We start from the raw sequence: 496570 nt of genomic DNA, 5'->3' as shown, positions 1-496570 counted from the left end.
CTTTTCACATTAGATCAGCTCCCTCCCTTCTAAAATGCAGAAAGTGCCTAAAAACCTGGCTCTTTAACTCGTAGCTTCTGCTCTCGCATTTGCTCATTACTCTGACTAGCGACAAGACACCCTAAGGTATATGTTGCGCTCTCCAATTTTTTTAAACATAACATAACAAACAGAGTGGCATAATAAACGTTGCAATTAGAGCAGGGTTGAATTCATCCAGCTTCACTCTGCTGAGGTTGGGCCCTGAGGTGAAAGTAAAGCAAACAAACAGGACCCATCAGAGGAAGACAGATCATCGCCCTAAAAGCACTGCAGTTCTTAGCTCAGAGAACCCAAGCTTGCTTATATGAATTAAACAGTCATCCTCACTGAGAATTTGCTAATGCCAACTGGTAATTAATATCAGATTTGTGGTCTATTGGTTTTAAAGGCTCCCTGTGTGTCCCCAGAGACACTGCTTGCTGTGCACTGATCCACTTTCAGCCAACAATAGGAAATAAGTGCGGGTTTTGTCTTTTCACCACCTGACGGGAAAATATGTTTTCTGCATGAAAATGCCTTAGAGGAAAAGGGTTGAGAATCCCAAAATGATGCAGGATAATTCAGCCGGAAATTGCAAGTGGAGAGAATGCACTTGTATTGGGTCTCATTAGATTAGGTCAATGAAATTCAACTGATTTATAACTGTCTGCTGAACCTGGGGACTGAAGAGCACAATATACTTATTTCAGCGCAGCTCAGAAAAGCTTTATTCCAATCACTTTAGATCAAAAAAGTACTACACCGAACACAACTCATACAATCATAATATAGCACAATATAACTCTTTAGACAAGATAAAACTTAGTACATAAAACTATAAGAACTTTAGATGCTCATTTGTTAGTCCACATCCATGTAAGCATATATATATAAATAATTTCACTTGAAAGAGACAACGAGAATTCTTCATTAAAATACTTTTAAAATAGCTGCATGTAAAAATAAAATTCTTCTTATGAATGCTAAAACACATTATTAGCAGCATTGTATCCAAGTTGTAAAATAGGGGGAAAGATACCCAGGAAGAGTTAGCTTTTAAAAACCATCAAGTACACATTTCGCATGCTTAGTCCACATTGCCAATAGATAGTTAGCCATCCAGAATACCACATTCTGGCTTGAGAGTGTCTTAGGTGTTTAAACACCTCCTGGTGTTCCTGGTTCCCAGTTTCCTGCAGTGGGGAGCAATCCATTTGGCTCGATTTTGTTTCTAAAAGATACAACAAATACAACATGCTTGAGTCACTCAGGCCCCCCTTGGCAGCAGGTACAAGACTCATATCAATTTCTTTGTGCCACTTCCTACGAAAAGTATTTACAGGTCAGTATCTATACCTAAATGGAAGGTATATGTTTCTTGCTACTGGAGGGATAATTTCATCAATGGTATTCTCATACAACGGAGCAGATTTAATACCAGTAGACAATGAGCCCTTGAATGTTGTCAACTGCAACACTTCCCCAGTAAACAGCTTTGATACTGGACTTATGGATTAAGCTCAAGGAATCTTGAAAGTCCCAATGTGTGTCAAGGTGTAACCACTGAAGAAGAGCCTTTACAGTGCAGAGCCACAAGATATTACTTACACATTTCGGAGACATAAGGTGGCAGAGATCCACCCTGTATGATTCTAGGGCTGGTGTAGACCATAGTCTGTGCCAAAACATAAGTAGTCTATACTCAATCTTGCAGGTATTTTTTTGTGTGCCAAGTCTAAGTAAAGGGGGGTCAGTGTGGTACTCATTGGAAGATTTAATACAAATCGAAGAAATGTATGTTCCACCACTGACAAGCTATTGGTTTTTGTACAGCCCCATAGCTCCACGCCATATAGGAGGGAAACAGCGTTTACAACACTGTTGATTCAAAGCGGTGTCATCACAACGTGTCAGTACAACAACTGCGTTGTTACCACGCATACCATTACAATGCAAGTCATTACAACGACTTGCTGAAGGGGGGTTTAGGTGTTGGATTTTAAATCCAACACTTTCCCTACTGTTGCACAGACTGGAGTTGGAGTAGTAAACTATACTATTCCATTCTCCAGCACCCCCCTACAGCAAGTCATTGTAATGACTTGCGTTGTAATGGTACATGTGGTAACAACGCAGTTGTTGTACTGACCGCGTTGTAACGGCATGCGTTGCAATGTCATATATTCCATATAAGACTGACCCTAGAGTCTTGACACTAAAGATCTGTAGCGCAGGGACAACCCTTCTAGAAATAGTTTTCCTATGGTTTTCTGTTATGCTTGCCATGTGTTGCACTAAGGGCAGCTGTGCCCTTTCCACTTGTGGAGACCAGCATAAATTTCTGTTACATTTTATACCTAAATAGTCAAATTGAGCCACTGCTTCAAGACGGGTGTCACCCACAAACATCCATCTCTTACAGTGAATCGTCATCTGAGAGGAAAAAATCTTACATTTGGTCTTGGAGCTATTAAGCTCCAAAGCCCGCTCATAACAAAATGACTAAAAATCATTCAGTAACTGTTGGAGCTCCAGGGACGACTTTAAAATCAACAAAGTATCATATGCAAAATGGAGTGCGGGCCCTCCTATTTTGGGTTCATTGGACCCATCCTTATTCAAGAACTTAATGACACCATTAATGTGAACAGCACTAGTGCCAGTACGAACGCCTGTCTTACCCCTTGGTCTAATAAATGTGTTCTGTCAATGCCCCTTCCTCTCCCCATCTCACTTGTACCAAAATGATCAGGAGAGGAGCAGGAACACCCATCTCTTCAAGTACTCCACATAACTTGTCTCTAGGGACCATATCAAAGGTAAACCGAAGATCGACAAAGGCAACATATAGTTGTAGTAATCACTCCAGGCAGGTTGAGTTGATTCAGGAGTATTTATTGTAGATCAATAGTACAGCAGTAATACAGCCCCACCAGGAGCAGCCAGCAAGGCACTCAGCCCTTCTCCAACTGTGGTTTCCAGAGACTAACATTCCATATTACATCATCTGTACAGTTTTCCACTTGTGGAGCAATGGATGACATGAACAGCATTATAACCAAGATACTACTATCGTTTACCCTTGTCGATGATCACTTCCTTCCAAGAAATGCAAACAAACCAGAAATCTGATCTGCCATGCTCACATTGGACCTCAATCGTGCCTGCCAGTCTGATAAGACATCTCTTCATAGAACCATTCTTTAAGATGTTCTAACACCTGCTTGCAAAATATTTTTGGGAGGGAGGCAATCACGCTATTGTTTTCTGGTATTGCCCAATCATCCTTCTTGAATATAGTAACAATTTCAGCTAACCTCCAGCGATGGGGAATGGCCGTACCAGCATAGTTAATATTAGAAAGCATGTTTATATATGGCCCCCAAATTTCTGGATTTTCTCTATACAGATCACTTGGTATTCTGTCATGGCCTGGGACACAGGAGTTGATTGCCTTTATTGTTTCTTTTAATGAAAACTTCAGACTCCTGGAGGAGGAGATAGCTCCAATGCCTGTTGTCACACTGTTTACCCTCACAGTCCTGAACTTATCAGAATACAGCTTGCAAAAATGCACTACTAACTTGTTTGGTTGAATACAGAAGTCCAGCGTTGGTTTGTAGCCGTTTGTGGTCATGACAACTGACCTCCAAAATGCCATGGTATTCTTTTTAGTAAGGGCTTCATGTAAATTAACCCATTGTGAGTTCTCCCGCTTTCTCTTTACATTGGTAAGCACTTTCCGATAGTCAGCCCTGGATTTAACTATCTCTGCTTGAGATGTAGATTTGGTAGCCTCAAGGAGCTCACCTTTGGCTACTAAAAGCCGAGAATGTTCCATCGAATACAAGTAGTACAGTAGCAAAAAAACTTAATCCTCTACTTAGAGGTGTGATTGGTCCCTTAAATAACCCAGTAAATATTACAGGCCTTTCATTCACAAATTTGTATTCAGGAGTCCACACTTGCGAAATATTAACCAAAATAAAGTGACATCTGAAGATTGGGCATGGATCCTGGCAAAGTTAATGAATGCAGCATATGATGGTGGGGACTTAAGCCTGCATAACACCAGTAAAAAAACACTAAAATAAGAATTTGTTTCTGGAATTTTCACTACCTTGCCCGGTTGTTGGCTGATCCAGACACAATCTCCTTTTTACAATCTTTTGACATTGTGATGTTTCAGGAAATATGGACAGAGAAGGAGCCTCCATTGATCATCTGTAAGGAATTTATTCTTCCAGCTAGGTGCCCACTAAATCAACTATGTGCCAAGGGTGGTATCTCATTTTGTATTGCAACTGAAGTGAGTGTCAAGGCGGAAGCTATTGATTTGCAGTGGGCATTGATACAAGGTGTACTTCTACAGTCTGACTTTCAATTGATAATATTGAATATTTACCTAAGCATGAGAAAAGTTATTAAGATGGCTCAGCTGTTCATTCTATGGAACACTGTAAAATCATTAGCATTCCGTTACCTGTTGGCTGGTCTAACCATCTCTGGTGATTTCAATATACACCTAGTGTCTCCCAAATCATCAGATCGGTCAAGCAAGAGTATTGCTAACTTTTGTCCTGATAATTTCCTGCAGCTTGGTCTAATAATGCTCATCAAGTGATTCTCATGCAAATTAAGGGGAATAGCAACATTTAAAAACTTGATATATGGCTTGATCATTGATTACACCCTTGTACCAGAAGTCTTGGGCTCCCAAAAAAATGATTCCAAGGTAATTCCATGAGTGAAAACGACAATAACCGTCAGTCACTAATTTTGGACCTGCCAATAAGTTGTAACCATAAAGCTGATGTGCTTCAACAATCAGTCCTTTAAAACTATAGTTTGGAAAGATTGGTTTGGCATGCTCATAAACAGTTTGAAATATTGAAATATGCTTACCTTCTAGGAAATCAAAGTGACTTGTGTAGGCCAAGTGGAGGAAGTATGGTGGACAAGTGGAAGTTCATTTTTTCAGCACTTGTGGAGTAATTCACTTCAGAAAATTCAGCTTAGGCGAACCCCTCAAGATCCCACGTCCAACAGTGGTACATGCCCAAGCTATTCAATCTAAGAAAGATTCTTAACAGGGCCTCAAGGGCTGTTTACAACCATCAACATTGGTCAACTTATCGCTCCCTTAAAGAAAAACTGAGGTTATTGTGAAGGTCCTACAGACAAGAAGTCTGGAATGCGAAGATGTAAAATCAATATGCATTATGGTGGCATAGGTTACTAAGTGCCACCAAGACCAATAATGCCAAAGCATTTCAGGGGGTCATTAATGAATTGAAGAAAGGTGGTAACAGGGCATACAGTGTTAACAGTACAGAAGATGCATGGATGAAGTTCATCATTAATTTGTGTAGACCTACAGGCATATGCATCAAAGTAAATACTGGTCGCAAATGGGCAGATTCTCAGAATCTGCACATTTGCTCCCTGTATTTTTGCATTTGGGATGCATCATCCCAAATGCAAAAATCGCAATTTAAGGAATCTCTAAATCGAGGTTCCTTAAATGCAATGCATGAAAGTAAAAAAAATAGCGAATTCGCTAATAGGAGTAGCAAATTACCATGAAGTTATACTTCATGGTAATTTGCTAAAACTTTGAAAAAAGCACTTTTGTGCATTTTTCAAAGTTTCATGTATCTCACACACATGCCCTTAGGGCATGTGTGTGTGCAATATATGTGCAGAGACCAATTTCAGGGGTGCAACAGGGTGTCATTTTGACACCCTTGCACCCTTGAAATTGCATGAGCAATTTGCGAGTACCTACTGGTACTCGCAAATTGCTCCTGCAATCTCCAATTCATTCCTATGGGCCTGTAGGCTATTCCTAAATAGCGATTCCTTAAAAATCGCTATTTAGGAATAGCAAAAGGCTACGTTGATGCATCTGCCAGCTAGTGCCGTCAACTTTACTAGTCCAGTCAAGAGTATCATCCTGTGAAGAAAAATTAGCCTTCTGTAATGATAGGGAATAGCTCAGCAATGTCTCTGTATGATTCGGAACCTTGAGCTAAAAAGAAATAGCTAATCTTCTGTGTTAGACTAGATCGGATGGGGCCCCAGTCCCAAATGGTTTTCTGAATGCTATATTTTGAGCCAATCCGGATTTTGGGCCGTGGTCCTTCCTCCCTTGTACCATGAGGATCTAGAAAATAATATTGTTTCAGAGACCTGGCAAGGAAGCAATGTGCAGCCAATTCACAAAGGTGGCCTGTCAGACAACCCCTAAAATTATCTGTTAATAGCTTTAACTGATGTCGAGGCGAAGATTTTCGCCTCCCGATTATTGCCCGACTTGGATGAGTGGGCAACAACACAGGAAAGAATTCCAATTTGTCAATCAGGATTTCACAAGCGTCAATCTACAATTACCAACTTTTCGACTCTCACCCTACTGGTAGAGTGAGGTGTTTTTAAAAAAGTATGAATTTGCTTCATAGACTTAAAAGCTGTTGAATCTGACCCGCGATCTGTATTATGAACAAACCTTGCTGGATACGGAATCCCCCAAAAACTATTGGATGCTATTATACTTCTGTTTAAAATACTTGGGTTCAGGTTAACTTAGGTTAGGGGGTGGATTCAGCCTGTCCCAGAGAATTAAAACCTGTAATGGCCTCAAGCAAGGCTGTGTACTGGTCCCATTTATTTTTTATCATTTTATTTCAGATCTGTTACAACACCTTGAAACCTTTATTGCTCACGCCCCTAAACTTGCCAATGGTAATCTCAAATATCTTCAGTTTGCTGATGATATGATTCTACTTAGTCAAACTCCGATAGGTCTACGACAAATCACTGCATATGATGAATACATTACAGCCAAATGTTTGGAATTGAATGATAAGAAAACTAGGATCATGACAAGTGGCCCATTGAATGCTAAAACTCGAACTTGCAAAGCGAGAGGAAGGTAAATTGAGGAAGTAAGGACATATACATATTTGGGCATTTTATTCGATAACAAAGTCTAATTTGAAAGTAATTTTAAGGTTTTGGGAGCAAAAACATCACCTTTCATATTTGTGTTTAAGTCACTACGAAACAAATTAAGAGGCCAATCATATGAACATCTTCTGAAAGTCATGGAAGCCAAGCTGCTTCTGACGATTTCCCTATGGCTCACCTATCAATAACGGAAAGGATGCCAAATTATTTGATTTATTGCTAATTAAAGCCTGCAAGTACGCATTTGGAAACCCCATAGTCAGTTGGCCAAGCTGTAATTTGTTTGATCTCTGAAGACAGTCTTTAGTGACTCCAGGGTCATTTTTGAAAATGCATTAATTCTCTGTCTCTATCAGAAGCTGGCTCCTTAGCAAATAATTTGTTTCGTTTTAGACAGTTTTGAAATCAAACAATAAAAGTTAGTTTGTTTATTGTGGATAAGGAGGCTTTAGCTGCAAAGAAGCATGCCTGGACAGTGATTAATTCTCATCCGAATATTGGTAAGTCAGCCATATTTGACCACTTAATATCGATTGTGTATGATGCACACATTTTTTTAACTGTGATTTGGCCGATAACCTACCAAGGATGGCACTCCTAAATGGATTCATTTGGCTGTCGATCTGACCCGACCTGCCAGGAATGGTGGCCGGTTAACATGTTTCCTCCTGCGGCTTCCTCTACGCTAGCCAAGAATCTGGGTGTGAAAATCGATAACGACTTAACGCTGAAGTCCCAGATTCTTGGCTTAGCAGGAACATGCTTTGGCCTCCTCAAGATGCTCCGCTAGTTTCTTCCCTTGCTCCCGCTGGCGCATAGGAAGACTACGCTCCAGGCCCATATTGGGTCAAGGTTAGATTACTCCAATGTCCTGTATCTGGGCCTGTCGGAGTATCTTCTCCAACGTCTGCAGGTGGTCCAGAACTCGGCAGCGAGAGCCATTTTTGGCCTACCCGGGGGAGCTAGAGCATCGGACCTCTTGCAGTCACTCCACTGGCTGCCTGTCCGGAAGCGGATAGTCTTTAAGGCACTTACTCTGGCTCACAAGGCCTTCCATGCCTCTGGGGCTAAGTACATTCAGAAACACCTGGCTTTTTACCATCCGGCTAGATCTCTGAGGTCAGAGTCGTTGTCTCTTGCCGTGGTCCCTGTTGCAAGAAGAGCACGGACTGGGGGCCGGTCCTTTAGGCGCCTGGCTCCTCAGCTCTGGAATACCCTGCCTATTTCGCTGCGTAGTAATTCCAATCTGCTGGCTTTTAGAAAAAGTCTGAAATCTTGGCTTTTTGTGCAGTAGGTCTTTTTCTTTTCTTTTCGCCTGCCCTGTTGTTTCTGCTGTAGGTCATAAAGCGCCGGGACACTCCTCGGAGTAGCCGCGCGCTATAAAAAACATACCTAACATTAACATTAACATTCAGCAATGGTCATCTAGAGATTATAGACTCTGTGGACTCTCACAAGAAGCTTTTCTGCATATTGTATGTCTGCCCAAACCTGCATAATGCACATCGTATATTTTTTTTAAATGTCATTTTTCGATGCAGGGGTGAGGTCTGTCCTCCAGGCCTTCATTTTAAGTTCATCAGGTGCTTCAATTCCACTAACTTGTCAGTTGATAACGTTTTTGACTAATGCAGAAAGAATGTTTGCATCTTTACCATAAGCTCCCTACATTTCTCCCACTTTGCTAAGTAAGCTGAAACTATAGCAAAATTATGGTCAAATTATTTTAAAATTATTTTACTAAATAAGTAGGATCTGCTTCTGATGGTTACCCCCACTTTTTGCTTGATGTTGCACTGTTTTTGACTAGTCTGACTGGGCTCCTGCTAATCAGGACCCCAGCCTATCTGCTTTTTCCCTAAAATCTTATGTCATGTACTTAGGTACACTCCAGATTGGATACTGGGGCACCCTTGTCAGTCCCTAGTATATGGTAGACATGTACCCAGGGCATAGGTACCCCAGAACCCTCCCATGTGCTGTAGCATGTATTATGCCACTCATGAGAGGCCATGCAAAATGGAACTACAGGCCTGCCATTGCAGCCTGGGTAAGATGGTGCATGCACCACTTACTTTAGATGTAGGTTTACTATATCTCGGGGTCACTACACTTAACACTTATGAGTCACCCCTATAGCAGGCAACCCTGAAGGCAGGGTGATGAGTTTTATGTGAGAGGGTGCCCCTGCATGAGCAGAGTCCCTCTGCAGCCTTCGGAGACCATTGTCAGTGATGCTGCCCGACATATAGTTAGAGGTGCATTATATGCTCGCGTAAAATGCTATCTGGAAAACAGCTGCAACAAAACATGTCATGTTTGGTATCAAACACCTTGGAATTATACTACCACTCCGAAAACCAGTGTGAGAGGAATGATTCCACCTTTCTGAAGCAAGCTTTGTGGGGTCACTGGTCTTTCCGGTACCAGCCTTCCCAAGCAGGGCAGCACAAAATGGTTGCTGCCAACCACAGGCACATTTCTGCCCTCCTGCTGCTGAGCCAAGCTCGAGCAGTGGAAGGCAGGACAATAGGCATCCTGTTACAGGGTGGTGTGACCACCTCCCAGACAGGATTTAGTGTATTGGGGCTGGGTGGGTGCACTTTGAAAGTGCCTGAAAGTCTGCATCTGGAGCACACTAGGTGTGTCCCAGTGCATAGTCCAGTTCAAACCAGTCCTGGGAGCCGTTGGCTCCTGCTCTGGTGCGAAACTGGACAAAGTACATGGGAGTATCCTCCCACCTGGGACGGTACCCTGAATCTGTCCAACCCTCTCCTGTGGGTACAAAACGGCTTACCTGGCTGAAGGACCCTTTATTCGACGTGGACAAGATTCTAATCAAGAAACCATTGAACTTTGACCGTCTGAACACTCTGGACTTTGCTGGACTTTGACTGGGCCCGACTTTGTCTCCCTCTCCATCCAAAGCCTCAACTGTGCCCGTGCACCATACAGGCTCCGTGCAGGACCTGTGGAGCATCAAGGATATCTGAAGTATCTCCCTTGGGGTGAAGGAGTCACTCCCCTGCATTCGCAGGCACTATAACCCAACTGACCAGTCTGCTGATCCTGAGCTCCTGCAGACTTCAAAGGCTCCAGCAACACAGGAGGTTGGTTCCTATGTTTCTTGAAGTTAAGCTGCCTTCTAACTAAGTCTGAGGCCAGTATCCTTTGTGGGGACCGCATAACTCAAACCCCTGTACACCATGTACTTTTGCGATTGCTTATGCTTTTTGTCATTCCTCAACTAAATGTATTGGGCTACTGATTGCCCCAACCTCTGCGCACATTTTGTACAAAGGAATTAAGCCTCCTTGTACTCTGTGCCCTGCAAGCTGGTACTTTGTGATACTGCTGGAGGTCCCCTCGCGACTCCTGTGCGATCCGCCTGTGGGTCCATTTGAGGGACAATACTGATTTGCTTGGGCTCCCCTAGTTGCTCCAGGTCTGCCCTCACTCCCCTTGCTGTGGTGAGTCTCCTGGTCCTTGGTGAGCCAGATCGTGACATTTCTTGACCTTCTTCGTGGGTTGCCGCTGCCAAGGCTTGTTGGTGCTCCCGCCGGACACCAACCTCTCAGCACTCATCATCCTTCTTTGGGCAGGTTGTATCCGGCTCCTGGTTGTCTTCGACATCTCCTGGTCCCCGTGGCTGCAGACTCAAGGTCTCCATCTTCACACATGAAGCACCTGACATCGATGAGCATTCGTCTACCAAGCCCGTGGTCACTTCTGTGTGACTCAGACTTTGTCCCCTCTGCTTTCAGGTTCCTTCCTTCAAGAATCCACCTGTTGGGTTCACCGGACACTTTTCTTCTTTCCAGCAGTTGCATTTCTTTAAAGACTCCCATTGAGAACTACGGCGGTTTCCGATGCCACTTTGACCCTATGCACCTGGCTTCCCTGGGATAGATGACTCTGGTACTTCGGTATCCACGGGTGGGGTGGCTCTCCAACCTTCTATGTTCTAAAGGGTTTCTTCGTAATCCACTTGGATGGGTCCTTAAACACTAAAACTACAACCATGACTCTCCCATTGAATTGTATGTACCACGCAGTCGTGTTCTCACACTGCACCGGTCCTCTGTAGGGTCCCTACTTACTCACATTTGGTGGTTCCTTGGGGTCCCAGCGATTCTACAACCTCTAGACACTGTTATGACTCGAGTCGGAGTTCTTATACAACTATTTCAATATATGGTTTGGTCTCCCCCTGGAGCCCACTGTGTATTAGTGCTACTTACATTTGTTTCTGTGCTATGGTATTGTGTGCTTTGTGTTTATCTGCATTTAACAGATACTGTGAGTTATTTAAGGTGTGTTATAATAATAAATACCTATTTTTATAACTACTGCGTGGTTCTCCTTTCATTTAACCAATACATTAATGTTGCATTCTCGTAAAACAAGCTGCTTAACATTCCTTCAAGACTAAGCTTGAAGGCTGCTCTCCACAGCTACCACTTGGATAGCTTTCTAATGTTATCTTTGACCTCTTAAATCACCATAAGGGTTGTTTGGACTGGTGCAAGGTGCCCTCTTTAATTAGTGGACATCATATACCCAGCCAACTTCTCACATTTTTATATTGTCCTTCCACACTGTTCAGGATGAGTTACTCTCCCATGTTTATGTACATGGCAATTTTTTGTTTTTTTGGCCCGAATAGGTCTTATGATTGGTTGATCAAGGTTATATGTTGTATAAAAGCACATGGTACTTTGATCTACATAGTATTGTTTATCGTGGGTTATGATATAAAAAGTGCTATTTTACATAAACATGTGATTCTTTGAAGTACTGTATGACTCCTTTGCAGGCAGCTCTATTTTTTAACACTGTTGAATTATTAAGCATAAAGATTTTTAATTGAATAGCAGTATGTCCTCTGTTATAACCAGTTGTCACTTTGAAGTAATCTGTATGGTGTTTACAGAGTTAGGATAAATGTATAAATGTAATCTAATGTTCAGCTGTGATGAATTTCTATTCATATAGGTTTTACTTGAATAGTAGTTTGTCCTTTATTATTAGCACTTGGCACTTTTTTAAAAACCCTTTAAGTATAAAGGTTTTAACGGAATAGCAGTATGTCCTCTGTTAGGAGCATTTGGCACTTTGAAACAACCTGTATGGTTTCAATGCATATAAGTATTATTCAAATAGCAGTATGTCCTCTTCTGTAAGCACTTGCAACTTTGAAGCAACCTGTATGGTTTTCTCTGGGCTAAGATAAATGTAATTTAACTTCAACTGTGATGAATTTCTAAGCATATAGGTTTTATTTGAATAGCATTATGATCTTTGTTATAAGCACGTGGCTTATTCCTAATCACCACTGCGTTATCGTCGACGTTTCCATCCTGACAAGGCGTTATTAAAGGAGGCTGCCAATGTATCTGCATGTGTCAGGGAAGCTCAAGAATGGAGTTGTACTTCATTGATTTGTAGACTGTGGAATCTATGTAGCAGAGGTCGAGGGCTTTTTATGAGTTAATCAGCCAGCAGAGGACACAAAATGAAAGGGTCCAAAAGGAAGGCTAGACAGCAGTCCTGGGTCCGCCTGCACGCTCAGTTGCAGTCAATGAAGTACAACTCCATTCTTGAGCTTCCCTGACACATGTAGATCTATTGGCAGCCTCCACTCAACAAAGGACACCAAAGGGAGAACTGATGATGATATGATGATGATGATGATATGTGTCTTATAAAGCACTCGAATGCCGAGGCGTCTTGGCGCTATAGTGTGTATGTAGGGCCTACGATGCGCTGGATCTACTTGGGTGTAAACAGCCGCATTTGCAGGGCCTTTCTGAAAAGCAATAAATTGGGTTGTAGTCTCAGTGCCACTGGCAGATTGTTCCACAGCCTTGCTGCACAATATGACAAGGATCTTCCCCCCCACTTGGCTCTTTGAAACTTGGGAATGCTTATCAGGCCAAGATTAATAGATCAAAGGATTCGCGCAGGGGTGTAGAGCCTGAACATTTCCTGGCTATCGTCTGAGCCGCCCCCATACCGGGCCTTATGTACCAGGCATAATGACTTAAATTCAATTCTCTGCTGAATAGGGAGCCAGTGTAATGCTCTTATAGCCTGTGACGTAGGATGGCCCTTAGGATTCTGTAACAATTGCAATTTCTTTACCTGGGTTTAATCGGAACCCAGAAATAGCGCGTTACAGTAATCCAGTTTGGTCAAAAAGAGGGCAGCCATGATCGTCTTCTGTAGATTAAGAGGAATGAAGGGAAAAATCTTATGCAGCGTTTTTAGCAGAAAAAAACTTGCCAACGTTAGACTGTTAACCTGTGCTGACATGTTAAGCTTTTCGTCAAAAATGATTCCCAGATTCCTGACCTTCTCAATGGGGTGGGGGCATTCACAAGCTTCCAGCAGCCACCAGGAGTTATTCCACAGTGACATTCCCTTCCCAAACTTGATCACCTCCGTCTTTTCTGTATTAATTTTAAAAAAACTTAGATTTATCCAGTTCATTATGTCCTTTAGACAACTATGAAAACTTGCGGCTGTGATCTCGGCCTTGTCCGATAGGGATATCACCAGCTGTGAGTCATCAACGTAAGATACAAATGTTACCCCATGCTTCTTGACAAGTCTTGCCAATGGAGTTACATAAATATTGAACAACGTCGGAGATAGGGCTGATCCCTGTGGCACCCCAAAGGGCAGGTTAAAGCTGTCAGATTGTAGGCCTTCCCAGCTCAAGCTTTGTTTCCTATCCTCTAAAAAGGAGAAGAGGAGATCTAGAGCTGACCCCCCAATTCCCACCACCTGCAGTCGCCGCACCAACATCGTGTGATTCATGGTGTCGAATGCGGTCGACAAATCTAGGAGGAAGAGTATCGCCCTACCTCCTCCGTCTACCACCCTCCTGATTTCCTCCGAGGCAGCAATCAAAGCCCACTCCGTTGAGTGTCTTTGTCGAAAACCATGCTGCGTAGGGTCCAGTAGCCTATTGGTATCTAAATAGTTGGTCAGTGTCGTATTGAGCGCCTTTTCCAGGACCTTAGCTGCAAAGGGTAGTCCCGAAATGTTCTTTAAGATCAGCTTTATACATGCTGTCTTCCAGCCCATGGGATAGATCCCCGTTACTAAGATTTGGTTAATTAGGGAGGTGAGTGTCTCACTGATATTTCCAGCGGCCAAGTGCAGGATAGCGGGGGGCAGGGATCGTCTGGCAAGCCACATTTTATTGAATGCAGAAGATTAGTTACTTCCTCAGCCACAAGTGGTTTAAAAACCGTAAGCCTAGAATGTGCTGTCTCCATCCCAGAGGATGCTGAGCTATTCTTTGCCACGAGGTTTGATGCTTCAGCCAGCTCATTGTATATCACTTGCACCTCATTTTGAAAAAAGGTAGCAAACTGATAAGAGAAATCCTGGTCCAGCTTAAACGTATTTACCTGCTGTGGCTTGGCTAGAAATGTAACCAATTCAAAAATTTCCCTGCCCGAATTTCCAGCTACTTGGATTTTTTTTTGGTGAAATATGCACGTTTAGCTTCAAGAATAGCCTCTTTATACAGTTTCAAAGCCGCATTATATGCCTCTTTGCTGATTTTACTATACTCTACACTCCATCTTTAATCCTTTAAGTTTAGGTCCATACCAGGGTGTTGCCAGCGGGCGCCTTTTGGCCGTTCCCGTTTGTTCTGGTGCAACACAGTCAGCCACCCTCTGTATCCACTCATTAAACTGTGAGGTAGCTACCTCGTTGTCACTTTCTAGAGTGGGAGGGGAGTAGTTAAGTGCCTCTTCTAGATCCCTGCTCTTTACCTTGTTCCAACATCGGAAAATGACCTTAGATGCTTTGAAAGGGGGGCTGTGTTTAACTGCCAACCTCCTAACCTCAAGGAATATTGCCCTATGGTCAGTCCATGGAAATGCCTCCACACTAACCATTGTGGTGTCCTGGTTGTTTGAAAAAAAAACATCTAAAGTGTGTCCCGCCTGATGCGTGGGCTCTGACACTCTCTGACTAAGGCCGTATGCTCCATGTGGTCTAAAAGTCTGACTGTCTCAAAGTTTGTGTTGAGCTCCAGATGGTAATTAAAGTCCCCCAGTATAGAAAAAAAATTGATATCAATACATGATTCCATATATTAAAGAAGGGCCTGTGAAAAGACAGCTCTGGGGCCAGGCGGCCTATACACCAATAGACCCTGAAACTTAAAAAGGTCATTGAGCCTAAAGCAAAAACGCATAGCTTCTGCTGGGAGGTCCGCTACAGCTTCCCCCTGAACCTTCAAATGGCCTTTGTACACAATTGCTATCCCCCCCCCCTCCCCCCCTCGTTCTTTTGCCTGTCCTGGTTTAATAATCCATAGCCAGGTGGCAGAGCTGTGTTCCAGTCTGGAACAGAGGTGTCATCAGTCCATGTCTCAGTTAAAAAGGCTATATCCGGATTGTGGGCCAGCAAAAGCATTTCTAGCTCATGTTTATATTTTACCACAGTAAGTGTGTTGAGTAGCATGCAATGAAAACTGCAGTGTTCTATGTCCCCAGGTCTTACCATTGACTCTTTAATCTTAGTAATGTGAGGAGTATGGTCCTGTCTCTGGGGGTCCCCCCTGCTCTCCCCCCTTTTCGCCCCCTTTCCTCCGCCCATCAGCAAGGTATTCTTATCAGGTCCCACCTTCAGCTGATAAGAGCAGTTGGTACAATGGGACTCTCCTCTACTCTCTCCCAGCATCAGGGAAAGACAATTCTCTTATGCTGCTGCTCTTAACTTAAGCAGCAATTCTCTGGAGTATGCTTGGGTCCTCAACTGGCCAGGGGTCCTGTCGCTGGGCACGCTCCGGGCACCCGCGGGCGCAGATGGGCTTGCCTTTGGCGCGCCTTTGGCGCACCATCGGCGAGTCCGCTGCGCATTCGCGCCAGCATGGTTTTTATCCTCGAAACTGCGGGAAGGCTAGAGCGCTGACCCGAGTGTAGGTGGGCCCGCTCTAACAGGCGGACACCGCAGGGTCAGCGTACGAAGGTTTAATGTGCAAAACCGCAATGGGATAAAGAATTAAAAAGCAATAGAGGAACAACTCAGTTGATTTAAAATATAAAAAGCAGAACACACAGTTGGTTTTAAAATAATATTTTAGGACTGAACAGGAGACCCAGTCAATTCCGTAGGTTCACCCGCCCCTCTTAACACATGCTGCGCTCTCGCGCCAGCGTGTTTTTTATCCTCGAAACTGCGGGAAGGCTAGATTGCTGACCCGACTGTAGGCGGGCCCGCTCTAACAGGCGGACACCGCAGGGTCAGCGTAGGAAGGTTTAAGGTGCAAAACCGCAATGGGATGAAGGATTAAAAAGCAATCGAACTCCCACATGTTGGGCTGTTAATCCCCTTCCATGTCCTGAAGAAGACCCGCCATGTCACTTTAATAACGCCTTGTCAGGGTCAAAACGTCGATGATAACACATGGTTCAATGCTACCAAATCTCTGGGTGTAAATCAATAAGCAAATGGGCCAAATACCGGCGATATTGTTAATTTTGTCGTTCTGACCACATTTCAGTCCCTTCTTCTTGTACATATTTGTATATAAGCGTCACCTTATATATATATGCACTGCACCACCAGCACTGAGCACCCATTGTCACTTTGCTACATGTCACTTTACTATTGTGTTTCATATTGACGGCCCTTTGAATACTTGTAAATATATATATATATAAGCCTCAACCTATATGAAATAATTGATTTTTGCAAGCTTATACTAGTTATTGTCTTGCATCTTTGTGTTCCAACACCTTTAAATATGTGTGCTATTATTTGCTTAATGCAAGTGCTACTGTTTTTTTAACTTATTTATGACGTAATAAGCAACTTTTTTTTATTTACTTCTTTTTCCATGGAAACAGACAAATTCCCACCTCTTTCTAGGAATTTAGTGCTAATTTTTCTGGGGTTTAAAATTCCATTTGTAGGTGTAAATATCTTCAGATCATGATTTCATGAATTAGGATGCAGGATTTGTGCCCTCAAGTCTCTTTTCCTTGCGACCTTAGTTGTGTTAAGGTCCATAAAAGAGGATATGATCCAGATACATATGAGGAGGTTCAGAATATTATTTTCTCCCTCTATACAAGAAAAGACACAGACAAGTGGTTTCATGCAGATATCACTGAAACTATTCTGCCCTTGCTCAAAATTTACTTAGGGTACATAATTTACATTTTACCCTCAGGTGCCTCAGTGCAAAATGTTTACTTTGGTGTCTGCCTTTCTCATACCTGCCAGCTCAAACAGTGCCACCGTGTGACACACGATACCAGCTCCCATCAAACGGTCTCTCGATGAGGAGCCAATATCACATAGTGGCAGAGAAAACAAGCTGAAAGCCACCGCAAATATTGGTTTTCCAGCTCATTTAACGAGGCTTTGACCTGATGACGTCCATTTAGGGGCGTCTACATCGGCACCAGCCTGCTTCTTTTTTTGTGGCAGGGGGACTTGGGGGCAGGGTGGGGTTTAAAATTGCTTCTAGGTACTTCTTGGCATGAGGCCCACCCACTTCAAGGCCCACCCCATCCTCACACTGTGAGATTGTTCTTGAAGTTGGCAGGTATGCTTTCTTGGAATGTGTGTGAAAGGTCAAGACTGGACCTACTTCAGAATATATCTTTCTCTCTCCCACCTTGCTCTCATTCAGACTTACACGTTTACATTGCTTTAATAAAAGAGGGCACAATCTGGTTTGAGGTCTAGTGCATTTGGCTCTACTTTTACATAACTATTTTTTTCCTGTCTCAATTCCACACAGAGATTTCCCCTGAAAAAATATCAGTGTAAATTCACAGATGAATGGAAATTTCACAGAGCAGAACCCTATGTTATGACTGTTTGGAGAAAATGGAGAATAGCATTAAAAATTGTTAAATATACGAACACACTCTTTAGCTAGATGTACTCCCAAAGAAGCAATATGTTTAGTGAAGGGGTACTCATTCATGCAGTCAGAGCGCCAAGAAAATATTGTCGGCTTCAAATCATAATCCCCCAAAAATGCAGTATAAGAATAGTCATCCAATTATGCAAGCATCCTTTAAGACTCTTACTCACACATTGTTCCACCTGTACACTCTTACTTCCGTTAACTCAATCACTCATCCACCCTTTGTTTCAGCAATTTATTTATTATCTCACTAGCAGCCCGTCCTGGCGTTATCCGGGTATGAATTGCTGCCGGCCAGTAGTATATTGTTTTGTAGGATTTAGTTTTGATAGCATTTCTTATCTGTGATAGGCCTGTGAAGCGCTCCGATTCACAGTGCACTGCTGATGCACTTAAGAGTGTGCGTTCAGTAGTGTGTGAACTCGAGTTTCCCTACTTTATTTTTCCTTGCAATATTATATAGCGCAAACTCGACAACATGGCATGAGCACAATTTACATTACAGAAGAACACATTCATTTGTGGTAGGCACGGGGAGACAAAGCTATTTGCCTGGAATCACAAGATGTTGAGTTGATGCCGAGATTCGAACGTAGCTCCCCAGCTCTAAAGTTCGCAATTCTAGAACTTGTGGTGGGAGGTGTGTCTAAAAGTGTATGTCGGTGCTGGCCATCAATGAAAGAGACCTGTGCATTTTTCAAATGGGTGGTGAAAAAATATGAGTATGTTGCTGGAGATGTGGGCCGCCGTGCCACCAATGTACTTACCAGGGGAGGGTAAACACCCATTATTCCACAACTTTCTTTCCGCATACCATCACTCTGCATACTTTCATTAAAAAAGTACCATGACTCCGCAATTCCATTATAACATATGGCATTACATTTTATATGCTTTTACCACGCACACAATTACAATGAAATTCGAAGTAGGTTTGGGTTTTGGGGTACAGGGGTATTTTAGGGTTCAGGGGTAGGTTTGGGTTTTGGAGTACAGGGTTATTTTTAGGGTTCAGGGCTAGGTTTGAGTTTTGGGGTACAGGGGTATTTTTAGGCTTCAGGGGTAGGTTTGAGTTTTGGGGTACAGGGGTATTTTAAGGGTTCAGGGCTAGGTTTGGGTTTTGGGGTACAGGGGTATTTTAGGGTTCAGGGGTAGGTTTGAGTTTGGGGGTACAGTGGTATTTTTAGGGTTCAGGGCTAGGTTTGGGTTTTGGGGTACAGGGGTATTTTAGGGTTCGGGCTAGGTTTGAGTTTGGGGGTACAGTGGTATTTTTAGGGTCCGGGGTAGGTTTGGGTTTTGAGGTACAGGGGTATTTATAGGGTTCAGGGCTAGGTTTGGGTTTTGGGGTACAAGGGTATTTTTAGGGTTCAGGGATAGGTTTTTGTTTTGGGGTACAGGGTATATTTATAGGGTTAAGATGAGTTAGTGTTTAAGGGTGTTGGGGTATTTTAAGGAGTAAGGGTGGGTTAAGATTATGGGGTACAGGGGTATTTAAAGGGAGCAGGGTGGGATTCGTTTTTAGGGTGTAAAGGGTAATAAAATAAAATAATAAATAAAAATAATATAAATAATGCAATTTAAAAGAATAAATGTTTTAATTAAATAAAAAAAATGTATATATATATATATATACATATATATACATATATACAAACATATATTTGATGTTTTAATAATGTACTTTAACAATGTATATGACTTTACCACACATGCATTTGCGTTATAATGGCATGCGTGATAAAGTCATATGCGTTGTAAAAGTTTTAGAAATGATGTCTTTGCGGAGTAATAGTCCCGCGTTATAAGAATTACGGAGTGATGGTATGCGGGATGTTGGTTTGCGGAATATCATCACATATTCTCGGGGGAGGGATAGTCCTTTTCATGCTATTTCCTTGGAGGCGGGCCTTGTGTCCGGATGTGCGTGGCGCGAGGCCTGTGCGCAACGGAAGTGGCAAATCTCCAGTGTGCACTTCAGGCGTCACCGTAAGTTAAGGGGAGATAACATTTCCTGCACAATGGCCCTTGTTTGCGCTCCTTCTGGCCCTTGGGAATAGCGCCATGCCTGACCTCCATACAGTAAAGCAGGTGCACGTCACTGGGAGGGCTGGGCAAGCACACCCGGAGCTGGAATGTACAGAACCTGGGAAGAAAAAATAATGAAATATTGAGCACAATGCTCGCTTTTTTTTCCGTAATCACGCGCCCCACACACGCCCACGCCCCCAGCACACGCCTACAGCACACGATATGAGACATGGCATGAAGGGCGGAACGTACCACACGCCCCCAGCGTTTGTCTCGCCCCCAGCAAACACCAACAGCACAACGCAGACACGCCCACAAGGGACTACTTTGCTGGCACGCTTCTTTCACCTTTTAAATGTATATGGTGGGCGTCTGCATAGCCTATGCCCTTCTGCTGCAACTGCCCTTTCCAACTCTGTATTGGGTGTTGTGATTGGTGCTGTGGTTCCTGAGATTACCCGCCTCAAAGGTTTGGGCTCTCTCTTTATTATATTAGTATTGATTGATATAGATAAAGATTTATGCACTTATCGATACAATCTCACACAACACAAACTCACCTGTCAATGAAGGGTTAACCTTTATTGGCCAGAACGATTGGTTTTGCCTGTGCTTGTCTATATTTACAGGTGGTTCGTAGGAATATTGTCTGGTTCCTACAGAAGAAGGGATTTCAAGAGATACTAGAAATTCAAATACTCTCTGGAGAGAAAGGATAACTGCGGCATTAAGAAGTCCTGTTATTTACCAGGAAGATGTCAATTAACTGACAGACTGAATTCTCGAAAGTTTTACAGAGTTATCCCCCAGTAGTATTAGGTTTTTCTTTATACACGGATGTGAGGTTTGTTCATCGATAGGGTCATTATGTTTTGTACAGTATGAATGATTTTCTTAAAATCAATGTTCCATTCTATGTTCTCAATTCTTTTTCCCTCCCTTCAAAGAGTGTAAAACTTGGAAAATGTATAGCCAGGCACAAATCTTTAGGTAAGGTGAGCAGACCTCCATCAAGAAAGTACAGAAGTCCTCCACCCGCTTGTCAGGATGGCCGATTGTCCTTCACATATTAAAGTACCCTGTAAGGTAGGGCGCGGAAATAAAAAGCAATATTAGTGAAATGGTCACAATGATGTCTGAAACAGCTTTAATATAATAAAACAGACATTTTATGAGAAAACTAATACAGTTGTCAGGCTATTGTAGAATAGACTAAGGGCTCAGGCTAATATAATGGAACTTAAAAGAAACAAGGGCAGTGTATTACAGCTGAACAACTATACTTTTTACAAATTCTACACAGTGACAATGGACCTCTCTATAATGTTTTCCAATGACAGTCACAAGTCCCACTGCTATCTAAGTAATTGGTTGGTAGGTGTAAACAGTCTATAAATGAAAGAAATATAGTAATTGAATAAGGTGATAATAATTTATGTAAGCCTTTATCCAGACATCAGCTACTTGAAATACAATCTAACTTAATTATTGGAGGCCACAAAGATCAAAATCACTAGCTTGATGTGGGATGACTGCTTTTGCCACGTTGATGTCTAACCCACTGAAAGATGCCATATAATGAATGTTGTATGGGCCCATTAATTGACCAGTCTCAGTGTGAAACTATTCACAAAAAATCATCCCAGTATCTTGAAAGGAATGCTACACCAGTTCAGAGCCCCTGGTCTTTCAGATTTTGTTAGAATGCTACAAAGTTAAATAACAAATAGATCATGTGATGAACAAGGCAAGAAAGGAGAAGATGTAGGCTGTGCTTATCTTGCTTTTAGTGCCCAAAGCTGTTGTCTGGATGAGTTGATCACTGACATTGAAGCCTCTGGAAAATGGAATGAGGAGGAACAATACGATCTATGCTGCATATTTGGATAGGAAGAACACAAGATCTGCTGGTTTGCACAAAACATCCTACTGTCAGTAAAAACTATGCAATCATTCTACATTTTTAAAAGAGCCAGTATAATTTAGAAAGGTGCCAAAATTTTAAGTAAATATACGCAAAAGTGTAGTGAACTGTTTGATTTGAGTCATGCTCACATTTCCGGTCACCTGAAGGATCTCCACTGGCTCCCCGTCAACAAGAGAATAACATTCCGTCTCCTCACCCGCGCACACAAGGCCCTCTACGACCTAGGACCCGAATGCCTCAACACACGACTGTCCTTCTACACACCCACCCGCCAACTACGATCATCCAATCAAGCCCTCGCCGCAATTCCGCGCATCCACGGATCCACCATGGGAGGAAGATCCTTCTCCTACTTAGAGGCCAAAACCTGGAACTCTCTCCCCACTCACCTCCGACTTACACAGAACCACCTCTCCTTCAGAAAGCAACTAAAAACCTGGCTATTCGATAAATAATGCACCCACCCTCCCTCAAGCGCCTTGAGACCCTCTGGGTGAGTAGTGCGCGATACAAATTCCTGAACTTGAACTTGAACTTAACTCACAGGAAATAGTGGTAGTAAAAATTATATTCCATTTAGATTAAATATATAGATGCTTAAACGCATGGGGGAATATACAATATATATAATGAATACCTTTTCAGTTTTGATGGTGCTAATTAATCCAAGCTATTATAGGGGCAAACAATTTTATTTTAATGAAAACCTTATACATCTCCTCGCTGAGGAGAATTGAAATACTTCGAATAATTGTTTCTAATCAAGTCCAGCCACCGCAACACAGCTGAGCGGTCTGCTAGTCCTGGGTTCCCATGGCCTTGAAAGGCTCAGCAACACCGGTAGTGGATGTGCAGCTCCCTCGAGGCCTGCACTGTCTTCTCACCGAGTTTGAGGCCAGCATCCCTTATGCGGAGCCGCTGGAACAGAACCCCTGTGCACCACGTCAACTTGCCATTGTCAAGGCTTGTTGACTCTCTCCTCCAGAGATCTTCGCTCTCCAAGAATCTCCAGCCTCAAGCATCTCCAACAACCAAGATCTTCACCTGTACCTCATCCTTTGCACCGTGGGCCTTCATCCTTTGGTGAGCTGCTTGAGGTCCTCTTGCAACACCTGTGCCTCCGTCCTGTGGGTTTTCTCAAGGGTCTTCTTTGGCTCAAGTAGGCTCTCCTGCTTGCTCAGGATATGTATTGGGTAGTTTCCTAAAGTGGGTCAAGGTTGTGCAGTGCACTGACCTGCGTTACTCGGTATCAGTGGTGTGTTCCAAAGGTGGTGCAAGTACGTTCGTTCCCTTGCAACAACCTATAGGATTTTACCCAAATCCTGATCAATAGACAATTGCAGACGGATTTGTGCCAAAATTCTACACCTGTTCGAAGCAGGCATAACAAGTGGAAATGTGAAAACAAGAGAAAAGATGGTTGACTACAATTTTCTACACCTTATGCCAGTTCTGATATATATGTACAGGTCCCGCACAGCAAGCCCTAGCATCAACCGTCTATTGATACCTCTGTTCTCCAGATCCTTAGACTACAATTTGATGGGCGTGCACGGAAAAATGAAGTCAAGATTGTAGAAATACGTTTTTATATAAGTTCCTTTATTTTTCAATCAGTATCAAAAAACTTTAAATTCCAGCCAACGCGTTTCGTTCTCCGTGGAAGAACTTCATCAGGGCTCCTATGGATTTCCACCGATCAGTGTGGAGCCTAGTAACGTATAAGGTTAACAAATCTATAAGATGACCTGAGCTCTGTCCAAATATATCCCGGCAAGAATGTCTGAATCAATCCCAACCTCACATGTGATCTTGATTCTGGGTAGTAAATCTCACTCTTAAGAAGGCCGAGATTAGATGCCACGAGCTCAGAGATAGATTTGTGTGGATCCTAGGTACATCTCTGCACCAGATCGGAGTCCATATAAAAATTCTGTTTGTACTGTTGAGTTCCCACTCGGGAAGCTACGGCTGTCTGTATAGTTTCACGCTTATCGACAAAGTATCAAGTCTCTGAAAAGAAAAAGGTAGAACTATTAAATGTAGTGAAGTCTCCAGGCAATATTCTGGAGTCTGGAGTGGCGAACGACTGACCTTAGGGATGGGCTCATTATAGCCTTGGGAACTTTTCCCCTCATCAGACTCCAGAATATTGCCTGGAGACTTCACTACAGTTAATGGTTCTACATTTTTATTTTCAGAGACACTGCATTTTCCCTATGTAAGCTGTATGCAGCCTACATAGAGAAAATAGCCTCCCCATAGGCGCCCTGCTTGGCGCTGCCCCCATCAATCACAACGCTGCCACTGCAGTGTTGTGATTGGCTTAGGGGAGGGGAGGGAGGCTGTCTGCTTCCTGTTCCTGCTAGAGGCAGGAGAGCAGGAAATCAGCGGGAAAATGCAGGACCCGGCCAGGAGCGGACGCGGCGCGGGACCCGGTAACGTACGTTTTTCTAACATTTTTAATTCCCCCCATTCAAATCCCTGCGTGACCCCCGACATGCCCTCCCACCGGGGAGTCATGCCGGCCATGACTGCTGACCTCACTTCTCCTGCTGCCATCCGCTTGCTGAGGAATTGGGTGAGTCGGGCAGCACGGAGAAGTGAAAGTGGCGAGAAGCATCACCATTGGCAGGAAGAATGCGCCTTGCGACACCAGATATGACTAGGCCCACATCATGTAATGCCCAACCTGATGAGGCACCTGTAACCTGTGCAACTCAGCTGGCCTTTGTCCCGGCAAGAGGAGATAGGAGCAGCGCACCCCAACAAAGTGGGTGCTCCAAATGCAAACCACAGCGAAGCCCTACATAAGGCCTCCTCGCAGAGAGGTTTCTACCATCATACCTCACAGCTCCTGCCCCCTCTGCCTCACCTTCATGCTGTGCACTGCGCGGTGCATGCGGAAATGTGAAAAACAGAATATATCCTGAGCTAAATACAAAGGTTAATAAGAGTTCTTCAAATGAATCATGGAAGAGAGGTAGTCTTCATATCTTCTTTTATTAAGATGTTATTCTTCTCGAAACAAACTAACCGCGCCAACACGTGTTTCTTCTTGGTAAAAAAGGCCATAGACTTCTTCAGGGCTATGGCTACACTCAATAAGTATGTGGTTTTGTATTTACTTTATCCATTTTGGTTGTTGGTGGGTGGCCAAAACCTTATCCTTGGAGCTTAAAAGATTGTGAATATGGATTGTTGTCACTTCACCAGCGCAATTATCACTCAGTAACCCTTTCTATTTTGTCATGCAGAAATTTTGCAGCCAGAGAAACACGGCCCGTTGCATTGGGAAAGCTGCCACAGCCTCCCGAAGTGGCTGCAGCGCCACCTTACAGTGGCTTGTTGTATTGCAGACCTCAACAAGCTAAAGGTTGTGCAAATACCAAGCAGCGCTGCCGCCTGGCATTGGGAACGAGCCAGCAATGCCCCTGAGATAATGAAAGGCACTCAGGAGAAAAGTATCTGCCGAGCCACCTAGTGGTAGCTCTCCACCCGACGCCACAGACAAGTACATGACTGCAGAGATAGCGGCCCTGACGAGGCCAACACTATTTACAAAAGTCAAGTCATGCGGTATAGATGAAGAGCCCAGAGTGGGCCCATGTACTTCATCTGGATGCCTGCAGCAGCTGGAGTAGCATCCCTCCTTGTGCTCTGGATTGCAGATGACAGGCACTGAGGCTGTAACAGAAGTAGGGAGCAACACACGTCTGAAGGCCGTCTCCAGGTCCCGACACTGCACTGCACAAGTAAGTGATTTCATTGTGGCAGCCCCGATGGGGCCAAGTTTAAAGAGACAGGCTGCTCTGCCGCACCGGTATTGTTTGCTATCCCCCTGTAATGCATGCTCTGCAGCGCTCGCATGGATGACTGCATTCTGCAGCGCCAAATAGCAGATGCTCGTGGCACCTCTACCAGCGGCCCGAACCACCAAACAAGTTAAATAAATACAGCAAAGACAAGCTGCACCGGCAACTACAGTGCCCTGTGACCTCACCCTAAGAAGCGGCACAAGGAAAACATAAAAGGACACCCGCGGTACCTGTAAAGTTAACAAAACCTGCCCCAACCTCGCAGTGATTGGGGCCAGGCTCACACAGATGTCCTCTAGTGGCAGTCTGAGGACACCACAAGGGAAAGGATAAGTAATCTCCTGCAAGGACACTGTCCTTGCCACCCCCTGCATCATCCGGCTGTGATGAGAAGTGGCACAGCCCCAAGGCTTTACTCAGAACAGTAATTTACATGCACACCATAAGATCGACTGGCCACGACAGAGCCACACATCCTGGTGGGCTGCCAAGTGTTTTTGAAGGGGAGAGTCTGTTAACCCCTGCTGAACCCCACAAGAAGCCAAAAGCTTCCCAGCCAAGGAAGCTGTCAAGGGTCAAGTCATGCCAAGAGCAGCCAGCCAGCAAAGCATCAAGGTAGCAAGCCTCACGTTAAGCACAAGAAATATGTATGCAGAGTGCGCAACCCCCAGTGGCTGTGTGATGCCACTGCAAGTGTGAGGATAGCACCACATGCCCCCAGCAGTGAAAGGCCACCACCACAAGCCGGGAGTTATACAGTCGGTGGTCAGCAATAGGCAAAGATGGCACTCTAAGGTCTATCACAAGTACAAATCAGTTAAGGCAGGTAATCTGGCACGGTGCATAAGGTAGGGAAAAACCACCAGATCCCCATGTTTGTGGCCAGCAGACCACTTATGCTATATATACAAACCCTCTCCACACGTTCAAAGTAAATACATGAAGTTACATTAAATATCACAATGATGCTTGTCTTTATATTTTCAGTTATTCTTAATTCAAGATCTTTAAGACTTCTTAGCCAACATGTGTTCAACAGTTACAGGGGATTACCCCGTGACTTCTTCAGGGCTGGGGTCAGTTTCATGTAGCCTCCTAATTCCGGTGATAATTCCAACCAGGAAGGGGTTCCTATAAGTACTGCTCCTGGAGAGGTAGAACCCTCAGTCTTGTGTTCGGAGAGCTAAATATGCTTCAAAATATAAGGTAGTTTCTTTTAAAGAGCTGCCCCATCTAGCAGTATTAGGTAGAACCCTTCGGATCTCCAGGCCGTGGCGTGTTCGCCATGCAAATCAGCAATCACGAAGGGTTGTTGCCGCAGGATCTGTGTGCTCTGTCCATGGCACCAGAGGCAACCACCCTTAGTGGCTGCAAGAGCGACTTGGATGTGGTCCTGTTGGCAGTTCCACAGCTGCGCCTTCGCACCGCCGACGAGAGGCCCTGCACAGTCCACATAGTCCCATGGCAACCAGGCAGAAAGGGCCTCAAGGAAACTCCTGTGAGAGGGTAGTCCTGGCACAAGAAGGAAGTCTGACACTCTCCACCAGTGGGCACTAGGAAGTATCATGACCTTCAAGGAAGACTCCCATTCAGCAATATCTTCCTCAGTCATTGCAGGTTAGCCGTTCATGGAGCCAGAGTGCCTTCAAAGACATCTCCGCGGTGGACTCCACTACTGCTCCAGATGCACTCACATTGTACTATGTAAATATCCCCCAACACCGTGAGACCAGGCTGAACAGAACAACATCACTGAGGTGGACTAAAACCCCACAGACATGCGGTCAAGAGAGCCCGTACTGGCCAGCAGATGGCCTGAAGATACTCAGTGGTGGTGTGTTTTGTTTCTTTGTTCTTTGCCATAGGTTGGACTGGTTCACATCTTTTTTCCGTAAAGTTCGGGAGGGATGTAGTGTCCTGCTGGACATGTTCTAGTGTTCAGAAGTGTGCTGTACCTACAATCTACACCCACCCACCACAGGTGTCACAGTTTGGTGACTTTGCTAATAAACGGGGCCTGACACACGTGCCCTAGGCCAGTTCTGGTACCATATACCACTGTGTCCGTGTGCCTTATTCCCAAGTATGTGGACCTAGAGCCCACTACTTTACACCTACTACTTTTACTTATTTTTTTAACATCTCAAGATGCTAAATATTCTGAAATATTCCCAACGTTTTGGGCCTCATTATAGCTCTCAAATCCTTTTCAAAATGGCATCGCCCATTGCTTTTTGAGGCCTGTGGTCTGGCAGACCCTGGACCTGCAGAAACAGACCAAGCCTTGCATTTTATGAGACATAATAAGACATGGGTGAGAAAGCAGGAATTTATATTGTTGTATTTACTCCTTGAACTTCAACTCCTTTAAGTTTGACCTGTTTATGTAGTGTCTGAGCCCACTCTCCCTGGGAAGCGCGCTGTTATCCTGTTTCCTTTGTTATCACGTCAGTGCTGGCAGAGTCTCATTAACTTGGCTGCTCTCTACAGCAGTGAAGTCTTTCCATGGATTATTTTACTTTGCAAGTATGTGTTCGGCCTTCCTAGTTTATTGAAGTTGCATTAGATAGAGAGAAGAACATTTCCCCAGTGAGGAGTATGGGTGTGCAAAACTTGCATAATTTGCTTTTGCTACTTAGGCTAAATATCAGGAAAATTATGTGAAACTACCGATAATTACATGAAATGCAAATCTTTCATTTAGCTCTTTGTTTCAGCATGAAATGCATTCTATATATAGCCACAGGTCAAGGACTGTGAAATTACAGCCGCTAACACCTTGCGAGACTGCTGCATCCCAAAAGGGAGTAATCACTAACTATTTCCGTTAAGGTCCCCGTTACAGCATCCCACATAATTGAAGCAGTTACACAAAAGACAAAATAGAAACAGAAATCGAAAGAGGGCACCATGTTGACATTGTCTCATTACTATTTTTCATATCAATTAAAATGTTGACATAACAACCAGGGCTTTAAGTGGGAAAAAAACTGGGGGTGCTCTCAAAGGGGCGGGGCAAACTTTGAAGGGATGTGGACTATCTAAGTAGGGGCGTAGTCTAAATTAAGATAACTAGTGTAGCAGTACCCCTTGCTCTGACAAGCCGTCATCTCTAGGACTCCTCAGAGCCCCGCCCCCTCTGTGTGGGCACTCTAGTTGCGCCTCTGATCGAGCTGGTGTGGGGATGCTAGGGGTACTGGGAGCGCATTAGCTTGATTTGCTTAAGCAGTGAGCACCAATGCTCACCCGACACACCAACAAAAACCGGGATGTCCAGTCACCCTACCTTTGAGGCCCGAAAATAGAACCCCCTAGAGACCCATTTTGAGGCCCCCTCCAAAAAAAACTGAGGTGCTCAGACCCACACAGACCACCCCCCCACCTAAAGCCCCAATAATATTAATAACCACAACAGCGTGCAACACCTGAAGTGCTAACCGTGCCCCCAGGCACGGACTGGCCGTTGCGGGCACCGGGCAATCCCCCAGTGCGCCGCAAGGGTGGGGGCCGGTTTTGGTCCCAGGGGGCTGCAATAGCAGCCTTGTAACAAAATCGGCCGAAAACCAGCCCGACAAAGGGCTCGTCGCACCCCCAGGGGGACGGCCGAGCGATTTGCCAATGCCGGTTTTGGTTCTCAGTCCGGCCCTGCGTGCCCCTGACAGTGGAAATTGATACTTGAATTGTTGAGTGCGTCTTTGTTCGAGGATAAAGTTTGTTGATAATTAACCCCTTCGATGCTCATGACGAGCTCAGCTCGTCATGAGGTACACCTCTCGTACACTCATGAAGAGCTGAGCTCGTCATGAACAATGGTAATCTATGATGGTCAGCGCACAGGGTAAATCTGCACTGCACCGATGGTGTTAAGATGGCCGTTCCAGCCGTGAAGAATGCATCGCTGCGGAAAAAAAGCAGGTCTGCTATGACATGTATCGGAGTCATATGCTGAAACAGCAAGAAAAGAAGGTCCTGCAGTAAACTGGCTTGAAGTGGAAATGAGTAAGTCAACTGGGGTAATTGGATTTTAATGCAGCAGCGAACCACTAAGAGTCCGATTGATTTTTACGGGACTACACTTACCAGTATGCATTGTGACTCACTGGAGGCACACATGGGGGCGAACATGTTATTTAAACACATTAATTAGTGCCTGGTATTTACCTCGCTGCTTTCACATGCTGGTCAGTGAACAAGGACTGAGAAACCCGAAAGGTGTTTGGCATGATGTAGCCGGTGGCCATTTGCTGTGTTTGCTGCAGTACATATGAAGAATTTAAACTGCTGTTGAGTGCGCCTTAGTTTGAGGATAAACGTTTGTTGAAAGAAATATATATATTTCCATAAATTCCATAACACCCATGCAAAACATTAACTTTTATACCTAATTCAATCCTCATAAATTTGCCGTTAATGAAACAGATGCAATTACAAATGTTGTAAAACATATTAGCGATGAGGTTACATCTTACATAACTCCGCTTTGATAGAATCTGCCACACACGTGGTTTAAATAACTGGTTTGATTCTTTATTGCCTCATTGCATTTAACTGTATGTGTTGTTATTTATTGGAACATAATTGTTGATGGTGCTGCTGGAGCATTGGGTGCTTGCTAGCTTGCTCCAGTGTCTTTTGAGGCCTTGATGGATATTGATTGAAAATTCAAAAGGCTGCCTCTCTCAGGCAAAATTGTGTCTTGTAACTGAGTGGACTCTGTTGTGTTGGCATTCTTCCCGTCGCATAAAGCCGTCATTATTGTTTTTTAAAATAGTGTAGATTTTTCAGATATTTAGATGTCTTCTATCTTGCATATTTTCGTTTTGCTTCTAGAAGGATCCACGACCATTCACAGCTGCCATATGAACAATGCTACAGTAGTTTCATGAGAGCAGGATGGCAAGACTTCCTTTATGGGGTCTATAACCCAAAAATTTAGAGTCATGAATCCTGTAACTTTTACAAACTTGTGTTTTATGGGAAAATAAACTTTTTTTTCTCTTTGTTTGAGGCCAGGGGTTTAGTAAGGGTAACTTTAATCTCAAACGGAAATGTTAGATTTTAAAATGTCCACGTTTTGAGCCTCGTCAGTGAGTTTCCGTGTACCGCGGATGCCATGCAAATCCTTTGAAAACATTAGGAAGGTTTAATTGGTTCATGTGACTGTATTATTCCACACTCAACAACTTTCTATCGGTATTACACGTATCACTACACTTTTTGCTACTGAATATCCACAGCAAAGGAAGAAGAGAGTTTTTTGTGGGTCCTTTTCTTATTTTGGGGATTTAAAAGTTTTTTGGGCTAGTGTTATGGTTTCTTGGCAAGATGACAAACAAGTTCAGGAAGCTGCTCGTGACAGCAGTGAGGTGCAGGGAGAAGAACCGACGCCTGATTCAGAAGCCCATCGCCTGTTAGTTTTATTTCTATCAGTACATAAACATGTAAATGATTGGCATTTGAGGCATTTCTATTCTGCCATGAGGAAGAGGAACACCGAAGAGGAAGCAACAACATATGCTGCTGCACTACAATATGCCATCCCTTTGGGCAAACGCTTGCCAGAAGATGCCCTTGAGCAACAGAAAGATGTCTGTGACATGACACTTGTTTCACCATGATCAGATTGCACTTAACAACTTTGACTCATTACTTGCTTATACATTGTTGTCTCGTCCTTTGTTCTTGTATGATAATATTGCGTCAGGATTTTATATACTTTCCTGTCGGGAACACTCTGTTGAATAAATTACCAATTGTTTAGATGAAATATAAATTAGATTTCATCTAAACAATTATATTATATAATTGTATAAACTTTAATGTAGGAGTTGGTTTCAGCTTTAAGATTAAACGAATGCTCGCCACTGATCAGCAATGTTTATTGAGACAACTGCCAAGTGAAAGTTGTTCGGTTAGTATGTTAAGATGGCCGCCATATTCGGTAGTGGATAAGTTGTCCGTTACCTGTGCTTATATAACTATTTAAAGTGGGGCAGTATGGCGCCCGGGCTGAACGCCAACTCAAGACACTTTTCTTGGTGCATGGTGTTCTCTCCTTTCCAGAAGCATGTAAGCTTAATCTGCAAATAACCTTAGCAGAAAGAAACTTAAGGTCAACAGAATGCAGGGGCTCAAACGGCGGTCAAGTCAATGCTTGAATCACCAAGGGAAGAACACAAGCGGGAACCGAAGAGCGGTAGACAGGATGCTGAAGCAAAGAACTCTGCAACAGGTGAGACACTAAGGGAGAAACAGAAGCCACAGCAGAACCCCGGAAGGTAAGAATGGCAGCCCACTGGGCACAGAGAGTGGAAAGCTAGACCCATGACAAAACCATCCCTCAAAAAATCCAATGCCCTGACAGGATCACAGGAAGAAGAAGAAAAACCCATCCCACGTCATTCGGAGTCAAAGTTCTACCAATGCCTACTATAAGACTTCAGAGTTAAAGGTCTGCTCTGAGCCACCTCAAGCAAGCAACAATGGCCCAACAAAGTCACCCGTCAAGTGCCATACCCCCAGCCGAAGGTGAAGGAGAGATGAAGTGTTGAGAAGAAGAGCAAGCAGCGGAGAGGGGAACTGCCAAAGAGGACACGCTGCCAAACCCTGAAAAAGGTGAAACCATGGCCTCCGGGACAACTCCACAATAACCAGAAGGACCTCTGCCCAATCCAACCGAATCTTCCTGAGGACCCAGCTAATCAAGTGAAAGGGGGTAAAGGTGAACAGGAGCCCGTGGGACCACGGGCTGGCGAAAGTATCGATTGCCCAGGTCAGCTGTGAGGGGACTAGGCTGCAAGCATGTTAAAGAAGCGCCGTCCCCTCTAAGGCAAACAGATCCAGCCAGAGAAGGCTGAACTGGGAGACAATGTGCCAAAAACGAAGGGGAGACAGACACATGCTAATTGACGAGGGGACCACCCAACTCAAAGAATACGCAAGCCCATTCTCCTCCCAGAAAGATGGACTGCAGAGAGAGAGAAAGGCGATTGCTCTTGGCCCACCAGCCGATCTTCCGGTAAAGGAGAAACAGAGACCAGTGCATCCTCTCCCCCTGCAGGTTGACATAGGCACGAACGACCTGGTTGTTGGTCTGAACGCAGACAGCTCAGCTCTTAAGGAGGGGAGGGAACTAAAAAAGAGCCTGCCACATTGCCATCAATTCCTGCCAATTTGAGGATTGTAGAGCCTCGCAATAGAACCACCAACCCTGGGCCTTGGAATCCCCCAGAACTGCCCCCCACCCTGTGGTACTGGCATCGGTCGACAAGACCATCAAGGAAAGAGGAGGAAGAAGAAGATCGGAATCCCTCGAGAGACTGAGAGGGGACAACCACCACTGGAGGGATTTCCGAAACTCCGGAGACACCGGAATGAGAGCCTCGTAAGCCTGCAAAACAGGATCCCTGTGGTGCAGAATGTGATGCAAGAGGAGATACAAATGAAAACGGGCCCAGGGGAGGACATGCAGTGTGGAGGCATTCCCCCAGGACTCTGCATCCAGAGCCGGGCAGACACCTGAGACTGGGAGAGCACCCAAGAGAGATGCTGGAACAGAGTCAATTATCTTTTGGGAGACAGCAACACCATACCCAGATCCATCCAGAAGAGGGCAAGAGGAACACCAGAGACTAGGACGGCCGAAGGGATGACTGCCTGTGGTTTATGAGGAATCCAAAAGAACCCAGCAGACGACAGACCTAATGAACATCCTCCGAAGCCTGAGAGAAAGAAGGAGAAACAATCAACCATTCAAAAAGGTAAAGCTATACACCTGAATACCCCTAGAATGGAGAATACCCACCAGGGGGGGCAAAGGCTTTGTCAAACCCTTTGGTGCTGATGAAAGGCTGAAAGGAAGCACCTGGAACTGAAAGCGCTGTGAGCCCAACGTAGGCTTTACAAAAGGGGGTGGTGATGGACGGAGCATCCGTATAGCATAGAAACTACTGACCCGCCGGATGGATGGGAAAATACATGTTGGCGTCCATCAGGTTGAGGGAGGAGAGGAAGCACCCCTGGTGCACCAGCTGAAGGATGGCTTGCAAAGTCACCATGTTGAAACAATAATGAGAAATGTGGAGATTCACTCCCTTCAGGTCCAACACAGGGAAAAAGTCAGCAGTGTCCTTCTTTGAAACCAGAAAAAGGATGGAATAACAACCCAGCTCCCATTTCCGGGGCGGAACCTCAACAATAGCTGATTTCTCCAAGAGAAGACAAACACCCTCCAGCAAAGCTGCCGCTTTATAGGCAGTGGAGTCTCCTTGAAGATCTGAGCTGGGAGAGATAAAAACTCGATCCGGTGACAGGAGGCCACCATCTGAACCACCCAGGCATTGGAAAGACCCAGCCAGTGGAGACAAAATGTGACATCCAACTGGAAAAGGCAGATAGTCACTGTTTTGGAGAAGGAGTGGAGGAGGCATCTCTGGACTGAGACCAGGCCTTATAACTTCCAGGAGCCTCCTCCGCCCATGACCCCTGCCAAAAAAGTGCTGGTGAGCACCCCGGGCCTGAGGAAAGGCAAAAGTATGGCAATATCCAAAATCCCAACCATAAGAGGGAGGGTGACCAGGAATCACCATCTTCCTATTCTCAAACCATCAAATGGCAATTCCAGAAGGACAGACTTCTGCGAGGCTCTGTCTTCTAAGTCTACATCCAGATATGGCGGCAAGCCACAATGGAAGCCCCAGATGCAGCAGCAGTGCCCCACAAGTTATCGAAGGAGATGTCAGAGAGGTAGTGAACTAGGAGCTCCATCAGGGCCAACAGAGAGGAAGCACCCCCACCCTCACTCAGCTGAAGAGCTAGAGCCAGGAAATACTTCAAACGGTATTGAACCATATAATCTGTATAGGCAATTGCCCTGATTGAAAAACTGTAAGCGGCATAAAACCTCTTCACAGCATCCTCCAACTTCTTGTCGACAGCATACATGCCATCATTTTAGGACAGGGACATGGGAGATTTAAAATAAAACAAGCATTTGCAATGCAATACGTCTCGCATTAGGAACGTTTGAACTATTAATCTTGTACATGACAATTTTTTTATTTATGTGTTGGTTTTGAAAATAGCTAAATTAATAGCTTTGTCATTTACAATGCCAATACTTTTAACTTTTGCAAATGTGACATCTATAGCATTTGTAATGCAACCTGTTTTGTATTTACGTGACTTAGATGTATTGATATTACAAATAACAATGTTTTTTAATTTTTTTAAATAATTAATACTTAAATAAAAGTTATTGTAATTCATAATGGCAATAGCTTAAACTTTTGTAAATAATTTTTGTGAAGACTATGTTCAGTGTATTTTATTGTGATGAAAATCCACGAACAGAAGTGAAATATTAACATCTTTTTGTGACATTTGTAATAAAGCTTGAAACATTGAGAGAACATATTCGAACCAGTTGTTGTTGAATGTTTGCACAGATTGATGCAGCGGTGGCGCTGAGTGATGTTGTGGTGGCGACGAGTGATGCTGTGGCGTTTAGTGATGCTGTGGTAGCGCATAGTGATGTTGTGGTGCCCCTGAGTGATGCCGTGGTGCCCCTGAATGATGCTGTGGTGGTGCGATAGATAGATAGAGTGAGGGCGATAGATAGCTAGAGGGAGGGTGAAAGATAGATAGAGTGAGGGCAAAAGATAGAAAGAAAAATATAGTGAGGGCGATAAATAGATAAATAGAGTGATGGCGATAGATAGATAGACAGAGTGAGGGCGATAGATAGATAGATAGAGTGAGGGCGATAGATAGATAGATAGATAGATAGATAGATAGATAGATAGATAGATAGATAGATAGATAGATAGATAGATAGATAGATAGATAGATAGATAGATAACAATAGATAGAGTGAGGGCGATAGATAGATAGATAGATAGATAGATAGATAGATAGATAGATAGATAGATAGATAGATAGATAGATAGATAGATAGATAGATAGATAGATAGATAGATAGATAGATAGATAGATAGATAGATAGATAGATAGATAGAGAGTGAAGGCGATAGAGTGAGGGTAATAGATACATAGATAGATAGATAGATAGATAGATAGATAGATAGATAGATAGATAGATAGATAGATAGATAGATAGATAGATAGAGAGTGAAGGCGATAGAGTGAGGGTAATAGATACATAGATAGATAGATAGATAGATAGATAGATAGATAGATAGATAGATAGATAGATAGATAGATAGATAGATATATAGATATAGATAGGGTGAAGGCGCTAAATAGAGTGAGGGCGATAGATAGATAGATAGAGTGAGGCAGATAGATAGATAGATAGATTGATAGATAGAGAGTGAAGGCGATAGATAGATAGATAGAGTGAGGGCAATAGATAGATAGATAGAGTGAGGGCAATAGATAGATAGATAGATAGAGTGAGGGCGATAGATAGATAGAGTGAGGGCGATAGATAGATAGATAGATAGATAGAGTGAGGGCGATAGATAGATAGATAGAGTGAAGGCGATAGATAGATAGATAGATAGATAGATAGATAGATGATAGATAGATAGATAGATAGATAGATAGATAGATAGATAGATAGATAGATAGATAGATAGATAGATAGATAGATAGATAGATAGATAGATTGATAGATAGATAGATAGATAGATAGATAGAGTGGAGGCGATAGATAGTTGTGTGTGGTTGTATGTGTGTGTGGTTGTGTGTGTGGTTGTGTGTAGTTGTGTGTGTGCTTGTGTGTGGTTGTGTATGTGTATGGTTGTGTGTGTGGGGTTGTATGTGTGGCTGTGTGTGTGGTTGTGGTTGTGTGTGGTTGTGGTTGTGGTTGTGTGTGTGGTTGTGTTTGTGGTTGTGTGTGTGGTTGTGGTTGTGTGTGGGTGTGTTTGGGTTTGTGTGGTTGTGTTTGGTTGTGTGTGGCTGTGTGTGGTTGTGTGTGTGTTATGTTTGTGGTTGTGTGTGTTTTGTGTTTGTGGTTGTGTGTGTGGTTGTATGTGGTTGTGTGTGGTTGTGTGTTTGGTTGTGCGTGTGGATCGGTGTGGTTGTGTGTGTGTGGTTGGATGTGTGGTTATGTGTTTTTGTGTTGTTGTGTGTGTGGTTGTGTGTGTGGTTGTGGTTGTGCGTGGGTGTGGGTAGTTGTGTGCATGTGTGGTTGTGTGTGGCTATGTGTGGTTGTGTGTGGCTGTGTGTGGTTGTGTGTGTGTTATGTTTGTGGTTGTGTGTGTGTTGTGTTTGTGGTTGTGTGTGTGGTTGTGTGTGGTTGTGTGTGGTTGTGTGTGTAGTTCTTTGTCTGGTTGTGTGTGTGTGGTTGGGTGTGTGGTTGTGCATATGGTGATGTGTGGGGTTGTGTATGGGGTTGTGTGTGTGGTTGGGTGTGATTGTGTGTGTGTGGTTGTCTGTGTGTGTGTGTGTGTGTGTGGTTGTATGTATGTGTGTGTGCGGGTAGAGAAAGCTATATGTGGAAGAGAGCAGCAGATCAGCACAGAAGAGAACAGGGTGTTAAAGAAGGAGGCGGTGGAAGAGAGCAGCAGATCAGCACAGGAGAAGAGAACAGGGAGTTAGAGAAAGAGGTGAGTGGAAGAGAGCAGCAGATCAGCACGGGAGAAGAAAACAGGGAGTTAGAGAAGGAGGTGGTGGAAAGGAACAGCTGATCAGCACATGAGAAGAGAACAGAGAGTTAAAGAAGGAGGCGGGTGGAAGAGAGCAGCAGATCAGCACAGGAGAAGAGACGAGAACAGGGAGTTAAAGAAAGAGGTGGGGTGGAAGAGAGCAGCAGATCAGCACAGGAGAAGAGAACAGGGAGTTAAAGGAGGAAGCGAGTGGAAGAGAACAGCAAATCAGCACAGCAGAAAAGAACAGGGAGTTAAAGAAGGAGGCGGAGTGGAAGAGAGCTGCAGATCAGCACGGGAGAAAAGAACAGGGAGTTAAAGAAGGAGGCAGGTGGAAGAGAGCAGCAGATCAGCACAGGAGAAAAGAACAGGGAGTTAATGAAGGAGGCGGTGGAAGAGAACAGCAGATCGGCACAGGAGAAGAGAAAAGGGAGTTGGAGAAAGAGGTGGGTGGAAGAGAACAGCACATCAGCACGGGAGAAAAGAAGAGGGAGTTAAAGAAGGAGGCGGGTGGAAGAGAGCAGCAGATCAGCACGGAGAAGAGAACAGGGAGTTAAAGAAGGAGGCGGGTGGAAGAGAGCAGCAGATCAGTACAGGAGAATAGAACAGGGAGTTAGAGAAGGAGGAGGGTGGAAGAGAACAGCAGATTAGCGCAAGAGAAGAGAACAGGGAGTTAAATAAGGAGGCGGGTGGAAGAGAGCAGCAGATCAGCACAGCAAAAAAGAACAGGGAGTTAAAGAAGGAGGTGGGGTGGAAGAGAGCGGCAGATCAGCACAGGAGAAGAGCAGAGAACAGGGAGTTAGAGAAGGAGGCAGGGTGGAAGAGAGCAGCAGATCCGCAAGAGAGAAGAGAAGAGAACAGGGAGTTAGAGAAGGAGGTGGGCGGAATAGAGGAACAGATCAGCACAGCAGAAGAGAACAGGGAGGTAAAGAAGGAGGGGGTGGAAGAGAGCAGCAGATCAGCACAGGAGAAGAGAAGAGAAGAGAACAGGGAGTTAGAGAAGGAGGTGGGTAGAAGAGAGGAACACATCAGCACAGCAGAAAAGAACAGGGAGTTGAAGAAGAAGGGGGTGGAAGAGAGCAGCAGATCAACACAGGAGAAGAGAAAAGAACAGAGAGTTAGAGAAGGAGGGGTGGAAGAGAGCAGCAGATCAACACAGGAGAAGAGAAGAGAACAGGGAGTTAGAGAAGGAGGGGTGGAAGAGAGGAACAGATCAGCTCATCAGAAGAGAACAGGGAGTTAAAGAAGGAGGGGGTGGAAGAGAGCAGCAGATCAGCACAGGAGAAGAGAAGAGAACAGGGAGTTAGAGAAGGAGGTGGGGTGGAAGAGAGCAGCAGATCAGCATTAGTTAACAGGGAGTTAAAGAAGGAGGCGGGGTGGAAGAGGGCAACAGATCAGCACAGGAAAAGAGAAGAGAACAGGGAGTTAGAGAAGGAGGCAGGTGGAAGAGAGCAGCAGATCAGCACAGGAGAAGAGAAGAGAACAGGGAGTTAGAGAAGGAGGTGGGTGGAAGAGAGCAGCAGATCAAAACACAGGAGAAGAGAACAGGGAGTTAGAGAAGGAGGAGAGGAACAGATCAGCTCAGCAGAAGAGAACAGGGAGTTAAAGAAGGAGGGGGTGGAAGAAAGCAGCAGATCAGCACAGGAGAAGAGAAGAGAACAGGGAGTTAGAGAAGGAGGTGGGTAGAAGAGAGGAACACATCAGCACAGCAGAAAAGAACAGGGAGTTAAAGAAGAAGGGGGTGGAAGAGAGCAGCAGATCAGCACAGGAGAACAGAATATAACAGGGAGTTAGAGAAGGAGGTGAGGTGGAAGAGAGAAGGAGATCAGCAGAAGTTAACAGGGAGTTAAAGAAGGAGGTGGGTGGAAGAGAGCAGCAGATCAGCATAGGATAAGAGAAGAGAACAGGGAGTTAGAGAAGGAGACATGGTGGAAGAGAGCAGCAGATCAGCACGGGAGAAGAGATGAGAACAGGGAGTAAGAGAAGGAGGTGGGTGGAAGAGAGGGAGGTCGATAGATAGAGGGAGGGAGGACGATAGAGTGAGGGCGATAGATAGAGGGAGGGCGATAGATAGATAGAGGGAGGCCAATAGATAGATAGAGGGAGGGGGATAGATAGAAAGAGGGAGGGAGGGCAATAGATAGAAAGACAGATAGATAGATAGATAGATAGTTAGATAGATAGATAGATAGGTAGATAGATAGATAGATAGATAGATAGATAGATAGATAGATAGATAGATAGATAGATAGATAGATAGATAGATAGATAGATAGATAGATAGATAGATAGATAGATAGATAGATAGATAGATAGATAGATAGATAGATAGATAGATAGATAGATAGATAGATAGATAGATAGATAGATAGATAGATAGATAGATAGATCGATAGATAGATAGATAGATAGGGTGAGGGCGATAGATAGATAGAGTGAGGGCGATAGATAGAGTGAGGGTGATAGATTGATAGATTGATAGATAGATAGATAGATAGATAGATAGATAGATAGATAGATAGATAGATAGATAGATAGATAGAAAGATAAATATAGTGAGGGCGATAGATAGAGTGAGGGCAATAGATAGATAGATAGATAGATAGATAGATAGATAGATAGATAGATAGATAGATAGATAGATAGATAGATAGATAGATAGATAGATAGATAGATAGATAGATAGATAGATAGATAGATAGATAGATAGATAGATAGATAGATAGAGTGAGGGCAATAGATAGATAGATAGATAGATAGATAGGTAGAAAGATAGATAGATAGATAGATGGATAGATAGATAGATAGATAGAAAGATAGATAGATAGATAGATGGATAGATAGATAGATAGATAGATGGATAGATAGATAGATAGATAGATAGATAGATAGATAGATAGATAGATAGATAGATAGATAGATAGATAGATAGTGTGTGTGTGTGTGTTTGGGTGTGGTTGTGTGTGGTTGTGTATGTGTATGGTTGTGTATGTGTGAGGTTGCATGTGTGGTTGTGTGTGTGCTTGTGGTTGTGTGAGTGGTTGGGTGTGGTTGTGTGTGTGTGTGGTTGGGTGTTTGGTTGTGTTTGTGGTTGTGTGTGTGGTTGTATGTGTGGTTGTGTGTGTGGTTGTGTGTGTGGTTGTGTGTGGGTGTGTGTGGTTGTGTGTGTGGTTGTGTGTGGCTGTGTTTGGTTGTCTGTGGCTGTGTGTGGTTTTGTGTGTGTTATGTTTGTGGTTGTGTGTGTGTAGTGTTTGTGGTTGTGTGTGTGTGGTTGTGTGTGTGGGTGTGTGGTTGTGTGTGGTTGTGTGTGTGGCTGTGTTTGTGGTTGTGTGTGGTTGTGTGTGTGTGTGGTTGGGTGTGTGGTTGTGTGTGTGGTTGTGTGTGTGGTTGCGTGTTGGTGTGTGTGGCTGTGTGTGGTTGTTTGTGGCTGTGTGTGGTTGTATGTGGCTGTGTGTGTGTTATGTTTGTGGTTGTGTGTATGTTGTGTTTGTGGTTGTGTGTGTGGTTGTGTGTGGTTGTGTGTGTGGTTGTGTGTGTGGTTGTATGTGTGATTGTGTGTGTGGTTGTGTGTGTGGTTGTGTGTGTGGTTGTGTGGTTGTGTGTATGGTGATGTGTGGGGTTGTGTGTGGGGTTGTGTATGGGGTTTTTTGTGGGGTTGTGTGTGGATGTATGTGTGGTTGTGTGGTGGGGTGTGGTTGTGTGTGGTTGTGTCTGTGTGTGGTTGTATGTGTGGTTGTGTGTGTGGTTGGGTGTGATTGTGTGTGTGTGGTTGTGTGTGTGTGTGGTTGTGTGTGAGATTGTGTGTGTGGTGTGGTTGTGTGTGTTTGTGTGGCTGTGTGTGCGTGGTTGTATGTGTGTGTGTGCGTGGTTTTATGTATGTGTGTGTGTGGTTAGAGAAAGATGTATGTGGAAGAGAGCAGCATATCAGCACAGCAGAAGAGCACAGGGAGTTAAAGAAGGAGGCGGGTGGAAGAGAGCAGCAGATCAGCACGGAGAAGAGAACAGTGAGCTAAAGAAGGAGGCGGGTGGATGAGAGCAGCAGATCAGTACAGGAGAAGAGAACAGGGAGTTAAAGAAGGAGGTGGGGTTGAAGAGAGCAGCAGATCAGCACAAGAGAAGAGAAGAGAACAGGGAGTTAGAGAAGGAGGTGGGTGGAATAGAGGAACAGATCAGCACAGCAGAAGAGAACAGGGAGGTAAATAAGGAGGTGAGGTGGAAGAGAGCAGCAGATAAGCACAGAAGAAGAGACTAGAACAGGGAGTTAGAGCAGGAGGTGAGGTGGAAGAGAGCAGCAGATCAGCAGAAGATAACAGGGAGTTAATGAAGGAGGCGGGGTGGTAGAGGGCAACAGATCAGCACAGGAAAAGAGAAGAGAACAGGAAGTTAGAGAAGGAGGCAGGTGGAAGAGAGCAGCAGATCAGCACAGGAGAAGAGAAGAGAACAGGGAGTTAGAGAAGGAGGTGGGTGGAAGAGAGGGAGGGCGATAGATGGAGAAAGGGAGGGTCGATCTAGTGAGGGAGATAGATAGATAGAGGGAGGGCCATAGATAGATAGAGGGAGGCTGATAGCTGGATAGAGGGAGGGGGTAGATAGATAGAGGGAGGGAGGGCGATAGATAGATAGATAGATAGATAGATAGATAGATAGATAGATAGATAGATAGATAGATAGATAGATAGATAGATAGATAGATAGATAGATAGATAGATAGATAGATAGATAGATAGATAGATAGATAGATAGATAGATAGATAGAGGGCGATAGGTAGATAGATAGAGTGAGGGCGATAGATAGATAGAGGGAGGCTGATAGCTAGATAGAGGGAGGGGGTAGATAGATAGAGGGAGGGAGGGCGATAGATAGATAGATAGATAGATAGATAGATAGATAGATAGATAGATAGATAGATAGATAGATAGATAGATAGATAGATAGATAGATAGATAGATAGATAGATAGATAGATAGATAGATAGATAGATAGATAGATAGATAGATAGATAGATAGGGTGAGGGCGATAGAAGAGTGAGGGCGATAAATAGAGTGAGGGTGATAGATAGATAGATAGATAGATAGATAGATAGATAGATAGATAGATAGATAGATAGATAGATAGATAGATAGATAGATAGATAGATACATAGATACATAGATACATAGATAGAGTGAGGTCGATAGATAGACTAGAACAGGGCGTTAGAGAAGGAGGTGAGGTGGAAGAGAGCAGCAGATCAGCAGAAGTTAACAGGGAGTTAAAGAAGGAGGCAGGGTGAAAGAGGGCAACAGATCAGCACAGGAAAAGAGAAGAGAACAGGGAGTTAGAGAAGGAGGCAGGTGGAAGAGAGCAGCAGATCAGCATAGGAGAAGAGAAGAGAACAGGGAGTTAGAGAAGGAGGCGGGTGGAAGAGAGCAGTAGATCAGCACAGGAGAAGAGACAAGAACAGGGAGTTAGAGAAGGAGGTGGGTGGAAGAGAGGGAGGGCGATAGATAGAGGGAGGGAGGACGACAGAGTGAGGGCGATAGATAGATAGAGGGAGGGCGATAGATAGATAGAGGGAGGCCAATAGATAGATAGAGGGAGGGGGATAGATAGAAAGAGGGAGGGAGGGCAATAGATAGAAAGACAGATAGATAGATAGATAGATAGTTAGATAGATAGATAGATAGAAAGATAGATAGATAGATAGTAGATAGATAGATAGATAGATAGGTAGATAGATAGATAGATAGATAGATAGATAGATAGATAGATAGATAGATTGATAGATAGATAGATAGATAGATAGATAGATAGATAGATAGATAGATAGATAGATAGATAGATAGATAGGGTGAGGGCGATAGATAGATAGAGTGAGGGCGATAGATAGAGTGAGGGTGATAGATTGATTGATTGATAGATAGATAGATAGATAGATAGATAGATAGATAGATAGATAGATAGATAGATAGATAGATAGATAGATAGATAGATAGATAGATACATAGATACATAGATACATAGAAAGATAAATATAGTGAGGGCGATAGATAGAGTGAGGGCAATAGATAGATAGATAGATAGATAGATAGATAGATAGATAGATAGATAGATAGATAGATAGATAGATAGATAGATAGATAGATAGATAGATAGATAGATAGATAGATAGATAGATAGATAGAGTGAGGGCAATAGATAGATAGATAGATAGATAGGTAGAAAGATAGATAGATAGATAGATGGATAGATAGATAGATAGATAGATAGAAAGATAGATAGATAGATAGATGGATAGATAGATAGATAGATAGATGGATAGATAGATAGATAGATAGATAGATAGATAGATAGATAGATAGATAGATAGATAGATAGATAGATAGATAGATAGATAGATAGATAGTGTGTGTGTGTGTGTTTGGGTGTGGTTGTGTGTGGTTGTGTATGTGTATGGTTGTGTATGTGTGAGGTTGCATGTGTGGTTGTGTGTGTGCTTGTGGTTGTGTGAGTGGTTGGGTGTGGTTGTGTGTGTGTGTGGTTGGGTGTTTGGTTGTGTTTGTGGTTGTGTGTGTGGTTGTATGTGTGGTTGTGTGTGTGGTTGTGTGTGTGGTTGTGTGTGGGTGTGTGTGGTTGTGTGTGTGGTTGTGTGTGGCTGTGTTTGGTTGTCTGTGGCTGTGTGTGGTTTTGTGTGTGTTATGTTTGTGGTTGTGTGTGTGTAGTGTTTGTGGTTGTGTGTGTGTGGTTGTGTGTGTGGGTGTGTGGTTGTGTGTGGTTGTGTGTGTGGCTGTGTTTGTGGTTGTGTGTGGTTGTGTGTGTGTGTGGTTGGGTGTGTGGTTGTGTGTGTGGTTGTGTGTGTGGTTGCGTGTTGGTGTGTGTGGCTGTGTGTGGTTGTTTGTGGCTGTGTGTGGTTGTATGTGGCTGTGTGTGTGTTATGTTTGTGGTTGTGTGTATGTTGTGTTTGTGGTTGTGTGTGTGGTTGTGTGTGGTTGTGTGTGGGTTGTGTGTGTGGTTGTATGTGTGATTGTGTGTGTGGTTGTGTGTGTGGTTGTGTGTGTGGTTGTGTGGTTGTGTGTGTATGGTGATGTGTGGGGTTGTGTGTGGGGTTGTGTATGGGGTTTTTTGTGGGGTTGTGTGTGGATGTATGTGTGGTTGTGTGGTGGGGTGTGGTTGTGTGTGGTTGTGTCTGTGTGTGGTTGTATGTGTGGTTGTGTGTGTGGTTGGGTGTGATTGTGTGTGTGTGGTTGTGTGTGTGTGTGGTTGTGTGTGAGATTGTGTGTGTGGTGTGGTTGTGTGTGTTTGTGTGGCTGTGTGTGCGTGGTTGTATGTGTGTGTGTGCGTGGTTTTATGTATGTGTGTGTGTGGTTAGAGAAAGATGTATGTGGAAGAGAGCAGCATATCAGCACAGCAGAAGAGCACAGGGAGTTAAAGAAGGAGGCGGGTGGAAGAGAGCAGCAGATCAGCACGGAGAAGAGAACAGTGAGCTAAAGAAGGAGGCGGGTGGATGAGAGCAGCAGATCAGTACAGGAGAAGAGAACAGGGAGTTAAAGAAGGAGGTGGGGTTGAAGAGAGCAGCAGATCAGCACAAGAGAAGAGAAGAGAACAGGGAGTTAGAGAAGGAGGTGGGTGGAATAGAGGAACAGATCAGCACAGCAGAAGAGAACAGGGAGGTAAATAAGGAGGTGAGGTGGAAGAGAGCAGCAGATAAGCACAGAAGAAGAGACTAGAACAGGGAGTTAGAGCAGGAGGTGAGGTGGAAGAGAGCAGCAGATCAGCAGAAGATAACAGGGAGTTAATGAAGGAGGCGGGGTGGTAGAGGGCAACAGATCAGCACAGGAAAAGAGAAGAGAACAGGAAGTTAGAGAAGGAGGCAGGTGGAAGAGAGCAGCAGATCAGCACAGGAGAAGAGAAGAGAACAGGGAGTTAGAGAAGGAGGTGGGTGGAAGAGAGGGAGGGCGATAGATGGAGAAAGGGAGGGTCGATCTAGTGAGGGAGATAGATAGATAGAGGGAGGGCCATAGATAGATAGAGGGAGGCTGATAGCTGGATAGAGGGAGGGGGTAGATAGATAGAGGGAGGGAGGGCGATAGATAGATAGATAGATAGATAGATAGATAGATAGATAGATAGATAGATAGATAGATAGATAGATAGATAGATAGATAGATAGATAGATAGATAGATAGATAGATAGATAGATAGATAGATAGATAGATAGATAGATAGATAGATAGATAGATAGATAGATAGATAGATAGAGGGCGATAGGTAGATAGATAGAGTGAGGGCGATAGATAGATAGAGGGAGGCTGATAGCTAGATAGAGGGAGGGGGTAGATAGATAGAGGGAGGGAGGGCGATAGATAGATAGATAGATAGATAGATAGATAGATAGATAGATAGATAGATAGATAGATAGATAGATAGATAGATAGATAGATAGATAGATAGATAGATAGATAGATAGATAGATAGATAGATAGATAGATAGATAGATAGGGTGAGGGCGATAGAAGAGTGAGGGCGATAAATAGAGTGAGGGTGATAGATAGATAGATAGATAGATAGATAGATAGATAGATAGATAGATAGATAGATAGATAGATAGATAGATAGATAGATAGATAGATAGATAGATAGATAGATAGATAGATAGATAGATAGATAGATAGATAGATAGATAGATAGATAGATAGATAGATACATAGATAGATAGATACATAGATACATAGATACATAGATAGAGTGAGGTCGATAGATAGACTAGAACAGGGCGTTAGAGAAGGAGGTGAGGTGGAAGAGAGCAGCAGATCAGCAGAAGTTAACAGGGAGTTAAAGAAGGAGGCAGGGTGAAAGAGGGCAACAGATCAGCACAGGAAAAGAGAAGAGAACAGGGAGTTAGAGAAGGAGGCAGGTGGAAGAGAGCAGCAGATCAGCATAGGAGAAGAGAAGAGAACAGGGAGTTAGAGAAGGAGGCGGGTGGAAGAGAGCAGTAGATCAGCACAGGAGAAGAGACAAGAACAGGGAGTTAGAGAAGGAGGTGGGTGGAAGAGAGGGAGGGCGATAGATAGAGGGAGGGAGGACGACAGAGTGAGGGCGATAGATAGATAGAGGGAGGGCGATAGATAGATAGAGGGAGGCCAATAGATAGATAGAGGGAGGGGGATAGATAGAAAGAGGGAGGGAGGGTAATAGATAGAAAGACAGATAGATAGATAGATAGATAGATAGATAGATAGATAGATAGTTAGATAGATAGATAGATAGAAAGATAGATAGATAGATAGTAGATAGATAGATAGATAGGTAGATAGATAGATAGATAGATAGATAGATAGATAGATAGATAGATAGATAGATAGATAGATAGATAGATAGATTGATAGATAGATAGATAGATAGATAGATAGATAGATAGATAGATAGATAGATAGATAGATAGATAGATAGATAGGGTGAGGGCGATAGATAGATAGAGTGAGGGCGATAGATAGAGTGAGGGTGATAGATTGATTGATTGATAGATAGATAGATAGATAGATAGATAGATAGATAGATAGATAGATAGATAGATAGATAGATAGATAGATAGATAGATAGATAGATAGATACATAGAAAGATAAATATAGTGAGGGCGATAGATAGAGTGAGGGCAATAGATAGATAGATAGATAGATAGATAGATAGATAGATAGATAGATAGATAGATAGATAGATAGATAGATAGATAGATAGATAGATAGATAGATAGATAGATAGATAGATAGATAGATAGATAGATAGATAGATAGATAGATAGAGTGAGGGCAATAGATAGATAGATAGGTAGAAAGATAGATAGATAGATAGATAGATAGATAGATAGATAGATAGATAGATAGATAGATAGATAGATAGATCGTGTGTGTGTGTGTGTTTGGGTGTGGTTGTGTATGTGTATGGTTGTGTATGTGTGAGGTTGTATGTGTGGTTGTGTGTGTGCTTATGGTTGTGTGAGTGGTTGGGTGTGGTTGTGTGTGTGTGTGGTTGGGTGTTTGGTTGTGGTTGTGGTTGTGTGTGTGGTTGTATGTGTGGTTGTGTGTGTGGTTGTGTGTGTGGTTGTGTGTGGGTGTGTGTGGTTGTGTGTGTGGTTGTGTGTGGCTGTGTTTGGTTGTCTGTGGCTGTGTGTGGTTTTGTGTGTGTAGTGTTTGTGGTTGTGTGTGTGTGGTTGTGTGTGTGGGTGTGTGGTTGTGTGTGGTTGTGTGTGTGGCTGTGTTTGTGGTTGTGTGTGGTTGTGTGTGTGTGTGGTTGGGTGTGTGGTTGTGTGTGTGGTTGTGTGTGTGGTTGCGTGTTGGTGTGTGTGGCTGTGTGTGGTTGTTTGTGGCTGTGTGTGTGTTATGTTTGTGGTTGTGTGTATGTTGTGTTTGTGGTTGTGCGTGTGGTTGTGTGTGGTTGTGTGTGTGGTTGTGTGTGTGGTTGTATGTGTGATTGTGTGTGTGGTTGTGTGTGTGGTTGTGTGTGTGGTTGTGTGTGTGTGTGTGGTTGTGTGTGTGGTTGTGTGTGGCTGTGTTTGGTTGTCTGTGGCTGTGTGTGGTTTTGTGTGTGTAGTGTTTGTGGTTGTGTGTGTGTGGTTATGTGTGTGGGTGTGTGGTTGTGTGTGGTTGTGTGTGTGGCTGTGTTTGTGGTTGTGTGTGGTTGTGTGTGTGTGTGGTTGGGTGTGTGGTTGTGTTTGTGGTTGTGTGTGTGGTTGCGTGTTGGTGTGTGTGGCTGTGTGTGGTTGTTTGTGGCTGTGTGTGGTTGTATGTGGCTGTGTGTGTGTTATGTTTGTGGTTGTGTGTATGTTGTGTTTGTGGTTGTGTGTGTGGTTGTGTGTGGTTGTGTGTGGTTGTGTGTGTGGTTGTATGTGTGATTGTGTGTGTGGTTGTGTGTGTGGTTGTGTGTGTGGTGTTGTGTGTGTGGTTGTGTGTATGGTGATGTGTGGGGTTGTGTGTGGGGTTGTGTATGGGGTTGTTTGTGGGGTTGTGTGTGGATGTATGTGTGGTTGTGTGGTGGGGTGTGGTTGTGTGTGGTTGTGTCTGTGTGTGGTTGTATGTGTGGTTGTGTGTGTGGTTGGGTGTGATTGTGTGTGTGTGGTTGTGTGTGTGTGTGGTTGTGTGTGAGATTGTGTGTGGTGTGGTTGTGTGTGTTTGTGTGGCTGTGTGTGTGTGGTTGTATGTGTGTGTGTGCATGGTTTTATGTATGTGTGTGTGTGGTTAGAGAAAGATGTATGTGGAAGAGAGCAGCATATCAGCACAGCAGAAGAGAACAGGAAGTTAAAGAAGGAGGCGGGTGGAAGAGAGCAGCAGATCAGCACGGAGAAGAGAACAGTGAGCTAAAGAAGGAGGCGGGTGGAAGAGAGCAGCAGATCAGTACAGGAGAAGAGAACAGGGAGTTAAAGAAGGAGGTGAGGTTGAAGAGAGCAGCAGATCAGCACAAGAGAAGAGAAGAGAACAGGGAGTTAGAGAAGGAGGTGGGTGGAATAGAGGAACAGATCAGCACAGCAGAAGAGAACAGGGAGGTCAATAAGGAGGTGAGGTGGAAGAGAGCAGCAGATAAGCACAGAAGAAGAGACTAGAACAGGGAGTTAGAGCAGGAGGTGAGGTGGAAGAGAGCAGCAGATCAGCAGAAGATAACAGGGAGTTAATGAAGGAGGCGGGGTGGTAGAGGGCAACAGATCAGCACAGGAAAAGAGAAGAGAACAGGAAGTTAGAGAAGGAGGCAGGTGGAAGAGAGCAGCAGATCAGCACAGGAGAAGAGAAGAGAACAGGGAGTTAGAGAAGGAGGTGGGTGGAAGAGAGGGAGGGGGATAGATGGAGAAAGGGAGGGTCGATCTAGTGAGGGAGATAGATAGATAGAGGGAGGGCCATAGATAGATAGAGGGAGGCTGATAGCTAGATAGAGGGAGGGGGTAGATAGATAGAGGGAGGGAGGGCGATAGATAGATAGATAGATAGATAGATAGATAGATAGATAGATAGATAGATAGATAGATAGATAGATAGATAGATAGATAGATAGATAGATAGATAGATAGAGTGAGGGCGATAGGTAGATAGATAGAGTGAGGGCGATAGATAGATAGAGGGAGGCTGATAGCTAGATAGAGGGAGGGGGTAGATAGATAGAGGGAGGGAGGGCGATAGATAGATAGATAGATAGATAGATAGATAGATAGATAGATAGATAGATAGATAGATAGATAGATAGATAGATAGATAGATAGATAGATAGATAGATAGATAGATAGATAGATAGATAGATAGATAGATAGATAGATAGATAGATAGATAGATAGATAGATAGATAGATAGGGTGAGGGCGATAGAAGAGTGAGGGCGATAAATAGAGTGAGGGTGATAGATAGATAGATAGATAGATCGATAGATAGATAGATAGATAGATAGATAGATAGATAGATAGATAGATAGATAGATAGATAGATAGATAGATAGATAGATAGATAGATAGATAGATAGATAGATAGATAGATAGATAGATAGATAGATAGATAGATAGATAGATAGATAGATAGAGTGAGGTCAATAGATAGACTAGAACAGGGCGTTAGAGAAGGAGGTGAGGTGGAAGAGAGCAGCAGATCAGCAGAAGTTAACAGGGAATTAAAGAAGGAGGCAGGGTGAAAGAGGGCAACAGATCAGCACAGGAAAAGAGAAGAGAACAGGGAGTTAGAGAAGGAGGCAGGTGGAAGAGAGCAGCAGATCAGCATAGGAGAAGAGAAGAGAACAGGGAGTTAGAGAAGGAGGCGGGTGGAAGAGAGCGGTAGATCAGCACAGGAGAAGAGACGAGAACAGGGAGTTAGAGAAGGAGGTGGGTGGAAGAGAGGGAGGGCGATAGATAGAGGGAGGGAGGACGACAGAGTGAGGGCGATAGATAGATAGAGGGAGGGTGATAGATAGATAGAGGGAGGCCGATAGATAGATAGAGGGAGGGGGATAGATAGAGGGAGGGAGGGCAATAGATAGATAGATAGATAGATAGATAGATAGATAGATAGATAGATAGATAGATAGATAGATAGATAGATAGATAGATAGATAGATAGATAGATAGATAGATAGATAGATAGATAGATAGATAGATAGATAGATAGATAGATAGATAGATAGATAGATAGATAGATAGATAGATAGATAGATAGATAGATAGATAGATAGATACATAGATAGAGTGAGGGAGGGCGATAGAAAGATAGATAGAGTGAGGGAGGGCGATACATAGATAGATAGATAGATAGATAGATAGATAGATAGATAGATAGATAGATAGATAGATAGATAGATAGATAGATAGATAGATAGATAGATAGATAGATAGATAGATACTCAGAGTTTGGGGCTGAGGCTGACCTGACTGGGCTCTTCGTCGTGTGCAGGAACAGCGTTGAATTGTGTTCTTTTGCTTCCCGGTCGCGGCACCCGCTCCTTGGCTGCTGCTGGACCCAGGACCCGCCCACTCCGCCCACACCGCTGCGGGACTGCGAGGCGATCTCCACACCTGCAGCCTCTTCCCGCAGCGGCAACGCCCCCCCGCCTGGCCATCGCATAAACTTTCGCAGCACCCGCTGCGCGGGTGCTACTCAGAGTTTGGAGCTGAGGCTGACCTGACTGGGCTCTTTGTCGTGTGCAGGAACAGCGTTGGATTGTTTTCTTTTGCTTCCCAGTCGCGGCACCCGCTCCTCGGCTGCTGCTGGACCCAGGACCCGCCCACTCCGCCCACACCGCTGCGGGACTGAGAGGCAATCTCCACACCTGCAGCCTCTTCCCACCAGCGGCAACGCCCCCCCGCCTGGCCATCGCATAAACTTTCGCAGCACCCGCTGCGCGGGTGCTACTCAGTGTTTGGGGCTGAGGCTGAACTGATTGGGCTCTTCGTCGCGTGCAGGAACAGCGTTGGATTGTGTTCTTTTGCTTCCCGGTCGCGGCACCCGCTCCTCGGCTGCTGCTGGACCCAGGATAGATAGATAGATAGATAGATAGATAGATAGATAGATAGATAGATAGATAGATAGATAGATAGATAGATAGATAGATAGATAGATAGATAGATAGATAGATAGATAGATAGATAGATAGATAGATAGATAGATAGATAGATAGATAGATAGATAGATAGATAGATAGATAGAGTGAGGGCGATAGGTAGATAGATAGAGTGAGGGCGATAGATAGATAGAGGGAGGCTGATAGCTAGATAGAGGGAGGGGGTAGATAGATAGAGGGAGGGAGGGCGATAGATAGATAGATAGATAGATAGATAGATAGATAGATAGATAGATAGATAGATAGATAGATAGATAGATAGATAGATAGATATATAGATAGATAGATAGATAGATAGATAGATAGATAGATAGATAGATAGATAGATAGATAGATAGATAGATAGATAGATAGATAGATAGATAGATAGATAGATAGATAGATAGATAGGGTGAGGGTGATAGAAGAGTGAGGGCGATAAATAGAGTGAGGGTGATAGATAGATAGATAGATAGATAGATAGATAGATAGATAGATAGATAGATAGATAGATAGATAGATAGATAGATAGATAGATAGATAGATAGATAGATAGATAGATAGATAGATAGATAGATAGATACATAGATACATAGATACATAGATACATAGATAGAGTGAGGTCGATAGATAGACTAGAACAGGGCGTTAGAGAAGGAGGTGAGGTGGAAGAAAGCAGCAGATCAGCAGAAGTTAACAGGGAGTTAAAGAAGGAGGCAGGGTGAAAGAGGGCAACAGATCAGCACAGGAAAAGAGAAGAGAACAGGGAGTTAGAGAAGGAGGCAGGTGGAAGAGAGCAGCAGATCAGCATAGGAGAAGAGAAGAGAACAGGGAGTTAGAGAAGGAGGCGGGTGGAAGAGAGCAGTAGATCAGCACAGGAGAAGAGACGAGAACAGGGAGTTAGAGAAGGAGGTGGGTGGAAGAGAGGGAGGGCGATAGATAGAGGGAGGGAGGACGACAGAGTGAGGGCGATAGATAGATAGAGGGAGGGTGATAGATAGATAGAGGGAGGCCGATAGATAGATAGAGGGAGGGGGATAGATAGAGGGAGGGAGGGCAATAGATAGATACATAGATAGATAGATAGATAGATAGATAGATAGATAGATAGATAGATAGATAGATAGATAGATAGATAGATAGATAGATAGATAGATAGATAGATAGATAGATAGATAGATAGATAGATAGATAGATAGATACTCAGAGTTTGGGGCTGAGGCTGACCTGACTGGGCTCTTCGTCGTGTGCAGGAACAGCGTTGGATTGTGTTCTTTTGCTTCCCGGTCGCGGCACCCGCTCCTTGGCTGCTGCTGGACCCAGGACCCGCCCACTCCGCCCACACCGCTGCGGGACTGCGAGGCGATCTCCACACCTGCAGCCTCTTCCCGCAGCGGCAACGCCCCCCCGCCTGGCCATCGCATAAACTTTCGCAGCACCCGCTGCGCGGGTGCTACTCAGAGTTTGGAGCTGAGGCTGACCTGACTGGGCTCTTTGTCGTGTGCAGGAACAGCGTTGGATTGTGTTCTTTTGCTTCCCAGTCGCGGCACCCGCTCCTCGGCTGCTGCTGGACCCAGGACCCGCCCACTCCGCCCACACCGCTGCGGGACTGCGAGGCAATCTCCACACCTGCAGCCTCTTCCCACCAGCGGCAACGCCCCCCCGCCTGGCCATCGCATAAACTTTCGCAGCACCCGCTGCGCTGGTGCTACTCAGTGTTTGGGGCTGAGGCTGACCTGATTGGGCTCTTCGTCGTGTGCAGGAACAGCGTTGGATTGTGTTCTTTTGCTTCCCGGTCGCGGCACCCGCTCCTCGGCTGCTGCTGGACCCAGGACCCGCCCACACCGCTGCCGGACTGCGAGGCGATCTCCACACCTGCAGCCTCTTCCCGCAGCGGCAACGCCCCCCGCCTGGCCATCGCATAAACTTTCGCAGCACCCGCTGCGCGGGTGCTACTCAGAGTTTGGGGCTGAGGCTGACCTGACTGGGCTCTTCGTCGTGTGCAGGAACAGCGTTGGATTGTGTTCTTTTGCTTCCCGGTCGCGGCACCCGCTCCTCGGCTGCTGCTGGGCCCAGGACCCGCCCACTCCGCCCACACCGCTGCGGGACTGCGAGGCGATCTCCACACCTGCAGCCTCTTCCCGCAGCGGCAACGCCCCCTCGCCTGGCCATCGCATAAACTTTTGCAGCACCCGCTGCGCGGGTGCTACCCAGAGTTTGGAGCTGAGGCTGACCTGACTGGGCTCTTTTTCGTGTGCAGGAACAGCGTTGGATTGTTTTCTTTTGCTTCCCAGTCGCGGCACCCGCTCGTCGGCTGCTGCTGGACCCAGGACCCGCCCACTCCGCCCACACCGCTGCTAGACTGCGAGGCAATCTCCACACCTGCAGCCTCTTCCCACCAGCGGCAACGCCCCCCGCCTGGCCATCGCATAAACTTTCGCAGCACCCGCTGCGCGGGTGCTACTCAGTGTTTGGGGCTGAGGCTGACCTGATTGGGCTCTTCGTCGTGTGCAGGAACAGCGTTGGATTGTGTTCTTTTGCTTCCCGGTCGCGGCACCCGCTCCTCGGCTGCTGCTGGACCCAGGATAGATAGATAGATAGATAGATAGATAGATAGATAGATAGATAGATAGATAGATAGATAGATAGATAGATAGATAGATAGATGGATAGATAGATAGATAGATAGATAGATAGATAGATAGATAGATAGATAGATAGATAGATAGATAGATAGATAGATAGATAGATAGATAGAGTGAGGGCGATAGGTAGATAGATAGAGTGAGGGCGATAGATAGATAGAGGGAGGCTGATAGCTAGATAGAGGGAGGGGGTAGATAGATAGAGGGAGGGAGGGCGATAGATAGATAGATAGATAGATAGATAGATAGATAGATAGATAGATAGATAGATAGATAGATAGATAGATAGATAGATAGATAGATAGATAGATAGATAGATAGATCGTGTGTGTGTGTGTGTTTGGGTGTGGTTGTGTATGTGTATGGTTGTGTATGTGTGAGGTTGTATGTGTGGTTGTGTGTGTGCTTGTGGTTGTGTGAGTGGTTGGGTGTGGTTGTGTGTGTGTGTGGTTGGGTGTTTGGTTGTGGTTGTGGTTGTGTGTGTGGTTGTATGTGTGGTTGTGTGTGTGGTTGTGTGTGTGGTTGTGTGTGGGTGTGTGTGGTTGTGTGTGTGGTTGTGTGTGGCTGTGTTTGGTTGTCTGTGGCTGTGTGTGGTTTTGTGTGTGTAGTGTTTGTGGTTGTGTGTGTGTGGTTGTGTGTGTGGGTGTGTGGTTGTGTGTGGTTGTGTGTGTGGCTGTGTTTGTGGTTGTGTGTGGTTGTGTGTGTGTGTGGTTGGGTGTGTGGTTGTGTGTGTGGTTGTGTGTGTGGTTGCGTGTTAGTGTGTGTGGCTGTGTGTGGTTGTTTGTGGCTGTGTGTGTGTTATGTTTGTGGTTGTGTGTATGTTGTGTTTGTGGTTGTGCGTGTGGTTGTGTGTGGTTGTGTGTGTGGTTGTGTGTGTGGTTGTATGTGTGATTGTGTGTGTGGTTGTGTGTGTGGTTGTGTGTGTGGTTGTGTGTGTGTGTGTGGTTGTGTGTGTGGTTGTGTGTGGCTGTGTTTGGTTGTCTGTGGCTGTGTGTGGTTTTGTGTGTGTAGTGTTTGTGGTTGTGTGTGTGTGGTTATGTGTGTGGGTGTGTGGTTGTGTGTGGTTGTGTGTGTGGCTGTGTTTGTGGTTGTGTGTGGTTGTGTGTGTGTGTGGTTGGGTGTGTGGTTGTGTGTGGTTGTGTGTGTGGTTGCGTGTTGGTGTGTGTGGCTGTGTGTGGTTGTTTGTGGCTGTGTGTGGTTGTATGTGGCTGTGTGTGTGTTATGTTTGTGGTTGTGTGTATGTTGTGTTTGTGGTTGTGCGTGTGGTTGTGTGTGGTTGTGTGTGTGGTTGTGTGTGTGGTTGTATGTGTGATTGTGTGTGTGGTTGTGTGTGTGGTTGTGTGTGTGGTTGTGTGTGTGTGGTTGTGTGTATGGTGATGTGTGGGGTTGTGTGTGGGGTTGTGTATGGGGTTGTTTGTGGGGTTGTGTGTGGATGTATGTGTGGTTGTGTGGTGGGGTGTGGTTGTGTGTGGTTGTGTCTGTGTGTGGTTGTATGTGTGGTTGTGTGTGTGGTTGGGTGTGATTGTGTGTGTGTGGTTGTGTGTGTGTGTGGTTGTGTGTGAGATTGTGTGTGGTGTGGTTGTGTGTGTTTGTGTGGCTGTGTGTGTATGGTTGTATGTGTGTGTGTGCATGGTTTTATGTATGTGTGTGTGTGGTTAGAGAAAGATGTATGTGGAAGAGAGCAGCATATCAGCACAGCAGAAGAGAACAGGGAGTTAAAGAAGGAGGCGGGTGGAAGAGAGCAGCAGATCAGCACGGAGAAGAGAACAGTGAGCTAAAGAAGGAGGCGGGTGGAAGAGAGCAGCAGATCAGTACAGGAGAAGAGAACAGGGAGTAAGCATGGGCGGAAAATCCGTTACGCTCGCGGATTTTGCGGATTTTCGGGAAATCCGCAATCCGCGAGATTTGCGGATTTCCCGCAAAATCCGCAAATTCGCACGCAGCGGATTTTTTTGGCGGCGCGCGGCGTTGGTGATACAATTTTTGCGGCGCGCGGCGTTTATCATCGTTTGCCGAGTTGTTTTTTTCGATAGTTTGCGAGTGCTGCGCCATTTTGGATCTTGCTGTGTGATCCCGCGGGAATTGGCGAGCGCGATTACGTCATCGCGGCTTGCCAGCGATAGTTTGTCAACGCGAGTACGGTGAGATCACGTCTCGCGGTACTTCGCAATTGCGAGATTTGAGATGCGGCGAGCGAAAATATAAATTTGCAATTCTGCACAAGAAATCCACCAGCAAGCAGCATAAACCTTCTAGAAATGATGATTTTTATGTGAATAACTCCTTAGTTTGACATTTGCCTGCACTTTTTTAGCGAGGAGTCCATTTTGGGGAGGGGGGCAGGGGGGTGGGAGGAAGGAAGTGCCCCATAGTCTTCAACTTCCTGTTCCTGTTCAGCAGGCTCCTCCCAGTGCTTTGTCCATCTCCTGGCCACTTTTCATTTGGATGTGGACCTGGAAGGATTACTTTTTGTGGATGCTGCTGGATCTTTGGATTTGAGGCCTTTTTGACTTTCTTTGGATCACTGTTGGATTAGAAATTTTACAAGTAAGTTTGTTTGGGGCATTACAGTTGCTGCAACTAAAATTTTGGGATTTTCGATTTTTGGGCTGTTTTGGGGCCTTTTGCCCAGGGGTACTCAGTGGTGGGTGGACTGATTCTTTCTGTGGGTTGTCTTGAACTTAAACATCATGGAGGCCATAGATGAATTGGGATTGTGCTGATTTTTCTGTGTTTTTCGATTTTTTTTTGTTGTAAAATTTTGTGTTTTTCGATTTTTGACCTGTTGTTGGGGCCTTGACCAGGGGTAGTGAGTGGTGCATGGGCCTAGTCTTTCTGTGGGCTGTCTTGAATTTAAACATCATGGAGGGCATGGATGGAATGGGATTGTGCAGATTTTTCAGTGATTTTCGTTTTTTGGGCCTGTACTTGTGGCCTTTTCACCAGGGGTATTTGAGTCTAGCATGGGCCTAGTCTTTCTGTGGGCTGTCTTGAATTTAAACATCATGGAGGCCATGGATGGAATGGGATTGTGCTGATTTTGCAGTGTTTTTCGATTTTTGGGGGTGTTCATGGGGAGGGACATGCCATGTGGCTGGTGGCCATTTTGAGTGCAGCTACAGGCACTGGCCATGTGCTGGCAGGCAAGTGGCCATTTTGAATGCAGGCTTTGTTGTTAGGCCTCCAACCATTTTGCCTACTTTTCAACCTTTATTTATGCCCAGGGGTAGTGAGTCTTGCATGGGCCAAGTATTTCTGTGGGTTGTCTTGAATTTAAACATCATGGAGGCCATGGATGGAATGGGATTGTGCAGATTTTTCAGTGATTTTCGTTTTTTGGGCCTGTACTTGTGGCCTTTTCACCAGGGGTATTTGAGTCTAGCATGGGCCTAGTCTTTCTGTGGGCTGTCTTGAATTTAAACATCATGGAGGCCATGGATGGAATGGGATTGTGCTGATTTTGCAGTGTTTTTCGATTTTTGGGGGTGTTCATGGGGAGGGACATGCCATGTGGCTGGTGGCCATTTTGAGTGCAGCTACAGGCACTGGCCATGCGCTGGCAGGCAAGTGGCCATTTTGAATGCAGGCTTTGTTGTTAGGCCTCCAACCATTTTGCCTACTTTTCAACCTTTATTTATGCCCAGGGGTAGTGAGTCTTGCATGGGCCTAGTCTTTCTGTGGGTTGTCTTGAATTTAAACATCATGGAGGCCATGGATTGAATGGGATTGTGCTGATTTTGCAGTGTTTTTCGATTTTTGGGGGTGTTCATGGGGAGGGACATGCCATGTGGCTGGTGGCCATTTTGAGTGCAGCTACAGGCACTGGCCATGTGCTGGCAGGCAAGTGGCCATTTTGAATGCAGGCTTTGTTGTTAGGCCTCCAACCATTTTGCCTACTTTTCAACCTTTATTTATGCCCAGGGGTAGTGAGTCTTGCATGGGCCTAGTATTTCTGTGGGTTGTCTTGAATTTAAACATCATGGAGGCCATGGATTGAATGGGATTGTGCTGATTTTGCAGTGTTTTTCGATTTTTGGGCCTGTACTTGTGGCCTTTTCACCAGGGGTATTTGAGTCTAGCATGGGCCTAGTCTTTCTGTGGGCTGTCTTGAATTTAAACATCATGGAGGCCATGGATGGAATGGGATTGTGCTGATTTTTCAGTTTTTTTCGATTTTTGGGCCTGTTCTTGTGGCCTTTTCACCAGGGGTATTTGAGTCTAGCATGGGCCTAGTCTTTCTGTGGGCTGTCTTGAATTTAAACATCATGGAGGCCATGGATGGAATGGGATTGTGCTGATTTTGCAGTGTTTTTCGATTTTTGGGGGTGTTCATGGGGAGGGACATGCCATGTGGCTGGTGGCCATTTTGAGTGCAGCTACAGGCACTGGCCATGTGCTGGCAGGCAAGTGGCCATTTTGAATGCAGGCTTTGTTGTTAGGCCTCCAACCATTTTGCCTACTTTTCAACCTTTATTTATGCCCAGGGGTAGTGAGTCTTGCATGGGCCTAGTATTTCTGTGGGTTGTCTTGAATTTAAACATCATGGAGGCCATGGATGGAATGGGATTGTGCAGATTTTTCAGTGATTTTCGTTTTTTGGGCCTGTACTTGTGGCCTTTTCACCAGGGGTATTTGAGTCTAGCATGGGCCTAGTCTTTCTGTGGGCTGTCTTGAATTTAAACATCATGGAGGCCATGGATGGAATGGGATTGTGCTGATTTTGCAGTGTTTTTCGATTTTTGGGGGTGTTCATGGGGAGGGACATGCCATGTGGCTGGTGGCCATTTTGAGTGCAGCTACAGGCACTGGCCATGTGCTGGCAGGCAAGTGGCCATTTTGAATGCAGGCTTTGTTGTTAGGCCTCCAACCATTTTGCCTACTTTTCAACCTTTATTTATGCCCAGGGGTAGTGAGTCTTGCATGGGCCTAGTCTTTCTGTGGGTTGTCTTGAATTTAAACATCATGGAGGCCATGGATGGAATGGGATTGTGCAGATTTTTCAGTGATTTTCGTTTTTTGGGCCTGTACTTGTGGCCTTTTCACCAGGGGTATTTGAGTCTAGCATGGGCCTAGTCTTTCTGTGGGCTGTCTTGAATTTAAACATCATGGAGGCCATGGATGGAATGGGATTGTGCTGATTTTGCAGTGTTTTTCGATTTTTGGGGGTGTTCATGGGGAGGGACATGCCATGTGCGGGTGGCCATTTTGAGTGCAGCTACAGGCACTGGCCATGTGCTGGCAGGCAAGTGGCCATTTTAAATGCAGGCTTTGTTGTTAGGCCTCCAACCATTTTGCCTACTTTTCAACCTTTATTTATGCCCAGGGGTAGTGAGTCTTGCATGGGCCTAGTCTTTCTGTGGGTTGTCTTGAATTTAAACATTATGGAGGGCATGGATGGATTGGGATTGTGCTGATTTTGCAGTGTTTTTCGATTTTTTTTTGCTCTATAACTGAACTGATGTTCCTCTGTCTTCCATTTTTTTTAGGTGCACAAGACTCAAGAGAACCACCAGTGCCAGGAAGAAGTCCTGCAGCGGTGTGTGTGTGCAGCATTACGTCACGCGACGTCACGTCTGGCCTCAGACAACTCTACAATTCGTGCAACTGCGGCCTGCTGTCAGACCTGCTCTGAAGAAGATGGCCCCGCCCCCAAAGAAAGTTCTCCGTAGCTCCTCTAGCAAGAAAGTTGCTAGTAAGGAGCAGAAGAAGCAAGTTACCAAGGAGGCTGGTGTGCCACCCGCCACTTTTTTTGGGAGCAAAAAAAAAAGTACGCCTGCAGCAGCAGGATCTGCTGGGGACCAAGCTGGGAGCAGCACCCCTGCTCCATTGGGTTCAGTGCCTCCACCACCACGCCAACTTAAGTCAAAGCCCTTGAGTGCTTCAGAGGCAGTCAGTGTACTTCTCCAATCACCATCGACCAGTGATGTTGGCTCATCGCAAGAAAGTAGCAGCAATGTCCCTGAATCAACACAGGTTGTTGTAACTCATCTGACAAGTGTTGAACAACCACAGCCGCAACAACAACACCATGTGCAAGTACACGCCCAAGTACATGTGGAAGGAGAGGCAGCAAAAGGAGATGCGCAAGCAAAGGTGCATGGAGGTTCACAAGTGCCCACAATAGTTGTTCCTCCCGAAGTAGGGGCACATTTGGAAATCGACAATGAAGCCGAGGTATCATTGGAAGCCACTCCTCCTGATGATCATTCATTGTCTTCCACATCCCTAGCAAGCCCACCTCCTTCTGATGCAAGTGATCTGTCTTGGGAACTACAACTGCGGTCTGACAGTGAGGCACACCATGATCTGACACCGGTACCTAAGCGTAAAAGGAAGGTCGTCCAAAAACTCAAACCTATGGAGTGTGATGAGGCTCAACAAGAAGTGACAGATACTGCTGGTGATGAAGCCTCTCACGATGACGACGAGCCAGTCATCACAAAGGTCACTGCAGCCCCACCGGGCATGCAGCAAAGAGACATTTTGACCCTATCCCGAGAAGCTGCTGAGCGTGATGATGATGTCGGCGAGGAGGCAATGGAAATGGAATCATTAGATTTGGAGTTAAGTAGTACACCAAAACCTACCGCTTCCATATTTCTTCCTCGCAAGAAGGTACGCACCTCGTCCTCGACCTCAATTCGTGGTGGTGAAAGTGCAAAACGTACTGAAGTTCGGCAATCCACATCCTCCACTTCATCTGGCATTAGCAACAGGACCACCACCACCAGTATCGCCGCCTCCTCCGCCCCCCGAAGACATTTCAAGTCTCCAGTTTGGGACTTCTTTAGTGTTTGCCCAAAAAATGAAAACATAGCCATTTGTAGCATTTGTAAGCTTCGAGTTAGTCGTGGTAAGTTGGGTTCCAACTATGGTACCGGAGGCCAGAGAGGTCATCTTAGGAGAACGCACGATGTCCAATGGTTTGCGCACCTACACACGATCAAGGAAGCCGCAATTGCACGCAATGAAAACGTTGTTTTTTCATCTGGTGATGACGAGGAGGTAGAAGACGATTCAAACACTTCACTTAAACCCAGTTCCCCTGTCAGCAGCACACCCAATGGGAGCCACACTAAGAGTGTGGGAGAGAGTGAGACATCAATGCGGAAAAGTTCATCAGCGAGCGTAACTGGGTCGAAGAGATCATCATCATCCCGTAAATCATTGGTCCAGGGCAACATTAAAAAGATGTTGTTTACAGAAGCGCAATATGAACGCAACCACCCAATGACCCGCCTGTATAACACTAAGCTGGCTAAAATGCTAGCTCTGGACCTTCTCCCTTTTTCTTTTGTAGAAGGGGTTGGTTTTCTAGAATTAGTGACAGCGCTCTGCCCTAAATGGAAGGTTCCTAGCCGGTTCTATTTTGCCCGAGTTGCGGTTCCAGCACTACATGAAGATGTTCTGAAGGTGATTGGGGCAGCTTTGCAGAAGAGTGCTGTTCACACTATACATCTGACAACAGACATGTGGACCAGTGGCGCAGGCGCTGATTACATGTGCATCACTGCACACTGGGTCTCTTTTTCAGGGGCTAAAGCAAAGCTAAACTCAGGTGTTGACACTAACATTGTTTTTAAAGGTGCTCGGAAACATGCAACACTAGCCATGTTTGGTTTGGAGAAACGTCACACAGCAGAAAACATTTTGGATGTCTTTAACACAAAGGTCCTTAACTGTCTGTCCCCACTAAAACGCAAGGTTGGTTATGTTTCCACGGACAATGGCGCCAATATAGTTAAGGCCATGAGGGACGGTTACTATTTCAGAGTGCCGTGTTTGGCGCACTGTATAAACCTGGTTGTCCAAAAATTCTTGGGTAATAAACGCAGTGCAGCGTACAGTGTATTGGAGACCTGCCGAAAAATTTGCAAGCATTTCAGGCATTCTTTTAAGGCCCGGAAGCAGCTGAGGAGCATGCTATATCAATGTCAAATGCCAGTGAAAGCACTCATCCAGGAGGTGGTAACACGTTGGAACTCAACCTTGTACATGCTTGAGCGTCTGTATGAGCAGTATACGGAACTCGATCAATATTTCTTGAAAGAGGGTATAGAGGAGCTGAGGATGGGTGGGCCGCAATGGAACATAGTTGAAAGCCTAACACGCATGCTTCGTCCTTTTGAGGTCTTCACGCGTGCAGTCAGCAAGGAGGACTCTAATTTGGGAAAAGCTATCCCATTGTTGTACATGCTGGAGGACCAACTGAAGGAGGTGTGTTCTGTGTTTGGAAAAGATGACAAAAAGCAAGACTCTTTGCTTCTGGCTGAGCAATTATTAGAGCTCCTACAAGGTGATGAACGTCTTAAAAAGATCCACTCAGAACAGCATTACATTTGTGCTACTATTCTGGATCCACGCTACAAAAAGGCGCTGGCAGGCAGAGCATTCTTTCCTTTTGGTGATGAAGATGTTACAAAGTACAAACGTTGGCTAGCCTTGTCAGCCAAGAAGTTTGAAACAGAACGGCTGGAAATTGAAGGAAATGGCAGTACATCAGCAGGCCATCCCCAGTCAAAACAATCCACTTCTGCACCTGTGGCTGTGGCACAAGTGACCTCTCAGCCGTTAAAGACACCGGCAACCGGATCATCTGCACGAAAGACAACAGAAACATTGGAGGCTGAAGAGGATTGGCTAGCTCTGCGTGGGTTTGGTTCTCAAAAGGTCAGAGGCACAGCAAGAGCTAAGCAAAGTGGAGGAACCTTGGAGGAGGACCTTGAGTCGATGGTGAAGGACTATCTGAATGACTCCACAGAGGTCTATGTTAATTCTGACCCATTGGCGTATTGGCATGGGAAAAAAGAATTGTGGCCACAGCTCACCAACCTGGCTTTAAACTACTTGTCTTGCCCACTCGCAAGTGTGTCTTCTGAACAGGTTTTCAGTGCGGCTGGTGGGATTGTAACTCCCAAACGGAGCCGCCTCTCGCCCAAAAATGTGGAGAGGTTAACAATGATCAAGATGAATCAGCACCTCATACCACCAGATTTCAGAGTACGAGAGAGCGTGCCGGATGAAGAGGAGGTGGCCAGCAACATAGATGAGGGAATTTCTACTCTGTCAGGTGACACTGACCTCACCCTGGCTGAATTCGCAGAGTATGATGACGAAGCCTTATTCTTATTCCTGGACCGTGATACCGACTTCGAGCCCTGAAAATGAGACAACGAATCAATAACTTTCTTTTTCATCCTTATTCACTTTTATTCCTGTGTGTCTGTCTTTCTTTGTTGTGCACAGTTAATATAATTCAAACTTTAATCAGATAATCACAAAAACAAGCCCATCAGCAGAACTGTCTTCACTTGTTTGCTAATTTATTTGAAGGTGCCGCAGTCTGCATTCCTCAGGTTCACAAGTTCAGAAGAACATGCTCCTCTATCCTCCTCCTCCAGACTCCTATTTCCATCAAAGCAGAGGGCTGGTTTACGCCCAATGAAGAAAGACTCAGCACTTGTGGGGGTGTTGTTCTACCTCTTTGCAGGTGAGTTGACGGGTCTGGGGCCATTGCTGGGAAGCACTAAAAGTGGTTTGGACCAAATCCGAGGCGGAAAATTTTTTGTGTTTTTGATGACTTGCTTGCCTTTGAGGTGCTCTTAGGGGGGGTTCCGTCTGTTTGTGGGTGAGTTTCGTGGTCTGGGAGCATTGCTGGGACACTCTAATCTTGATTGCATTTGCTTTTCAGGAAATCCGTCGTGCCAACCCCGACTTATGGCCTAGCTACGCAGCGCGTTTGGACCGAAGGCCCAGAAATATTGCAAGTATGAGATTTTGCTTTTGGCATGTTTGGGGGTGTTATGCTTCTTGGCGGGTGGGTTGCCGGGTCTTGGGGCATTCCTGGGAAGGTCTAATACCGGGTAGAAGTGGTTGGGACAAAATCCAGGCCGATTTTTTTTTTTTGGCTATTTCTGACATTTTGCTCTATGTAGCGTTTTCGGGGGCCTGTTTGGGGGGCTTCCTGGTGTTTGTGGGTGAGTTTCGTGGTCTGGGAGCACTGCTGGGACACTCTAATCTTGATTGCATTTGCTTTTCAGGAAATCCGTCGTGCCAACCCCGACTTATGGCCTAGCTACGCATCGCGTTTGGACCGAAGGCCCAGAAATATTGCAAGTATGAGATTTTGCTTTTGGCCTGTTTGGGGGTGTTATGCTTCTTGGCGGGTGGGTTGCCGGGTCTTGGGGCATTCCTGGGAAGGTCTAATACCGGGTAGAAGTGGTTGGGACAAAATCCAGGCCGATTTTTTTTTTTTGGCAATTTCTGACATTTTGCTCTATGTAGCGTTTTCGGGGGCCTGTTTGGGGGGCTTCCTGGTGTTTGTGGGTGAGTTTCGTGGTCTGGGAGCACTGCTGGGACACTCTAATCTTGATTGCATTTGCTTTTCAGGAAATCCGTCGTGCCAACCCCGACTTATGGCCTAGCTACGCAGCGCGTTTGGACCGAAGGCCCAGAAATATTGCAAGTATGAGATTTTGCTTTTGGCCTGTTTGGGGGTGTTATGCTTCTTGGCGGGTGGGTTGCCGGGTCTTGGGGCATTCCTGGGAAGGTCTAATACCGGGTAGAAGTGGTTGGGACAAAATCCAGGCCGATTTTTTTTTTTTGGCTATTTCTGACATTTTGCTCTATGTAGCGTTTTCGGGGGCCTGTTTGGGGGGCTTCCTGGTGTTTGTGGGTGAGTTTCGTGGTCTGGGAGCACTGCTGGGACACTCTAATCTTGATTGCATTTGCTTTTCAGGAAATCCGTCGTGCCAACCCCGACTTATGGCCTAGCTACGCAGCGCGTTTGGACCGAAGGCCCAGAAATATTGCAAGTATGAGATTTTGCTTTTGGCCTGTTTGGGGGTGTTATGCTTCTTGGCGGGTGGGTTGCCGGGTCTTGGGGCATTCCTGGGAAGGTCTAATACCGGGTAGAAGTGGTTGGGACAAAATCCAGGCCGATTTTTTTTTTTGGGCTATTTCTGACATTTTGCTCTATGTAGCGTTTTCGGGGGCCTGTTTGGGGGGCTTCCTGGTGTTTGTGGGTGAGTTTCGTGGTCTGGGAGCACTGCTGGCTATATATACTTTACTTTGCAAGAGGTTTGAAGCAAATCCATGGTGGCAGAGGGGACTTAGGGCCTAGCTGCAGAGCGCGCGCTGAATGATTTGGGAAATTTGTGAAAAATTGACTAAGTCCCCATTTTTGTACTTTTGCTCTTTGGCTGTTTGGGGGTCTTCTACTCGTTTTCTCCTGGGTTGACGGCTCTGGGGCCATTGCTGGGAAGCTCTAATACCGGATAAAAGTGTTTTGGACCAAATCCCAGGCGGATTTTTTTTGTGTTTTTGATGACTTGCTTGCCTTTGAGGTGCTCTTAGGGGGGGTTCCGTCTGTTTGTGGGTGAGTTTCGTGGTCTGGGAGCATTGCTGGGACACTCTAATCTTGATTGCATTTGCTTTTCAGGAAATCCGTCGTGGCAACCCCGACTTATGGCCTAGCTACGCAGTGCGTTTGGACCGAAGGCCCAGAAATATTGCAAGTATGAGATTTTGCTTTTGGCCTGTTTGGGGGTGTTATGCTTCTTGGCGGGTGGGTTGCCGGGTCTTGGGGCATTCCTGGGAAGGTCTAATACCGGGTAGAAGTGGTTGGGACAAAATCCGCGTGGAAAAGCCTTTAGTTTTGGCACTTTTTGTAACTTAGGGTTCGTTAGGGTTAGCCCTAGCAGCAGGATTGCATGTGTTTCGGGGTGTTCTAGATTTTTCCAACTGAGTTCTGGGGTCTTAGAGCACTCGTGAGAATGTGTAATTTTGGTTGCAAGTCATTTGAAGAAAATCCATGGTGGGAAAGGGGGGATTTGGCATAGTTAAAGAAAGCCTTTGCCACTATTCTTAACTTAGGGTTCGTTAGGGTTAGCAGTATTTCTATTGCATGTGTTTGAGTGGGGGGGATTTCGAGTCTTGGAGCGATGCTGGCTATGGCTACTTTTGCTTGGTTGCTTGCAAGTGGTTTGAATGCAATCCACGGTGGGTAATGGGTAATTAGGAAGGGGGTACTTCGGCCTACTTTTACTTTCAAAGTAAGTTTTGTCACCAGTTTTCTGCTAGGCCTCGTTTTTTGAGATTTGATTGGGGTTCTTCTATATTTTTGCGACTGGCTTTAGTAAGGGTCTGGGTGGGAGCACTGCTAGGAAGATCTAATTTTGTTCTAAAACACAGTTTACAGTACACCTAGCTTGAGGGGCAAGATCCGCTACATTAATTTGCCCATACTTATTTATCCTTCAAAAGGTGACTCAGAGTACGCACTTTCAAAAATATTGTACTGTCTACTAGGAAAAACAAATTGTGACTTTTTGCACTCCACAGCCTACATACCTTATATTTATTTATCAGTGGTGTTGTAATATTATATCACTTCCTGTTTTTCGTTGAATAATTACAGGCCGGGTTTCAGTCTCTGCAATGGGGAAAAAAGGATGGAGTCAGGCTTCACAGTAGCGAGCCACAATTCAGCATCAGGCAGGCAGTGGACAGGGTGTCTTCTGGTGACCAACATCGATGGACGAAGCGTCGGCTGCAATGGAGGAGTGCCGCTAATAGGAGGATTTTTTTTCTGCAGGCAACTTACTTACCACTTCCAACAGGACCACTACAACCACATAGATACAGTATCCCTTGCCTTTTTCTCTGACTGTGACTGCATTTCTTGGCTCTCTCTCGGCTTCTACATTGATCCCTTAACACATCACTTAGTCCACTCCACTATCACATCTGCACCACACATAGTCATTTGTAAGTGCTCCTACGTAATTCGCAAGTCGCAGCACGCCCCAGGCCGTAGAGGACTGGGATGGCCCCAATGATGAAGCATGTCACCAAGGGGCAACCCTGGTGAGTGAGGGGACACCTAGAAAAAAAGCAATTTCTCCTTTTCTATCTACTCTACCTTCCAGACCAACCCCACTGAGTGTTGTTGTGAATGGATTTATAGTGACCAGCAAGGCTCTCGGGTATCTGGCTACAGAGACCTTATGTTGAATATCGTTATCAATAATTTACACATAGGCCCTTTACTGTTGCATTCTTTCTTCCACAGTTTTTGAATGTACTACTTACTTTTCACTGACATGCATGCAGTAGTGCATGCACTTTCAAAGATTGATGGATAGGTTTGTACCCAAAGAATTGTTTATGTTCAATTGTTTGTCTATGCTGTGCTTTTTTTTACAGGGTGTCTTCTGGTGACCAACATCGATGGACGAAGCGTCGGCTGCAATGGAGGAGTGCCGCTAATAGGAGGATTTTTTTTCTGCAGGCAACTTACTTACCACTTCCAACAGGACCACTACAACCACATACATACAGTATCCCTTGCCTTTTTCTCTGACTGTGACTGCATTTCTTGGCTCTCTCTAGGCTTCTAAATTGATCCCTTAACACATCACTTAGTCCACTCCACTATCACATCTGCACCACACATAGTCATTTGTAAGTGCTCCTACGTAATTCGCAAGTCGCAGCACGCCCCAGGCCGTAGAGGACTGGGATGGCCCCAATGATGAAGCATGTCACCAAGGGGCAACCCTGGTGAGTGAGGGGACACCTAGAAAAAAAGCAATTTCTCCTTTTCTATCTACTATACCTTCTGTCAGGTTACGCAGCCCCTAAGCGCCTACCGTACTATGAAACTACATTTCCCATGAGTAGGCGGGAGACTTGCAGGAAGTTTATCTGGGGAACAGACGCGCTTCCTGTTGCGCGTTATTCTGGTTTCTGTTCTGCACCGGCATGAGAGCGGACGCTCTGCATGCTTTTCTATCGTGTCTCCTGTGGACTATCACCTTCCCCCCCCCCCCCCCCCCCCCCCTGAGGCTCAGTGGGGAGCGCTTCCGTGTTCTGTCCTTGGCGGTAGATGGACTTCACGCGTCTTCAGGTAAAGCCGCTCTAAACTCTTCGGCCGCCCGTGTGGTCAGCTGATTACTGCCTGAACGGATTGTTAAGGGAGGTTCTGTGACTGTTTTCTAACAGAATTCTACCTTTGATGAATTCCTGTTTGGTTGAATTGTGTGTGGCGGAGCACAGTGGCGGTCTATACCACGTGTTAGCGTTCACATCGGGGATCGTTTTTGTACTATTAAAACGGAGCGCGGTAGTAAGGACAACTACGCGTCTCCGTTGTATAACTGTGTATTTCAAAGGACCTCCATAACTGGGCATGTAGTGAGGTAACTACAGGCTACCCCAGTTCTCTTTGTGTAGTGCACCGTGGGGTGTGTTGTTGGCAGAATTCAGTGGTGGTCGCAACTACGTTTTTCTGTTTGACCTTCACCAAAGATTCTCTACTGGGTCATTACTTAGAGAGCGCAGTGTTGTAGTTCTTGCTTCCTACACACTACCGTTTCCCTCTTCCTTTTTGTTGGACCATACATCTTTGCTTTGACTATTTGGAACCCCCTTTGTACATTGAGTCCTCTACCAAGTTTGTGGTATGTTGTGAGTAGTGGGTTTGATGTCTTAGTATAACGCGAGTGTGTTTGGTGCGACAGGAGTGTGTTCGTTAACTATATGTTTATGTGTTTCTTAGGCCTTCCTCACAGATTGTGGCAGAAGGGCTATAGTATTTCCTATCCAAGGTCATGTTTTCTTGGTGCTCAGGTACTTGTCTACTTCCTTGGTTATTTAGTGAGACTATATGAGAGTACCCTTGTATGTTAGGACAGCACTTCACTGATGCCTGTCTTGTCTTCTGTTACAGGTATCCTTTCCCTGCTGACCCTACCTTTACCCATCCCACATTTTTTATTTTAGTTTGTTATTTTTCTCCCCCGCCTAATGGCTCGAACACCCTGTGTTTACACTTCTGGGTGTTGGTGACATTTGGAGGTGGAACCATGTTTGCATCGACTGGATCACGGGGAGTAAACCTGACACCTTCCAGACCAACCCCATTGAGTGTTGTTGTGAATGGATTTATAGTGACCAGCAAGGCTCTCGGGTATCTGGCTACAGAGACCTTATGTTGAATATCGTTATCAATAATTCCACACAGGCCCTGTACTGTCGCATTCTTTCTTTCCACAGTTGTCAAATGTACTACTTACTTTTCACTGACATGCATGCAGTAGTGCATGCACTTTCTAAGATTGATGGATAGGTTTGTACCCAAAGATTTGTTTATGTTCACAATAGTTTGTCTATGCTGTGCTATTTTTTCTTGTCTCCCAAAACCTTTCCCAAAAACCCCCGTACCCATCCATTTTTCAAACCCTAACCCTCTTCCCCCGGGCTGTGTGGTTTTGATTGATGTGTGACTAAATTATTATTACAGCAATAAATCCACACACTTGCTGGGTGGGGAGGATAAGGTGATAGCAACAGGCTGGTGAAGAAATCCGAGGATATATTCTTACTCTGCTTGACAAAGAACCATTGCTAATGTGAAAGAACTTCAACCGAATTAGTAGTTATACTTTACCATTTGTTAGGCTACAATGTGGCACTGCTCTACTGTACTTCTGTCACCTGCTATATTCTCAGTTGTACCGTTGAATTGCTCAGGAGGACAAACCAGATTTCATTTTCTTTTTTTTCATAGGCATGCAACTGCCACTGTGTCACACCACTAGTACCACCGCTATGAGGAAATTTTATCCGACCAAGATTGCCAACGTTATTCGGTGTTTCCCGTGGAACCAGCCCTGGGTCTAGCCCTACTTTCAAACACAAATTACAGGTAAGATAAGCGTTTGGTGGTTTGGGGGTATAATGGAGTATTAGTACGAGAGACGAGAGACTGAAGGTAGTACTACTAAAGTTCTAGGACTCTTGGATTCACTTCACTTAGTCTGTGAGAGGCACTTAGTGTTGAAAACATTTGGGCATTTACACTTAAAGGAAGAAAATGGAACTAAACTTTCAGGAAAACAGTCAACGTTAAACCCCCACCCACCAGGCAAGCAGTAAAAAACAGGTATGCTCAGATAAAGTTTGAAAAAGTATATTTATATCCCTAACAAAATAATCTCCCGCAAGACCCTCCCTAACCCCAACGATTGTCCTTCAAAAGTCCCCAAAAACCCAACTCCCAATTCCCACCCCCCAAAAGTCTCTAAAAAAGGGGCAAGGGACACTATGGGTGGATGCTGTTAACTTTTTGGGCCAGGGCATCATGCTCCTCGCGGAGCAAGGCGAGCTCCTGCTGAAGGCGGGACACCATCAGGGTAGTGCGGCGCAGGCGTGCCTTCACTGCCCTGCAGGTGCAAGGCCTGTGAGAGGCAGCTGTTGGCCTTGCTGCTCGGCGGTGGCGTTTGCCTTTGGCAGCCCGGCTCAGTCTGGGTGGACCACTGTGCTGGGTGGCAGCCCGTGGGGCCACGGAGGCCGATGCAGACGACGTTGTTGTAGTTGTCGACTGCACACTTTCCACGTCCTCCAGGGCCACCAGCCGCCGATATTCCGCAACAGTGGCCTCGATCCTCCGTTGCCGGGCCGCTCTAGCCAGCTCCTTCCTCCTTGTTCGTTTGGAAGGAGAACCTATATGAAGAAAGAAAGACATAGTCTGTAACCAATGCTCTTTAAGATTAACTCAATCATTCAGCAGAAATTTGTGTTGCAGTACAACTAGCAACTTGCAAGCGCATTACATAACTATTGAGGCCAGTATCTATCTAACCTCACACTTCTTCATCCTTGCTCTAACATTAGTGGGAGTTTAAGGAACAAATTCTACGAGCACTGTGGACTTCCATTGGAGTCGACTATGAAAGTACACCAGTCTTATTCTTCTTCTTATCTCTTGTTTTGGAAAATTGGTACGTTATTTTCTGCAAGCCGGCATAATGCCAGCGCAGTAAACTTGCACCCGAGAAAAAGAGACGCACGCCACGAGGAGTGACCTAGACTTGCGTTGCCGTTGCGTTACTGTACCCGTCCAGTACATGCAGGTGGTGAAGCTCTTACTTTTCTATTACGGGTGGCACTGAGAATACTCTGTTACAACTCAAGGGCTACTGCTTAATTAATTTAACTTTCACCCTACAGTGGAAATGAGTACTAGAAATGGAAAATTGAAGAAGATAAATAATCTGATTATCTATCACTTCACATGGGATGTTTTTGCTTATATATGGGATGACTTTAGGTGCTTTGCTTTTTATTGAGTGACCACTGATACATCCACACATGAATGACTGAGTACTACTAAACTTATTAAGAGAGGTAGGGAGTGGCCACCATAATAACCGGATCTATGCAGTGCTTGCAATACAAACTACTGCTACTATTTATGGTAGTATTTGGACAAAATTAAAAGTTCTTTTCCTTGCCTTTCCTACACTGGAACGGACGTGCGGGTGCAGTGTTACATGCTCTTCAAAGTTACACTTAGTTCATCCACTGACCGTCTACTCTCTCTAGATCATGGGTACTCACAAACTTTCTCTCAGGGGCTACATTTACAGTGTAGTTTGGGGCCGAGGGCCGCACTGGTGGGGGCGGAGTCAGAGGGGGCGGGGCTAAAGCAAAACGATAACTTGTGACCATGAGGTTGCACACCGGTCCCTGCAGCAGATGCCCTCATCCACTGAGCCACCAGACCCAGCATTTACATACATCTCTCTCCCTCCTGCTCTCCCTCCTGCCCTCCCTCCATCTCTCTCTCCCTCCTGCCCTCCCTCTCCCTCCCCCTCTGTCATCTCACTGTGTGTGTGTCTATCTGTGTCAGCCTTCAGCCCGGGTTGAGACCGCTTCCTCAACGCGCACACACAGACAACAACACCAAAGTACTTAACAGGTCTTTAAAAGACCATTAACATATTATTGAGGCTTTGTTTGTTTTAGCGCCCCTGCTTCTCCACCCTGACAATCACTGCTTGCCCGGCCCCACAGAGCAGAGGCTTTGTTCTATTTCACCTCTTTGTGGCCTTGCATCTCCACTCTGCTCTGTGGGGGCCGGGGGAGCAGTGATTGTCAGAGTGGAGATGCAGGGGCGCTAACAGGTGAAATACAAAAAAGCCTCTGCTCTGTGGGGGCCGGGGGAGCAGTGATTGTCTGCAAGGTCTGCGCACCGCCAAGGAAGGCTTGCCGGGCCACCACCGGCCCGCGGGCCGTACTAGGAGTACCCCTGCTCTAGATACACATATGCTATCTAAGAGTCAGATAGTAGCATGATCCAGGTATATGGACACATACAGTTTCTGTGTCACCCACCCAGGCTGTTGTCCTTCCACCCATCATTGCTTCATCATTCACCCAGCCATGCATCTCATATTCTTGCCTTCCCAGCTAGTCTTCAATCTCAATAAGTAAGGAATATATAAGAGCTTACCTCTGGCCGCCACCACCACCGTCTCAACTCTCACAGCCGCCGCCGCCGCCTCCTCCCCTGAAGAATCGCCCTCCGCCTCTGTGTCGAGCACCACCACCTCCACACTGGCCCCGCCACCAGATGTTCCACCTACAAAGTACATTTAAGAATGTTAGAATAAAGCATTCACTAGTCACTAGTATTTGGTCTAGGAATGAAGACATGTGAAAACAATGTAATTTGTGACTGTCTACGTTAAAGTTAAAAAAAATGTCCCTTTTTCCAGGGAAGGTTGTCTTGCTGCACTTTTTGGCACAACTGATGAAGGCTGTTTTTTTAACACGCACCATTTTTCTCCACACAGACAGAAGATGGACTTCTAACAACAAGATCAAGTTGAAACCAGGTGAGAGCTCGGCTCGACCACAAGAAATGTCTTCAATTAATCGTCAGCACTAACCACTTTTCCATTATCAGTTAAACGTTTAGTTTTAATATGACTTCATTTTAATAAATGTGTTTACTTTTAATAAAGCTTTTAAACTTAAATACAATATGTGTTTTTTGGTCCAGACTAGAGTGACTGAGCGAAAGGTTTTGCAATTTTTGCAAGCATGAGTCCAGATAGAACACTTCAAAAGACATTATGGACAATCCCAGAGGACTGCACTAAGTTGATAGAGCTATTGCTGACTAGAATCATGGGAGTTTCGCCAACCGTGCAATCTTAGTTAGCTACACAGACAGACTAATAAGAATAATCTAGTAATACCACAGGGAGTCATAGTAGAGGCAGGATAAGAATTTAGATACAGTCTACAAGAAGAGCAAAGACAATTTTGAAAAAAGTCAAATGAGGAACGCTAGGAAAAATAGGTACTAGTCTAAAATGAAAACTTACTGGGGCCAGCAGAGGAGCCCTCGCCTGCCCGATCCTGGCCCTGTTGAACAGCATCCGCCGCCTGCTGCTCCTGTGTCCTCCTCTCGCCCCTGGGGGGAGCTGACGTACAACATGAAAGAAAGAACAGAAAACATGGATGATTGTTGCTTGTCAATGTCAACCAAATCAAACATTTCAAAAGAACAATAACAAAATATTTCCGCGAAATTATATTGATTATGGTTACTTCATTTATTTGCGGACCTGTGACTTCGAAAGTCACGTAACTCACTAAACAAAGTACTGAAACGTTCACCTAGGACTGGCAGGCAGCAGTCCGCAGGCAAGACGCAAAGTGACAGACAAACTCCATTGTGATTTCAGTCAGATCAGTGACAACACTAACAGTTGCCTGCTACATTACCAGTCATTTAAATAGTCAAACTATCAATCCACCGCCACTATTTTTCTTATTGTCAGGGTTACAAAGGAAGGGGCAGATTTAAGCCCTTGCGGCTCTTTTGCGCCGTTCTTGCGTGACTTTTGTGACGCAGCAGCTAAACAAAAAAGGGCGCCATGGTGCGGCGTATAATATTATAACAACGTGACGCATTTGGGAGATGCATCCCGTTATAAAGCCCTGCGCCATCAGGGGGCGTTCCGGCGCAAGGGAGGGCATTCCTGCGCTGGAACACATCCTAATAGTGGCTGAGGGAAATCTACAAAATATCAATCAGTCACCTTTAGGACAATGATGCGTCACACAAACCCTGCACCTGCTTGAAGCTGACGTACGGCTTGACCCAGCATTGGGGAGATAGGGTACCCCAGAGCATTGATGGAGCTGCGCCATCGTTGCGACGCAACTCCAGCAGCAAACCTTCGGTGACGTTTTGGGCCCATGGTGCGCCGCATTGCAAATACGGCGCACCATGTTTGGTGGTGGTAGCGCCGTAGCGGGCCGCACAATTAATGGCGCATCCCTGCTACTTTGCAGGGATGCGACGGTAATTGCAATTCTGCCCCTTAGGAGCATACTTACTTACGCGTTCTGGCGCATCTCCAGAGATGCGCCAGATCAAATGCGTCACGCAAAACTACCCTTGCGACACGGCAGATGTGCCTCATTTACAATGCGGCGCGCCCTGGCGCAAGGGTAGGCACTTGCGTGACGCATCTCGTCACGTAAGAGCGGCGCATCGCTGGAGTCACGTCGCCAACGCAATGCAACTCCAGTAATGCTCAGGGCCACCCAATACTTAACATGCTGTGTCAGTCCTTTCGCCTGCTTCGAGCAGACATAAGGAATTGAATTGACGTAGCAGCGTCGCAGAAGTGCCTGCGTTAAATCTTGTACATTTCACGCAGGCAATTTTGCGAGGCGCACAGCCGCTGGACCGCCCACCCTGCGTACTAGGAACGCACCCATTGTGGTGCAGGCCCATGGCTTTATAACGTGACGCATCTCCCTAGATGCGTCATGCTGTAAATGACTCGCAGGGATGCGGCACGTTTACGCCGCTGTTGCATCACGCAAGGCAACGTAAACGTGGTGCAAGGGGCTTGTAAATGTAATCTGCCCCCTAGTGTCTAGCATTACGCAGTTCTGTAAAGTACACTCATACATAATAGTTACTCAGGCCAATGAGACCACGAAATAGAAAACAAATAAGCATAGTAGCAACGCCACTGAGAAGGAGAGCAGTGCACCTGAAATGCACAGAAGATTTTGAAATATAATTTAACTACAATGTAATCGTCATCAGCGGCATTATTGGCTTGCTCCATGTAAAAAACAAATATTTGCAATACAACAACACAGAGCAGGAGAAAACATCATAGTAGTGAGTGATTAAATGGCTACTACTACTCACCAAGCCCGGGGATCTCCAAGCCGAGCTGGTCCAGCAGGTCGCGCTCGCGGTCCAGGAGGTCCGTCCAGCGATGGGTGACCTGGCTGTAGGTGCGCTGGACCCCGTAGAGGTGGGATATGGCCCAGCACACCTTCTCCCACTGCTTCCGGCGCTCCCGCATGTTGTAGCCGCCGGCCGCGATCCTGCCGCCTCCCGCGATGGTCCTGGGCAGGCGGCGCTGGACGAAGTAGACCAGCGCGCCCACTTCCTCCGGGCTGAATATCTCCCGTCGCATCACCTGCTCCCCCCTCAATCTCCCGCATGCTGTCCTGCCACTGGGTCCAGCACTACTCCCCGCCGCCGCTGCGGCCCTCAAGTGCCTGGGCAGCTTCACGGCGCCTGGCTTGACCATGGTCTGGGCAGGTAAGGTAGGAAGAAGTAGAAAATTAAGAAAGAATAGGATAGGGAAGAAGAAAAGAAAAGAGTTTAAAAAAGTAGTTTAAAAGTAAAGAAAAATAGCAGAAAAGACAAAAATATACAGCTAGGAAAAGAGAGGGATAGATAAGAAGCAAAATCGTAAAAAAAAAACTGAAAACAAGCAAAGGATGGCAAAGATACCAAGAGGATTAAACACCATGCCCAGACACAGGAAATGAATGAAAAACAAGATGGCCGGCGCCCGTTCACGAGCGCGAAAGAAAGTTCGCGCGAGATTTTCCTCGCGATCTCGTGCGAACCTGTAGATTTCCCGCGCGATCTCGTGCGAACCTCTACTCGCAATGCGCTTACTGCGCGAGATTATACATAGCGGGCGGAAACGGAAATACGTCACGGAAACAAAATGGCCGCGCCCGTACTCGACCTTGGGGTAAATTCGCGTGTTGCGCTGCAAGCGGCTCGCGAATACTGCAAAAAAACTCGCGAAACAACAAGCCGCAAAAAAAATAAAATGCTCATTCGCACGAATTGGCGGCTTCCGCGGTCGGTTTCGCACGACGCCGCGCCCCGCGAATAGCGCGAAAAAAACCGAAAAACGATTTCAGCAAAAGCAAAAGCAATGAGCAGGTGCAAAAGGTCAACCTCATGATTTGTAACGATTCTTTGTAGTGCTTCCTGAGGGGGCCCTCCAGAATTCGGTTGCCTGCTTGCAACTATTTTGTGTGACCCTGCTCTGACCTTAACTGTATGCCACAAAGGTCCTGATTTACAGCTAAAGGAGCAGACAAGCAGGTGCCAGGCTGGAACTTTAAATTCTTTCAGTGACACATTAATTAGCCCCTAATTCATTATTGTCAGTTGGGGCAGGGCAGGTGTTGTAACTAATTTTGCAACAATGAAAGCACTTAGCAAGTGCAAAAGATCACTAATCAGGGCGCACTAAGGAAGCAGGTGCCAGCTAAAAAAATATTCTGTGACACATTAATCAGCCCCAAATTAATTCAGGTCACTTGAGGCAGGGAAGGTGTGCTTTGCTTTGCCGAAAATAATGTACACTGGACAACCAGAGGGTGTGGTGATGAAACAGAGGGTGGCATGGGTGGGCCAGAGGGTGGCATGAGTAGTCAGAGAGTGGCAGTGGTGACAGAGAGTGGCAGTGATGAAGAAGAGTGTCCCAAACAGGCTGGACATGTAGAAACAACAAGTTCGCAAAACTTGCGACCCGACAGGTAAGTTCGCAAATTGCAAAATTGTAAAAACCCTCGCGAACTGGCAGAAACACGGGCGAACACAAAAAAAAAAAAATCCGCAAATTCGCGGGAATTCGCGGATTATGCGGATTGCGAATCCGCAAATCCGCAAAATTCGCGAACGCGAGATCCGCAAAATTCGCTCATGCTTAACAGGGAGTTAAAGAAGGAGGTGAGGTTGAAGAGAGCAGCAGATCAGCACAAGAGAAGAGAAGAGAACAGGGAGTTAGAGAAGGAGGTGGGTGGAATAGAGGAACAGATCAGCACAGCAGAAGAGAACAGGGAGGTCAATAAGGAGGTGAGGTGGAAGAGAGCAGCAGATAAGCACAGAAGAAGAGACTAGAACATCGAGTTAGAGCAGGAGGTGAGGTGGAAGAGAGCAGCAGATCAGCAGAAGATAACAGGGAGTTAATGAAGGAGGCGGGGTGGTAGAGGGCAACAGATCAGCACAGGAAAAGAGAAGAGAACAGGAAGTTAGAGAAGGAGGCAGGTGGAAGAGAGCAGCAGATCAGCACAGGAGAAGAGAAGAGAACAGGGAGTTAGAGAAGGAGGTGGGTGGAAGAGAGGGAGGGGGATAGATGGAGAAAGGGAGGGTCGATCTAGTGAGGGAGATAGATAGATAGAGGGAGGGCCATAGATAGATAGAGGGAGGCTGATAGCTAGATAGAGGGAGGGGGTAGATAGATAGAGGGAGGGAGGGCGATAGATAGATAGATAGATAGATAGATAGATAGATAGATAGATAGATAGATAGATAGATAGATAGATAGATAGATAGATAGATAGATAGATAGATAGATAGATAGAGTGAGGGCGATAGGTAGATAGATAGAGTGAGGGCGATAGATAGATAGAGGGAGGCTGATAGCTAGATAGAGGGAGGGGGTAGATAGATAGAGGGAGGGAGGGCGATAGATAGATAGATAGATAGATAGATAGATAGATAGATAGATAGATAGATAGATAGATAGATAGATAGATAGATAGATAGATAGATAGATAGATAGATAGATAGATAGATAGATAGAGCGATAGAAGAGTGAGGGCGATAAATAGAGTGAGGGTGATAGATAGATAGATAGATCGATAGATAGATAGATAGATAGATAGATAGATAGATAGATAGATAGATAGATAGATAGATAGATAGATAGATAGATAGATAGATAGATAGATAGATAGATAGATAGATAGATAGATAGATAGATAGAGTGAGGTCGATAGATAGACTAGAACAGGGCGTTAGAGAAGGAGGTGAGGTGGAAGAGAGCAGCAGATCAGCAGAAGTTAACAGGGAATTAAAGAAGGAGGCAGGGTGAAAGAGGGCAACAGATCAGCACAGGAAAAGAGAAGAGAACAGGGAGTTAGAGAAGGAGGCAGGTGGAAGAGAGCAGCAGATCAGCATAGGAGAAGAGAAGAGAACAGGGAGTTAGAGAAGGAGGCGGGTGGAAGAGAGCGGTAGATCAGCACAGGAGAAGAGACGAGAACAGGGAGTTAGAGAAGGAGGTGGGTGGAAGAGAGGGAGGGCGATAGATAGAGGGAGGGAGGACGACAGAGTGAGGGCGATAGATAGATAGAGGGAGGGTGATAGATAGATAGAGGGAGGCCGATAGATAGATAGAGGGAGGGGGATAGATAGAGGGAGGGAGGGCAATAGATAGATAGATAGATAGATAGATAGATAGATAGATAGATAGATAGATAGATAGATAGATAGATAGATAGATAGATAGATAGATAGGTAGATAGATAGGTATATAGATAGATAGATACATAGATAGAGTGAGGGAGGGCGATAGAAAGATAGATAGAGTGAGGGAGGGCGATACATAGATAGATAGATAGATAGATAGATAGATAGATAGATAGATAGATAGATAGATAGATAGATAGATAGATAGATAGATAGATAGATAGATAGATAGATAGATAGATAGATAGATAGATACTCAGAGTTTGGGGCTGAGGCTGACCTGACTGGGCTCTTCGTCGTGTGCAGGAACAGCGTTGGATTGTGTTCTTTTGCTTCCCGGTCGCGGCACCCGCTCCTTGGCTGCTGCTGGACCCAGGACCCGCCCACTCCGCCCACACCGCTGCGGGACTGCGAGGCGATCTCCACACCTGCAGCCTCTTCCCGCAGCGGCAACGCCCCCCGCCTGGCCATCGCATAAACTTTCGCAGCACCCGCTGCGCGGGTGCTACTCAGAGTTTGGAGCTGAGGCTGACCTGACTGGGCTCTTTGTCGTGTGCAGGAACAGCGTTGGATTGTTTTCTTTTGCTTCCCAGTCGCGGCACCCGCTCCTCGGCTGCTGCTGGACCCAGGACCCGCCCACTCCGCCCACACCGCTGCGGGACTGCGAGGCAATCTCCACACCTGCAGCCTCTTCCCACCAGCGGCAACGCCCCCCCGCCTGGCCATCGCATAAACTTTCGCAGCACCCGCTGCGCGGGTGCTACTCAGTGTTTGGGGCTGAGGCTGACCTGATTGGGCTCTTCGTCGTGTGCAGGAACAGCGTTGGATTGTGTTCTTTTGCTTCCCGGTCGCGGCACCCGCTCCTCGGCTGCTGCTGGACCCAGGATAGATAGATAGATAGATAGATAGATAGATAGATAGATAGATAGATAGATAGATAGATAGATATATAGATAGATAGATAGATAGATAGATAGATAGATAGATAGATAGATAGATAGATAGATAGATAGATAGATAGATAGATAGATAGATAGATAGATAGATAGATAGATAGATAGATAGATAGATAGATAGATAGATAGATAGATAGATAGATAGATAGATAGATAGATAGATAGATAGAGTGAGGGCGATAGGTAGATAGATAGAGTGAGGGCGAAAGATAGATAGAGGGAGGCTGATAGCTAGATAGAGGGAGGGGGTAGATAGATAGAGGGAGGGAGGGCGATAGATAGATAGATAGATAGATAGATAGATAGATAGATAGATAGATAGATAGATAGATAGATAGATAGATAGATAGATAGATAGATAGATAGATAGATAGATAGATAGATAGATAGATAGATAGATAGATAGATAGATAGATAGATAGATAGATAGATAGATAGATAGATAGGGTGAGGGCGATAGAAGAGTGAGGGCGATAAATAGAGTGAGGGTGATAGATAGATAGATAGATAGATAGATAGATAGATAGATAGATAGATAGATAGATAGATAGATAGATAGATAGATAGATAGATAGATAGATAGATAGATAGATAGATAGATAGATAGATAGATAGATAGATAGATAGATAGATAGATAGATAGATAGATAGATAGATAGATAGATAGATAGATAGATAGATAGATAGATAGATAGATACATAGATACATAGATACATAGATAGAGTGAGGTCGATAGATAGACTAGAACAGGGCGTTAGAGAAGGAGGTGAGGTGGAAGAGAGCAGCAGATCAGCAGAAGTTAACAGGGAGTTAAAGAAGGAGGCAGGGTGAAAGAGGGCAACAGATCAGCACAGGAAAAGAGAAGAGAACAGGGAGTTAGAGAAGGAGGCAGGTGGAAGAGAGCAGCAGATCAGCATAGGAGAAGAGAAGAGAACAGGGAGTTAGAGAAGGAGGCGGGTGGAAGAGAGCAGTAGATCAGCACAGGAGAAGAGACGAGAACAGGGAGTTAGAGAAGGAGGTGGGTGGAAGAGAGGGAGGGCGATAGATAGAGGGAGGGAGGACGACAGAGTGAGGGCGATAGATAGATAGAGGGAGGGTGATAGATAGATAGAGGGAGGCCGATAGATAGATAGAGGGAGGGGGATAGATAGAGGGAGGGAGGGCAATAGATAGATACATAGATAGATAGATAGATAGATAGATAGATAGATAGATAGATAGATAGATAGATAGATAGATAGATAGATAGATAGATAGATAGATAGATAGATAGATAGATAGATAGATAGATAGATAGATAGATAGATAGATAGATAGGTATATAGATAGATAGATACATAGATAGAGTGAGGGAGGGCGATAGAAAGATAGATAGAGTGAGGGAGGGCGATACATAGATAGATAGATAGATAGATAGATAGATAGATAGATAGATAGATAGACAGATAGATAGATAGATAGATAGATAGATAGATAGATAGATAGATAGATAGATAGATAGATAGATAGATAGATAGATAGATAGATAGATAGATAGATAGATAGATAGATAGATAGATAGATAGATAGATAGATACTCAGAGTTTGGGGCTGAGGCTGACCTGACTGGGCTCTTCGTCGTGTGCAGGAACAGCGTTGGATTGTGTTCTTTTGCTTCCCGGTCGCGGCACCCGCTCCTTGGCTGCTGCTGGACCCAGGACCCGCCCACTCCGCCCACACCGCTGCGGGACTGCGAGGCGATCTCCACACCTGCAGCCTCTTCCCGCAGCGGCAACGCCCCCCCCGCCTGGCCATCGCATAAACTTTCGCAGCACCCGCTGCGCGGGTGCTACTCAGAGTTTGGAGCTGAGGCTGACCTGATTGGGCTCTTCGTCGTGTGCAGGAACAGCGTTGGATTGTGTTCTTTTGCTTCCCGGTCGCGGCACCCGCTCCTCGGCTGCTGCTGGACCCAGGACCCGCCCACACCGCTGCCGGACTGCGAGGCGATCTCCACACCTGCAGCCTCTTCCCGCAGCGGCAACGCCCCCCGCCTGGCCATCGCATAAACTTTCGCAGCACCCGCTGCGCGGGTGCTACTCAGTGTTTGGGGCTGAGGCTGACCTGACTGGGCTCTTCGTCGTGTGCAGGAACAGCGTTGGATTGTGTTCTTTTGCTTCCCGGTCGCGGCACCCGCTCCTCGGCTGCTGCTGGGCCCAGGACCCGCCCACTCCGCCCACACCGCTGCGGGACTGCGAGGCGATCTCCACACCTGCAGCCTCTTCCCGCAGCGGCAACGCCCCCTCGCCTGGCCATCGCATAAACTTTTGCAGCACCCGCTGCGCGGGTGCTACCCAGAGTTTGGAGCTGAGGCTGACCTGACTGGGCTCTTTGTCGTGTGCAGGAACAGCGTTGGATTGTTTTCTTTTGCTTCCCAGTCGCGGCACCCGCTCCTCGGCTGCTGCTGGACCCAGGACCCGCCCACTCCGCCCACACCGCTGCTAGACTGCGAGGCAATCTCCACACCTGCAGCCTCTTCCCACCAGCGGCAACGCCCCCCGCCTGGCCATCGCATAAACTTTCGCAGCACCCGCTGCGCGGGTGCTACTCAGTGTTTGGGGCTGAGGCTGACCTGATTGGGCTCTTCGTCGTGTGCAGGAACAGCGTTGGATTGTGTTCTTTTGCTTCCCGGTCGCGGCACCCGCTCCTCAGCTGCTGCTGGACCCAGGATAGATAGATAGATAGATAGATAGATAGATAGATAGATAGATAGATAGATAGATAGATAGATAGATAGATAGATAGATAGATAGATAGATAGATAGATAGATAGATAGATAGATAGATAGATAGATACATAGATACATAGATACATAGATACATAGATAGAGTGAGGTCGATAGATAGACTAGAACAGGGCGTTAGAGAAGGAGGTGAGGTGGAAGAGAGCAGCAGATCAGCAGAAGTTAACAGGGAGTTAAAGAAGGAGGCAGGGTGAAAGAGGGCAACAGATCAGCACAGGAAAAGAGAAGAGAACAGGGAGTTAGAGAAGGAGGCAGGTGGAAGAGAGCAGCAGATCAGCATAGGAGAAGAGAACAGGGAGTTAGAGAAGGAGGCGGGTGGAAGAGAGCAGTAGATCAGCACAGGAGAAGAGACGAGAACAGGGAGTTAGAGAAGGAGGTGGGTGGAAGAGAGGGAGGGAGATAGATAGAGGGAGGGAGGACGACAGAGTGAGGGCGATAGATAGATAGAGGGAGGGTGATAGATAGATAGAGGGAGGCCGATAGATAGATAGAGGGAGGGGGATAGATAGAGGGAGGGAGGGCAATAGATAGATAGATAGATAGATAGATAGATAGATAGATAGATAGATAGATAGATAGATAGATAGATAGATAGATAGATAGATAGATAGATAGGTAGATAGATAGGTATATAGATAGATAGATACATAGATAGAGTGAGGGAGGGCGATAGAAAGATAGATAGAGTGAGGGAGGGCGATACATAGATAGATAGATAGATAGATAGATAGATAGATAGATAGATAGATAGATAGATAGATAGATAGATAGATAGATAGATAGATAGATAGATAGATAGATAGATAGATAGATAGATAGATAGATAGATAGATACTCAGAGTTTGGGGCTGAGGCTGACCTGACTGGGCTCTTCGTCGTGTGCAGGAACAGCGTTGGATTGTGTTCTTTTGCTTCCCGGTCGCGGCACCCGCTCCTTGGCTGCTGCTGGACCCAGGACCCGCCCACTCCGCCCACACCGCTGCGGGACTGCGAGGCAATCTCCACACCTGCCGCCTCTTCCCACCAGCGGCAACGCCCCCCCGCCTGGCCATCGCATAAACTTTCGCAGCACCCGCTGCGCATGTGCTACTCAGTGTTTGGGGCTGAGGCTGACCTGATTGGGCTCTTCGTCGTGTGCAGGAACAGCGTTGGATTGTGTTCTTTTGCTTCCCGGTCGCGGCACCCGCTCCTCGGCTGCTGCTGGACCCAGGACCCGCCCACACCGCTGCCGGACTGCGAGGCGATCTCCACACCTGCAGCCTCTTCCCGCAGCGGCAACGCCCCCCGCCTGGCCATCGCATAAACGTTCGCAGCACCCGCTGCGCGGGTGCTACTCAGAGTTTGGGGCTGAGGCTGACCTGACTGGGCTCTTCGTCGTGTGCAGGAACAGCGTTGGATTGTGTTCTTTTGCTTCCCGGTCGCGGCACCCGCTCCTCGGCTGCTGCAGGGCCCAGGACCCGCCCACTCCGCCCACACCGCTGCGGGACTGCGAGGCGATCTCCACACCTGCAGCCTCTTCCCGCAGCGGCAACGCCCCCTCGCCTGGCCATCGCATAAACTTTCGCAGCACCCGCTGCGCGGGTGCTACTCAGAGTTTGGGGTTGAGGCTGACCTGACTGGGCTCTTCGTCGTGTGCAGGAACAAGCGTTGGATAGTGTTCTTTTGCTTCCCGGTCGTGGCACCCGCTCCTCGGCTGCTGCTGGACCCAGGACCCGCCCACTCCGCCCACACCGCTGCGTGACTGCGAGGCGATCTCCACACCTGCAGCCTCTTCCCGCAGCGGCAACGCCCCCTCACCTGGGAGGTCAAAACCACAATAACCGTCTCGCGCAGCGGGACGCCCGCGGGACGGAGCTCTTGGCGAAGACCGGGCAAAGAGCGGGCCGTTTGAGGCCGTTCGAGGACGGTAGAGACCGGGCCGGGCCCACCCCCCCTGCCCGTAAATCCCATTTGAGAAAGACACAATGTGTAACAGGGAAACTAGGAGCAAATCTTCTTTGGCTGCGGCTGGAGCTGCTAAAGGTACCATCGACAACTATTTTGTCAAAGCTGGATCACTTTTGATCGAGGAAATATAGGTCTTGGAGAGAAGAATTTCCCAGGAAATAGACTGGGTCAGGAGATCCTAAATGGGGCCAATGGCTCAAGCTAGAACTCCAGAGGGGAGACTAGAACCTACAAACAATGTATCGAGGGAAAGGAGGGCAAACCAGTTATCTAACCAATCAACCACCAACCCAGACTTTACATTAGAGGCTCCCAGCGACGATATGAGCCTAATGGCCCTGCCCAAAGCCCAAACATCCCATAATTCACCTGCAATCCCGCCCCGACCCTTGAACCAAACATAGTTATAGTCAACGACAAAGAGACTAGCTCTGATCTAACTAGGGGTACTAGGGAAGGCGCAATTCAAAAAAAGAGAAAGGGGGGCCAAAATAAGATGGTAGTAGGACAAAAGCCCCAAATTCTAATCCACTGAAGGGTAATATTGTCAACAGTACCATCATCGACACTAATCAGAACATGCCTAGTATAACAATTTCACCTCTGGCTCCCACACACACAGCTAAATCGGCTGATTTAAACAACATCGTAGTGGAAGATTCTAGTGATGATATCACATTGGCTGATATAGGTGCACTTTTTAGGTCCTTATTGAGTCCCCTTGAAGCTCGCTTGATCAAGATTGAAGCTAGGTTGGTCAATATAGAAAAATCCACTGTCCAACTAGCAGACTCAATGAAACTTGAATCGAAAGGAGCTAAGGGGGCTATAGATCTAAAATGCTCAAAAGGAATTGAGTCCATAACAATTCTAAACAAAAAGGCCTCGGCTACAGCCACTCAGGACCCACAACCCAAATTACCTCAAAATAAGACCCCCAAACTCTACCTAACCCTAACACAAATACCGCCCCCCTAAAGACCCAGCAGTCTTCTATTCCAACTCCCACTATTGTTCCCCTACCCAAAGACCCTGTTACAATCCAGACCACACCTCAGATTGAATTAACTCTTTCGGGGAAGAAACCCACCTTTCCCCGCAAATTGAAACCTGTGAATCCCCCACCAGAGGCGTCCCCTTATACTGTGATCCTGACAGGGGTCCCTGAACTAAAACCTACGACACAAGAATCAATCTCCTCCCTTAAAAATTAAGTCATTAGCTGGCTATCCATAAATAGACCGCTCCCATAAGGCATAACTAGTGACATCATCATGGTTAGGCGGGCCACGTGGGTGGGATATTCTAGAAAATCAATTAAAGGAGATTGTGTTTTGGTCACTTTTAGAGAGCCAAACACAGCCTCCTACATTTCAACATGGCCTTCTGAAGACCAAGGTAGTAACATCCAAGTCCTCCCGCTCTCGTTCTTCTACCCTTCGAACTTATATAATTCGGAGGATCAGAGATGGGGACAACATCAGGAAATGTTGGACGACTGGGGGAGCTGCCGTACGGAGAGAAGGGATCCATACTATCAGAAATACAGAGTCCCTGATCACTTCTTACCATATGGGAAGGAGGCAGAATGGGAGCACAAAGTTGGGAGGAGGGGTGGTGGGGGGGGAATCAGGAGAGGAGTTCCAGGGCGACACAGAATGCACTACCCAGCACATTTCCCAACTTACAACAGATATAGCAGTCTGGAAATGGTTTATTGACAATTTAACCCACAGGGAAGGGAGTCCTCTCCACCGATTTGGCCAGGGAAGAGTACATCCCCAGAAAGACCACAATCCACAGGAGCACATAGGGAATCAACATCTTACCATATATCAGAGCCTCCCCAAGTGGACACACCCGAGACTAATTCCAACAATGCCTCAGGCCAGGGGAAATTGTCGCTTCTTCCATTGGTCACTCTTGAGACCAATGGCTCCAACGTCCCAAATACAGGGTCACCTACTAGCAAACCATCATCCATGACAATGATTTCATGGAATATTGCTGTGTTGGCCAATAAAATTGATAATCTGGAGTAGGTTTCCTTTATTAATTCAAAGAGCGTATGCCTCTTCCAGGAGACCTGGGCTCGAGAAGAACTCATACCTCAAGGTTATGCAGTATTCTCTAAACCAGCCAAGTGGGGGGGACGGGGCAGACCATCAGGAGGGTTGGCAACTTGGGTAGCTTTAGATCTGGGCTGCCAGGCCAGAGGTATGGCGACAGGTTCTGATGATATTTTAGCTGTCCTCCTAGAGTGGCCAAACTCCGCGAAATTGGTGGTAGTTAATGTCTATTCAAGACCTGTACCCATATCACAAGAATCTACCACTATAGAGGAGCTCTTGGCTTTTCTAGTTAGTATCCCAGGGGAACTCCAATACATAGTGGGTGCTGACTTAAACTCGCACTTTGAACCATTACCAGGCCTTCGTGATGGATCCTCCTTTGAAGAAGATTCACGATGGCTAATCCCGGCCACGGTGGCGCCCCCGCCCAGAGCTTGGACTCCCCTCGCCCTGCCGATAACTGCCCTTACTTTAAACCATGGCTTAAGGGCCTGCAATGGGCATTGTAAATCAGACATGCCCAGCAAACATACCTACAACAAACCAGGCGGCGAATCGCGAATGGACTATATTCTTGTTAAACTACCGCTGTGGTCACAAATCATTGACTTCAAGGTTACCGAGAGATGGGATAGTGACCACAACGCCCTAGAGCTTGAATATGTTCTGCCAGCCAAAGAGGACATAGCCCCCGGCCCTAGTAACAATAAGTCAGGCCTGCGCTTGGAAAATAATCGGAGAAGAGTAAGGTGGGAGAAACTGGCTACTAGTAGTAATAAGCTACCAAAATTGTATGCCAGAATAACCCCACTCTTAGAGAGCGCATTCTCTATTGGGTCGAAAATAGAAGAAGAGGGCAACAAGGAAAAGCTGGGCCAGATTCATGTAGATCTAATTAGTACTTTGGAGCTGGACCTTTTTTCAAAACAAGGAGGAAAAACCGGCCCAACAAGTAAGAGGACATGGTACAATGCTACATGCAGGGACGCAAAAACTAAATTGCTATTAGCAATAAAGGAGCGCAAAGGCAGGGAAGAAATTCAATCCTGGAGAAGGGCTTATAGGAAACTCCTGGTGAATGCCAGGGCTGAGTGGGACCAACAATATTGGGAGGAACTAGCAAGATCACTTACCATCAGAGATTCTAGTAAATTCTGGCGTATAGTGGCCAATGGTATGGAGGATTTATCCTCGGCTATCGAACCTAATATAGCTCCTAGCATATGGCAGAACCATTTCCAGTCACTGTACTCAATAGAGGAGGGGGTTCTGAACATATCACCCAACAGGACAGTATCAGACTCCAAAGGGGAACCATTCACAGAAAAAGAGGTGAGGGTAGCCATGGCTGGGTTATCAACAGGAAAGCCCCAGGCCTTGATGGGGTACCCGGTGACCTATTTAAACAAGAACCTGGGATATGGGCCCCCTATCTCATGCTGATATTCAATGCAGTCTTGGGGGGGATGGAGGTCCCAGATACTTGGCTGGGGGCAGAGGTGGTTCCTATCTTTAAAAAGGGATCCCCTCTGCTCCCATCCAATTATCGCCCGATCAGTCTTATTGACGTATCCCAAAAGCTTTTTGGGAGACTGATCCTGAATAGGTTACAGAACTGGATGGAAGAGATGGAGATCTTGACTCCTTACCAGGCAGGATTTAGGCAAGGGGTGTCCACAACCGACCAAATCTTTAGGCTGAACCTACTATACTGGAAAACAGCATTAATCGAGGGCGGCACCTTGTACACAGTGTTTGTGGACTTACGTGCCGCCTTCGATTTGGTTCCAAGAGCAAAATTATGGCAGGTTATGGAGGAGATGAACGTCCCGGGAGACATTTTGGCAATCCTTATGAGACTACACCATAACAACTACGCGAGGGTCAGGTGCGGTAGAGGTGGTAAATTAACCGGAAGGTTCCCCGTTTGCAGAGGGGTATGGCAGGGTTGTGTGCTTGCACCGACCCTGTTCTGCCTCTTTGTGAGTGGGGTAATCGCTCATTTGGATAGGATTCCCAATATTGATGCCCCAAAATTGACTGGCAGCAGGGTGCCTACAATTATGTTTGCAGATGACACCCTGCTGCTGTCCAAATCCCCGATGGGCATACAACGAGTCTTGAATGGTTTTCTGGAGTTCTGTACAGATAGGGGACTCGAAATCAACCCGCAGAAAACCAAATTCATGATTCTCAACCCCAAACCCCCTCAACCGCCCACCACCCACCCTAGGTACAATCCAACTGGAACGGGTCCATACTATCGAATACCTGGGGATCACGCTCAATGAAAATCTAACGTGGTCACCCCATCAGATAAAAGCAAATATCAAACTGGCACAGTTGGCGGGTGGTATTACGAGGTTAGCGAACAAATCATCCTATCGGCCGCTCACCCCCGTTATTCAAATTTACAAGGCACAGGCCCGGGGAGGTGTCCCATTTACCATTTAAGAAGTCTTTATTCGATTATTTCATCTTAAAAGACGTACATACAAATTATACATGATAAAATAACAAATTCACATAAAATCAGTTGTAGCCGACATTCTTATAATGGGTACAAAACATTAATTCATTGTGGCGTTAAAAAAGTATTACATGAAATATAACAGACATTCTTATAATGGGTACATAGCAATAATTAGTAATAGAATATAAAAACCTGGAAGACCTAGATCAACAATTAAAAGTCACTTTAAAATGTTCAAAGGCAAGCCTAGCACTGACTGTTTTTTAAATACCTAGTTCTAATCACCCACGCCCATCCAAGGAATTTAGCCACGCCAGTGACAATAAGAGGGGTTAGGTCGGTTCTTAAGAGTCTGCTAGCCTCAATAGCTGAGCGAGTACCCAGGGATCTGCAAACTGGGCCAAGCCATTTGGACCTTGGAGCAGCATACAGTGGGCTAACAAACAAAAAGTGATCAACACTTTCGCTCAAAACTTGACAATGAGGACAACATTCAGACCCACTTGAACACCATTTGTTGGTAAATGCCCTTAAAGGCAACGTACCACATCTAAGCTAATGGAACAATTTGCGATCCATTGGTTTGGTGATTAGGTCCCAATATTTTTCAAGCTTGGGGGCATCTTTGAGATCAATGAACTTACTAGAAAGGTTATTGGCAGGCAATCTCTGATGACGGTTTGAGGTCACCCAGTCCCAATACAGTGCTTTTAATATTTTCTTTGTGGGGAAGACTGCCGAATCAGGGGCCACCCAAAGATTACTTAACCCCAAGGCATAAAGTGACGATTTAAGATCTCAAAACCAACTTATGTTCGATGAACCAGAGGTATTTCTAACATCTAGACAGGCCCTGGCATACAGATTAAGTTCCGGCATCGTCCATAGGCGCCTCCAGAATGCCAATGGGCGAAATCTAGCCTGCTCCTCAACCGGAAGACACCCTAGATCATACATAAGTGGGATCCTTGGGGTTGATTGTGGCAGACCTAAGGCCACCCTGAGAAATTTGTTTTGGGCTAATCTCAGCGGGTCCAAGTTGCTAAACCCCCAAAGTTCTGCCCCATAAAGAACAGAGGGAAGAACCTTGGATCCATAGATCTTAATAAGGGGCGAGATAGGCCTAGTAAAGGAGCGTTTGTGCTCTTTAATCAGCGCACCTCCAATCTGCAGATGTTTCAAGGCCATAAGCTCAATCTGGGGGGTCCAGTTTAGGGAGTCGCTGAATGTAACTCCTAAATATGTAAACAACTTCAATTGTTCTAAGGGCAAACCCCCCATTGTGACCCTTGCGGAAATCTGATTATGGCATTTTAAGACCATAAATTTGGTCTTAGAAATGTTTACCTCCAACTCATGTTCGTGACAGAATAGCTCAAACCTAGAGAGGGCCTGCTGGAGACCCTGTCTGGTTTTAGATATTAAAAGGGTATCGTCAGCGAACATGAGTAGAGGTATTTTCATTCCTGCTAATGAAGGGGCATCTGTGGGGTGATTAGCAAAGTAGTTGACAACCCTATTAATATATAAGGAAAAAAGGGTAGGGGCTAAAACACAGCCTTGCCTAACACCTTTAGCCACGGAAAACCTTTCAGTCACCTCCCCAGGTTTGCCCCAACGCACCTGGGCATAGGTATTCCTATGTAAGCTAATTAACAAATTGACAATAGGGGCTGGCATGCCCATATCTAAAAGGCTCTTCCATAAACCAGCCCTCGGTACAAGGTCAAAAGCAGACCTGAGATCTACAAATGCTGCATATAGGTTGCCCTTGCCTAAAAAGACCGTCTTCCAGAAAAGTAACATAAAACGATAGGCCTGGTCTAAACTGCTTACATGGGACCTGAATCCAGCCTGTAGTGGAGTCAGAATATTTTCTGAATCCATCCAATCATGAATCCTAACAAGGACAAGACGGGCTATAATTTTTTGTACTGCATCTATTAGGCTGATAGGCCGATAGTTGGAAGGAATCGACCTATCACCTTTCTTATATATAGGCAATATTTCAGCCCCAGCCCAGGAATCAGGAACTCTGGCACCAGAGGCCAGAGCGTTAACCAAGTGTACCAGATATGGAACCCATAGATCTTGATCCTGGAGGAATAGGTCGGCTGGGATGCAATCTGGTCCAGGAGCCTTCCCTCTCGGGATAGAATTCAAGACAGATTTCACTTCTATAGAGGTAAACACTAGGGGGTCTGCTGATAAAGGCCAACAAATGTTATTTAGAGAACAATCTGGACCCTTAAATTGGTTCCCAAAATAGCTAACCCACTGTTGTTCACCCACCGATGAAGGGCTCGGCCGATCATCCTGAGACAGGCCCCATCTAAGTAAATGCCAGAACTGCTGGAGATTCTTGGAGCTACATGCATCAGCCAGTGTGGACCACCTTTCTTCATCCCATTTCACCCTGGCTCTATGTTTCGCTGCGTTAAAAGCCTTCCTACAATCCCTAATGAGGCACAGATCCTTCAGTTTAAGGGCCTTGAACAATTCGGCATGGGTTCGACGACACTCATCATCGAACCAATTTAACCTTTTTGTACACCCCCTACCCCCCCTTTAGTGAGGGATTTAATGAAAAGTTTCTTTAGAGACCCAAACATAAGAGTGTGAGTATCAGTGATCATAGAGTTAATTGCCTCCTGAGTTTCACATTTGGAAATGTTATCCAGGGAATCGGATACCACAGCTCTGATAGTTTTACAGGCTTCAGGATCTGCACTAATTTTTGGCCAGCGTACTCTTCTTGTGTCATTAGTGAGAGTGACATTATCCTGTATGACATTAAGAGCATGATTATCTTGGCCTGAGAAACTTGTGTCCCTTAATTCTACCACTAGGGGATCATGATCACTTTCAGGGCGTGATGTTACCTCCATGTCCACCAACAAGTGCCACAGTTTAACATCCAGTAAAACATAGTCGATTCTACTACTATGTCTACCATTACTAAAAGTATCCTTTCCTAACCTATCAGAGGTTGTTCTACCGTTGAGGGCACGGAAGCCTTGGTCCAAGCACATACCTTTAATACAAATAGCCACCTGAGACCACCTTTTAATCGGGGCTAGATCCAATTGAGGGATCCCCCAGGCCTGGTCTTCAGCTTCAGTAAAAGAGCCGTCATCCTGGCTCAGGGGTTCAAAACAAGAGTTTAAATCACCCATTACCACCTTTAACCCTGAATTTGAAGCTGTACTTAAATAGTCGTCCAGGGTAATAAGGGATGGAGAGATCTTACCTCCCTGAATACCCCTGGCATAAATGTTAATCACCAAAATATCCAAGCCACTTGTGGATTTTATGCTAACAAGTAGTATGTCCGGACTATCAATAAAGACTTCTTCAGCTATGATGCCCGCTTTCTGCCTAACCCACACTGTCAGGCCCCCCATGGCACGACCTTTTTGTCCCTTAACAGCCAATTTGCTAAAGGACAAATAGCCAGTAAGGAACAGTGGTTGGAGTGACCAGGTCTCTTGGAAGGACCAAACAGCCCCTCTGCGTATAAAACTAACCCAATCCGGTATAGACAATCTAGACTCCAGACCTGCTATATTCCAGCTACCCAGAATAGTACCATGTCCTCCTGATAAAGCACTAGATATCCCCTCATCGAGAGAACACTCAGCATTTTCAATAGAGATAACAGCTGCCTGCAAACTAGCAACTCCCATTTTAGCAACACTGTCACCCATTTCATCAACTATACCAGAGCCAGAGAGCTCACCCAGAGTACTTACTGCTAGGGTTCCAGACTCTATAGATGCAATTAATGGTTCTACGGGTTCTAGCACCACTAATGAGTCCCTGGACCCATACAATTCGACAGAAGCAACAGTTACATTGTGAACAGGATGACCCCTGGGGTCTAAATCTTTACAGAAATCATTCCGTTTCGAAACTGCAACCCATGGGATTTCCAGACTGCCCACACCAGCCCTTGTAAGGGTAGTTTGTCAATCAATATGATTCAAGTCTGATAGGGGCTCATACAAATTCCTCAGCGGGATGTTCCAAAACTCGTTCTGCTGGATGAATTTGCCAGGGTTGCTGAAATTGGGAGGGTGGCTATACTGTTGCCGAGGATTAGGGTAAACATGTGGTGCGGGATAACCCGAGAACTGGGGGTTTGCATTATGGTTAGTCCAGGACGGTGTATAAGTAGAACTGTTGTATGCTGATTGTGAATAGGCATGGTACATGGCTTCTGGGTTGAACTGGGGCCCATTGAATCTGTGGGTGAAATTGGTCCATTTGAGGGGGTAGGGGTTACTTATCAGACGTGATTGTCCTTGTAATTGACCTTGTGGTTTAACCAGGGACTCAGGGTAGAAATAACTCGTGGAAATACCACCATCGTAGTTTCCCACAAACCAGTCGGTGAGGTGGGAAACTACCCTGTGATCCCTGAAGTTAATAATCACTATATCTCCCTCAATATCTTTTGGGCGAGGACCCACCCACTGACATCTACGAACTGAAATAATATCACCATTAAGATGGGCCGGAAGAGGTCTGTTGGTCTTTAACAAAAAGATGACCTTGTTCTTTAGATTAACATTACTTTCCCTATTACCATTTAGGAGTGGAGGCACACCCGTCATAATAATAACATAATTAGCAGACTCAGGTGGAAGATCTACCATATTCCTGCGATTTAAATTGGGTCTAGAAGTGGAATTGACCGGCTTGGCTACACCTGTGTTGTGGGTTGCCTTACTTCCCACAGCCGATGGCTTGGTACTTGGTACGCTCGACTTATCTTTAACAGTATTGGAAGCGCTTTTTGTAGCGATTGGCACTTGCTGTGTTTTAGGTTTATTATGTGTTATACTGTTACTGGTACTGGTGGCTCCAGGTTAAGTATTCGAATTTACAAGGCACAGGCCCGGGGAGGTGTCATTTATGGGGGCGAACTGTGGGGCCATATCCCATCACCAAAAATACTGACTACTGAGAACAAGTTCCTGAGGCAGATTACTGCTCTTCCATTGAGTACTCCAATTCTCCCTTTAAGGTTGGATTTGGGTCTCCGGCCCATAACGGAGGCGTTAGGGCTCAAACCCCTTGCATTTTGGAGACGCCGTCCCCTCTGAGGCAAACAGATCCAGCCAGAGAAGGCTGAACTGGGAGACAATGTGCCAACAACGAAGGGGAGACAGACACATGCTAATTGACGAGGGGACCACCCAACTCAAAGAATACGCAAGCCCATTCTCCTCCCAGAAAGATGGACTGCAGAGAGAGAGAAAGGCGATTGCTCTTGGCCCACCAGCCGATCTTCCGGTAAAGGAGAAACAGAGACCAGTGCATCCTCTCCCCCTGCAGGTTGACATAGGCACGAACGACCTGGTTGTTGGTCTGAACGCAGACAGCTCAGCTCTTAAGGAGGGGAGGGAACTAAAAAAGAGCCTGCCACATTGCCATCAATTCCTGCCAATTTGAGGATTGTAGAGCCTCGCAATAGAACCACCAACCCTGGGCCTTGGAATCCCCCAGAACTGCCCCCCACCCTGTGGTACTGGCATCGATCGACAAGACCATCAAGGAAAGAGGAGGAAGAAGAAGATCGGAATCCCTCGAGAGACTGAGAGGGGACAACCACCACTGGAGGGATTTCCGAATCTCCGGAGACACCGGAATGAGAGCCTCGTAAGCCTGCAAAACAGGATCCCTGTGGTGCAGAATGTGATGCAAGAGGAGATACAAATGAAAACGGGCCCAGGGGAGGACATGCAGTGTGGAGGCATTCCCCCAGGACTCTGCATCCAGAGCCGGGCAGACACCTGAGACTGGGAGAGCACCCAAGAGAGATGCTGGAACAGAGTCAATTATCTTTTGGGAGACAGCAACACCATACCCAGATCCATCCAGAAGAGGGCAAGAGGAACACCAGAGACTAGGACGGCCGAAGGGATGACTGCCTGTGGTTTATGAGGAATCCAAAAGAACCCAGCAGACGACAGACCTAATGAACATCCTCCGAAGCCTGAGAGAAAGAAGGAGAAACAATCAACCATTCAAAAAGGTAAAGCTATACACCTGAATACCCCTAGAATGGATAATACCCACCAGGGGGGGCAAAGGCTTTGTCAAACCCTTTGGTGCTGATGAAAGGCTGAAAGGAAGCACCTGGAACTGAAAGCGCTGTGAGCCCAACGTAGGCTTTACAAAAGGGGGTGGTGATGGACGGAGCATCCGTATAGCATAGAAACTACTGACCCGCCGGATGGATGGGAAAATACATGTTGGCGTCCATCAGGTTGAGGGAGGAGAGGAAGCACCCCTGGTGCACCAGCTGAAGGATGGCTTGCAAAGTCACCATGTTGAAACAATAATGAGAAATGTGGAGATTCACTCCCTTCAGGTCCAACACAGGGAAAAAGTCAGCAGTGTCCTTCTTTGAAACCAGAAAAAGGATGGAATAACAACCCAGCTCCCATTTCCGGGGCGGAACCTCAACAATAGCTGATTCCTCCAAGAGAAGACAAACACCCTCCAGCAAAGCTGCCGCTTTATAGGCAGTGGAGTCTCCTTGAAGATCTGAGCTGGGAGAGATAAAAACTCGATCCGGTGACAGGAGGCCACCATCTGAACCACCCAGGCATTGGAAAGACCCAGCCAGTGGAGACAAAATGTGACATCCAACTGGAAAAGGCAGATAGTCACTGTTTTGGAGAAGGAGTGGAGGAGGCATCTCTGGACTGAGACCAGGCCTTATAACTTCCAGGAGCCTCCTCCGCCCATGACCCCTGCCAAAAAAGTGCTGGTGAGCACCCCGGGCCTGAGGAAAGGCAAAAGTATGGCAATATCCAAAATCCCAACCATAAGAGGGAGGGTGACCAGGAATCACCATCTTCCTATTCTCAAACCTTCAAATGGCAATTCCAGAAGGACAGACTTCTGCGAGGCTCTGTCTTCTAAGTCTACATCCAGATATGGCGGCAAGCCACAATGGAAGCCCCAGATGCAGCAGCAGTGCCCCACAAGTTATCGAAGGAGATGTCAGAGAGGTAGTGAACTAGGAGCTCCATCAGGGCCAACAGAGAGGAAGCACCCCCACCCTCACTCAGCTGAAGAGCTAGAGCCAGGAAATACTTCAAACGGTATTGAACCATATAATCTGTATAGGCAATTGCCCTGATTGAAAAACTGTAAGCGGCATAAAACCTCTTCACAGCATCCTCCAACTTCTTGTCAACAGCATACATGCCATCATTTTAGGACAGGGACATGGGAGATTTAAAATAAAACAAGCATTTGCAATGCAATACGTCTCGCATTAGGAACGTTTGAACTATTAGTCTTGTACATGACAATTTTTTTATTTATGTGTTGGTTTTGAAAATAGCTAAATTAATAGCTTTGTCATTTACAATGCCAATACTTTTAACTTTTGCAAATGTGACATCTATAGCATTTGTAATGCAACCTGTTTTGTATTTACGTGACTTAGATGTATTGATATTACAAATAACAATGTTTTTTAATTTTTTTAAATAATTAATACTTAAATAAAAGTTATTGTAATTTATAATGGCAATAGCTTAAACTTTTGTAAATGATTTTTGTGAAGACTATGTTCAGTGTATTTTATTGTGATGAAAATCCACGAACAGAAGTGAAATATTAACATCTTTTTGTGACATTTGTAATAAAGCTTGAAACATTGGGAGAACATATTCGAACCAGTTGTTGTTGAATGTTTGCACAGATTGATGCAGCGGTGGCGCTGAGTGATGTTGTGGTGGCGACGAGTGATGCTGTGGCGTTTAGTGATGCTGTGGTAGCGCATAGTGATGTTGTGGGCCCCTGAGTGATGCCGTGGTGCCCCTGAATGATGCTGTGGTGGTGCGATAGATAGATAGAGTGAGGGCGATAGATAGCTAGAGGGAGGGTGAAAGATAGATAGAGTGAGGGCGAAAGATAGAAAGAAAAATATAGTGAGGGCGATAAATAGATAGAGAAATAGAGTGAGGGCGATAGATAGATAAATAGAGTGATGGCGATAGATAGATAGACAGAGTGAGGGCGATAGATAGATAGATAGATAGATAGATAGATAGATAGATAGATAGATAGATAGATAGATAGATAGATAGATAGATAGATAGATAGATAGATAGATAGATAGATAGATAGATAGATAGATAGATAGATAGATAGATAGATAGATAGATAGAGGACAATAGATAGAGTGAGGGCGATAGATAGATAGATAGATAGATAGATAGATAGATAGATAGATAGATAGATAGATAGATAGATAGATAGATAGATAGATAGATAGATAGATAGATAGATAGATAGATAGATAGATAGATAGATAGATAGATAGATAGATAGATAGATAGATAGATAGATAGATAGAGGCAGATAGATAGAATGATAGATAGATAGATAGATAGATAGATAGATAGATAGATAGATAGATAGATAGATAGATAGATAGATAGATAGATAGATAGATAGATAGATAGATAGATAGATAGATAGATAGAGAGTGAAGGCGATAGAGTGAGGGTAATAGATACATAGATAGATAGATAGATAGATAGATAGATAGATAGATAGATAGATAGATAGATAGATAGATAGATAGATAGATAGATAGATAGATAGATAGATATAGATAGGGTGAAGGCGCTAAATAGAGTGAGGGCGATAGATAGATAGATAGAGTGAGGCAGATAGATAGATAGATAGATTGATAGATAGAGAGTGAAGGCGATAGATAGATAGATAGATAGAGTGAGGGCAATAGATAGATAGATAGAGTGAGGGCAATAGATAGATAGATAGATAGAGTGAGGGCGATAGATAGATAGATAGAGTGAGGGCGATAGATAGATAGAGTGAGGGCGATAGATAGATAGATAGATAGATAGAGTGAGGGCGATAGATAGATAGATAGAGTGAAGGCGATAGATAGATAGATAGATAGATAGATAGATAGATAGATAGATAGATAGATAGATAGATAGATAGATAGATAGATAGATTGATAGATAGATAGAGTGGAGGCGATAGATAGTTGTGTGTGGTTGTATGTGTGTGTGGTTGTGTGTGTGGTTGTGTGTAGTTGTGTGTGTGCTTGTGTGTGGTTGTGTATGTGTATGGTTGTGTGTGTGGGGTTGTATGTGTGGCTGTGTGTGTGGTTGTGGTTGTGTGTGGTTGTGGTTGTGGTTGTGTGTGTGGTTGTGTTTGTGGTTGTGTGTGTGGTTGTGGTTGTGTGTGGGTGTGTTTGGGTTTGTGTGGTTGTGTTTGGTTGTGTGTGGCTGTGTGTGGTTGTGTGTGTGTTATGTTTGTGGTTGTGTGTGTTTTGTGTTTGTGGTTGTGTGTGTGGTTGTATGTGGTTGTGTGTGGTTGTGTGTTTGGTTGTGTGTGTGGATCGGTGTGGTTGTGTGTGTGTGGTTGGATGTGTGGTTATGTGTTTTTGTGTTGTTGTGTGTGTGGTTGTGTGTGTGGTTGTGGTTGTGCGTGGGTGTGGGTAGTTGTGTGTATGTGTGGTTGTGTGTGGCTATGTGTGGTTGTGTGTGGCTGTGTGTGGTTGTGTGTGTGTTATGTTTGTGGTTGTGTGTGTGTTGTGTTTGTGGTTGTGTGTGTGGTTGTGTGTGGTTGTGTGTGTAGTTCTGTGTCTGGTTGTGTGTGTGTGGTTGGGTGTGTTGTTGTGCATATGGTGATGTGTGGGGTTGTGTGTGGGGTTGTGTATGGGGTTGTGTGTGTGGTTGGGTGTGATTGTGTGTGTGTGGTTGTCTGTGTGTGTGTGTGTGTGTGTGTATGTATGTGTGTGTGCGGGTAGAGAAAGCTATATGTGGAAGAGAGCAGCAGATCAGCACAGCAGAAGAGAACAGGGTGTTAAAGAAGGAGGCGGTGGAAGAGAGCAGCAGATCAGCACAGGAGAAGAGAACAGGGAGTTAGAGAAAGAGGTGAGTGGAAGAGAGCAGCAGATCAGCACGGGAGAAGAAAACAGGGAGTTAGAGAAGGAGGCGGTGGAAAGGAACAGCAGATCAGCACATGAGAAGAGAACAGAGAGTTAAAGAAGGAGGCGGGTGGAAGAGAGCAGCAGATCAGCACAGGAGAAGAGACGAAAACAGGGAGTTAAAGAAAGAGGTGGGGTGGAAGAGAGCAGCAGATCAGCACAGGAGAAGAGAACAGGCAGTTAAAGAAGGAAGCGAGTGGAAGAGAACAGCAAATCAGCACAGCAGAAAAGAACAGGGAGTTAAAGAAGGAGGCGGAGTGGAAGAGAGCTGCAGATCAGCACGGGAGAAAAGAACAGGGAGTTAAAAAAGGAGGCAGGTGGAAGAGAGCAGCAGATCAGCACAGGAGAAAAGAACAGGGAGTTAATGAAGGAGGCGGTGGAAGAGAACAGCAGATCGGCACAGGAGAAGAGAAAAGGGAGTTAGAGAAAGAGTTGGGTGGAAGAGAACAGCACATCAGCACGGGAGAAAAGAAGAGGGAGTTAAAGAAGGAGGCGGGTGGAAGAGAGCAGCAGATCAGCACGGAGAAGAGAACAGGGAGTTAAAGAAGGAGGCGGGTGGAAGAGAGCAGCAGATCAGTACAGGAGAATAGAACAGGGAGTTAGAGAAGGAGGAGGGTGGAAGAGAACAGCAGATTAGCGCAAGAGAAGAGAACAGGGAGTTAAAGAAGGAGGCGGGTGGAAGAGAGCAGCAGATCAGCACAGCAAAAAAGAACAGGGAGTTAAAGAAGGAGGTGGGGTGGAAGAGAGCGGCAGATCAGCACAGGAGAAGAGAAGAGATCAGGGAGTTAGAGAAGGAGGCAGGGTGGAAGAGAGCAGCAGATCCGCAAGAGAGAAGAGAAGAGAACAGGGAGTTAGAGAAGGAGGTGGGCGGAATAGAGGAACAGATCAGCACAGCAGAAGAGAACAGGGAGGTAAAGAAGGAGGGGGTGGAAGAGAGCAGCAGATCAGCACAGGAGAAGAGAAGAGAACAGGGAGTTAGAGAAGGAGGTGGGTAGAAGAGAGGAACACATCAGCACAGCAGAAAAGAACAGGGAGTTGAAGAAGAAGGGGGTGGAAGAGAGCAGCAGATCAACACAGGAGAAGAGAAAAGAACAGAGAGTTAGAGAAGGAGGGGGTGGAAGAGAGCAGCAGATCAACACAGGAGAAGAGAAGAGAACAGGAAGTTAGAGAAGGAGGGGGTGGAAGAGAGGAACAGATCAGCTCATCAGAAGAGAACAGGGAGTTAAAGAAGGAGGGGGTGGAAGAGAGCAGCAGATCAGCACAGGAGAAGAGAAGAGAACAGGGAGTTAGAGAAGGAGGTGGGGTGGAAGAGAGCAGCAGATCAGCAGTAGTTAACAGGGAGTTAAAGAAGGAGGCGGGGTGGAAGAGGGCAACAGATGAGCACAGGAAAAGAGAAGAGAACAGGGAGTTAGAGAAGGAGGCAGGTGGAAGAGAGCAGCAGATCAGCACAGGAGAAGAGAAGAAAACAGGGAGTTAGAGAAGGAGGCGGGTGGAAGAGAGCAGCAGATCAAAACACAGGAGAAGAGAAGAGAACAGGGAGTTAGAGAAGGAGGAGAGGAACAGATCAGCTCAGCAGAAGAGAACAGGGAGTTAAAGAAGGAGGGGGTGGAAGAAAGCAGCAGATCAGCACAGGAGAAGAGAAGAGAACAGGGAGTTAGAGAAGGAGGTGGGTAGAAGAGAGGAACACATCAGCACAGCAGAAAAGAACAGGGAGTTAAAGAAGAAGGGGGTGGAAGAGAGCAGCAGATCAGCACAGGAGAACAGAATATAACAGGGAGTTAGAGAAGGAGGTGAGGTGGAAGAGAGAAGGAGATCAGCAGAAGTTAACAGGGAGTTAAAGAAGGAGGTGGGTGGAAGAGAGCAGCAGATCAGCATAGGATAAGAGAAGAGAACAGGGAGTTAGAGAAGGAGACATGGTGGAAGAGAGCAGCAGATCAGCACGGGAGAAGAGATGAGAACAGGGAGTAAGAGAAGGAGGTGGGTGGAAGAGAGGGAGGTCGATAGATAGAGGGAGGGAGGACGATAGAGTGAGGGCGATAGATAGAGGGAGGGCGATAGATAGATAGAGGGAGGCCAATAGATAGATAGAGGGAGGGGGATAGATAGAAAGAGGGAGGGAGGGCAATAGATAGAAAGACAGATAGATAGATAGATAGTTAGATAGATAGATAGATAGAAAGATAGATAGATAGATAGTAGATAGATAGATAGATAGATAGATAGATAGATAGATAGGTAGATAGATAGATAGATAGATAGATAGATAGATAGATAGATAGATAGATAGATAGATAGATAGATAGATAGATAGATAGATAGATAGATAGATAGATAGATAGATAGATAGATAGATAGATAGATAGATAGATAGATAGATAGATAGATAGATAGATAGGGTGAGGGCGATAGATAGATAGAGTGAGGGCGATAGATAGAGTGAGGGTGATAGATTGATAGATTGATAGATAGATAGATAGATAGATAGATAGATAGATAGATAGATAGATAGATAGATAGATAGATAGATAGATAGATAGATAGATAGATAGATAGATAGATAGATAGATAGATAGATAGATAGATAAATATAGTGAGGGCGATAGATAGAGTGAGGGCAATAGATAGATAGATAGATAGATAGATAGATAGATAGATAGATAGATAGATAGATAGATAGATAGATAGATAGATAGATAGATAGATAGATAGATAGATAGATAGATAGATAGATAGATAGAGTGAGGGCAATAGATAGATAGATAGGTAGAAAGATAGATAGATAGATAGATGGATAGATAGATAGATAGATAGATAGATAGATAGAAAGATAGATAGATAGATAGATAGATAGATAGATAGATAGATAGATAGATAGATAGATAGATAGATAGATAGATAGATAGATAGATAGATAGATAGATAGATAGATAGATAGATAGTGTGTGTGTGTGTTTGGGTGTGGTTGTGTGTGGTTGTGTATGTGTATGGTTGTGTATGTGTGAGGTTGTATGTGTGGTTGTGTGTGTGCTTGTGGTTGTGTGAGTGGTTGGGTGTGGTTGTGTGTGTGTGTGGTTGGGTTTTTGGTTGTGTTTGTGGTTGTGTGTGTGGTTGTATGTGTGGTTGTGTGTGTGGTTGTGTGTGTGGTTGTGTGTGGGTGTGTGTGGTTGTGTGTGGTTGTGTGTGGCTGTGTTTGGTTGTCTGTGGCTGTGTGTGGTTTTGTGTGTGTTATGTTTGTGGTTGTGTGTGTGTAGTGTTTGTGGTTGTGTGTGTGTGGTTGTGTGTGTGGGTGTGTGTGGTTGTGTGTGTGGCTGTGTTTGTGGTTGTGTGTGGTTGTGTGTGTGTGTGTGGTTGGGTGTGTGGTTGTGTGTGTGGTTGTGTGTGTGGTTGCGTGTTGGTGTGTGTGGCTTTGTGTGGTTGTTTGTGGCTGTGTGTGGTTGTATGTGGCTGTGTGTGTGTTATGTTTGTGGTTGTGTGTATGTTGTGTTTGTGGTTGTGCGTGTGGTTGTGTGTGGTTGTGTGTGTGGTTGTATGTGTGATTGTGTGTGTGGTTGTGTGTGTGGTTGTGTGTGTGGTTGTGTGTGTGTGGTTGTGTGTATGGTGATGTGTGGGGTTGTGTGTGGGGTTGTGTATGGGGTTGTTTGTGGGGTTGTGTGTGGATGTATGTGTGGTTGTGTGGTGGGGTGTGGTTGTGTGTGGTTGTGTCTGTGTGTGGTTGTATGTGTGGTTGTGTGTGTGGTTGGGTGTGATTGTGTGTGTGTGGTTGTGTGTGTGTGTGGTTGTGTGTGAGATTGTGTGTGTGGTGTGGTTGTGTGTGTTTGTGTGGCTGTGTGTGTGTGGTTGTATGTGTGTGTGTGCGTGGTTTTATGTATGTGTGTGTGTGGTTAGAGAAAGATGTATGTGGAAGAGAGCAGCATATCAGCACAGCAGAAGAGAACAGGGAGTTAAAGAAGGAGGCGGGTGGAAGAGAGCAGCAGATCAGCACGGAGAAGAGAACAGTGAGCTAAAGAAGGAGGCGGGTGGAAGAGAGCAGCAGATCAGTACAGGAGAAGAGAACAGGGAGTTAAAGAAGGAGGTGGGGTTGAAGAGAGCAGCAGATCAGCACAAGAGAAGAGAAGAGAACAGGGAGTTAGAGAAGGAGGTGGGTGGAATAGAGGAACAGATCAGCACAGCAGAAGAGAACAGGGAGGTAAATAAGGAGGTGAGGTGGAAGAGAGCAGCAGATAAGCACAGAAGAAGAGACTAGAACAGGGAGTTAGAGCAGGAGGTGAGGTGGAAGAGAGCAGTAGATCAGCAGAAGATAACAGGGAGTTAATGAAGGAGGCGGGGTGGTAGAGGGCAACAGATCAGCACAGGAAAAGAGAAGAGAACAGGAAGTTAGAGAAGGAGGCAGGTGGAAGAGAGCAGCAGATCAGCACAGGAGAAGAGAAGAGAACAGGGAGTTAGAGAAGGAGGTGGGTAGAAGAGAGGGAGGGCGATAGATGGAGAAAGGGAGGGTCGATCTAGTGAGGGAGATAGATAGATAGAGGGAGGGCCATAGATAGATAGAGGGAGGCTGATAGCTAGATAGAGGGAGGGGTAGATAGATAGAGGGACGGAGGGCGATAGATAGATAGATAGATAGATAGATAGATAGATAGATAGATAGATAGATAGATCGATCGATAGATAGATAGATAGATGATAGATAGATAGATAGATAGATAGATAGATAGATAGATAGATAGATAGATAGATAGATAGATAGATAGATAGATAGATAGATAGATAGATAGATAGTTAGAGTGAGGGCGATAGGTAGACAGATAGAGTGAGGGCGATAGATAGATAGAGGGAGGCTGATAGCTAGATAGAGGGAGGGGGTAGATAGATAGAGGGAGGGAGGGCGATAGATAGATAGATAGATAGATAGATAGATAGATAGATAGATAGATAGATAGATAGATAGATAGATAGATAGATAGATAGATAGATAGATAGATAGATAGATAGATAGATAGATAGATAGATAGATAGATAGATAGATAGATAGATAGATAGATAGATAGATAGATAGATAGGGTGAGGGCGATAGAAGAGTGAGGGCGATAAATAGAGTGAGGGTGATAGATAGATAGATAGATAGATAGATAGATAGATAGATAGATAGATAGATAGATAGATAGATAGATAGATAGATAGATAGATAGATAGATAGATAGATAGATTGATAGATAGATAGATGGATAGATAGATACATAGAAACATAGATACATAGATAGAGTGAGGTTGATAGATAGACTAGAACAGGGCGTTAGAGAAGGAGGTGAGGTGGAAGAGAGCAGCAGATCAGCAGAAGTTAACAGGGAGTTAAAGAAGGAGGCAGGGTGAAAGAGGGCAACAGATCAGCACAGGAAAAGAGAAGAGAACAGGGAGTTAGAGAAGGAGGCAGGTGGAAGAGAGCAGCAGATCAGCATAGGAGAAGAGAAGAGAACAGGGAGTTAGAGAAGGAGGCGGGTGGAAGAGAGCAGTAGATCAGCACAGGAGAAGAGAAGAGAACAGGGAGTTAGAGAAGGAGGTGGGTGGAAGAGAGGGAGGGTGATAGATAGAGGGAGGAAGGACGACAGAGTGAGGGCGATAGATAGATAGAGGGAGGGTGATAGATAGATAGAGGGAGGCCGATAGATAGATAGAGGGAGGGGGATAGATAGAGGGAGGGAGGGCAATAGATAGATAGATAGATAGATAGATAGATAGATAGATAGATAGATAGATAGATAGATAGATAGATAGATAGATAGATAGATAGATAGGTAGATAGATAGGTATATAGATAGATAGATACATAGATAGTGTGAGGGAGGGCGATAGAAAGATAGATAGAGTGAGGGAGGGCGTTACATAGATAGATAGATAGATAGATAGATAGATAGATAGATAGATAGATAGATAGATAGATAGATAGATAGATAGATAGATAGATAGATAGATAGATAGATAGATAGATAGATAGATAGATACTCAGAGTTTGGGGCTGAGGCTGACCTGACTGGGCTCTTCGTCGTGTGCAGGAACAGCGTTGGATTGTGTTCTTTTGCTTCCCGGTCGCGGCACCCGCTCCTTGGCTGCTGCTGGACCCAGGACCCGCCCACTCCGCCCACACCGCTGCGGGACTGCGAGGCGATCTTTACACCTGCAGCCTCTTCCCGCAGCGGCAACGCCCCCCCGCCTGGCCATCGCATAAACTTTCGCAGCACCCGCTGCGCGGGTGCTACTCAGAGTTTGGAGCTGAGGCTGACCTGACTGGGCTCTTTGTCGTGTGCAGGAACAGCGTTGGATTGTGTTCTTTTGCTTCCCAGTCGCGGCACCCGCTCCTCGGCTGCTGCTGGACCCAGGACCCTCCCACTCCGCCCACACCGCTGCGGGACTGCGAGGCAATCTCCACACCTGCAGCCTCTTCCCGCAGCGGCAACGCCCCCCCGCCTGGCCATCGCATAAACTTTCGCAGGACCCGCTGCGCGGGTGCTACTCAGTGTTTGGGGCTGAGGCTGACCTGATTGGGCTCTTCGTCGTGTGCAGGAACAGCGTTGGATTGTGTTCTTTTGCTTCCCGGTCGCGGCACCCGCTCCTCGGCTGCTGCTGGACCCAGGACCCGCCCACACCGCTGCCGGACTGCGAGGCGATCTCCACACCTGCAGCCTCTTCCCGCAGCGGCAACGCCCCCCCGCCTGGCCATCGCATAAACTTTCGCACCACCCGCTGCGCGGGTGCTACTCAGAGTTTGGGGCTGAGGCTGACCTGACTGGGCTCTTCGTCGTGTGCAGGAACAGCGTTGGATTGTGTTCTTTTGCTTCCCGGTCGCGGCACCCGCTCCTCGGCTGCTGCTGGGCCCAGGACCCGCCCACTCCGCCCACACCGCTGCGGGACTGCGAGGCGATCTCCACACCTGCAGCCTCTTCCCGCAGCGGCAACGCCCCCTCGCCTGGCCATCGCATAAACTTTCGCAGCACCCGCTGCGCGGGTGCTACTCAGAGTTTGGGGCTGAGGCTCAGGCTGACCTGACTGGGCTCTTCGTCGTGTGCAGGAACAAGCGTTGGATAGTGTTCTTTTGCTTCCCGGTCGCGGCACCCGCTCCTCGGCTGCTGCTGGACCCAGGACCCGCCCACTCCGCCCACACCGCTGCGGGACTGCGAGGCGATCTCCACACCTGCAGCCTCTTCCCGCAGCGGCAACGCCCCCTCACCTGGGAGGTCAAAACCACAATAACCGTCTCGCGCAGCGGGACGCCCGCGGGACGGAGCTCTTGGCGAAGACCGGGCAAAGAGCGGGCCGTTCGAGGCCGTTCGAGGACGGTAGAGACCGGGCCGGGCCCACCCCCCCTGCCCGTAAATCCCATTTGAGAAAGACACAATGTGTAACAGGGAAACTAGGAGCAAATCTTCTTTGGCTGCGGCTGGAGCTGCTAAAGGTACCATCGACAACTATTTTGTCAAAGCTGGATCACTTTTGATCGAGGAAATATAGGTCTTGGAGAGAAGAATTTCCCAGGAAATAGACTGGGTCAGGAGATCCTAAATGGGGCCAATGGCTCAAGCTAGAACTCCAGAGGGGAGACTAGAACCTACAAACAATGTATAGAGGGAAAGGAGGGCAAACCAGTTAGCTAACCAATCAACCACCAACCCAGACTTTACATTAGAGGCTCCCAGCGACGATATGAGCCTAATGGCCCTGCCCAAAGCCCAAACACCCCATAATTCACCTGCAATCCCGCCCCGACCCTTGAACCAAACATAGTTATAGTCAACGACAAAGAGACTAGCTCTGATCTAACTAGGGGTACTAGGGAAGGCGCAATTCAGAAAAAGAGAAGGGGGGCCAAAATAAGGATGGTAGTAGGACAAAAGCCCCAAATTCTAATCCACTGAAGGGTAATATTGTCAACAGTACCATCATCGACACTAATCAGAACATGCCTAGTATAACAATTTCACCTCTGGCTCCCACACACACCGCTAAATCGGCTGATTTAAACAACATCGTAGTGGAAGATTCTAGTGATGATATCACATTGGCTGATATAGGTGCACTTTTTAGGTCCTTATTGAGTCCCCTTGAAGCTCGCTTGATCAAGATTGAAGCTAGGTTGGTCAATATAGAAAAATCCACTGTCCAACTAGCAGACTCAATGAAACTTGAATCGAAAGGAGCTAAGGGGGCTATAGATCTAAAATGCTCAAAAGGAATTGAGTCCATAACAATTCTAAACAAAAAGGCCTCGGCTACAGCCACTCAGGACCCACAACCCAAATTACCTCAAAATAAGACCCCCAAACTCTACCTAACCCTAACACAAATACCGCCCCCCTAAAGACCCAGCAGTCTTCTATTCCAACTCCCACTATTGTTCCCCTACCCAAAGACCCTGTTACAATCCAGACCACACCTCAGATTGAATTAACTCTTTCGGGGAAGAAACCCACCTTTCCCCGCAAATTGAAACCTGTGAATCTCCCACCAGAGTCAAGTCAAGTCAAGTCAAAGAATTTATATAGCGCACTACATACCCAGAGGGTCTCAAGGCGCTTAGGGAGGGGAGGAGGATTACTTGTCAAATATCCACGTTTTAAGTTGCTTTCTGAATGCTAGGTGGTTTTGGGTAAGGCGAAGGTAAGTGGGGAGTGAGTTCCATGTTTTGGCTGCCAGGTATGAGAAGGATCTTCCTCCCATGGTGGTCTTGTTGATGTGGGGTACAGTGGCGAGGGCTTGGCTGGAAGAACGTAGTTGGCGGGAGGGGGTGTAGAAGGACAGTCGTGAGTTGAGGCATTCTGGTCCGATGTCGTAGAGTGATTTGTGTGCGTGGGTTAGCAGTCGGAAAGTGATCCTCTTATTGACGGGTAGCCAGTGGAGGTCTTTCAGGTGGCCAGAGATGTGTTCGTTACGCGGGATGTCTAATATGATCCTGGCTGAGGCGTTTTGGATTCGTTGGAGTTTCTTCTGTATTTTAGCGGTAGTACCTGCGTAGAGGGTGTTTCCGTAGTCCATTCGACTCGTGACCAGAGCATGGGTGACTGTTTTTCTGGTTTCGGTGGGGATCCAGCGAAATGTTTTTTTGAGCATGCGAAGAATGTTGAAGCAGGATGAGGATACGGCGCTGACTTGTCTGTTCATTGAAAGTGAAGAATCTAGGATAACGCCTAGGTTCCGTGCGTGGTCTGTCGGTATGGGTGCTTTTCCAAGGGCTTCGGGCCACCAAGAGTCGTCCCATGCAGAGGGGGATGTACCTAAGATGAGGACTTCTGTTTTATCTGAGTTCAGTTTCAGACGGCTGTGTTTCATCCACTCGGCAACCTCCTTCATTCCCTCGTGTAGGTTGGCTTTGGCGGTGCTGGGGTCATTGGTGAGAGAAAGGATCAGCTGAGTGTCATCCGCGTAGGAGATCAGAGGCGTCCCCTTATACTGTGATCCTGACAGGGGTCCCTGAACTAAAACCTACGACACAAGAATCAATCTCCTCCCTTAAAAATTAAGTCATTAGCTGGCTATCCATAAATAGACCGCTCCCATAAGGCATAACTAGTGACATCATCATGGTTAGGCGGGCCACGTGGGTGGGATATTCTAGAAAATCAATTAAAGGAGATTGTGTTTTGGTCACTTTTAGAGAGCCAAACACAGCCTCCTACATTTCAACATGGCCTTCTGAAGACCAAGGTAGTAACATCCAAGTCCTCCCGCTCTCGTTCTTCTACCCTTCGAACTTATATAATTCGGAGGATCTGAGATGGGGACAACATCAGGAAATGTTGGACGACTGGGGGAGCTGCCGTACGGAGAGAAGGGATCCATACTATCAGAAATACAGAGTCCCTGATCACTTCTTACCATATGGGGAGGAGGCAGAATGGGAGCACAAAGTTGGGAGGAGGGGTGGTGGGGGGGGAATCAGGAGAGGATTTCCAGGGCGACACAGAATGCACTACCCAGCACATTTCCCAACTTACAACAGATATAGCAGTCTGGAAATGGTTTATTGACAATTTAACCCACAGGGAAGGGAGTCCTCTCCACCTATTTGGCCAGGGAAGAGTACATCCCCAGAAAGACCGCAATCCACAGGAGCACATAGGGAATCAACATCTTACCATATGTCAGAGCCTCCCCAAGTGGACACACCCGAGACTAATTCCAACAATGCCTCAGGCCAGGGGAAATTGTCGCTTCTTCCATTGGTCACTCTTGAGACCAATGGCTCCAACGTCCCAAATACAGGGTCACCTACTAGCAAACCATCATCCATGACAATGATTTCATGGAATATTGCTGGGTTGGCCAATAAAATTGATAATCTGGAGTGGGTTTCCTTTATTAATTCAAAGAGCGTATGCCTCTTCCAGGAGACCTGGGCTCGAGAAGAGCTCATACCTTAAGGTTATGCAGTATTCTCTAAACCAGCCAAGTGGGGGGGACGGGGCAGACCATCAGGAGGGTTGGCAACTTGGGTAGCTTTAGATCTGGGCTGCCAGGCCAGAGGTATGGCGACAGGTTCTGATGATATCTTAGCTTTCCTCCTAGAGTGGCCAAACTCCGCGAAATTGGTGGTAGTTAATGTCTATTCAAGACCTGTACCCATATCACAAGAATCTACCACTATAGAGGAGCTCTTTTTTTTTCTAGTTAGTATCCCAGGGGAACTCCAATACATAGTGGGTGCTGACTTAAACTCGCACTTTGAACCATTACCAGGCCTTCGTGATGGATCCTCCTTTGAAGAAGATTCACGATGGCTAATCCCGGCCACGGTGGCGCCCCCGCCCAGAGCTTGGACTCCCCTCGCCCTGCCGATAACTGCCCTTACTTTAAACCATGGCTTAAGGGCCTGCAATGGGCATTGTAAATCAGACATGCCCAGCAAACATACCTACAACAAACCAGGCGGCGAATCGCGACTCGACTATATTCTTGTTAAACTACCGCTGTGGTCACAAATCATTGACTTCAAGGTTACCGAGAGATGGGATAGTGACCACAACGCCCTAGAGCTTGAATATGTTCTGCCAGCCAAAGAGGACATAGCCCCCGGCCCTAGTAACAATAAGTCAGGCCTGCTCTTGGAAAATAATCGGAGAAGAGTAAGGTGGGAGAAACTGGCTACTAGTAGCAATAAGCTACCAAAATTGTATGCCAGAATAACCCCACTCTTAGAGAGCGCATTCTCTATTGGGTCGAAAATTGAAGAAGAGGGCAACAAGGAAAAGCTGGGCCAGATTCATGTAGATCTAATTAGTACTTTGGAGCTGGACCTTTTTTCAAAACAAGGAGGAAAAACCGGCCCAACAACTAAGAGGACATGGTACAATGCTACATGCAGGGACGCAAAAACTAAATTGCTATTAGCAATAAAGGAGCGCAAAGGCAGGGAAGAAACTCAATCCTGGAGAAGGGCTTATAGGAAACTCCTGGTGAATGCCAGGGCTGAGTGGGACCAACAATATTGGGAGGAACTAGCAAGATCACTTACCATCAAAGATTCTAGTAAATTCTGGCGTATAGTGGCCAATGGTACGGAGGATTTATCCTCGGCTATCGAACCTAATATAGCTCCTAGCATATGGCAGAACCATTTCCAGTCACTGTACTCAATAGAGGAGGGGGTTCTGAACATATCACCCAACAGGACAGTATCAGACTCCAAAGGGGAACCATTCACAGAAAAAGAGGTGAGGGTAGCCATGGCTGGGTTATCAACAGGAAAGCCCCAGGCCTTGATGGGGTACCCGGTGACCTATTTAAACAAGAACCTGGGATATGGGCCCCCTATCTCATGCTGATATTCAATGCAGTCTTGGGGGGGATGGAGGTCCCAGATACTTGGCTGGGGGCAGAGGTGGTTCCTATCTTTAAAAAGGGATCCCCTCTGCTCCCATCCAATTATCGCCCGATCAGTCTTATTGACGTATCCCAAAAGCTTTTTGGGAGACTGATCCTGGATAGGTTACAGAACTGGATGGAAGAGATGGAGATCTTGACTCCTTACCAGGCAGGATTTAGGCAAGGGGTGCCCACAACCGACCAAATCTTTAGGCTGAACCTACTATACTGGAAAACAGCATTAATCGAGGGCGGCACCTTGTACACAGTGTTTGTGGACTTACGTGCCGCCTTCGATTTGGTTCCAAGAGCAAAATTATGGCAGGTTATGGAGGAGATGAACGTCCCGGGAGACATTTTGGCAATCCTTATGAGACTACACCATAACAACTACGCGAGGGTCAGGTGCGGTAGAGGTGGTAAATTAACCGGAAGGTTCCCCGTTTGCAGAGGGGTAAGGCAGGGTTGTGTGCTTGCACCGACCCTGTTCTGCCTCTTTGTGAGTGGGGTAATCGCTCATTTGGATAGGATTCCCAATATTGATGCCCCAAAATTGACTGGCAGCAGGGTGCCTGCAATTATGTTTGCAGATGACACCCTGCTGCTGTCCAAATCCCCAATGGGCATACAACGAGTCTTGAATGGTTTTCTGGAGTTCTGTACAGATAGGGGACTCGAAATCAACCCGCAGAAAACCAAATTCATGATTCTCAACCCCAAACCCCCTCAACCGCCCACCACCCACCCTAGGTACAATCCAACTGGAACGGGTCCATACTATCGAATACCTGGGGATCACGCTCAATGAAAATCTAACGTGGTCACCCCATCAGATAAAAGCAAATATCAAACTGGCACAGTTGGCGGGTGGTATTACGAGGTTAGCGAACAAATCATCCTATCGGCCGCTCACCCCCGTTTTCCAAATTTACAAGGCACAGGCCCGGGGAGGTGTCCCATTTACCATTTAAGAAGTCTTTATTCGATTATTTCATCTTGAAAGACGTACATACAAATTATACATGATAAAATAACAAATTCACATAAAATCAGTTGTAACCGACATTCTTATAATGGGTACAAAACATGAATTCATTGTGGCGTTAAAAAAGTATTACATGAAATATAACAGACATTCTTATAATGGGTACATAGCAATAATTAGTAATAGAATATAAAAACCTGGAAGACCTAGATCTACAATTAAAAGTCACTTTAAAATGTTCAAAGGCAAGCCTAGCACTGACTTTTTTTAAATACCTAGTTCTAATCACCCACGCCCATCCAAGGAATTTAGCCACGCCAGTGACAATAAGAGGGGTTAGGTCGGTTCTTAAGAGTCTGCTAGCCTCAATAGCTGAGCGAGTACCCAGGGATCTGCAAACTGGACCAAGCCATTTGGACCTTGGAGCAGCATACAGTGGGCAAACAAACAAAAAGTGATCAACACTTTCGCTCAAAACTTGACAATGAGGACAACATTCAGACACACTTGAACACCATTTGTTGGTAAATGCCCTTAAAGGCAACGTACCACATCTAAGCTGATGGAACAATTTGCGATCCATTGGTTTGGTGATTAGGTCCCAATATTTTTCAAGCTTGGGGGCATCTTTGAGATCAATGAACTTACTAGAAAGGTTATTGGCAGGCAATCTCTGATGACGGTTTGAGGTCACCCGGTCCCAATACAGTGCTTTTAATATTTTCTTTGTGGGGAAGACTGCCGAATCAGGGGCCACCCAAAGATTACTTAACCCCAAGGCATAAAGTGACGATTTAAGATCGCTAAACCAACTTATGTTCGATGAACCAGAGGTATTTCTAACATCTAGACAGGCCCTGGCATACAGGTTAAGTTCCGGCGTCGTCCATAGGCGCCTCCAGAACGCCAATGGGCGAAATCTAGCCTGCTCCTCAACCGGAAGACACCCTAGATCATACATAAGTGGGATCCTTGGGGTTGATTGTGGCAGACCTAAGGCCACCCTGAGAAATTTGTTTTGGGCTAATCTCAGCGGGTCCAAGTTGCTAAACCCCCAAAGTTCTGCCCCATAAAGAACAGAGGGAAGAACCCTGGATCCATAGATCTTAATAAGGGGCGAGATAGGCCTAGTAAAGGAGCGTTTGTGCTCTTTAATCAGCGCACCTCCAATCTGCAGATGTTTCAAGGCCATAAGCTCAATCTGGGGGGTCCAGCTTAGGGAGTCGCTGAATGTAACTCCTAAATATGTAAACAACTTCAATTGTTCTAAGGGCAAACCCCCCATTGTGACCCTTGCGGAAATCTGATTATGGCATTTTAAGACCATAAATTTGGTCTTAGAAACGTTTACCTCCAACTCATGTTCGTGACAGAATAGCTCAAACCTAGAGAGGGCCTGCTGGAGACCCTGTCTGGTTTTAGATATTAAAAGGGTATCGTCAGCGAACATGAGTAGAGGTATTTTCATTCCTGCTAATGAAGGGGCATCTGTGGGGTGATTAGCAAAGTAGTTGACAACCCTATTAATATATAAGGAAAAAAGGGTAGGGGCTAAAACACAGCCTTGCCTAACACCTTTAGCCACGGAAAACCTTTCAGTCACCTCCCCAGGTTTGCCCCAACGCACCTGGGCATAGGTATTCCTATGTAAGCTAATTAACAAATTGACAATAGGGGCTGGCATGCCCATATCTAAAAGGCTCTTCCATAAACCAGCCCTCGGTACAAGGTCAAAAGCAGACCTGAGATCTACAAATGCTGCATATAGGTTGCCCTTGCCTAAAAAGACCGTCTTCCAGAAAAGTAACATAAAACGATAGGCCTGGTCTAAACTGCTTACATGGGACCTGAATCCAGCCTGTAGTGGAGTCAGAATATTTTCTGAATCTATCCAATCATGAATCCTAACAAGGACAAGACGGGCTATAATTTTTTGTACTGCATCTATTAGGCTGATAGGCCGATAGTTGGAAGGAATCGACCTATCACCTTTCTTATATATAGGCAATATTTCAGCCCCAGCCCAGGAATCAGGAACTCTGGCACCAGAGGCCAGAGCGTTAACCAAGTGTACCAGATATGGAACCCATAGATCTTGATCCTGGAGGAATAGGTCGGCTGGGATGCAATCTGGTCCAGGAGCCTTCCCTCTCGGGATAGAATTCAAGACAGATTTCACTTCTATAGAGGTAAACACTAGGGGGTCTGCTGATAAAGGCCAACAAATGTTATTTAGAGAACAATCTGGACCCTTAAATTGGTTCCCAAAATAGCTAACCCACTGTTGTTCACCCACCGATGAAGGGCTCGGCCGATCATCCTGAGACAGGCCCCATCTAAGTAAATGCCAGAACTGCTGGAGATTCTTGGAGCTACATGCATCAGCCAGTGTGGACCACCTTTCTTCATCCCATTTCACACTGGCTCTATGTTTCGCTGCGTTAAAAGCCTTCCTACAATCCCTTATGAGGCACAGATCCTTCAGTTTAAGGGCCTTGAACAATTCGGCATGGGTTCAACGACACTCATCATCGAACCAATTTAACCTTTTTGTACACCCCCTACCCCCCCTTTAGTGAGGGATTTAATGAAAAGTTTCTTTAGAGACCCAAACATAAGAGTGTGAGTATCAGTGATCATAGAGTTAATTGATTCCTGAGTTACACATTTGGAAATGTTATCCAGGGAATCGGATACCACAGCTCTGATAGTTTTACAGGCTTCAGGATCTGCACTAATTTTTGGCCAGCGTACTCTTCTTGTGTCATTAGTGAGAGTGACATTATCCTGTATGACATTAAGAGCATGATTATCTTGGCCTGAGAAACTTGTGTCCCTTAATTCTACCACTAGGGGATCATGATCACTTTCAGGGCGTGATGTTACCTCCATGTCCACCAACAAGTGCCACAGTTTAACATCCAGTAAAACATAGTCGATTCTACTACTATGTCTACCATTACTAAAAGTATCCTTTCCTAACCTATCAGAGGTTGTTCTACCGTTGAGGGCACGGAAGCCTTGGTCCAAGCACATACCTTTAATACAAATAGCCGGATTGGTGTCACTACAACGCATGCTTTTACATCGCATGCCTTTACAACGCGGTTTTTACCACGCAGTCCATTACAACGCATAATGCTTTTAGGCGCTGGATAGTGAATTATTTAATTTACTATTCCAACTCCAGTCCCCGTGGATAGCAGGGAAGGTTTTGGATAGTAAATTAAATATATTCCCTATCCTAGAGCCCCCCCCAGCGCAATGCGTTGTAATGGTTTGCGTTGTAATGGTTGCGATGTAATGTTAGTGCGTTGTAAAAAATGCGTTGTAAGTGATGTTCCCCAAATAGCCACCTGAGACCACCTTTTAATCGGGGCTAGATCCAATTGAGGGATCCCCCAGGCCTGGTCTTCAGGTTCAGTAAAAGAGCCGTCATCCTGGCTCAGGGGTTCAAAACAAGAGTTTAAATCACCCATTACCACCTTTAACCCTGAATTTGAAGCTGTACTTAAATAGTCGTCCAGGGTAATAAGGGATGGAGAGATCTTACCTCCCTGAATACCCCTGGCATAAATGTTAATCACCAAAATATCCAAGCCACTTGTGGATTTTATGCTAACAAGTAGTATGTCCGGACTATCAATAAAGACTTCTTCAGCTATGATGCCCGCTTTCTGCCTAACCCACACTGTCAGGCCCCCCATGGCACGACCTTTTTGTCCCTTAACAGCCAATTTGCTAAAGGACAAATAGCCAGTAAGGAACAGGGGTTGGAGTGACCAGGTCTCTTGGAAGGACCAAACATCCCCTCTGCGTATAAAACTAACCCAATCCGGTATAGACAATCTAGACTCCAGACCTGCTATATTCCAGCTACCCAGAATAGTACCATGTCCTCCTGATAAAGCACTAGCTATCCCCTTATCGAGAGAACACTCAGCATTTTCAATAGAGATAACAGCTGCCTGCAAACTAGCAACTCCCATTTTAGCAACACTGTCACCCATTTCATCAACTATACCAGAGCCAGAGAGCTCACCCAGAGTACTTACTGCTAGGGTTCCAGACTCTATAGATGCAATTAATGGTTCTACGGGTTCTAGCACCACTAATGAGTCCCTGGACCCATACAATTCGACAGAAGCAACAGTTACATTGTGAACAGGATGACCCCTGGGGTCTAAATCTTTACAGAAATCATTCCGTTTCGAAACTGCAACCCATGGGATTTCCAGACTGCCCACACCAGCCTTCGTAAGGGTAGTTTGTCAATCAATATGATTCAAGTCTGATAGGGGCTCATACAAATTCCTCAGCGGGATGTTCCAAAACTCGTTCTGCTGGATGAATTTGCCAGGGTTGCTGAAATTGGGAGGGTGGCTATACTGTTGCCGAGGATTAGGGTAAACATGTGGTGCGGGATAACCCGAGAACTGGGGGTTTGCATTATGGTTAGTCCAGGACGGTGTATAAGTAGAACTGTTGTATGCTGATTGTGAATAGGCATGGTACATGGCTTCTGGGTTGAACTGGGGCCCATTGAATCTGTGGGTGAAATTGGTCCATTTGAGGGGGTAGGGGTTACTTATCAGACGTGATTGTCCTTGTAATTGACCTTGTGGTTTAACCAGGGACTCAGGGTAGAAATAACTCGTGGAAATACCACCATTGTAGTTTCCCACAAACCAGTCGGTGAGGTGGGAAACTACCCTGTGATCCCTGAAGTTAATAATCACTATATCTCCCTCAATATCTTTTGGGCGAGGACCCACCCACTGACATCTACGAACTGAAATAATATCACCATTAAGATGGGCCGGAAGAGGTCTGTTGGTCTTTAACAAAAAGATGACCTTGTTCTTTAGATTAACATTACTTTCCCTATTACCATTTAGGAGTGGAGGCACACCCGTCATAATAATAACATAATTAGCAGACTCAGGTGGAAGATCTACCATATTCCTGCGATTTAAATTGGGTCTAGAAGTGGAATTGACCGGCTTGGCTACACCTGTGTTGTGGGTTGCCTTACTTCCCACAGCCGATGGCTTGGTACTTGGTACGCTCGACTTATCTTTAACAGTATTGGAAGCGCTTTTTGGAGCGATTGGCACTTGCTGTGTTTTAGGTTTATTATGTGTTATACTGTTACTGGTACTGGTGGCTCCAGGTTAAGTATTCGAATTTACAAGGCACAGGCCCGGGGAGGTGTCATTTATGGGGGCGAACTGTGAGGCCATATCCCATCACCAAAAATACTGACTACTGAGAACAAGTTCCTGAGGCAGATTACTGCTCTTCCATTGAGTACTCCAATTCTCCCTTTAAGGTTGGATTTGGGTCTCCGGCCCATAACGGAGGCGTTAGGGCTCAAACCCCTTGCATTTTGGAGACGCCTATGTAGCAGCCCAGATCTCTGCACTTATAGAGCGGAGCTACAGGAATTCCTAATGTTGCCGAATGCCACAAAAACACCGTGGCTAAATTAAATCAAGATAACTTCTGAGGTAATTGGACTCCCTGAACTTTGGTCAGATCCGGTCAATACAAGTAATAGGACCTCTAGAAAGGTCCTATTGAGAGCCTATTATGACCAAATGCTCTTACAATCCGCTGATGGCATCCGAGACGGATCTCTAACCAATCAGTTCATAAAAATTAAAGACTCCTACCAACTGGAAAGTGTCCTAGATGCCATGACTCCGGCAATAACTAGGAAATTATTCCTTCAATGGAGATATGGGACCCTCCCCTTGGCATCTTTCACAGCAACATGGTCTTCCCACTCCTCCACAGAAAATTGTCCTGCATGTGCCCATGTAAAGGAGAACGATGCACATGTGATTTTCTTCTGTCCAGCCTATGAGAGAAGCAGGAAGTACTCACTTGTTCCTTTACTCAAAAACATGGGATTCAGAACTTTCTTGCCTGCCTACAGACTTTTAAAGACTGACTTGGCCCCAACTTTGGTATTTGCACTATCTAACTGTTTAACTTCAATGTGGTATGCCCGTAAACGCTATATCAAGAGACTTGGAGATCTAGTATAGACTGGATTTTTGGCATGCCTCATTCATATTAATTAACCATGATCACTACTGTTATTTAATGCGTTCTTAAATTGTAAATGAATTGTTTTATGATGTTATGTATATCTTTTATGATCATGTGATCGAAATAAAGCTTTTTCGAACTCGAACTCGAAATACACTGCAAGATAGATAGATAGATAGATAGATAAATAGATAGATAGATAGATAGATAGATAGATAGATAGATAGATAGATAGATAGATAGATAGATAGATAGATAGATAGATACAGGGCAATAGATAGATAGATAGATAGATAGATAGATAGATAGATAGATAGATAGATAGATAGATAGATAGATAGATAGATAGATAGATAGATAGATAGATAGATAGATAGATAGATAGATAGATAGATAGATAGATAGATAGATAGATAGATAGATAGATAGATAGATAGATAGATAGATAGATAGATAGATATGGTGAAGGCGATAGATAAGTGAGGGTGATAGATAGCTAGATAGATAGATCGATCGATAGATAGATAGATAGATAGATAGATAGATAGATAGATAGATAGATAGATAGATAGATTGATAGATAGATAGATAGATAGATAGATAGGGTGAAGGCGATAGATATAGTGAGGGTGATAGATAGCTAGATAGATAGATAGATAGATCGATCGATAGATAGATCGATCGATAGATAGATAGATAGATAGATAGATAGATAGATAGATAGATAGATAGATAGATAGATAGATAGATAGATAGATAGATAGAGTGAGGCAGATAGATAGATAGATCGATTGATAGATATATAGAGAGTGAAGGCGATAGATAGATAGAGTGAGGGCAATAGATAGATAGATAGAGTGGGGCCGACAGATAGATAGATAGATAGATAGATAGATAGATAGATAGATAGATAGATAGATAGATAGATAGATAGATAGATAGATAGATAGATAGATAGATAAATGTAAATGTATAGGCATTTATATAGCGCACTACTTACCCGGAGGGTCCCAAGGCGCTTCGACTGCTGCGAAACCCTTCCTGGCTTCCCTGAGAGATGGTCCCTTAATGGGTATCTCCAGGGGGAGATAGATAGATAGATAGATAGATAGATAGATAGATAGATAGATAGATAGATAGATAGATAGATAGATAGATAGATAGATAGATAGATAGATAGATAGATAGATAGATAGAGTCAGGGCGATAGATAGATGTGTGTGTTTGTATGTGTGTGGTTGTGTGTGTGTGGTTGTGTGTGTGTGGTTGTGTGTGTGTGTGATTGTGTGTGTGTGGTTGTGTGTGTTTGGGTGTGTGATTGTGTGTGTGGTTGTGTGTGTGTGGTTTTGTGTGGTTGTATGTGTGTGTGGTTGTGTGTGGTTGTGTGTGTGGTTCGGTGTGTGGTTCGGTGTGGTTGTGTGTGTGTGTATGGTTAGATGTGTGGTTGTGTGTGTGGTTGTGTGTGTAGTTGTGGTTGTGCGTGGGTGGGTGTGGTTGTGTGTATGTGTGGTTGTGTGTGGCTATGTGTGGTTGTGTGTGGCTGTGTGTGGTTGTGTGTGTGTTATGTGTGTGGTTGTGTGTGCGTTGTGTTTGTGGTTGTGTGTGTGGTTGGGTGTGTGGTTGTGTGTATGGTGATGTGTGGGGTTGTGTATGGGGTTGTGTGTGGTTGGGTGTGATTGTGTGTGTGAGGTCGTCTGTGTGTGTGTGTGTGTGTGTGTGTGTGTGTGGTTGTAGTTCAAGTTCAAGTTCAGGAATTTATATAGCGCACTACTTACCCAGAGGGTCTCAAGGCGCTTTGTAGGGGGGGATTTATTATTTATTGAATAGCCAGGTTTTAAGTTCTTTTCTGAAGGAGATGTGGTTCTGTGTAAGGCGGAGGTGAGTGGGGAGTGAGTTCCAGGTCTTGGCCACCACGTAAGAGAAGGATCTACCTCCCATCGTGGATCTTTGGATACGCGGAACTGCGGCGAGGCCTTGATTGGAGGATCTTAGTTGGTGGGTGGGTGTGTAGAAGGATAGTCGAGTGTTGAGGCATTCGGGCCCTAGTTTGTAGAGGGCCTTGTGTGCGTGGGTGAGGAGACGGAATGTTATTCTTTTGTTGACGGGAAGCCAGTGGAGGTCTTTCAGGTGGCCGGTAATATGATCTTGGCGAGGGATGTCCAAAATGAGTCTCGCTGATGCGTTTTGGATGCGTTGGAGTTTATTCTGCAATTTGGCTGTAATTCCGGGTAGAGGGTGTTTCCGTAGTCTAGGCGACTCGTAACCAGTGCGTGGGTGACAGTCTTTCTTGTTTCGGCGGGGATCCAATGGAAGATTTTTTTGAGCATACGGAGTACGTTAAAGCAGGAGGATGAGACGGCGTTGACTTGTTTGGTCTTCGAGAGTGAGGAGTCCAGAATGAAGCCCAGGTTACGTGCGTGGTCCGTAGTTCTGGGTGCTGAGCCCAGATCTGCAGGCCACCATGAGTCGTCCCAAGCAGAGGGGGATGAACCTGGGATGAGCACTTCCGTTTTGTCCGAGTTAAGTTTTAGGCGGCTGTTTTTCATCCAAATGGCTACTTCTTTCATTCCTTCGTGTAGGTTGGTTTTGGCGGTGTTTGGATCATTGGTGAGGGAGAGGATCAGCTGGGTGTCGTCAGCGTAGGAGATGATGTTGAGGTTGTGTTGTCGCGCGATGGATGCGAGGGGACTCATGTAAACATTGAAGAGGGTGGGACTGAGTGATGAACCTTGTGGTACACCGCAGATGACTTCGGTGGCTTCTGATTTGAACGGGGGAAGTAGGACTCTCTGAGTACTCCCAGATAGGAACGAGATGATCCAGTCCAACGCTTTTTCTTTTATGCCGATGTTGCTGAGGCGTTGTATGAGGGTGCTGTGACAGACAGTGTCGAAGGCGGCGGAGAGGTCGAGTAGAATGAGGACCACTGTTTTTCCGTTGTCCAGTAGTGTTCGGATTTCGTTTATTGCTGCGATGAGGGCGGTTTCGGTGCTGTGTTTGGCTCGAAAGCCGGACTGAGAGGGATCGAGGGAGTTGTTGAATTCAAGGAAGGTGGCGAGTTGGCTTTTGACGGCTTTCTCAATGACTTTGGCCGGGAATGGGAGGAGGGATATGGGGCGGTAGTTTTTAAGTTCAGAGGGGTCTGCAGTGGGTTTCTTCAGGAGGGCGCTGACTTCGGCATGTTTCCAGCTTTCTGGGAAGGTGGCCGAATTGAAAGAGCAGTTGATGATATCACAGAGATGGGGTGCGATGATGGAGTCAGCTTTGTTGAAGATGTGGTGCGGGCATGGGTCGGTTGGCGAGCCAGAGTGGATGGAGTTCATTAGGCGGATGGTGTCTTCAGTGGTGATTGGGTTCCAGGCGCTGAGGTTGTTAGAGGAGGGTTTGGGTTCTGAGGGTGGTGGAGAGGATTGTTCGTTGGAGTTGTTTTTGAAACTGTTATGTATGTCTGCAATTTTGTTGTAAAAGAAGGAGGATAACGAATCGCAGAGGTCTTGGGAGGGAGTGATGTCGTTTGAGGCTGCGGTGGGGTTGGTGAATTCTTTGACGATGTTGAATAATTCCTTGCTGTTATGGGCGTTGTTGTCGAGTCGGTTCTTGAATGCTGATTTCTTGGTGGACGGAATCAGCTGGTGGTGTTTGCGGGTGGCTGCCTTGAAGGTGGTCATGTTGTCCGTGGTTGGGTTTTTTCTCCATGTTTTCTCGAGGGTGCGGCATAGCTTCTTGGATTTCTTAAGGTCATCGTTGAACCAGGGGGCCTTTTTGCTGTCTTGTTTGGTGTGATGGTTTTTCAAGGGTGCTAATTCGTCAGCGCTGTGAGTGATCCATTGTTTCAAATTGATGGCCGCTTGGTTTGGGTCCGAAGAGAGGGCGGGTGGGTTTAGGTTGAGCGATGTGAGGAGTTGGTCGGTGGTGATTTTGTTCCATTTTCTTCGGGGAATGGGTTGTGGAGGGTTGTGGGTCGAGGTGGTTTTGTAGCTGAAGTAAACACAACTGTAGTCCGTCCAATGGAGAGCTGTGGTGTGTTCAAAGGAGATGTGTTTGCTGGAGGTGAAAATTGGGTCCAGTGTATGTCCGGCTAAATGGGTGGGGGTGTCAACAAGTTGTTTGAGGCCGAGATTGGCCAGGTTGTCAAGAAGGGTAGTGGTGTTGCTGTCATTTTTCTTTTCCAGGTGGAAGTTGAGGTCTCCTAGTAGAATATAGTTCTCGGAGGCGAGAGCATGTGGGCTGATGAAGTCAGTTATGTCTTCGCTGAATTGTTTACGGGTTCCTGGAGGCCTGTAGATGAGGGTGCCTCTGAGTGTGGTCCTAGGGTCGGTGTGGATCTGGAAGTGGAGGTGTTCGGCGGTTGTAAGGATGTCGTCGGAGCTGGTCGTGACTTTGATGGTGTTCTTATGGACGATGGCGATGCCTCCTCCTGTTTGGATGGTGCGGTCTTTTCGGATGATCTTGTAGTTGTCCGGGATAGCTTTGGCGATGTCGGGTGTTGATGATGCGTTCCTCCATGTTTCAGTAAGGAAGGCGACGTCTGGTGAAGTAGTGTCGAGTAGGTCCCAGAGTTCAGTGGCATGTTTTTGGATCGATCGGGTGTTCAGCAAGCACTTCAGGTGGTTAGCGTCGGAACTGTTTGTGGGGTTAGTGGATGTGGTATGGGTCTTGATGCTGGTAAATTTGCAGGAGTGGCAGGTGAAGGAACCGTGGGTACATCCCGGGGCAGCTTCGTAGCATTGCGGTGTGCGTCCGGGATTAAGGTCTAGAAGGGTGGCGGCGTCAAGCATTATGCGGAAGGAGTGGGGTTTGCGTTAACCAGGGGGTCTGGCGCTGGGCGCGGTCCAGGCGCGGACGGGCGTAGACGGGCTCACCTTTGGCACACCTTCAGCGCGACTGGGGCGCGACCGCTGCGCGTGGATGCTGCGCGTTGAATCATCTGTCATATATGGATAGTGGAGGGGGAGGGGCGAGGTGGGGTCAGCTGGGAGGCGGGAGCGGGGTGGAGAGAGGGGCTGGGAGGCGGAACAACAAAATGGTGGCAGCAGGAAGCGAGGACAAAAACAACACAAGCAGGGCTTTGCTAATGTACACAATGCTAGCTTAGAAGTCAGCGCTACGAGCTACTTGATTCCAGATCACAATATGCAGAGTGGGCAGCCAGGAGCAGTGAAGCGCTACGATCTAAGCCGAGTACAATCACCAAATTTAAATCACAAGCAGAGTCAGCGCTGTGAGCAATTTAATCACAGTATGCAGAGTGGGCAGCCTGGAGCAGTGAAGCACAACGATCTTAGCCGAGTACAGTCACCAATTTAAAACATTGTATGTATGTGTGTGTGCGGTTAGAGAAGGATATATGTGGAAGAGAGCAGCAGATCAGCACAGCAGAAGAGAACATGGAGTTAAAGAAGGAGGCGGGTGGAAGAGAGCAGCAGATCAGCACAGGAGAAGAGAAGAGAACAGGGAGTTAAAGAAAGAAGTGGGGTGGAAGAGAGCAGCAGATCAGCACAGGAGAAGAGAACAGGGAGGTAAAGAAGGAAGCGAGAGGAAGAGAACAGCAAATCAGCATGGCAGAAAAGAACAGGGCGTTAAAGAAGGAGGCGGGTGGAAGAAAGCAGCAGATCAGCACGGGAGAATAGAACAGGGATTTAAAGAAGGAGGCAGGTGGATGAGAGCAGCAGATCAGCACAGGAGAAAAGAACAGGGAGTTAAAGAAGGAGGCGGTGGGAGAGAACAGCAGATCGGCACAGGAGAAGAGAAAAGGGAGTTAGAGAAAGAGGCGGGTGGAAGAGAACAGCACATCAGCACGGGAGAAAAGAACAGGGAGTTAAAGAAGGAGGCGGGTGGAAGAGAGCAGCAGATGAGCACGGAGAAGAGAACAGGGAGTTAAATAAGAAGGCGGGTAGAAGAGAGCAGCAGATCAGAACAGGAGAAGAGAACAGGGAGTTAGAGAAGGAGGCGGGTGGAAGAGAACAGCAGATTAGCACAAGAGAAGAGAACAGGGAGTTAGAGAAGGAGGTGGGTGGAATAGAGGAGCAGATCAGCACAGCAGAAGAGAACAGGGAGGTAAAGAAGGAGGTGGGATGGAAGAGAGCAGCAGATCAGCACATAAGAAGAGACTAGAACAGGGAGTTAGAGAAGGAGGTGAGTTGGAAGAGAGTAGCAGATCAGTAGAAGTTAACAGGGAGTTAAAGAAGGAGGTGGGGTGGAAGAGGGCAACAGATCAGCACAGGAAAAGATAGGAGAACAGGGAGTTAGAGAAGGAGGCAGGTGGAAGAGAGCAGCAGATCAGCACAGGAGAAGAGAAGAGAACAGGGAGTTAAAGAAGGAGGCGCGTGGAAGAGAGCAGCAGATCAGCACAGGAGAAGAGAAGAGAACAGGGAGTTAGAGAAGGAGGTGGGTGGAAGAGAGAAACAGATCAGCACAGCAGAAGAGAACAGGGAGTTAAAGAAGGAGGGGGTGGAAGAGAGCAGCAGATCAGCACCGGAGAAGAAAATAGAATAGGGAGTTGGATAAGGATGTGAGGTGCAAGAGAGCAGATCAGCAGAAGTTAACAGGGAGTTAAAGAAGGAGGCGGGTGGAAGAGAGCAGCAGATCAGCACAGAAGAAGAGAAGAGAACAGGGGGTTGGAGAAGGAGGTGGGTGGAAGAGAGCAGCAGATCAGCACGAGAGAAGAGAAGAGAACAGGGAGTTAGAGATGGAGGTGGGTGGAATAGAGGAACAGATCAGCACAGCAGAAGAGAACAGGGAGGAAAAGAAGGAGGCGGGTGGAAGAGAGCAGCAGATCAGCACTAGAGAAGAGAAAAGGGAGTTAGAGAAGGAGGCGGTGGAAGGGAACAGCAGATCTGCACGGGAGAAGAGAACAGAGAGTTAAAGAAGGAGGCGGGTGGAAGAGAGCAGCAGATCAGCACAGGAGAAGAGAAGAGAACAGGGAGTTAAAGAAAGAGGTGGGGTGGAAGAGAGCAGCAGATCAGCACAGGAGAAGAGAACAGGGAGTTAAAGAAGGAAGCGAGTGGAAGAGAACAGCAAATCAGCACGGCAGAAAAGAACAGGGAGTTAAAGAAGGAGGCGGGTGGAAGAGAACAGCAGATGAGCACGGAGAAGAGAACAGGGAGTTAAAGAAGGAGGCGGGTGGAAGAGAGCAGCAGATCCGTACAGGAGAAGAGAACAGGGAGGTAGAGAAGGAGGCGGGTGGAATAGAGGAGCAGATCAGCACAGCAGAAGAGAACAGAGAGGTAAAGAAGGAGGTGGGGTGAAAGAGAGCAGCAGATCAGCACATAAGAAGAGACTAGAACAGGGAGTTAGAGAAGGAGGTGAGGTGGAAGAGAGTAGCAGATCAGCAGAAGTTAACAGGGAGTTAAAGAAGGAGGCGGGTGGAAGAGGGCAACAGATCAGCACAGGAAAAGAGAAGAGAACAGGGAGTTAGAGAAAGAGGCGGGTGGAAGAGAGCAGCAGATCAGCACAGGAGAAGAGAAGAGAACAGGGATTTAGAGAAGGAGGTGGGTGGAAGAGAGGAACAGATCAGCACTGCAGAAGAGAAAAGGGAGTTAAAGAAGGAGGGGGTGGAAGAGAGCAGCAGATCAGCACCGGAGAAGAGAATAGAAGAGGGAGTTAGATAAGGATGTGAGGTGCAAGAGAGCAGATCAGCAGAAGTTAACAGGGAGTTAAAGAAGAAGGCGGGTGGAAGAGAGCAGCAGATCAGCACAAAAGAAGAGAAGAGAACAGGGGGTTAGAGAAGGAGGTGGGTGGAAGAGAGCAGCAGATCAGCACGAGAAAAGAGAAGAGAACAGGGAGTTAGAGAAGGAGGTGGGTGGAATAAAGGAACAGATCAGCACAGCAGAATAGAACAGGGAGGTAAAGAAGGAGGTGGGTGGAAGAGAGCAGCAGATCAGCACGGAAGAAGAGATTAGAACAGGGAGTTAGAGAAGGAGGTGCGGTGGAAGAGAGCAGCAGATCAGCAGAAGTTAACAGGGAGTTAAAGAAGGAGGTGGGGTGGAAGAGGGCAACAGTTCAGCACAGGAAAAGAGAAGAGAACAGGGAGTTAGAGAAGGAGGCAGGTGGGAGAGAGCAGCAGATCAGCATAGGAGAAGAGATGAGAACAGGGAGTTAGAGAAGGAGGCGGTGGAAGAGAGCAGTAGATCAGCACAGGAGAAGAGAAGAGAACAGGGAGCTAGAGAAGGAGGTGGGTGGAAGAGAGGAATAGATCAGAACAGCAGAAGAGAACAGGGAGTTAAAGAAGGAGGGGGTGGAAGAGAGCAGCAGATCATCACAGGAGAAGAGAATATAACAGGGAGTTAGAGAAGGAGGTGAGGTGGAAGAGAGCAGGAGATCAGCAGAAGTTAACAGGGAGGTAAAGAAGGAGGCGGGTGGAAAAAAGCAGCAGATCAGCACAGGAGAAGAGAAGAGAACAGGGAGTTAGAGAAGGGGGTGGGTGGAAGAGAGGGAGGGCGATAGATAGAGGGAGGGAGGACGATAGAGTGAGGGCGATAGATAGATAGAGGGAGGGCGATAGATAGATAGAGGGAGGCCTATAGATAGATAGAGGGAGGGGGATAGATAGATAGAGGGAGGGAGGACAATAGATAGATAGATAGATAGATAGATAGATAGATAGATAGATAGATAGATAGATAGATAGATAGATAGATAGATAGATAGATAGATAGATAGATAGATAGATAGATAGATAGATAGATAGATAGATAGATAGATAGATAGATAGATAGACAGGCTGAGGGAGGGCGAGAGATAGATAGATAGAGTGAGGGAGGGAGGGAGGGCGATAGATAGATAGATAGATAGATAGATAGATAGATAGATAGATAGATAGATAGATAGATAGATAGATAGATAGATAGATAGATAGATAGATAGATAGATAGATAGATAGATAGACAGGCTGAGGGAGGGCGAGAGATAGATAGATAGAGTGAGGGAGGGAGGGCGATAGATAGATAGATAGATAGATAGATAGATAGATAGATAGATAGATAGAGTGAGGGCGATAGATAGATAGATAGATAGATCGATAGATCGATAGATAGATAGATAGATAGATAGATAGATAGATAGATAGATAGATAGATAGATAGATAGATAGATAGATAGATAGATAGATAGATAGATAGATAGATAGATAGATAGATAGAGAAGGTCTACCCCCGAGAGCTCAGCCACTCCTCCGTGTACCTGACGGTGATGGACAGTCCTCAGGGAGGGGCTCACAGAGCAGCGATTGTGTTAAACGGACGCTGCCCTGTGTTAACCTTCCACTGGAATCCGCCCCCTATACCATCATTCTGACTGGAGTCTCAAAAATTGGGGATGGGAAAACCGAAACATCTAGGGAGCTAAAAAATAAAGTTGTTTTTTGGTTAAATAAGAAAAGAGCTCTTCCCCCCCAATCCAAAACTGAGATCCTAAACGTCAGAAGAGCCAGCTTGGTGGGTTAATGCCCCAAAGACTTGGAAGGTGACTGTGTCATTATCAATTTCAGGGACCCGTGGGTGGTAGATTTTTTTCGTAGAGACCCTAGATTTGGAAGAGTGGAGGATGTTCAAACCTTGGGACTCTTATATTTCTATCCCCAAAGACGCAGTGATCCCCCTCCCCACATTTTCGAACAATGGAGGAGTATCCGTAATTGAGGCCCTCCTCCCGATAGGGTGTCTCACTCCCCATACTTTCCTCCACTATTCAACAGGTTCGAGCCCCTTCTGGGTTCTACCACCGGTCTCGTACAGACTTGCCCCCTCAAGGACGGAGTTACTGGAGGAGGTGGCTCGGCATAATGTAGACCTATGGGATTGACCAGGGACAGACTTAATGTCGCTACTGGGGCTGAACCGTCCTATCAAGTGCCCCAGCCTTGTGCTCCTCCACTTATAGTTCCAACAGTGTTCCAGGTTACAAGTGATTGTGTGATAACTAGTCATAACCTACCATCACAGTCTGAGACTGATGGCTCTCCTTCTAGTTTAACTCCTAGCCCCAGGCAGCAGTTTGATCGGGTACCGGTCCTGCTAGCCCTTGCCCTTAAGATCCTTAGTTGGAATGTGGGGGGCATTACAAGGAAACTGGATTTACCCGACTGGAATTCCTTAGTGGAGGCTCATTCAATCTGCATATTTCAAGAAACATGGTGTAAGGAGCCTTGCCACAAGGTGGGATATGCTACGCTCTTTAAACCAGCTGTTCCGTCCTCCACAGGGAGGGGACGCCCCTCCGGTGGTCTCCTTATCTGGGTTGATGTCAAGCTTGGGTGTCAAATCCAGCAGCACAAAACCAACTCCCCTGACCTCCTCATGATCTCACTTAGGGGGCCTAGGAGAGGGCTTACCCTAAATATTATTGACATCTATGCTAGGGGCACGAAAGGAGGGTCTCTGTCCCCCACTGTGGCAGGTTTGGAAGATCTTCTTAGGCAGTGCCATGATAGATCCTATGTCCTGGTCGTCGGGGATCTCAATTGTACCTTTGAGCCCCTGGCGTCGGAGGACATCTTGGATACTGCCGACGAAGACGTGAGGAGAGGCGTTCCTATTTTAACTATTCAGCCTATCCGGAGGTGGTCACAGCGGGCCGTGCAGCTTAATTCCCTGGCCCTAGAATTTGGTTTGAGGGCAGTGAATAGGAGAACGTCCTCAGACATTTCCGGAGCCCACACTTACAATAGGCCTAACCACACATCGAGGATAGATTACATCCTCCTCGATTTTAAACTCTGGTCTTATGTCAATCACATGGTAGTCCTTACCTCAGCCGATAGCGACCATAACCCTTTTTTTTTGGCCCTGCTCCCCCTGTGGGGTGAGGAGAGTGGAGCACATTTGTTGCTGAAATTGGTTCCAAGCTTGGAGGTATGTCCTTCAAATTGTGGGAGGCGGCTGGGATGGAGTAAAATAGCTGTGGATGGGGAGTGACTGTTAGCCATGGAGGCTCTTCTAGCAGCTTCCCTGTCCACTTTGGATTCTTCCGCCCTGACGAACAGTGAGGTGTTGGGCCTCTTCTGTTAGCTAATTAAGTCTTTGGGGAATCTTCTCCAACTCCCAAGCAGGCCTCTCACAGTGGGTGAAGCTAATAGACCCAAGAAACAATCCAATTGGTATACCAAGAAGTGCAGGGTGACAAAATCGGCCCTAATTTCAGCTGCTAAAAGCAAATCCCCGGTGGAGATTAGGTTGGCCAGAAAGTATTATAACCTGACCATCAATGAAGCTAAGAAGAAATGGGAGGATAGGTACTGGAATGACCTAATGGCAGCAAGCAAAGGCAGAGATGCTAGAGGCTTTTGGAACTTAGTAAGGGCAAGGGAGAGACCTGACTGTTCCCTTATAACGTGTAATATTCCTGCTCATGCATGGTATAATCACTTTTACTCCCTTTATACTTCCAAGGAGGGGGCCTCCCAAGTGACTACTTACAGAACCTCCTTGTTAGCCGACCTTTCGGGGGACTCATTGGGTGATCCCTTTACTCCAAGAGAAGTTGAAAGCGTAATCAAGTTGCTGGTGCCCCTAAAAGCAGCTGGGCCCGATAGGATACGGGGCGACATGATGTGCGCGAACAGGAAGGAGTGGGGGAATCTGGTTTCATCTCTGCTACATGCCATCAATAATGGTGCACCTGTTCCAGAGTCTTGGAAAGGGGGCGGAGGTCGTCCCGATATTTAAGAAGGGGAGCCAGGACGACCCTGCAAATTATAGGCCGATAAGCCTAATTGATTCATCTCAAAAGGTAGCGGGGAAAGTTCTACTGGGAAGGGTCCTCCAGTGGATAGATGAAAATCATATTCTATCAGATCTCCAGGCCGGTTTTCGCTCCGGCACAGGGACCATTGAACGGGCCTTCAGACTGGTTCTTCTATACTGGAAGGTGGTGACCTAGTACCACGTGAGGGGTTATGGAGAGTCCTGTCTAAGATGGGGTTGCCTTCGTACATCTTGTCCCTCCTGGCCAGGTTACATACTGACAACCATGCGCAGGTGCAGTGGGGCAAGAATGGCGAAAAAACTGACAGGATCCCAGTAGAAAGAGGCATCCGCCAGGGATGTGTGCTTGCCCCCACTCTGTTCTCTCTTTATGTGAACGGAGTGGTGGAGCATCTGCTAAAACATCCTGCAGACGCACCCTCTCTGGTGGGCAAGCGAATCCCCACCATGCTTTTTGCCGACGACACCCTCCTCATCTCCAAGATTCCTGTGGGTCTGCAGAGTCTCCTAAACAGCTATCAGGAGTTCTGTTCCCTAAGGGGCCTGTTAATTAACACTAACAAAACAAAGTTCCTGGTCTTAAACCCACCCAAAAAAATGCCCCCCCTCCGGTGTTGAATTCCGTGACTCTGGAGAGAGTGTCTGAATTGGATTATTTAGGCATCAGTCTGACAGACTCAATGCATTGGAACTCACACATCCAAAAGATGCTTTTAACCCATAAAAGGGTGGGTGGCACACTCCTGAAGGAGCAACGCTCCTCTACAACCAACCCTATCGCCCCAGCCCTCGAGATTTATCAAGCTAGAGGGGTTAGTGCTGCTTTGTATGGGACGGAACTGTGGGGCACTTGCAACCTCGAAGTTTTAGCTAGATCAGAGACCAAATTCCTGAAAGACCTGTTGTCTCTCCCCCAGAGCACCCCTTCAGTACCTGTACTAATGGATATGGGTTGTAGATCGCCCCTTGCTGCTCTGGGCTCGACTGTGGCACATGCCCGAGCTAGCCCCATATGCAGAGGCCTTAGCAGAGGTCATGGCTCTGGAGGGCTGGTCCAAGATTAAGTGGCGGAGGGACGTGAAACATCTGTTAGGAGCTTTGGGGCTTGGGGATGCGTGGGAAGCAAGGACCGCCCCCCCCCAAGGCAGTTCTAAAGAAACTTTACTGGAGCTGGGTACTCTGTAAGAATTCCCTTGATGTAAAACATTGTAAATCCACAGAGGAATTTCTGAAGATGAAGGAAGTGGTGGCCTACCAACCCTACCTCGAGACTATTTCCAATCCTATTGACAGAGTTCTATATTTTAAATTCAGAGTAGGGGCGCTTCCTGTAGGGGATTTTACCTCCTGTTGGAATCTTGCCTACCCCCGCTGCTCTACCTGTGCGACCTGCCCATCACGTGTAGAGTAGGTCGCTCATATTTTCTTTGAATGTCCCGCATATGCACGGCCTAAGCGGAGATGGCTCAAACCCCTGTGCAGGCTGTTAGGCACCCGGCAGTACAGAGAGGCGCTGCGTATTTTAAAATCTGATACCTGTACCCTGGTTACATGTTGTGTGTCCAAGTTTTTAAAATGGGCATGGATAATTCGTCTGAATAGGCTTTCTGTGACTATTTAATGCTTGTTTTATCTGTTCTGGTTAATACGATTTTATCAGTGTAAATATTATGCAGTTGTTTTATATGATTTTAAAATTGTTGTATCTGCATTTATGATATTTTTATATCGAAATAAAGCCATTTATTCATTCATTCAGATAGACTGATAGATAGATAGATAGATAGATAGATAGATAGATAGATAGATAGATAGATAGATAGATAGATAGATAGATAGATAGATAGATAGATAGATAGATAGATAGATAGATAGATAGATAGATAGATAGATAGATAGATAGATAGATAGATAGAGTGAGGGCGATAGATAGATAGATAGATAGATCGATAGATCGATAGATAGATAGATAGATAGATAGATAGATAGATAGATAGATAGATAGATAGATAGATAGATAGATAGATAGATAGATATAGTGAGGGCGATAGATAGATAGATAGATAGATAGATAGATAGATAGATAGATAGATAGATAGATAGATAGATAGATAGATAGATAGATAGATAGATAGATAGATAGATAGATAGATAGAGTGAGGGCGATAGATAGATAGATAGATAGATCGATAGATCGATAGATAGATAGATAGATAGATAGATAGATAGATAGATAGATAGATAGATAGATAGATAGATAGATAGATAGATAGATAGATAGATATAGTGAGGGCGATAGATAGATAGATAGATAGATAGATAGATAGATAGATAGATAGATAGATAGATAGATAGATAGATAGATAGATAGATAGATAGATAGGGTGAGGGTGATAGATAGATCGAGTGAGGGTAATAGATAGAGTGAGGGTAATAGATAGATAGATAGATAGATAGATAGATAGATAGATAGATAGATAGATAGATAGATAGATAGATAGATAGATAGATAGATAGATAGATAGATAGAGTGAGGGCGATAGATTCAGTGAGGGGGATAGATAGATAAATAGATAGATAGATAGATAGATAGATAGATAGATAGATAGATAGATAGATAGATAGATAGATAGATAGATAGATAGATAGATAGATAGATAGATAGATAGATAGATAGATAGATAGATAGATAGATAGATAGATAGATATAGTGAGGGCGATAGATAGATAGATAGATAGATAGATAGATAGATAGATAGATAGATAGATAGATAGATAGATAGATAGATAGATAGATAGATAGATAGATAGGGTGAGGGTGATAGATAGATCGAGTGAGGGTAATAGATAGAGTGAGGGTAATAGATAGATAGATAGATAGATAGATAGATAGATAGATAGATAGATAGATAGATAGATAGATAGATAGATAGATAGATAGATAGATAGATAGATAGATAGATAGATAGATAGATAGATAGATAGATAGAGTGAGGGCGATAGATTCAGTGAGGGGGATAGATAGATAAATAGATAGATAGATAGATAGATAGATAGATAGATAGATAGATAGATAGATAGATAGATAGATAGATAGATAGATAGATAGATAGATAGATAGATAGATAGATAGATAGATAGATAGATAGATAGATAGATAGATAGATAGATAGATAGATAGATAGATAGATAGATAGATAGATAGATAGAGTGAGGGCGATAGATAGACTAGAACAGGGAGTTAGAGAAGGAGGTGAGGTGGAAGAGGGCAACAGATCAGCACAGGAAAAGAAAAGAGAACAGGGAGTTAGAGAAGGAGGCAGGTGGAAGAGAGCAGCAGATAAGCATAGGAGAAGAGAAGAGAACAGGGAGTTAGAGAAGGAGGCGGGTGGAAGAGAGCAGTAGATCAGCACAGGAGAAGAGAAGAGAACAGGGAGTTAGAGAAGGAGGTGGGTGGAAGAGAGGAACAGATCAGCACAGCAGAAGAGAACAGGGAGTTAAAGAAGGAGGGGTGGAATAGAGGAACAGATAGGCACAGAAGAAGATGACAGGGAGGTAAAGAAGGAGGTGGGATGGAAGAGAGCAGCAGATCAGCACAGAAGAAGAGACTAGAACAGGAAGTTAGAGAAGGAGGTGAGGTGGAAGAGAGCAGCAGATAAGCAGAAGTTAACAGGGAGTTAAAGAAGGAGGCGGTGGTAGAGGGCAACAGATCAGCACAGGAAAAGAGAAGAGAACAGGGAGTTAGAGAAGGAGGCAGGTGGAAGAGAGCAGCAAATCAGCACAGGAGAAGAGAAGACGGAGCTAGAGAAGGAGGTGAGGTGGAAGAGAGCAGCAGATTAGCAGAAGTTAATAGGGAGTTAAAAAAAAGGAGGTGGGGTGAAAGAGAGCAGCAGATCAGCACAGGAGAAGACAATAGAACAGGGAGTTAGAGAAGGAGGTGAGGTGGAAGAGAGCAGGAGATCAGCAGAAGTTAAAAGGGAGTTAAAGAAGGAGGCGGCTGGAAGAGAGCAGCAGATCAGCACAGGAAAAGAGAAGGGAACAGGGAGTTAGAGAAGGAGACATGGTGGAAGAGAGCAGCAGATCAGCACGGGAGAAGAGACGAGAACAGGGAGTTAGAGAAGGAGGTGGGTGGAAGAGAGGTAGGGCGATAGATAGAGGGAGGGAGGATAATAGAGTGAGGGCGATAGATAGATAGAGGGAGGGCGATAGATAAATAGAGGGAAGCCGATAGATAGATAGAGGGAGGGGGATAGATAGATAGAGGGAGGGAGGGCAATAGATAGATAGATAGATAGATAGATAGATAGATAGATAGATAGATAGATAGATAGATAGATAGATAGATAGAGTGAGTGTGATAGATAGATAGATAGATAGAGTGAGGGAGGGAGATAGATAGATAGATAGATAGATAGATAGATAGATAGATAGATAGATAGATAGATAGATAGATAGATAGATAGATAGATAGATAGATAGATAGATAAATAGATAGATAGATAGAAGGTAGATAGATAGAGTGAGGCAGATAGATAGATAGATAGATAGATAGATAGATAGATAGATAGATAGATAGATAGATAGATAGATAGATAGATAGATAGATAGATAGATAGATAGATAGATAGATAGATAGATAGATAGATAGATAGATAGATAGATAGATAGATAGATAGATAGATAAATAGATAGATAGAGAGTGAAGGCGATAGATAGTTAGATACAGTGAGGGCAATAGATAGATAGATAGATAGATAGATAGATAGATAGATAGATAGATAGATAGATAGATAGATAGATAGATAGATAGATAGATAGGTAGATAGGGTGAGGGTGATAAATATAGTGAGGGTGATAGATAGATAGATAGATAGATAGATAGATAGATAGATAGATAGATAGATAGATAGATAGATAGATAGATAGATAGATAGATAGATAGATAGATAGATAGATAGATAGATAGATAGATAGATAGATACATAGATAGATAGATAGATAGATAGATAGATAGATAGATAGATAGATAGATAGATAGATAGATAGATAGATAGATAGATAGATAGATAGATAGATAGATAGATAGATAGATAGATAGATAGATAGATAGAGTGAGGCAGATAGATAGATAGATTGATAGATAGATAGAGAGTGAAAGCGATAGATAGATAGAGTGAGGGCAATAGATAGATAGATAGATAGATAGATAGATAGATAGATAGATAGATAGATAGATAGATAGATAGATAGATAGAGTGAGGCAGATAGATAAATAGATTGATAGATAGATAGAGAGTGAAGCCGATAGATAGATAGAGTAAGGCCGATTGATAGATAGATAGATAGATAGATAGATAGATAGATAGATAGATAGATAGATAGATAGATAGATAGATAGATAGCGTGGGGGCGACAGATAGATAGATAGAGTGAGGGCAATAGATAGATAGATAGATAGATAGATAGATAGATAGATAGATAGATAGATAGATAGATAGATAGATAGATAGATAGATAGATAGATAGATAGATAGATAGATAGATAGATAGATAGATAGATAGATAGAGTGAGGCAGATAGATAGAGAGATAGATTGATAGATAGATAGAGAGTGAAGGCGCTAGATAGATAGAGTGAGGGCAATAGATAGATAGATAGATAGAGTGAGGGCGATAGATAAATAGAGTAAGGCCAATAGATAGATAGATAGATAGATAGATAGATAGATAGATAGATAGATAGATAGATAGATAGATAGATAGATAGATAGATAGATAGATAGATAGATAGATAGATAGATAGATAGATAGATAGATAGAGTGAGGGCGATAGATAGATAGATAGATAGATACATAGATAGATAGATAGATAGATAGATAGATAGATAGATAGATAGATAGATAGATAGATAGACAGATAGATAGAGTGAGTGCGATAGATAGATGTGTGTGCTTGTATGTGTGTGGTTGTGTGTGTGTGGTTGTGTGTGTGTGGTTTTGTGTGTGTTTGATTGTGTGTGTGGTTGTGTGTTTGTGGTTGTGTGTGTGTGTGTGTGGTTGTGGGTGTGTGTGTGTGATTGTGTGTGTGGTTGTGTGTGTGTGGTTGTATGTGTGTGTGGTTGTGTGTGGTTTTGAGTGTGGTTGTGTGTGTGGTTGTGTGTGTGGTTGTGTGTGGTTGTGTATGTGTATGGTTGTGTGTTTGTGTGGTTGTATGTGTGGATGTGTGTGTGGTTGTGTGTGTGCGTGTGTGTGGTTGGGTGTGTGTTTGTGTGTGACTGTGTTTGGTTGTGTGTGGCTGTGCGTGGTTTTGTGTGTGTTATGTGTGTGGTTGTGTGTGTGTAGTGTTTGTGTGTGTGGTTGTGTGTGTGGGTGTGTGTGGTTGTGTGTGGTTGTGTGTGTGGTTGGGTGTGGTTGTGTGTGTGGTTGGGTGTGTGATTGTGTGGTTGTGGTTGTTTGTGTGGTTGTGTGTGTGGTTGTGTGTTTGGTTGTGTGTGTGGTTGTGTGTTGGTGTGTGTGGTTGTATGTGGTTGTTTGTGGCTGTGTGTGGTTGTGTGTGGCTGTGTGTGGTTGTGTGTGTGTTATGTTTGTGGTTGAGTGTATGTTGTGTTTGTGGTTGTGTGTGTGGTTGTGTGTGGTCGAAGGGTGTGGTTGTGTGTGTGGTTGTGTATGTGGTTGTATGTGTGGTGGTGTGTGTGTTTGTGTGCATGGTTGTGTGTGTGGTTGTGGTTGTGTGGTTGGGTGTGTGGTTGTGTGTATGGTGATGTGTGGGGTTGTGTGTGGGGTTTAGTGTTGGGTTGTGTGTGGTTGTGTGGTTGGGTGTGGTTGTGTGTGGTTGTGTCTGTGTGTGGTTGTATGTGTGGTTGTGTGTGTGGTTGGGTGTGATTGTGTGTGTGTGGTTGTGTGTGACATTTTGTGTGTGGTGTGGTTGTGTGTGTTTGTGTGGTTGTGTGTGTGCGGTTAGAGAAGGATGTATGTGGAAGAGAGCAGCATATCAGCACAGCAGAAGAGAACAGGGAGTTAAAGAAGGAGGCGGGCGGAAGAGAGCAGCAGATCAGCACAGGAGAAGAGAACAGGGAGTTAGAGAAAGAGGTGGTGGAAGAGAGCAGCAGATCAGCACAGGAGAAGAAAACAGGGAGTTAGAGAAGGAGGCGGTGGAAGGGAACAGCAGATCAGCACTGGAGAAGAGAACAGGGAGTTGGAGAAGGGAGTGGGTGGAAGAGAGCAGAAGATCAGCATGGGAGAACAGAACAGGGAGTTAAAGAAGGAGGCGGGTGGAAGAGGGCAGCAGATCAGCACAGGAGAAGAGAACAGGGACGTAAAGAAGGAAACGGGTGGAAGAGAACAGCAGATCAGCACGGCAGAAAAGAACACAGAGTTAAAGAAGGAGGCGGAGTGGAAGAGAGTAGCAGATCAGCACGGGATAAAAGAACAGGGAGTTAAAGAAGGAGGCAGGTGGAAGAGAGCAGCAGATCAGCAGAGGAGAAGAGAACAGGGAGTTGAAGAAGGAGGCGGTGGAAGAGAACAGCAGATCGGCACAGGAGAAGAGAAAAGGGAGTTAGAGAAAGAGGCAGGTGGAAGAGAGCAGCAGATCAGCACAGGAGAAGAGAACAGGGAGTTAAAGAATGAAGAGGGTGGAAGAGAACAGAAGATCATCACAGGAGAAAAGAACAGGGAGTTAAAGAAGGAGGCGGGTGGAAGAGAGCAGCAGATCAGCACGGGAGAAAAGAACAGGGAGTTAAAGAAGGAGGCGGGTGGAAGAGAGCAGCAGATCAGCACAGCAGAAGAGAACAGGGAGTTAAAGAAGAAGGCGGGTGAAAGAGAACAGCAGATCGGCACTGGAGAAGCGAAAAGGGAGTTAGAGAAAGAGGCGGGTGGAAGAGAACAGCAGATCAGCACAGGAGAAGAGAACAGGGAGTTAAAGAAGGAGGCGGTGGAAGAGAACAGCAGATTGACACAGGAGAAGAGAAAAGGGACTTAGAGAAAGAGGAGGTTGGAAGAAAACAGCAGATTAGCACAAGAGAAGAGAACAGGCAGTTAAAGAAGGAGGCGGGTGGAAGAGAGCAGCAGATCAGCACAGCAAAAGAGAACAGGGAGTTAAAGAAGGAGGTGGGGTGGAAGAGAGCGGCAGATCAGCACAGGAGAAGAGAAGAGAACAGGGAGTTAGAGAAGGAGGGAGGGTGGAATAGAGCAGCAGATCAGCATGAGAGAAGTGAAGAGAACAGGGAGTTAGAGAAGGAGGTGAGTGGAAGAGAGGAACAGATCAGCACAGCAGAAGAGAACAGGGAGGTAAAGAAGGAGATGGGATGGAAGAGAGCAGCAGATCAGCACAGGAGAAGAGAATAGAACAGGGAGTTAGAGAAGAAGGTAAGGTGGAAGAGAGCAGCAGATCAGCAGAAGTTAACAGGGAGTTAAAGAAGGAGGCGGGTGGAAGAGGGCAACAGATCAACACAGGAGAAGAGAAGAGAACAGAGAGTTAGAGAAGGAGGCAGATGGAAGAGAGCAGCAGATCAGCACAGGAGAAGAGAATAGATCAGGGAGTTAGAGAAGGAGGTGAGGTGGAAGAGAGCAGCAGATTAGCAGAAGTTAACAGGGAGTTAAAGAAGGAGGCGGGGTAAAAGAGAGCCACAGATCAGCACAGGAGAAGAGAAGAGAACAGGGAGTTAGAGAAGGAGGCGGGTTGAAGAGAGCAGCAGATCAGCACAGGAGAAGGGAAGAGAAAAGGGAGTTAGAGAAGGAGGTTAGTGGAAGAGAGGAACAGATCAGCACAGCAGAAGAGAACAGGTAGTTAAAGAAGGAGGGGGTGGAAGAGAGCAGGAGATCAGCAGAAGTTAACAGGGAGTAAAAGAAGGAGGCAAGTGGAAGAGAGCAGCAGATCAGCACAGGAGAAGAGAAGAGAACAGGGAGCTAGAGAAGGAGACATGGTGGAATAGAGCATCAGATCAGCACAGGAGAAGAGACGAGAACAGGGAGTTAGAGAAGGATGTGGGTGGAAGAGAGGGAGGGAGATAGATAGAGGGAGGGAGGGCGATAGAGTGAGGGTGCTAGATAGATAGAGGGAGGGGGATAGATAGAGGGAGGGTGATAGATAGATAGAGGGAGGGGGATAGATAGATAGAGGGAGGGTGATAGATAGATAGAGGGAGGGAGGGCGATAGATAGATAGATAGTTAGATAGATGGATAGATAGATAGATAGATAGATAGATAGATAGATAGATAGATAGATAGATAGATAGATAGATAGATAGATAGATAGATAGATAGATAGATAGATAGATAGATAGATAGATAGATAGATAGATAGATAGATAGACAGATAGAGTGAGTGAGGGTGATAGAGTGAGTGAGGGTGATAGAGTGAGTCAGGGCGATAGAGTGAGTATGGGCGGTAGAGTGGGTGAGGGTGGTAGAGTGAGTGAGGGCGGTAGACTGAGGGCGGCAGAGTGAGGGCGGTAGAGTGAGGGCCGTAGCGTGGTAGAGTGAGGGTTGTAGAGTGAGGGCGGTAGAGGGAGGGTGGTAGAGGGAGGGCAGTAGAGTGAGGTCGGTAGATGGAGGGCGGTAGAGAGTTGTAGAGTGGGGCAGTAGAGTGGTAGAGTGAAGGTGGTAGAGTGGTAGCGTGAGGGCGGTAAAAGTGGTAGAGTGAGGGCGGTAGAGTGAGGGTGGTAGTGTGAGGGTGGTAAAGTGGTAGAGTGAGGGTGGTAGAGTGGTAGAGTGAGGACGGTAGAGTGGTAGAGTGAGGGCATGAGGGCAGAAGAGTGGTAGAGTGAGGGCGGTAGAGTGAGGGCATGAGGGCGGTAGAGTGGTAAAGTGAGGACAGTAGAGTGAGGTCATGAGGGCAGTAGAGTGGTAGAGTGAGGGCAGTAGAGTGAGGGCGTGAGGGCGGTAGAGTGGTAGAGTGAGGGCGTGAGGGCGGTAGAGTGAGGGCAGTAGAGTGGTAGAGTGAGGGCGGTAGAGTGAGGGCAGTAGAGTGGAAGAGTGAGGGCAGTAGAGTGGTAGAGTGAGGTGCGATAGAGTGGTAGAATGAGGGCGGTAGAGTAGTAGAGTGAGGGTGGGAGAGTGAGGGCGGTAGTGTGGTAGAGTGGTAGAGTGATGGCGGTAGAGGGCGTGAGGGCAGTAGAGTGGTAGAGTGAGGGCGGTAGAGTGAGGGTGGTAGAGTGGTAGAGCGAGGGCGGTAGAGTTAGGGCGGTAGAGTGGTAGAGTGAGGGTGGTAGAGTGAGGGCAGTAGAGTGGTAGAGTGAGGTGCGATAGAGTGGTAGAATGAGGGCGGTAGAGTAGTAGAGTGAGGGCGGGAGAGTGAGGGCAGTAGAGTTGTAGAGTGAGGGCGGTAGAGTGGTAGAGTGAGGGTGGTAGGGTGAGGGTGGTAGAGTGGTACAGTGAGGGCAGTAGAGTGGTACAGTGAGGGCGGTAGAGTGAGGGCAGTAGAGTGAGGGCAGTAGAGTGAGGGCAGTAGAGTGGTAGAGTGAGGGCGGTAGAGTGAGGGCGGTAGAGTGGTAGAGTAAGGGCGGTAGAGTTGTAGAGTGAGGGTGGTAGAGTGAGGGCGGTAGAGTGGGGGCGGTAGAGTGAGGGTGGTAGAGTGGTAGAGTGAGGGCAGTAGAGTGAGGGCATGACCGCGGTAGAGAGAGGGCGGTAGAGTGAGGGCGGTAGAGTGTTAGAGTGAGGGCGGTAGAGTGGGGGCGGTAGAGTGAGGGCGGTAGTGTGGTAGAGTGGTAGAGTGATGGCGGTAGAGGGCGTGAGGGCAGTAGAGTGGTAGAGTGAGGGCGGTAGAGTGAGGGTGGTAGAGTGGTAGAGTGAGGGCGGTAGAGTGAGGGTGTGAGGGCAGTAGAGTGGTGGAGTGAGGGCGTGAAGGAGGTAGAGTGGTAGAGTGAGGGCAGTAGAGGGAGGGCGTGAGGGTAGTAGAGTGGTTGAGAGAGGGCAGTAGAGTGAAGGCATGAGGGCGGTAGAGTGGTAGAGTGAGGTTGGTAGAGTGATGGCGGTAGAGTGAGGGCAGTAGAGTGGTAGAGTGAGGGCGGTAGAGTGAGGGCGTGAGGGCAGTAGAGTGGTAGAGTGAGAGCAGTAGAGTGAGGGCGGTATAGTGAGGGCGGTAGAGTGGTAGAGTGAGGGTGGTAAAGTGAGGGCGTGAGGGCGGTAGAGTGGTAGAGTTAGGGCGGTAGAGTGAGGGCAGTAGAGTTGTAGAGTGAGGGCGGTAGAGTGAGGGTGTGAGGAAGGTAGAGTGAGGGCGGTAGAGTGGTAGAGTGAGGGCGGGTTAGTTAGTGCCTGAGGGCGGTAGAGACTCACAGATTGCTACTTTATCACACGAGGAAGCTCTGTCCGCAGAAAAAATAATGGCTATCCTCTCTGTTATTGGCACCGCCCCTCATGACTAAGCCCCTTTTTTCCCACACCACATTTATGGGTGCTTAGAGTACATTTTTCATTTAAAACACTGTATTTAAAGCATCTGTGTGGAGGGTGCTCTCCCAATAATTCCAGTGAAATGTGCCCTGCCCTAACCCCCCACACTTCTGTGCTCCATATGCGCACAAGCCCCTGTTGTTGTAGGACGTTCCCAACAAACAAATGGGGCGCTCCTGTTTTATTTATGTTGTTTTTTCCCCTTGGAGATTTAATCCTGCAACGTTTTGATGCAAATGGAATGAAATTTGAGGCTAATAAATTTTCTGGAATGTTCAACGTGTTTGTCTTGGGTCACTTTGTGAGGGGTACCTGGGATTAAAAGCCTCCCATGTCTCTGCTGAGGGTGAAGAAGTGTGTTAATCTCAACAGCTCAACTATGATTGTAACATTTCTTGCAGCGTTTGCAAGGTTTAGAGAAACAATTGTGATCTGTTTTTGGACAGACATCAAAGCTACATCGAAAGTTTTTAAAACATAAGTAGATCACACTAGTTTCAGTGGCTCTGTTATGACTCTGTCGAGGTATATTTCCATCCACCCTCTAGACTAGCGGTGTCTCGTGGGAGCTTTAGAGGGCCGGGGGAGCACTGGGGGCACTGGAGGCACTGTTTGAACATGATCACTGATGCAGCTGTCGGGAAAGTAAGGTTGAGACTGTGTTTGCTGTGGCGGGGGCGGGGGAGCATTCCTTTGAAGCCTGATGGGGGGGGCGGCTTGGGAGCGGATTCCATGGGGTCAGTGTGAGTTCTGCAAGATCTACAAATAACTTGTGAGGTAAATTAACGGGTTGTGTGAAACACAGGGGGCACTGGAGGCACTGTTTGAACATGATCACCGATGCAGCTGTCGGGAAAGTAAGGTTGAGACTGTGTTTGCTGTGGCGGGGGTGGCAGAGCGGGAGCACATTTCTTTAAAGTCTGATGGGAGCGGCTTGGGAGCGGATTCCTTTGAAGTCTGATGCCAAGGCTCAGACAAATGGTGGTGTGCGAGCGGCTTCCTTTGAAGTCTGATGCCGAGGCATGGTGTGGGACTTGGCTGGCGATGATGTGCATCCGCCTGCCTCACACGCCTGCCTCACATGAAAGGTACGCGATCCGCAGCTTGGTAGACTTTTTGAACCGCTTACTATAATCTCGCCTATTCAATCCCTAACGGGATAGAATAGGCAAGACCTAAAAATCGGGAGAATGAAAATTCCCAATTGACTTCTATTGTAGAAAATGCAATTTCAGGCGGGAGACAGCTAAAATAAAGCCATTTTTGGCTTGAAAAATCCGTAGTCTCCCACCTGAATTGGGTCCATTGGCATGTATGTGACAGGATCGGAAAGATTGCAGGACCAAATAGAGAGATTGGCAACGCGAGTAAGACAGAGATTCACTGACTGCCTTACGCTGATTCGACACCCGAACGCTTGAGGGAAGTACACTGCCCCGCCGCGTCCCGCCCGATCACAGTCCCATGATGAGCGGAAGCTGTTGAATGGGGTGATCCCCCTAGAGGCTGCGATTCGAGCTACACACCAGCTTTCCAGTCCAAAGACCACCATCCAGTGTAGAGCTAAGAAGCTTCACGCCATCTAAAGACAAGAATTGGTATTACCAGTCCTCCTTGCCAAACACCCACCCTGATGAAAACCTCTGGTACAAGAAGTGCCACGCAGAAGGTCTGAGAGGCGAGCCTAAAGAACCCAGGATAAATTCATGCTCAGAACTTTTGGCAGCTTAGGGCCCAGTTTGCATGGCTCCAATCTGGGTTCAAACCTTTAGGCGACCTCCCACTGGCCTATAAAACCTTAGTGTATTGTAAGGGCCTTAATGAGAGGAGTCCCCGTACCACTATTTAAGAAAGGAGTAGGACTATTTTCCGCCTGGAAAATTGAACAGTTCTATGTTTATTAATAGCACAGTTAATTGTATTGTGTAAATTGTATAGTCATTCGTCTAGAGAAGTGTATAGTTGCAAGTTTAATGCATTTTTGGTTTATATGTTTTGAGTATTGATTTTATTCTTGTAAATATTTTATACACCATTTAGAGTAACAGGCTCTTTTTCTAGTAAGTCCTGCACAGGGACATCATGTCTTGGTGTAAACAAACAAAAAATAAGTTTGATGTGCATTTAGTTGCAACCCAGGGATAAATAAGAAATCCAACTGGTATGAAATAAGATTGGTATCTATGGTGTCAGAGGTATTATGTTTTGAATATAGGGTCGCAAACAAGGGCGCCATCAAAGAAAAACATGCCATGGGAAGAAAGGCCAGCCATCAAACTATCCACCTTGACAGACTGAGGAATTCTTCCGAAAACCCATCCAAACTGTAAAGATTTCCCAAAAAGATAGGAAAAGCTCATTTATAAGCACCCCACCATTAAAGGACCAACACCTTGCGGACTGCACTGTGCAAAGGTCAAGAATCCGAATCTGGCTGGTGGTACAGGATAAAACAAACCATCCTCCAACTCGTTCACCACAGGGGTAGGAAACCCCACATTGCCCCTGACATGGGCAAATAAGTCAGAGAGCTCAGCCCCCTGCACAAAGCGACCCCTCTGTCGTTCCTCCTCATCAGGATCATCCAAATCAGCCAGGGGATTAGGTTGAGGAACTTTAGCAGGGGGACCTTCAGCCTCCCTTACCCTGAATGCTGCCTTCACAACCTCCTTAATCAAGAGGCGCAGCACATCCACTGTAGGAACCTGCGCAGAATTATAAGAAGGAGCCGGCTCCCTGACTGTAGTGAATGAGCACAGGCGCTTCCTGCAACTGACCAGTTTCTAAGGAAATTAAGTCTTGCAGCCCCCTTGCAGCCTTTCTGGTATGCAGGAAGTGCACGTAAGAACAAAACAAGCATTGGCATAGCCAATAGGTCTCGCTTTTGGGACCTTATACGTGGTTGAATAACATATTTCACGTTGTGGCATACTTCCCAAAAAAAAGCCATAATGTACATTCAATGAACAAGACACAGGAAGGGAAGCTGTGGCTGCCTCCTGACAGGAGACTGCTTTGGCAATCAGAAAAAATGAACATTAGAGCACCTAATGTCATACGGTTTAGAGACTAAACACATTCAGTTTCAGGGAACACATAGGTACAGCGCATCTGCGCTTCTATTCCAGGTCATGCAGTAATTAAGAACTAAACATAGGTTAGAGGAAGTCCTGAACGCTTACAACATTGATTATGGTAAATCAGAAGCAGCAAGATTGGGACCTCTGTTGAGGATTTACGCCGTTCTGCTGCTCAATCAAGCAAATCAGTGTCCCCACGATATGTTGAAAATTAGGGGCAACACACACCCTGCAAAATGTATTGGGGTTAACCTCGGTGGGTCCCCCATGCCTGGGTTGAGCAAGGCAGCTGCCCGTGATAATGCAACACATCTGCAAGTAACCCTCACACTGCCCGGTCCGGACTCCTTTGGTATGATCACTGGCAGTCTTAATAAATAATGAGGCCAGCATTGCAGCGTGTTTGAGCCCTCCGGGGCCATGAGGACCGCTGTTAATAAATGTCGAATGTGGACGGAGCAGGGATGGCTTCTGGCATGCAAGTGCCTTGCCAAATAAGCTTAAACCGAAGACACAAGCAGCCTAAACAAGCCCGGGACTGGTGAGCGTGCTTGTGCCCGCCCAGATACACACAGCGTTTCCCTTGCGGGAGAGAGCAGGGGCACCATTTGTTTGCAAGATAATTACAAACAGATGTCGCCAAAGCTCGCTCCCGCAAGGGAAACGCTAAATGTGCATGCGTTGCAATAGAAAGCAATGCAAAACGTGCAAATTCGTTTTTGCTTAAAATGCTGATCAATTCCAAAAGGTCCCCTCCTAATCAGCGCATGCACGCTGCGTAGGCCAGACCTAAACAGCCCAGTCAGGCATGCACCGTAGCAAGAAGAGACCAGGAACAGCGGGGATTAAAACGGGCATAAGGACGCTCAGCGCAGCCACCCACATTGAAGACCAACACCCACTGAGCAGGGCAGACAAACAACAGAAAGCAATGTGACTGTTAAAGCAAGCCATGAAACAAATACAAAGCAAGAAAAGTAAAACAACTTACCCGACCTCGCTAGGCAAACTGGTCTGCAGCCACAGAAAAAAAGAACAGGCTGTCATGATGACGCACTTCCCCCATTATGCATACCCCGGTATGCAGGGCCATATTGGGGAAAGTGTTTGATCTCTACTTGGTAATAGGTTTCTGTAGAGCAGACGAGTTGCTAATATGTAAGGAATGGAACTGGAAGACGGACGAGGAGTGTTGTCCCAGTTTATGTGCTCTCTAAACTTGAGAAGTGAGAACGTATGTCATATATTTGGGTGTTTTGTCGCCCTCTGCCGTACCATCTTCCATATTAGAGTGCTCGGTTACATTTGCGATAATAGATGGTAAGTTTATTTAAAATAGATCATTGGTTTAACTATGATAAGATACGTTTTAATTGCACAATTACTTAAAATCATTGCAATTGATTGCATGAGAGCAGATTTTTTTAAAACCACTTTTTACAACGTTTTATAAAAAAATTATGTCAATTTATGGGCCTGTTTACTCTGAAAATTAAAAATTAGATCACTGAATTATCTACATTTAAAACAGGTGGATGGGCTCGTGCGCAGGGTAATTGGTTTAACTACGAATACACATAATATAGATTTTAAAACAGATCCTATTCTCTGAACCGATGCCACAAGTTGGCATGAAGGGGGAAGGAGATAACATGCATTCTTGACAGGCGCAGAAGTTCATTAGTCAGGGTGACCAATCAGACCTCCCTCATTCACCGCTTGGTTACCCTTCACCTGATGTCAGGGGCTAAAGGTGCTTAGCCAGCCTTCTCTGCATGGACTGAAGGCTAACTCCATTTATCCACAATGGATTCTGTATGGATCATTGCGTGTCGGGGTCTTTAAAGCTCTAATTGCCCTTAAATGCATGCAGGCTTATGTTAGGGAAAAATATGAAGACACTGTGAAGGATCAGCCCGTTCCCCATTTATCAGGCAAATGGGAAAAGAAGAACATTTTAGGAGTTATTTGGACATAGTCTTATCTTGATATGTGAAAAGCTTTGGACAAGTGTGGGAATGAGAAGGCATTTCTCTAAGAAAACTAAGTGAAAACACTGACTATTGGGAGGTGGCGCCACTCCAGCACATCAGGATGGGTTTACACAGATGAGTCACCAAGTTATGACTTGTGTTTGGCTAGACCTCACTTGGTGCATCATCCAAATGGCAGCCATAACTGAAATATTAATGGCCTTAGCGCACTTAATCTGCAAATACCGACTTTAACGACTGGATCTCGTTCAAACTCCACCACTGGCGTCCTTTCCCTATGTCTTCGGCGGAGAGCTGATGGGAATCAGGCTATATTCAAGACTATTACTTGTTTGAAATAAGCCAGGCAGCAAGAATTATTGTTAACGGTATCATTTCATGTTTTTACAACTTCATTGAAAGAAAAGGCCAAACTCACTCTGAAATAATTGCCGAACTGTTCAAAAGTGAGTATTAACTCCAAATCACGTTTTCTTTATTATCACACAATTCTTCTATTTGGGTGTTTGGCTTGAAGTCTGGCAGGAGGCTGAGATGAGTTCAGGTTGGCACCCTTCCACCGGCTGCTCTCCGTGATGAGCACACACCTCGCCATGGTATCCTGGGCCTCTGGGTACCTGCAGACGCACAAGACGTATTGGGTGTGCAGAATCCCTCTAATCAGGCAACATGATCTGGGCTTGTAGGAAAGTGCAGGGGCTGGCAGGAGACATACCGGGGATGTCACGCCTCGCAGGCGGAGCAGAATGAATGAAGTGTGAACGGAGCAGATAGCAGGCCTGGGATGAGGCCAGCCGCACCCGGCCAAATCCCAAACCATTGCTCACACTTTCGAAAGTTAGTGCTAAATTCTGAAATAGTTGGACGGACCCTCGTTTGAGAAATGGTATCTGCTCACTTCGCAGGGTAGCCAGTGTAGGATTCCGTAGGAAATGCTCGCTGGATATTTTCCCAGTCCCTCCGTCTTCTTGGAAGTAAGAAAAGGCAAAAGCAAGCTCGCAAAGGCTCTCAAAGACTTGGAAGCATCTTAAGTATGTACCACTAGGAGAATCTTAATGCAACTGCTGGCCTAGAGTCAGTGGGTCAGACTGGCTGTACTCGTTTATAAAAGGAACTCTTCATCCAGGAAAGGGAGCACAAGAAGGGTGGGTTAAGTTGCTGGAATTTGAACTAAAATTCACGAAGATAACCCTACGATTGGAAACCTACGCGCTTTTAGTAGTACAGAAAAACCAAACAGAGGCAACTGTTTTGTAGATAGTAATATTCACAGTGTTGATGACTTTGAATATTGCGTTTCAATCTTGCTATTCATATTAAAAACCACAGTTGCCTTCTGTAGTCTATGTTGGCTTCACATGTCCTATTCCATGCATGCAGAATTGATCTGAATAAGGTAGGCAACTGTTTGCACACGTGTAGTAGTATGTTTTCCCATTGTACGTACTTTTCTGTTTGTTGGCAATTCACAAACAGAGGTGGATATTTTTGCTCAGTATTATTCCTAAATCTCTATAACCACATCCCAATGGGAAAATGAGGTGAAGTATAGACAATGATGAAATCATAGGTAGCACACATGTATGGTGTCTGCCATTTCCAATGTGGGAAATAAGTAACTAGCCACACCTGGTCACATTCACACACATTCTGCAGCAATCACAATCAGAAATATATAAATACATGAACATCCATGGCTCCTTCCTGTTTCCTATGTGCTGTGATTGGAAGCAGATAGTTATCTGAACCAGCAAGATGTATTCAATTGACTTGAACTTCACTTACAAATACACAGATATAGTGGTTGCTAAGTTCTCCCACCCATGGCTGGGTTTTCCCCCTAAGTTTTTGCCTTCAGACATCCTGTTTTGCTGACTTCGTTTTTGCAAGCCTAAGGACTCTGCATACTTTACCGCCGATAACCAGTGCTAAAGTGCTTGTGCTCTCTCCTTAAAACATGATAGAATTGGCTTATACTCAATTGCATATTTAATTAATATGTAAGTCCCTAGGAAAGCGGTACTACCAGTGGCCAGGGCCTGTAAATTAAATTCTACTAGTGGGTCTCTAGCACTCATTGTGAAACCCACATAAATAGCCTTAAAAACATATCTCAGGCCTGCTACTGCAGCCTGTGGGTGTAGTTTCAAAATACCATTTCGACCTGGCAACATAAACCATTTGCCAAGCACAAACCTTCCTTTTTAATACATGTAAGTCAACCCTAGGTTAGGCCCTGGGCAGCCCAGAGGGTAGGATGCAGAATATTTAAAACATTGAAAATGTACGTTTTAGTTTTACATGTCCTAATAGAGAAATACTCTTACATTTGTTTTTCGCTACTGTAAGACCTACCTGTCCCATGGGATAGCATTGAAGTTACTTTTTTACATCTAATAAGCTGTCATTTTTTAATGGGAGCAGGTACCCAGTTCATGTGTTGGGTCTTTAGAATTATAATGAAAAATGCTCAGACGTGAGTCCATTGCTCACTTTGCCACTGGATTCAAGCAAGCCGGGCTGAAGACGGCTGGAATGCCAGAAACCGGTCCTCGGAAGCTTGTTTCCTGTCCAGGGAAGACATGGCTTGGCAGTTCGGGCTGGACTGTTCCCATGATCCTGCACATAAATAGTTATGATTGAATGAATATAGACACAATGGAGCTATATTAGTTAAGGTGATTTGTCCAGCCGGACAGTGATCACCAGGAATTTTTACTATTTGAAAAGTTAGCAGAAAAATTGTCTTACATTCACAAAGAGTGAGACACAAGCCTGTGCCTTCACGCTTACAAATTGGCAAAGTAGAATAATAGAGAAAGACAGGGAGAGAGATAGGTTTAGGCAGAAAGTGAGCGATTTCTGAGAGATGGGAGATAACAGAAATTCAATTACACCATTAATCACAATTTAAATATACATTTGCATATATGGCGTAAGAAGTTGACGACGTTTCGATTCCATAAACAATATACAAGGAATCATCATCAGGACAACAAGATTTGTGCCTAAAGTTTGCAAAGCACAATAGCCTAAAGAAGAAGGGAAAAATTGAATATATCAGTACGGAAAGACATAACAGCCTACATTGGTGACTTCATGTGTAATGGGTGAGTAAAGTTCCTTAAGGGAACACCTAGTGATAGCACACGTGATAGATCTATAAAGGTACGGTGAATGTGGTCGGCCTTGTGAGTGAGAGTGTAGGTCAAGTCAATGGGAGAGTCAAAAAGTACGGGGAGTGCCGCTGGGGATCCGTTGGTGAGTGCACTCACACGTGGGCATGCTGGTGTGGATAATGATCGTGTGTGCAAGGCGCGTGCCTCGGCGCAGATGGAGATGCTGCCCGATCGAGTGACTTAGAACATCAATCAGACTCACCAGCACAGTTGCTGGGGGTCAGGACTAACTTGTTGAATAGTCCATCCTTTTAATAATATTATGGAAATGGAACCGGCGCTTCAGAATGGCCGGATAGAGGAGCCTGCAGGAGAGGAATGGAGGAAATGAGGGTTGCAAAAGGGTACTGTGCGAGATTGCAACGTGCCTCATGGAACCAGACTTACCGGACGCCGGTGCGGGTGAACACTCGGCTTGGGATGATCGCTTAAATGCAGCGGAGGGCGGGGAGGGGTAGCTCAGGCATCAGGGTGTAGGCGCAAGAGGATGAGCCTATAGGTATAAAAATTGCTGATTTAGAGGGAGGTTACAGTGAGCGGGTGGTGCGAGGGGGAGGGCGGGAAAAATACACTTACCCTCGCTTCACGGGAGCTAGTATCCTTAAAGGCAGGGGTTGGTCAAGCTATTTACCGCAGTGGGAAACGATGCACACGCCGGCAATAAGGCGTGAGGAGGCGAGCCTGTGAACAGTTAAGCAAGGTTTTCAGGCATCGATTCTGGAGTCGGATCCTGAGCATGCATCCCTTTAGAACCCGCACTCACCTATGGCTTCGTGATACTCGAGATCCGCGATATGGCAATCAGCAATGTTCCGGTGCGGGTAGACGCCGGAAAGTAAAAAGGAGGTCCTAATGGCTGATTGGACAGGGGCGGGCAATAGAAATGGACGAGGGACTGGGAGCGGCGGCCATCTTGAGTGGTCTAGAGGGTTTTAGTGAGGATAAAGGACGGACTGGGTGAGACTTACGCGGCGGCCATCTTAAAATAGTAATAGAAACATGCATTTAGTGCAGGGTGTGCAGTTGAAGTGACATAAATCATTGACACAATTACACAGATGTCTGAAATGTCATTGGATTAGTCAAGCAGTAATAGTGCAACATGTTGGTGGAAAAAGATACAAAAGTATCTTGATTGTCTCTGCATAGCAGCCCATTTATAATAGGCTTGTCCAGTCCTCTTGTAGATTAAGGCCAGAGTTCAGACTGTCAGTTCTTAAAATCCATTTAAGTTCTTCTCTGTTCAGCATCCTGGAAAGATCGCCTCCTCTAGTTGGTAACGTGAGTTGGCTGATTACAGTCCATTTCAGTTCATTCTCTGAGTGTCCCATGTCCAGAAAGTGTTCGACCAGGGGAGCGTTGGCAGTCTTACATCTGATTCTGCTCCGATGCTGGGATATTCTGAGCTTTATCTTTTGTCTCGTTTGGCCGACATATATCATGTTGCATGGGCATAGAATTGCATATATCAAATTGCAGCTATTGCAGTTAGTAAAGGTTTTCAGTACATTTTTGGCATCCTTAAAAACAAACTCCTTACTCTCAATGCAATAGTCACACACCACGCATGTACCCCATTTAGAATGTCCTCTCAGTGGGGGAAGACGCCAAAGGTCGTCTAGAGTGGTATTGGTCTTTGCTGAGGACAGGAGTGCCGCTCGCACCAATTGGTCTTTCAAATTTTTGTTGCGTTTAAATGCAAACAATGGTAATTCCAGGGACAGATTACCAGAGTTAATGATGTGCCAGTTTTTCTTAATACTCTTTTTTATTTTGTTAGAAGCTGAGGAGAATGTGGTCACGCATACAAGTTTATTTGACTCCTTCTTGGGCTTGGGTTCAAGCAATGTCTCTCGGGGGCAATACCATGCTCTCTTCATAGCATTCCTTACCAATCGTTTGGGGTAACCCCTGAATTTTAATTTGTCCGATAGAGTGTTGGCCTCCCTAAAGTAGTCCTGTTTCTGAGAGCAATTTCTACGCAGCCTTAAAAACTGTGAGTAGGGGAGACTGTCCCTCAGAGCTCGGGGGTGACAGCTATCGTAACGCAAGAGTGTGTTTCTCTCAGTGGGCTTACGAAACAAGGAGGTGAATAGTAAGCCATCCTTGTGTTGGATATCGAGATCCAGAAATGGAATGTGGACTTTACTATGATCTACAGTAAAAGTTAGTCCATTGCAATTACTATTGAGCCAATGCACAAATGTAGGTAACATTTCAACAGGGCCTCCCCATATCATAAAAACGTCATAAATGTAACGTTTCCACATGAGGACGCCCTGGTGGAAAGGATTGGTGGCAGGGAGGATAGTCGTGCATTCAAGATAGTCCATGTACATAATGGCCAGGATGGGAGCAAAAATTGCCCCCATTGAAGTTCCTTTGTTCTGTTGGTAATACTGGTCTTCAAACATGAAGTAGTTACGAGTAAGGCAAATCTCCAGGAGTTGCAGTATGAAGAGGGTAGGAACTGGATGTGGTCTTGGACGTTTGTTTAGTATTGCTTCCATCACCAACAATGAGTCACGCTGAGGGATATTAGTGTAAAGCGACTACTGCTTGACTAATCCAATGACATTTCAGACATCTGTGTAATTGTGTCAATGATTTATGTCACTTCAACTGCACACCCTGCACTAAATGCATGTTTCTATTACTATTTTAAGATGGCCGCCGCGTAAGTCTCACCCAGTCCGTCCTTTATCCTCACTAAAACCCTCTAGACCACTCAAGATGGTCACCGCTCCCAGTCTCTCGTCCATTTCTATTGCCCGCCCCTGTCCAATCAGCCATTAGGACCTCCTTTTTACTTTCCGGCGTCTACCCGCACCGGAACATTGCTGATTGCCATATCGCGGATCTCGAGTATCACAAAGCCATAGGTGAGTGCCGGTTCTAAAGGGCTGCATGCTCAGGATCCGACCCCAGAATCGATGCCTGAAAACCTTGCTTAACTGTTCACAGGCTCGCCTCCTCACGCCATATTGCCGGCCTGTGCATCGTTTCCCACTGCGGTAAATAGCTTGACCAACCCCTGCCTTTAAGGATACTAGCTCCCGTGAAGCGAGGGTAAGTGTATTTTCCCGCCCTCCCCCTCGCACCACCCGCTCACTGTAACCTCCCTCTAAATCAGCAATTTTTATACCTATAGGCTCATCCTCTTGCGCCTACACCCTGACGCCTGAGCTACCCCTCCCCGCCCTCCCTGGATTTAAGCGATCATCCCAAGCCGAGTGTTCACCCGCACCGGCGTCCGGTAAGTCTGGTTCCATGAGGCACGTTGCAATCTCGCACAGTACCCTTTTGCAACCCTCATTTCCTCCATTCCTCTCCTGCAGGCTCCTCTATCCGGCCATTCTGAAGCGCCGGTTCCATTTCCATAATATTATTAAAAGGATGGACTATTCAACAAGTTAGTCCTGACCCCCAGCAACTGTGCTGGTGAGTCTGATTGATGTTCTAAGTCACTCGATCGGGCAGCATCTCCATCTGCGCCGAGGCACGCGCCTTGCACACACGATCATTATCCACACCAGCATGCCCACGTGTGAGTGCACTCACCAACGGATCCCCAGCGGCACTCCCCGTACTTTTTGACTCTCCCATTGACTTAACCTACACTCTCACTCACAAGGCCGACCACATTCGCCGTACCTTTATAGATCTATCACGTGTGCTATCACTAGGTGTTCCCTTAAGGAACTTTACTCACCCATTTCACATGAAGTCACCAATGTAGGCTGTTATGTCTTTCGGTACTGATATATTCCATTTTTCCCTTCTTCTTTAGGCTATTGTGCTTTGCAAACTTTAGGCACAAATCTTGTTGTCCTGATGATGATTCCTTGTATTTTGTTTATGGAATCGAAACGTCGTCGACTTCTTACGCCATGTATGCAAATGTATATTTAAATTGTGATTAATGGTGTAATTGAATTTCTGTTATCTCCCATCTCTCAGAACTCGCTCACTTTCTGCCTAAACCTATCTCTCTCCCTGTCTTTCTCTATTATTCTACTTTGCCAATTTGTAAGCGTGAAGGCACAGGCTTGTGTCTCACTCTTTGTGAATGTAAGACAATTTTTCTGCTAACGTTTCAAATGGTAAAAATTCCTGGTGATCACTGTCCGGCTGGACAAATCACCTTAACTAATATAGCTCCATTGTGTCTATATTCATTCAATCATAACTATTTACGTGCAGGACCATTGTTGCCAAGTATAGACTATGTTTCCCGAGGTCCTGTGCTGACTCGTTGGGTGCCCTTGTTGTTCCTTAGCTATGGACTGTTCCCATGAGGCATAGGGTCAGACTGATTTGCATATAGCCATGTCTGAACTGGGGTGGCAGAGTGGGCTAAAGAACGGTTATGGATTTAACCCAGATCTTTTGACTGGGTGTGAGTGTTTGATTGATTCAGATGCTCCGTCCATCACCACCCCCTTTTGTACCACTTTTGGCCGCCATACGTGTGGCAGGGTATGCTCAGACGTGAGTCCCTTGCTCACTTTGCCACTGGATTCAAGCAAGCCGGGCAGAAGACGGCTGGAATGCCAGAAACCGGTCCTCGGTAGCTTGTTTCCGGTCCAGGGAAGACATGGCTTGGCAGTTCGGGCTGGACTGTTCCCATGAGGCACAGGGTCAGACTGATTTGCATATAGCCATGTCTGAACTGGGGTGGCAGAGTGGGCTAAAGAACGGTGATGGATTTAACCCAGATCTTTTGATTGGGTGTGAGTGTTTGATTGATTCAGTCAATCAATCAATCAGTGACACTTATTAAGCGCGCTACATACCCGTAGGGTCTCAAGGCGCTGGGGGGGGGGGGGGGCCGCTACTGCTCGAACAGCCAGGTCTTCAGCTTCTTCCTGAAGGAGAGGTGGTCTTGGGTCAGGCGCAGGTCGGACGGGAGGGAGTTCCAGGTCTTGGCGGCCAGGTAGGAGAAGGACCTTCCTCCTGTAGTCGCTCTTCGGATGCGGGGGACGGCGGCGAGGGCGTGGTTGGCTGATCGGAGGTGGCGTTTGGGAGCGTAGAAGTTGACTCGGCTGTTGAGGTAGCTCGGGCCTTGGTCGTGTAGGGCTTTGTGTGCGTGCGAGGCGGCAGCGAGGCAGAGGGCGGCAGGGGGCACACGCAGCAGCTGGTGGCCATGCGGCGCGGGGGTGTCCCACAAGTGGGTCAGATGCTTCATCCATCACCACCCCCTTTTGTACCACTTTTGGCCACCATACGTGTGGCAGGGTATGCTCAGACGTGAGTCCCTTGCTCACTTTGCCACTGAATTCAAGCAAGCCGGGCTGAAGATGGCTGGAATGCCAGAAACCGGTCCTCGGAAGCTTGTTTCCGGTCCAGGGAAGACATGGCTTGGCAGTTCGGGCTGGACTGTTCCCATGAGGCACAGGGTCAGACTGATTTGCATATAGCCATGTCTGAACTGGGGTGGCAGAGCGGGCTAAAGAACGGTGATGGATTTAACCCAGATCTTTTGACTGGGTGTGAGTGTTTTTAATTGATTCAGATGCTCCGTCCATCACCACCCCCTTTTGTATCGCTGACGGACTGCTATGCTACTGAAAGAACTGCCACTCTGTTGGACTGCTGCTCCAAAGTACTGCTGCCCTGCTGAACTTGTGTCTTCTGCCCTCTTTCCTGGGTGAGAAGGACTCAAACTCCATCTGCTGGACCCAGGACCCCAAAGTGACTCCAATGACTAGTTGGTTGGCATCCTGACTTGAGCCTAAGGGGCAGAAGGCTCCAATAACCTTGACTCCAGCACCTGGACTTTACCATCTGTAAGTCTACACTCTCAAGTGGTGCCCCCTGTCAGTCCTGCTCTCTTGGAAGTGGGCTTAGGTGCTTCGCTATCCCCTGTGGCTCTAGGGGAACCGATGTATCTCCTCTGCTGTTGCGGTGCAATAACGAGAGGAACTGAACTATCTCCTCTACTGCGTGGGATGGTTCTATCGCAAAGACCTGCATTGCATCCCAGCCTGTTGCCCTATCAGAACAGACACTGCATGACACATACTTGTCGCAGGCCTTCGCAACCCTTGTCAGCACCAGTCTTAAAGACGACGGACTATGTCTCGCAGCTCCTCGCAACCGACGCATTGCCCCGACTGCATGTTTCCTCCTTGACGCCTGACTTTGCATCGCAAGCCCTTGTCGGTGGAATTCTCGGCAATGACACAAGATCTTGCACTGCAGCCTCATCACATCTCAGAAAAAACGCATCACTTTGGCTACGTAGTGCATCTTTGACGTGACCCCTCGCGATGCTCCGCAAACCAGGATTTAAGTTACTGTGTTCACAGGGCATATCTGGGTCCCTGTTGCTGGCCAGCGCTCCATCGTGGTTAGCCACAACTTGTGATTTTGTCCCGGTCTAGCATTCGCACAAAAATGTGTAAATCTGTTCAGGATATGGAGGCGAGGATTATTCCATCCAGTATTATCAGTCATTAATTGATTGTCACAATTTAATTCTTCTTCTTTTGATGTTTGCCAGTACGTGTGTAGTCTGTGTTATATGGTTATTACAGGTCTTATTTTATTTCCAGATTCGAATCAGAAATCAGAATGATCCTGTTCCAGTCTTCATATCGCTTTTGGCACTTTGTGCTCCCGTTGCTATATGAGCTGTCGCTCCTTTGTCTCTGGAGTTGGCACTAAGGACACTGTTGGTTTTGTCACAGTTTGAGTTGCTGGACTGTTCAGAGCAATAAAAGAGGCTCTTAAGATGGGGGTAGCTACTCTTCTATGCAATACTGGACCATGATTGGTGATTGTGAGCAGGGTTTCATGGGAAATGTAGTTTATGTTAATGTTTAAAACACTTTTCATTGGCTGCTGTGTTTTGCAGTAAAAGAAAGAGAAGCACAATCCTCGCCTCTGTGTCCTAATAGAATTGAAAATTCTTGACGCAAATCCTAGCAAATGTTATATACAGAAAACACCCTGCACTCAAATAAACGTAAAGCAAAAGATGTGTCCAGTATGACACTTCAAAAGAACAGTCACAAATGCTAGAGGAAAAACAGGATAATCTCTTCCAGAAGTTTCTTCGTTTAACATTTTAAAGGCCAGCCGACACGTGTTTCGTCGCGATGGAATATAAACTCCGCGACTCCTCAGGGCTTACGGAATCGTTGTATTTCCTGTGAGGTCGCGCAGCCGGTGATAATTCCAACCCCGCTGGGCTCTGGACCTGGTGGTCGTAGTGGTTCAAGGACTGGGAAGCACGATGGAGATTCCCACAAGAAAGTGACTCGAGTATGAGTACTGGTCGGGTCTTCCGGTTGTTGCAGCGGCAGTAAAAGCGATGGAATATGGATCCAATATAGGACTCGAGTGCGAGTACTAGTAGGGTCTTTTGGTGGGTAAGGTAACAAAAGGAAATGCCAGTGTGAGGAGATCTAATAGTGAAACATGTAAGTCATTGCTTCAACCCGCAGTGCAGATGCTCGCTGCTGTGAGTCAGCGGAGCGGGTCCACTCCTAAAAAGAAAGGGGCCCAGGATCGGGCTATCCCAGGATGCGGTGAAAACTGAGGGCTGTGTGCTGTCAGACTTCCACTCTCAGCAGGATATTGTCCATCTTGTTTTTTTCTTGACTCACCTTCTCCCGAGGAGGAGGTTCTCCACATTCTGGATGTGTTGTGGGCCCTTCGCATCTACCTGGATAATACCCATGATTTTAGGAAGGTGGATTCCTTGTTTGTTACCTACAGTCTCTCTGGGATTGGTCTCAATCCTTCCTTGTCAAATCCGACTGGTTGCTCACTGTCCTATTCTGTCTTCTGTCCAGGGGAAGTCCACACGTCCTGGGCCATTTTTTAGGGTGCCTCATTATGTGATATTTGTAATGCTGCTACATGGGCCTCTCCCAACACTTTTGTTTCACACTACTGTCTTCATTTGGGCATGGCAGCTTCCACTGCTTTTAGCGCTCATGTTTTGTCTCCCTTGCATGATTTGTGATTTGTGCTGTTTTCTTTTGACATTAAACTGACCTGCTGGTTTGCTGCATCCTTCTGGTCTTTGTGTTTCAATTACCATGCGCTTGGGCATGGGCTCATATGTAAGGAACGGGATAGGAAGACGGATGATGAAGAAATGACCGGTTACTAACAGGGCCGGACTGGTAATACCGGACAACGGGCAATCCCCCGGGAGGCCAGAAGGAGTGGGGGCTCGTTTCTTTACAGGCGGCCGGTTTTGTTTCTGGGTCCGCCTTTTTTTTTTTTTTAAATCGGCACCCAGCAACAAAATCAGAAGGCCGTCCTGCTTCTATGTTTGTGTCTGAGGTCTGTGCGCGTCGTGGAGCACCTCAAGTGTTCCAGTGTGCACTGGACTTTCCTTCGGGCTTATCTATGCGGTGCCTCTTGTACGCGCTCACTCCATGACAAGCTCCTTTTAGCATGCCGTCTGCCAGGGCTATCCAGGGGCCCCAGGATTTGGCAAACTGATTGGTGCAGGCACGCGCTTTGCATATCTGTTTCTCTGCCTGCATACCATGCACCAGTCCATGTTAGTTACCCACTTACCTACCCTCGGGACGCATAACTATTCAATTTCAGTATCAAATCACACCCTGCCACCTTTAGAGCTACATTGCAAAACAGAAGCGTGTATTTGTCCAATGTTTGCGCCCCCTCAGATTCCAAGCATGATCATTTTGGGAGTTGTTGCATATTGTTGTGTATGCACGAGCGTGGCATTTGTGTAATGTTCCCTTTGTACCTAGTACAAATAATGCAAGTCTCTTTGGTAACAAATGAGTGCAGTATTAAGATAATGCTGCGCTTGTGTCTGTATTATATGATGCATGTTTAGCAAACTGTAAAAATTAAATGATGCTGTTATACAACAATAAAGAGGCATTATCGACTGAAGGTGTTGTTCAAGGGAACGGGAGCGTGGGATGGAATGCAGGGAGGTGAGAAAATGAATGATTATCATTGGGATTCATTGACTGGATTGTAACTGGACCTGGTGAATTGCTGTTTGTGGATTAAACTGCTTAACAACAGAAAATTACCCATGTCTCAATGGGAGTTATTTTGGGGCGTGCGCACTATTTTATCCTACAGGAGTGAGCTCCAGTGATATTTACAGAGCCTGGGGTATCGTACACTGAACCCCTTCCGGAAGGAGCTCAGTGTATGCAGTGGTTGCCTAGTTGTGCGCATCACCTTGAACAGCTGTCATTTGACTCATATCCATAGTGAATAGCTCCCCTTTGGTGAAGTGTGCGGTGCGTTGTATTTTGAGCTGGATAAGTCTGAAACCTGCCTTTCTCACCGGCTCTCTTGGTTAACAGCAGGCCCGTCTCAGTCATCATCTTCCAACCCTGCCCAGATCTCTCTCCCATCTGTCTCCCAGTACCTACAGCAGAGAGTTGGGGGGTACTGTTGGCTGGCAGTGTGTTGGATATTTCTGAAGTGGTGTGCTTGTGCAATGTGGTACCCAGCACTCTAAATCCTAGAGGGCTCCCCTCCGGTATGTCCTCTTTCAGGTTGATACATCCGCTCAGGATGTGCCTAATTTGTAAGCATCACAGATATTGGCTCCCGGTTAACTTATATAGGGATTGGAGGTCTGCAAAAGTCATCTTGCCCCCTTCTGCCGGAGGTCTTCCAGCTTCGATAACCCATGACATCCCATTTCCTACCTTCTTTGACACCCTTTAGCGGTACCAATAACTTAGTGTTCCAGAGCGGGGTTTCCAAGGGGAGTATACCCTGCCATCCAATGGTTTTTTTTTGTCCCTCCATCATGACTTGATTGCCAATAATGTCTAAGATGGTATTGTCGTCAGTTTCCCCTTACTGAACAGCTCACTGATGTAATCCCCTGGGTCCATGGCAAGCCATTCTGACATTAGAAAAGGATTCCTCTATTCTTAATTAATGACCACCAATTGGGTCGCCCAGTTAAAGAGGCATAGGTTTGGTAGTGCAATAACCCTTTCAAATGTCTTTCTCGTCAGCGTTGTTAGCGCAATTTGTGGTGCTTCGCCATCCCACAGCAGAAGCATGCTTGCAGCATCAAACATTTTAGGTGAATACATCATTTGATATAGAGTTGCACAACCCATTAAGGATAGCAGTAGTCTGTGTCAATGCCCCATGTTTCTTTTACATTCCTCAAGCCAACTGCCTAGCTTGTTGTCAAAAAAGAGTTGCCGGTCTTTGGTGACCAATACACCCAGATACTGGAATCCTCTCTCTTCGGGGGTATTGAGCATTGCTAGTCTGTCCTGGATGTCTACCCTCAAAGGTGGTAGGGGCAGAATTTGTCCCAGTTTATACACAGCCCAGAGAAGAACGCAAAGATCTGAAATGTCTCGAGTATTTTCATAATGTAATCTTCCAATTCTGCGAAGTACAATAGGATGTCATCTGCATATAGCAAGATGACATCCTCCCAATCGTGGTTCTACTGCAGTCTGTGGACCAGGGCATCACAGGTATCCAGTTGGATACTGACTCCGTAGCGCTTGTGAAGAGGAAGGGGGAACAGGGAGCAGCCTAGTCTTTTACCCCTCCCCTAGTCAAACTCCGTTGATGACTTGCCATTCACTCGGACACGGGCCATGGGGTAGGTATATTGGAGCCAAATCCAAGCTCAGAAAGTGGGGCTGAAGTCCATCCATTCCAGAAGTTTCAAAATGTTGGGCCATTCCAGAGAATCGAAAGCCTTTGCTATGTCTTGTGCGAGGAGGAGTACCTTCACTTGCTAGACATTGGTACAAGCGTCTGAGATTATGCCTGGTTGACCCGTAAGACATGAAGCCTAATTGATCACTTGTATCAGGCAGTTCGTCAGCACCTTAGCAAATATTTTTGTTTCAATGTTGAGTGGGGAAAGTGGTCTTAGGAGGACCAGAGATCTGGGGGTTTTCTCTGTTAGTGTATTAGGACTATTGTCACCTGTTTTAGGTCTACTGGCAGCTCACCCCCTGCCCTAGCCTCATAAAGCATTGTTCATATTGGTTTTACCAATTGACGCCTGATGCATTAAAAAAATTCCAGGGGCAGGCCATTGAGGCCTGATGCTTTCCTTACCCTTTAATTGCTCCAGGGCATCTGCAATCTCTTCCTCTTGTAATTTGCCTTCTAGGGACTTTGATGCCTCTCTCCCCAGTTTTGCTATTGGAATATCATCGAGGAAGCTATCAGTGTTGCATCTTTGCTTATTGTTCGAATGCAGGGTGTATAGAGCTCTCTGATATTCTGCAAAGGCTTGTGCTATTCCTGTTGCCACTTCTACCATGTTTCACCCACTGTGTTACTCTCTGCACCCATCTCCAGCCTTCCCTCCTTCTTGCCAGCCATGCAAATGGCTTCCCCGCTGCCTTACTGCCTACTTTATACATCTTGTGTTGTTTAGATTTGTAAATCACCCTGGCTTCTTGATTCATCAGGCGCGATAGTCCTTTCTCATGCTCCCTCCATGTCCCGTTGGCCAGGATTGCATCAGAGTGCGCTGCATATTGGGCCTCCGAAGCCAACAACTTCTCCTCCAATTTCCTGCCCACTGTGTCTGTCTCCCTTTGTTCCCTATGGTTTGAGCAATTAGGTGACTTATCACCACCGTCTTGTGCTCCTTCCATGTGCTGACCTTTCTTATACAGACATCCCTCATTTTCCTTAAAATATGTCTTTGTGAATTCTTGGGTGAATAGTTTTATCGACTAATCTGTCAATACCAAGGGGTCCAATCTCCACCCCAGACTAGTATGAGGTGTGGGCTGCATCAGGCGCATGGTGAGTGGTCAGATATTCTTCGCACTAGATATCATGTGTCTTAGAACTTCCCTAGTTGTCAGGCCGGTGATACTGACTATATCAAGGTAGCCACATAGTAGTTTTGTCTTTCCTCCTGGTGCGCAGCCTTCCAGGGATCTTCCATCCCTAGGGCTTTCAGAAATCTGTTCAACCTGGTATCTTCTCTAGGTAGTCTCCTCCCTGACACCCTATCTAGATCGCTGTGAAGGGTTAGGTTGAGGTTGCCCCCTATTACCAAAAGTGCCTCAGGGACCTTAATAATCCATTCTCCCTCTAGGCCCGCTGACTGTATGCCCGGGGAGATACCATGGTGCCACGTATAGTTCTTCACCTTGCTAAGTGCCTACTGCTGCTGCCCAGCATCGCTGGGATCTACCCACTTCTTGGTCACTAGATACTAAATACTAGCTCACAGCTTGCTGGACTCTGAACACAGCTATTACTCACCTACCGGTTTGTGCCCCCGTCACCCTACCCCTCTTCATTCATGCTGTGTCTCTCACCCTCCCCCTCCTCTTTCCCTCCTTCATTCACTGTCTACTTCCCCTGCTCCTACACCCTCTCCAATGAATCTCTCCCCTTGTCTGCTTTTTCCCTTACGCATATTGTCCTTATTGCATGTCTTGACCTAACATGTAACTATGTAGCTATACTCTAATAACTGTGTAACCTTTGTAACGATGTAACCTTTAACTATGGTCTGATACTCATGTAAAGTTCTCTGATACCTCCGGGTCTAGCCACCACTATAGAAAACCTTTCAAATAAATATGGCAGGGATTTGCCGTCTAGTATACAATTGCCTCAGAAACCTGTGTGTGCTAGCACTGTGTATCTGCCACTGGGAAGACCCAGTTGTTGCCCAATAGTTGAGTTTCATGCATCAGGATACGGTTGGGGTGAACCTGGCCAGGGAATTCAATACCATCCCCCTTTTCAATACAATCCTCTTATTAAATTTGTTGTCTATCCGGTTCAGATTCCAACATAAGATGGTGAAGGATGTTCTTGTTTTGCTATGGAGTTGTTGTTTCACTGACTGACGTGCTATCTTCTGGATGGTTCCTATGCATCTTTCCATTGATTACCTTTGTGTCACCCCCCCCCTCCCACCTCCCCACTCTCCCTGTCACCTCACATGGCAAGCTTATATCTACCCGCCACCCAAATCCAGAAGTACCTGTCACCATCCCTCAAACCTGTTATATATTACCCAACAAAATCTGTAGATATGTAGCTCCAAAGGAGGCAGTCTGGCCCTCCAGGTCTAATGGCCAATGTCCACTCCAACTTGGTGGTAGCGATCCTCTGGGGATAGTCCCAATCAGCATTCCCAGCATTAATACCGTGTCTTATAACCCTAGACAATTTCATCCACAGTCTCATCACCTGAGGCCACTACATTGTTTCAAGACTCAGTTGGTTCCCTTTCTAGTGGATGCCAGGTAATGCCCATTGTCCATAGGTGAACCTTCTGGACCTCCTTCACTACTTTCAACCATTCTAGCTTCTATCCCCTGGGACTGCTGGGTGGCCTGCTGTCGGCCTGCCGCTTAAGGATCGACTGGTCAGGCAGAGCATGCGGGAGCCGAGAGCATGCCTAACTCCGTCCGGCTCTCCTAGGTTGTTTGCATTCAGTCCCCCCGCATATACAAGACACCCTCCAATGGGGTGTCACGGTATCTGCGGGTTCTTACCTGCCCTCACTGGGTTGGCTGAGGTTTCAACCAGGCTTAGCTCCAACTTTGGGGCCTACACATTCCGGTCTATGGCCTCACATGGCCTTGGTTCTGGGTCGGGCTGCACCTCTCTCTCTCCTGCTGGATCCCCCCACTGATAGGGTTCTCTGCTTGCTGCTATTTCCCTTCGGGCTTGCTGGATGCTGCTCATGCCTGAACTGGCTGGACAGGCATCAAGCTTTCCTCCTGGAGGATAGAAGAGTGGGGGCCAGTTTTGCAGTGGTAGGGGCTGGTTTAGTTAATGGTGACCGGTTTTGCAGTGGTGCTGCATTATTATCTCCCAGTAACAAAAGCAGCTGTGCTACACACTTGTGTCCCTCCCCCACCCCTATCGCCTGGAGGCTGGTCTGATAAAATTGCCAGGGCTGCTTTGAATTCCCAGTCCGGCCCTGGTTACTAACTGGTAATCTTGATTAAACGAGTCCTGGTCTTCCCGTTCCATTTCTAAGCCCGTCCCTCCCTCCCTGTTTTTGTTCCTGCTGATTGTTTTGTGTTTTTCTTTTTTCTTGGGTTTCTTTGGTATTCTCAGGCTGTCATGGTGCCACACTTCCATCTTTATGCATACCTGGTTGGTAGCGCCATATTGGGGGAAGTGTTTGACCTCTGCTAGGTGATAGGTATCTGTAGAGCAGACAAGCTGCTCATATGTAAGGAATGGAGTGGGAAAACCAGGACTCAGAGTAATGAAGACTAACGGTGAGTAACCAGGCATTACAGTAAGTGTTTTTCTAAACAACTTATTTCTTTTTGTATTTCAAAAAATTGTGTGGTGCACCTTTGCGTTTATGTATTAACTTATTTCTTTAACAAGTGGTAATCGCCATGATTTTGACATTACAGGGCATACACTCTCCTTCAGGAGAGAAGCAACTTATTGTGATCTAAAACACAACAAGCAGATGTATAGGAAACATCACATTAATATCGATGGCAAGGAAACAGTGGCATAGCTACCAATATTGCAGTAGGGGCAGTGGTACTGGGGCTCAGGTGTCTAAGCCTGACCAGCCGGATCAGGCACTGGACATTTCCCAGGTGGGCTGGCAGGATGTGGAATGGTATTAATGCTGGTGCGGACAGTTTTGTTGTTGGGGGCTCAGTGGGACACCTTTCCTGCATGCAGCGCTTCAGCACCTTACAAACAATGCATAACAAACAGTTTTAAAGTGTGCAAGGCACACCAGTCTTGCTACAAAACAATTTGTGTATTTGGTTTGTTCTGTTCTCTTGCATGGCCGTCAAGAGCGGGTCTGACCTTCAGAGATTCATGGAGATGTGGGATGAGGGGTTTGCTGTTTCTTGTCTCAGAAACTCCAGTACATATTTCTTTAAAATGTGACCGTTGCAACACATTTCTGTTTAGTATACTTAATTATACCATGCTATTGAGTGCCAATTCTTAGAAGTGATTCTAATCATGAACTCAACATTCATGCCTCTCCACCACTACCCTGATGACGATGCTATAAGTGCACCAAGAGGGAAGTCAGTTGTCTTTTACCTCCTATATGTGGCCCAGGTTTTTACTAAATATGGAGTACAGCATTTTGCTTTTCTGCAATGCAATCCTGAACTGATGTGCTTCAAGGTGCTCTCCTTAATGAAGGAGGCACTGTGAAAAAGTAATTTCCTCAGATCACGCAATGTTGTCAAGTGGAACCCGGGATTGAGGCAATTAGGCCACTACATGGGTATCTATTTCTTTCTCCGATTCTAGATGACATCTTTATGCTTTGGTTAATTCTTTGAGGCACTAAATTAGCACACTGTGTTAAATACATCTGCACTATGCATGTTTCACACGGATTGCGTTGGTAGTGTTTGGAGACACTTTTAATGCAGAACCTAAAATGAAGACCAGAACACTTATCCTTGATCAGCGCATTAAGACTATTTGCTCCTTAATTTGTCATCTATTCTTTAATTAATTATCCATCCACCACTCACCTATACAACTATTCATTCATTCATTGAGCCCTTAACCATGTCTCCAACCTCCATCCATCCATTGATTTTTGGATAAGGTTTATAAAGATGTGTTGAAAAACACACCATATTTGCATCTTTTTTTCAACCATTACTTAGAGGAGGGACTCCCTAAACCCATCTTGCAGTAGTCAGGCGTGCTCGCTCGCTGCTGTAACTCACTATGTGCTGAATGAAAGCTGGTCTGACTAAATTTGCCAGGATCACATTGGTTACCCGTCCAGCCTTGCAGGAGCCTTAGGAGCCCATTGCACCCCTACTATTGTTTTTTTTACTGCTAAAGAGGGGCTGGGGAGCTCATTTCCCTTTCTTGCATTAGGTCCTATGGCACTCTTGTTACTCCACGGTAAGGACATTGGCTAAAAACACACTAAATACTCCATAACCTCAACATATTTCCACATGCATTGACAATTTCCTTACACACTCCTCCTTCAGCTGGTGTGCTACTGTACTTCTGCCATTAGTTCAAGACACTAACTAAGACCAGTATTTCCTTTCTAATTGTACACAGAAGAAACATTTAGCGACACTTCTCACGTTTGTCTTTTACCTCCTATTAGTCTTTCTTCTAGTGAATATATGCAACATAGAGAATAAGAAAAATGCCATTGTTCATATAAAACCAATCAGGTTTATTGTTTCAACAGACTCTTTCCACCAGCATTTGCAGCTGAGTAGTTTAATAGTTGGTTTGTCTCTATAAGTGCAATATCTCAACAATTTTGCCTGGGAATCAACATTTCACACAAGTGCTTCACAAGACTTTATTGCATGGATTTCAGACAAATGACTGATGTATGGTCCTCTTTTTATGTTTTTACCTTTCTCAATGTCTGTCCTTTCTATAGTTTGCACAGGCCCTCAGTGGTCCATTTCTATGTTACTATCCCTCATTATCAGGTGCCTCTTTGGCAAAGTCTAATCTGGCAAAGGTGGGTTACGCAAAAAGATGATCCTGCTTGAACTCTACCAGCATTTCTAAAGCAAGAATCAGCCTAGTGATCCATTACTCAACATAATTTTGAGTGTGGCTCATCTGATTTAAGATCAATCTTTCTGCACTTTAGGTCGTTGGATCCTTAAAAAGTGAGCCCTCAAAACCTATACGCCAGAGGAGGGGATTTTAGCGATTGCTCGTCTGAAGCCTTTGAAGGCACATGGCCCAGATGGGTTCGGCACTGCTTTCTACAAGACTTTTTTCCCAGAACTAGCTCCTATACTCACACGCTTATTTAAGTCATTTGCTGACTCAGGCACTCTGACTGACACAATGCTCCAAGCTTCGATTACAGTGATTCCGAAACCTGGGAAAGACGTGAAGCTCTGCAGCTCATTCCGACTGATTTCATTGCTGCATCTTGATGCAACATTGTTTGCCAGCATACTAGCTCAACGCCTTAACACACTGATGCCTGGTCAAGCAGACCCTGATCAGGCTGGGTTTATACCTGGCTGACAATGTGGAGATAACACCAAACGCCTTTGTCATTTGATAGGTAAAGGCATTGCTACTGGCAGTGGACGCAGAGAAGGTCTTCAGCAGCACCCGATCAGTCTTCATGCTGATGATGTTATTTTCTCCATTACTCACCCTATGACTTCTCTTCCGGCTATTATGGCTGATCTCTCTACCTTTGGGCAGAACTCCAGATTCCGGGTCCATATGCAAAAATCATATAAAAACAAAGTCTCCCTATGACCAAAGCACATTCTCTAAACTGTTTACTAATAAATGCTCGATCACTCTCTAAAAACTAACATCCCATCTATGACCTTCTCACAGATGCAAAACCAGACATACTATTCATAACTGAATCATGGTTGCGAGATGATATGGCTCCAGTCCTGCATGAAGCCATTACTCTAGGCTATCAAACGATTACCCAAAATCGCATAGGCAAAAAAGGAGGTGATCTAGCTGTTGTATTTAGGCAAACATTACATATCACTAAAGTTGACAACATCTCCATAAAGAATTGTGAGGCTCTTCTCACCAGATACAATCCTTCATCATCTTCCTCCTGTCACTTCCTGCTCCTTTACAGACCTCCACTTACCAATGCTACATTCTCAGGTGCACTTTTAGACACAGTTTCAAACCTGATTACAATACACTCCAACCTATGTGTTCTGGGTGACCTCAACATTTGATGTGACAAAGCCAATATGACCACTCCAAAAAACATTAATCACTGGCCTAGACACAATGAAAAGGCATCAGATTGTCCACAAACTCACACACATCGCTGGACATATCCTAGATGTCATTTTTGCTAATACTGAACTAGTTACCTTTCAAACTATAACTCCAGTCATATGGTCAGACCACCATTTGTTTGCTTTCCAACATAAAACAATACTAAGTGACTCACTTAAAACTGCCTTACATGCACCCACCCATCGACCATGGAACAAACTCAATTTGGAACACCTAGAAACACAACTAACATCCAGTACAGATCTGGAAACAATACATGATATTAAAAAACTATATGAGTGTCTACAGGAAACTTTTGACATCCTAATACCACTCAAAACCACACAACAGAACAAAAGAAAAAAGTGCCTTGGTGAAATATAGAGATAAACAACATAAAACAACGAATTAGAAAGTTGCAACTTACCTGGCTCAAAACAAACGCCAAACAAGATAAACTTCACCTACAGAAAATTAACAGATTATACAAGTCAACTATTAAAAAAGCTATGAAAAGGTACTATTCAGACAGAATTCAAAACGCTAAATGTGCAAATAAAGAATTCTATAAAATACTCAATGAATTTCGTAAACCAAATTGCCTAGAAGGAACTCATCCTGTTACTCAAGATTTCACAGACAAACTGACAAATCATTACACGGACAAAGCAGACACGTTGGACCCGTACTTAACACAGAGACAAAGCACCAGCACTAACACTTCTACAAAACAACAATCCAAGAATACTCTAACCCAGCCTCTCCGTTCCTTCCAACACAGCTCACACAATGAATTTATGGATCTGGTCAAAGCAAGCAGGCCTGCTGGCAGCCCTTCTGACCTGTGTCCACTGCAAACTTTCAAGACAATTCTTTTAACAACCTCTGCTGCCACTCCAGTAAGAAAAATCATCAACAATTCCCTAACCACCGGTATGTTTCCAGAAGAACTATAAAAGTCATACAGACATCCTTTACTGAAGAAAACAAACTTGGACCTGCTGAATCCGTACAACTACAGACCCATTACAAATGGACATTTTCTGGGCAAACTGATAGAAAGAGCAGCGTTTGCACAGATGTCACTATTCATTCAAGGGAATGCCATACTCTCAGAATTCCAAACAGGATTCAGTCTGGGAAGAGGCGCAGAATCTGCCCTCCTTACCATCTGGGATGTTCTGAAGAACAAAGTAGACGACAACGGGGTTGCTGCGCTATTCCTCTTGGACCTCTCACTTGCTTTGACACAGTTGCCTATGACACTCTGAAACAAAGACTCTATGAAGCCAGCATAGAGAGGAATGCTCTAGACTGGATCACGTCCTACTTTCGAAACAGAACTAATGTCCTCCATACCCCACCTTTCTTGTCCAAACCATACTCCAGAAAAGCAGGGGTCCCTCAAGCCTCTATCATCTCGCCCATGCTTTTCAACATCTACATGAAGTAATTTCTGGTACTGATCAATCAATTTTACCTCACATGCTATAACTATGCAGATGACACACACATACTCCTTCAACTGGAATGCCCCAAAGACATTGGAAACTTTCCAATTCTCAGTTGTCTCAGAGCCGTGGATCAGTGGATGACTTGGAGCCATCTCAAAGTGAATGCTTCCAAAACGAAAATACTCACATGTGGCTATTGGAAACATTATGACTCGCTTGCCTCCCAGCCTGATGAACTGGGATCACCGCCTAAAGTATCAACGGAAGTAAGAAACCTTGCAATGACCATGAACTCCAAGCTATCAATGAATGCCCAAGTGGACAAACTAGCAAGATCAAGCTTTGTCACTATAAAAATGCTGTGTTGAATTTTCCCCCATTTGGGATTTCCACACAAGGTTCAAGCTACCATCTCCCTTGTTCTGTACAAACCCAATTCCGCCAATAGCCTCTACCACGTATCACCTTTAACAACCATGAAAAGACTACAACTGATTCAGAACTCGTCTGCCAGACTAGTCTTGCATATCAAACCGCGAGACTAAATCTCACCTGCCTTGAAAGCCCTGTATTGGTTACTAGTTGCCAGAAGATCAACGTTCAAGCTGCTTTGTATCACCCACAAAGCAATACATGGAATGGAACCGCTCTCCATCATGAATAAAATCACCAAACACATTTAACAAAGGAACCTCTGCTCTAAAGTGGCACCTCACCTCAAAATATCAAGATACAGCAAAAGGACACATTCCAGTTTTTACTCAACACAAAGCATCTTCCTACTGCTATGACCGCCAAAAGAAAAAGTCTCCATACCTTCACTATCCTTTGCAATCATAATAACAAGTTCACTTCTCATATTTCATATTTCACTACACTAATTAACAACTAATCCTTTATGGGTTCCAGTGTAGCGTGCTACTCGCCAAAAAAGCAATTCAACACCTCATCAGAGGTAGCAAGCACGATATAAATGTAAACCTTTTTCCCTCTTCAATCCCTCCGCTACCCTTCTCTTTCCAAATAACTGAAAAACATATCCACCACTCAAATTACTTTAATATTTCACTATACTAATTTTCAAAAATAATCCTTTATGGGTTCCTGAATAGCGTGCTACTCGCCAATAAAGCGCTTCAACACCCCATCAGGGGTAACAAGCGCTATGCATATGCAACCCTTTTTTCCCTTTTCTATCCCTCCCCAACACTTCTCAATCCAAATAACTATCTAACATATCCACCACTCGCATTACTTTCATATTTCAATATACTAATTCAGCATTAATCCTTATGGGTTCCCGAGGAGCGTGCTACTCGCCAAAAAAGGGCTTCAAAACCCCATCAGGGGTAGCAAGCGCTATATAAATGCAAACCTCTTTTCCCTCTTCTATCCCGCCACTACCCTTCTCTTTCCAAATAACTGAATAACATATCCACCACTCAAATTACTTTCATATTTCACTATACTAATTTTCAACACTAATCCTTATGGGTTCCGGAGTAGCGTGCTACTCGCCAAACAAGCGCTTAAACACCACATCAGGGGTAACAAGCGCTATATAAATACAAACCTTTTTTCCCTCTTCTATCCTTCCTCTTCTATCCTTCGGAATCCAAATAATTGACTAACCTATACACCACTTAAATCACTTTCATATTTCAATATCCTAATTCAACACTAATCCTTTATGGGGTCTGGAGTAGCGTGCTACTCGCAGAAAAAGCGCTTTGATGCCTCGTCTGGGGAAGTAAGCGCTATATAAATGCAATTACAATACAATCTAGATTAAGGCTTATATACCCTGATTCCCCTTATGATGCAGCTGGCCCTGAATGGGTTGTAGGCGGCTTGCTGTGTATTTCTTCTTTAGTATTTCACATCCACACTGCTGTCCTTATCTTTTTCTATTGCTAACTTTTGCGTGGCCGGCCATTTGGGTTGTAGGCGGCTTGCTGTGTATTGCTCCTCATTATGTACTTTGCCAAGAAAAAACTGATTTAATTCTAAAAAGTGGGCTCTCGGCTAATAGCTTTGACTGCCACCCCACACTTCAGACCCCCTTCTCATACCACCAGCGCTTTCGTAGTTCAGCTAGTTTAGACCAAGACTAAAGTCGTGTGCCAGTGAAAAACGATGCATGGAATTAACTTTCTAGAGCAAAAGGTATTTTGTGCTTGAAAGGTACCTTTTTCCCAGCACAAAAAAACACTTTGTACTGCTTTACCTTGCTTTGTGTTAAGGAGACTTTACTGGGGTGTTACTTGGGAGAATTTGATGCAAAGCCTGGTCAACCAAGATAGCCGCACTAGACTTTGCAGCAAAAACTAACATCTTTTTTAAGCACACTTCAACAAGAAAAAATGTTTTAATTTCTTCCCCCAAAAAATGCATTGATTTTATGCTAAAGTGCACAGTACACATCCAGATCTGTCTGTGTTTGTCTAGACATAGCAATTTGTACTGGAAGGGTATGCTTCCACTAGAAAACATAAGCTAGATAGTGCACACTGACCTCTATAGTTATGTATGTAACTATGTTGGCTGTTTAAAGACCAAAGTCTAAATAAACAAAAAAACAATAATCTGAAATTAAATATTAGTAAATCTGCCAATACAGTGTTCCAGATAGCAAGCAAAATGATCAGGGAAAGTTCCTGTGTATGTCATGTGTGGTCTATAAATAGACCTATTGTGTCATGTTTGAATCCTCACACCTTACTGACAAGTGTTCCAAGCTACATCCGTAGCCTGAACTGTTAGAACAGGCGATATGTTAACTAGTACTCTTCCAGTGTAAATAAAAGCTCACCTGTCTTGGGCAGACATGCAAGGTCCTCTGTGGTTGCCATCAACAAGATCATTTAAAATAATAGCTCAGTTCTGGATTTTCACAAAGAGGGATTTACTAGCGGACCTGTAAAGTCAAATTATGAGAGTTTTATCTTATTCAGGCACAGAATTGCTATCAAAACCTGGCAGTGCTTCAAAGCAATTCTAATGCTGCACTTACTTAGAAATGTGTTTCAATCCCAGCACTTGTCCTGGAGGACTAATACAAGCCAAACTGTCATAAAACTGAAAAAAATGGATTTTGAGTAATGTCACACTGTAAAATAATTCTGAAATGACAGCTAGAAAATGTGGGATTTACACTAATTGTTATGTAAGTTTTATGCTTATTAAACTTAACAGTTCAAGAGTGCAAGCCACATTTAAACTGGAGCCCTGTGTCTTTAACGTAATATGTGTATTTGTTAAACGCACATTCACAATTGGATCTGAAAGAACAGATGCTTATTTTATCTACCTTAGAAAGATGAAAGGCTGCAGACTCAGCAGGATTTGAACCGGTTACCATAAGGTCAGACACACATTCATGGAATGGATGTATTAGCCTACTGAACCACCAGACTCGTATATACCTGCAATATCTACTGCAGTCCCTTGAGCAGTAAATCTGAACTTTATGGTAATCTGTACAGAGCGGTCCACATTTTGGTCTGATCTTCTACATATATTTCAGGTACATTATCATTATAAATAGGCATTCTCTGTATCTCCGTTCTCATTATCAAAGGTCCTGGGTCCCTCAAACATAAATCACATACTGGTACAATGAACAATAGAAACACATACAGAGTAGGCTGGGTACCATACTCTGTAAATGTATTTACACAATACTGCCCAGAGGAAGAAGAACGTAAGAAAAAAGCCTTCATAAGCATCCTAATTAAGGGGAAAAATGGTTAAATTGTCAAAAAACGGTGCCGGGTTACAACTTTTTTCTCAGGCAGTCACATGGGCTAACACCATCCCCTGCCCCTGCTAGGTCTGCCAAACGGCCAGTTCTAGGACTTACTACTAACCATCACACTGATACAAGTGTGTCATTGCGCATTATTCCACGCCTACTCGAGTTGTATAAATGGACATGCTAGTAGGTAAATCTCCTCATGGTACCATGGACCAGTGCCTAAATCTCCTCATGCTAGTAGGTAAATATACTAAGGCTAAAGAGGGAAACCTATACATGGCTTTTATGGACCTCTCCTCGGCCTTCGACCTGGTCATTCGATCCAAGCTTTGGGCTATACTGGCAAATTTGGGTATCGGCCCAGCGCTGGTAAATTTTCTAGCGTCACGCCACACTAATCTGTCAGCCTCTGTAAGAACTGATCGGGAGGGCAGTTGCACTCGGCCTTTCCCCTCTAGAAGGGGTGTCAGGCAGGGCTGTATCCTGGGCCCCCTTCTATTCACCCTTTATATCAACTCACTGGGCAAAGTTCTAGAGGTATCAACACCTGACATTCCTAGAGTAGGGGATTCCCTGGTGCCCGTATTACTATACGCGGACGACGCAGTGCTTTTAGCCCGCACAGGGGTAGGGCTGCAAAAACTCCTCAACGCATTTGGAGAGTTTATGATATCACTGGATCTAGCAATTAACAATAAAAAATCCCACATCATGGTGGCAGGTAAACGCAAGAAAACACAAAAGCTAAAGACGTTTTCCTGCACTGGTGAGGGGGTGACCAGGGTCCCTGTTTTCACTTATCTGGGTGTTATTTTTGAAGAAGGGGGCTCCTGGACCACCCAAGTAAACGCAAAAAGCCTTGCAGTTAAAAGATCAACTTCAGCTCTAATGAGCTTTGCAAAGCGATTGGGCTCGCGTCCAATGGATGCTCTCCTGAAAGTATATAAGTCAAAATGTCTGTCCATAGCCATGTATGGTGCACCCCTGTGGGGATTTTCGCCTCAGGGGAAAATACAAATTGCGGAAAATAACTTTCTTAGAACATTGCTAGGAGTTCCGCAATCAACACCAGTTTTTTCCCTGCACACTGAGCTAGGCATAGGCTATGTCATCGATAAGCTACAATTGGCCCCTCTTGTTTACTGGGCAAAAACCTGGCTAAATAACGATATACCCCTGAACCACTGCATCCTTAAAGACTGCATGGAGTTAGACAAGGCTACTAACATCCCTTGGCTTGCATATATCAAGAACACGGTGAAAAAACTGGGTAGGCCAGATCTCTATAACAACCCGAACACTATAGTCAAAGGTGACGTAAACTGGATAAAGGAAAATTTCCTGCAAAGGGCTAATCAAGCAAGGGAAGAAGAGGAACTAATTAAGCCTAAAGTGAGAGCAAATTTTTTGCTACTAACTACTCCTTCCCTGGAACCCTATCTGAAAATTGTTAGCAATCCATTTCATCGTCACCTCCTTATCAGATTCAGGTTTAATATTATACAATACTCCCTAGGAAATTTCCCCGCGTGGGGGGTACCTGACACTTTAAACCCATGCAGTTGTGATAATTTCTCAGAACAGTCCCTTATGCATTTTGTTATGTTCTGTGATCACTTTAAGGAGAGTAGAAGACGGTTTTTAGCCCCAATTCTAAGAGACGCAGGTTTTTTTCAGGTTCGCCCAGCTCTCTTGTACCTACAACTCTTAGGAACCACAAGGGTCATTTTCGGGGTTGCTAGCTTCCTGGTAGCTGCTATTCGTATTAAGCCCAGGAGGCTATCCCCGAATAACCAGGCGGGCTGAACAAACAAACTGAGTCTTTTTACTGCTTTTAAAATTGTCTTTTTTCACATGTCCACTTTTTATCAATTTGAAAAGATTTTTATGCATTGATATTAACACTAAAGTTTACTGTATTATCGAATTAATGAATTGTGATACTGTATTTTTATTTTCTGATTGTGCTTTTATGATTTTAACAATCGAACAAAGCTTGTATAAATGGACTAGACGTGGTAGTTTATAGTGTTTTAAAAAAAAAGTATATTGAACTGTTAAACACGTTGCTGGTCTTAAAATACCAGACAGCGCCACCATGAGGAGGACTGTTATAACAAAGTGACTATGGTGTGCCCGAGTTACAAAGGTAAATAAACTTAGACCTGAAGTTTATGTTTAGACCTAACTTTACTAGTAGTGAAGTTAGACTTTTGGTCTAAGTTCAGACTAAAAGTCAAACTTAGACCAAAAGTCTAACATTACTAGTAGTAAAATTAGACTTTTAGTCGAAGTTTAGACCAAAAGTCTAGCTTAGACCAAAAGTCTAACTTTACTACAAGTAAAGTTAGACTTCAGGTCTAAACTTAGACTTTTGATCTAAGTTTACCTTTGTAAAGCGGGCCATAGAAAAGTCTAAGTTTAGACCTGAAGTCTAAACTTAGACTTCCTGTCTAAACTTAAACTTTTGGCCTAAGTTTACCTTTGTGAATCAGGCCCATTGACTTCAAGTCTAAAGTCTTAGGTCTAAACTTTGACTTCAGGTCTAAGTTTACCTCCGTGAATCGGGCACTAAGTTTGTAAATAAGTTCAGGTGCTGAGCACCAGCAAGCACTGGCACATATTATGCACTGGGAAAAAACACCTAATCACTCCATACCTCATATATAACCCTTATTCCTCACATATGCGCAGGAGAGGTAACATTTACGCACGTGACAAGTTGTAAAATCTTGCAGTTTGCAGCGCTGCACAATTCATTTTTTTTTTAAATATTCAAAATTTGTGAGGCACTAAACTTGGAAAAAATCTTTCTTAATAGGAACTGCTTTGGCATTCTTTAATGGCAAAAGGAAATGTCCCTGATTCCAGGAGGGGCTGCTCAGGGATATAGGGGGCTACCTGCATCTGCTACCCCTTGGCAGTCACCTCCTGTACCCTGCTGTCAAAATCGTACCCTGATTCCAGAAGAGCCCTGGCCCCTTCTCTCCTGCCTACCACAAAAAGGCTTCTTGGCTGCTCATCTCCGTCCCGAGTTGTGGTGAGCACACGGCGATGCAGTTCCAACGCAGCCGTTACAACGCAAGTCGTTACATCAACTTGCACTGGATGGCGCTATAATCTAAGTAATAGTAAGATTTACTATTCCAAAACCTTCCCTACTGTACGTAGACTGGTGTTGGAATAGTAAATCTTACTACTCCTAAGTCCAGCGCCCTCCAGCGCAAGTCGTTGTAACGACTTGCGTTGTAAAAACTGCGATGTAACATACCACGATCATTTTGATTGCGTTGTTACATCACATTTTCGAGTTGTGCCCCACCACTAAAGTCTTTTTTTTTTTTTTTTTTTTTTAATTTGGTAATCCTCATATATCACAGATGGAACTCTTGATGGGACGCTGGCTCCTCCATGCACTGCTGGCCGTTCTGCACCGACCCTAGTTGGTTTTGGCCTGATGCAAGTTGGTTTGCCCGCACCCTCAAGTAGCCACTACCTTCCCCTCCAAACTCCTTTTTTTTTTTTTCACCGATCCGTGGGCGCCCTTTGCTACTTAGGAGTACGGGGAACCAGCAGGGCTCCAGACAAATCATTGGAAAACCAATCATCGAGCTTGCCATGCCACCAAGGCTGCCCACACATTCGTCATGCTTCTGGGATCGCATGCCACATCTGATTTACAAGTTAACATAATCTGCCTCAGGCAATTAGCAAAGGTTGGGGGAGTTGGATCTTTCCATGCCCTGCAAATCTCGCGCCTTGCTAAGAGGATGATAAAAAATACAAATTTGGTGGAAAAGTCATTAACTTGATAGTTCATCACAAGCCCAAACATGACTGTGAACCTTGGGAGTGCTATAGGCATTAAGAGGACTTCTTCCAAAAATTTCTTTATCTTCCCCCAATATTCCGCTAAATCAGGACAATCCATAAACATATGAACATCGTCAGCCTTCAAGAGGCCACACCTTGGGCAATTGTAGTCCATATTTGAGAATTTTGCCAATTTCTTCGGAGTTATATAGACCCTATACATAGTGTATAGGTGATTCCTTTTCAACGCAGCCGGCTTAACTACGGCATTCAACACCCTGAAGGAGTCGCGCCAAGAATCCAAAAGAGGCCCATTAGTCGGGGTGAGGGCGTTACACCATAATTTACTGATTTCAGCCTCCGTCACATCCTCCCCTTCTAACATTGCCGAATACCAAAAAGATATTTGGCTTTTCCACTTACCCCTTCTAGCTACCGCATCAAATTTAGGGTTAGGGGGGTTATTATCATTAGGTATCCCAGATCTCGTTGTCCACCAGCCACCGCTGCGCGGGCCATGCCTGGGCAAAGCCCGGGACACGGGCAGGCTCATCCACGCTCAGAGGAGCCTGGTCTGGACCCTGTCTCTTGGCCTAACGTTTGCGTATTGACTTTCCTGATTTGCAATGGGCTGGGGAGGCCTGTGGGATTCTCCCTCTACCCCCTTGGACCCTGTTTTGTGACTTGCTCACTGGTAGGGGGCTCAACTTACCACCCTTCTGTTTATACATTTCCTGTTTTGGAATGCCCTTGTTTAATTAGTTGTATAGCTCAGTGACTTGCTGGTATTGTCTTTTATTTGTTGACTCTTTTGCCGACTAAGGCCGCTGAACTATCCCTTGAGGTTGAGTTTTAATTAACTTGTCGCTATGGGATGTACTGGAGTATGATGTCGTGTGGACTTAGTTAATGTTGACCTACAGGCCCAGCAGTGGCGGCTCGCACAGGTAAGGCTTGGGGCGGTAAGCCGGGGCTGGTGCGGGCGGGTTTGGGGGGAAGTGGAGTTTGCCATAGGGCAGGAAAGATTAGAATAAAGAAAAAAAAAATATCCATTTACCTTGCGCTCACTGCATTGACGAGTCGGCGATGCGGTGAGCGCAAAGAAAGAGGTTTTATTGATTCATTCCTTTACTTTCACCCTTCCCGTTGTATGTCGAACTCCACCACGCCCACCCCTCCCCACCCCACCCTGCCTCACCGCACCACAGCTTACCTGTGCAAATGGCCACTGCTGACCAGTGACATTAAGGGGGCATAAGGGGGTCTGCCTATTTGAATTCACTGACTTGTAGTGTCCCCTTTTTGGCTTTAATCACCCTTACATGGACACTAAAGCAATGGGGGAGGCAAACTACAGACCAGTGCTCCTCCATCCCATACTACTACCACTACGTATGCAATGCTGAATGTGCCTTGGGCGTCATCAACAAAGAAAGTAAGCTGGCTGAACACTGCTTATCCCTCTCATCTTCCATCTCACCATCTTTTGAGATTTTTGTCACGCTGGCCAGGAACTTTGGGGATGTGTCCCCTCCCTTAATATTTGAGGATATGGAGGGACCGTCATCAGGCTCACAAATTGCTTCTATGGCCAAAACCCCTTTGTTACCCAGGTCCCAAAAGGTGTTTATCCCCCTAGAGCCCAAAAGTCCTGGTGGATGCAAATAAGGCCTGTGTAGTGGCAGGAAAAAGGAAGAAAACTGAAATGGGTAGTAAATCTAAACAACCTAGGGTAAATACCATCCAACCCACAAGATCTAATGATATTATGTCCAGGAAAACGGACAAGTTGGAAAGCTTAATGGACTTGTTGTACGATAAACTGATTGGCGTTTTGGACGCTCAACTGGAATCGGTTAGTGTTTACCTAGCCACAATTGAATTGGCACTGACACACTATAATAAGCTAGCACATATTATAGGAGTACAAGGTTTGGCTCCAGCCCCAGCCCCACCACCACTCCTAAACACCGGTATTCCACGGACGGTTTGTGACAAGGAAGAGGGGGGAGTAGGATAAAAATATTCTTACTCTGCCCCACACTCGCCAGGCTCCTAGTGAGCGGGCGTGTTAGTTCACTCACGACTCTGAATTCAAACCCGTCCCTGAAGTCTTAATGGGTAAAGGAGCAATTAGTTGTGATTGTAACCAGCCACACATCACCCCGAAAGATTTGTCTGAAGTGGTTCAAACTAATATCCCCACTGAACAGGTGACGTGCCCCCGCCTGTCAAACACTATCATACCTAACTTGCCACCGAAATACACCAAATATGTTATAGTGCTGGGAAATATTCCTTCTCTTAAGGCTGGTTCTACTGAAAATGTTATCCAATTAAAGAACAAGGTTGCACACTAGTTGGATTCTAATTCCATGCTGGGGGTCAACGCTGGAGGATGTATCAATATGGTCGAAAGAGCAAAGTGGGTAGGCATAGAAGAGAAATCCCTGGATGGAGACTGTTATTATAAATGTCAATAGGCTAACTATGTCGGGGGAATTCTTGCTTCTCTTAGGCATCCTGATGTTAACAGTTCTCATCATCTCATTAGGGCTCTTCCCCTAGGTTTTATTCTATAGATCTCTGCCCATCATTCAGGCCCCCCAACCAAATCAGTGGCAGCTACCTAGGCACCAAGCCCTCGCTGGACGTTGCCTGCGCCCAGTATTGAGGCATATGCCCCTCTGACTTTCCTTGATGATTGTGACTGACTCGATGGTCGCAATGATCCAGGAAGGGACACAAGGTCCCCAAAAGACCAGTACATGGAGAGTTCTTCTGACTGGTTGGAGCCTAATCCCCTTAAGTGTCAGGAGGGTCCACCTGAACATTTTGGAAAGGTGCTTAACTTCATTAACTGTAACACTGCCTGGCCAGCTGTAGCCCATAGAAATTTGCCTGACCCCACCAATGCAGTTGGGCCGGGATCCTCTAATCTGTATGGTATAGGTACCAAAGTAGAATTAGTTCATGGAACATTGCAGGTATTAAAAACAAATTGGGGAACAAGGGCTGGGTAAATTGAATTAAGTCATCCCAGTGATCTCAGCGTCTTGAGACCCTCAAGGGTGAGTGGCACGCCTCCAATACCCTGATTGATTGATTCATCTCCCTACAGTAAATCTGGCAGACAGGGGATTTTCATTTAGATGGGTGTGAGACCTTTAGTGCTCCAGCCATCCCCTCCACCCATGGACAAGCTAAGGGGGGCCTAGCCTTATTAATATCTACCCTCTCTCCATTGACAGTAAAAAAGTGCTTTACCCGCTCACCCTATTTCCAGCTATTTCACCTCTACCATTGAGAAATCAAACTTTTTTCTGATTAATTTTTATAATAACGTTAATGTTAACAGGAGGAATAGGGTAATCGATGACCCTTGGATTTTTTTGAGACCCATGTTACAGACAACTGTACCTATATATGGGCCAGGGATTTTAACATTAACATCTGTCATCTATATATATAAAAACGAAAGTATGTCTTTCTGTCTGTTTGTCCTTTATGCATTACTACACCATTCATCCAATCACCATGAAACTTTGGGAAGTTGTTGAGTACACTCCCATGAAGGTTTCTGGCCCCAGGGCCCTCATAATCTTTTGAATGCTGAAATAGACAGCGAATTTGCGAGCATCGTCGACAGTTATGGCCCCCGAACGGAAATCGATTGGTCAATCTACATCGGAAGCACGAAAGAAATAGGCATTACGAGATTCAGAAACAGACGAGCAACGGGAAGCAAGATTAGAAGCGGTTCGAATACAAACTGCTCAAGCCTGTAATTCTCAAATGAACGAGCAACGAGAATCAAGATTGGAAGCTGATCGAGTACGCACTGCTCAAGCCCGTTCTTCTCAAACGAACAAGCATCGAGAATCAAGATTGGAAACAGATTGATTACGCACTGTTCAAGCCCGCTCGAATGAAACAGGAAAGCAACGAGAATCAAGATTGGAAAATGATCAATTACTCACTGCTCAAGCCTGCTCGAATGAAAATGGAGAGCAACCAGAATCAAGATTGGAAGCCAATCGAGCATGCACTGCTCAAGCCACACAGAAATGTTTTAAAAAATAAAATGAATACGTTTCAATAACAATGACACAATGTAAATTTAAGGTTATCATAATGAGTTTCCTTGAATTTCCTATCTTCTGAGATCGCAGCAACGCGCGACGGGTAAGCTAGTACATTATATAGTAAAATGTGTGGATGTACAAATATCTATGGGGTTACAAAAACAGTTTCCACAAAATCCATAACGGGAGGCTCTCAATTAACTCATTTTTAGATACAACCTAGAGTACACCCCGGATAGTGAAGGAAAAGTAATTTCCTCCTTACAAGGGAGACGTTTTGGCCCAATTACTGATCCTATTCTGATCTCTGACGCTTCATTGGGATGATCGGATTTCTTGAAAGTTGGCCCAAGTAATTTAAGCGTTCATCACCCTTTGTTGATGATACTTAATATCAAAATACAGTGGACTAATGGACCACAGCTTGTTGAACATATAGAAACACAGGGCATCAATATCATAAGCCTTATCTGGACAAACATTAATGGAACTACCCTATTAGTAAAATTTATTAAGGATAATCCCACTGAATTTTCTATCTGCTCCATCAAACTATAGACACCTTTAGTAAAATATTAACAGCTGTTGCTGGTAACCTGAGATCAACTTTGAAGAGGCCTGATAATAAGCCAATTAGGTGGTTTAATCAGGATTGCTCAATCACAAATCGGAAACTAAAGAAGGCCCTCCTGACCCGCCCCAGAAATAGAGAGGAGATTTCAATTCTAAGACTCTCTGATAAGCAAGAATTAAGGAAAAGAAAGGCACATATGCAGGAGGAACTGTGGGCTAATTTACAACAGCCAGCTAAAATATGGGATGTTACTCTCTTATGAAAAACTATCAATCAGCAATTTTTAAAAGATTTATCATTCGCCGAGGGTAGATGGGCTTGTCCAACAGGCCGATTGGATAAGCCACTATGGAGGAAGTTTTAACCCAAAAAATTAAGTTCTGGTGGTGAGCCACATCAACTGGCTAGTAAACTTCTAAAAATAGCACCTCACACCCAGCTCATTATAACACTTTCTAGAATTCTGGAATAACAAAAGAGGGGTGGTCCTGCTGTCTGTGATCTGTGGTGAGGGCTGAGGGCTGAGGGGCTGGACCTGCTTAACAGCCAACACACCCAGGACTCCAAAACCCTGTTGGCTGAACTCCTGTGTCACGACTGTAAGCCTTTAAAGAGACCAAGGAGAACAGCTCCAGATAGTCTGATAAACTGGTATTTTTTTTTTGTGGCAGTTTTATATAGCGCGAACTTGAACCGAACCGAATCGGGTATCAGAGCCCTTTACATAGCACCAGTTACATTACTTGAGGAGACACATTCATTTTTGTTAGGCACAGGGAGATTAAGTGATTTGCCCAGAATCACAGGATGTTTGGCGTCGTTACCGAGACTCGAACCCAGATCCCCAGGTCCGAGATCGAGCGCCCTAGACCTCCAGAGTTTCAGCTGGAACTCACTGCAAAGTTGTCTGACTTTGAGTGGCCTTCACCAGACACTACCACCAGGTTTGCCCTGCTGAAGGTTGTGAGCTCCAACAGAGTAGCTTAGAATACTGGATTTTCTCTCCCTCTTGTACCCAGGACAAAGAAGTGGACTGACGCCAAAAGTCAAGAGAACGACCTCCTGTTAAATCTACAGCGACACAACAAACTACAAGAGGGCGTTTCCTGCAACTGCCTAGGTGACCAGTGGGAACTGTACCTGGACTAGACCCTCTTGCTTGCCACTGCCTGCTAGCCTGTGAGCCTCTTAGTGCCTCCTCTAACGTCCTGGGGGTGACTTTAGAAGTGTAGTCCTACAGTGGATTGGCACAAAAAGGAATAGAATCAGAAGATACAATTTTGACCAGGATGAACCCTGTTAGTGCATCTGACCCACTCTATATCACGGTCAGAGTCAAATTGCACCTAGATCCTGTTCTATCGCGACCATTGACTATCATTTGCATGTTGAGCTTCTTAGTCCTATTTCTACTTAAAACTTTAAAAATGTAAATCTTCAGTTCCCTTTAATGGATATTTGTCATTTTGCTGTCACATTTTTCTAAATCACTTTGAGATTGTTATTGTTTTGCAATTCACATTTATGACTGCTTAAGTACTTCATACTTTACACAATGCTTTTAAGTTAAGTCTGTCTGCTCTGTCGCATAGCTGCTAGGTGGTTGAGCGCAGATTAGTTCAGTGATTTAAGGGTTCACCCTGACAAGGATTGTAATTGTTACTCGATCTTACACTTTCTCATAACAGTCCTTACATTAAAAGACTACATAATGTTTGTGAACAGCAAACAATTTTAGCCATTTAAATTCACTTTGCTATGATTACTTAAATTCCTGACCTCTCATACAGACGTTTCTTTTGTAATATCCCTGCAGTACACAACACTGAAAGACAGACCGGACATAAGGGAGGGAGGTAACTAATGACTGTGATAAAGAAGGGCGAGATCAATATAGGTTTCAGATTAGTAATTAAAGTATTACAACTTTGTTACTTTGCATCATCCCACAGACCTTACATAATGTGGATTTACCAATCAGGGGCACGTCTTGAGACTCAGCAGTGACCCCCAAATTATGCAGAATTCAAGACCCCCATGGGTGTATTAGTTGCACAACACTACTTGAGAAGGACAGCCACTGTCCAAGGAACCATAAGGTCAATGGCTAAAGAGAACAGCCACTGTAGTAAATATTTATAGATCATTAATACATATAAGAACGGTGTTACCTAAAGGCAGAAATGCAGTGTAGAACTGGAAGGTTAACTGTATGAAATGGGCACCTCGAGAGTGGTACAACAGACATATAGTGGTCTAAACTTTGGCAAAGGCAATTCATAAACTATGCCTATGTATATGCAGAGACAACCTCAAAATAAAGGGTACATCAACACAGATCATGTGTGATCAAATCCAGGCAATAACACAAGTCCGACTAACTAAGACCGAGTTGCATCTAAAATAAGATGAAGATTCTATCATAAACCACAAATTCGGGGGTGATATTAGCCAAATATGACAGAACAGCCACAAAATCCAAAACTGAAGAAGGATAATACTGTTTGGTTATCCTATCCCAAGGGAGATGCATTAATCCTGTTCACAGACAGCCATCAAATAATCCCCTTGAACAGCAAATGCAAGAATTTCAGAAACAAAGGGGCATATTTACAAGAAACTGGCATAGTGCAGTGCTACGCCAAAATTGGTAACACCGCACTCCAATAGTTTCAAAACACAGGGATGAGCAGGATTCACAAGAATGCACACACCCCTGCATTAACCCTAGTGTTGGCACAAAAAGACTGCCTAGCGCCAGCGCAGGCACCCTAGCTCAATTTTGCTAGGGTGCCTGCGCCGCAGGCGCAATTGTTTATGTACAGGTAAGGATACCTTCCTGCACATAAACAATCTTTACAGGTGACTTGCTCAATCTATGTGTGCTACAGAATGCAGCAAATGTGGAAAGAGCAAAATACAGGAGAAATAAAAAATGTATCCTCGTATCGCCTGATTAGGACCTGGTATTCCCTGGCGGTATTTTTGACGATATCTTGTAAATAGGGGGTAGCATAAAAAAGCAGTCAGTTTTGCCTGGAAAACGCCCACTGCAACACCCATTGCACACCCCTTTTATGCTAAGTGCTGTGTGAATATGGGCATTATTTACAAGGCGGTGTTAAGCCACATTATGTGGCTTAACACCACCTTGTAAAAAAGGCGAAGGAGTTACCACCATCAGAATGTTGGAAAAAGTGACATTCTGGTGGAATTAACTCCTTGTAAATATGCCCCAAAGTGTATACGTTTTTCCAAATCAGACTCAAGAAAAACAACAAGTGACCAACTGTAATATTCCATGTACCAAGTCTAGCTAGAAGGACACTAGAACTGAAGAGACATAAAAATCAAGTCCATAAAATGCTTAGGTTCTAACAGCACACTAAGTACCATACCGCTGAAATATGGATATCTCATAGCAATACTACAGCTCCTGCTGCGTTAAACTGCTCTGCGTCTGTTTTGTCCCATTCTCCACCTCCCTCCCAGCAGAGCAGAGGCTTTTGTCTGAAGAGGCTTTTGTCTGATCTGTATCCAATGAGTGCAGTTACAATGCCTCACAGGTTGTACTCTGAATCTGAGAAATCTTAAATAACCCAAATGGTAAAGAAGTATACCCCGATTAGCTCGCTGTGCTCCGCCAACCAGTTATATGTTATTATTCCCTACATAAATGAAAAAGAAAAAGGTAGGCCTTGTTTTTGCTACTTGACACAAAAAGTGCGGAACAATGTGCTTTGTAAGCTTTAAAAAATAGAAAAATATCTAGGAATATGTAAGGCTTTGAGGAAGATTTTTGTTTTGTTTGCTTTTTTCCTTTTCCCCTTTCTCTTCCTTAGCCCCAGGAGGTCATTTTGTAATTTGCTCATTGTATAACTAGGTAAATAAAATGATTGAATTAGAACATTTCTGATATTGGTCTTATAAATTCAGTTACTTTTACTAAACCAACAGCTCTGTCTTTACTAACCATTCAATGCCCTCCTGCTTCTCAGTTTTGCAACCTTTTTGCGATGAATTATGTAGACCTGACATCAGTGGTGTGATTTTCTCCAAACTTTTTGCCTTCCATCCTCCTGTTTTTTGCTGATTTTGTTTTATGCTGACTTTAGGACTCTGCATACGTTACCACTGATAACCAGTGCTAAAGGGCTTGAGCTCTCTCCTTTAAACAAGGTAAACTTGGCTTACACCCAGCTGTCATGTTTAATTTACTTATAGGTCCCTAGTAAAGTGGTACTACATGTATCCATGGCCCGTATATGTATGGTTGCTAGTGTGCCTTTGGCACTGATTGAGCCAATCTAATTCAGTAGCCTTTTAAACGTGTCTCAGGCATGCCATTGCAGCCTGTGTGTGCTGTTTTAAACTGCCATTTCGAACTGGCAAAATAAAAAAAAATTCCAGGCCAAAACCTTCCTTTTTAATATATATAAAACATCTATTGCAGACACCAAGCCTCACATCGCAGCCCACACTCTCCTCAGAACCACTGCTGCATTATGCATCCTCTACGAGGCCTTCACATCACAAACCCCTCGTTGACTGTATCCTCGACGATCGCCCAGGACTCTACATCCTAGCCCCAGAGCTTCCTCAGAACTGCTTCTGCTCAACACACCCTCGACACGGGATCATGCAATGCTCTGCAAACCAGGATTTAAGGTGGGAGGCGCTAGGGGGCGCACAGCGGGATGGCTGCTTGAGAGAGCAGCTCCGCCGGGCACTTGTTTAACAGCGTTAAAAGTGCGTTAATACAGATCAAACAATTTCGCAAGTCACACCCCTGGCCATCGGAACATGCGGGGCGTGCACCAGGAGAGGAATTGAACGTTTGTGCCCTCGCTAACGGCAGAAATCACCGGTGGAGTAAGACCCACGGAAACAACCATCATGGCGGCCGCCGCGTCCATCAACACGGGAGCGATCGGCATCATGGGGCAGTGAAACACACCAGCGCTATCCGAGATGTATGCGGTGAGGGCCGACTACGGACATACAGAACAGCGGGGGTGAGTGCGGGTGTTCGCAAATGCGTGTACCGGCGCCTAGTTGCAATGCATTTATAGAGGGCCGGTAACACCACTGCGCAAAATGGCGCCGCCCGTTCCCTTCACGAACAACACTAGCCAGCAAAGAGCAGCGCTGGTCACCCCCTGTGACAGAGAGCACACACACTGACTGCAGGATTGGATAGAGGCGTGATAAATACAACTCGCTGCAAGCCTGCCCTGCTGTAACCTTGAACTAACAGGGGAAAGTCGGCGATCATAGGCGGGCATACATAACGCACAAAATGGCGGCGCCCATTGACCCAGCAGGCTAACCGGGACCGGGAACTTTCTCACCGCTTAACCCCCCCACGCTGAAAACGTGTCTGTAGCAGAGTGACTGTCCGGGTGCCAGCTGTGCTGTGGGGTGTGATAGACTGTGCAGGACCACTGGATACAACAAAGACGGATCCACGGGGCGGAATGGGGCAATAGTGTGCGTCTGTGACGCTTCAGGCGCCAACTCCCCGGCTACTCCGACTGGAGGGAAGGTGACCATAAGCGTGGGGCGGCGGCTCCCGTAGAACGATACCATCCGGCCAACTCAGTTGCAGGCCGACTGGGGTCTGTCCAGATCACGAACACAACTGCACAAGCCGCGCTAACCTCACCGCAGGGACCCCCTACGCATGCGGAGCAACCGACTTGTGCAACTCGTGCAATTACTGGGTGGCGTTGTTCTGTTCGTTCTGATGCCGGTTCATGTCGGCCATTTTGGGCTCATTGGCGCATCCACTGAGCAAGGTTCTCACACAAGCCACTGTGCCAACGCGGACCTACCCGACAACCGCCAGTGCTCACAGAACTACTTAAGTAGACACTACGAAGCTTCACGTCCTCACAGCGCCACTCTAATGGGTAGACACGCCAACACACAACCCTAATAGCAGCTAGAGACTGTGTCTGTCGGAGTGGCGAGTGGTTCTGCAAAATCAAGACATTACTAACCCACCGCCCGCGCAATCGCATTCCACGCGCGCACAGGGCAGATCTATCCATCGACGGCAAAGACTCGGCTGGCACTCACGGGTGCGACAACGTCACGATGACAAGCCGCAAAAGTGGTGGGGCAACATCGGTACATGTGGGCCCTGCCTACCGCCGTGATCACCACACCTAAAGACTGCAAAGACCCCACTCCACTGTGGAGAACCCTGGATGCAGTGTGGGGGTGCTGTTGCCGCGCTGTTCAAACTCAATCTGTGTAGCTGCCTATAGGTGGAAACCAGACACGGGCTGCGCCGTCACAACAATCTACTACGTTTAATCACACAAAGGAAAGACGCCTTGCTGGGCTCTAGGTGCGGTTGGCACGTCCCCTAATACTGCGGCAGAGCTCAATCAGGCACAATGGGCAAGCCAGAGAAACCACAGGCCAAATTAACGTTCGAGCCCCGGAAAACGCCAAAAGGGCAGAACGTGCCCTCAGAAAAAGATGTGGAACCGGAAACCAGTGAAGGCAGTGCCATGGAAAGCATATTGAAAGCCATCCAAGTCAACTTACAGGACATCAATGGCAAGCTGGATCACCTCACAGGACGAGTGGACAGCATGGCGGCTAAATTAGACAAACAAGGGGAGAGGCTAGATACCGCCGAAAACAGGATATCCAGCGTGGAGGACGAATCTCATGCCACAGCAACCAAATGCACAGGCATGGAGAAAGTACTGGAGGTTATTAAGGCAAAGTCAGAGGAGTTGGAAGCTCGCTCACGCTGTAATAACATACGAAAAGCGGGCCTGCCGGAATCCACCAACACTGGCAGGATGGAGCCATACATTGAACAACTCTGCAGAGACATCTTTGGTGCTGAAGCGCTGTCGACAATCTTCATCATGGAACGAGCACACAGATCACTAGCCCCAAAACCTGCACCAGGAGCCACGCCAAGACCAATTGTGGCCCGGATACTTACCTACAGAGACAGAGACACTATATTGAGGCTCGCTCTGGAGAAAGGCGAGATACACCACCAAGGCAGCAAGTTGGAATTCTATCCGGACTACACTTTTGCGGTACAACAGGCTCGACGGGAGTACAATGACGTCAAAACCAAGCTCCGGGAACTACATATCCCCTACCGCATGCTCTATCCAGCTCGGCTAAAGGTCACCTGTGAGGACAAGCCGATATTTCTATCAACGCCTAAAGCTGCAATGGACTTCATAAAGAAGACGGCGAACAAAGGTAAAAGATCGAACCGTAGGGACAGGAACCTAGACTCTGATTAAGGTAAGCCATTGCAAAGACATGTGAATTGCAGTCCATACCATAGTCACAATATGTGCACGAGCTAAGTGAAGGGGTGAAAAGGCTCAAATTAGGTTCATTTCTCACCACTTGACTATGACACCAGTCATGCGATGCACAGACACTGGGACTAATATGCATGACCCAAATCTGGACTCTGGAGGTGCAGCGATGCTTACGGGACAGCTGACCCTCATTGTGGGAGGTGCTAAACAAGTGGCCAGGAGAGATACCTGGTATAACATTGTATGCTGCCGTCACGAGCAACAGCTCACACTCACGTTTCCCTATTGCGACCTGTATGGACCTCCTCTATGCAATGCACTGGAGTAAGACTGAGTTATAATGTAGAACCTGGGGTATTGAACCTTTTTCATTACACAACGGGTTGCTTAACTAACATAAGCTGTCAAGTGGTAGTTATGCACTTTCCCGAGGTCTAGAATATAGCTCACTGCTCTAAGCTACGTGTTTACTAATGTTAGAATGTATGATGCTTAGTATGTCTAGGTACGTAAGTTATGGAGATTTTATACATGAACTGTAAGGTGAACCTAGACACTGCGATATCTGTAACACACTCTTCTACATTGCCCGCACCCCTTAACTAGGGTGTCGGAGGGTGCACCCGGCGGACCTCTACCTGGGAGATCCCTACAAAGTTATGTTGTCTAAAACAGTTAACTGGGGAATATGGCTTCGGCAAAATTGGGTTGCCGGAGTGGGTGGGTTGGGGACATGTTGGGGGGGGGGGGGGTGTTGGGTTGTTCTATGCTTCGAGGGGCCGGTGCATTTAAGATGCATCGCTGTAATCCACACGACACGCTGTACAGTTGGTTCTGAGTCCAGCATCATGAAACTGCATCATATGGTAATGGGAATGTATTGTTCCGAACGTTACACAGTATATCTGATGTCCTTCAACGGGTACTGCTAGAGACGAGAGTTTGAAATTATTGACATGGAATGTTAGAGGCTTCACGCACCCTAAAAAAATTAGACAAGTCTTTGCATGTCTGGACCGGTATGGGGTTGACATAGCGCTCCTACAAGAGACACACATTGACCCAACATCCCGCAGAAATATTGGAACACGCTGGGCTGAGGCTAGCTATGCTGCTAACTACTCCACATACTCAAGGGGGTCATGACACTCATCAAAAAAGGTACTGGTTATAAAATAGATCGCTCAATCATCGACACAGGCGGCAGATACGTCATCACATCGGGTAGGATCAGAGGGCAGCACATGACGTTGGTTAATGCATACGGACCAAACATAGATTCCCCAGATTTCTTTCAGGAAATAGGGGCACACCTGGTTGAATTCAGTGACACAACCATTGTCTGGGGGGGGGATTTCAATGTGGCACTAGACAATGCTCTGGATCGCTCTGCTACGTCCATGGAACCTCACAGACAAGCTAGAGCAAAGATAAAGGAAATAATGGAGGATGTCTCCCTCAGGGACATCTGGAGAGTTAAACACCCGGCCATTCCAGGGGCTACACATGTGAATATGGCTTACAATAGCTGGTCGAGAATAGACTTCTTGTTGGGTTCGGATAATGCGATCTTATGGGCAAACACAATACAAACACTGCCTAGAACACTATCAGACCACAACCCGATATTACTTACACTGAACATCCCACACTACACGTCCCCACCCTTTAGCTGGAGGTTTAATGCTGGGGCACTGCTGGACCCGATCTTCACAGACACGCTAGACAAGGCCATTAAAGAATTCTTCCACTTAAATGTCGACTCAGTAGATGACCCTGGCACACTTTGGGAAGCCTTCAAAGTGACCATTAGAGGAGTGTGTATGAGCACGACCCCTGGGATACTGAGAGACATCAGAACACAGATCAGGAATCTGGAGAAACGCATAAAAGACCTAGAAATAGACTATGAAAAGACGAACAAGGCCGACCTACTAGCGGAGATCAGAACGCTTGCAACGGAACATCAGAAGTTTGCTGAGGACGAACTGAAATATGTCACCAAAAGACCGATTGCAAGGCAGTTTGGAGAGGGTGGAAGACCAGGTAGAATACTAGCCAGGAAAATCTGTGCAGGAAGCAGACCCCAATGTATACTACAGGTGAAAGACGGTGAGGGCAATGTTTACTCACAGCCAAAAGATATATTGAATAGCTTTGTGCATAATTATGAGTCCCTCTATACTGCGCAGCAGATAGCACCACCAAGCGAAACATTAGACTACCTCCATAACATAGCTATAGCCTGGTTATCTGACCACCAAAAGGAGTATCTTGCACAACCCATCACGGTGGAAGAAGTAACGGCAATTATACTGACCCTACCAAATGGCAAGGCACCCGGGCCAGACGGCTTCACCGGCGAGTTTTATAAATAATATGCTGACACATTGGCCCCTTATTTGGTAGAAATGTATGGGGCTGCGTTTGATCAAGCTGTTCTACCTCCCACACTGCGTGAAGCCGTCATAATCGCATTGTTAAAACCGGGTAAAGACCCAGAGCTCTGTGACTCATATCGGCCGCTATCTCTACTGAATGTAGACTCTAAAATACTGGCCAAACTATTGGCGGAGCGTCTACAGCCCCTGATGACTAACCTGGTCCTACCGGACCAGGCCGGCTTTATCCAAACCAGAGCCAATTCCCATAACACACGGACACTTTTTGCAGTATCCCACTACCTTAACCCTCAAACCAAAGCCGCCGCAGTACTTTTAGACGCTGCCAAAGCGTTTGACTCCATTGAATGGTCTTACTTATTAACTATTTTACAAAGGATGGGTTTTCCACCTAGATTCATCACCTTGGTTAAACTGCTTTATACATCGCCCGGGGCCAGAGTTCGTGTAAACGGATGTGTTTCAGCCCCCTTCAGCATAAACAGAGGCACTAGGCAGGGATGCCCACTATCACCATTGCTCTTTGCAATCGCGCTAGAACCGCTGGCGTGCATTATACGTCAGACACATAACCACTCGGCCATACACTTCCCGAGCAGACCGCTACACATATCACTATATGCGGACGATATGCTCTTGTACGTTCGGGAACCTGAGCAAAACCTAAGCCCACTGTTGAGAGAATACGTGAAGTTTGGCTGACACTCTGGGCTTCAAATAAACTGGGACAAATCGATCATCATCCCCCTCACAGACTCCACTACACCGTACGCTCAGGACTTCCCACTAGACTGGCAAACAGACCCGACCAGATACTTGGGGATATGGTACAGTAGAAACCCGGAGGAGGTCATCAGGACTAATTATGGCAGGATTGTGGCGCAATTGGAGGAGAAGGTGGACAGATGGATCAAACTCCCACTATCCCTGGCCGATCGTATTGCCATAGTAAAAATGAATATCCTTCCGAAATTCTCATACTTATTTAACAACATCCCCATAACACCGCCGAGGGAGGTATTCAAACGTATAACGTCTTTAGTACTGAAATTAATTTGGGCAGGGAAACAGGCGCGAATAGAACTCCGCACGCTAACGCTACCATATGAGAGGGGCGGTTTCTGTGTCCCAGACTTCTATCTGTATTATCTATGTGCTCAGGCACACTATGCAGCACATTGGTACCACCCTACACCCTACCTGACACACACTGCAGTGGAGGAAGGTGATGCAGCACCTATACCACTAACTGCTATCATCACGCACAAAAGACCACCTTTGCACGCAGCTGACATAAATAGTATTGATGCAACCGCGCATGCTTGGCACACACTCTGCAGATTAACGCACAAACTCCCTTTATATGCTCCGGCCCTGCCGCTGCACCACCATCCCAAACTGTCGGTCACAAACGAAAAAGTCGGGATGGATAACCTAAGGCAAATAGGCCTCGATAGCTTTGGGGATCTATACAACGAAGGGTCTTTCCGCCAACTGGAGGAGCTCACATACATTAGCAATCCCACAATGCTATTCAAGTTCACATATTACAGGCTGCAGAGGGCGATCCGCGATTTATACCCAGACTACCCGTCGGAACCTCCCTGTCTGTACACATTGCAACTGCTCATCACCTCCACAAACACTTCCCACTTAGTGTCCAGGTTATATAAAATGGCACAAAGTGAAATCCCATACAACCCGGAGAAATCGATGCACAGATGGAATGCGATATTGCCAGAACCCTTATCGGAAATAGAATGGTCTGCAACATGCACTATCATTAAACTGCTAACGCCGAACGGCAACCTGCGCATAACGCATTTAAAGTATTTGCATCAAACATACTACACCCCCCAACGCATGCAGAAATATGGGTTGAGTGAGGAGGCCACCTGTAAGAGATGTGGAGCGCAGGATGCTGACTTTGCGCACCTGGCCTGATATTGCCCTAAAATACACGATTATTGGGAAGAAGTGACCAGCACACTGGGTACGATGGTTAATGCAGAGATCGAATGCTCTATGAAGGTATGCTTGTTGGGTCTATTAACAACTGTCAAGGCACGTAGACGCAAGTTCTGTGCGATAGAGCTACTGTTAGCTAAAAGACAAGTGTCCAAATGCTGGGGGGGTAAATTGTGTCCGAATGCTAAAGCCTGGCTCAAAGACATGACGTACTGCAGGGACAAGCTGGTCACCTACGAAGAAGAGTTGCCAAGGAAAGCACGTCCCAAAGACTTTTGGTGTTATTTAACGGATCACTTATTAGCGCTGGAAGTGGAAACAGAGTCATAATAACTGTCAATCTATTGGGGCATGTATGAGGCCTTTGTTGTGACATGTAACATTCCTGGCACACATGGATAAATGGACTAACTATGTATGTACAGTGCTAAAGTTCTCATTCTGTAATGTGTTACTGTGGAGGAAGGATGCAGAATTGTACCGGTCGTTAGAAGCTTGTTCTACTTACTTTATGCTAGTTGCATTACTATTAAAAAATAGTTCTCTTTCCTTGCGTCAAGAACAGCATGAGAAACAGCAAGAAAATAGTCAATGACATGATGCGCTCTTGCAATAGAACTCATTCACCATCGGAATTTATATTCGTACCATGGCATATATCACAGACCTGATTATGGCTGCCGGCCCCTGGGTTGTAGGCATACAGCTGTGTTCTTATGCAGTTTGACAACATCAATAAAGCTCTTTTGAACAAAAAAAAAAAAAACAGGATTTAAGGTACTTTATTCAGTGGGCTAACTCGGTCCCTGTGTCCATCCCGCACTCAATAGCGCTAGGCCTCGACTTGTGACTTTGTCTCATTCTTACAGCAAACGGAGTAGGCTTGCAAAACTTTCTCACAAGAACCTTCCTAGATGTACCTTCCTTGATGTACCTTTTAAGTCTGATTATAAAACGTGATTCAATCTGTCTTAATTTCAGACAGATTGAATCACGTTTTATAATCAGACAAAACAAAAGTACCCCATGGGAGGAGCTTCGATGAGGAGCTTTATGTACACTTGGACTAAAGAGATGAGCAAAAAAGCGTTATGAACAGTAAAACAGAAATAGAGATGAGCCCACAATAGTGGGTACTAACCCAAAACAACAAGCAACAAAGGACTAGGGGCCAGATGTAGGTAAGTATATTTTACCGACTCATAAATACCGAATTTTACCGATTCGGTATTTATGAATCGGTAAAATTGAAGGGGGGAGATTTAGGTAAATTCGGTAATTGAATTACCGAATCTGTAAAAATCGGTATTTACCGAATCCGTAAATACCGATTCGGTAATGCCCATTGATTCCTATGGGCCTTGAAGCCCATAGGAATCAATGGGCATTACTGAATCGGTATTTACCGATTCGGTAAATACCGAATCCTGCAAGGGTGCAGGGGGTGTCACTTTGACACCCTCTAGCACCCCAAATACAGGCATGTGTGCCATGTGGCACACAGACATGCCCTAAGGGCATGTCTGTCTGTCACATGGCATAGGTGTGCATGCACACATGTGCATGCACACCTGGATTCGGTATTTTACCACCCAATTGGATTGGGTGGTAAAATACCAATTCTGTTAGGCCATTGGGACTCAGACACCTACATCTGGCAGTTACCGAATCGGTAAAAATACTGATTCTGTATTTTACCAATTCGGTAAATTTACCGATTCGGTCCATTTACCGAATCGGTAAAATTGGCCACCTACATCACAAATACCCATTTACCAGTCGGTAACGGCCGAAATCGGCCGTTACCGGTCGGTAAATGGCCTCCTACATCTGGCCCTAAATCTCTTGTAAATAGGCACCGTACCTTATGATTACTAGATCTCATGAATGAACATTAATGTAATGTGAAAATACAATGTCCAATTAATAGCATATAATCTACCTAAAAATGCTTAGTACATAAAAAACTGCAGCACGAAGATATCAAAATGAAAAATTGTAAAATCCAATGCAGAGGAAAAAACTAAATTCTGCTGCGCAATGATTTAATCAATAGCATTGCTTGTCACAATGATTGTAGAAAATGTATAAATGTATATAGTATTGAACTACTGATCCCATAATGCACCTCAACAGCAGAATGGGATAAATAGTAAACACAAATGAAAGCTCACGCACCGTGAACAAAGCCTAAGCCAGGCTGAAACGCGTTGGTCCGAGCTTGAAGTTAAATAAACAAAAAGAGTGATATATCCAAATCCTGAGTGCCGCGTCCTTGGTGTGAAAAATTGTCGAATTGGGCCAGAATCTGGCCCCCACACTGAGCACCAGTAACAGAGCGCACGGAGTTGAAGGATCACATTGGTGTAGACATACATATATATCTACACACATATTCATGCAACACCTACATATATAGGTTAGGTACATTTAGGAAATGTACGTAGGGCGAGCAATATAGGAGTATGCAAATGCTACTATTTTATCTGAACTGTCACTCCCCCTTTCTACTTCAAGGAGATTCTTTTAAGAGATTTCAACATTCATTGAAATAATGCAGTTGATCCCACTGTTAGGTGCCTCATTAACACTCTTGAGATGAATGACCATAAGCAACTATGCAACAATACAACCCATATCAAAGGGGCCACACTTAACACAATCGTTTCTACCACAGAACTGGTCTCCCTTACCAACATCATCCACCATCTCATTCTGTTTAACATCTCTACCAGCGCCTTACTTTCCCCAGCAGTTAATAACAAACCAAAGATGTGGTTCTGAAACCTTAAACAAGTCCCCCCTAGTGAACTAGAGTCTAAACTCCAAGCTCAACTACAACTCCTCCATCTCTCCCAAAACGCTAATAAGCTCACTGGACATTTCAATAAGGCCATTTGTGAGGTCCAGGATCAGATTGCACTACTGAAACGAAAACAGCAAAGGTTGAATCCTGAACTCAATAATGAAAGAAGACAACTTAGGCTAGCAGAAAGAACATGGAGACAACACCCCTTGCCCTCTCATCTTGCCCTCCTCAGATCTGATAGATCTACATATACTACAATAAAAAGACATCTTTTTTCGTGTGCAACTTGATCGTACCAAAAATAGACCCAGAGAACTCTTTACCATTGTCAGAAAACAAACGCCATCTACCCCTCCAGAGCTGACGGCCTCAATTGAAAGGTGTGAGGAAATTGCCAACTTCTCATAAAAATTGCTAAAATTGATCAATTCTTCCCTCAAATCACTCCCATTCATAAAATCCTTAATGCTGACCCTAATGGTCCTAACAACCTCCCACTTCTAGCTAAAACCTTGGAGAAACGTGCATTTCTTCAACTCGACAACCACATAGGCAAATTCAACTTACTTGACTACCTACAATCTGGTTTCAGGAAAGGCTGTAGTACAGAAACCGCCATGCTGAACATTGTTTTTTTTTTCTTTTTTATCCTCATTTGCCTTTTTACTGCCCATAACTCAACTTGACCACCCTGGGCTTTCCACCTCATTTGCTGGTGATAGAGAGGGGGGAGGATCCAATAGCGCGCCCAGCCGTGGCAATTCCCGTCCAGGACAAGCCTGGTAGAATTTAAGGGGTCCACTTCCACAGCGCATCAGGCCCGACCCTACATCTCCTTGATAACAAGAAAGCTCTTACCAGCCGAGGGAAGCTAAGGCTTAATCATTGGATTTATGCTTTATCAGAACCAAACATCAAAAAACCCTAAAACCACACACCCCCATTCTCAGCCAAAATAGGTCAAAAAAGGAGCTCAATCACTAAAGGAGATGGGTCCGCAGAGGTGGAAGGATTTATTCCCAGATGGAACACTTATTTGTTGGGGGCAGTGTGAGGAGATATGGGGGTGTTGTTTCTCCAGATTTAAGTACTTACGGATTCAGAGCTGGTCGGCCGGATCAGGTGGTCAAATTGGTTTGTACAACGAATTTGAGAACAAGTTGTTTTCTAATGTTGTGTTTAAGAAAGAAATATCACTTTGGTATTGGCTGATGTTGGAAATGGAGAACGGCCCATTTAAGTTACCTGAGACCTTATGGAGGAACAGCTTGCCTGGGATCGCGACAGCAGACCAATGGCAAGTAACAATGACTATGCTTTATAAAATAGTTAAGCCTGCAAATTTAAGATGGAATCATTTCTTCACGTTGCACAGGGCATATTGGTCTCTATAAAGACTCTCGAAATTTGGTCCAGGCGGTATGGTGGCATGTCCCAAATGCAACAGTCCTAATGAAGATGATCTACATATGTTTATGCTATGCCCGAATATTCAACGGTTCTGGGAGGAAGTGAGTAGCTGTCTGTCGAAAGCCCTTGGGTAACAGATTAAGGTAAGCCTTGAGTCGGTTATATCTGGAAGACTCGACTTACAAGGTAAGGGCATGGACGACACTGCCAAGCTTATTTTTTATTCTGTACTTTTGACACGAAGAGAGATCTGTAAATTGTGGGTCTCTCCGGTGTCGCCTTTAGTGGCAGATTGGCTGCGTGCCATGAGATATTCAGCGAAACTTGATATTTCGGATCAGATGAAAAAGATATACATTTTGGACTCCTTTTTTTTTCATGCTGAAAATAGTTGATAACATTCACCACTCCCTAGACAATGGAGAGGCTTGCCTTCTTATCCTCCTTGACCTCTCTACAACATTCGATACAGTCAATCATTCTTCCTTACTGGAATCTCTTAAAGCTCGCTCTTACCTAAATGGACTGGTCCTTAAATGGTTCACTTCCTACCTCCAGCACCGAAGACACCAAATAAAAGTCCACTCCTGCCTCTACAATCCTACCACTGTCTCCAGGGATCAATTCTCTTCCCCTCTCTCTTTAACCTCTTTCCTTTACTCTCATTTTGCAATAAGCCGGGATCAACTAGCACCTCTATGCTGATGACACCCAGATCTACTATAAAATCAAATCCCATACTGATGTACTTCGTTTAAACAGCACTCTGAGCAAGATTCGATTCTGGTTTTACTCCAACCATCTTAAAGTAAAACCTAACAAAACAGAAATTATTCTTTTTTCTCCAAAGAGCAATGGTCTCCCCATCCAAGGCTGGATCTCGGACCTCAGCGCCCTTAACTGTCTGCTCACCTTATCTAACTTGGCAAAATCCCTAGGTTTCTTTATTGACAAAAAAATTGGCACTGAAGGCCCATATAAATAACTCAGCCAATGGAGTACTTTTTACTCTTAGACACCTCAAGAAAATCAAACCCTTCATCCCACAAGACAACTTCAAATGGGTCGTACAATCACTAGTCATCTCCATACCTGACTATGGCAATACTATCCTCACGGGAATCCCTAAAGTCCACCTGGACTTACTTAGAGCTGTGCTCAACTTGGCGGCCAGGCTCATTACCGACTGTAAACGATATTACCACATCATGCCTGCCATAAAATACCTAAATTGGCTGCCCATCGAAGGAAGATGCTTTTATAGACTGCCTGCATCATGCACAAAGCTCTCTACTCACAATCTCCGTCGTAGCTAACAAACAAACTCAAACGGGCTGCTCCAAACAGATGAGAAGCTCCACAGCTCTCCTCCTCGTTCCCCCGTTACTTAAAAAAAATCCTCCCACACTCGCTCCTACTCTGGTAATGCTCCGAGCATTTGGAATTCCCTCCCGAGGGACTTGTGCTGTAACCCCTCCTACCTCAGCTTTAAAAGAGACCTAAAATGGCACCTCCTCAACAACTATTGGAGCCTATAATTTGTTCTTCTGGCCTGGCTATCCGTTTTGCCCCTGTATTGGTTATCCTTCTGCAAACCTGTTTTTACCTTTCGCTCTCCCTTTTAACTCTTCTTTTTGTGTAGCCCGGCCTTCGCTTTCCCTGCTCACTCATCTATCCTAGCAGCCTTAATTTCTGTGGTGTTAGCTGTTTGTTGGCACTCTCCCCTGTTTTTGTCCATTTGCTTTCCACCCCCCGCTACCAGGTGTTCCCCTACCACTACAATTTGTTCTCCCTGTTTAGACTCTTTGTGTGCTCTGAGTCGTTACCTTCATTTTATTATTTAAATGTATTTAACCTATGAATCATTCAAAATTCTGCCTCCCCTGAGTTAATGGAGAGATGTGCTTGCTCTTGATTGTTGTTTTTTGCTCTGAACTATTGTTTTTATTTGACTGCTTCTGCTCATGTAAAGCGCTCTGATACCTCTGGGTCTAGCCAGCACTATATAAAACCTTACGAATAAACAAATAAAATAATTTTTTTTTTAAAGTTAATATTTTTTGCATTGTGGTAGAAATGTTTCTACTGTTTACCATATTAGTACTTGCGATTACCTTTGAATGCTATTGTCTCCTGATTATCGCAGCAAATATGTTTTGCACAAGACTAACCCTGGACTAATAAATACCTATTGAAACGTCCTGATTGCCCTCTTGTGTACTTTTTGAGAATAAGTATGCACAAGTGACTGCGCTAAAAATACTGTACTGTTTTCCACGTTCCCTGAGAAATCATTGTTGTCATGTTCAGTGGTTGCCAAAAATTACCCACAACACTATAAGATACAGTGGTAGTGGTACTGTAGAGCTAGCTGGTCTAATGGCTGACATATCCTGTGGGGGTGCCCGGTAGCGGTTTGGACACCAAGCCCTCAGTTTAGGTCATCCAAAACATGCAGGGTCTGGGGATTCCTAGGAACTACATGTCATGGTGCTGCCAGCGTTGGTTTGGTTCTTATATCATCAGTTAAAATCTGAGTAGCTCAGTCGTGCTTTTTCACGAAGCCCTACTCACATTTTTCAGAGTCATCTGAAGTGGAAAGGGAGATCCACCTTAGTTGATCAGATATACTCTGTGTATTGGCTGAAGGTTTAAACCAGCTGGTAAGGATAAAGGTTCCCACACTGTGCAAAAACCCTAGCTCTTAACTTTTTCTCTTCTTTAAAAATGACTGACCCTGCGAGTAGCAGTGGAGGTTCAGAGGAAGACGAAATTGCAAATGCTCTTCACATTACAGAAAACTGCAGGCATTTATGAAATTGTTAGAACACAGGGTACAAGCAACAGGTGGCTGTGCTACCTTCCTGACTGAGGCACACGAGGTGTTTGGATCGGAGGTATTCTATTCTTGGGTTCAGTTCCCACCTGCAAATCAGCAAACTAAATTGTTTCACACATACATTGTAGTTGAACCATCAGACAAATACATTCCATACAAATACATTGAAGTCCCGTTAACTTACCAGCAACACAGAAACTGGTTTGAAGGCACCCTCCCAGACACAACATTCATCGTAAGACTAGGGGCCCGATGTAGGTAGGGCTTTACCGATCGGTATCGGCCGAAAATACCAATTTTTGGCCCTTACCGATCGGTAAACAGCCATCGAGATGTAGGGACCCAAAAACAGAACGAATCGGATAGAAAACCGATTCGGAATGTGTACCGAATGTGAAAGAATCCGATACGTACATACCGATAATCGGATATGTAACGAATCGGAAAAACACCGATTCGGTTACAAAGACCGAATCGGTCCATGTACCGATTCGTTAGTGACACCGAATCGGAAAATCACCGATTCGGTCCTACTACCGATTCGTTAGTGACACCGATTCGGAAAATCACCGAATCGGTCCTACTACCGATTCGTTAGTGACACCGATTCGGAAAATCACCGATTCGGTCCTACTACCGATTCGTTAGTGACACCGATTCGGAAAATCACCGATTCGGTCCATGTACCGAATCGGAAAAAATACCGATTCGGACATGATCCGAATCGGAAAACATGCCGATTCGTATGAATCTCCGATCGGGAAATTCCCCGATTCCGACAGTTGGGGAGATGTAGGGAGGCACAGAAACACCGAAATCGGCTCAAAATCGGTAGAATTCACTCGGTATTTACCATGGATTGCAATCAGGTGGTAACCAACTCCAACCCATATAAACAGTCCCAAAATGCATTGCAACTTGCAGGATGGCAGCTTTCTATGTCATTGCGAGGCGGCTACGGCTACAGCAGGAAGGACAGAGGGAATGGCTAAGAAATGAACAGGTGTACAGACAGAGGATAACCCTGTTCATGCTCACTGAGGCTGAGATCCTACAGAGATACAGGCTGGACTCTGACACCATACTTGAGCTCATCAGGGACCTTAAGCCATACTTGGACCACCACACCCCAAGGGCACACGCCATCCCTGCGCACGTCCAGGTGCTATGCAGCCTACACCTGGTAGCGTCTGGCAGCTATCAAAGTGGAGTAGCAGCAGCAGGAGGGGTGAGCCAGAGCAGCCTGTCAAGGTTCTTCCACATATTCCTTGACGCCATGATAGACAGGATGGACCAATACATCTCATTCCCTGCAACCCACGCAGAACTGCTACAAACCAAAGCGGACTTCTACCAGATGGCACACTTTCCCCAAGTCATCGGTTGCATAGATGGCACGCATATTCCGATTTGCCCACCAGCGGACACCGAATACATATACCGCAATCGGAAATCTACACACACCATCAACGTGCAGGTGATCTGCAATGCCAAGTGCACCATCACAGACCTGGTAGCAAAATTTCCAGGAAGTACCCATGACTCATATATATTCTAACAGAGCGGCATATATGCACGGCTGATGGCTGGCGATTTTGGAGAAGGATACCTCCTAGGTGAGCCACATCATCAGACCCCCATAACACATAGTAGGTAGGTGTAATACATGTATGCATGTGTCTAATGTGACCCCTTTCTCTTCCAGGCGACAGTGCATATGCCCTCCGCTCATTCATACTCACCCCCTACCTCAACCCCTCCACACCCAGCCAAAGGAGGTATAACCGGGCCCACATACGCACCAGGAATGTTGTTGAACGGACCTTTGGCATCTGGAAAAGTAGATTCAGATGCCTGCACAAGAGTGGAGGTGCAAGGCAGTATACCCCCATCACCTGCTGCAAGATCATAGCTGTATGTGCAATGTTACACAACCTTGCGGTCAAGAAGGGCACTGAGGTGGAGTTGTCTGACTACGAGGACTATGACGACGACGAAGCTGTGCCACTGACACAGCCAGCTGGGGTGTGTACGCCATGTGATGGCAGATACAGACGTGAGGAGATCACTGAGAACTATTTCTGACTGAGTACAGATGCAAAGACAGCTAAATGTTGCTTGGAAAACAAAAGTTTTAATAATGATGCACCACAGTTACAGCACTGATGTGCATCAAATAATGGAGATTGTTAACGAAAATAAAGTCCAGGGTTCTGGTGTGCTCATCCCCCCTTGCCAGCCTATTTTTTGGCCCGCTTTCCAGACCCACTGGGGTGTCCCTCGGCCCCCTCCGAATGGCCAGCAGCATCAGCGGATCGCCTGGTGCTCCTCCTTGGCTCTGAAGCAGCGCTGGCCGGGCTGCTGCGGCTGCTGCTGTCTCCAGCATCACCCAGGTCCAGGGCAGGATTGGAGGCGGCGTTTGATATTAACATGGCCTCCATGGCCGTGGTGATCCTGGCCATCCCCCTAGTCAGCTCAGCTGTATGCTGACTGAGTGCCGATTCCTGATTTGAGCTGCGATGGCACAGCTGTGCGGTCGCCGCTGCAAGGCGGGCCATGGCCCGGTTGAGCACCCGGGCATCCCTCCTGCGCGCAACCTCATGCTCCTCCTGCCTGGCAGAGGAGTGGGTGATGGCAGTGGTCAGCCTGCCCAACCCTGCTGCCACCTCCTTGTTGCTGTCCACAACAGCCTGGAACCCCTTCACCAACTCCCCCATCTGCAGGTTGTGCTGCAGGAGCTGGCGTTGGCAGGCCATGGTGGATTTGGCCTGTTGGCGCTGGATTTTTACCATCTGGCCCTCCAGGCCCAGGAACACACTGCCCTCCCGTGCTGGTGCAGCAGTGGTGGTGGTGGTGGCACGGCGTCTGGCACTGCTGCCTCCGGCCTGCTGAGTGGGCTGGGGTGCCACTGGTGGTGGTGTGGTGCTGGCCGGTCCCGGAGCCCCTGCTCCCACGACAGGTTGGACGGGTGGCAAGGCCACGGTTGTGGCAGGAGCTGTTGTCGGCGGAATGGTCTGCCTTGTAGGGGAGTTGTATGGTGAAAATTGCAAGGGGGGTGAGCTGGGCAGTACTGGGGAGTGCACTGCCTGGAAATCAATCACCAGGACTCCCTCCATTCCAAGCCCTGGGGTGTCTCCTTCCTCATCCTCATCCTCCTCCTCCTGGCCAGGCTGGCTGGTGCTCGGCCCTGCCACTGCAGTATTTGAAGTCGAAGCTCCCTCTGCTGCCACAGTGGTGCTGCCTGATGGTGCCCCTAGGTACAAAGAAGCATTTGTAAACTGAGTGCCGATGTATTACAGTCAGTACAATTATGGCATTCCACATGTCCTTGCATCTCCTTACACCGTGTCACACTGTTTCCTGTCTTGTGATTCTGCACTGACATATTTGGCTATCTTCTGCTGACTACATGTACCATGATGCTTGTCTCTTGTATGTTGGTGACAGTACAGTGCTGGTGTTTGCCTATACATTGTGTCTAATGGGGAGGTGTCTGGTAGGGTGTGTCATGATGCGCATGCTTCTTACCTGTAGCTGTGGCCATCGCAGTGCTGTCCAGGGTCCCGATCCCTACGATGCTCGCCCTCTCGATGGTGCTGGAGACAATTTCCCCCAGCTCGGTGAGGGGTGGCGCCGGGTTCTTGCCTCCTCCGGTGTGTCCAGCCTGCCTTTGGAGGTCGGCCAGCTTCCTCTTCGTGAGGCTGCGGAGGTCATAAAACCTTTTCTTAAGTTCCTCAATGGACCTGGGGGTGACTCCAGCAGCATTGACCTTCTGGGAGATGTCGGCCCACAATCTCCTCTTGGTGCTGTCTGGCACGTTGAGGGACAGCTTGCCAAAGAGCTGGCGGTGCACCCTCACCACCTCCTCAACCAGCACCTGAAGTTCTGTGGTGGTGAATTTGGGCTTCCTCTTTTGGGAGGACTTCTGGCTTCCTGCCTGATCTGCCATATTCTCCTGCTCCTGCTCAGTCTGCAACCTCCTTCTCCCACTGCTGCTAACTGTGTGTTGGGCTCAGGCAGGCTTTCCAGAAACTTCTAGAAACTTCTTAATTGGCTGCACCTGCCAGGGTTGCCACTCCCTGTTTGGGTGGGGGAGGGGGAGCCACCTCATTGGCTGAATCGCCTATTGCCGAATCGGATTTTACCGATTCGGTAAAATCCGATTCGGTTAAATCCGAATCGGTATTATCCGATTCGGTAAAAGCCGAATCGGTTCATGCAATGCATTCCTATGGGCTTTTTCGCCATGGGTCTATGATTGCCGAATCGGTTTTTACCGAATCGGCTTTTACCGAATCGGTATTCGCCGAATCGGAAATATCCGATTCGGTGGTAGCCGATTCGGTGTTTTCCGATTCGTTGTTGGCCGATTCGTTAATTTCCGATTCGGACCGAGCTGAATCGGAACGTACCGAATCTCATTACCGATGCCGACCGAATCGGTTTTCAATCGGTATTTTTTTCCTACATCTCGTTTTCCGATTTCAGAATACCGATTCGGCCCGCCTCGGTATTTTGAAATCGGAAAATCGCGTTTACCTACATCGGGCCCTAGGTCCATTAACCATAGAAGGAGCAACCTGGCCGGTCTTAGCGACATACACTCCACATCCTGAGATAGATACACTACCAGTGGATGAAGTCCATACAATATACAAAGACATAGTCAGGCTATAAAGACACAGTGCCCAGTATGTCATGCGAACATTGACAGTCCAAACAATGAGAAATGCTCCAGCTGGTCCACATCAAGCAACATCAACAATCAGCCCACAGACACTGAATTCAGTAATAGGAGCAAATTCTGTTCTGGATAGCACAAACAAATTGCACAGCTGGAAGCAATATTTCCCCATACGGGTCTGCAGGAAAAACATAGAATGCTGACCATTTGCTTGGCAATGGGGATGGTTTCGTCGATAGATGATTGTACCACTTGGGGAACAATCTTTGCTACTGTTTACATCCGAATACACGGTGTCCCCTTCCATAGCAGTTATTCCGGATGTATTGAAACAGATATAGATTGAGTACGGGGCGGGGCCTGCCCTGGACTTGGGGATGAAACTGATGGGTAATTTTGCCCAAGTCTCTGCAATCATGCTGAGCAACATAAAGGGGGAGGCAGCAGCAGTGGCCATACACAGCCACCTAAGGGAAATAGCACCTATAAATAAGGAGCGAGAGTTACCAAAATTATCAAAGAAACATATGCCGGATTAGGTAGAGATAATTTGGGAGCCAAACCAGGGAAGCCACAAATGGCGGGTAGTCCACATAAGAACAACTCAAAGCAAGCACCCACTTCTTCTAAAAAGATGTGGGAGAACAAACAATGGGGCATATTATCAAGCAAGGCGTTAAAAATTATTGCCGTTTTAGCGGCAGAAAACTGCTGCTAAAGTGGCGATAATTATCTAGATAATATGGCCTTGTGAATTCCAATAGAAACCAATGTTCTGGTGTGAACATGGGCTTCTATTGGAATTCTCCAGGGCATATTAATAAAGCCCATTATCGCCGCTTTAGCTGCAGTTTTCTGCCACTAAAACGGCGATCATTTTACCGCCTTGCTTTATAATATGCCCCAATCTCTTTTGAGAGAACTTAACATATGGATAAGACATCTTGTTGGCAGAAAACGACTGGCCGCCTGAGTTTGGGATGGATTACCCAAAAGGGGAAAGCAATACTTTGCCTGCTTCCTGCGATCGCGTTCCAGAATCTTTAAAACATTCATACGCACAGGAGTAGGAGCTAGCGCTAGCTCCGGCATTATACCACAACCATCTAGGGTGGGATGTGGAGTCTACTCACCACGAAATCCCATTAAAATCAAAACCAAATTCAGAGACAGTACACTATTAAAAATGATGCAAAAAGACAGGTCATAGAAATCTTAGGCCAACTTGAATACCAAGGTGTGATTGACACTTGCACCTCCCCAATGAACAATCCTTTGTTTCCCGTGATAAAACCTGACAACTCATATCGTCTGGTTTTGGATTACCGACATTTGGACACATGAACACAAACATTTGCAGTACAAAACACACACAGTGCCCCATTAATGAATAACATTGTGAAGAAGAATTACAAAACAACATTAGATATCGCGAATGGATTCTGCAGCCAAAATATTGCTCCAGAGTGCAGATATTTGACAGCATTTTTTAAGCTTGCCCCAAGGGTATAAGAACAGCCCAGGGCTATTCTCGGCAAGAGTGTCAGAATTATTACAAATATGCGATGAGAAGGCAGTGTCCTATGTAGATCACATCTATCTGATGGGCGATTAATTATTTGAACACTTGTGCAGGGCGAACAACATAATAGTGGGATTCGCTAATTTTGGCTACAAATGTAATTTCAAGAAGTCAAAACTTGCCCATCTCACTGTCCTATTTTTGGGATATGAACTATAAAGTGAAGGCAAGAGCCTGGCAGCCAACCTTTTAGAAAAGTGTGCACTGCTCCACACTCCAAAGAATCTAAAGGGCTTGCAATCCATCTTAGAATTTCAACATTTTAGCAGAACATACATGCTGGATAACGCAGAAAAAGTAAAACCTTTCCATGATTTAATCAGAACTGATTTCACAGCACATCAGTGGATACAGGAACATACTTTTATACTCCATTCAGTTCAGGCTGACATGACAGCATCAAATCATTTGCATACACATGTGAATTCTACCAACTTGGTGATCTGGGTAGTCCAGGGTTTATCAGGATAAACATACATCACTTTCAATGAAGGTGAGATAGTCTCAATTGCATACAAATCACATTTATACACAAATTCTGAAATGCAATTTGCAGGCACAGAAAAAATACTGTGAGAGAAAGAGCACTAGCCCAGGAGAAACGCATTATCGTTGTAACCCTGGTACCTACTTTAGAACCTGTTACCAAAGCGAGCATTCCAAATGCAAAAGCATTGCTTCCCCAATGGATACAATGGACTAATTCTCTCACTGCAACAGACATAGACTACAAATATGATCTTGCCTTAAAAAGACCAGTGTTCCTGTAATATGAACAAGAATGCCCTCTCCCAAATGAAATCTTGCCTCTAGAAAAATATGAATACGTCATTTACACTGATGGTTCTGCTCAGCCTGCCATTAGTAGTAAACAGCAGTATTGCGCAACATGTGCAATAGTGAAAGGTCGTATATGGGACTGTAAATTCCATCCCAGCAATACAACTACACAATCTCTAGGAGATTGTACTGCGCAGCTGGCAGAACTAAAAGCCCTGATACTGGCACTACAGTATACAGATTGGGAATTCCCTACACTGCTAGTGTGCGATTCATTTTACGGTGTGAAATACTACAATTATTATCTTCATTACTGGGGCCAGAATGGGTTTAGAGAGTCCAAGGGTTGCACAATTAAACATAAATAATTATGAGAACAAGTGACAAAGCTGAAAGCATGCCTGCCACAGTCTCAAGTGATTCACACCTTGAGTCATCAGCGTGTTGGAGTACACATTGAAGGGAATTCACTGGCTGAGGAAGCCGCCAAGGCGACAGTGCGAGCTGCTACTGTTGTTGCAATCACTCATTCTAGCACAAGGATAAATGGAGACATACTGATAGCTGTCAACACCTTGAAATAATTGCTCTGCCATTCCAAAGAGCTTTCCACTCAAATACTGCTATAAATTAGATCTGCAAAACACGCTGTATGGTTAAATTCCAGGAGAGGGGGATAGAGTTATACCAAACATGGATCGCAGAACGGGTTTAATTCTAGCTGGCACAAGGATCTGGGCTCAGCACATGCAGGAGTCACTGCTACTATTTCATTAGTGCGATTCTGGTGGCCAGGTTTGTCTGAACAAACCTACTGTTATGTCCTGAAGTGTGACATCTGCCAGCAGATAAAAGTTCCTCTGTACATCTTGGGGGCAGTAGATTCATGCTCTAGATTTCTATGGGTTTAGCCTCAGCGCTCGGCTGACGCTAGAACTGTTGTAAAGGATTTACGAGTCTTCATCAGGACATACGCAATTGGCACGTTACATTCCGACCGCGGGCCTGGGTTTAGCCCACAGGCTTACAAGGAAGCCATGGAAAGTAAGGGCGTGGCCTTGCGGTACTCCTCCCTCTACGATCCCCAGGGATATTCTGTGGTAGAGAAGAAAAAATGGGACCTAAAGCATTCCTTAACAGCAAGGGTTTTAGGTGCGGGCACTAGTTGGGTCAATCACCTATACGGGGTCCAGAGGACCCTAAACAACTTGCCAAGAAGTTACTAGGGAGAACGTACTCCCTATGAGATCTTGTTTGGGACAAGAATGCGAGTACCTGACATCGATTGTGCCAGCACTGTGGCAAATGTAAAACAATTTGTATTGAATGATCGTTTGACTTTTTTACAGGAGCTCATTGAATTCTGGGCTTTACAAAGCAACGTTCAAGTAAAATGCACCACCACTGGGGAAGTGAAACTGGTTCCGGCAAGACCTGCCTGGGTCCCAAAGATTGGGGACCAGGTCAGAGAAAAGATCGACGACAAGAAGGAGTTTGGGGCATTCTACACAACACCTGTACCTGTCCTGGTGGTTTCAGTGACAAGAACTTCTTCCGCCTCTTACCGACAAAAAAGAAAAAAATATTTGTCTCCATTGATCTGATCAAACCACACTATGTAGCCGAATCTCAACACTAGCCCGTGTGGAATCACGAGTAGCCACAGATTTCCTCTTGATGCTATACTGGAAGTTCAGATCGAAAGACTAATAATGTTTCAGGACTCATCTGCTCAATATGCAGGAGTATCAAAAAACAGAGTACGAATTACACCAGCTGAAGTTGAACAACATCAAAATACAACTGAAACACAAATTGCAATTCAGCCCAATAATGAAATATACATCAATGTGCCTTTTCAAGAAGCAACTGCCAGTTCTACAAACCCTGCTGAGCTACCAAAGACAGATTGAACTGTGTCTGGCTCCTTCATCAACTTTGATCACTTTTCTTCAGATCCAAGTGAACCTGAGCAAACGCCATCCATTTCCAAATAAAAGAAATTTCTATCTCAGGTTGAAAAAGACTTACTTTGTGACCCCTTGGTTGCATCTTTGGAGTGCATTGGGAATCCTGTTCCTGTTAATTTGGATTGGTATAGTAACTATCTTTCTTCTACTACTGAATGGACATTACTTCCTACAACGCTCTGCAGTACAACCTGTGACATGGACTTGAAACCTCGTACGTCATCACACCGTGACCAAATAGACCTGTCCCTAGTGAACATTACAACAGTTCCAGTATCAGATAGTATAGTTTGGGATAGGGTTTCATATGATGTATTTAGTCCAACTGAACATTTGATAATTTCACATGTCTTTAAAATTTCATTGAAAGATTTCAGTACCCCGAGTATCTCTGATGATTGGGACATTAAAACTGTAAATACTTTGCCGTCAGATTTAGATCAATCTGCTGCATTTTCTTACAGGGAATTGAATGAAGATACACCTGACTTTTGCCAGTATATTTTGTTACTAGCATTATGGTCATCACTTTTTGCACAAAGCTAGTGTCCCACGCACCGTTAATGCGTACCATCAATGGGAACCTTGCCCGACACCACCATAGGTAGTTCTGCCACATTCACACAGAAATGTGCTTACTTTTTAGGGTTCAGTACTCCAGGCCCAATGTTAGACTACTATAAGCTAGTACAAATGAATGCAACTGTGATTAAAATGATGCTGACAAACACAAAACTCATATATTCAGCACCTTTTATCTCCCAACTGTCTATATAAGGTTTCGACTATTGGATGGACACGATAGACACAAAATCCATTCCTGGACAGAATACTGCAACACACTACCTGTTACGGGTTTGCTAAAATAAAAGCCCTGAAAGCTCCCTGCATCCCCCTGTCCACACCAATTGAAGGTATATTAAATGACACACTGATAAGTGAGGAGATGCTGGGTGCAATGATACAGAACAGTAAATACAATTCTTCAGCTCCCAATTGGAAGGGATGATTGGTTTGGGCTATCGGCATGAACAGGTGTCAATCAAGATACATGGGTACCACTGGGTTTAGTATCCATAGGCATGACCCACGCTATGTACACACAGATGACCCAGGGGTAGGGACTATTTATAGTGTTGGAAAGTTGTGCCTAGAATGGCTAAAAACCTAAAAACTATTACAGGTGACAACATGAATCTTAGGGATTTCTTGCTAGGTCCCAAGAAACCAAGTACAAAACGCTTCTTGTATGCCATCTACAATGAACTGTGGAAAGTCTCCCAACAGGATGCTGTGATAGAATTAACCTAGAAATTGGCTGTGGTGGACAATGGTATGACCCGCACTTTCTTCAAGTATTTATTCACTGGGCAACATTGTGTCTTTCCAATTGACATAATCGAAGATTTGTCTATTCAACAACATGGGCAATCTCAATTGCACTCCAATTTGCTTTTGAGCTGGACTCTACAATCATTGTGTTCTGGCCATGTGTCATGGTGGTACATTAATGGTTCCAATTTGTTTTCGGCTTATAATCTGACCGACAGACAATTGACCTTGGCACGCAGAGATGCAAAGTACACCATGCTGCTCATTGAAAAATTTGAGAACTTACCTTTTACAGTAGCTGAGTCACCATCTCCTGAAAGGTTAATTTGTGGATATGTTACACTGCCAATCACAACATTTCAGTTCCAATATTGCCTTAGATACATCCAAGCAGGCAGGTATGAAGCGTTGGGTGAAGGGTACATACAGGAAACATGGGAGTTGCCATACAGATATAGGTGTAGAAATAAGGGCCCTAAAGTTTTCTTAAGTGGTACAGACTGTGAGAAGGCTTTAAGTGGGTCTTTAGTGTGCAAGAAAGTGTTACTTCTTGGACCATGTAACGCTCCAATAGCGAACTTAACTTGCTACTTCAAATGCTCCCCGGCTGCAGTGATTCATCTGGTTTTTGAGTTGCTCTCGAATGAGAGTTATTTAATGCTGAATGATCAAGGCTTTTGTGGAATGACGCTAGGCATCGTATATCTAGTCACAGTAAACTTCAGGGTTGTTTACTGTAAGCAAGTATTATTTCCCCTGACTCGCACAGTTAGCTTGCCACCACTGTGGCCTTCATTGAATGTTTCCAGTATAATGTTTGATTCTCTGAGCAGACTAAAAGCCAACAAAATGTGGCCTTAACCTCAGTCCTAAAGACTTTTGATCTCCAGGTTGCAAGGTCTTCGGCAGAGATACAAGCCCTGGTCCGTTCCCGATCCATTTAGGAGAAATGATTCATTGTATCTTTAACATGTCTGATACGAGGGGGTTCGTACACTTAATTAAGCGTCTTGGATCAGGTCTCTTAACCACCTTTCAGACCATCTGCGGAGTAATTCCTGCTTTTATACACTCTTATTTTATTTTTATTTATTTAGAAAGTTTTATATAGCGCGGACAAGATCCTTGCGGATATCAGACCGCTTTACAAGAGAAGTACCTGGGGGAGCATAGACAGACAGGTGGAACAATAGGTCACATAGTATGAGACAGCATTCGATGTCCAGTGCCCTCCTCCGCCGTGTAGCGGGGGACCTCTTCCAGCCCTCCGAAGTCGTCGAGCTGTCGGGACTAGGCTCCTGGAATTTCAGCTGCCCCTGTGATGTGCAATTAATAACAGTACTGAAAGGTTGAGTGAGAGAGTTCGGGCGGGGAGGTGTAGTTGAGTGAGGTGTTGCAAGGGCGACAAGGGGGGCATATGCTGCGTCTAAGAGTGGGGATTGGCGCTAGGCTTGTGACGTGTTAAGTGAGTGAGTCAACCAGAGGGTAAGGGATAGGTTTGGAGGGGAGATGGGTGTGGGGTGAATGGGGTGTGCGGCGAGGGGTCATCGTGGGGTAGATGGAGGAGGTGGGGGCGGCCGACCGAGGAGAATGGCTGACCAGGGAGTTCGTATGCAGGTGGGAGAGTGGGCTGGTGTTCGAGGAGGTGTGCGCTGAATTGATGTACGGGAAGGTGATAGGGAGAAGGGGTCTTTTGGGCGGGAGGTGTGTGTATGAGGTGGGGAGGGGGTGGGTGGTGTGAGTGATGGCATAGAAGGTAGGTGGGTGGGTCAGGGTGTGTGCTGGGGACTGATAGTCGGGAAACTCTGTACTTGGAAGCGTCTTTCGATGGCTTCCTTTGGTCCTGCTATCAGTAGCTGGCATTCTGATCTGAATCCTATTGATTCGCAATGGATGTCTCAATCCCTCAAGACATGGAGAGAACACTGCTGGAACGACGATGCCGTAAACATATGGTGTTCTATCTGGGTATGCCTCGTCTTCGAGAGCTGAGTGAGCATTGGTTCTGTCTTTCATACCGGTCTAGCTAGTCTGTGTCCTGTCTGTGTTCCGTTGCCTATTCTGCGGATTTGGCTGCGTGTTGGAACTGTGTGTTACACATCCATCGGAAGTGGCGCCGGACAAAAATGTGCACCTGGAGCCCTTGCAGATCCCTGTGTACAGTTGTCCACAGTGTATTCCCATGTTGATGACGGCATTTCTAGAGCCTTCAAGGGATGCTTTTGCTCCTGCTGGAAGGAAATCGGCTCTGCTCCAGAGATACAGGCATCGGTTGCAGGTGTGCAGGCATCTAATTCTCCCCCTGCAGCTGCTGTGGGAATCAGAGATGATCATCTTTGCTCACTCTACATGATATTGGAAGTGCTGGGGCATTTGCCACCTGCAGATACGATGTTCAGTGATGTTGAGTCTTCAGCGCAGGATTCATAAACAATATGGCCTCTCCTGTGCTGGGAATTATCTGGAAACTTTTTAAACATTTACAAAATTGAAGGTCAAAACTGACTTTGCTTTATTTTTCCTTCTCTGCTCTGGCATAATGGCTTTCAAGACTCTCAGTGTAATAATAACCACATATACAAGTTTAGAGGACCTTTTTGAATGCTTTTAGGGAAAATACCTTTTTATATGGACATTTTTAGCAGGCTTTTAAAGAAATGTTTTTATACTATCTTGGTTATAAATGATTGCTATGATTTTTATGGCTCTAGCTTTATTATTATTTAGCTGACCCTGCCGACCTTTTAATGAGGAGTGGGTGTCATCCTGTAGGCTAGTCCTGTCATGTATACCCCTTTTTTGCATACTTTGTCCCATCCACACGACAATGACGCTTCAGAAACAGGTGACCTTTTACCTAGTAGATTGCTCCTGTCTCTTTGACACCAGGCTCTTAGTACTCTACCATAATCCCTGTACCTGACGTACATAAACATGCCCTCAGGCATAGTTATTCTGTATAAGGGTCACCACTTTTTTTCATTCACAGCCCGCTGTGAATGATCGCATTTGTTTGGAAAAACATGAATGCTTTCAAAACAGTTATGACCGTTTTCAAAACACATCCATTCTAGAAGAAACCCTGGGGTGAACACTCTAGTATATAAGACCCTTATTACCCCTTGCAAATTAGAGTAGAATTCCTTCCAAGCTGACATGGGGTTCTGCATGCTGAATCTTCGACACGCAGCGGTCTGACATACCTTGTCATCCTCGAAGCAGAGATAGGGGCCTTCGATCTCAACTATCAAGTGAGGGAGTTGGTACTTTCCTAGGGGATTCTTGGCTAGAAACATACATATATATCTACACATATTTTCATACCACACCTGCATATCTAGGTTAGGCACATTTAGGCAAATTACACAGTGCTGCATTATAGGAGTATGCAAATACTACTATTCTGTCTGAACTGTACATGTTCATCTTTTCAACATTATGGTAGAAATGTATCTATGTTTACCATAATAGTACTTGCAATTTATTTTGTATGCTTCTGTCTCCTGATTGTCGCAGCAAATATGTTTTCCATAAGACTAACGCTGGACCAATAAATACTTATTGAAACATTCTAATTTCCCTCTTGTGTACTTTTCTGAGAATAAGTAAGCATAAGTGACTGAGGGAAAAGTACTACATTGTTTTTCATGATCATGGTCACCTTCCTCTTGAATATTGCTATATCAGGGTGTTAAACTTTTATTAATGAAGTAAAACCCATGCACAGACAGTGTTAAGAATTGTAATAACGAAGTAATACTATCACAAAATGCGATGCATTATGCTGCATAGTTTGCCTTTTCTTGCCATCAAATGAAGTCAACTCTGAGGCATGATCATCCCCGCCATATAGTTCAATTAACCAAGATTATAATTAACTGGTTCTGCCCTGGGCCTAATGAATTAGTACCCCTCAGGCAGCTGTGCGCATGTTTAAATGTATGAACATTTATGTCCCAATTGCTCCCCGGATATTTTGATTTCCAGCAGCAATCGGGCGAAGAAAACATTTTCATGGTCGAAATTCACTGTCCAGGTGTACACTATAGCACTGTGTGATCTTCATAATGCCCGTCTGTAGCAGCAGAGGTGTTACCGCTCTTTCCTGTCACTTTTCTGTGTGTGGGGGTTATACTGCAAACCACAGACTCTAACATGCAGTCACAGCTGTTGCTCGCCCCCCTTCTGCAACTGAGCAGGAAGGACTAATCTTCTCAGACCACTGAGCAGTGATGGGAGATTAGCCCACAACACAATTACACTGAGAGGAAAGCCAGTGGCGTAATGCAAAATGATTGCCCCCCCTACAGAATGTGATATGGTACACCCGAGTCTCCCATATCGATATCGAGATCGTCATTAGTGTTTGGGCTGCATGGGATCACCCATTGAATCATTTTTTGGCACACTGGTAGTGACAGTCGCTCATTCCCAAAGCATTATATTATATGGCACTGAGATGAGGCCCCTTGGAGAATCTGCTCAAACCCTTACAGGAGATTGTGGGAGAGAAAATAATGCCAACTTATTTTTATTTAGCTATCTGTTGTAATTTACCTCTCGGTCCTTTTCTCCCCTTCCTGTTTTCCCCCCCTTCCTCCTTCCCACTTGGTATGGCCCGTGCTGTCACTTGAAGTCAGCAAATGAATGTTGGACAGAGAGCTAACCTGTCAAGCTGGGGGCACCTATGTTGTATTGGACTGAATAAATGTTCCTAAACTCTACAACGTGTGGACATTCATTACTACACTTTTGGCGACGGAGGAAAAGGAGCTGACCCAGGGTCAGTGTGGTGCCTTTTCCCTGGAATATTATGAGCTTGGACGAGGTAAAGGAGGAAAAGAAAGGGTAAATGAATTGATGACTTACCCGCAAGTGGAGCCGCTCAACATGAATTCGGAACGGGAAGAATCGTTGCATGAAGAAGAGGTTCCCTGGTCATATCCCGATGTGAAGGACGGCTGCTCGCAGCTTGAACGGGGAGAAGGACGGCACACTGGAGAGCCCACTAAGTGAGGAATATTTTACTTGATGAGTCAAGGTGTAGGACGGCATCGTGAAGCGTGGGTTTTCATACAAAAAAAAAAAATAAGTTACGGAATGGAGGCAAAGGTGCAGCTTCCGTGTATTCCGGCAAGTTTTGAAAAATGAGTGTGTTGATATAATTTCCCTTGGACTTGGAAGGAATTAAGTGTGCCGGTGAATTCTTGGGCGTTCTCGTGAAATTGATATATAACAGGAAAGTAAGACCCAAGTCGGAGAACACAGGAATCGGCCACTGGACTGAGGTAAAAGAGCAGTCGCTGTGAATTCCAGAAAATTTAGACATATGATTGAGTTGATATAATTTACCTGGGACTCGGAACGGATTGATAGGGGACTGGTGAATTCTTACTGAACCTTGGGCGTTCTCGTTGGAATTGAAACTGAACAGAAATGTAAAACCCAAGTCGGAGAAAACTGGAATCTATGCAAGTTCATGAGGTGAGCCTTTGAAGCTGTGTGAAGAGAGGTGAGCGGAGCAGGGTACGGAGCTAAACCGCTGACACCGCGTTTAAACTGATCTGTGATAGCACGTCAAGCGTGTAAGGGGTTATCCTCTCAGTAATTCAACTTAAGTTTAACAAAGCTCTTGATTAAATACTGGCGTCAATGCAATGGGCCGTTTGTGTGTATGATAGTCACCCTCAAGTGAAGCTATAGAAAAGTGAGCGTTAAGGAAATGCTTGATATTGGTAATGAAGACCCGTAATTGGTTCACACGGGAATCTGTGCAAGGTTATTGATGTAAACTCTGGATGCCGAAACGAGAAGTGATAAGCGGAGCAGGGAACGAGATCATTCCCCTTAAACCCGCGTTGGAAACGGATTGGAGGCGGCGCGCTAAGCGTGCTATGCGTTATCTCCTCAGAACTTCGACGTTCGTCAGGGGCGAACGTTATTACGTAAGAGCGTCAAAAGGGGCCATTTTGAGTAGGATTGTCACCATGTTATGAAGAAACTCTTTATGTGAATAATAGGGAAAGAAATATATAATCTCAGGCGTCAGGAGTGAAAAATATAAAGGTCATTTTTCAGAACTTTAATCACAAGTTATTATCCGTACTGCACTTCAGGGCGACTTTCGCGCCAAGTGAATTTGGTATGGTGGAACATCAGAAATGGAGCATCACATGTAGCGTGCCGCACGACAACAACCCGTGAAGTAAGCATGGGCGAATTTTGCGAATCTCGCGTTCGCGAATTTTGCGGATTTGCGAACTCGCAATCCTCAAAATCCGCGAATTCTCGCGAATTTGCAGATTTTTTTTTTGTGTGTTTGCGCAGGTTTCTGCCAGTTCGCGAGGGTTTTTTACAATGTCGCAAATTGCGAACTTACCTGTCGGGTCGCAAGTTTCGCGAACTTGTTGTTTCTACGTGTCCAGCCTGTTTGGGACACTCTTCTTCATCACTGCCACTCTCTGTCACCACTGCCACTCTCTGACTACTCATGCCACCCTCTGGCCCACCCATGCCACCCTCTGTTTCATCACAGCACCCTCTGGTTGTCCAGTCAGTGTACATTATTGTGGCAACGCAAGCACACCTTCCCTGCCTCAAGTGACCTGAATTAATTTGGGGCTGATTAATGTGTCACAGAATATTTTTTTAGCTGGCACCTGCTTCCTTAGTGCTTCCTGATTAGTGATCTTTTGCACTTGCTAAGTGCTTTCATTGTTGCAAAATTAGTTACAACACCTGCCCTGCCCCAACTGACAATAATGCATTAGGGGCTGATTAATGGATTTGAACTTCCAGCCTGGCTCCTGCTTGTCTCCCTTAGCTGTAATTCAGGACCTTTGTGGCATATGTGTAACTATTCTGAGGTTCAGAGCAGGGTCACATAATAGTTTCAACTGGCAACTGAACTCTGGAGGGGCCCCTCAGGAAGCACTACAGGAAATGGCTACTAATGATGAGCCTGAACTTTTGAACCTGGTAAGTAGTTACTTTCAGTTTTGCTAAGATCGTATTTCTGCAATTTTGCACTTATTCGCGGGGCGCGAACTCACGTGAACAGTGCGAACAGTGCGAGCAAAATCCGCTGCTCGCGGATTTGCGGATTTTGCGGGAGATTCGCGAATCTCGCGGATTGCGAATTTACCGAAAATCCGCAAAATCCGCGAGCGAAACGGATTTTCCGCCCATGCTTACCGTGGAGTTCCGTTTGTTGGTAGAGCACTTAGACTGTATCCTTTTAAGTAAAAAAAAAAGTACAAGGAAAAGTGTAATTTTCTTTGGTGTTTGGAACACATATACAGAAAGAAGTAACTGTACCGGTGAATTGAAGGGAAGTGAGTGCAAAATTAACATGGAAAAAAACATAAGGTATAATTTGACGCCAGCAGAGCCATTTATGAAAGAAGATGGTAAAAATATCGCAGAATGGGAAGAGTGGAAAGAATATTTTTACAATTATATATCCATTTGTGACGAGGAGGAAGAACCATTAAAACCAGAGGAAATGGTGGAAATATTGTTACAAAGTGTAGGTGCTGGAGGACGGAAAGTGTACGATAGCATAGAAAAGAAAATCAACAAAGGAACAGACAGGAACATATTTGAGAATGTCATGCATGTTTTAGATGAACATTATAAACTAGTAAGGAGTGGCAATGCACAATGGAATAAGATATACAGAGAAGATGGATGGAGATAGCAAAATGGAGGTGAACAAAAGTGGAACTAAACAGGTGTATACCATCAAGATAGGTGGAGAAGTTATTGACTTTATCGCTAACTCAAGGTCACATAGTACAGTAGTAGGCAAAAGTATATGGGGAAGTAAATTGTCAATAACACTAAGAAATGTATTTGAAGAAGCAGACACGTCCCTGGAAACTTACATGGGTGAAAACATTATCTTGAGTGGAGGTAGAGAGATGGAATTGAGTTACAGGAAGGGAAGTACTTGGAGTAAAGTTTATATTTCAGAAGAAGAGTTCGGGTTACTGGGTGTGGATGAGCAAATGAAATTCAGAATAACGCAAAATCCTAAAAGTTCAGAACCCATGAGTTGGCTGGCAATAAACTACAGTAGGCAAATCACCACGTTGGAGAAGTTGAGGGAGAAAATGCCACCATCTATGGGGAATGTTGAAGGGACAAAGGAGGATTGGAGGAATGAGGGGTTAAAAGAAGCAGCTATTGACAAAATCAAAAAAAATCAAAATACATTCTTGGGAAAGGATGTTGAAGACAACATATGTAAAAATTTCAAGGAAAAATACAGAGTGTATGATGTTGTGGGAAAAAGGGTATTTGACTGTAGGGGAACAAGTGTGGTTACACAATCCACGAGGGTTGAAGAGGACTTTGTAAGTCCACCCGCCGCAAAGGTGAGAAAGCGTGGAGCTCTACGGCACTAGTCGAATCCAAACCTGTGACACGGGAGAAATATGTTGATGACATTGACCTGGAAGGAGAAACTTGGATTGGTTATATAGTGAAGTGTCTGAGAAGGAAAGTGAAGAGGCACACAAAAACGTACGATGTCCGCGTCCCAAAGTTCCGGGAGGAAAGAACAGAACGCGTATAGAAGGCTGGAGGGAATATGTGTTCAGAGACACAGAAGACTCAGCCACATTCCCATGTGGAACTCAATTGATGGGATCGGAAGAAAGACTGGTCATTGAGGAGGCAAGTACTGAGGGATTTACAAGTGGCTCTGGTACAGAGTGCAACAAGAGAACTGACATTAGACCTAACGCAGATGATGACGATGAGAAGGAAACCAGTCGTATGAGCAGGATTAGAAGCAGCATAATATGGTCCAGGAAATATCCCAAGAAAAAGGATCCTAAGGTTGTTGTCTCTCACCAGGGTGGAGGAATGGTACGAGTAATAGTGGATTTGAGCACAATAACTAAGCGGGGGTTGGGGCTGGAGACACTTGTGGAGGTAGCGGAAGAGTATAAAAAGGCACCTGAACCCATACAAAACCCACACCATGATGTTGACTTTGTTAGTGACTTGCTGCATAAAGGAATCGTGGGGGAGCACAGTTTAAGTTTTTAGTAGACTCTGTCTATTCCTCTTGTTAAGTCCATCCATCCTCGTTTGGAAGGGGACAGAACGGGGTATTGGCCAATACGGCACAGACAAACTTGTGTACAGCAACACCACAGGTGAACTGGGAAGAGGTGAGAACCATCTGTCTGTGTGTAAACTAAACGCAGACCATGGCAATGGGGAATGTAACCATTTACCCGTGACAACTTGGCCGCTGTAAGAACAGACTCATGTAGTAGTAGAATCTCAGGTTACAACTGTTACTTGCGTTTCTATTTTTATTCCTTCTTTCCCTACGGAAGGAGATGTGTGACGTTGGCACACAACCTGTCCTGGCATAGTCAGTATAACATGAATTTAGGGGCACTCAGCCATCCTTGGTAGAGGTTATGCTTCTCCTATCAGGTCAACCCCGGTGTTGAGCCTGGGTTAGAGTCTTCCGTTCAAGACTCATTGTTGTGTTTCTTTTGCATATGTTGTTTCCTCCCCCTCCTGTGGCCACCTGTTCTTTTCTCTCCCTCTTTCCATCTCTCTCTCTCTCTCCCCCGCTCTTCCCCTTTTCTCCACTCCACTCCTACTCATCTTTAGTTTCCTGCCCCCCTCTTCCCCAACCTACCGTGGTCTCCCTAGGGAGGATGATGTGTTGTAATTCACCTCTCGTCCTTTTCTCCCCTTCCTGATTCCCCCTTCCTCCTTCCCACTTGGTATAGCCCGTGCTGTCACTTGAAGGCAGCAAATGAATGTTGGACAGAGAGCTAACCTGTCAAGCTGGGGGCACCTATGTTGTATTGGACTGAATAAATGTTCCTAAACTCTACAACATGTGGACATTCATTACTACACTATCCATACCACCATTTTGTCATTTTAAAGTGCTGTTATCAATGAGTTCTTATTTTCACAGATTTGATGGTTCTCAGTTGACTGTCCTCGGAAGGATGCAAGGTTGTGTTGGGCTTGGTAGGATTCAAACTTATGGCCTGTAGTCTGGAACAGGCATTAGCAGTGATTATTTTACTAATAGAGACACATTTCCTCCTAAATGAGGTAGAAAACAGAGGAAGGGGAAGCAAGATTTCAAAGAATACTGGCTACTTTATAAATTAAGAACTTTGAACCTTTGAGGCGGGTAAGCTCGGGAACCACAGCGCCAATTCACACACCCGATTCATCGTTGAAATTGTCCGGGTGTGCAGATGGACATAGCCTATATAAATTAAAAAATATAAGTTATTTAAAAAATTTACGAGAAAAAAAAAGTAGTCCCATGGAAGTAGCGCCGGCCGCGAAATGCGTGCTGACGTCAGGAGCGCGGGGAGGAGCGACGTCCAGGAGCACCAGGAGGAGCGGCGGACAAGAGCGCGGGGAGGAGCGGCAGACAGGCGGGGAGGAGCGGTGAGGAGCAGCGGACAGGCTGGGAGGAGCGGAGAGGAGCGGAGAGGAGCGGCGGACAGGCGGGGAGGAGAAGGGAGGAGCGGCGGACCAGTGAACTCAGGAGCGCGGGGAGGTGCGGCGGATGAGGTAAGGCTCCGGGGGACTCACGGACAATGTCGGGGCGGGCGGGGGCCCTGAAGCCTGATTGCTCCCGGACAAGGTCGGGAAGGGCTGCTAGTATATATATATTTAAATAAATATCTTTTCACATCTATATTTATTGGATCGATATTTTGGAATCTATATTTTTGTACTTACGTGTTTAGGTATAGAAGTCGATATTTTTATATTCTATATTTTTTTCAAAATTTAGAACATCAATATTTTTGGCATTGATATTCTATCAGTGAACCCTCATATTCTGCGGACAAAAATGCTTGTTGGAGCTCTGTCTAATACTTCTATCAGTTGCGCCACTGGACGTGGATTCTTTACTGGTGAAGTAAGCGACCCGATTTGGGTCACCCGGGTCACTCAAAACCACCTCGCTGCCTTCTATGAAATGAAGAGTCAGGCAGACAGTAGAGAATAAAAAACAATATTACTTTATTTAAAGTTTGCTCAGAGCGGAGCCCTGTCTGCCCAGTTGCTAAGACTGCTGCAGTGAGACTCTGTCTTCAACAAGTATAATGAAACATTATGTACATTTCAGAATCAATGAAAGCATGCTCACCATGGAATTTTCCAAGCAAAAGCAGCTGAACAGTAAATCAAGAAGGAGTAAGCTTCAATTCAGAGGCCGTGCACATGTTAACTGGTGTCCAAGGTCATTCTGCCTGTGCCCGCCTCTAAACAAGTGGGATAAGGCCTAATCTAACCTGAAATGTATGCGCTAATAGGAACAGTGCATTTGTTAGTGTAACAAAACTCACCTCTGAAGAAACATAACCCAGAAATGGAGAAGGATTAGTTTCAATTATGTCTCAAAATTGCGGCGTACATAAAATGGTGCCGCAAATGCAAACTTTTACGTAAACAGATAAAAAGTCAGATTTGATAAATTTTGTTCTAACATTGGACCCGTTAACGTTCCACATATTGCATTTTCCTCCGCGTATTCCAATGTTGATGTCGGCATTCTTAGAGCCTCCACAGAACGCTTCAGGTCCTGTTGGAACAGTGACCAGCTCCTCTACAAGCACACAAGTCATGGAGACTACACAGGATTACCCAGCATTGACTGTGAGCACTGCAGAAGATCATCTGTGCTCGATTGACCTGAACTGTGAGGTGCTGCAGAGATCCTCATCTGCGTTGGCAAGCAACAGTGATGTTGCGTCTCCCAGCCAGGACACATAAACATTTGGCTCATCGTGTGCTGGGAAAAATGTTGCCTTTTTTCAAAACAACCTATATTTGAAAAAATTAACTAATAGACTCTATTTTAGTACTGCATGGCTTCCAGACACTCATAGTTGTTCAGATCATATATACAAACATATTTTAAGAGACTTCTTTTAGAGATTTCTACAGCTTATTTTTAAGAAAAATAATGTTTATACATTTTTTCTTCTTAGAATTCTCTGCGTATTTTTGAAGTACATTAATATTTTTCATATGTCGTCCAGTCGGATGAGGAGCGGGTGTTATGTTCCATACAGGTGCCCAATATAGGCTCAGGAAGCACCCCGACCGTTCACCTATGTTTCCCCTGCCGTTACACTACATAATGGTTCTTGGTGCTGACCTTTTACCTAGTTACGTTAATGCCTAAATGACATGGGGTTTTTTCTGAAAACAAGCCTCATTCATTATGCATGAGGATTCTTGGAATCAAAGCAGGGCACAGCAGGACACCATCTCCTGCATAATAACTATGTACAAGGGTCACTCCTTCCGTCATCCTAGTCCGATGCGACACACCAAGGTATATCCCCTGGGGATATCACATTGGGCATATAAACATCATATCTTGCTGAGGTAGGAAGAGGAGTAAAGGACTTCCATGCCGACATACTGACACAAGATGCTGAGGCTTCCTGAACCCAGACACTCCAGCTCGCAGTGGTCTGACATCGCTTGCGGGGTGTCCATCTCAAGACCAAAACGGGTTTCCACAGTTTCTCACTTCAGGTAATGGGGTTGACTTTATCCTAGAGGGATTCTTGGCTTTTACACCTACATACATGCTAGGTACACTTACGTACATCTAGTTAGGGTTGCATCGTAGAAGTACGCATTTTTATTGTCATGTATTTTTATACCTGCCTATATTCATGGTTTTAGCACTATGGTAGAAATCTACCATCCTTTTACTCTGTTAGTGCTTACAAGCATTTATATCTGTTTCTGTGTTATGGGAGATTCATCACAGTTATTTTAATTAGAAGGACGATGGTTCAATAAATGCTTATTGAAAAACATCCCCACTGTTTATTCTGTGTATCTCTCTGAGACAAAGTGAGCACGAGCGACTGAGCGAAAAGTATCATTGTCATGCTCGATAGTTGCCAAGAACTATTCTCTCCTTGGTAACAGGAGTTTCTAGTGGCACTGTGAGCTAGCTGGTACACAGGCTAACATACTTGTAGGGGTGTCTAGATTCAATCTGGACACCAGTCCTGCAGTGTATGTTGTTTAAACGGGCAGATCCTATATAGGTTTATATGAACTACACAACACCTTGTCAGCTGACTACTGAAGCTGCAGAGTGAGTCTTTATTCTCCTCAGGCACATCTTGATTTGGAGGCAATTGTTCTTCCTTTGACTCAGGTGCGGATGACTGGAAGTAAAAATAAAACTATGGCCACCCAGGGAAAATCAAGGATGATCTGTACAACAACTCAGGATGAATGACCTGCACAATACAGGAAAAAAACGGATCCAGATCTCAAGCAGAAAATCAGTTAAAGCCTAGGTTTTCCTACTGGGGGGACGTTTCCCAATAATACATGGAGTGAATGAAGAAAGAAGCAATATGATGGTAGAGTTGGATATGGGTTTTTAAATGTACTTACTCTTTCTGTGGTAAGAATAGTTGATGAGTCTGAAGAAAAGCTCCTGTGTGGTGAGCAAGGAGACTCCATTCACACGCTAAGCTTATCATCAGAAGATGGTGGTAAATTTACAAAGTACAAAAATTGTTTTTTTTATTTTCTGAGGAGCCCTTCGATTAAAGCCTAGACATGGAGAAGGTCTGATCAGTTTCCTTCTTGGTTTCCTGAGGAAAGGGAAACTCCTACCAGTAGCCAATCTGCCATCCTACACAGTTTCACAAATTTGAAAGGTTTAAGGTGTTTCCTTCTGAGGGTCCCAGTAAAGATGGATTGAAAACATAATGGTAAAAACACCTTTTCAGCAATCTGATAGTGCTTTAATGAAAATAGGCATTTATGTTGCAGTAGATTAACTAGGCACCAAACTCCCCCTGAAATCAGAAAGAGAGAAGAGATAGGCCAAATAAACCACAAGAAGACTACAGATAGAATCCAACTGCAATAAGTGAACAGCAAGAACAAATCAATAGACCAAATGAAAAATAAACACAATAGAAAACAGGTAACAAATATATTGTTATGCATCCTTCTCTCATGATTGCTTCCCTTATATAATTTAAACAGGACTGACCCGTCATGACTTGAAAGACTCATGCTCCTTTGACTGGAACCTCTAGTACAGTTCTTTGTACAAACCACCATCTTGAAAAAGATAGTTCTTAGGCTTGATCATGTCTTTTCATTCATGAATGATGGTATCAACTAAATGCAACTACACCACCACCAATGCCAAACAAAGCCTCCAACTGATCACGAAAGACCCCTCTGGGTAACTGCAAACAGAGAACCAGCAACACGGCTCTGGCCATGCGGCATCTGGCAAGGCACCATCTAAGTATATGGTTCATCTTACTGCAGACATCATCTGGCGTGCCCTTGGCACAGATGTAACTTTATGTCTACCTCCTACAGCTCTGGATTTATCAGGATGCCTATGAAAGGATCAGCATAACAGAAAAGGAACATAAAAAGAAAAAGGAACCTCCCATCATCTTTAATGAAATCTAATAGTTACAAACTTCTTGAACTTCAAATTCTGGTTGACCTCGTAGAAAAGCTTGACTTACCATGCTCCTTCATCTGAATATGTAAACAGTGTAACATTTCAGAACCAAGTTATCTCAGTTTCTGAAACTGAGACACATAATAGCTGAGGTAAAAAAGAAAAAAAACTCTTTAATGAAAAACCTAGGTAGCACTAGGAATGCATTAATATAGGAGTAAATAGGAGACCCAATTTTCTTCACTTGCATTACAGTAACAGACCCTCGTCCCATTGCAAATCTTTGATTCATACTTTTTGTCTGGAATGTTGACTGAGGATGATAACTAGAACAAAATCTTTTTCACTTCTGAAGGTCTTCAGTAGGGCCTTTCAAAAACAGTGAAAGATATTGAATATGTCTATCAGAAATAATGATATGAGGAAGCCATGAAGATAAACAGTATCTGCCAAAAAAACTGAAAATTTCCTCTTCGGTGGGTAGCATGGCAAAAGAAGAAAAGTAAGCCATTTTGAAAGGTATCCGCAGCACCCATTATTGCTCAAATTCCTTCAGAAGACTTAGGATCCTTTATTAAGTCTGTTCAGCTCTTATGCCAAGGCTCAGGTGCCATAGGTAGCAGTTGGAAATATCCAAAACGTTTAGAATGTTCTGACTTGTGTTGGGCCCAAACGGGACAAGACCATATTCTTGGAGAAAAAAATGAACAGTTGACCATCAAAAATCCTTATATTAAATCCAAGGTAGATTCAACTTACCTGTGACTAGAAATTGCAGACTTGTGACATCTTTATTACATCAAATTGTAGATCTTTCGTCAGAGTCAAAATGGCTGGATTAAAATACAAATCATTTCTTAAATCCAAATCAGTCTTAAGATGTCCTTCTGAATCATCTTTTTTCAGCCACCTTAATTATTTCTAAAAAGACTGAACAATTCCCCCCACTCAAAGGGAAGGCACAAGTTTGTCATACTTGAGAGTTATCTCAGAGTGACCAGCCAGGTGACAAAGCACAAACCAAGAAATTCTTAGAACCAGTAGAACCAGGAATATAAATTATTGCAAATTGTAACAGAGAAAGAAAAATGGATGTTAATGCTGTAAAATATTGCTGCACTGAAAAGTTTGATGATGAATTCAATTTTAACATGGTTCTCGAATGTCATTGAAAACAGTCTCTATTCTATACAGGACATCTTCATTGCTAAAAGTTCTCTTTATAGAACTGAATATTTCAGTCAGTTAGTCATTCATAAGTTCTTAATTTGAATAATTCAATTCAGAATTCCCCCCCAAAAAACGGAATGTTCCAGTCCATTTTTGTCTTGTGCTTGCAAAAACGGGCCCCGTCAACTTGTGCAGAGGTCTCTATTTCCACAATGGACATCTTAGAAGCTTCAGGATGGCATAAAACTGGTGATTGAGTAAACTTCTGTTAAAGTGTTTTAAATACACTTTCTGCATGCTCATCTCAAGGAAAAGTGCTGTAAAAACACGGGTTAACCCAATAAGTCGCTGGGACCTGGGTGAATTAATTAAACTCATGCCTATCAAAACAAAACCACAAATGATAAATAGGGAAGAAGGCTGAGGATGGAAAAAGTGTCGACGTTTCGACCCGAATTGATGCAGGCGTAGGATAAAACCTTGCTAGAGGGTCTTCATCAGGACAGGGATGCAGGAGGGGCAATAAATTAGGAGTGGAGTTTCGCAGATTGAACAGCAACCAGATATGTTGTACATTCAACATATCTGGTTGCTGTTCAATCTGCGAAACTCCACTGCATCAAATCTGGTCGAATCGTCAACACTTTTTCCATCCTCAGCCTTCTTTCCCATTTATCATTTGTGGTTTTGTTTTGATAGGCATGAGTTTGTTAGATTAATTTATGAATTGTGATCATTAGCCTGTGTTAATTAATTATTAGCAACTTTTCATTGAGGTCAAATTGACCACTGTTTTGTCACTTGTACAGTTCCCTCACCTTCCACATCACTACCCCTCCCTTTCCATCCTGTTAGGGGCACCACTTATGATTATATATTGATGTATTTTATGAACAGCATTTTATTGAATACTTTTGTACACGTTGTGATTAACAACAATGCTGTGATATTATCTTTGAATTTATTTGAGATATTATTCAATCTTGGTTTATTTGTTTTAGTATCTGGGACCACTTTGTCTGCATCATCTCAAGGAAAAAGCATTTCTTATTTTCTCATTTGGCGGCATATTATCAAGGGGGGCGATAGGTAATTATTGCCGCTTTAGCGTCCGTTTTCAACTGCTAAGCGGCGATAATTCTATCGCCCTATTAGCAAGCTGTCGCTAACAGCAGTTAGCGACAGCTTGTAGGCGATAGCGAGCGGTTTGGGGCCCGCTTTGCATGTCAGCGATATTTATCGCTAATGACATGCAAAGTGGGTGTACCAAACCTGTTAGCGACTGAAAGCAGTCGCTAACATTGCTATCGCCTATTACCAACACAGGCGTAGCGATGGAAATATTCGCGCTAAGCGCGAATATCTCCCAAAACTAACGCCTGCTCAGACCAGTTCTTAGCCATTATATCCAATGGGAGGTGGATATAATGGCTAGGACCCTGTTAGCGATAATGCGTGAATATCGCTGTATTCTCAGCGATATTCACGGATTCGCCGCTATCGCCGAAAATGTTATCACTTTTGAGATAAACTTTGCTAATAGTACGTTATCTCAGCGATAAAATCCGGTGATGCGCGGAGATAAAAAAATTGCCGCTAACCCTACTTAGCGATGAATATCATTTTTTGTTGATAATATGCCCCTCGGTTATCTCAAATACATTCTTAATAAATTGATGATAAATGTTTGTGAATCAAAGGAGACTCTGAGTCTGTTTGGCATTACTAGCTGAAGGTAACAAACGCCCCACGCATCTTTTTAGATGATGCACAGTTCAGGAAGGAATGGGCCCAGATCACGTGGCACTGCACCCGCGACTCGCTCGTTTTAATTTTAATTATAAAAATAGCTCTTAGACTCTCTGAAACAATGCTTATCGATATAGTCAAGTCAAGTCTAGTCAAAACCACTTTATTCGATTTAGTTAAAAATCATAAAAGCATTCTACAATCACATCAAAAAGGGCAATACAAATTCATGAGGAATTACAGAAATCATCAATCAATAATATTTACATATTCATGGTAAAAAGATGATAGGAGGAAACATCGGTAATAATTAATTAATATACAATATAAAAATACATCATAAAAAGAGTAAATACTCAATAAAATAAGAATTTTATGATATGAACAACATTTCCATTTCAGTCTTCTATACAAAACCCTAATGTTGCATTTTTAAGTCTTCTCCTCCTGATCCTAACAGCAGCAACAAGATAATTGGCCACGCTAAACATAGCCAACGCAGAATCCAATAATTGCAGATACAGGAGGGCGGGTTTTGCCTGGTGGAAGTCTTTGTCCTTCAGTAATGGTACCAGGTATTTCTGTCTGGGCGCAGTGTAAAAATTACAAAACAACATAAAGTGCATATTATCTTGCGTAGAGAAATTATCGCAATTACAGACAGGGGCGTCCTCCTCCTTATACCAGCCTTGACTGTCACACAGGACTGTGTAAATCTGATTAAACCGAAGTTTAACCAGAAGCCACCTATGAAAGGGGATATTGACGATGGTAAGGTACGGTTGTATAGTAAGGCGGGTAATGGTCAGGTAATGGGCTCTGACCGTGGGCTTAAGTAATTGGCTTTCCTCCCTCTCCGCATTTTTCAATGTAATAAAATTGACCTTCACCCAATCTAAATCCGATTTCTTTAGACCCCGAGGGACCCAAAAAATATCAGGACGTCCCAGGTCCAAAGAACACTTTTGTATATATGAGAGCCAAGTAATGTTTTTGTAATTGTCCAGTTTTAAACAGTCCACCAGTATTTTGTGATTCAGACCTAGGTTATCATCGATATACAACTGACGGAGACGCATTTCAGAGCCACCCTGACTGGTTACAAAAAGTGTGTGGACGAACTAAACAAGGAAGTGAATGAATACAGGGATTCACTGGCACAATCGAAAGCCCAAAAGCTTCAAAAGGACTTAACAAAATGGTCATACACGAAGGTCTATCCCTACGCTAGTACGGATTTTATCCCACTGTCTAAAATTAACCAGAGTACTGATGGGTCAGACGACGATTCCTCAGCCAGTGGCTCGAGTGGGGATAGTTATCTGTCTCGTCAACGCGGAAGGGGTAGGAACAGAAAATAGCCACAGTACCAACAATCATGACCGACCTTCCCTCAAACAGGAGGGCCTAACTATCCAAACTCCTTCCAACCACCAGCATTCCATCCGATGATGGGGTGGAACCGCCCCCTATATGCCTCATCCCCATTTTCAACAAAACCTGTACCGCCCGCCTTTTTTAGAGGGGGGCCAGAGGGGAAGGGGACGAAGAAGAAGCAACAACCAGGTGCACTGGGAGCAAGAGGAGGCAGTGGGAGACAATACCAGGAGCAAAGCACAACGAGCAGGACCCAGCAACACAAGAGTTTAGTGACTAATCTTTCTTCAACAATTTTGACATCTGAAGAACAAGCAGTACTCGAGAAGGGGCTGGGTTTCATTCCAACGGCCCGCCTGGATCGTTTTAAGCTGCATTGTGAACTTGCAAAAATTTTCCGCAAGTTGAAGTTGAAAAGTTTATTTGAGAAACAGGGAACTACACTAACACAAGGCAATCAGGGAGACACAACCTTCCGTTTAAAATCTTCCTTTACTCCTCCACCTCACTCCATTCCTCCTGAGATTACGGCTTTTGAGCAAGCTGTTCATAATGACATCGAAGCCTTTGTGGATATGGCAGTGTTCAAGAACATGAAGGCCTGTGAGTTCCAAGCTTTGGAATCTCTAAGGAACAACCGAAACGTCGTGGTGAAGCCCACCGACAAAGGCGGAGGCATCGTGGTTCAAGATGCAGAGGCATATGATATGGAGTGCAAACGCCTTTTATCGGATAGTGTCAGCTATACCCGCTTGCTGGTGGATCCTTCGATAACCATATGGGATACCATCTTATCTTTAGTGAATGAGGCTGAGGACCGGGGCTTCATCACTAAACACGAAAGGGATTTTCTTACCACAAGTAAATGCACAATACCATATTTTTACTTCCTGCCAAAAATGCACAAGAACAGATTACCACCACCCGGGAGGCCCATTGTGTCAGGGTTGGACTCCCTTCTGGAACCCTTTTCGGAATATTGTGATTTTTTCCTGAAACCGCTTATTCAGATGACGAGTACATATTTGAAAGACACTAAAAGCCTGCTGGCTCTTCTCCAAACAATTGAACTTACTGGTGAATCCATTTACTTGGTAACATTAGACATAGAGAGTCTATATACCTGTATTCCGCAAGACTCTACTATTCAAGTGATTGAAGAGACTCTGGCAGCCAGTGATTGGAACTACATCACACCTCAAAAGTTTGTGGTTGACTGTGCCACTTTGGCCTTAAAAGAATTTTATTTTGAATATCAGGGAGTCTTGTACCTCCAGTCTACCGGGAAATCAATGGGCAGTACTTTTGCCCCAAGTGTGGCTGGGATGTATGTCTATGACTTTGAACGCAGGTATATCCTGTCAGACGTCAATCCATACGGGTCCCATGTTTCCCTATGGAGAAGATACATCAACGATGTACTCATCGTCTGGAGAGGCCCAGAAGACATCCTTCTTGAATTTTTCACCTGGATCAATACGTGTGATGCCAATTTGAAATTCACCCATGCATACCATAAAGAAGAAATGGTGTTCCTTGATGTTGGTATTACCAAGTCAGGCAACAAATTACAAACTAGGACCCATCATAAACCTACCACAAAGAATAGTTTACTTCACTTTACGAGATAACCACCAACGTCCTTTAAGGGAAAATCTTCCTTTCGGACAATTTTAGCAGCTAAGAAGAAACTGCAATGAGATCACAACCTTTAAAAGTCAAGCTAATGAACTGACCGACAAACTTCGGAATCGTGGCTACCCTACTGGGATTTTATAAAGGCCTGCAAGAGAGCCCGGAACCAGAATCGTGATGCTCTTTTGGATGTGGACACAACAAGAACCAAAGAATTGCCACCACTCACATGTGGGACTACTTACAATGCAGCTTCAAACGCAGTGAGTAAATCAATACGTAAACATTGGAAAATCTTAGAAAGCAATAATCATCATTGGGACAAACCCTTGTTCTCATACAAGTGGGCTTGCAGCCTTAAGGATACTTTGGTGCATACACGACCTCGACTTGACACACTCGGCCATCAACCGACTGTTTTGAATGCCTGGGGTCGTTCCCCAGTGGTGGGACATTTTCCCTGTGGTTCGTGTAGCGTGTATCATTTAACAACCACCTCAAAAAGTCTTGACCTTGAATAAGGAAAACTTTGGATTCAAAAGTCACATACAAACTGTAACACCACCCACGTGATCTACTTAATCACCTGTCCATGCAGACTTAGATATGGGGGGATGACTGCACGGAAAATAAAATAACGAATTTGTAAACATAGTAGCAATGTCCGGTGCAGAAAAAACAGTGCTAAATTAACTGATCATTTCCTCTCACAGCAACATACCATCAATGACCTGCATTGGACGGTGATAGAGCATCTGCTGCCTGGTACTACCACACAGCAATCGCTTTTTGGAAAAGAGCAGAGATGGATTTATCGCATGTCCACCCATCTTGTCGGACTAAATGATAATATCCGTTGGGGTACAGTCCTTAAACGTTGAGGAGTCACCAGGGTGGCTCTTGAAATGCGTTCCGTAGCGATTTTTGCTTCATCTTGAAATGCGTTCCATAGTTATTTTGCCCCATGTTGAATAAACACACTATGGGCGGAGAGCTCTGTTGCATGCTATGAATACGACATCCACAATGGATCCATTATGTGAAAAATAGTTTACAACATACATAATCCCCCCCCCTTCTTTTTGTTTCAAATTTGGTCGGGTCTTTTACAACCTATACTTTGGAAAAAAAATAATGGTAAAAACTTCTTTGGTATTGACGAGTCACCTATGGAGATGTAATGACTACGCATATTACTATTTACCAAGAAGGGGTGTCTATGGTAGTTAAGTTTATACATCCACTTACTATCACTATCCACTTTAACGTCCAAACATATGGCTCAACATTAACACTAGTTGGAATATGGTAGTCCGTATGTTCCACCAATAGAGCCTTTCCTTTAAAAATGGCAAACACCAATTTGCCGGGATGTGCATTTAAACATTTATTTTCGAGTAGTCATGAGCCTGGTAATTGTCAATAAAGTTTTCTCCCCCCTTTTTTTGACTAACTTAGGCAGCGTTCACCCTGGCCTGGCCCCGCCCCCAACCACGCGTCACACGTTCTCACGCGGTGACGTGCCTGGGGAGCGCCATATGGGTCCGGAAGCCGCAGCTCTCAGTAACATTCGGACCGGGGAGAGTCTTAATAGGTACGCCACCGGAACAGGACGATACGGGAAGTAAATTTACAGCCGGCAGGACCTCTGAAACTCTGTTTTTCAGATTGCTTTCAGATTTCCTGATCGTTATCTACGTCCTTTTTTCTAGGTGCCCAAACGTCTGTTCCTCCTCCCTACGAGTTCCATGACACATGTAATTCCATGAATTTACGTAAGTCCTATTTTTTTTTTCATGTTGTAATGCTATAAGTATGTTTTTCAGTAACTCTGTTTTCCCGCATTACCTTTGGGGACTCGGACTCTGAGAACAGTTATGCATAAGTTGTTCTTGTTTTATAAAGTAGGATATTGTTCCTTTGAGCTCCTAGAAACGCTATATGTGCGCCTAAGTGATAATAAGCCCTTCAATATGGCGCAAAACAACTCCACTACTGACAAAGGCTTAAGAATTTATTGCCTTTTTGTTGAAATTGGATACATCTTAATAATGGTGTATATTACTTCTCTCGTAATTACCTAATAATTGACATTTTCTTGAATGAAGAAACAAAGCACTACCATAATGTTTGTTAGATAACCTGCAGTTTGCCTTACGATGTTGATGCTACAACACGATTATATGTATGCTTCCTTTGCAGTCTTTGAATTCTACACAAGATCACCGGGGTATAACCGTGAGTTGTACCGCATTGTATTGTTCCACAGGTTAGGGTGCGCCTAAGTGTGCGCATACCGCTGTGGAACCTGTTATAGGTCCTGACGAATGCTTTGCTAATAGCACTTATAAGCAGAAACATGTTGACCGCTTCTTAGAAACACTTAAAAATCGGATGTTGCCAATTACTTTACAGAACTGGTTTACATCCTTCTCACGTTTTTTATGGTAGTTGGCCAGCCTTAAATAAAATAGTGGGTAGGCTAGTGCCAGACACCTTTTAACCATCACGTTTTTCTCACTTCACTACCTCTGCACACACGCTTTTGAACATCCTGATCTGCTGTAATTCAGGCGTGGAAGCACACCAGAGAAGCACTCGGCTTCCCTGGTGGAACCCTAAGATGAAGCATGTCACCGACTAGGTCGGTGAGTGAGGGTTCTTTTATAAACATTGGTTGTGCCTCTAGTCTTTGATTCTTTTTTAGTTTTCTCTTTTACTTTTTTCAGAGCAACCGCTTTTAGTTTGCTCTCTGAGTCACTCTTTTGTTGTTATACATTGATTTACAGGGGGTATAAGAGTGCCTTTTTCCCTCTCTCTCTCTTGTTGTTGCAAGTAGTATAATAGAATATTATTAGCTGAATGCCATTCCCAATTTGATTAAACCTCTCTTGGGTCCGAGGATAGATCTGCAGCGTTCAATATAAATCCACGATGCTCCACATCATTTCCCTTGAATTCACACTTCTTGGCTTTACAGACCGAATAGCATTGCTTAAGTGTTGATAGCACCATATTCACATGTTCATGATGTCCCCTAGAATCTTAGACAACACTAGGGTCTTAATTCTGCATACAGGTTCCATTTATCGCACCTGATAAATAACAATACCCATTTGGTACATTATTTATCGGATGCAAGAAATAGCATCTGTTTTGAGTGTTTGGGGAACGACATGCGGATTTCGGTGCATAACGCATCAAACTCTGTATGGTATGATAAATAATGTAAACTTTTCCCATGTTATATATCATCAGGTTTGACCTGTCAAAATTGAAGGAAACGAGAGGCATTTTATGCACCTAGTAATAAAAGGTAAAAACCACACAAGTCAGATTTCTGATCCCTATGCAAACAAGGGTGCAAACCAGGGTTGGAAAACACTGATGCACATGAGAAGGGAAAAAGGATGGCGGCAGGTGGATGCTGCTACAAGTGTGCTCCTACCTTCCTCCCCATCTGTAGCCTGTCTCCTCTGCACTTACTGAGATTTTAGTAATTATATCCGGTTAGACCTATAGTGGATTTCGTTAGATGTTACCATGCTCCTGAAAGGTGCTGTTTGCCTCAAAGCTCCTGCTGGTGAGAACAGTCTATACGTTGGCTGGGCGGGCGGCATTGATGGACCGCTTTGAGCTGTGGTGGCCAAGGAACGGGCACCGGTTGCTGCTTAGATCTGTCTTAACAGTGCCATCTCTGGTTCACACAGTAGCACCTCCTCTTCTCAGATAAGCCGCTCATGTTGAAGTTCCTTGCAGGCCGTGCAGCTTTTCAGTAGGTGATGTCCTCCGGTGCAACTTCAGATTCTGAGGCACTCTCTCTTGGTGAAGCTTCAGCGGTAATCTCACCTGTTGCCACACAGGCGATGGGCACTATCGGGGATCAGCACCTCTCCTGGCTCAGATCTCCCTATGCTTACTTGGAGAATCCCCAGGCAGAGATGCTCCGCAACAGTCGTGGGCATACAAGGTAACTTTGTTGCAGCAACAGAAGGGGTTTTGCTGGATCGAGTGGTCTTCTCCTCTGCTGATGATGAGGCTGAGGTGGTGCATAAGTATGGGCTTTATTCACCCTTTGACATCACCACCTTCTAATGAAATGTATATCAGTAGTACTTGCGTAGCTGTGGCTACTAAGTTAACTGGTGGGGATAAGACTCAGATTTCCATGCTTCCATTTGAACCCTGCTCTGATGTAATGAGTATAGACACCTTCATGGCAGGCCTGGAAGTATCAAACAGGAGATCCGCTAGTGCTGTGAGGTCTGAGCAAAATGGGCAATCTGACAGAGCCATTACTCTAAAGCCCCCAAACCCTCTGACATCTGGAATGATTGCGGAACTGAAGGGCCAGGGAAGGATGCTACGCTCTGGCAGTGGATGATTCAGTTCTCCAAGAAGAAAAGGAACGCACCAGTGGTTAGATAAATACTGAGTGGGGTCCCGAAGGTCCTGGCCATAAGTAATACAGAGGTAGTGGTGACTGATGGTACAAATGTAAAAACAAATAACATTGCCCCTCCTCAGATCAATGACATCAATCAAGGGCAATTTCCTTATGTTGTTCAGCTTGGGGCGCAGTTACGTTCCCGATAGTACTACTGTACATGGCCTACTGATCCTGCCAAGTTCCTATTCAGTAGGTGCTGGATCACTCTATGGGAGAGAACAGTATTGGTCTGACAGACCTAAAAAAAGATGCCTTTGAGCCATCTCTATCTGTTTTTTCAGTTGATTCATACCCATCGTTCTGAGACTGCTCACTGAAACCAGGGACGGCTCCTCCGCAATGACGGAAGAGCATCACCCCACTTGCTCAGAGCAAGAAGGTTAAAAAAATACTGTGTTCTATTATCGTTTTATTTTTCATTTTCTTGCTCTGAGAAAGCTTGTGCAGGAAGGGGCGGCTGGGGCATGGAAGGGGGAGGAGTGCTATGTGCACTTCTAAGTGCACATGTGTGTTTGGCCGGCTGTCTCAGCCTGGCCAAACACACATGGACACTTAGGTTTCTACAACCAAGCTGTATTGTACATCCCGGCTGGAGAAACTGCACAGACTCCCTGGTCTGAGCGGAGCATCTTTTCAGCCCTCTCAGGCCAATCCCCACGCTGCTCTCATGAGAGCAGCATGGGGATTGCACTGGGAGTCTGTCCCAGTGTCTGCTGGGAGCAGGATGAGCACAGGAGGTGCAACGCGACACAGGAGGTGGCCTGCCAGTTAAGCTAAGTTCTTTTTTAATTATTATTAACACCCCATAATCCCCCACCGTGCTCCCCCCTGCACTTTCCCTCCCGTGCTACCTCCAACAGCCTCACTACCCTTTGTTTGTGGCGGCTGCCACTGTCTGAAACTGAAGAGTTCATGGCTTCTACATCATGGACAGTTAAAGAGCATGATACCCTGATCCCCTCTTTTCAATCAAAACTAGAGGACTTGGAAAATCGCCAATTCCAGAATAATGTCAAGGTCATAGGAATACTTAAGGCCAAAGAGAGTAATAATGTGAAAAATTATGCCTGGGCATACATAGTCCAGCTATTCAAAAAGGCTTTCCTTGTTCTGCCGGACGTAGAAAGGCAATGCCAGATTCAACGTGCCCACAGGCTCCCGGTATCTAAGCCCTCTGGGTCTGACAATAGACCAAGCCCATTTCCTGATTTTTGTGGGAAACTTTCCTTTGCAATAGATTATCTATTTCAATGCTCATCCAACTGCTGCAATCTCTATAGACTATATATATCCTTTTTTGTTCGTCCTGTCTTTTGCAAACTAACTATGGGTAGCAGATGGAGGCTGAGAAGATCTACTTCTGGGAAGCTTTCAGATCTCATATTAGGTGCCTTCTCACAGGTTCTTACTGGAAGTTTTTATTGTGCAGACATTCTGACCCTAATTGTTTTAAGTGGGTACATTTTAGGATAATTACTGATACTTGTGAAATATGAGGATACATCTGCCCAGCCTTTTAAATTCCATCTTTACACTCTTTTACTTCTCTTTAGGGCACTCCATCCTTACTGCCTATTTTTCAGGATACTGTTGTTAGATCATGGTACTTTAGCGGGGTTAAAGTGGCATGTAAGCTATTTCATCATCGAGGCTTTAGCGCTTTCGCTGTCCTCCAGCATGAGACCGGTCTTCCTCATAATAACTTTTTAAAATATCTCCAGGTTCGAGTCTATTCCCAACATAATGACTTTAATATGATCATTAGCGGTGATTCGGAGCTTTTATCATATATGCATCGGGTGACAGCAAGCTAACTATTCAGATGCTTATTGTTTAATGACTGAGTACAGGGCGGACACAATTAGTAGCCTTGCACATCAATGGAGCCTTAAGATTGGTTTACTTGTTCAGGCATCAACTATTAAGGGTTCCCCCAAAATAATTTACTCTCCAGTCGTCTGTCAATTTGAAGTTACAATTCAGAACTCTCTGTATGTTGTATTCTACATCAGAGAAGATCGATAAATGAGTAACGAAAAAATCTGGTGATATGCGACAGGCAGAGTTCATATGTAGGCCAGCTGCCGACATTTAAAGCAATAGTGGAGCAATATAGCTCAGCATCTCTCTAGCTTTTACAGGCTGATGTACAGTTAGTAAAGATAATATACTGGGGTGGAAAGAAGAGGCAGCCCAATATATCTCTACAGGTATCTCTATTGCTATGATTAAAACTTGCTCATGTATTGCCAGGGAATGAAAGGTATCTGCACATCCCACAGTACACCAGTCGTGGGCATTACTTGGACAGGTCTAAGAGACAGGGGTTGCAATTCTCCGACTTAAGGGTAAAGAGGGAGCCAAATGTATAACTCAGATCTGAGCTCTCGGCGCTCGCAAAATATTTTTTGTTCTTGTAATTCACTGATCTCCAGCCTCTTCTATGACTATGTGGCATGAAATATGAAATATAAATATGAAATTGGTAGTGGAAATGTTTATATATTATGTCTTTTATGGGGTTTTTTTAACAACAAATTTTATTGAATTTTCAGCGCACCAGATAGACACGGTCCAACAAGAAAATGCAGAGAAGGCATAATATTAACGTCTCTGGGTACAATGTAAAGGCCCCCATAAGTCTGCAGAACATCAAACCGAAGAGAGAACAGGAATCCCCCCACCCCCCCAAAATGCACCATACACACTTAAAACACATTACATATAAATTCAAGAAAATTCCAGCCACCTTTCTTTAATGTTTTGCTACAATAATTCTACCTTTTTATATTCTGTTTCTTTTTCCCACCTCCTTTTTCTTTTTCTGTTTTTTTGTGTCTTTTCTTTTTACTTTTCGAAAGTGTCTTTATGTATTTTTGTACCAAATCCAATTCCAATAAAAAAAAGAAAAAAAAAAGAAAACCCTTATGCACGGACTATATTTTCATCCAGATATAGAGCAATAAAAATGAATGCAAAACATATGGGATCAATAAAACCCCCGAAAAAATGCTTGTGCATTGCATAACTCAAATGGCATTTGGGCTATTCAGAATATCAGAATGAGGTGCAAAAAGCCATTTTCCACCCGATGCACTTCTTTATAAATAGAGGATAATATGCCCCTCAATAATCAAGCATATTGAAGACGTATGCTCTTTTGGCAGACTCTAATACATCATTTATTTTATTCAAAGGATATTGACCCCCTAATTTGATAACGACTTCCATTATCAATGGAGGGATGGAGTTCATGATCTTTCTTGGGTATGAATAGAATCATGATTATTTAGATCAATGGGAAATACATTAGAGCCAGGGTCCTTACTCATTTCACTTTTGCATATCGCCTCTGACACTTTCTCACAATTAAAGAAAATCCCAGAAGTCCCCTTGGGTGAAAAATAATTATATATGGGTACATTCATCGAACTTTGAGCATAGCTTGCATAAGGGCATAGGGAGGATGTGTCAATCATATCTCAATAAGGGTATTTACAACCTACCATCATTTGTTACTGTCTTTTAGTGCACACGACTGATCTAGTCTACTGCAGGCCTCCTCCCTAATTACCACATTTCTAAATTGTGGTAGCCTTCTTGTTTCTAAATCTAATTAAAGACACCTTAGTACCCGAACAGGTTATTTTTTTAAGAGCAAAAATAAGGTTACCATAGGCAGGGGAACAACCATGATCCATCCGCTTAGAAGATTTATTCGATTTGGCTTTACAGGAATCAGTCTAAAGTCTTTTTGTGTGATTCTATAAGCCTAGCCCTAAAAGTGAGAGAGTTTACAACTAATTAAAGAGGATATTCTGAGGATTTTCTTATGTTTTCTCGCATACAGCACTGCATCCTTGTTCTTTGAGGCTAGATTGAACGTAATTGCTGAGTTAGTTATATAGTTTTCTACAGTTTTTTTTACTACAAAGATGTTATGAGTTATAACCTGCTTACCGATAAATATGTGAGATTTGCATGTTTCTAAATAATGCTACGAATGTAAAATAGGAATAGGTGAACCCCTTCACTAGAAAAGCATGAAAGAGAAGAGGAGATAACAAATGATCAAAAAGGACAACTCCTGGCCATCACATGAGACTTCATATAAAGATCTAGGAAGGCGCCCTCTGTGTGTTGTGTTGTCTGAATTTCCAATGACAATATTTTTTCCATTGTCAGCTGCCATTGCAATAATTAAAACAATGCCCGATTCCCAGAAGACCTTGAAAGACAGAAGTATTACACGCTCAGCATTTAGTAAGAACATACCACCAGCCAAAACAACATGAGAAAAATGCGAGGCAGCATTGCTCATCTGTTACTGATTGGGAGCTTGAGAGCTTTCTTCAAACCACCCAATAAAACTGGCTTGCGAGAGAATTTCCTGCAACCCAGGGTAAACGGATAAAGATGTTTCCGATGTTCAGTGCATCACTGGGGCGGTTTACGCACAATTTACAGTTGGTTTCGCCCCTGTGTTGACTAACGAAGAACAGCAGTAGGATAACCCCGAATTATTAGACCTGAAGAGAATAATATAATTATTTCTTTAAAATGTGAAGTAATTTCCTGTTACGGGACCAACATTTTGTTTTCTTGATTTATTTTGAGGTTCCTCTTTGGATCACCCTGGGGTGTGGTATTCAGAGTATGATGTATTGAGCCTGGGAAATACAATGTTGAGTCAGTCAAAAATTTGTGTATGGTGTGATGACACGGCATATTTCGAAATCGTTTATCATGTTTTCCTTGATAAATGAAATGAACACATTGCCTGAATTATGATAAGGTTGATTTGGCCCCTTTCTTCATTCTGACTACTTCCGGGAGTAGAGAGTTGTAAGTTGAACAGCCAATGAGTGTGCTTCCTGTCCTAGCAGTAACCACAATTTTAGGCCTGCCCAAAGAGCATTTCGTGGCTTCAAACTCACAGTCCTTCCTGTGCATGATGTCTTGTTTCTATTCTTCGACAGCCCCATCCATCTCTCAGAAACTCCATCTCAGGACGAGGTAGGTAGAATCCAGCACACTGTGTCAGCTTCATCTAATGGATTATGATCTGTATAACGTCAATGCTTGAACAATCCACTGCCATAGTCTGCTCCCCCACCCTTTCCCAACTTGGCACAGAGTTGGGAAAGGCTGGGGTGAAAGAGCTGAGACAAAAACCTCAAATCTGCGACTGCAGGTTCAAGGTTTCAGTTTCAGACCCCAGGCCAAAGCTGAAAGCAGCAAGAGTCCAAATGGGCCATTCAGCAAGGTAAGTACAAAAATAAATCTTTAAAACGTTTAAATGTTGTGCACTGTGCATAAGGATAAGTGTGTGTGTGTGTTTGTGGGTAAGAGTGTGTCTGTTGGAGAGAATGGGCATGTGAGGTGTCTGTGTTTGAGTGGAAGTGAAAGAATCAGTGGAGAGAGTCAGTGAATGGCAATGAGTGATAGGAAGAGTGAGTATGAGTGTGAAATAACAGTGAGTGTTATAATGAGGGAGAATGACAGTGAGTGTAACTGTGTGTAAGACTGAGTGAGTCACAGCCTGAGTGAGGCAGAATGAGTGATACAGAGTGAGTGTCAGTGAGACAGATTTTTCCAGAGTGAGTCTGAATTAGTGGGACTGAGTAGGAATGAGTGAGAATTAGTGAAACTAGATGAGTCAGTGAGATTGAATGAATCAAATAAATATTGACTTAGAATGAGTGAAAATGAGTAGGACTGAGGGAGATTGACTGAGAATGAGTGAGACTGAGTGAATTACAGGCTGAGTCAGAGAAAGTGTGAGACTGAGTGAGTCAGAGAATTAGTTGGACAGTGATTTATAATGAGGGGGATTACGTGGAAGTGAGTTGCATTGAGTGAGACTAGGGGAGTTATAGTGAGATTGAGTAATAGGAAACAAATGTGGGAGCACACTGCTTCACCTCCCAGAGGGTTCGCCCCTGAGCATTGTGGTCAATGCGGTTCAACTAAGCGTGTGTGCTTGCAGAAAAGTCTCAAATAATTACACAAGTGTGCTTGCCATCTCTAGACATGTGTTTCTGGATCATTATCCGTCGTCAGTAGAGCTTAGGCATCAAGAACAATCATATTTGGAGTTGCTGAGCAGGCTGCCAAAATATTATCGGGTCACAGTACCTCTCCAGGCATGCAGGTGCCTCTCCACGAGCTTGTCAGCTCAACTGGCTCGAGGCAGCCTTTTAAACAGGAAACAAATGTGGGAGCACACTCCTTCACCTCCCAGCGGGTTCGCCTCTGAGCATTGTGGTCAATGCGGTTCTACCAAGCGTGTGTGCTTGCAGAAAAGTCTCGAATAATCACACAAGTGTGCTTGCCATCTCTAGACACGTGTTTCTGGATCATTATCCGTCGTCAGTTGAGCTTAGGCATCAAGAACCTTCATATTTGGGGTTGCTGAGCAGGCTGGCAAAATATTCTCGGGTCACAGTACCTCTCCAGGCGCGCAGGTGCCTCTCCACAAGCTCGTCAGCTCAACCGGCTCGAGGGTGCCTTTTAAACAGGAAACAAATGTGGGAGCACCCTGCTTCACCTCCCAGCGGGTTCGCCCCTGAGCATTGTGGTCAATGCGGTTCAACTAAGCGTGTGTGCTTGCAGAAAAGTCTCAAATAATTACACAAGTGTGCTTGCCATCTCTAGAAATGTGTTTCTGGATCATTATCCGTCGTCAGTAGAGCTTAGGCATCATGAACCATCATATTTGGGGTTGCTGAGCAGGCTGCCAAAATATGCTCGGGTCACAGTACCTCTCCAGGCGCGCAGAAGCCTATCCAAGAGCTCGTCAGCTGAACCGGCTCGCGAGAGCCTTTTAAACAGGTAACAAATGTGGGCGCACACTGCTTCACCTCCCAGCGGGTTCGCCCCTGAGCATTGTGGTCAATGCAGTTCAACCAAGCGTGTGCGCTTGCAGAAAAGTCTCGAATAATTACACAAGTGTGCTTGCCATCTCTAGACAGGTGTTTCTGGATCATTATCCATCGTCAGTAGAGCTTAGACATCAAGAACCATCAAATTTGGGGTTGCTGAGCAGGCTGCCAAAATATTCTCGGGTCACAGTACCTCTCCAGGCACGCAGGTGCCTCTCCACGAGCTCATCAGCTCAACCGGTTCGATGGAGCCTTTTAAACAGGAAACAAATGTGGGAGCACACTGCTTCACCTCCCAGCGGGTTCGCCCCTGAGCATTGTGGTCAATGCGGTTCAACCAAGCATGTGTGCTTGCAGAAAAGTCTCGAATAATTACACAAGTGTGCTTGCCATCTCCAGACAAGTGTTTCTTGATCGTTATCTGTCGTCAGTAGAGCTTAGGCATCAAGAACCATCATATTTGGGTTCCCGAAACACGAGCCATGTCTTGTGTCTAGAGATACTGGAAATATCAAGTACTTACTTGCACCAACCTTGGTGAAACACTCACGAAGTTTTTCCCAACTCTTCAAGTCATACGCACTGCATATACCAGAATACAGCGGGCGATCCGGCGGAGAGGCTAGCAGTGTGCTCCCATAGTTGATTCCTGTTGTAGAGCTCCCGTGAGCCCCAAGCGACCGAGCTTTTGGAGACGCACCTGCGCACCTGATAGGCAACGAAGCCTGTGACGGTTGTTTGGCGGCCTTCTCTGCCACCCCAGAACTTTTCTCTACTGATGAGGGATACTATCCCGAAACACGAGCCATGTCTTGTGTCTAGAGATACTGGAAATATCAAGTACTTACTTGCACGAACCTTGGTGAAACACTCACAAACTTTTTCCCAACTTTTCAAGTCATACGCACTGAATATACCAGAATGCAGAGGGGCGATCCGGCAGAGAGGCTAGCAGTGTGCTCCCATCGTTGATTCCTGTTATAGGGCTCCTGTGAGCCCCCAAGCTGACGAGCTTTTGGAGACGCACCTGCGCGCCTGATTGGCAACGAAGTCTGTGACGGTTGTTTGGCGGCCTTCTCTGCCACCCCAGAACTTTTCTCTGCTGATGAGGGATACTATCCCGAAAGACGAGCCATGTCTTGTGTCTAGAGATTCTCGAAATATCAAGTACTTACTTGCACCAACCTTGGTGAAACACTCACAATCGTGTTCCCAACTCTTCAAGTCATACGCACTGCATATACCAGAATGCAGAGGGGCGATCTGGCGGAGAGGCTAGCAGTGTGCTCCCATCGTTGATTCCTGAGATTGAGTAATAGTTGAGCTAGAGTGAGACTGAGTGAGTGAGAAGGAGTGGGGCTGAGCGAGAATCAATGAGATGAGTGAGAATCAGTTAGAATAACCGAGAATGAGTGAGACTAAGTGAGGGAGTCAGAGTCACAATGATACCGATTGAGACCAAGTAAGAGTGAGTGAGTCAGATTGGGACTGAATGAGTCCCAACAGCGCACCCACTGAGACACCCACTGAGACACCAGGCTTGCACACTGGAATTTGAGCCTAAGACCTCCTCTTTCAAAGGTTGATAGTCGTCATTGAGTGGTACTTTGGTTAAGATACACAGAGAAGCCTTTAGATGAAGCTGAAAAGATCTATATTCTCCTTTGCTTTTGGTAAAATTGTGCCAATTTTTGGGGGGTTGCAGTGCCTGTCAAAAGGCATTGGCCTTCATTAAGATAGGACGTGCACTACCAGAATCCCATGGAAGAAATATTGGCCCCCAAAATGTTGTGGCCTAAACATCAAGAAACTAAATATCATGAAGGTAAAAGGATATAGGTATGTAGAGGTTTGTTATACTTATGTCCACTGCAATGTTTCTTGAAGATATATATCTCCTCGGGGTACGTGGATGTGAAGCTAGCAATAGTATATCTATGCTTAACTACATATACTTACCTTCACAATGTTTTGGTTCTCAATATTTAGGGCTCAAAATGTTTGTAGGAAGATATTTTGGTTCTTGATATTCTTACATACAAGCCAAAATGAGAGTAGTATACACTTGCAGTAAGTAAGGCTCTTGGACCAAATATTAAATATAGTAATCCATCTCAGCCTTGGAGAGTGCGGAAATAGCCAGACTGTTCTCAGCAATCCTGAATTCGACATTACAGGAGCACATGTGGGCCTTCCGGCAGGATAATTCTTGTGTTACCATGTGAGGGTTGGCCGTCTCTGACTTCTAACTCTGGTGGTGAAAGGCCTCTAGGGTCCTTGTTCATACGCTGGGTGTCTTGGACAACCATTGACATTCCTACATACACCATCCCAAATAAGACCAGCTGCCTCATCATGGGTCATGCCTTAACCAAAACTTGCTCCATTGCAATGCTGTATCACTTTTAATTGCCAGCAGTGACTGGGGTGGGCCTTATATGTTCAGGAATGTCCACATGTAACTGGCCACTGGTGGCAATGGGAGTATTTTAATTTTGACAGGAGTCTCCTCACCCCCCAGTCATTGTGGACCTTTTTGTAGAGGGATTATTGTTCCTGCTCTGCCACTAGACAGGAGAAACCACACCTTGTATTATGAGGTTCATATTTCAGAACGACCAAGCCATTCAATGTATTTTAACCTCATTACAAGTAACTGCAGTTTGCACAGGAATCAGAATTACAAGTTTTGTAGTAGTCACCACATGCTTCACAATTTTCCCAAGAAAATTTTAGCAGAGGAAACCTGCCAAATTTCAAAGGGAAAATTCCCTTTAGAAACCTGTGTGTGCAGATTTTGGTGCACAAAGCACCAAAGTCCTTATTGTATGCCCCACTTTAAAGGGCACAACGTGTAATAGGCTGCAATTATCACTTGTAAATTCTGATTACAAGAAAGTGGGTTATTATTTAGGTGGGGTTGAAGCCCTACTCAAATAATAAACACAATCCTTGTCAGGGTGAGCCAAGGAAGTCACTAAATGAGCCTGTGTTTAACCCTCTGTAGCTTGGCCCAAAAGCAGTCAGGCTTCACTTAGAGGCAGCGAGTAAAGTATAAACACAACATTCAAACAGCTATAAAGTGAAAACACAACACAAGAAAAATCCCAATCCAATTTGGAAAATAGAGTACACGTTAATAAATAAAATGGCACCAAAACGACTATAATCCAATCAGTAGAACCTGAGATGAGAATTTTTAAATAGGAGCCTAAAACTTCTGTATCTTCACCGTTTCTTCAGGAAGAGTGCACACTGACGCAATTCAAGGGTCCAGAAACTGGGGATTACCCCTTGGGATATCATGACTTTCTCTAGCGAATGACAGCAACAGGACTCTGCAGGTTCTGTTGTTGCTGGTCAGCTAGGCAGTTGCAGGGAGGCCTTTCGCAATTTGTTGTGTACCTGTAGCTCAAACAGGAGGTCGGCCAACTGATCCTCGAAGGCACTTCTGGAGAGCCTGGGTTCAAGGAAAGCAGGTCCAATCTTCTTTCTTCAGGCAGCAGTGCTGTCCTTCTTCTGAATCTTCCACAGGTTCAAAAGGGTTCTTATGAGATGTTCGGAAGGGTCATGCTTTGTGTGGGAGAATTCCCTCGCCAACCCCGATGGCTTTTTTCTGGTGAGTCCTTCTCCTTTCCCTGGCCCTACCCCCTAAGTCTAGGGTGATAAAAGCAAGGACGGCCTGGTATCTGATTCCCTTGAGTAGTTCTCAGACAGGGCCCTTTCAAGTGTAAGCAAGGCAGGGCATAATTGTTCTCTGCAGTCATCTTGTAAGGAAGAGCCACGCCCCTCACACGTAGGCCCTATGTCTGGAAAAGATACATAAACCTCAACAGGAGAGCTATTCACAGTCATGTGACCCAGGACACTGGCAGAATGACACAGTTGGTATGGGCAGAAAAATGTCAACTTTCTAAAAGTGGTATTTACAGAATTGCAACTTAAAATCTGACTTTACCATAAAGAAAAGTAAATTACAATTCATTTGATTGGAAAAAGCATTTCGCTATCTGATCCCTAACTGAAGTTAGCACTTGGAAAGTGTAATTCAGTGTTAGCCTTACAACAGTAAAAAATGACTTTCGGAGTTGCTCGCTGCTAGGACCTGTAAAACGTATATCAACAGTTTCTTATAGTGTTAATTCTATGGACCCTATCCAATGGGTGCATGGTTAGGGCCTACCTTAACACGTTCGCTGCAAGGCCTCCCCCACCCCATCCCCTGCTAAGCCTTTTTTTGGCTATTTGGGGTAGTTCGCACTTAGGCCCCTGTAACTTTCATTCCACATAAGGTATGCATGCCAAATTTGCGTCCTTTTCTTCCAACATCATGAGGATTTTAAAGGTACCCAGTGTTTGTGGATAACCCTGGAAGGGACCCAGAAATTAGCCAAAATACAGCTACTTTTAAAAAAATGTTATCAACAAAGGGTTTGTGGTGCTGAAATCACCATCTTCCCAGCTTTCAGGGACAGGCAGACGTTTGTCAAAAAAACAACATTTTCTACACAGTTTTGGCATTTTACTGGGACATAGGCTATTTTTGTTATTTTTTGTGCTTTCAACCTCCTTCCAGTTAGTGGTAGAAATGGGTATGAAAGCATTAATGGATCCCGGAATGTGTGCCTTAAAAAAAGGGGAGTGACCATTGCCTACAGGGGTTCTCCCTGACATGCCTATAAAAGTATCCCTGGTGCCTAGGGGTAGATAAGGGACTATTGCCCCAATCTGCCTTCTGGGGGGACAGAAAAACTTTTTTGTGGTTGGGGGCATTAAGAAGCCCATTCTCTACAGCCCCCACCCCTACGTATAAAAAACAAGCATAATCCCTAGTGTCTAGTGGCTTTTGTCCCAGAGGTGCAAATAAGGCAGATAAGGCACGATTGCCCCAACTGCTTCCTAGGAGGGCAGAAAAATGGTGGTAATTATTCAGGGAGGTGGGGGCATTGGAATGCCCCCATCCCATACATATAAATAATACACTCCCTGGTGCCTAGTGGGCTTGTGCAGATAAGGGGCTATTACCCCCAACTGCCTCCTGGTGGGGCAGAAAGACTTTAGAATTTTATTGGGGGGTTGGGGCATTGGCATGCCTATTTAGAGCATGCCCCACCCCTAAATTCCATTTACAAATATAGTCCCTGGTATCTAGTGTGATTTCTGCCCCCCTGGGGGGCAGAAAGAATGTTTCGAAATATATTTGGGTGGGGGCAGTCTTGCCCTTTGTGGGCAGAAAACACCCCACTTTTGTTTCAATTTTTGAATTTTTTATTGAGCATAGATAGCAGACATGATAATCATGGTATATTAAAAAGGAACATTTCCCAGAGCGCCATCTGGATGTTTGCCCTGTCAGGGTTCAAATATAAAATCAGATTGTCAGCAAAGGGCTTAATTTTTGTCATTCCTTGTAGGGGAGCCAGATCTGATGTGTCAGTACGGATCTTTATTGCTAGCTTCTCAATAAAAAGCTAAATAAAAAGAGGGGAAAGGGGGGACCCTGCCTAGTCCCCGTCTTATCAGTAATTCACCCACCTGCTCTGTGTTTAGGATTATTTTCGTAGTTGCTCCCATATAGTATCCCCTTAACATCTCTATCAAGCGGCATGGAAAGCCAAACTTTTGGAGGATAGAAAAAAGGGCCCACCACCAGATTGAATGCCTTTTCTGCATCCATCATTAAAATAGCTGCTTTATCCATCATGGCTGAAAATTAGTTGATAGCTTGAATCAAGTAAAAAGTATTTGCAGCCATTGATCGGCCAGGCAAAAACCCTGTTTGGTCTGCATGTATCTACTGTTGCGCACATCCTAAGATCCTATTCACCCAAATTTTCATAAAAAGCTTGTGGTTCACATTTAGTAGACTAATTGGACAATAGGAGCTTGGATCTGGAGGATCCTTATCCTTCTTCAAGATAGTGATCACCACTGATTCCTTAAATCTGTCAGAGACAGGCAGCCCATCCATAATCTGATTATACAGAAAAACGAACAAGGGGGAAAGTTCATCTATGAACAACTTATAGACTTTGATCGGTATCCCATCATTACCACTTGCCTTCGTACTAGGCAGTGCTTGTATAGTATCCCTCTTTTCGGTAGATGATGTAATCAGTTCAACCAGAACCTTACACTCATCCTCAGTAATCATGGGTAGCTGGGCCGAATTAACATAATCCTCATGGGACTGGGTGATAACTAGTTGGCTCTCTGCATATATTTTCTTAAAATGGAACACAAAGATTTCCGCAATTCTGTCTTTGTCGCTAACCAGATTAGCGGTACTGGGGCCCCTTATTTGTGGAATTAGTTGCCTACTCTAGAACTAAACACAGATTCTCGGTAACCAGGTTTAAGAAAGGGCGCTCTACCATTAGTTTGGGTACAGTAACAATTACTAAGTGAGATACAGTGCTTCTAAAGGGGGGGGGGATGAGGCTGGTTACCAAAACAACCCCACAATTCCCACAAGTGGGCACTATACAAACCAATATGCTATTCCTCCCTGAGCACAATTCAGTTAATAAAAATCAAATTCCAATATTTGAAACTTAACACACAGTTATTTCAATATTAGATACAGCCACGTAACAAGATCTTCTTCATATAATAGTTCATGTATCACAGTTCAAAAAGTAAATCCTTCTTCATGTAACTAGTTTTTTATTCCCTCAAAGTTATGGACATAACCAATATGTTCTTTCCTTCTAATTGCCAAATAATCCTAACAGTACAGCCAGAATCATCTTCTCAATTGTAAGTAATCCAATTATGCGTAAGTAATCCAAGGTGACCTAAAAAGCTTCCCAGGCCATAAAACCCAATGCTGTATTAATATTCTCCTTGTTAAACCATTGTATGAATTCACAAGTTTCGGTGATCCAGTTTTGATCCGAGAGCAATGCTTAATTGAAATACCACCTGCTGTTATGTTTTTTTGGGGTAAGCAGATATATTTCCAGGGAGACTAATGAATGGTCTGAAAATAAATTTGAAAAAATATTGAACTCGCCTCTATCCAGTTGTTTATTTACAAAACAAAATCCAAATGAGAGCCTGTTTTATTTCTAGCTGAGCAGCATGTAAACTGAGCAAGGCCTAGGTGGTCGAGCCGCCATGGATCAACTAAGGCATCTTACCAATTTAGCTGTCCTTGGTTTTAGTTGCTGTATACCCTTATTTGATGTGTCCAAAACTAGGTCTTGAATGATATTTATCTTATTCATGTATCTATTTATTTATTTAATCAGGACTTGTAATGCGCATGGCTGCCTCAGCGATGAGGCGTCTTAGCGCAACAAGAAACCAGAGACAGAAGCAGAGAGACCGCCTAGCTCTTAAACAACAGATAATGGGAACAGCCAGGTTTTTATGGTTTTGCGAAACGTCAAGAGATTGGGAATGCCTCTAATGTGTGCTGGGAGAGAGTTCCAAAGTTTAGCCGCTAGAAGGCTGAACGAACGCCCCCCAGCCCTTGCTCTCCAAACTCGAGAGACACAGACAAGCGAACGGTCGGCAGATCTCAATGCGCGCCTAGGCACATAGGGCATCAGCAGACAAGATAGCCCAACAGGGGCTTGGTGCATCAAGATTTTATATGAAATGCACAATACCTTAAACTGAATGTGCTTTTTCATGGGCAACCAGTGAAGCTTAGGAAGCACAAGCGCCCCCGAGCAAGATCTAGGAAGGGCCACTAAAAGACGTGCCGCCATATTCTGAACCCTCTGTAGGCGTTTAATGCTGGCTTTGTTAGCGCCTAAGTATAGGGAGTTACCATAATCAAGCCTCGAATGAATGAATGCCTGCGCAATAGTCTGACGCACTCTGGGAGGAAAAAAAACAAGCAAGGGTCTCAGCCCTCTCAAAAGCCCAAAACAGACAGCGGCAACAGCTTTTGACTGTTTCTCAAATGTTAATCCATTGTCGAACCAAACACCCAGCTTCTTGACAGCCTCCTTGGGTGACAGGGCGGATTTGAGATGGTCAGGCCACCACTGCTCAGACCAAAGTTCCTGATCCTTCCCAAACAATAAAATCTCAGATTTGCTGGCGTTTAACTGAAGGCAATTTGCCCTCATCCAATCTGAAATGACCGACAGATCCTCCTTAAACTTCTCCAAGTTGGCACAGCAGCCTTTAGAAAAGGCAATTAACAACTGGGTGTCGTCAGCATACGACACCAAGGACAACCCCCTGCCTTTAGCCACTTCCGCCAAGGGTCTCACATAAAGATTGAACAAGATCGGGCTTAAAATAGAGCCCTGTGGTACCCCCTGGCACAGGGCATAATCCTGGGAATGGTAAGGTGGCACTGAGACCTGGAAGGACATCCCCTCTTAAAAGGACCGAATCCAATCCAGGGCACCGCCCCTGAACCCAACTTCCCGGAGGCGTTCGAGAAGGATCATATGAGACAGCGTATCGAAAGCGGCGCTAATGTCCAACAGGACCAAGGCCGCAGAGTCTCCCACATCCAGCCTACTCCGGATAGATTCGCTGACTCGGTGCTATGGCGCGGGCGAAACCCATGCTGAGATGAATCAAAGATGTTATACTTTTCGATAAATTCAGATAGGTTGGAGTTCACGTGCGCTTCCATCAGCTTAGCTAGAAAAGGCAGCTGGGAAATAGGGTGAAAGTTGCCAGGATCTTCCGGGTCAAGATACGACTTTTTTATCAAAGGAATGACTTTAGCGTGCTTCGACGCCCTGGGGACAGAGGCTAGCCTCAGAGACAGATTGGCCAATTCCAGACCCACAGGGGGAATAGATGAATGGAACTGGCAAAAGTGGGCAGATGACATCCAGTCAGCTTGACTTAATTTTAAGGCACAAGACCTCAAATTCCTGGGGGGTCAGCAAAGAAAAAGCTGACAAACAGTTGCCCTCCATGATGTCCACCCCACCAGACACAGTTTTCTCAAAAGGAACTGCCTCCCTAGAAAGGCCTTGATAAATCTGTTCCACTTTATTCACAAAGTGGTGCGCTAATACCTCACATTGATGGTTGGAGGCTATAGGAGAGGCACTGGTAGCGCCTGCACTCTTCATATATTTGAGTAGGGAGAAAATTGTCTTTGCGGGATTAGAACTAGCCAGAATCTTATTAGCTACGAACTCCGCCCAAGCTTTTCAAATGAGCTTATGATATTCCTTAACCGACGCTCGATATTCTAATTTTGCGGAGGCCTCGTAGGAGCGGCGCCAGGCACGATCCAGCTGCTTGCACCCCATCTTTGCCTTAGTAAGCGAGTCATTGAACCATGGGTTTGATGGCCCACGTCCTTTTCCACCCCGTTTGGCTAGGATACAACTATCCAAAACCGGCCAACAGCCAGTCTTGGAAACACAAGTTCGCCCCCTCAATATCTGCAGGAAGTTGAGGTCTATGCTCCGCTAACCAGGTAGCTAACACATCATGGTCCAACTTATGCCAAGGCCGTTTTTTCACTGGGGCTGGACGGGACACATCAACGCTACCCTGCAACTGCAGAGAGAATGTGACCAGTGAATGATCCGTCCAAGCCTGAGGAACCGGGGGAAACGTTTTTAAACAACTCAAATTAGAAAAAATGGGGTCTAACAAGTGACCAGCCACATGTGTGCCCTCAAGAACATGTTGCAGCAACTGGAAGGCTTCCAGGTCCGCCAAAAAACTGGCAATCTCGGCCTTTCCCCCCTTCTCAAGATGAAGGTTGAGATCCCCCAGGATGGTAAAGTTTGCCGCCTTGCTGGCCAATTGTCCAATTTTGCTCACTAGATCTTCTCGAAACAGACCTGATGACCTGGGGGGTCTATAGATTAAAAGACCGGACATTGTGAAGTTGCAGCTAAGACTGATTTTGAACAAAGCACTTTCACAACCCGCTATCCTCTCCTTGCCTAGGCTAACAGCATAGGCTTCCTTAGCCACCACTGCGATGCCGCCTCCCCTCTCCTTCTCTGTGAATACCTTTTAGCACATAACCATCAGGGAGGACTAACCACGGCTCCGCCACTGCGTCCTGGGTAAGCCAGGTTTCTGTAAGAAAGAGAGCATCAGGGGACTCATCTATTAAGAGGTCAAATACCTCAGCATGGTGCCTCACCAAGGAATGACAGTTCGGACTAAGGAACCTGTATTTAGTGAAGTCAGGTAGACACGAAGACTGCTCCCCTGAATCCAGCTTGAAAGCACAGAATTCACACTGAAAAGTCGGCTCCTGAAAGGCCCAAGGTAGCGAAAGGCACTTGGAGGCCATACACAAAAGCTCTTTTCGTGTATATTTGAGCAATTCACCCGTAAATGATGCAGGGGTCCTGGCGACAGGCGACGGCCCGGCACGGACGGGCAGAGACAGGCTTGCCTTTGGCACGCTCATTGCGCACGTCTGCTGCGCGGCCGCTTAAGTGTCCACATTTATAGTGATAGGGATGATAAGGCAAGCGAGGCTGCAACCACTAGCCCGCTAACCCACCGGTTCCTCCCAAGTTGGCGGAAACACTCCAGCCACTCCGGGGAACCGCAATCGGCAGTCTGAGCCCCCGCCCGAATTTAGCAGAGCCCTCCTGCCCTTTCCACCAAAAAGTTTCCCCCTGAAACAGCAACAGAAGGCTTTTTAAAAAACTGCGCGATTAGGTGAGAGCACGTCAAATTCAATCAACAGCAGTGCGATAAAACAATGGCAATAGTGCATCAAATAATATGGATAAATTCTAGCTAAGCTTCCTGCTCATGCCTCAGGAGTCTGGTGGCTGCGCAGGGCGCCTAAGTGTCCGCCTCCCATTACTATTATACCCTGAGCATTTATCAACAAGTCATAGATCTGTTTCAGAGGCCCAGTATCGTCACAAATTGGCCCATAGTAATTTCAGCAGCACAAGGTCTACAGCATTAACTGAAACTTCAATCCAGATCCACTTTGCATTTTCATCTCGGATCACCTTTCTTACCTCCCAGTCTAGTGCAGAAGAAAGTAAGGTAGCGACCCCCCATACCGTAGAATGTGCAGAGGCAAAGTATGAATGAGCATACTTCTTGGGGAGTGTGAAATTGGGGGAGTTAGACTTCAGGTGATTCTCTTGAAGAAAGATCACCTGCTGGGAAAATGAGGCCATCCAGTTTAACATTGCTCCTCTTTTTCGTGTATTCAAAAAACTATTTACATTACATGAAATTACTTTTATTGGTTGTGACATCCTTCAAAATAGAGCATGTCACCTTAACGCAACCCACAAAAACACATTATGCTCTCTCCTTTGCCATACTTAATTTTGCAACATCTCTATTGTTGGAATTACCTGACATCCCTTAGTGGCATAACACCCCCCACATGCCCCTTGCTCATAGATCTTGATTACATTCCTGTCCTGATTCTTATCTTTTACTTGCCTGCTACTACTGCACCCATTTTCTGCTGCTTCAACCCCCAACCCCTCCAACCTTGCCCTCCCAAAACTACCTGCGGAAGGAGGTAGCCCTTACCTCACATCCTCACCCCCCATCACAGAAGGGCGTCTTGACTTGGCACCTGGTCATGCACCTATCCTCCCTCCCCACCTCAGTGGCATAAAACATACATTTATAGCCCCCAGGTATCTCCTACAGAATATTCCCTGCTTAAAGTGCTATCATTCTCAAAAACGGAAAGTGCTTGTGCTTTAAATATGCATCCAAACCAACTTGGGCTGATTCTGTTGGCCATGACCTGCAACACTTTAAACTAGGAATTTACTAAACAAACCGTTCTTGGCAGGAAAGAAACAGTGGAAATTAACTTTGCGGTGTTCAGTAGCTATTCAGGAAGCAATTGCTACAAGCTTATCCCACATCAGCATACAAACTACCATTTCTCCCTCGATAGGAGATGGTACTAAAGTGCCATAGTGACAGTGAACACTGTGCATAAAGTACAAAATGCGGTCGAGTTTCCTAATAGTGACACTTATACCAAAAAGATAATCCTTAATACAAAAAGGAGTAATAACAGCTTCCCCATGTACATAATCCCCTGTAAAGGAGAACAGAGTGCAGTAGTAAATGTGCACACAGTTAAAGTGGACATAGTGCTTAAAGTGCCTGAAGTGCAAGAAGTGCGAAAAGAAAAAAAAAGAAAAACACACTGGGCTTTGAAAAATATTACAAATTCCCATTTCTATATATCGTCCCAAAGTTCTAAAGTCCTGGGGATCAAGCTCTGTTCAAATATCACCCCTTTCCCTATTTCCCGTTTGCTTGGGTAATCTTTTGGAGCAGTTCTGGAGCTTCCTCAAGAAAAGAGCAGAGATGGAACTTTCCTTTCCATAGGAATTTCAACTTGGACTGCTGGACAATAGAGACCTGTTCTCCTGCATTTTTTTTTTATGTTCAAAATGTTCTGAGCTGGGATGGTGCAGTGAGATAAATAACGGTGATGGATCAAGCCCTGATCTTTGGACTGGGTAAGAGTGGTCTGCTTAATTCAGACACTCTGTTCATTACCACCCCCATTTCTGAATACTTAATTTTGCAACATCTCTATTGTTGGAATTACCTGACATCCCTTAGTGGCATAACACCCCCCACATGCCCCTTGCTCATAGATCTTGATTACATTCCTGTCCTGATTCTTATCTTTTACTTGCCTGCTACTACTGCACCCATTTTTTGCTGCTTCAACCCCCAACCCCTCCAACCTTGCCCTCCCAAAACTACCTGCAGAAGGAGGTAGCCCTTACCTCACATCCTCACCCCCCATCACAGAAGGGCGTCTTGACTTGGCACCTGGTCATGCACCTATCCTCCCTCCCCACCTCAGTGGCATAAAACATACATTTATAGCCCCCAGATATCTCCTACAGAATATTCCCTGCTTAAAGTGCTATCATTCTCAAAAACGGAAAGTGCTTGTGCTTTAAATATGCATCCAAACCAACTTGGGCTGATTCTGTTGGCCATGACCTGCAACACTTTAAACTAGGAATTTACTAAACAAACCGTTCTTGGCAGGAAAGAAACAGTGGAAATTAACTTTGCGGTGTTCAGTAGCTATTCAGGAAGCAATTGCTACAAGCTTATCCCACATCAGCATACAAACTACCATTTCTCCCTCGATAGGAGATGGTACTAAAGTGCCATAGTGACAGTGAACACTGTGCATAAAGTACAAAATGCGGTCGAGTTTCCTAATAGTGACACTTATACCAAAAAGATAATCCTTAATACAAAAAGGAGTAATAACAGCTTCCCCATGTACATAATCCCCTGTAAAGGAGAACAGAGTGCAGTAGTAAATGTGCACACAGTTAAAGTGGACATAGTGCTTAAAGTGCCTGAAGTGCAAGAAGTGCAAAAAGAAAAAAAAAGAAAAACACACTGGGCTCTGAAAAATATTACAAATTCCCATTGCTATATATCGTCCCAAAGTTCTAAAGTCCTGGGGATCAAGCTCTGCTCAAATATCACCCCTTTCCCTATTTCCCGTTTGCTTGGGTAATCTTTTGGAGCAGTTCTGGAGCTTCCTCAAGAAAAGAGCAGAGATGGAACTTTCCTTTCCATAGGAATTTCAACTTGGACTGCTGGACAATAGAGACCTGTTCTCCTGCATTTTTTTTTTTATGTTCAAAATGTTTTATTGCAAATTATTTCATAAGTAACAAACAAGCAAGACATACAAAAAAGAGAAATAATCCAAAACAATCTATTATAATACCAAAATTACAATAATTGCTTAAACAATTCAATAGATATAACAATAAATGTAGTTATAGAAAAACTAAAAAAGGAGGAGGGAGGGAGAGAAACAATAAAATAGCAAATTGATAATAAAATACAAATAGAGTTATTAATCGATATCAATTAATACAATAAAAGAATAATAAATGGAGAACAAGTGATAAATATACTAATAATTTGATAAATAAATATCAACAGGAATCCAGAATGAATGATAAGCAACAGAATTATGACAAACCCAAGACATATATAACTGAGCACCTCTTCTTGTAAAAATAACCCATGACCACCAAGCATGAACAGATAACTTTGAAACATCTTTCCAACAAAATGTAATGGATTTTAACGCAGCTGAAATTAAGAAATTAAAGAGTTTACATTCAAGATTCAACATTGGAGTGGTGTGGCTCACTGGTTAGGGGCGGCAGACCCGGGAGTAGAGGATGGCCCGGGACCAGGGCTCAATTCCCGATGTGGCAGGGTCATGGACCAGTGTCAGCGGACTCAATAATTCTCACCTCAGTGCCTTCTCTAACCAGGGATCACACTCGGCAACTCTGGGCAATAGCTTGCCTCATCTACACAACAGCCCCCCACAAACGCCGGGGATGCCTGGTTTCATCTTGGAGATACCCAATAGGGACCATCTCACAGGGAAAGCCAGGACGGGTTCCCCAGCGGTCTACGGCGCAGAGATACTCCTTCAGGAGTCGATTCTAGCGCATTAGAAACCCGCAAATTTAAAAGAGCACTTTAATCCAGCCCTAAAATGACAGCTTTGCATATTAACATTTTATATGATATATCTTCCTGGATATTTAGAATCTTTTTAACAACAACCCAAACTTCATACCAGAATTTGGAGATTAAAGGACAAGAAAAAAGCATATGTTGAAGAGAACCAGGTTGTAAATTACAATGCCAACAAGTATCAGATTGAAGAAGTTTAGCCTTAAATAAACGCACTGGAGTCCATAAACAATTACGTAGAATATAAGAATTAGTTTAGAAAAGTGAAACAGGCAACCATCCAGATATATTACTAAGTCAAATCTGTTCCCATCTATTTTCAGATAAGGAAAGTGATAGCTCATCATTCCAGAACGTAGCAATCATATTTATATTACTTCCTAGATTATTAGACAGTTTCTTATATTAGGATAGATACACCATGACGATTCGTTGAGACACTTTGGATATATATGGATAAATCAGCTTGAGTATTAGAAAGAATAGTTTGCTTAAAAGAATCTAAGATCGAATTACATAAACATTCATATTTTATAAGATCAGAATTAGCCAAACCAAACTTAGTTTGCAAAACCTCAAATGATATAAAAGTGTTGTTAGAGCAAATATCTTTAAGGTAAAAAATTCCAGCATTCATCCAAGAGAACCAAAAATTAACATTCCTATTTAATTTAATAACCTTGCTATACCATAAAGATAATTCATCAGTATTACACATGGATATTGAAAAATTGAATCTAAATCATTGAAAATCATTTTAATGGATCTCAGGATAATGGATGTATGAAAAATTGAAGATTTGTTAGACATTGTTAACAGAGTGGGCAGTGGAAAGGGTTTCACAATGGATTTTTCAATGTGGAACCATGTAGGTGGATTAAATAAAAAGGATTGATTAAACCTTATGACACTTTGTTTTAAAATAAACGCTTTATGATAAAGCATAAAATCTGAGATACCAAATCCAGCATTACCTTTAGTCATTTTTAAGTTTTTTATAGCTAATACGGTGTTTTTTGTTATTCCAGAGAAATTTGGAAAGAAGTTTATCAACATCTTAATAACATTTTAATGGGAATTGAATGGGGATCATAGCAAGGGTGTAAAAGATTTTAGGAGCTATATTCATTTTAATAGATTCTAATCTACCCCACCATGACAGATGTAATGAAGACCATTTAGACGATTTATCTTTAATATAATCTAGCACAAAGTTACTGTTTAAAGTTAATGTTGATTTTATAGAGGAAGAGAAAAAAATACCCAGATATTTAAATGTATTCTTTTGCCAAATAATGTCATTCATAGAAATCATATCAGGAGTACAGTAAACATTTAAAGGAAAAAATTCAGTTTTGTTAGTATTTAATTTATATCCAGAAACCATAGAATACTTTGTTATTATTTCAATTAAGGAAGGAAAAGAGGACAAATGATCACTGATAAATAAAAGTACATCATCGGCATATGCTAGGGTTTTAATAATAACATCTTTAACAATGATTCCTTTAATATTTTCACATTTCCTTATAGTAGCAAGAAAGGGTTCAATTCCAAATAAAAACAATAGAGGGGAAAGAGGACACCCCTGATGAGTACCCCTAAAAAGCGGAAATTGCGTAGAAATTTGGCCATTAATAAATAAACGTGCAGTGGGTGCAAAATATAAAGCGGAAACCATGCGAATAAAAGCATCACCAAAATTAGAAGACGATAAGGTATGAAAAAGAAATTGCCAATGAAGTTTATCAAAGGCTTTTTCCGCATCCAAAGCCATGACTCCTGCAGGACTAGCCAACGTATGTCCTTGTTCTAGGATTATTAGCTGAATATCTATTCCTCATAACCCCAGATTGATCTGAATGTTTGATAGAATCCAATATAGGGGATAAACGTGTGGCCAATATTTTAGCATATAATTTACAATTGTGATTATTTAAAGGAATTGGGCGGTAATTAGAAACCAGAGTGGGATCTTTATCTGGTTTAGGAAGAACAATAATTAAAGCCTCAGTAAAAGACCCAGACGTACTTCCTGTAGAACTAAACACTTTAAAAAGTTGAAGTAATAAAGGTGAGAGATGGGCTTGAAATTCTTTATAAAATTCTGCAGGTATACCATCAGGACCAGGAGATTTATTTAATTTGAGAGATTTTATTGCAGAAAGGATTTCTTCCTTAGTAATGGGTGAGTCAAGTCCAAGTTTATCTGATTGAGAAATCTTAGGTAGATCACATGAGGAGAGGAAAGAATCTACCAAAGAATCATCATTAAAATTAGGTTTATTATATAATTTAGAATAAAATTCCAAGAATTCAATAACAATATCTTTATGAGATAAAGCAATTTTAGCATTAGGGCCATGGATAGAAGTAATTTGCGTTTTATCTTTTTTAATACGAAGGTAGCTTGCTAAAAGTTTTCCCAATTTATTTGCATTGAAACTAAATTTAGCCTTGGCCTTAGAAATCTGAATACCAGCTCTTTTACTAAGAATTGTATTGAAATCATAGCGGCGCTTTTGTAACTTATCCCTATATTGTGTATCATTAGACATAATAAAGAGACGTTCATACTTTGCAATTTGTTTTTCTAAATGTTTAATATTAGCATTGAAAGTCTTATTTTCGTGAGCCATAATAGAAATGGTACCACCTTGAACATAAGCCTTAAAAGCATCCCATCTATTAACCATAGAAGTAGAACCTTCAGGATTCAGTTGAAAATATTCAGTAATGGCATGTAAAAGTTGTGGCTTGTTACGATCATTGAGATCTATGCTAGAGTTAATTCTCCATCTAGGTTGTTTGGTGAAGGATGGATTTAAATGTAAAATACAAGAAATCATAGCACGATCAGAAACATCAATATTACCAACCATAGGAGTCTGATAGAATTAATAAGTTGTCTTGTGCCTAAGATATAAGCAATTCTAGAATGAGCATTGTGTGGATTTGAAAAGAAAGTAAACATTTTTGTAAGTAGGAAAGTGGAGACGCCAGATATCAACCAATTTAGTAGTTTGAAGATAAATCTTAAATGCAAAATAAACTTTAGGGGGATGGAATCTCGTACGAGATAGTCTATCTAATAAAGGATCATAAATAACATTAAAATCACAAGCAACAATTAAAGGGACAATCCCAATTTTTAACACCTCTGTTGCAAGAATATTCCAAAAACCAGGTTCATCCGCCGTGGGCCCATATACATTTAATACAAATATTATAGAGTCTTGAACTTTAAGTTTAACAATTAAATATCTGTTATCTGTTATCTGTATCTGTAATTATATTCAAAATTTGCCACTGAGATTTCTTTGAAAAAAGTATAGCAATTCCATTTTTCTTGCCATCAGCAGGAGAAGAAACAATACTGTCAACCCATTTTCTATTCATATAATTTAGGATTTTATAATCAACATGAGTTTCTTGTAGAAAACAAAAATCTAACAGTCCCCCTCTTTTCTGTGTTCACATGGTTTGGATATCTTTGGTTCCGTAAGTATAAATATTCTTAATTAGTTGCCATATTGATGTCTGCTGCAAACTGATACTCTCTGAGTAAGTCGGCACAATTTATAGGGTTTAATGCAATGCGCAATCTAATTCTGATAGACCCATTTATCTTGAAAAGTGAATGAAAAAGGCTCAGTGATATAACCATTGATTGTTGGTTTCCACTTTTGTCATATAAGAAAATCTAGGTAGAACACAGGGAATCACTTTACCTGTATGTACCATAGACAGCTAAATGTACAACATGTGACAAAGACCTGTTTAAATATGTGGCTATATTGTTATATAAAATGTATGGAAACAATGGTGGTGAACCTTGAAGAAATATTCGTTACCATGAAACCAGAAGAAGTATCATATGATGATGCATATAATAATTTGTTTTATATATGTGGCTGTCATATACTATTAAATGCATTTTATCTGTTGATTATTCATAACTGTTTTTTAAAATTGTATATAAATTGTTGGTTGTGTTGATTCACTGTATAGAATTAAGTGTATAATGTGTGTCCAGTGTCCAAAAGTGTCCAACTCTCACCCGTATTGTGTTTAACAATTTCAGAGCAATACACGGCCACCTGAGGAAGGCTAATTGGCCGAAACGCGCGTTGTGAACTATCTTGCCGTATTGCCTGCACCAATTGTCTGTTTTTCACCTAATGGTTGTCTGTAACTGTTTTAAAAAATCTTATGTTTATGAACTGTAAATCAGTCATATGATGAACGAATACATAAAGTGAAAAAAAGATATATATACATATAACAAAAAATTTACAAAAAGATAAAATATTTATAACAATTTCAGAATAAATAAAAGAAACAATTTAATCCCACTGTCCTTTTGGGTGGTGAATTTACATATTACTGGATGCTAATATAAAGATTTATGGTGATTGTTTCATATAGTTTTTTATGGTTTTGTATATTTACTTGACTATAGACCGTTCCCAACCTGATTACATTCCCAATTTGTAACACCTCTGTTGCAAGAATATTCCAAAAACCAGGTTCATCCGCCGTGGGCCCATATACATTTAATAAAAATATTATAGAGTCTTGAACTTTAACTTTAACAATTAAATATCTCCCAACTGATCTGTAATTATATTCAAAATTTGGCACTGAGATTTCTTTGAAAAAAGTTTAGCAATCCCATTTTTCTTGCCATTAGCAGGAGAAGAAACAATACTGTCAACCCATTTTGTATTCATATAATTTAGGATTTTATAATCAACATGAGTTTCTTGTAGAAAACAAAAATCCGCTTTGGATCTGCCTAAATAATCTAAACCTTTGGTACGCTTAACTGGATGGTGCAAACCTTTAACATTTAAGGAAATTATTATGATATTAGCCAAACTGGATGAAGAAGAAGAAAAAAGGAAAGAAGAGGGTAGTCAGAAAAAGCACATATAATAAGAAGTGAAAACGAGAAATTAGTAACTCCAGAATACGTACAGGTACAGGAAAAGGTAAAACAAGGGAAAAAATGACAAACAAAGTACACAAATATCAACAAAGAAATGCACACACACTTTACAAGCATGACCTGAACCGTTGGAGCCATATAGAATACTAACGTTGATTAATTCAGAACAAATGAAACCAGATGTATTCAGGTATTATAGTCATGAGTACCCATGGAATGCTGTGAATGACGATCCAAAAACTGTCGCAGCTCATCCGGTCGGTGAAAAGATTTTGAAAGATTGTCTTTCCGTATACGCATTGCCGACGGATCAAAAAGGCCATATTTGAAACCGGTCTTTGTTGGTGGAGCGATTTGTCTGGTTAATTCCGATAACGAATGAGACTCCTCCATGCTAACTAGTTACGCGACCCCCAGCACTATATTTCATTTTGTATCTTTCCTGTAGGGGTAGGCCAAAATTAATGAGATACCGGATTCTGAATTACATTGGATCTCATGTAGAAAATTGCTTTCCAATTATCAATGTTTCCATCCTTCCTTATCCTTTTATCCTCTTTTCACATGAGCACTGAACCTTCACCCACTATTTCCTGTCTGATATTGATAACCATGTGATGTAACATTGTATATCTTGCTTTTTGAAAAATGTGGTTGATTGATTAAACTATGTCATCAATCAATATCTTAGTGGCTTTATGATTTAAACGATTTTATGTATATATTGTTGGTGCCCCTTCATGTTATGATTTATATATATATATATATATATATATATATATATATATATATATATATATATATATATATATATATATATATATATATATATATATCAAGGTATGATCAAGGGAGCTTGACTCCCGAAACGCGTTGATGAAATTGCTGTAATCTGATAAAGAAGCCTGAAACGAACGATATCCGTGAGTGCCGGATTATTTCCATTGAAATGAAACTGGAGTTGAAATCTTATTTTATATATATATATATATATATATATATATATATATATATATATATATATATATATATATATATATATATATATATATATATATACCCCTCTAGCTTTGCTTGTAAACTAATGTAAACACCAGTCTAGGACCATTTGTTTTCTATAACGGCATATACCCAGGTCCTTTTGACTATTTTGGGTTACCCCATTTATTTATAATAATATTTGAAACCAAGACTACGTAGTTGAGGGCGAATACCAGTGAAATCTTTGCGAATTGCGACTGTCTCTTTAGCAAAGTCATGGTGAATAAAGATTTTATTCCCATTGACCATCAAAGAAGGGATTTCTCGAGCAGCTTTTCTTATCAGGACTAGGTGATGCTGACAAAGAACTTTGAATATCATTTGTCGGGGTTTAGTATGCTGAGGATTGCGGTGAGATGGTATCCTGTGAGCCTTGTCAATCTCAAATTTTTCTGGGAATTTAATTTGTAGAAGGTCAGGAATCAGATTTTCCCAAACATAATCTGCAATTGCCACCTTCAACATCCTCTGGCAAATTAAAAATGCGTAAATTGTATTGCCTGTTGCGATTTTCCATATCTAAAAGTTGCGCAGACATAGGTGATATTTTTGCAACAAGTGGGGTAAAGGATTCAAGCTTTGATTATTATCCTGTATTTTAATGGCATTATCAGAACTTTTCATTGATAAACTTGCCATTTCCTTTCGCACATTTTTAATCTCGGAGGCAATAGAATCAGTATTGAGACGAAGTGCCTGAATTTAATCTAAAATTAAGGCTAGAGAGGGTTCTGGGGACTCCACCGCTTTCGATTTGATAGGTGGAGGTGAAACTTGTTGTCTCCTTTTTGAATAGGTGATATTAGAGTTAATAAAACAGAAAAAGTAGAAAGAATGGCAAAATATAGAGGAAGCAGTGAAAAAGCTGTATAAAAGCTGGTGCAGCAGCTAAAATGAGCTATGGGAGTGGCTAGGCCCAAGCCAGGCCCTTTCCTAGAAGATTGGTCCGCCCCTCTGACTAACAAAGCAGGCTGTACCTGAAGGCAGCCCTGGATCAGAGGCTGCAGGGCTGAAAATGCTGCTTTCATCGACGGAATGACCCCAAAAACACGCAAAAACACAGGTAAGGTTTGTAGCAATACAGAGACCTTATTTGCGCTGCATGTGGATCCGAAAATCGGCGTTTATGTAAAAAAAGGTTGATCGCGCGAATCCGCTCCTACATTTTTTAATTGGCCCATCATGCCTACAAAGTCTCTTCGTCTATGTGCTGCAGATTCTGACATATCTGAGAACATTCTCACTTTGGCTCCATCGGGTAGAACAATGTCTCTCTTTTAAATCACTTTAGTTAGGATTGCCCCTCTAATACGATCATCTGAGAAATTGCCAATCATCGTCCTCGGATAGTTGGCCCCCGGAGGTTTCTGAAAGAGGACTCTGTGGGCCCTCATTATAGAAAGATCCACCGGTGGTTTGTCAAGTATATGGTCTCTAATCAATGACTCTATGTAGACCAGAGGACTGGACTGGCTTTTGAGGCGGTCACTGTCCTCCGGAATCCCTGTGAAATGCAGATTTACTTGTTTTCCATGTCACCCAACTTTAGCTGTGAGGCCTGTAACTTTTTCTGGAGAGAGGCAATATCAGAGTCACATATCAGGAAGTGGTCCTCGATATCCAATACATTTTGCTCCGTTCTTTAAAATGCTCTGGTTTTTGCTGTAACATAGACTCAATGTTATCTAATCTCTGATGTAGTAGATATAGGTCCTGGGCCTGTGAGGATTTGCAATCATTTATTTCTCCCACGATAGTTTCAAAAAGCTGTTGTATTCAATAGGTCCAAACCATTGGGGAGTGCGCCACGGTAATGCTTCCTCTAGCAACGGTAGTCGCGCTTACATCTACATGATAACTAGATGAATCCAACTCTTTGGCCCTGGGTTTCAACTGGAGACCGCTCGATATAGAGGGAGACGAAAGCCATAGGTCACCTGTTATCACTGGCTCCTGAATAGGGGCGTCCCCACTCTCCCCTAGAGAAGACTGTATAGGACCCACTGAGTCGTTCTCTCTGACAGCCTGGCCATTATGGCCCGTGGTGATGCCAGATACCATATCCAGGGTGGTTTGAACTGTCTCGCCAGATAATACCTGGTCCACAGAAAGCAGCTTGGTAGCCACCTGGGTTGATTTATGATTTGTTAAAAATACAGTGTAGTCTTTCGGAGGGTTGGCTGACTCTATCATCACACTCTTTGCCTCAATTGTTTTCTTTAAAGCCATATGCGAAGCAAGGACCTCGCTCCCACCTCCATTAAACTCTTGATGCATGCTAGAGAGTCATGGGGCTTCCATAACCAGTAGCCAGCTTCTTCTCTCCCCTGGCACTGACAGCCTTTTCTGGTGAAGACCCTGAGGGTTCTGAGGACATCCCTGAGGGGGTATGTGCCTGGTGCAAGAAACCTGAAAGTGCTGAATCCCTTGCATGGTCATTGTTTCCCCCTTTTTCTGTATGGCTCTTCCTCTCTTAGCTGCCAGTATTCACGATTGTGCTGCTTTTCTCTTTGCTTTTTGGGTCAGTGCTGGAGGAATAGGGGCCTCAGCTATAGCTCTTACTCCTGCACCAAATCCTCTCAGAACCGATTGATGCATACTTCGTGTCCCAGCCTCCAAGATGAATAGCTCACAGCTATAGGGCAATAGGCCGCTTCAGTTTTGCTGAGTGGACAAAGACAGTTTTCCACCCCAGTTACTGCGCCAAGCAAATATAGCAACCCCAGAGCCTGCTAGTCCCTACAGAGAAAGAAAAGGGCCATCTGTTTCAAAGTGTCCCGGTAAAAGATATTCATTTTACTTCTCCAGAAAGCCTCTCAGGTATTAACAAGAGCAGCGATACATATAGGAAGCTCCCGCCCAGCACCGGTTTACCTCACAATATCCAGTTCATAATGCCTGCAGCCTTTCTTAGTTCTCATGGGGTCCGCGGTTCGACGGGGGGTCTCAAAGTCTCTAGGATCCTTGCACCTCGGTCATTATACAGGACTCTTCCGCTGTCAGTTGGCGGTTCCCACTATTTACCGCTGTTACCCTCTTGCGCCACTACGGCGCTACTGCCCTCCTTGCAGCATATCTCTTGGCTCTGCCGTCGCAATCACAGATGAAAATGACCTGGAAGCAGCTTCACAGGAAATAGGAAGGAGAGGAGTGACGTGCCTCAGCAGCAGTGGAGCATCGGGCTCACCCACTGCCGTGGCCTCCTCATTATTTCCTCCACCCCACTTTTATATAAAAAAAATACCTGGTGTCTAGTGGGCTTCTGACCCCCCTCCAGGGGGGCGGATTGGAGATAATACCCTTCGTTTGCCCCCTAGGGGGGGCAAAAAGACAGATTTTGCCCAACATATTTTGGGGGATTTTGGGGATTATTATATGTATAGTGGATTATTATGTGTATAGTGGTGAATCCTTGCTTGGGTATCAGCCTCCTGAGGCGATCCCCAAGCAGGGATCCACTAGAAAGGGGTACCATTGGAAAGGGAGAGTCTCCCATTTCCAATGATACCTTTCCTGTCTTTCCATATGCTTGGGGCTGAGATAGCCCGCGAGCACATAGAAAGTGAAACGGAAATGAGCAGATCAGCTCATTTTAGTTTCGGTTTCACTGATGTGCAAGCTGAAACTGTCACTGAAACAAACTAAACGGCCTTGGGAGCTGGAGAAGCTCTTCACCAGCTCCTGAGGCTGTTTAGGGTGCCAGCACCAAAGGGTTTTCCGGTGCCATGTTGTCGGACGTGAGGAAGCCATCTGACACACATGAGCACTTTCGCGTCGGATGGCTTCTGTCATCACTTGTGACCTCCCCCGTGACCTGCAGACCACTGTGATGTGTTCTTGCTGCCTCAGTCCGTCTCCTTGGACTGTCCCTATGTGGTCTCAGAATCCGCTGGATGGAGGACAAGCAGTCTCAATCTTTCCTTTAGCTCAGTAACATGTCGCTGCCTGTTTTTTTTTTATTTTTTTTGTTTCATTTTTAAAATCTTTATTTATAAAAGAGCACACAGCTATTCAGCCCAACATCCCGGAGGCATGGCAGCATATAATCAGAAGGAGAAAAGTGCAAGATAATTCACAGCAGTACTTTGCAGGTTGTTTTTACGTTTTTTACAAAAGAAACAGAACTAACCAAGTAGGAAAGACAAAGGGCTCATAAGAGTGGCAATGGAGCAGCAGAGACGGTAAGGAGTCGGCAAAAGGCGGAAGAGGACAGGTAAAGTATCAAGAAATAGGATGAGTAGTAGGATGAAAACAGGGGGGGGAAACAGGAGAAGTACAACAACATGGAGCAGTTGGTGTCACAGGTTACAGTGATAAGTGTTCATCCAATTGAACAGGTTCCGGTGGTAGGCACACATCGCCTCTGTACGCATTCCATGCCCCCCACACCTTATTCCATGTCTGAGGCCTACCCCTGGCGGCATAGACCGTCTATTCCCGGAACATACACCAATCCATGTTGGTTTTCCATTGTACTACTAGCGGGGCTGTAGCAGCAACCCACTTCTGAGCAATATCACGTTTAGCAATCATATTGCCCAATGTCACCCAACGGGTCTGGGCAGTGTTATGGTCAGTCGGTTCCCAAACATTAAGGAGACACCTCCTCGCCTCCGCAGCCAACACCACACCAGTCACCTCACCCATAATACGGTGCACTCTCGCCTAGTATGGGGCAATGACAGGGCATTCCCACAGAATATGTAGAAAGGTGGCAAGTACACCACAACCTCGACGACAGAGGCCATCGGGCGAGAACCCCATATGCAAAAGCCGAGGGCCGGTGACATATACCCGGTGAAGGATTTTGAATTGCACCAGTCGGAGGCGTGAGGAGATGACGACCTCCTTAGGGGAGGACACCGCACTTTGCCAGTCCTCATCGTCAAGTTCCAGGCAGTCCGCCGTCCATTGGTCTCGCAAGCCCAGGAGGAGATCAGTTCGAACATTAGTCAATTTCTTATGGGACAGGGAAATAGCACTATCAGGCACATGGCCGTCCAGTATCCTGTCTTCCAAAGGGGAGCTTTCGGGAATCTCTCCCTCTATCGGCTTGGCAGAGAGCAACGCATGTCGCAGTTGAGCATAGCGGAAAAACTCCGTATTACCCAAACGGAATTCGGCCTGTAGTTGAGGAAAGGACTTGACTTCGCCTTTGGCAATCATATCGTCTACCCTGGAGATGCCTATGAGATCCCATTTGTCGAAGCCCTTGGTGTGCCACAGCCTGCCCAAGATATCAGAGTCGTATAGTGGGGTAAACCTAGTCAGTCTGCCCTGCCAACCTTGCGCTTTAGTGATCGTCCGCCAGACATGAACCGCCGCCTTGGTCGGGCCAGACAGGCGCCGGTCAAAGGATCTAGAATACAGGGCACGATAATAGTTCCCACCGCGCAAGAGCCATCTGTCCATTGCATAGCCTGGGCTATCAATAGGGCCATAGAAGCCATGGTTGATGGCAGTGAGCTGAGAAGACCAGTAGTACCGACGTACATCAGGCAAGGCTATGCCTCCGTCATACCATGGTAATGTGAGCTTCTGGATAGCGACACGAGGTCGACCATCCCATATCAAGGCTCGTTGCAAACTCTCAATCTCCCGAAAATAGCGGGCCGGAACCGGGTCCTGAGTGTTCTGCAAGGCATAAAGGAACCTAGGCAAGGACATCATTTTGAACAGGGCAGCCCGGCCCAGGAGAGAGAGCGGGAGCTTGCGCCAGCTGTCCACGTCGCTCCGCAGCCGCTGGAGAGGGGGGAGCAGATTGTGGTCATAACCCGCCTTGGGACTGCCGGAAATGTATATCCCCAGGTACTTAAAGCCCTGTGTCGCCAGTTGGATATTGCAGCCTCTTGGAAGGCGCGGTGTGTCTCCCTTAAGGATATAAAGAGACGACTTGGCCCAGTTGATAACCAGGCCAGAGTAGCGTCCAAAAAGCCTAAGCACGTCGCATGCCACGATGAGCGATTTGCAGGGGGAGGTAAGGTAGAGGAGAATATCGTCTGCGTACAGAGAAACTCTATCTTCAAAGCCCGGAGCCCAGGTTATGCCATGTAGATCCGGGTGTGTGCGTAGCATGGCCGCAAGCGGCTCCAGAGCCAGGGCAAATAGGAGAGGCGACAGGGGGTAACCCTGCCTGGTACCACGGTGGAGGGCAAAGGACGCCGACACGCGGCCGTTAACCGCGACATTAGCCAGCGGGCAAGCGTAGAGGAGTTTCACCCAGCTCACAAATATCGGTCCAAAACCTAGCTTTGCAAGCACCATCCAAAGATAGCTCCACTCAAGAGAGTCGAAAGCCATCGTGGCGTCAAGAGAGGCAAGCACCGCCGGTTCCTCGAGGGTATGGGCTCTGGCCATCACACCATGGAGTCGTCGCAAGTTAAGGGCAGTGTTACGACGGGGGATAAACCCCGACTGGTCAGGGTGCACCAAGTCACTGATGACTCCCACCAATCGGGTAGCAAGCAGCTTAGCTAGGATTTTGGGCTCCACATTAAGGAGAGAGATAGGGCGATAGGATCGGCACACGTCTCTCGGTTTACCCTCTTTGTGGATAACCACAATGGTGGCCAGTCTCTGATCCGAGGGGAGGATGCCCTCGCTCAATGCCTTCAGAAACATAGTCCGGAGGTGCGTGGATACCAAATCCGGCCGAATTTTGTATAACTCGACCGGAATACCATTGGGGCCAGTCGCTTTACCCGATCTTAGTGCACGGATCGCCAAGGCGATCTCGTCCGCGGATATGTCTCGATCTAAGTCGGCACGGTCCTCCTCAGAAAGACAGGGAAGGTCAATTGTTGAGAGGAACTCAGCCGAGTCAGCCTCGGAGCGGTCTGAGTTGGAAGTGTAGACACCCCGGAAATAATCAGCAAAGGACTCGGCAATAGCACTTGGGTCCGTGACGGCAACTCCGTCGTCACCCAATATTTCAGGCACCACGCGACTGGCCATCTCACGCCTGTCCAGCCAGGCCAACAATTTACCAGCTTTATCCCCAACGTCGTAGATACGACCTTGCTGTTCCTTGGCCAGGGTAAGAGCAGCATTCGTGGCGAGATCATGGTATTCCGTCTGTTTGAGGGAAAGGTCATGTAAAAGGGAGGAATCGGGCTCGGGCCCCAATCGGGACTCGAGGCGCAAACTCTCGTCCTCAATATATGCAAGGTCAGCATCTCGGACTCGCCTGGCCTCCGCAATAATAGCAAGAGCCTCACCCCTCAATACAGTCTTGAACGCCTCCCACAAGGTAATGGCCAAGCCAACCGAGCCCACATTCTCCGAGAAGTAGAGATCAATAGCCTTAGCAAGGAGCGCACCAGATTTAAAGTTACGGAAATACCAGGGATTGACCGCCACCGGACGGTCAGAGAGGACGATGTTAAAATCAAACGAGACCCACAACAGGGAGTGATCAGAGATACCCCGTGCCAAAAAACGGGCCTCAGACACGGCAGACGCATGCGCAGCCAAGGTAAGGACGTAGTCTATGCGGGAAAGACTACCGTGGGCACTCGAAAGGAAGGAGAAGTGGCGGAGCGCGGGATGTAGCAGCCGCCAACTGTCCACCAACCCCAAGGAGGCAAGAAAGGAGGGCAGCCACAGTTGAGAGCTGCAGAGGTCTCTCGGCGGGTGGCGGTCTAGGGAACCAGAGCAGACTGAATTGAAGTCACCCCCCACTATCAACAGACCGCTGGGCAAGGACAAAATGGCGCCACCAAGATCCTGGAAAGTACTGGATTGTAGGCCGGGGGGAACATAAACCGAAAGCAGCGTAAGGAAACGCCCTTCCCATCTTCCCGCCACTGCAGCGTAGCGTCCCCTTTCATCAATCACAGTGACGTCTATCTCAAGGGGAAGGGGCGCACGCAACAAAATCCCCGCCCCCCGGGAACCTGAGGAGAAACCAGAGTGGGCCACCATCTTGTAGCCTTTGCGGTTAAGTGCCTTGCAAGAGTTTCCAATCAAATGCGTCTCCTGTAGAAGCACAACATCGGGCATATGTCTCTTAAGCAGTTGGATCACCACCCCTCTCTTGACACGGTCACCCAACCCATTAACATTCCAACTGATCACTTTTAATTTCCTACCCCCCATCGTCCCGCAACCCGTCCCATCCAACCCTAGCCAACCCAGCCATCAATAGAAAAACATCAGTACATACATTCCATTGCCTAAAGAAAGGAAGAAGAGAAAGAGAACGAACAAACAAATAAACTGGTACAACTTCACCCCCCACGAGGCACCCCTGCATCAGACTAAAAAGCCCCCCCAACCAGCAGTGTGCCTGTCGCCCCATAAACTACTCTACAAAAAGTACCAGAGGAGTAATGAATCTCCGCGAACACCTCCCGCCACCCTCCGTGTAACATCAGGAAAGTCAACAAAAGTCACTTAAAAACAATACCGATAGTCCCATGAAGCGGGTCACCATACGCCATCATTACACAGTAGAGCCAAGTCTCATAGATCCGAGCCACCAGCTGCAGCCCTTTCTTGTTCATCTCGACCGTCCCGACGCGGCGACAAAGTGTCCAACCATTCACTAACATTCTCGGCGAAGTCAAAAAACAGGGCACGGCCCTCGTGTTCAACCCGAAGTTTGGCAGGAAACATCATGGAGTATTTATATCCCATATCTCGCAATCGCCGCTTCACGCCCGCATAGCTCTGGCGTTGTCGCTGAACAGTCCTGGTAAAGTCGGGGTAGAAGTGTATTTCAGCATTCTGGTACTGAAGCGGACCATGTCGTCTGGAAGCCTGCAGGACCGCATCCCGGTCTCGAAAGTTGAGGAGCCGTGCTACGATGGGTCTAGGTGCCATGCCCGACTTTGGCTGGCCGCCCGGCACCCGGTGGGCACGCTCAACAGAGAAAAAGTTACTGAGGCCAGATGGTGACAAATGGGTCTTTATCAGGTCCTCCACAAAGAGATCCGTTGCCGCTACTTCCGATCCCTCCGGTACACCGACAATGCGGACGTTCTGCCGCCTGGCACGTCCCTCAAAGTCCTCCAGCCTCCTCAAGAATTGGTCCACAGACATCCGCAGGTTCCGGACCTCGGTCTGCAGGTCCGAGACGTCGGTCGTTAGGCTGGAGGTCTTAATGTCCAGTATTTTCACTCGATCATTAGTCTTGCCCAGGTCGGCTCTAATGAGAGTAAGGTCCACAGCCATGGTATCCACCCTGTGGGTTAAAACCTCATGCTGCTGCTGCATGTCAGCCCGAAAACTGGTAATGGCTCCCATGATGTCGCTCAGGGTAGGCTCAGAACCGTCAGGCGAGCCCGTAGATGGATGGCTCTTGGCGGACAATCCCGTGGCAGGCGGCGACCTCGGCTGGACATATCGCTCAATTTTGCTTTGTTGCGATTGCGATTTTCCTCGGGCGCCTTTGTTCGATGTCTTGTCCGGGTCCCCCCTGCCCGCCATGTTGGTACCGATGAGGACAAAGGGCTACACCATCCAGGTCCGAGCCCAGCGACCCAAGAAGAGAATCCGAGTTAGACAAGCAGATCAGACCGATGAGTAGCGCGCTGTAGGCCTCAGCACTCCGCCAGTAGGGACAGCAGGCAGCCACTACGCATTCCAGTCGTGCGAAGTGACGGAGACCGGAGAGACAATGGCACAGCCCTGGCACGGAGTTCAACTCGACGTAGCTCAGCGTGGGAACCACCGATTCGAAGGCGGAAGGCAGCTCCCGCCTCAGCAGACCACCAGCAATAGGAATCCACCCGCGTGGATCAGGATTTCGGGCAGGATATATGAGGAGGATCGGAGGGTCCGCGGAGCTCCGAGCTTACGCGGCCATCTTGGTTGCCCGCGAAGCTCCTCCCTCGTCGCTGCCTGTTTTTATATTCGAAACTCAACCCAAATGGATAGGTCCATCGACATCTGATATGGTCCTCGTGTACTTTAGATGTGAGGGGTCTGAACTGCTGCCGTCTCGCCAGGGTTGCTGGTGCCAAATCTTGATGAATACTTCACTGGTGTCCTTGGACTGAGATGTTGTTTTTGTTCCGAGCCGCCTGCAGGACCACTTCTTTCACCATATAGAAGTGGAACTTGGTAAGTGCATCTTGTGTCCGTCTCCTTTCTTCATAAGGTGGACCCCTGCACGGTGCGCCTGATCCAACTTAACAGCCCCTCAAGGAAGGCTTCGAGGTCCGACTCCTCCGCTTCCTCCTCCAGGTCTCGGATCCAAATGGTATCCCTACGAACCCTGTTTTCTAGGTCTTTGGAATTTAGTTGGGTCACGTGTAGTTGGTCTTGAAGATCTCGTAGTTGATCTTGCGCCTCTGATGTTCTCTTTTCTGCTTCCAGGGTCTGCGTTTCCAAATCTACTACTCTCATGCCCACTGAGTCGAAATCTTGTTGGAGGGTGGTTAATCAGGCGTTTAAGTCAGTTTTCAATTGCTCAATGGAAGCTTTAATGTCCTGACTGAGTTCAGCCCAGAGTTCCACTTTAAAATCTCAGAGAGATGCCATCAGGTCCTCTTTCGTGAGAGCCATGGTGTCTAAGAGGTCATCGCGTTCTATTGGTAATCGTTTGCCCCCTGGTGGAAAGAAGTTGGAGACTTTATTGGGGGCTTTGTTTGGTGTCTTCTTCGGCGGCATAGAGACGGTCCTCATGGCACCTCCCACTACAGTAGGGGGGCGGTGGTCCCCTGGTATATCTATCTCTTCCTTTTGCCCCCCTTGCCAGGGCTGGTAAAAATCAGTGGCAGCAACAGTCATCTATCCACCAGTCTTCCAGCCCCAGGGGGCGACGTTACTAGCTCACCCGAGTACCGACCTCTCTTCAAGTATTCCATTCGAGGGCGGGACCCCCATGGCAACCCTCTCCTGGAAGGCAAAACAGTTATTCCACTGCACTGCTTTCGGACTGCCCGGGGTCCACTGTCGCTACGGGCTCTCACCTCTTGTAGTATGCATTTCTCATGCTGCCCTCATAAAGTTGTGTAGAAAGTTCTGAGGTGCCCTGAGGGTCAGATTGATCCCCCGGTCTCTACTCACTGGCCTGGGTGTCTCCCAATCTCAACGTCTCGTGATTGAGTGCTGTAGCCTCAGTGGCGTCCCTTGCTCACTCAAAGCACTCTTTTTCTTTCCTACAGGAGTGCGTGGTAGCAGGTACGCCTTTCTTCTGCCATATTACTCCGGGATGACTACACTATTGGGTGCTCATAGTGCGGGTAACCTAACTCCTGCGACGAGGCTCCTTCCCGCCTCGGCCGCCTTCTTAAGGTCAGGCAAGGGGCTCGCAGCAGGGTCCCGGCGGTCAAGATATCTTTACAGCGTTGAATGCTGGTCAAATCCCCACACTTTCACACCACTGCGCTCCCCCGCCGCAGCAGTGCGTTCCGCTCACCTAGTGTGTCTATGTCCTCAGTTGATGCAATGTGTGGCGGCAAGGGTTCCCACGGCACAAGCTCTGCAACTGCAGTTCAAGTGGCTCTGGTAGCCTGTGCCTTCAGTCGTGCTCTGTAAGTGCCTCCGCCAGCAAGGAGGGGGTTCTCAAGTCAAGGGGGGCCTACAGATCACCATGCCCTCGGTCTGTGGCCTCCCTGTCACAGGGAGGCAGCGGCTGCCATCTTGGGGAGCTCCGCGCGGGTCCGAAGTCGCTCAAAGGTGGCGTCTCCATCAGAAATTGGGGTCTTCCCGTTGGCACTAGTCGTCGAGCTGTATTTTAGGTGTCAGGGCAGCAGTGGTAATGGTGTCGATCGACCCTTATACACTCGACAGTCGAGAGCAGATCTGCGCCGAGACGGATTACGTCCGCTTGGCCATCTTGCCCGGCCACGCCCCGTGCATGACATTTTGACCAGCCCTCTCGGGCCGTGCAAAATATTCATGCGCACTTGACATGTTCTCCATCCAGGCTGCATTACAGCCTGGGTGGAGAACATGCCCCAGGCTCCCAAGCTTGGTCTGAGCACGAACTATGGTGCTCAGACCAGTTGCATTGCAGCCTTGTGATTGGTCAGAGGAGCTTGGGAGCCCAGGTGCTTTCTGCTGCTGGACTTCAGACAGGAAGAAGACAAGAAGATAAAGAGGATTGGAAGAGTGTTGGCGGCAACACCAGCCGTAGGCAGGTAAGTGTTTTATTTTATTTGATCTTTTTTATTTCCCCCACCTGCCCCCCGCTTTCTCTGCCCCTTCACTTGAGACCGATAGCAGCCGGTACTGCCCAATGGCTCTTTCTCCATCTACCCGTCGGAGGTTTATGATGGCAGCAGAGACGGAGTAATCTCCGTCATCAACATAATTCCAGTTCACCCGCTTCTAAAAGAGATGGACAGACCATCAGTTTCTAGGCGAGGTGCAACGCACTACCCTCTCTGCTAAACTCGAAATCGGGCCCATAATTTTAATGAGCAACATATTCATGCTCTAGAGTTGCTTAAGGTTATCAGACCAAAGATTATTGAGCAAATAGGTTTTTGAGTTGTCATGCAATATAATATTAATCTCAGATAGGCAAATTGTGGGGTGCAGCAATGCAAAACATGACGATATCAAGCATTGGCAAAGCCAAAGTGATGTATTTCATATGCTAACACATGCAACTATTATTTGTGTATGACTGTGTCTGTATGCATTAGCACATTAAGGTGAGACCTATGATGTTTGCAATTTGTTTTTTCAATTTTGCAGGATAGTAATGTGAATGTTTCTGTGGATTTTTTTGGATTTTTTCATGTATCGAAGTATAGTTCGCATGATGGTTGCTGTGTCTGAATGGTAGTGAAGGCCACTGTAAAATGAAAGTATGATCTCTTTTCACCAATGGAAGTGAAAGCCATGGAGGAAGCACATCAAGCTCTGTTTTCTTTCTGATGCAGATGATCAGCGACTATTTGCTAAGCGGGTTGTGTGTCTATGAAAGTAATGTGTGTAGTAATAATGTTTTATTGCTGTGAGCCAATTGTCTAATCCCTGCTCGGATATCTTCTACCTCGCCATCCTCTTTCCTCAAAAGGAGGAGGCTCCTCATCTCCTATTTGTAGAAGCACTTGCTTTCCCACGGTAGCGTCAACGAGTGCTAAGGGGGTGGTGGACAGTGTGTGCTGCTGGAGGAGTGGGAACAGCCAACACAGCAAGGATAATGAGGGAGGGGTGAGTGGCAATGCATAAACTCACCAGCGAAAGAAGGAGGGGTGGGGAGCAATAATGAGCAGACACACCAAGAATAGGAGGCAGCGGTTGGGCAGCACCCGCTGCAGGAGTTAAGACCAGTGGGAGGGTGACTGTTAGTGAGTGGTGTGGGAGGGTAGAGATTTAATGTTGACATTAGCTTAAGCAGAGAAACCTAGCCGGAGTGTGGCAAGGAGTGAGTGATGCTGTAGGGGCCGGGGTGAGTGGACCCACCAGGGGACTGTGGGAGGGCAGGAGGGACAACAATAAACAGACACACAGCAGAAACAGTGAAGAATGGCAGGAAGCATTGACGTCCCAACACACACCAAGGGAACAGGTGAATGAAAGGGACAATGAGGATTAGAAAGACCATGAGAAAGAGCATAGACAACAGGGAGTAGTACCGAGACGAAAGACCAGGGAGAAGATTGAGAGGCAGGTAGCTGTCAAATAATCTTATATAATTTGTAATGTAAGCATGTACTTCCTACGTGGCGGAATGATACACTGAACAGCCCATAGAATGAACGCAGAGATATTTGCTTACACGACGTCCGCTGCATTTATATGAATAGTGACAACAGTTCTAGTAGACGGCTGCACTCTAAAACTCACTTAGAAAGGACATTGATGTGGCTTTTGTTTTATTATCTGTTCCATCAGGGAATACTGCCGAGCATATACTCTAAGGAAGGATTGGTTAACTTTTATCCCTCCAATATTTATTTTTTCACTTTGAGCTATTTATAGCTAGATATGAATCGTTATGGTTTTTAGTGCATTACTGAATTTAATATTCTTTATTTTTGTAAGTGTTGAAAGTTTGTGTAATATTTATTTTTGTTTTATATATTTTATATTGCATAGTTTATGTTTATGAAGGCAGCATCCTTTCAAATATTTGATCTGTATTCCTTTTTATGTGATCTGCATATCTAGTGTTTAACTGTGGTTTGTGGTTTTACGTTTGTTTTTCAGTTAGAGACATATCTCAACTGACATAGTTGTTCTGGAACACTGTGCCCATTCTGTGTTAAATCAAATGTTGAGAAAATAAAAGACAGCATAAAAGAACACCACAGCATTGGCACCGTAGCTTGAGAAAATAGCTAAGCCACCCTTTTCCATTAATACTTTCACTCAGCTTACAGTGACAGAGGGAATTTAGAGTCCATCAATCAAGAGTTTGTCAAGAGTTACTACAGCTGTGAGGGAACAATCAATCCCACTGATAATCAAATAATGAAACACTTCTAAATCGAATTAGGAGGTATATTTAGAAATATTACTACTCTGTGTGCACAATGCAATCATGTTTAGAATGCTCTTGTTACTTTTATCTGTTTTAGTACCACACCTCTGCAAAGGTACAGATTGTTTGCCTGATCTGTCAACCGCCAGTATGAACAAGCATTGGAAAAGTGTATTACTTGAACTGCAAAGAGAGAGTACCAAGGTGGGGAGGATCCTGGAGAAAGAGCAAAGCATTTGAGAAGTCTAAAGAGAACAAAGTGATTTAGTTTACCAAATAACTCGCCTGTGATTTACCTCTTCTGTTTCAGAAAGGTGCCAAGATGCAGCAAACTTAAAGCAAAATCCAACAAACGTTTTTCCTCCTTCCTCAGTTTTAACCTTTTTATTCTCTGCCTACTCACAGCATCGGATAAGTAGAGGTTAGGAAGGGGAACCTGGGGTCCACGGTACTCCTGCTTGGATTCGGCACATTACAAGATGATAGTTGCTGCGCCATTTTGTATCTTGGCAGTTTCTTTATTCTGTCTGTCAAAGGGCTTTTTTTGTTTGATACTCTGGAACGTTTGCTTAAAGGGCAAGGACATGACCAATACGATTGTATCAAATTCTTTTTCATAAATGAGTAATTGTACTCTATTTTAGAGGGATTATTTTTTATTAGCCAATCACCTACACAAAACGTAATGGAGAAAATGAATGAAGATTCGTTTACAAACTTGCAGTACTGAAAGCTGTTATTAGATGTCCATTTTGAACCAGGCACACGTTTTTCTTATACCGACTGAAGTACAATTGCTGTTACGTTGCACCAGTTACTACTAAGACAATTGAACCATTAATCTCAGGATGCCAGATAATTATGAATAGAATAGACACACCTGAATTTCTCCTTTTGTCAGAAAAGTAGTAGAACAATGGAACAAAGTTGCCTATGGTTTTGAGTGAAGACGATCAGAGAGAGTAGGATGGCAGTAGTCATTACTGTGGCAGCGAGTGCTCCTCCTGTATTTTCTGGAAGAAGCGTGTGAAGAAACTATATATATATATATATATATATATATATATATATATATATATATATATATTCACTGAAAAAACCATAGGTTTCAGGCCTTATATAGTTAGGAATTAACATATAAAAAACCACTGAAATTGCTCCTATATAGTTAGTTGAACTAACTATATATTTCGCGCATTCGCAATCCACTGCTGATGATGTCCCATATTACATCATTCATGACATGGTCAGTGACATCACTGATGACATCACTGATGACATCTCAAATGACATCACTGATGACATCACTGATGACATCTAATTTGACATCAATGATCACACCACTGATGATATACTTCATGTGATAATACAATGCTCCTCCTTACACTCTAATATAACCTCTGTTACACCTAGTGTTAAATACAGAGTATCATTTTTTAACCCATTGACACACGAATACCAGTTACTACATACGGATTCACTGATTCCTACGTCTACACACACATTCACTCATTCAGCCATACAATCACTCGTACATACAGTCACTCATTATTACAACACTATCATATGCACTCATACACCTATGCAGACACTCACACACTGCCACTCATCCATGGAGTTACTCACACACCTAGTCAGTCCTGTAAAGAATCAATCACACTTTAATTTCTTCATCTATACAGTTAAACACAGAACCGCTTACATTTTCACAGATATACTAACACATACTTACTCACTTATACAATCAAATCCTTCATCCATACTCTTATACATCCACTCATTCTTCAATATGTAAAACATATTTAAACTTTACAAAAACACACAGACACTGGATGATGTCATCAGTGATGTCATCAGTGATGTCATTTGAGATGTCATCGGTGATGTCATCAGTGATGTCACTGACCATGTCATGAATGATGTAATATCTGGCATCATCAGCAGTGGATTGCGAATGCGCGAAATATATAGTTAGTTCAACTAACTATATAGGAGTAATTTCAGTGGTTTTTTATATGTTAATTCCTAACTATATAGGGCCTGAAACCTATGTTTTTTTCAGTGAATTTTCAAGGTTATTTAAATGCTAATTCCTAACTATATAAGGCCTAAAGCCTATGGTTTTTTCAGTGAATTTCAATGGTTTTTTATATGTTAATTCCTAACTATATAAGGCCTAAAACCTATGGTTTTTTCAGTGAATTTCAAAGGTTTTTTTAAATGCCAATTCCTACCTGAATAAGGCCTGAAACCTATGGTTTTTTCAGTGAATTTGCAAGGTTTTGATAATGCAAATTCTATTAGCGGATAACGTTTAAATATGTTAATATCCTTGTGGGACCACCTGAGCAGCCCTAGGGATCCGATTTTTGGACCGGAGCAAGATGCTCTCTGATTGGGCCGTATTTCTTGCCTTCTGCCCCCCTGATTGTGCCGTATTTCTTGGCTTCTGCCCCCCTGATTATGCCGTATTTCCTGCCTCATGCACCCTGATTGTGCCATATTTCTTGCCTTCTGCACCCTAATTGTGCTGTATTTTTTGCCTTCTGCTCCCTGATTGTGCCGTATTTGTTGCCTTCTGCCCACTAATTGTGCCATTTTTTCTTGCCTTCTGCCCACTGATTGTGCCGTTTGTCGGGCCTTCTGTCCCCTGATTGTGCCGTTTTTTGTGCCCCTGCCCCCCTGATTGTATTATCTTTGCCAGTGTTGGTTCGCTGCTGGTATTGCCTTTGTCCGTGTTTTTTTTTTGCTGCCGTTATTGTCTTTACCTTTTTTTTTCTGCCGTTATTGTCTTTGCCAGTGTTTGTTTGCTGCCGTTATTGTCTTTGCCAGTGCTTGTTCTCTGCTGGTATTATCTTTGCCAGAGCTGTGTGGACTGTGGGAGCTCTGTGGGCTGTGAGAGCTGTGTGGGCTGTGAGAGCTGTGTGGGCTGTGAGAGCTGTTTGGGCTGTGAGAGCTGTGTGGGCTGTGAGAGTGTGGGCTGTGAGGGCTGTGAAGGCTGTGAGAGCTGTGTGGGCTGTGAGAGCTGTGTGGGCTGTGAGGGCTGTGTGGGCTGTGAGGGCTGTGTGGGCTGTGAGAGCTGTGTGGGCTGTGAGACCTGTGGGGCTGTGAGAACTGTGTTGGCTATGAGAGCTGTGTGTGCTGTGAGGGCTGTGAGGGCTGTGTGGACTGTGTGGGCTGTGAGGGCAGTGTGGGCTGTGAGAGCTGTGTGGGCTGTGAGAGCTGTGTGGGCTGTGAGGGCTGTGAGGGCTGTGAGGACTGTGTGGGCTGTGAGGGCTGTGTGGGCTGTGAGAGCTGTGTGGGCTGTGAGAGCTGTGTGGGCTGTGAGCTCTGCTTCTTTTGTGCCTCGGTCTACCTAGGCGGGCTGTGAGAGCTGTGTGGGCTGTGAGAGCTGTGTGGGATGTGAGAGCTGTGTGGGCTGTGAGGACTGTGTGGGCTGTGAGGTCTCTGTGGGCTGTGAGAGCTGTGAGAGCTGTTTGGGCTGTGACAGTGTGAGCCATGTGGGCTGTGAGAGCTGTGTGGGCTGTGAGAACTGTATGGGCTGTGTTGGCTGTGAGAGCTGTGTGGGCTGTGAGGGCTGTGTGGGCTGTGTGGGCTGTGAGGGCTGTGTGGGCTGTGAGAGCTGTGTTGGCTGTGAGAGCTGTGTGGGCTTTGAGAGCTGTGTGGGCTGTGAGAGCTGTGTGGGCTGTGAGCTCTGCTTCTTTTGTGCCTCGGTCTACCTAGCACAAGATGGATGCCAACACTTCCTGGTTTGTAGTGTTGACAGCCAATGAGCATGCAACTTTCTCTGGAAGGCATGCTGATTGGCTGCTACTGTCTATCAACACTCCAAAACAGAAACAGTTGGCAGCCATCTTGTGCCTCAGTAGACTAAGGCACAGGAAAGCAGGAAAACAAATGTGTAGAACTCAAAAAGGGGGCAGGGTAGAAGCACCCTGACCCTCTAGGCCTGCTCAGGGGGTCCCACAAGGACCCCCAAGGCCCCTAAAAATTATTTTATTTTTTTTTAAATCGCGGGGTGCTCGCACGGTACGCACACGGTGCTCGCACTGTGCGCGCTTATAGATATATAATTGATTTCAACTTGAATTTTCTCAGCAACTACTGGAGGGATTTACACCATTTAAGCAAAAGCGTGATCTGCGAATCAGTCTCTACCATTTTGCCAAATTTCTTGTAATTCCGTTCAGCCGTTCGGGCTGTAGCCGTGTCTAAAGGTCCTATGGAAAATTGCATGGGGAAAACACGTTTTGGGACCCCCCTTTTTTCTCGGCCCCCGCTTCACGAATCCCCCCGAAACTTTCAGGGAAGGAGCGGAGCATAACGCGCCATCTTCTTTGAGAAATTCACATAGATTGATCAACCGGCGCCAAAGTTATTCCCAATAGAATGTTGCGGATTTCCTATGGAAACTAGGTCCTAACTATATATACCTACTGGCGACCACCAGTAGGTAATATATATATATATATATATATATATATATATATATATATATATTCAAAAGTACATTTCTCCATTTGGAAAAAACGTAGCCAACACACGAAAAGTTGCTGTGCACGGTAAATTTAATAGGCAGGAAAACAACGCGTTTCGCTTTGCAGCTTGATCACGTTTACAGTGAAACACCAAACAATTGTCCTTTTACAGTTTCTTTACCTCTAGAGAAAGGACAAACCACCAAGTGTCAAAAGCATAGGTATTCTCATGGCAGCCATGTTTGAAAGGTCAACATTTTCTTAATGCGAATCAAATCATGCCTTAGCTGGTTTAATATCAACATAATATAGAAATTGCAGAAAAATAATAACAGATCCACCAAGCAATTCGTAAATGTTAAATGCATTTTGTAATAATTGCGTGCTCATGTCCCATTTTACATTTGACCATGAAGAGTACTTGAGGTGCAAATATAATAATCGTGGACCTGCATGGGTATTGTAACTACTGTCATTGTTATACTCAATTACTGTCCACATCGATCTTAGTGTGCAAAAATCTAGCCCAAGTGGGCAAAGACCAAGGATTCAAGCGTCATACAGAAATCTAGCCCTAATGGGCAAATGACCATGATTATAAATAAAGTTGCAAACCACGATTATGAATAAAGTCCACGCCCCAGTGGGCAAACTCGCATATATCTCATCATCATTCATGTGTCTTAGGTATGGACAATAGGCACTGCAATGATTTCCATTTTTCGCATGCTTGGATTAGTATGGCTTTTCCCAAAGTTTATCATGGCGGGTCATGAAGTACCTAAGCAAAAATAAGAAAAAAGGGGGGGAATTTAAAAGATTGAAAAGCTATACAGATAATGTAATTTAATTACAAATGTAAGTTCATTCAGCAAGATGTACTGCCAATTCTTCATGCTAGATTTCTGTATGACGCTTGAATCCTTGGTCTTTGCCCACTTGGGGTAGATTTTTGCACACTAAGATCGATGTGGACAGTAATTGAGTATAACAATGACAGTAGTTACAATACCCATGCAGGTCCACGATTATTATATTTGCACCTCAAGTACTCTTCATGGTCAAATGTAAAATGGGACATGAGCACGCAATTATTACAAAATGCATTTAACATTTACAAATTGCTTGGTGGATCTGTTATTATTTTTCTGCAATTTCTATATTATGTTGATATTAAACCAGCTAAGGCATGATTTGATTCGCATTAAGAAAATGTTGACCTTTCAAACATGGCTGCCATGAGAATACCTATGCTTTTGACACTTGGTGGTTTGTCCTTTCTCTAGAGGTAAAGAAACTGTAAAAGGACAATTGTTTGGTGTTTCACTGTAAACGTGATCAAGCTGCAAAGCGAAACGCGTTGTTTTCCTGCCTATTAAATTTACAGTGCACAGCAACTTTTCGTGTGTTGGCGACGTTTTTTCCAAATGGAGAAATGTACTTTTGAATGGATTGGGTGACCGGTAGCCCTACGCCGACCCGCCCGTGAGCGAGACTGAGTACTAACCGGAACTTGGTGTTCTTTATATATATATATATATATATATATATATACTCCACTTGCAACTACACCTCGGCAATCAAGGGTGGGTGCTCGGTCCACAAGGGTGCCCTTGTGCAACAATCCGAAGCTCAAAGGAAAAGACCAGCCTTCACAGGGGATACAGTTTCCAAATCTTTATTCGTTTTGGATGTACACTCAGAAGCATTTCGGCAATGTGCCTTTGCCAATGTAAGTAAATGCTGTGCCGCTTCCTGTTTTTACATTGGTTTCAGTTACGTAATCATTGTAAACATAAACAATGGCCTTACATGCCTCATCAGAAAGAACTCTGTTTGAGCGCCATATTTAAGCGTCCGTAGCCATCTTTGGATGTGTTGATGGTCATTAAATGTCTGCTTTTGCTTTCCATTTTCATGGCATGTCCGCGGAGATCACCACGTCGTTGTGAAGATCCCCAAACCTAAAAAAAAAACCCTTTAGAAACAAGCATCATAATATGTCAGGTACTAGGGTGGCTCTGACAAAGGCTGTTGCAATGGTTATATGTATATGGCTGCTTTACATAAGAGCGGATGCAGAGTTTCAGGTTACTTAAAAACACCCTGTTCCCTTCATCTGTAAAGTGAACTCCATCATTTCTATAAATCACATGCATGTCAAATTGCAGATTGTTGTTATATATACAGCCCATGCGATGGTTTATGAGGAATGCAGAAACAGTTTTATGAACATGTTTGCCTGGCTTTCTCAGTCTGTAGACAGAATTGATTTGACTACTTAAATTTCTGTCCTTGGCATGTATTAGAGTACACCAAAACAGTGTGAGGGCAAAGCGGCATCAGTTCTGCAAAGGTTTCTTTCATTAGGATTTCCACCCTTACTCCAGTCAATCTGCCTAGGTCATTGCCACCACACTGCACAATCTTGAACTGAGGAGCTTGAGAATCGACAATGGATTTAACCAAAGCCAGCAACTGCTGAAACTTTAATCTTCTCCGGCCGAGTAATCTGCACATATGGCAAACCCAAGTTCCTGTCAATACCTCTCTTTTTTGCAGCCTCTTTAACCCAATAGATATAGCTATGGCCTCCAATCCATATTTTAAGAATTCTGAAGTGAAGGAGTAATAGTAGTCAGGAGAAGGCTGGAGCTGAATAATGTAGTTTTCCTAAGGAAAAGCAGTTAAAATGGAGCATTTTTTAAAATATCTATTTTATTGGATGCTGTCAGCATGAAAGTGAATACAATTAGGTAGTGCGTTGGATGCCTTAGCAAGAAGTCTTATTATTGGCTGTTTTTTAAAATAAGATATGTAATACAGACACCTGCTGTATTTTATTTGGAAGCATCATTTTCCTTCTACAATGCACTGTGAACTTATGACCTACTGGTTCCACTGGGTTGCTAGGTACACTGAGCTAAGAGTGTTTTGAGTGGAAGAGTGTGAAAGAGACAGAACATTTAAAAATATAAGGAGTCATGATACAATTTAAGTAATTTAAGTAATGACAAGTTTTAATTTCCAACTCAGGACTATGTAATAAACTGCTGTGTAGTATTTACATTTCAGAAAAATGAGCCTAGATATAGGTTTGAAGTCCCTTTTTTGCGAATATTCAGTGAAGATTGCGAAAACATCACAAAAAAGTGCCAATAGGATCCTCATTTTGAAAGAGAGGGAAAGGGTTAACAGATGCTCCCTATTCACAAGTGGAGATGCAGCAGTCTAAAATTAAGAACAGGATTTCATTTGCTTCCTTTCTCATGATGATAAAGTTGAAAGTTGAAGAGGTTGCCATTTTAGAGTATATGAGAATGATGTATAAGTGTGAGCGGGATTTTGCGGATTTTTGGGAAATCCGCAATCCGCGAATTTTGCGGATTTCCTGCAAAATCCGCAAAAAAAAATCCGCGAGCGTAATGGTTCAAAAGTTGAACCCCCACTCATGCAACTATTTTACAATGGCGCCAGCAAGCTGCCAGCGCCGTCGTAAAATAGTTACAAAGTTAGCTTGCACAGGAACCACTAGATAAAACGAAGCAGGTGCTGCTTTATTTTATCTAAGTGCATTGTAAAATAGTTACAGCTCACAGCTCACTCAAGGGACCCCTGCGCCCTTCGGGACGATTGCATAGTAACACACACATGGACGCTCGAACTAGTTGATGCTCAAATTCAGTGACTCATTCATTAGCCCAAAAACAATTGTGAGCGTCGTCGAGGCTGGACAGGTGTGCCTTCTTCCCAAATCTACCGTGGAAAATCAGCTGTGATGCTGGATAGGCTTTGCATCCTTGACTTTCACGAGCGCAATACCCGTGCTGTTCCTGTGACCAGGAGCTTCTTTCTCTTCATCTGCTGAACTGATCTTTCTCTGCGCACGCGTTTTGTACAATTTCGCAATTTGCGAAATTGTACAAAACCCTCGCGAACTTGCAGAAACCCGTGCGAACATAAAAAAAAATCCGCAAATTCGCGGGAATTCGCGGATTTTGCGGATTGCGAGTTCGCAAATCCGCAAAATTCGCGAACGCGAGATTCACAAAATTCGCCCATAACTAGTGATGTACCATTATTGTGCTTAGTATTTACAAATCCTAACAGTGCCACAGAGAGTTAAAACAACAACAACAACAACATAATATATGCCCTCAATTTACTGGTATATACATAACTTTTTAATCCTTTAAAAAATTGCATTAGAAATCAAGATGTATCCGGGAGTTTGATAAAAAAAGAGTATCACACTGATGTGAAAAAATATATGAGATGAACTGTAACTATAAGGGTATGTGTTTAAAAGGTTAGTGGTGAATGTTCAGAAAAGTAAAAGAAAAATTAGTTAGTGCCTCTTCATTACATTGTATAATTTATTTACTAATAAGAGTATTGCCTTGTGGAAAGATGCAATGAGAAACTAAAAATGTTTTAAATGCCAGAACATTATGTGCAGAATAAATACATCTGTAATTTGCATTCTGGGAATTGTAGTACTTTTAGTAACCTTAATTAAATTGGAATAATGTAGTGAAAAATAAAAGAGGAGAACATCATGTTGCTCTGCATGTGAAGTAGAAAGAAGTAATAGGTATGTATTATGAAGTGTTTGACAATGGGGTTTTTAAATTAGATGACCGCTTTGCATATGCTTAGATGGTGAGATATGTTTTTTGTGCTTGCACATAGCTGTATATATGGTGGGACTTTTGAGTTTACATAAAGATGCGGAGAGGTATATCATTTTGGAAAGACGACTTGAAGGTGTACATCTATTAAGAAATTGGATATATGTTTATATGGTGATCTATGTTCAGTAAGTCTGATGAATATTTCATTTATATGGTTAGGTTAGTGTTTTTTCTTTAAACAAGGATTGTTTCAAATTGAGGGGGATTAATAGTGCGAATGCCTCGAGAGTTCTTGTGCTAGCCTCATTTCAAGTGTAACTTTTGTTTTAGACATGCTGAATATATGTTTTAAAAGCGGAAGCAGTATTTGAGATATGATGTAGGTATGCCATTCACAAAAGGTTTTCTGCTTTGAAAAATTTCAAAATGTTGTTTTCCGTTTTAGGAACTTACTCATGTATTTGCACAGTCAGTAACAAAGCAATGAATGCTACAAGACAGCAATGTATGCAAATATATATCAAGTGTGATACCTACATTTCACTCACACATAGCTCAGAAGAAAAGTATATATACAGTAAAACAAGTAGTTTGATACTGACAGAAGGAAATAACCAATGAGTCAGAGATAGAGTGACAACTTTATTGTACCTAACAGCAATGAAGGTGCTTTCACAGTCAGTCAGGCAGTATTCAGGCACTCACAAAATCACCCAGTCACTAATCAGGGTAAAATTCTTTATTGTGTAGTTAATAAAAACCATTACAATATCAGATGCAACATTGATTTAAGATGGATCAAAGAAAGCACATTCTTATAGAATAATAAAACAAACATTGATTTAAAAGGTAAACATAATAGTGGTACTGATAAAAAGTGCTAATTCAAATTCTATAAAATGCAGGTTAAAAAGTTCGGGAAGATCAAATTTGTAGTAGGTCTTGACACAATTTCTGTTTTTTTTCAAAATTGATAACATATTTAATTGTTTGACAGATAAATTGAGGGTCCGCTGAGTCCAACACTTGGACTATGGCTGAGCGGCATGTGCGGGTTCCTAGTTTGTTGAATTTAGCCTTGAGCAGGTGCCGACGTTCACTGTCTAGTTGCGGGCAAATGCAGATCAGATGAATGAGATCTTGTACCGCTGCGCCACATAAGTTACACTCCTTTGAGCCTAATGTCCTCCAGCCCGGTTGGTCAGCATTTGTAGGCAAATTACCCATTCGTAGGGTTAGGTATTTGGATTTCAGATGTGAGGAAAAGGCTAGCCCTAGATAGGGTGCCGGGGCCAGCTTCTTATATGATTGGATTATCATCCAGGAGTGTGAGCGTTGTCTCAGGATTGTTTTATCATCAATCAACGAGTGCCAATTAGCTGCCTTTTTTGCAGCCTGTTTGAATGAAGGCACTGGTAACTGCTTTTGCCACAATGACGCCAGCGCTGTGATTTCTAGGGAGGATTTTAAATACTTTGCGTGCTGGGAGTTTGGGTTGCTTTGCATGGCTTCCCAGATAGCAAGGTTAATTTGTATCTCACAGTTTAGCCACACATTGTACCAGAATCTAACTGTGTCGTATTTTTTTTGCAATGTTTGACACTTCAATCCAAATTCAAGCTGAACCTGGGCGGGTGAGGCGTTGCATGGCAATTTGAATATGCGTTTATACACCCTTGTTTGGATTTTGTCCAAGAGCGGCGCGCTCTTTCCACAATGTACCACACTGCCATAAGATATTGTTGGAAGTAGCTTGGCTTTAATGACTGTTAAAAGGGGGGTGAACAGGGGGCCCTTAAGCGATTTAGATAAACTGCTGAATGCATGGAGTAGCGCTGTCCCTTTCTTCTCGATGTCATTGAAGTGTGCGGAGAAGGTGAAGCGTGTATCCAAGTATAGTCCCAAGTACTTATAATTATCCACTACTTCCAATTTGTTATTGTCAATTGTATAATTCAGTACTTTTGTACGACGGTGAGTTATAATCATGACCTTTGTTTTCGTGGTATTTATTTGCAGAATGTTCTGTTTGGTGTATTCAGCCAGTTCGTTTATGAGACGTTGCAATCCTATTTTCATCTGACTAAGGAGAACAACGTCATCAGCGTAGGAGAGATGCATGAGGGGCATTATTCCTAAGCGTGGGGGGTGTGCATTGGTCCCATCAAGCCTTGGTGTCAAGTCGGCCATGAATAAGTTAAACAGATGGGGGGCCAGGACACAGCCTTGTTTTAGACCATCACAGGTGCCGATCTTCCTCGTCAGCCGATTGCCGTTATCAATCTTTACCTGCATCCAAGTGTTGGTGTATAGGTCCATTATTGGGTTTAAGATCGCGTCCGGCAGGCCCTGCTGCTTCAATTTTGCCCAGAGTAATTGCCGGCGGACACGGTCAAAAGCCGCCTCAAAGTCGCCTCAAAGTCCACGAAGCATAAGTGTAGTACTTGATGATTTTGAAGGCTTTTTTCGGCAATCAGGCTTATCGCTATGGCGTTTTCCATGGTACCTATGCCACGGCGGAGCCCTGACTGGTTTACAGGTATTTTGTTGTTATTTTCAGACCATTTTGTAAGGTCGGCTAATACCAATGAGGCATAATACTTTGCCTCGGCGTCAATGAGCGTTATCAGGCGGTAATTTACAGGATTTTTTCGGTCACCACCTTTGTAGATTGGGTTGATGATCGCCCCTCGCCAGCTTTCTGGAATCCGACCACCGAAACAATTTGTAAAAGTCACTAATCAGGCAGTGGTTCACTATAATGAAGTTATTAAATTACCCAGACACTACACATGTACTCTTGCAACCGGGCAGGCATAAACTATGTAGTCATTGAACTATGCCAGCAGTACCTATACATCCATCTAATAAGCTAGGCACTAACTATTTACTTATGCAATAAATAGCGCTGTAACTATGCAATCATTATAACATTGGTGTAGGACCTATGCGGCCATAAACACCCACTTACAACCCATGCAGTCATTGAAATACTGAGGCACACGTGTGCACTGATGAAACACCCAAGCACTACTCATGCAGTAATCCAATTACATAGAGAGTACCATTTTAGTAAACCTATCACCCATCCAGTACCAATGCAGTCATTTAATTACTGAAGCAATAGTCTTGCACTAATATAATGACCCCAACAGTAAAATCTGCTTTTATCCAATCTCTCAAGCTTTACCAAGCTTTACCAATGGACTCATGTAGTTACTCAGACACTAGTCATGCATTTATCTAACTAGCCAGGCACTACTGATGCACTTATTAAATTATCCAGGCACTACCCATGCAGTTATCTAATTATCCAGACACTACCTGTTCACTCAACCAAAAACAAATGGGCAGCATCCAATCACTGAAACAATATTCATACATATAGCCGAGATACCCGCCACCCCCTCTCAACACAATCCCCGAAAGGAGTGAAACCGGAAACAGTTCTTGAGTTTTTTGGAAGTGGGATGGAGTGACCATCCCGGCCGTATTTATTAAAACAAAATTAAAACATTAAACGTTTCATGTTATGTACAATTTCATTACCATATTGCGATGTTTGGCTAACCTTAACAGATTCTCTAATACAGAGGTTCTCCTAGCCGAACTAGCAACCTACAAAACATTTCTTGACATATTGAAATTGTACAACCTAACGTTTAAGGGCCAACGGCAAGGTCATAACCGGTGTCAAGATCCCTAACCGGACTTACCCCTCCCACTTGGGATGGGCGACAGCACGGAGGCGTACCTCAAGTGCAACTACTACCAATTTCCCTTGACTTGACGGGGGCACCTAAAACTCGACGCCAGTTAAAGGTCGTTCGAATACTCGTGTGAGGTATCTAGAAGGTATCGTGGCCCTTATCCCAACCCCACACAACTTACCGCATCTGCCGTCGCAGATGTCACTGGCCCCGGGAAATTCCCCAGGAGGGGGCTGTAACCCCTCCTACACAGGAAGGGGCCTTGACCGCCTTTCCTTTACTTCCGGCGACCCATCCTTAGAAGGGACCGCCTCCCCATTTAGGGGCCAATGGCCACCTCTCCCGAGCGCTCCCATCCGTGTTGGGTGACGCCCACTCATAGGGATCTACTAATTAGTGCTCACCGATCATGACCTTACCGCCTACCAAAATAAATACGACAGTGCAAATTAACCTGAGAATACATTGGCCACTATGACCGAAAGAGCATACATCAAAATTCAACACTAAACTGAATATCTTTAATGGCAAACATACTCAAAACGAACATTCTTTATTAACTCAAAATCAACATGGCACTACAACCTGTAAACGGAAACAAAACCAAATTAATCAACTTTATTATACACAACTGGCTGTCTTCAGGGGCTGGTGGGTGGGTCAAAATTGGCTCTTCGTTCTGTCCCGAGCTCACGTGCAGCGAGGAGGTGCAGCTTCAGAGCACAAGAACAAGAGGATGTCTTCTGGTCTTGCGTCCCTTTTTATCCGTCTTCAGGGCGGGCGTATACCCGCCCCTGCCTGCCCCTGGGGGCGTGGCTGGCTGCGTTGGTGTCTAGGCCAGCCCACTCTAGGGCGGGAACGAGCGCGCCCCGGCTACGCCGCTTCGGGCATACCAGCTGAGACGCGCCTCCCGCCCAAAATGGCTTCCCGGGGGGATCGAGGCACTCGGCCATAAGTTCGGGGGGACCGATTCGGTCGCCCCTTTCCATATAGCCGAGATACCCGCCACCCCCTCTCAACACAATCCCCGAAAGGAGTGAAACCGGAAACAGTTCTTGAGTTTTTTGGAAGTGGGATGGAGTGACCATCCCGGCCGTATTTATTAAAACAAAATTAAAACATTAAACGTTTCATGTTATGTACAATTTCATTACCATATTGCGATGTTTGGCTAACCTTAACAGATTCTCTAATACAGAGGTTCTCCTAGCCGAACTAGCAACCTACAAAACATTTCTTGACATATTGAAATTGTACAACCTAACGTTTAAGGGCCAACGGCAAGGTCATAACCGGTGTCAAGATCCCTAACCGGACTTACCCCTCCCACTTGGGATGGGCGACAGCACGGAGGCGTACCTCAAGTGCAACTACTACCAATTTCCCTTGACTTGACGGGGGCACCTAAAACTCGACGCCAGTTAAAGGTCGTTCGAATACTCGTGTGAGGTATCTAGAAGGTATCGTGGCCCTTATCCCAACCCCACACAACTTACCGCATCTGCCGTCGCAGATGTCACTGGCCCCGGGAAATTCCCCAGGAGGGGGCTGTAACCCCTCCTACACAGGAAGGGGCCTTGACCGCCTTTCCTTTACTTCCGGCGACCCATCCTTAGAAGGGACCGCCTCCCCATTGAGGGGCCAATGGCCACCTCTCCCGAGCGCTCCCATCCGTGTTGGGTGACGCCCACTCATAGGGATCTACTAATTAGTGCTCACCGATCATGACCTTACCGCCACAGGCCCGGATAGTTGACCGGCTATCCGGGCCCCCCACCAAAACTCCTAGCTAAAGGTCATGTTCCAACGTTTTTAACCATGCTAAGAAGTCTCCTATGAGTAACTCGTTTCCCACCCGAGACAAATGCACACCATCCCCCATATACATACTGTCATCATTAATACAACCGTGCGAGATAGAATGCAATGTCCTGGAACGGAACAACCTACTCATTTTGTTATTAAGTTTCCTAACAGAATGGTTCAAAGCAGGGATCGAAATAGCCCCCCGCCACACTTTTCGTGGGATCATATGAGACCACGCAATTATGCACCCCGGAACTTTCCTCGCCAACCAACTTACGGTGGAAAGCATTGCCTCCAGGAGAAGTCGTCTACCGGTGGTGACCAAATCATTGCCCCCTAAATGCACTATGACTATAAACGGCGGTGACCTCATCCGCCCTAACAAACCCTCAAAGTAAGCTTGAAACTGGTCAATACAGAGACCGCCCCTTCCGTAGAAGGACATCCTGTACCCGTATTCCCCAGCTACGTGAATCATGTCACCTGCTTTGAATACGTCTGCGGCACGCCTCACGTATGAGTGGCCCACGACCCACACCTCCTTTCTCACAGCCGGTGATGTCTGACCGCTGGCCCGGTGTTGGGTCGACTGCATAGTCCGCCCCGCCTCGAAGGCTTGCGTAACTGAAAACCAAACAAAAGACAAGAAGCGTGAGTACATTGTTACAGCTTCACAACATGTGCAACCGCACATACCTCTTATAACAATTGGAGGACCAACGCCCCACTCGTTTTACTTGTTCCACATTAAGACCCCTGGCTGCAGCTTCAGTGGCAGCCCCTATCCGAAATGAATGGGTCCCAAACTCACCCGGCTCCAAGCCTGCTGCGGTAATTGACATCGCGAGCACCCGCTGAAACTGAAACTTTGTCAGTGGGGTGGCGTCCGCGTGTCTCAACATTGTCCCCCCCCATGATGCCACCCTTTGTGCTAGGTAATCCTCTAAACACCTCACCGGACACATGGAGGACCCTGGAATCCTGCGAATGACTATGCAGTCTCCCACCCCACTTTGATCGGTTTTGGACTTGACAAAGGATACCGTCATAGTCTCACCCCTGATCTGGACGTGTTCCCGGCACAAACCCCCCGCCACATCCCGCTTGCTCCTTGCCACCAGCTCACTTATCCTCATAGCCCCGTGAAATGCAAGCGTAAAAGCGGCTCGGAACAAACAGGCCTCGAACTGAGACGAGCATATGTCGGGGAGTGTGGCCAGCAACTGGGACAACCTATCCAGACCTATCGGGCGCCTCTCGTCTACTCTGCGACCCTCAAGGCGTTGCCACCCACGCAGCGCTTTCTGTACAGCAAAAGACGCTGTCGGGTCCTGGATATTATGAGCCCTGGCAACAAAGGAGATGGCAGCACGATGCCTCTGGGCTGTAGCCACCGACTTCCCAGCCTTACGCAAGGACATCAGAAAATGTACTACCCAATCCTCATGCCCCCAAAGTCCCCCTCTCTCAGTCCCCAAAAAGGCCAAATAAGCCCGAAACGCCCCTTCGTATGCCTTCCTCGTCCTTGGTGCTAGACTCTCTCCCACGAGGTAACGAAGTTCGGGGCACCGAGAGACCAGAGAGCTTCGGGAAAGGGTGCTGGCTCGGGGTCCGCTGAGGGAAGGAAACCCGAGAAAGCCTGCATTTGAAAACGAGACAGTGCATCAGCAGCCTGATTCATCACCCCCGGGACATGTTTTGCTCTGAATACCACGTTCAGTTGCATACACAGTAAGACAATTTCTTTAAGCAGCCTCAAAATCATTTTACAACGTGCTGCCTGACTATTAATGCATTCTACAACGGTCATATTGTCAGACCAAAATATGACAGAATGATTTTTGAATCCATCGGGCCAGGATCTGAGGGCCACCAAAATAGGAAACAGCTCAAGGAAAGCTATATTACTCGTCAGCCCCTCATCGTGCCACCATGTTGGCCACTTTTGTGCCGACCATTTCGTGCCGAAGATGGCGCCGAAACCCATGCTTCCCGCTGAATCCGTCCATAGACCAAGCTCTTCAGAGGACAAGGCCGGTTTGTTCCAGACGACTCGACCATTGAAATCCGCCAAAAATGCTAACCAAATACGCATGTCTTGGCGGACCTCGGCCGATAACCTCGTGCGATGGTGACCCTCCTTTAGGCCGACCATCGCCTGTGCAATCGAACGGGAGAAGGGGCGGGCCATCGGGATCACCCTTAAGGCAAAATTCAACTTCCCCACCAATTGCTGCAATTGATGCAGCGTAACTTTAGATGCAGTGATACACATTTGCAGGGCTGTCTTGAATTTCGATACTTTGGAAGCTGGCAAACGAAAACAACCCTCCCTAGAGTCCAACTCGATCCCGAGGAACTCGAGGCAAGTCGTGGGACCCACAGTTTTACCTGGTGCCAACGGCACGCCGAATTGATTCATTAAAACACAAAATTCAGTCAAGGCCCGGGCACATTCATCATCCCCAGCGGCCCCAAGGAACAGAAAGTCGTCGAGGTAATGCATCACATTCCGAAAACCTGTTTTCTTCGTGTAAACCCATTGCAGAAAACTACTGAATTTCTCGAAATAAGCACAAGATATCGAGCACCCCATTGGCATACACCTGTCCATGTAATACAAACCTTGAAACATGAATCCCAACAAACGTTGGTCATCCGGGTATACCGGGAGCAAACGGAACGCTGACTCGATATCTGACTTCGCCATCAGCGTCCCGGGCCCCAGGCGATTCAAAATGGCTACGGCCTCATCGAATGATGCGTACCGCACCGAACACATTTCTGGATTAATTGCATCGTTTACAGAAAGGCCATGAGGGGCTGATAAATTGTGAATCAATCGAAACTCACCCGGGTCCTTCTTGGGGACCACCCCTAAAGGGGAACAAACAAAGTTCGGTACCGGGAGGACAGGAAACGGGCCGGCAACCCGACCTCGGGTAACCTCTTTCCGGATCTTATCCTGTACTACAGTCGTATGCTGCAAGACGGAAAGTTGATTTTTGCACGTCCCGACACCCTGAAAGTCACCCACCGGGATGCGGAAACCATATGAAAAACCGTTTCGTAGCACCCCAGCAGAAGCACGATCTGGGTATTCGCTGAGCCAGGGAATCATCGCCAGGGTATCAATCGGGGTTGGTAAAGGCGCCCCTCGGACTATATTAGACCTGTTTAGCGCCTCCTCTACCCGCATTTCCACCCGATTTGGCTCTGCACGAGGACTCAGGATGGGGTGCCCCACAACCACTACATTCGTGTTTGAACTTACAAGATCCCGGGGGCCTAGTACATTTGCTTCTGTTGAAATTGAAACAGAACCCCCTCTTCCCTGTATTGCCGGCGGGTCTCGGGTAATCGTCTGTACCCGTACCCGACCGAAAGGGTGTCCCCCCATTTTGGCGGGAGGACTCACTAACTGCACTCCCCACCAATGGCACTTTCAACATTCCCGACTCTTTCATCTTATTCCATGTTAAAGAATCGTAACAGTCCCAGGTTAAACTTTTGTTATGCTCCATCGCTTTCCTGAAAAGGTTATCATAACAGAACCATTGGTTACCTTGGTGTGATGTCGAGTACCCCATAATTCGTGACTGATATACTGGAAATTCAGGGAGCAAATCAGGCCTACGTTCCCCCAAAATTGCCGTGAAAATTCCCCAAGCATTCCCCCAATTACCAATATTTTCATTCACTTTAAAGGCGGCCATTTTTGCGCGCCAAACACTCGGATGCATCAGATCCTTTTGACCCTTAACAGTTTCGACCTCATAGTGATCAACGAGCAGGGAGAAAATGTTAACGTATTCCCCCGCCCAAATCTTTTCCTTTATTGGCAAAGGAACATGTTGCCCCAATCTTTCTCTACGAGAGGGTGTTGACTCATCCCTTGCAATCGGCAACGGCCGCTTACCTGCACCGGACGCTGCTTCCGTCCCTCGTGGCTTGTCTGTCGCCGCATCCGGCGCGGGCACCTTGGCTGCATCACGTTTCTCGCGCAACTGCTTTATGAGTGCCTGCGCTTCGGTAGCCATGGCGCCCCCATTACTGTCCCCCAACCATGCTGCTAACTGTGCCGCCAATTCGGGAGGCATATCTTCGGCAGACGTCGGGGTGACTATCACGGGAATCGGATTCCCCTCAACCGGTACCGGGGCCGGTACCGGGGCTGGCGCCTCGAGCGGAGAACAGGGAACCGGGACGTCTCCCCCGACCGGCCCCCTTCTCGGCCTCTTTGGCTTCCCTCCGGCCGGTGGACGCCCCGATCCCTCCTCGCCGTCTCGCTCCGCCAACCGCTTCTTAATTTCGGACATGTCCTTCATGAGTGCCCGAACCAACTGGTCAGTCGACATTCCTTTTGCTCCTTTCTTGGGCATCCTTTCGACGAAGTATCTAAAAGACAAAGAGAGAGATTAAAACGCTCAAAATTGGCTCTTCGTTCTGTCCCGAGCTCACGTGCAGCGAGGAGGTGCAGCTTCAGAGCACAAGAACAAGAGGATGTCTTCTGGTCTTGCGTCCCTTTTTATCCGTCTTCAGGGCGGGCGTATACCCGCCCCTGCCTGCCCCTGGGGGCGTGGCTGGCTGCGTTGGTGTCTAGGCCAGCCCACTCTAGGGCGGGAACGAGCGCGCCCCGGCTACGCCGCTTCGGGCATACCAGCTGAGACGCGCCTCCCGCCCAAAATGGCTTCCCGGGGGGATCGAGGCACTCGGCCATAAGTTCGGGGGGACCGATTCGGTCGCCCCTTTCCATTTATCCAATAGGCTAGGTGCTGTGGTTGGAATTAAACAATCATGTATCCAAACACTCTACACCTATATAATATGTATGCACTCCTGCAATCATCCAGGCACTAGTATTGCACTCATTGACCCATCCAACCAATATCTATGCATGTGCTGAATGATTGAAGCATTAGTCATACACTTGTCTAATCATTCAGGCTCTACTCATGGGACTCATCTAGGAATTACTTGTATCTGCAGTGAATCAACTAGGCACTACCTATGCACTCATTCAATCATCCAGGGAATATTGATGTATTCAATGATAAAACCATGTTTTTACAAGTTCTACTCAGGAATATGTAGTCTTTTAGAACCATGTGTGGAATTATGTCTGCAACCTGTCACATACTCTTTGCAAGTTCTCAGAAGAATTAGTAAGCTATATTGTTGGATACCGATTAATGTGCGGATTTTCATACACAGCTTTTCTAAAAATTTAAATCTGACACATTTAGGTAGAAAAGTACTGAGATACTAAATACAACAGTGACGCAGTGGTAGAGAGGCATGCAAATAACTCTTATGGAGTGTTTTTGGATTTACTGTATGTACTTCTGCACTTGGGTAATGAGGTGCAGAGCCCAATCCATTTGGCTGTGCCATGCTACATCGCTTTCAAAGCACAGGGTGTGTCATAGTTACAACTATGTGATGGATGCCTGTGCTCTCCCCTGCCGAGGTACACAACTGGTTGTCATGCTCCACTGGAGCCACCCTTGCACCATGGTGTAAGGGTGCCTGTGCTGCCGGGATGATTGCTTTTGTGCAGGAAGGCACACCTTCCTGCACAAAAAAAATCATGAGAGGTGAAAAGAAAGAGGAAAAAACAAGGAGAAATAAAAGTATTTCTCCTTCTTGTTCCTCCCTACAACTTCCCTTAGGAGGCATAGAATTCTGGCCTATTTAAAGATGTTCGGATCATTGTAAATTTGGGAATGTGGCAACACGCATGAGTGTTGCATGGGAACACCCACAGCAACACACATGGCACGCTGCTTTCAAGCAAAGAGCTGAGTGAAAAGGGGCCATATTTACAAGGCCATGATAAGCCATGCAGAGTGGCTTTATCTGGCCTTGTAAATATGCATCAGACTATGCCAATGGTATGTCAAAAAAAAGTGCCACTATACCACATGCTGCTTGTTCAATTTAATCTTTACTACAGAAGGGACAAACTGGTCTTTCACCATGTATAAGTTAGAAATGAGATATGGTGCAGCTTTGTTGTAGGGCAGGGTGCTAAAATGTTAAAAGGTAACTAATAAATAAAGTTTTGTGTTTTGCTTTGGGTTTGCTATATTGAAGAGAGTGCATGTAGTAATATAGCTAGGTTCATCTGTAGATTTGAAACTGCAACATACTATACTCATGTTGTAGTATGTTTTATACGTTGGCTACATTAAATATTAAAATATACTTTTTTTTGTACAGAACAAGATATATATATAACTACACACAGTCAGAATGCCTACAAACATTCAGACGAAACGCAACAGAAGCAACATCATTATCTCAGCAGAAATGAGTTACAAAAGGGGCAACATGCAGAAAAAGTGCTGAAAGAAAAAAGAGCTACTGGTAAGAGGACAAAGTCATTTCTTAAAAATATATGTGGACATTTGCAAAGATTACAAAATAGAGACAATATAATTATGACTATGAGAAACAACAAGAGTGGACAACGTGCACTTTGGAAGTAGAGAAAAGATTGTGACAAACATGGACACAAAAAAAACAGGAGTCAGAAGCAGTTTAAGGAAATCAGAGCCAGGATATTTCGCAGTGGAGAGGATGTAAATTTTGTGAGAAATTTAAAGAAATGTAGAAGAATGAGAGATGCAGTGAAACAGAATGAATGAGTTGAAAGAGTAGTTGATTAAGCCTTTGCTTTGAAGAGGCAGCTTTTCATTTTGATTCGACTCTTGGCAAAATAGTATTGTGCATGAGGAGACAAAACTATAAGAAAATATCAGTGAATAGAAGTAAATTTTATACACAATTTAGTGGAGAATGGATACATACTTCCAGTACAGAGCCTTTCTTTTTTCCAGGATAACAGATTAGTTCATGCTATTAATAAAAGAGGACGATGTTATTAAATGAAAAATGATAGTCGTATAGCAAAATAGGTGATGGTGTCTAGAAATGTAGAAGAAGTTATTGCACAAGAAGTACAAGAAAGGCGTAGTCAGGCTACCATATAGAAATGGAACTGTAGTAGTGTTTGGAGTAGAAGACAGCAACCCGTTGATATATTAAGAAAATTCCTATGTATCTTTGAAATGCGAAGTTTAAAATACAAAATAAGTTACACCACTCAGCAATGCGAACTGTACTATATCGACACTCCTGCTTTATGTTTATGAGAAATTAATAGAGTACTTTTGCATGGTAGTGTGGCAGATGTAGGAAAGATTTTTGGTGATGTTCAGTTTTGTTGCTTTGATCCTGAGCAGGATTCTATGGAAAATTATGAGTCATTAAGAGGAGGAGTTGGAGAACAGAACACTTATATTACAGTTGATAGTTATAAAGAAGTGATTACAACATGTAACTCGGTGTTGTCTAACAAACCAAAGTATGTTTGTATATGTTGTTGATGCACCTTCTAGAAGATTAAACACAGACTGTTTACTTATATTTAAAGAGCAAAAAAAGTAAATAAGGATAAGAAGCAAAAGTTAGCTGTGTATTTATTTGTAGAGGTACGGATTGACTTGTCTATATGGCAAGGTATATGTAAGTAGTGTTACAATAAATTAGAAGATAACAAAACCAACAACACATAGATATCAGATACCCATTTTGTAAGATAACAAAATGCCTGCTAATGTAGAAAGCCTATGAAGATCCCAAAATTTAAAAAAATCAACATTTATTATTCTTTTCAGCATTGTGAAGGGCCATTTGGACTGCTTTCCAGCACTCACCACAACGCCACAATCCATGCAGTATGATGCCATCAGGGGAATCTGTGGAGCCAAATTTTGAAGTTGAGATTAGACTTTTGAATGGACTCCCTGCTTTGGCATAGTTGTGGCTGCTTTTGAAGTCGAGGGTCCTTCAGAAGTTGTGTTTCCTTCTTGGTGCTCACGATGAACTCTTCTTAAAGAATTCCTAGATAGATAAATGGGCATGTTCTTCTTCTTTTAGTTGAAAGGCCTATTATCCAATAATATTCCTTTATTTCCCAGGGACCTGACTTTCTGTTTTGTTTTTGATTTTTGTGGTTTTGGACATTTAAAAAAAAGTATTGTTCTATTTTATGATAATAAAAATCACAATTGGGACAAAAGGAATTTGATAAAACTGAGAAATGTGCAAAAAATATTAAAGGGAAAATATACCATATATGATTTTTGGCAGCTTTACGAATAGCTGTAACACACTGCTCACCAGCTCTTATAACAACACTACAGTCCATGCAATACGTGGCCATTCTTGAAAACTCTGGAGCCATGTCTCTTGTAGAAGTCCATACCTCTGAAGGGACTTTCCAGCTGGGAGTTGTTGCTGCTGCCACTGATGTAAATCATCATCCAGCTTCCCTCTGCATGATCGGCAGTTGGGGACATTTTCTATGATACGTTTTAAGATGATATAATGAACATATTCCCTCTGGCTCTTCTCATTCCACTTTATTTTTGTGGAAATAGTTTTAAAAAGTTACATATCAGCCCAGTTTTTAAAATCAGTTTGGGTTAAAACCCTTAGTTTGATGAGTGTGTGGTAGTGTTTTTCTATTTGTTAGTTTTGATGTTGAAAGTAATATTTTTAAACTCATAAAGTTAAACCAAAATGTTACTAAACAGCTAGACTCAAAGGGCCAGATTCACAGAATGTACTTAAGACTCAATCCTAAACTTACTACTGTTTTGGTATTCACAGATTGTACTTACTACTTTTGGTATGCACAGAATGAACGTACTACTTTTGGCATTCACAGAATGCACTTACTACTTTTGGTATTCACAGAATGAACTTACTCATTTCGGTATTCACAGAAGTTAGGACTCCTAACTTTAGGACTCCTAAATGCCTTCTGTGAATATCGAAAGTCTTAAAATTAGGATTTTTCTCAATTTAGTAGTAGTAAAGTTAGGACTCCTAACTTTACTACTACTAAATTGAGAAAAATCCTAATTTTAAGACTTTCGGTATTCACAGAAGACATTTAGGCATCCTAAAGTTAGTAGTCCTAACTTCACTACTAATAAATTGAGAAAAATCATAATTTTAGGACTTTCGGTATTCACAGAAGGCATTTAGGAGTCCTAAAGTTAGGAGTCCTAACTTTACTACTACTAAATTGAGAAAAATCCTAATTTTAAGACTTTCGGTATTCACAAAAGGCATTTAGGAGTCCTAAAGTTAGGAGTCCAAACTGCTGTGAATACCGAAATGAGTAAGTTCATTCTGTGAATACCAAAAGTAGTAAGTGCATTCTGTGAATGCCAAAAGTAGTAAGTGCAATCTGTGAATACCAAAACAGTAGTAAGTTTAGGATTGAGTCTTAAGTTCATTCTGTGAATCGGGCCCAAAGTAACTGTACATTTGGCTTTGCTGATCTTCGAAAGGGCATGGCTTAAGCCTGTTATCTTTTGCTAATGATGTTTGCTTCCTTTTGAGAAAACACCTAGTAAATACCGATCCAAGCACCCAAAGGCTGCAGAATGCAAGTACACTAAATGGGGCAGTATTGTGCAAGTTCCTATAAGGAGAAAGTGAGTGTGTGCTCATTTATTGCATCACCATCTCAAAATTGGTATTAAAGAAGTCACAGACTCCTGTACAGCCCCTTCTTTGACAAATAGATTGCGCTTACACACTTCTGGTATCTGTGCAATCTGAAGGGTGCACCCCTCATTTATTCTGGTGTGTGACCCCATGCAAATGAACGAATGCATTTGCCTCAGAGTCTGTGTGGCCTTTCTGACGTGGCCACAGGGGCATACATAGTCAGAGTCAGTGCTTAAAACATGTCCCACCTGAGTCATAGTACACTGTGAATTTGCCCTAGAGGTGGCTTTAAGGAAATAGGACACAGGACATTGGAACTCAGAAGCCTCGTATCAGATAGGTACAGTTAAGCACGGCACTCAACTACAAGGAAACCCAGTCCTCCTTTCTTACAGTCAGTCACACTACCAGCTGCATTGAAAGAAGGAGAGGTCGTTTCAAAGTGCAGCTACTTCTTGAAGTGTTGCACTGCACCCAGTGCAGGGACTAGTTTCTGACTGCAAGGAGAACACTTTTTCTTTTTTGTAATGCCATTCACGGTTCTGTTCTAAGCCTAGTGTACCCAATCATATTTCACCTGCCACAGGATGGGGGCTTGACCCACCTTAATGTAGAACTGCCCCTGATGGTAATACATGCATGCTTAATCTTTGTAGAGAATAAGGCATGAGAAAGGAATGTTCATATAAGTGTTGCTGACAGTGAAGATATCCCTGTAAAGTAGAAATCCTGTTGCAAGGTCTTCCTTTAAAATGATCAGGAATTACATTAACTAATGCAGCATAACACACATTGACACACAGAGAGGACACACACCTACACAACATATATACATAATAATTACACTGCATCTGCTTGTGTCAGTCACTTATCTCTCCATTGTCGCCAAGACAGGTGATAAGTATCAGAGTGAAGTGTTGTTTTTATTCTGCTGATTTCAAGGGTGGTGCATATGGACTTTAAAAGACACATCCACTTCCCTAACACACAAATTACCTTACCAGCTTAAAGAAAGCATTCTACGCCAATCCACACATCTCTATTGTAAATGAAGCTCTACTAGGATTGTGTGAATATAACCATGCTCAACCATACAGCTTATGTGTGAGAACATCAAGCACCAATGAACACTGTGTGAGTCGGGACCCTGTGATACAATATACTGTGTGTGTACTTTGGCTGCATAAATAATGCCTAATTGTTCAATTAAAAGCGTCCAGTCCTTGTGTTTCAGTGTACGTCACTGTAGCCTATTTTCATAATTGTATTGTTCTTGTGTGGTTTCCTGCAATTCGAGGGTTTCCTGCTGTAAAAATACCGTCCTCGAACTAGGTAGAATGCAAGTAACTGGGAAAGTAGTTATAGTCAAAACTGAAGAACAACATGTCCCAGTAATGTGACTGTCATGAATGGATTAGATAATGTAATTTAAAACTCAACTAGAGGGGAGAAATGTTAATATTGATAAAACCATATGCCAATGTTTATAATGATCCAAAACACATACAGTAAAGGGGACCCATGGGCAGTTTAATGACCAGCTCTGAATACAAGCCCACCTAACAGTAATCACAAGAGAGTATCAGAGGGTCAAAAGTGAGACAGGCTAGTTGTAAAAGACAGAACAGTTATAGCGCTCCCACTGGCCATATGACTAAGGGGCAAAGGCTATAAAATATGCCAGATCAAGATCAGTATCTGGTCTCTGGCTCCCATCAGTCACCACTCGGAACCGCCCTTCATCATTTGGGGCTCCGAGGACCAACACTGTACCAGATCTTGGAATATTAACAGAAAGAAGTAATCTTCCTGTTAGTCAGTAAGTGTTGGTGTTATGGTTGAGACCATATGTGTTGGTGAAGTAACTGACAGGGTTGGAGAAAAGTGTAGAGTGCAGTGCAAGAAAAAACCAGGAAAAATATGAGGGTGAATAAAATTGGTTTAGGGAGCAAAAATTAATTTAATGAGGTATAACTCCTAGCACCAATATTAAAAAATAGCTCGGACAGGGTGAATTTATAACCTGTCTAGTGGTGTGACGTGGTCGACATGTTTCAGCAAAACTGGCTACTAGCCTTGCTTTCTTCAGGACCTATTAAGTACAGCTACTGCAAACAAAGAAACCCAACGTGATAGATAAGTAAAAAGTAAAATGTAGTCTAGGAACGACACAGAAAAGTCACCTGAACCTCCAGGTTGTGTCTGTTCCAGATCTCATCATACACTCAGCGGTGGGCTGATTAGTAAGAAGTATACACCTCACCCCGCCTGGCTGCGGCTCAGGACTGGTGAAGCACCGCTCTGTCCGTCGGTACTTCCTAGCGGCATCTGTGCAGTAGCTGTACTTAATAGGTCCTGAAGAAAGCAAGGCTAGTAGCCAGTTTTGCTGAAACATGTCGACCACGTCACACCACTAGACAGGTTATAAATTCACCCTGTCCGAGCTATTTTTTAATATTGGTGCTAGGAGTTATACCTCATTAAATTAATTTTTGCTCCCTAAACCAATTTTATTCACCCTCATATTTTTCCTGGTTTTTTCTTGCACTGCACTCTACACTTTTCTCCAACCCTGCCAGTTACTTCACCAACACATATGGTCTCAACCATAACACCAACACTTACTGACTAACAGGAAGATTACTTCTTTCTGTTAATATTCCAAGATCTGGTACAGTGTTGGTCCTCGGAGCCCCAAATGATGAAGGGCGGTTCCGAGTGGTGACTGATGGGAGCCAGAGACCAGATACTGATCTTGATCTGGCATATTTTATAGCCTTTGCCCCTTAGTCATATGGCCAGTGGGAGCGCTATACCTGTTCTGTCTTTTACAACTAGCCTGTCTCACTTTTGACCCTCTGATACTCTCTTGTGATTAATGTTTATAATGATACACTCACTTACATGGGCGAAATCACATCACTATTAACAAACTTGCCCGTCATAAAGTCTAAATCAACCCCAACTCAGAAATGTGTGGTCAGGTAGGCTTTGCGACATAGGCCTGAGGTTACTGATTGACACATCACAAGTGAGGTGACATGTAGCCGGCAGACAAACGTGTGAACAGAAAACTCATGTCAGTCCCCCAGATAGGGTACAAAAGGGGGTGGTGATGGACGGAGCATCTGAACCAATCAAACACTCACACCCAGTCAAAAGATCTGGGTTTGATCCATCACCGTTCTTTAGCCCACTCTGCCACCCCAGTTCAGACATGGCTATATGCTAATCAGTCTGACCCTGTGCCTCATGGGAACAGTCCAGCCCGAACTGCCAAGCCATGCCTTCCCTTGACCGGAACAAGCTTCTGAGGACCGGTTTCTGGCAATCCAGCCGTCTTCAGCCCGGCTTGCTTGAATCCAGTGGCAAAGTGAGCAAGGGACTCACGTCTGAGCATACCCTGCCATACTTATGTCGGCCAAAAGTGGTACAAAAGGGGGTTGTAATGGACGGAGCAAGTCCCCCAGATAAGCACAGTGACACCACAATGGATCAGGGAAATTAGCCCCAATAAATCTCACATTGCCGGAGTGGTGTGCACATTCCCAAAACATCATAAAGTCAGATGGCACCCAAGGTTTGGAACACATAGCTAAACAGGACACTGCACACACAGTGCATGCAGTGATCATGCGCCCCTTATGCCGTAAATCTGGACACATTACCCACGGGCCCACATTGTCTCCATGCATGTCTAGTCCCACCAGCATTTAATATCAGGGGCCAAATTAACGACTCCACAATCAAGGTCCCCATTCTTTTGCCAAACAAGGATAGCCTGAAGTATTTTTATAATACCTAAAAATGACTCTCTGTCATTGATTGTACTTTGAGACAGTCCTCAGACTAGATCCGTAACTATGCTCCCGGATAAAGTGTTTATTTAAACCAACTGTTCCTGTTTTGCCAATGCCTCTTGTGTTTTGTTTTTCCAAGGTAAATTCATATTCGAGCAATAGTGGAAATATTATGTGGTATGGCTGGGGAGCCTTACCATCTAATATTAGCACAATCCTCAAAACTGGACCTCAGATTCACCCTAGTAATCTTTAGCTCAGTCCTGGTAGAGTGGCAAAGAGCAGTCAGGCTTACTTAGAGGAACATATGTTAAGTAATTCCGAGCCCAAACATGGATGAAAGAAATCCAACACCAATTTATTAAAATAGAGCCAATTTTTATATAAATTTTAGACAAAAACAAAATCAATACAAGGAGTATAACTGGAGTTATCAATTTTACAGTGTTCGGAAAATCAGTACTTTACAGAGTTGTCTTACTTTCTTTCTTTCTTTATCATCTTTATTTCGACAAAAAATGTCATAAAAGAGTCACAATAAAATTTCAGCACAAATCATTACAATTTTAGGATAAAACCAAAGGTACATCTTGTCATAAAACTAATTCATCATAAAAGCATTTATAACAATTAAGAAGACGGTCGAATCAAGATCCCACTTGTCCCTTAAAACCTAGACAGCATAAAGCTATACAAAAATACACTAAACCTCATTTTGCCACATTCTGTCTTCTGATATGCCACATGGCAGCAAAAAATTTGGTTACAGCAAAAACAATTACTCAAGATAAATCCGTTTTTAGTATTCGATAGGAGTGAGAACACTTCCTAATCCCCAAATTTCTGCAAATTGGAAGAATCCACTTCTTTCTAGATGTTTGATAGGAAGGACAGAAGACATTACATGAATTTAATTTTCTAGCTCCACGGTGCAAGCTGGGCAATTTTCTAGGAGTAGGTGGGCACCAATGGCTAGTGAGGGCTCTAATTGGCAAAGAGCCGTGTCTCCATTGGAGATACAACTTCCTAAGAGAGGTAGGGCTAATGTCATCAAGCACAGTCTCCATTTTATAGTGATCTTTCATTACTATGAATGTGCTCGACAGTGTCCCCGTTTGGGCATTCGATAAACAAGCAGACAGATTCTGATCATAATACATGTTAACCAGATCTTTACGAGTTATACTTCTGCAAGCTTGTTCCGGATTAATCCACAGTAAAGGACAACCTAGCCTCTCAAATTCCTCCCTTATATATTTTAATCAAGGAAGTTTCCATGCATTTGGGAGATTTAACAGCTCCAGAAGTTCTTGCCTGTAACTGGAGAGTTCCGGGGTGTCCCACAGTCACCTCCAGCACATGTTGGCAATAGATCTATCATTCCCTGTCATATCGCTCGCTGGCTCAACAAAATTCTATCAGAATTTGATCAAATCTGCCTGCAACAATGCATTAGTTGCTGCTTTGCATCATTAACTTATCATGGTTGGAAAACAAACATACTAATGCAGTAGTGTGCCTATTAAACTTGCTTAACAAGATGTATACCCCTGATAATGTTAAATTTTGATACACTTTTAATGCATGCTGATACTTTCTTTTATTGTATAATTGATCTTCGATATGCAAATGCAACCCATCAGGCACAAGTTGCCTGGTGGAAACTGTTAACTTATCTGTATTGGTTAGATGGTACTCTTCCCTGACCTCACAAACGACAAGACTCCCTTGGGTGCCAACTGCTGCGTGGGTAATAGACCCAGTTTGGACCAAGTATCCTGGAGCTTGGCATTTGGAACTGATGTACGGAATAAAAATGCCTCCAGGAGAATTTTGTTTTGAGGCATCCCCTCCCTATTATGCTTCTAAAAAGGCTGAAGTACAGTAAACTACCACAGTGCTTTGTCTTTTTCCCAAAAATATGGAGCTCATGAAGTATCCTCTTGAATACCAAAATGTTGAGAACTTTTGGCATTCTTGGTTTTAAGGTGTGATCATACAATACCTACAGAGAGTTGTTAAAAATAACCGGTCCTGGACTGGAGATATGAGATTGATGTTCTGTGCAGATACTCATACAGAGGAGCAAAAGGCCCTCTCTATTCTGATATTTAATTCATTCATTATTCAGTGATTACATGAACGTTGGCATTAATCTAGAGCTGTCTCAAGCTACACATTAAAAGCAGTGATTGGGTTTCCATCTCGCACCGCCTCCCAGAGAAAACCTCCGACTGCCCTACCTCACCCCTCTGTGGATGAAGTACTAAAGTTGCACACAAGATGCTCAGTGTGGGTCCATCAGTACATTTCCTCAGTGCTCTGGCTCCGCCCCTTTGTCAGTCATCTTCATAACAGGCATTTCTTGAGGCGCTGCAGAGTTAGCCTACCTAGGAAGTAGTTCCATAGTTCATAACAGATAGACATTTTAAACACAGACCCCACATCAGATGATTTACAAAGGGTCTTTATATAGAGTAACCCTGTGACAAATACAGTTGATGGGGGTTTTAATGTGAGCAAACAAAATATGCAGATACTTTGCATTGTTCAACTCTGGGACACCATCTTACATAGACCTCTAGTTCAAGAGAGGATAGAGTGGTCGGATTTTCATTGTGTACTTTGATATTGGAATGATTTCCATTGAGTTGTGGGAGAATGAATGTTCTTTTTCTTTGTAACTGTAAAACACTGTCTGTAAAGTACTCATTTAAATTGTGTGCTTTGCAAATTTCAGCATTTGTAACCCATTCCAACACCCTGAGTAAGTCTGGGACTGCTCCACATAGTCATGGTCAAGGGGTACATGTAAACTTTGTGATCAAGTTAGATCTAGTGGCAAGGTGGCCCCAGGATGCCAGAGGTAAGACAAACGCCATTGGTTACAAATGAAACCCTCTGACCCCTGATTGCTTTGGGGCCACTAGCTGCCAACACCAGGTCCCACATTCCCTGCAGCGAAGGAGCTTTGTCATTGTCAACTACTCTGAAGATACAACCCTGCTACTGTCCCTCTCTCCCAGCAGACCTGCTGTGTCCCAGCAAGCTCCAACTGTTGCAGTGCTGCTAACCACTGAAAAACTGCATATTTTGTTATGCAAATAATCCTGCAACAACAGTGTAGGTGCAACATGACGTGATGCTCTGAGAGTTCCCAACTTGCTGCTGTATCACAGTGCAATGAAACAATGATGAATTGAGTTTTCTGGTGATCAGTAAATGTTATTGTGTAATTGTAATGGCTCCCTGTTTCTCCCTCACTGGTGAATGCATTATGTAATATAATATTTTGTTCACCTCAAGACTTTCCCCAGATCTGGATACTCTCCATCCCAAAGCAAGGCTGCAGGGATGGGTGGTGGGTGGGAACCATGTTGCACTAAGTTGATTTATCTGTAGCACAAATATTGAGCATAAATAGATTGCTATTTGGCACATACGAGCAAGGGCCAGATATACAACCTTTTTTTGCAGGTACAAACGTGAGATCCTCTCTTTGCAACCGCAGAAAAGGGTTACGGCATGTACAAAGGCTATTTTTACATCACTGATTTGCAGAATAGCATTTGCGACTCCCACTATTAGGATGGGGTGTCCCTTCCTAATAGCAAGTCACCATGCCATGTACAAATGTTTTGCGACCGCATTTGCAGTAAACCACTCGCAAATGGGAAGGGGGCCCCAGGGGACCCCTTACCTTTGTGAGTATGTGTGAAAATAATTTTAGGAACTGGCAGTGGTCCGAGGGACGACTGCCTGCCATGAAAAAAATGAAACTGAAAAGTTTCATTTTTCTTTTTTAAATGCAGCCCGTTTTACTGTAAGGAAAACGGGCTGCATTAAAAAAAATGCTTTATTTAAAAGCAGTTCCAGACATGGTGGTCTGCTGACCCCAGCAGGCCACCATCCCTGGGAGTGCTAGCCATTCCTAAAGGGGTCGCAAATTCAACAGCCTGATTAATATTCATGAGGCATGCAATTTGCGACCCCATTAGGAATCGCTAATAGTGTCTGAGACACTGTTTTACATCCCGATTTGCGAGTCGCAAATTACGAGTCACAAATGATACGCAATTTGCGAGTTGCAAATTGGTGGGTCATACATCTGGCCCCAAGTGTGCATTAGCATACATGCACTGTAGCGACATTATCTGGTGCTAAACTTACTCGTCCTGCCAAGCTTACTGTACTGCACACGTGCATGATGGGCACTTTTCTTGAACAATCACACTACATACATGCACATGCAAGAGAGCTGGTGTGACCTCAGTGGTGGTGTTCTGGGACTGGTGCCAGCTAGGGAGGGTCTAATTACAGAAAGCATAGAGTCAAGACTCAAAGGGGAAGATATGTCCTCTTTGAAATTATTGTTGCAGTGTTCTTTCGAGATTTAGACTCATCCATCTTCAAATAAATTTGAGGCGTTTCTTCGGTCATGGCCTCCACAGCAAGCAGAGGGGTGTAGTTTAAGCACTTACAGTAGAAACATAAGTCATCCTAAATACTAACAGCACTCTCACACTCAGCAAAGACTAGCAACCACACACTGCTAGAAGCATCACCAGGCCCCTCGCTGAGTACCAGTTACACTCAACCAATAGCATATTTACACTTTTCCCATACTACTGGTCTTACAATTCCATCAGCAATCCTACCCATCAGATGAGCCACCACACAACAGTCGAAGCTGTCTCACATGCCTCGCAGACTAGAAATACCACAGATGAGCCACCACACAACATACCTCGCAGACTAGTAGTCTCACAGTAACATCTTCGTTTACCCTCCTCATAGAGTAGCAGTCTGACACTACTGACAGCACTCTCGCGCTCCTCACACACTTGCAGTCTCACATCACCAGCAGTGGTCTCACACACCACACTGACACTGATTGGCAGTAGCACATTATTGGAAGCACACTCACAAGCTTTCACACATTTCAAACGTCACTCTTCCACCCCTTATTGACTAGCAACCATATACAACCAGGAGACCTCTCACACCCCTCACAAAAGTCAGGAGGCGTGGCGTATGGTCTAGGGTTTGACAGCCTCTGGGGTGGGATAGTCCACATGTGCTGGCCCTGGGCTCATTCCAAGGACAGAAAGTAGCAACTGAATGTCGGCGCCGTTTGGCAAAAACTTTGGGGCTGAGGAGAATGCACTTCATATTGGCGCCTAACAAGGAAAACACATTTCCCAAGAATCCTTAATTTCTTATGTTGTGTTTAGATGCAGTGAAGCTCTTGGGGCATAGGGTATATCTCCCCGAGTATTTCATAGCAAGGCAATCAAACTGCAATGTTGCTGCGGCCGGACACTTGAGAACGGATTCATGTTTCATTTTAAGAACTCAGCGTTAACGATTGATTACTGAGTCGTGGAGAGTCTGGAATCCAAAGAGCGAGTGCTGAAATCAAGTCGTATTGGAAGAAAACAATCTATTTCCCGAAAATTTGGTTAACAGGACTTCTGCGCGGACTATGGTTATTTCTTGTTAAAGAACGAGACACACTATTAGGTACAGAACTTTTGAATAATGTAAATATGTTTAAATGATTATGTGCAAGGGGCAAGAACTGTCTTTCAAGTGCAATTACATGCATGTTTGCTAGATTTAAGAATCCCATTATACAGATTAATGTTAATCACTGTACATCTGCATAAACATTGCAGTTAGAAACTAATTCTATCGTCTACGGAGAGTGCACATTCATTAATTAGACGGTAGTACCTGAATGTGGTACAGGGTTGTGCAACATTTAGGTAGCAATTAATCTTGTTAGTTTCAGCTTCAATTACAGAACCCAGAGAGTTGGTTATATAGAGATATGTGTAAAATATATTTCATCTACTAGTATGGCTAAATGATCTTCTATGACACACTATGAAATCTATCTTATTAGAGCCTTACAGCCCGCCGTAGCTGGCTATATCGGCTATTAAAGGCCCTCTCCAGCGTTAAAGGCCTGAGACGAAGGGGAGGACCTTTAACAAGGGAGAGGGACTTTAATAGCTGGTATAGCCCAGCTATGAAGGGCTATAAGGCTATTAGAACATTCTGCCACTAGAGGGTAGAATGTTCTAAGGAATAAAACTAAGCCTTAAGGGAGCGCAAGGTGATTGGAATCCCCTCAGGCTCCCTGAAGCCTTTGTTCACAGACAGACAGAGAAGTGAACAAAGAAACTTTAGAATGTTAGAGCTCCAGGCTTATACCAGCCATTATAAGCCCGGAGCTACTCCGTTGTTTTCAATGGATCTCCCAACATTCCAATGTTCTAACCCCCACTACACAAAGCCAGTATGTACCCATTCCACACGGGGCTGCAGTCCGCCAAAGTTTACCCGTCAGCCCGCCCCAGTCCACCTTAGTTCACTGCTCCTCCCCGCGCTTGACGTACCTCAGCCTGCTCCTGACGTACCTCAGCCTGCTCCAGTCTGGCAAAGTTCGCCGCTCCTCCCCGTGCTCTGGCAAAGTTTACCGGTCAGTCCGCCTTAGTTCACCGCTCCTCCCCGCGCTTGACGTACCTAAGCCCGCTCCAGTCTGGCAAAGTTCTCAGCTCCTCCCCGCGATGATCTCAGCCGCTCCTCCTCGCACTCCTGTACGCCGCTCCTCCCCGTGCTCCTGATGTCAGCACGCAGGTCGCGACCGGCGCTACTTTCAAGGGACTACTTTTTTTATCTTTAATTTTTTGAACAACGTACATATTTTATTTTAATATAGCCTATGTCCATCTGCACACCCTGACAATTACAATGATGTATCGGGTGTTTGAATTGGCACTGTGGTTCCCGAGTTTACCCGCCTCAAAGGTTCACAGTTCTTACTTTATAATAGTAGTATAGATATATATATATATATATATATATATATATATATATATATATATATATATATATATGCGTGTAGTATATAAATAAATATATAATAAAATATTAAATATTAAATATGTTAAATAATAAAATAATATAAAAAGGTAGACTTAATATACATTTTAACAAATACAACAAATAAACTTAATAAAAAAGTTAAACACACATACATAATAATTATTATATATATTTACTTCAAAACAATAAATAACATAAAATCTAATAAAAAACATTCTACTATAAATGAAAACAATAAACTATTTAAAAATCTTCAAAATTAAATTTCCCACTCAAGTCAGTGCAACAGATGGGGAAGTGTTGGATAGAGGAGGGGTACAAGTTACTATTCCCACTCCAGTGAGTGTATCAGTAGGGGAAGTGTTGGATAGCGGAGGGGTAAAAATTTCTATTCCCACTCCAGTTAGTGCAACAGTAAGGAAAGTGTTGGGTAGTGGAGGGGTAAAAAATACTATTCCCTCTCCAGTGAGTGTAACAGTAGGGAAGATGTTGGCCAATGTTTGTCCAGCTCGGTCAGGAGTGTGTCATCTGTGTAAAACAAACAACCCAGATGCTTTCCACTTATTTTGAGGGGGATTGGGGGCGGAATTTGAGATCATTTAAAGTGTTTGCCATGTCAGTCACATAGAGGTTGAAAAGGAGGGGGGCTAGGATGCATCCCATCTTCAAACCTGTGGTGGTTGGAATTTTTCTAGAGACAGTATTCCCATCTCCCACCTTTATGTGCACCCATGTATTTGTATGCAGCACCATGATTGCTCTAAGTAGATGATGTGCAATCCCACATGCTTCCAATTTTGCCCATAGGACGATCTTGGAACTTAATCAAAATCCGCCTTAAAGTCTATGAAGCTGAGATAGAGAAGGGTGGTGTTTGATTTGATTTGGGCATGTGGATGGACTGCCACAACTAAGGGTTGAGTGCCGTACATATTTGGCCCAGGCATCTTCGGAGATGTTGGCATTGTTGGCAATTACATGACCTTTTGTAAGGTTGTTGATTATTCTCCAGACGTTTTGGGAGTTTTTTGGAGGTGCTGCTTTTACAGGCCGAAAGAAATTTGTCCGAAAGCAATTTGGCCCATAACATGTTGGCATGGTTATTCTTGTGCTAAAAGACTTTGCTTTTCTATTGTTGACGTAACCCCCTGACCTTTTTAATGAGATCTTGATTCAAGCAGTAGCCAGCCAGAAGGCATAGTTTCCTATTTAAAGCCCTTTTTAAACACTTCAGAGCTGAAGGGCGATTACGTGGCCTTGCCAGACTGAGTGACAGTGGTGGGCTTTACATTTGGCAACTTTTGACAGGCAAGTAAAGATGTTAGGTTCTCCCATGCATTGATTGGGCTTTGGGGGTTGTTTAAGGATTTTATTAAAAAGGCTTCAAGGCGATGGAGTTTGCTAGGGATTCCTTCCAGAGTAACCTCTTCAGGTTTGTTGAGTGTGGGGGGTTCTCAAAAGCTGAGCTGCTTTGTGCGATGGAATTTCAAGGTTAATTTTTAAGGCATTGTGGGAAATTATCACTTTCTGTTCGTTGGGGAATTTTGAATGATTTAATAAATGTAAGTCAGCCCTAAGGTAGGCCCTGGACAGCCCAGAGGGCAGGGTGTATGGAATTAAAAAGATTGAACATGTACTTCTAAGTTTTACATGTCCTGGTAGTAAAAAAAGCTGAAATTTTATTTCACTACTACAAGGCTACCTTTCCTATAGGAAAAATAACATTAGATTTACCTTTACTTTCCAAATAGGAACAGGTACCAGTTCACATTTGATGTCTTTGGGATTGTAGTGAAAAATCTTATTTTATGGTAAAGTCTGATTTTAAATTACCATTTTCAAAATGCCACTTGTTAGAAAGTACAAGAAGTGGGGTTGTGTCCGTCACTGTAGCTGGGTAGGACAATGTTGTAGAACTTTAGAAAATGAGGGACCCGGTCACTGTTTAGTTCTGCCGCTTTTTTTTATTTTGAGCAGAAACTCACCCTAAAGTAGTTAATCCTTGGGTGATATATGCACTTTTTTATTGAGGAATACAATTTGTAACACTTTTTTTCGGATTTTTTTCAAAAACAGTCTGAGGTTTGTTCGTTGCCATACAAAAGAATATAAATTTGCACATTTACTGAGAACACTTTTTACAATACATACACAATTGAATTAAATTAATCTGTTGAACAAAAACATTTACCACAAAACAACATTTATATTAAGCTCTATGGTTGTACCCTACCAACTAATTCTACTACCAGGCCTACGTAATCCTGATTTCATCTGATTTAAGCCTGGTATCGCAAAGGACTAAACTTAGTATACATTTTACATTCCTTTGCATTCAAAAGAACTTTCAAGGCCTTTGCGCAGAGTGCATTCGTATTTCCGACGAATATGCCAAAGCCGACGCGTTTCCAAGCCCGTGTCTCATTTAGCGGGCTTTTCTTCAGGGCTTATAGTTGGGCACCTGTGTAAAAATAGGGGGGGATACTTTAATGTGGGGCCTTCAAATATTACGTCACTGGAAGGGGGTTGTTCACAATTGTTTTTTTACCTTCCTGCGTTGTGTGTACAAGTCTGTTCTAGTGCATTCAGACTCTTGACTGGCGTTTTGCTTTATTCTGTAAGATAGAGCACAGAAATTGTATCTGGTTTCTGTATTGGGGACATTGTATCACAGGGTTTTGTTTGGAAATCGCCCACAATGTAACTTACGGTTTTTATGGTTTCAGTTGCTACATGTCGTCTGATCTACGCTTTTGCGTCTCTGTGCGAAGTGGCTCACCGAGTTCTGAAACATTAAACCAGAAGGCTTTAAACTGGTGAATCTAATTGTTTATTTGAGTCTGCAAAGGTTTTTTCTAAGGGTGGCTATTACTTACTTGAAGATTTCCGTGTGCTGGCGGAACGCCGAACTATCATTTAAGGGAGGGCGTCACCTTTTCTTTTTATCTGATTTGCCGCATGCACTGTGAAATTTAAAAAACGATTGAGTTAGAGAACTTATTTACCGCGAAGCGGGGTATATTATTTTCTATCTCTACTTCGGGTGAGTCATTACCTGTATCGTCCGGGTATAGCCACTTGCTTCTGCCAGTTTCCTGCTCGAGTGAGTGTTTGTTGTTCAGGTCACATGACTGATTTAAAAGAAGTCATGTGATCAGGCGGCTATGGGACATGTAGTCTTGCAGTTAATAGGGTTTTTCATGAGCGTGTTACTCTTTGAAATCAAACTGATTTAGATGCATGTCTGTTATGTGGTCATATTACATGGGACGCGTTTACAAATTTCAACCTTCACCGTATTCGTTCAGTCCCCCACTCACGCAGTCAAATTTCATAATTAGATAATTTTCTCTTTTTAACAGTAAGGTTTCCACATTGCCTCCACGTGGGGGAGCCTTTATTCCTGATAGTACGGACCATCTTAGATCTCTTTCTGTGTGACCAAGGTCAATAAAGTGCTGGGCCATTGGTGCGTTCTCCTGCTATCCTCACTGCTTCATCTCCCTATCTACTTTGGGCTCCAGTTTATGACTACATTTTGGAGTCTCTGAAAATGACAAAGTGTTCTGGTTAGACTGTCTGCTGAAAATACGTTACCCAGAATAAATAATTTTTGCAAATCCAAGTATGCTTCAGATATTCCCATAAAGGTAACATAAAGTCAATTTAGGGTTAAACAATGTGGGTGTCTCTCCCTTAAAGAGAAGGCTGGACCACATGAGCCCACATACTGAAATTTCACCTGCTAAGGTGCTGCAAACGATTGAGTGTTATCTCAGCAATATTTTTAGGGCATTCAGCGCTACTCCAAGGCATTTCCTATAGTAGAAAAAGGTAGAAATACACTCTCCCTACATTTCGGGAACCCGGAATCCTAACAATTTGTCACACAAACATTTGTAATGCAAAAGAATTAAAGATGCATGACTGTTTGCAAAGAACACATCCCAAAAATAGACAATCTGAACCATTTATTACTACCCATCTCCCTGTGTCGCACACATTCTAGCATAGGCACATCTCTTATATTGCTAAGATATATTTTACTTCCAGGTTCATGTTAAAAGGTGACATGCTCCCATTAGTTTTATAGACTCAGGCAATGGCCCCTATCCTGAGCAACATGAAAAGAGGACTGCTGCATTGATCATAGCAGAAAACTGTGCAAGTCTACAATTACACAGAAATGGTTGCTGATGATGGCATTCAAGGAATGCATAATTTTCAACAGGTGAGGGGATGTATTGTCTCCCCGGATTTATTTGAAGAGACATGGTCTTCAGCTTCTTGTGGAATAAAAGAAGTGAGGAGGAGGCCCGATGTGCTGAGGGAAGATTTTCCTTGTTTTTGGTGTGGTGTAGGAGACAAGCGACCACCTGCTCTATTTTTGTGAATGCGGGATATGCAAGCAAGAGTGACCTAAAGCATAGGTGTCTTGCCAACTGGTGAAAGTGTATGAGGCTGTTAAGGCAGGCTGGTCCACTGTTCTGTAAGACTTCATATGTGTGAGTGAGAAATAATATGGATTGGCTTTGTTTGTGAATGAGAAGCCAGTGGCATTCCTTGAGGTGCATTGCAATGTGGGTCCAGCGTTGGAGGTCCAGTATGAGTCTTGCAGTGGTATTCTGGATAGTCTGGACCACCTGGTAGGCTCTCACCACTCAGACCACCACAACCATCATATCATCCATTCAGTCCAGGGCCCCCACCGATCCCTGCCCCCACCATCTTTTCAATGCCACGACCGACTTAGCCAAATGGATGAGAGACAGCTGCCTCAAACTCAACTCTGATAAAACAGAAGTACTGGTCTTCAGGAAGAACACCTCTGCATGGGACCACAACTAGTGGCCATAAAAACTCAGACCATCACTCACACTGACAGACCATACACACAGCCTTATCATCATCCTCAACAGCCAACTGACCATGAAACAACAAGTCAACGCAGTCACCTCCTCTTGCTGCCACACCCTGTGCATGCTCTGCAGAATCATCAGATAAATCTCAATCAACACCAGGAAGATTGTGACGCAGGCCCTCATCATCAGTCGCATCAACTACAGCAATGCTCTCTGCGCCAGAATATCTAACCAGCTCTTCAAAAGACTCCAGACCATACAGAACACAGCAGCCAGACTCATCCTAGACCTCCCCAAACGGACCAGCATCATGCCTCACCTCAGAAACCTCCACTGGCTCTCCATCCAGAAGAAATGCCAGTTTAAGATCCTCACACATGCAGACAAAGCTCTACACAACCACTGACCATCCTATATAAACCATCGACTGAACTTCAACCTGCCTGTGAGACACCTGCGCTCCACCTGACTCACCCTTACTCACACCCATTGCAGCTGCGGCAGAGACGCTCCTTCTCCTACATCATTGCCAAGACCCTCCCAGGTGGACTTTAGAAAGAAACTGAGGACGTGGCTTTTCGACAGAGACACAGAACCCTCAGCGTCCAGATTGCCTTAAGGATGACAATGCTGTGCTGTACAAATGCTGATTGATTGGAGCCATTGAAGGAGTTGCTTGGAGATTCATCATAGAGCGCATTGCCGTAGTTGAGCCTGCTTGTGATGTGAGCTTTGGCGACAATCTGTGTGATGTTCTATGGCAGCCACTTGAAGATCTTTGAGAGCATGACTAGGATGTGGAAGTAGGAGGCGCTTGTGCGTTGACTGTGCCATCATGATGAGTTTGTCATCTAGGATGATCCCCAGGTCTCTTGAGGGGTCACTGAGTGTTGGTCCCAGCTCCAAAGGCCAACAGGTGGAGTCCAATGGGGATGTCTTGGTTCCGAAGATCAGAATTAACGTCTTTTTGGCATTGAGCTTCAAGCAGTTTGTTCTGATCCATTCTGCTACCATGGTGATGCAGTTGTAGAATGTAAGAACTTGGGTTGTTGGATGACAGAGGTGTGACTCCAGGTCAAGCAGGAACCACAATCCTTGTCAGGTTGAAACACAAGCCACCCCTAACCTGTGCTTAACCCTCTGGTAGCTTAGCTCAGAGCAATCAGCCTTAACTTAGAGGCAATGTGTAAAGTATTTGTGCAACACTTAAAACAGTTATTAAGTGAAAACACCACACAAAAAGTATACCACACCTAAATTTAGAAAAATAGAGTACTTTTTAATAAATGAAACAACAAAAATCCAATCAGTAGAGACTAGCAATTTAAACCATTTTAGTGAAAATGGTGCATAAAAGCACAGAGCCAACTGTGGATATCTGGTCAAGCCCGAACAGGACAAAGTCACAAGGTCTGACTAACCACGATGGAACGCGGACCGACTAGAGGGGCCCAGTTATGCCCACTGCACTGAGCACCTTAAATCCTGGTTTGTGGAGTGTTTCAAGGATATGTCGCACAACCGAAGAGATGTTTCTGTTCTGAGATGCGGTGAGGCTGCAATGTGAGGTCCTGCGACATCATAGAGGATCCAGTTGACGAGGGATTGAAATACAAAATCCAGCGTCGATTGTGGGTCATGCAGTCAGGGCGATGTATCGGATCTGAGGAGCTGCGAGGCTGGGATGCGGATTCTGTCATTTTTGTTGAGGCTGCCATAGATGAGGAATGCAAAGGGCTATGCTTAGGATGCATCACACAGCTGCAGTTCCACAGAAGCTGCAGACTCCAGCGGCAATAAGGTTCTTCAAAGTGGGTCCAATCTATGCAGCGGCAGCAATGTGTAGGTTCCGCTCAGGATTGCACCACACAGCAGACCAAATGTGTCAGTTCTGCTGGATCCACAGAGGCCAACAGAGCCCCCTAAGGCTACTCCCAAGGGGCCAGGACTGGGGTGGCACCAAGTGCCAGTGTAGACTCAAAGATTCCAGAGTCCAGGTACAGGTGCAAGGTTGTTGCAGGCCTGCCAGCTAGCCCTTGGAGCCACTCTGGGGTTCTGGGCTAAGGAGATGCAGGTCCAGTCCATCTCACCAGGCAAGAGGGCAGCAGGTCAGCACCACAGAGCAGCAGTCCTTCAGAGCAGCAGTCCAGCTGAGTGGCATTCCTTTCAGTACACAGATCCAAAAGTGTACTGAAGAATTGGTGTCTGTCCAGTATGTATACTCAGTTATGTCTTTGAAGTGGGGAGAAGCATATAGAAGCTTATTTGAAGCACACAGGGACCCTGCCTTTCTTGCCCTGGTTCCTGACTAACTACCAGGGTATACAGTCCTTTGCGTGGAGGTATTACCATGTATTAAGGAGTGAGCACAAGCACTTTAGCACTGATTGGCAGTGGTAAAGTGCCCAGATTTCAAAGCAAAATGAAGTCAGCAAAACAAGAGGTCTGAAGGAAAATATTTTGGGGCAAAACACCTCCAAGGATGCCAGGTCTAACAGTAACTATTCAGCTGGACTAACCTGGGTCCTGTTTCCAGACCTCACCCTATCGGCCGGCCTGAACTTGTGATCTTTCCCTAGTCTTGCATGACCACATGACTGTGAGTGGTGCTTTGTGCTTTTAGGCACTATTTTCACACAGAAATGTAAATTGTTATATCTAGGATTCTACCTATCTGTTTCATTTTCATTTTAGTTTCTTTTTATTAATTAAAAGTAACTCTAATTTAAAAAAAAAATGAATTTTATTTTGGGTTATGTTTTCACATCATTACTGTTTGTATACTGAATACTGAATAAATACTTTACTTAAGTTAAGCCTGAATATTTTTGTGCCTTAGAGGGTTGAGCACATGTTAATTTAGTGACTTTTTGTGGTGCATCATGACAGGAATTATCAGTCCCGACAAGACATTCGGAAAAACCGAGTAGGTCGGAGCCGACTTGTACGGCTCTATGGACCCCGTTTCTGACTGAGCGATTGAGATCTCAGATTCGGATAGCCTTTCTGAATCGGTTTTTCTGACACGGATCTGCTGTCAGAATCTGACTTCTGGGGGCAGTAGCAGGCCCTCCTTCACCTAGAGGCCTCTGGTTGGGGCCCATGGTGCTGCCATGGTCCCCTCTTTGCAACCATGCACCATGTGGCAGGCACCATTTCGAAAAGAAAATAACAGTCAAAACGAGAAGCTCCGGATCCACAGGGGTGCACCGCCATGAGACCGCCAAAGAACTGCCCGCCAGAGACTTTAAAGGTCATACTATGGCATGCAGTTTTTTATGGCTTTGGCAGTCTCAGAGCAGGTAGACGGTGTTGCAGCTCCGCTCAGAGACTAGCAAAGTTATGATAAGACCCTTAGGGGCCCATTAGAATGTCGGCGGATCGCCCATACTATGGCAGGCAGTTTTTTATGGCTTTGGCAGTCTCAGAGCAGGTAGACGGAGTTGCAGCTCCGCTCAGAGACTAGCAAAGTTATGATAAGACCCTTAGGGGCCCATTAGAATGTCGGCGGATCGCCACCGCCATGTGGGCGGTGGCGAACTGCCCGACATTCTGTCCCGCCCGCATGCAAATTCCCCTTGCCATATTACTATTGCGGGGGGACCCCAGTAGACGGAAAGACCACCCACCGGTTTTCGCCCGTTCAATGAGTCGACCGGGCGCAAAAGCTGTTAATATGGTGGCGGTGTTTGTTAGGCACCGCAATCCATATCAGGATATATGCGGGAATTTGCCACGGAAAGACATGCGGTCCTCAACATTGGGGACCTGGGGCTGGTCCCCAGGGATTCTGGGGGGTGGGGGGTGCACAAAAGGGGTAACTATGGTACCCCCCTGCATTTGTATGTACAACATGACAGGCACAGCGAGGTGCCTGTCACTTTGTGCATTCAAATGCACAACATGCATTTTTAGCATTGCACAGGCGGTACTCTCAGCACTGCCAGTCACAATGTTAAAAATGAGGGATGTGTCCTAATTGTATGTGCTGACGGCCGCATGCATTGCGGCGGTCGCATTTCCCGGGGCTATGCCCGCTATACTAATGACCCCCTTAGTATTTTGCACTATGTTGTTGTGTCATGTTCATTATAAATTTATTAATAATGTATGATTATGTTACTTTAAAATATGTGATGTTACTTATGTTTTCATGATTAAATGTTATGCATGTGTATATTTGGGACTGTAATTTAATGTGCAGGTGGGTGTTTAATGATTTTATTACAGGTTTTTTATACAAACATTTTGATGGGAATTGTTTTTATTTATTTAGATGTTCTTTTTTTGTCCGATTTTCTGAAGCAGTTCTTTTATTTTTTAAATGTTGGTTTCTTTAATGGAACCTACAGACTTACGATTGCTTTGAGGGATTTCAATTGGATTGTTAATATTTTTGCCCTTTGTTGGGACTTTTTGTATTTGTTTTCTGCATTTCTTGGTGGATTACTATTGTTGTTATGTGACGATGGTGAGAGATCCTCAGCTACAAAACAGTAAGGGCCTTATTATGACTTTGGCGGTCTTGGAGCGAGGCTGCCACATAATACCCGGGTCTAAGACCTTCAAAGCCATAAGAAACCACCCACTTTTTTTGTCTTTGGCGGGCGATTTTCTGGCTGTCCCACTGTGGTGCTTATGAAAAAGGCACCACAATGGGAGCTTCACAGGCAGTGCTTGCAGGGCATGTATTGTTAAATCCATGTGGTTGCAGAACTGTGGGTGCATGCATAGAGGGGGGTGACCAAGTGCCAGCAATGCATACCCTGGTGCAGTGTTTCATCACCGCAACACTTTTGATGGTGGACTCACTGCCATGAAAACTGTTGCAGGGAGGAAATGAGTAATATGCTAGGCGGTGCCACAGTGGCACCACCAGCATAATACCAGCTTCACACCTCTGCAAGACTGCCAGGGAGGCAGATCCTTGGCAGCAGCAGTGGTTCTTTGGCGGTCCGACTCCCATAGCCACAACTACAGCAGTACAATGGACCGCCGTAGTGACTATAAGGCCCTTTGTTTTATATTAGTTTTTTGTTATGGATTTGTTTGCATTATGCGTTGTATTTAATTGATGTGAATAATTAATTTTTGTTGATTAGTGCTAAATATTTTTTTTATTATTAATATTAAAATTTGTTTTATATCAGTGATTATTAATTCTTAGATTTTATACAATGTTTTCACTAGGGGTGGGTAGAATTTTTTTTTACGCAAGCTGAATTTAATAATTCTGTGTCACTCTTTTAATGAGGAATTACTAATAAATTCTGACGGGAGAGTGAGACCTGAGGGGAGGGGTTACAGATCATAGAGCGCAGGGCAGATTAAACACCCAGTGCAACAAAACACAGGTTTTTCTGAAACCTCCTGAGTGGGATCCAAAGGAAATCCTCCGATGCTTTACCGATGGGGGAGTCTCACGGAACATGGAACTCCTTACAGCAGAAACTTAGGGGCCGGTTAGGGTGGCGGTGAATCCGCATCCTCCGTGCCGGCGGAAGCCACCGCCGGCCTGGAGGATGCGAATTCACTGCTGCGGCCACAGAAAACACCCACCGCCAGATTAAGATGGCGGTGGGTTAGCAGTGAGACCAGCGGCGGACGGCAGGTCCGTCCGCCGCTGATCCGCGGGTTGTGGAGGGCTATTTGGTGGCGGTGTCTGCAAGACACCGTCAGCCAAATTACGATCTGCATTGCAACATGCTTTTCCATGGCAGCTTTTCCGCCGTGGAAAAGCATGTGGTCTTTGGTGTTTGGGGGTGTTTGGGGGCCCGTTGCGGGCCCACAGGGCGTTGGGGGTGCACATGGGGGGTACCAATGGTACCCCCCAGCATTTACATGCACAAAGCGGCAGGCATCACACGGTGCCTGCCGCTTTGTGCATGTAAATGTAAAACATCCAGAGTAAGATTTTCTCAGGATCTGAGTGTGACCAAGGATTTGAACATCAAAAGGGGAGTCCGACAAGGATTTTTTTTTGGCTCCCTTTTTGTTTACTTTTTATATCAATGATCTAGATAGCGCTTTACAAGAGGTGGGGGCTGATTGCCCCAGAGTTGGTCGTCGGAGTATTCCGGTCCTATTATACGCGGATGACGCGGTCCTCGTATCAAGGACCGAAAAAGGCCTACAAGCTCTTTTAACTGCTTTTTAGTCCTTTATGACAGATAGAGACCTAACAATAAATAACTCTAAATCTTATATCATGCAAGTAGGCAAGCCGCCAAGACGGAACTTCCAATTTAATGTGGGTGGTACAATAATCCCCACATCTAGCACATTCTCCTATCTCAGAGTCCTCTTTGATAACAGATTAAACTGGGGCCCGCATGTTCTGAAAAAGAAGGGGGATGTTGCAAGAGTAAATGCTTCAATTTTTAACTTTGCATCTAAATTGGGGAATAAGCCTACTGGTGCAATGTTGCAATTATATAATGCTAAGTCTGTGGCTACAGCAACATTTGGTAGCGAAATTTGGGGGTACACATGGGAAGAGCAGCTTCAGATAGTGGAGAATATGTTTTTAAAGCGTTTACTGTGTCTCCCGCAAGGTACATCCAATTTAGCTGTTAATGAAGAACTAGGGGTCCAATATGTCAGTGATACTTTTTTACTGCGCCCACTGACTTGCTGGCTAAAACTATGGTTAAATCCAGACATCCCCTTGACGCATATGATTCTAAAAGATTGTCTCTCTAGGGATAATTCATTGGCTATACCTTGGTTGAAATACTTAAAGACGGGTTTTTTGAGCCTAGGTCTGGTTGAGCTATTTGAAACCCCTGATTGTATCTCCAAGAAGGACGTGGAGGCAATTAAAACGGCATTCCTCATGGAAAGGAGAACATTGAGGGAAGCCACAGAGTTTCAGAAATCGAGTGTCAGAACATATGTTATGTTAAAAACAACCCCATTTATTGAACCTTATTTAATGAGCTCACTGACATCTTATGAGAAATTTTTAATAACTAGATTTCGAATGAACCAGTTTTACTATCTGCTTGTTAGACCACAAAGAACTGTTTTAATAAAGAAGCAGCTTCCTGCGGCTGCGACGGAAAGTCTCTGCAGGACATGCTGCATTTTATGTTTATATGTAAATTTTATGAATTTCCCCTCAAGCGCTATCTGGTACCTCTTTTATAGAAACTTAATTTTAATCAGATCAGACCCGCCATGATGTATCTACAATTATTACATAGCGACTGCTTTCTCTTTGTATTAGAATTCCTGAAATCAACTCTAAAGTACAGAAAATGCTTGGACTGTTAATGAACTTTATCAAATATTCTTCTGTATTTTTATATTTTAATATATTATGTATTGATATCAATTGCTGCTAATTTTGTATTTTGATAATGACTTTTTCTGTTTTCTTTTCAATGAACTATGGATGCTGTATATTGTACTTTTATGGTTTGCAAACTAAACTGAAATAAAGTTTTTATTGATTGATTGATTGTAAAACATGCATTTGTAACCTTGCAGCGGGTGCTGCTTCAAGCAGCTCCCGCCGCAAGGTTAAAGATACAAGATGTGACCGCCAGGGTGGTGGTCACATCCTAATTGCACCGGAGGGACCGCCACTGCCCCTGCAGACGGTCCCTCCACCTTGGGGGTGGCGGACAGACGCAGGTCCATCCGCCATCCTAATAGGCCCCTTTGTGTGGTTAGGCACAAAAACTCATCAAAACAACAGGACAGACCAGGCTCCGCTAATCGCCCGAGATAAGTGTTGGTCAAGTGAAGGAGTAGGTGCTCCTCTGCCACCAGCGACTGAATCTATCATTATATTCGGGTCAACGAGCATCTTACAGCCAGGGTCGAAGGTGTTTTCTTGTTTAAGGGTGGGGTGCTGGTTCATTCTCATCCGGATCCGAATGCTTTCTAGATTGGTAAAGCTGGGAAGTTACAAGGTTTGGCATTGCTGCTATGTTTCTTTACTACAAAAATGCAGCACGCTCATTGACTTGCTTTGGGACTCCAATTTATGAAGCTTGACTCAGATTTGAAAGTGTCATGTTTTTCGAAATGTTTAAAAAAATATCGCCCTATCGGTCTTGCCCTTTTTACCCAGAGCAGGATTGGGGAGTTGAGTGACTGCTCATGGGTGACATGAAAAGATAGGGTGTGGCACCTTGAATCTCTTTGCTTGATAGCTGGGCACATTAGGCATTCTAACTATAGTTTGTTCAGGGATTGGACTCATGTAGAGAACTAACAAAGTGTAAAGAACCTGTCTTGCTCTCCCATCACCTTGTGGGCTCTGAGAATCTAGACGTGCCCACTTCTCTTATCCCTTGCAGGCTGCCCTTCCTTCATGGATATCTTGCAAGGGCTTACCCTGATGACTAGCACCCTGCAGACTCTTGCTCACAGCGCCCATGGCTTGCCAGACTGCAGCACACTGTCTAGATGTCACATCCCCACAGGGCAAACACCCCCATGTGCTACTTCTGATTAGCTACTCTGCATGTAGGAGACACAGTGTTTGTGTCTGTGGTCACTGTACTCTGCTGCGCGCACCCTGTGTAAAGTACATGTCCCCTTGTTAAACAATAAAGGCCTTTTATAAGTTTGGCAAAGGCAGTGAGCACTGTGGTTAATTTTTAGTGTTCAAAATAAAGCCAGTAATGTGTAAGCCCAATCATGCTCCTTGGGTCTGGAGAGTGCATGCGTACCACGGCCTGATTCCTTGGCAGAAGCGCGAGCAGCACTCTGATTGACCACTTACAGATGTGCACATGATGAGGACCATGCAGCAGCTGACCAGGCTTTGTTTCTGTCCAGTCTCCAAGAGGCTGCAGCTCTGAGAGCAGTCTAGGTTTAGCTTGAGTCCGAGCTTTAACATCCACAGTAAAGTTTTTAAAAAAGCAGGTACCGGCAAATAAATGGTGATATTGTTCAGTTTACTGGACATGTGCAGCACAAGTTTACCCTTCTTAATGCCTTGAATTGTGTAATGAGAGGAACTGCTGTACTTCTTCCACTCATGGAATTCCCAAGTATCTCACAGAGTTTTGTGGTAACTCAGCAAGCTCAGCCCAGGCCTATTTTTCACTGGTGTAATAAAATATTCATATTATTATAAAAGAATACACATTTGGTTTGTTGTGTTGGAGGATGATGACGTTTTTGAGGTTTTAGGTAGGTTAAAATGTATTTTAAAGGATAGATTTGGCTAATATTTCTAAGTAGTAGTACTTTGTTATTTATGAAGATTTGGACTTTTTATTATTAAGTTTAGGGCCAATTTGGGTAATAGATTGTTCCATTCTCAGTACTTGGTAGCTTTGTTCTTTTTGTAATGCTTCAAAAAGTTTGTATGATGTAGGTTGAGGTCTACCTTTTGTGGAATGAAAGGCATTGCACAATCCTTCCAGTGCCTTGTTTGTTTGGCTTCCTGTGCCAGGGTGCTGTCATGGACATTCCAGACATATGTGGTCTGGCAACTCAAGTTTCTTAGTAACAATCTATTAAGGGACAAAGTTTATCTTCATTTTATTGTTAGAAAGAGCTCTCTATTAGTAAGTTATAGTGGGTGACTACTTCTGTGACCGCAGTGACAGGACGTAGGCTAGTGTTATCATGGTTTTGACTTTGAACAGCAAATTGGCTGTTAATGGAATATTCTTCACTTAGGGACCGATTACGAGTGAGGCGGTCCCAAGACCACCGTACCCGCAATGGTGGTCAGACCACCCGATTATGAGTGGGACGGTCGGACCACGTTGTTCTATTTATCTTGGAGATTGCCTAGGAATGATAAACCTTAATTGATATATCCCTGTCCTAGGAATCATTGTATACATGGTTCAGGGGGTTCACACTATTCAACCACAAGACCACCACAACCGCCCGGATCTTGGATCCCGCAGTGGTGGTGGCAGTCGGGAAAGCGTAGGCCTATGACACATAATAGGTAACAGGGTTACATTAACAATCAGCCCTGATGAATATCCGGAACCCAGTATATGTTGTGAAGAATGACTGAAACATGTCAGCTAGTATAAGGGTACAGATGTGTATAATAACCCATCCCATTAATTCTCCTGAGCAATTTTTTCACATTTTAATCATACCAGTGACACCCAAAATAAAGTGAAAACAGGGTAACCACTAAGTATTTTTAATATGTATACCCCCTGTGAAGATTAGAACAGTATTCAAGTGCTCCATGAAACATGGTAGAACCCACCTACGTTTTTAGGCACCCGGGTGCAACCTGATGATAAAGCATGACACCAATAGGGTATGTGAGGGTCCACAATAATAACACTGAATGTTTCTTTGGGGGCAGGAGGAAAAAGCTATGAATAATAATAATAATAATAATATAGAATTTTCTAAAGCTACCTCAACCAGGAGGTGTCCCGGCACTACAGAACACATTTTGACCGTGAGGACTCGGCAGGGTAAGTGACTAGCGTGGTTGGGTGAAAAGCCATGTTTTCAGCATACATTTAAAACACGGCTCAGAGGGGGCTTGTTGGAGGGCTGGGGGCAGGGAGTTCCAAAGTTTTGCCACGTTAGCTGAGAACGTCCGACCTCCTAGCCAAGCTCTTTTTTGCTCGAGGGACAGCAATTTGAGTACGACTGTTGGATCGGAGGGAACGGGCTTGACTGTATCTCGGTAAGCGTGTTTTCAAATAGTTTGGGCATGTGCCGTACAGCGATCTATATGCCAGTGTGAGTGCCTTGAACTTAATTCGGCTAGCTACCGGTAGCCAGTGAAGTAGTTGGAGATGCGGAGAGACTGATTGCTTGAAAGTGATTCGCATTAACAGTCTCGCAGCCGCATTTTGCACCAGTTGTAAACGCTGTATCTGGTATTTGGGAAGGCCAATGTACAAGCCGTTGGCGTAATCCAGTCTAGATGTTACTGTGGCATGGATTACAGTCTTTCGGCAATTTACCGGTAAGAGTTTCAGAATCTTCCGTAGATTCCTCAGCTTACATAGGCAATTGCCAAATGTTTGCTGGATGTGGGATGTAAAAGATAGCTTGTCATCCCACCGAATTCCCAGGTTTTTTGCCGCCCGGCTGGGAGAGGGAGCTTCACCCATCTCTGTCGACCACCAAAGATCAGAAGGCGGGGGAGGGCCATTACCAAAAAAGATGACTTCTGTCTTATTGGCGTTAAGTTTCAGTTTGTTTGTGTTCATCCAGTAAGCTATATCTTGGAGGCAACCTTTAAAACCCAAAAAGGATGCCTTTGATACCTCAGAGTACGGGAACACCAACTGGGTGTCATCAGCATAAGATATTGCCTTGACTCCCCAGTTGGCAATTAGCGTGAACAGAGGGGCAAGATATAAATTAAATAGCAAAGGACTGAGAGCCGACCCCTGAGGAACGCCACAGCTAAGGGGCTTCGGTGTTGAGGAGGATGTCCCCAGTGTTATCTTCTGTGTTCTCTGGGTCAAATATGATTGAAGCCAGCTCAAAGCCCGACCCTGGATGCCGTGTCCAAGGTTATGGGCTGAAATTGTGACAAGGTCCTGCCATCTGATACTGATTCAGGTAGATCAGTTTTTTTATCAGGCCCAAAGGACTCATAGACTAATTTGACTTTTGACTCAAAAAGGTCCGAGATACTGTTACACATCACGGTTGATGGTAAAATCTCCCTCTCAATACAGCGGGGTTTGAGGAAGGATTGTACTATTTTAAATGTTTCTTTACTTGAGTGTTCTGCTTTCAGAATCGAGTCCGCGTAGAATAGCTTTTTTGCTTTTCTAATCGCTTTGTGCAACTTATTGGTGGCTTCCTTATATCTGGCTTTATTTAGAGGATCGTAGTTTAACCTCCAAAGCCTCTCCAGCCTTTTGCATTCGGATTTCTGAGCTCTAAGGTCCTGCGAGAACCAGGGGGCCGAGGGCGAGCTGCGTTTCGATATGGCTAGTGCAGCCGGTGCGATTGAGGACACCATATTCCCAACCCAGTCATTGAGCATCCTGGCATCCAAGTCGGCATTGCAGGTGAGGGTGGGCGTGTTTTGGGCTAGGACTGGACCCATAGAGGCAGGGGTTAGTTTCTTCCACTGTCTTTTCATAAAAGAGCATTTGCTTGTCACCGGTTTGTCCGTCGCTAGTTTTAGTTGAAATGGGATCAGAGACTGGTCTGACCATGTCAATGGTAGCGGCGGGTCTGTGACGGTCTTATCGATGTTTGAGAAAATTAGGTCAAGCGTGTGGCCTGCTCTATGCGTGGGGCCTGCGTTTAAGAGGCTTAAGTTGGCAGTGCTTAAAGTTGACCTCACTATATCATCAGGGGCACAGTCCTCCCTGTCCATATGTATATTAAAGTCTCCTACCACAAGGAACTGGGGTGAAGGAGGGAGCTTTGGATGATAGTGTCCAATATCGAGGTCAGATTGTGATCTTCCCTTCCCGGGGGCGTTAAATTACTAATCCCGCTAGGGATAGTTGATGGCCCACCTGAAAGCAAAAATGGAGCCCCTCGAATTCCGGATTCGGGGTGGGGGCTTATGAACTGAGTATCTGAGTATGAATAACTATTATAAGTAGGGTGGTAGGATGCCTGTTGTAAAGTGACAAAAGGCAGGCCACGCTTGGTATCAGGTTCCTTTGTGAGTGCGGGAGGCAAAGACATTTGAAGTAAAAGTGGGACAGGGTAGGGCTTTGCCCAATCATCTTGTGAGGAAGGAACTCTCCCAGCTGCACGCAGGTCCTACTGTTCCCTGTCTGGGCCTAATTCACATTCTTAATGGGGGAGCCATTAACAGTCCAGGCACCTGGAAACTCCTAGAAGACCACAGAAATGCTTGGGCAGGAAAATGGCAACTTTCTAAAAGTAAAGCTTTCAAAACTGTAATCTAAATTCCAACTTTACTATTAAAGAGGATTTTTACATATAATTCATTCGAGTGTGAACAGCATATCTCCCCCTCTTCCCAATCCAAAGTTAGCACTTATTAATTGAAATAAGGTAACCCAGTGTTAGCCTATCAGATAGTCCTTATAGTAATGAAAAACAACTTTAACTATAGAAGTAGTGATAAATTAACTGCAAACGCATGGGAACAAAATAATGTGAACAGATGTTCTTCATGGTACTTTTGTTTTTGGACTGTTCTTATAGTATGAAATGAGTCCTCACATCCAAAATTGACATAGAAATATAAAAATAATCTCAATTAAATATGTTACTTCTAAATTATGTGCACCTATATTTATTGTGGATATCCATAAACCTGCTTGGTTTTTGCTCTTTGGTGGCTAGTCTAGCCCTACACACAATGCGTCTCCCTAAAGTAGAAAAATCCATGCCAATCCCAAATGTACAAATTAAAGCTTAGTTAAAGTGGTGGAATTAGATAAGGTCTCTCTGTAAAAGGCTTTAAATAAACTATGTGGTGTCAACTGAAGAATTTGACCCCAAAGTTCAGTTATGATATGTAAAAAGAAAAAGTAAAAAAAAAAAACAGGGCTTGACTGCATTTTGGCTGTAAACAAAAGGCACCAAGGTTTTTTGTCCATAAACGCACACTGTCAACTTTAAACATATGTATTTGGATGCAAATGACTTCATTTGAGCTTTCAAGGGTTTCACAAAAGGAATCTTGGCAGCTTTAAACACCTGCAAATATCTTTTCTCTAGCCCCCACAAAGAGATGCAGTGAGGCGCATGTAATCAGTCACTTGGTAACTGGTCCACATGTCTGTTGTCAGGTGGGTACTGTGAACAGCACTCTGCTGCAAAGCTTGTCCAAGCAATTTCAGCACATCCTGATGTAGCACTGGAACAGCAACTCTGGCAAAATAGGACCGACTGGGAACCTTCCCTTTCAGGCAGATGGCCACCACAAGTTCAAGGAAACCCACCCCTTCAACAATAGAAAAAGGGAGGAGGTCCAGTGCTAACATTGTAGCCAGCTTCGTGTTGTACAAACGTGCAATTGGGCGGTTGTGTTCATACTGCCCCTCCGGCCTAAACATGCCACAGATGCAGGTGACATCATGAGTGAAAGGGGTGGCAGGCTCAATGTGCTTTTCAGTGGTATAGTCACTGTCCTCTCTTGCATTGGTGTCTCACCCTGAGTTTTGTGCCATTGTAATGTTGTTGATGTGGGCAATACTACTGCACTGCTGGGAGAGGGCTGCTTTGCATAACGAAAAGATCTTCCTCTTTTTCACCTTCCACCGTGATTGAATTCGGATTCCCTGCTCAGCTGGCTTTCACTGCCTTCACCAAAAACACTTGCATTTTTTTAGCCACTAAGGTGCACCTCCCAATGGATCACATGGTACTTTCTCAAATGGGTTGGTTGGCCCCTGGTACCATAGATTGTACCAAGCTTAAACCGACTTATACTTGCTCTACAAAGGGAGCATATGGCAATGTTCACCTCCTTCTTGCTAACCGAAAAGTAGTCCTAAACCGGGGAGCTCAACTTTCTGATGCTGGAGGCACTGCCAATGTCAGATGAACTGGCGGTAGGTGGCATTTTGACATTTGACTCTCTGCAGTACCTACTGCTACGGAGGTGGATGTGGAAGTTGGACGCTGCCGGGACTTTGCAGGTGGTTGTATCTGTGGTGCCATTGTCACATCCCTCCTGAGAAGATGGGTTGGGGTAGCATCGGCCTCCATCGGGGCAGGCCTAACATCCATGATGACTGTCTCGTCATCAATCATCCTCCTCTTCTACATCTGCCTCCATAACTCTAAAGCTTTCTGGAACCTACCTTTTCCCTAGCCTCATCTTGTGACATGTCTCACTCTCAGAATGAGGCGGGATCCAAGTGGTGTCCAGATCATCAAAAGAGGTCTCGAAGAAGAAGATGATGCACCACTAACCCTAGTTGGAGATCTGGAAGACAATGGATCTCCTGAAAGAGCAGGTTCCTCTACTTCCTTAGCATGAAGCTCAATCTCTTGAAATGCTCCTACGTTTGGAGGAACTACTATTGGTTGTTGTAACTGTTGTTGTCCACTTCTCTGAGTTTCCTGCAACAATTGGGTACTACCTTGAGATAGAGATAAGCAACCTAACTAAAATTCCTACCGCCATTGCTACCCTTGACAATCACTCCTACCCCTCCCTAGCCGGCCTCCTAATAAACTGCTGTTCAGCTGTAAAGCATGCATCGGATGTAGCTGACCCCATTCTAAGTAATAATTCGGACCTAGCGATCTTGACTGAATCCTGGCTCAAGGATTTCTCCTCGCCCTACCTAGACCTCTTAGTCCCGCCCAACTATAACATCGTAAGTTTGGATAGGCACCCAAAGAAAAAAGGGGGTGGCATTGCCTGTATCCACCGCTCCAACCTCATTGTTACGGAACTGCCAGTGGACCCCACAGACTCCTGCAAATACCTCACGCTCTCTATCTCCAACAACAAGTCTCAGCTGTGCAAACTTCACATCTTTTACCACCCCCCAGGCAAGAACGACTCCTTTACGGACCTCCTCATGGAAATCATCACAGCCAAGGTTTCTCCAAACTCTAATGACATTTTCCTTGGCGACTTTAACCTACATTGGAACGATCCTAAGGACCCTCAGGTCAATGCCATCAGAGGCTTCTTGGCCGATCAAGCCCTTACCCAAGCGTGCTCCCTCCCTACTCATTTGAAAGGCGCCACTCTAGACTGGATCATTGCTAAGGAATCAGCGGTCAAACGTCTCTCTATTGACCCCTGCGATTGGTCTGACCACCACGCCATCACCTTCCTCCTGCCCAGCAACCACAAAACATGGACACCTCAACCTGTGATTCCCAAAAGATGGGTTAGAGACACTAAGAACCTTGACCATGAGAAACTGGCAGCGCGTTGTGTGTCTGATCTCCCCCCCGCCCCCTCAGTGCATCTCGGTCGACAACCCTGCGACTCATTACTCCTTAACCATATCCGACATTCTCGATGACCTGGCACCACTAAAACTAAAAAGAACCCAGGTCAAAGACCGAAACCCCTGGTTCAGCGGATCCCTCAACAAGGAGAGGAGATCCCTTCGACAGACTGAGCGAAACTGGAAACATCACACTTCAGCAGCACATCTAAAACTTCTCCGCCAGAAATGCCTACAATAAGAAAATCCTCAATACTAAAAAATAATTCTTCTGATCTGAGCTAGAGAATTCCAAAAATCGACCTCGCAAGCTGTTCGACTTGGTCAAATAATAATCCAACAAACTAGCAAAAACCACCAAAGAAACACCCAAACCCCTAATATCAAGTGAGGAAATCTCTTCCTTCTTCTGTGACAAAATCACTGCCCTTAGAAATGAACTTAAATCCGCTACTTACAACCAAAATCAAAATCCGCCTGCTCCACCTTCTCTCTCTGAGCTGTCCTCCCAAACCACACCCAAAAACCTAGCGCACTGGTCCAAATTTAAAACCTATGATAAACTTTCTATCTCGAAAACTCTTGCCTCCTTAAACCCAAACAATCACTTCAATGATCCTTTCCCCTCTAACTGCCTAGCTGCTGCCTCTCAGGCCATCATCCCTTCCTGGACCTCAATAATCAACACCTCTCTCCTACAGGGCTCAATTCCCGACTCGCTTACAGCTGGCCTAGTCATCCCCATCCTAAAAAAACAACGCTGGACCCTGCCTCTGCCGAAAACTATAGGCCCATATCCAACATCCCTCTCCTTGCCAAAGTTCTGGAAAAATGTGTGCAACAGCAGCTAAGCCTACATATCAACAACTTTCACCTGCTTGATGACTGCCAATCAGGGTTCAGACCTGGTCACAGCACGGAAACCACTCTTCTCCAGATAGTGGATGACGCCCTCCAAGCCCTTGACAAAGGCAAATCTTGTCTTCTAATCCTCCTAGACCTGTCCTCTGCCTTTGATACGGTTAACCACAAAATTCTCTTAGAACGTCTCAAACTTAGGATGGGGTTGGATGGCACGGTCCTTGAATGGTTTAGATCCTTCCTCCAGAACAGCTCACAGAGAGTCCTTATCAACGGTAATCTATCCGCCCCCTCGCCGGTTACGGTTGGAGTTCCCCAAGGATCAACCCTCTCCCCTACCCTCTTCAACCTTTACCTTGAATCTCTCACCGAGGTGCTACGTGCCGCCAACATCTCGTACCTTATGTACGCTGACGATACTCAGATCTACATAAAATCTCTTCCCTTTAGACATTCTCTCCCTGAACGAGGACTTGAAGCGGACAGTCCACTGGCTCACCGCCAACCAGCTAAAACTCAATGCAAGTAAAATGGAATTTCTCCTGATCTCCCCACCCAAACCTAATCCAGATACCCAGGAATGGATCATGACCATCTCAGCACTAAACTGCCCTCCTACTATTGTTGACTCAGCGAAATCTCTTTGAATAACCCTTGACGGCAGCCTGAACATGTGCAGCCATATCAACTCGATGTCCAAAACAGCCAGATTCCATCTGAGTTACCTAAGAAACCTAAAACCCTTCCTCGATGTGGCCGACCTTAAAACAGCAACTCAGGCACTAGTAATTTCCAGACTAGAATATGGATGCTCTACACTTGCAGGATTACCCAAGAACTCCCTGGCACCTTTGAAAGCCTGCCTCAACACTGTCGCCAGACTCCTTACTGGCTCAAGGAAATTCGACCACATCTCCCCCCACCTCAAAGCCCTGCACTGGCTTCCCCTAGAGGCCAGAATCCAATTTATACTGGCTTGTATTACTCACAAATCCCTTTTCTCCAATTCCCCTTCATTTCTTACACAAAAACTTGTGTTATCCGGAGGAGCCAGAAACTCTCGATCTGCAAAAGACATGCTGCTGTAACCAGCACGCTTCCGGAAGAACAAAACCTACAATCGGGCCTTTTCTGGGGCCGCCACAAGAATTTGCAACTCTCTCCCACCCTCCATCAGAAGACTTCCGTCCTTAGCATACTTTAAGAAGGAAACCCAAACCTTCTTAATGAGAAAATACCTCGCCTAACAAATACTTTACAATTACCGCAGTGACTTACCCAACTCTCCACCTCCGCAATATCCCTGGAGGATACCTTTTCTGCACTCCTGGACATCCCACCTAGACTTGAGACTGCCTACCTTTTGTATATTGTATTTACTTTTATAAATTTTTATATCATGTAACCTGGGCTTTAAATGTGCAGTGTGCTTTTCTTGTATAATGCACCCGCTACCTGTCCCAATTTATCCCCCCTTCCCCACGCTTGTATAATACCCCTTAATCCTGTAAACAGCTCTGATACCCTCACGGGTCTGGTTCGCGCTCTATAAAACTATAAAATAAATAAATGTATATCACTGCTCATCGGCGTTGCCATGATTAGACTGGCTGCCTCTGTGGCAGACATGGGTTTGGACCTAGATTGGGTTGGGGCCACTGATGTGGCCGTGCTGCTCCCAGCTTGTTCTCAAGAGGCCGTGTGACATGCATTGTTTTTTATTTGCAAAAAAGATTTGAGTCGTCATACCAGTGGTGGTAAGGTCCTTTTTTCTCACTGGTAAGCTCCTCCTTCTCACTTGCCACTGTCTTGGTAGCGCCTTTCTTTTGAGCCATCCTGAAGCTGTCAGTTAGTAGTGACACTTAGCTTTAAAAGTTGAGGAGATGTCTGTGATGTGTGCGTCACACGTCTCGTCCTGCACAGGCCTTCTTTCTGACAGTACTGTGGGTAATGTTGTCTCTTGTGCACCTAAAAGGAAAGAAGCAAGAAAGTTGTCATTGAAATTGGCATTGTTGCAGTTCAATTTGTAGTATAAACAAACACAATATCATTTAGTGTGGTCACTGGTTACTATTATTATACATAATTAACAGTACAGTGTATCTTTCCGTAAAATAGAAAATCTCACCAACATAAACTTTCATTCTGACTGACACTCAGGAAGGATAAGAAAGAGCAAAAACAACAACATATATATGTAAATGTTTGCTTTATGTGAGACACATCTCTTACGTGGGATGTGGCACTCAGTGAAGTGCAGCTGTCAAATCACAGTGGGAGGAATAATCCTTAGACAATGAATGCTGTTATGCACCTATAGCAGCATGGGGTTGATTGATGCCAGATGTAGTGAAAGTGGTATCAACAAAAAAACGAAAATAACAAAATTGGCAAAAATTAAGAAAAGTGTTTTTACCAATTAATATATATATATATATATTTTAAATAAGTTGCATTATTCTCAAATATATAATAATACGTTATCAAACTGCTATCCATGAAAGCCTATGGCAAAGGGCCACACTGGTTGGATGCACAAAATGGCTGCCAGCCAGTACCACAAGGTCATCAACAACAACAACACTGAGCAGGAAGGCATTGGGAACAAAGAGAAGACATGCAGGCCTGTGGGGAAAACACACTGGCTGTCTACACAAAATGGTGACCACATGGTAACAACACCAACAACTAACAAAAAGGCATGGCCACAACAAGGAAAACATGCAGACCTATCGGGAAAGCAAACTGGCTGGTTAGTGACTACTCAAAATGGTGGCCAACCACATGGTCTCAACAACAAGAGCCAGAAGGGCAAGATCTGAAAATAAAGAACACATTCAGGCCCATGGACACAGACTGTATACAAAATGGCCTCTTGCCACAGGGCATGTGGAACAAAGGTAAATGGTGGCCTATGGCTAACACACACACACACACTGGCCAGTGGCTAGACAAAGGAGGCATGGTAAAACAGTAAAGTAAAGTTTATTGCACAGTTATTTAAAACTCACAATTTAAAATACATTGTTTAAAAGAAAGGGTGGTTACTAACAAGAATAAAAGAGTAAGTTTCAAAAGTTAAAATGTTTCAGTGGTTCAACTTCTTCTGCAGTCTGACCAAAAGTTCGAAAGATACCCCAGAACATGTTTCCGGCTATTGGACAGTTGCTTCTTTTTGTGCCTCCTTGATTCTCTTTGCCACTGCATCAAGAAATTTTGTGGTTCTGCAGTTTAGTTGGATCTCGCTTGGGTTGAAGCACAGTTTAACTGCCTGTCGGCATGACCTGACCCCTTCCTGGTTCCATTTTACACGTAGTAGTGTTCTCCTTATGTCCATTAAGCTGGGACAAATGCATATTATGTGAGTTAGGTCTTCAGGTCCTGCCCCACAAAGACGGCAGGTTAGATCTTTATGGTTCCTTTTCCATGGCGCCAGATGGGGGAGGATCGGTAGTACGCCTAGTCGGAATTTTAAGAATTTTTCCTTTGTCTTCTGCTTGAAGCCTTGGTCTAAGTATGCTTGTGGTTTGAGAGTTTTATAGTCATTTAGTGCTATCCAGCCGTGGGCTCTTTTCGCCAGGGTTACTTTATCTTCAAGAAGCGATACTATTTTCGTTGTTTTTGTTACTTGCTTTTTAAAGCTTTTATGATCTACTGAGCGATTCCAGAGGCCAGTCAGTTCTAGGCTTTCTAGCGATTGCATCAAGTACTTTCTAGCGTGTGATCGTTCACGTCTTTGCAATTCAGTCCAGAGGTGGGTGTTTAGGGTGCCTGGCTCTCCGTTTCTGATCTTGTGCCAGCATTTTATAAAGCTGCCCCTTCTTTCCACCGTTTGCTTTTGTATCCCAAATTCCAGACGAATTTGTGCTAGTGATACGTATCTAGGAAGCTGAAAAATTGACCTGTAGGTTTTACCGATCACCTTGTCTAGTGTCTGTGCATCCTTTCCAAGGGTTGATTCGCTCCCGTATGTTAATCTTGGTTGGAGACGAGCTCTCAGTACTTGTAGGAAGGGATCGAGCGTGTGGTCTGGCAGTATCTTTTTAAGGGGTTTCATTGCCAGGTAACTCATGGTTCCTTTTTGGTAAAGTGTCTCCAGTTGGGGTTTGAATGACCCTCCGCTGTCCACCAGAACACCCAGGTACTTATAGCATGTCGCTTGGTCCAGTTTATTACCATTCAAGAACCAGCTGTTCTTCCTGGTCTTATTATTGTTCACTGCCATGGTTCTTGTTTTTTTCAGGTTGATGGTTAGGCCGTTACGATGTGAAAATGAACTGGTGGTATTTATGAGATGTTGAAGGCCTTTTGGAGTGCGGCTTATTAGAACAAGGTTGTCGGCATAAAGGAGGTTGGTCAGCGTAATATCACCCAACCAGGGCGCGTGCAAGTTGGTTTTATCCAATTCCTCTGGGAGGTCTGCCAGGTAGAGGTTGAATAAGGTGGGGGCTAAGAGGCGTATGTCTCCAGGAAAATGGCTATTGTCCTTTTAACATCAGGACCCGTAGTCAAAACCATCTCCCTGGATTAAAACACCCCGTTCCATACAACACGTTAAAACCATCTTTGTGTTGTACTCGCCAGGATTAGATGAATGAATGTAGCATGAATGGTGAATGAGATTAAATAGGAAAGAGTGGGTAAAGATTGAAGTAAGTGAGTTAGAGTGTGTGTAGTGTGGCCGTTACTGGGGAGGATAGAATTTTCCTTACGATGTTGTTTGTTTATCCATGTCTGTCTTATTTATGATCTATACATATATGTGAGACCTAAAAACTTTATATTTATATCATTGTTATCCCTAAAAATAAAAAAACATATATATTTTCAAATATGAATTGTATTGTTCATTCTTGATTTGACCATGTGATTGTCATGTGTTGTGTCAACCCCTAGGCCAATCACCCCTTCATACATATTTGTTGGACCCTCCAGCTAGGGCCTTTATATTCTAAGGCACTGTGTCCAGTGATTGAAGGGTTGAAATCAACTGGGTACACAAGTGAGCACACTATATTAATTCTGCAAATTTTGCTCTTAGTCCAAGAATGACTTTAGATTAGACATTTAGCTTACTCACAATGTTTCAGTAACGTCTTAATTTTTATTTAAGCTATGGTTGGAGAGTAACCACTCCCCTCAAATAAGTAGTTTTGTGGTGTTATTCCCAAAGTAGTAGCTGGTAAGAAAGGTAGAATGTTTCTTGATAAGTAAGGGTAGAAAAGGCAACAACGAGATTTTAAAGCATTAAGTGACTTTCTACATTGGAAGGAGCAGAAGCATAGAAAAATATGAAATGGTTGGGTTTGAGATTTGCATTGGTAGAGACTTTATTCATAGATTATATGGTAGAAGTGGTAGACTATCTTTATATTTCTATCAAATACCAAACCGCACGGAAACATCAGTCAGCATAAAGCACTCAACAAATTCCCACAAGGTTGATGGTTTACATTTTTACTCAAAGAAGCACTGGATAAAAAGAGTAAGTGCCTGATTACGATCTTGGCAGACTAGGTTACTCTGTCACAAATGTGACAGATATCACGTCCACTTTATTACAATTCCATTATATCCTATGGAACTTGTAATAAGGCAAACAGGATATCCGTTACAGTTGTGTAGGAGTATCCCATCTGCCAAGATCGTAATCAGACCCTAAGGGTCTAATTACAACTTTTGGCAGGGCAGGCGGGCCTCCACTGCTGCGCCCCCACACCACCAAGAGTCGCTGACGCCCACCCACCAGATTACAAGTAATCATGTGGTCTGGTGGACGGGACGTGATGGGTCTGCTGCAATGTGTCTTTCAAAAGTGGTGGTGCCTTAGAAAGATGCACCACAATGGGAAAGCCACATGGGGTTTCTGCATGGCATGGACTCTAAGGTCACACCATGCAGGAACCTGGGTGCTTGTAAATGCATCCCCAGGCTGAGGGGGCACAGGAGGCCCTGTTGGGCCCACTTTGTTTCAGCACCATCAGCCTTTTTATGGAGGAAAGACCTTCATGATTCCGCTTCCTGTCCTGAAACTTGTAATATGGCCGAGATACCCGCCACCCCCTCTCAACACAATCCCCAAGGATGGGAAACCGGAAACAGATCTGAACTTTTGGAAGACGGGAGGGAGTGACCCTCCCGGCCGTATTTATTAAAATATGAAACAAAATTAAAACATAAAAATAACAGTTTCATATTATGTACAATTTCATTTCCACATTGCGATGTTTGGCTAACCTTAACATAGTCTCTAATACAAAGGTTCTCCTAGCCGAACTAACATCCTACAAAACATCAAACTTGAAATTTTGAAATTGTACATCCTAACGTTTAAGGGCCAACGGCAAGGTCGTAACCGGTGTCAAGATCCCTAACCAGAAATAACCAGAAATATCCCCCCCACTTGTGAGGGGCGACCGCACCGAGGTGTCCCTCGAGTGCAACTACCAATTTCCCTTGACTTGACGGGGGCCCCAATAAACTCGACGCCACTTAAAGGTCGTCCGAGGACTCGTGTGAGGAATCTAGAAGGTAGCGTAGACCCCCCCCCAAACCCCACACATCTTACCACATCTGCCGTCGCAGATGTCTTGGCCCCGGGAAATTCTCCGGGAGGCGGCTGTAGCCCCCCCTACCCAGGAAGGGGCCTTGAGCGCCTTTCCTTTCCTTTCGGCGTCCCATCCTTAGAAGGGACCGCCTTCCCCGGTGAGGGGCCAATGGCCACCTCCTTCGAGCGCTCCCAACCGTAATGGGTGACGCCCACTCATAGGGATCTACCAATTAGTGCTCACCGATCATGACCTTACCGCCCGACCAAAATAAATACGACAGTTCTAAGCTAAAACAATTCTAACCAAATGACTAAATGACTTAAAAGACAGTCAAAAGTAACAATTTTACTTAAAACATGTTACTGATCAACACCACTAAAACATGCTACTGATCAACATTACAGCAAGATCACTTTATTTGCAAAACAATACACAATTGACCATATCTTTATTGCATACTTAATGTCTATCACGATAATAATCCGACCTGCAAAAAAGAGTTACCACAACAAACTTTATTCAAAACAATTCACCGTCTTCAGGGGCTGGTGGGTGGGTCAAAATTGGCTCTTCGTTCCGTCTCGAGCTCACGTGCAGCAAGGTGGTGCAGCTTCAGAGCACAGGAACAAGAGGATGCTTCCTTGGCTTGTTGCTCCTTTTATCCGTCTTCGGGGCGGGCGTAAACCCGCCCCGGCCTGCCCCGAGGGCGTGGCCCGGCTGCGTCAGTGTCTAGGCCAGCCCACTCCAGGGCGGGAAAAAGGCGCGCCCCGGCTACGCCGCTTCGGGCATACCAGCCGGGACTCGCCTCCCGCCCAAGATGGCTTCCCGGGGGGATCGTGGTACTCGGCCATACATTCGGGGGGACCGAATGGTCGCCCCTTTCCATATGGCCGAGATACCCGCCACCCCCTCTCAACACAATCCCCAAGGATGGGAAACCGGAAACAGATCTGAACTTTTGGAAGACGGGAGGGAGTGACCCTCCCGGCCGTATTTATTAAAATATGAAACAAAATTAAAACATAAAAATAACAGTTTCATATTATGTACAATTTCATTTCCACATTGCGATGTTTGGCTAACCTTAACATAGTCTCTAATACAAAGGTTCTCCTAGCCGAACTAACATCCTACAAAACATCAAACTTGAAATTTTGAAATTGTACATCCTAACGTTTAAGGGACAACCGCAAGGTCGTAACCGGTGTCAAGATCCCTAACCAGAAATAACCAGAAATATCCCCCCCACTTGTGAGGGGCGACCGCACCGAGGTGTACCTCGAGTGCAACTACCAATTTCCCTTGACTTGACGGGGGCCCCAATAAACTCGACGCCACTTAAAGGTCGTCCGAGGACTCGTGTGAGGAATCTAGAAGGTAGCGTAGACCCCCCCCAAACCCCACACATCTTACCACATCTGCCGTCGCAGATGTCTTGGCCCCGGGAAATTCTCCGGGAGGGGGCTGTAGCCCCCCCTACCCAGGAAGGGGCCTTGAGCGCCTTTCCTTTCCTTTCGGCGTCCCATCCTTAGAAGGGACCGCCTTCCCCGTTGAGGGGCCAATGGCCACCTCCTTCGAGCGCTCCCAACCGTAATGGGTGACGCCCACTCATAGGGATCTACCAATTAGTGCTCACCGATCATGACCTTACCGCCACAGGCCGGATAGTTGACCGGCTATCCGGACCCCCCACAACACTCCTACCTAAAGGTCATGTCTCAAAGTCTTTAGCCAAGCTATACAGTCTCCTATGAGTAACTCGTTCCCTACCCGGGACAAATGAACACCATCCCCCAAATACATACTGTCGCCGATAATACAACCATGCGAAATAGAATGCAGTGTATTGGAACGGAATAATCTACTCACTTTGTTATTAATTTTTCTTACCGAATGATTCAGAGCAGAAACAGAAATAGCCCCCCGCCATACCTTTCGTGGGATCATATGTGACCATGCAATCGTGCACCCTGGAACTCTCCTCGCCAACCAACTTACAGTGGAAAGCATCGCCTCAAGAAGAAGTCGTCTACCAGTGGTGACCAAATCATTGCCCCCAAGATGTACTATGACTATAGACGGCGGTGACCTCGTCCGCCCTAGTAAGCCCTCAAAAAATGACTGAAACTGGTCAATACAGAGCCCGCCCTTTCCGTAGAAGGACATACTGTACCCGTATTCCCCAGCCACGTGATTCATGTCACCTGCTTCGAATACGTCCGCGGCTCGCCTCACGTATGAGTGGCCCACGACCCACACCTCCTTTCTCACAGCCGGTGAAGTATGACCGCTGGCCAGGTGATGGGTCGACTGGATAGTCCGCCCCGCCTCGTAAGCTTGCGCAACTGAAACCAAACAAAAACAAGAAGCGTGAGTACATCGTTACAGCTTCACAACATGTGCAACCGCACATATCTCTTATAACAATCGGAGGACCAACGCCCCACACGTTTAATTTGTTCAACATTCAGACCCCTGGCCGTAGCCTCTGTGGCGGCCCCTATCCGAAAGGAATGGGTCCCAAACTCGCTCGGGTTCAAGCCCGCAGCCGTAATCGACATCGCAAGCACCCGCTGAAACTGAAACCTCGTCAGCGGAGTGGTGTCAGCGTGTCTCAACAGTGTCCCCCCCCATGATGCCACCCTCTGTGCTAAATACTCCTCTACACAGCTCACCGGGCACATGGATGACCCCGGGATCCTTCGTATCATTATGCAGTACCCCACTGAACCCTGATCAGTCTTGGACTTGACAAATGAGACAGTCATCGTCTCGCCCTTGATTCGGACATGCTCTCGGCACAGTCCTCCCCTGGTATCCTGTTTGTTCCTTGCCACTAATTCGCTTACCCGCATGGCCCCATGGAATGCTAGCACAAAAGCGGCTCGGAATAACACTGCTTCATCCTGGGATGAACATGTTGCAGGAAGTACAGATAACAACAAAGCCAACCTATCCAGACCTATCGGGCGCCTATCATCTACTCTGCGACCCTCAAGGCGTTGCCACCCGCGTAGCGCCTTCTGCACCACAAAAGACGCTGTCGGGTCCTGGATCCCATGAGCCCTAGCCATAAAGGAAATGGCGGCCCGATGCCTCTGGGCCGTAGCCACTGATTTGCCTGTCTGACGTAAATACAACAGAAAGTTCACTACCCACTCCTCCTGGCCCCAAAGCTCCCCTCTATCTGCCCCCAAAAAGGCCCAATAGGAACGGAACGCCCCTTCGTATGCCTTCCTCGTCCTGGGTGCTAAACTCTCTCCCACGAGGTTCTGTAGTTCGGGGCACCGAGAGACCAGAGAGCTTCGGGAAAGGGTGCTGCCACCGGGTCCGCTGTGGGCAGAAATTCCCAGAAGGCCTGCATACGAAAACGAGAAAGCGCATCAGCCGCCTGGTTCATCACCCCCGGGACATGTCTTGCCTTAAATAGGATATTCAGTTGCATACACAATAACACAATCTCCTTGAGTAATCTCAGGACCCATTTGCATCGTGCTGCCTGGCTATTGATACACTCAACCACGGTCATGTTATCAGACCAGAATACCACAGAGTGATCTCTGAACCCCTCGGGCCAAGTTCTCAGGGCCACCAGAATGGGAAAAAGTTCTAGGAAAGCAATGTTGCTTGTCAGACCATTATCATGCCACCATTGAGGCCATTTTTGTGCCGACCACTGAGTGCCGAATATGGCACCAAAACCAATGCTCCCTGCCGAATCCGTCCACAGCCCCAGCTCCTCGGAGGACACGGCCGGTTTGTTCCAGACTATTCGGCCATTGAAATCCGCCAGAAATGCCAACCAAATGCGCATGTCCTGGCGAACCTCTGCCGAGAGCCGAGTGCGGTGATGACCTTCCTTCAGGCCGACCATAGCTTGAGCGATCGAGCGAGAAAAAGGGGCGGGCCATCGGTATAACTCTTAGGGCAAAATTCAACTGTCCCACCAATTGCTGTAATTGATGTAGCCTAACTTTAGACTCACTTATACACATTTGCAGGGATGCCCTGAATTTTAACACTTTGTCCCCTGGTAAACGAAAACAACCTTCCTCGGAATCCAGCTCGATCCCCAGAAACTCGAGGCAAGTCGAGGGACCCACAGTCTTACCTGGTGCCAATGGCACCAAAATTGATGCATCAGAACACAAAATTCAGTCAAAGCCTGTCCACATTCGGGATCACCGGCTGCCCCCAGAAACAAAAAGTCATCGAGATAATGCATTACATTTTTAAACCCCGTTTTCCTCGTGAAGACCCATTGTAGGAAGCATCCGAACTTTTCAAAATAGGCGCAAGATATAGAGCACCCCATCGGCATACACTTATCCATGTAATAATGACCCTGAAACATAAAACCAAGGAGACGCTGATCGTCAGGATGTACCGGGAGCAACCGGAACGCTGATTCGATATCAGATTTTGCCATCAGCGCACCGGGCCCCAGGCGATTCAAAATGGCTACGGCCTCATCGAAGGATGCGTACCGCACCGAACACACTTCCGGGTCTATCGCATCGTTCACTGAAAGACCACGTGGGGCTGATAAATTATGTATCAGCCGAAACTCACCCGGGTCCTTCTTGGGGACCACCCCTAAAGGGGAACAAACAAAGTTAGCCACTGGAGGCACATTAAATGGACCGGCGACTCGACCTCGAGCCTCCTGCTTCCTGATTTTTTCCTGTACCACGGTCGTATGTTGTAGGACCGATATCTGATTTTTACATTGTGGTCTACCCTGAAACTCTCCCACTGGGATGCGGAAACCATATGAAAATCCGTTGCGCAACACCCCAGCGGAAGCGTGATCCGGGTATTCGTTGAGCCAGGGGATCATTGCCAAGGTATCAATCGGGGTAGGTAAAGGCGCCCCTCGGACTATGTCAGACCTGTTTAGCGCCTCCTCTACCCCCGTTATCACCCGTTTTGGCTCTGCACATGGACTCAGGGTGGGATGATTGACCACACCCCCCACATTCGTGCCTAAATTTGCATGACCCCTGGGGCCTAGTACACTTCCCCCTGTTAAAGTTCCAACAAACCCCCCTCTTGTTTGCGTTGCCGGCTGGCCTCGAGTGATTGTCGTTACTTGTGCCTGATCGAAAGGGCGTCCCCGCATAATGGCGGGAGGATTCCCCAACGCTACTTCCTATCAATGGCACCTTTAACATACCGGAGTCCTCCATTTTGGACCAAGACACAGAATCATAACAGTCCCAAGTTAAGTTTTTATCATGCTCTTTCGCTTTTCTGAAGACATTGTCGTAACAAAACCAATGATTGCCCTCGTGAGATACGGAGTACCCCATGATCCGTGACTGATAAATCGGCAATTCGGGCAGCAATTCGGGCCTACGTTCACCCAAGATGGATGTAAAAACCCCCCATGCCTTGCCCCAATTACCAATGTTTTCATTTACCTTAAAGGCGGCCATCTTTGCGCGCCAAACACTTGGGTGCATGAGCTCTTTCTGGCTTTTAACATGCTCCATTTCATAATGATCGGTTAACAAAGAGAAGATGTTCACATATTCCCCTGCCCATATCTTCTCCTTAATCGCCAGAGGGACATGTTGACCCAATTTTTCCCGCCGAGAGGGTGCTGACTCATCCCTCGCAATTGGCAATGGCCGCTTACCTGAACCTGAAGCTGTATCTGCGACTGGAACTGATGGCGATGGTGCCGCCGTCGCTTCCCTTGTTTCCCGCAGCTGCCTCATCAGCACCTGCGCGTCGTCAGCCGTGGCGCCCTTGTTACCTTTACCCAACCACGCTGCTAATTGAGCTGCCAGCTCGGGCGGCATATCCTCCCCGGACACAGGGGTGACCACTACGGGAATCGGATTCCCTCCTTCTGGCACGGGAGTTGGTGCCTCAAGCGGGGCTTCAAGCGGGGGACAGGGAAGTGGGTTGTCTCCCCCAGCTGCTCCCCTTCTGGGCCTCTTGCCTTTTCCTCTTGGAGCTGCTCCCGCCATAGGACGTTTCGGGCCCCCTTCCTCATCTTTCTCCGCCATTCGCTTCTTTAACTCGGTCACCTCTTTCATGAGAACACGCAGCATCTGGTCAGTAGTCATTCGCTTTCCAACCTTCTTCGGCATTCTCCCGATAGAGTATCTGAAAAACAAACAAGAAAGATTACAACGCTCAAAATTGGCTCTTCGTTCCGTCTCGAGCTCACGTGCAGCGAGGTGGTGCAGCTTCAGAGCACAGGAACAAAAGGATGCTTCCTTGGCTTGTTGCTCCTTTTATCCGTCTTCGGGGCGGGCGTAAACCCGCCCCGGCCTGCCCCGAGGGTGGGGCCCGGCTGCGTCAGTGTCTAGGCCAGCCCACTCCAGGGCGGGAAAAAGGCGCGCCCCGGCTACGCCGCTTCGGGCATACCAGCCGGGACTCGCCTCCCGCCCAAGATGGCTTCCCGGGGGGATCGTGGTACTCGGCCATACGTTCGGGGGGACCGAATGGTCGCCCCTTTCCATATGCATGGTTTTGCTCAGTGGCACTACCTGCTTATTACATAACCCCTGACCACTGTGCACTGCCAGGGAATGGCAGTTCCCTGGCAGAGCTTGTGGTTCAATTACGGTCTGACCGCCCAAGTCCTAATAGGACAGTCAGGCTACCGGTGGGGTAGGGACTGGACCGTTACTGCTGTGCTACCACAGGTATGGCGGTCCTCGGACAATCAAACTTATAATTTGGCCCTAAGTGTCTTCAGAAAGCTGTTAAACGCTCTGAGCAGCAAGCAGAAGTTACTTAATTTGAAAAATAATTATAAGACAACAGTCTGCTAACATAGGAGGTCTTTTTTTGGATGAACTATGGAAAGGTGTAGATTAAGGGCAGTTTTGCTCACTTATTAAAGAATTTTAGACCACGGTAAAGTCCAGCACCTACAATAATGCATGGAGAAAGCATGACCAATCCTCCCTTGCGCCCTGGATAAGAACAAACCAGTGGGCCACAAAGGAACACAGAGTGCCTCAGAAATACTGTGTATGCGTGTTTTTTTGCCAAAGGTTCTATTATACAATTTATAAGAACCTTTACATTTGTGTAGTCTCCAAGGCCCAAATTCCCACCATTTGAGCTCTTTAATGTAGACTCTGCCTGTTGGTATACATGGTTACTGCCTGTTGGTATACATGGTTATAGCGTATATTATGATGGTGCTTTTTTCAGGCTAAAGTGTTAACGAATTCCTGGAAGGAATTCATGCTGCACACAATTTTAAAACCACTCCCTGCCTGGCACAGACCACTTTTCTCGCATTGACTATCTGCAAAAAGTGTTAATCCCCATGGAAAATGCAATACTGTGCAGGATTTCACGTGGAAACACCGGTTCAACATGGGTATAACCAATTCCACCTGGATTCACTTGAAATTGCACGGTACTAGATGGCGGTGCACCATGCTACCGGTGTTCACGGTTGCAGAGTGTGCATCAAGCTAGTATTATGCAACTCATAATGGTGGTCTAATTGAGCCCCTGATTACAGTAGAAACACCTCAATAAATAGTTAAACAATACATATTTTCTTTAGGTAGACATTGTCTCAGGTGCCTTTTGTTATCTGCACTAAATGTTGACTACCCCTTTTAAATAGTGGGAAAACATGCATGCATTCAAAGCTTATGCTTTGACAGTGCATTTAGAGTTTAGTTTGAATTTTGCTTTCTGGGGATGCGGACTGCTTGTTTTTATGGCCGCGCTGAAGGATCTTGTCTTGGTATGTTTATTTGATATATTTATTGTGTCAGAATTATTTCTCGGTTTTATCAATCAGATCACACGTTTCATGTTTTCCATTCTATTTGTACTTTTACACCGGAAAATGCATGCTTTTGTCATGCTGAATTAATTCACATTTACTGTCATTCTTTAACTCATGCTGTTTTTCTTGACATTTTAAAGTTTGGAGCCATCTGTTTCTGCCCTAATTACCTCATTTTACTCAATCTATTTTACTTTTTGTCTCTATTTACACTTCATAAATGTGGAATGCGTACTTTTCATCTTCCTTCTTGGCCTCTTGTTATGTATTTCCCCACCACGATCTCTATAAGGATTTGGATTTAAGCACGTTGACCTTTTAAAAAATTATATATATAATTTTCGAAATAAATACGCGGGCCGATTCACGAAAAAAATTTCTTTCGAGTATTTTTGCACTTCACAAACATTCCAAGTAGTATACATGAAATGCTGCATCCGACACAGACTTTCGGGAAAATTGTGTGACATCTCCGTAATGCTCCTATTCATTCTGTGCGGAAATCTACATAGCATAGTATGAAGCACTGGGGTAATGGAGGCACTGTGCAAATGCACGAGGAAACCCACGCTTTCTAAACCCACTCCCTACCCTAGTGTTGGATTTACTGTTGATGATTTCTCCCTCCATGGGTTAACAGGGATCCTGCTCTAAACTCCCTGCAATGGGGTATACCCTGCGCTGCGAACCCTGGAATTACCAGGGGGCATATTACCAAGGACTTTATCGCCGCTTTAGCGGGAATTTTTCCCGTTAAAGCGGCCATAATTTTATCGCCCTATTACCTAGCTTTCGCTAACACCAGTTAGCGACAACTAGTAGGAGATAGCTTTCATCTTGGGGCCCACTTTGCATGTCAGCGATAATTATCGCTAATGACATGCAAAGTGGGTGTGCCAAGATGTTCGCGACTGGAAACAGTCGCTAACATCGCTATCTCCTATTACCTACTTTTAGAAATATTCGCGCTAAGCGCGAATATCTCCAAAAGCAAACGCCTGCCCAGAGCAGTTCTTAGTCACGTTATCCAATGGTAGGTGGATAACATAGCTAAGAGCATTAGCTCGGTAATGTATGAATATCGCTGACTTTTCAGCGATATTCATGCATTTCGGCCGATTTTTATCGCTTAGGAGATAAACCTTGATAATAGCAAGGTTTCTAAGCGATAAAAATAGGCGAAGCACGGCAATAAAATTATAGCCGCTAACCAAGCTTAGCAATAATTATCGCTTATTCTTGCTTGGTAATATGCCCCCAGGTTCTTTTGTTCCGGTTTCTCTTTATTCCTTTGAGGTCAATACAAATATTTACCACCCGCTCTGAGTGGGTGGTAAAGTTCTATGAAGAGGCAAGTGCATGTCAGAGATTATGGCGCGCAGACCAAAAGCGTATGTGAAGGTGATGAGATGTATCTTCTCCTGGTGATGCATTGTCTGCACCCCCTCCCTCCCCCCGTATTGCTGGAGGAAGCAGGCATATGCCGCACTCTGCCTCTGCATGTAGCCCCTGACCCTTTCCTGACTGTGTTTTCCAGGGTGTAAATCTGCACCAAGTAAAACATGGTTTGGTGTTTCCCCATCTTGTAATTTAGGGTCTGGAAACGCCAGACCACTTTGAATTGCCTGTATCAGTAGTCCCCCTGGAATAACACTCTGGGCTACTTGCAATGGAAATCTTAAGTGAACAATGGAACCACAGTTTTCTTTATACAGGAAGCTCAATGTATTATGTTAATTAATCAAATTTTGAGCTGATCAGACTATAGTAATAAATGTAATTTATCTCTCTCCATCTTGAAAATAGGTTTCTGAATATTTTTAACCAAAAATGTGGAAGTTCTTAACTAGTCAACGACACAAGGTCTTGATTTTATTAACTACATCGATGTGAGTAGTATGCTACTTCTCGTTTCTTCATTTTCAGAGCAAAGTTAAGGAATATAAAGTACGTTTCTCACAGGGCACTAGAAAACAAAAGTACTAATAAGTGATCCTGAATCATCCTAATATAAGACACAGACCTCATTTAGAGTTGGGTGAACCATTGTGTTTCTGACAGCAGCACCAATGCCAGCTCTGCTATTAAAAAACCTTCACTTTAGGCCATCCAGTTCTCACTCATTGGGTAAACTAGTGTTGAAAGGCCCTACCTATTTAGGGAATACCACGTCCCTGGTGTTTGTTGTTACCTGGGATCGCCATACACATTATGAGGTACCAGACAAAAAAAAATCTGTGCCCTTCATCCTGGCACTAAAATCCAAGTGCATCAGACACATTGATTATTCATTTTTCAACAACAATCTGCAGTGCGAGAATGTTTGAGGAATGAAAAATGCTGGTCAGTTCATCAGGAAGCTCTGACATGGTGGACCAGCTTGACTTTGAAAGGGTTGCCGCCTTGTGGGCCTGTTTTCTATTCCATTGTTTTTTTCCCCCCACCAAGCCACCTCAAACAGGAGCCAGACATATACAAATCACCTTTGCCCTGCTCCAAAAGAACAACACAGCCCAGCTGCTAAGCCTGGTCACTTCTGAACAGGAATACCAGCAACCTCAGACCAATTTCAACCTATTTGGGCCTAGTCTTTAGGATGCAGATTGAGTCTTATGGCACAGTAAGAATGGGAAACATGTCTAAGCATGCCCATCGCATGCTCTCAGACAAATTATAAATGAATGGGTGAAATGCTTGAATGGATCTCAGCTGCTGGTAATTACTGAGGGCCACATTCCAGTCCATCCATGTTTTTTTTTTGTTTAAGAAATTTGTATTAAGCATTGAAAAGTAATACAAAAGACATGTCATGAGAAATTAGAAAAAAGTACATATGAATATAATATTAAATGACATCAGTCCAGAGGAATTTATATAAGGAAAAAGGGGAGAAAGAAAGAGAGAAAGAAAAGAAGGAAAGAGAAAGAAAGAAGAAAGCGAAAGAGAAGGAAAGAATAGAAGAGAGAGAGAAGAGAAAAAGAGGGTAACCAGAGGAATCATGTGGGATTAATAGCACTTGGTAAAGGAGAGGGATTAGAGGAAAGATATGAAGTGAAGGGAAGCCATAACAGATCAGATTTAATTTTTAGAGGGACAGAGGTGGAGGAAGCAATAGAAATTCTGTGTTCATCACAAATGTAGTTCCACCATGTGTGGACAGAAAGTTTAGAATTGTCTTTCCAACACGATAAAATAACTTTAAGTGCAAGAGCAATAAATAGGTCTAACAATTTAGCAGAAGAGGGTGTAACAATATTAATATCATCAGATAAAGAACCTAAAAATATGTGTAAAAAAGATAATGGGGAAGAGAGAGATAACATTTTCATACAAATATTCAAACATTAGTCCAAAAAGATAAAACAGGGGAACAATCGTATAGTTGGTGTTTTAGAGTACCTGGAACTTTGGAACAAGACCAACATAAAGGAGAAGAGGTAGGAGAAAATTTATGAATACTAACCGGGGTAATAACAACTCTATGATATATAAAGAGTAAGGATTGGGTAATGCGTGCAGCAATGGAGACTTTAAAAATCTTGGACCATAAACGATCCCACATTGCAGTATCAAGGGAGACATCAAGATCAGTCTCCCATGCAATCTCTACTTTAGATTTGGAGCGAACAGAGGTATTGGATAATACAAGTGAATATACAAGAGCAGCTTTAGGGAGTTGAGTAGAAAATAAAGGATAAAGTGGAGTGACAGGAGTGAAGGAAGAAAAAGATTCGGAAGAAGAAGATAGAGAAGACAAGTGAGATTGAATAGCAGATGTTATAATAGTGTATTCAGAGAGAAATGAGGAGGGTAAATTAAACATGTTTTGCAATACTGGAAAGGAAATAAGAGAGGAATCAAGAAAAAATTGATGCACAAACAGTATATCCTTTTCCTTCCAGTGTTTAAAATAGAACGATTTACCTTTATATCTAAGAAATTTGTTATACCAAACCACAGAGGATAAAAAACATTGAAGAGGGGAAAGGTTAGAGGAAAAAACATTTTGTAATAGAGATTGGGAATATTTCAAAATGGGATATTTGGATAAAAAGGTACAATTTGACATAAAGGTAATATGTCGAAAGGAGAAATCTTTCAGAAGAGAGCGTTCCAAAAGAACCCACTTAGGCATAGGAGTATCAAGGAAATCATAAGCCAAGGAGAAGGATTGTTTGATCAAAAAGGCAGAGTGTTATGAGTTAAAATCAGGGAACCGAACACCACCTTCATTTTTAGGTCGGATCAAACTTATGCAAACCAATGCGGGGATGTTTATTATTCCACAGAAAGTTTGTACATATAGAATTAATACGAGAAAAATAGGATTTGGGAATTTTGAAAGGGAGCATAGAAACTGTGTACCAAACATGTGGGTTGATCATCATTTTGATGGTGTCCAATCTACCCCACCAGGACAGAAATAAGGGGGACCAAATTTGAAGAAGAGATTGAATTTTGCTAGTCAGTGAATCAAAGGTTAATTTAAGGGTATCCCTCAGAGAAGAAGAAAACCATATACCAAGGTACTTAATTTTAGTTGGGCACCATGCAAAATCAGTGTTATTAAACATGTATTGAAAACATATTGAGTTAAGGGGTAGGACTTCTGTTTTGGATAAATTAAGCTTATAACCTGATATAGAGGAATACAACTGAACTTCATTTAAAAAAGGTGGAAGGGAGGATTCCGGATTAGACATGTAAATGAGGACATCATCAGCATACGCAGATAATTTAGTTTCAACAGAGGAAAATTTTATACCAGTAATAGCAGGGTTGGAACGAATACGCTCTAGAAAGGGCTCAAGACATAAAATAAATTATAAAGGGGAAAGGGGACAACCTTGTCTTGTGCCTCTGGTCAATGAAAAGAATCTGGAAAATTGGTTATTAACAAAAATACTGGCACGGGGGGATGAGTAAAGGAGCTTAACCAAGGATATAAAAGTCGGACCAAAACCAAACCATTTGAGGGTACGGAACATAAATTGCCAATTAATACGGTCGAAGGCTTTCTCAGCGTCCAGGGAAAGGGCTGCCAAGGGGGCTTTAACATTTTTACTATGAGCAAGGACATTAGAAAAAAGACGAGCATTATCAGCAGCAAGTCTGCCCTTAACAAAACCCACCTGGTCTGTTTTGATTAAGCGAGGGATAACGGAATCAAGGTGAGAGGCAAGGATTTTAGCAAAAATCTTACAATCATAATTAATCAAAGATATGGGGCTGTAGTTTTTGCATTGTGAGTGATCCTTGTCAGGTTTGGGGATAATGACAATGAGAGCATCCAAAAAGGACCCAGAGGCCTTAGCATCTGAAATAAAAGAATTAAATAACTGAAGGAGTTTAGGGGCAAAAAAGGAATGAAAGGAGGAATAAAACTCGACAGGCAGACCATCGGGGCCAGGGGCTTTTGATTTTTTTGAGAGAGTGGATGCCTGTAGTAATTTCCTGGAGAGTAATTTCACGTTCCAAGTGAGAAAAGTCCACCGGGAGGGAAGGAGGGGAAGGGAGGCCTTCAAAAAATGTCGTTAAGTTCACATCAGAAGGATGTGTATCATCAGAGTATAGGGCTTGATAATAATTGTGAAATACTTCAGCAATGTCTTCATCAGAGGTAACCATTTTATTAAGAGAATCATTAAAGATTGGGCCAACAGCTTTGCGTTCTGACTTTATTTTCAAGTAATTGGCCAGCATTTTCCCTGCGTTATTCTGGCCACCATGGAATTTAGATTTTATTTTAAGGAGGGTGTGACAAGCTTCATTAGTGATAATTTTGTTAAGGTCGGTTTTAGCGAGAATCAAATCCTGAAGGGCAGTTGAGGATTTAGAAGAAAAATATATGTGTTCGAGATGTTTAATCTGTTTAAGCTGATCTTCATACTTTTGTCTATTAAGCTTCTTTTTTGTAGAAACATATAAAATAGTAAAAGCTCGAAAAGAAGCCTTAAAAGCATCCCAAGTGATGGGAATTGAGGTATCTGAGGGCTTATTAAAGGAGGAGTATTCATTGAAAAACTCGGTACTTTTTTTCTTGAAAGTGGCATCGGATAAAAGAAAAGAATTACATTTCCAGCGACTAAATTTAGAGGGGCTAAGGGAAAGATCTAGGGTAGTGTATACAGGAGCATGGTCAGAGATAAAAATAGAGCCAATAACGGATTTTTGAATGGAGGGTAGAAGAGACTTACTAATCATAATATAATCAATTCTCGAGCGTGTGTGATGAACATTAGAAAAAAAAGTATATTCCAATAAATCAGGGTTACACATTTTCCAGGAGTCATATAAAGGACGCGAGGCAATGGCAGATTGAAAACTCCTATGAGATTTGTCAGGTTGAAATTTACTAGAGGACAATCGGTCTGAAAAAGGGTCTAACCATTGGTTAAAATCGCCAGCCACTATGAAATCAGGGCAATCTATGGATGCAAAGAGTACTTTGATATCTTTCCAGAATTTGTTAACGAATTCCTGGAAGGAATTCATGCTGCACACAATTTTAAAACCACTCCCTGCCTGGCACAGACCACTTTTCTCGCATTGACTATCTGCAAAAAGTGGTAATCCCCATGGAAAATGCAATACTGCGCAGGATTTCACGTGGAAACACCGGTTCAACATGGGTATAACCAATTCCACCTGGATTCACTTGAAATTGCACGGTACTAGATGGCGCTGCACCATGCTACCGGTGTTCACGGTTGCAGAGTGTGCACCAAGCTAGTATTATGCAACTCATAATGGTGGTCTAATTGAGCCCCTGATTACAGTAGAAACACCTCAATAAATAGTTAAACAATACATAATTTCTTTAGGTAGACATTGTCTCAGGTGCCTTTTGTTATCTGCACTAAATGTTGACTACCCCTTTTAAATAGTGGGAAAACATGCATGCATTCAAAGCTTATGCTTTGACAGTGCATTTAGAGTTTAGTTTGAATTTTGCTTTCTGGGGATGCGGACTGCTTGTTTTTATGGCCGCGCTGAAGGATCTTGTCTTGGTATGTTTATTTGATATATTTATTGTGTCAGAATTATTTCTCGGTTTTATCAATCAGATCTCACGTTTCATGTTTTCCATTCTATTTGTACTTTTACACCGGAAAATGCATGCTTTTGTCATGCTGAATTAATTCACATTTACTGTCATTCTTTAACTCATGCTGTTTTTCTTGACATTTTAAAGTTTGGAGCCATCTGTTTCTGCCCTAATTACCTCATTTTACTCAATCTATTTTACTTTTTGTCTCTATTTACACTTCATAAATGTGGAATGCGTACTTTTCATCTTCCTTCTTGGCCTCTTGTTATGTATTTCCCCACCACGATCTCTATAAGGATTTGGATTTAAGCACGTTGACCTTTTAAAAAATGATATATATAATTTTCGAAATAAATACGCGGGCCGATTCACGAAAAAATGTTCTTTCGAGTATTTTTGCACTTCACAAACATTCCAAGTAGTATACATGAAATGCTGCATCCGACACAGACTTTCGGGAAAATTGTGTGACATCTCCTTAATGCTCCTATTCATTCTGTGCGGAAATCTACATAGCATAGTATGAAGCACTGGGGTAATGGAGGCACTGTGCAAATGCACGAGGAAACCCCCGCTTTCTAAACCCACTCCCTACCCTAGTGTTGGATTTACTGTTGATGATTTCTCCCTCCATGGGTTAACAGGGATCCTGCTCTAAACTCCCTGCAATGGGGAATACCCTGCGCTGCGAACCCTGGAATTACCAGGGGGCATATTACCAAGGACTTTATCGCCGCTTTAGCGGGAATTTTTCCCGCTAAAGCGGCCATAATTTTATCGCCCTATTACCTAGCTTTCGCTAACACCAGTTAGCGACAGCTAGTAGGAGATAGCTTTCATCTTGGGGCCCACTTTGCATGTCAGCCATAATTATCGCTAATGACATGCAAAGTAGGTGTGCCAAGATGTTCGCGACTGGAAACAGTCGCTAACATCGCTATCTCCTATTATCTACTTTTAGAAATATTCGCGCTAAGCGCGAATATCTCCAAAAGCAAACGCCTGCCCAGAGCAGTTCTTAGTCACGTTATCCAATGGTAGGTGGATAACATGGCTAAGAGCATTAGCTTGGTAATGTATGAATATCGCTGACTTTTCAGCGATATTCATGCATTTCGGCCGATTTTTATCGCTTAGGAGATAAACCTTGATAATAGCAAGGTTTCTAAGCGATAAAAATAGGCGAAGCACGGCAATAAAATTATAGCCGCTAACCAAACTTAGCAATAATTATCGCGTATTCTTGCTTGGTAATATGCCCCCAGATTCTTTTGTTCCGGTTTCTCTTTATTCCTTTGAGGTCAATACAAATATTTACCACCCGCTCTGAGTGGGTGGTAAAGTTCTATGAAGAGGCAAGTGCATGTCAGAGATTATGGCGCGCAGACCAAAAGCGTATGTGAAGGTGATGAGATGTATCTTCTCCTGGTGATGCATTGTCTGCACCCCCTCCCTCCCCTGTATTGCTGGAGGAAGCAGGCATATGCCGCACTCTGCCTCTGCATGTAGCCCCTGACCCTTTCCTGACTGTGTTTTCCAGGGTGTAAATCTGCACCAAGTAAAACATGGTTTGGTGTTTCCCCATCTTGTAATTTAGGGTCTGGAAACGCCAGACCACTTTGAATTGCCTGTATCAGTAGTCCCCCTGGAATAACACTCTGGGCTACTTGCAATGGAAATCTTAAGTGAACAATGGAACCACAGTTTTCTTTATACAGGAAGCTCAATGTATTATGTTAATTAATCAAATTTTGAGCTGATCAGACTATAGGAATAAATGTAATTTATCTCTCTCCATCTTGAAAATAGGTTTCTGAATATTTTTAACCAAAAATGTGGAAGTTCTTAACTAGTCAACGACACAAGGTCTTGATTTTATTAACTACATCGATGTGAGTAGTATGCTACTTCTCGTTTCTTCATTTTCAGAGCAAAGTTAAGGAATATAAAGTACGTTTCTCACAGGGCACTAGAAAACAAAAGTACTAATAAGTGATCCTGAATCATCCTAATATAAGACACAGACCTCATTTAGAGTTGGGTGAACCATTGTGTTTCTGACAGCAGCACCAATGCCAGCTCTGCTATTAAAAAACCTTCACTCTAGGCCATCCAGTTCTCACTCATTGGGTAAACTAGTGTTGAAAGGCCCTACCTATTTAGGGAATACCACGTCCCTGGTGTTTGTTGTTACCTGGGATCGCCATACACATTATGAGGTACCAGACAAAAAAAATGTGTGCCCTTCATCCTGGCACTAAAATCCAAGTGCATCAGACACATTGATTATTCATTTTTCAACAACAATCTGCAGTGCGAGAATGTTTGAGGAATGAAAAATGCTGGTCAGTTCATCAGGAAGCTCTGACATGGTGGACCAGCTTGACTTTGAAAGGGTTGCCGCCTTGTGGGCCTGTTTTCTATTCCATTGTTTTTTCCCCCCACCAAGCCACCTCAAACAGGAGCCAGACATATACAAATCACCTTTGCCCTGCTCCAAAAGAACAACACAGCCCAGCTGCTAAGCCTGGTCACTTCTGAACAGGAATACTAGCAACCTCAGACCAATTTCAACCTATTTGGGCCTAGTCTTTAGGATGCAGATTGAGTCATATGGCACAGTAAGAATGGGAAACATGTCTAAGCATGCCCATCGCATGCTCTCAGACAAATTATAAATGAATGGGTGAAATGCTTGAATGGATCTCAGCTGCTGGTAATTACTGAGGGCCACATTCCAGTCCATCCATGTTTTTTTTTGTTCAAGAAATTTTTATTAAGCATTGAAAAGTAATACAAAAGACATGTCATGAGAAATTAGAAAAAAGTACATATGAATATAATATTAAATGACATCAGTCCAGAGGAATTTATATAAGGAAAAAGGGGAGAAAGAAAGAGAGAAAGAAAAGAAGGAAAGAGAAAGAAAGAAGAAAGCGAAAGAGAAGGAAAGAATAGAAGAGAGAGAGAAGAGAAAAAGAGGGTAACCAGAGGAATCATGTGGGATTAATAGCACTTGGTAAAGGAGAGGGATTAGAGGAAAGATATGAAGTGAAGGGAAGCCATAACAGATCAGATTTAATTTTTAGAGGGACAGAGGTGGAGGAAGCAATAGAAATTCTGTGTTCATCACAAATGTAGTTCCACCATGTGTGGACAGAAAGTTTAGAATTGTCTTTCCAACACGATAAAATAACTTTAAGTGCAAGAGCAATAAATAGGTCTAACAATTTAGCAGAAGAGGGTGTAACAATATTAATATCATCAGATAAAGAACCTAAAAATATGTGTAAAAAAGATAATGGGGAAGAGAGAGATAACATTTTCATACAAATATTCCAAACATTAGTCCAAAAAGATAAAACAGGGGAACAATCGTATAGTTGGTGTTTTAGAGTACCTGGAACTTTGGAACAAGACCAACATAAAGGAGAAGAGGTAGGAGAAAATTTATGAATACTAACCGGGGTAATAACAACTCTATGATATATAAAGAGTAAGGATTGGGTAATGCGTGCAGCAATGGAGACTTTAAAAATCTTAGTCCATAAACGATCCCACATTGCAGTATCAAGGGAGACATCAAGATCAGTCTCCCATGCAGTCTCTACTTTAGATTTGGAGCGAACAGAGGTATTGAATAATTAAAGTGAATATTCAAGAGCAGCTTTAGGGAGTTGAGTAGAAAATAAAGGATAAAGTGGAGTGACAGGAGTGAAGGAAGAAAAAGATTCGGAAGAAGAAGATAGAGAAGACAAGTGAGATTGAATAGCAGATGTTATAATAGTGTATTCAGAGAGAAATGAGGAGGGTAAATTAAACATGTTTTGCAATACTGGAAAGGAAATAAGAGAGGAATCAAGAAAAAATTGATGCACAAACAGTATATCCTTTTCCTTCCAGTGTTTAAAATAGAACGATTTACCTTTATATCTAAGAAATTTGTTATACCAAACCACAGAGGATAAAAAACATTGAAGAGGGGAAAGGTTAGAGGAAAAAACATTTTGTAATAGAGATTGGGAATATTTCAAAATGGGATATTTGGATAAAAAGGTACAATTTGACATAAAGGTAATATGTCGAAAGGAGAAATCTTTCAGAAGAGAGCGTTCCAAAAGAACCCACTTAGGCATAGGAGTATCAAGGAAATCATAAGCCAAGGAGAAGGATTGTTTGATCAAAAAGGCAGAGTGGTATGAGTTAAAATCAGGGAACCGAACACCACCTTCATTTTTAGGTCGGATCAAACTTATGCAAACCAATGCGGGGATGTTTATTATTCCACAGAAATTTTGTACATATAGAATTAATACGAGAAAAATAGGATTTGGGAATTTTGAAAGGGAGCATAGAAACTGTGTACAAAACATGTGGGGTGATCATCATTTTGATGGTGTCCAATCTACCCCACCAGGACAGAAATAAGGGGGACCAAATTTGAAGAAGAGATTGAATTTTGCTAGTCAGTGAATCAAAGGTTAATTTAAGGGTATCCCTCAGAGAAGAAGAAAACCATATACCAAGGTACTTAATTTTAGTTGGGCACCATGCAAAATCAGTGTTATTAAACATGTATTGAAAACATATTGAGTTAAGGGGTAGGACTTCCGTTTTGGATAAATTAAGCTTATAACCTGATATAGAGGAATACAACTGAACTTCATTTAAAAAAGGTGGAAGGGAGGATTCCGGATTAGACATGTAAATGAGGACATCATCAGCATACGCAGATAATTTAGTTTCAACAGAGGAAAATTTGATACCAGTAATAGCAGGGTTGGAACGAATACGCCCTAGAAAGGGCTCAAGACATAAAATAAATTATAAAGGGGAAATGGGACAACCTTGTCTTGTGCCTCTGGTCAATGAAAAGAATCTGGAAAATTGGTTATTAACAAAAATACTGGCACCGGGGAATGAGTAAAGGAGCTTAACCAAGGATATAAAAGTCGGACCAAAACCAAACCATTTGAGGGTACGGAACATAAATTGCCAATTAATACGGTCGAAGGCTTTCTCAGCGTCCAGGGAAAGGGCTGCCAAGGGGGCTTTAACATTTTTACTATGAGCAAGGACACTAGAAAAAAGACGAGCATTATCAGCAGCAAGTCTGCCCTTAACAAAACGCACCTGGTCTGTTTTGATTAAGCGAGGGATAACGGAATCAAGGTGAGAGGCAAGGATTTTAGCAAAAATCTTACAATCATAATTAATCAAAGATATGGGGCTGTAGTTTTTGCATTGTGAGTGATCCTTGTCAGGTTTGGGGATAATGACAATGAGAGCATCCAAAAAGGACCCAGAGGCCTTAGCATCTGAAATAAAAGAATTAAATAACTGAAGGAGTTTAGGGGCAAAAAAGGAATGGAAGGAGGAATAAAACTCGACAGGCAGACCATCGGGGCCAGGGGCTTTTGATTTTTTGAGAGAGTGGATGCCTGTAGTAATTTCCTGGAGAGTAATTTCACGTTCCAAGTGAGAAAAGTCCACCGGGAGGGAAGGAGGGGAAGGGAGGCCTTCAAAAAATGTCGTTAAGTTCGCATCAGAAGGATGTGTATCATCAGAGTATAGGGCTTGATAATAATTGTGAAATACTTCAGCAATGTCTTCATCAGAGGTAACCATTTTATTAAGAGAATCATTAAAGATTGGGCCAACAGCTTTGCGTTCTGACTTTATTTTCAAGTAATTGACCAGCATTTTCCCTGCGTTATTCTGGCCACCATGGAATTTAGATTTTATTTTAAGGAGGGTGTGACAAGCTTCATTAGTGATAATGTTGTTAAGGTCGGTTTTAGCGAGAATCAAATCCTGAAGGGCAGTTGAGGATTTAGAAGAAAAATATATGTGTTCGAGATGTTTAATCTGTTTAAGCTGATCTTCATACTTTTGTCTATTAAGCTTCTTTTTTTGTAGAAACATATAAAATAGTAAAAGCTCGAAAAGAAGCCTTAAAAGCATCCCAAGTGATGGGAATTGAGGTATCTGAGGGCTTATTAAAGGAGGAGTATTCATTGAAAAACTCGGTACTTTTTTTCATGAAAGTGGCATCAGATAAAAGAAAAGAATTACATTTCCAGCGACTAAATTTAGAGGGGCTAAGGGAAAGATCTAGGGTAGTGTATACAGGAGCATGGTCAGAGATAAAAATAGAGCCAATAACGGATTTTTGAATGGAGGGTAGAAGAGACTTACTAATCATAATATAATCAATTCTCGAGCGTGTGTGATGAACATTAGAAAAAAAAGTATATTCCAATAAATCAGGGTTACACATTTTCCAGGAGTCATATAAAGGACGCGAGGCAATGGCAGATTGAAAACTCTTATGAGATTTGTCAGGTTGAAATTTACTAGAGGACAATCGGTCTGAAAAAGGGTCTAACCATTGGTTAAAATCGCCAGCCACTATAAAATCAGGGCAATCTATGGATGCAATGAGTACTTTGAAATCTTCCCAGAATTTTGGGTCTGGGCGAACAGGACCATATATGTTCAGCAAAACCATCGTCTTGTTGTGTATAACAACCTTAGCCATTGCCCAACGTCCTTCACTATCATTTTGAGAGGAAATAATTTAAACATTTGAAGCTTTGTGAAACAATATAGCAACCCCTCGTTTTTTGTGAACAGCAGGTGAAAACACAACCTGACCCACCCAATGTCTCTTAAGCTTGAGGGATTCAACGTCCGAGCAATGCGTTTCTTGAAGGAAAACAACCTGTGAATGAAATTTGGTTAAGTGAGACAATACCTTCTGACGCTTGACAGGATGACCAAGACCTCGCACATTCCAAGAGACAAAATTACACATGTTGGGAGAAGGGGAGGATGGGCGACAAATGGAAGCGACACATGGCAAGGAGATCACTACAAAAGGGAAGACAAAAAATATCAGTTAAACAGTGGATTCGTAGGACGCTCACGATAACAAAACCAACAAGAGTCAAAAAACGAGGAAGCAATAATTGTACGAATAGAGGTAAAGGTAGAGATTACTTAGGAAAAAGATAGCAAAGAGAAAGAGAGAAGAGAGAAAAATAAGAAAGATAGGTAAGGACAGAAAGAAAAAAAGGGAACAGATCAAGGCACGACGGCTTGATCTGAGAAAAAGAGAGCAACCAAAACATATGAGGCGAGGGTACACCAGAGAGAGAACTCGACCCACGAGCAGTCAGGAGACGGACGATAGTAGAAGGAAAAACACAAGGATGTGAGGGAAGTATCTCACGAAAATAGATAAGGAAGGTAAATTAACAGAGGTCAGATGGAATAGAATAGTGAAAATAAAAAGGGAGAACAAAGAAAGACATAAAAGCATTAGCTAGCAGTGTCCATAGTAGAAGGAGAGACACTCAGAAGATAATCGCGAAGTTTCTGTGGATCATCATAGGATCTGGTACGTCCATTGTGTGTGATCTTGCAGAAGCAGGGATGCAGGATTCCATATTGAATGTTCAGCTGTCGCATCATGGGACGAAGGTTCAAGAATTCTTTGCGCCGAGCATTTGTAGCAGATGAAAGATCCTGTGAAATAAAAATGTTATGACCAGACCACTGGAGACGACGTTTGGCCCTGGCAGCCTTCAAGACAGCCATTAACTCTGTGAACTTCAAGAACAGCATGATGATGCCACGTGGTTTGGAGGAATTGGAATTGATGCGGCCAAGACGGTGCGCTCGTTGGATGTTAAGAGGGTGTGACGATGGTTGGAGCTCCAAAAGTTCCTGAAGAAATTTCCGAATAAAGGAGACCATGTCAGCACCCTCCAAATTTTCCGGAACACCATAAACGCGTAGATTATTTCGTCTATTGCGATTTTCCAAATCCTCGGTGTGAAGTTTGAGCTTATGGATCTCTTGTTCCAATAGTGGAATCTTAGTTGAGAGGTCTTGGATATCACTCACACCCTGTTCTAAAGTCAAAACATTATTTTCCATAACCACCCAGCGCTCCTCAATCTGTTGAAGTTTAGCATTAGTAGCAGACATAAAAGGTTGAAGACCACGCACCTCTTCAAGGATGGAGTCCAGTACAGGATTAGTCGAAAAGTTAATGGGGGAGGGTCATTTTTAGGCCTTTTAGGTTTGGTTCCGGTCTGTGACATTTTCGGCGAGGTAGAGACATTCGCCATGGTAAAGGATACCAAAAGCAGATATGAAGTAGATATGTACCACCGTGAGAAACAGAGTCCAGAGAAATTGTAAAGTTTGAACTGGTGTAGAGATGCACTATGATAAATAGGGGCACACAGTGTGTGGCAAATATAAGGCGAAAAAAAGGAACCGCCAAGCAAACGCACTACACTTCAGTGCTAAGTCAAAAAAAAGCCACACAGCACCATAGGAGAGGCATCAACCAAGACCAGTACATGGACAAGATGGTATAGCACAGCACTTTATAAGGTGTTGGACCGGAGGAAAATACAAAGTAAAAGCCGGAACACAATAAGGCTTGTAGAGGCAAGTATAGGCGCAGTAATATCAAAATGCAGGAGGCAGATGGTCATGGAAGACCAGGAGAGCGAGTGCCACGAAAAGACGGTGAAGCAATCACCACAAAGCCCTCATTTAAAAGTAGAAAACATCGCAGTCAGGAGACTCAAAATGGCGGCCGTTTTCCCTCAGAGGAGCAGGTTCGCAGTAGACTTCAATAGGTAAAGCGCACAAAGTAGAAAGAAACTCTGAGTAGTCTGTAAAGAGAGCAGCACCATAATATTATGTCCAAAACGAGCTAACGCTGGAATGGAGAAAGAGGGACAGAAGAATCGGCGGAGAGAGACATTCACGCAATCGGCAAACAAAATGGTGGCTGTCCGTGATGAGAGGACAGAGAAAAGTTACAGTTGCAAGTATTCGGTGAAATGTCGCTCGTAGAGGCTGCACAAGTGCTCCATTGTAGACTGTCCACCTTCCGACACTGCTGTATACCAGAAAAGCCGTCCGAAAAACGGCAGGAAGGGTCCTCACGGCATCCGCGGATCAGTCCGTAGCGGAGCTCACGGGAAAGACATCCTCTGCAGATGGCGCGCAAGCCACGCCCCTCCAGTCCATCCATGTTTTTGCCAACATCCCACCTCAACAAAACATCAGAAAATGTCTACTGAACATCACATCATTACAATCCCCTTATCTAAGAGAGCATAAACAACAATATATATATATATAAAACAATTGACCTCGGCCCTTAATAAAGCAAATTCAAAGGGAAACTCTTCTTCAACCAAAGTCGGCTCTAATATCTGCTACTTTGGCAGCTGATAATGCAGTACAGCCAGTCAGGCTCATTACTACTTTTAATGTGCAGGAGCAGTCTATTCGTAGAAGTATATATTCTGAGTGGCCAATAATTATGACTGACAACATTTTGAGGCCAATTCTACCAGATCTGCCAGCTATTACCTTCAGAAGGGCTCCCTCTATGAGGGATGCCCTGGTTCAATTGATGCCTGAGGTAACAGCAAAAAGTACTTGGTTAATGAAACCAGGTTTTTTTAAATGTACGTCCTGCTGAGCCTGTACTTTTGCGAAAAACTCAACTCACTATGTAACAGATTTTAGTGAGAAGCTGATTGCCATCAAGGAACACCTAACATGCCGTACCGAGTACGCTGTGTACAAACTATGCTGCACTTGCAATCTGGAATATATAGGCAGCACTAAGCTTCCTGTACATAAGCGTATGCTTCAAGCATGTCAGGGCGATTGTGAATTCAGACCATAATTACCCGGTCGCCAGGCATTTTAGATCAGTCCACGCCAATAAACTTAAGGATCTCGAATATACTGCTTTGGGATCAGTTCCTAACCCCGGACAGGGGAGAACCGTGATAAAATGCTTAGACAAAGAGAAACCCAATTCATTCTTGCTTTAGATACTCGAGTTCCGAACGGGTTAAATATGAACAAAGATTTACACAACTTTCTTTAATATCTGAGGTCAGTCTGCCAAGCATCATGATTATTCTGAAGTCTCCTAGGTTTTAACTCAACTGTTTGTAAATATTTATATAGATCGAGATTTTTTGTACTGTATAGTATTGCTATTGTGTGTAATTTATAAATAGATGTTTTTTGCTTCCGCTGCTATGTAGTTATAGATATCATATGCACTTTATTTTAGCGTTTTTTGCACAGCACTTTTTGCACACGTTAGACATCAGGTTTAGCTGTATTTTGCACAACGTCGACCTTTTTTCCAACTTGGCTGAGAAGTGAAATAACCGCTAGCGATAATCTAATCTCTGTGTTTTTACATCAGTGCTTGCATAGTAGTTAATGGGGACATGGATGTATCTGCTTTCACCCATCTGTTCAGTGTAACTATTAGTTTTAAAGCTATGGTGTGTTTACTTGCCATGACCCGGTGTGTACATATGAATTTGCACTTGCACTTGTCATTATATATATATTTTATGACCGGGTACAAGTTTACATAGCATTTGCAAATAGATGAGTATGCATTAACACTTTAACTTCAGCACTTTATTTCTAGCACTGATGTTCATAATGGTTTGATGGTCACAATTGTGTGGCATGTATCTTCTGCAAATGTGATTGTGATTTATGTCGAGTTCAGAAGTAGTTTTAGTTCGTAATATTGGACATGATCTTAAGAATATAGTTTATACTTTTTATCAGTTACAATGTGAAGGTCCAATCTACAGTGCAGGAATCCATTGTCGATATTATTGTATGCACTAGACACTTTATTGAGCAGCGTATTTTCACATTTATATGAACATATCTGTTACTGTTGCAATATTTATTGCCGATATCGTTGTATGCGCTAGGAACTTTATTGAATAGCGTATTTGCAATCTATATTAATTGTTGCTGATGCATTATTTTTCAAACAGTTATTTGATTAGAATTTTAAAACAGAATGTAATCAGTTCTTTGAGTATATCTAATTTGCATTATGATCGCTCTGATTCTATTACAAAATTTCAAATACTGTGTAAGATCATGCACTTAGCACTTTTCTCCATCTGCGTATTCCTGCACACTGAGACCAACATGAGTTCAATTATTTTAATATGTGTATTATTGAGTTGCACTGTTTACAATTTATTATAATTGACTATATAGTATGTTTATTACAAACGCTATTACCATTGTGCATTCCTTTGCTATTGCCTTGATGCTCTGTGTTTTTAAATGTGTGCGGAAAACATTCAGCCTTCTTTCTAAGCCTATTAGTGCACTTTACTCACTTTAGACCACTTTAAATGTCGTCATAGCCAATGGACGCATCATGTGATTAAGCTCCCACGAGTAGCGAAACGCGCCATGGAGGGCACTTGCCTGTGATACTCTATGCCTAAAGAAATACTTTGCACTGCTTCACCACCGTGGCCTCGGTATACAGCAGACTTTATTCAAAGCAAACGGGCGCCCAACGCGTTTCGGAGTTACCTCACTCCTTGTTCACGGGTAAAGTTTTACAAGTGCCATTGACATTTAAAGATACAGAGTTCCTATTGGTAATAGACATAGAAAGTGTACGTTTGTCAAACTGGTTTTGTATATCGTAAACGTTGTAATGATTTGCAGTGACTTTGGAAATAGCTAAAATAAGCCAAAATCATAATTAAACTTAATACCGCAATGTTGCCCAATTTAAGGGAGATACAAAATTAGTAATCATTCTCCCCAAGTGGGGTCATATTTCTAAAACATACTACCTCTTGCTATGTGCAATCGAACACGCCAGTGTGCGCGTTTGCAGAGTGCTGCAGGGAGGGATAAAGGCCTCGATGCCGGCCTTTTTTTTAAATTTCTTTTTGAAAGAAGGGGGGCTGTGTGCCCCCCTTCTTTTTCCTAATTTATTGGCCCTGGGGACCCCATCCCCCAGGACCTGAACCCTATTTAGAAAATGTTAAAAACTTGGAAGGGGCCGCGTGGAACCCCTCCCTGGCCATAATCGGCCCGGGGATCCCATCCCCCGTGGCATGGCCATTTTTTTAAATTTTATTTATTTGGAGGAAGGCTGCGTGGCCCCCCACCTCAGGCTATTTATGGCCCCAGGGACCCCATCCCATAGGGCTGGCCCTATCTGTTGGGGACCATGGGGGTGTCTCCAATCCCCCCCACGGTCCCTCCAGCTCCCCGCTTCCTGCAGGAGCCGGCATTGCTTTTCCACACGGGGAACTGCTAAGATGCAGCACCCCATGTGGAAAAGCAATCTGCTTTGGTAATTGGAAAGGAGAACAGGTTTCCTGCTCTCTCTTCCAAATACCAAAGCAGAGTTTGCTACGGCAGGGCAGGAGCTGCAAGGCTCCCACCCTGCCATAGCAAGGACCCCCCCAATTTTAATATTTAGAGCCCCGGGGAGGTGGTGGTCCCCGCTGCGTGTGGGATGTTCAAGACCACCACACAGGTTTTTTTCATTTAAACAAAAAAAAGTTTCAGGGGTGGCGGTCCCCGGGGCTGCGGGGGGCCATGAGCCCCCACAAATATTTTAGATAAGCCCTGGGGTGGTGGTCCTTGGGGCTTGGGGGGGCCTTTGAGCCCCCCACACATGTATTTCATAAGCCCTGGGGTGGCGGTCCCCGGGGCTGGGTGGGCTGTGAGCCCCCCGGAAAATGTGTTTTAAAATGCCTTGGGGGGTGTGGTCCCCGGGGCTGGGGGGCCTCTTTGGGCCTCCCATTACAATACAAATATTACCCCTGGGATTTGGCCCACCCATGGGCCCCCAAAAATATTTTAGATAAGCCCTAGGGGTGGCGGTCCCCAGGGCTTGGGGAGGCATTTGTGCCCCCTACACATGTATTTCATAAGCCCCAGGGGATGGCGGTCCCCAGGGCTGGGGTGCCCCCCATTACAATACAAATATTGCCGCCGGGATTCGGCCCACCCGGGGGCTAAATATTAACGAAGCGCGAGAGACGGCGCTTAATTTATTTTTTCCGCGGCCGGATCAGCGGATCCTGCGATTAATAAAATCCTTGTAGGACCCCCTAAGCAGGCCTAGGGGGTCAGGGTGTTTCTACGCTGCCCCCTTTTCTTGTTTTTCGCGTTTGTTTTTCTTACTGAGGCACAAGATGGCTGCCAACACTTCCTGGTTTGGAGTGTTGACAGCCAATTAGAATACAGATGTGGTTGGGATGGTCCGCGGATCCACCGCATTCATAAATGTCACTACTGAACCGATTTACACCAAGGAGTTCTTTCTGAACCTGGGGCTACCTTTTTGTTAAATTTGGTGTAATTCCGTTCAGTGGTTCGGGCTGTAGCCGCGGCTAAAGTTTCATATGGAAAATTGCATGGGGAAAACACGTTTTGGGACCCCCCTTTTTTCTCGTCCCCGCTTGCTTAATCACCCCAAAACTTTCAATATAGGAGCGGACCGGAGCGCCCCACGAGTTTTGAAAATGTCGCTTTATGACAATATATGTGGGGGGGCTCACACCCTCCCACAGCCCCAGGGACCGCCACCCCCCAGGGCTTGTGTTTTTATATAAAAAAACCTGTGTGGGGCGGTTGAGCCCCTCACATGCCCCAGGGACCGCCACCTCCCCGGGGCTCTAAATATTATAATTGGGGGGTCCGTGATGGACCCCCCCAGCCACGGGGACCACCACCTCCCAGGGCTTTTGTAATGTTGGGAGGAGGGCCGCATGGCCCCCCTCCTGGAGCCCTGTCATGACCCTGGGGACTGCCATCCCCCAGGGCCGGCTGCTGCAGTGTCCCGGGGTGCCCACCCCTGGGACACTGTAGTTTGCTATGGCATTGAGGGAGCCTCGCGACTCCCACCCGGCCATAGCAAACTGCTTTGGTATTTGGAAGAGAGAGCAGGAAACCTGCTCTCTCTCATCCAAATACCAAAGACAATTGCTTTTCCTCATGGAGAGCAGCATCTTCGCAGCTCCCCATGTGGAAAAGCGATGCCGGCTCCCGCAGGAATCGAGGAGCCGGTGGGACCGTGGGGGGATTGAGGACCTATACATCCTGTTACACATCCCACTCATCCATTGAGTTACTCAGACACATAGTCACTCATGCTAATAAAGAATCAAACATCCATTTACTTGCATATACAGTTATACACACACCACCACACTTACTTCTACAGAAAATTACACATACTTACTCTTTTGAACAATCACTTATAGAAATTCATACTTACTCATACAGGAACTCTTCTAATCTCTCACTCTCACATATACTCACTTATATACACCAATACTCACATATACTAGTTTAAAACATATGTAGTTACTTATAAAGACACTATTGAGACAGTCATTTACTCATATTTTATAATGAGTGTTGAAAGGTTATGCTACTGTATGATGAGATGTATCAGATTGTCACATGGATGATGTCATCAGTGATGTAATTTGAGATGTCATCAGTGATGTCATTAGTGATGTCACTGACCATGTCATGAATGATGTAATATGTGACATCATCAGCAGTGGATTGCAGGTGCGCGAGTTATAGTTAGTACAACTAACTATAACGGGGGAATTTCAATAGTTTTATACGAGTGAAATGTCCAGTTAACTTTAACACCCCTAAAACCAACGTTTTTTTTTTGTGAATTTCTAAGGTATTCTAAGATATATATATATATATATATATATATATATGAAAAAGCAATCCCAACCCATCAGTGGATGACAGGCAACGAAGGGTGCAGACCTCAGAACGCCACAACAGACAGTCGAAAGGAGCTCACAAATGATCCGACTCCAGTGAGTAGCAGGAATAAACGTTTATTATATAAATGACGCGTTTCGCTCCACAAGAGAGCTTGTTCACATATAAGCACTCAACAGAAAAATAAAGGTATATATACACAACATAGGGAGGGGCTTAATTGAGGGAACACGCCCAGACAAAGGAAAATAAAGGAACAGTGCAAAATAAATGTTAATTTTTAAAATATGCAGAAACATGAACATTGAGACTTCACAATTAAATAATTGAAAGGCAGTTTTCTTTCGTGTCTGATTGTAAGCTGATCATGGCAAATTGAACAAATATATACAGTGAGTGCTGGGTAAATAAAATTACAATAGGGCTGACACAATGTGGGCTGCTGAAATGTAAGCAATGACCATAGGCAAATAAAGCTCAAAAAGCTGGCTGGAAAATAGTCTGATGCTGTAAAGAAGGTACAATAACAAGCAATAATGCAGGTATAATGGCAAAGTGCCAGAATCTCTGTAATGTGCCGAAATATAACAAAAAGAAGCAAAATGCAAGCCAGCAGCATAGAAAAAAAAACCGAAGTCTCAGAAAATCAAGACATAGTGCCTGAATACCATGACCACAACACTGTAGCTAAACAAAAAACTACCATATCAGCAAAAAGAACCAACAATGATACAAGTCATGTAATGCAAAAGAAGTGCAGAACATAAAATATAAGTGTATGGAGAATAGCTAAAAGTAGATATGAAGGTGAAAAATGATAAGAGAGGCAGAAGCCCAACCGAAAATGTGTAAGAATAGAAAGAGATCCAGAGAGAAGCAAAAGAAAAGTAATAGTATATGAGGCAAAATGATAAATTCTGAAAATAAAGTGAAAGTTAAAGTAACATTGATGCTTTGTCAGAAAATTCCATAAAGTGAATACAAAAAGCATCTGAGCAGATAAGCAGAAGTAGACCAAGACCAATAGGTGACGCAGTAACTTGAACAAGAAAGAAATGGAAAAATCAGAGTAGTTGCAGTCTTAGAAAGAGGCCGACAGAAACCAAGATCAAAATCATGTACATTTCAAATTTTTAAAGGAAACTTTTCAAATCTTCAGTCAGATTTAACCCATTTGGGGCCTTGGTGTCGAGGGACATGATAAGCTGAGATTCACGTTGTCTTAGTAATTTTTCACGGTCCCCACCACGACTCGGTTGAGGTACTGAACAAAGAACCGTGTATTGTAAGTCCTTCAGCTTTTTATCATGAACTGCTTCAAAATGCCTGGCCACGGGATAGTTACTATCACTGTTAACAATTGCTCTGATATGCTGGAGTATTCTTTGGTGAACAGGCAGCTTGGTGCTGCCTATGTACTCCAGATTGCATGTACATTTGAGCTTGTAAACAACAAACTCTGATCTGCATGTCAGATATTCTTTGATTGGGATGGGTACATCGCTAAACGCAGTGACGTACTGAGTAGTATTGGTGGCAAAATTACAGGCACGACAAGATGTGCATTTGAAGAAACCCATTTTGTTGAACTTAGTGAGTTTTGGTGGATTTTCAGGTGCTGTTCTATCAAGAGCATCACGCATGGATGGCGCACGTCTAAATGTAATTGTTGGTGTTTCAGGTAACATTGGGCCAAGAATAGAGTCCGTCAGAATAATAGGCCATTCAGTGCCAATGATACGCCTAATCTTTCGCTCCTGTGAGCTGAAAGTAGTTATTAATCTGACTGTACAATGGGTGCCGTCCTGTGTGTTTTTGGTGCTCTCAGTGGTAGAGTCCCTAGGTGTAAGAAGTGAAACTCTATCCACTGATGAGGCTTTGGCTAAGGCCTGATCAAGAGTAGTTCTAGAATATCCTCTGTTTAAGAAGCGCTGTTTGGATTCCTCAAGGCATGTGGCTAAAGAAACATGGTCGCTGCAGATTCTGTGAATTCTGTGAATATATTCTGTGAATATATATATATATATATATATATATATATATATATATATATATATATATATATATATATATATATATATATGCATAGGACCTCACAGAACAATTCTGTATATTACAATGCATTTTTTAAAATGAAGTGTTTCTTCTATTACATTTGTCATGTGACACTGGGGGTGGATACCCAGCAGATTGTGTTCTCTCTGTGTGAACAAGGGCACTGGGTGCTCCTAACGCGTCATGGAATGAGAGGAAATAAACATCTTAACTGCCATCACTATCTGTATCTGGGTCCGTTTCTCTCTGTTCACCAGTGTGGAGGTTCGTAGAGTGTTGTTGGTGGAATATATATATATATATATATATATATATTCCAATGAATTTTATTGTATATAATCCCAATCCTTAAAAATGTGTCTGTGTACCCAAGATCAATCGGAAAAAAACAACCGACCCTCTTCTTTAAAAAAACATAATAAAACAAAGTATCACACATTTTTTTAAAAAGAAGAGGAACACCACTATGGAACAGTAAAAGGGCGGAGCTCCAAGGTAAACTAAAGTTCAACAGCCTGGAGGGGAAATAACCCTTCCTCAAATTTACCTCACAATACTACAAATAAAAGGTTATATCCGCCCGATAGAGTTCTAAAATATCTACGTTTTGGTGCCTCTCCTGTAATTGTAAAAGACCATCCTTAGGACTTGGTGAGGGTCATATGCTAAAGTGTACTATTTTGGAAGATAGCATCCACCTGTCCAACCAAGCAGTTATGTGAATCAACCAAACAAATTGTAATTTTCAGGGGACCTTGTACTGAAGCATTAACTCAAACGGATCTAGAGGAGTCACTCGGAAGCAGAGGGAGATTGATTTACACCCAGTTTGATCCCCACTTAAGGGCTCGAATATGATGTCAGGTGGACCCCAATTTACTGACCGCCAGTGCATTTCACCAGACATCTGACACTGCGGTCCGCCCACTGCATTATGATGCAGCGGGCAGAGGCATTGGGCGGAGGGACTATCCAAGGCACTTCCGACAGCCTCAAAAATTCATGAGCGTGTAGGAACACACCGTAATACCCTAATGACAGTGGGGACAGGCTCGGTTGTGCCATCCAGATAATGATGTCAGTGTCTGACGCCCTTTCATATTGGCTTTTCTGACATGGAAAGGCTGTCAGAAAGTGTTTTTGGGGCCCTACGCAATGGGGGCTGGGTTGCACCTATGGAGCCCTCCAAATATGCCTACACTGCATGTAAGGCAGCATGTTGTACCTGCCACAAAGTGCATTTTAAAAATGGAAACTTGTGCTGCATGATTTTCCATCCCGTGCACAAGCTTCCATTGTAAAATGCATGTTTACGACCACCCTATAGGTCAGTTGCATAGTAATACACGGGTCAGAACCACCGACCTAAGGTTGGGCGGTTTCCAGACCACTAGAAAGTTGCTGCCCCACATCGTAATCAGGGCCTAAGTCCTGAGGATGTTTCCTTAAAATTACAGGAGTGGGACTAAAACCTGTACATTCTGGAACTCTATAGGGTAGATATAACATTCTATTGGTATATCTATTGATAATAGTGTGTAGTAAATTCGAAGAAGGATTACTTTCCCTTTTTGTTTGCTTTGGAGTTCTGCCCTTCTAGTGCCCGTTGGCGGGTTTCCTGTTTTAAAAAAATTGTGATACTTTGTTAGGTGTACATTTTTTTTTTCAATTGATCTTGGATACATGGACACATTTTCATGGAATAGGAATATTATTCAATAAAATTCTTTGGAATATATTTATCTATGAGACAGCAAGATGGCGGCTGTTTGAGCGTGCCTGCTGGCAGCCCTCCCGTCCAGCCGCTCTGCAATCCATGTTTTCCAGCCCTCCTTGTACACAGCATGCAGCTGAGGAAGGCGAGCACTGCTCCCGGCCAGACGGACCGCTACAGGAGGATTTTCGAGGCAGTATCGCTCTGGGCGGTACAGGCTTGTTGTGTTTGGTGCTGTTCTGCTTGGTGGGTGGTCACTTTCTTCAGTGGCACTACTGCTACCAGTGTCAGTCTCCTCCCAGCTTACATTTCAAAACACCTCCAGCGAAGGCAGCCAAAGTCCTGAAAATCTGCATGGAGACTGGGGCAATCCCAAAAAAAAACCTCAACAAAGGCAGACCCGGGTGTCCAGCTAAAGGTCCTGCAGCGCTGGAAACAGAAGGCACTGTGCCTAACTTTTAAAAGCACCAGTATAAAAAAGTTATGGAAGACTCCTAACAAGAAAGCTTCACCGGTGCCAGACCAGTCCCCCCTGGTGTCCCTGGACCAACAGGCTCAGAACAGTGAACCTATTGTTCACTGTTGGCAGAAAGTTTACCCATGGAGTCACATCTACACCTGACACCCATGCATCTTGAGGTGAGACCATTTTTTGTTCCTCTTAAACAGAGGGTCAGGTTGTAACTCAGACTCCAGAAGGACCAGGGGATGAGGAGAGACGACTTTCCCCACAAGGCATGGGGGAGAGGTGCTGTCCCATATGCCCAGATCTTTTGCTAAGAAGGACGGGCCAGAAGGAGGAATCTGTATTAATCAGGGGCTGAAAACAGAAGGCGGAGAAAAATTCTTCTCTCTATCAGGTATTTTGGACTGGTCAGATTCAGACACTCAGGGTCATATATCTGACTCTAGTAATTCAGACTCAAATGGGGGCCAAGGCGAAACTCCGGCTGACACTGCCACAGTTAAGAAGGGCAGGAAACCTCCTGACAGAGGCAGTAGAAAGGATAAGAAAAGGCCTGGGACTATTCTATCTCCCTAGTCCTAGAAGGCAACATGGGATAGGTGTAAACAAGGTTAAAGAAAACTGAATTGGTTTCGCTGGAGTCTATATATCATAGCGTCATGGCCCTATAGAGAAGAAACACACATCGAAAGCAGGAGAGTACAGACAGCTTGTAGGAAGAATGAGGGGGCCATCCGAATGATCTCTAAACCTGCTCTGAGTTTGTGAGAAGAATGGAACAGGTGGAAAGCAGAGTGAACGTGCTTGAAAATGAAGTTTCAACCCATAAAGAAATGACAGTGTCACTGGAAAACTAGATATCGGACATCCGATGGAAGCTCGAGGACTTTGAGAAACCTATGAGGTGTAATAACATGAGAGTCTTGGGCATTCCAGAGGGGGCAGAGGGAGTGATGTATTAAAATTTACTGTGGAGCTCCTCAAAGAAGTACTTCCTGAGCTGGGGAATTGGGACTGGGCTCAAGAAATACGGCCCGTCCACAGGTTCTCATTTACCCAGAAGCAATCCTCATTGTCAGCAGGAAATAAACCTTGGGTGATTCTGATCTATGTATGGAATTTTCTCCTCCGCCAAGCAATCCATGATTTAGCCCGGCCATACAGATAACGCTCATTTATTAGGCAAACTTTCTTTGTTAGGCCTGATTATTGCCACTCAACAGTAGAGCGCCGCTGGCGACTTCCTCAGCTGATACAACCTTTCCAAAATAAGGGAGCTCAAGTGTTTTTACTGAATCCTGCTAAACTTAAAGTACTTTGGAGAGAAATCCTGCACTTGTTTACATCAGAGATTCTAGCTTAAGAATTCTTCCAATCCCTGAAGTAAATTCTATGAATGCCGGGGGAAACGATTTTTGCTCACCCTCTTGTTATTTTTCTCTTCACTTTTTTCCCCCCCTCTCTCTCTCTCTCTCTCTCTCTCTTCTCTCACTTCTTTTTCTTGTCTTATCTTAGAATTTTGCTAGAGGTTGGGGGAGTGGGGAGGGAGTTGGAAGGAAGGAAAAAAAGGTATATATTAATACATTAAAAGAGTAATTTCCTTTTTCTTGAACGGGGTGGTAACACGGGAGGGTTCCCACTCCTTCGTCAGACCTGGTAGGTCTTGCTGTCAGTGAAGGGTTGCACGTGCCGCTACTTACTTAACCTAAACTATTCTTTCAAAACATCCGAACTAAAACAACATGTTTTGTGTTTTTATTATCACTTATTTTATTTGTTTTGTGTTTTATTTTGATACTCGTCAATTTGGTATATCAATTTGCCAAATTTACATTTGTTAAGACCTTATGTACACAAAGAAATCAACATTCATATTTACAATAACAAAAGATACATTTCAAATATACAGTTCGAAAAATTCATCATTCAAGCCATCATTCATTCATCTCTCATACCATAACAGACAAAAAAAACTATATTCTTTTTGAATGAGTGCTGGAATAAAATTATTCACAGTAAAGCCAGTTCGATCTCTATTACACCCCAGCAAAGATAGCTAAATGAGATGGTAGGGGGAGGGAAATGCAATAGATGTGGTTCACATGCTGCTGACACTATACACATGTTTTATTCTTGCCCCAAAATGGAAATCTTCTTACAGGAGCTGGGGGCTTTCTTAACCATGATTTTAGGCTCTCTGTGCCAATTACCCCAGCTCTTTTAATCCAAGGATTAGTAGATAGATCAGAAACAAATAAAAGAATAAGGCCAGAGATAGGCTTCTTAATCATCGCAATCTCTATTGCTCGTCTATGTATTAGCGCTCAGTTGATAAGCCCTGACCTTCCCACTTTTTCTAACTGGCGATCTAGAATATTGACTAGTTATAATATTGAATCTTCAGTGTGTATGTTAAGGGGCCGAAAATAAATGGAGTTAGGGCAAAGAATTTGGGCCCCAATGGTAAGGTTGGTTAACTAATAATGGTTAGCCGAATTAAGAGTCATGGGATTGATAGTCTGGATAACCAAGGTCAGTGGCAGGCAGGGGCCTTGTAACTCTGTCCCTTCATCTGCGATGACCGGTTGGTGACATGTTTGTCAATGAAGTTCACTTCTGTTACCCTATTTATTGCACATGCACTTTTTCTTCTCTTTAACTTATGAGGTGACTTGAGGTGTTATTTTCCTGTATTTATTGAATTAACTTTCTATTTAGTATGTTATCTTTTATCTCTCCATATTCCTGATGTATTTTGCATTACTCAAGTATTTATATACAGGGCGCAATTATGAAAGGGAACAGAATCAGAAAACACAATACATCGAGACCATAGCAATCCAAGTAGTGAACTGAATGCACATATAAGTATTCCTTGCTAGATGCATTTGCCCATTCAGGGCCTTCTTACGTTGGTCATGAATATCGATGAAATGATAATGTATATAGTGTATATACTGCAAGGAAATGATGATTTATAATATGTGTAAATATGGGGGAGCGCAGCTGGTAAAACGGCCATACAGGGCGCAATTATGTTGGAAGGGTAGCTAATTGGGCATAAGCCAATGGGATACGAAAAAATTAATTGTGAGATTAAATGATAATCATGTATTCCCAGTGGAGGAAGCGGGCATTTATTCCCGTTTTCGAGTGTTTACATGGGTGAAAATAACAACAATAACAAATATGTTGATAAAATGGAAATATGTATACAATAATGTTTGTGGTGAGATTATGCAAAGTACTAGAGAGAAATACGTACATTAATGCAAACTGTGGGGCGAACCGTGCAAAATTCTTCCAGTCCAAGATGGCCGCCATGTAAATGAACTTCGTTTATTTTGTTTACCGAGCACTAAGTCACTTTCTATGTCACTGACTCTTGTACAGCACAACTTTATTTATTCACAGCGCAAATCATTGATTATTAACACTAACGAAGGTGGAGACGCCGAAACGTGTTTGTCGATAACTTTTTGCAGGAACGATGCAATAAAAGATATCATTTTTGACAACGTGGCTCTAGAGTGCGCTTGGAGGTCGGTTCCACGAATGGAGGAATCGTAGTTGTGGTATTGTTTGCGTACTCCACCGTAGGCTGAGCGAGAACCCGCAGCAAAGAGGAGCAACGGCTGGTGGACTGGTGTTTGTTGATATATATATATATATATATATATATATATATATATATATATATATATCGAGAAGAGAACCCGGCAATGAAAAGCACACCAAAATGTTGTTGGACATGTTGAATTTTTGTCTTACAAACAATGTGTTTTTGTTTAATCAACTGTTGTACCGCCAAAAACAGGGGGTAGAAATGGGGGCCAGTTTCTCTCCAAGTTACGCATGTTTGCACATGGGAGCTTGGGAGGAACTGGTCCTGGGGCTTGGTTTTCAGCACATCATTAAGAACAATCTTGTGGCATGGTTCCGCTTCATTGACGACTTGTTCGTCATATGGAGAGGAAGTCAGGAAGAGGCCCTTAAATTCATTGAGGACATAAATGACAACCCCCTAAACCTTAGATTTACTGCAACACTCAGTCAGGAAGCAGTTACCTTTCTAGATGCTGAACTCTACACCAAGGGGTGTCGTTTGGAATCTAGGGTTTACAGAAAAAAGACAGCAGGCAACAGCATTTTACATGCTGCTAGTGCTCACCCGGTCCATCTCATTTCCAGCATCCCGTACGGGAAAATGCTGCGGTTAAGACGCATATGCAGCAATCCCGAGGAACTGGAACAGGCACAAAAGGAGAGCAGGGAGAGATTCCTTGAAAGAGGATACTCCGTAAAAGTGATTGACAAAGCTGTGCAAAAATCCATGTCAATGAGTAGAGAGGAGCTCCTAATCAGGAAAGCGGACAGGGAGCCTTCCAGGCAAGACACATCTAAACCAGATAAAGTTGAGCCTGAATGCTTCAGATTAATAACAGGATTCACTAGACAACACCATCAAATAAGGCAAATAGTGAATAAACATTGGCCCATTGTGTTGAGGGATAATGTAATAGGCAGGAATTTACCAAAGTCTATTTCTTTAACCTACAGCAAAGCCCCCTCCTTAAGGGATCACATAGTTAAAACCAACCCGGATCCCTTTACAAGAACAGAGTGGTGGCAAAGGAACAAAGGGTTCTATAACTGTAAAATCTGTAAAGCATGTACTCACGGTGAAAACACCAAAACATACAGGGATGGATTCACAGGAAAGGAACATCAAATAACCCAAGTACTAACATGCAAGACAGAATACGCTATATATGTTTTGCGTTGTCCTTGCGGCTTGCAGTATGTGGGCAGCACCAAAAATGCTGTCCATAAACGCATTTTGCAACATCTGCGAGCAATAACTAATATGGACAGCACATATCCTGTTGCGCGCCATTTCAAGGACCATCACCAAAGTAACAACAGTGGTCTTAGATACTGGGTTATTGATTCTGTCATCAACACCAAAAGAGGCGGAGACAGGGAAACCAGACTCAGAAAGCTGGAGACAAAATACATCCTCCTGCTCAATACTAAGGTGCCCCATGGGTTGAACGTGACTGAAGATCTCCACACTTGCTTATTCTAGATGACTTAACGTATCAGGAGTGTGTGCTCTCCCCCACGTGGATAATGTCCACGGCACTCACCCGGCTGGGAGATGGCTGGGACAGATCCCGTGGGGGCTGTGAGCATCCACAAATCACAATAATCTTCACTGAATGAAATTATGCTGCTATGAGAATAGGCAATGTTTGTTTTATTATTATTTTTCACTGTGCACTGTTTTTTACAACCAGGTTAATGACCAACAAAATGAAATGAACTGCAAAGGTTTTTTAACATAAGGTTGTTTGCTTATTTTTATTTTGGACAGTTTGGTTTTGGGTTTCAGGCCCCTTGTGGACCTGATTTATTATTTTCACTCGTTCCATCACAAGAACTTTTTTAGAGACATAGGAATTATGGCACCCACACAGGAAGTTTTAATACAGATTTGTGTGACTCTTGTTAATGATGATTTAGCCGTCCAGGATTAAAAGTCTAAATACTATATTGTGGAAGGACAACAGGAAATGACAAAGCAACTCACCTCCTCAATAGAAGCCGATATATTTGTAAATATACACTGTTTATAAGTGATACGGATTAGGACCTGGGTATATTGTAATATGCGCATTTGCACTAAGTTTGCCAATTTTGCACATTTTTGATGCACTTTTAAGCACAACTTGCACTTTAAAAAGTTAGCACGTAGCACTTTATATGGATTTAGCCAATATACTGAGGTTCCCAAATGGAGAAGTAAAATCAAAGATTATGTTTACAAATATTGAAAGACAATGATGAGGGGATGTACATATTTGTAAATAAGGTTTTTAAACAGACGGATATGTATAATAGATTTGTGTATTTTACCATGATATTCTTTTATAAGGAATTTGACTTACAATTGGAGTCACACCTGTTATTGAATCTGTAAGAAACATTGTAAATACCATCTGGTTACAAATGTATTTTACATCTATTTAGAAAATTGAAATGCAAAACGGAGTAGAGTGCATTACATAGTATATCTTCTATGTCTACTAGTGAGTTTGCACAGGTGATTTTAGTTAACCACTTGCTTTCACTTTAAAAGGTGTACCTTGCACAGAAAACGCTGTCATGTGATCAAGGCTCCGTTGAGCCGAAACGTCGGTGACTCTTTCTGCGAAATAAAGATCTTTTTATGCACCTCGAGGTCCGTGTCCGGAGTCTGCTTGCTGGCTGGGCGAGCGCGCGAGCTAGGAGACAAACGGAGTACAGGATATATATATATATATATATATATATATATATATATATATATATATATATATATACTAGCAGCCCGTCCCGACGTTGTCCAGGTATGAATTGCTGCCGGCCAATAGTATATTGTTTTGTAGGATTTCGTTTTGATAGCATTTCTTATCTGTGACAGGCCTGTGAAACGCTCCGATTCACAGTGCACTGCTGATGCACTTAAGAGTGCGCGTTCAGTAGTGTGTGAACTCGAGTTTCCCATTCTTTATTTTTCCTTGCAATATTATATAGCACGAACTCGACAACATGGCATGAGCACAATTTACATTACAGAAGAACACATTCATTTGTGGTAGGCACAGGCAGACAAAGCGATTTGCCTGGAATCACAAGATGTTGAGCTGATGCCGAGATTCGAACGTAGCTCCCCAGCTCTAAAGTTCGCAATTCTAGAACTTGTGGCGGGAGGTGTGTCTAAAGGTGTATGTCGGTGCTGGCCATCAATGAGAGAGACCTGTGCATTTTTCAAATGGGTGGTGAAAAAAATTAGTATGTTCCTGGAGATGTGGGCCGCCGTGCCACCAATGTACTTACCGGGGGAGGGTAAACACCCATTATTCCGCAACTTTCTTTCCGCATACCATCACTCCACATACTTTCATTACGAAAGTACCATGACTCCGCAATGAATGGTAAAAGCATGTTTTTTTTCAATGTTTGGATAAGGTAAGTATGGGTATAGGGGTATATGTTTTGGGGTACTGAGGTATATGTTTTGGGGTGTTTGGGTATTTTAAGGGTTCAGGTATAGTTTTGGGTTATGGGGTAGAGGGGTATTTTTAGAGTTCAGGGCTAGGTTTGGGTTTTGGGGTACAGGGGTATTTTTAGGGTTCAGGGGTAGGTTTGGGTTTTGGGGTACAGGGGTATTTTAAAGGTTCAGGGCTAGGTTTGGGCTTTGGCATACAGGGGTATTTTTAGGGTTCAGGACTAGGTTTGGGTTTTGGGATACAGGGGTATTTTTAGGGTTCAGGGGTAGGTGTGGGTTTGGGGGTACAGAGGTATTTTAAGGGTTCAGGGCTAGGTTTGGATTTTGGGGTACAGGGGTATTTTAAGGGTTCAGGGCTGGGTTTGGGTTTTGGGGTACAGGGGTATTTTAAGGGTTCAGGGCTAGGTTTGTTTTTTGGGATACAGGGGTATTTTTAGGGTTCAGGGCTAGGTTTGGGTTTTGGGGTACAGGGGTATTTTAGGGTTCAGGGGTAGGTTTGGGTTTTGGGGTACAGGGTTATTTTTAGTGTTCAGGGGTAGGTTTGGGTTTTGGGGTACAGGGGTATTTTTAGGGTTCAGGTGTAGGTTTGGGTTTTGGGGTACAGAGGTATTTTAAGGGTTCAGGGCTAGGTTTGGGTTTTGGGGTACAGGGGTATTTTAGGGTTCAGGAGTAGGTTTGGGTTTTGGGGGTACAGTGGTATTTTTAGGGTTCAGGGGTAGCTTTGGGTTTTGGGGTACAGGGTTATTTTTAGGGTTCAGGGGTAGGTTTGGGTTTTGGGATACAGGGGTATTTTTAGGGTTCAGGGGTAGGTTTGGGTTTTGGGGTACAGAGGTATTTTAAGGGTTCAGGGCTAGGTTTGGGTTTTGGGGTACAGGGGTATTTTTAGGGTTCAGGGGTAGGTTTGGGTTTTGGGGTACAGGGGTATTTTAAAGGTTCAGGGCTAGGTTTGGGCTTTGGGATACAGGGGTATTTTTAGGGTTCAGGGCTAGGTTTGGGTTTTCGGGTACAGGGGTATTTTAGGGTTCAGGGGTAGGTTTGGGTTTTGGGGTACAGGGGTATTTTAGGGTTCAGGAGTAGGTTTGGGTTTTGGGGTACAGTGGTATTTTTAGGGTTCAGGGGTAGCTTTGGGTTTTGGGGTACAGGGTTATTTTTAGGGTTCAGGGGTAGGTTTGGGTTTTGGGATACAGGGGTATTTTTAGGGTTCAGGGGTAGGTTTGGGTTTTGGGGTACAGAGGTATTTTAAGGGTTCAGGGCTAGGTTTGGGTTTTGGGGTACAGGGGTATTTTTAGGGTTCAGGGGTAGGTTTGGGTTTTGGGGTACAGGGGTATTTTAAAGGTTCAGGGCTAGGTTTGGGCTTTGGGATACAGGGGTATTTTTAGGGTTCAGGGCTAGGTTTGGGTTTTCGGGTACAGGGGTATTTTAGGGTTCAGGGGTAGGTTTGGGTTTTGGGGTACAGAGTTTTTTTAGGGTTCAGGGCTAGGTTTGGGTTTTGGGATACAGTGGTATTTTTAGGGTTCAGGGGTATGTTTGGGTTTTGGGGTACAGAGGTATTTTAAGGGTTCAGGAGTAGGTTTGGGTTTTGGGGTACAGTGGTATTTTTAAGGTTCAGGGCTAGGTTTGGGTTTTGGGGTACAGAGGTATTTTTAGGGTTCAGGGGTAGGTTTAGGTTTTGAGGTACAGGGGTATTTATAGGGTTCAGGGCTAGGTTTGGGTTTTAGGGTACAGGGGTATTTTTAGGGTTTAGGGATAGGTTTGGGTTTTGGGGTACATGGTATATTTATAGGGTTAAGATGGGTTAGTGTTTAAGGGTGTTGGGGTATTTTAAGGAGTAAGGGTGGGTTATGATTATGAGGTGCAGGGGTATTTAAAGGGAGCAGGGTGGGATTAGCACACGATATGAGACATGGCTTGAAGGGCAGAACATACCACACGCCCCCAGCGTTTGTCACGCCCCCAGCAAACGCCCACATCACAACGCAGACACGCCCACAAGGGACTACTTTGCTGGCATGGTTCTTTTGCCTTTTAAATGTATATTGTGGGCGTCTGCATAGCCTATGTCCTTCTGCTGCAACTGCCCTTTCCAACGCTGTATTGGGTGTTGTGATTAGTGCTGTGGTTCCTGAGATTACCCGCCTCAAAGGTTTGGGCTCTCTCTTTATAATATTAGTATGGATATATATATATATATATATTTTCTTTTTTTAAGCTGAGGATCTTAGAACATATGAGGGCGATTACAAATAAGGACAAGAACTATCCAGTCGCTCGTCATTTCTCTGAATACCATCAAAGTAACAGAGATCTCCTCAGCTATTATTGCATGGACCAAATAACTAGAACAGAACGAGGAGGAGACAGAGAGAAGGCCCTCCGAATCTTGGAGTCAAAATATATCATTGACCTTAAGACAATGACACCCTGGGGTTTAAATAATGATAAGGAGATGTGGGTGCATCTATAAATGAAACGCATGGGATCATGTGCACTTCAGTTCTGTCAAACCCCTGAGTCCGAAGTTAGGCAACAGTTTTTTAATGATTCTGGTAAAAATAAGGATTCTTTGCCCATACAGGGCTACACAACTAAAAGAAAATATTATAATAAAAGTCAGAAATATAACAGTTGACACTATTATGATACTCAGGGATTCATCCCTGGATGTAACACCATAGTAACAAATTGATCAAAAATCATGATCAAATAGTCACTGTTGGAATTAAGAAATGACTTATACATTCCAAAAATGTTAGTATGTACATGAAATATAAATGTTTGTGGTTTTTAATGAATTTTTTATTAAGCACTTTAAGCACTTTATTTATCATATTTATCATTGCCATGATAAGTCACTAACAATGTATGTGAAATTGCACACTATAAGATGGCCGCCTCCTTTTTAATGTATAAACCGTCTTTTATGTCGATGAATTAATTCAGGCTGTGTGGGCTTTAAAAATGGCAATTAGACACAAACACGAATTGACACTGACGAAGCTTCTATAGCGAAACGCGTCTGTCTGGGGTGAGGGGGGTTGCAAATAAAACACTTTTCATATCGGATTACCCGTGTGCTGGCCGTTTTTCCTGACGACACAAAGTTGGATTGTGAAGCAATATATATATATATATATATTGTTTCCCTGGCTCATCCCTGTGTGGCCTCTGCTCTGTCCGTGAGGAGGGAGTCTTTGCTGATATTTTACGCGTCAGCCAGAGATGCGGTACAGAGGCCCCCACATTGCAAGCTGGCCCCAACTTCACTGGTTGCTACCTCAGCAGCTTTGCTGCGATTTTCAAGTTATTGATAGGTTTGGGGCCCACATTCATGCTCTGGAAGGAGATGTGGCGGTCGTGAGGTGATTCCATTTCACGCTGAGCGGGATGTACGGCCATAACTGCCCCCGCCGGATGGATTCCTGAGTGCGAGGTTGATGTGGTTTGGGGCCCCAGGGAAACGCTTGAAAATCATCACAGCAGGAAATTGGTTCCAGCAGCACCACGGACTGTCCTGAACTCAGTACAACTATTTTGGCGTTACAATTCCCCCTGCACCACCTACCTGAAATCCTACAGCATTCTGGGACCTGCAGTTCACATTTCAAAATGATATGATGTCCAGGGGGCATTTCTTGATGCTATGTTAAAACTGGTTACCTTAGCTCCCTTTGATGAAATTAAGCAGAATACACATTGTTTGTTGGTCTACATCCCACCTCATGCAAGAGCCCGCCTTATGTAAATCAGTTTTAGTCCTAATTTTCATATGGCTAGTTTCTGTCTAGAATGGGACTGTAGGCAAACAATTAGCCTGAAATGCAGTCCAAGCAATCACTTGTGGCTGAGAATAAGTCAAGTATTCATTCCATCTCTTTATTGTTTGTTGTGGTTGATGGCCAAGTATGCCCAAACATGAGTCCCATGCTCACTGTCCTGTAGAAATAATTCATTCACTGATGAGGCCTATATATGAACCAGGTCAGAAACTATTGACAAAAACTGGTGACTTTGCCCTTTAAATGCTTTTTATCTGCTGCACTGCATGCTGGTAGATTCAATGTCAGTATATAGACTATCAGTCGGGAGATACATTTAGCACCACTTTCCCTATGTGGAAAATAAGCACATTCACTCAAGATTTCTCATTTCCTTGGAACTCAGATGTGTTTCTTCGGTAACATTTGATAATTGATGTCTGCTACCATCATGTGATATTCTTGACATTGGTGAAGTGGGCATGGATGCTCATTTTGTGGCATTCCTGAAAGAAACAATTACATATTTTCATCTGTTTCATCAAGGTTATTTTTTTAATTACTTTTTTTCTATGTAGCATAATCCATTATGTGGAACAAAAAATGTATTAAAATCTTCAAACTTCACTAGTGAACGAAAGATTGATGTGCTTCTCAGGGTTGGAGCTTACATTGAACACTAGCCACCATGAATATAATTACTTTGTGATTATTTAACAAAGTGACTGTGCTCCCTGGGTGTCCTTTTCTGCGACAGGGAAGATACCAGACAAAGGAGTGACATGTAGGTGATCCCAATGAGTGCATCCCAGTCTAAGGCATTTAGACTTAAAAGACTAGATTAAAGTTTAAAAAAAAGTAGGAGGGACACTGCGGCAGCGATGCAAGATGGCCGCTTATTAGCTCGCTCCATAATGCCTGAAAACGTTCTCCTTCAAAGGGACAACTATGTGGCATAGTGGAGGCTCGTTAGCTCAGCGGAAGGTGTTGGAAGTTCCCGGGTGTGGCAGGGTAGACCTTGTAGTGGTCTAATTATCTTTTATCAACTTTTACCCTTGCCTCTCCCAGCACGGCCCATTATGGCAGCCATTTTGTGAGCTCTTCAGCTTGTTTTCTTCACCTGAGGTGTTTTCGCCACTACTTTTGCCTTCAAAATTGGCTTTGCCAACTACTGGAGCACAGGATTTCTTTCCAAAATGAAGAGAATCTCCTCTTTTTAGCATTTCCTGTTGTTCTTCATTTATTTTTCTACGTTCTCATCATGTGTGAACGAGCTATCTGGGCAGCATAGCTAGTATGAATACCTTCAGTGAGATCCTGACAGAAATATACTTCCATAATTTATTTTTTTATCTTGTCTGGTTTGCTCTATCAGCAATTTTTTCTACTGAAGTCACACAACCTCAAATTTGTCTTTAAAGATATTGCAGCTATATATAAACCATTCTGCCCATCTCCTTTGGTTAGTTAAATATGGAGGTATCACAGTCAGCTAAGTCTTCCAATAATCCGTCAACAAGCAGTCGTAAAGAACTTGCAGGCAATACTAATAAATGGGCTAAAAAGGAACCCTGTTTTCCCACTAGGTCACCTTTGTCTTTGACTCTGGAATACATCATGGATGAACTCCTTTCATGTTGGACACCAGTTCAGCGTTTCAAAGGATTGAAGACAAATGGTCTAACTTTGATTCCAGACTTACTGAGGTTGTACAGAGGGTTAGCGACGCTCAAGATGTAGTTGCCAAGGTTGATAATCTGTCTAAAAAAAGTGCCTCAACTCAAGTAAAATAACAGAAGACTTGGATAACCAAAATAGGTGAAATAACCTGCACATGTACTGCATTCCGGAAGGTTCCGAAGGCTCCAACATGATCAACTTCTTGAAAATAAATATACCGAAAATAGTCAGTTTGCTAAATCTCACAGATCTCAATATCCAAAGGGCACACAGGATTGGTCTCCCTGGAGCTTCAACATCTCATAAACCATGAGGGATCATCGCTTATTCTTTGCAATGCACAGATTTAATGACAATACTTGCAGCAGCGAAACAACGCAAACAGATGCTGTGGTCTGGACAGAAAGTTTTTTCAGCCAAGATGTCTCTAGCGCTACAGCTCACCGCTGGAAAGCATTTTTGGATCTCAGACCTATGCTGCGATCCATGACCGCCAGATATGGCACTATACATCCTTGCTTTTTTAATGTCACGTACAAGGACAGGACTATCACTTTTGCAGACCCTGCTGAGGTCAAGAAATTCATACATATGCACAAGGGAAAGGTCATGGAACTCATTAATCCGTAATATGTTGCCAATTTAACATGTCTTTTCTTTTGCAGGTTACCTGGCCTCCTCATGTATTGATGTCAGGTGTCATCGTCGAATAGTGTCTTCTAATTCATTGTTACGTTTTGTTCAGATATGCCCCCCCCCACTGTGTGGTATGTTACATTTGCATTGTGAATGTTATGTTCTTTCATTTTATATTGTTCCCTTCTTATTGGTGGATATCACTTTACTTAATCTCAGTGTGTCAGTCTTTTGAGCGATGTCTGTTTTTCTGCCTCTCATTGTCCCCCCTACATTAATGTATTTTTGTTTTTTTGTACTCATGACTAAAGTCCTATGGCTTTCTGTCATCTCTATTTTCTATTTATATCAAGGAAGACTAGCTTCTTCCCTATTTCCTTTTTAATAATCTTTCTCTTTGTTCCGGTTCTTTCCTTTGCCTTCCTTTTCTTTCTTTTTCTGATTTTGCAGCACATTTTCATTTTATAATTCTTTCTTGTGATGCTTCCTTATCTTTCCACAGAATATGTATGGTTGGATAAACCTCACTTTTAGTTTACCTCTTTATATATTTTTGCTCTCTAAACTCTTTCTACGATTTCCCTCATGAATAATTTACATATTATGTCATGGAATGTCAAAGGTCTTCGTAACCCGGTCAAAAAGCAAGGGGTTCTAACTCATTTATCAAAATTGAACTGTCAAATAGCGTTATTACAAAAAACTCACCACAAAGAGTAAGACATAAATTCTATCAAAAGACAATGGATGGGGAATGTTTTAGATCCCTGCTGTAAATAATAAAAATGGTGTTCTCATATTGTTCCATAAATTGTTAAATATTCAAGTGTTAAACTAATTTAGTGGTGATTCTGGAAGATGGCTTTTATTAGACGTGAAGATAAATAGCACACAATTTTTGATTTGTAGTGTATATGGTCCAAATGGAGTGGATCTATTATTTTGGAATGATTTTTCCTCTATGTTATCTTCTCATGCATCAGAAAATCTTATAGTTGGAGGGGATTGCAATCAATTTGTGGACCCCTTCTTAGACCGTAGATCTCAGACCAAATTTATTCCCACTAAAATGCACAAAGCCTTTCAGAAAGCCATTTCTGCTAGAGGGTTGTTCGAGGTTTGGAGGGCATCACACCCCAATGTTTTGGAATTTACTTTCTTTGTCACCTGTTCACAATTCCCATTCCAGAATAGATTATGCATTTTTTACACAGCATATACTTCAATCCTTAACACATGCGAAATAGGTTCAAGTCTCATTTCAGACCACACACCAATTATTGTAGACCTTGATTATCCCAGCTTCATATCTCTCACTTGTAGATGGAGATTCAATAACACCCTTCTACTGGACCAACAATTCAGTTTTTCTACAAGAATTTTTCATAAACAATCTTCCCTCGTATACACAAATGAGCACTGTCTGGGACACTTTTAAATGAGAAAACACATGAAAGTGCCTAGCCACCTATATTTATATCCACACTTAAGGAATGTCGAAGACACTGTCTGTCAAGATCGACAAGGTATTTTTTATTTATACCAATTATTTCATATTTATTTGATGATTTTTCAAAAGAAAATTTTAAGCAAGAGAAAGACACATATCTATATCCACATATTTAGAAAACATTTTTACAAAACTATCTACACAGGTGTATTTCAAACTTGACACATGAAAAGTGACAAATGCAACTAGACCAAAAATAAATCAAGTGTCTACATCATTTTCATTTAAATAGGGTCCAGCCTATCCACCTGTCCTTAAGGGCCTGACTCCTTGGGACACTTTTAAAGCAACCGCAAGGGGCTTTAAAATTGATTTTGTAGCTAAATAAAAGAAAAGAGCTCTCAGAGATTCCATACAACTCTTAGAACAGATTAAGATTTTAGAGCACATATATTTCTCTTCGAATGGTAGTGACACGTTATCTAAACTCATTAAAGCCAAGTTGCAATATCAAAAACTCCTGGGATAATGCATATGATTCCTTACTTCATTTTAATGCAAAGATGTATGAAAGTCGGAACAAAGCTGGCAATGAAAGTCGGAACAAAGCTGGCAAATCCCTGGCAAATTACCTTAAAATTAAAACAAAAATGAAATCTAAGATTGTTACCATAAAAGTTTCTCGTGGGGTCAGACATACTATTGACTCTAAAATTTTGGAATGCTTTTCAGATTATTATTCCAATTTATATACCCCTGAATTATCTCCTTCTACTGAACAATTAGATACTTTTTTCAATCAATCCCCAAAAACCCTGACAACAAAGTAGATTTATCTTCTCTGGATTCTCCTGTATCTGAGCAAGAACTATTAAATGCCATCAAACAACTCCCAAAAGATAAAACCCCTGGGCCTGACGGCTTCACTTGGTGCTTTTATTTGCATTTTAGACAGTTTTTAATCCCCAAGTTACTACTTCCTGTTAACCATTTTTTTAACTCCGGACCGACACAAGGCTCTTTCCCACTTTCTATGCTCTGCTTACTCCCTAAAAAAGATAAAGATCTCTCTAAATGTAGTAATTATAGGCCTATCTCATTGATTGACATGGATTGCAAGATTTTTTCAAATGACTGGCTCTCCGTATTTAAACAGTCTATTTTTGTGAAGGGAAGATCTATTTCAGATAACTCTAGAACTTTCCTGAACATCATTCACTTAGCCTCTAAACTTAATTCTCCCCTAGCTGTCATACTCTTGACGCCGAGAAGGCTTTGGATTGAGTGAATTGGGAATTTATGTTTGGTGCACTGAAATGGCACGGTTTTAGTCCTAATTTTATCCAATACATTACGTTATTATACTCTGAACCTTTTACCTCTATTTGGGTCAATGGCAAACAATCCCACTACTTCCCTCTTCTTAGAGGTACTTGGCAGGGTTGCCCCCATCTCCCCTTTTATTCATTTTTTCATTATGTTATGTTATGTTAATCAATGTTATAAGGCGAAACAGGTGTGAATGTAAGTAAGGCTTTCAGGTATTGAGGGGCAGTGCTGAATATGATCTTGAACATATAGCTCAAGGCTTTGAATTTGATACGATTCTCTACCCTGAGCCAATGAAGATCGCAGAGAGAACCTGAGACAGAGGCAGCTCTAGGAACCTGCCAGAGCAGCCTATCGGCTGCATTCTGCGACACCTGCAATTTGTGTGTCACATCTTTATTTACCCCCAGATATAGAATGTTACTGTAGTCCAGTCTAGAAGTAAAAAGAGCCTGGACTACGGTTCTCTGGGTGGAACAGGGCAGCATCCAGAGGATTGTTTTTAGCCATTTGAGGATGGTAAAGCAGGTTGAGGCCACCTTCACGACTTGTTGTTTCCTTGATAATTGATCATCAATGATGAAGCCAAGATTGCAGACTTGGTAGGATGGCTGGGTTTGAGCACCTATTTCAGAGGGCCACTGTTGGGGACAACAAAGATATTTATTTTTCCCCAGAATCAATACCTATGTTTTTCCCCATTAAGTTTGAGAAAATGTACTTACATCCAAGATGCAATTTTCCTCATCCCAGACTGGAGAGCAGATGACTTAGACACCCACTCAGCCAAAAGAGAGAAGATTATCTGGGTGTCATTGCGTAGGAGAATAGAGGCAACCCAGCCTCTTCGGCAATTGTCGCCAAAAGTCTAACATAAACATTGAACAGTAGAGGGCTAAGGATCAAGCACTGGGGTACCCCATAAGGAGATGAGTGAATTTTAGAGCTGGCTGTAGAGGAAAAAATCTGGAACTTACGGTCCGCCAGGAAGGAGACAAGCCAGTTGAGTGCCAGACCATCAATGCCCGGAGATTACAAGGCTTTCAATAACACGGTGTGAGAGACCGTGTCGAAAGCGGCACTCAAGTCAAGTAGTAGGAGGGCCACTGTTTCCTCAGTATCCAGGCTGTGCCGCGGCATTTCAGTGACTCCGAGAAGAGTAGTTTCGGTAGAGAATCCTCCTCTGAAGCCAAATTATGAGGAGTGCAAGAAGTTCTGAGTTTCAACAAAGGTCGAAAAGGTCGGAAGCAGCGAGATTGGCGGAAAGTTAGAAAGCTGGGCTGGATTAGCATTAGTCTTCATTAACAGTGGGAGAACCATAGTGTGTTTCCACTCAGGTGGGATTATAGCTTCGTGTAAGGAGGCATTCAAAAGCTCCATGATTAACGTGAGTGAGGGCAATTCAAGCTGCTGCAGCACAGAGATGAGGAGGAGATCACAGGGAGAACCAGATTTAAGACTGCCTCGGAGCTGCTTAAAGGAATTCATGTCTAAGAGAGTCCATGTTTCCAATTTATTGCTGTATTGTGTTAATTGACTCATCACCATTCAGCATACAGTGTATTTTTTCAACTTTACTAAGAAAATAATTGGCTAGGTCTTCGCATTGCGATTCATTGAGAATAGGAGCGGTGGGCTGACTTTCAGAACCTGACAGTCCTTTGATCACCTTGAACAAAGTCCTAGAGCAGTTCTGTGCATTGGCAATAGTAGAGGAAACAAATTCAGCATGAGCTGTTTTACGAGGGAGTGGTAATCTCTTTTGGCCCTTTTATATGCAAGTTTGGTGTTTGACGTATAATTCTTCCTCCAACGTCTTTCTAAGACTTTCCATTTAGATTTCTCAATTTTTAAGCTCTCGGTAAACCAAGGGCAGGGGGGCATTAGAACCCTTCCTTGAAACAATTTGTCGGTCCCCTACATTTCCTGGTTTTCATTTCAAGAATCTGAATATAAAATACACAGCATATGCAGACGGCATTTTCTTATAAATATCTAACCCAACTACATCCTTGCCAGAGCTTTTTACTTTCCTAAACACATACTCTGATGTTTCGGGTTACAAACTCAACATTTGTAAATCAGAAGTCTTGCCGCTAAATAAATACTGCCTTCCTGATATGTTAAAAGACTCTGGTTTTAAATGGAACTCAAAAGCTATTAAATGTTTAGGTATCCTCTACTCTAACAATATTAAAGAAAATATTAAGATTAACCATAATGAGATGGCTAAAATCCCTGCACTGATTGACAATTGGTCCCTTTTATTTCTATCATGGTAGTAGTAGGTTCACTACAATTAAATTATATTGTTAACCTTTGTTAACTTTCATTTGTCAATGCTTCCAATATCTCTTTCTCATACCTTCTTCAAAACTATTAATCATTCTCTGTCCTAATTTTTAGGGAACACATGCAAGCCTTGTATCACTTTAGCCCACCTTCAACAATCTAAAGATTCTGGTTAATTTTCCGAAACTTAGAACATACTATTCAGCCTTTATATTGAAACATATTTGGGTCTGCCGTTCTGAATCTCATGAGGACTCATCAACAGTTTAGGGGCAACTAGAACATGCTGAATTATTTCCCTTTGTTTTCAAGGACGTGGTCCATATGACCCAACCCCCAAAAGGATTTCTTTCCCCAATACTTACATACTCTATATTTATTACCAAACCTTTAATTACCACTTCCAATTCTAGCTCAGAGAATATTTTAAAAACCCCAATTTGGTATAACAAAAACATTTAATTTAAAAAATAGAGTTCTTGCGTGGAGAGACTGGATTAACAGGGGTGTTATACTCATATGGCTGAGATACCCGCCACCCCCTCTCAACACAATCCCCAAGAATGGGAATACGGAAACATTTCTGAACTTTTGGAAGGCGGGAGGGAGTTACCCTCCCGGCCGTATTTATTAAAATATGAAACAAAATTAAAACATTAAAATAACAGTTTCATATCATGTACAATTTCATTTCCATATAACGATGTTTTGGCTGACCTTAACATATTTCTAATACAAAGGTTCTCCTAGCCGATACTAAACATCCTACAAAACATTCTTAAATTGAAATTGTACATCCTAACGTTAAGGGCCAACGGCAAGGTCGTAACCGGTGTCAGATCCCTAAACCAGAACTACCCCCTCACTTGTGAGGGGCGGCCACACAGAGGACTGTACCTCATGTGCACATACCAATTTCCCTTGTCTTGACGGGGACCCCAATTAACTCGACGCCATTTTAAGGTCGTCCGAGGACTCGTGTGGGGTGTCTAGAAGGTAGCGTGGACCCCCCTCCCCACCCCACACAATTTACCACATCTGCCGTCGCAGATGTCCTGGCCCCGGGAAATTCCCAGGAGGGGCCCATAGCCCCTCCTATCCAGGGAGGGGCCTTGACCGCCTTCCCTTTCCTTTCGGCGTCCCATCCTTAGAAGGGACCGCCTCCCCGTTGAGGGGCCAATGGCCACCTCCCCCCGGGCGCTCCCATCCGTAATGGGTGACGCCCCCCCCATAGGGATCTTCCAATTACTGCTCATCGATCATGACCTTACCGCCCGACCGAAAATAAATACGACATTAAACTAAAAAGGACTAATCACTAAAAGACAGAAGATGCTTAATATGTGAACTGTTGAAACATCCCTGATCAACACTGGTGCAAATACTTTATTCGATAAAACATACTGTAAGAATTTATCCACTTTATTGCACAATGAATCACAACTTTTAATCACAGCAACCTGTAAGAAAATCGAGTTACCATTTTATTGCATAATGAATCACAACTTTTAAACCAAGTAACCTGTAAGAAAACTGAGTTACCACATCACAACTTTACTTCAAACCACTTGCTGTCTCCAGGGGCTGGTGGGTGGGTCAAAATTGGCTCTTCGTTCCGTCTCGAGCTCACGTGCAGCAGGGAGGTGCAGCTTCAGAGCACAGGAACAAGAGGATGCTACTTTGGCTTGTCGCTCCTTTTATCCATCTTCGGGCAGGCGTAAACCCGCCTCCGCCCGCCTCCGGGGGCGTGGCTGGCGGCTTCCGTGTCTAGGACCACCCACTCTAGGGCGGGAAAAGGCGCGCCCCGGCTACGCCGCTTCGGGCATACCAGCCGGGACTCGCCTCCCACCCAAGATGGCTTCCCGGGGGGATCGGGGTACTCCACCATACGTTCGGGGGGACCGATTGGTCGCCCCTTTCCATATGGCTGAGATACCCGCCACCCCCTCTCAACACAATCCCCAAGAATGGGAATACGGAAACATTTCTGAACTTTTGGAAGGCGGGAGGGAGTTACCCTCCCGGCCGTATTTATTAAAATATGAAACAAAATTAAAACATTAAAATAACAGTTTCATATCATGTACAATTTCATTTCCATATAACGATGTTTTGGCTGACCTTAACATATTTCTAATACAAAGGTTCTCCTAGCCGATACTAAACATCCTACAAAACATTCTTAAATTGAAATTGTACATCCTAACGTTAAGGGCCAATGGCAAGGTCGTAACCGGTGTCAGATCCCTAAACCAGAACTACCCCCTCACTTGTGAGGGGCGGCCACACAGAGGACTGTACCTCATGTGCACATACCAATTTCCCTTGTCTTGACGGGGGCCCCAATTAACTCGACGCCATTTTAAGGTCGTCCGAGGACTCGTGTGGGGTGTCTAGAAGGTAGCGTGGACCCCCCTCCCCACCCCACACAATTTACCACATCTGCCGTCGCAGATGTCCTGGCCCCGGGAAATTCCCAGGAGGGGCCCGTAGCCCCTCCTATCCAGGGAGGGGCCTTGACCGCCTTCCCTTTCCTTTCGGCGTCCCATCCTTAGAAGGGACCGCCTCCCCGTTGAGGGGCCAATGGACACCTCCCCCCGGGCGCTCCCATCCGTAATGGGTGACGCCCCCCCCATAGGGATCTTCCAATTACTGCTCACCGATCATGACCTTACCGCCACAGGCCGGATAGTTGACCGGCTATCCGGACCCCCCACAAAAAAACTCCTACCTAAAGGTCATGCTGTAAACTCTTTAGCCAGGCTACGAGGTCTCCTATGAGTAAAGCATTCCCCACCCGGGACAAATGGACCCCATCCTCCAGATACATACTGTCCCCCCTGATACAACCATGAGGAATCGAATGCAATGCACTTGTACGAAACAGTCTAGCCAACTTGTTATTTACCTTTTTCACCGAATGATTTATAGCAGACACAGAATTCGCCCCCCGCCACACCTTTCGTGGAATCATGTGGGACCATGCAATTGTGCACCCTGGAACCCTTCTCGCCAACCAACTTACTGTGGATAGTATTGCCTCGAGAAGTAGTCGTCTACCAGTGGTCACCAAATCATTGCCCCCAAGATGCACTATGATTATAGATGGCGGTGACCTTGTCCGCCCTAACAAACCCTCGACAAAAGGTTGAAACTGGTCAATACAGAGCCCGCCCCTTCCGTAGAAGGTCACCCTGTACCCGTATTCCCCAGCCATGTGAATCATGTCACCTGCTTTGAATACGTCCGCGGCACGCCTCACGTATGAGTGGCCCACGACCCACACCACTTTTTCCGCAGCCGGTGATCTCTGACCGCTGGTTCCCAGGTGTCGGGTCGACTGCACAGTCCGCCCCGCCTCGTAAGCTTGCGAAACTGAAAACCAAACAAAAACAAGAAGCGTGAGTACATGATTACAGCTTCACAACATGTGCAACCGCACATACCTTTTGTAACAATTCGAGGACCAACGCCCCAGTTGTTTCACTTTTTCCACACTCAGACCCCTGGCTGTAGCCTCTGTAGCAGCCCCTATCCGGAAGGAGTGGGTCCCAAAATCGCCCGGGTTCAAGCCCGCGGCCGAGATTGCCATTGCTAGCACCCGCTGGAACTGAAACCTCGTCAGTGGGGTGGCATCAGTGTGCCTCAACAGGGTCCCCCCCCACGATGCCGCCCTCTGTGCCAAATATTCCTCAACGCATACGACGGGGCACATGGGAGATCCGGGACTCCGATGGAGTACTATACTGTCCCCAATCGCACCCTGATCGGTCTTGGTTCTGGGAAACGAGACCATCATCGTATCCCCCTTAACTAGAACGTGCTCTCGGCACAGTCCCCCCCCGTATCCTGCTTGTTCCTCGCCACCAGTTCGCTTACCCGCATAGCCCCATGGAATGCTAATGCAAAAGCGGCCCTGAATAACACTGTTTCAGACTGTGATGAACAAGTCGCAGGGAGAACGGAAAATAACAGAGCCAACCTCTCCAGACCTATCGGGTGCCTTTCATCTACTCTGCGACCCTCAAGGCGTTGCCACCCACGCAGCGCTTTCTGTACTACGAAAGATGCAGTAGGGTCCTGGATCCCATGAGCCCGCGCCATGAAGGAAATGGCGGCCCGATGCCTCTGGGCCGTGGCTACCGATTTGCCTGCCTGATGTAACGACAGCAAAAACTTTACAACATATTCTTCCTGGCCCCAAAGCTCCCCCCTAGCCGAACCCAAAAAGGACTGATAAGAACGGAACGCCCCTTCATATGCCTTCCTCGTCCTGGGTGCTAAACTCTCTCCCACGAGGTTTTGTAGTTCGGGGCACCGAGAGACCAGAGAGCTTCGGGGAATGGTGCCGAGACCGGGTCCGCTGTGGGCAGAAAACCCCAGAAGGCCTGCATACGGAAACGAGAAAGCGCATCAGCCGCCTGATTCAGTACTCCTGGCACATGTCTTGCCCTAAAGAGTACGTTCAATTGCATACATAGTAACACAATTTCCTTAAGCAATCTCAGAATCCATTTGCATCGTGCTGCCTGACTATTGATACACTCAACCACGGTCATGTTATCTGACCAGAATACCACAGAGTGATCCCGGAACCCCTCAGGCCATGTTTGTAGGGCCACCAGAATAGGGAACAGTTCAAGAAAAGCAATGTTGCTCGTTAGCCCACACTCGTGCCACCATGACGGCCATTTTTGGGCCGACCAGTGATTACCGAATATGGCGCCAAAGCCTATACTCCCCGCCGAATCTGTCCACAGCCCCAACTCCTCGGAGGACACCGCCGGCTTGTTCCAGACCACCCGACCATTGAAATCCACCAGAAATGCCAACCAAATGCGCATGTCCTGGCGAATCTCGGCCGAGAGCCTCGTGCGATGGTGCCCTTCTTTAAGACCGACCATGGCTTGAGCAATCGAGCGGGAGAAAGGGCGGGCCATTGGCATTACTTTAAGGGCAAAATTCAACTGACCCACAGTTTGCTGCAATTGATGCAAGTTCACCTTGGTTTCCCGAATACATGCCTCAAGGGAGGCCCTGAATCTCCCCACCTTTTCTTTGGGCAGCCGGAAGCAACCTTCCAGTGAATCGAGCTCTATTCCGAGAAATTCGAGCGAAGTTGATGGCCCCACCGTCTTACCTGGTGCCAATGGCACACCAAACTGATTCATCAGACCACAAAATTCATTTAAAGCTTGTGCACATTCTGGATCCCCAGCTGCACCCAAAAACAGGAAATCGTCAAGATAATGCATAACATGTTGAAACCCCGTTATTCTTGTGAATACCCATTGTAGAAAACAACTGAATTTCTCAAAATAAGCACAAGATATGGAGCATCCCATTGGCATACACTTATCCATGTAATAGCGACCCTGAAACATAAAACCAAGGAGACGCTGATCGTCTGGGTGTACCGGGAGCAACCGGAACGCTGACTCGATGTCCGATTTGGCCATCAGCGCTCCGGGCCCCAGGCGATTCAACATGGCGACGGCCTCATCGAAAGATGCGTACCGCACCGAACACACCTCCGGGTCTATCGCATCATTCACCGAAAGACCTCTCGGGCGGACAAGTTATGTATTAATTGAAACTCACCCGGGTCCTTCTTGGGAACAACTCCCAAGGGGGAACAAACAAAATTCGCAACTGGTGGCGTGTCGAATGGTCCGGCAACCCGACCCCGGGTCAAATCTTCGCCTGTACCACCGCCGTATTCTGCAGGACCGACAGTTGGTTCCTACATTGTGCCTTACCCTGAAAATTCCCCACTGGGATGCGGAAACCATACGAAAACCCATCTCGCAACACCCCAGCGGAGACATGATCCGGGTATTCATTGAGCTAAGGAATCATTGCCATGGTATCAACCGGGGTAGGTAAAGGCGCCCCTCGGACTATTTTAGACCTGTTTGGCGCTTCCCCTACCTCCGTTATCACCCGTTTTGGCTCTGCACATGGTCTCAGGATGCGAGGATTGCCCACACCCCCCACAGTCGTGCCTAAACTTGCATGACCCCTGGGGCCTCGTACACTTTCCTCTGTTAAAATTCCAGCAGATGCCCTTTTTGCCTGTATTGCCACTCGATCTCGAGTGATGCTCATTACTTGAACCTGCCCGAAAGGGCGCCCCAGATGAATGGCGGGAAAACTCTCCCCCGCTTCCCCCCACCAATGGTGCCTTTAACATGCCTGAATTCTCCATCTTTTGCCAAGAAATGGAGTCATAACAATCCCACGTCAGAGATGTGTCGAACTCCTTGGCCTTCCGAAAAACATTATCATAACAAAACCACTGATTGCCCTCATATGACTGAGAATACTCCATAATACGTGTCTGGTACACGGGTAACTCAGCCAACATTTCAGGCCTTCGTTCCCCCATAATTGAAGTGAAAATGCCAAATGCTCTGCCCCAATTACCTATGTTCTCATCGACCTTAAAAGCGGCATCTTGGCGCGCCAAACACTCGTGGGGGATCCAGAATGTGCACTGGTCAGTTAGCAAAGAAAACATGTTCACATATTTCTCAGCCCATATCCTCTCTTTGATTTCAATCGGAATATGCTGAGCCACCTTCTCCCTTCTCGAGGGTACAGACCCCTCCCCCGCAATCGGCAATCGCTGCTTACCTGAACTAGAGGCTGTAACCGTAGTCGCTGCCGAACTCGTGCCCGCCGTGGTTTCACCCCCTGGAGCCTGCGGGGGAACAAAAGGACATGGTGCCTTTGCGGCCTCTCTTGACTGCCGCAACTGCCTCATTACTGCCCAGGCGTCATCTGCCGTGGTGCCTTCGCTATCTTTCCCCAACCACGCTGCCAGCTGTGCAGCCAACTCGGGAGGCATATCCTCCCCGTTCACAGGGGTGACTACAACAGGGATTGGTTGCCCCTCCTTCGGGACTGGGATCGGGGCTTCAGTCGGTGTATCGGGGAGCGCCGGCGGCGCCTCGGGAACCGGGGTCTCTCCCCCAATGGCCCCCCTCTTGGACCTTCTACCTCTCCCGCTAGGGACTACTCCCGGCAATGCTGGTCCGACGACTCGCTTTGGGCCTCCTACACCGTTCATTGTCGCCATCTGTTTCTTCATCTCGGCCATGTCTTTCACGAGCATGCGGAGCATCTGATCGGTACCGACCCGCTTTCCGGCCTTCTTGCCCGGCATTCTCGAACGATGATTCTCTGAAAGAACAAAGACAAAATTACAACGCTCAAAATTGGCTCTTCGTTCCGTCTCGAGCTCACGTGCAGCGGGGAGGTGCAGCTTCAGAGCACAGGAACAAGAGGATGCTACTTTGGCTTGTCGCTCCTTTTATCCATCTTCGGGCGGGCGTAAACCCGCCTCCGCCCGCCTCCGGGGGCGTGGCTGGCGGCTTCGGTGTCTAGGACCACCCACTCTAGGGCGGGAAAAGGCGCGCCCCGGCTACGCCGCTTCGGGCATACCAGCCGGGACTCGCCTCCCGCCCAAGATGGCTTCCCGGGGGGATCGGGGTACTCCACCATATGTTCGGGAGGACCGATTGGTCGCCCCTTTCCATTAGACACTTATTCTCTAAGTATTTCCTGCTAGATTTCTCTGAGAGTCAGGAAAAATATAGCATATCTACCCAATATGCCTCTCACTTACAGCACCTTAAACATCTTCTTCTCCTCTATATATCTCAACAACCTGATGTAGTTCCAAATACGCAACCTCTTCCTCCCCCGATAGATGTTTCCTCACAAATGAGGGCCTCCAACATCTGCAAATTATTGCTTGGCTCCTCTAAGTTAAATACAAAGTCTAAAACAGAGCTCTTGTGGGAATCAAACCTACATCAGAAATGTTCTGCTCACACTTGGAAATCAATATATGGGCCAAGATTCATTCCTCGTCCCATTCAGAAAGTACAACACAAACACTATATTACTTTTACAACTGATTACAAATCACACCAACAAGCTTATATAAATTTGCATACACTTTCCCCTACTAATAAATGTTGGTCTTGTGCTCATGACAATAGTGATTTTCTACACATGTTTTTGAATGCCCCCTCGTCAAAAGCTCTGGCTACAAGTATGGGATAAATTGAATGAAATTTTGATATCATACACATTTTTTTGGGCTGTGCTTCTCCATTTTGGGCTTCTCAATGCATGGTTTGGAAATGTGTTGACTTACTGATTGCTTTAACATTTCAAATAATAAGAACTAATTGGAAAGATATAACAAAAATGTTCTATATGGCAAGGTGGAATTTGTCGCGTCATCAGCATTGTCTGGTTCGAGCCCATGCTACCTCTCTTCCTGCAAAAATGAAGAAAGATTTATTATGGCCACCCCTTACTTAATTTTGATCCTGATGTACAGTCAAAAATGAAGAAAGATTTATTATTGCCACACCTTACTTAATTTTTATCCAAATCTTCAGCCCAACTCATGTCTATGGCACGTAACTATGAACCCCCTTAAAGACTAAGGGGCTTATTTATGAGCCCTTGAGTCACTTTTGCATTGCTGATGCGTCACTTTTTGTGACGCACCAGCAGCATAACAAATGTGCCTTGTTGCGCCAAATTTACAAAGTGACGCATCTAGGTAGATGCGTCAATTTGTAAACCCCTGCCCCACATTATACTTGCGCCAGGTATAGTGTTTGCAGTGGGGGCATTCCAACACATGCAAGGGTCATAAAAATGACGCAGTGAAATCTGTAAGATTTCATTGCGCCACTCCTAGGACGCAAATGCGTCAACATCTTATGCCTGCCTCATGGCAGGCGTAAGACTAATGCAGGCACATTTCACATGGGACTTGCTGATGTGTAATGACCCATTGCTAGAGTTGCGTCACTTTGTGACACACTCCAGCAATGCGTCATTTTTGTGCCTACAGATACGTCAGAAATACTGACGTATCTGTAGCTCCTTGCGACATGATGCATCATACTGTAAATATGACGCATCATTAGTGTCGCAAGGAGGGCGCAATGAAAAGTGACGCATCACTGTTTTCTCGCAGCGATGCGTCACTTTTTATAAATGAGGCCCTAAAATCGTTTACTTATTATCTATTTACAGTACCACATAATTGTTTATTAATCACCTACTTAATTTAACATTGCAATATATCGTCCCCTCTCCTTCTTTCTTCCCCCCTTGTCTCTGCCTTGTCTTTTTCTTTCCCTTCCTTTCTTCCCTGATTTCCTTTTTCACCCTTATAAAATATTTAAAATGCATTTTTTGCATTACAGTAATATATTTAAATGCAAGTTTATTAAGTTCAAAATGTATTGCTATAAGATATGTTTATTCTTTAAAGCTCTTATACACTCATTATCTTCCCTTCATTTATTAGATTGTTTATTAATACATATTATATGTTCCTTTATTTGCTTGGGTTGACTTTCAGATGTCTGTTTTTTGTTTTTTTGTGCTGATGTAATTGCCTTTTGTTCTTCAAATTTCTTCAATAAAGAATTTAAAAAAAGTATAATTTAGAAAGAAGAATCTAATCAAATTAACATGTCGTGCCCCCTTGTATTTGCGCCCCCTCTTCCTGCATAGTGCAGGACAGTGCAGTCGGCACTCTGACTGCGGCAGTGTCTGTATGTTAGGCTCTTCTATGAGCCTATCAGACGGTTGCTGTAAGACTGCAGCAGGATCGCCCCTGACCAGGATTTAACTTCTAATCTGGTGGGTGGTCACACCAAAGGTTTGGCGGCCCTACAGCGGACGGCGCATTGCACCCTCCACCATAGGACCACCAAAGTTAGCTGTAGGACCACCAAAGCCCCAATAAGTCCCAAAGCTTGCACAAAACTGTAGGGCTTAGTTACAAACCCCTCTTGCTGCAGATACTTCACTTTAAATGTGGGAAAAGTGATGTATAGGTGGTGCAAGGGGCCTGTAAATAAGCAAAAACAAATGTGCGGAGGGTCAAGAGGGGAAATAATTTAACGACCTGTCAACTCATACCCCTTACAACAACGTGAAAAACACAAAAAGAGAACACCAGAACTACATTGTGGCGCTGTGCAAGTGGTCGACTAGTTTCAGCTAACAGGAGTATTGCTCCAGCTTTCATCAGGACCTTGAAAAAATATATATGATAAGCTACTGCAACACAGTTAAGGGGGTGTATACACATGTAAGAGAAACTAGTCGACCACTTGCACAGCGCCACAATGTAGTTCTATTTACCCACTACTAGGCGTGTTTTTAATCTTGACACCTAGACTAATTATTATTAGCAACTTCTCTTATCTAGGTAGCCAATTTTAGTTAGCACCTTTTCAATAGCACTGCACTTTTTTCCACAATTCTCTATATTATAATTTTTGAGCACTACTGTGGCTATGTTTGTCGCTCTTCACTTATGCACCGCCATGAGATGGCTCAGGCGACGTTTGGAGCGATTACTGATCCCCATATGATGATATGCCGCCATAAGGGTGGTCTGATGGGACTTCTATAGCCCAGTAGGACTCTTTTTCACACATGTGCCCGTGTGATTGCCGCACACTATCCAGGACACTACACCATCTTTGACTTCGCCTGTAAATAAGCCCCAATGTGTTTAATATGCTGGTGAGGTCAAACAAAATACCATAAAAGACACAGAACAAAGAAATTACTATTTCTTGCAAGAATTGCTCCCCAGCAAAATGACATTTCTATGTACAGAGCATTCAACCCAACCATTGTTAGCTCTTACTCAAGTCAACAGTGTGGTTGCACTGTGATGAACGGATTTGTCCATTTGATAAAGATGCATGAAAAATCATCAGAAGCAAAGTCAGTGTATCATGGGCCCTAGTACAAGGAAGAAACTGTTCCCCTGCTGCTATTTGAATTATAAAATACAGCAATATTCAGGTTCAGTGGGCCCATGAGGTCTTGGGCCTTGGTGACACTGTACCTGCTGCACCTACGGAAGCTATGTCCCTGGCAAAAATACAACTCTCAAAATTCAGTGGCGTTACAAAACTCAGGGAAAGCAACACGTTTGGAGATACACAATAGGCAGATGGCACCCCGTATACTTAACACAATGGCATGGCCTTAGCACAAGTGGGCAGGAGAAGTGATAAGTTTAAGTGGTAAATCACATGCTGCACACCCCAATCATTTGCATCACCATGACATTTCCAGACAGGATAACTATATTTTTGCAGCTTATCTGAACTGGAGAACTGAGGCTGCAAGATTTCTGGAATGCACCCAGGGTCGTACTGGTCTATAAAGCAATTGGGCAGTGCCCGATGGGCGGGTCTGACAGATCCGGATTTGGCTCCTTGTGGGCCTGTTTTATGATCTGCTGGGCAGGATTTTGCTGTTAATTCACTGATATTAAAACAAGCATTGCCAGTAGCAATCACAAATCCATGCAGTCTTCCATACCTTGTAAAGACATATTGTATAGGTGTTTTGCAAGTTTAAAACTGTCCAAATTTGCCAACATGGGCCCCTTTTTTAGCCATCTAATCTAATAATGTGGGCCACTTTTATTCAGGTGCCTGGGTCTATTTTCTATAAATGATTTCTTTTAGCGAATAATGCTGCAATAAGGTAAAAATGTGAACAAAATTATTCTGTTAACTGTTGTTCATTTCTGTAAGGTTCAATCATGGTCGGCAGCAGTGCTGAGTCAACAATGCTTTTCGTTTATAGATTTATCATGATTTAGTATCGGATAAAACCGATTCTCCTATTCTTATGTGGTAGAGTGTACTTACCTTCTTCATTCATTGACTTTTGGTATAAGTAGCACATACCTAAAATTACCAGAACCGTTTCTTTGAAAAAATATACCTGGTAGGAACATTGTGGAAATACTGTTGATTTACAATTCTTTTGACCCTGAATTCACAGGGGGTTTATGGCTCTGCTCTTATATACTTTACACACTAAAGAAAACTGACAGGTTTTATGAACACAGGGAAAAATGTTAAAGCAAAAGGAAACCTCTAAAAATATAGACAATCCGACATGGTCGCACCAGAGTATGCATAGAAGCACAGGAGAGCAATTACTTATTTGTAGAATTTCCGAAGAAAACGTACACACATATTTTCTTGAGGATATACTTGATCAGGGTAAAACAGCCCTAATCATGTTCACTGTAGAAGAAAACAATGGCTAGACTATCTGGATATCTTCGAAACGTCAACGCACACAGAGCCATGTGAAAAACGGAACTGTTCTCCAAAGCACTGGTCCTATACTTTTGCAGAAGTCTACTTTTTGAAGGGAACTATTGTGTGTTGCCTTGGACTTGGATTAGGGAAAAATAATGGCTAGTTTCAAACAACGAAAAGGTGAGATTCAACGAGTTACCTACAGACCTATGTCGCTGCTAAACACACCTAGTGGCTTTTTTACAAGCCCATTGCGCCCCCAGTGCATCAGTTTTATTGACACACCAGCAGTGCAATGGGCTTCCCCATAATTACAAGGCCAAGTAAAGTCACCCAGCATGACTTTTATGATCTTGTAAATGTGAACACAATACACTCATAACTCTGTTTGAGTTCCCACACAACATCCATGGAACATGACGTATCCCCAGATTTACAACATTTTCGAAACCTGGAAAAGCGTCAGAATCCTACATCTCCCCAGGGGAGGCATAAGGATGCACAATGAGGAAAATACTTATATTTCTTCTTGTTTTTTCATCTTTCTATGCGTGTTGCATTCTGTGGCATGCATAGAAAGAGGAACATGCCCTAATGATTTTTTTGGTACATGAAGGTGTCCCTTCCTGCACAAAATCCCCACTTCACAGGCACCCTTGCACCACGGTGCAAGGGTGCCTCCGTTGGCGCATGGCAGCCTGTTCTGCGCCAGCGCAGGGGAGAGCATAGGGATCCATCATATTGTTGTAAATAGACGAATCCATGAGCTTTGAAATTATGACTTTTCACAGTCTTGTAATTGTGGGCACCTTTTACCCATAAGTCTGCTTGAAAGTGGTGTTCCATGGGTGTTGCGGTGGGTGTTCCCACGTAACATCCATGGAACGTGATGCATTCCCAGATTTACAACATTTTGTAAACCTGGGAATGCATCATAATCCTACACCTTCCCAGGGGAGGCGTAGGGAGTCACAACGAGGAGAAATACTTTAATGATTGTTTTTGTGCAGGAAGGTGTCCGTTCCTGCACAGAACCAATAATCCCCTCAGTGCAGGCACCCTTCCACAATGACGCATGGGTGTCTTTGCTGGCTCACGACTGCTGTTTGTGCACTGGCACAGGAGAAAAATACAGTAATGCGCTGTATCTTGTAGATACAGTGCATTCCTGCCCTTTTATTTTGACGCTCTGCAGCTAACAGGAAGGCTTATTGCTCTGCTATGTATCAAAATATTGTAAAGGAGGCCCATAGTTTATGATGGATTGTATCAAGTTTGTGTGAACTATTATAAAACTTGTAAATAAGAAGGCCCTCTACCCAATCTTGATGAGCAGGAGTTCGGACAGCTTTCCTTTGCTTGTCCAATAGATGTTAAAAATGATTTAGACCATGTTGACTGGATAAATCTACAGAGAGCCAATCTGCAGAGAACTAAGGATTTATGGAAATATTTTTAGGACAAATCTATGGGCCAGATGCATCAAGCTAAAAACCGGTCGCAAAGGTGCAGATTCTCAGAATCTGCCCCTTTGCGACCGGTACTTTTGCATTTGTGATGCATCATCCCATAGATTTGATGCATCCCAAATGCAAAAATCGCAAATAGAGAATTCACTAAATTGCGATTGTTTACATTTAAGGAATCTCAAATTGAGATTCCTTAAATGCAATGTATGAAAGTTTCAAAAATAGGGAATTCGCTAATAGGGCATGCAAATTACCACGAAGTACAACTTCATGGTAATTTGCAAAAACATTGAAAAATGCACTTTTGTGCATTTTTCAAAGTTTCATGTTGCTCACACACATGCCCTAAGGGCATGTGTGTGCGCAACATATGTGCACAGATCAAATTCAGGGGTGCAACAGAGTGTCCTTTGGACACCCCTGCACCCTTGAACTCGCAATCTCAATTTGCGAATCGCTAATTGCAAATCGCAAATTGAGATTGTCTTCCCATTCATTCCTATGGGCCTCTAGGTCCGTAGGAATGAATGGGGAGGTATTCATTAATTGCGACTCGCAATTTGCAAGTCGCAATTAAGGAATTCTAAGGAATCGCTATTTTTGTAGTGATTGCTTGATGCATTCCATTTTGCTATTCCTTATTAGCGATTCCTTATTTTTCGCTAATAAGGAATCGCAAAATGGATGCTTAATGCATCTGGCCCTTTGTGCTTTGCACATCATCTAGGATTGATTATTATGGAATTTCTGAGGTTTTTTAGTTTGATTTTCTGAGGATGTGAAGGCTGGAGCTTTCCTTACTTCCATCCCCCCTTAATGTTAGAGCTATGGCCCTTGACTTCAAGAATGACCTCCAGCTCAAAAATGTAAAGCATAACACTAGCATGGCATGGACTTTCAAGTCCATGCCATACAGGAACCAATGTGCATATGAACACTGGGGCACATGTTGTGGCCCCCTGTGTGCATCTATATTTATTTAAGGAACAGGGGGCCCTGTAGGGCACCCTTTGTGTCCTCTCCGCCAGGGTTTTCATGGCCGTGGACCCGCCATGAAAACCCTGGCTCAGAGGAAACTCATAATATACTTGAAGGGACCATGGTGGTCTCGCCAAGCATATTGCGGCCTATGACTGCTGCTCCTATGCCAGGGAACTGTGGTTTCCGGGTGGAGTCGGCAGTCCCTGGGTGGCCCGACTGCCTGTGTAGTAATCAGGCAGTTGGACCGCCAGTTGCTGGATCCGCCACTGCCACTACGAGTTTGGTGATCCTCAGACCGCCAGACTCGTAATAGGGCCCTTAGTGTGTCCTGCAGGTCTCATGGTTACATTGCAGCAAGGCTATTATGGCCTTCTATCCTTCTGAGGTGAAATAAACTGGGTTCCATTTAATGGGATAGTAGTAACACGTGTTATGTTGAGGAATTAGAGATTTCAATACTGTAGTATAATGTGCATTGAGAACACGTTTAATAGATGCAGTTTTTCTGGAGCTAAGGTGAAAAGATTGATTGATAAAAGGTTATTTGTTTAGCTTGAATCCAGAGTTGTTCCAGAGTTTTATGATGTGACTGTGAGCTTGAGCAGCCACAAATTGGTCAAATAAGAAAGATTTCCAATGGCCATTTTTGAGGAAATATATACGTAAGTCCTTATTGCTTGATTAATTAAAATCTTAGCAGTCCATACAGTTATAAAAAACACGTGTATGACACAGTTCCATATTTCCTTAAAAACAAGGTTACTATATTCTAAAAAGAAGAGATTAAAAAGGTTAAAAATATATGTGATAAAATTGAAATAAACTGAGTATGGGTGAATTTTGCAAATTGTCGATCCGCGATTTTGCAGATTTGCGAATTCACGATTCGCAAAATTCGCAAATTTGTGCGAATTTGCAGATTTTTTTATTTTTGCATGTTCGCTGAGCGCTTTGCGTGTTTGCGGGGCAATTTGCTTGTTCGCAGGGCGCTTTGCGTGTTCGTGGGTTTTTTTTGTGCGAGACCGCTCGTTGTTGTGCCCTTCTGCCCTCTGCCCCACTCGTTTTTGTGCCATTCTGCCCTCTGCCCCACTCGTTGTTGTGCCCTTCTGCCCTCTGCCCCACTCGTTGTTGTGCCCTTCTGCCCTTTGCTACACTCGTTGTTGTGCCCTTCTGCCCTCTGCCCCACTAGTTTTTGTGCCATTCTGCCCTCTGCCCCACTCGTTGTTGTGCCCTTCTGCCCTTTGCCCCACTAGTTGTTGTGCCTTCTGCCCTCTGCCCCACTCGTTGTTGTGCCCTTCTGCCCCACTTGTTGTTGTGCCTTTCTGCCCTCTGCCCCACTCGTTGTTGTGCCATTCTGCCCTCTGCCCCACTCGTTGTTGTGCCCTTCTGCCCTCTGCCACACTTGTTGTTGTGCCCTTCTGCCCTCTGCCCCACTCGTTGTTGTGCCCTTCTGCCCTCTGCCCCACTCGTTTTTGTGCCCTTCTGCCCTCTGCCCCACTCGTTGTTGTGCCCTTCTGCCTCACTCGTTGTTGTCTCCTTCTGCCCTCTGCCACACTCGTTGTTGTGCCCTTCTGCCCTCTGCCCCACTTGTTGTTGTGCCCTTCTGCCCTCTTCCCCACTCGTTGTTGTGCCCTTCTGCCCTCTGCCCCACTAGTTGTTGTGCCCTTCTGCCTTCTGTCCCACTCGTTGTTGTGCCCTTCTGCCCTCTGCCCTACTTGTTTTTGTGCCCTTCTGCCCTCTGCCCCACTCGTTGTTGTGCCCTTTCTGCCTCACTCGTTGTTGTCTCCTTCTGCCCTCTGCCACACTCGTTGTTGTGCCCTTCTGCCCTCTGCCCCACTTGTTGTTGTGCCCTTCTGCCCTCTTCCCCACTTGTTGTTGTGCCCTTCTGCCCTCTGTCCCACTAGTTGTTGTGCCCTTCTGCCTTCTGCCCCACTCGTTTGTGTGCCCTTCTGCCCTCTGCCACACTTGTTGTTGTGCCCTTCTGTCCTCTGCCACACTCGTTGTTGTGCCCTTCTGGCCTCTGCCCGACACGTTGTTGTGCCCTTCTGCCCTCTGCCACACTCTTTGTTGTGCCCTTCTGCCCTCTGCCCCACTCGTTGTGGTGCCCTTCTGCCCTCTGCCACACTTGTTGTTGTGCCCTTCTGCCCTCTGCCACACTTGTTGTTGTGCCCTTCTGCCCTCTGCCCCACTTGTTGTTGTGCCCTTCTGCCCTCTGCCACACTCGTTGTTGTGCCCTTCTGCCCTCTGCCCCTCTCCTATTTTATTTTAGAATGGTGCTGGCCAGCTGCCAGCGCCATTCTAAATAGTTACTAAGTTAGCTTCATCAGGAAGCACTAATAGATAAAATAAAGCAGGTGCTCGAATTCAGTTAAACTCGAGCACCTGCTTCTATTAGTGCTTCCTGTTGAAGCTAACTTAGTAACTATTTTAGGATGGCGCTGGCAGCTTGCCGGCGCCATTCTAAAATAGTTACAATCCTGAAGCTTGAACTTTTGCCCCCCGGATCCGTTCCGCTTGCGGATTTGCGGATTTTCGGAACGGATTTTGCGCCCATGCTTAAAATAAACTTCATAATATAGGCAAAGTCTATTGTGAAGCCCAGGCTAAGATCATCGCTTGTGGCCATAGATCAAATGTTTGATTGCTGAGTCGTGGCCTGCCAGTTTTAATGTCTATGCAGGTTAGGAATCAAGTGCAGTCGCCTGGCAGGAGACTGTGGGCATGCGTGGTTGGCTCAGGTGTCTGCACCTAATTTTATTTGTACTTCTTTCATAAAACGGACAAAGCTGCAAACTAGTCTGACATTGGCCCAGTCAAAGCATGCCTTCACTGCCTGTCTGCAGGACCGGATCTGCAATTCATTTATATGTGGCTTTAACAGCTTTCTCCTCTCCCGGTCTAGAGCCTTGCAGATATACAGAAAGTGAAGCACATCTTCTTTGTTTTCTCCACACAATCTGCACAGGGTAGTTGGAAATGAGCGTTTCCAGGGGGGCATGTGGGTTTTAACAGGTAAAATCCCCATCCTCATTTCCAAGAAACTTTCCTTTAGCATTCTGGAGAAGCTGGACCCTAGGTACAATAGTGGGGAGCATTTTGAGTAACTTTGGATCACAAACCAGCCTTGTGCCCTCGTAGTTAAGTCTGCTTGGTCTTTTTCAGTGGAGAGGCGTTTTATCGACTTATTGACCAGCGCTTTGACGTTATTAGGGAGGCCAGATTCCCAGATGTTCTATGGAGCTAGCACGCTGAGTCCTAATTGAAGATAAGCCATGGCGGGGGGAGTTGTTTTTCCTTGAAATTTCTTTCCATAGGAAGGAGTTTAATGATCTGGCCTCGGCACTCCTTATTTTATACCAGCTTTTAACGTGCGTTCCTTTACGGTTGATTGCATGGTTTGGTAATCTGAATTCAAGCCTTAGTTGCCCTGGGGAAGTATATTTTGGGAGCTTGAATATTATTCTTAGCGCTTTGGAGACCGTTTTGTCCAGGGTTGTTTCATCCCTCCCTCGCATGGCCTCGCTACCGTAGGTTATCGTTGGTAAGAGTTTTGCTCGGAGTACTTCGAGCAGCAGGAGCAGGTTTGGACCAGTTATTTTATTTTTAAGATTTTTTAAGGTGATCGCTAGGAGTGACCCTCGCCTTTGAATTGCCTCTTTTTCTTGGTCGTATGACCCCTTATTGTCAAAGAGTATTCCCAGGTATTTCCCAGGTATTTGTACTCTTTGACCACTTCGAGTTCACTCTCGCCCAGCCGCCACTTTGGTCGCTTTCGCGAGCTTCGCTGGTTTAGTAACATAATTTTAGACTTTTCTAAATTTATTTCCAAACCATTGTTTGAGGCAAAGCTGTTTGTGGCGTTAAGTAAATGCTGTAAGTCAACTTGGGTTTCACTGATTAGTAACAGATCGTCAGCGTACAATAAATTTGACAGGGGGCGGATGCCCAGATTTGGTGCATGGTGATTACAGTTGTCTTGCTCAATTGAAATATATATGGGGATAAGGATGTTTTTGTGTCACAATTTGAACATATATATATATATATATATATATATATATATATATATATATATATATATATATATATAAATATATATATATATATATACATACATATATATATATATATATATATATATATATATATATATATATATATATATATATATATATATATATATATACAACAAGTTAATTCGTAAACACTGAGCGTAATATTTGAAAAGAAGTGACTTTTCAGGGCATTCACAAAGGTTTGCAATGGATGACAGACCTTGAAGTCCGGAACTGTTTTCAACCTAACTGAAGGAATGATATTCAAACATTATTCAAGTACATGCATTGATGTCAGAATCTGCAAAGAAATATTGTTAAATATCCAGAGGTTTGTGACATTTGCATCGAGTAAAACAAATTTATTTCAAAACTTACTTTGAAACGCATCCGCAAGTCCTTCTTCGCTTTTTGATAAATGAAAGTGCATTTAAACCTTGTTCACCTGTTCCCTCAGGTTGCATATGATGAAGACGTGTTAGGGTCGAAACCGGTAATGCTTTACCTGCTGGATTAAAAGTTTTTCCTCTGATGTCCGACTGGTGGGCTTGATATCTGCAGTGGACGAATCTTCGCGAATTTCTCCAAGAAAATGGCCTGCTCTGCTCCACTCCTTCCCTGAAAGTTTGGGGGTGATTCGTGAAGCAGGGGCCCGAGAAAAAAGGGGGTCCCAAAACATGTTTTCCCCATGCAATTTTCCATAGGACCTTTAGCCAGGGCTACAGCCCGAACGGCTGAACCGAATTACACCAAATTTGTCAAAAAGGTAGAGTTCGGTTCGCAGATAACGCTTTTTGTTAAATGGAGTAAATCCGTTCAGTAGTTCCTGAGAAAATCATAAGTAAAATCATAAGTATATCTATAGGCGCTTACCGTACGCGTATGGTGCTCCTATAGATCCGCGTACGTACGCGGATGTACGCATACCTTTCCGAGCACGAGCTGCATGCTAATTGGTTGCCAACTGTCTGTCAACACTCCAAACCAGAAAGTGTCGGCCGCCATCTTGTGCCTCGGTAGACTGAGGCACAAGAAAGCAGTGAAACAAGTGCGCAAAACACACAAAGGGGGCAGGTAGAAACACCCTGACCCCCTAGGCCTGCTCAGGGGGTCCCACAGGGACCCCAAAGGCCCCAAAAAAGTTTTTTTTAAAACGGTCTGCTTTTTTTCCAATTACCCCCCGGGGGACCAAATCCCGGGGGCATAGTGAAAAAGAAGTGTGGTGGGCCCCAATCCCCACCACACTGCCCCGGGGACCACCACCCCCGGGGCAAAGCAACTCAGCCCCCTGGTGCATACTGGAGGCTCCTGGTGGGCTAGTTGGCCCCCAGGGACCACCGGTATGCAAGGGGAATTAGTTCCCCCTCTGAAAAAGCACCAGGGAGCTGCACTGCAGAGAGGTGTAAAAAGGGGTGCGGCATCATTACACCTCTCTGCAACATAGCCCCCTGGCGCATACTGGAGGTTCCTGGTGGGCTAGTTGGCCCCCAGGAACCCCCAGTATGCAAGGGGAATTAGTTCCCCCTCTGCAAACGTGCCCTTGGGCTGCCTTGCAGAGAGGTGTAAAAAGGGGTGTGGCCTCATTACACCTCTCTGCAATGTAGCCTCCTGGCGCATACTGGAGGTTCCTGGTGGGGTAGTTGGCCCCCATGGGCCCCCAGTATGCAAGGAGAATTAGTTCCCCCTCTGCAAATGTGCGTTGCAGAGAGGTGTAAAAAGGGGCATGGCCTCATTACACCTCTCTGCAATGCAGCCCCCTGGCGCATACTGGAGGTTCCTGGTGGGCTTTGTTGGCCCCCTTGCACCCCCAGTATGCAAGGGGAATTAGTTCCCCCTCTGCAAACGTGCCTGGGGGCTGCGTTGCAGAGACGTGTAAAAAGGGGCGTGGCCTCATTACACCTCTCTGCAATGCAGCCTCCTGGCGCATACTGGAGGTTCCTGGTGGGCTAGTTGGCCCCCATGGACCCCCAGTATGCAAGGGGAATTAGTTCCCCCTCTGCAAATGTGCGTTGCAGAGAGGTGTGAAAAGGGGCGGGCCTCATTACACCTCTCTGCAATGCAGCCCCCTGGCGCATACTGGAGGCTCCTGGTGGGCTTGTTGGCCCCCTTGCACCCCCAGTATGCAAGGGGAATTAGTTCCCCCTCTGCAAACGTGCCCCGGGGCTGCGTTGCAGAGAGGTGTAAAAAGGGGCGTGGCCAAATTGCACCTCTCTGCAATTTTAGCCCCCTGGCGCATACTGGAGATTCCTGGCGGGCTAGTTGGCTCACAGGGGACCTCAGGATTGAAGAGGAATTAATTTCCCAATCTAGCTCACTACTATTCCTGAAAAGTAACTTTAACTGTACTCACCAGTAAATTGAATTTCCTTTCATTGGATATCATTGCCTGATACATAAAATATATATTAATTAAAAAAACATATCAAATAAAAAAATATTACAATTTCAATATTTTTAAAAACATGATTTTTCAATTTATATTAAAAATATGTAATGTAATTAAAATAATAAAATATCTAAAAATAAATAATTTAAAATAATGTGGTAAATCAGTATAATAAAAATAACAATTATTACATTTAAACATTATCATTTACAAAACCTTTGAAATTCACAAAAAAAACCATAGGTTTCAGCCACGTTTTAGGGCTCGATTTGGATGGCGGTGAATCCGCATCCTCTGATCCGGTGGAAGCCACCACCGGCCCGGAGGATGCGGATTCACCGCCGCGGTCCCTGTAAACACCACCCTCCAGATCAGGATGGCGGTAGAATTAGCGGCGGACGGCAGGTCCGTCCGCCGCTGATCCGCGGGGTTTAGCCTGCTATTTGCAAGACACCGCCAGCCAAATTAGGAAGCATGTGTACACATGCTTTTCCGTGGCAGTTTTTCCACCGTGGAAAAGCATGTGGACCTTTGCTTGTGGGGGGCCCTTGCGGGCCCCCAGGGTGAAGGGGGGGTGGGGTGCACATGGGGGTACCTATGGTACCCTCCTGCATTTGCATGCACAAAGCGGCATGCACCGTGCGGTGCCTGCCACTTTGTGCATTCAAATGCAATGCATGCATTTTTAACATTGCGGTGGGTGCTGCCTGAAGCAGCACCCGCCGCAATGTTAAAGATACAGGATGTGACCGCCAGGGTGGCGGTCACATCCTAATTGGCATGGAGGGACCGCCGCTGCCCTTGCGGACGGTCCCTCCACCTCGGGGTGGCGGACGGACGCAGGTCTGTCCGCCATCCTAATGACCCCCATAGTTAGGAATTAGCATTTAAAAAGCCTTAGAAATTAACTGAAAAAAACATAGGTTTCACATATGTTACAGTTAGGAATTAGTATTTAAAAAACCTTAGAAATTCACAAAAAAAACATAGGTTTCACACATGTTGTAGTTAGCTGGACATTTCACTCATACAAAACCATTGAAATTCCCCGTCATAGTTAGTTCAGCTAACTATAACTCGCGCGCCCGCCCGCAATGCACTGCTGATGATGTCACATATTACATCACTCGTGACATGGTCAGGGACATCACTCATGACATCATTGATGACATCTCAAATGACATCACTCATGACATCATCCATTTACTTGCATATACATCTATACACCCACCACTACACTTACTTCTACAGAATCATACACATACTTACTCTCTTAAACAATCACACATACTTATTTATACAGGAACTCTTACAATCTCTTGCTCTCACATATACTCACTTATATACATCATTACTCACATATACTAGTTTAAAATTTATGCAGTTACTCATAAAGATACTATTGAGACAGTGATTCACTCACTAACACACCCATACACACACTCATCCACCCATACAGTCCTGCACACATGCTGTCTTCAAAACACATACAAACAGTATGTCACCCATTCATGCATGTATGCGGTAAGTAATAGATTGTAATTGTACTTGAAGTCGTACTTATTGAGCGCATCTGTCACCCAAAGAGTATCCTGGCGCTTCGACCAAAACATTACCTACAGATGTTTAGCACTACACTGCTCTCGGGAAGAAGTGACTTTTGAGATCCTTTTTGAAGGACATAAGATCCTGTTTGCACCTTAAGGACATCGGTAAGGAGTTCCATAGTTTGGCGGCCGCAAAACTGAAAGAGCGACCGCCCATCCTCACCCTTTTTATCCTGGGGATTGTCACCCGGAACGCCGAGGAAGATCTCAAAGGCCTAGCGGTAGAGTACCGGCTGAACTAACTATACCGGGGGAATTTCAATGGTTTTGTATGAGGGAAATGTCCAGCTAACTATAACATGTGTGAAACTTATAGTTTTTTAGTGAATTTCTAAGGTTTTTAAATGCTAATTCCTAACTATAACGTGTGTGAAACCTATTGTTTTTTGAGTGAATATATATACCCGATCATGCAAAATGACATTTCTATGTACAGAGCATTCAACCCAACCATTGTTAGCTCTTACTCTAGTCAACAGTGTGGTTGCGCTGTGATGAACGGATTTGTCCATTTGATAAAGATGCATGAAAAATCATCAGAAGCAAAGTCAGTGTATCATGGGCCCTAGTACAAGGAAGAAACTGTTCCCCTGCTGCTATTTGAATTATAAAATACAGCAATATTCAGGTTCAGTGGGCCCATGAGGTCTTGGGCCTTGGTGACACTGTACCTGCTGCACCTACGGAAGCTATGTCCCTGGCAAAAATACAACTCTCAAAATTCAGTGGCGTTACAAAACTCAGGGAAAGCAACACGTTTGGAGATACACAATAGGCAGATGGCACCCCGTATACTTAACACAATGGCATGGCCTTGGCACAAGTGGGCAGGAGAAGTGATAAGTTTAAGTGGTAAATCACATGCTGCACATCCCAATCATTTGCATCACCATGACATTTCCAGACAGGATAACTATATTTTTGCAGCTTATCTGAACTGGAGAACTGAGGCTGCAAGATTTCTGGAATGCACCCAGGGTCGTACTGGTCTATAAAGCAATTGGGCAGTGCCCGATGGGCGGGTCTGACAGATCCGGATTTGGCTCCTTGTGGGCCTGTTTTATGATCTGCTGGGCAGGATTTTGCTGTTAATTCACTGATATTAAAACAAGCATTGCCAGTAGCAATCACAAATCCATGCAGTCTTCCATACCTTGTAAAGACATATTGTATAGGTGTTTTGCAAGTTTAAAACTGTCCAAATTTGCCAACATGGGCCCCTTTTTTAGCCGTCTAATCTAATAATGTGGGCCACTTTTATTCAGGTGCCTGGGTCTATTTTCTATAAATGATTTCTTTTAGCGAATAATGCTGCAATAAGGTAAAAATGTGAACAAAATTATTCTGTTAACTGTTGTTCATTTCTGTAAGGTTCAATCATGGTCGGCAGCAGTGCTGAGTCAACAATGCTTTTCGTTTATAGATTTATCATGATTTAGTATCGGATAAAACCGATTCTCCTATTCTTATGTGGTAGAGTGTACTTACCTTCTTCACTCATTGACTTTTGGTATAAGTAGCACATACCTAAAATTACCAGAACCGTTTCTTTGAAAAAATATACCTGGTAGGAACATTGTGGAAATACTGTTGATTTACAATTCTTTTGACCCTGAATTCACTGGGGGTTTATGGCTCTGCTCTTATATACTTTACACACTAAAGAAAACTGACAGGTTTTATGAACACAGGGAAAAATGTTAAAGCAAAAGGAAACCTCTAAAAATATAGACAATCCGACATGGTCGCGCCAGAGTATGCATAGAAGCACAGGAGAGCAATTACTTATTTGTAGAATTTCCGAAGAAAACGTACACACATATTTTCTTGAGGATATACTTGATCAGGGTAAAACAGCCCTAATCATGTTCACTGTAGAAGAAAACAATGGCTAGACTATCTGGATATCTTCGAAACGTCAACGCACACAGAGCCATGTGAAAAACTGAACTGTTCTCCAAAGCACTGGTCCTATACTTTTGCAGAAGTCTACTTTTTGAAGGGAACTATTGTGTGTTGGATTAGGGAAAAATAATGGCTAGTTTCAAACAACGAAAAGGTGAGATTCAACGAGTTACCTACAGACCTATGTCGCTGCTAAACACACCTAGTGGCTTTTTTACAAGCCCATTGCGCCCCCAGTGCATCAGTTTTATTGACACACCAGCAGTGCAATGGGCTTCCCCATAATTACAAGGCCAAGTAAAGTCACCCAGCATGACTTTTATGATCTTGTAAATGTGAACACAATACACTCATAACTCTGTTTGAGTTCCCACACAACATCCATGGAACATGACGTATCCCCAGATTTACAACATTTTCGAAACCTGGAAAAGCGTCAGAATCCTACATCTCCCCAGGGGAGGCATAAGGATGCACAATGAGGAAAATACTTATATTTCTTCTTGTTTTTTCATCTTTCTATGCGTGTTGCATTCTGTGGCATGCATAGAAAGAGGAACATGCCCTAATGATTTTTTTGGTACATGAAGGTGTCCCTTCCTGCACAAAATCCCCACTTCACAGGCACCCTTGCACCACGGTGCAAGGGTGCCTCCGTTGGCGCATGGCAGCCTGTTCTGCGCCAGCGCAGGGGAGAGCATAGGGATCCATCATATTGTTGTAAATAGACGAATCCATGAGCTTTGAAATTATGACTTTTCACAGTCTTGTAATTGTGGGCACCTTTTACCCATAAGTCTGCTTGAAAGTGGTGTTCCATGGGTGTTGCGGTGGGTGTTCCCACGTAACATCCATGGAACGTGATGCATTCCCAGATTTACAACATTTTGTAAACCTGGGAATGCATCATAATCCTACACCTTCCCAGGGGAGGCGTAGGGAGTCACAACGAGGAGAAATACTTTAATGATTGTTTTTGTGCAGGAAGGTGTCCGTTCCTGCACAGAACCAATAATCCCCTCAGTGCAGGCACCCTTCCACAATGACGCATGGGTGTCTTTGCTGGCTCACGACTGCTGTTTGTGCACTGTCACAGGAGAAAAATACAGTAATGCGCTGTATCTTGTAGATACAGTGCATTCCTGCCCTTTTATTTTGACGCTCTGCAGCTAACAGGAAGGCTTATTGCTCTGCTATGTATCAAAATATTGTAAAGGAGGCCCATAGTTTATGATGGATTGTATCAAGTTTGTGTGAACTATTATAAAACTTGTAAATAAGAAGGCCCTCTACCCAATCTTGATGAGCAGGAGTTCGGACAGCTTTCCTTTGCTTGTCCAATAGATGTTAAAAATGATTTAGACCATGTTGACTGGATAAATCTACAGAGAGCAAATCTGCAGAGAACTAAGGATTTATGGAAATATTTTTAGGACAAATCTATGGGCCAGATGCATCAAGCTAAAAACCGGTCGCAAAGGTGCAGATTCTCAGAATCTGCCCCTTTGCGACCGGTACTTTTGCATTTGGGATGCATCATCCCATAGATTTGATGCATCCCAAATGCAAAAATCGCAAATAGAGAATTTGCTAAATTGCGATTGTTTACATTTAAGGAATCTCAAATTGAGATTCCTTAAATGCAATGTATGAAAGTTTCAAAAATAGGGAATTCGCTAATAGGGCATGCAAATTACCACGAAGTACAACTTCATGGTAATTTGCAAAAACATTGAAAAATGCACTTTTGTGCATTTTTCAAAGTTTCATGTTGCTCACACACATGCCCTAAGGGCATGTGTGTGCGCAACATATGTGCACAGATCAAATTCAGGGGTGCAACAGAGTGTCCTTTGGACACCCCTGCACCCTTGAACTCGCAATCTCAATTTGCGAATCGCTAATTGCAAATCGCAAATTGAGATTGTCTTCCCATTCATTCCTATGGGCCTCTAGGTCCATAGGAATGAATGGGGAGGTATTCATTAATTGCGACTCGCAATTTGCAAGTCGCAATTAAGGAATTCTAAGGAATCGCTATTTTTGTAGTGATTGCTTGATGCATTCCATTTTGCTATTCCTTATTAGCGATTCCTTATTTTTCGCTAATAAGGAATCGCAAAATGGATGCTTGATGCATCTGGCCCTTTGTGCTTTGCACATCATCTAGGATTGATTATTATGGAATTTCTGAGGTTTTTTAGTTTGATTTTCTGAGGATGTGAAGGCTGGAGCTTTCCTTACTTCCATCCCCCCTTAATGTTAGAGCTATGGCCCTTGACTTCAAGAATGACCTCCAGCTCAAAAATGTAAAGCATAACACTTGCATGGCATGGACTTTCAAGTCCATGCCATACAGGAACCAATGTGCATATGAACACTGGGGCACATGTTGTGGCCCCCTGTGTGCATCTATATTTATTTAAGGAACAGGGGGCCCTGTAGGGCACCCTTTGTGTCCTCTCCGCCAGGGTTTTCATGGCCGTGGACCCGCCATGAAAACCCTGGCTCAGAGGAAACTCATAATATACTTGAAGGGACCATGGTGGTCTCGCCAAGCATATTGCGGCCTATGACTGCTGCTCCTATGCCAGGGAACTGTGGTTTCCGGGTGGAGTCGGCAGTCCCTGGGTGGCCCGACTGCCTGTGTAGTAATCAGGCAGTTGGACCGCCAGTGGCTGGATCCGCCACAGCCACTACGAGTTTGGTGATCCTCAGACCGCCAGACTCGTAATAGGGCCCTTAGTGTGTCCTGCAGGTCTCATGGTTACATTGCAGCAAGGCTATTATGGCCTTCTATCCTTCTGAGGTGAAATAAACTGGGTTCCATTTAATGGGATAGTAGTAACACGTGTTATGTTGAGGAATTAGAGATTTCAATACTGTAGTATAATGTGCATTGAGAACACGTTTAATAGATGCAGTTTTTCTAGAGCTAAGGTGAAAAGATTGATTGATAAAAGGTTATTTGTTTAGCTTGAATCCAGAGTTGTTCCAGAGTTTTATGATGTGACTGTGAGCTTGAGCAGCCACAAATTGGTCAAATAAGAAAGATTTCCAATGGCCATTTTTGAGGAAATATATACGTAAGTCCTTATTGCTTGATTAATTAAAATCTTAGCAGTCCATACAGTTATAAAAAACACGTGTATGACACAGTTTCATATTTCCTTAAAAACAAGGTTACAATATTCTAAAAAGAAGAGATTAAAATGGTTAAAAATATATGTGATAAAATTGAAATAAACTGAGTATGGGTGAATTTTGCAAATTGTCGATCCGCGATTTTGCAGATTTGCGAATTCACGATTCGCAAAATTCGCAAATTTGTGCGAATTTGCAGATTTTTTTATTTTTGCATGTTCGCTGGGCGCTTTGCGTGTTTGCGGGGCAATTTGCTTGTTCGCAGGGCGCTTTGCGTGTTCGTGGGTTTTTTTTGTGCGAGACCGCTCGTTGTTGTGCCCTTCTGCCCTCTGCCCCACTCGTTTTTGTGCCATTCTGCCCTCTGCCCCACTCGTTGTTGTGCCCTTCTGCCCTCTGCCCCACTCGTTGTTGTGCCCTTCTGCCCTTTGCTACACTCGTTGTTGTGCCCTTCTGCCCTCTGCCCCACTAGTTTTTGTGCCATTCTGCCCTCTGCCCCACTCGTTGTTGTGCCCTTCTGCCCTTTGCCCCACTAGTTGTTGTGCCTTCTTCCCTCTGCCCCACTCGTTGTTGTGCCCTTCTGCCCTCTGCCCCACTCGTTTTTGTGCCCTTCTGCCCACTGCCCCACTCGTTGTTGTGCCCTTCTGCCTCACTCGTTGTTGTCTCCTTCTGCCCTCTGCCACACTCGTTGTTGTGCCCTTCTGCCCTCTGCCCCACTTGTTGTTGTGCCCTTCTGCCCTCTTCCCCACTCGTTGTTGTGCCCTTCTGCCCTCTGCCCCACTAGTTGTTGTGCCCTTCTGCCTTCTGTCCCACTCGTTGTTGTGCCCTTCTGCCCTCTGCCCTACTTGTTTTTGTGCCCTTCTGCCCTCTGCCCCACTCGTTGTTGTGCCCTTTCTGCCTCACTCGTTGTTGTCTCCTTCTGCCCTCTGCCACACTCGTTGTTGTGCCCTTCTGCCCTCTGCCCCACTTGTTGTTGTGCCCTTCTGCCCTCTTCCCCACTTGTTGTTGTGCCCTTCTGCCCTCTGTCCCACTAGTTGTTGTGCCCTTCTGCCTTCTGCCCCACTCGTTTGTGTGCCCTTCTGCCCTCTGCCACACTTGTTGTTGTGCCCTTCTGTCCTCTGCCACACTCGTTGTTGTGCCCTTCTGGCCTCTGCCCGACACGTTGTTGTGCCCTTCTGCCCTCTGCCACACTCTTTGTTGTGCCCTTCTGCCCTCTGCCCCACTCGTTGTGGTGCCCTTCTGCCCACTGCCCCACTCGTTGTTGTGCCCTTCTGCCCTCTGCCACACTTGTTGTTGTGCCCTTCTGCCCTCTGCCCCACTTGTTGTTGTGCCCTTCTGCCCTCTGCCACACTCGTTGTTGTGCCCTTCTGCCCTCTGCCCCTCTCCTATTTTATTTTAGAATGGTGCTGGCCAGCTGCCAGCGCCATTCTAAATAGTTACTAAGTTAGCTTCATCAGGAAGCACTAATAGATAAAATAAAGCAGGTGCTCGAATTCAGTTAAACTCGAGCACCTGCTTCTATTAGTGCTTCCTGTTGAAGCTAACTTAGTAACTATTTTAGGATGGCGCTGGCAGCTTGCCGGCGCCATTCTAAAATAGTTACAATCCTGAAGCTTGAACTTTTGCCCCCCGGATCCGTTCCGCTTGCGGATTTGCGGATTTTCGGAACGGATTTTGCGCCCATGCTTAAAATAAACTTCATAATATAGGCAAAGTCTGTTGTGAAGCCCAGGCTAAGATCATCGCTTGTGGCCATAGATCAAATGTTTGATTGCTGAGTCGTGGCCTGCCAGTTTTAATGTCTATGCAGGTTAGGAATCAAGTGCAGTCGCCTGGCAGGAGACTGTGGGCATGCGTGGTTGGCTCAGGTGTCTGCACCTAATTTTATTTGTACTTCTTTCATAAAACGGACAAAGCTGCAAACTAGTCTGACATTGGCCCAGTCAAAGCATGCCTTCACTGCCTGTCTGCAGGACCGGATCTGCAATTCATTTATATGTGGCTTTAACAGCTTTCTCCTCTCCCGGTCTAGAGCCTTGCAGATATACAGAAAGTGAAGCACATCTTCTTTGTTTTCTCCACACAATCTGCACAGGGTAGTTGGAAATGAGCGTTTCCAGGGTGGCATGTGGGTTTTAACAGGTAAAATCCCCATCCTCATTTCCAAGAAACTTTCCTTTAGCATTCTGGAGAAGCTGGACCCTAGGTACAATAGTGGGGAGCATTTTGAGTAACTTTGGATCACAAACCAGCCTTGTGCCCTCGTAGTTAAGTCCGCTTGGTCTTTTTCAGTGGAGAGGCGTTTTATCGACTTATTGACCAGCGCTTTGACGTTATTAGGGAGGCCAGATTCCCAGATGTTCTATGGAGCTAGCACGCTGAGTCCTAATTGAAGATAAGCCATGGCGGGGGAGTTGTTTTTCCTTGAAATTTCTTTCCATAGGAAGGAGTTTAATGATCTGGCCTCGGCACTCCTTATTTTATACCAGCTTTTAACGTGCGTTCCTTTACGGTTGATTGCATGGTTTGGTAATCTGAATTCAAGCCTTAGTTGCCCTGGGGAAGTATATTTTGGGAGCTTGAATATTATTCTTAGCGCTTTGGAGACCGTTTTGTCCAGGGTTGTTTCATCCCTCCCTCGCATGGCCTCGCTACCGTAGGTTATCGTTGGTAAGAGTTTTGCTCGGAGTACTTCGAGCAGCAGGAGCAGGTTTGGACCAGTTATTTTATTTTTAAGATTTTTTAAGGTGATCGCTAGGAGTGACCCTCGCCTTTGAATTGCCTCTTTTTCTTGGTCGTATGACCCCTTATTGTCAAAGAGTATTCCCAGGTATTTCCCAGGTATTTGTACTCTTTGACCACTTCGAGTTCACTCTCGCCCAGCCGCCACTTTGGTCGCTTTCGCGAGCTTCGCTGGTTTAGTAACATAATTTTAGACTTTTCTAAATTTATTTCCAAACCATTGTTTGAGGCAAAGCTGTTTGTCGCGTTAAGTAAATGCTGTAAGTCAACTTGGGTTTCACTGATTAGTAACAGATCGTCAGCGTACAATAAATTTGACAGGGGGCGGATGCCCAGATTTGGTGCATGGTGATTACAGTTGTCTTGCTCAATTGAAATATATATGGGGATAAGGATGTTTTTGTGTCACAATTTGAACATATATATATATATATATATATATATATATATATATATATATATATATATATATCCAACAAGTTAATTCGTAAACACTGAGCGTAATATTTGAAAAGAAGTGACTTTTCAGGGCATTCACAAAGGTTTGCAATGGATGACAGACCTTGAAGTCCGGAACTGTTTTCAACCTAACTGAAGGAATGATATTCAAACATTATTCAAGTACATGCATTGATGTCAGAATCTGCAAAGAAATATTGTTAAATATCCAGAGTTTTGTGACATTTGCATCGAGTAAAACAAATTTATTTCAAAACTTACTTTGAAACGCATCCGCAAGTCCTTCTTCGCTTTTTGATAAATGAAAGTGCATTTAAACCTTGTTCACCTGTTCCCTCAGGTTGCATATGATGAAGACGTGTTAGGGTCGAAACCGGTAATGCTTTACCTGCTGGATAAAAAATTGTTCCTCTGATGTCCGACTGGTGGGCTTGATTTCTGCGGTGGACGAATCTTCGCGAATTTCTCCAAGAAAATGGCCTGCTCTGCTCCGCTCCTTCCCTGAAAGTTTGGGGGTGATTCGTGAAGCAGGGGCCCGAGAAAAAAGGGGGTCCCAAAACATGTTTTCCCCATGCAATTTTCCATAGGACCTTTAGCCAGGGCTACAGCCCGAACGGCTGAACCGAATTACACCAAATTTGTCAAAAAGGTAGAGTTCGGTTCGCAGATAACGCTTTTTGTTAAATGGAGTAAATCCGTTCAGTAGTTCCTGAGAAAATCATAAGTAAAATCATAAGTATATCTATAGGCGCTTACCGTACGCGTATGGTGCTCCTATAGATCCGCGTACGTACGCGGATGTACGCATACCTTTCCGAGCATGAGCTGCATGCTAATTGGTTGCCAACTGTCTGTCAACACTCCAAACCAGAAAGTGTCGGCCGCCATCTTGTGCCTCGGTAGACTGAGGCACAAGAAAGCAGTGAAACAAGTGCGCAAAACACACAAAGGGGGCAGGTAGAAACACCCTGACCCCCTAGGCCTGCTCAGGGGGTCCCACAGGGACCCCAAAGGCCCCAAAAAAGTTTTTTAAAAAACGGTCTGCTTTTTTTCCAATTACCCCCCGGGGGACCAAATCCCGGGGGCATAGTGAAAAAGAAGTGTGGTGGGCCCCAATCCCCACCATACTGCCCCGGGGACCACCACCCCCGGGGCAAAGCAACTCAGCCCCCTGGTGCATACTGGAGGCTCCTGGTGGGCTAGTTGGCCCCCAGGGACCACCAGTATGCAAGGGGAATCAGTTCCCCCTCTGAAAAAGCACCAGGGGGCTGCACTGCAGAGAGGTGTAAAAAGGGGTGTGGCATCATTACACCTCTCTGCAACATAGCCCCCTGGCGCATACTGGAGGTTCCTGGTGGGCTAGTTGGCCCCCAGGAACCCCCAGTATGCAAGGGGAATTAGTTCCCCCTCTGCAAACGTGCCCTTGGGCTGCCTTGCAGAGAGGTGTAAAAAGGGGTGTGGCCTCATTACACCTCTCTGCAATGTAGCCTCCTGGCGCATACTGGAGGTTCCTGGTGGGGTAGTTGGCCCCCATGGGCCCCCAGTATGCAAGGAGAATTAGTTCCCCCTCTGCAAATGTGCGTTGCAGAGAGGTGTAAAAAGGGGCATGGCCTCATTACACCTCTCTGCAATGCAGCCCCCTGGCGCATACTGGAGGTTCCTGGTGGGCTTTGTTGGCCCCCTTGCACCCCCAGTATGCAAGGGGAATTAGTTCCCCCTCTGCAAACGTGCCTGGGGGCTGCGTTGCAGAGACGTGTAAAAAGGGGCGTGGCCTCATTACACCTCTCTGCAATGCAGCCTCCTGGCGCATACTGGAGGTTCCTGGTGGGCTAGTTGGCCCCCATGGACCCCCAGTATGCAAGGGGAATTAGTTCCCCCTCTGCAAATGTGCGTTGCAGAGAGGTGTGAAAAGGGGCGGGCCTCATTACACCTCTCTGCAATGCAGCCCCCTGGCGCATACTGGAGGCTCCTGGTGGGCTTGTTGGCCCCCTTGCACCCCCAGTATGCAAGGGGAATTAGTTCCCCCTCTGCAAACGTGCCCCGAGGCTGCGTTGCAGAGAGGTGTAAAAAGGGGCGTGGCCAAATTGCACCTCTCTGCAATTTTAGCCCCCTGGCGCATACTGGAGATTCCTGGCGGGCTAGTTGGCTCACAGGGGCCCTCAGGATTGAAGAGGAATTAATTTCCCAATCCAGCTCACTACTATTCCTGAAAAGTAACTTTAACTGTACTCACCAGTAAATTGAATTTCCTTTCATTGGATATCATTGCCTGATACATAAAATATATATTAATTAAAAAAACATATCAAATAAAAAAATATTACAATTTCAATATTTTTAAAAACATGATTTTTCAATTTATATTAAAAATATGTAATGTAATTAAAATAAAATATCTAAAAATAAATAATTTAAAATAATGTGGTAAATCAGTATAATAAAAATAACAATTATTACATTTAAACATTATCATTTACAAAACCTTTGAAATTCACAAAAAAAACCATAGGTTTCAGCCACGTTTTAGGGCTCGATTTGGATGGCGGTGAATCCGCATCCTCTGATCCGGTGGAAGCCACCACCGGCCCGGAGGATGCGGATTCACCGCCGCGGTCCCTGTAAACACCACCCTCCAGATCAGGATGGCGGTAGAATTAGCGGCGGACGGCAGGTCCGTCCGCCGCTGATCCACGGGGTTTAGCCTGCTATTTGCAAGACACCGCCAGCCAAATTAGGAAGCATGTGTACACATGCTTTTCCGTGGCAGTTTTTCCACCGTGGAAAAGCATGTGGACCTTTGCTTGTGGGGGGCCCTTGCGGGCCCCCAGGGTGAAGGGGGGGTGGGGTGCACATGGGGGTACCTATGGTACCCTCCTGCATTTGCATGCACAAAGCGGCATGCACCGTGCGGTGCCTGCCACTTTGTGCATTCAAATGCAATGCATGCATTTTTAACATTGCGGCGGGTGCTGCCTGAAGCAGCACCCGCCGCAATGTTAAAGATACAGGATGTGACCGCCAGGGTGGCGGTCACATCCTAATTGGCATGGAGGGACCGCCGCTGCCCTTGCGGACGGTCCCTCCACCTCGGGGTGGCGGACGGACGCAGGTCTGTCCGCCATCCTAATGACCCCCATAGTTAGGAATTAGCATTTAAAAAGCCTTAGAAATTAACTGAAAAAAACATAGGTTTCACATATGTTACAGTTAGGAATTAGTATTTAAAAAACCTTAGAAATTCACAAAAAAAACATAGGTTTCACACATGTTATAGTTAGCTGGACATTTCACTCATACAAAACCATTGAAATTCCCCGTCATAGTTAGTTCAGCTAACTATAACTCGCGCGCCCGCCCGCAATGCACTGCTGATGATGTCACATATTACATCACTCGTGACATGGTCAGGGACATCACTCATGACATCATTGATGACATCTCAAATGACATCACTCATGACATCATTCATTTACTTGCATATACATCTATACACCCACCACTACACTTACTTCTACAGAATCATACACATACTTACTCTCTTAAACAATCACACATACTTATTTATACAGGAACTCTTACAATCTCTTGCTCTCACATATACTCACTTATATACATCATTACTCACATATACTAGTTTAAAATTTATGCAGTTACTCATAAAGATACTATTGAGACAGTGATTCACTCACTAACACACCCATACACACACTCATCCACCCATACAGTCCTGCACACATGCTGTCTTCAAAACACATACAAACAGTATGTCACCCATTCATGCATGTATGCGGTAAGTAATAGATTGTAATTGTAATTGAAGTCGTACTTATTGAGCGCATCTGTCACCCAAAGAGTATCCTGGCGCTTCGACCAAAACATTACCTACAGATGTTTAGCACTACACTGCTCTTGGGAAGAAGTGACTTTTGAGATCCTTTTTGAAGGACATAAGATCCTGTTTGCACCTTAAGGACATCGGTAAGGAGTTCCATAGTTTGGCGGCCGCAAAACTGAAAGAGCGACCGCCCATCCTCACCCTTTTTATCCTGGGGATTGTCACCCGGAACGCCGAGGAAGATCTCAAAGGCCTAGCGGTAGAGTACCGGCTGAACTAACTATACCGGGGGAATTTCAATGGTTTTGTATGAGTGAAATGTCCAGCTAACTATAACATGTGTGAAACTTATAGTTTTTTAGTGAATTTCTAAGGTTTTTAAATGCTAATTCCTAACTATAACGTGTGTGAAACCTATTGTTTTTTGAGTGAATATATATACCCGATCATAATCCTTAACGGACGGCATTTCCGCCGTCAGGATTATGATGTTGGTTTCCAACAGGCTATTCATGTCTGGCTTTCCGATATAGAAAGCCAATCGGAAAACGACTTTGTGGACCCCTAGCAGGAGCCCCCCATTCGTGGCCACCGGTTAAGCATTGGGGGACACCTATGGTGCCCCCCTGTAAATCCCTGCACCATGTTGCAGGCACTTTGAGGTGCCTGCCTCACGGTGCAGAGATTTACAGTAACTCCAATTTCTCTATGGGAGTTTGTGCTGCAGCCGGTTTCTGACCGCCACACAAGCTCCCATAGGGAAATGGGAGTTTGTGACTGCACCATGTGCGATCTTATCGTAATTGCAGTTTCGGACCACTGACCCGAGGTCGTCGGTTCCGAAACCGTAGAGATGTCGAATGGAGGCAACTCCGCCTGACATCATAGTCAGGCCTTTAGTGATTCTAGGAGTACATTTGAGTTCATAGTCTTGGTTCATTCCACTATAACCAATTGCAGTAATACACTTTAAAAAAATTATTTCCAAAACAAAAGTCCAAGAGGAGAACCTCGTGCCCTAGGCGATATAGAGCATTTGGTAACATTGCATTTAAAAAAAAAATCAATGTAAACGTTGAGCCATATATTGATTTAAATGTAACATCTAACTAATGATACTTCCAAAACATTTTGAATAAATTACCTAACTAATATCATTCAAATTAAGAATAGATACAAAAACCCTTACCAATTGAAAGCAAAAATGAAAAACACAAAAACACTACATGAACTTATGTCTAAATCAAAATACGTCAAAGGAGAGAGAATATACTTATAAACACTTTAAAATGAAAGACAAAAGCCAGATCTACCCACCACTTTGAAGTAAGTTACACTTCTTTCAAATTAACTATATTTAATACGTTTAACATATTTAAAGCTTCATAAAATGTACAATACAATTTTAAAAACTCTAGAGAAATGTACCCCTATTATAATGCCATGACAGACATTACCTGAAGCAATTTGAAACAAAAGCAGTTAGCAGGCTCAAAAGGACATTTTGTACACACAGCTGAACAACAACAAGCAAATACCTTAAAATAAGAACCAGTAAGTTATTAGGTAATATTTATTGTAAAGATTTATAGACAAATACGTTATTTTTAAATAAAAACAAGTATCTATGCATATCACCTCACAAAAAGAGAAACAACTATTACAAAGTCTGTACTGCACAATATTCACAGAAAACAGAAAAATTGAACCAACGGAGCTGAATCGCACAGAACATTTCTCAACCATTTCAATTGACGGGCAAATACCGATATTGATTCTAATGAAAACACTGTAAGGCATAACTATTCACCTTTAGTGCCATAAATTTAATTTAAAGCTGTACTGGGTAATTTAAAATCCATAGCTTCTACCTCTACAGCTTCTACTAGCGACATATTCAAAGACTGTGCTCCAGAGACACCTATCTGTGCAATTGACTCTTACTAAAAATTTGAAAAGAGCAATTACCAAAATTAAAAAAAACATCAGGAGTCAACACTAAGACCCAAAAGTTACAACCATTCACATTACCCATTCCTAAAAATAACCCACAATAAAGAACATTTTACATTGTAAGCCAATAATACTTTTATGTACAAACTACCCGAACTTTCTTCAATTGATAGAAAAAAAGAACAGAGTTGTCTGAAAGTATGCCAAAAGAGTCTCTGGGAATGGCTCCATCTCAGGGTTTCCTAAATTGCGGGTCATGACCGACTGGTGTGACATGAGATGATTTTGGTAGGTCACAGCAGTCCAAGCCATAAATAAAGATGCCATTAAAATCTGTATTTATCTTATCATATCTGCTGGACTTCAAACAAAGACAATGCCTAATGTCGGGCTTTGGCTTCTGAGAAATTGCTGCCTATATTTTACAACAGGGATTGGTGTTTACAAACTCCTCTCACTTTGTAGTGGTTCTAAAAAGTTAGAGAAGCACTGCGTTATTCGGATCCCGCAGAGGGTTTTGTTCCACCAGCATTTCTAGAGGAGGAAAGAATTCAAAACCTTTGGAGGACATTTTATAGTTGCTGGCTTCATACAATTCCACATATCCCTTAATATTATGGTGTTAGAGTATATAACATAAACAGGGCCAGTGAAGAGAAAATATTTCATTTTGTCCAATAGATTCCTCCGTATTGTAAACAATGAGATACTTGATAGTAACAAACTTTACTCTGGATTTCATAAAACTATGCCTAGGGGTGCTACAACATGAGTGCCTTGAATGGGGTTAGATAAAGAATGAGCAGATAAAAGAGCTTTGAACAGTCTTTTCTGGCAGCATTTGCTGTTTTATCAAAGAAGGACCATAAAATGTCTGACAACCTCTTCTGACAAACTGTGGCTAATTATTTTAACAATCCAGGTCAACGTTTTAGTTTCCTTTCTCTGACTTCAGAATGGAACCTAGTGGTTCTGTGAATTGGTGTGAAAGACAGATGCATCAGTCATTACAAAGTTTAACATGATTCTATCCAAAGATTTTGTTTTGTATATCAACTTCCGCATGGAGGAAAAAAACATAAAATGGAAAAATGTGTAACTTCACAGCAGGTCTGAATCCATCAAAAGTAGAATTGTGCTTTGCCTACAATCATACTTGTAAGAAATGACAGCTTATTAAATGTCACATTACAATGCTAGTAGAAACCTGTGAATGGCACAGCTAAACAGGTGGGAAACAGTTGGAACACCGCAGCATCAGGCACGCATGTTTCGACTACGCAAGCGCTACCACGCTTGCTTTAACCATGTATATGCCTTAAGCACGCATATGCTTGGTTAAACTGTTAGCTGCTGGGTGGTGGAAGCAGAATGCCACCAAACAGCAGGAAGGATCGGAAGAGGACGCAACAAGATGAGGTAAGTTAGGCTGGGTTTTGGGGGGGATCGTTTTTTGGCTGTGGTTGGGGTCGTTTTTAGGGCTGGGGGCTCATGGTAGTTTTCAGGGTTGAGGGCTCAGAGTACTTTTTAGTGTCTAGGGGTTCGAGATATTTTTAATGGTTGGGGGTTCAGGTTAGTTTTTGGTGTAAGAGCTTGGGGGGCCATTTTAGGGCTCAGGGCAGGGGACAGGGATCGTAATACTTTTTCGGGCTTAGGGCGGCTTGGTATTTTTTAGGGCTGGGTCGGTAGTTTTTAGGGATTAGGGGAGGCGGGTAGTTTTTAGGGTTCAGGGGCAGGTCAGAGTTTTGTTTCAGGGCTTAGGGGAGGGCAGGGTAATTTTTAGGTCTGGAGGCAGGGAATTTTCTAGGGCTCAGGGGGAGCGGGGTTGGTTTTCAAGAGGGAGGGGGTAGTTTAAAGACTCAGGGCCCGGGCAGGGGTTGGGGGGTTAAGTCTTACCTGTCAAGTCTTAACCACGGATATGTCTTTACCATACATGCGTTAACAACACATAGGGGAATATTACCAAGCAATGGCGATAATTATCGCTATTGCTTGGTTAGAGACAAAAATTTACTGCTGAGCTGCGGCGATTTTTACCGCAAATAAACCTTGGTATTACCAAGGTTTAAAGAAAATGCGATAAAAATCGCCGCAAAGCATGAATATCGCTGAAAAGTCAGCGATATTCATGCATTACCGAGCTAATGCTCTTAGCCATGTTATCCACCTCCCATTGGATAACATGGCTAAGAACTGCTCAGGGCAGGTGTTAGCTTTTGGAGAAATTCGAGCTTAGCGCGAATATCTCCAAAAATTGGTAATAGGAGATAGCGATGTTAGCAACTGTTTTCAGTCGCTAACATCTTGGCACGCCCACTTTGCATGTCATTAGTGATAAATATCACTGACATGCAAAATGGGGCCCAAGATGGTCGCTATCTCCTACTAGCTGTCGCTAACTGGTGTTAGAGACAGCTAGGTAATAGGGAGATAATTTTATCTCCGCTTTCTTGGCTTTTAAAGCCAAAAAAGTGGAGATAAATCCCCTTGATAATATGCTCCATAATGTTTTGTCAAGGCATGCGTGGTAAAGGCATATTCATGGTTAAGATTTCCGTTGTTGAGACTGCATGGAACCAGCGTGCGTAGTAAACTCATGCGTGGTTCCATCACACAACCTTTTCAGGCTTGCTATCGTTAATGTTTGTTAACTGAAAAAGGTAGTACATTGCAACAGCTTATAGTAGTACTAGTGCCAGTGTAGATTTACTGTGTTTTTGTGATTTCAGCCCAATGTCTTTTATACTTAGCCCTGGTTATTACTTTGAAAATGCCTGGTTTAGGGGTATTCTCTTTTTGCAGAGAAGCATTATGGGACAATATTTATTCTAAGTGAATAGAACCTGTAATGGCAGTATATGTTTGGCAAGAGAAGCATTGTTGAATTTTTTCAATAATATTTAGATGCTCACTACTTCTCCTGGCACAGTACCAGATTGTGTTTGTTATGAACATTGATAAATGGAAGGATTCGAAAATGGAAGAAAGAGACAGACAGAAAAACTTTGTTGCCAGTCCCAGAAATGCCAACCCTCTCCTATGAGGCACAGTCACTTTTCAGAATGTGCCACACTGCTGGGTAGGTTTTTGTGATGAAGCACAGTGAAACCCAGAGATGCAAAGCACACCAACCACAGACCAGAGTGAGAACATCTGATGAGAAGAGAATCTCTGAGGCAATCCACGTAATTACATAAATGATTTGCCAGTGGAATCTTGAATTAACCTTTGCTACAATCCACCACATTTAGATACATATTTGTGATAGTACTGTCCAAAAAGTGCCCCAATTCACCCTCCAGTCTCCCTACACTCCGCCACTAAAGGTACTCAGCTCCTTTATTTGCTACTCCTCTGTGTTTGCCAGTGGATTTTTGCAAATCTTATGCCTTTAATTGAGGTGATGTTGGTAGAATCGCCACACTGTATTTTTCACAGATGCTAATCCCAAGTTATTATTGATTTTGTGAAATTATGGTCCGTGCGTGCCTGGGAAATATATTTATATATTCAGAAAATTAGATGAATTTCACACAGTTATTTTAGATGAACATATTTTCGTTCTCACAGCCTCTGCAGCGGGTTTCTCTCCCTTGATGGTGCATTTGGTATATTCACCTAGGGTTGACAATATATGCAGTTAGAGGCAGGGGCAGGGGGAGGGGGGGGGGGGGGGGGGGAATAAAAAAAAAGTGTTCTTGGTGGAGAGTTTTGTCATATTATCTATGTCTGATGATTAGTATGTTTTTTAAGCAAGGAGCAGATGGTTCTAAGAAGACTGGGCAAATAAGGGTTGAAATTTACGATATGCACTCTAATCATATGTCTCTACTATGTCTAAGCCTGGTTTGAAAATCATTTCTTTTAATGTTAACGGTCTCAATAATAAGAAGAAAATGAATGAGGGCAATAGAGGCATGGCTTCTAACAGAAAACCCTGCAGTCATTATGATACAAGAAACTCATATCGCAATCTCTAAAGCAGATACATTTTCCATGTTTAAAGGCTGGGCAGACTATCAAGGTTTCTCTTTCTTTTCAGAGTCACAGCGGGGGGTTGCACTTTTTTTAATAAGAAACTAGAGGCAGAAATAATTTCATTACAAGACCGGAGGCTACCATTATCCATATAACTTTTAATGCAACTCCAAACAGCCGCATATGTCACAAAGCAATAGTTCCAATGGAACATTCTTAACAAAACAATTCTAGTAAGAACTAAGCAAACAGCCTCTTTTAAATGCGGCTCCAAGCAGATAAGTCATGTTTTTTCTTACTCTCACTACTCGTTGTTTATCATCTATTTACTGTTTTACTGCTGCTATTTATGACTTGTGTCTGATATTGACCTAGAACTATTGCACTTCTGGCGAATTCAAATGATATTTGTTGTACATCAAATAATATTTGTTGTCTTTCTACTTGTTTTGATTGCCATTACCTTGTGGGACGTTCCGTTCCCTTCCCCCTGCCTGACTTGATTGTTGTCCGTCATCTAATGTATGGAGGTCGGCTCGGTTTTTGTTTGTTGTCAATAATCGCGCCGTTTTTAATTTCCTAACTGTTTGTGCACTTTGCCCCTCGCGCGTTATATGTTCATTGGCAAAAAGACAGTGCCTTGCCTTGTTATCTTGATCACCACCCTCAACAGTCCCCGTGAAATTGGACGTCTCCCCTCAGCACTACCGCGTCCTTTTACCAAAAATGAGGAAAGGCCATTGGCAACACACTCGGTGCGCGTTATTGTTGCCTAGCGTCTTTCCTCAAACGCGATGCTCACAATGAGCGTGTCTAAGCAACCGGCTGATCGCGCACAGGGAAACTGTCAGTTTCCCAACGCGATCGACCCATTTACACTAATTTATCGTTTATCCTTCGCTTTATTTGCAAATTGATCCATTCTGGGCTATATTATTTATTTTATATCCAAATCGAATCATAGCCTTAATCTAATCTCTACTCCCTGCATAAAAAAAGGGGGAATTACTCTTTATTTTATCATATTCTTATATTAAAAAAAAAAAGAGGGGTTAGAGAATATAAGGTCCTCACCTATTTATTTGTTATACCATTTATCCTGTCTGACTCGGATTCAGACCAAAACGATCTTTCTCTCCCCAACATTGAAAATGAGGCATTTACATTTTTAATATAAAGAAATTAGGTCTTGTATGTTCTCTACATTATCTAAAGTCATGGCATCTAAAAGACCATTTTCTCCCGAAGAGGAGGATGAATTTCAATATGAATTTGAAAATGTTAATGACCTCAATAAATTAAGGGGTAAAAAAACAAAAAAAACTAAAAATACTGTTCTACCCCTAAGAGCACTATTTCAGGTCCTAGTACCTCGGGTGTCCCTACCGGCACAACATATACAGGTGTCCCCCACGGCACAAATTATAAAGGTGTCCTCAGCGGCACAACTTATCTAAGTGCTCAGAATAATTAATTCATTCGCCATGATGATTTTAACAACTTTGACAATGATGATTATAATGACACTGCCTCAGAATTCCCCGACGAATACATCCTCGACCTGGATGAAGATAATCAGGATTTTGAATCCTTTGACGATAATTTACCTTCCTCGTCAAAGGATAGCATTCTTGACCCTTTAGGTGAGGAGTTGTTTTCACCCCTGAACATCAGACATCCTAGAAGTTCTGATTGGGTTCCTATGGACCATGTTAGCAAATTTATTACCAAATGGATCAGGAACCCTCTAGAGAGGGACACTCGTAATCTCTTACGAGCTGAATGTTCAAGACCTTCTATGGAAGGTAAAGTCTGCCAAACTCCTAATCTTGACCCCGAACTGATAAAATATCTTTTCAAGCTCAGTAGGGATCCAAGAAAAGGTATGGAGAGATCCCTTAAAATCTGTCAGAACAGATTTCTTGATACTTTAGGTCCCCTCACTAAAATTATTGATGCCGCTGAAAATAGTCATATCAACGGTTCCACCCTAGACACTAACCTTATACGTGGTTGGAGTCCAAGGGCACTAGTTCTTTTAGGAAACGCTAATGCTAGTTTTAACTCTGAAAGAAGGAGAGTCGTTCTGACTAAGATTAGCCCAAAGTTGAGCGACTTAGCCGATAAAGAGCCTTCACTTAATCCTAAAGGCCTTCTTTTTGGCGAAGACCTCTGTATATGAGGATTGACACCCTGCACTCCTTCTTTTAACAAAAAGAATCTAGTGCTCCTACTTTCTTGGTGCTGTCGTTTGATCTGACTGGCTCAAGTCAGTAACACAACATGTAACACAAACAGAGAACTGTCTGAAAACGACGCACTTTTCACGAATCCCCGCAGGGTACTCTATCAACCACAGTAATCTATGATATCAACTGTTGTGGCAATACATTCAGCCAAATTATATACAAGTTATTTTTTAACATGCAAAAAAACAATGGAAATCAATCAAAATGAAGAACATTTCTTTTTTTATTCGGAATTTCTTTCTCTTGTAATTGGTTCTTCAATCTTAGTACATTGCTTCATGTACATTCATGCATCTTTTCAGTAGATCCCAATGCATTTCGGTATGGCAATACCTTCATCAGGGGAATACTATAAACAAATACAATGACAATAATCAGAATAAACCATATGGGAGCCCCACGCTCCACCTTAAAAGTAATATGCCAAAATTGCAAGTTTGTCAAAACGAGTACCAGCTTAGCAAAGCCTCCACCAGTGTGCCACAAAGCTTAAACTCAAAGCCACCACGTGCGATACTACACCAGAATCCAAAGAATGTGTGTGTACCTGACTTAATGCTGTACACAACTGTGTCTCGTAAGATGTCCCTAAATGATAAAACAGAATAGTAACTAATAATGCAAACCATGTAACTCCTCAAATAAAATGCCATGAGCTGAAGCCTGTCGCCGCCTACCTCTATCGGTAATGGTAGTCCCCCGAAGTTGAACGTAAAGAAGTGTGGTTTCCCGTGTCTCACTGCTGAAATAGATGTGTAATAACATTAGTATCCCGCTAGCCGGTCTACTGATTTCCCCACATTATCCCGCTCGCTCCGCTACGTGCGCTGCATACCTTGCTTTCAGGAACTCTCGGATAGTATTGTCATCTTGCGCTGTGAAACGCCGTCTCAAACCCTCGCCTAATGAGCTGACTGCCATATCCGGGTAGACATCATAAACGGACTTGTCTGACTGACTACGGGCGCCATCTTAGTCTAGTCAAAATCGTATACTTAACGAAGAAAAGGCTCAAAAAGAAGAAAACGGATACACTAATGTAAAATGTGTCTAGAACCCCGTCTCTAGAATGATGAGTCATTTCTACTATTAGTCACCCAAATTAAAAAAGTGAAAGAAATGAAAAAATGAAATAAAAGGCCAAGTGAGCGCTGGTTATGACAAAATTGCCATATACACAATAATAATAACAATGCTCAACACGTGTGTTTATTACAGGAAACATGCAAATTCAATTTTATCATTGAGTCCCTGCGGCTCTAGCGTATTCAATCTACGGATCCAGTATGTCTCCCTCTGCAATAATTGGCGATTGGTATCAGCATGTACCTCTTGGTCAATACTCTCTAACACTGTGAAACGCAATTGTGGAATGGTATGCTGTCTCTCTTTCCAATGCATTGCTAGATTGGACTTAGGATTCCCCGTTCTTATGAGACTCTTGTGTTCCGTTATGCGGACCTTGATTCTCCTTGTGGTTTTACCCACATATACCAGCCCACACGGGCATTTAATGGCATAAACAACCTTACTCGTGTTACAGTCTGATGTGTGTCTCAGCTGTATGTGTTGACCTGTCTGTGGGTGGGCCAAGAAAGATCAACCCTTCCTACAATTTATTTGGAAGAATCGACGTTATCAATTCCAAGCTCTCCCCTTCGGACTGTCATCAGCCCCTTGGTGTTTCACCAAAATAATGAGAGCAGTCACCTCATCTCTAAGAGAGAAGGGTATTCGTATGATTATATATCTAGACAATATCCTTATTATGTCCCAAGATTATACTCAAATTCTTCAAGATCTCAAAACTGTTATGGATCTTTTAGAAAACCTGGGATTTATATTAAACAAAGAAAAATCAATACTGTCTCCCTCAATGTCCATGGAATTCCTAGGTTTCACCGTAGACACCACCAATTGTCTTCTCCTTCTTCCTCAGAAGAAGATTTCCAAAATCAAAAAAGAGATAAGACCTGTCCTCAAACATCAAAATCTTTCCTTAAGAGAACTAGCCAGACTTCTAGGTCTTCTCTCGTCCTCCATTCAGGCTATCTTTCCGGGCCCTCTAAATTATCGGGCCCTTCAAAGGATAAAGGGAAAAGCCTTAAGATCAGGTCTCTGGTACGGAGACCGTGTTTCCCTGAACCAAGAGTCCATTTCAGAACTATCCTGGTGGTTGGAGAATTTGGATGCTTGGAATGGCAGAGCAATATTCGGCTCAACATCAGATTTTATTTTGGAATCAGATGCCAGCCTTCATGGCTGGGGTGCCTGTCTCCTAGATCGAAATACTGGCGGAGTTTGGTCTCAAGAGGAGTCTTCTCACCATATAAACTACCTAGAATTAACTGCGGGCCTTTATGCTCTAATGAACTTCAAACACTCTCTTCAAGGCAGATCTGTTGTTTTAAAAATGGACAATATGTCTGCTGTTGCCTACATAAACCGCTTGGGTGGAACAAAGTCGAAAGACTTGTCAAATTTAGCCAAAAAACTTTGGATCTTTGTCTGGAACACAAAATTTCTCTAAGAGTAGAATACCTTCCAGGGGAATCCAACCTGTCTGCAGATTGGAATTCAAGATTCCTCTTGGATCATTCCGATTGGAGACTGAACACCTTAGTATTCAATTCCCTCAATTACTTCTGGGGTCCCTTTCAAATAGATCTTTTTGCGAGCAGGTTAACCTTTCAAATGGAACCTTATTACAGCTGGATGCCCGACCCGGGTGCTCTAGAAGTCAATGCTTTTCTACAATCATGGGTCGGAGTCAACGCTTATGCCTTCCCTCCCTTTGCAATGATTCAGAGGGTCCTCCAGAAAAGAAGACATCAGCATGCTTCCATTGTCCTGATAACTCCCTTTTGGCCTTCCCAAGCCTGTTTCCCAACTACTCTGGAGATGTCTTACGATCTTCCTTTCCTAATTCCTTTTTTCAACGACCTTCTCACCGACGTAGACGGTCTTATTCACCCTCTTGTTCAAACAGGGAAGTTGAACCTTCTTGCCTGGAGAGTGTCAGGAGATCCAATGATCTCTCAAGACTTTTATCAACAGCTTCAACTCTCCTGGGAGAATCTTGGGCCCCAGGAACACACTACCGATATAACAACATTTGGAAAGTGTGGTTACGTTGGTGCTTGGAGAGGGACTTGGATCCCGTGGAAGCACCTATCGTTGATATAGTCAATTTCCTTGGAGAACAATTTGATCGAGGTCTAAGTTATAGATCTATCAATTGCTATAGATCAGCTATTTCTGCTGGTTATTCCTTGGTCAACAATAAGACGGTAGATAAAAATCCTATTATTTGTAGAATCCTTAAAAGTATAAGACTTAGAAGATCTCCAAAACCTAGATATCAATCTCTGTGGGATGTTAAATTAATTCTTGACCTTTTCTGTAGTTGGCCAGATAACTCACTTTTGAACAGAAAGAACCTTTCTATCAAACTAGCTACCCTTCTTTGTCTAATTTCATGTCATAGAGTTTCTGATGTTAAAGCTCTAGATATTTCCTATAGGTCTTATGATATGTTTGGTGTTAAATTTGAGCTCCGCAGAAGGACTAAAACTATGTCTGATTCTATTTTCTATCCTCGTTTTGATATTTGTAAACAACTTTGTGTTGTTGATTGTATGAAACAATATGATTTGAGAATGCATGCTCTTCGCCCTTCTGGTGTTAATCAATTACTTATATCCTTTGTTAAACCTCATAAGGATATTTCCTCTGCCTCTATTGCAAGATGGGTATAAATTGCTATGAATTTTGCTGGTGTTGATCTTAATATCTTCACACCACATTCTATCAGAGGTGCTATGGCCAGTAAGTCCTTTTGGTCTGGAGGTAAGTTGGATGATATTCTTAAAGCTGCTGATTGGTCGAATTCTAGAACCTTTGCTCCTCATTATTGCAAACCAATCACTCATATGTCTGATGTTGTCTTACATGGCTACCAACATGCATAATGGTAGCCTCCGGTCTTGTAATGAAATTGCGATTCTCCTATTAACATGACTAGAGAATCTGGATTTCATTAAAGCCACGGAGGCTAGCATTATCCCTTCCACCCTTCCCTGGGTGGTTGATGGTTATTCTTTTGCTTACTGTTTACTTCTGTAAAACTGATAACTCTTCATAATTGCATTGCTTTGACAATAAACATATTTTAATGAATGAAATATCTTTCTTGAATTTTCACTTTTCCTTATCAGGATGATTCTTTCTTTCTATTTCTGAATGTATATACACTTCTTTTCTTGTCAGGTAACCTCTCATGAACTCATGTTCCTGATTGTTTCTCTTTGGATCTTGGAGATTTCGATGGTCCTCCATCTACCTTGATTTTCTTGAAGTCTCATCGTTGGAGTTTCTCATTGGGACATTTCCTTTTTCTCCTTTACTCCTTATTTAAAAGAGGCTGTTTGCTTAGTCCTTACTAGAATTGTTTTGTTAAGAATGTTCCATTGGAACTATTGCTTTGTGACATATGCGGCTGTTTGGAGTTGCATTAAAAGTTATATGATTAATGCTAGCCTCCGTGTCTTTAATGAAATCCAGATTCTCTAGTCATGTTAATAGGAGAATCGCAATTCTTACTGAAGCATATAAACAGGGCCGTTGGTGCTGGGCTAAATGCAAAATTAAGAATAGACCTTCTCCCATTACTTTTGTGAACTTCTATGCTCCCATTAACGATCGCCCTTTAATATATGAAGAAATGTTTCAGTCTCTCCTTATGGTCAACTGAAATCTAGTTATTGGAGGGGATTTTAATATATTGATGAACCCACAAATTGATTCAACCTTGGGTGGAAAAAAGCAGTCTAAACCCAAATCTCATCAGACTATACTTAATAATATCAGGACTTTAGATCTAGCTGAGTGTTGGCGGTTAATAAACCCTCATAAAAGAGAATATACATGCTGGTCGGGGAGGCACAAGTCATTTTCTCGTAAAGATTTTTTCCTAATTTCTTCATTACTGACTAGTCGGGACCATAAGTTTTTACATAATGGCTTCTCCGATCATGCAATGCTTGTCCTTGAAATTGAGCTAGATGAAAGGATTACTGTGGTGAAACGTCGGGTCTTCAATAAATCATATTTGAATGATGAACCTTGGGTTATGTCTGTCCAGGCGGAGATCGAGGATTTTCTAGAACAGAATATGGGGACAGCGCCAATCCATATTATATCGGACACCTTGAAGGAGTATATTCGGGGCATCGTTATAAGTAGGGATGCAAGGGAAGCAGCTATATTTCGAGATACAAAAAACTGGCTACAGAAAAAAATACAGGCCTTAATACATCAAAAATATTACAATCCCTCGGCTGAGTTAAAAAACCTATTAAGTGCAGCAAAACGTGAACTGAGTGCTCACTATTTTTCAAGAAGCGAGGAAATCTTTTATAGTCAAGTGCAGAAATCCTATGAGCATAGTAACTTTACCGGAAATTTTTTGACATGGCAAGTAAAAGAACAAGCCGCAGCCAACATGATTCGCTCTTTAAAATCCCCTATTACCGGAGTAGATACCTCAGATCAGGCAGAAATAGGAGCAATTATGTTATCCCATTACGAGAACATCTACTCTTCTTCCCATATTTTGGATCAAGCTACTTTAAATGAGTTCCTAGATAAATACTCCCTTCCATCTTTTTCCAATATGGATCAAGAAGTAATGGCTTCTTTTCTCCTCTATTAAAGAATTGGAGTTGGTAGTTAAAAATCTGCCACAAGGTAAGGCTTGCGGCCCAGATGGATTTCCAGCCGAATTATTTATTACATTTTTTGGTTCTCTTTCTGAAGTACTTCTTTTATTAGTAAATTCAATGCTTCAGGGGGGACTGATCCCGACATCCTTCTATGATGGTACAGTGGTTAGTTTTTGGAAAAAAGGAAAAGAAGCAAAAAACCCAAAATCTTATAGGCCTATAACTTTATTAAACTCTGATTACAAAATTATTACAAAATTGCTTTCCATTTGTTTTGATAAGGTTGCGTCACAGTTAATTCATACAGATCAGAATGGATTTATCACTGGCCGTCAACTGCTCACTAACACACATTATTTAGTAGAGGCACTAGATTTTTTTGAAACTCGTAAGATATCGGCTTTAATTCTTCTTTTAGATGCAGATAAAGCTTTTGATTTAGTAGTTTGGGACACTCTTTTTTTCATTTTATATCGATTTGCTATACCTTCTCAAGTCATCGCTTTAATTAAAAATCTGTACCAGGGAGCAAAAGCCCATATTTGAATCAATAAACTGATGGTAGGGTCCATTCCTGTTCAAAGAGGAACGAGATAAGGCTGCCCTCTCTCCCCCACTCTTTTTGCTTTTTTTATTGAGCCTTTAGCATCTGTAATAAGAAAAAGTAAAAATATTTCTCCGCCGATAGATGGTATGGATAAGATCAAACTGTACGCAGATGATATTATGCTTCTGTTGAAATCCGATATGCAGTCGCAAGAACAAGCCTTTTCCATTTTTTCACAATTTGAAGCATAGGGGGGTATCGTATTAATAAACGGAAAACTGAGATCATAATCTGCGGTAATATGCCTGTATCAGTGCGCCAGACCATAGTCCACAGCCTAATAACATCTAGACTAGACTATGGGAACGTTCTGTATCTTGGAGCCAATGAAAAAAGTCTTTCTAGACTCCAACGAATACAGAACGCAGCAGCCCGTCTGATCCTACAACTACCCAGGAGAGTTTCATCTAAAAGAGCTCTGAAAACCCTCCACTGGCTCCCGATTAGGGAACGGGTGACTTTTAAGGCCTTATGTACAGGTCATCGCATTCTCCATGACAAAGGTCCAAGATACCTTCGCGGTCTTCTGCAATGGTATGAACCCACCCGACAACTGAGATCATGTGGGACGGGACAGGTGCATGTCCCGAGGGTCCAGACAGCCAAAATGGGCGGAAAATCCTTTAGAGTCCAAACGGCCAAGAAGTGGAATCTACTGCCAGTGGAACTGCGTATTGAGCCCTCAGAAGCTAAATTCAGAAAAGACCTGAAAACAATACTCTTCCCCAAAAACTAAAATCGTAGGAAGCATCAGCAACGAACAACTCTATTAGCATTTACAGCGCGGGGACACACTTGCTAGTATAACCAGGCGCTTTACAAAATACTAATAAATAAATAAATAAATAATATCAACCCGGACCTGCATCCAGATATTCGGAGATGCATAACAAATAAACCCAAAAGATACCTAGGGGTTCATTTTTCATCTTCAGTACTCGATTTATATACGCTCAATTTTGAACCCTTAATTAGGAAAGTCTGTGCTATGCTCCTAAAATGGGATACACTGCCTCTATCCATCTTAGGTCGAGTGGCATTAATTAGGATGTCAATACTCCCACTTTTCAACTTTTTGTTTTCAACCATCTCCTGTTCCCTTCCTGGCTTTTTTTTCAAAGATTGAATTCCTTTTTTCAGCCTTCGTTTGGGCAAAAAAGACCCCACGAATAGCTATAGAAACCCTATATGTAGATAAGGTACACGGTGGATTGGGCTTACCAAATTTGAAAGATTATTACTATGCATATTTTGTGCAGTACCTTTCGAGATTTAATATCCAGCACTCAGAGATGTATTGTTTATTAATTTCTTTTTTGATTTAATCTGCAAAGAATCCAAAATACCTTCTCCACTCGCGATTTTTAAATCACCCAAATTAGTCAGATACAAGACTTTGCGTTGGTTTCTTAAAAAGCGAGACGTTATGTTGAAAAGGTACTCACTCTCTCTCCTGTCCTTAGTAACTCCATTAAGAGAGGCTGTTTTTGGATTGGGGACCAGATTAGAATTAGATATCACACTCACTTGGGCGAGATATGGGTTCATCACCGTATCAAATTTTATTAAATTTAGAGTTTGGTTGACTCCCGATGAGATGGTATTGTTAATACGTGGTAATTTTCTCCTTATGGGCTCATACACAGCGCTGTATAGATTATTGAGCAATATTGATATAACACAAATAAGTCAGATTTCTAATTTAACGAATGATATCTTTTGGTCCCCAGTATTCAAGAGGGCGGGAGCATGGAGGAAAAGTTTGGCGGAATATAGGGAGGAGGATGTAAGTGCCAAAGCGATAAAAAAATGGCAGAAGCATGAAAGCTTCAATTTAAAGGAAATAAACTGGAAAACCCTAAAGAAATTAAATGTCATGGTCCTTAGAGGTGCTAACTGGAGACGTATGCTTTTCTTTAGCAAATGGCTATTGTATTATACGCCGGCAGCGATGTCCAAAATTTACAGTAATGCATCATCTAATTGCTTTAGATGCACTCAACCGGATTTGGCTAATTGGTCACATATTATTGCCTATTGTCCCAAAATCAAGGTTTTTTGGGAAAATATGTTTTTTATATTGTCTCAATATTTACATTTTACGATTGTTAGCTATAATAATTTAATTATACTTGGGGTTGATCCAGAGCTTAATTTAGAAGATTCCTTAGTGAAGCTTTTGTATATCATTGTTGCAATTGCCAGATCTCTTATTCTTAAATATTGGAAAACAGAAATAATTCCAACAGCAGATGAATGTTTTCAAAAAATTAAGAGAGTCAGAAACACCGAATTTAGGTATGCAAAAAGGATTGGAGCTTTACGTAAATTTACTAAAATTTGGAAAGATCACTTTGATTGAGAAAAGTGTTCAGTGCTGGATATTTGGGATCTGGGATGTCATGTTTTTGATTAAATACAAATTTTTTGTTTGATCTGTACCTATCTTAGGTGATTTCAATGTATTTTAGTTCATTATGTTCAGATTTAGATGTCGAATATTTGGTAATCATTATGTCACTGATTCTCTGCCAAGAACTCAATAAAAATATTTTTTTTTAAAAAAGACAATATATGCAGTTGACTATTGCAGAAAACCCCTTACTACGCTCCCTACTGTAGTAGTTAGGATCGATCATGAGTAGCAACGTGCATGTGGGATGCAAGCTCCACACAGACATTTGGAAAATAGGATCCGAGAGGCAGTACAGTGTGGGGTCAAGGATATTGAGGTAGGAAGAGTGGCTGGTAGCAGTTCAGGCTGTGGCCTCGTAGGGTCGGAGCAATCCATGCTTCCCTGTGCATGGAAGGGTGTCAAGCGGTAGTAGGGCAGGATTTGGGCTATGCTTGTACCACCAGGCTCTGCCGAATCCTTAAGTGATTTTCTGCCAAGTAAAATTTGGTCATATTTTTCAGGTTCTAGTAAATCCAAGTGCGGGAACAAAACACCAGTTGTGAATGGCTGGAGCGGTAACCTACATGGGGACACTGCTCCAGCCAACTTGTAACAACGCAACAGTATTCCGCAGGGGGACATCTCTCCGGGCCAACTCATAATCAGGCCATATCCTACCTTCTGAGCTACCACCATAGATTTTAAGAAAAGAAATGGGCAGCAGCACCTGACTCCCTCTGTCATTGTTACCCTTTCCTCGGATCTCCCTTTTTATTAACTAAACATCCTAGTCAGGTGTTTGCAGATGAAGGCAAAGTGTATGATGGTGATGAACAGCGTAGGATTGGCATCTTCCACTGCTTCCATGTCTCATACGCCTCTCTTGAAAAGGAAGACCTTTCAATAACAGAGGTTGAAGAGATGAAAGAAAGATGATTGGTTTATGTTTTGCATCTTTATTGAAAGATTAAGAGCCCGATTCACTAAGGGATTACAATTCATAAAGTTACGTGTGCGGAGTCTCTGCACTTGTGGTGGAATCTCCACTGCTGCAGTGCAGGGATTCTGCCCTGACTGTTGAGATTCTGCACTCCTAGTTTTATAAGTCATAACTACCTTTGTGAATCGGTCCCTGAGAGTTAAACACATTGATTAGCTAAAGAAACGGGGACAAACATTTCCGAACAATCATATGCAGGATTTGCTGTACAAAATAGAGATGGGGTAATTTTCATAGTTCATTTATAAGCTTGTATCAATAGGACAAGCTAAGATAGATATTCAACAATGCTCAGTAGAATGCAGCACACGAAGAAGGAGGGGAAAAAAAGAACAAAGATAGATATTTCTCCTCCTTGCGCTTCAGCTGTGGAGGCGTAGCATTTTTACGCATTCCAGGGGCCGTATTACAGATGACTGTGCCTGCCCTAATTGTCTCTGTGCGCCAGAGTATGTTCGTGTTAATGTGCGTTTGTGTGTGTGTGCTAATACAATATGCGCACAGACGCAAGCACACATAAACACAGAGCTCAAAGTCTGCGCCAACATCACGGCGTATTACAGACCAATCCACTGTCATGCCATTGGGCGCATACCCTAGTGCACAGTGACAATTAGCACCAGCGCAGTCATCAGTAATACGGCCCAAGGTCTACCACTAATGGTAAATCTGGAAATGCACCAAAATTCATGGGTGAATGCATGGGAACACCCACCCTCCACTCATGGAATGAAGAGTAATGCAAGGCAGCGATTTGCGCTGCCTTATGTTACTCCAAATTTATGAACCTATTGCATGCTTCAGACGCCCCCTGGCCGTCCAACGTCACGCTGGGTGTCTGCGGAGGACGGCAGGGGGTCTTCTGAATCCCGCCCAAAATTCAAATCCCCCACACACCGCTAAATTGTGTGCCTCATGCAAGGGGTTAAGCTATGCAGGGCCATGCAACGTGGCTTGATAAATCTCACTCAGGCTTTTCATCACCATGAATTCCCCTGGCACCCCCTTGCGCCCCCTTGCCTGGCACAAGGGCAAAACGAAACCTTGTTAAGTATGCCTCTGTGTATTTTTTCTTTCTTTTGCGCTCTGTCATCATCTGATGCATAAAAATAAGTGCCAGTTCCAAAAATTAAGTGCGGATGACCTTTACTGGCAACCATCAGCTCAAATTTAGCACGGGTACGCGGTCATAATATGCTGCAAACAAAAATAGGCCTCTTGCTACCTTCGAAATTGAATCAATTGCCTACGCAGATGACACGCAACTGATCCTCACCCCAGACAAAAACTCCACAGCAGCAGAAGAAAAGTTCTACTACTGCCTCAACGCAGTAATGAACTGGATGAAACTAAATCACATTAGATGCAATAGCTCTAAAACAGAAATTATGCTGTTCGGAAAGTCCAATGTTTTTAGACTTACCCAATGGTGGCCCTCTGACTCAGAGGCCCCACCCACTATAGCTGACACCGCAAAAAATGTAGGAATAAAAGTCGACCCAACACTGTCCTTCCATAAGCAAGCACTTACCATTGCTGGCATGTGTTGTAAAACTATAAAAACCCTCTGAAATTTATTTGACCTTCTCCCACTCTCAGCCAGGAAGACTGTTGCGGTGGCCCTGGTTTTGTCACGTTTGGACTACTGCAACAGTCTCTACGGAGGAACAAAAAAGACGGTTGTGAAAAGACTACAAGTAGTCTAAAACTCTGCCGCAATGCTGATACTCGGGCTCCCCAGGCGCTCTTCCTCAGCTGAGATACTCGATACACTTCACTGGCTTCCAGTCCACAAAATGATTCTATTTAAAATCCTGACAATTACCTACAAAGCCATTAATGAATCAGGTCCAGAATATCTGAGATGTAAAATCAAGCGCAATTACACTAAACGAACTCTGCGGTCCACATCAGAGAATCTGCTAACTGTCCCCAAATTCAAATTGAAAACCCGGGTGGAAAAACCATGGCGGTACTGGGGACAAAAGCCTGGGACACCCTACCTAATCAGCTGAGGCATACTCACACGGAACTCACCTTCAGGAAACTCCTCAAAACATGGATCTTCTCCACCCCAGACCACCTAGCACTGTCACTAATCTAAACTCATCCCTCTCATAGTCTCCTTCTCCCTCCGTTAAACATCACTATACATCACCACACGCCTGTTTTTCTTTCTGTCCGCATAAGTGCCAAGATGCTCCTTGGAGTGAACATTGCGCTGTACAGCACCCTCTTCATTCATTCATTCCGACACAGTGTAGTGTTTCGCCAAGAAAATACGGGTCCACAGCAGTTTCACCAGAGTTCTTGTATGAAATACAGACCTGCCAAGAGTGGGAGCAGAATCTCAGCTGTTCTGGAACAACACACAGTTGAGAAAAATTGGAAGCAGTGATCCTTACACCCCAGTCCCTATGTAGGCAGAGAATGGTAGGTGTAACATGGACAGCACATATCATATAGACGGGAAATGTTGCATTAAATGTATATGTTTATTAATTACAAAATCAATAGTAGTGACTTTCGCATTGTTTAACAGGATAAAAAAAACGAATAAAGCATTTATTGACTGATTTTCCATTTCGAGAACCTTTTTTACCCATATGTGTAAACCTCAAGACGCCTGGACATGTTTCCCACGTCTGCCTCCTGCCCTTATCACGAATGGAAAACTCTAAGCGCAGTCCAAACACACGCTTAATGAGGATTGGCGAAAAACGGAATGGCAAAATTACGATTTACGGATCAGACAATGGCTGAGCTGCGAAACGAAATAAAACACTCAAAAACAATAGGAAAATGATGAAGCAAGTTTGACTCAGATGATTCCAGTAAATCTTGCACTGCACGCTCGTGTTGAAGAGGATTCCAGGAATGCTGGCGCGACAGGGCTGTCAGCAGCTCTTCAGCAATCGAATGATTCCGATAAAGCGGGCTGCGTGCATCAGCCCCTCACACGGCGAGATGAGCCGAGGCGTCAGCCTGATTAACTGCGAAGCCAGGAGGTTGTAACTTACTAGCCGGCAACATTTTACAGGAAACTTCGGCCATAGCGTGAGTGTCTGCTGTCAGTTATGACTGAAAACGACTCCCACCAGCTGGGGACTCACCCACTTCCCACATATGGATTCACCAACGCTCTATTTTGCCCAGCAGGTGATTATTCTAAAATTGTTCACTGAACTATTTTGTAAAGTGCTGACTTGAGACGGGAGCCACGCCGTAGCGCTAATGAAGAAAGACTGATAATTATTGAATAATTCTCTTTCCCCATCTGTAAGGGCCTGCCATGTAGTATATAGTAGGTTGGGACTACCTAATAGTTGATTCATTGATTAGTTGATTAAATTGATTGATCACCCACTCGGTTCTTTAGGTACAGGACTGCGTAATTATCATACCGTTTAAAGACTTTCTTTTTGATTTCTGTAATTTTTTATTGTATATAAAAAAATATATATATTTACATGTTGAATGTCCCAAGAGAGGATCACTCCTGTATGTTTCTGGGAAGTGAATTCCAGAAGTTGGATGTAGATACAAACATTGTTCGCCCTCTTTATGTCTTACATTTAGTCTTTGGTATTAAGAGACAGAATGTTTTTTGCTTTCTAAGTGTACATTTTAACCGAGGCCTAATTATCCCGTTCCAGCTAAATTTCAAAATAAGTTATAAATAATGCATCAAGTTTTGACTTAGAGCTGACCTCTAAGTTGAAACCAGTGAAGTGTGTCTAGCCTGAGTAACAGCTGCCTGCATCTGAGCCAAACTTGGTGTTTACAGAGGTAGATCAGATTTAAATATGTAGCCTAGATTTTTACTTTGTCAGAAATGGGAAACTGTAGCTTCAAAATAGTTGAATGAGGATACATGATACGTTGGAGAATCCTTTTCTATAGAATATAATCCGTGTAGTTCTGGAGCTATTAATTGCAGGCCATTAGAGCTCATCCAAATAAGATGAGGATGTGGCCTAACGGCTAAGGCGGATGACCTTAAATCTGGGGAACTGGTTTCGAGTCTCAACATCCTGTGATTCTGGGCAAATCACTTAATCTCCCTGTGCCTAACAAAAACATGAACATGTGCTCGTGTAACGCAAATGGTGCTCATGAAAAGCGCTCTGATACCTTTGGGTCAAATTTCCGCTCTATAAAACTCTGAAACAAATAAAAATCTTTAGGTTTAAATTGCTGCAGTATCCAGGGAGGATTTAACAGCTAGTTTATAGCTGTGTATCATAACTCTGTTGATAAACATGATAGCCTTAGGTGTGCTCTTCGCCCAAACTTTTGGACTTATCACCTCCTGTAGGTTGAAATTAGTTTTTGGTGGCTTTAGGACTTTACAACTTTTAGTCAGTGCTTTTGGTCACTCCTTTAAATATGGTAACATTGGTTTACACAGAGATGGCACATTTGATTTACTTATAAGTCCCTAGTAAAGTACTATTACTTGTACCCAGGGCCTGTAAATTAAATGGTACTAGTGGGCCTGCAGCACCTCTTGTGCTACCCACTGAAATATCCATAAAAAATTTATTTTCCAGACTGACACTCCAGCCTGTGCATAGTTTTAACCTAGCAATGCGAACTGGAAAAATAATCCATTTCCCATGCCAAAACCTACCTTTTTAATACATATCAGTCACTACTAAGGCAGGCCCTAATAGCACATAGGGCAAGGTGCATTGCATTTTAAACTCTAATTGTAATTGTATTAATATAGCGCTTAATACACCTGATGAGGCGTTGAAGAACTTTACAGTGGGAAGCATGCTGCTCGGGAACCCAAGGTTTAGGGTTAGTTCAGTGTTATTGATTGCTGTTAGTTATTGGGATTAGTATTGTGCGCACAAAGCAAACCATTCAATGCAATGGTTTCAGATTTTTATGGTGACCTAAAGCATTAGTGGCTGGTTCTGATCATTTGTGTGAGAAGGGAGCACATAGTTGGTGGGATTAATACAGGAGTTAGAGGAGATTAGGTATTGTTAGGTTGCATGGGTATGACTGTCAGTGGAAGGAGGAGAGATTGTGACCTTGTAGTGAGCTGTAGGACATTTTCTGCAATAGAGAATAGTCAAACGTGCATGGGTCAGAGTAGGCTGTGCACAGATAGAGGAGGCATGCAGAGGATGGAAGGGACATTTGAATATAGAAGAAAAAATGGAGAGGTGACAAATAGATGTTTATTTCTCTCAACGCATTATCAGGGACAGCATGCGAACAGCACTTTAAAATGTCTCCGATTTTACCATACTATAAAAAGCCTCTGCTTTAGCTAGCGAAAACAGACATCATCTCTATGCAGGAAGTCATCCTGAAAGACAGTGCCCTAATTGGGTTTGTAGTCAGTGAACATTCACTAGTTGCAGAAATGTTGGCTGCATAGAATGAATGTGCACTACATCCACATTTCTCATTAATGCAGAAAATGTATTTATTTTATTTATTTATGTTTAGCATTTATACAGCGCTCTGTTACCCGAGGGTGTCCTGGCGCTCGATGAATACTCCAAAGGTTAAGGCCAGCAGGGAATTACTGTGTATACAGCCAAGTTTTAATGCCTCTCCTGAAAGCCATCAAATCTGCCATGTTACTCAAGGCGAAGTCAAGGCATTCCAGGCCTTCATTGCCCCCAACACAAAGCTCCTTCCTCCCCACCGAGCCTTCTTTATGCGAGGGACTTTGACCAACCGCTGCTCAGATGACCTTAAGAGTCTGGGAGGGAGGTACCATTGAAAGTACTCCTTCAAGCAAGCCGGCCCCAGGCTTCGCAGGGCCTTAAAGACCAGACACAAGGCCTTAAAGGAAATCCGCTTCCGCACTGGCAGCCAGTGAAGTTTTGTGATTTCAGACGAGATGGAGGCATACTTTGGTACGCCCATCAGAAGTCTAGTTGCCGCATTTTGCAACACCTGCATTTTTTAAGAAGCCCCTGTTGGGCATTCAAAAGCAGGCTGTGCAGTAATCTAGACGGGACAGTACTAATGTAGAAATAACAGTTTTTTACATCTCTCCGAGAGGAAAGGTAGAATCTTCCGAATCATTTTAAGTATAAAATATACTGACAATGCTACGGTGTTAACCTGGGGCCTAAAAGTAAGTTGCTCATCAATTAAAACACCCAGGTTCTTCACCTTAGCGACCGGTAAAGGTGGAGTACCCATCTCCTCCGGCCACCAGCGAGGACTCCAGAAGTTCTCCTTTACGCCAAATAAAATGACTTCCGTTTTTGCTGTGTTAAATGTAAGGCAGTTATCAGCCATCCATCTGCCCACTGCCAACATACATTCCGGAAATTGCATGGCTATTCCTTCTTCCGTGCCCGGTAACAGTGACACCACAATTTGTGTGTCATCTGCATAAGATGTTAAATCAAAACCAAATGACCTGACAATAGAGGCCAGTTATGTAACATATATATTAAACAGTGGGGGGCTTGGGGAAGAGCCCTACGGAACACCACAGGGCAATACAAAAGGTTTTGATGTGTAATCACCCATTGCCACACACTGATCTCTGTAGGTTAAGAAAGCTTTCAAGATGTCCCAGGCTTTCCCTTGTACCCCACTTTCCTTCAACCGGTCCATCAAGATCCCATGATGTACCGTATCGAAGGCAGCGGATAGGTCCAAAAGGAACAACGCCGCTCTGCTCCAAGGTCCAGCACCTCTCTGATTTCCTCCGTTGCTTTGATCAGAGCGGACTCAGTACTGTGGCCAGCTCTGAACCCATGTCGGCTCTGAATCCTTGTTGGGAGGGAAGAAGAGGCAAGATTTCAGTTAGGCAGTGATAAACAATTTGGTATTTTTGTACTGTCCATGTTTGCATTATTTGCCTGAGATAGTCATCTAATAATCATTGATAATCATTGCAAAAATTATTTTCAACTTCCCTTACTCTAGAAGAAGGATATAAAGGATTATCGATACATTATTTGGTGAGTGCACTGGCTTCTTGTGTTGGTAAGGCCTCCCATCTACATATAGACTGCTGAGTGTCAGGTATCTCTGTTTCATGTTTCAACTGACCCTTCCTATGATGTAGCACAAATGATGGGTCAAGAGACTCTGGTCATCTTTCTTTGCTCTATTGCCACTCACTCGCTATTGCCACTAGTCCTGTAGACCTAGACAGATTTACCTAGTTTTCCTGAATCTTAAACCTAATGCATACATGCAGAGCAGGGTGAATTGAGTTTTCCTTGTTCTGGGTTTAGTGTTTTCATTCTGCGCCGAGTTTGACACTCCACCTTACAGAAGTCTTAGAGTGCTGCAGAACAGTGCTTCTCAAATGTTTTAGAACAGCAACCCAATTTTCATAACAACAAACTTGTGTGACCCACCTAACTTTAATGGATATTAGGTGGGCCATTTTTTTAAAGGAACTAAAGCAACATGTAGAAGCGCACTGTCGTTTATTGACATGTGTTTTTACTTTCTACATGTTCTGGTAGTGAAAAAAGCTCCCAAAATTTTTTCACTACTGGGAGACCTACCACTTCCATCGGATAACATTGGGTTTACCTTATTATATTTAATGAGTACTAACTTTTGATTAGGAACAGTTAGAACATGTTTTGTCTCTAAAGAATTGTATTTTAAATCCTCTTTACAGTAACGTCAAATTTTAAGTCACAGTTCTGCAAATGGCACTTTTATAAAGTTGGCATTTTCTTGTCCTAACCGTTTGGTGCCTGCATCCTATGTCCTGGGTGACTAGACTGTGAACAGTTAGCAATTGGCCTTTCTGAATTCCTCCCAGTCAGTGAGACAAAGGGGGACTAAATGTTGGTAGGATGGGCTATCCTACCATCCTTTGCCACTTACATTTGAAAGGGCTGTCTTCAGCACACTCACAAAGGAACTGGACACCAGCCTGTTGTCACCCTAGACCCTAGTCCACCTGGAACCTGGTTAGGGAAAGGAAGGAGATTTCCAGAACCAGATGGGGAGATAACCTAGAGGTTTCTCAAACTTTAAGGGCTAGCACTAGGTGTAGCTATTGAACCGTCAGACCACCTCTTCAGTTCACTCTTGAGCCTGCGAAAGACCCTTAGAAGGACTGTCTTGTACCTCAGGAGACTTCCCTGCGACTTGAGGCCTGCCTTGGACAATTATAGGACTGCCCTGCTGTTTGAGGCCGACCTTGCTGTTTGATCTCAGGACAACCAAAGTGACTCCAAGGGCACGTTGGCTGCCCTCTAGTGTTTGCTAAAGGGAAACAGAACCACCAACACCTTGAACCCCGCTCGTGGACCCCACCTGAAGTGAGTCCTGCCTGATAAGTGGTGCCCATCCCATCCTGGGTCCTTGTAAGTGGTGCTAAAGGGCCCCAAATAGCCAAAATCTGAAACTTGGCACTGGGAAAAGTTTCCAACACAAAGTGGCTTGAGAAGCGACATGAGCCTGGGACCTATCTGCTCACTGATTCAACCAAGGTGCCTTACTTCGTGGTAGCTTCTGCAATGTTGTTCTCTGCAGCTATAGTGTCTCTTAAGCGGTGTCTTTTGGAAGGGGTATCGAGCCTCATGGAGCCCACTTTGGCTACAGATTGCAGCTTCGTCTCCCTGGAGATTTTCAACTTTCAAAAAGTGAAAAAGTCCAAACGTAAAAATCTTCAAATTGACTTCATCCAGCGGCTCCCCGATGATGATGCCTCCTCTCCAGACACCTCCAGCTGCCTTGCTGAACTTTACCTTCTCAAGATTTTTATAAAAAATGTCTTTTGAGTTTGAAGGTAAGTCAAGACCAGACCATTCCACCTCGTGTTGTAGAACTATGCTTCATTGCGATTGGCCTTAATTTTTTACTTTGACCTGGTCTCACTCAACCAGATACTAGCGGTTCGCGCTTTGGTCTTATCTGCGCTATTTTTCACGAAATATTATTAAATATCCATACCTTTGGTTCTGCTGATTGGAAATCATTTGTTTTGGTGTCATTTTATTTATTTAAGTTTGCCTTGTTTTTTTAAAATTGGTGTGGTATTTTTTATTGAGTTGTGTTTTCACTTTATTACTGTTTGAGTGCTGCAAAAATACTTCATACGTTGCCTCTTATTTAAGCCTGACTACTTTTGTGCCTAGTTATCAGAGGGTTAAACAAAGGTTAATTTCATGACTTTTGTGGTTCACTCTGACAGGGTTTGTGGTTGGTGTTATGGAAGGAATGAAATATGAAAATATGGCGCAAAAGCAGACAACAGCAGAGAGTGTCACACAGCTATACATGGTAAAAGAGCAGTGCAGGTCAAAAACTCATGCTGATGAAAAAGAGGTGAAGAGTTTACTTGAGAACAGAAGGAAAACCTGTGTTTGACAATCTTGAACAAATGTTAGGCCTTAGCACACAGGCACACTGGATGTGTTTTAAATTAATTGATACATGGTTAGACAATGGGAGCGGGAGATTCAATTAGCCAAGAACACATGGATTCTGATAAAAGGTCTTAGGAACACAATGATAGAGCACACACATAAATAACTATGCATTCAACTCACCCAAATACACATGCATTCAAAAGTAGAAGAATTCTTAGTTTGTTAAGCATCATTAGAACTGCAATAAAGGATGAGTAGAGAATTAGTTTAAAGTCTAGGGTCACAGATGAACTCATGTTTTTTCCATAACTAATGTGTACCAATATGTAACTGCCTAGTAATTCACTGTTTTAACTTGTTAACAATCTTTGTTTAACTGTGTTTAAAAATAGCTGCCTGTGAAGCAGCAAATTGAGACCGGCTGTTTACGTGTGTGAAGATGGTCGCTCTCCCTGCCAGTACAGTAAAGAGCTGTTTTTACATTGCCAAGAAGAGTCTGTAATTTCTTTATTTTTATGTTACCCTGCAACCGTTGGTGAGCCAGCCTAGGGGTCCCTTTTGCCCTCAACTGGTTGTTGGTCCAGGAGCACTACTTGCCCCTTCTGCATAGATCATTGCACATCTTTCATGAGGTGAGCAGACACCGTAATCTTTAAAGTTCTGCCTATTCATGGAGGATGGGTATGATCCTGGGATTGCCGTCTTTAAGGTGAGGAGAATGCGGAATAAGTTCTATGTTTTTCTATATATTGTATGACATGTCTCTTTTAGCATTGATAAACACAGATGTAGATATACGGATGCAAGAGAGATATGGGTATTGCATGCAAGATTGTGTACGTATGTTGTACAATATTAAGTTGAAGGTGCTACATAGTCTGTTAACATGCTTATCCAGTATAAAGTTGGAAGTGGTCCATGTTGCTGATTTTAAGTTGAGTTGCAAAAAAGTGTTCTAATATTTGACATAGAAGACAGATAAAAAAAAGGCTGATGTCAGTAATCTTTGCCTCCAGGTACGATCTGAACACTTGAATAGTCCCCGGGACCTAAGGTCCGGATGCCATTCCATGGTCTATGAGACACATGGTTTCAGGGTTATCCTCTATAATGGGTAGAGAAGTGGCCAATGGTTGCTAACTGCATTTACTGTATAGAGTAGAACAATGGTAATTCACATTAGAAGTGACTGAAGTGCTTTTAAAATGTTGATGGTGAATGCATGCATGTGTGTGTGTGACTGGAAATGTAGCCACAGAGTGATGTCGTTATTGCCTAATGCTAATGTGATGCATTATGTTTAATATAGGATTTTTTTGACAGGCATTCTTGTTTATAAGGACTAGTGTGACATTTTCAAAGAAAATGCAATATTGACCAAACAGATGAAAAAGTAAAATTGTAATAATTGTCAGAAGTACAAGAAATTATGGAAACTTCACTAGCGCATATGCAAAACACTTTTCCAAATGATTAGAGAAAATTACAAAAGTATTGTCAGCATGGTTTAAAGCCACTCAGAAATATGCATATACTTGGCCAAAGGAAGGGACATTTGATGATAAAATATTAGAGCATATTTTTGCACATCTTAGAAGTAAATATGCAGGAGCCAAACTGCAGAAGGGAAAAGCCACCATAACTTTATGGCAGGTCTTTTGTGAGAAGTCTAAGGACTCCTCAAAGGTTGCTATCCCTAATACCATGTTCGCTGCCCCACCTCCATATGACCCTATGAGTGTTTCTCCATAGGAATCTGGTATATATCCACTGACACATCTATAAAAAGCCACAATGAGATAGGAGAACCCTGAATTTGAGACCCCTTCACAATCCTCAAAGGAACTCCCTAATGTCATCCCACAAATGTCAAAGCCAAGTCCTGGGAGTACTCCCAAACACCAAGTAGGGGTGGATGATCTTACTTTTCAGGTCAACTAAAAGCGCAGTTCACTCTGCATTTAGATTTAGTCTCTCTCCAGAAGGATAGATGTGAAGAGCAGAGTCCAGGAGACACTGATGATCTGTCACATGTTTCATCAGCCACATCACACCTATCACAGAAAAGAGACACACAGAAAGGGTAGTTAGTGAACAAATGTCTACCCAATAGCGACAAAATGCAGATGAAACTAGTTAGAGTGACTGAGTGGACAGGGCTGCTAGTATGGCGCCATGGCCAGTATCACAAGAAAGAGATAAGACTGAAGAAAATCTACCACCTTGGCAAAAGGAGAAAGGGAACATAGTAGTTTCACTAGGGAGTGTTCAGGAATGATTGTTGCAAAGTGATGGTAGGAAAAGATGCAAGCGAAATAAGGAGAGAGGATATTGTGATAATCTTTCAGGACAAGTTCATGGAAGTTTTGTGAGGATTTCAACTAAAATAGAATCCATACATAGGAGTGTAGATAATATGGGTACAATGCTTAGATTCCCACAGGCTAGGCACTCCATTTATGATATTAGCACTAAAGAAAGACCCCTTATCAATTTAGATTATGCAAAGGGTGCAACAGAATTGCCGGATCACACTAACACAAAAGAAGAAGAGCAGAATATGTTCTCTAAAGCTAGGAAATCCTGAGCAGCAGAGCTTGAGCTGTTGCGAATTCAGAGAAAACATGTCCAGCCAAAACACAGGATGGGATATTGTGAGGCTATGGGAAATTTTACACTACATGATAGTCCAATGCAGCAAATAAGTGTTCAATCAGTTTTACACAGCGCAAGTCTCAGCCCTAGTGACATAGTTGCTGAAGGAGAGAAACGTTGGCACAGTGTTTTGCCATATGTGGATAATTTGACAGAATGGGCTGATGAGTTAGCTCCACTGATAAGTCCATGGCCACAAGAAGGGTCCAGTCCTTTGATCCACGTGAAATGGAAGATGCTAACCATTGCATTCTATATGGTGAGAGAGGTCCAGACTATTATTATTCTTAGATGCAGAAATTAGATAAAACAATGATGGTGTGGATTTTTAAGCACAGTATTATTAGAGAAACTACAATATTAGTATGTGTTGTGTGTTTGGAACCCTAAATATTATTTGGTGTGTGTGTTAAGATATATCTATGTACATGCATGGTTTTCATGTGAAATGTAAAAACAGAAAATACACAATATCTTATTTACTACTGGACATAGATATAATTTTTTACATACCAAATGAAAATTATGTTAGCTATGTGTATTATCCCACATGTAAATCAGCCTAGATCAGGTGTCTCCAACCAGTCATTTGGGAGCTACCAGTATATATATATATATATATATATATATATATATATATATATATATATATATATATATATATATATATATATATATATATATATATATATATATATATATATATATATATATATATATATATATATATATATATATATATATATATATATATATATATATATATATATACTATGGTGACTGCATAGAAGGATATCTGTACATTTATATTGTTTGTATTGCCCAGACAGGTATACCGTGTGGGATGTATGTTAAAGGTATATATTATAATGCTATTTTGGCCGTCAAGTCTCAGGGCACTATGCCGCAAAAATTTCATTTGTGCGCACTCCCATTGTGTATTGCCTGTTCATGCCCTCGTAGATTTGTCTAGGCTAGCCATCAGGTTGTAATTTTCATGTGTGCTAGTAACTAGACACATTAGGCATGCGCGCCTCTTTTGGTTTCAATTTGCTTAAACTTTATTGTGAATGTAGGCCTGTACTGTACTGCTAACACCATTACCATTATGCCCAGGGCACTACGTGGCGGGTAACCAAGCAGTCACACAATATTTGTACTTCTTTATAGAGCATATTGGTTCAGGCGCAATTCCATTTGTACACCCAGGAATACTTTCCAAGGTGTATGAAGGCTCTAGACAGTGTGTTTTGTAATGCAACCACAAGGCATGACAATGTTATTAGGCTTTTTCATTGATGTCGTTGCAGCAATTGATTATGTATTGTGACTAACATGTACACTCATCAATGTCCGCCAACGTCGAATTACCACTGATTACAGTCCGTTTTCTGTTGCATTGGCTATGTATGCTCTCCTGTAGCGTGAGATTTTCGTGTGATCAAGTCAGTTTCAGTGACGAAACGCGTTACGATTAAACAACATTGGTTTATACCTCCTTTGTGCGAGCCCTTCTTTCAGAAGACTTTGTGTGCACTTTAATTTACCGGGAAACCCGCCTGGTGAGACTCGCCACCTGTCTACGGGCCAGTGACTCCAGGAATCTGGTAGTTTGTAGATATATATATCAATCACAGTATTCCGTCCTTCCACAGCATTCACGCTTAAGAAGGAGCTGGACCACTTGAATTGTGCCAACAAAAGAATATTTATTTGCCTGCTCGGCCCTGAAACGTTTCAGCTCTGGGTGAGCCTTGATCACATGACACGGTACAACAGATTTTTTTTACTTTTAAAGTGCAAGTGCTGATAATTGGTGCTTACATGCTAGTGCTCAACAATAGACATAGCGGACAGACTATCGGCCACAGTTGTGTTATTTCTGATGTAGAAACCCAGCTATTTGCAATTAAAATCATCGTATAAATACACAAAAAAATATAATGACATTTAAAATCGCAAATACATATCATATCTGTGTAAATTCATCAAATACAGCATCATACCATGACTGATTTCTTTGCGGCAGATATTACAATATGTAATAGTCCACTGTGGCTCATACTGAATATCTGAGTGTGTGTGATATTGGAAGTAAAAGTGATATACTTAATAAAGGAATAAAGTGACAGTGCATATAGTAGTTGATCAAATCTGCATGATAGTAGTGTATAGCAATAAAATCAAGAAAATAGGTCAGATGTCCATGATTTTAAACGATACAACTCAGAATTGATATCATAGAGGACCCCCGGTTGACAGGTAAGATAAAATCCTATGTAAATGGGTCTCCATCTCTATATATTGACAGGGCTAAATTGTGGTAAAATACCCAATGAACCACTAACATTAATACATTAGTTAAGTCAATTTGAGTCCATTGGTAGTTGGTTGCCTGCATAGTGCAAAAACGCATTCATATAAAAACATCCTATAAATACATAAATATTATGGTATAAATAGTACCATAACATTCATATATGGTCAATAAATATATAAATAGTATTCCTAAAACCACAAATCTAAAACCCTGATTGTACTAGTCCCATGTCATAGTCCTCCTCGCACTAAATGTACCGGTATATCAGCATGTGCCTTGGACATTATCCTATTGTATTTGTGTATAAGATGTTATGTGTGGAGTATTTAATTCATTTTGAAGAGAAAGCAGTCTCATATTTCACTCTAAGGTAGGTGAGGAACCTTAATGGCAGAAAAAGGCTGATCATGTTTATAAGCAGGTATACAAATCTTCTGAAACGTTAAGGCCATTAGGTTGTTTGGTATTCAGTTTTAAAATATACTGTGTCTCCAGTAGCCTCAACACACTCTCCCTGTCTCCCCCCCTTCTACTTGGGGGAATTGTATCTATTACATAAAATGTAAGATCCTTGTTGTTTGATGAGGGCTTATCCTTAAAATGTCGGGCTACTGGATATGTATTTTCTTGGTTACAGATTGCCCTAAGGTGCTGCAGAATTCGTTTGTTTGCTGCCAATTTAGTGCTCCCTACATAGATTAAATCGCAGGGGCAAGTCAAAATGTATACCACAGGATCTGTTTTGCAGGTTAACAATTTATTGATGGTCCTTTTCCTATCGCTGAACGGAGTCTTGTACTCTGTTTTGTTGGTGCCTTGTTGGCATGCTTTGCATGTCTTACAGCAATAGAAACCCTTTCTGTTTTTCAGCCAGCTCGCTGAGTCCATGTTTTCAGGGTCGGTATCCACCAACCGATCCCTCATGGATGGCCCTCAGCTATGTGTGTATATATATATATATTGAGCAGAACTCCAAATGAAGAGAATGGACCACAGATCTTTAGGAATGCCTTCAGTTTATTTAATCTTTTGCACAAACAGAAGGGGCAGCCATGATGCGTTTCGTCCCTAGCTTGGGACTTGATCACATGACGTCATACCACATTATATATATCACAGAGTTTGTGGATGCTCAGTTTGCCTTGAATAAAAAACTACATTTTGCCTTACTGAGGATTCGTTTGGTCGTCTGTTCTGGTTCGTTGGGCCAGGTTGCAGTTCTGGCTGTTTGTGTGCATATATATATATATATACTAAACCGTCTTCCCTGCTAACTCATTTGAAGATTCATTGTTTTTTGGCTTTACTTTGTTGTTCTGCGTGAGGCTCAGGAGGTCCAGACCTATCAGGTTCCGCCACTCATTGACGGAACAAGGACTGCTTTCTTTATATATATATATATATATATATATATATATATATATATATATATATATATATATATATATATATATATATATATATATATATATATATATATATATATATATATATATATATATATATATATATATATATATATATATATATATATATATATATATATATATATATATATATATATATATATATATATATATATATATATATATATATATATATATATATATATATATATATATATATATATATATATATATATATATATCCAAAGGGTACCTTTCCAATTTGAAGAAAGTAGGAGCCACACCAAGACAGATACGATTAATATATATATATATACATGTTGCACCAATTTTAGAAAACACGCAGCACTCTCCTAGTTTGGCAGTATAAACAGTGCATTCAGACTTTTAGCAGAGCCATTCCTCCTCCTTCAGGAGATAATTGTGGAATAAAGAAAATCTTACTTTGAAGTATCCACAGAGTCAGCGCCTTCTTTTTGATGCAAAATGGTTGGACTGGTGTTCGATATATATATATGTATAAAAATTAAAAAGAAATTCATGTGGTAATGCGACACATTGCCGATGTACCTATGGTAGTCGTTTGACAAATTTTGTATATCAATCTCCCTTCCTTCCTTTTTGTATATGAATGCCTAATTAATTAATATAAAGTACCAATGCAAGTGAACTTAGACATACAATTAAAAATAAATATTATGTAAATCAATCATCGAGACTGTTAATATAAAGTACCAATGTAAATGACACCTAGATATGTAATTGAAAATAAATATCATGTAAATCAATCATGATCGAGACTGTTTGTGTCTAAAGTATTTTCTTATGTTCATACATTTACATAACAAGCCCTCTTTCTTAAGGTGATGGGGCACAGTGCATTTGTCATCAGGCCGCGACAAAGCCCCTGAGGGGGTGAAAGGCTTAGCCGAATAAACTCTGGGAATTGGAGTAGTGGTGTGGGAGTCTTTTTGGAAATTCCTGATGCATGGACTCCTCTCTATGTAGATATGGAAATATTTTTTTTCACTAAAAACAACATAGGTTACAGAGACGGTATAGTTAGGGTCACATTTCACCCATACAAAACCAGAGAAAATCAGCAGTTAAAGTTAGTTGAGCTAACTATAACTTATGCACTCGCAATGTACTTCTTATAACCTGACATATTACATCACTCATGGCATGGTCAGTGACATCACTCAGAACCTCACTGATGACTTCTCAAATGACATCAATGATTTAATTTGATTTAATTTGCGTGTTTATATAGCGCTAGAATCACTCCCTGGGGAGTATCTCCGCGCTTCGACCGCTGCGAAACCCTTCCTGGCTTCCCTGAGAGATGGTCCCTTAATGGGTATCTCCAGGGTGAGACCAGGCATCCCCGGCGGTCTGGTGGGGCCGTTAGTGAAGATGAGGCAAGCTAATGCCCAGAGTTGCCGAGTGTGATCGCTGATCAGAGTGGGCACCGAGGCGAGAGAATTATCGAGTCCGCTGACCCTGGTCCAGAAACCTGCCGCGCCGGGAATCGAACCCTGGTCCCGGGCCGTCCTCTGCTCTCGGGTCTGCCGCCTCTAACCAGTGAGCCACACTACTTCACGATGATGACAGCATCCAGTTCTGAGTGGTTTCAACAAATAACTGATTGTTAAACATATATGCTTAAGTAAGTGCTTGTGGGAGTGCCTGCATGGGTGAGTGAGTTGGTGTGTAAGTAAGTGGTATATAGAAGAGTGAATGGGTATGTGAGAGACTATATGCAGTGGCTGTGTAGGTTTTTGTAACTATGAGCAAGTGGGTGTGTCAGTGGCTGTAAATGGCCAATGAGTGGGGGCACGAGTAGCCGAATTGGTGACTGAGAAGGTACATAAGGGTCTTTATGGGTCAGTAACTACTGTATGAGTAACTGTATGGGTGCATGAATTAGTGTGTAAGTGGCTCTATGGGCAAGGGAGTGGCTGTGTGAGTGGCTGTAAGGGAGAGTGAAGAGGTGTGTGACAAACTGTATGAATTAGTAAGTGAGTGTGAGAGAGGTTGTGTGGGAGAGTATGTGCTTGTCTCAGTGACAGTATCCTTGAGTGAGTACATGTGTTGGCATATCTATGTGAGTATCTGTATGCGTGACTAATTCAGTATGAGAATGGCCATCTATGTGTATGGTTGGGTGTGTAAGTGTCTGTATGAGAAGATGTGTGAGTAGCTGCATTGGGCACTGAGTAGGTGCATGAGTGGTTGTAAATTTGGGTTAGTGGTTGTATAAGTGGTTGTATGGGTGAGTTGATGTGTTAGTGGCTCTATGGATCAGTGAGTAGGTGTCTCACTGTTTGGATGGGTCTGCAAATGGGAATGTCAGTGGTTGTATGGCTGAATGAGATGTATGGGGTGAAACTGGGTATATGACCAAAACTGGATGATGTCATCAGTGATGTAATTTAAGAGGTAATTAGTGATGTAATTTAAATGATTAACTATAACTGCTGAATTTCTATGGTTTTGTGCGAGTGCAATGTTAGTCTAACTTTAATTTGCCTGTAACCTTTGTTTTTCTCAGTGAATTTCTCTAAGTTTTTTTTAAATTCTGCTTCCTAACTATAACATCCCTGTAACCTTTATTTTTTCCAGTGAATTTCTAAAGTTGTTTTATTCTGTTTCCAAACTAATATATAAAGGGGCGGGCCTCCCACAAGCTCAGTCTCAGCAATCCCACTGGGTAACAGGAGGGGTTGTTTGCCCCCAAGGATCCTCAGCAGCCAAGGTGACTTCACACCCCAATCAGTAGTGTGCCAGGAGGTATGTTTGCAGAGTGGTGGAGAATGGTGGCAGGGCCTCGGCAGACCTCTCAGCAATCCCATTGTGTGGGACTTGCTGAAGGTAACAGGAGAGAGTCCTGGCCCCCAGGAATAAAGCCCTCAGCATTCAAGAGGGCTTTATTCCCCAACCATGAGTGCACCAGAAGGCATGTTTGCAGAGTGGTGGAGAAAGGGGGCGGGCCTCCGATGACCTCTCAGCAATCTTATTATGTGGGACTTACTGGAGGAACCATAAGGAGTAGTTGGCCCTCAGAGACCCTCAGGAGTGAAGGGGACTTTATCTCCCAAACAGCAGTGCACCAGGAGACGCCTTTGCAGAGTGGTGGTGAAAGGGGGTGGGCCTTCAGCGATATACCGGGGCCAGGTTTTTTTTTAAATTAAAAATTAGTGCCATGTGACCCCCCTTCCCTCCGTAAATCTCTGCCCTGGGGACCCCATACCCTGGGGCCCAGCCTTTTTGGAATGGGGGAGGGGTGTGTGTGTAATCTGCATGATTAGCTGTTAAGCAGAAATGACCAGTTACATCTCATACACTTAGGGGTCATCCCTGAAATGTCAGATACCCACAAATTGAGCTTATGCTAGAGAAGAATTTACAGTTAACAAAAAAAGTATATATTGTAAGAGACCTGGCATTTTAGCGAGTTTACCCCCAGACTTTATGGCCTCCTGTTTTTGACCCATTTTTCATTGGTTATCAGTGCTAAAGTGCATGTACTCTCCATGTAAATTGTTTTATGATTTGTTTTCCATGATTGGTATGTTTGATTTACTATTAAGTCCATATTACTGTTCACTGCTTGTGCCCAGGGCCTTTAAATCAAATACTACTAATGGGCTGTACCGCTAGTTGTGCTACCCATACAAGTAGTCTTTCAAAGATGTCTCAGACCTCCCACTGCAGTGTCTGCGTGCAGTTTTACTGCTATACCCACCTAGCAAGTTCACCCATTTGCCAGGTACCAACCTTCTCTTTTCTTACATGTAAGTCATCCCTAAGATAGGCACAAGGTAGCCCTGTGGGCAGGGTGCAGTGTAAGTGAAAGGTAGGACATGTTGTAGTGTGTTTTACATGTCCTGATAGTAAAATGCGGTGTATTTCGGTTTTCAATATTGAGAGGCTATCTTTCCTATAGGTGGTCATTGGAGCAGCCTTACAGAATTCTACAAGTATGTATGTATGTATGTATGTATGTATGTATGTATGTGTGTTCTTATATAGCGCTCAACTTACCCTAGGGCATCTCGGCGCTTGCATTGGGAACCCGTCCTGGCTTTTCCCTGTGAGATAACCTGTACTGGGCATCCCCAAGGTGAAAGCCAGGCATCCCGCCGCGGGGGGGGGGGGCCGTTGTGGAGATTAAGCAAGCTTAATGCCCAGAGTTGCATAGTGTGAACCCGTGATTAGAGTGGGCACCGAAGCGAGAATTATCGAGTCCGTGGACAATTGGGATCAAGACCCTGCCGCGTCGGGAATTGAACCCTGGTCCCGGGTCTGACCTCTGCTTCAGGGTATGCCTCCTCTAACCAGCGAGCCACACTTCTCCTCTGTGTAACTTTCAAAAGGGAAAAGACAGAAAAATAGAGTTTAGATTCTCTCAGCACAGAATTTAATAACACATCTTTAAGGAAAGGTGAGTTTTAAATTGTGCGTCTGAAAATGCCCCTGCCAGAAAGTGGGCATTTTCTTACTTAGCCATTCTGTGTGCACCTGCATGTTTGTGTATTCACTGTCTGGTTTTGGAGTGACAGGAGATGGGGATGTGAATTCACACTAGACAGTCACAAGGCGGATTGAGGTGTGTCCTGCCTTTCCTGGGTGACTGATAGCCAGGCTGAGTAGACCTTTCTGCATTCAAAGTAGTGAGAGGATTTTTCACTAGCAACTGAATAGGCTGTGTCTGCTCTGCACAATGCTGTCTCCATCTCCTGTAGTGAAGCTGGACTACAGAGGACATAATTGGCTTCTACTGAGCAAGAGGGAATTAGTGCCTAAAATTTCAATGTGAAAAGTGGTATAAATATGGGGGCCCTGAACCCTAAACTTAAAAACTCATTTGGACTAAGGAGCCTGCCAAGACAAAAAGTTGGAGAAGCTGTGAGGAGGAACTACCACTTGGTAGTGTGCTTTGCTGTGTTGGCCTGCAGTGGTTGCTTTTGTCTTGGACAGTGAAAGGATTGGACATGACTTTCTGCAACTTATTTTCACGAGTTCCTCCTAGGGCTTGAGGTAGAGCTTGCCCCCTGTTCATATAGTCTCAAAAATAGCAAAGGCTTCAAGTTCATCTACTACCAGTACTGGGAATAGTGTGTTTTGTGCTGCAACAGAAGAAAAAGCAACCCGACACCATCAATGATGCCACTGCTGGCTCTGTGACCTCTTGGTACTGCAGAGAGCACTGCCCACTTTGCACACCAACCCTGGTCTCATTGACGCTGCCTACCAGTGTCACTGAGCTGCTGCTTGTACCTTGACCTGAGGGCACTGCACTTCACACTGCCTGGCTTCATATCGCCACCCTGGTATTCCCAGCGCCACCTCTCCATGCCAACATCAAAGCTGCTGCCTGCACCATGGTGTGGGGGCACCACTCATAAGTTACTTGATGCACCCCTCTGTCTCACACAGCAGACTTGTCCCATCAACACCATTGACTCCTGATTGTTCACAGATGACAGTGTTTCAACTATGACGAGGCCCCTGCCAGCACTTTGATAAGTACTTCTTCGCTTCTCTCCGCAGCCCTGGTCGACACCAAGCCGCTGCCTGCACCACGATCTGAAGCCACCGCATGCAACACCACTCTACTTTGCACCGCAGCCCCAATGCCTGCTGATGCCGGTGCTCCTGACTTCAACTCACAGAGTTCAATCTGTAGAGTGTGTGACTTCAAGGGCCCGACGACTTCTACACCAACCTCTTAGACTGACGCCTTCTAACACAGCCTTTTCGGAGCTAATCGCAAAGACCATGACGCCCTGCATTTCCAAGGTACTGTTTGTGGGTCTTCCTGACACTGTAGCTCACCTGTGACGCCTCAGTAGGGCTGAACTGTTTGATTAGTTTGCTCACAATGCCCTGATAGCCCCGGACGGAGCTATCTACTTCAACAAACTGTATTTTAGTCTATTTTTGCAATATTTGTATTTGAATTACTGTATGTTGGATTGTGATCGTTTGGTCTTGTTTTTACACAGATACATATTACCTATTTTTCTAAAATTGCTGAAGTGTTATTTTGTAGTGCTTCCACTGTATTACTGTGTGTTATGTGCAAATGTGCTACACTTTGCCTCTGAGATAAGCCTGACTGCTCATGCCAAGCTACCAAGGGGGTGAAAAGGGTTTATTTTAGAAGTGTAATCCCCTTTCCCTGACTAGAAGGAAGGGTTCCTACTCGGATAGGGTTCATACCCCTGCCAAATACAGAACTCCATTTCTAACACATATTGTGAAATAATTTTAGATACAAAACAAGAAGAGTAATGCTTTCAGGTGGACTTTACTGCTGCAGGTACTTTTCTTGCCTTAAAAGGTTGGCTAACTGCTGCTTGTGTCACCTTCTGGTTTGCAGGGCCTACAGTTCTTATTCTCCGTTGATGAAATCACCCGCAGTGCTCTACTGGCCCTCTGTCTAGGTATGCACCATGCAGAGGACTGTAAGCAAGCGAAAATCCCTAGACCCTGACAACATTTGGAATCAGATGTGGCAGAGATGGCACCAAACCTCCCCAACTCACAACAGAAAAAATAGACAGGCAAAATTGCGTACATCTAATACAACTTAGCTTTTACCCAGGCTTGGCTGTCACCATGCTCACAACAACACTTCTGACCATGGCAGGCTACACATTAATATCCTACAGTACAAGTACCTAAAGGACGGAACTCCTAGTATACCTCCAGCTTGGCCCTGATACACCATGTAGTCATCTATTACAGTACCCGGCAGCACCTGTCACTAAGCAATACACAGAGACACAAGCATCTTCATATCCAACTATCTCCATCTTCCTGGCAGGGATCTAGTCTTTCACCTAAAAGACGCATTGTCATTAACCCGTTGCGTGCTCGTGACGGAACCGTTCCGTCACGAGCCTCGGGTGGGTTGTGCTGGTGACGGAACGGTTCCGTCATGGCCCGCTTGCCGCACCTGCATGGCGCTGATTTCGCGCCTGCGCGGCGCGTTTTATTAAGTGGCCGGTGCCGTGACGGAACCTGCAATATTAACCAAGAATCACATAGAAATTCTCGTGGCTGCCAAAAAAGCACTACAAAGTCAGAGCTGTGGATGAATGTGCTCTACACAAATGTGAATAAAGCAACCATCTTCATCTTTCTAAAGAATACAACATTTTTGCTCCAGTGTCAGACAATTAGACATTTTCTTTGCTACAATACTTTTCTATATATTTATATTGCCTGACTCAAAGCAAACTACTCTAAACTTGGTGAAAGCTAGTTGCTTTTTAATGGATGGGTGCTCATCCGTTAGAATTCCATTCCAGATCCAAAGAGAAGCCAAAACAAGCAATGTTCAGACTCTAAATATTGGTTCCTCAACAGGGCATGGAGCATAATTGTATCACACTACAGGGAATATTTTCACAGGAGACCAAGACAACATGTAGGCCCTGGAAGCGGAACTTAAACAAGTGATCAATCAAATATTCTCGTCAGGTAAACAGACTTCCTACAACCAGAAAAATATACCCTTTCTATGAACCAAAGTCCAAGCTCCACCTTCAAAATATCTAGATATTCTATTTTTGTATTAAATGTATTCTTGAGAGATGATTTTGATCCCGTTTGGGGAGGGGCTATGACTCACAAGAGGCTAAAGCTTTGAGTGGGACGCGATTCCCCACCTCTCCCTCAGCAAAGGTAATATGTGGTTTATGATGTATGTGTTTCAACTAAAGGTATTTGGTTTACCAAAATGTATTTAACAAAAAACTAGGTTGCGAGGGGTTACATTTGTGCAGCAAGCCAAAACCACACCTAAGACGCCTTGTAGCTATTAGGTGAGATTTTTCCATATATAAAGGAATGTGAGATGCAATATGTGACACAGTAAACAGTGTTTTTTTCCAATGCCAGTTTTGCTCTACTTTAGAGTCTGACTCTTGAACTTGAGTAATACATGTGCGAATAAGTGTTCACTAGAGGAGTTGCTCTAAAAACGATTTTTTTACCACATACATTTCCACTGTTATGGCATAACCAGTATGTATGCAGACGTGCAGAGTGTAATATGCTATTGAGTAACATCACTGAGTGTGGGTGGGTCATGCCTTACAAGAAGTGAAGCCTCAAGTGAGTTAAGATGCCTTTCCTTCAGCAAAGTCAATAAATAGCATATAACATTCTGTGCATCTGCATGTATGGGTTATACCGTGGCATTTAAAAAAAAGGTTTTGTTTAAAAAAACATATTTAACTAAAACTAAGATTCAACTGGTTAATTCTGGGCAGTTAAGTGAAGTCACATTGAAGAAGCCTTATGTCGTTTAAAATTGTTTCCATGTGTTAAGTAATTGTAATATGCAGTCTGTGAAGCGGTAAATAGTGTTTCCTTATGTCAAGTTAGCTCAGCTGTGGTAATAGACTTCAATGCACTGTAGTAATAAGTGCTTATGTGCATTTATTACTACATTTGCACTGAATAACGTGTCATTAGGCCACATTAATTGTCAATTCCAGAACATAAATATATTTTGCAGTGAAAATTAATGTGACCAAATAACATATTATAGGGTACCTCTATTGTAACTTAGTAAAGATGGCCGTCTTCCTATAATCACACCTAGTTACTCTTAACAAAGTGCATTGTCTTCGTTCGCTGTAAGTCACCATGACAATTTCTCTCACAGTGATGCTTAGCCTTATACTACTGATTCTTTACTACCCCATCTCCTAATTCTGAATATGTCTTTCCAACCCTGTTTTCTGGATGACCTTAATCTTTCCAAAGGTAAAGGCCTAAAAGCTCCAGACTATACAGACAGTTCTGACAGTGAAGTCATGAACTATTCAAATAGTTCAGGATCTGCCATGGGACAAAAGGGACATGTTAGCAGATAGCAACGACTATCAGCAAATCATAACACAATGCGTGTAATTCATTCTGTTCCTACTAACCCACTAAGATTGGCATAAAATACAATTAGAATTGCTATAATTTTATGCCATGGTGCTGCCATCGTATGCCATGGTATCACTAATGTGATAATAATATTTCAATATTTCAATTTTTTGCGAGCTGCATCAAGGTTCATTAGGGTTCAAGTTAAATATTTTACAGCATGATGCTCAATGTGACAGTTTAGCGATGGGGATTCTCAAAGATGCTGGCATCCTGCCTAATGTGTGAACCCATCAGTGCTAAGTTGCATGTCTCATGAATATTAATGAGGCCTTTGCAATTTGCGGACCCATTGGAAACGGCTAGAACTCCCAGGGATGGTGGCCTGCTGGGTTCAGCAGACGACCATGTCTGGGACTGCTTTAAAAAAAGTTTTTTTTGTTTTTTTAAATGCAGCCCATTTTCATTAAAGGAAAACAGGATGCATTTGAAACAGAAAAATGAAACTTTTCAGTTTCATTGTTTAAGGCAAGTAATGGTCCCCAGCGACCACTGCCCGCTCATAAAAAATATTCACGCACCCATTCACAAAGCGGAAGGGGTTTCCTAGGGACCCCTTTCCGTTTGCAAGAGGTTTGCCCCCTACTTTAAGAAGGTGGTAAACACAGAGTGTTTTGCAGCCACAAATGCGGTCGCACAACAACAGTGTATGGCATGGTGACTCGCTATTAGGAAGGGACACCCCTTCCTAATAGCGAGATTTGCAAATGTTATTTTGCAAGTCAGTGACTCGCAAAATAGCATTTATACATGCATGGAATTTTTTTTGTGGTCTCAAACGGGCCGATCTCTCATTTGTGCCCACAAAAAAGGGTTGTACATCTGGCCTTGGGTGTGGGAGAAATTCAGGAGGTTTCCCCCACAGAAGTGTCAGGAATTTCCTGCCTCCTTGCCCTGGTCCCACGATGTCTGGAGTCACAAAAGGGCTAGTGTGAAGTTATTTGTTTGTGCTAAGGCAGCTCCTTTGAAGTGCAAGTGTGATAGGTGACAACTCTTTTCCTCCAATCAAATCAGGTTGGCCCACCCATCCAGCGCCTAATCTTCTTTTTATGATACTTTCTGGGACCAATACACAAAGGCCAATTGCTAACTATGCCTAGTCATATGACCCTGGAACAGGCTGCTTAGGACAAGAAAACGTCAACTTTCTAAAAGTGTCATTTTCAGACTTGTGACTTAAAATCCAACTACCATTAAAGAGGATTTTAAAGTACAATTCCTGAAACATTAAACATGGTATTCCTACTTGCTGCCAAAAAAGGTATCACATAATAAATGTAATAAGGTAACCCAATAGTAGGCCTCACAGAAGTGAAAAATGAATTTGATTTTTTCACTAACAGGTCATGTACAACTTAAAGGAACATGTACAACTTTTTAAATGCACTGCACCACTTTACTATGGACTAAGAATTACATTAAATATTGCAATCAGGTGTTACCCAATTTTACTATATTTTAGAGAGTAAGCACAAGCACTTTAGCACTAGTTAGCAGTGGTAAAGTGCACATAGTCCTAAGGCCAACCAAAACAAATTCAGAAAACAGGAGGGGTGGAGGCAAAAGGTTTGGGGGAGTACCAACAAAGGGTGTCATGTCTAACAGAGTGGGTAGGAAATGCCAGAGATTTCCATAGCCTCAATGTGCATAATTTGGTGACTGCAAGTGCTGTTGCACACCAGCATTTGAGTGGACCAGAATTCCCAAGGTAATGGACACATCATACAACAAATCCAGTGAAGCAATGGCATGATGTGGGAGACCGAAAAATGCATGCGTGAGCTCCCATATTTGAGTCCAATAATATTAGTGCAGGACCACAAAATATGAATGATACAACTGTCTATGCTTGACCTCATTTCCAGGAGTTTGAGCGTGGACTTATGTGGGGTAGCTGCTGCTTTCACAGGGACCAGCGCCATTCATGCAGTATCTTAAAATAGCTATTTTTATTCTTACATCAAACAAACCTTTGTCATGAAACATTAAGATGTCAGCAATTTGTTGTTGTCTAATTCTACTGCAAGAGTTGGTAAAAAATGTAAATTAATGTACTGTTGAGAAGCCATTTGCTTTATTTGTCCCCAACCTTTACATTTTTTCCTGATGAAAAAAATGGGAAGGGAGTAAGGAGGTGTTCCCAGTCTAGATCTCACACAATGCGGCAGTTGATTGCACTTCCACTCCTGAGAGGATGTAAACCCATTACGCGCTCCAAATAGTATGCCAGCTGTTCTTTGCTCAGAGCTGAGGTCTTTACTGAGCCTCTACCATCGGAGAAAACACTACTCTAAATAAGGCAAGTAAAGCGACGGTTAGGCCGATGTGAAATCCACCAATTTTTGGCAGACGCTTTATTACCACTCAACCCTAAATAAGTTCCTGCACTACCTGTGGATAGTTCTGCAACTCTAGCCTATCGATATCCAGGGACAAAGGTACGAGTTCCATCACAATTGTAGAACTACATACTGAAATAATGCTCCTTACTCTACACTGAGAACTTTATGCTGAATGAGACCACACCTGGATGTAGTCTAAGAAGGAGCGCTACGAGCCCATTTGCTGGCTCTGGGGTGACATCAAATATTGACATGAAATAGTAACATCTACTAGCAGACAAAAAAATCTAAAAAAAATCCATCAGCTCCTTGGTTTTCTAAACATTTGATAAATGCTAATCTGTACCTAAGGCACTTGGTGTAGAAATGGCATAGTAAATACAATTAAATATGTCAAGATAATTACAAGAACACTTAAACTACCTACAAAAAAAATCACATAAGCTAAGATTATCTATTACTCCAAAAGGGTTGCTAAGCCCTTAACCCCAGAAAGAAACTTTCAAAATCAGGCATAGGCTATTGTCTATGGACAAAATCAGTCAACAAATGGTGGCTTTCCAAGGATGCTGCAATGTTCTGAATAGGTTCTTTACTGAACAGATAAGGTCATTCAAAGTGGCTATCACGGATATCCCTATAATTGAGATTGAGAAATTAGAGGAGTTGGAGGAAGAGCACATACAGTTAGTTACTCTTCTCCTTTAAATCAAGAATCCTTGCTACTCCTGCTGCCCACATTAAAATCAGGTTCCCCCAAGATTCTTGTCTACCTAGAACAGTGGGTCCGAAACCTTTTAGAACACCGACCCATGATTTAGAATAAGAAACATTTGTGAGCCACCCACCATTAATGGACATTTGGTGGGAGTTTTGGAATGAACCTAAAGCATTGTGTGGTACTGCATTGTCAATTACAGACAGCACATTTTCCATTGAAATGGCCACTAAATTTGCACAAACATATAGGTTTATTGATAAAACTATACAGCACACAAATGATAATGTGTGGACATCAGGTTTCTGTGAACATTTAACATTTGTGCATCACAAAGTAAATTGTCTTTATTGTTTTGGTCCTAATAAACTATCCAGTACACTTCAGAATTACAAACAAATGTGCTTTATTTTTGATTCCTAACTGTTTAATGTATATCGTTTATTTGCAGGTATTTACATTTCATTGTGTGTTGCAAAAACAACATCCCAGCCTTTACTTCAAACCCCCTGCACTCCAACAAGATTGTCACATAATTAACTTTAAAAACGCTTCTAACTTTTCAGTCAGAGTAAACAGAAATCTCCATGTAAAAATGAAAAAGCAGCCTGACATTGATCTTTGTTTTTGAAGCATCAGCAAATGAGACAAGAGAAAAACAGAATTTAAAGGCATCTTTATTTATTGCTCCGACTTTCCCAACCCAACAAACATTGACTGGCAAGCCACCAGTGGGTAATAACACAATGATAACACATAAAATTAATATATGAATTAAACACATAAATAGAATTAAAAAAACAATATATGTACAGCTATAATATTGCAAATGATATTAAATAACAATGATATTCTTAAAACAATATTTCTTACCTATAAAATCGAAAGTCTTGACAGCAATATTTTTGTCATCACAATATTTTTGTATCACAATATTTCTGCAACTCGTTATTTAATCTAGATATTTTGTCCAAATACCAAAATGAAGGCCAGGGCAAATGTAGACTGTGCTGGCAGGGAATAGAAGACATGGTCCAAGTGTTGTGCCTGTGTAAGGCCACCTTAGAGGACCACCAAACAATCCTATGCTGGAAATTCAGTGGAAGAGGAATAAGGTCCTGCAGAGAGGTCATTGTAGCTTGCTTCAATCCAAGTGATCCCCGGTTGAATTGCACAGTAGTAAAAGTTCTTCACATGGTAGAGAATGTTTTCATATGAAAATGTAAGCTAAAGCCAATAACAAAAGATGACATCAGACGTGGCGCAAATAAGTTATTAACAAAAATAAGAAATGTGTGTAGGAGGGTCTAGGGGATAGTATTTATAGACCAACTTAACTACACACCCCCAATCACAAACATATACGACTACGGGGAGAAAGTCTGTCTATTGGGGTGACAAAAAACCTCAAATGCTCAAAATGAACTGCTCACCAGGTTCAAATAGCTTGCCCAAAAACTGGCATAAGAAAAGTCTCCATCAGCCCACCCATTTGGCGGAGCTTCGTCATCTGGAAAACTACGAGAGGGGGGTCAGGTGTAGCCAATGCTGCTCCAAGGCTAACATGAGCGCTAACATGAGTGGATACTTGACCTCATACTCTCAGGAGATCTCAGCCACAGTAATTGTTCAAGATATGAGACAACTGATGGAGTGCAGTGCAAGTGATAAACGTGTGTGAGATAAAAATGACTAAAAGGACAAAAAATATGTTTATTAAGTATTGTCCCAATGCCATAAATAAAAACCGCCTGATATTGTGAAAAAAAATTACTATCTCCTGGCAAAGAGTGAGGTCGACATGTTTCAGCCGTGTGGCCAACTTGCCCGGCTTTCTTCAGGACTTTATGGATGTTAAGTGCTACTGCAGAAAAAAATAATTCGAGAAATGTGTTATACATCCAGCTTTTCACGTAAGGAGATAAATAGATCAGTGGTGTATTACCACCCTACCAGACATAAAACCAATGTATACGTAGGTAAGATCTATCTCTTCATTCCTAAAACAAAAAGAGTTTGTCAAAAGAAGGTCAAGCTAACAGTAGTGAACAGAAATACTTCTTAGCATAGAGGTAAAAAAGTCAATAAATCGATTACACAGTGTGATCAACTCTGCCCATTCATTACGTAATTTTGATAAGGCAATCATATTTTCAAAAACTAGTAAGTACCCACCCAGCTTTCTGTGGGAGTAAGCCTCACCTCACCCGGCAACTGCTCGGTGGTTGAGGCCCCGCTCTATTTGTAGGTAAAACAAGGGAACAAGTGGTAATGGCATCATCCATCTTATGTCCCTTTGCTATACTCAGAAATCAAATTTATAAAACCGAAAATCAAAAAAAAAACTAAGACCATAACATTCTACACCATGAAAGGAAGCAGGCTGGCCTTCGACATTTAAAGTTCTATGTTACAGTGTTTCAATTTCTTGATATGGTATTTGTCATTTATTCATTAGAGACCAATACTTGAGATTAAAATGAGAGATTATGTATAGAATATCAGTAAAAACTCTCTCGCTAATGTGCCCCTTGATTTTATACGGTACAAAAGGGGGTGGTAATGGACGAAGCATCTGAACCAATCAATCACTCACACCCAGTCAAAAGATCTGGGTTTAATCCATCACCGTTCTTTAGCCCACTCTGCCACCCCAGTTCAGACATGGCTATATGCAAATCAGTCTGATCCTGTGCCTCATGGGAACAGTCCAGCCCGAACTGCCAAGCCATGCCTTCCCTGGACCGGAAACAAGCTTCCGAGGACCGGTTTCTGGCATTCCAGCCGTCTTCAGCCCGGCTTGCTTGAATCCAGTGGCAAAGTGAGCAATATAGTGAGTATATATAGCCAGTAGGTATATATAGTTAGGACCTAGCTACCATAGGAAATCCGCAACATTCTATTGGGAATAACTTTGGCGCCGGTTAAGGAATTTGCGTGTAATTTTCCACAATTTAGGCCAGCTCCGCTCCGCTTCTTCCCTGGAAGTTTCCGGGGGATTCGTCATGCGGAGGCCGAGAAAAAAGGGGTGTCCCAAAACGTGTTTTCCCCATGTTAATTTCCATAGGACGAATAGACAAGGCTACAGTCCGAACAGCTGAATGGAATTACACCAAACTTTGCAAAATTGTAGGGACTGGTACGCAGAAGTGCCTTTTCTATATTTGGTGAAAATTGCTCCAGTGGTTTTTACGAAACTTAACTTCAAAACACATACATATCTATATGCGCGCTTCCAGCACTTACCGGTACGCGTACCAGGGAGCGCACCGGGCGCGCCACGGGAGTGCGCGAGATAACAGCTGATTGACTCTCGGGTGTCTGTCAACATTCTAAACAGTCCGGAGAGTCTGCCATCTTGTGTCTCGGTAGAATCGAGACACAAGAGGTGAAAAGAAAGGGGGAAATGATTAAAAGGGGGCAGGGTAGATACCTCCTGATCCCCTAGGTTTTCTGAGGGGGGCCTAGAAGAGTACTTAGAGGTAGGGTAGCTCTGAAAATGCCTTGCATGTTGTAACGCAAGTTGTTGTGGTATATGGATTCCATACCATAGTCTCTGAGGGAAGCAGAAACAGATTTATTCACATGTTTCCTTGCTTTCTCAATCTGTGGACAAAATTGGTTGGACCAGTTCCATTTTTGCCTTTGGCATATATTAGAATATTAGAATATACCAAGGCAGTTTTTGGAAAAAGTGACATCAATTGCCCAAAGGTGTCCTTTAAAAGCATTTCCAGACCTACCCCAGTCAAAGTGCCCAGGTCATTTCCACCACAGTGCACAATTATGAGGTCAGGGTGTGGTAGATGCATAAAGGATTTTACCAATGGTATCAATTGGTGACATCTCAATCCTCTCTGGCCAATCCACATAATATCCACATTTGGTAAATCAAGTGTTAAATACCTCTGTTTGCTGCATACTTTTCACTCCAGTGAACAAAGCTATGACCCCCAATCCAGACTTTAGGCATCTTGAAGGTAGATGTGGTTGTATTCAGATGAGTTGTGGAAATGAAATGGCAGTTTGAAAGTAGGAGTTATGAAAAAAAAGTGGTTGACTCAGTTCTAGCCACGAACAAGATGGCTGCCAACACTTACTGGTTTGGAGTGTTGACAGACAGTGGCAGCCAATCAGCATGCCTTCCCGAGAAAACTGCATGCTCATTGGCTGTCAACACTTCTAACCAGGAAGTGTTGGCATCCATCTTGTGCTAGTGTTGACAGACAGTGGCAGCCAATCAGCATGCCTTCCCAAGAAAGCTGCATGCTCATTGGCTGTCAACACTTCTAACCGGGAAGTGTTGGCATCCATCTTGTGCTCGGTAGACTGAGGCACAAGAAAGCAGAAAAACAAACGGGGGCAGGGTAGAAACACCCTGACCCCCTAGGGCTGATCAGGTGGTCCCACTAAGATATTAATATATTTAAACGTTATCCGCTAATAGAATTAGCATTTAAAAAACCTTTGAAATTCACTGAATAAACCATAGGTTTCAGGCCTTATATAGTTAGGAATTAGCATTTAAAAAACCTTTGAAATTCACTGAAAAAACCATAAGTTTCAGGCCTTATATAGTTAGGAATTAGCATTTAAAAAACCTTTGAAATTCACTCAAAAAACTATAAGTTTTAGGGGTGTTATAGTTAGCTGGACATTTCACTCATACAAAACCATTGAAATTGCTCCTACATAGTTAGTTGTACTAACTATATTTCGCGCACCCGCAATCCACTGCTGATGATGTCACATATTACATCATTCATGACATGGTCAGTGACATCACTGATGACATCTCATTAATTTTAAATTAAATCCAATGACTTTGTGGGTCTAAAAACGCTATTCAGCAATATTAGTATGGATGCCACAATACAGCAAGTTTCACAAGGCAAATACAATGCATTGTGGGACTTGCATGCACTAAGCTACGTCACGTGGGGGCATGGACTTAAAAGCACCTGTGCTAGATTACCTCTTCACCTATGATTAAGGCATCCCGCCGAAACACGTCAGGATTTTGTACCTGCAGCCTCATTTTGCATTTAAATAAATGCTGCTAATGTTACGTGAATTGACCTCTGCATCTTTTTTGTGGAATTTATTACCGGGAGTTCTGTCCCCAACAGCTGAGGCCGCCTTGCAGGGTCGGGGGCCCCCGTCGACAGAAAACTGTTTGGAAATATATATATATATATATATATATATATATATATATATATATATATATATATCAGCGACGGCTCGTGGAGGGAGTTATGGTGGGGCAGGAGGGCGGGGAGGGGGAGGGGCAGGGCGGAGGTTGCTAAAAACCGGCATATGGATAATTGCAGGTAAGTAAACAATTTAATTAATAAAACTAATTTCTATTCTTCTTATTTGCGGTTCCTATTCACCTTCTCCCTAAAGAATATATAGGACCAGTTCTGTATATTATAATAGTACCATCCTATATATGCTTAAGTGAGTATGTGATTTGTTAGCGGAACAGTGTGCGACCTCTAAGCACTATGACAGAGCGTTCCTGATTTCTACAGAATACACATTTGAAAAATGATAATGCATACATTTCTTTGTAATATGAAGTCACTTGTATTTAACTGTTTTTTACTTGTTCTCCTGGCCTCAGATAATGTAGTGCGGGAGTGTTTGTTGTAGCACTTCTATTCTACTTTATCTAAAAGTAACTGCCCTCTTACATTATCAAGAATATGGGACAACACTTTTACAAACTATAGCGGAAAGAATGAGGGTATGACCACGCTTAACTGATATTTTCTGAAATTGCATTTTCAATTGTCACCCCTTTCATATATACAGCATCAGTTTCTGAAGAAAGTTTATTTGTATTTGCTCAATAAAAACTGTTTCAAACCTAGACTGAAATTTTTGCTGCGCAATCACACCTCCCCATCAGAAAAGTAAACACCACATTATAAGTAAATAGTGCTCCTGGGAAGTATCCCACCCTTGATAAAAGAAACACTGCAAGTCATTTTTCCGCCTTGATTTGTACACCTCACAGCAATTATATAAATGGCCCATAAAACATATAAAAACTATTTTTACCTTCATAGTCCCTGTCCACCACCTTGTGACCACTGTAGAGATTTAATAGTGATCCTAACCTCCCCTCTACTAATTTCTTTTCCCATACTCCTTTGGAAGTGTGTCACAAAATCACTGAAAACAGTGAACTGTTCCCACCCAATAAGGAGCAAACTTGTGCTCGAAACACTCTAGCCAATAAAATGTCCATGTTGTTCCGCAGACGAGGAAGGAATGACTGCCAAAACTTTTACTTTTAATGCTTCATAGCCAATGAACATTAAGCTTCGTAAGGTCCCGCTTGGAACACGTTACCCAATGAAATGTCCCTAATACTCCGCGAAGAGGGAAGAAATCGCTGACAACACTTCTACTTTCAACAGTTTACAGCCAATCAACATTAAGCTTGGGAAAGTCCTCCTTGGAGCACGTCAGCAAATCAGATGTCCCTCCTACTCCGCAGAATGGAAGTGAATGGCTGGCAACAGTTCTACTTTCAATAGTTCGCAACCAACCAACATAAAGCTCAGCAAAGTCTTCCTTACAACATGTAAGCCAATTAGATGTCCTTGCTACTCTCTGGAGCAGAAGTGAATTGCAGAAAACTCTTCTACTTGCAATACTTTGCACCCAATGAACATTAAGCTTGTTTTTGGAACACCTTAGCAAATTAAACGCTAAATTTGTTCCAGGCACACATACAGAACACGCCGTCCTACATATTAATACATTTCCTGTAACAAAGTGACTCTATCCGTAACAAAAGTGAGCACTGCCTAATAAATAAACATTATTCCACATTATATTAAAGAAAACCGCAATACGCCACATTGTTGTTTTCCCGATATAATTTAAACAGCCTACTGTACCCTCCTTCCAACATGAGTGAAGCCCTGGGACTGTAGGGGCCCCAGCGAACCCCCGCTATTATTTTTATTATGTTTTCCACTGACTTCTTCTACGACTAACGGTTCCTATGGAAAACTTTTAAAACTCCAGCACAGTAACTGTTTCGATTAGCAACAAAGTGTGGTGAACTTCTAAGCTCTGTGCTAACTTAAGTGTTCCATGAACTGTTACTATGGTAACAGGCAGTAAGCAGTTTGGGGGCAGGGTTGAAAGGTACTGGCTGTACAGAAACCGTTATATTTACCCAGGATCCTCTACATTACAGAAAGGAAAGCAAAGTAGGACAGAACACTGTGTAGCAGATTTACAAGCCCCTTGAGCCACTTTCACGTCACTTTTCCCGTCTTAAAAATGATGCAACAGTAAAGCAATGAACTTGTAAATCTGCCTCATGCACATTACGAGCAAAAGAAGTACACAACTCTTTCAATTCTTTATCGATCACAATTAGACAGTGTTGCTTCACGATTCACAATGCACTTCAAAAAATACTTTGTGCCTATTTAAATGGGAGAAAAGATTGTGGGCATTACAAAACTTAAGGGCATATTTACAAACACGGCGTTAAAATTGTCGCTGCTTTAATGGCTGCAACCTAAAACAAAAACGCCGAAAATGGAGTCCAAAATCCTTTGTTATCTTACCGGAAGATTTTCTCAACATTGCTGTTTACTATGCAACAGTGGGAGCCACCCCCCAGAGCTATAAAATATAAAATGGAAGGGCTCAATGACCCCACTCAAGCCCTGGGAACAACCACCCCCGGGGCTTTGTGTATTGTGGGAGGCAGACTGCGTGGCCCTCTGCCTGGAGCCCTCGAGCACCCTGGGGACCTCCACCCCCCAGAGCCGGCTTCTGCAGTGTCCCGGGTGCTGTTTGCAATGAGAGGGCTCGAGGCTCACGGCTACCGCACTCCCACAGCAAACTTGGTTTGCATTTTGAAAGACAGAGCAGTGAAATCTGTTCTCACTTTCAAAATCCAAACCAGATAACTTTCCCACATGCAAGTTAGCCTCTCCCCATGTGGAAAAGCAATGCTGGCTCCCGAAGGACACAGGGAGCCGGCGGGACCATGGAGGCATTGTGACTCCCCCCACGGTCCCCAACATTTTTTATAAGACCCGAGGGATAGGGTCCCGGGGATATTAGAAATTACTGATAGGGGCCATTTATTTTACTGTAAAATCAGAAGTCGCGCACCCAGTGCAGCGCTAAGTGTGGCCCCCTGGTGTGTACGTGCTGGATACAAGCCTCATAATCTGTAGGGTGCGCGACTCCAGCGCCTTTGGTGCACAAATTCTACACGTTTGGCAGCCGGCATTGCTTTTCCACATGGGGAGCTACTAACATGCAGCTCGCCATGTGGAAAAGCAATTTGATTTAGATTTTGAAAGAGAGACAGATTTCCTTGCTATACGAGGGCGGGATGGACACCCTGGGACACTGCAGGAGCTAGCCCTCCCACAATACATAAAGCCCCCAGGTGGTGGTGGTCCCCGCGGTTTTGGGGACCTTGGACCCCTCCCCTACCATTTTTTTTTTAGCCCCGAGGGGGAACCCCTCTGGGCCCCCATAAAATTTAATAATTTTGCCCCCGGTATTTAGCCCCCTCGGGGATAATTTAAAAAAGCTTTGTTTTATTTATTTATTTATTTTACGGCTAAGTCCGCGCACCCTACATGCACCTGCCGGGTCTTTTTAAAAATAAAAAATAAGTTGTGGGCCCTGGGATCCTTCTGAGACCCTCTAAGCAGGTCTAGAGGGTAAAAGTATTTCTACACTGCTCTCTTTCTACGTTTTGAACACATATTCCACTGACTTCTTCAGCTTCGCTTCTACCGAGGCACAAAATGGCTGCCAACAGTTCCTGGTTTTGAATGTTGACAACCACTTGAGAGCCAATTAGCATTCAGCGCTTGATCGGAAGGGTGCGCATATGGTACGATGACGATGGGCGCAGACTCTGCCGAAACCCCGCGCCGATAGATATATAAATGATTTTAACTGTAATTTTCTCAGGAGCTACTGAACAGATTCACACCATTTCAGCAAAAGGCACAAAACAGAACTGAGAACTACCTCTTTGCCAAATTTGGCGTAATTCCATTCAGCCATTCGGGCTGTAGTTGTGGCTAAAGGTCCTATGGGAAATTGCATGGGGAAAAACCTTTTTTCTCAGCACCCACTTGACGAATCACTGTGAAAGGATAGTAGCGGACCAAAGCTGGCCAAAAGTTTGGAAGACATGAACAATGGGACCCCCTCAAACAAGTAATTTATGGCCCAGGAACCGAGGGGAGGAGAAAACATAAAACTAGAAAGATGTTCCTGCAGTGGCCGATCATTCAATATTGTGTGTACATCTCAAATTTAGTCAACACAAAAAGTGACAGAGAAAGTACAAGTGAAATTCATTCAAAAAATATATATATTTTTATTTATTTCTTATATTTTGTTTTTGTATGAATATGGATACATATAAGTTAAATTCTTAATCAGCGAATCGTCTTTTATCAAATTCATAGACAATACATGAAATGTTAGAAAAAATTCAAAAAAGACACAAGGACAAATCTAAAATCCATAACAAATAAACAGAAGTAACCCCTGAACAACAATCATATACAACAACTCACTCACGTGCTAACAGACATTCCACATTCATACTACATACAGAGATGAAAAAGGAACTGGATCCCTATTAGCGAGATGGTTACGCTAATGTGGTAAAAGGTCAACAAGATGTAGTTGTTGGCTCTTATGGCGGGTCTACGCGCGTTTCGGTGGGCAAGCCACCTTCATCAGGACCTTGAACATCAGATAGTGCAGGTAACAGGGGATCAGGCAAGAGAGAAATTGGCCTGGAAAAAGAAGACAGATCTGTCACTATCACATACACAAAAAATCTGTGAACAAGTAAGCATTAGTAAATCCACTGTTGAGTCAACCCCATGGCTCATTACTCTAAATAAGAGAGAAATTATCCCTTAGTTGTGAGAATACAGAAATCTAATCGTATAAAATAAAATAATGGGTACAAAGTGAGGGGTCCCACTATCATTTAATGAATGTGCAGTAGAGTTGATTTATTCTGCACATACCAAAACAAAGGACGGGGGGTACTGAATATACAGAGAGATGTGGGCAGTAAGTTGTACTTACAGGATGATAGGAAAGCTATCACTCCAACTTAGTCTCTACGAGAGTACATAGGACGGGTCACGGGAAAGTCGCTGCATCTATAAGGTGGTCAAGGGATACTGTTACAGTCGGTTTCTAAAAAGGGGAAAAAAAAATTCCACGATCTAAGTGTAAGGTCCCCATTAATGATGCTTACCCGAAATGCCAAATCGAATGTATCTAGTGGTCCTCAAATTTTCATAATAATGTATGCGAAATCAGATTCAGTGTAGTAGGCTAGAAAAAGGAAATTATGAGATCACTAGTCAAAAATTATTACTAGAGGACACTAATCCTCTGAGTTAACTGAACTGCTTTGTAATAACACTCTATGAAGAAGTCATACCAAAATTGCGCCAGTTGTTTTCCTTGATATTTGGGTTCTGAGGAGATACTCCTAATATTTAGAGGGTCCCAAGGGTACTGTAGTCCACGTAGGGCGTTCACTCTTATGTTAATTGAGTCTCTAATGGGGTATAAAGAGATACCAACACATATGTGTAAGGCACAACATACATGTTATTAAATTGTTTTACACCTGCAAGGTTGGAAAGGTTATGCTGGGAACTTACAATGTTTAGTTGTGGCCGGATTTCATAAAAGTAAGGCATTCTCCGAGTTGATTTAATTCCGTAACGTCACCGCGACCCTGCAAGGCAAAGATAAACTATTCAGGGCCAATTTCAAGATCACATAAACGCGTAGAGTAACGTGCACAAACTCAGTCCTATGGCTGGAGGTTTAAGCGGGGGGCTAGTATACTCGAAAGATCAATGCGGATGATATTAAGAGACGAGCCCTCGCAATTGTATAGAAATGCCGAAACTGAGGTTCGAAAGTTCTACACTCTATGTGTGAGTCCACGGCGCTGTCACAAGGAACAGCATCTCTGAGTATGGCCAAAAGGGTGCCCTACGTTCGTATTGCGCTTACCTTTCAATTCGGCGAATAGCGTCCAGGCATCTACGCGTACTCGGGACCCTCCGTCGGACATTGTTTCTATGTGCCCAGATTTATACATTGGTGTGCAGTTCGAAATATCGCGGACATGATGAAAAGCCGCGAGAGTGTCGTAGTGTGGAAATAGGCAAGGGACTACAACCAGGCGACTGTAACCAGGCGGCCATATTGTGTGTACACAGTCAGTCGGATTGCCGAGTATACGATCTAATAGAGAAAGGCGACTGTTTCTTGGAGGATCTGCTCTCCTTGATTTTAATGCGAAAGAGAGATTGTATAATGAATCAAAACAAGCCCTGAGTTGAGAATGTCTAAAAAAAGCAGACAATTAATCAGATGATGTAGGCTGAAACGTACCAAATTGTCAATGATATTCAGGATACTTATCAAGAGTGAAAAAGGACTACTAAAAATAAAATTATAAAAACACAACTATATCCAGAATGAATCCTAAACAGTGCCGAAAAAGCGACAGATAGACATGGTCAGGAGATCAGAGTTCTTTACTTGGTGACAAACCAAGATATCTCTTCATTAAGGCCTCGCTTGACACTGTCCAGTAAGAAAATCCAGAATGTTTCACGTTTTTTGCGTGTGACTTCAATGGGCTCACCCATTTTCGAAGCTACTTTTTCCAGGATGGACCATTTTATCTCATCCTCTTTGTGTTGCCTCTCAATACAGTGTACTACCAGTGGAGCTGAAAGTTTTTTAGTCCTAATGGCGGACTTATGTTCGCTGAAACGTACGCGGAACTCGCGTCCCGTTTCGCCAACATAAGCTAGGCCACAGTCACAGAACAAGATGTAGATTATATTGCTACTCCGGCAGTTAGTGAGGTGACGTAGTGTAATCTTTTTTTCATTATAAGTTACCACGTCAGAGGTAAGTGCTGAATTACAGGCATGGCAGCCGCCACACCTATGATTCCCCACTACTGCAGGGAGACCAGTGAGTGACAGTTGGTTATTGGAGTGGGTAATTTTGGTCAAGGGTCTAGCATGCACTAGCATGTCCCTTAAATTTCTGTTTCTTCTGTAGGCTAGCATAGGGAGGGGAAGAGCAGTAGAACTCTCATCCACATTAAGAATTTTCCAGTTTTTATAGATGATATTTCTCAACTTATGATTCAGTGTAGAGTGGTTGATCACACAGGTGATCCGTTCATGTTTCTTTTGAAGTTTGGAAGATTCATCAATCAACGCCAAAGTTATTAGGAATAGAATGTTGGGGATTTCCTATGGTTTATAGGTCCTAACTTTAACTACCTACTGCGACCACCAGTAGGTAATATATATATATATATATATATATATATATATATATATATATATATATGGATTTTTGAAAATTCTATGTCTAATAACTTTGGCGTTTGTGGACGGAATTGGCTGAAATTTTCAGGAAAATGGAACATTTTGTTTCTGAGCAGCCCCTGACAATTTGGGGGGGTTTCATCAAGGGGGGGCCGAGAAAAAAGGGGGGTCCCAAAACGCGTTTTTCCCATGTTAATTTCCATAGGGCGGTTGGCCTCACTTTTGGCTCGAACGGCTGAATGGATTTGCACGAAACTTGGCAAAATTGTAGGGACTGTTAGCCCGATGTGCCTTTGCTAGGTCTCAATATATGTGCTCCAGTGGATTTTGAGTAATTTAGGTTCAAAAAAAGATATATATCTGGGCGGAGCCTAACCACACATCTGATCTGATTGGCTGTCAGCACTTCATCCAAGAAGTGTTGGCAGCCATCTTGGGACCAATATACATGATAGCACCTCATTAAAAAGCATTGTAGTTAATAGAGGGTTTTAGGACTTTAGTTACATTATAAAACATTTGTTGATGGTACCATACTCGTTTTAGGAATTGTGGTGGGTTCTAAGGTGATTTTACCATGTGAAAAAACCTTCTGCTGTGATATCATGAATATTGTTTGAAAGAAAACTAATATCTCATGATTTTCCCACAGTGGTTTGGAAGGGGATATATAAGCTAAACTGAAAGCATATTTTCTGTAAATTCACATTATCTTTCTCAGTCATGTGAAAATGAAGTCTGACATTCTCAGTAAAACATGTACATCCAACAAGGACAGAGACTGTCAGTTGATTCCTTTGTGTTCTACTGCAGCCTCCTAGAGTGTTCTAAAGAACAACTAGAGCGCTAGCAGTCCTACTTATTACAAAGGTATGGCACACCTGAAGCCATCTTGATTGGAATAAAGTGGTAACTCTTAAAACATTTAATTTAAAAAGAAACAACATGAGGGGGTATATTTTGCCATAGAAAGTATGATTAGTGCTGCAGAATGAAAAATTAGGGCACATTTTGAGTGACTTCTCAAATCCTTTTCTATTTCATTAAAACATTCTGACATGCAGTCTCCCAAAATGGCCACCAGAGACAAAAGAGCCCAAATGTAGCCCAAATATCACCCAGATGTAGCCCAAGTATAGCCCAATGACAGAATGTCCCAGAGTGTTCTAAAGAACAACTAGAGCGCTAACAGTCCTACTTATTACAAAGGTATGGCACACCTGAAGCCATCTTGATTGGAATAAAGTGGTAACTCTTAAAACATTTAATTTAAAAAGAAACAACATGAGGGAGTATATTTTGCCATAGAAAGTATGATTAGTGCTGCAGAATGAAAAATTAGGGCACATTTTAAGTGACTTCTCAAATCCTTTTCTATTTCATTAAAACATTCTGACATGCAGTCTCCCAAAATGGCCACCAGAGACAAAAGAGCCCAAATGTAGCCCAAATATCACCCAGATGTATCCCAAGTATAGCCCAATGACAGAATGTCCCAGAGTGTTCTAAAGAACAACTAGAGCGCTAACAGTCCTACTTATTACAAAGGTATAGCACACCTGGAGCCATCGTGATGGGAATAAAGTGGTAACTCTTAAAACATTTAATTTAAAAAGGAACAAAATGAGGGGGTATATTTTGCCATAGAAAGTATGATTAGTGCTGCAGAATGAAAAATTAAGGCACATTTTAAGTGACTTCTCAAATCCTTTTCTATTTCATTAAAACATTCTGACATGCAGTCTCCCAAAATGGCCACCAGAGACAAAAGAGCCCAAATGTAGCCCAAATATCACCCGCAATCCACTGAGTGACAGTCTGTGAGTGTCTGTTTACACTGATTGTATCTAAGGTTATATTAGAGTCTGAAGAGGTTCATCGTATTATCACATGAATGATATCATCAGTGATGTGATCAGTAATGTCAAATGAGATGTCATCAGTGATGTCATCAGTGATGTCATTTGAGATGTCATCAGTGATGTCATTTGAGATGTCATCAGTGATGTCATCAGTGATGTCACTGACCATGTCATGAATGATGTAATATGTGACATCATCAGCAGTGGATTGCGGGTGCGCGATATATAGTTAGTGCAACTAACTATATATGGAATTTCAATGGTTTTGTGTGAGTAAAATAAGGTTTTGTAAATGCGAATTCCTAACTATATATGGTCTATAACCTATGGTTTTTTCAGTGAATATATATATATATATATATATATATATATATATATTCACTGAAAAAACCATAGGTTTCACACCAGTTATAGTTAGCTGAACATTTTACTCATACAAAACCATTGAAATTCCCACAGTATAGTTAGTTGGACTCACTATAACTCGCGCCCGCAATCCACTGCTGATGATGTCACATATTACATCATTCATGACATGGTCAGTGACATCACTGATGACATCACTGATGACATCTCAACTGACATCACTGATGACATCACTAGAGAGGGGAAGGGGACTGAAGCATAGCTACTGACAGAAAGTGAGTTGGGGATGAAAGTAAAGGGAAAATAAGAGAAAGATATGGAATGAGGGGTAGTGAGGGAACCAGACTAAGAGAACGGGAGTGAAAGAACGGCAGAGAGCATGAGTAAAGAGTGATGAAAGAGGGTGGATAAAAGTGAGTGAGGGTAAGACAAAAAAGTTTTTTTGTCCTTCAGGGTCCTTCTAGGCCCCCCTCAGAAAACCTAGGGGGTCAAGAGGTGTGTACCCTGCCCCCTTTTAAACATTTCCCCCTTTTGTATTTTCACCTCTTGTGTCTCGATTATCCCGAGACACAAGATGGAGGACTGTCCGGACTATTTAGAATGTTGACAGACATCCGACAGCCAATCAGCTTTCCGCTGATTGGCTGACGACATTACAAACAGTCCGGAGAGTCCGCCATCTTGTGTCTCTGTAAAATCGAGACACCTGAGGTGAAAAAAAAAAGCTGAAAACATGAAAAGGGAGCAGGGTAGAGTGCCCCTCACCCCCTAGACCTTCTCAGGGGGTCCCAAAAGGATCTGTTTCTGCTTTCCTGAGAGACTAAGGTATGAGTTCCATAAACTTGAGTTCCATATACTTGTATTACAACATGCAAGATATCTACAGAGGAGACAGTATACATTTCTCAGATGAGAGGAACTGAGTCTTTCACTTGAATTTTAGACTCTGCTTCGGTACCTACATGTAGGTACTTAAATCACCCACATAACACAACAGCTCTCTTTAGAGCTACCCTACCTCTATGCAATCCAAATTCTTATTTTACACTATTTTCTTTCAATGTTTTTCCCTGTGGTACACTCTGGGTGCTCGTACCGGTGAGCGTACATGGGAACGCACCCAGCGCTTACCCCGTGAAAATTGCAAAAAAAAAAAGTTTGTTTGCCCTTCAGGGTCCTTCTAGGCCCCCTTCAGAAAACCTAGGGTGTGTGTACCCTGCCCCCTTTTAATCATTTCCCCCTGTTTATTTTCACCTCTTGTGTCTCGATTCTACCGAGACACAAGATGGTGGACTCTCCGGACTGTTTAGAATGTCGTCAGCCAATCAGCTTTCCGCTCGCGCACTCCCGTAGCGCGCCGGGTGCGCTCCCCGGTACGCGTACCGGTGAGCGCTCGGAGCGCGCCTATAGATATATATGTGTTTTTGAAGTTAATTTTCAGAAAAACCACTGGAGCAATTTTCACCAAATATAGCAAAGGCACATCTGAGTACCAGTCCCTACAATTTTGCAAAGTTTGGCGTAATTCCGTTCCGCAGTTCGGGCTGTAGCCGTGTCAGAACGTCCTATGGAAATTAACATGGGGAAAACACGTTTTGGGACCCCCCCTTTTTTCTCAGCCCCCACTTCACGAATCCCCCCGAAACTTTCAGGGAAGGAGCGGAGCGGAGCTGTCCAACATTTTGAAAAATTACACGCAAATTCCTCAACCGGCACGAAAGTTATTCCCAATAGAATGTTGCGGATTTCCTATGGTAGCTAGGTCCTAACTTTAACTACCTACATATATATATATATTCACTGAAAAAACCATAGGTTTCAGACCTGTTATAGTTAGGAATTAGCATTTAAAAAACCTTAGAAATTCACTGAAAAACCATAGGTTTTAGGCGTGTTATAGTTAGCTGGACATTTCACTCGTACAAAACCATTGAAAATCCACTGTTATAGTTAATTGTACTAACTATAACTCACGCGACTGCAATCCACTGCTGATGATGTCACATATTACATCATTCATGACATGGTCAGTGACATCACTGATGACATCTCAAATGACATCAGTGATGACATCATGGATGACATCATCCAGTGAATGTGGTTTGCTTCCATATTTAAATAAGTATTATATATATAGCAATCTGCATTGAAGACTCATGAGTGTATAATTGTGTAGATGGAGAGTTTAGTACCACTATGATTCACTTTGTAAGTACCTGATCTAAAGTGTGTTACTGAATATATGGCATAGTGATTAAACTGTCTGAATATATGTATCACTTTCTCTCTTGTTCTGTAAACTACTGCATAAGTTGGTTACTACCTATGTGAAACTGTATATTATTTTTTAATTATTTAAGTGAGTATTTATATGAGAGAGTGAATGTGTGTGTGGTTGGGTGAAGGTGTGTGACTGTCCAAAGATGTGTAAATAGTTGTTTTAGTTGGTATATGATGTTAAGACTACATGTGGAAACAGTTGTTTGGTTGAGTAAATCTCTTTATGGGTGTGGTGAAGAGTAAATATATTTCCTAATGATACACGTCCAAGAATGTTGAAATATAAAAGGCACTATATGTGATAGTTGATGTATATAAATAGGTATATATAAGAATCAGTGGTTATCTGCATGACTGTATGGAAAACGGTATACTTATAATAGTGATTTTATAGCTCACTAAGTATAAGTTACTTTCTATACCAATAAATAAAATGATGTTTATTTAAGTGTGTAGCTGGGTAAATGTATGTATGATCAATTGTTTGCATAAGTGAGTAGCATGACTGCATAAGCGAGTAGGATATGTCCTGCTGTGTAATGTTGTATAGGTGTACAAGTATATTTAATATTGTTCTTATGTTCTCTGTCAGCATATATGAGTGAATGTATAGGTAGGTGTTTAGATGTGTGTGGAGATGTAGGAATCACTGAGTAGGTTTTTAGAAACGTGTATTGGTGTGTCAATGGTTTCAAACATGGTACTCCATATTTTATAATGAGTGTTGAAAGGTTATGCTACTGTATGATGAGGTGTATCAGATTGTCACGTGGATGATGTCATCAGTGATGTCATCAGTGATGTCACTTGAGATGTCATCAATGATGTCATCAGTGATGCCACTGACCATGTCATGAATGATGTAATATGTGACATCATCAGCAGTGGATTGCGGACGCGCAAGTTATAGTTAGTACAACTAATTATGACTGAGGAATTTCAATGATTTTGTACAAGTGACATGTCCAGCTAACTATAACACCCCTAAAACCTATGTTTTTTTGTGAATTTCTAAGGTTTGTTAAATACTAATTCCTAACTGTTACATGTCTGAAACCTATGGTTTTTTCAGTGAATTTTGAAGGTTTTTTTAATTGCTAATTCCGAACTATAACATGTCTGAAACCTATGGTTTTTTCAGTGAATTTCAAAGGTTTTGTAAATGACAATTTTTAAATGTATTATTTGTTATATTTATTTGCTTGATACCGATTTACTACATTTTTTAAACTATTTATTTTTAGATATTTAATTTTTTTAATTACATTATAATTACATTATACATTACATTACAAAATATACTTTCTCAGAATGAATTACTTTAGTTTAAATACTTTGCAAATAGGTAATAGACTTTTAAGTACAGTAGTTACAGTTGTTGTAATGGGCAACTCAATTTCAAACACAATGCAACATTGAGCTCAATGTGAATTTCTAGTTAATTGCAATTAGTTACTTTATGGATTACTTTTCTAACCACAGGACTGGATTCTAGATTCAGTCCTTGGACATCTCCTGTAAACAGTCGAGTAAAAGCGTTTTGGTTACAGTAGTGATTTTTAAGGAATAATATTGTATTTTAAAAGTTGACACTTCGAAAATGTTATCCTATGTGAGGAAATTCACTTAGCAGGTAAGTAGTGTTATCGTTACTTTTTCTTACTCAGTGGTGGATCCTGGATCCAGTACTGGTGCATCTCCTGAAAACAGTTAAAAAATGTGTTTAGGTCATACAGGCGAATTTTAAGGAACATTTTTAGTTTGTGAAAAAAGACACTAAGAAACTTTTCTGGTAAAAAGCAGACAATGGATTCCTATGGAGGGAAATACAAGTTACTGGTAAGTACGGTTAGAATTACTTTTCAGGGTCAGTGCTGGGCTAAAAGATGCAGCGCTGGGTTCTCACCTTGATAACAGGTGAGTAAATCAGAATTCGTTGTTCGGCTGATTTTAGGAGAATATTTAAAAGTTCCAAAACTCCACACTTAGAAGAATTTCCAAGTGAAACCAGTCAATGTTAGCCTACAGAAGGAAATTCAAGATTACTGGTAAGTATGGTTAGAATTACTTTTCTGGATCAGTACTGGTCTCACAGATGCAGCACTGAGGTCTCTCCTGATAACAGGTGAGTAAATCGGAATTCATAATTCTGCTGCTTTTATAGGAATATTTTAAAGTTCCAAAACTCCACACTTAGAAGAATTTCCAAGTGAAACCAGTCAATACCCTATGGAAGAAATTCACTTACCAGTTAAGTAGTGTTATCGTTACTTTTTCTCACTCAGAGGTGGATCCTGGATCCAGCACTGGTGCATCTCCTGTAAACAGTTGAAAGAATGCGTTTAAGTCATACAGGCGATTTTTTAGGAATATTTTTACTTTGTGAAAATAGACAGAAACTTTTCAGGTGAAAGCCAGACAATGGATTTCTCTGGAATAAAATACAAGTTACTGGAAAGTACAGTAAGAATTACTTTTCAGGCTCAGTGCTAGGCTAAAAGAAGCAGCACTGAGGGCACTCCTGATAACAGGTGAGTAAATCAGAATTCGTAGTTCGACTGATTTTAGAAGAATATTTGTACGTTTCAAAAATCAACAATTAATAACTTTTCTGCTGAAAACCACACAATGTATTCCTATGGAAGGAAATACAAGTTAGTGTAAGTACGCATAGAATTACTTTTCAGGGTCAGTGCTGGGCTAAAAGATGCCACACTGGGTTCTCTCCTGATAACAGGTGAGTAAATCGGAATTCGTAGTTCGGCTGATTTTAGAGGAATATTTGTACAATGGTGAGGGAAGGGGGCGGGGCCTGAGGTGATATGTGTGCAAACACGCCCTGTGGCACGTTTTAAGTTGCAGGGTTAAGTGCCATTGAATCCTGAGGTCCCCTGGGGGCCAACTAGCCCACCAGGTACCTCCAGTATGCGCCAGGAGGCTGCGTTGCAGAGAAGTATTCAGAGCCCATGCCCCTTTTTACAACACTCTGCAACGTAGATCTGTGGCTCTTACTGAAGGTATCTGGTGGGCTAGTTGGCCCCAGGGACCCTCAGTGTTGACAAGGAATTAATTCCCAAACGTAAACCGCGTCACATGGCGTGTTTGCACACATGTGAACTCAGGCCCACCCCCTCCCTTCACCACTGTGCAAACGTGCCCCGTGGCCCATTTTAAGTTGGGGGATTAACTCCCCTTGAATAATGAGGGTCCCTGGGGTGCAACTAGCCCACCCGCTACCTCCAGTAAGCGCCACAGAGCTGCATTGCAGAGAGGTGTAAAAATGGGCGTGGCCTCAGAACACCACTCTGCAATGCAGCTCCCTAGCGCATACTGGAGTTACCTGGTGGGCTTGTTGGCCCCCAGGGACCCCCACTGTTCAAGGGGAATTTGTTCCCCCTCTGCAAACGCACCAGGGGGCGCATTTGCAGAGTGGTGCCATAAGGAGGCGTGGCCTCCGGCCCGATCGTTTAAGATAAAAAATATGTTGTGAAGGGGGGCTTTGTATCCCTCCTTCCTTTTTCATTTTTGGGGCCCTGGGGACCCGATACCCCAGGGCCTCACCCCCAAATTAAATTTTAAAAAATATATTTACGGGAAGGGGCCGCGTGGCCCCCCTCCCGTGGCCAATTCCGGGCCCTGGGGACCCCCCCCCCCCCCCGGGGCATGGCCACATTTTTAAAATATTTTTATGGAGGGGGGCTGCCTAGCCCCCCTCCGGGGCCACTTTTAGCCCCGGGGACCCCATCCCCCGGGGCTGGCCCTCTTCGTTGGGGACCTTGGGGGGTCCTGCGGGAGCCGGCATTGCTTTTCCACATGTAGAAAAGCAATCAGTTTTGGTTTTTGGAAGAGAGAGCAGGTTTCCTGCTCTCTCTTCCAAAGCAGTTTGCTATAGTAGGACATTGCTTTTCCACATGAGGAGCAGCTAGCATGTACCCATGGTTATTTGTGGTGATTTTAATATTAACCTCCCAACAAATTGGTCTTCTGGCCATAACTTCAACTATCAAGGAAGGAAACCTAAAACTTTCAAAGCCTTGGAATTACTTTGTAATACTCATGGGTTAGCAGATTGCTGGGAGATAAAACACCCTTATAACCCAGGCTATACTTTCTTTTCTCATCCTCATCAAAAACTAGCCAGACTGGATTACTTTTTTGTTTCACACACCATTGTATCTAGCTGCTCAATAGATCGGTTACCCAGGGTTCTTTCTGACCACAATCCTTTACTTATGCGCATGAATATGGAGACAATACAATCAGATCGTAGCTTGTGGACCTTTGAAAGATCTTTATTGCACAACGAAAAATACTGTATACATATCGAGAATTGGATCCCAGAATTTTTAAAGTTCAATGTGGGTAGTGTCCCTTTGGATGTGGTCTGGGATGCATTGAAAGCAGGTATAAGGGGCAGAACTCTTAGATTTTCCATCAACAATAATAAAGAAGCTTAAAGCTGTTAAACTTACAGGAAGACTTAATAAGAAGGGAAGAAGCCCTTGCTAGAGCGGTGCAATGTGGAGTCAATGTAGAAAGGGCTGTACGAGAGGTAGCGATTGGAAGGAATCTAATATCTGAAATATATACCACCAAAGCAATCAGTAAAGCGGTAGTGAACAGGGAAAAAAACCTACGAACTGAGTGAGCGGGTGGGTCATCAATTAGCTATTCGTATTAGACAACAGAATTCAGAAAATATGATTAAAGCAATTAGAGATCATGTCCATGGATTAACTCATGATCCTAAAGAAATCAGAGAAGCTTTTAAGCGTTATTACTCGGATCTCTATACTGAGATAGGTAATAGCCAGGTCAGTATTGATGAATATCTAGAATTGACTACACGCCCGCGTTTATCTCAATCAGATCAAGATATTCTCTCGGTCATTCCGGATTGGATACAAATTCTACTCTCAATGAATAGTCTTCCGTCGGGTAAAGCAACAGGCCTTGATGGAATCCCTACCGAATTCTATGTCAGATTTAGCAACAAACTGAAAGATATACTTACTAACTTAATGATTCATATCTTTCAAGGTGGACGCCCTCCGGCATCCTGGGCCAGGGCGAAAATTATTGTCTTTGCCAAAAAAAATAAGGATCCTACGGAACTTGGTGCATATCGACCAATCACATTAATCAACAACGATTCCAAAATATATTCTAAATTATTAGCCTGTAGATTGTCACCTTTAATCCATAAAATTGTATCCATTAGACAACACGGATTTGTACCAGGGAGATCAACCACGGACCATATTCGGAGAGTGATCACGCTTTTCGACATGGCTGAAGTGGCAGGAGACCCTATGGCCTTGATATTGCTAGATGCCGAAAAAGCATTCGATAGGTTCTCCTGGCAGTATCTATGGACAGCCTTGTCGAAAAGTGGGATTGGCGACCAGTTCGACCAGTTTATTAAAGCTGTTCAGGCGATGTATTCAACTCCAGAGGCAGTGGTAATGGTTAATGGGGATTTATCAGATGCCATCAATGTGACTAGAGGTACGAGGCAGGGCTGTCCCTGCTCCCCATTATTATTTGCCATCTTCATTGATCCATTTATTTCAAGGCTAGAATCAAACCACTTAATACAACCCAGGAAAACAGCCAATGGTGAAACAAAGACCTTGGCTTTTCCAGATGACATTGCAATAGTCACTGTCGATCCAGAGGAAACACTAAAACAAATGGAGGAAGAAGCGCAACAGTTTGGCGATATATCAGGGTATAAATTGAACGAAACCAAAACCCAGATTGTAATCAATAGTCAAATCAATTTTTCTGACGACAGGGTGGTAGAGAATGCATTATATCTTGGTGTCAATATCACCTCAATCTAAACAATTTAGTAAGTTTCATTTTGAACCCACTTCTTAAAAAGACTGAGAAAAGTTTAAATAGCCTGCATAACTTATATTTATCTATCATAGGAAGATGTAATCTTATTAAAATGCTATTCCTTCTGAAATTTTTGTACTTTTTTCGGACCATCTGTTTAAATTTCGACCCATCAATATTTAAAGATATGGATAATATATTCTCTTGTTTTATCTGGGGATATGGAAGAACACGTGGAGCTCAAAAATATATTATCCTACCAAGGGAAAGAGGGGGTCTGGCGCTTCCCAACCTTAAAATCTATTGGTGGGCAACCATCCTTAAATACAGTAGAGCTCTTTTAACCCCCAGGCAAGAGCCCAATATAGATATGTTAGTCCCAACCCCACAGGAACTCATTCTAGGCAGAGAGACAAGTGATCATTTGTGGAGGTTAACATATGACTGTCATTTCAAAAAGGTCTGCTTTAAAACACTTAAAGGTATTTATATTGTTTTGAACCATGTGCGAAAACTCTTGGGACTCGGTAGGTTCTCCCACTATACCACCCTAGTTAGAAATTCCAATCTCCCTGAGATCTTTACAGATTATTGTATGACACGATGGGTAAGATCGGGAATCACACAGATTGGCTCGTTATATGACAGTACGGGCTTCTGCTCATTCGAATCCCTAAAAACTAAATTTGGGCTAGAATCGCGTGACTTTTTTAAATATTTGCAAGTTAGGGATTTTATTGCTAAAAAGGGGGGTGGCAGTAGGGCCATGAATAAAATTCCAGCAATTGAAACAGTGGTGCGCATTAATAGTGTTAAAATTGGTGAAATTTATAAAGATTTAGTTGTAAGTCTCCCAGATGATTTAGACAAGCATATCCATTATTGGCAAAACAAATTAGAATTAACAGAACCCCTTACGCGAAATGCTCTAGAAATCTCAAATTGCTTATTAATGTCAACCAAACTTCAAGCCCAATTTTACAAGACGTTTTTCCAACTTTATTATACACCAGCTAGAATATCCAAATGGAGTACCGGTAAAGGCACATTATGTCCTCGATGTGCTCAGCCCGAAGCAGATTTGGTACACATGTTAGCTACATGTCAAACCCTAAATACTATCAGACAAGATATATCAGCGTTTCTGTCAGGAATATTTGAGAGTAATATTGAGATCACCACTGCGGAAATTATACTGGAGTGGATAGGAACGTTAGATCCGCCAACATGCAGGGATTATTGTTTATCTCAATGGCGGTACTTAGAATCTGCTTAACATCTGCATGGTTGGACCTGTACCCGCCTACATTCCAGCAATGGCGGGCACGATTCCTTGCTACCTATAGCCTGGAAATAGCCATATACAAACATAAGGGCCTTAAAAAGAAAAAAAAGGGTTAGAAATATGGTATCCCGTTACACAATGGATTGAGAGATCAGACTCGTAATGCTGATTAATTGCGTGTATATGAAAGGATTTTCTTCGTATGGTTTTGCACTTATCTGTTGTGTGTCTCGCTTAATATTTGCATAACGCCTAATTTAAAATATTTCTGTTTATATTTATTGCCTGTTTGAGTGGGGTTGTTTTTATAATTGGTTGGGATAGGTGGGAAAGAATGATCAAAAATTATCAATAAAAAATTGTTAAAAAAAATAAAAAATAACTTGGAACTGTACGAGCTACATAATAAAAGTCACACAGAGAAAGCGCTACTCAGTGATACACCATAGTGACAGCAGAAAAGTCTACAATGGCATCTTAATTAATCAGCCAAAGCGAATGTGATTAGGTGGTGCTGAGAACCTGCCTAGCAGAAACTAGAAACAGGATCACACGATAATATACCACTGTAAGCTAAACATAACTTACCTCTAAGTGTGAATAGCATGCTATTTGGATATTTTTTTAGCATTCTAATACACAAACACAACAAATAATTAATACTCACTGAACCCCGGAATCTCAACGCCTAGCTGGCCAATCAGGTCCTGTTCCCGGTCCAGAATGTCCGCCCAGGAGTGCTTAAGCTGCAGGGCGTGTGCCGAACCTGGCTGGTGCGCCGCACGCATGGCACACCATCCTCCAGCAACGCCAACACTCCCACAGTGGATAGCCACTACTGGGCCTGCTGCATGCATATAGGAGAGGTGGCGCTGCATGAAAAAAATAGTGCTGCCATCTCCTCCTCTCCAAAGATTGCCCAGGGCTGCACACCTGGGCAGCTGCTGCCTGCAAGGAAGTCACCTCTCTGCCATTGTGCAGGGTGGTGTAGAAATAATAAGAAGGAAAAGGAAGGGAAAGTAAAGTAAAGAAGAAGAAGGAAAAAAAGAATGGGAAATAAAGTCAAAAAGTCACAAAAACATTAAAAAATGTACATAAAAATTTTAATTACGCAAAGACACACACTATTATAAAAAATAAAAATTTTGGTTAGAAAAGTTATAAAGGAGGAGGATTACAAAGATTAAGGACAGTTAAAATGTAGGCTCAGCATCATAACAGAGAGAAGAAAAATAAGCGGACTGCGTGGTGCTGTTCGCGCATGATTTAGAGCACGAGAACATGCTTGAGAAACGTGTAATGCAATTCATGCTCGATTTCGGAATGCACAGACGCGATCCGCATTTCGCAACACAAATAGGCACCCCGGCAACCTCTGCCCTCAAACAGACCACCGCGTAGCACGGCTGAGTTTTTTTCTGAGTCCACGGAATTCCTCGTAGTAGGACTCCGCAAACACAAGGCACCCCTAAACTCCCCCAAACATTTCA

The 496570-nt window shown here is 44.0% G+C and overlaps 1 protein-coding gene across 1 annotated transcript; it reads left to right on the top strand.

Annotated features, from left to right (window-relative positions):
- Positions 1 to 231238: 231238 nt before the first annotated feature.
- LOC147665932 (uncharacterized) lies at positions 231239 to 464797 on the top strand. Its single transcript, XM_086949402.1, has 4 exons — positions 231239 to 231306; positions 231425 to 231487; positions 296723 to 296869; positions 464569 to 464797. Exons 2-4 carry the CDS (start codon positions 231478 to 231480, stop codon positions 464748 to 464750), a joined length of 339 nt encoding a protein of 112 aa, XP_086805528.1. The 5' UTR covers positions 231239 to 231306; positions 231425 to 231477; the 3' UTR covers positions 464751 to 464797.
- The last annotated feature ends 31773 nt before the right edge of the window (positions 464798 to 496570 follow it).

Source organism: Lissotriton vulgaris, unplaced genomic scaffold, assembly GCF_964263255.1.
Source record: "Lissotriton vulgaris unplaced genomic scaffold, aLisVul1.2 SCAFFOLD_1892, whole genome shotgun sequence".
Taxonomy (NCBI): Eukaryota; Metazoa; Chordata; class Amphibia; order Caudata; family Salamandridae; genus Lissotriton; species Lissotriton vulgaris.
This window is presented reverse-complemented; position numbering and strand designations above follow the sequence as displayed.

Coding starts and splice junctions, on each gene's coding strand:
- LOC147665932 (XM_086949402.1), top strand. Junction 296,870..464,568: donor GAAAGAAAAAAGAGCTACTG/GTAAGAGGACAA, acceptor TTCTCTCCGCAG/CCCTGGTCGACACCAAGCCG.